At 41.4% G+C, this 576,716-nt stretch overlaps 1 protein-coding gene across 15 annotated transcripts; it reads right to left on the bottom strand.

Annotated features, from left to right (window-relative positions):
- Positions 1-121,527: 121,527 nt before the first annotated feature.
- LOC126297419 (single-stranded DNA-binding protein 3) lies at positions 121,528-446,894 on the bottom strand. 15 transcript variants are annotated; one of them, XM_049988206.1, is made up of 17 exons: positions 446,420-446,629; positions 380,566-380,638; positions 368,791-368,852; positions 325,314-325,398; positions 289,516-289,566; positions 208,852-208,938; positions 207,315-207,413; positions 168,311-168,388; positions 155,815-155,863; positions 152,885-152,914; positions 141,403-141,638; positions 139,330-139,368; positions 136,010-136,070; positions 127,557-127,622; positions 125,761-125,831; positions 125,450-125,650; positions 121,528-124,405 (listed from the first exon to the last, which is right to left on the bottom strand). In XM_049988206.1, the coding sequence occupies exons 1-17, from the start codon at positions 446,473-446,475 to the stop codon at positions 124,301-124,303; spliced, it is 1,449 nt and encodes a 482-aa protein (XP_049844163.1). In that variant the 5' UTR covers positions 446,476-446,629; the 3' UTR covers positions 121,528-124,300. The 15 variants fall into 15 exon arrangements, with proteins under 15 accessions (XP_049844163.1, XP_049844164.1, XP_049844172.1 ...); XM_049988207.1 differs by having other exon boundaries at positions 289,525-289,566; positions 446,420-446,628; XM_049988215.1 differs by lacking the exon at positions 207,315-207,413 and having other exon boundaries at positions 289,525-289,566; positions 446,420-446,894.
- Between the last annotated feature and the right edge of the window lie 129,822 nt (positions 446,895-576,716).

Here is a 576,716-nt window from a genome sequence, read left to right as displayed (position 1 = left end):
AAGGGACTGGTTAACAGCATTGCTGGTTCTAAGGACAATTCCAAAAACTTTGTGAGTGCACAAGGGGTGGTTTATGGACTTGCTATATTCTCTGCAAGACTCTTCGATGGTGATTGTGCACCTGCACAGTCGCAACACATGACTGCTGGCCGTCTCTAGAAGGACTACAGTGGGTCTGCATCTTTGATGGCCCACCAATACCATTATTTCTACAAGGACTGCACTGGGTCTGCACCTCTGGTGGCCCACCAATACCGTAATCTCTACCAGGACTACAGTGGGTCTACTCGATGATGACCTACCTACCAATATTATTCAAAACTTCGACTGACTCTGCGGTGGGTTTGCTCTGTTGTGGCCCATTACCTGTCTGCATGTCAAGAGTCAGCACTGTCTTTCTGTTAGAAGGACAACATTACTTCTTCAAGACTGCATTGAAATCCACTACCCCCATGTGCATTGTCTTTTACTGCTCAGACTTTGAGAAAAAAACTCCAATTTTACTGTGATGAATGATCAGGACTGTCTTTATGGACTGTGAGAAAATTTTAGCTTTTGACCAACATTGTATCAATAAGTGTGTGCATATGATTTCTTTGTTATTGTAATTGTGAAAAAAATTTAACAAATATGTATTGGGCAGTGCCCAAACAATTTGTAAAATTTTTTGTGGGGAGCACTTGGGGCTATGTAAGAAGGCTGTTAAGTTTTCTTATTGGTAACGCCACGTAGCGCTCTGTATGAAAATCACTGGCTGTGCTGTTTGCCGTCTGTGGCTAGTTTACATTGTTGTCTGCCGTTGTAGTGTTGGGCAGCTGGATGTTAACAGCGCGTAGCGTTGCGCAGTTGGAGGTGAGCCGCCAGCAGTGGTGGATGTGGGGAGAGAAATGGCGGAATTTTGAGAGCGGACGATCTGGACGTGTCTCATTAAGAAAGAGTAAATTTGTAAGACTGGATGTCATGAACTGATATATATAATATGACTTTTAAACAATATTAAGGTAAATACTTTGGTTGTTCTCTATCAAAATCTTTCTTTTGCTAACTGTGCCTATCAGTAGTTAGTGCCTTCTGTAGTTTGAATCTTTTATTTAGCTGGCAGTAGTGGCGCTCGCTGTATTGCAGTAGTTCGAGTAATGAAGATTTTTGTGAGGTAAGGGATTTGTGAAACATATAGGTTAATGTTAGTCAGGACCATTCTTTTGTAGGGATTTTTGAAAGTCAGATTGAGTTGCGCTAAAAATATTGTGTGTCAGTTTAAGCACAGTCATTTATAATTTTTCTAAGGGGACGTTTCACACTGAGTAAAAAGTAATGGAAACGAACGAGAAATTTTGAAAGACAAAGTTCAGGGAGAAGAACAGACACCACGAATTCATATAATTAATAAAAAAGATTAAGGTTTGCCAATGACATCGTAATTTTGTCAGATAGTGTAAAGTACTTCGAAGAACATTGGAACAGAAATTGATATTGTCTTGAAAAGTTGCTGTAAGATGAATATAAAAAAGTAAAACAAGGGCAATGGAATGTAGTCGAATTAAATCAGACGATTCTTACGGAATTATATTAGAAGATGAGACACAAATATTAGCAGATGACTTTTGCAATTCGGGCAACAAAATAATTGTCAAAGTCCGAATGAGAGAGTATATAAAATGCACGCCGGCAGCAACTAGCAGAGCATTACAGTGAAATAAGTCTTTTTTTCAATACTAAACATAAATTTGCATGTAAGTCTTTTCCGTAAGTATTTGTCTGGAGTGTAGCCTGGTACGGAGGGGAAACTTGGACGATAAGCAATTGAGACTAGAAGAGAACTGTTACATGGCAAATTAGCAAGGAAACGGGAGAGTAACATTTTCTAAGTTCCAACAGCCGGCATTACTCAATTAAGAGGAAGTATCAATAGCCACCAACAGGGAAGCATCATTTCAACACCGTTAGTAGATCAGGAAGACAGCAACCTAGTCACTCTTGTGTGTGACTGCGAGTGAGCTCAACATAAAATGGTTGTAAGGGCACGGACCGACCTGCCTTCGTTACTTTCGTGATGCTACGGAAGTGACAATAGGTAGGACGCAGCGTTGCCTGACAAGAGTTTGACTAAGCACTAAAGACCCTGTAACAACTTCGTTAAGCAAGTGTAGTGGAACTGAAGACCGCTGATGACTCCAGAAGAGAAGAATCGATTCGAATATTCGAATGACGTCGCATTGGAGAGATTCTCCTCGACGACGTAGATACTCCACCCCCCACTAGTTTAGAGCATTCAGTCAACGCGGTGGATGCCGTTCACATCATTCGCACTTGATTCTCTGGTTATGGCATGGTAACATTTTGAGTGTAAGATTGTTCTAGTGTTGGTCTTACACTTGCTGCCTTACGATTAGATAGTACTTAATCTAATGTACTGTTTAGTTAGCGACTACTCCTCGAAACGGTATATGAATAAAACACACACGAAGCGGCCACCGCCATCTCCAAGCAGGGCTACCGATGGGGCGTTCCTACCTCGCTATCGGGCGGCAAACCGCTGCGCCAGGGTTTCATCGACTTCCTCTCCTAACTAACGCAGCGTCCACTTGAACAGTGAGTCCTCTGTTGGATTCAGCGGGTTCCTCTCCAGATTACATAGACACTAGCCGTCACAGGAGACATGGCTACGACTTGTATTCTGGGTAATAAATAGAATAATCTTGGATACAATTTTATTTCGTCTAAAACACTGTTTTATTGCGTCTAACGACGCCACACACGTGTCTGATCTGCACCCTGACAAAACAGTAGGAATTTACAGCCCGGCAGTGGCTACACTTACAGCAAACAAACTTTTGATATGTGGTGCTACAGGAGAATGCTGAATATGAGATTGATAGGTCGAGGAACGAGGTGGCAATGAATGAATCAATTAAAAATAAATCTTCGGTTCAACTTCACCGAAAGAAGCGATCTGAAGACTAGATGCACACGTATGTTTCAATAAATCATCAAGTTGGTAAAGGTGAGAAGTGTGGGCGGTAAAAAATGTAGAGGGAGATCAAGGGTTGACTGCAGCAAGCAGGTTCAGGTGGAATGTAGATTGCAGTAGTTATGCAGACGTGAAGAGGCTTCCACACGATAAACTAGCCTGGAGAGCAGCATCAGACCTGTATTTGGATTCAAAACCCCAGCAATAACCGCTTAATTGCTACTTCTACCCAATAATATCCTTGTTTAATATATCTACATCATCTGGTCCCTATGAACCACTTCCCTCACCCAACCATCTCTTATTCCCCTTCTTGCTAATGTTAGAATTTCAAAATGGTATTAGAATTTTCAAAGGTTCAAAAAATTGGTGTAAAAGCATGACACAATACTCTAATGAACATAACTATAAAATCTGCTGAAGCAACTTTTCGTTACACGAATCTAGATATGTACGAATAGACAAAGAGAGAGTTTCATTCCGTCTACACTACCCGACATCTTCCTACTGTTTCATTCGGTGTTGACAACGCTACCGGAAACCGCACGCAGATGTACCTTTAGGTATATTTTTATCCTTTTTTATCATTAAATATGTAGTTACTTGACAGGGTTTATAGATTCTATACATATTTCTCGTCTCTGGTTTTTATCGATTGACAGTTTCAAGATAATCAAGTGCTGGTTGGAATGGTTACAGCTTTCTGAAATGCGTTAACTTGAGTGAATTATAATTAGTTGTTCATGATTTTGAAGAACCCTCAGAAAACTGTAATCCTTACTGATGACACAAGCATTCTAATCAAAGGTAATACTAATCAAAAGCAAACATAACGTTTGTTCAGCAGAAACGAGAAGTAAGAATAATATGCAGAAGATATTTTGAGGATCTTGAAATGAATACACACACTTTCCAATACATTTCCTCTGTAATGGTGTTTGTTACTGATAACAAAGGTCACTTTCAACTGAATATGCACACTCAGAATAACAGATACAAAAATAATTTTCAAGTAGACCTTGCCTCCTCGTCCAGAAACTGGAGAGGAGTTATGTAATCGAGTGGAAAGAGTTTCAACAAACTCCAAGCTAACAATTAAGGAAGAAATTGGGGATTGCAAACAATCCAAAATAAAATTAAAAAGATATCTAACTAGCAACTATCTCTCTAAAAATTTTCGAGAAATATAGATCGAGGGATTGAAAAGTTCTGAGAGCTGCATGCCAAGTAGCAACATTTGTTATAAAGCTGTATTACAAGTAGTCAACAGCCTTGCCGTATCACCGAAGTTAAGCGCTGTTGGGCGTGGCCGGCACTTGGATGGGTGACCATCCAGCTGCCATGTGCTGTTGCCATATTTCGGGGTGCACTCAGCCTCGTGATGTCAATTGAGGAGCTACTCGACCGAATAGCAGCGGCTCCGGTCAAAGAAAACCATCATAACGACTGGGAGAGCGCTGTGCTGACCACACGCCCCTCCTATCCGCATCCTCATATGAGGATGATACGGCGGTCGGATGGTCCCAATGGGCCACTTGTGGCCTGAAGACGGAGTGCTTTGTATTACAAGTAATAAAGCAGTATAAATAGTACTCAGTGTTTATGAAGGTGATTGAAAACCTGTGGCACAAGCCCGTGACTGGACTATCGGCCTCATTGCAGGTAGAGTGCATTCTTTCCATTCGTCGTGGCACCAGGGTGGGAAGGGGAGGGAATCCTTACCATGGCTGCCGTTTACCCCCTCGAACCATCCGTGGTGCTCAGTTTGGCGGCAGGCTGAGTGGATCTGGGACCATCTTGGAGGACTGGAACGTGGAAAAATTTGCACCCCTAATCGAGATTGAACCTAGGCCTTGCAGAACCTTAGTCTAGTGCTCTGCCCTCTTTTTCTTTACCGATTTCCAGCGGCATGCTCTAACGCTTTCTTAAACCCATAACATCAATTTATTGAATATTCTACATGTCCAATTAATTACATTGAAATCAAAAAATAAACACGAACATGAAACATATTGCAACTATCAAAACATAATTAAGTATGAGAAGCTTAACAGAAGTATCTGAAACAGTCAGCTTCAAGCTGGTGCAGGTAAGGTGGAGAGGGATCAAATCCCCCACGACTTCTGAGCTGCTCCCTCAAATAGGGTTTCTTGTTGTGTTTTCTTCCCAAAAACAGTACCAGCACCGGAAAAAGAAGGATTACACAGAAAAAACAAAGATAAGAAAACAAAAGCGAAATGAGGGCACCAATACCTGCCGGAACTACCAACTTGAAACTTCCCCTTAGAAAACTAATGAATTACTGTGCTGATAAACCTCTTACATTATTTGATTTTCAAACAACTGAACAGAACTGAACGTACTCAGACATTTCGCTCTTTACCTATTCTGATCAACACTAAACTGACACACAATATTTTTAGCGCAACGCAATCTGACTTTGAAAAATCCCTACAAAAGAATGGCCCTGACTAACAATAACCTATACCTTTCATGAATTACTTACCTCAGAAAAATCTTCGTTACTCGAACTACTGCAATACAGCGAGCGCCACTACTGCCAGCTAAATAAAAGATTCTAGCTACTGAAGGCACTAACTATTTATAGGCATAGTTAGCAAATGAAAATTTTGAACAAACGGTTTATTTACATTGATAATGTTAAAAGGACATCATATATATGTATCAGTTCATAATATCCAATAATACAAATTTACTCTTTCTAATGGACACACGTCCAGATCATCCGCTCTCAAAACTCCGCTATCTCTCTCTCCACATCCACCACTGCTGGCGACTCACCTTCAACTGCGCAACGCTACGCGCTGTTAACAGCCAACTGCCCAACACTACAATAGCAAATTCCAGCAATGCCACCCAGCCACAGACTGCACACAGCACAGCCAGTGATTTTCATATAGAGCGCTACATGGCGTTACCAACATAAAAACCTAAACAACCTACTTATACACTGACCAGTCTTTGAAATCTATGATTCAATACACTGGCAAAGATTTCTCAAAATCGGAGAGGTTTCAAGCAGAATCGGTACACCGTTAACCCGTAGACATAAACTGGAGAAAAGTCAAATTGTCATCATCGCCCTTGCCAGCAAAGACATAATGTTCAAATTGGCCATCCAACCATGTGATTGTATTAGATTTTGTTCTCGGAAAATAATAAGTATCTGGCCGCAGAATTATATCAGTGGATCTGATATCAGTGTATCTTCAATCTGCAAGGAGATGCAATCCCCACTATCATACAAGTTGCGCAAGAGAGAATAATAAATTCAACAGTTCTTCAAAACTCACTCGCCTTATCAGCACTACAAGTGATCAAAGACCGATGAAGCTTCGGTTTGGCAAAGGCAGTCCACCATTCATGTGTGATCTGAGCAGAAGGTGAAACTCACTGTGTGATTGAAGCTTAATATGGCTGCCATTGGGTGATTCAATCCTGAGGTCGCTTTTGTTGGGTGATTACGATCTGTGATTACTCTTGTTAAGTAATATGACCAGATGGTCGAACTCGTTGTGTGATTCAAGCATCAGATTGTCTTCATTGCATGATTCGAGCCTGATGTCACCTTCATTGTGTGATTCAATTTTGAGGGGGCTTTCATTGAGTGATTCAAACCCGACATAGCTTTAGCTGGGTGACTGGACCATCATGTTTCCCTCATTGGGTTATTCTATCCTGAAGTCACGCAAGTTTGGTGAAGTGACACTGAGGTGGCCTTGATTGGGAGATTCACACTTTTTATTTGATACTCTGATGTCAGCCTTCTTGGGTGACTGGACACTGAGGTCCTACATGGTTGTTAATTTGACCCTGAAATCTCCTCTGTTGGGAGACCAGACCCTCTGTTTGCCTTTGATGTGTGAATGGGCACTGAGTTCCCTGCACTGAGAAGTTGAATCTAGAGGTTGCCCTCATTGCCTGTTTTGCCCTGAAGTACCTGTCATTGTGTCACTGGAGACTGAGGTTTCCTCTATGGGTGTTTTGATGTCGAGGTCGCCCTCATTCAGTGATTCACCACCGAGGTTGGGTTTGTTGGGTGGTTCAGTCATGATGTCGTCATCGTTCAGTGATTCGACTCTGAGGTCACCCTCATTGAGTGGATGAAAGTGGATATCTCCTCTGTTGGGTGACTGGACTGTGAAATCAACTTTGTTGGGTCATTTGCCTTGTGTCACTTTTTGTAGGTCAAACACCACAAGGTCCTCTTCATTCAGTGATTGGATCATTAAGATAGATTTGTCTGACTGGACGCTTAGGTGTCCCTTGTCTGATAATTACACCGCAATGTTGCCCTCCTTGAGCCATATTATAAATTTATTCGAATATGAAGTTTATTGAAAACCAGTTAATTATAATATTAACTGAATAAGGAGGCTATTGCATGAAAAAATATAAACTTTAACAATGTCAGCTCAAAAAGTAAAACCATAATACGAAATATAAAACATCTAATAAATTATTTATCTTATGAATTACTTCCCAAATCTAGTATTCATAACCTACATTAAAAAATAAAACCTCTTTTTCCATTTTTAACACCGTAATGAATTTGTTATTTATCATTTTTATTGTATTCTGTTTTTCTGCTTTTTGTTTTATTTTAATATATTCTTTTTTAATATAATACATTATTTCCTTACAAACGAATAAGTAATTGAAAAACTTCACTGTAGCACCTCTTCATGAATACTGTAAGAGAAATAATTTAAGGGAATATTGAAAATTACGAAAATGTAAAGTGATCAATTTGTAATTAAACACATCATAATCACTCAAAGAAGAATCAAAACGCAAATTGAAACAATTACCATATTCTAATATACGCTCCTGGAAATTGAAATAAGAACACCGCGAATACATTGTCCCAGGAAGGGGAAACTTTATTGACACATTCCTGGGGTCAGATACATCACATGATCACACTGACAGAACCACAGGCACATAGACACAGGCAACAGAGCATGCACAATGTCGGCACTAGTACAGTGTATATCCACCTTTCGCAGCAATGCAGGCTGCTATTCTCCCATGGAGACGATCGTAGAGATGCTGGATGTAGTCCTGTGGAACGGCTTGTCATGCCATTTCCACCTGGCGCCTCAGTTGGACCAGCGTTCGTGCTGAACGTGCAGACCGCGTGAGACGGCGCTTCATCCAGTCCCAAACATGCTCAATGGGGGACAGATCCGGAGATCTTGCTGGCCAGGATAGTTGACTTACACCTTCTAGAGCACGTTGGGTGGCACGGGATACATGCGGACGTGCATTGTCCTGTTGGAACAGCAAGTTCCCTTGCCGGTCTAGGAATGGTAGAACGATGGGTTCGATGACGGTTTGGATGTACCGTGCACTATTCAGTGTCCCCTCGACGATCACCAGAGGTGTACGGCCAGTGTAGGAGATCGGTCCCCACACCATGATGCCGGGTGTTGGCCCTGTGTGCCTCGGTCGTATGCAGTCCTGATTGTGGCGCTCACCTGCACGGCGCCAAACACGCATACGACCATCATTGGCACCAAGGCAGAAGCGACTCTCATCGCTCAAGACGACACGTCTCCATTCGTCCCTCCATTCACGCCTGTCGCGACACCACTGGAGGCGGGCTGCACGATGTTGGGGCGTGAGCGGAAGACGGCCTAACGGTGTGCGGGACCGTAGCCCAGCTTCATGGAGACGGTTGCGAATGGTCCTCGCCGATACCCCAGGAGCAACAGTGTCCCTAATTTGCTGGGAAGTGGCGGTGCGGTCCCCTACGGCACTTCGTAGGATCCTACGGTCTTGGCGTGCATCCGTGCGTCGCTGTGGTCCGTTCCCAGGTCGACGGGCACGTGCACCTTCCGCCGACCACTGGCGACAACAGCGATGTACTGTGGAGACCTCACGCCCGACGTGTTGAGCAATTCGGCGGTACGTCCACCCGGCCTCCCACATGCCCACTATACGCCCTCGCTCAAAGTCCGTCAACTGCACACACGGTTCACATCCACGCTGTCGCGGCATGCTACCAGTGTTAAAGACTGCGATGGAGCTCCGTATGCCACGGCAAACTGGCTGACACTGACGGCGGCGGTGCACAAATGCTGCGCAGCTAGCGCCATTCGACGGCCAACACCGCGGTTCCTGGTGTGTCCTCTGTGCCGTGCATGTGATCATTGCTTGTACAGCCCTCTCGCAGTGTCCGGAGCAAGTATGGTGGGTCTGACACACCGGTGTCAATGTGTTCTTTTTTCCATTTCCAGGAGTGTAGAAAATAGTGATGAAATTTTTAAGATGATGAAGCTCAATTATGAAAAGAAATATTTCCTATTTCTACTAATATCTGCTTGGGAAAAAAAACAGAAAAACAGCTAACCAGTATTTAGCTAATAAAGCATTTAAAAAAATTACAAATTGCAAATTACAAAACTAATATAAAGGCAAGTGAGCCTAATCGTTTCTTGAATAAATCGAAAGTATAAATTATGATAGTAGTTAAAGAAAATCTAAAACTACATAAAGTGTTGAAAATTAATTCTGTATTTTATTGTGCTACAGAATGTTGACCAGTAACGAACCAAGAAATTAGGAAATCAAACTCAAAATTATATGATTATTACAGAAAAAGACATATTTAAGAAATTTAAAAAACGGAAACAAAATATTTTAACACAAATGTCTAATTTTCTAACACACACATCAGGATAGACATTAAATAGAATTATTCAAATACAGTTAGCAATTAGTAGATATATTCCATTAGGAAGTTCATCATGCATTGATCAGCAGAGAAAAGGCTAGTTGGTATATAGTGCAATTTAAATATAATCTGTCTTTCACGATAACCATTCTGATGAGAGGTGACTTCGAGAGACTTGACAAATTTTTATGATGTGAGGGGAAAGGTTTTATGATCTGACAGGCAAAGGTCCCAAGTTCGAGTCTCGGTCCGGCACACAGTTTTAATCTACCAGGAAGTTTCATATCAGTGCACACTCCACTGCAGAGTGGAAACCTCATTCTGGAAACATCTGCTAGGCCAGGGGTAAGCCAAGTCTCTGCAATATCCTCTCTTCCAGGAGTGCTAGTTCTGCAAGGTATGCAGGAGTGCTTCTGCGAAGTTCGGAAGGTAGGAGACGAGGTACTAGCGGAATTGAAGCTGTGAAAATGTGGCGTCAGTTGTGCTTGGGTAGCTCAGTTGGTAGAGCACTTGCCCACGAAAAGCCAAGGTCCCGAGTTCGAGTCTTGGTCCAGCACACAGTTTTAATCTGCCAGGAAGTTTTATACAGATGATTTTAATATTCTTAATAAAAATATTGGCATTAATATAAATATTGGTGCTGGCTGGGTTCATCCAAATCATGCTCCATTATATAAATTATTCATGCCATTGGCTCAGATTAACTACATATTATCTAAACTGTAAGAAAAACTTTAATTGAAAACTATGTTTCAAAATTACTTGATTTTTTGCTGTAAAGAGGATATTTAATAAGAACCGAACATCATTTTATTTCTTAATCACTTTAAGTAAATTTAACTTCCCTTCTTTCTAAGAGATTGTATGTGGAAGACAATGTATCATTTAGAAAAATTTGAAGGATTATAGGGCAATGATATCTGAAGGAGATTTAACTATAATTTTTACTTTTCTTCAAGTGCTAAGGACACTAAATTGAGATAGGCCGATTAAAACGAAGGTGGTAAGCAAAGATAAACTATACTTTACCAAAAACTGGTAAAATTAGTCTTGAAAAATGGAAATTCGAGTAATTATTGTTATTAGTAACCTAAGTATGAATGTAAATTAGAACAAAATAGCTTAAAATGTCCTATAAATCATTATTTTTCTGTGGATTTCATACAGCAGGAATCGCCGTGTTGAATAGTAAAAAATAATTTTGAGTTATTTGATATTTAATTCAGCCCTGATGTCACTTTTGTTTGGGTGTTTGATCCTCAGGTCCTCCTCATTTGATGATTCGACCCTTAGGTTGCCCTCATTGTTGATTTGATCCTGAGGTAGCCTTCTTTGTGTGATTCCAACCTATGGTGACTTCCATTGTGTGATTTGAATTTCAAGATTCCTTGGTAGGGTAATTGGATCTTAGTATAGCCTTCTTTGTGTAATTAGATCCTGAGGTTGGTTCATCGAGTTACATGCTGCACTGGTGATTGGAATACCAGGTTACCTTTGTTGTGTGATTGGACCATGTGTTCTCCTTCATTGTGTGGTTGGATCCCGAAGTTACCCTCTTTCAGTATTAGGACCCTGAGGGCATTTTGGAATGTGTCACTATGCTGAGGTCATTGAGCGATCTAACACTGAGGTCACTCTCATTTGGTGATTCAACCCGGGTGCCACCCTCATTAGGTGATTCAACACTGAAGTTTGTGCCAGTGGATGACTGGACCATGAGGTCTGACTTTTGGATGACTGGACCCTGAGGTCACCTTTATTTGGTGATACGACATTGAGGTGGACCACATTTGCTGGTTGGACTCTTAGGTCACCCAAATTTGGTGATTTGGTACTGAGGTCGCCCTCGTTGGGTGACTGCAGCCTGAGATCGACACCATTGAGTGATTCGATCCTGATGTCGCACTTTTTATATGTTTCGAACCTGAGGTCTGCCTCATTGGGTAATTCCATCCTGAGATTACCCTAGCTGTTTGAGTGAAGCCAGTGGTCACACTTATGGGACGATTGTATCATGAGGTAAATCCTGAAGTCGCCATGACTGAGTGATTCAACACTGATATCTCCCTCATTAAGTGAATCAACCTTGAGGTCAACCATGTAGGGTGACTCGAACTTGATGTTACCTTTTTTGTGTCACTGGATACTGAAGCTGTCCTATATGTTAGCTGATTTGGCCCTGGCAATGCCTTTGTTGGGTGACTGGACCTTGAGGTCATCTTCAATGGGTGGTATCAACCTGATGTCACCTTTGTTGGATGATTGGACACTGAGGTCTCTCTCTTTGGGTTGCTCGACCATGAAGTCACTTTTGTTGTTTAATTCTAACTGAAACTCATTTTTGTTGCATGATTCAAACGTCAGGTTACCCTCATTGGGTAATTCTGTGTGATATCACTCTCATAGTTGATTTGACCCAGAGAATGCCTTCATTGTATGTCTCAACACTGTGGTCACCTTTGTACTGTGACTGAAATCTAAGATCGCTTTCATTGGGTATTTCGAACGTGAGGTCCCGTGCTTGGATGATTCTATCCTGAGGTAGTACTTCTTGTGTGATTCGACTATGAGATCACTCAAATTAGGTGATCTCGCTCTGAGATCACCTTCATTGAGTGATCTGACGCTGAGATAATTCTGATAGGTTCATTCGACTCTGATGTTACTTTAATTGCGTTATTTGGCCCTGATGTTGCTGTCATTGCATTTTTATACTCTGAGATAGAACTTGTTGAGTGACGGAGTCTGAGGTCATCATTGATGGTTGATTTGACTCTCAGATGTCTGTCATGAGGTGATTTGACGCTGAGGTCACCATTGTAGGATAACTCGAACCTGTTGCTGCATGTGATGGTTTATTCAATCTTGAGGTCACTACAGTTCGGTGATTCGACTTTGAGATCAACCTCATTAGTTATTTCGAACCTCAGGTCACCTACATCGGGCAACTGATCATCTGACATCACCTCTGTTGTGTGCTTGGACACTGAAGTTGCCTTTTTTGGGTTATTTGGCCCTGAGGTTGACTTTGTTGAGTGATTGAGTCTTGAGGTCCCCTCATTAAGATATTGACCCTCTGGTCGCTCTTACTGACTGATTCAAAATGGTTCAAATGGCTCTGAGCACTATGGGACTTAACATCAATGGTCATCAGCCCCCTAGAACTTAGAACTACTTAAACCTAACTAACCTAAGGACATCACACAACACCCAGCCATCATGAGGCAGAGAAAATCCCTGACCCCACCGGGAATCGAACCCAGGAACCCGGGCGTGGAAAGCGAGAACGCTACGTCACGACCACGAGATGTGGGCTGACTGATTCAATCTTTCTGTCACTGTGGGTGATTTGTCACCAAGGACCCCTTCAATCGACAACTGGAACCTGATGTCACTGTGGGTAGGTGATTGTGCGAGGCTTCATTTTGTAATTGGCCTGCAATAGCGCTTTCATTGCATTTTTCAAAATTGAGGTCGATCCTTCAGATGATTCCTCCATAAGGATATCATGATTCGATGAACTGACCCTGGTGTGACTCTAGTGAGTGACTGGACTGTGAGGCCACCTTCGGTGGACAGTTTGTTCCTGAGATCTCCTATGTTGGATAATTCGACTCTGAGATGCCTTTGTTTTGTGATCTTACTCTGAGGCTTCCTGTACTGGGTGACTCGAGCCTGAGATAGCATTGATTGTGCTATTCAACCCTGAGGTCACTTTCATTAGGTTATTTGAACCTCAGGTGATCCTCACTGGGTGATTCGACATGTTGTCGCCCTTGTTGGGTGATTTGCTCTGAGATGGCCATCATAGCGTGGTTCCATTCTGATGTCGCCTTCATTGTGTGATTCGAATCTGAGTTCACCTTCGTTAGGTAACTGGACCATGATGTAGCCCTCGTTGGTTGACTTCAAGGTCCACAGGCTGGCGCTATGACGTCACTATGGAAAAGCGTCTGGCTCAGAAACAGTGCTATAACATGCAGGCTGTGTATTTATGCGACGTATTAATGGTATGTTTCAGTTTCTACGGGAATAATGAAATTTAAATTGCTATTCTCTTATTGGCAGAACATTATTGCTACATTCTGTAACTTCTCCAGATTTTAGACAGACACTATTGACTTAAAACATTCAAGCCTCTATCGAGTCTAAACATACAAAAATAAGCGCTCAGTATAATCTGTTTTTGCAGTTTCTGTCAAAGTAAACGCTGATTTCTAAGTTGTCTCAGTTTTAGCAGATAAACAAGATCAATATAGCTAACGCTAATTTCCATTTTGTATACACCATAAGTTTAAAACATCTTCAGTTAATAGGTAGACACTGTCGTTTTCACTCATGAAGTACCTCATTTGTAGAAAGCGTTTGAATTGGCTAGTCTAAGTGCGTCACATTTTAGTCACAACACTAACGTTTGCATTTTTTAACCAAGTGGGAGGAGAATGTTGATCCCAACTATTCACATTAACCCATATAAAAGCACATTAGATCGATAACTTTTCCACGGCGCTACAAAATATAATTTACTAGACACATAACCAAGTTCAATTAGCATGCTTGCCGTTCAGCAAAGCTGGGATGTAGGGTGGGAGGCAGTAAGTAAAAACTTGGCACTGTCAGCCTTGGAATCTTATTAGGTAGTTTTCAAACAAACACTGTCCGAGTACCTTAACCTCTGTCACTAATCTAGGTTCTTACATAACTTAATTTCCGCAAATATTGTTCATTTGTACCCTAAAGAGATGGCGAGTGCCTCTTCCCTGCTTTGCGATGTTGAGCTGCCTCTGCTTCCTTTGCCTTGTCTTTTGATAGTAGCCAGCGTAGTGGAATAAATGTTCTCAGTCCCAAATCAATTTTTATTACTTCTTCTTGAACTGTAGGGAAACGCTCGCTAAGACTACCACACAGGTTCTTAATTATACCAGTTTCCCTAGACAAATGTCATGTCATTGGATCTGAGAAAAAATTAATTCAAATTTGCTAGCTGTCTCCAGCCACGTTGTTGAGGGTATAAGCAAACCCCCGAGAAATAATGCCTAGCCATCCACTTGATGTATCCTCCGGCATCGTTAGTAATTCGCCAGTTGGTTTGGCTAGTGATCTGTGGTACTGTTTGCACCGTTATGTTACATTTCCTGGAAGACATTTGACTCTTTCAACGCTGCAGTCCGACGCCAATGTCACTCATGAAACATCGGAATCTTCTACTGCGATCTCTAGGTCTTCGATCTCCTTCTCTCATTCAGCCATTGCCAACGCCACAAACACATCTGGCAGGATGATGCCCAAAACCGTTGGAGTCGCAAATCTTCCTTCTCTATCTGGCTCAACAAACGATGCGTTTGAAAGAAGAATATCGTGCACGTTTACCCCCAAAAACAACAGTCTTATCTGGCTATTTACGTCGACTATCGATGTATGACCTTAAATATGACCAACACCTCTTAGGAAGGAAAACATGTTCTCCAGGCAGTCTTGATTTAACCTTGCCGTGAGAATGTATTCAGCAGTATAAGTCGCAAAGTCACGGAACAGGGCCTAAAGACACCGTATAGTTTTCAAAAATCCATTTTCAATTGCTAGAAGATACTTTCAGAAACCAAGGTGCATGTTGTCACAGCCTTTATAAAACATACCAAATTTACATAGGCATTGCTCTTGGGCTTTAAAATTAATACCGAATCGACAGGTTAATGGTTTATTACTTTCGCGAGTCCTTGAATATAGCACCTCGAAGGTTTAATCTAACATTCGTATGAAATCACTGGCTTGCTCTATTTCAGGCATTAAACAGCGAATCACTTGTGCAGCTGCGTGAAACACAATTGAGCTGCTGAGCGTACTTGCTGTCGTCCTCTGTAATGTGTTGATGAGATAACTTATGGCATATTTTCAACTCGCCACTATCCAAAATTAACAGTATCTTGAACATGGGTTTTGTAACTGCCTTGTTTTCCAACACATTGCCTTGTTCGAGTAAATGGTTCCTCGAAAGTTGTAGCAAATGTGGAACGTCAGCGAACACCCACACACGTTTCACATGATCACGGAAATAAGTGTGTTTGTGAGTAATGCCGATCTCTTTCCAGACAGAAATATTCTTTTCACACTGTCTGCTACTGCAGCCACGACGTTAAAGCAGATACTGGCCAAAGAAACAATTATTTCAGTCCACAGCGCAGCAGTTACTTAATATCAGAACTGAACTACATAGATTGCTTCCAAGTTGCAAACAGCCCTCGCTCCATAACAACGAGGACATTGCTGTGAGGGCCAAGTATCCTGTCATCTTACTGATCATAACAAATTCTGCTTTCAATGTTGGGTTGGGTTATTTGGGGAGGAGACCAAACAGCTAGGTCATCGGTCTCATCGGATTAGGGAAGGAAGTTTGCCGCACCCTTTCAAAGGGACCATCCCGGCATTTGCCTGGAGCGATTTAGGGAAATCGCGGAAAACCTAAATCAGGATGGCTGGACGCGGGATTGAACCGTCGTCCTCCCGAATGCGAGTCCAGTGTACCAACCACTGCGCCATGCTATCAATGTTCTTTTCATCAAATGGCAGAACATAAATACATTCCGTGTCAGTCAGTGTTCCAGCTTACAGTTTCATCGTCACTAAAACGTCCTTCAAAATATCTGGATGGCAGCTGAAACTGAGGTTTATCCAAGAACGCAAGGTTGATGCTGTAGGCAGAGGTTGTCAGAGATTTTCCTGTGAAGATTATAATTTTGCTACGAAACGGCGGGCAAAGTAATCGGGCTTCAGATGTCCTCTCTGTCCAATCGAACCCGTTTTTAGCCGTATAATATACTTTCGATTTGATTGGGTGCAAATATTTTGTCCAGTATTCGATGAATTTCACGAGATACAAATGTATTTTTATGTATTTTCATTTCTTTTTCATCGTGCAGACGTCCTTCCGCCGATGCAAACTGAATACGAAGATCTTTATTACGTGCTCGCAATTTATTGCACTAATCTTCAGATGATCATTTCTCCCCTATAACGTCGCAACGGAATTCACTAAACTGACTTTCTCCGGATCATGACAAACAACATCATCTATAACTATACGCTTACCAACACATTTCTTCCGCAGTGAAAGCTTCTTTAAAGTTCTTTAAAATCTCTTCGCTTCTTCAATGGATCTCACAGTTATTGAGTCGTTCCTTCATTTTTTTCTGTTGCACGTGGTGGGCTATCACTGCCGCTACTACTGCAACGAAAATTACACGTTGGAAATGCATCATTCCTCAGCACTCGTTTCCGTGATAAATTTAGCAGTTCCGAATGCGAGTCTCTGTCATAATCAGTGTCTTTGAAATGACAAGGACATATTCTAGCATTTTCATTATTCGCAGCGGTTTTTCTAAAGCATTTTGACATCCAAATCTTTTGCAGACTTGCATCTCGAGGGAAAGCATGGGCACAACTTCAGTTCCTTTGTTTTGCGATTGTGAGAATTACAGCCAATTATATCACAACTTGGCATTACTTGCACACACTAAAAATACTTCCAGTTGAAAATCTCTCAGTACACAGAAGTAACAACACGAAAACGACAACATTCAGGAAATAGCACAGCCTCCAATTTTCACCCTGATTAGGTTCGCTGGGTGAGTCTGAGATCAGATTCATGCGGATCTTCGACACTAAGGTCACTCACATTTAGAGATTCGGCTCTAAAGCCACCCTCATCTGGTTACTGGACAATGAGGTCGCCTTCCTTGTGAATTCGAATCTGAAGTTGCACTGGTTGGGTGACTGGACCCCGAGCTAGCCATAATTGGGTGACTGCTCACATAGGTTACCTTCGTTTGGTGATTTGGCGCTGACATCGCTTTCACTGGGTGGTATTGTAACAGGTTTTCGTCATCAGTTGATTCAACCTTGAGGTTGCCCTTACTGGGTGATTCGACCTTGAGGATACCACCATTGAGTGATTTCACCCTGAGGTAGCCCTCATTGTGTGATTCGATTATGAGATCACCTTTGTTACATAGTTTGTCACTGATCTAGCCCTTGTCTGATAATTTGAACCTGAGGGCACTCATGTTGGGCGATCCAACCTTGAAGTTGGCCTCATTGAGTGACTGGACAGTAAGGCCACCTTTGTTGGATAGCTTGGCCTTGAGGTCACCATCACTCTATGAATCAAATCTTTTCACTCATTTAGTGTTTTAACACAGGTGGTTAGACCCTGAGATCACCATCATTTGGTGAGTGAAACCTGACGTTGCCTTCATTGAATGATTGATTAGACCTTGGGATCACACTCATCACGTGACTGAATGCTCTGGTCACCCTCATTGGCTGATTCTAACCTGAGCTCAGCCTCATTGGGTGATTAGGCCCTAAGGTAGCCCCCTTGAGCGATCTGATCCTGGAGTCAACTTCATTGGTTGATGAAGACCTGAAGCTTTCCTTATAAGGTGATTTGACCATGACGTACCTGTCACTGGGTAATTCAACATGGAGGGCGCCCTCCTTACGTGATTCAAACCTGAGCTAATCTTTTTTGGGTGCTTGGACTTTGACACCACTCTCCTTCTATGACTGAATTCTGATGTCGACCTTGTTGGGTGTTGGACTGTGCCTTTTCCCTCATTGGGTGGTTCGATAGGTGATTCTACATTGCAATCACTGTAATTGGGTGAAGTGAACCTGAGGTCAACTTTCTTTGAATCATTTGACACTGATGTTACCTTCATTGAATGATTCCACCCAGAAGTCGCCTTCACTGTGTGGTTTAACACTGAGGTCACCGTCATCCACTGATTTGCCCTGGTGCCACTTTTGATAGGTGATTCTAACCACAGGCCACCCTTATTTGGTGATTCGTCCCTGAGGTCGGCCTGGTTAGTGATTTGACCATGATTCACACTTGCCGTCACCTTCAATGTGTGATTCCAACCTCAAGCCACTTTTGTTGTGGGTTTCGACTGTGAGGTCATCCTCATTGGGTGATACAACCTTGACATAGCCCTCACTGGGTGATTTAACTAAAGAGTTACACTCATTGGGTGATTCGACCCTGAGTTCGCCTTTGTTGTGCCATTCGACCTGAGGTCGCATTTGGCAGGTGATTCGAGATTGAGGTCACTTTCTTGCCCTTTAGGTCTCTTTCATTCGGCGATTTCAATATGAATTTACGCTTATGAGATAACTCGACCCTGTGTCCTCCTTTGTTGGGTAATGGGACTCTGAAATCGCATTCATTGAGTGCTTACACTCTGAGGTCGAGTTCGTTAGGTGACTGGTTCCTGAGGTCTCGTTCATTGAAGTATTCAACCCTTAGGTTGTCATCATTATGTTATTTGTCCATTATATCGCCTTGCTTTGTGATTAGATTCTAAGGGCAGCTTCATTGGGAGACTGGTCCCTGATGTCCTTTTTGTGTGATTGAACAATGAGGTACTGCTGTAGCGTCATTCAATACTGAGGTCACCCACATTGATCACACGACACTGAGGTCGCCCTCTTTGGGTGACTGGATCATGAGATCACCTTCGTTTGGTGGTTCGAATCTGAGGTCACCCATGTTGTGTGACTGGACAATGAGACTGCCTTATTTGGGTGATTTGGCCCTGGCGTTACCTACATTGTGTTACTAGACCCTGATGTTACCTTAGTTGGATAATGGAAACCTGAGGTCTCTGTCTACATGTACATCAACAGTCTGCAAGCCACCATGTGGTGTGTGGTGGAGGGTAACCTGTACTATTCCTTACCACTGTTAGGTGATTTCACTTTGAGATCGGCTCTGTTGGGTAATTAGACACTGAGATCGTCTTATTTGGATGGTTAGGCCCAGATGTCAGATAAATCATTATTGAACCCTGAGGTCACCTTTGTTGAGTAATTGGATGCTGAAGCCTCTGTTGTTAGGCGATTCAACACTGAGGTTGCCTTCATTGGGCAAGTAGACAGTGAGATGGCCTTATTTGGATGATTCAACACAGAGGTGTCTATTGTTAGGCGATTCGAACCTGAAGTCGTTTTCATTATACGTTTTGATTCTGAGGAGACCCTCAGTGTGTGACTGGCGGTCGCCTTCCTTGGGTGAATTGGGATCTGAGATAGCTCTTTTTGCTTGATTCTACCCTGACATAGCTGTCATGGGGTGATTCGATGCAGAGGTGACACTTGTGAGATTCTACCCTGAGGCAGCCTTCTGTGTGCGCATGTACTGAAAGGTCACCTCCATTGCGTGTTTCGACGCTAAGAGTGCCATCATTGTGTGATTTTACTCCAAAAACGCCCTTATTTGTGACTGGATACTGATCCGCCCTTGTTGAATGATTATATCTGAAGTCACCACTGTTAGATTCTTCAATCCTTCAACTCTGAGGTTGTCCTTGTTTAGTGGATCTACCCTCAGGCCACCCTCATTAGACTATTGCCTCAGAGGTCACCTTTGTTGAGTTACTGGACATTGAGATCACTCTTGTTAGGTGAAGTGACCCTAAAGTAAGCCTCATTGGGTTCGAACTTGCTAAGGAGGCCCTCATTGGGTGATTCAACCCTGCAGTTGCCACAGTTGGGTATTAGGATGCTGAAGACGCCTTCATTGTATGACTGGAGCATAAGGTCAGCTTCGTTTGGTAACTGGGAATAGAGGGCGCCCAGTTTAGGCGATTTCATCCTGAAGTCACCTTCTCGTGTGATTCGATCCTACAGTGGCCCTTGTTGGGTGATAAAACACTATGGTCACTGTCGTTGGGTGGTTTGACACTGTGGTAGCATAGTACGATGATTCAACCATGAGGTACTCTTGTTGCATGATTCGACACTGTGATCGCCTTATTTGAGTTTATGTGACCAGACATGGCCTTCTTCAGGTTATTCGACCATTAGGTCGCCTTTGCTGGGTGACTGGTCCCTGAGGACTCCATTGTTAGGTGATTCAATCCTCTAAAATTGCAATTCGAACCCACAGAAGCCCTCATTTTGTGATCGGATACTGAGGTCACTCTCATTAGATGTTTCGATCCCAAGGTCGCCTTCATTTGGTTATTTTCCCCTTAAGTGGCTTTCATTGGGTGATCCACCTTGAGGTTGGCCTTGTTAGGTGATCTGACCCTTTGGTGACCCCATTGGGTAATTCAACCCTGAGCTCATACTTGTTGTGTGATTCAAACCTGAGGTCGCCCTCCTTTGGTGATTCGAACCTGAAGTCCACACTCATTGATTCATTGATGTATTGTACCATTAGGTCGCTCTTTTTGGGCGATTTCACCCCGAGGACACCACACTGGGTGGCTGGACCTTCAGGTCGCCCTAATTGGCTGACTGCTCCTTGAGACAGCTCTTCTTGGATGATTCGACCCTCCACTCGCTCGGATTCGTAGATTTGACATCAAGTTCCCATCATTGGTGATGGGATGCTGAGGGTGCCCTTGCCGGGTGATTCAACCCTGAGGTCACCTTCAGTAGGGGATTCAAACCTGAGGCCATCTTCATTGGTTGATTTAAACCTCAGCTTCGATTTGTTATTTGTTTCAACCCTGAGACTGTCTTCATTGGGTGATACAACACTGAAATCACTGTGATTCAGTGATTAGACTCTGACGTACTCTTGTTTAGTGGATCTACCCACAGGTTACCCTCATTGGGTGACTGTAATTTGACATCACCTTTGCTGTATGATTCGATAGTGAGGTCACTCTCATTGTGTGTTGGGACCCTCAGGTCACTCTCATTTGATTATTGAGCCTGAGGTCACCTTCATTGGGTGATCTCATCCTGATGTCACCATTGTTGTAGTCGCCTTTATTGCTTGATTGGGCCTTGAGGTAACTTTCGTTGGGTAATTGGACCCTGAGGTTGCCCTTGTTGCATGATTCAACTGTAGTCTCCTTCATTGGATGACTAGACCCTGTAACTGCCCTGTAATGATTGGACCCTGGGGTCACCCTCACTGAGCAATTGTCCCATGAAGCTGGTGTCACTTGGTGATTGGATTGTGATGTCACCCTCACTAAGTGATTGGACCTGAGGTCACTCTGTGTGAATCGACCCACAGGTCACACTCACTGGAGAACTGGAACCCAAGTCACAGTAATTAGGTGATTAACCCTGAGGTCATCCTAGGTCGTCCTAGGTCTGACACCTACATACCTTACCACAGATAGTCTCACATAGACTGTCCTAGTATCCCAGCACTGGGATTCTGATGTAATAACAATACTGCACCAGTATCTCTGTACTCCAAGTCTTGAATTCCAGTGTCACAGAGCCTGTAATACAGGTCAGCCATATCACCCTCAGGTCCCTTTTGCTGGATGACATGACCCTGATGATGATTTGATTAGTTTATTGTAATCTGAGGTCGCCTTTGTTGGGTGATTCAACCTTGAGGTCACCTTTGTTGGGTGATTCAACCTAGAGGTTACCTTTGTTGGGTGATTCAAATTTGAGGTTGCCATTGGTGGGTGGCTGGTCCTGATATCATCCTCATGTGATTGTATCCTCATGTTGCTCTCACTGTGTGATTCGATCCTGAAGTTTTCCTTGTTGGTTGATTCGACCCACAGCTCTCCTTCATTTGGTAAATGTAGCCTGAGTTCTCCCTAGAAGGGTGATTGTGCCCTGAGATTGCTTTCATTGTGTGTGTGGTCTGTGGTTTTGTTTTCATTACATTAACTGATCCCTTTGGGTGATTCCACATTGATGATGCTCTCATTCAGTAATTCGTCTCTGATGCTGACCTTGGTGTGTTGGTCAACAGAAGTTTTCCTTATTGACGATTCGACATTGAGGACATCCTTGAATGTTGATTGTACCAGTGGGTCTCCACATTGGGTGTTTCAGTTCTGAAGGTCGACTTCTTTGAGTGATTTTACACTGTCACCCCCATTGTGTGCAAGGACCCGAAGTTCTCCCTTGTTGGTGATTCAACCCTCATCACACCCTCATTCTGTGATTCGACCCTGAGGTCACCCTTGACTGATGATTCGACCCTTAGGTCCCTTTTGTTGTGTGTTTCCATCCGGAAGCTGCCCTCATAGTGTGACTGGATTCCAGGGTCGCCTTCATTGGATGACTGGACAATGATGTCGCTCTCATTCACCTCTGATGTGGCAGTCATTGGGTGACTGGAACCGGAAATACCTTAATTTGTTGCTTGTACCATGAGGTCACCTTCATTTGGTGACTTAATCCTGAGGGTCTCTTTGTTCAGTAACTGGATGCTGATGCCACCCTCTTTGGGTGATTGGACCCTGTGATCGCCCTCGTTGAGTGATTCGACCTTGAGCTTACCCACATTAGATAATACAGCCCTGAGATCGCCAGTGATTCAACACTGAGGTCACCTTCATCAGTGCATTGGACCTGAGGTGACAGTCATTGTGTGACTGGACCCTGATGATGCACTTGTTGTGTGAATAGACCATAATGCACCTTCACTAGGGGATTGGATCCTGAGTTCCCCTTGGGTGATTTGATCATGAGGTCACACTTGTTGGGTGATTCGAGCCTGATGTCGCCTTCATTGGATGATTCATCCCTGAGGTCACTTTCGTTGGATGATCATGAACTTTGCAACTGTAGAAATGAATCTCTTCCTGGAAGGTACTTATTTAAATAAAGACACAAATGTTTGTACTGCGCAGCATACAGTTTGGACTTTAACTCAGGAATGCACTGTGGGGGTGTGTCAAGAAACTCCTTCCATGTTGTTTGTTTTGAATAAAGACACAAATGGAGAAATCCAAACATAGGAGAAGCAATATGCAGTGCTCATACACCTCTGAGTGAACAGTAGGTTGCAGAGACTTGTCAAGTAGAGCCTGCACATACATCTTTTGCCTCAGGAAGCCTAATTTCACAGAAAATGTCTTAGTACTCCAGAACTGGGATTATGGCATAGCAGTAATGCCACACCAGTTTCTCAGTATTCCATGTCCTGAATTCCGACATCGTACAGCATGTATTCCAGCTCAACCATCTTGTTCTTGGATTCTGACATCACAGAGCCTATCCAAATATTCCAAGTCTTTTATTTTCATGTCTCAGGATTCCATATCAGCCAGCATAGTGCATCATCTTGGATTACTCACCTGCTTATCCTTAGGACAACAGCCCTACTTCAACATGAGTGAGAAAGACACCAGCACATATGTGCTGTTTTTTGGATAGCCCATCAAAATTTGAATTTCCACCAAACTTAGAATTTCCCTCCATTTTATTCATAGAGCACTTGGCCTTTGTCAGACAGGGAAGGGCTGAGGATGGGAAAATCCCATGACTCATCGATGATGTCATCAGTGACACACACTGTCCATGAATGTCTACTACACACCTACTCATTATCACCATACTGTCAAAGATGTGATTTACTGTACCTCAGTCTAGATCTGTAAAAACTTTCCCAATGTTGTTAACAGACATTGTAATATCTTTGGTGACAATAGTCAGTTAAAGTCTGATAATGGCCTTGGAAGATGAAAACCAGTTAACTTAATAAATTAAACCTGCAGAACATACGCAATATAGTGCTTTTCATTTATTGGAACCTCTTCATTTAATCCTATCAAGAGACTGCCAGTCATTTAAGACAGTATTTCAAAAATACACATATTATGTTTACTTCAGTGCACTAACGGAAGTAGAGTAGTCGTATATTAAATATATACACAAATTCACAAAGCAGTGTGACAATTAGGTTATCCTTTCGAATGTGATGCCTCAGATGAAGCGATATGAATGCCAATAGGGAAAAAATCGGACGGTGTACCAAGGATGCAAAATAAAATAAGTGTGAATGCAAATGCTGAAACTTAATATTGCACTAGAGGAGGCAAACTAACCAGAGGCACTGATGGGCTGAGTGGGAGGTGGGGATGCGTGAGAGCAAATATTGTGACTGGGGTTTTTGGATGAACAGCTATGTAAGAAAGTTTATTAGAGACTAAAGACAGTTTCATCACAGATTTAAATAAAGCCAACGCAATGTTGTGTATAAAAGGGGAACAATATCAGAATTTGCATGGAAGAGGGTACCTCCTATTGCACCAGTTATTAGGGCTTTTCACCGTTCTATTGACGTATCAGGTGCGGGAAGAACGGTTTCTTAAAAGCACCAGTGCGTCCTGCGGTTGGTGTAATCTCATCTTCACGATTGCTATTGGAGCGACGTGTATATGATTGTAGGAAATTCCTAGATTCGTCATTTATAACTGCTTCTTGAAACTTGCTAAGTATGCTTTCGCTGTGAAGTCTCTTATCTATTTTGAAGCACTTACTAGTTCAGTTTCTTCAGAATCTCTGTGAAGCAGTGCCAATACTCAGACAAATGTGTGGTCATTCATGGCACCCTTCTTTATATACGTGTAATATTCACTGTTAATCCCAGTAGGTATGGGTCCCACACACTTCAGCGATATTCTAAAATGAGGGCACGATTGTCATATTTGCAGTCTCCTTAGCAGACTGATTGCACCGAGGTCTAACACCTATTTCACCAACGACTGAGCCTTAGTAGCTACTCCAGTTCATCTTCTTACAAACTGCTACACCCAGATAATTATATGAGATAGTCGATTCCAGTTGTGGCTACTTAATTTAGTCGTTATACAATGAAGAGCCAAAGAAACTGGTACATCTGCCTAATATCGTGTAGGGCCCCCGTGATCACGCAAAAGTGCGGCAACACGACGTGCCATGGACTCGACTAATGTCTGAAGTAGTGCTGGAGGGAACTGAAACCATGAGTCCTGCGGAGCTAACCATATATCCATAGGAGTACGAGGGGGTGGAGATCTCTTCCGAACAGCAAGCTGCAAGGAATCCCAGATATGCTCAATAATGTTCATGATTGGGGAGTGTGGTGGCCGGTGAAACTGTTTAAACTCAGAAGACTATTGCTGGAGCCACTCTGTGGCAATTCTTGACGTGTGAGGTGTCGCATTGTCTAGCTGGAATGGCCCAAGTCCGTCGGAATTCACAGTGGACATGAATGGATGCAGCTGATCTAGACGTATCAGGGGTCCCATATGACTCCAACTGCACACACCCGCACCATTATACAACCTCCACCAGCTTGAATAGTCCCCTGATGATATGCAGGGTCCATGAATTCATGAGATTGCCTCATTACCCGTACATCTCCATCCACTCGATACAATTTGTAACGAGACTTGTCCGACCAAGTAGCGTGTTTCCGGTCATCAACAGTCCAATGTCAGTGTTGATGGGCCGAGGTGAGGCGTGAAGTTTTGTGTTGTGCAGTCATCAAGGGTACACGAGTGGGCCTTCGGCTCCAAAAACCCATATGGATTCTGTTTCGTTATATGGTTCGCACGCTGACACTTGTTGATGGCCCAGCATTGAAATCTGCAGCAATTTGCGAAAAGGTGGTACTTCCGTCACATTGAACGATTCCTTACAGTCGTCGTAGTCCCGTTCTTGCAGGATCTTTTTCCGGCCGCAGCAGTGTAGGACATTTGACGTTTTACCGGATTCCTGATATTCACCATACACACGTGAAATGATTGTACGGGAAAAGCCCCACTTCATCGCTACCTCTGAGATGCTGTGTCCCAACGCTCGTGCGCCGACTTTAACACGCGTTCAAACTCACTTAAATCTTTACAACCTGCCATTGTGTGCAGCAAAAAAATTGTTCAGATGGCACTGAGCACTATGGGACTTAACATCTACAGTCATCAGTTCTCTAGAACTACTTAAACCTAACTAACCTAAAGACAGCATACAACACCCAGTCATCACGAGGCAGAGAAAATCCAAGACCCCGCCGGGAATCGAACCGGGGAATCCGCGCGTGGGAAGCGAGAACGGTACCGCACGACCACGAGCTGCGGACATTTGCACGTCTCTGTATTTGAGTACGCAAGGCTATACCGGTTTCTTTGGCGCTTCATTGTAAGATACTACATATCTTCCGTTTTGTTAAGTGCACAGTTCTACAGTTCGGAACATTTACAGCAAGTTGCCAATATTTTTACTGCTCTGAAATCTTATCAATATCCATATTAATATTTGCACAAGTTTCTTTCAGACAGTACTTCATTAGAGGTAGTTACATCACTTGCGAAAATATTAAGTTTTCTAATAATATTCTCTGCAACGTCATTAATATACGTGAACAGTAAGCGTCCCAACATACTTCCCAGTGGCACACCTGGAGCTACTGCAACATCTGTTGATGATTTTCCATCGAAGATAACATGCTGCGTTTTACCTACTAAGATATACTCAATCTAGTCTCAAATTCCACTTGACATTCCATACGACCGTACTTCAGATAACTAGTGTATGTGTCCTGAGTCAAATACTTTTCGGAAGTCGAGAAATATTGCCTTTATACACGGCTTTCAGGATATCGCCTGAGGAAAGAAAAATAAACTTAAGAATATCGATATACGAAGTACTGAATTAACTTGAATGTAGAATTCTGTCTACTAACATCCTTTTTACCGGGGGGCGGAGGGTTGGCGAAAACAAGGAAAGAAAGGAAATTTGTGGTAAGATCTCATGGGACCAAACTGCTGAGGTCAACGGTCCCTAAGCTTACGCACTACTTTATCTAACTTAAACTAACTTACTCTGACTTGCGCCAAGGACAACATACGTACCCATACCCGAGGGAGGAGTCGAAACTCCGACGGGGGGAGCCGCGTGGACCGTGACAAGACGCCAAAGACCACGCCGCTACACCGCGAGGCGAAACCAAGGAGTTTTGGTCTTACAAAGGAGAGGTAAAATGAAACAATACAACAAATCGCGCTTAAGTGGGCAGAAAAACAAATCATTGTTCGATTGGCAAACAGTCACGAGAAGCAGCAACAATCGAACTATCTAGGAGAATGTACGAAGATCACTGCCCTAACTAGTTGAAGGAAATGCAGATCCCAATTTCCATTTGTTGAAAGGATTCTTAGTAAGCATGACTGAGCCTCAAAGGAGAGATTACAAAACTTTTGTTTGAGTTATTCCTGAGTAATGCTAGTCACCTTATGGTTCTAAACACATAGGACTGATGGAGAAATAGAGAAGATGATCCAAGGAAGGGCAGCACGTTTTGTCACAGATCCGTTTAGTATGCAGCAAAGTGTCACGCTGATACACTTCAGATTCCAGTGACAGACGCCTCAGGAGGGGTATGGTCCGTCACAGATCGATTTTCTGTTAATATTCTGACAGCGCACATTTCAAGAGAATCCTTCCAGAACGATCACGACAGGGAAGTCAGAGAAATTAGAATTCATGTGAAAGTTTACCAACAGTCGCTCTTCCAAAGCACCATTCGCGAAAGAGACAGGGAATGGGCGATTATAGTGCTACAAGAATTACCCTCCGCCACACATCACAGGACGTCGTGCAGACTAGGTTTGTACATTTATTTTCATTCCAATATGGTCTCATTACTTTCTGAACCAACCGTCTATGTTTCAAACTATAACATATTGTAGAAACTGTTTTCTACTCACTTTTTTTTTGCTATGGAAATGTCGCCCCGCGGCTGTAATTTCAACTGGTTGATTCAGTTATCAGTGACAGCCGGGCAGCAATCTATCCAGCGTCTTCCAAAATCAGAATCAAAACTTTTTCTCCATGGTCCGCGAGAGAGCCCGTATTTACGCTGCCTGAAAGAGAAGAACCTACAACGGGAAACAAATTGTCGAACATCTCAGTTTGTGTTCGTACCATCTTTGTACATCTGTTTTAGGAAACGAACGGTCACATGTCCCATATAGTTGACAATTATATTTTATAGTTATTTATTCACTCATACTCTCTCTGTCTCTCTCTTTCTTTCTCTCTCTCTCTCTCTCTCTCTTGTGTGTGTGTGAGTGGGGGGGGGGGGGGGGGGGGTGTAACTGTTCATCCTTGTTGAAGGAAAACATTCTGTCGATGGAGATGCTCAAATGGCTCTGAGCACTATGGGACTTAACTTCTGAGGTTATCAGTCCCCTAGAAATGGTTCAAATGGCTCTGAACACTATGGGACTCAACTTCTGAGGTCATTAGTCCCCTAGAACTCAGAACTAGTTAAACCTAACTAACCTAAGGACATCACACACATCCATGCCCGAGGCAGGATTCGAACCTGCGACCGTAGCGGTCTCACGGTTCCAGACTGCAGCGCCTAGTACCGCACTGCCACTTCGGCCGGACAGTCCCCTAGAACTTAGACCTACTTAAACCTAACTAACCTAAGGACATCACACACATGCATGCCCGAGGCAGGATTCGAACCTCGACCGTAGCGGTCGCGCGGTTCCAGATGTCGATGGAGAAATGTGACATTTAACGGCCATTCTTTTCATTTGTTCTAGACAAAGATTACAATGAAGCAAAAGTGAGAATTTCCAAATTAAAACATTATATTTTAGAAAATTTTTCCACTCACAGGTAATGTAAAATGAAAAGTGTATGAAGTTCGCACTGTGAACGGAGCGTAGTATACAAGTGTTTCTATACATGTGTTTCTTGAATACGTTTTAAAATTTCCTTCTAGGTTTCAGAAATCAGTCACCATTAAAACTGTGTTATTGTGATTGTGTCTAAAAGAAATAAAACCCATGTATGTATTTACTATTTTATTCCACAAACTCACTACAACATCAGCTGTTAATTATAGAGCAGGTAAATCCGTATGCACACGACAGCATGTTCCAAAACGACATGCATAAAAATAGGATTTTCCGGTGTTCATACCCCATGTTTATTGGCGATAAAATGGTAGGTCAAGTGTTTTGGGTAAACTTTGGGCAAGGAACCATTTCTATAAGTAACATGAGGCTCGTCTTAGTGTCACTATTCTACACTGCAGTCTCAAGTATGAATATTACACACTTCCTCCTGCTTAAGCAAATAGAGCCATTCGTTTGGTTCTCAAAACCCCATAAAAAAGAATTTTTTACTATATTCGCCGTCACCAGAGGACCAAAACCCAGGAGAGGATTCTAAGAGTACGATGTATTTCTAAGTTTCCTATCTCGAACAACCTCGAAAATTGTCTTGATATCTTTATCCGTTTCCAAGATACAGAGGTTTAAAGTTACCCTACTTGTACACGTAAAATACGTCATGAGGCGGAATCTAAATAATAAATGATCGTAGCCGGTTGCTCAAATTTTTAAGGTATATTCTCTACGCTTTTATCTAGTAGATCCATCTCTCCGTTTTCAAAAATCTTTATCCGTTGTTGAGAAACATCTCAACAACTTGTGTTTTCGGAAAAAAATGCGGTTGCAGATTACGAGACGGCTATGCACAGCTGTAATTTTTACGATATTTTTGTAAGATCCCGATCTCGAACTACCCTGAAAATTTTCTTCATATCTTTATCCGTTTTCTAGAGACAGAGGTCCCAAGCGACCCTACTTGAACACGTAAAATACGCATGTAAAATCCAGAGAGAGGCGAAAACACAGTTTGTGAAGGTGACGTAGCACGGAGAAAAGTGTCTCCGTTATCATTCGAAAACCCCTAGTTGTAGTACAGAACTAAACTCCGTCCGAACAGGCTTCGGAAGGCCCAACGGTACTGACCGAGCGTCGTGTCTTCCTCAGCCGATTGCGTAGTACAGAAGCAAATGCATTTTTTTCAGATGAAATTTGATCTGAGGTGTAAAATTAGTTTTGCGTTTCAATTTCACGGAAGTAAACTATCTAAATTCACTAATCAATAGTTTTTTTAAGTATGAGCACAAAAAATGCGAGTATGTTTCTGTTTATTTAAAAGGCGCTGACTGAAAAGTGAGGTACCAGCTGCCATATTCTATCTTCCTCAACAACTTCAATATTTTCCCAAACATTTTGGGATGCGAACATACTCAAACTTTTTATGCTGAGAGAGAAGAAGACAGTGCCAGTGGGAAAGAGACGGAAAAGTAATAAATACTGGAAGACAGTAGAGAGTGGTTTTGTTGTAGAAAGAGTGAAGGAGGCGACGGCAGTGTGAGGTAAAGGAGGGGACACAGTGGCAGTTGACCATAGTTGATAGTGACAGAACAGAACTAGGAATAGAGTGAAGGATACAGTACCAGTGAGGAAGAATAAAGAGAAAGAGAAAGTGGAAGTGGGTGAGAGCCAGTGTTAATGACAGACAGATTATATGACAATGATAATAGGGAAGAGAGAGACAGTGACCGTGAGAAGGGATAACAGCAGTAGGAAGGAGTGAGATATTAGCAGTAGAGAGAGCAAGAAGGTGACAGTGACAGTGAGAGGAGACTGTAGTAGTAGGACAGAACAAAGAAGACTGTGGCTGTGCCACAGGAGACACTACAAGAGAGTCACAAAGAGATAGTCACAGTGAGTTGGGTGTATGGGTGAGTGAGAAAGGGCAGCTGGGAGTAGATGGGTGTGAACGGCTTACAGTGATGAACTAGTGCGTGTGAGTGAGTTACAGTTAGGGGAGTTTCAGCTGAGCTGCATGTATCGGAGGTTAGTTTGTGTACCGCTGACGTTTCCCCCGTGTTCTGTGCGTGATATACAAGGTGTTACAAAAAGGTACGGCCAAACTTTCAGGAAACATTAATCACACACAAAGAAAGAAAATATGTTATGGGGACATGTGTCCGGAAACGCTTACTTTCCATGTTAGAGCTCATTTTATTACTTCTCTTCAAATCACATTAATCATGGAATGGAAACACACAGCAACAAAACGTACCAGCGCGACCTCTTTGTTACAGGAAATGTTCAAAATGTCCTCCGTTAGCGAGGATACATGTATCCACCCTCCGTCGCATGGAATCCCTGATGCGCTGATGCAGCCCTGGAGAATAGCGTATTGTATCACAGCCGTCCACAATACGAGCACGAAGAGTCTCTACATTTGGTACCGGGGTTGCGTAGACAAGAGCTTTCAAATGCCTCCATAAATGAAAGTCAAGAGGGTTGAGGCCAGGAGAGCGTGGAGGCCATGGAATTGGTCCGCCTCTACCAATCCATCGGTCACCGAATCTGTTGTTGAGAAGCGTACGAACACTTTGACTGAAATGTGCAGGAGCTCCATCGTGCATGAACCACATGTTGTGTCGTACTTGTAAAGGCACATGTTCTAGCGGCACAGGTAGAGTATCCCGTATGAAAGCATGATAACGAGCTCCATTGAGCGTAGGTGGAAGAACAAACTTGGAAATTAAGCGTTTCCGGACACATGTCCACGTAATATCTTTTCTTTATTTGTGTGTGAGAAACGTTTCCTGAAAGTTTGGCCGTACCTTTTTGTAACACCCTGTATACGAAGGAGGAAGCGGTATATATGTTGGCTCTTGTAGGACCGTACATTATCCAAATTTAAATAGAAAACTACACATTGATGCTCTCGTAGGGCCTGACACCGGAGTGGGATGTACATCTCTGTGACTTTCTTGTGCTTACTGAATGCACTGTGACGAAATGCACTGCTTTTCTTTCGATTTTCTCTATTTCCTCTATCAGTTCTATCTGGTATAGATCGCAGATTGACGAGTAACATTCCAGTATTGGTCGAACGAGAACTTCGTAAGCTATCTCCGAGGTTGGACTACATTTCTTGAAGATTCTTCTTATGAATCTCAATCTCGCATGTGCCTTACCTGTGATTAATTTGTATGTGTATATGTGTGTGTGTGTGTGTGTGTGTGTGTGTGTGTGTGTGTGTGTGTGTGTGTACTCTATCGCTGGGAAAATGGATTCGTCCTAAAGATGGCTGAGGATCTTTATCGGAAAATTCCTCTCTGTACGTATCATTCTCGGGTTAAAAAGATCAATGTGCAGAACACACTATGGACGCCTGCCGCACATTGAACGCAAGGAGAAAAACATCTTCCCTGTTGATGGTCCCTGCTGAAAGAGATGCGTATTGTGTTGCAGAATGGTAAGGCCAGAAAGCAGGACGACCTGCGCGCTCAGCTGCAAGAACACATGGAACAGCAAAGTTAATCCGTCCACGATAATGTTTGCTAGGAAACGTATGAGATTCGTGGAGCAGTTAGGGAACCGCAACGGCCTCAGAAACTCCGAAGCTACTTTTGAACTTCAGACGTCTGTGGAGTCTTAGCTACAAAGTTTTGCTTTGCTTTTGTAAAGTTATATCCCTAGTTTCTGAACGACGTCTATATCGAAAATAAATCTGGGAGGATCTCGCACGTCAGCGGGTGTCGGCATGGGAGCCGATTGACCGACAAAAGCACGGATTTACGGCTTCTACTGAGAGAACCAATTAAAGAAGTAAGAACGCGGAAAGTGTGCTGGGGCACGGGGGAGGGTGGGATTCGAAGTTAGTCTGGGCGGCCAGAGCGTGAATGGTGGCGAAAGGTTATAAAGAGTAACTGAGAAAACAGCGCGAAGGAAGAGGATGGGAGCTCTGCTTGGAACGGCCGAAAGTGACACACCCAGTCTTTGCAGCGAGAGGTAAAACGCTGAAAGGTACCGTAGTTACTTTACAGATGAGTGAAAATAATACTGTTTGGTAGAAGACCTGAGGACCCATAGTTTTCTATTGCGATCACTACCTTTCAGGAGGGAGAATTCGACAAGTATTACGTTTCGTAGTTAATGTATTTCCAGTACACACTGATATCTTCGTGTGTGGTAGGTGTAAGTGAATGGATGAGGTGTCCGTTTAATTTTATCTGTTGTTGTGAGGCTTCTGGCGTCGATATTCCTGCAGTTCGGTAATCCTATGAACGGACGCTGGATGTTCGAGACCGAGGGGCCTGACGATCTGCGTTTATAAGATTACACTTGTCTTAGCTGAACCTTTTATAGTCAGGTTGACGACCAAATAGATTTCAGGTGCACGTATTCAACGGTCATGTTGGAGGCAGCTCACCGTGAATCTCTTTACTGAGGTGTCTAAATAAAGGAGTAGTACCCCACACGATATGTTTTCCACAATAACAGAAATCGATACGTTAACATATTCCATTAGATATAAAGAGCATCTGTTAGGGAAAAAAGGTACGAACGTACTTAATTCGTCATTCGCTAACCACCTTCTTATCACAGGACACAAACCTAAAAATGTTCATGATATTAGTATCTTACATACGGAAAAGAAAGGCTTCAGACTTGATATTCTTGAACAGTTGCAAATTTTCAAACATTTTTCTCGTAACGACCATTTAATCCTCAATGAGCAATTACAATTACGTGATAAAAATTTCTTTAATGGTGTAAAGCCCTTGCTTAAAATCACTTAACGCGGAATATTGCTATTATGCTTCCCGTACTGTAGCCTTAAATATTGTTCTCTCTCTCCCTGGAGCGAATGTAAACAGTTAAGTTATGCTGCAGATCAGTCTGTCACCACAGCCTTGATTTTGCCTTCACATTCATTGGCTTCACCAGCTCTCAACCAAATTACCATATACTAACCTAAGGTAAGCCTCCAGCTCTGCTACGAATATTATCAACACACACACACACACACACACACACACACACACACACACACACACAGAGAGAGAGAGAGAGAGAGAGAGAGAGAGAGAGAGAGAGAGAACGATCGGGGTCGGGGGGGGGGGGGGGGGGGGGGAGAGGAATCTTAAGAACTATCAAGTGAAAGTACAGCGTGTTGCCACATTTTTCAGTAGATCATGTATTACAGTTATAAACTAACTGGCTTTACGATATGGAAAACAGACCTAGAATAGAATTCATCTGGACTCAGAACTAAAATTTTGTGCGTTAAGCTACTAAGAGTGATTTTCATTCCGTAAACCAAATCCCGTCAATAAGAAATAGCTTCTGTCTTGATGCTATACTTACTTTCACTCTCACTTACCATGTCAAAATATTAGGTTAACTGAGGTGTTTAATACCGTTTGTAGTACTCCAGCCCCTTCCGCTAAGTCGCCGCGAGCGGCCGTGGAGGAGGAAGGGACCGGACTCCCTGGGTTGAGCCCCCGGGTGCAGTCATTCTGGAAACACACAGCGGGAGGCCGAGCCGACGTCCTCGCCTAGCTCAAGAAGGGACATGATGCGAAGGGCCCGTCTGACAACGAGAAGCGTGCCGTGACACCTGCAGCCAGTAGGACGGAACGCCAAGAATGTACGCGCTAAAGCATCTGAGTTCTTCTGGCCTTGAGGCAGTCATTTTACCTGCCTTAGAAAATAGGGATGTGTCGACAATTCCAGTACCCCACGGGCACAGGGAGGACCGTGCAAGAAGCGAGGGGAAAGAAACCAGCATTCTTAAGAAGATGTTTTCCTTGACAGTGAGGACATTCCTTGTAAATGACGGACGCCGGCAGATTTTGAGACACAGCCCAAACACGAGTCTGTACATGGTTCACGCAAAGAGAGCGGTTATAAAGAACTGTTGTGTAGCTGCTCTCCCAACAGCCTCGGAATGCAGGAAAACATCTTAAGAATGTGAAATCGTGAGAAAAATGCCAATTCACAAGGCACACGCCGCCCACGCCCGATAGAAAATTTCCTCCCTGCACGGAGAGGCGTGGCAATGAAACGGCGATCTCTCATTGGGCTACATTGAAAATTTTGTCCGCCAATGACAACGCCGAGAGGAATAATGTTTCGAAGAGTTGAGCTGAGAGATGGATGACGAGCGAAAAGAGAGTGGTCGTGGAGACACCGAGGAAGCGAGAGGACGTGGGGGCTCTTCCACCCAGTGCGTACATCCGCCTTCCGACGCCGTGATAGCACAGCTTCGGCCACGCAACCGACAACGGGAGACAGCGCGGAGATCGTACCCCTGGGACCCGCCGCAACGCCGCGAATGGTGATGAGGGCGGCCGACACTCGCAGCACAGCTCCGAGGCGACGCGCCACACCAACGCAGCGCCTGCATCCGACAGCACTACTTGACAAACAATGATGAAAAATGGCGAGACGATTCGTCCCCTCCTCCTTCCCGTTAATAACTGGGTCGTGTCCACGCCCAGTCAAATCAGCCCTGAGATTTATAATTTTGTTTTATTTTGCCTAAACAGCACGAAAATCAATACATTTCTTTCATGGTTTGATCATATAAGCAATCTTTTACATTCATAAATGAACCCCATAATTACTAACCATATCCGCTTGATTCCATTTAATTTGCTTGATTTCATTTAATTTCTCGAGTTCACTACAATTTTGGCGCCCAAGGTGGGGCCACCTAGTTGGTAATTTTCATGGTTTGTGATGTCACAAAAATAATTTCAGGAGTTCACTACACGTTCCTCCAATTCACATCAAAGGGTCACTTTTGAACCTTGAGATACACTACAGGTAAGTCTGTAATCACAACCAACTAATACAGGGTATAGCCTCAAAAGGAATATCGTCATGTTTTGTTGTCTTTTTATTTGCTGATGTATGACGCAAATGCCATATAATCATTATGTTACAGGAGAAAGACGGTATCTGGTATCGGTAGGTTCAGTTGACGCGAAATATCCTATGAGTGGGAAAACTGTTTATGTGTATAAAAACGCAGTAACAACAACTACAGGTATTACAAACAGAGATACAGGCCGGCCACGGTTCAATGAACAAAAAGTACTAATGCACCTTCGTTTATGTGAAAGGCTGTCTCTTCTCAACGAGGTCAGACACTGTAACTTGCGAAAGTAATGTCCACTATTACGAAACAAGGAAGAGAAATAATATAGATTTAGAATACATTAGATTAACTAAATGACAAAATAGTTTTATATACATGCCTAAAGTTCCGTAATTAACTGTTCCTGTCATTACCAATATATCTCTCTTCACAAAAAAAGCGAAAAGCATGAATATAACACTAGGACCAAAAGCAATCCCTACAAAGAGCTCTAAGGGTTAAAATTAGTACGGAAAACAGTCAGGTACATGGGTACACATGAATCCAGCAACATACTGCAGCACATTAAATGACATGTTCAGACTGTGATGAAGTTAAGGTATGAATTAAAGAACTTTGTATTGGAGAACTCCCACTCCACTGAGGAATATCTTCATAGAAACTCCTAAATTTAATGTTTAGGGTGAATGTAAAATTAGAATTAGCAATGTAAAACAGTAATGTAATGTCATTTCACTTCATTGCACTTAAATTAAGCGTACATTCTTCATTTCTTACGACACTGCAGAGGCCGCTTTCCATGGGACCCGTAATACGACTGATGTAATGTCATTTGCCTACCATACAATTACTTTAAAAAGTATTATATCTACAGAATCTGTTAAATGGTGGTGGTGGTGGTGGTGGTTAGTGTTTAACGTCCCCTCGACAACAAGGTTATTAGAGACTGAGCGCAAGCTCGGGTTAGGGAAGGATTGGGAAGGAAATCGGCCATGCCATTTCAAAGGAACCATCCCGACATTTGCCTGAAACGATTTAGGGAAATCACGGAAAACCTAAATCAGAATGGCCGGAGACGGGATTGAACCGTCGTCCTCCCGAATGAGAGTCCAGTGTGCTAACCACTCTGTTAAATGACAGTTGTGTTTACGAGATAGCGGAATTAAACAACAGAACGAAATTATAAACCTAAAACGTAATTGTAGTCTAAAATCTTCTTATTGTCTATCTGCTGAAGTTCAGTTATCAAAATCCATAGCATTTACATGATCAGCGGCTGCTCAGTAAATATCAATATGACTTCTGAGACAGCATAGTGATATACTTCAATTATAGCCCACTAAAGATAGAAATACCTGACCCACTTAGGCAACCATAGTGCATATAAAATTAATGTCACCATGCCTTGTCGTTTGGGTATGTACAGCCTATACTGACATGACGTATTATAATAGAGGGCTGTGTTTGAATGTATTACTTATGTGCACTGAATTAAATTGACTGAAATGTATGTCTATCAATGACACGAAATGACATTGACTAATTGGAAACATCCAGGAATACTGAACCTGCTATGGATAAATGTGTCAGACAGCGACTCAAACCTGGAATTTTTTGCTTTTTGCGAGAAGTCGCCTTAAATATTATACTATCTGAGCACTCTTCGAATACCAGCAATGATTTTTATCTATCCACCCATATCCACTACTTTGCAACTTCAGCATCCCTCACTCGTTTGCACAGGTATTGTCTGAATCCATCAAATCTTCAATTATTTCATCCGCATTGACTCCATGCCATAAGCCGTTCTTATCCACAGTGATGCTGTTCCACATATACTGTCCTATTATTCAGAAATACACTCTAAGACAAAGAAAAACGCACCACGAAGGAATTATCCAAATGGGACGGAAATCACCGGATGTGATTTAAAAGTACATACAAACAAATTATTACAATATCAGAACCATTGCTTGATTTATTCAGGAGAAAGAGGTTCACAAACTGACCAAGTCAATAACGGATTGATCCACCTCTGGCCCTTATGCAATAGTTATTCGGCTTGGCACTGATTGATAGAGTTATTGGATGCCATCCAGAGGGACACTGTGCCAATTTCTGTCCAATTGGAGCGTTATATCGTCAAAATCCCGAACTGGCTGGAGGATCCTACCCATAATGCTCTAAACGATCTCAGATCAGGAGAGATTCGCGACCTTGCTGTCCATGGTAGTGTCTGAGAAACACGAAGACAAGCAGCAGAAACTCCAGCTGCGTGCAAGCGAGCATTGCCGTGCTGAAATGTAAGCCCTGGATGGCTTGCCATGAAGGGCTTTATAAAAATTACCTCTTTTTTTTACTCTTCCTTAACATTATATTTTTTCTTTTACTTATGGTGACTCTTTATCTTTGATGTTGAATTCATTTTCAAATTCGATTGTAAGTTGATCTTTTCTTTCTACGACTTATATTCATCCATATTTTCTTATCAATAGTAAAATTTCACTTAGAGCCCATTTATAAATGTTTACATTTGCCTTCTGTAAATGATGAAATTAAACTATCTAAACCTCATTCACTCATAAATATAGATGATTTTTTATTCCCTTTTAGTACATCCATATTGAATGGTTATCAGTTTTCTAATATATTTTTGCCTTCTTTACCCGCTTTTTATATACTCTATATGTTTCATTATATTCTAATATTTCAATGGTATCTTAAGGTTTAAGCCAGGGGTTATTTTTTCACACAAAAACTTCTTTATTATTGTAAACAAGTTCGTTGTTGTAGACGATGTCGAGAACAACACTTATTAGAAAAAAAATTAAATTAATTTTAGCTTCCTCTTCTTTAGATGATAAAATTAAACTGTCTCATCCTGATTTATCAATAAATATGTATTTTTTCATTGTCTTTCAATACCACTCATTTAGAGGTAATTAAATTTCTTAAAACATTTTTACTTATATAGTTTTTTCTATTAAATGAGAACGATTAGGCAACCACCACACTAGTTTTCAGACTGTGTGAAAACTAAAACGTGTGAAATGTGTGAAGTTGTTAAATCAATTGATAATTTTAATTTGCAAAAATCTACAAAAGATGGCTGTAGGACAATATCTAAGCAGTGGTTGAATGTGTAAAACCTTTTATAACAGTAAATAAATTCTGTATGTATGTAGAAAATATATTTCTAAATCTATTACAAGTGACAATGAAGTATTGCAAGCATGAACACCTAGAGATATTATTATCAATGAAAATTTATGAACATACTAAGTATGGTTAAAAATGTATTAGTTGTGAAGAAATTAAGGATTTTGAATGTTTTTACTCAAATCCATCATCTAAAGCCGAACACACAAATAAATGTAAAAACTATGTTTGAGAATATAAGAAAAAATGCAGTATTACAAGGATTAAGTTCAAATTCATCTGAGTTAACAGAGAAATGTATACATTATCAAGAAATGAAAAATTTTACGTGTGTATTCTTAAATTTATCATCTACAGTCAAATATTCATGTGAAAATAAGAATTGTATTCTAGAATATATCAAAAATAACTTCTAAAATAGCAGAGTGGGAAAAGATAATTGAAACAGTTTTTATAAACAAACGTCATAATATGAAAGCAAACGATTGGAAACTATTAACTCATTTTGAAACTGAAAACAATGTTGAATTTTTTAAAAATCATGAAAGAAAACAACTGAAAGAAATATTTCTATTTTCTGCTAATTTGTCTGAGAAACAATGAAAAAGAAATACAGTTAATCAATATCTGTTTAGAAAAACATTTGAATGTAGATTACAAACTGTTAACATAAAAAACAGTCCTAATATACTTGATTCAAATTTCCTTTTGATTGCATCGAAATCTAAAATTATTGAAATAAAGAAAAAAACCTAAAATTAGATAATGGGCTGAAAGTAAATTTTTTTGTAAACATAAGATGAAATTATCAGGTTCAGAAAACGCAATGGAATTTAAATTTCAAACATTTAATCATACAGTCATGATACAGATCTGAATAAATGTTATAAAAATGGGAAAAAAGAAATAGTTTTGTGAATGTCTGGATTTTAAGTTATAGGATCTCTTTGGAGTTTAGATCGAAGGATTGGATTACAATTATCGTTAATCAGTATATTCTATTAGGAAGCTCATCATATACTGAATTACCAGGAAAGGTTAAATATTAAAAAGTTTTTGTTGATGTTAAAAATTACAATCAAAATGTTTCTTGTCCACAAATATCCATTATATCCTGTAGACAAAAGTGCAGAGAGAGCTGCAAAATATAAGATTGTTGGACTAGATAAAAATCAGTAGATTGATAATTTAAATTTCACATTACTCTTGAGAATATTTCAGATATTAAGACTAAAATTATTGTTTCTAATAATGTTTATTCAATTGATGAAAAGTATAATGTATGTCCATTGAAATTAATTAAACATAAACAGTATAAGCATATTAATTTAATATATTTTCAAGATGAAAGTACTTCACATTAGGGTTGGTAAAAGATCTCTCAAGAATAGTTGCAGCTCAGTTAACATAACATACAGAAATGAAATTTATAGATAAAATTTGTTTAATCCACTGTAACAATAAAGAAAAATCTCATCGCCAAATTCTTAATTGTTCAGTCAATAAACCATTAATAGATGAATTAGCAGTTACAAATCCATATATAACTTCTAAAATTTATCAACACACAATGTAAGTTCCAATTCTTATATATGATTTCGAAAGTTTACTTTTCAAAATGGACATTTATCAGCCTGATCCAGAAAATCGTATACAATGAAATACCAAAAACATGACCTGAGATGTTTTTGTTAGTAAATTAATTGTATGCAAGAACATTATTAAATTCTGATGTATATCGAGGACCAAATTGTCATAAACTACAGAATCTATGAAGAGAGAATGTGAAGACATTGGTAAGTTATATGATGAAATTGAGGAAATGAAACCATTGACATCTGAAGAACAATCGAGATATAGCGTATCAGAAACTTTTTCCTTATGTAAATGTTACTAACCACAAAGAAAGTTCGCCATCACAATTACTTAAATGGAAATTAAATAAATCCATTATGTAATAATTGTGATTTCCAACTAACACAATCAAGTGTTGTACCTATTTTTTTACATAATTTAACAGGATATGATTCACATTTCTACATAAAGGAACTGAGTTATGATGTAGAAGAAATAATGAAGATAAATGTACTATGTTTCGAAAAAATATACAATTTGAAAATTATATTTAATAATGCAGTTGAGTTTAGGGCCTCAAATCACAATAAAATTTCATCAAATTTATGGAAGGTTCAATTTGACAAATACTATAGAAATTTTTTTCAGAAGATTTAGTATATTTAGCCATGAAAAAAGCAGTTTATCCTTATCATTACATGGATAGTTGGAAAGGAATTTGAAGAAACAGATCTTCCATCAAACCAAAAATTTTATAATTAATGAAATGAAAGTGAAAATTGTGATGCGAATTAGAAACATGTGAAACTAGTTTAGAAAAAATAAAATACGAAAGATTTTGTGGACTGTCATGATTTGCATATCGTAGCTGAGGTTGTTATGGTTTTCAAAATATTAGAAAAGCTTGTCTAACAGCTGATGATTTAGATTCATCTTGGTGTTTTACAGTGCCAGCTTTAAGTTGGGATTCTATGTCATAAATGACAGTTATTACAGTTATTAGATGATTTTAATAATTGAAAATGGTATTAGAGGCATATTTATCACTGTGATAATGAATATTTTAAACATTATGGTTCAAGTAAGAAGTCAAATTATTTAGCATATTTAGATACAAATAATTTATATGAGTAGGCCAGTAGTTGATTTGAATGGCATAATCGAAATAATTTTAATTCTAAAAATATAAGTGAAATTTCTAATAACTGTGAACATGAATATAATTTTGAAGTAGATTTAGAACATTCAAAACAATTATACGATGAAGATAAGGCCTTACCATTAGTCCCTAGCAATAAAATTGTCGCTGGGACTAATGAAATAAATTATTAGGAATGCTGAATGGCAAAAAAGTATTTACTTTACTATGGAAATCTTAAACAACGTTTTCGTTTCGAATGAAAATAAAAAAATACCTGAACTTTTAAAGCTTAAACAAACTAGTTGTCTGAAAAATTTATGGATTTGAACTCAGAAATGATGACCAAAGTAAATAGTGATTTCGAAAAAGATTTATAGACATTAATGAATAATTCAGTATTTGGAAAAACTATGGAAAATAACAGAAAAAGAGTATGCATGAAAGTAGCTTCAAATGCAAAAATATGAGAAGCAAGTGATTATACAAAAGATAATATATACTTCTTACCGCCAATAAATAAAAAAGTATCACCTAAAACAAAGATGAGTGTAACTGAAAACAATAGAAGAATTTTGTTGTTTAACATAAAAAATATATAGATATAAAATTAGGTGATACTCAGGAAAAAATCGAAAGGAGTTAAGAAATATATTGTAAAAAATAAAATAAGCTTACAAGATTATAAAAATTGTTTCTTTAACAATACTGAACAATGCAGTACTGCGAATTTCATTTGAAGTAATAAAAATGTAATTTATTTTGTTGAGGTTAATAGAAAAACATTAGGTTCACATGATGACAAAATATATATTTTGGAAAATAAAGTAGATACATTACGTTATGGGCGTTATAAAATTATATAATTACATAATCCATCAGAATCTTCTTTTAAATGTATAACATCACTACAGTTTGAAAAAATTTCTGTGATCATCATTCTCGATATTTAATGGATATATCATATTTATCACTCTCATATATTTCTCAAATAGCACATTTAATGTTTCTTTTAAATATATTCAATGAAAAAATTTTCTGTCTGCTCTTAAACATTACAGACATACATTTATATTGAAAAAATTTCATATAATTTTTCAATGGAATAAGTAAGTTAGAGAAGAGAGAAATTATTAGTTTTTACAGTTTCTTCGTTTTCTCAACCACATTTCCAAGAAAAAATAGGAGGTAAAAATGAGGAAATGATTTGAAACTTTTGGATCTATACTTTCTGCTTGAAATTTCATAATAATTCTACAAAACATTTGGACAAATGAGTCAAATGTTCGGAATTATTAGTGAAAATACTTGCAAAACTGGTGAAATACCATTAAAAATATACTTGAAAAATTTGATCATATAACTTTGTATACATTTGTGGTCCATACAGTAGAAAATAAAGGTATCTTCTGGGTAATTTTTCCCAAAAATTCTAAGACCTATGAAGTTCTCAGGAATTTCGTTTTTTTTTAATATTTGAGAAAACTGAGCGAGAACATTGAATTGTTGTCTACTGGTGATCTCTTTGAGCACATTCTCAGCATCCTGAGTAATGAAAGGCAAAGAGACTCACTCAGCAACTTGTAAATCAATGATCAACATTTTATTTATATTTGTTCTATTTTGTAAATGCCAAAATAACATTTATTTATTGTAATGTAGTTATATTTTCCAATAAACACATCAATGAGGACGTAAAATTGTCTTTTCTCATTCCAATGCCAATGTCACAAATAGGTTTTTCCATGAAACAATAAGTCGACCTTCAATGACCTTCAAAAATATTTTTAACTTCAGTTTTATTGGTAATTATACATGACCCATTATGCTCCTTCCAATTTGTATCTAACACTGTATTTTGATGTAGCCCTCCTCTGTCACAAGTTAATTCCTACTAGAATAAAAGCATATTTCTTATCTGACCAAAAGAAGAAAAAATTTATTTAGGAACAAGAGACGTAAAAGGTATATGATAAGGACTGTGAGCACTTGTTCAGTAGGACAGATGTTTCACAGTATCAAAGATGAACCAGTCTATAGCTCTTTAAGATACATATTTTAGAGCATATGTTTACTGGACTCCTTTGCTTCGAATGATCGTTCCTGTCACATTTCAGAACCTGTATAAAACACTGAGCACACCTCATTCTTGGCTGTCAAAGCAATGTTGCTGTTCGCCGATATGTAATAGTTGACCACACGCACTGCATCTCAGCAATCACATCTTCAGTCACAGCTTCAACAGCAGCAGCAGTGTCAGTGGACGAATAGTCAGTGTGTTTGGTGGCGCTACATTAAAATTAACAGCTCAAGAGTTATTCCAGAGTGTGTTTCTAAACTGCAAAGTGTTGCAAAGGTACATGATTTACAAGAAGTTGTATGTATTGTAGTGTACAGACTAAGTCAATGGTGATTCCATGTTAAAAGGATTTTTGACAACACTGTATAGATAGTATTTGCACATAAAGTTCATGATGATAACACTGAGTTACATAATTGTATTAGTGTATATTTCATAAATTCAGTACAAGATACCTGTTCCAGTAGGTTGGAATGTAATAGATGCAGGATCCAAAACACAAATACAATTATTCACAAAATATTGCCACATGATGATTAGAGCTAATGAATGAAACAGCATGACCGTGTTTTACAGCTGTAACATGTGGTGGTATTTCAGAGCACTTTGTATATAAATGAGATGAAACTAAAATAATTGTAATAATTTGATATTTTTTGCTAGATGATATATGTGTTTAATTTTATCAAACATATTATGTTCCATCAGGAATAGATGTGGCTTAACAGAGCCTAATGCCATGCTTCATAGTCAGGAAAAAGAGAAGTGAAAAGCCTGTTGCTGCATTAATAGAATAGAGGGTTGTGTAGTGCTGGAGTGGGAGCAGGGAAGGGAGTAAGTGTTTATATGACAATGACTAACGAAGACTGAGGCCAAGAGGCTTATGGGAACATAGGATATACCACAGGAAGAGTTCCTACCTGTGCAATTCAGAAAAACTGGTAGGAAGGATCCAAATGACACAGGCTGTGGAGCAATCATCAAAATAAAGAAATTTGTGTTGGGATAGCATGTCCAGCAACTGGGTGATCCAGCTGATTTTTGTCCACAGTTTGTTTGTGGCCATTCATGTGGACAGACAGCTCATGGGTTGTTGTGCCCACATAGACTGCAGCACAGTTTTTGCAGCTTAGCATTTAGTTCACATGATTGGTTTCACACGTATCCATGCCTCTGATAGAATAGATGATGCTTGTGACTGGATAGGAATGGGTGGTGGTGGGAGAGTGTATGAGATAGATCTTGCTTCTGGGTCTATTACAGGGATATGAACCATGAGGCACGGTGTTGGGAGCAAGAGTTTTGTAGGTGTGTATGAGGATAATGATTAGGTTTTGTGGGCAGCGGAATACCACTGTGGGAGGGATGAAAAAGATAGTGGATAAGACATTCCTCATATCAGGGCACAGTGAGAGGTGGTCGAAAACCTGGCAGACAATATCATTCAGGGCTTTGACTACCTCTCGTTGTGCCCTAAAATGTGGAATATCACATCCACTATCCTTCCCCCCTGCCCTATAGCGATATTCCGCCACCCACCAAACCTATACATTATCCACATCTATCCTATACCATTTCCTTTCACTACCATCTACTCCAGTCTAGTCACATGCATCAACTATGCCATCTGAGGCAATGCTACCAGTGAAACCAAGCATGTGGTCCACATGTTAAGTTGCAATCAGTGTGTTGCATTCTACACGGGTATTACAACCAACAAGGTGTTCGTCCTCATAAATGGCCACCGAAAAAGTGTGACGAAAAACCAGCTGAATCACCCAGTTGCTGAGGACCCCGTCCAATGCAATGTTCTTCACTTTAATGAATATTTCACAGCCTGTGCCAGCTGGATCCTTTCTACAAACACTTACTTTTCCACACTCACCTATCACCTTCTCCATACCCACTCCAGCACTACACAGCCCTCCACCAACGCACCCACAGGCTTTTTTCTTTGCTCCTTTTCCGCTGCCTCCACTCCCACATGGCGCCTTGCCCTCTGTTTACCCTCCCAGCTGCTCCTAACTGACCTATCCTCTCTCCAGTTCATATCTGTATACTACCACAAGCAGCATTTCACCGTCCCCTCCCCCTACTCTGCCATCCCTCCCACCCTAGTCTCCTCCTTACCCCCACCACCCAGATTGTTTCTCCCATCATGCACTGATGCTTGCAGTCTCTCCTTGGCAGCCAGAGACTGTGGTCATGTGTGTGTGAGTTGTGTTTACATGACAGTGTGTGTGTGTGTGTGTGTGTGTGTGTGTGTGTGTGTGTGTGTGTGTGTGTGTTTTAATTTCGATGAACGCCTGTTTGGCTAAGAGCTTACTTGTTTCACAGTCTTTCTGTTGTGCCCTCCTGCGACTCAAAACTCCTTCTGTATGGTGACTAGCAATCTATATTTTTCATAATATTGTCGATATATAAAAAATTGTATAGTAAAATAAAATCGTTTCTTACAAAATTGTTGTTCGTTTAAAATTCTCTTGCTGTAGCTGAAACTGGTTCCCAGCAAACAGCACATGATGAATGGGTAAGTGCATGTTTAACATATGCAGAAATATGTTTGCATGGAAAGAATAGCAATAAAAATTTTACACAGGTGAGCAGTGTCTCTCATAGTTGCATTCTGTTCTGATGCTATTCTACGATAACAGCTTTGTCAGCTTTCAGAAGATGTGATGGATATATAATGTTAATTGCCTTCTTTGAAGTACTTATTGCATCTCTGTTCTGACAAATTTGATTTACAAAATCTTTATTCTGTTTAAGAATCACGAACAGACAACTGGAAAACAGAAAAGCAAGTTCAATCAATGTATTGCGAGTTTATACTCAACACTTAAAACCTCCACCGCAATGGAAACACATGGTGTGAACTCTGTTGCCGGTATAAAAGAATCCAAGTTAGTTTGTGACGACATTGCTTAATAGCTAACGACGAACCACCAATGGATGTCTGCCTCGCCTCGTAGATTCTGTTATTCGGGTGATCTAACCCAGTGTTGCATGCACTGAACTGCACAACGACGTTGATTTGAAGATGAATGCAGACATCTTTCAATTCTTTGCAGGCTACAACCATATGCAAAAATCGGTTCGACGTGAGCGTTTGACTTATTGAAGACAAATTTTCTCAGGTGATTCAGCTGCCCCTGCCTCTGGGTTTAACGCAACCCCGCCATCGAACAGCACATGCAAGATTTTCATATCCTCTCTCCTGCTACGCTCAAACCATCAGTCCTACAAAAAAGATTAACAGAACCTTATTGTAGGAAATTTAATGTAGTTAATTTTTTTACTGGGATACATTTTCGCTACAGGCCATAGATTTCGGATTATTCAAGAAAAACGTACAAAAGAGATTTTGAAACGCGTTTTTCTTGAATAACTCGAAAACTGTGTCCTCTAGAAAAAATATATCCCAGTACAACATTTAAATATATTAAATTTCCTACAAAAAGATTCTGTTCGTTTTTTACCATAGAACTAACAGCTTGCATGTAGCGGGCAAGAAAATATGAAAATCTCGGGTGCGATTTTGAAGGCATTGCAGGTTGCATAATACCGATTCGTAGGGTAGCTGAATAACCCCGTATGCTATAAAGATGCAAAATGGTGACATTTTCAGTCACGTGATCATGATGTAACTTCTGGTTATGGACTGACTCGCCACTGATTTAGTCTGTCCGCTAATTTACATATTGCACCCTGCAAATCATACACCAGTCCATTCAAAACACTTTGACCCTTTAGAAATACACTTTACAATGGCCCAAGCTGATTTCAACATAGCAGCACCCAACACATTGCCTATTAATGCAATGACACAGCTGCTGTTGGCGCTGTTACTGCTGCTGCCACCGAAGCCTAAGTTATGAATTTTGAGGTGGTTGTCAACTGACTTGCAATAAGACAGATTGCTACACATTTCCTCCCACTCTGTTTGAATAAGGTTCACCCTGGTGTCTCACTGCACATTTTCTACTAGTAGCATAGCTTTCAACTCAGTTAGGATGCTATCCTGACATTAACACATTTAGATCCACTGGAGACCAAATGATACATACTGGAAAACAGCAATATAATTTTGACAGCTAATTATATGAGTGGAGTGTGTGGTTTATATACCCCCACCAGTTGCTGTCTACCAATCGTGACAGTCGACAACTGTCTGGTGGTAAGACCTACCAAGTTGAAAGCTGCAAGTCAGGGGTGAGAGAAATGGATGGCGTACTGGGGAGAGCTACTACTTTGAATTTCTTTGATGAATATCCTGTCGCGGGGAAAAAGTAGGTTATAGGCTAGAAATAGACTGATAGAGAGGTCATGAACTGCATTTCTAAGCGAGTATGAGAGAGGCAGGAGACGAGATAGGGGAATTACATTGCTAAGTAAACAATGAAGTGGGTGTGGTTTACTTCGATTCTTGTAAAGTAACGGCATTGTGCAGTATACACTCTTCATTTTAATACGCAAACTTTACCCACAGATGATGCAGTTGTCTAGAAGAAGAGAGCTCTGTCAGTAGACTGTAGCGGCCGGCCGATGTGACCGAGCGGTTCTAGGCGCTTCAGTCCGGAACCGCGCTGCTGCTACGGTCGCAGGTTCGAATCCTGCCTCGAGAATGGATGTGTGTGATGTCCTTAAGTTATTTAGATTTAAGTAGTTCTAAGTCTAGGGGATTTATGACCTCAGAAGTTAAGTCCCATAGTGCTCGGAGCCATTTGAACCACTATTTCTGGAAACAACAACTACCGTAGAAAAACAACTGGGATTAAACGACACAAAGTAGAATGCCTACATAAGGCTGAATCAGATGCGGAGTCGACAGAAATCTTAAGGAAATGCACAAAAGGATTGGTTTAAGAAACACTGCTACTGAAAAAATCGCGTTACGTTTGTATTGTGTTGCTATACCACATTCGGGTGCAGTGAAGCAGGGCATACAACCCGTCGGCTTTGACCAATGACGTCAGAATTGGCCAGAGAGCATTTATTACACAGATGAAAGAGCTGTCAATACTGTTCAGAAACAAAGGAATACGACAGACGAAAAATGTAGATGACGTATATCAAGGCAAGTAGTATTTTCACGTTAAGCTTGTTTGTGTCGAATTATTTTTGTGGAAAATGAAGGGGAAAAAATGGATAGAAATATTGATAGCATAGAATACCTCAAGTCACATATATATGGGTTGTATCTCGAACCTCATTGGAACCGTATCGGTTAACTGCAGTACGGGATACAAGTTCAGCGTACGTCGATTTCTTCGGCTTCGTTAGCATTAATATCCTGTTGTTCAGTTGAACTATATAGGTCAACTGAAGCACGGGATAGAAATTTTACATGTGTTGTTTCTTTCGCGTCTGATACCACTAATAATCTGTTCTTACGTAGACAGTAGTACTACCTATGGCTGAAGGAGCTACGTACATAATAAATTGTATCCCATACTTCCGTTGACCTGTATATATACATGTACGCTGCTAACGAAAACGTGGAAATGGGTGTACGCTATATTTGCAACCTGTACCTCAGCTGAACTATCGATGAGGCAATAAGACGACACATATACAATTTGTATCCCTACTTCACTACGGGCTACAGTTCTTTCCGCCTTAGATGCTAACAGTATCGACTAAAAGTTATAGTTTTGATCACAGCAGTGACGATAGTATCCCATTCTTTAGTTGAGCTGTATAGCTATACACAACATTTGTATCCTGCTCTCCAGTTCACGTATATAGGTAAATCTCATCAGTGTTACATATGTCGTTCTTTTCGAATAGGTAGCGTCAGTATAAAAGTCAGCTAAATAACGAGATACAAATTTTAGTTGTCCCGGGCGTATCGCCTTTAATATTGCTAGTACAGATCCGAAAAAAATCGTACTGATACTAGTGCTGGGAAACGAAAGAAGAACGACAGTTGCGAAATTTCTATTACGTACTGGAGTACACGAAAACATACGTAATGGCGTAATAAAACACTCAAATACGTCAAAATAGTCAAATGCAGTAAAAGAAAAAATGGAAAACTGAACTTACCACACGGAAACTTCTTAAAAGAACCGAAGCTCAGCTCACCTAGAAAGATGTCAACAAAAATCACATACCCACATACATAACAAGCAAAACATCACGAAAACACTCACAGACAGACACAGATATATAATATACACGCACAGACACACACATTCACCCCACGCCCCAACCTCCCATTCTAACGTGAAATTAGCTAACATATTTCGGACGGTACATTTGCCTATCACGTTTAACAAAACATTTAAACGGGCAGTATGTTTGGGGAATACTACACCTCCATGAATATTCGTCTAAGTGACTTTGAAGTGTGAAAATTCGGCGCTTCCCCTTCCCTACAAGAGATTTCACAGCTGACCAATAACCATCTATGCTATTTGTACAAGCCCCTGTGGATAGTGGTCTGAACTCAATATTGTGATTAACTACTAGATGCTGATAGTCCCTTCCCCTATATCCATATACGAAGAAAAACCATCTGAAACTGCAGTGGAACCCGCTGCAATGTGATCTTCACTTAAGCTGATCAAAACCTCCTTCCTTCGATTGGGTACTACTTTAAACACTACATTGTCAAACTCTTGACCTGAAACTACAGCCCCTCAAAACCAAAAATCCCACAGGAGGTTCCCCTCTGTTGTACTTCCTTTTGCCAAAAGGCGACTCGTCATTTTCGACTATAACACCCGGACCCCCCAACGGCTCCCAATATTTCGTGTATTCCCCACAAACTTCCCTGCAAAAACAGTACCAATCCACAACTGTACGCTTACTCACGCGACAGTCATGGATACACAACCACACAGGATATCTCAAACACTATCAGTACATGATTTTCATCATGTCTCTCAAGGCGAGCTTAGATTTTTCTAACTACGTCCCTCGTCTAATGGTCCTTCACAGCCGATATTTGCTGTAGCGCCATACGAATAAATCGTGAGTACGGTGACGAGATACAGTTGTGAGGCGCATATGTTCGCAGCACTCACGACATTGAACATACTCGGCAACGAGGCCACTCACTTAAAAAAAAAAAAATCTTGGCCAACATGTCTACGCCCATAGCCTCTCTCAGATCATCCATGTTCATCGGAACAAATAAATCCATACCTACAAACGAAAATGAGATACTAAAAATTGTCCTAAAATAAGAAACTAATATTCCAAATTACCTCAACATCACTAAGAATGAAATTAAGTACCGAATGAAATGAAGAATACTTTGAGCAACACGAAGCGATCCCTTTTAAAATCACATTCAATTATTTTAATGTACAATGATAGCGCTTATCCGGAACACAGAACTGTTTTATTATCTATGGCGGAAAGTGAAGACATTCTTATCTATGAGTAATGTATGACGTCATTGGTCAAAGCCGACGGGTTGTATCCCCTGCTTCACTAGACCTCCACATTCGGTGTACTCCTCACGAAAGTGGGTAAATTTAAAGAAACTTCATTCAGCTAAGACTTCGATACCACTATGCCGTTGCCATGGTATATCTGACGTAGCGATCATAAGAATATGCTAAAAGACATTAGGGCACGTACAGCTGCATATATGCAGCCATTTCTTTCCTCGGACAGTATGTTAGAGTAGAATAGGGAATAAAAGTGGTAATACTGTTATGACATAACCTTCACTATGAACTGTATAGCGCCTTTTAGATTATCTGTTTAGATGTAAATGTAGGATGTTCTCTGATGATTCAGTTATATGTAAGAAAGCAGTAGCGCATTGCAGAAGGACCTGTAGAGGCTCGATGATTGGTGCAGGGTCCAGCAGTTAACCAGAACGTAAATAAGTGTAACTATTGCACACAGATAGACCTAAAATCCATTGATATAGAATTATGCTCGATGATTGGTGCAGGGTCCAGCAGTTAACCAGAACGTAAATAAGTGTAACTATTGCACACAGATAGACCTAAAATCCATTGATATAGAATTATGCTATTATTGGAAACATGGACTGTCATAAAATAGCTGTGAGTAGGCATCAGGAGCAACCGAGAGTAGGATGCATAAAGTTGAAGCATATGTCGAGTCAGCATTCATTTTCAGAAATGCTAAGAGAATACAGTTATAATCCACCCACTAAAGAAGTGATTTACAAAACAATATGACTGATGAAAGCGCTTTAAGTGATTGTTGTACGCTGACATGCTAAACCAGTATAAATGATATAATAGGTAATTAGTGCAGGAATCTCTGTACTGCTGCTGGGATCGTTTTATGTTGATATACCCAGTTCTAAAAAAAAGACGGCGTATTTCTCACGAAAGGCTTTTGGGCAAATTTAAAGAAACTACATTCATCACGGACTCTGACTGGGAACCCGATATGTGGAGGTACCAGGTAAATCACATCGATATACCACTTAGAGGATCTAAACTACAATTAGCTTCCGTCTTAAGAAAGACGTGTTTCGTTTCTAAAATCACTACCACTATACGAATGTACGTTGCCTATGTGAGGAAAGATATAAACCGCCGTACCCTAAATCCGCTATCCGAGGCCCATGACCGTGAGAGCTACCATCGAGAGCGAATGAACTTTTATAATAGAGTTAGGTGACAAAAGTAGTGGGATACCTCCTAATATCGTTTCGAATCTCCTTTTTTCCGGCATAGTGCAACAATTGACGTGTCATGGACTCAGTAACTCGTTGGAAGTCCCCTGCAGAAATATTGAGCCATGCTGACTCTATAGCCGTCCATAACTGTGAAATTGTTGCCAGTGTAGGATTTAGTGCACGAACTGACGTCTCGATTAAGTCCCATAAATGTTCGAATGGTGGCCAAATCATTCTCTTGCATTTTCCACAATGTTCTTCAAACCAGCTGCGAACAACTGTGGCTCAGTGACAGGGCGCACTTTCATCCATACTAAGTTCATCGTTGTTTGGGAACATGTAGTCAATGATGGTCTCCAAGTAGCCGAACACAGCCATTTCCAGTCAATGTTCGGTTCAGTTGGACCAGAGGACACAATCCATTCCATGTAAACACATCCAACACCATTATGGAACTACCACCAGCTTGCACCTAAACTCGAACCCTACCATCAGCTCTTATCAACTGAAAGCGGGACTCATCTGACCAGGCCACGGGTTTCCAGTCGTCTGGTGTCCTATCGATATGGTATGCTGCAGCCGATATCGTGCTGTTAGCAAAGGCACTCGCTTCGGTCGTCTGCTGCCATATCCCATTAACGCCAAATTTCGCCGTTCTGTCCTAACGCATACGTTCGTCGTACTTCCCACATCTATTTCCTCGGTTATTGCAGACAGTGTTAATTGTCTGTTAGCACTGAAAACTCTGCCGTAAATGCCGCTGCTCCCGATCATTGAATGAAGACCTTTGGCTGGTGCGTTATCTGTGGTGAAAGGCAATCCCCTAAATTTGGTATTATCGGCACTTTCTTGACACTGTACATCTCAGGATATTGAATTTTCTAACGATTTCCGAAATGGAATATCTCATGCGTCTAGTTCGAATTACCATTCCACGTTCAAAGTCAGATAATCCCCGTCGTGCGGCTAAAATCACGCAGTAAACCTTTTCACGTGAATCACCTGAGTACAAATTACAGCTCCGCCAATGCAGTTCCTTGTATACATTGTGTACGCGATACCACTGCCATCTGTATATCTCCATTTCGCTATCCCGTGACATTTGTCACCTCAGTGTACAAAGCGATCGTTCGCTGTCATGCAGAAGTCATAGGAACAGCTAATCTAGTAGATCGGTACACTCTTGTATGATTGCCAAGATTTGAGAGTAACAGAAAGAGAAGTGATGGCAACAATAAGCTTGTTGTATTTCAGAATCAGAAAGATGGAAGTTGCGGATGCATATGATGTATATCGAAGACAGTAGTTTTAATGGAGTATTTGTAAATGGCGAGAATATGGGGGAAAACTGCACTACGCAGCAATACTCTAAAATTGGACTGACATTGGTAGCGTAGACTATCTGTTTTTGTACAGACTTACTGTCAAGAATATTATGAAACTCCTTACTGGACCTGCCTAAAGAAAACGTTTACCTTGTGTGCAAATCTGGATCATGTTATCTCATAAGTCTTCAGAAAAAAGCACCATAAGCTGTTACCAAAGGTTTTAAGGGGATGATGCAAGAAATAGGTCCCTACTGAAGAAATTACTTCTAGGTCTCCGCAAAAGATTCATGGGATATACACTAATGTACACTAAATTCTGTTTCAAAGTCAATCCACTCTCGAATAGTAAGTGGAAAAAATGACCAGTGCTCTAAATCTTCATGTATCTCGTTGTTCTGTGTGTAATTTTGTTAAGCAATACAGATCTTGAAGTATGAAGTCCACTTTCCGTTCCGTATATACTGAGGTCACAATACATGGAGGAGGGTACTGGGTACAGATTTTAATGTCACTATTTATACATGTTGATTAAAGGGGAACGACAGGGCAACGCTCGGAAAAACTCGATTTTTTTACCATAAAATTCGAACGTATATACATTCAAGAATTATTTCCAAAATATTATGGGTGAACTCCAAAAAGTAACGCTTCTGTGAGCGTTTGAAGCGGAGAGTGCACGGCACGCCTCGCCGTTAGAGAACCGGTTCCCGCTCACGCTTCCCATTTACACCGATTTGAGTGAACCTGATTTGCTGGAGCGTTGTTTGGTCGGTTTTACTCAAAATATGAACGAAAGTTTCAATAGTCTCACCAAAAGTAACATTAAGCCAAAGTGAATTTGTCAACATTGCTTCAAATTTGGCGTATGCCTATTCAGTGCAGGCCATGCACGTGGCAAATGCCCTTCAAAGCAAAATCGGCGATGAAATACGCCGATTCTTTGAAGATAGGAAAGCCAGCGTCACATGGTATGTGTTTCTGTAGTTGACGAGTACGCTCCTGTATGTGAGTAAAACTCAATTTGTAATCAACTTAAACTTTTCCCCGATGTGTATACTAGCATCCCATTCCCTATCCCGTGGTCTTTAACGTCATGTATTGTGTAAGAGAAAGAGACTAGGAAGCATTTAGTAAACTTCAACCCCTGAAGTCCGGTACTTAAATATTTGTTGCACGTTTCTTACTATGATAGCATACAGGTCTGAATTCAGTTAATGTCTATGTGACTTCAGACGGCTTGGTCCTCAGAGGAAGTTAGAAAATGATAAGCCCTGTTATGTTTGATAGGAAGCTTATGGCTACGGAAAGTCCATGGCGTTGGAATTCTGACATCGAAAACTACAGCTTTGGCTTCTTGTAAATTTCATGTATTTTTTCAGGGACAGTAATTTTATCTGTGAATAGTATGTGTGTGTATGTAAAATAGCAGTTGTCTCTAATCAATTATCGAGGAATATAAGACTGTTTTTTAATCAGTCTGATATTTGTAGGTTGCTACTCTGGATGGTTTGTTATGCATAGATGTACGAATCCCAAACTTCAAACATATTTCAAAAGGATCTAGAAATAAGTGTTAACAAGCCGAAAAACAGCAACAAAAGCGAAGGCGGAAACTTTACGGAGGGCGAGGTTGTTACGTGAGTGGAAATCGAGCACTGAAGCGATAGCGGTGCGGAAGCGTTGTCCCCTAGCTTATCAGAGGCGCCAGTTACTCAGGTCAGTCGGGATCCCACAGGAAGAGAATTTTTAACAAGATTAACTACCTCCCGATGTCAGGTACCCAGCTAGTGTCTGTGGCCGCTGAACCTTTGCCATCACCAGACGTAGATTCTGCATCCAGTTTCGGTGTTATTGCATTTCAATATCTTATCTTACAGCAATTTGACACGCAACACTATTAGTTACGAAATGAGATTCATGCACAGAGTACTAACAAGGGACGTCTCTCGGCTCGAACAGGAATCTGTATTTAAACACTTGTACACAGACGCATCTCACACTCCACACAATAACACCCCCAGCGACGGCTGTGATTGTGTTGGGCTTGGTTTGTATACACAGCACTAGCAGTCTTTGAGGAGCGGGAGAGGGTTAACACGCCAGCCGATCAGTTACCTCAGCAAGTAATTGACGTATTTAGTATACGTGTGTCAGTATTGTCATAAATATAAAGTAAAAGTGAAAGAAAAGGTAACGTTCTGAACGTTTTAAATATTGTGGCATCCAAGTTCAAATGTGTGTGAATTTCTAAGGGATCAAACTGCTGAGGTCATCGGTCCCTAGACTTACACACTACTTAAACTAACTTATGCTAAGAACAACACACACACCCATGACTGTGGGAGGACTCGAACCTGCTACGAGAGGGGCCGCGCAGTCAGTGACATGGCGTCTCTAACCACGCGGCCACGCGGCGCGGCGGCATCCAAGTTAAGAAGGCGTTATCCAACAGACGACGATGTAGGACAAGATGATGACACTTTAGCAATCCTTTTCGTGGATCTAATTACTCACAAACATTAGTATTAATTTGACTACTCTACTGAAGTTACATTGCATAGGATAGTGGATAAAGAGAACGGCTTTACGGACGAGCAGGCAATTAATTGCGATCAAGAGTGTACAGTGGCGGAAACAGTATTCGTCAAAGAGTAGCTAACGGTTCTGATGACTATGAACCTTCACCAGAAAAGAAATCCAGTACTGTTAGTATTTATACAAAATTTTTGGAAGAACATCTTGAACGTGTTTATGATGGTTATCATACACTTGAAGTTGAGTCCTGCAGCTTCTTAATGAAGAGACATTCATCTCTCTCTCTCTCTCTCTCTCTCTCTCTCTCTCACACACACACACACACACACACACACCTATTTTTTCTCGGCTATCTGCGAGGCACGAAAAAGGTCCGTGAATGAGCTTCTTAGTTTTGAGTACACTTACGAAGGAAATATAAAAACAACAATGAGAGTTACTGATTTATGATGCTTATTTTGCAGTCAGTTCTGAGTATTATTAGTAACTACGCTCCAGTCCGTAAACCTAGTTACAGAAATGCGAGTCAGACGCATTACGTATTCCAGGCCGTAGCAGCCACGTATTTAGACGCTAGCTATGGCCACTTTCCAGCCTGAAGTAGGATCACATTGGTTCGTCTTCTTTCTACTGGTACTGTAACTGAGATTTGGCAACAAGGCAAGGTATGTTTGGCTACTCTGTGGTTGACGAGTTACTTCCTGGTGTGCACGGAATGAAGCCTCAAAGTTCACATGATTTTTCCTGTCATTTCCATTGAATAATCTGATTTATTATCGCTTGAGGTGAAACAAAAGATTGTAAATTTACGGTTTTCAGCCCAGGAAAGTCGTTGCCGGTGGAAATAGCAACTAATCTCGTCCTTTAAATAGCGGTTTACGAGTTCTAGCCACTATTGGCCGCATAATTGGAATGCTCTACACAAACCTCCATGTTAGCTCTGTGGTAACGTGCTGACGTGTGAAAAAACGTCTGTTATGGTTCGCGGTTCCACTCTCGCTGACTATAAAGCTTTTATCCCTTCTGTGAAAGAGCTACAAGGAGTCAGATTAAACATACATAAGGAAATCGCAAGAAAATACTTTTGGCTCATAGTGCAATGGTGAAAACTTTCAATGCTGCACAACAGGTAACGAACCTTTCTGCTACTGACAAGCAAATTTTGGGTTTCTGGCAATACATAACTTTATTTATGAAATGCCACATTTGCATACCTCTTGAGTATGACACAGCATACCAGTTAAACACAGACTCATTCGAAATCTAAGTGAGTAGTATTTTACTAATTCGTGCCTATAGAGGCACGCTTGTGTACTGATACTCAGTTTTATTAAAACAGACTTTCGTCGCAACGTTATCATGGGTACTTTTATTTCATTTCCTATAATACAGTGCACAATTTTCGTAAGGTTTCCTTTAGTGTTGTTAAAACAACAGTAAACATGAGAGAGAAATTAATCATCAACGACATATGCGAATTCTCTGACATTATCAGTAACAGTCGGACAATGCACGTGCCGTTTATTTATTACATGCATGTAGATAACTTGTTCTGAGTTACAGCTGTCAAACAAAGTTTGAAGAAGAATAAAATGCCACTACCACACGACAGCTAATGTAGAAAATACTTTTCTGACGTATTTTGGCACGATGCGCTCTCCTCATACACAATAAAAAAAGTTTCGAGACGCATCTGCTGCTTGGCTGTCTATTAAACCTGAAAATAACAAAATGTCGCAGAAATTAGCCCTATTTTGGGTTGAGAAGTGAAGGGAATTATGTTCAACGTTCCATTATATTAATAACTTCAGCAGACAGCAGCATTGCGTTTTAAATAATGTATCAGTGAATGTACACGAACTCGTGACACCCTATCTACAGTGCATGATGCCTCCTACCTTTACGCTGCTAGCGGACACTTGGCTGCAGCTGCTCCAGAAGTCAACAACAATTCCTGCAGAACTTCTGCATTCCACAGTGCTGTGAGATAATGCGTATGGCCGGATCTAGACTTCTGAGAGACAGACAATTACAGAATATATCACTGCAACGATGCAAGCACCACTATATGCCATTGTACCTAAGAAATTGAAGCAATTATCGGATATGGAGTTAACAGGACCCCTCCCAAACACTAGACGAGCATTTTAAAACACAATTGGAGACAGTGGAATCGACCTCAAAATCTGTAACACTCACTCCACTGAATAAAGCTATGGCATTAGAGGTATTGAGAGCATTATGTAAGACAGTAGGACAGATAAGACATGTGGACAAGATAATCTCAGACAATGGTCTGCATTTCAGATCTGAAAGGTGGAAGGCCACACTGAGAAGGTGTGAAATCAGTTGTATATACAGGACGTCCCATTTATCTTGACCACTCTAAATAACTGTTTGTCCAGAAAAAAATTACAAATTGTTTCAAGTAAATGTTCTTTAGCCATGAGGGGGACATCAATCAGCATAACTGCCTTCGTTGTAGCTTTGTTTTTTATAAAGATATGATCAGCGGTATGACTTTTTTAAATAACACCCTGTATTTTTTATTCGGTAATTCATTTCCTCTCCTAAAGACCTATTCAAAAATGTATCACAGTGTACCATTCACTGAAACACAACGTTTTAATTACATAACACAACAATGACTTTGAGCCGGGGATCACAAACTCGTCTATTTGCTGGAGCTGTCAGGAAACAAATGAAAACCAAGTAAAAACATAACACAAAGTTGAATTTATCTCTCTAGTACCAATGCCCAGGAGTAGAACATTCAAAGGTGCTCAGAGTGGTGACCCTGGACACCGATACACTGGTGCACTTGTTGTATAAAAGAATTATTTACTGCTTCTAGTGTTACCTGCTGAAGAGAATTACGTTCCTCCGTGTCCTCTGGAGTTGTTGGAATATCGCAATAGAGAACGTCTTTAATGCATCCCGAAAGAAAAAAGTCCAGAGGATTTAAATCAGGAGACCTAACAGCTTTCTGGTTCTTAACGGCACTCCATCCGGAAGAGGAGGAAAAATTGAGCTGAGGAAGTTGGCATACGCTGTGCCATTTAGACTAGCGTTGATGAAATAAGGGCCAATAATTGTAGTACCAAGCATCCCACACCAGATGTTAACTCTCCATTGACGCTGATGTTCCACCCGTCTAAGCCATCTTGGGTTGTCGCTGGACCAATAATGTGTATTCTTTGTATTTACCTGTCCTTTGTTAGAGAAGGAACATTCATCAGTAAATAGAACATCAGAGAAGAAGTTCGGGTTGGCGAGGATTTGCTGCTGTCCCTGCTGACAGAACTGTACACGATTATGGAAATCATTCCCGTTAAATTCTTGCTGTATGTGTACATGGTAAGGATGGGACCGGTGATTTGTAAGAATACGGTGTACACTGGTTTTAGGAATGCAAATCTCGGTTCAAGCTGTCGTGTGCTCACATGTGGATTCATAGCAACGGAAGCGAGAACAATAACTTCGGCAGCTCCGTTTGTGCGAGTGCTACGACGATTGCGTAGTCGTGTGTTGAAACTGAAGCGTCGCAACAAGACGAGAAAACATCCGTCGGTAAGGTGGGTTCTTGTCAGGATATCGCTCTCTGTACAGTTCTGCTGCCTGCAAAGTATTTCGCCTACCTTCAACAACAACAACAATAAAAGAAACGTTATGTCGATGCAGTTTGTAGGAAGGACAGCCTTTACTGTATGCCCACTCCACACAACAGTATCTAAAAGGACTAAACTACTGTACTAAATGTACGCGTACATAAGAAAACAGTATTACAATTACAGTTGTGATAACTTAAATTCCCGATAGATGAGTAGCATTTCTACCTTCTCATCGTACATTCTACTCACACAACTCTTCAACTGACGATGGCTGACGGAATGACGGGTGTGCGTCCTACTTATGTTTACATTTGTCCTCTGTCAACGTCAGCCCGTGGATGTGTCCCATTACCTGCACTAATCGCTGGGAGCGTCAACGTCAGTGTTGTGTTATGTAATTATTAATAACGTCGTGTTTCAGTGAATGGTACACTGTGATACATTTCTGAATAGGTCGTTAGAAGAGGAAATGAATTACCGAATAAAAAATACAGGGTGCCATTTAAAAAAGTCATACCGCTGTTCATATATTTGTAAAAAAACAAAGCTACGACGAAGGCAGTCAAGCTGATTGATGTTCCCCTGACGGCTAAAGAACATTTGCTTGAAACATTTTGTAATTTGCATCTGGGCAAACAGTTAATTAGGGTGATAAAGATAAACATATGTGTGTGTGTGTGTGTGTGTGTGTGTGTGTGTGTGTGTTCACCCACCTCAGACCCACCGGAACATGTGATGAAACACTTGGAGAATTTGTGTAGGGTCTACTGGCAAAACAGCAGACGGCATGGGATATTTTCCTATGCTACTTTCAGGAGATGATGAACGAGGTACCTCATTGTGTTACAGTGCTAGCTCCGATTACCATACTAGGAAACTTTCAGTCATAGGATCTCATTAAAGGTGCAGTGGACCTTCCACCTAAAGTACAGGAGAAGCATATAAGGATAGTGGAACAGGCTCTATACAGAATACATGAAGCCACAAGAAAATGAAAGGAGTGCTCTAACAGAGAGGTGCATGTGCAGGAATTCCATGTACGCCAGAAAGTCCTCGTGAAGTCCTTCTGGCTGTGAAACAAACAAAAATAGATTTTCCACAAATTTTCAGTATACAGTGATCCAGTGTGCGTCCGGCAGATTGCTCAACCTGAAGGAAGCAGAAAATCAATGGGAGATCATCACATTTGCCATTTAAAACGATTTGTCGAGCAGAGAGAGTGACTGTAAATAATTATGTAAAATAATACCGTTTTGTGAATTTTTTCTCTTAGCAGGAATGTTATCTTAATGTCTTGTTTTCCTTAGCTTATAACGGGTGTCATACTGAGACTAAATTACATAATTATGTGCGGTACCATCTAGTTTACAGCTGTCTCAATGTGATGGATCATGTACAGATTTAATTGTTGATACGATTTCCCTGAAAGGGAAGGTAGAGGTTAGGAAACTTCTAATGGTGATTTCCGTCATCATAAAAATGAAAAATAAACTAAATGACCAAGTCACAGACAAGTGCACTCCTCTAATTACATTGTTCATGCTGCCTGTAAAAAATCAGAACACTGGGTCATCTTACTCCAAGTTCAGTGACCGTGTGTGATTGTTTTTCCGAAAGACATGGTTGTTTTTGTGATTTAACACCGTTGACGTTCATTCCAGTACATGTCACTTGCCAGCGCCAGAGCCTACGTTCGCCCAGACTGCGTTTCGTTGCAGTCGATTTCATGAGTTTGGTCCCAATTAACGCCGTGCAGTGACCCTTTTTCTGCGTTTTATCGAGAGCCAAACATCACAGTACATTAAGAGGCATGTGGTTTGTTGTTGTAGAGGATCTCTTATAACACGAACAGTGCAAGTTGTATTGAATGGCGTCTTTTTCTGTTGAGGTGTCGATGACAATAGACGACCAAGACCATGGGGATGGTACAAGCACACCACATAGATCACATCAGGTGATACTGACATGAACACCATGTGTCAGGAGACATAAACACACAACTGCTATCCGTATTTTGGGAGTGTCAGGAGAGTATTACTAATATCGAGCCCTCAGTTTCAGAAAAAAACATGCAATGTGAGTGTTCTATTGACAGAAGAAACGGTCTGCCATTTTAGTGTAAAACCATCGAACAAGGAGTCTTGGGATCGGCAGTGAGTATCTGCCAGCAGTATAAGTCATTCTGAAAATACTCATGCATAAATCGTAAGTAGAAGGTACGTGACCAAAAATTTAATTACAATTTTTAACATAATATTATATTCTTTTTCCGGTGTCGTAACACTGGTATGTGTCTTTGTAATGATGATGTTCTTCACAGGTCGTGCAGTGACATTTGACCGCAGAAATTCAATGTAGTTTTACTTTATATAAACACAGTTTACATCTTTAGTATCTGCATGTTCACGGAGAAAGGTTTAACCTATTAACTGTGAGACAAGATGGCCAACCGCTTCATGGAAAAATTTTTTGGTTGTCTACAAAACCATGATTGTACTCATCTGTTCACCCCTTGGTGTGAACCAAATGAATGGCCAAGAGTGTTTCTTTAGGGCTCCAAAAATATGGAAATCACATGAGGAGAGTTCGGGGCTGTATGGAGGCTGTGTGAAGGCTTCCCAGGCCAAACTTTGCAACACAGTTTAAGCAACCTGCCAATAAGACGCCTACCATGGTTTTATAGAGTACGCTATAGAAGTTTCGAAGGGAAACACACGTTCTCCGTAAAGTCCCAATCCCTTTCCATGTGATTACCATATTTTTAGAGCCCTGAAGAAAGACATTCATGAAACTTCCTGGCAGATTAAAACAGTGTATCCGACCGAGACTTGAACTCGGGACCTTTGCCTTTCGCGGGCAAGTGCTCTACCATCTGAGCTATCGAAGCACGAATCACGCCCGCTCCTCACAGCTTTACTTCTGCCAGTATCTCGTCTCCTACCTTCCAAACGTCCCGAGTTCAAGTCTCGGTCGGACACACAGCTTTAATCTGCCAGGAAGTTTCATATCAGTGCACACTCCGCTGCAGAGTGAAAATCTCATTCTCTAAAGACATTCATGCCTGTCCCTGTGCCTCAGATAAAGAGGTGAGTACCTAGCAAGTGCATTCATTTTCCCACAAAGGCTTTGACCTTCTTAAGGCATTTATAGCATAATAGCTATGGCAAGTACTTCTGTGTTAATGAATAGTTTACTTACTTTTTTCCACGTTTTTGGTATTAATTTGACTGCCCTTGTATGCCACTCTCTCTCTTAAGTTTGCTTTTGTAGAGCTGTGTACTATGTACACAAGTGCTCTATTATTATTTTACAGCATTTTATTTTTTTTAACACCGTGTTCCCCTCAGAAACTCGCAGCTGTGTGCTGGGTTAAAGATATCACAAATGAGATAGGTTTTCATAATCTAGCTAGATTATCTGCTGTGCTAAGGCAATCAACAGTAGCTTCATAAACACTGATTGACATGCACCATTTTGGATTTGAGAACTGTAGACTCACTTTTTTGAGGTGGGGGCAGCAGAATACATGCTTCTATTGTACAGATGAGGAACTTGAAACTTAGGAAGTTGGAGTAACTCCATTTGCTATAAATCTACTCCTTAGATAACTTTCTTATTTCTTTTTTATATTATGCTGGTAGTAGATGTACCACATTTACATAAAGAGCCAAAATTTGTATTTAGGCGATGTTTCAGTAAAATTCATTATTCATCAGTTTGTCTGAGTTCTGCTAATGCCAATGGTATAGTTAATTTTTCACTGTACGTGTTCTTTTAAGAGAAATCTGTAATTTGCTTTATTTAGAAGCCATATGCTCAGGAACATATTGTGAGCTCATAATTGTTTATTTCCAGAATGACATAAATAATTTGAAAGCTCTCATTTCACTCTTAGCAGTAAACATTTTATTATTTGTGAAAAGTCATTAACTAAAATGTTATTCATAATTAAAGTTTCCACACCCAGAAAATGATATTATTATTTGGACCTTTAGATACGTTTATGAAATCTTAGGTGTAGTTGTAATATTTCTGAACTAGAAAATAGCTTTGGTTATCAGAGTAATTTGACAATTAAGAAATGAAGAAAACTACTATCCTGCTAAATTTAGAACGGTGTCGTTAAATTCCCATGGCAGTGCGCATGGTATGAATAAAATAATCTGCCCATCTTTTTTAATTTCCCAATCATATACCACATAGATAGACCAAATTATTACTTGCTCCCCTGTGATGTCATAGTCACTAATTTCGAAATCGTTCTCTTTGTACAGCAGAGTCACGATTGACTATTTTCATCTTAATGTAAAAATTCATAGAGTGCACTCATCCATTCCACATTTCAATGTCAAAGTCACTAATATGAGCAGATCTTACTGTTGCAGTCACTCAATGTGATTATTTAATGAACTTGTTTGGAAAATCTGTCTGTAGTCATCCACATAACTTCTCCGTGTTAAAGTGTTAGTAAAGCTTCAGTGACTAAGTTCTTTCAAATGCTATTTTCAGAAGATTTACTTTTTTTTTTGTAGACTTGGATGACGACTTCATCATGGAAAGAACCTGCCACTGCTTAGAGTTCATCAAGTGTAGTAGCTGACTTGGTATATTTGAACTATAAAAATAATTGATAGCAGAAGTTAATCTTCATCATTGTGTGTTTTGGCACTAAGAAATGTGAAGTAATCTCAAGTTTAAATCCATGATGTCATGTCCATCACTGAAATATTAGATTAAATCGTGATTTCAGTTTCAGATATCACAATGAGTGATTGACACTTACAATGAAAAACAAATTATGTGCATTTTATGTACTCATGTAAAACTGACAAAAATTATTTGTGTAAACATTTTGAAATCCCACTTCTGAAATGCGAACAACAATATTTTAAACTCATTGGAAAATCTAGAAAATGGAACAAGGAAACTGAGCAGGCAAGAGAGAGAAAGAGAGAGAGAGAGAGAAAGAGAGAGAGAGAGAGCATGCTGGGACGTAGAAGAGACAGAATAGTGAGCTGCTAGTTGCAGCATCTGCAGGCTATGCTGGGGCTGTGGGGGAAGTGGGTAAAGTAGAGGAGGGAAAAGGATCCTGTGAATGCGCCAGTGGGGTAGAAGGTTGCGTAGGACTGGAGTGGAAGCAGGGGAGGTTGATATCAGGGTGGTGGTGTGGGTGGAAAGAATCCCGTCAGTGAAGCAGTCATTGAATTCGAGCATATCATGTTGCGTGGCATGCTCAGCAAATGGGTGATCCAGCTGTCTCTTGGCCGGTTTGGCACTGGCCATTCATGTGGACACACAACTTGGCAGTGGTCATAACCATATATAATGACAGAAAGTGACTGCAAATAACTTGGTAAATCACATGATTGCTTTCACATTTGTCCCTGCCTTTTATGGGATCGAGATGCCCGGGACAGAACTGGAGCGTGTTGTAGTATGGGTCAGGTTTTGCATCTATTACAAAATAAGCTCATGGGACAATTGGTTTGGAGCAGGGGTGGAATAGGGGCAGACAAGGATATTGAATGAGTTGGATAGGTAGCGGATTACCTCTATGTATGTGTGTGTGGGAAGAGGGGGGGGGAGGGGAATATTTTTCATTTCAGGACATGATAGGAGGTAATTGAAACCCTACTGTTGTCTGAAGTATCAGTAATGGACACTGATGATGACACAAAAATTGTTATGAACTATCACTAATTCAATAGAAGTCATCCTATCTTAGCATTTTAAGAAAACTAAATTGTGTGCTTGCCTTAGTCTTAAATCAGTATTTATGTCTCCCACAATATATATCCTTTCCTTAGACCATTTTGCAAGAAATAAGTCAATTTTCTCCAAGGTCTGCCCAAATGCTTCAATATTAGTGTCTGGCATACAGTACAAAAATATAGTTTTGATTTTTAACATGAGCTGTAACAGTACAGCTGCTTTCATTGCATTTTCTAGGCCCTGTAATGCACAAGTACTGTAAGCCCACCAACTTGATTTATGTAGTCTCTTCTAAGATATCTCTTCGGTAGCACATCAGTCTGAAGTCATAAAGCTGAAAATCTTAATGATTTCAGGATGGTGTTTGCTCAAAAATGTACACACCACCACAATTTTGGTTTCACTTTTTCGTATATTGTCTTCAAGATCTTATTGTTGGATGATGACTAATTTCTTAACATCATTTGAAAAAAAAAATTGCTACTGAGGATATTCTATAATTATTGATAATAATTTGGTTAGTAAAAAGTGTAGTGAACTTGGTCTTTCGAAAAGTATAAGGAATCATTTTATGCATCTGCGTTGGCACTAATCCTTTTTTGGGTACAAGCACAATACTGAACATGATGGGACATCACGCAGTATTCATAACTAATGGCTCAATCAGTTAATGAAGTAAGCCACCTTATGCAATAAAAATTGGAGTAACAGAAGTACAGCAGTCAAAGATAAAATCTAATAAGCTCAGAGTCAAAATCTGCAATGTAAAATGTGTCTACTTCTGAACTTTAATTATAATTATCTTGTAAGTTAATTTTTTCTACAAAATTTTAACTATGGTAATGAAAAGTTAGAATGCTAGTCTTTGAAATGAGTGGTATCATCCTTACTAAATTTATTGATTAGCTGAAAATATTTTCACTGCTATTTACTGTAGTAAAATTTTTAATCAGACATAACTTTTAATGAATATGGTTTTAAACAAAACTATTTTTGCTGTCAGATACTGAGACTAAAACTGTAACAATGAAATCTGACCTAAATAACAAGTAGGCAGATTTATGCCTATGTAGTCTTCTTGTTTACACCTAACACAATACTAAGATTACCAATTTTATTTTTTAATGACTCGACATTTGTATGAAAGAATAATCATCAGTCATCACCACAAAGGGTTAAAGGTGGATTCATAGACAGCAGCACATCATTGTCTTCACTTTATACATAGTCTTCTGTTATAAGGAGATATACAGTTGTGGCCCATCTGAAGTTTCGGTTGAGATTATCTCGAAAACTATACATCGGGTAAAATAGTGGGTAAGACAAGTTTGTAAGCCGAAAGGGGGACATCAAATGATACTACACATGACCTCCAGACCTCGCCTTCTTGGATGGGGCGGGAGGCAGCTTTTAAATCTTAAATGGAAACACCCATTTTTCATTGCTGATTCGGATTCTTCATAAAAAGTAATCAGGTTTTGTCTGAAACATTTTTTAAAACCATTGATAGATTGTGCTGAAATCGATAAAAAGTAAAATTGGGGAAGAATTCTGATTCATTTATAATGGTCCGAGAAAGACTATCAAATCAGTACAAAATGTGCACCAATTCTTTTGTTATGCCTATTTCTGTACACCGTTACTAAAATGGCCAATCTCAAATGAGTCAGCATTAAACATTTAACTTCATGCTGAAGAATGGAAGCAAAATGAAGGTCGCACTAATCACAGCGAGGAAATGGAACTAGATATGAACATAAAAAAAAACTGTTTCAAATTACACTACCATCATCCCAAAATAAAGCACCTATTTGGATTATGAAACATCCAGTTTTCCACAAGAAATAGGTCCAATCTCAAGACTGAGTTTTTGATACTTGAGAGTGAAGAAGCATTCTATTGTGGATTTCTACCACGAAAGTTGTGTGCTCTGACACTAATCTGGTAAATTTCATTGCAAATTTGTGCAAAGTGAGGTTTGACCAGATACCAATACTAGTATGTTTAACTTCCAATAATATTCCTTAGTCCAGCATTTATCACTTTCTAGGATTCTGTCACAAATTAAGCTATTTTTGTACAAAATGTACTGTATCCTAGTTTTAGTGTTACCCACAAACGACAACATGGACATAGTAGAATGATGTTGCCATGAGGTGCTTCATTAGTGTGAGTCCCCTTTCCTCTCATACATTTGCTTCAATGTGTAAAGTCAATTGTCTGCGAAAGTTGTCCACAGCTTTGAGCAGCACATCCCATGGTATAGCTGCACACGGTCTTCAAATGCATTGCTCCATATCGTTTTGCGTTGTGGGCTGTCTCTCATACACCATATTTTTTAAACAATCCCACAAGAAAAAATTAGGTGTTAGTTTTGGTGAACGTGGAGGCCACTGAATTGCTCCACCGCGTCCATCCACTGACCATGGTACCATAAATTTAAAACGTTCCCACAGTTTTAGCATAATGATGATGTGCTCTGTCCTGTTGGAACCACATTCATTGTCCAGTTTCTGAATCAACATCTTCCATTAACTCCAACAATTCATTGTGGAGAAGTTGTAAATAAGATTCCCCAGTTACATTTTGGTAAAAAAAATATGGTCCTCTCAAGTAACAGTTTAACATTCCACACCAGGCCATTAACAACCATTTGTGTTGATTGTCAACGGGTCTGTGCCAATGTGGATTGACAAGGAACCAATAATGACAATCATGACGATTTAGTTTGCCATTGTTTTTGAATGTGACTTCATCGGTGAACATAATGTATGTAAAAAAATCATTGTCACCTCTTTTCATTTCCAAGGCCCATTGGCAGAAATGCGTGCGTATTTGCATATCTTTTGGCATTAATGCCTGTGTCAGTGTGATATGATACATATTTATATGCCTTCAGAATCCTCAAAACAGTTGATTTCAGTATTGAAGTTTGTCTCTGAATCGCAGAACTACTAATTTCGGGATCCATTTGAACACAGGCGAGAATCCAGGTAAGTAACATAGCCGTACGATATATTATTTTAAACTGTATTTATCCAAGACAAAAGAAGTGACTTCATTCTTGTAGGTTTATGTCCAAATTAAACGGTTACACGATATTTCCATTTTTTTTACCTTGTTTGAGTTAAGCAGTATTTTATTCCACCTGCATTTACTTTGGAAGGAAATGAAAATCCATCATTCTAGCAGAAACAGCTGTGCCACATGTGCCAGCTGAAGAAAATCAGGAAAGGAAAGCAGATAAATGGCAATAAATAATAGCCATGAAATCAAACTTACTGTACTTCAGTTGCCACTAAAATCTTTTTTATATATATTTTTAGTTTGGGATTAATTCTCAAACATAATGTTGAGCAGAAACTGTCATGAATTTCAGTTAAGAAGAAAACTACTTCTGCGAATCTTAATATCAGTTTCAGGTTTATGCCCTGAACAAATTTCCTCTCTTTTTAATTTCTTCACTTATCACTAATTCAGTTTGAAGCAACATTCATTTGGCTGCTACTCAGCCACAGATCTGATGCAAAAAGCTTTGTGGGAGAGTGTGTCCATCTTGATGGAGACCACATAGTAAGAGATAAGCTCCACTTTTGGCAAGGTATCCATTGCATGTACTGTCTATTGGTATAAACCTGATGTCAGTTCTTACTCTTGTGGTCATTGGGACATTAAACACCAATCTTCACACAATGGAAAATCCATTATGTAATAATGACAATGTTATGAAAAGGGTAGTTGGTACTCACCATATAGCAGAGATACTGAATATATGTTGTCTAATTGTGATAAATGGCTGATACCTTTGTTTGACAATCTTTTTGTTGTGCCTAACTGTGAATCAGCATCTCCACTGTATGGCGAGTAGCAACTATCCTTTCTATAATATTGTCAAACATTAATCTTCCTTTTTTATTGCTGTGACATGACAAAGTACTCCAGGTAGAGTTATTGGTGTCAAATGCTTTTGTTGTTATAACCAGTGCTTGATTTGTGATGGTATACTGTACTGATACCTCTGATAAAAGACCATTAAAACACTGTTTTAAGACATTAATTAAAAAAACAGTCCCTGGTAACTCACAGTACTGGTACTTATACTTTTTTTTTTAGAAACGAAGCACTGGTTATATCTGTTGCTACTTCTACTTGATCTGTTTCTGAAAGATCACGTCATATCCAACAGGTCAAACCCAACTGAACATATCTACAAGAAACTGTTGTAAATAAGTGTACATTTTCATAGCCCATATGTACTCTCACAGACTGATCAATCCGAAGTTACAAGCAGAGGAGAGGTGATGTGTGGAAAGAATCAAAGAACTGAACACATGATAAATAAGAAGCTGTGTATCATTGGCTGAATGTGTTACAATAGGCTCATTATACCTTATTCTAACCATATACACTGTGAATGTTTGATGATGTTTCTAGGACAGATGAATATTCAGTATTTATTCATCCCATTCACATTCAGATTGTTGGAAGTTATGGAGTCAAAAGGCTGGTTCAGTAACATTTGACTCCATACACAGAAATTCATAGGGTATTTCCTCGCAACACGAGAGAAATGTAGGTACAAGTTGCAGTTGAGCAGAAATATTCATATGTCACTAATAGGTACCACATTTTTACCTAATACTGCTGATGTCTAATACTTCACAGTAAGCAAATAAATTTTGAGTAATTGAATATATTATAACAAAACATTCGACATTCCATGCAGAGCCAATCACAAAATATTCCAATTTCATACTTTTCACAGCTTTACTTTTGATGAAATGTAAGCAACTCAGTTAAAAAGTATTATCCTTGGACCTATAATTGTTAGTGGATGGATCAATAAACTCTTGTCAAAAGTGCATGCACCCGCTCCCCCTCCAACAAACAAACACACACACTATTTAACATTAAGCAATGATTCTGTAACTACTTTCTCTGGGTGGGCATGGGAGCAGGGATTGTGAACAACACATATATAAAATGATATCATATAACATATGTAAGAGACATAACTCTTTTTGCAATAAACAAATTTATTTTACTGCAGTTGTTTTTAACATGTCATACTAAAAAATCACATTCATTTCAACAGTTACTCCAACACAAGCGATACAAGTGTTATCCACTTCAATAAACATTTTATGGCAGTGGGTTTTCACAGTGGAATGTAAACCATTTCATTCTCTTAAATTGGATCTATTATACTACTATTGACAGTGCCATAACATTAATATATTACCAGACACGTTAATCTGGCGCAGATGGTAAAATATAAACAAATGATCTTGGGTATTCGCCATGCCCTATCCTTAGCAACCATCCCAGAAAATACAGGGTGGTGGCAGGTGGCGTTTGGTTGTACAGTCCTGTAGTTCTGGTGTGGTACTGGATTTGCAATGTGTTTCTGAAAATAAATCAAAGATATACTGAATGAATTAGTGAATGCTTTATGATAGAACCAGACAGTAACGAAAAGAAAAAACATAGGTAGAACATCATCAATGAATGTCAGATTAGGAAAGAACTAAGAATGTACTGATTAGTAACATGAATTTTGCATGTAGAGCACACCACTCTGTCACCAATGAGATACAAATCAACCCCAAATGAAGTACCTATGAGTAAAAACTCCTGCATTTGAACAAATATCAAGTTGTCAAAAGCTGAAGAACATATTCTTCTAATCTGATCACATATTGCATCACATTGAAATCTGGAGTCTGCTTTAGAGAAGGTATAGAGCATTCCCTGTGATTTAAGAAGTCAAAAGTAGTTAAGTTGTCGTAGAAATGGCACCCTAACGATTACTATGTCACTACATACCATAATTCTAAGTACTACTGCCTATTGCTATTAACTACTCATTCAAAACTTCAATATATGCGGATGCGGATAAGGAACTTGCGGATGTAGATTAATTGCTGCGGATGTGGATTTGGACCTTGCCGATGCGGATTGCACTTTTCTTATCCGCGCAGAGCTCTACCTATCGTCTTAACGACCGTGAAAGCAGAATCAATTAGGACCATCCAACGATCTGTTTGCAGTTAGAAAGCAATAACACGCCAATGTGCTTCTCTATCAACAGTTCTGTATACACTTTGCCCATTATGCACTCTAAAACCAACAACACCCTATTTGCGTTTCTGTATCATCAGTTCTACATACACTTTGCTCACCTCGAACTTAGAAAACAACAAAACGCCACTTACTCTTCTCTATCGTCGTTTCTGCGTACGCTTCGCCAACCATAAAGCCACATAAATACCTGACTACGCATCCTGTGCGCTTGTCACATACCAGAAGACTGAGAGGAAGAATGCACGTTCCTGGGTGCACTGCAAGAGCGAGCACGTTGTCCCACTCACTCTGTCTGCCCATCCACTATGATTCCAATGCCATTGTGCTGCGCGGACAGCATGACGATGAAAACGTCTTGGTCCAGTCCTTGCTGCCACTGCCTAGAAGGAAGGATGTCAGGAACCGTCAACAACTGTTCCACAACCATGGGTACTGCTAGAAGGTGGTCCTCGCCACACTTCCACGCCTTGAACGATTCATCCATCCTGTATCTACAGCTCCAGTTTGTACATTCAGTTCAGCGAGAGGGTGTCCTGAACTGAAATGAGAAGGTATAGTTCATGAGATCATCTGACGTGTGATTCCTACTGCAACAGTTACTTGACCTTTAGGTTGCTCTTTTCCTTACAGAGTCCGTACATCATCATACAAGCCATCTGTTTTTGTGATTGAAGACTTTTCTCTTTGTATGCAACGTTGTTGTACCTTTATGATATGGTGTGCTAGTGTTACATTTGCCTATGCTATTTCTAATGTCTTTAATTGTAAAAAACAGCACTTAAACACTCGGAATACCACAATATTTTCGGTCAATCACTTCTTTATGTTATTACTCAATGAACTGCCATTATCAGAAATTCTATCCCCGTTAAAAAAAGTTAATGTTTGGTAATATTAGATGATTTCACACTTTTTATAATACTGATGTTTTGACCATAACTAGTTGCAGTAGCAGTTGTCCCCAGTATCATATGATGTAATACACTGAAGCGGCAAAGAAACTGGTATAGGCGTGAGTATTCAAATACAAAAATATGTAAACAGCCAGAATACGGCGCTGTGGTCGGCAACGCCTATATAAGACAACAAGTGTCTGGCGCAGTTGTTAGATTGGTTACTGCTGCTACAATGGCAGGTTATCAAGATTTAAGTGAGTTTGAACGTGGTGTTATTGTCGGCACACGGGCGATGGGACACATCTCCGAGGTAGGGATGAAGTGGTGATTTTCTCGTACGACCATTTCACGGATGTTCAGTGAATATCAGGAATTCGGTGAAACATCAAATTTCCAACACCGCTGCGACCGGAAAAAGATCCTGCAAGAACTGGACCAACGACAACTGAGTAGAATCGCTCTACGTGACAGAAGTGCAACCCTTCAATAAATTGCTGCAGATTTCAGTGCAGGGCCTTCAACAGGTGTCGGCGTGCGAACCATTCAACGAAACATCGTCGATATGGGCTTTCGGAGCCGAAGGCCCATTCGTGTACCCTACACGACTGCATGACACAAAGCTTTACGCCTGGCCTGGGCCCTTCAACATCGACATTGTACAGTTGATGTCTGGAAACATGTTGCATAGTCGGACGAGTCTCGTTTCAAATTGTATCGAGCGGATGGACGTGTACGGGTATGGAGACAACTTTATGAACCCATGAACCCTGCATGTCAGTAGTGGACTGTTCAAGATGGTAGAGGCTCTGTAATGGTGAGGGGCCTGTGCAGTTGGAGTTATATGGGACCGCTGATACGTCTAGATACGACTCAGACAGGTGACACGTACGTAAGCACCTTGTCTGATCACCTGTATCGATTCATATCCATCGTGCATTCCGACGAACTTGGGAAATTCCTACAGGACAATGCGACACCCCACACGTTCATAGTTGGAACAGAGTGGCTCCAGGAACACTCTTCTGAGTGTTGCACACTCCCCAGACATGAGCATTATTGAGCATGTCTGGGATACCTTGCAACTTGCACTTCAGGCGAGATGTCCACCCCCTCGAGCTCTTGCGGATCCTGGACAGTCCTCCAGGATTCATGGTGTTAGTTCCCTCTAGCGCTGGTTTAGACATTACTTGACTCCATGCCACGGCGTGTGGCGGCACTTCTGCTTGCTTGCGAGGCCTCTAGACGATATTAGGCAGGTGTACCAGTTTCTTTGGCTCTTCAGTGTATTTTGCAGTTAAGTGCCACAATGATCAAATTTAAAATCTACATACAGTGACGACAGCTATGCTTGACACATATTCTCTAGTTAAAATCAGTGATTTATGTGCTGATTGAATTAAATATGTTTGATCCACTTACAAGGTGATCTACATCCTCTAGCTTCACATTTCTACTCCTTATATTTTGTTTACATAGGCATACTTCAATTTTACCTCTTTATTGTATTTGTTCAGAATATGAGTGACTGTCTGCGAGGAATTGTACAATGCCTGGACCCTCAGTCAATTCAAATCCTTAATAACCAGACAGGGAGACCACAGTTTTGATAGGGACCGGAATAGAATTAGTATACTCTTTAATTTGTATTAAAATCGTTTCCCACACTGTTCTCAGTAATGTGAGTTAGGTTTTTTCCTCTGTCATACTGGATGTAATTTTTTACTCACGTTTCACTAGTTTGTGTTGGCAGTAACTGAAGGGACCATGTAGTCCAAAATAACGATGTTTGTAACACCCATGGCCTTAAGCCTCATACTCAGCATTAATGAAAGTTACAATACAAATATATTTCGGTATCCTTGAGTATGTTTCTGTGTTCTGTTTGAAATATATACATGTGGTGACTACATGCGATCATGAGTGTGGAATGCGCGATCAGCGTTAACTCATTAAATACGTTCATTAGGGTGCTTTTCAAGCTCACCATTGAAGGTTTTTCTTTTATTGGCGTATTGTTCCAATAATCGCGAAAAATTCGTTTTGTTTATATTTCGCTGCTTTGCCTTATCTTCCGAGCGTGCATACTTATCGTTACACCGCAATCTAAAGTGCATTTGGTACAGATTAACTAATTAAATACACTCATTAGTGTGTTCTACAAGCTTGCCATTAAAGGTTTTTCTTTTATTTGCGTATTCTTACACTTATCGCAAAAAGTTTGTTTTGGTTACATTCGGCTGTTTAGGCATAATTTTTGAACGTGCATATTTAACGTTATACCACAAATATAAGAGTATTTGGAAATAGTTTAATTACGTATTAGCATCCAAAACATATTTAGTGTCCTTTTGCATATGTATTTAATATATTATCGTTATTACTTAGTAAATCTCTTAACTAATATCCAAACTACCATGGATACTAAGTGTGTGAGCTGCAGTAGGAAAGTTAGTTAGGGGTTTTGTGCAGCTGTTGTGACAGGTGGTTTCATTGGGGGAATTGTAGCGGCGTGGGAATTGGGGAAGCAAACGAGACTCTTCCATTCTTTTGCAGGGTTTGCTCAAAAGATAGGATTATAGCTGAACAGGAGGATAAAATTAGAGCCCTTCAGGCTGATTTGGACAGAGCGAGGGAGGAACTGAAGAGGTTAAGGAGAGAGGAGGGCAAACAGCGGTGGGAAGTGGCAGCTGGGAATAGGGGCCACAGAAAGATGACAGTGTCTGACAGTTTCCCAACTGGCGCAACCAATAGATATGCCTTGCTACCACAGTTAAGTAATGAAGAGGCTCCAGTAGAAGTATATGTAGTTAAGATGCAACAGAATCTCACTAGGAAACCAACTGTTTCAAAAAAAAGTAGAAAAGTAAGAGGAAAGTTCTGTTGCTCGATTGCTGCCATGGAAGAGGTGTGGGCCAGATTTTTCAGGAAAAATTAGGTGACAGGTACCAGGTCACAAACTTTTTCAAGCCAAGTGCAAGTCTTAGCCAGGTGGCAGAGGATATAGGTTCCTTGCGCAAGGGATTCACAAAGCAGGATCTTGTGCTGATAGTGGGTGGAGTGGGAAACAGTATTGATAGGGATCAGGGCTACAGCATTGAGTGTGGCCTGGTGAAAATAGCCTCGGCAACGACCCATACCAATGTTGGGCTGGTGCCTGCTTTCGTGCGGCATGATCAGCCCAAGTTTAACCACTCTGTCAGGAGGGTAAATATGGTGTTGGATCAGTTGCGTAGGGCAGCCACTCTGTCAAGCATTGGATTGGTTCCTGTTGACGCTATTGAGAGGGGGGATTCGACAAGGCATGGCCTTCATCTCAATAGGAAAGGGAAGGGTAAACTGGCAGGGTTGTTAGCGAAATCCACAAGGGGGGACACTAGTACTCATGGATGTACCTCTTTTTTAGACTAATATCAGTGTCCAATGAAAAGTTCGGGCAGGCAGGTGCTAAAGAGGTCCAAAACTCATAAATTTCTCACAACAGGAAAGTAAATAATAATGTAACCATATTTAACCAAAAAATTGGTGGATTAAAGAAAAAAGTAGATTCTCACAAAAGTAAAGTAAAAAATAATGTTACCATTTTTCACCAAAATATTCCGGGATTGAAGAATAAAGTTGATGAGCTCCTGGTTTGTTTAGATGACATTGAATCTGATAATGTAATAGATATACTATGCCTGTCTGAGCATCACATTGTGTCTGATATGGAAAAGGTAAATATCAGTGGTTATAAACTAGCTGCACATATGAGTAGAGAGAACAAGGGGGGGGGGGGGGGGGGGGGAAGGAGGAGTTGCCATATATGTCAAAAAGTTATCACTGTGTAGAAAGCTTAGACACAAAAAAGTTTTGTCTAGAGCAACATATAGAAGTATATGCCTGTCAACTTAAACTGAAGGAAGGCTCTTTTATAATTGTAACAGTATATAGGTCCCCTTCAGGAAACTTTCATTTATTCCTGTAAAACTTGGTTGCCTTGTTGTGCTATCTGTCAGACAGGGGAAAGAAATTTATTATTTATGGGGATCTTAATGTTTATCCACTGAAAGAATGTTATAGGAAGAATGACCTCGAAATCTTGCTCGGTTCTTTCAATTTGACATCTGTCATTAATTTTCCTACTGGGGTAATAAAGGACAGCAGCACATTGACAGATTACACTTTTATAGACCAAGATAGGTTTAAAAACATAAATTCTTGTCCTATTGATAATGGGCTTTCTGACCATGATGCTCAGCTAGTTACAGTATTTGACATAGCTCTATTCAGTAAATCAAATCTACCCTCCAAAGTTGTGCGTTCAACTAATGACTCAACAATTAGAAATTCCAGAGAAAATCTTCAGCAGTTAGATTGGGATGAGGTGTACAAGGAACTCGATGCTAATTTAAAATATAACTTATTTCATGGTACACTTGTAAGAGAATTTGAAAACTGTTTCCCCAACAAAGTAGTTAAATCTAATTATAAGAAACCATCTAAAAACCTTGGCTTAGTAAAGGAATAAAAATATCTTGTAACCACAAAAGGGAACTGTATCTAACAACAAGAAAGAGTAATGACCCAGAAACAGCCAACTATTATAAAAACAACTGTGCTACATTAAGAAAGGTTATTAAAAAGTCTAGAAGCATGTGCGTCATGTCTGAGATTAATACCTCTGATAACAAAATCAAAACAATTTGGAATATTACAGGGCAATCAAGAGTACAGGATGATGGCATCACCATCAAAGCGAATGGAAACTTGATAAGCAACAAAACATTTTGAATAGTCATTTTTTAAAATGTTGTAGAGAAAATAGGATCTAAATGTTCATTAGAAGAAGCAAGGCCTTGCCCACACCATTTAATACAACTGAAATTCCACCCACATCTCCTTCTGAAATTAGGTAGATAATAAACTCTCTCAAGAATAAAAGCTCATAATGTTTTAACAAAATGTCAGTTTGGTCTTGGGTCCTCTGCTGTTCTTAATATATATTAAAGACTTGCCATTCTATATTCATGAAGATGCAAAGCTGATACTTTTGGCCGATGATACAAGTATAGCTATCACACCCAACAGACAAAAATTAACTGGTGAAATTGTAAATGAGGTTTTTCAGAAAATCATTAAGTGGTTCTCTGAAAATGGGCTCTCATTAAACTTTGACAAAACACAGTATATAGAGTTCCACACAGAAAATGGAATGACACCATTAATAAATATAGACGTCTATCAGAAACTGGTAGCTAAGGTAGAATATTCAAAGTTTCTAGGTGTATTCATTGATGAGGGGTTGAACTGGAAAAAACACACTGAGGATCTGCTGAAAGGTTTGAGTTCAGCTACTTATGCTATTAGGGTCATTTCAAATTTTGGCTATATAAATCTGAGTAACTTAGCTTACCTCGCCTATTTTCATTCTGTGCTTTCGTATGGCATCATATTCTGGGGTAACTCATCATTGAGTAAAAGAGTGTTCATTGCACAAAAGCGTGTAATCAGAATAATTGCTGGAGCTCATCCAAGATCATCCTGCAGACACTTATTTAAAAAGCTAGAAATCTTCACTGTAGCCTCACAATATATATACTCACTTATGAAATTTGTTATTAACAATCCGAGCGAAAACAAAAGTAATAGCAGTGTACATGGCTACTGTGGTGTCACCGCCAGATACCAGACTTGCTAGGTGGCAGCCTTTAATCGGCCGCGGGCCGTTAGTATACGTCGGACCCGCGTGTCGCCACTATCAGTGATTGCAAACCGAGCGCCGCCACACGGCAGGTCTAGTCTAGAGAGACTCCCTAGCACTCGACCCAGTTGTACAGCCGACTTTGCTAGCGATGGTTCACTGCCTACATACGCTCTCATTTGCAGAGACGACAGTTTAGCATAGCCTTCAGCTACGTCATTTGCTACGACCTAGCAAGGCGCCATATTCAGTTACTATAATTACTTCAAGAATGTATTCTGAACAGATAATATTGTGAATCATGTACCGTCAAGAGCGACGTTTATCATTAATGGATTAAAGTCAAGTATCAAACTAATTGTGTCCGCTTTCTGAATTCTCATTCCTTGCCATGTTCCAGACCTCACTTCAGTATAGTTCTTCCCTCTTCACGCCAGCCTGCGTGAGCTAAAACTCGTGCATTTCGGCCTCCGTTCGTAACACGGTGTTGGCTCTTCCGCTAACACAAAATTGGTGATGAGGAGTAAAAACGGTGTTCTTAACTATACTAACAAAACTTGTGTCGTTTTACGTCCTTCGTCCTTCTTCTTCAGTGAACTTGTTTGGTTTCAATTTATTTAAGTTGTTTAACTTGCCTATAGTAAATCAAGTTCTATCAGTGAACCAGACTGTGCCTTTAGACAGTGTTTCTCGTCTATGTGAAGAATTTGCAGACATTTTTGCACCGGGCTCGGTTGCGCTAAGAACTATAAATCACATTTGGAACTGAAAGAAAACGCGCCACCGAAAGTTTTCAGAGTGCACAATTTTCCCCACGCATTGCGTGATGAGGTTGCAAAAACATTACACGATTTGGAATCACAAGGTGTAATTGAACGTGTGCAGGCTTCTCTCTGGGCACACTTGGTAATTTTGCCAATACCTTCGGTAAAATTGAGACTTTGTGTGGACTTCAAGGCAACAGTGAATCCACAACTAGTGATTGCAACTTTACCTTTACCCCGCCCGGAAGATCTTTTTGACAAACCGTGCCCGGGCAAATACTTTTCGAAATTGGACCTAGCAGATGCGTACTTGCAAATATCGGTGGACGAAGAATCCCAGCCCTTTTTGGTGGTTAACACGCATCTTGGTTTGTATCAATTCAAACGACTGCCATTCAGATGTGCATCCGCCCCTGCATTGTTTCAGCAATATCTACAAACTGTGCGTCGGTCCCTACTGCAGCAAACTATCTGGACGATATTGTGGTCTCGGGAAAGACGGGAGAAGAACATTTAGCCAATCTCAGAACATTATTTCATGTCTTGCGGCATAATGGTCTTCACTTACGGAAGGACAAATGTGTGTTTTTTGCTCGTGACTTGCCATATCTGGGCCATGTACTCAATGCCCAAGGCATACATCCCAGTCCCACGTACCTCCGTGCGATGCAAGACTTGCCTTCGCCGCAAAATTTGAAGCAGCTACAGAGTGTGCTGGGGAAATCAACTATTATCACTGATACGTGCCGCATGCCTCTTCCATTTCAGCTCCGCTTCATCGATTACGCCGTAAAGGTGTTCCGTTCGCCTGGACGACGAAATGCGAACTCGCCTTTCACCGGTTGAAATCGGCGTTGCTTTCAAATACTTGCCTTACGCCATACGATCCTCAGAAGCCCCTTTTGTTGATGATGGATGCATCGGATTTCGGGAACGGTGCTGAGCTTGAGCACAAAGATGGCTCGTATGATCGCCCTATTGCCTTTGCGTCCAAATTGCTCTCATCTGCGCAAAGAAATTATTCACAGATCGAGAAAGAATCATTAGCTCTCGTATTTGATGTTACAAAGTTTCATGACTCCTTGTGCGGTCGTCACTTTACCATAATCACAGACCACAAACCTTTGACATCGCTTTTTCATCCGAAGAAGCCTGTACCTCCACGTACGGCGCAGAAATTTATTCGCTGGTCTATTTTCCTCTTGCAGTACCGCTACGATATCTTGTATCGGTCCACTGCTAAGCACGGAAACGCCGATGCGTTGTCCCGTTTGCCTGTTGCTGAGGATAGGGCATTCGATTCCTCCGAACTTACTTTCATGTTCATTGATTCGGAAACCGATGACGTGGTCGAATCGTTTCCGATTGATTTTCGTCGTGTAGCTACAGCCACAGCTGCCGACCCTGGCCTTGCTACCGTTCTGCGTTTTGTTGCTACGCAATATCCCTTGTCAAAGTCACGGATAGGGAACCCGTTGGTTCGGCGATTTTTTGCTCACATGGAGAGACTTTTTGTCCGACGTGGTGTTTTGCTGTTGCATTCTGATAATGATCAGCCCACGGTCGTAGTACCACGTTCGTTACAGTCCTCTGTCTTAATGCTTCTCCACTAAGGACATTGGGGTATAGTGAGAACGAAACAACTTGCTCGTCATCACTGTACTTGGTTCGGAATCGATGCCGCGATTACGAATATGTGCTCTTCTTGCACAGTGTGTGCCGAACAACAATCAGCACCACCGCGGAAATTCTTTGCATGGCCAAAAGCCACTTTCCTTTGTCAAGGCTTACACATCGATTTTGCTGGTCCATTCTGGAATGCTCGATGGTTGGTTGTGATAGATTCATTCAGTAATTTTCCTTTTGTTGTCCGGCTGTCTTCCACGACATCATCTGCCACCATCCACGCGTTGTCTGCTATCTTTTGCATTGAAGGTCTTCCACAGACTATTGTTTCCGACATTGGCCCACAATGCATGTCCGCAAAATTTCAGTCATTCCTCAAGGTCAATTGTATTAAACATCTGACGACCGCTCCGTTTTCGCCATAGTCAAACAGTGCCGCTGAACGATTGGTCAGGACTTTCAAGTCACAGATGTTGAAGTTGAAAGAGTCGCATTCTCGGGAGGACGCGATATTGCTCTTTTTCTCCTCGTATCTCTATCAGCCCCGAGATGGTCGCTCGCCGGCTGAGTTGCTCCACGGTCGCCATCATCGAACCTTGATGTCTTTGCTACATCCGCCGCATCAGGTTACTGTGCAGCGGCAGACACGTGCTTTTGGCCCAGGCGACGTTGTCTACTACCGCCACTATAGAGGTTCACGGCGTTGGCTCTAAGGGCGCATTCTTCGCTGCCTCGGACGCGCGCTATGTATCTGGTTTTGGGGGCCTCTGGTGAGGTGTGCCGGCATCTCAATCAGCTGCGCCTCTGTCGTCGTACGGGATCTGTCGCCTGCCGTCTGCTTTCAGCGACGGTGCCGTCCGGTCAGCGCCCCGGGGACCCATCTACTGGCTTGCCTCAGCCCCAGGTGTTACCGACGCTGCCTTCCATTTTGCCCCATGGCGACGCGCCGCCGCCGCCGCCTGTTCTCCCGCCGGCGACGCCCGCAGTGTTCCCTAGCTCCCCAAGGTCCGAATGGCAGGGTGCAGGTGGAACAGCCTCGCCTGTTGTTAGGCTCCCCACCTCGTCGCATATGTCAACATGGAGTCCTCCCCACGGTGGACGGAGGCCTTATACCACAAACGTACGCCGATTTACGGGGGAGGAATGTGGTGTCACCGCCAGACACCACTCTTGCTAAGTAGTAGCGTTTAAATCGGCCGCGGTCCGTTAGTATACGTCGGACCCGCGTGTCGCCACTATCAGTGATTGCAAACCGAGCGCCGCCACACGGCAGGTCTAGTCTAGAGAGACTCCCTAGCACTCGACCCAGTTGTACAGCCGACTTTGCTAGCGATGGTTCACTGCCTACATACGCTCTCATTTGCAGAGACGACAGTTTAGCATAGCCTTCAGCTATGTCATTTGCTACGACCTAGCAAGGCGCCATATTCAGTTACTATAATTACTTCAAGAATGTATTCTAAACAGATAATATTGTGAATCATGTACCGTCAAGAGCGACGTTTATCATTAATGGATTAAAGTCAAGTATCAAACTAATTATGTCCGCTTTCTGAATTCTCATTCCTTGCCATGTTCCAGACCTCACTTCAGTATAGTTCTTCCCTCTTCACGCCAGCCTGCGTGAGCTAAAACGCGTGGATTTCGGCCTCCACTCGTAACACGGTGTTGGCTCTGCTGCTAACACAAAAGCTTCAATACTAGGAGAAAGGATGATCTTCACTACTCAAGTTAAATCTAACTTTGGCTCAGAAGGGGGTAAATTATGCTGCCACAAGTCTTTGGTCACTTACCAAATAGCATCAAAAGTCCGACAGATATCCATATAGCATTTAAAAGGAAATTAAAAGAATTTCTTAATGGCAACTCCTTTTACTCATTAGATGAATTTTTGGATATAGTAAGTGGGTAATTTCCCAACCCCCACAAAAAAGATTAAAAATATTGAGTGTCATGTAATATTTTGTGTAATGTAATATCTTGTATAGACACCTTTTATTAACCTGACACGTTCCACATCATTACGAAGTGTCGTATTCACGATCTATGGAACAAGTACTAATCTAATCTAATCAGCAAATCGCCACCGAATGTCAGGAAGTTTATGTACCTGCCTCTTGGTGCGCTGCATCACGCTTATTCCTTGTCGCAGCACGGGTTCTCTGTGAATTCTGTTTCTTAGCAATTAATTATTCTGTTACTATTGACTAGTAATTAGTTCTTCCACTACTGTTAAAGGAAATTAATGTTCATATTCTCTCTCCTATTCGAATTTATTACACAGATCAGCTGGAAGCAACGTATGTTAACTCAGAGGAGCGAATTGTTGATGCAATAACTGTTGTCCGTAGTTCACTGACCGAGCCTTCAAATAAGCCATGGCCTCGTATCCCTGTGAGATTAACGACTCCGGTGGCTCTGACGTAAGTACGGATTACAAGTGAAGATACTGTGTCGCACAACAGAAACATGATGAATAACGACGCACCTGTTACTTCAAGACTGGCAGTTCGATTTCCGCCGTTTAGGCCAAACAACCCTGCTCTCTGGTTTGTGCAGTTGGAGACAAGTTTTCAATGCTCCGGAAGAACGACAGATTCACCAAATTTGCACTAGTGCTTAGGGAGCTCGATCACAGATATGCAGCATAGGTACAGCGCCACCAGAGACAGATGCGTATCTGAAAGCTGAACTCACGTTGAATGTCCGCCTCGCAGAAGAAATGGTATGACATGCGCTCATCCAAGAGGATATAGGTGACAAAAAGCCTTCACGATATCTCCGCCACCTACAAAACAAGGTCGGCGTGCATGCTCACCCAGACACACTACTACACAGGCTATGGAGCGGAAGAAAATGCCTCTCGACGACGTCGCCAATCGCCATCTTACCTACCTCCAGCCCCAACCCGACGTTAATGTGCAATAGTACTTCGACAGACTGCGACAAGCTGAACAAAAAAGTCGCGGCGCTAGCACACCAACTGAATGACCGCCTGTTGAACAAAGAACTGAGTGAACTTCTTACTGACAGGCACGTTAAAGGTAGTTATCGACAGAGACGATGGAGTCGTTCTGCATCCAATGCTCCGCATCGTGACAACCCACAAGCAGCTAACGTATGCTGATACCATCAGTGGTTTGGTGTCCAAGCGCGTAAGTGCAGTCTGCCTTACTAAAATGTCAACCCTAAGCGCCAGGTAGAAGTCCGCATATCTGATTGTTCCTCTGCCCACCTGTTTATAACTTTATGCAAGACGGGCTCAAAATTTTTGTCTGACGCAGGACTGGATTTGAGTACTTTGCCGAGACACAAACTGCATAAGTGCGGCCGGTCGCTGTGGTCGAGCGGTTCTAGGCGCTTCAGTCCGGAACCACGCGGCTGCTGCGGTCGCAGATTCGAATCCTGCCTCGGCCGTGGATGTGTGTGATGTCCTTAGGTTAGTTATGTTTAAGTAATTCTAAGTCTAGGGGACTGATGACCTCAGATGTTAAGTCCCATAGTGCTTAAAGCCATTTGAACCATTTTTTGCGTTAGTGCCGCCCAGACACAAACTTCAGGCTATCGGCGACAAACAACTCCGCCATCCAGAAGTCAGCATGCAGCATGTAGAGCTACGTCTGGGGTTGCTGTGTCCCTTAGCATTGAATTTCTTCGTCACAGACGTGGCACAGTTGATAATTGGGGCGATTTTCTAAGTGTATTACTGCCTCCTCCCAGACCTCACCCACGTCAGTTAGTTGGACGCTATCACTGGGCTGTCCATGGCCGGGTTCCGACACCACATGGCCAGCTGCGATGCCAATGTTATCCAGGTTGCAGAAGGAGAGTACACCAAACAACTCGACCGCTACGGCAGCAGGTTCGAATCCAGCTTTGGGCATGGATGTATGAGATGTCCTTAGGTTAGTTAGGTTTAAGTAGTTCTATGATCTAGGGGACTAATGACCTCAGATGTTTAGCCGCATACTGCTCAGAGCCATTTTGAACTCGACCAGTACAAGGCCTCCCGGGGCCCCATAATAGGTATGCCATGATACTGTCTACTATATCAACGCAATGTAGGCCCCCCAGTGTCATGTAGGCCGAGACAGCTGGCACCAGACAAAAGAAAAAGGTTCAAATGGCTCTAAGCACTATCAGACTTAACATCTGAGGTCATCAGTCCCCTAGACTTAGAACTACGTAAACCTAACTAACCTAAGGACATCACACACATCTATGCCCGAGGCAGGATTCGAACCTTCAACCATAACAGCAGCGCGGATCCGGACTGAAGCGCCTAGAACCGCTCGGCAACAGCGGCCGGTCCCAGACAAATACACCACTGCAAAAGCGGGATTTGATACCATGCTGGCCCAAGGCATCACTCCCCAATCCAGCAGCACGTTGTCACAACCCCTCCACCTCGTACCCACGAAGAAGGGTGCATGGCGGCCATGCGGTGATCACCATAAGTTAAATGCACGGACTGTCCTTGACCAGTGTGCTCCCTGCCGCCGTCGGATAAGCAGCTGCAGCAGCAAGTCGTATACTCCTAGCTCACTCATTTGTTACATAGTTTAATTCTTAATTTCTTTGCGTGTTTTTGGTACTTGCATTGTTTAATTCATAAATTTCTGGCGTATTATAGTACTTGAGAGTTTTAGCATCGCGTTTTTAGTACCTGAATAGTGTAAAATCGCGTAGTCTCCTTCCGCCACCAAGCAGTGTGTCAGCAGTGAGCAAGTAGCAGCATTACTGTATTTACTAGGCACTCTTGTATTTTAATAACCGTTTAAATTTTGTGTCGATTTGTTTGCGATCTCTGTAGATTAATTCAGACGTTCTTTGCACTCCCAGCTTCAGGCAGTGTTGGCTTCGGTCACACAGCTTGAGGCTGTTGCCAATGGGCATCACTGTGGGGGTAAGGATGGGGGTTTGTCGGGGATGGCCAGCTCGTCCCACGCATCCCCCGATCGGACTACGACTGTGGCTACCCGGGATACTGCCCACATTGAGGCCGATCCCTCACCTGTGGTACAGTGGGAGGTCGTCTCGAGGTGTGGCAGGAGGCGAAAGACATTCCGGAGGGCTGAACGGAAGGCCTCTCCAGTTTGTCTGACGAACCGGTTTCAGGCTCTGTCTCCGGCTGATACTGATGTTCGGCCGGAGATGTCTGCTTGTCCTGTTCCAGAGGTTGCCCCTCAGTCTGCAAGATCCGGGCAGTCACAGAGGGTGGGAGCTCCAATGCCAGGCGCGTAATGGGGCCCCTTAGGGATATGGCAGCAAGAAAGGGGAAGAAAACCAATGTGCACTCCGTGTGCATACCGGGGGGAGTCATTCCAGATGTGTAAAAGGTCCTTCCGGTTGCCATGAAGGGTACAGGGTGCACCCATCTGCAGGTGGTCGCTCATGTCGGCACCAATGATGTGTGTCGCTATGGATCAGAGGAAATCCTCTCTGGCTTCCGCCGGCTATCTGATGTGGTGAAGACCGCCAGTCTCGCTAGCGGGATGAAAGCACAGCTCACCATCTGCAGCATCGTCGACAGGACTGACTGCGAACCTTTGGTACAGAGCCGAGTGGAGGGTCTGAATCAGAGGCTGAGACGGTTCTGCGACCGTGTGGGCTGCAGATTCCTCGACTTGCACCATAGGGTGGTGGGTTTTCGGGTTCCGCTGGATAGGTAAGGAATCCACTACACGCTGCAAGCGGCTACACGGGTAGCAGGGGCTGTGTGGCGTGGACTGGGCGGTTTTTTAGGTTAGATGGCCTCGGGCAAGTACAGAAAGGGCAACAGCTTCAAAGGGTGCGGGGCAAAGACAGGACATGCGGGGACCAAGCAGCAATCGGTATTGTAATTGTAAACTGTCGAAGCTGCATTGGTAAAGTACCGAAACTTCAAGCACTGATAGAAAGCACCGAAGCTGAAATCGTTATAGGTACAGAAAGCTGGCTGAAGCCAGAGATAAATTCAGCCGAAATTTTTACAAAGGCACAGACGGTGTTTAGAAAGGATAGATTGCATGCAACTGGTGGTGGCGTGTTTGTCGCTGTTAGTAGTAGATTGTCCTGTAGTGAAGTAGAAGTGGATAGTTCCTGCGAAATATTATGGGTGGAGGTTACACTCAACAACCGAGCTAGATTAATAATTGGCTCCTTTTACCGACCTCCCGACTCAGCAACGTTAGTGGCAGAACAGCTGCGAGAAAATTTGGAATACATTTCATATAAATTTTCTGAGCAAATTATAGTCTTAGGAGGAGATTTCAATTTACCAGATATAGACTGGGATACTCAGATGTTTAGGACGGGTGGTAGGGACAGAGCATCGAGTGACATTATACTGGGTGTACTATCCGAAAATTACCTCGAGCAATTAAACAGAGAACCGACTCGTGGAGATGACATCTTGGACCTACTCATAACAAACAGACCCGAACTTTTCGACTCTGTAAGTGCAGAACAGGGAATCAGTGTCCATAAGGCCGTTGCAGCATCCCTGAATATGGAGTTAATAGGAATATATAAAAAAAGGGAGGAAGATTTATCTGTTTAGCAAGAGTAATAGAAGGCAGATTTCAGACTACCTAACAGATCAAAACGAAAATTTCTGTTCCGATACTGACAATGTTGAGTGTTTATGGAAAAAGTTTAAGGCAATTGTAAAATGCGTTTTAGACAGTTACGTGCCGAGTAAAACTGTGAGGGACGGAAAAAACCCACCGTGGTTCAACAACAAAGTTAGGAAACTACTGCGGAAGCAAAGAGAGCTTCACTCCAAGTTTAAACGCAGCCAAAACCTCTCAGACAAACAGAACCTAAACGATCTCAAAGTTAGCGTAAGGAAGGCTATGCGTGAAGCGTTCAGCGAATTCGAAAGTAAAATTCTATGTACTGACTTGACAGAAAGTCCTAGGACGTTCTGGTCTTACGTTAAATCAGTAAGTGGCTCGAAACAGCATATCCAGACACTCCGGAATGATGATGGCTTTGAAACAGAGGATGACACGCATAAAGCTGAAGTACTAAACACCTTTTTCCAAAGCTGTTTCACAGAGGAAGACCGCACTGCAGTTCCTTCTCTAAATCCTCGCACAAATGAAAAAATGTCTGACATCGAAATAAGTGTCCAAGGAATAGAAAAGCAACTGCAATCACTCAACAGAGGAAAGTCCACTGGACCTGACGGAATACCATTCGATTCTACACAGAGTACGCGAAAGAACTTGCCCCCCTTCTAACAGCCGTGTACCGCAAGTCTAGAGGAACGGAAGGTTCCAAATGATTGGAAAAGAGCACAGGTAGTCCCAGTCTTCAAAAAGGGTCGTCGAGCAGATGCGAGAAACTATAGACCTATATCTCTGACGTCGATCTGTTGTAGAATTGTAGAACATGTTTTTTGCTCGAGTATCATGTCGTTTTTGGAAACCCAGAATCTACTCTGTAGGAATCAACATGGATTCCGGAAACAGCGATCGTGTGAGACCCAACTCGCTTTATTTGTTCATGAGACCCAGAAATTATTAGATACAGGCTCCCAGGTAGATGCTATTTTCCTAGACATCCGGAAGGTGTTCGATACAGTTCCGCACTGTCGCCTGATAAACAAAGTAAGAGGCTACGGAATATCAGACCAGCTGTGTGGCTGGATTGAAGAGTTTTTAGCAAACAGAACACAGCATGTTGTTATCAATGGAGAGACGTCTACAGACGTTAAAGTAACCTCTGGCGTGCCACAGGGTAGTGTTATGGGACCATTGCTTTTCACAATATATATAAATGACCTAGTAGATAATGACGGAAGTTCCATTTGGCTTTTCGCGAATGATGCTGTAGTATACAGAGAAGTTGCAGCATTAGAAAATTGTAGCGAAATGCAGGAAGATCTGCAACGGATAGGCACTTGGTGTAGGGAGTGGCAACTGACCCTTAACATAGACGAATGTAATGTATTGCGAATACATAGAAAGAAGGATCGTTTTTTGTATGATTATATGATAGCGGAACAAACACTGATAGCAGTTACTTCTGTTAAATATCTGGGAGTATGCGTGCGGAACGATTTGAAATGGAATGATCATATAAAATTAATTGTTGGTAAGGCGGGTACCAGGTTGAGATTCATTGGGAGAGTCCTTAGAAAATGTAGTCCATCAACAAAGGAGGTGGCTTACAAAACACTCGTTCGACCTATACTTGAGTATTGCTCATCAGTGTGGGATCCGTACCAGATCGGGTTGACGGAGGAGATAGAGAAGATCCAAAGAAGAGCGGCGCGTTTCGTCACAGGGTTATTTGGTAACCGTGATAGCGTTACGGAGATGTTTAGCAAACACAAGTGGCAGACTCTGCAAGAGAGACGCTCTTCATCGCGGTGTAGCTTCCTCGCCAGGCTTCGAGAGGGTGCGTTTCTGGATGAGGTATCGAATATACTGCTTCCCCCTACTTATACCTCCCATGGAGATCACGAATGTAAAATTAGAGAGATTCGAGCGCGCATGGAAGCTTTCAGACAGTCGTTCTTCCCGCGAACCATACGCGACTGGAACAGAAAAGGGAGGTAATGACAATGGCACGTAAAGTGCCCTCCGCCACACGCCGTTGGGTGGCTTGCGGAGTATGAATGTATATGTAGATGTACCCTGTGCCACATTTGAAATGCTGTAACCGCACCTTAAGCAGAAACACATGTTCAGTGTGCTATATTGTGCTTACACTCTGATTTCTGTTGCCAAACAACACATTCCTAAAACGCTCAATATGACACCTTTTGGCCTATCTGACAGTTTATTTATGACCTTTGGCCTGAGGAACGCGGCGCAAACGTAGCAGCGATTTACAGTGGTTTACCGAATTTTTTTGCGTGCTTGGACAACATCCTCATCTTTTTGGAAACGCCAGAGGAACACGAGCGTCATCTCATGCAAGTCTTTGAGCGCCTGGGTGCACTTGGTAGTGTCCTGACTATTTCTAAGTGTGCGTTTGAACAACCTAAAAAAAGTTTCTTGGGTCATTAAATTTTGCCGGAGGGATTAAGAATCTTGCCAAAGAAGCTTCAGTTAATATTAAGTATTCCGGATCCCGTAACAGCAAAGGAATGACGCAGGTTTCTTGGCGTGCTCAGCTTTTACCGGTGCCACCTGCCAGTGGCAGCCAAACTGCAGGAGCTGCTCAGTCATACTGGCCGGTACAAAAGCTAAAGGCAAAGCACTCGTGCATTTGCCACTGGTGATAACTGACGCATTCGAAGCTGACAAAAAGAGCATTTCCAATGCTGCACTCCTAGCTCACCTGGCGACAGATATACCTCTGGCAGTAGTAGTAAATGGTAGCCAGACAACCATTGGGGCTGCGCTCCAACAATATGTATACTAGACCTGGATAACTCTCGCCTCTTTCTCACGCAAGCTAACACCTGCGTAACAGCGATGGAGCACGTGCAACAGATAACTGTTAGCCATTACTCAGTGGTGAAGATATTTCCCAGCACAACTAGAAGCGAGGGTGTTTACGATATACATGGTAAATAAGCCCTTCACATACGCCTTCCACCAAAGCAATGACAAGTGCTCGGCAAGAGAATTTAATCAACTTGGATTTGTAGCACAATTTTCGATGGATATCCAGCATGTCATTGGGCTGAATAACGTTCTAGCTGACTGCCGTCACAGAAATTGTTGACCTCCTACGCCTGTTCAGTGTGCAACAGTCTGATCAGGAACTTCGTAACCTGCTCAAAGACACTGAGGCAGGCCTTCGACTGAAACTCTTAAACGTGCCAGGAACAGAGGTGAAATTATACTGTTACGCTGCTACTGGAGAGACCTGCCCATAGAGCACCAGTAGAGCTCTGCAAACACATTTTTCACGGCCTTCACGACCTCTGTCACCCAGGAATTAGGGCAACTGTAAACTTGTCTCCACCTTTTACATATGGCCCGGAGTACGAAAGGATTGCTGGCAAATAGCCTCGCATGTGCCTAAACTGCCAACGCCACATCCAACACTCATCGAGAACTTTCCGAAGACAATTGAGAGATTTGACCATGTTCACAATGACGTCAAGGGAACCCGGCCACCGTCAAATGGGCAACGCTGTTTGCTAACAGTCATAGCAGATTTACACATTGGCCATAACGATTTCAGTGGATAGCACCTTCACAGAGATGCTGATGGCAGCATTCATGTCTCAGTGGGTTTGCATATCAGTTGTCCACTACACATTACTACTGACTGAGGGCGCCAGTTCGAGTCGGAACTATTCGCACATCAGAGCAAGTTGTACAACGAAACCCACAATTCCATCACAAAATACCACACAGTCAGCAAGAGTATGGTGAGGCTCTTAAGACGGCGCTCATGAGTTATGACTCCAAGTGGACCACAGCTTTACCATTTGTCCTACTTGGTATGCGTGCAGTGCATAAGCCACTGTGGCTGCCAGGGTAATTTGTCGATATATGCCCTTCGACGGGGGATGGTTCACGTTTGCCAGACTTCATAGCATAGCTGATGGAGCACATCTCGCATATCCGTCTCTGGTCAGCATCACGTCACGACTCACAGCCAACATTTGTGCACAAGGAATTGTCTAACAGTACTGGCGTCATGCTCCATAGATATGGCATCAGAGCAGCACTTATGCCTCCTTATACTGACCCCCACCATGTCCTGACTCATTATGACAAGATAGTGGGCATTTTGATCGGTGACAAACAGCACACAATTTCCACATTTTGTGTTAGAAGACTCAATCACTACTCTGCTGCCATGTCACTTGCCTCATCTATCTTCTAAAAATGATTGACCACCTCCCATATCTCCAGTGCCACAACCACTACACCAAACGCAATCTGATCCTCATGCGCATTTTCCTTCAAGATTTCGAGACGACGCCAAACCTGGAAGATGCCGACGACGCACCACTTCTCTACGGGGTTGGTGTGGCGTCTACGTGAGATCGCACGCTTGACATGCGTAATCAGCTGTCAAGCAGTTCACAGGCCTGCCACTTGGAGCGCTGGCTCGAGGTTATACCTAGAGAGCCTGTATATAGAGAGAGTGGCTATAGGTGAAGTTGCCCATAATTAGTTGATTAGCTTTGGCAGAAAAATGGATCCCAATGTCTCTCGCGATTCCTATGTTCGCCGTGCTTTTGAGTTGAAGTTCAGAGGACTTTTGGAAACGATTAAAAGGTATTTGAATTATTGAGAGACTTGTTATGCGTTGTGCATGCATGTTCGATTTAGTTGTATATCGTTTTTAGTACGTAATTAGCGTTTGCGGTCTTCAGTACGAGTTGAAATAATGAATCGTTTTGTGATGAAGTCGGTAGGTCTACATGTTTGAAGTAAACACGTTAGTAATTGTACAGTATTGTTTTTGATATCTGTAATTCGTTCTGCAGACGTTCGTAAACGATGCCAGGTTGTGCTGCATTTGGTTGTTCTAATAGAGGTGAAGGTGGATTTCACATGTTAGCATTTCCACGCAATGAAGAAAGAGGAAAGCAGTGGGCAGTCGCAGTCAACAGGGCTGACATAAATCAAACAGGAGCCTTGTGGAAACCAACCAAGTACTTTTATCTATGCGAAGTAAGTCGTTTTTGCTTTTTACTACGTATAAAACAACTTGCAATATACATAGTTAAATTTGAAAACAGAGCTTTAAATTGGGTGTGTGAAAATTATTATAATACATTATTATTGTAAACAAAGGCATTTAACGAATGATTTCGCCATATTGTCTTGTGCTTTTGATTCGGTGAGTGTGTACTCCACTACTGGCCATTCAAAAGTCCCGCCCGCAGTTTGGCAGAAAAATGGCCGCCGTATCGTCCGGCTGGCCACTCTTTCCCTATACAGGCCGTATAGTTATACTGTGCCTCAGCGTGGACACTCTATGAATTCTGTGATTTAGCAATTAATTATTCTATTGTTACTGACTAATAATTAGTTCTTCCACTACTGTTGAAGGAAATTTGTTGTTGTGGTCTTCAGTCCTGAGACTGGTTTGATTCAGCTCTCCATGCTACTCTATCCTGTGCAAGCTTCTTCATCTCCTTCTGAATCTGCTTAGTGTATTCATCTCTTGGTCTCCCTCTACGATTTTTACCCTCCACGCTGCCCTCCAATGCAAAATTGGTGATCCCTTGATGCCTCAGAACATGTCCTACCAACCGATCCCTTCTTCTGGTCAAGTTGTGCCACAAGCTTCTCTTCTCCCCAATCCTATTCAATACTTCCTCATTAGTTATGTGATCCACTCATCTAATCTTCAGCATTATTCTGTAGCACCATTTCGAAAGCTTCTATTCTCTTCTTGTCCAAACTATTTATCGTCCATGTTTCACTTCCATACATGGCTACACTCCATACAAATACTTTCAGAAACGACCTCCTGACACTTAAATCTATGCTCGATGTTAACAAATTTCTCTTCTTCAGAAACGCTTTCCTTGCCATTGCCAGTCTACCTTTTATATCCTCTCTACTTCGACCATCATCAGTTACTTTGCTCCCCAAATAGCAAAACTCCTTTACTACTTTAAATGTCTCATTTCCTAATCTAATTCTCTCAGCATCACTCGACTTAATTCGACTACATTCCATTATCCTCGTTTTGATTTTGTTGATGTTCATCTCATATACTCCTTTCAAGACACTATCCATTCCGTTCAACTGCTCTTCCAAGTCCTTTGCTGTCTCTGACAGAACTATAATGTCATCGGCAAACCTCAAAGTTTTTATTTCTTCTCCATGGATTTTAATACCTACTCCGAATTTTTCTTTTGTTTCCTTCACTGCTTGCTCAATATAGAGATTGAATAATATCAGGGAGAGACTACAACCCCGTCTCACTCCCTTCCCAACCACTGCTTCCCTTTCATGAACCTCGACTCTTGTAACTGCCATCTAGTTTCTGTACAAATTGTAAATAACCTTTCGCTTCCTGTATTTTACCCCTGCCACCTTTAGAATTTGAAAGAGAGTATTCCAGTCAACCTTGTCAAAAGCTTTCTCTAAGTCTACAAATACTAGAAATGTAGGTTTGCCCTTCCTTAATCTAACTTCTAAGATACGTCGTAGGGTAAGTATTGCCTCACGTGTTCCAACATTTCTACGGAATCCAAACTGATCTTCCCCGAGGTCGGCTTCTACTAGTTTTTTCCATTCGTCTGTAAAGAATTTGCGTTAGTATTTGCAGCTATGACTTATTAAACTGATAGTTCGGTAATTTTCACATCTGTTAACACCGGTTTTCTTTGGGATTGGAATTATTATATTCTTCTTGAAGTCTGAGGGAATTTCGCCTGTCTCATACATCTTGCTCACCAGATGATAGATTTTTGTCAGGACTGGCTCTCTCAAGGCCGTCAGTAGTTCTAATGGAATGTTGTCTACTCCCGGGGCCTTGTTTCGACTCAGGTTTTCCACGCTATATCGTATCTCCCATTTCATCTTCACCTACATCCTCTTCCATTTCCATAATATTGTCCTCAAGTACATCGCCCTTGTATAGACCCGCTATATACTCCTTCCACCTTTCTGCTTTCCCTTCTTTGCTTAGAACTGGGTTTCCATCTGAGCTGTTGATGTTCATACAAGTGGTTCTGTTATCTCCAAAGGTCTCTTTAATTTTTCTGTAGGCAGTAGCTATCTTACCCCTAGTGAGATAAGCCTCTACTTCCTTACATTTGTCCTCTAGCCATCCCTGCTTAGCCATTTTGCACTTCCTGTCGATCTCATTTTTGAGACGTTTGTATTCCTTTTTGCCTGCTTCATTTACTGCATTTTTATATTTTCTCCTTTCATCAATTAAATTCAATATTTCTTCTGTTACCCAAGGATTTCTACTAGCCCTCGTCTTTTTACCTACTTGATCCTCTGCTGCCTTCACTACTTCATCCCTCAAAGCTACCCATTCTTCTTCTACTGTATTTCTCTCCCCCATTCCTGTCAATTGTTCCCTTATGCTCTCCCTGAAACTCTGTACAACCTCTGGTTCTTTCAGTTTATCCAGGTCCCATCTCCTTAAGTTCCCACCTTTTTGCAGTTTCTTCAGTTTTAATCTACAGGTCATAACCAATAGATTGTGGTCATAGTCCACATCTGCCCCTGGAAATGTCTTACAATTTAAAACCTGGTTCCTAAATCCTGTCTTATCATTATATAATCTATCTGAAACCTGTTAGTATCTCCAGGCTTCTTCTATGTATACAGCCTTCTTTTATGATTCTTGAACCAAGTGTTAGCTATGATTAAGTTGTGCTCTGTGCAAAATTCTACCAGGTGGCTTCCTCTTTCATTTCTTTTCCCCAATCCATATTCACCTACTACGTTTCCTTCTCTGCCTTTTCCTACTACCGAATTCCAGTCACCCATGACTATTAAATTATCATCACCCTTCACTACCTGAATAATTTCTTTTATTTCATCATACATTTCTTCAACTTCTTCTTCATCTGCAGAGCTAGTTTGCATATAAACTTGTACTACTGTAGTAGGCGTGGGCTTCGTATCCATCTTGGCCACAATAATGCGTTCACTATGCTGTTTGTAGTAGCTTACCCGCATTCCTATTTTTCTATTCATTATTAAACCTACTTCTGCATTACCCCTATTTGATTTTGTGTTTATAACCCTGTAGTCACCTGACCAGAAGTCTTGTTCCTCCTGCCACCGAACTTCACTGATTCCCACGATATCTAACTTTAACCTATCCATTTCCCTTTTTAAATTTTCTAACCTACCTGCCCGATTAAGTGATCTGACATTCCACGCTCCGATCCATAGAACGCCAGTTTTCTTTCTCCTGATAACGACATCCTCTTGAGTAGTCCCCGCCTGGAGATCCGAATGGGGGATTATTTTACCTCCGGAATATTTTACCCAAGAGGACGCCATCATCATTTAACCATACAGAAAAGCTGCATGCCCTCGGGAAAAATTATGGCTGTAGTTTGCCCTTGCTTTCAGCCGTTCGCATTACCAGCACAGCAAGGCCGTTTTGGTTAGTGTTACAAGGCCAGATCAGTCAATCATCCAGACTGTTGCCCCTGCAACTACTGAAAAGGCTGCTGCCCCTCTTCAGGAACCACACGTTTGTCTGGCCTCTCAACAGATACCCCTCGGTTGTGGTTGCACCTACGGTACGGCTATCTGTATCGCTGAGGCACGCAAGCCTCCCCACCAACGGCAAGGTCCATGGTTCATGGGGGGGGGGGGGGGGGTGAAGGAAATTAATGCTCATATTCTCTCTCCTATTCGAGCCTATTACACAGAGTAGCCGGAAGCAACATAAATTGAACGATTTGTGGACTGTATAGTAACTGCCGTCTGTTGACCACAGTTCCAGCACGTCAAATAAGCTGTGGCCATATATCCCTGTGGGATTAGCGACATATATATTTATTCTCTGTGGAGCTTAAAGAAGTTGCTTTAGCCTTGTTTTGAATCTCTATATATTGACATTTAGTCAGATTTGTTTGCTCAATATCGATTTCAGTTTACAAATTTGTGCTTGTCCAAGCACCACTAAGATATTTCTAAGTGCAGTGAAATGTGGCTATCCCTTTGGGCTCATCTCTCTTTCACCTAATTGATCTATTTTGATCTGTATGCAGATTACGATACTTGTGTCACGTTACGGAGGGGCAATGCTCAAGGCAATAAACAGTACAGAGGACTGACAGTGATTAGCTCAGTGTTGGTTATAGCACAGTTTTGCATACTGTATTTTGAAGTGGAGATATTGTGCTTATGTAGGAAACGTGTTTTCCTCGTGGTCAGCTAAGGCTGCTGTTCGGCAGGGCAGCCGCCACTGCCATAGATATTAAAATAGCCACTTATAGCAGGTTGTTTAGAAAATACGGGGTCTTGTGTTCAGGTATGCGGAGTTGTATGCGAGGAGTCTCAGTCACCGCTTCCCCCTGTGGTGGAACAGTGGTGGACGGACCCTGCAGTGGGGGTATGCACTTAGCAGGACACAAGGCAGTTCCATGCAGAGTCAGTGCCAGAATCTTATGACAGAATCGCATCGGCACAGGGTGCTAATAATTGTTACTTTCAAAGGAGACAATGCTTCTCAACTTTCACAGGGAGGACTTACAATGCTTTTTTCTTTGAGCCTTCCAAAGAATGCTGTTTCGTCCTGTGAAAGAAAACCTGTCACTTTGGTCGCCATAATGGGTGAGTGTGGCCTGATATCTGCCACCTAGGCGTTCCAAAAATCCCGGCAATTTTTGAGGGACACACTGGCTCCCACGTGTTTCTGTGCAAATTTGGAAGTGATGTCTTGATTGCCATGCTGACTGTGATATCATGGTGTGTACCAGAAGGCGCATGTTCAGTGGCACAATGGAGATATGATTGATTGAAAACAATTACTGTCTGTTGAAAAGAGTTTGGTCGGGTCGGGCCGGGCTAGGCAGCGTTAGGTTAGGTTAGGTTAGGTTAAAGTAAAAGCATTGAAAAATATGCTATTGGCAAAAAAGAAGACTGTTCACAGTCCACCATTTGTTGAATGTGCTTTATGAAGCAGCCCCACTTGGAGCATGTTGTATTGAAAGGCATTTCAAAGTGAAGAGAGGATCGGAGTTCTGGGGTGTTGTGAGGAGAAGACAATGGTCACGATTAGTCTACCAAAGAGGAGTTGCAATTATACTGTCGGAATTGTAAGTGTTATGTGGCAGCTTCAAGGCCCACCATACAGTCAGGGGTAGGCGCAGGGCAACTCAGGTCGATTTTCGGTTTGTTGCCATCAGGCCAATCAGAGCGATTTTTCATCAGGTTTATGTTGGGCATATAATAAATGTGATGTTGCCAAAGCAATGGATTTGTTATGTGTATGGAGGAAGAAAGAATTAATGATGGTGCTATAATGTGCATATTTTTAGTTACAGTCAAGTACACAGAGTACAGTATTTTGAGGTGCATATATGGTAGGCGTACACCAACATATATGAAGGCAGCGTGACCCAAGGTTGCCCTTCATGTCAATTAGGCATATGAAACGTTAAGTAGTTGCATTTTGGTGAAAAGGACCTGAAGAGGTGTATAACAACCGAGGGAATTGTGTAGTATGTACAGCAGGTGGCAGTTTGAACACAAGCGCTTATGGGAATCAGGTCGCTTAGCTGCCGTAATAACCTGAACACCACTTGTATGAAACTCGTATTTATTCTGACTGCACAATTACACATATTCATACATAAACAAGCCTCGCGAGCGTCACTGGTCGAAACGTAAACACACACTGCACAAAGGCGCGCGCCAAGACCCGCGTCCTAAGAGCGTGTCAGTGCGCAGAGATACCACTCTGCTCTATTCCGGTGGTCAATAACCACCACAGAGCCCCCCCCCCCCCCGCCCCCCTTCCAGTGCGGAGCATGGTGAGAGGAGGTGATGTAGGTTGGCGTGGTGATCCGTCCGTTGTGATGAAGTCATGGTACCACGCCGGTGGGCGTAGCGGGCGCCGAAATGGGAAACTGGGATCAAGCGGCTCGGCGATGTGGGGGCGTGGTGTGCCGTGAGTGGCACGCAAATGCTGAGGTGGCCGTCCTCGTCGATCGAAGCGGTGATTGCCGCCTCCTCCGCGTCTGTCGGTACCGCAAATGTGCGTAGCAGTGTAACCTGGGTGGCTGAACCGTCCAATGTGCAGGGGGGAACGTGCACGATTAACAGTGTCCCATTTCGTAGCTGGAGAGACAGGTCCTCGATTGGAAAAGGTGACACGTCGACATGGAAAACGGCGACGCTGGCATCGTCAGACTGCGTCGGCAGATCGACAGAAACACTAAGGTGAGGGGAGGGAGGGGTGAAACCTTCACACGCGACCTTTCCTGCAGCCTCTGAGCTGGGGGGAGAACACAAACCACTGGTGTCACACGCATCATCACACGCATCGTCACACGCGCCACAGGTACCAGAGGGGGGGTTCGGCGCGTTTGAGGTATTAGAGATGGAAGGTGGCATGAGAGTGTGGTCGGGGTGGAAGTTGTATTCTGAAGTTGCCTCGTCGTTGAGGCACCAAGCTGGTTTAAGGCGCGAGACGGACACTGTATTCTACCATCGCACAGAATGTCAAAGGTCTGCGGCGAGCGGCTTATCACTTTGTGTGGGCCCGAGTAGGGCGGGTGTAGTGCGGGTCGTACCGTATCATCGCGCAGCACCACGTAATCGCAAACGTGTAGGTCTTTGTGCACGAAGACACGAGGGACCGTGTGTGCTCGTGGGAGTGGGGGGCATACATTTGCGGCGAATTGTCGGACGCGTTCTATAAGCGTCGGAAGTTCTGACTGGGGGGGGGGGGGGGGGGGAGGATCGGAATCCTCTACGAATTGTGCTGGGAGGACGAGGGGTTCCCCGTACAACAATTCCGCTAGGGAGGCTTGCAAATCGTCTTTTTAAGCCGAACGGACACCTAATAGTACCCAGGGGAGGGCTGTTGTGGCACATCAGCGCTGCTTTTAATGTGCGGTGCCAGCGCTCAACCAACCCATTACTTTGCACATGGTAAGCGGTTGTACGTAATTTGTTTGCACCGCATAGATCGCATAATTTGCCAAAGAGCACAGCTTCAAATTGTCGTCCTCGGTCCATCGTGATCGAAAATGGGCAACTAAACCGCGCGATCCAGGAGGCGATGAAGGCCCGTGCGACAGAGTCGGCGGTAATGTCTGTTATTGGAATCGCCTCCACCCAGCGACTAACACGTTGATGATAGATAAAATGTATCGGAAACCCTCGGAAGGATGGAGCAGTCCGACCAGGTCAAGATGGACGTGACGGAATCTGCCTTTTGGTGCCTCAAACGAGCCCAATGGTGGGTATGCGTGACGGCCGACCTTAGCGCGTTGGCAAGGTATGCATGCCCGTGTCCAGTTTTTGCAGCCTGCTCTAACCCCAGTCCATACGAATCGCTCTGTTATGAGGCCTGTGGTAGCCTGAATACTGGGATTTGCTAGGCCGTGGATAGCGGCAAATAAGGCAGCCGGTACTAAGGGGCGGGCAGTACCTGTGGAGACGTCACAGAGGACTGGTGAGGCTGAACCTGGAATTCAGTGGGGCTCAATTTCGAGCGAGGTGGATTCGCTATTCAGTAACTGTTGAATGTCGTCATCCGCTTGTTGATGGGCAGCTAGGTCGTCGAAGTCCCAAGAAAACGAGATCGTACCGACCCGGACATGTAGTCAGCAACGATGTCGTCCGCACCCTTGATATAACGGACGTCCGTTGTGAATTGTCATATTAGGTCCATGTGTCTGAAACGGCAGAGGGGAAAGTCGGTTGTGGAATTACGCACTGCATCCGCCAACGGTTTGTGGTCTATATATACTGTCACTGACCTACCCTCAATGTCCTCTCAGAAATGCCGAACTGCCTCATAAATAGCAAAGAGTTCTCGGTCGAAAGTGGACCACTTACGCTGGGAGGCTGACGACTTGCGCGAGAAGAAACGTACTGGTTGTGTGTAGCCTGCCACCTGCTGCAGGAGCACAGCGCCGATAGCAGCGTCGCTCGCGTCAGCTGTGATTGATATTAGGGCGTCAGATAGCGGGTGCGCGAGCGTGACAGCGTTCGCTAGTGCCGTTTTTAGTGCGTGGAACGCGCGTCGCATGTGGTCGCCCCACGGGACCTTGCGGAGCCTTGAAGTATTCTTTCCGATGAGTGCGTCGGTCAACGGAGCCTGTAAGGATGCGGAGTGCGGGATGTGCCGCTGGAAAAAAATTATCATCCATAAAAAACGACGTAGGTCGCGGTAAGTCTCAGGCAGGGAGAGGTCGCGAATAAAGGCGACTCTGTCTGACGTGGGGCGGGTCTCTTCCACGGGAACAGTATATCCCAAAAATGTCACACTAGCGGACCACAACTCAGATTTATCGCGTTGATTTGGACTCCATTCTCGGCAAGAATACTAAGAACTCTAGATAGGTGCTGTTCATGTTCCTTGAGGATAGTTGATGAAATGAGGATGTCGTCCAAATATGAGTAACAGTATGGGAGTGCGAAAAGGATGGAGTCGATAAACCATTTCCAAGTCTGGGCGGCGTTTTTGAGGCCGTACGGCATGTAACAGTATTCGTACAGTCCGAAATGGGTGATAACTGCTATTTTAGGGATGTCGTACTGGTACAGGGGGTTCTGATGGTACGCTTTTCGGCAATCCAGTACACTGAAAACGCTTGCACCATGGAGTTGTTGGGTGAAATCTTGTATGTTTGGTATAGGGTAGTTGTCTAAAATCGTTCTGGCGTTCAACTGTCGGTAGTCGCCACAAACAAAATGAACCGTCCTTCTTGGGCACTAGATGGATAGGCGAGGACCAATTGCTGCTGGATGGACGGACAATACCTGAATCTAACAGCTCCTGTACAGTGGTTTTTGCATGCTGTAATTTAGTGGCATTAAGGCGTCGAGTCTTGTTGCGTACTGGGGGGCCTTCCGTGGTGTTCAGTCGGTGACAGGTACCGTTAGTAATCGCGCCTATCACCTGCGGGCCCCCTGGGGAACCACACTTTGACTAGGTGGGGTAACACGCACTACATTAGATGTAGGAATGTCACTGACCTGCGGGAAAATGCATCGTTGCGGAGGTATCTGCGCCTCAGTGGAGTTCTCGTGGGTGTATCCCCGCGGTGCAGAAGCGTCCCCTGCTGCCTCCCGTGCGCGTGACAGTTCGGCTGACGTGGCGGTGATCAGCTGTTGCAGGGGCGCATTTTCGGCGCGAAGGTCGGTGGTCTCGAGGCGCTGGGTTGTCAGGCGCGACCGGGCGGCGGAGAGCTCCGTCGTGAGATGGGCGCATTCGGCTGTCACGGTGGGCAAGGTATCACAGTGTGTGGCAGGGGGCGGGGGGAAGGTGGCGAAAATCCCTGGTCTCCTGTTGCCAGAAGCGTGATGCAGGAGGCCTGCTGCCTCGAGGTCTGGCGAGATCCCGAAGTTATGCAGGAAATCCATACCGATAGCGGGGCAGTCGACATCCACGACGCAAAATGTCCAGGTGCAGCGTAAATCAGGCGAGAGATTTAGTTGGAGTTCGGCTGAACCGTGGACGCGAATTGCGGAATTGTTGGCTGCTCGCAGTGGCATGGCGGGCGCCAATGTCGAAGATGGGGCGCTCGACTTAGGAATGACCACGAGGAAATAGTGTGTGCTCATCCTGTCGTGGATGTACAGTCTGCCGGCATGGTGGGCAGCGGGGGTGCTCAGTCGATAATGTTTTTGGGGCACTAAATTGCCGGTGTGAGCCGTGGTGCCTATTCTGACTCGCGCTTCCCATTTGGGCAGTTGCAGGGTGCGCGACAAGAACGGGCAGCGTCGCCCAACGTGATATGATACCAGCATAGTGGGTATGCTGGGTGTTGTGCCTGAGCCGGCGAGGCAGCAACGTCACGTGGCGTGTTCTGTTGCGACGGCGTGGAGGTGGTGGGGCAACCGGTCGAGGAACCGTAACAAGTACAGCTGTCTGGCCACCAGGGGGCGCCATCGGCTGTTGCTGCAAGCTGCGCGCCTGGCTTCTGCCGGCCGGTGAAACGTAGTAGACATGACGGCAGTGTCGCCAACATTCGGAGTGTCAGAAAAACAGGAGGACGTGACCTGGCGATGTTTGACGATGGAATATGCCTGGTCCGCCAGTCGTAGTTTTTCCTCCAGAGCGGCGTTTTGGTAAGCCAACAGGTGTAGTTGGAGATCTGGCGGTAATTTCACAAGCCACAACGCCCAGAGTGCGAGGTCGGGGAATTGCTCCTTGCCCACCTGGGCCTTTAAATGGCGCCAAAATTGTGAAGGCATACGGTCCCCTATTGGCATGTCGTGAATTATGTAGTGTATGGCTTCTGCTGGAGGGTGCGATAAGCACTCAATGATGCGAGCTTTTGCGATGGCATATCTGTGCTGGCTTGGTGGCGAGAGCAATAGGTCACTGACCGAGTCCAGTTCGTCATGGAGGTGAGTAATTAAACAAATGAAATATGCGTCGTCTCCCCACACTCCGTGAATGTCCAAAATATTTTTCACTAACACAAACCGTGATATAGCATTGTCCTTCTGTAGTTGTGGCAGCTTCGGAAACCGCCCTACAGGTGGCTGCTGTGGCGTTGTGGGAAGATGGCGATGGGGGGGGGGGGGGGGGGGGAGGGGGGGCAGCGGAGGCCCGGAAACTGGTATAGGGTCGAGTGTCTGTACTGTAGTGCAATTAGGCCTCTGACCACCTGAGACACACGGCGTGGGAGCAAACGCGGTAGGCGCGAGCATCGCTGCTGCTGCAAATGCGGTTGCATGCTGTTGGTATGTCGGGAACGTAGCGGTATGCGCTTCGGATGAAAGTACCTGGTTGTGTGTCAGGCTGGTATGTAACATATTCATACGGAATGTTGCTGAACGCTGTGGTGATTGAAGTTCTTGTTTCACCTGTGGTATGAAGTCCAGAAACTGCCACACTTTTGGATGCACTGCAACATGTGTGGGCCACAGTGCGTGGGCTGCACTAGTGGGGTTATGTTGTGCACACGGGTTTAACACTGTAGTCGGAGTTGTCGATGGCTGAATTATCGGCAATTCATCCATGTATGAAATTGTAGGCAAACTCATGGCAAGCTCCGGGTGACAAATCATGTGGTGGTTCTTCGGTGCATAAAGGTGGCAGGAGGAAAGATGAGAAACGCGTGTACTGTAGTCGTATCGAAAAAGTCCGTGGTCACCACAGTGGGAATCAGGTCGCTTAGCTGCTGTAATAACCTGAACAGCACTTGTATGAAACTTATTTTTATTCTAACTGCACAATTACACATATACACACATAAACAAGCCTCGCGAGCATCATCAGTCGAAACGTAAACACACACTGCACAAACACCCGTGCCAAGACTCGCATTCTAAGAGCATGTCAGTGTACAGAGATACCACTTTGCTCTATTCCGGTGATCGATGACTGCCACATGCTTATTAATTACGTAAGTCTGAAGTTCTATATGAGTGTTCTCACAATGTAGATAACATCAGCTAAGCAGTTTATTGTATATGGAGGAGATTTATCCATGACAAGGTACGCCTAGACCTTCTTTGTTTATTTGTGTCCACAGCCAGACAATGTTGAGACTGCAAACAGTAAAGAAGAGTAGGGAACCTCATGGGAGGTAGTGTTCTTACTGCTGCTAAATCACGTGACTGCTCTAGGAGAAAAGGCTAAAGTACACTCCAAAGTTCCATTCTTCCCAATTATGATGCCACACCTAGCCACTAGATAAAATAATAACATATGAATAATACTGACAGCATATTGAGGAAATGTTTCTTAAGTACCTTTTGGAGTTGTGTTTCAGAAACTAGTATCATAAAAAGAACAGTCAGCCCACGGCAGTTAATGGAAGACATCAGGTGATGCAGGAGAAGCAGTAACGGAAGATAAATGTTGATCTTCCCATACCTGAGGACACATCATTTACAGGAGAGAACGACAATCAACAGAAGTATGCTAATTTATAGCGTTGCCTTTTCAGCATTCCAACATTGTACCTGTAATCCATCATGTAGACAATTTGAATTAGGTGATTGTAAAGCATTGATGAACTGAATAATTAAGTGTATGTTTTGTGACTAACAAGTTTTTTCATCCCCATATACTCTATATTTGTTTTCAACATGTCTTCTAAGTTGATATCTGTAATTATTTTGTAGAGGCATTTGGTGCATATTTTCTGTCTGAATTGAGAATTAAGTAGGAAGAGGGACAATCATTAAGTGGTTTTTTTTTGTTTTTTATTTTTATAAAGAATGAAATAGCATAGGGCCAAGGTACTGAAGAATGGAGCTACATATATATAAAAGGCTCATCTTAATAATGGACACAGGTGTTGGTGTACCTGTGCTGACAGTTGGGATACTAATGCATGTTTCTTACTAAGTTTAAGGGTATAGACCTTAAATAATGGATTTTAGTGCACACTTGGGGCCAAATAAATATTAAATTGTGTGTCAACATTCACAGGTTAATGACCAGAACTTATAAAACATTACATTAAAATAACTCACTAACCCTGAGGAGGACTGACTGCCAATGTGTGGAAGTGTGAGTGCAGATGAATGTGATTCTTCTTTTCAGGCTTTATTGTTGCTATTAACTAAGTATCCTTATTTACAAAGAATTTCCTTTCCATTGTACAGTTGTCTTGAAGGAAATGATATAATTTCACATAATAACTTACCGGTACCTTAGCAGATTCTATTGATACATAAATGTAAAGTAACTCGTTTATTAGGTACCGAAAAGCAGCATCTGATTACTTGCTTGTAGCTTGATATTAGTCTGATTCATTTTGCACAAACACACACACACACACACACACACACACACACACACACACACACACACAAGTGGTTCGAATGAGTGTCAAAACAAACAACTTAATGGGAGAAGGACCAGCACATCAACACCAGAGAAGGGTCTACCTATCCTATTCACACCACTGACTCCTGACAGTGTGGTTGACATGTAGCACATCTTAGCAGGCAATAACACATGTAGACAGTGGTCATTCTGTGTTAACGTGATAGTCATTACTGCATATGGCTGCATGTCCCCGAAAAGAGAGGGTGAGTAAGAGAACCGACTTATAGAGCCAATGGCAGGTCATGTACCTAAGATTGTTCACTGCTCCCAAGTCACAACAAAAGACACAGAAGCTGCAAGTTATACAAGTCAACTGCAGTAGACACAACACTACTAAGGCAACTGATTTCCCACGCAGTGTGAGCAGACTCGTGTAACTCACAATGAAACTATGTGATTACTGGTTTGCGACAGCATCCTGTACCTCACAATGCTATGTTTGTCTGTGTTAGCAATTATGTGTTGTGACTCACATTCACATGCTTGATTATGTATAAACAGCCTGCAACATGTATCCTCAGCTTCTATCAAAATATATCAATGCCCCAGACCTCTTTGCTGCCACACATGCATGCCAGAGATGCCATGGCAATAAACCTGCCATAGTTGGAGAGGCATTTGGACACGTCTTTGATGTTATCACAAGATGCAGCCATCATGTCAATCCCAGCCACTCATGTTTCCCCAAAACCACTGTTCCTGAACATTCCACACATTGTCATCAATTGTGTAGCATACACATGTTGTATGAAATCATGTAAATTGCCATGTGCCTTCCTCACAAAACAAAGTATTGTAGATTGATAAAATGCAGTCCCTAAACTGAAGCATTCATTTGGACCTGTATGTGAGGTAGTGTTTATTGTATTTGTTATGTTTCTTTTTAAGTTTAATAGCTGGGCATTTTTCTAATGCTTTTTAAAATTCTCTTTCAAAGTACTCACAATTGTATAATCTTCTAGATGTTTCAATTACTCTGGTATGTCTTTGTATATTCATTGTTACATAATGTATTCTTGCCTGAGATTTATTTTCTGCTTGGTTTCTGGCACAGTTAACACTGACGTGCACATACATGTTACTCATTTCATAGTAATGTTGGTGTATATACTTTGATTTTCTTCACATTGTACAGAACGTCCCACATGTTTCGTACGGGGTGACAGTTATTGAACTATATGAAATAAAATCATCATAACTTCTGAATGGTTTGTGTTAGGATATTAAAACTGCATGGTTAGCCTCAGGACACGATGGGAATTAGTGTGCACATTATGGTTTGGCTTAGCAATGAAGCCCACTTTAATTTGGATGGGTTTGTCAATAAGCAAAATTGGCATATTTGAAGGAATGAGAAGCTGCATTTTGCTATCAAGAAGTCTCATCATCCTCAACAGTTGACTACGTGCTGTGCCGTTTCCAGTCATGGAATAATTGGTGTGATATTCCTTGATGGCACGGTTACTACCTAATGGTATGTAAAGGTTTTGGAAGATGATTTCATCCCCATTATCCAAGGTGACCCTGATTTCAACAAGATGTGGTTCATGCAAGACAGAACTCAATCCCATCAAAGTCGGAGAGTGTTTGATGTCCTGAAGGAGTACTTTGGGGACCGCATTCTGGTCCTGGAGTACCCAGAGGCCACTGGCATGGGCTTCGATTGGCTGTCATATTCTCCGAATCTGAACACATTTGACTATTTTTTTGGAGCAATATTACACACAAAGTGTAAGCATAGTACGTGGTTCTTAAGCAAATAAATGTAGAGTAAAAGAAACTACTTTTCTCTAATGCTAGTGCCAGGGCCGACATTGTGGGATTGACAGTGCTCTAACCCCACCCCCACCCCATACCTCTTCTCCCTCACCACTCACAGCCTTGTGTCCAGCTTCCTATATGCACATGCATGCAACAGCCAAACATCATGCTGCTGTAACTGTGAATTGCAGAGTTCTATACAAAGATTTATGTTTCGTTTTCATAAACTTGGGCAGAGTTGCTGACATTAAGCTTAAGCTTACTGATAGTATCAAATGGAAGTAGAGGATGCTACAGTTCCACAGTGCCTATACATGAACTGCCACTGATCTTTTTTATAAATGTTTCATAAATGTATTGTTGTTTCAGTTTTCAAACACTTGAGTAATCTATAATTTCTTGTATTTCTTAAAATTGTTCATACTCATCATCAGGTACAGCTGAGGTGCCAAATGTGCTATATGCTTATATACTATGGAAGAACCCTTGTGTTTGTATTTGCATTTTCATTTCTTTACTCATCCTGTAAATCATGATTTATTACATAGTCTGTACAAACAATATAGGATAATTCAGGTTTGATGTAGTACATAGCAGTTTATACACACAGTGATTTTGAAAACTCATCCAATATATATTCAATATTGGTAACATAGTTATAAAAACAATAAAATGATAGAAAGAATAGTATAGTTAAGATAATTTGCCCAGTTGAACTATATTTTCTTAGTGCTCAAAAAATTCCAACACAGAACAGAAGGAGTGGTCAAGCAAATACTCTTTCAGTTTCACTTCAAACCTAAGTAAATTTTATATCTGTTTCAGAGACGATGGTATGTGGTTATACAACATAATGCTAGTATGATACACTCCTCTCCTCAAAACATTTGTATTTACTGTACTGACATGCAGGTAATGATTCAGCCTAGTATCATAAGAATGGAAACCACAATTATGTTTGAAGATTTTTCTTCTTTTAATCTGCTTGCTTTTATGAAGATTAGTATGTCATAGACATATAAACAGAGAAGGGACAGAATATTAAGACTCTTAAATATTTGTTAACAGGAGTTTCTGTATTTAGCATGTGTTACTATTCTAACAGTCATTTTTGTAGCCTAAATTTTTTCTGCTATGTATGCGGTTCCCCAGGAAGATAATTCCATACATCAGAAGTGAATAGATACTGCCATGGAACTGTGACCACTGATGCTTGGCTTGTATTTTATAAGAGGATTTATAGCACATGTAAGTGTATTTAACTTTTTATTTTCATTATTCAGGTGTGTCTCCCATTTAAGGTTATTGTGGATATGTATATCTTCATAAAAAGACAATTTTGTCCATCAATGTTAAAAGTTAGTGTTGCCAGGTGGACTTTCTGGGAAGTGTGGACATAGACCTTTTTTTTTTTTCAAACTTTACTATTAGCTTGTTTGTTCTGAACCATTGTGTTGTTTTGCATTACATACACAGCTATATTTGGTAGGTTGTCTTCATCATATGATTTAATCAGGATATTTATGTCATCTGCAAAAACTACTGTTGTCCCTTTAGTTAATTTTTCTGATAGATCCTTAACAGAAAGAAAGGAAAGAATGAGCCCAAGAACTGACACTTGAGAATGCCATATATGGTGTGACCTTTTTGTGAATTACTATAAAAATTAAAAATTTTGGACATTTTTCTATCTTTGACAATAATGCAGGTGAGAGTGGGTTCACCTGTTAGGCAGTCATCGTGTTCCATAATTACTTAGCTTCTGCAACAAAATGTCATGATCACTTACATTGAAAGCTTTACTAAAAATAGCTGACTGTGTTGATCTGTCAGTTTTGAATCCATGTGTAAATCAGTTATTATCATTTCTTTAATTAAGAAGGCTGTTAGTCTTCTAAGATACAATTTCTCAAGAATTTTGCTGAAGCCTGACATCTCTGATACAGGCCTACAGTTTGCAACCTCACCTGCTTGTCCAGTAGTGTTATTTTTGCCACTTTCTCATTTGCTCATCAACAATGAGATGAAAATATCTGTTAATGGTTCTATAATAAATACTACACTTGCTTCGATGATATTATCTGGTATTTCATAAGCACCTGCTGGATATTTACTGGGTGATCTTCAGAGGTTCTTGGAGACAGAGTTCCTGTATAAATTTTTGAATCTGAATGCAGTGTATTGCTGTCTGGTTGTGCTGTTTGGCAATCAGTTGTTGTGCTATACCTGAAAAATAACTTAAATTTAATAGCCACTACTGTGGGGTCAGTTACTTTATTGTTGTTTTCATAAAGTTATTTGTTGTCATGGTCTAATGACATAGCACCTGTTTCTTTTTTGATGATATTCCAGGTTGCTTTCATCTTGTTCCTCAAACTTTTTATGTGTATGTTATTTCCCATCTTCTTCGCTTTTGTGATAACTTGACAAATTATTTGTTTATATTGTTTGAAATAATTTATTTTATTAAACAGGACTTGTGGTTTGCTTTGAGTATTCATATAGTTTCCTTTTATTCTGGCATTGTATTTTTATTCCTACTGTGAGCTGTTTATCTGGACTGCACACAGAATTCATTACTTAAGTTTGTTTAGGAAGAGCTATTTCAAAAACAATGTTCGTACATGACCATAATTTTTCAAACTTGTCACCTGTGCTGTCTGAAGTGCAAACATCACTTCAGTTTGCTCTCTGCATTTTCCTCATTTAACTTTCTGACATTAGCTCTAGATTTTTTGCAGTTTTATGTCTCCTGGAATGGAATAGCTATTGTTAGTGGGCACAGTGATCTCTAAAACCAGTGTTTGCAATTTATGTGCTGAAGGTATATTTTTTGTTTTTACAAAAACCTGATCAGTAGTTGTTGCTGAAGTACATTATATGAGCTGGGTTACTTGCAGTTGATTTTAAGTTACAGGACATTAGTAGATCTTTGATTTCATCTTTAAATTTATTGGGTTTGGAGAAATCAACATTGAAGTCTCTGCATATGAAAATAGCCTTCTTGAGATTGTTGAAATTCTCCACAGCTCTTCAGTATGCTTATAAAAGGCTTTTTTATCACCATCTGGTGACCTATACACAGATGATTATTGTATTTTGATTTGGCAGTTGTACTATTGACAGTTCTATGTCTTTCTCTGGATAAGCAGTCAAATTTGGTTATGTTACTGAACTCTATATTGTCCTCCAACCGACATGGAGCTACCACCATGCCTAGGAATTTTTCTACAAATATGTTTGTTAATTTGAACTGAGGTAGGTGTGTCAATTCTAATATGTCTATTCCACCAATGGTCTGTACAACATAAAACAGGCTGTGTAAAAAGATTTCTATTTCATTCAGCTTGTTGGAAAGAGACTGAACATTCTGGTGGAGCAATTTAATGTTTGAACTAGGGATTATATTGTGTCTTGCTTGACTACTTACCTCTGTTTTAAATCTAGCATTGTTAGCTATAAGAAATCCTCCTCATTTTGATTTCTCACTAGCTGGTTCCTTGGAATCTGGGTCCTGGCTTTCTTGTCGTGTGGGGCTTCTAACGATAATCCATGTGTTGAGAAGCATTTGTTTCAGTTTCGGTACTTGTGCCTCAGTGGCTTTCAAAGTGTATTTATTTAGATGAAATACTGATGTCTTCAGGCAGACTTGTTAGTTCAAAGATGAATGCACCTGTTTTGTACAATTGCAAATTTTAATTAATGAAGAAAGCCTATTGCATTCTTGCTCCTTCCCTTGTCTGTTCAAGTGAAAACGGTGACATGTGAATTTATCATGTGACAGTTTTTAAGTTTCAAAGTTTATGAATATTCTGCTTTCTTTTCATAGTACATCTTGTCCCATGCATTTGCTTCCAGTCACTCCTGATTGTCCATTATGCAGTATATTTTACTTGGATGACTGGAAGATCTAACTCACTACTTCTCAACATTGAATTCACCATGGAGGGGGTTCAATATCCTGTCATAGTGTTGCAACATGTGTGGAAAGTATTCAGATAAAATGTGCACATTTCCCAGAGGACCCTGAAGTTAAAGCACACAAAGCCATTCATTACTGACTTATGCTGTAACCATGTCAGCAAAGATCTGCAGGGTACTTAAACATGGGGTGAAATATGATTCAGTCACACTAACTAAAACAATGGAACAATTGGGCACTACCATATGAATAACAGGTTTATGGAACCCTTAAATTTATCACATATGTAACAACATGGCATCACCTGTATCAGACAACTAGGACTGGTGAGACCCCATGTAAACAACATGAAAGGCAATGAAACCAGACAACAGAACAAAATCGAACAATGGAAAGTCAAGGATGGTATGTAATAACATTATGAAATGGATAGTTGCTACCCACCATGCAGTGGAGATGCTGAATTGCAGATAGGCACAACAAGAAGACTGTCACACAATAAGATTTCAGCCAACACTATCCCTCACACTTACTCTCACTCTCACGTGCGCGCACACACACACACACACACACACACACACACACACTCTGGTCATGTGCATGTGAGTTGCATTTGCATGAGTATGTGTCTGTTGTCTGTTGACTGAAAGCTTATTGCATGACAGTCTTTCTGTTGTGCCTGTCTGCAACTCAGCATCTCTGCTATAGTGTGAGTAGCAACTATGTTTTTCATAAAATTGTTACAGACAACAGAACACTATCTCCAAATTCCTGCCTCCCCAGCGTGCACAGTGAGAGAAAGCTCCATGATCCTAGGGTAGCATAATAATAATGTTGATAGCAATCAGTCTGGCAGAAACCTCACCAGTAGGAAGGCTCAGCTACAATCAAGCAAAACATTTGTTTCTGCACTGTTACCTACTACTGGAGCACAGGCTGTGTGCTGCAGGCTTAGTAACATGGGGCTAACTATAGAGCAAAATTACGCATCTTTCACTAATACAGTAGTCCTTGAACTGGAAACCAAACTGAATGGAACTGTTCATCACAGTGACAATACACAGGAGCTAACACTGAAAAGGGATCACTTGCAAACAGGACTAGACCACAAAAAGAATGCTCAACAATACTTGGTCTCCCAGTATGTGTAATGGTACCCAACCTCACACAAAACTCTCACGAAGTTTGGTGGAGGACAAAAAGTGATCGCCTGTGCCTTAAACGCTGGCTAAAGAAGAACAGACTACATTAAAAACACTCAGACAGACGAGAGGAAATTAATATGAAATACAACAACTCCCTTATGTATATGTATCAGACTGGTTAGGACAGGCTGCTCCAGCACTCATGTCTGCTTGCAGGCAGCCAGTTGCCTGTGTACAGAATTGGGCTAGGGTGGCCAAAGTACATACACTTGGGCAGCTTGGTGACCATGGTCAGGGGTAGATAATTTACCAGTGCACTGTCAGTTAACACTGTACAGCTAACAATATCACCTAATGAGGATACTATGAGTGATTGAATATGATTGAAACAGTCTATATGTAACAGAAAAATCCAGTCTAAGTAAAAATACATTTCATTGCTTTTGTAGAATCTGATATTTCTTTTAATCCAAAAATTATGAAGTATTTTTTTGTCAGGCATCGCATTGCCACAAGATGCAGATCCTTCTCCTTGTTGACCCATGAAGCTAGAAGCTTTTTGCAATTATCATCCTCCTCTTGGCAGTAAAAAGGTGTTTACAACAAAACATTGACCCACAGACATGATGTCAGTGGTATTTCTGTATAGTTTGGGAAGCTCTTCAACATCTAGATCATTATATCATCATAACATAATTGTGTAGCTGTGATACCTGAACTTGATATGGGTGCAATTTTGTAAATTGTTCACTTCTGATTGCATTTTGAAAGGTAAAGTTATGGTGTAACTGAAAATGGAGTGCTAAATAGTTTCAGTTCATTATTTACACAACACAAGTCTTGAGTCTGTCTCAAGACTGACAAACCAGCAATATGTTTTGTTAATTATATTCCTGATAGTTATCTTAGAGATGGAAAACATTTAGAAAAAAACAAGTTTGTTTGTGTGGCCATCCTCTGCAGCAATCATATAAATATATGTTTTGTAAATAAAATTGCCTTTTCCTGCTGCTAGTTATTTTATTTATCCCACACGTGTTTCGCCTTCTCCTGTTCTAAGGCATCATCAGTGGGATCTATAATGATACAGTTTTGTTAGTTATAGATTATCAAACAGTTCACTTTGCGATTTTTTTGTATAAAAAGTAATTACTTAGGATTTGCTGACCTGCGTTTCCTCCAGACCAGATGTGAGGAAATGCAGATCGGCAAATCATAAGTAATTACTTTTTTTACAAAAAATCGCAAAGTGAACTGTTTGATAATCTATAACTAACAAAACTGTATCGTTATAGATCCCACTGATGATGCCTTATAACAGGAAATGGCAAAATGCGTATGGGATAGATAAAGTAACTAGCAGCAGGAAAAGGCAGTTTTATTTATGAAACAAATATTTAGAAAAAAGTTGAGTTTCCCATATCAAGCTGCCTTCTGAATAGAAGGCATTAATGAAAGCGTAATGGTATCATAATCCTGTAATTCACTTCAAGTATCACATTTAAGTCATTTATTTTGACCTCTCATACCTGTGAGAAGACAGTCACAGTGGCAGAATAAGGCTCGAATGGTGTGCAATAAGGCAACAGGTCAATATAAAGGGTGAAATTTATTTAACTATATGGAACAAACAGAAATTAGTTACAAATTATGGTGTGTGCACACACTTTATTCAATATGCAAATGTCACCACAGAAATTTGGATATAGGTTATGACATGTTCGACATGCCTGCCATCATTGGTGATCGTGTGGTGCAGACAAATAGCAAAATTCTGCATTACCCACTCAAATGCAGGAACATTGATGCTGTCAATGACCTCCTGAATGGCTGTATCGGCTCAGCAGCGGTTTTGGGTTTATTGCTGTACACCTTGTGTTTAATACAGCCCCAAAAAACTAGTCCCAATATTCAGATCTGGAGAATATGGCGGCCAATCGAGGCCGATGCCAGTGGCCTCTGGGGACCCCTGAGCCGAAATGTCACCTCCAAAGTGCTCCTCCAGGATATCAAACAAACTCTCGCTTCAATGGGATCGAGCTCTGACTTGGATGAACCATATCTTGTTGAAATCAGGGTCACTTTGGATAATGAGGATGAAATCATCATTCAAAACCTTTACGTACCATTCGGCAGTGACTGTGCCATCAAGGAATATTGCATCAATTATTCTGTGGCTGGACACAGCATGCCACACAGCCACCCCTTGAGGGTGGAGAGATTTCTTGATCACAAAATGCAAATTCTCAGTCCCCCATAAGCACCAATTCTGGTTATTGACGAACCCATCCAAATGAAAGTGGGTTTCATTGCTGAATGAACCCATGGTGTACAAACTAATTCCCATCATGCCCTGGGGCCAACTGTGCAGTTTGAATGTTCTAATGCAAACTGTTCAGCACTGCAACATTATTTAATCTATCACACTTTAACTATGTTGAATAAAGGGGGGAGGCACTGTCAGGAGTGATAAAATCCCAGTGGTTATAGGGTTCAGAAAATACCCTTTGTTTAGGGTAGGGAGGACAGAAAGAAACCAAATTTTAAGAGAGGTTACGACTGAGACACACCTTCAGTTTGAGAAAGAAACCAAAAAACATAATTCTAGCTTATTACATCAGCATAAACAGCTATTGGTTAAGAATTTTCAACAGTCAGCAGATATTTCAACTCTACCCAGTTTTAACTCAGCCAATGTGAAATGTCAGCTATCTTTATTGCATCAAAATATTCAAGGACTAAGAAACAAAATTAATGAATTAATTATCTACACAGATGAATTACAGTCTTCAAACCCAGCTGACATAATCTGCCTCTCTGAACATCATACAATCACTGGTATAGAACTTTTAAGTGTTACAGGGTTTAGGTTAGCATCTCACTTTTGTAGAGCAGAAATGGAGAAAGGAGGAGTTGCCACATTTATCAGGATCTGTCATAAATTTAAGAACATAAACATTCATAAGTTCTGGCAAGAACAAAATATGCAAGCATGTGCAACAGAAATATAATTTCACAAAAAGTCCTTCATAATATTAAGTGTATATCGAGCACCTGCAGGTAACTAATCTGTTCATAAACCACCTTGAAGCTGTACTGGCCCATTTAACAACCAAAAATGAAGAAATAGTGGTTGCTGGTGATTTCAATGTAGATTTCCTTAGACACTCTCCAAATAAGAACTTATTTGAGTTAGTAACACTATCATTCAACTTAATTCCCACTGTAAAGTTCCCCAACTAGGGTAGTCAATTGCTCACAAACAGCCATTGATAATATCTTCATAGAAAAGTTCAATGAACAAAATTATATTACAAAACTGATGATAATGGCCTCTCAGACCATGACATGCAGTTCCTTCTGTTAAATGTTAATACTGAACAGGTTATAAAATCTGTTAAATATGAGCTCAAGAGGGTAATCAATAAGCCAAAAATTGATTTTAGGACACTCGTCAGACATTCACTGGACTGATGTTTACAGTGCTCATGGCATGAATGGAAAAAATGTAACACTTTTGCTAATAAAGTGCTTACCTTATTTGAACACTGTTTTCTCCCAAAACTAACCAACGTTAGAGCGAAGTCTATGAAGAAGCCATGGATTATTCAAGGAATAGGGGTATCTTGTAAAACAAAAAGAAAACTGTATCTGCCAATCCAAAACAGTTCCGATGTTGATGCTACAACACAATACAAGAAATACTGCAAAATACTGAAGACTGAAATACAGACATACTCAGTTGCACAGTAACAATGTACGCAGATGTCAGCATCTTAGACAGGAAATGTACACTCCTGGAAATTGAAATAAGAACACCGTAAATTCATTGTCCCAGGAAGGGGAAACTTTATTGACACATTCCTGGGGTCAGATACATCACATGATCACACTGACAGAACCACAGGCGCATAGACACAGGCAACAGAGCATGCACAATGTCGGCACTAGTACAGTGTATATCCACCTTTCGCAGCAATGCAGGCTGCTATTCTCCCATTGAGACTATCGTAGAGATGCTGGATGTAGTCCTGTGGAACGGCTTGCCATGCCATTTCCACCTGGCGCCTCAGTTGGACCAGCGTTCGTGCTGGACGTGCAGACCGCGTGAGACGACGCTTCATCCAGTCCCACACATGCTCAATGGGGGACAGATCCGGAGATCTTGCTGGCCAGGGTAGTTGACTTACACCTTCTAGAGCACGTTGGGTGGCACGGGATACATGCGGACGTGCATTGTCCTGTTGGAACAGCAAGTTCCCTTGCCGGTCTAGGAATGGTAGAACGATGGGTTCGATGACGGTTTGGATGTACCGTGCACTATTCAGTGTCCCCTCGACGATCACCAGAGGTGTATGGCCAGTGTAGGAGATCGCTCCCCACACCATGATGCCTGGTGTTGGCCCTGTGTGCCTCGGTCGTATGCAGTCCTGATTGTGGCGCTCGCCTGCACGGCACCAAACACGCATACGACCATCATTGGCACCAAGGCAGAAGCGACTCTCATCGCTGAAGACGACACGTCTCCATTCGTCCCTCCATTCACACCTGTCGCAACACCACTGGAGGCGGGCTGCACGATGTTGGGGCGTGAGTGGAAGACGGCCTAACGGTGTGCGGGACCGTAGCCCAGCTTCATGAAGACGGTTGCAAATGGTCCTCGCCGATACTCCAGGAGCAACAGTGTCCCTAATTTGCCGGGAAGTGGCGGTGCGGTCCCCTACGGCACTGCGTAGGATCCTACGGTCTTGGCGTGCATCCGTGCGTCGCTGCGGTCTGGTCCCAGGTCGACGGGCACGTGCACCTTCCGCCGACCACTGGCGACAACATCGATGTACTGTGGAGACCTCACACCCCACGTGTTGAGCAATTCGGCAGTACGTCCACCCGGCCTCCCGCATGCCCACTATACGCCCTCGCTCAAAGTCCGTCAACTGCACATACTGTTCACGTACACGCTGTCGCGGCATGCTACCAGTGTTAAAGACTGCGATGGAGCTCCGTATGCCATGGCAAACTGGCTGACACTGACGGCGGCGGTGCACAAATGCTGCGCAGCTAGCGCCATTCGACGGCCAACACCGCGGTTCCTGGTGTGTCCGTTGTGCCGTGTGTGTGATCATTGCTTGTACAGCCCTCTCGCATTGTCCGGATCAAGTATGGTGGGTCTGACACACCGGTGTCAATGTGTTCTTTTTTCCATTTCCAGGAGTGTATTTGGGCTCAAAGAAGCTGACTGGAGTAATCGGTGAACATTCAACATTTGCTTAAGTGTGATGTTACTATTTGATGATGCTGGCAGAAATGGGTGAATTATGGACGAACACATCATCCAGAAGGAATTGGTAAACCTAAAAAGACAACAGAAGGTGAGGAATGACCAATCATCAGAGGCACTCCGTGCCCCGAATTCATCATCATCATCATCATCATCATCATCATCATCATCATCATCATCATCATCATCATCATCATCATCATCGATTTGACTTGCAACTTGTGCTTCAATAGCTGTAAGGACCATTAATATGTGGCTCACAGAAATAAGACTGAGCTAACTGCACCCCCTGTACTGACAACCATTGACCTCTGCACACCAAGCCCACTTGCAGTGGCACCTAGTACATTCAGCCTGAAATTTCATTTACTGGAATAGGAATGTCTTCAGTGACGAGTCCTGATGACCAGTGAAGACATGTCCGGAGACACCTCAGACAGCAACTGTTGCCCGCCATACAGCCCAAGAGTCAGGAGTGATGATCTGGGGTGCGAGTCAGGAGTGATGATCTGGGGTGCCATTTCATTTCATTGCAGCACCCTTACAGCACAGCAGTACATCGACAATATTGTATGACATTTTTTGTTGACATTTATGACAAGCCATCTTGGAATTACATTTCAGCAAGATAATGCCCACCCACACATAGCTAGAGTTTCAACTGCTTGTATTTGTGCTTGCAGAACCCTACCTTGGCCAGAAAGGTTGCCAGATCTCTTCCCAATTGATAACATTTTATTGGAAGAGCCATCCAACCAATGCGGGATTTTAACAGTCTAACTAACTAGTTAGGCAGAATTTGGTAAAATATTCCTCAGGAGAACATCCAACAACTCTGTCAATCAGTGTTAGCCGAGTAAGGACCACAGGTAGATCAATACATCATGGAGAAACTTTCAGGACAGCAGTTCCCTGGAAGATTTAGACAATGTATTACTCCCTCCCACATATATCTAACAATGACCATGACAAGAAATTGTGAGAAATTAGAGCTAATACAGTAGCTTACTGACAATCATTCTTTCCATGCACCATTTATGAGAGGAAGAGGGTGGAAGGGGATCAGTTGGTGGTACCAGAAATCCCCTCTGCCACATTCATTGCATGGCACAGAGTATGATGTAGAACCAGACCGACTTGCTCAATTTTTATATCTGTTTCTCTTGGATTAATCATCCAATTTTCTTAAGTTTTAATCATTTGTTTGCCTGTACACACAGACCACATCTACCGTATTCTGTCCCATTCACGTAATTCCTTTTCAATGGATCTTTTTTTTAAATTAATTTTTTTCTGACACTGTTTTAATTGTTTTTCAAGAGATTTATCCACTGAAAACACTGAACACTGTCTTTCTTGTGTGTGCCTTAAAGTATTCACAACAGTACCAGTCTTGACATAACTGTGTGTATTAGCTATGATGTAATAAACATTAAAGCAGATACAAATATTGATTCATTGGAGAGTTCTAGAGTTAATTAACTGGTAACATTTCAGATTCATTTACGAATTACGTAACAAAAGAGTACTAAATAGCGAAGTGAGTTATGATTATATTGTTCTTACTGTATACTGAGCAATATTAAGATCAGGATCTTACAATAGATTTAACCACAAGACTTTAGTTCTCCTCTTGTTTTGTATCTTATCGTTTCTGGTCTAAAATGCAAATACCATCCACATGTAATGAGTAAGTTGGAGAGTGCACTTAAGTGAGAAAAGGTTTCTCTGTCAAAGGTTATAAAAGAATATTCCATGACCCTTTGTCAAAGTTTGACACATGTTTCCCACGATCTTCCTTTCCACATGATATACAGTGCCCATGATGCACAGATATGTTAAGCCATAACTATTTATGCACAAGATGGTAATGGAAGCAAAATATTATTCGGCTTGCTCAAAATTAATTTACACTAGACATGACAACAATGCCATTATTTCCAAATTCTTCTTTGAAATAGCTCCTCCTAATTTACACTGATGCACATAGGAAGAAACAAATAATGTGATTAATCGTATGTGCTAAGTTATGAATCTTCAGAACTTATTATTAATAATAATAATAATAATAATAATAATAATAATAATAATAATAATAATAATAATAATAATAATAATACAGCTTGACATAGAAACTGTATTGTTGCTCTTGAGAAAAAAAAAACTGTATGTTTGGTGTGGACACTCACTACGCCTACCAATGGAGGAGGAGGAGGAGGAGGAGGAGGAGGAGATTAGTGTTTAACATCCCGTCGACAACGAGGTCATTAGAAATGGAGAACAAGCTCGGGTTAGGGAAGGGTGGGGAAGGAAATCGGCCGTGCCCTTTCAAAGGAACCATCCCGGCATTTGCCTGAAGTGATCTAGGGAAATCACGGAAAACCTAAATCAGGATGGCCAGACGCGGGATTGAACCGTCGTCCTCCCGAATGCGAGTCCAGTGTGCTAACCACTGCGCCACCTCACTCGGTGCCTACCAATGAAGAGTGCCTGTTAGCAGAGCCGTTTGTCCTCCATATTTTTTATTACTACTAGTAATTGGTACAGAAGTGCATCAGAATCAGCAGAATGATTAATTTTCGTTTGTCTGGTAATTTCAAAACTACGCAAAACATTTAACTATAAATTTTTTTTAATGAGCCTCAGGTTAGAGAAGTTTTAAAGACTTCTAACTAATAAATCTGTATCATTGATTTCCTATGGGATCTAGACCGAGGTAATATTTATTTTTAAGCCCTACACAAAAGAACTGAAGACATATACTTTTTAACAGATAAGAAATAGAACATCATGTTAGTAAAATAGTAATCATCACTAGTAATTACTCTCTCAAATCTTTCAGTGGTTGAAAATATTATGTTATATTCAGTCAGATTTGAGACAAGTCATCCTCATTTAGGTTTTCAATGGCTGCACTAAATCAATTCAGTTCAGTTTTGTGGAACAAACCTCAATACAGCTGGCATACAGGGTGACAGAGAAAGTATTTTTCATTTACAGGGGCAGTGGAGCATTCTGTGATTTACATAGTGCTGTCTGTGTTTCTTGTGTTACTTGTTTTAGGTACCAGTTTTCATGCCCTGTATATTGTTAACAAATTGGGTGCATTATAAGCACTTTTCAGGTTGTCTGTGCATTGTGTAGCCACCATTTCAAAAAGTGTGCTATGGGAGGGCTGGTGTACGCTCACAGAACAGCTTAACGGTACTCTTTATAACAAACTTGGATAGGCTGAGGAAGAACCTTCAGTTTACAGGTGCCCTGATGTTTCCTTCAATAATGCAACATAAGGCACCTTCCATATTTTTCCAAACTTCCTACTCTAGTACTTAGTGCTTCTCATCAATTGCCAGTTTGTCCACTTCATTTCTAAGTTACCTGTGTACTGCAATTTTGATTCATGTTTCTGCTAAATATCACTCAAATAGTGATAAAAAATACCGCTGCAACAACATTATCATATGATACATACCTAGCAAAGAACAGCAATTGGTGAATTCTGTAGACAGTACTAAAAAAGAAAACTTGAAGAAATATTTTAAAAATACAGTGTGTCTCTGCAGGAATGTTTAATATTCAGGGATATGACAGGAACGATTATTCAAAGTATGAAAGACTAATATACATGGACTCTAAAATGCATACCTCAGAAGCTACCAGCATTTTCTCAGTAGAAGAGATGTGCTTCACAGTAGTGAAGGTAAACAAACGATCATAACCCTTAATAAGGGCCTGCGCATTTTAGAGCCTATGTTTACTACACTTTGAATAATCATTCCTGTCATATCCTTGAGTATTGCCCATTTGTCCTGGGACACGCTGTATACAGACACCACAAATCACGGGGCACCCTGCATATAGACTACATGTTATTATGCATTACAAAAATAGTTTATATGTGACTATTTTTTGCAATAACTGAAGTTTTTCTGGGCATCTCTGTTGCCTATTAGTAACTATTTCCTCACCTCTGCAGAAAATCTTTAACAAATAGGTTTTTGGAATGGGTAGGATGCATAAGATATAGACACAACCAAAAGGTAAAAATTTCAGTTTCCATTGATCACTCTCTCTACTCTTCCTTAGGGTGGAAATTCTTTAATGTGGCCAAGTACTCTCACTGCCGACGTTCTACGGTTTCCATGTAACTCTGTTCCGCTGACTTGAATAATGTCAAATAAGTCTCCTGTTCATGTCTATACATTTTTCATATGTTTTACGTGTAAAATTATACAACTGTGATTTTAATGTTTAATACTCATGATTATTTCAATGTTAGCCATGTTTGAGATATGACAATTTTTTAAAACCAAATAAAACTCGCAGTGGTCAACATATATTCAATCATCAAGTTATCAATGACAATTTTACATAGGTCTGTATACTGAAATACAAAATCAAAGAATGAAGAGGCAGACAATAATGAAGGATGTGGGATGTCAAAGGAAATAAAGTATAAGAATCTAATAACTCAAATGTGTTGCATTATATTTGATGGCCACAGGTACAGTGACAAGTGTGTGTGTGTGTGTAGAACTCAGAAACTGTTTCCCTGCCTGAATCTTATCTTTTAATAACAATATTAACAAAAGGGAAATGAAACAAACATATACAGTAGCAGCGACACCGATAATTTACATCATAATACATGCCTCTATTATTTACACATCGAAGATACTATTAAGTGTGAACAACATTAAATAAAACGTAACGCAAAACAGATAAAAATGGAGTGTATCACGCAGTCATAATCAGAGGACTAAAAAAATATTTAACAAACACCAATGCTTCACAAAAAGTAATGGGCAAACTTGAGCAAAGGCTATTACATTTTGTGTTAGTTACAATGCAGGTCTGACGCAGTATGATATAATCTACAAATACTCAATGAATGTGGGGTCAGCGCACCAGTGCGTGCGCGTGCCCTCACACACACACACACACACACACACACACACACACACACACACACACACACACACATTCTCCCTGTCACACACACACACACACACACACACACACACACACACACACACACGACAAATACTTATTGAATTTGGGTTTGCACACACTGCTTTCTTTACATCTGTTCTGATGGATGTTTTCACAAAGGGCACACCACATAGATTATATTTATTTTTTTATTTTTTTAGTATAACTAAACTGGCAAGACCACATGACTCATAATCTGGGGAACAAATACTATAATTCCACGTACTGTTCCTTTCATATACTGTACAAAGGTTGAATCTTTGAGAGTATATGAAGCAGCTCTAAGTACAATGGAAGTTAAGAACTGAATTTGTGAGCTGCTCCACTCACTATGTGAAGAAACAATCATTTATTTACAATAAAACAGACTGGTTAGTTCACATTCAGATGCTACAATTAAAAGGAAAAAAATACATTCATAAATATTTACATTGCACACATTTTTTAAAAACTATGTCCTCCTGGCAAGACAGAAATACCCTAACATAATTAAACAATTTAACACATACTTTATAAATACTGAACTGTCACGGCTATTTGGATATATGACAATTATTAACAATTTAATCAAGAATCATTTCCATCTTGCCTAATAGTAACCTTAATTTATTCAGTAACTTCTCCCTTTCAGACTGATTTTCCATTCTCTTGTAACAACCTTAATTTTTTTTATTTGAGAGGAACCTATTGTTACAAAAATCTACATAAATACATGCGGATTACTGGAGCAATACATGTACTCTTCAGCTGATGCCTGTGTTACTTGACATTTCTGCATGAACCCAACAGATTTTAGCCTAAATGAATTCCACATATAAATATTGCAAAAACAATTACATGGTACTTAATTAGCAACTTCATTTTATATGACGTATTAAATTTTAGTGGAAAATCTTTACCGATAATGGCAACAGCAAACACATAGGCAGTACCACATCCACTATAAGGGAGACTAAAATAATTATGATATTTCACAATCTTATATTTTATTCTAAACTAACATTATCTGCAAAGGGCCTCAGTGATATAAAAGTGTCACAGGGTTTAATCTTGCATAAAAATGTACATAGACAATTTTCACAAATTTACAACAGTTCCATAAAAGGGTAGCTGAAACAAGATTAAATTTGATGGAGTGGTGTAGATGACTCACAACAGTAATGTGTTCCTTTAAGAGATAGTCTGTTATAGTACAAATAATATAAAATTTTAATTTCTTATATAGAGCCCCATGTATGAAATTAAAATCTATTTATTTTTGACAATATAATGTAATTGGATCTATTTATTGGGCTTTACAGTTTATGAGTGAAATTAGTAGGATTTATGGCAAAGTTGAAAGGATATGGAATTAGTTTCGTGGAGTGAATTACACTCGTGGAACGAATTAGACTCGTGGAGCAAATTTACAGTCGTGGAGCAAATTAGACTCGCAGAGAGAATTCAGATTCATGGAGCGAATTAGACGCACAGAGTGAATTTAGAGTCATGGAGCGAATTAGACATATAGAGCTAACAGACGCATGGAGCGAGTAATACTTTACTATTGTTCTTATATCCAAGTAAGCTCCTCATTGTTCAACAGTACATAGCGTGAGTTTACCACTTGACACACAAAATATCACACACCCATCAATACTAGACACGAAAAACACACAGACGAAAAGTTATTTTAACACTTACTTTCGTTTCATCATTCACACTGCATGAAATAACCCACTCAATCAGATTGCCAGCCTTACTGCTAGCTTTAGGAACATGCTACAAGACTGATGTATAACTTTTTTTTCTTCACAACATAATTTCCATTTCAAAGAAGTTTAAGAGAAACCACAACATAAGCAAATTTTTGCTGTCAATATAGAATTCAGCCAGCATGTACATTTTTGTGTCTGAATTAGGATTAAAGTTACAACATTACAGACTGCAATCTGATTTTACAACAAGCTGATCCTCTGTCTGACTGCAGGTCCTGGAACTGGAAAGGACTAGGATGCTTGCTTGACGTGGGATATGGTAAGGTACTAGGAGACTAACAGGAAAGGAAATTTGTTGGGACCACAAAAGGTTTGAGGAATGGGCCTGGGACGGGGTGTTATTGCATGAAATAATCCGGATGGTCGGAGTCTTTTTCAAACCTCTTGGCTTCTTCCTGCATGCTTTCCTTAATTTTCAGAATGGCGGCTGATTCAGTTTGGTCCTGGAAGGAAGAAAGTGTTCACTGCACAGTCCAAACTTCCAACATTTTTTATGATATCTACAGAAATCAAATTTTTACCGAATTTTTATTTTTGAATTTTAAAATTTCAGAATTGAAAATTAGCAAAGTAAAGTTGAGTTTTGAAAAGAAATTTGGTTCATGCAACACACCCTTCCGTCATCACGGCTTCGTGTGAGTTTGGCGGGCGGACATGTTAATTGTGTGACGAAGGCAGTAGGGAGGGGCAAGCGCATTAACATGAGGCATACTGAGAATTAAACACAAACTTTAATACTTTTTCAGTAATTATACACATTTTCATCACAATTACAAATTTAAGAGTGTATTCCATCTTGCAGCAGTATGGTGTGCTTTAACACCCCTAGCAAATTATAATGAGAAAAAAAAGAAGCAATTTTGCAAGTGGATCACACCAAAGCGTAGCTTCCTCCCTACTTCCCTACTTACACAATCTTCAATCTGACCAACAAAATTTATTTTAAGTGTCTATAAAAAATGCTTCAAATAAGTAAGCAGCACAGAAACTCAAATGGCTAATTTAATTCTGAAATATTTCCACAGCATATGAATTAAAGTGAAACATTATCTCACATTCCTGCAACAAATATTTCACATGCAAATACTAATTTATAACTCAAGTTTCAGTGTTTTCACACATACAGTCTAGCTGTGATTAGTTATGTCATGGCAAAATAATAGAAAGCAAAAACGTAAACAAAAAAAACTGAAAATGATAGCACCAGACATTAAGGTGCACAATCATGATTACAACTAGGAATCAAACACGTCTAATGGTCAGAGTGTACATTCACGTATGTTGCCCACATCTAAGAAATACCTTACATTAAATTTAAAAATAGTTCAAAAATTTTATTTTATTTATCTAGCGATGTTGAGATAAGTCGAAAACTTGGCAAGCAAACTCTTGAACGTAGGACGGTTCCTTAGGCAAGACACCATGTCTCGGCGTGTTTGTATCTGGCACTACGTCTCGGAGAAATAGCCACCAGCACTCATACTCACATTTTCCCCAGGTCCCCCAAAGCCCCCCAAGTTGTAGTCTCCCATCCCACTTCCGCTGTCTTCTCGTGGTGTGCCAGGACCACCATTGGCTGGGGAGTTCTTCATTCCATCCAGGCCATCACCATTCATAACTGGCCCCATGGTATTAGGTCCCATTGGTCCCATTGGGCCACCCTCAGGACCAGTGGCCATAGGGAAATCCTGCAACAAAAGTAACATAAAACAACTAGCAAAGTAAAAACAAATGAAGGAATTTAACAATTTTGGCTTATTATCAGAGACAGATCATCTTCCTTAAGTTTTCTACTTACACCTGGTATATTTCCACCGGGGACAGACTTCATCATTGTATACATGTTCTCACCACCAGAATTTGAAGAATCTGTGAAACAATTAATTCATGTCAGATGAGTATAATTTTAATACAATTCATTCTTAAGCTTACTTCATGTAACAATAAACCCAAAAATTTTGTCACAAATGTAACTGCCTGCTTCAACGGCCCACTTAAAAACAAGAATTATATAATATTAAAAATGGAACATAAACTAGATGCACAGTATAACATAGTACCCTTGAACTGTTAATGAAAGGAGCATCATTTAATGTAAGGTGACACATAACTTTATAAATAACACAAATAAACTTTGTTTTTACTACTGAAGATTACTGTTACATTAATTAATTAGTTGTAAAAGCTGTATCTTACATGAGATGCCCTAACATTAAGTTAAATTTATCATTATCTAATGGGGAAAATGTGTGGAACGGAGAAGATCTGAAATTAAAACAGGAAAGCAATCTCCAGATGAGACATGGCCTAATAAGATTTTTTACACATGATCACATTAGAAGCTGCTGTAATGATAGGTTGATTCAGCTTTGACTTTTCGTTCTTGCTTAGTTTTGTTTTATATGTATATTACTTTATGGAATATACCTGCTCTGCTCCCACTATTTTCCAAGAAATTATAAAAATGTTTCTTATTTTAATATGATACACGGCAACAACATAACCCAGATTTATATTTGTTATAAGCAAGGAATATGTTACAGGAGTTAATACATTTAGAGAGGATCAAGACCATGCACAAAATAATCTGTACAGACAGAGAGGGAGGGAGGGAGGGAGGGAAGGGGGGGGAAGAGAGGGAGGGAAGGGGGGGAAGATAGAGAGAGAGAGAGAGAGAGAGAGAGAGAGAGAGAGAGAGAGAGAGAGAGAGAGAGAGAGAGAGAGAGGATATATTCAAAGTCATAATTGAGTGAAGAATGTGTCAGTAACCTTAAATTAAATGTTAACCTAGAAAAGGATGCAGTCACTGCAGTTAACCTAACTTGTTAGACAGTGCAAAGTTCTCAGATTATTATGTTATACCATCAAACTATGACTTATGTATTACAAAAGCTGATTTACATTTATGCCATGTTTTAACATTATAGAAAAAGTAGGAGCAAGACCTAGATGCAAAGCAACAGTTTATAATACAACAGGGAGGACAAAGTGACATTTCACTTCATGAAAATTTCATTCCACGAATACAATGCATTCTAATGCAATAGCTGTTTAGCACTATGGGGTCAGGAATATGCCAAGGATTTGATTAATAAGCTGGCATTTCAAAAGTTTTCCAGTGTTGGTTTAGAACAGGCTTCACTAAACTGGAAGGGGAGCTAATAATCTTTTGGTTAGTACTGTACTATGTCATCACACTATACAAGGCAGACTGTACAAATAAATAGTTTTCTTCCCCGATGGATTTTAGATCACACTATTTCAACATAAGTATCTATAGAAATAACACTATTTTATTTATGCATACTCAGTGCTACGATTCAGGTTGAAATACAGTTTTATACTAAAAAGAAAAAAGAAATTAAAAAAGAAATTAAAAAAATTGGGTGGAGAAAATAACTACTAAGTTCCAGTGATTCTGAAACCTCAGAAAAGTCGCTATGGATTTTTGGCTATCCCTGTGGCCAATAGATGTTCTCATTTGACAACTAACTGCTTCCTGCCTTTATGTATACATAATATATTGGAATAGATGGGTTAGGGCAAGTCATGTAAGCCTGACAGATATGCCTGTCTTGTATATTCAGTATTCACCTTGTCTCGTCACAGGACTGGGAGTGGGCATTCGGTGACTAGCAGGGGAATAGGGACCCACAGAACCTAGAAAGAAATACAATCAGTGCTTCTTACGTGACTCACAATTATTTTAACAAATGTGTTGGAATATCTATGAACTAAAGATGACAAAAGAGATTAAAAATTAGCACAACATGCACTACTAACAATAAGCCATGCTATTTTATGGACAATTTCAACACAAAAATGCCCTTGACATAAGTCAGCATACAAATTAAATTTTACTGTCACAGCCACAACTAGTGTAGATACATTTACTGAGCTCATTTTTTGTAACCAGTGTATTTCAGTTTGAGTGCTCAACGTGAAAAATTACAGTAGCAGACATTTATTACTATCAGTTACAGAAACAGTTTCTGGAGCTACAGGATAAGTAATGAGCCTTTGTATTTAGTACATTCTTTTAGATTGATGCTAGCAATTCATATTATATACAATCAATTTACATGCAAAACTTTAGAAAGAAGGGAAAAGTTCTCAAAGCCATACTTCCCAGATCATGGCACTTTCAAGAAGATGATGTAGCTTCAAGGATTTATACATAAATCTACATCATCGTCGTCAATACCAACATTATTTGAAATATGGTTTTCAGTCAAAACTAGGCCCCTCTAACAACCACTTAAGTTCTAATGCACTTTCCTATTGCATGCGAAGTGCTAACATCACTGATACACTAACCTTCTAAGATTTAATAAATTACACTTAAGAAGTAGCTACCCCACTTTCCCATAGTTAGCTCAAAGTGTGCAAGGTAAGAAGGTTCTATATTCTGAATATTACATGCTATAGAACTGAGAGGTTTAACAACATGTGTAGAACCAATTTTGTATTTGGTCACACTGAATTGTTCAGCTGGAAAAACAACTACTATTAAAGCAACTGCAATACGTAAACAGCTTTCATAGGGTGCTCTTCAAATAAGTAAATACCAGTTACAAAAATTAAAAGTAAATTGACAAAATAATTACTGCATAGGCACCAGAATCATAGAAACACCAGAACTGCACAATAATTTTTACATCTGCTGATCAAGTTATTAAAGTAGTGTCTAATATGATATGGTAACACAATTTGTTTACTGGTTCCATCAATATTCATGTTACCACTATCCACAGAAAAAGTCTCCATACATTTTAGGTTTACCCTCACATACATTTCAAATATCAGTGTAATCTTTAGAGATAAGTGTGTTAGTGGCTATGCCAATTATGATAATTTCTTATTAAAATTCTGAAACTGGTAACATTAAAATAACAAAGGTACCATCAAAGAGTGATATTGGTCACTGTGGTATTTTCCGACAATATGGTTTATTTGCTCTTTCCCACTGCATAGCAACTAACTGCTGCTAATTTTCACTTCTAATTATTTTAAGCATGCGATTGTATTTCCTGCATTCCACAACTTTTATTTTGGGCCACAACTTTTATTTTGGGTCTAATGTTTATCTAGCTAAATATCTGATGAACAATCTCATTGTTGAAAGTTCACACATTACCATCAATGGGGAACTTTCTAGTGTTGCAACTGGTGGAAAGTATTGTAACAGCAGCTGTCAACAAGATCAGTAGTCTACTGCATTGAGACAGTTGTAGAAGCTTGTCAAGTTTTTCATATAGAATTATAAAACAACAGGTTTCATAAAAGTGGGTACTGTGTGCAGTGATTTCGGACAATGCCAAGAAAGTGCACTGATGGCAAAAGAAGATCCCAACACCACGGAGGAGTTGTGCAAGATAAACAAAAGTTAGTAGGCACATTTCTACATCTGAAAGATGACAATTATTCAGATTTCATGCCAGTTATGTGAGAGTGGCACTAGTTGCTCCACTATGAGGATGCAAATCAGATTTGCTTTAAATACATGCTGTACAGGTTGTGAGCATTAGTTACCTTTGAGACTGGACACAGTGAGTTGATATTAGTCAGGAATGCCTCTATGACAATGAAGACACCATTATTGACAGCTCGTTGAATTGGTTTTGAGATGTGTACTACAGCTACGAAAAGCTAAATGTTCCTTCCACAATTCTGCAGAAAGACTTGGCAGGAATATAGCCACTGTGCGTAACTGCTGGCAGCAGTGGTCAGGGGAAGGTATCATCACAAGAAGACTGGGCTCCAGACAGCCACATGGCACTACTGAGAGAGAAGACCATCGTATTTGGCGTACAGCTATGACATATCATGTTGCGTCTGCAGCTGCAATTCAAGCAGCAGTTGGCACCACAGTGACACAACACACTGTTATAAATCGGTTACTTCAAGGACAGTTCTGAGCCAGATGCCCTATAGCATGCATTGCCCTGATGCCGAATCACTGCCATTTGCAATTTCAGTGGAGTCGAGGGCAGACTGGAGGTCTTGTGTGTTTTCTGATCAAAGCCGGTTCTGCCTTGGTGCTAGTGATGGTTGTGTGTTGGTTAGAAGAAGACTTGGTGAGCACCTGAAACCAGCCTGTCTGTGGCCTATACACACTGGACCTTTATCTGGAGTCAAGGTCTGGGGTGCGATTTTATGTGATGGAAGGAGCAATCTTGTGGTTATCATATGCACCCTGGCTGTAAATTTGTACATAAGTCTGGCGATTAAACCTGTCATGCTGCCATTCATGAACAGCATTCCAGAGTGTGTTTTCCAAAAGGATAATGCTCACCCCAAATACTCTACAGCATGTTGACATGCCCCCTTGGCCTGCGTGATTACCAGATCTATCTCTAACCAAGCACTTATGGGACATCAGTGGATGACAACTCACTTCATTACTCTATATTAACCAATTCTTGGTGTTGAAATTTGTTCTCCTAATAGCACCCATCTCCTCTAACCACTGGATGTAATCCTCTTCAGAACAATGATACGAGCAAGATTAACTGAATGGAAGAAGTACACTCATGGAACCATTTCCAAGGATGCTTTTCCATCTCTTCTGAAGCCGATACCGACTAAGATTTCAGCTAATCCTACTGAAAACAAAGAGGGTGTTTTTTTTTTTTTTTATCATAGGCCTAATCTCATTTGATCCAGATTATGTCTTACAGAAATTGCCTGATACTGAAGAGGGCTGGCAAAGTAATGCAGAGGCATGAGAAATGTTCAAATAAGTTTGTTATCCTCCAAGTAAACCTGGTAGTTCGCACTATCACAAACTAAACGTTCCTCCTGGGAAATCAGTTATGGGCCATGACTTTTAGGAAGACAAAAACAGTGCACAAACAAGTGATATTGCTTCTAGCAGTAATAAAAGTGAAAATGACCCTTCATAAACAGATGGAAGAGGCTTTTCTTTTTGTGGACTACAAATACACATCTGGAAACAAGGAACATATGAGGCAGTACATTGGAGTGGCCACGAATGTTGGTGCAAGGGGATTATGTGTGAAATTCTTGTACCCACACAACAACAGTAGCAACATATTTGTAGTTCTTAAATGTCCTTAATGAAGACACAACACAATACAAAAACAAGTTCCCTGATTACTTATACACCAGCTGAAATGAGATGGCTGTTTATTTTTAAAGATATGCTTTAGATCTGTAGACTGTCTTAACTTTATTGTCAATGCCTGATGTGTTTGCAACTTAATTTTGAATGATGAATAAGAAATCTAATTTTAATCTTTTAGTAGAATTCCTTTATTTTGTTTCTGTTTTTAATATTTCAATTTAGAACTTTAAAAATTTGCAATTTAATTTGCCAGAAAATAAGAATTGGCCTTTAATATATTAGAATCATTATCTCAGTCCTTATCAGACATTCATAATAATGGACATCCTTAAAATGTGTTAAAATCTCTGACATTAAGTAAGAAGAATGTAGAATGTTTTTGAAACATCAACTTATGTCCAAAATTCCACCTGCACACTTTGTAAATTCAGATAGAGATTTAAAAAACATGGGGGTAATTTCCGACACATCATCTGTCTCAGGCAAATATAAGTACACACAGCCTTTGTGTTCTTACTATGTTTTATTTGTTATATATATACACCTCACCACTTCTGTAACAAACAATGCAATCTAACATAACCAATCAAAGTTACAGTGTAAATAACCTCAAAACCATCAGAAATCAACCAATTTGATGGTATATTTGGCAACATTGCTGTATACAGTTTGTAACTTTGTACACAGATTACTTTGTCATTGATGACAAATAAAGATCAGTAGCTGTAAGTGGTTTCTTCCCAAGTGAAATCTCTAAACATGAGTATCAACTATTGAGATTGCTGTCATTAACTATTCCTCACAGCTTGCAGATTTTCAAAAACTAGCTATTGATTCACAGAATAATTATTAAAATAGTTGCCCAAGAACTTAATACACACATCAAAAAAAGTTTTGTATCACCCTGGTTCCCAGAAATCGGAAAGACAGGCGATAATGTATCACAGACACAGTATCTTCAACTATTCAGAGGCATCACTTAGCCCGCCCAAAGATGTAAACAACCATGCCTGAGCAGCACCTATTAGATGGAGGCGGTCTGACAACCCATCAGTTCCAGTCATTCCACCAGGAAGGAGGTACATGGCTTGTGTTGTCTGTAGTTCAACCATGCCAAGATGGCCAGTACCATGGTTTGATTGTGTCTCCATTGTTACTTTGTGCCAGGAAGGGCTCTCAACAAGGGAAGTGCCAGGCCTCTCTGAGTGAACCAAAGCGATGTAGTTCGGACATGCAGGATATACAGAGAGACAGGAATTGTTGATGACATGCCTTGCTCAGTCTGCACAAGGGTTACCACTGCAGTGGATGACCACTACCTACAGATTATGGCTCAGAGGAATCCTGACAGCAATGCCACCATGTTGAACAATGCTTTTTGTGCAGACACAGGGCATCATGTTACAACTAAAACTGTGTGCTATACGCTGCATGACGCAGAACTTCACTCATGACATCCATGGCGAGGTCCATCTTTGCAACCATGACGCCATGCAGCATGGAACACATGAGCACAACAACATGCCAATTGTACAGCTCAGGACTGGCATCACTTTCTCTTTGCCGATGAGTGTCGCATATGCCTTCAACCAGACAATCATCGGAGATGTGTTTGTACAATACGTGAATGCCATCCTCCGACTGATAGTGCAACAATATTGGCAGTGTATGGGCGCGCACTCATCTTCATGGGTGACAATTAGCACTTCCATTGTGCACATCTTGTGAATGACTTCCTTCAGGATAATGACATTGCTCGACTAGAGTGGCCAGTATGTTCTCCAAACATGAACCCAATCGAACATGCCTGGAATAGATTGAAAAGGACTGTTTATGGACGACATGACCCAGCAACCACTCTGAGGGATCAACGCCGAATCACCATTGAGCGGTGTGACAATCTGGACCAACAGCACATTGATGAACTTGTAGATAGTATGCCACGATGAATACAAGTGTGCAACAATGCAAGAGTATGTGCTACTGGGTAGTAGAGGTACTGGTGTGAACAGCAATCTGGACCACCACCTCTCAAGATTTCGGTGTATGGTGGTACAATAAGCAATGTTTGGTTTTCATGAGCAAAAAAAGGGCGGAAATGATGTTTATGTTGATCTCTATTCCAATTTTCTTTACAGGTTCCGGAACTCTCGGAACCAATGTGATGCAAAACTGTTTTTTTTTATATGTGTATTTTTAAGTCTCTTAGTGTATCTATGAATCTAACAGGAAGTTCAAATTTTGGAAGAGATTAACGAACTATCAGTTTATTAAGTCACAGCTGCAAAATACTAACACGAATTCTTTACAGACGAATGGAAAAACTAGTAGAAGCTGACTTCGGGGAAGATCAGTTTGGCTTCCGTAGAAATGTTGGAACACGTGAGGCAATACTGACCCTACGACTTATCTTAGAAGAAAGATTAAGAAAAGGCAAACCTACGTTTCTAGCATTTGTAGACTTAGAGAAAGCTTTTGACAATGTTGACTGGAATACTCTCCTTGAAATTCTGAAGGTGGCAAGGGTAAAATACAGGGAGCGAAACGCTATTTACAATTTGTACAGAAACCAGATGGCAGTTACAAGAGTCGAGGTTCATGAAAGGGAAGCAGTGGTTGGGAAGGGAGTGAGACGGGGTTGTAGTCTCTCCCTGATGTTATTCAATCTCTATATTGAGCAAGCAGTGAAGGAAACAAAAGAAAAATTCGGAGTAGGTATTAAAATCCATGGAGAAGAAATAAAAACTTTGAGGTTTGTCGATGACATTATAATTCTGTCAGAGACAGCAAAGGACTTGGAAGAGCAGTTGAACGGAATGGATAGTGTCTTGAAAGGAGTATATAAGATGAACATCAACAAAATCAAAACGAGGATAATGGAATGTAGTCGAATTAAGTCGGGTGATGTTGAGAGTATTAGGAAATGGGACACTTAAAGTAGTAAAGGAGTTTTGCTATTTGGGGAGCAAAATAACTGATGATGGTCGAAGTAGAGAGGATATAAAATGTAGACTGGCAATGGCAAGGAAAGCGTTTCTGAAGAAGAGAAATTTGTTAACATCGAGCATAGATTTAAGTGTCAGGAGGTCATTTCTGAAAGTATTTGTATGGAGTGTAGCCATGTATGGAAGTGAAACATGGACGATAAATAGTTTGGACAAGAAGAGATTAGAAGCTTTCGAAATGTGGTGCTACAGAAGAATGCTGAAGATTAAATGGGTAGATCACATAACTAATGAGGAAGTATTGAATAGGATTGGGGAGAAGAGAAGTTTGTGGCACAACTTGACCAGAAGAAGGGATCGGTTGGTAGGACATGTTCTGAGGCATCAAGGGATCACCAATTTAGTATTGGAGGGCACCGTGGAGGGTAAAAATCATAGAGTGAGACCAAGAGATGAATACAGTAAGCAGATCCAGAAGGACGTAGGTTGCAGTAGGTACTGGGAGATGATGAAGCTTGCACAGGATAGAGTAGCACGGAGAGCTGCATCAAACCAGTCCCAGGACTGAAAATAACAACAACATTAACACAAAATTAATAACAATTTGACCACTTTCAAACATAATCCTAAAACTGCTAGGTTTTCCTGATTTACACCAAACAATATGTAAAGTTACATCCTGTCTCAAAAAATGTGGAATTAGGTATGTCTCAGTGAAATGTGAAGGAAGTATGTTGAAATGCCATGATTCTACTATATTAATATGTAAGTAGCATGTAGATTGTGCATGTAATAACACCCAACACTGAAATGAAGACCAAATAATCAAATGAAAGGTTATAGGAATTTGCATCTATGAAGAAACAGCAGACATATCTGTACAACAACAGTAACTGCCATATAACTTTATTTTGAAAGGAACATTAGGGACATACACTGACACCAATTCCAAACATGTTAGGTTGTCGTCACAGAAAGATAGATTAGTTGTGCTGAAATTTGCTTTACCATAACCAGTCACTATCTTCTTATACTTTGTATGATTTTTCGTATTTGTTTTTATAAAAGACGATTTATTGCAACATGTTTGGCTGAATGTCATCACAGCTGTAATGTGCATTATATGCTGTGGCTTGTATCATAGCAACATCATTACAGTCTTGAAACCAAGTACACATATGCAGAAAAAGTCATAAAAAGTTTAAGTAATTCAAGATAAAAGAGCAGTGGTGTAGAAGCACCAGGTAAGTCTAACAACACATAGTGACTCATCATAAGAAGGCAATTATACTGTAATATATATTATATAAGAATTATTTCTTAGGAAGAACAAACACAGCACAAGCATTTGTTTACTACTCTTCTATTGTCGAAGTAATTAGTTACTGTTATTCACATTAATGAATTATTACTCTAAACCAACTATCTACGTAATTTTCATCCAAATTTGTGTGAGCAGTAAGTTAGAATTATTATTAAACTTAGAAACCTATGAAGTTAAACTAGGTTCCTCTGTTTTAAATTTAATAAAAGTAGTATCACACCTTCGTATGTTCTTCCCACCCTCCAGAGATACAGATGTGCAAACACACTTCGTGCGTTAAAATTTTGTCCTGTGCATTCATTTGCACTGCTCTATCTTTGCAGAAAAAAAATACTATTATTCTCCCACTTTCGGCTATATATCTGCTTTACACCCTTAGCACCAAAACTGACTGTGCCTCATCGATCACAAACATTGTGGAATGAGAAAAAGAGAAATATGTGCTTTCTTCAGGCAAAATTACCATTCCTGATCTATCAGTTTAGATAGCAACCTGCTTTGTTTCCAATTATTTCTGAATAGCTGTAAAATGTAATTTAGACTCTTCATTTATCACGTAAGTTAGGTTCATTTTCACTTGACACGAAAATAGTATCAAACACACCACTTCATTACTTAAAACTGACAGTATTATATGATAATATGAATAAACAAATGCACCATATCTTTAATACCTACACCAAACACTTACCTTGTGGGCTAGGCATTATAGGAGTTCCTGGTCCTGGGGGTCCTGCAGAACCAGGTGGTCCCTGTAACAGAGGAAGAAATCATACATTACTGTTACCATTGCATGCATATGACGAATTCAGTAATTTCATTACAAAAATCAGCTTCAATACCTAAAGTGGCCACATCAAGCAACTGGGGCTGTTTTCATTATGCCAAGATACTGAACTGTTGGTGTAGCCACACTGTCTTATAACAACCATGGATGGACAAACTTCGGGAATGCTCTATACATCGGATTCACCACCACTAAGTGTATTTTTCTAATGTTTTTCTATCTACTTTACGAACTACCTAGCACACCCGTAACTAGCAACACTTTTGCAAATATTTAAAAACCTGTGTGACAAAGTGTTCAATAGTTCTTATAGCCATACAATCAAAAACAGCCACCGTCAAACAAGCTAAACAGTCTTGCATTTGCAAGGACAATATTGTTCTACACTAGTGACACTGACATCAGAAAAGATGTTTACCACAGCTATTTTGAATCTATTGTAAGATATGGAATAATCGTTTGGGGGAATGCAAACAGTGTAAATATGATATTATTACTTCAAAAACAATTATTAGAAGTGTGTGTAATATTAAGTCTAGGGATTCATGCCAACTTTCATCCAGGGATCTAAATATTTTAACTATTTTGTGTATTTACATTTATAAACTGATTATCATCTATGTATGATTCAATCCAGAATTATTTATAGAAAACCATTTTCAACATATCTATGACACAAAAAAATGATAATTTCACATTACCATCTCACAGATTAAAAATTTACCCCCATACGCCTCAATATATGGCAATGAAAGTTTATTATAGGAGTGAAAACTTCTTCATCCAAATATGCCACTTCTTGATGTATTTTGCATATTGTGGAGAGAATGCTGAAATACTTTTCATTCAAATACAATGAGTGCAATCACAAAAATTCAACATGATGTTCACCAGCTTTCATGAATGTTAAAAATTGCTTTCATGAATGTTAAAAATTGCATGGGGTGTATAATACACAGTTGTCCTGGTTTTTTTTTTTTAAGACTATCATTTTGTTCATGAAAATCATCACATTGATGACCAGTCGAACATATTTAGTAAAAGGTAATACAGCTCTTTATTATCCAGTGCCATTTTTAACTTAAATTACAAATCAATAGCTAAATCTTAAATTTTATGATTTAATTCCCAAACACTTGTGCTTTGAAGACTGATTAGCAATTTTTAGTTACTTCAACTTCCCGACATAAACAAGCTGCTGTAGAAACATGACACCAACCTCCCTTACCTACAAATTAACTCTTTGCACTTTAATATTTGTTTATGAAATAGTCTTCAATCAAAATTTCATACCACAACCAGTCACAATGTCCATGAGGCACTGGTACTCATCCTCAGGCACCAAGGAATACAATACTCTTTAATACTCTATGTTACTAAGGCTATTTTCTACATTATTCCTAGTTTTTCATCTAGCTGCAAGATTGTTCACAGTTTCAGATTGTATTTCTACCTATGTAGAAAGGGAAAATGTATGTAGTCTACTTTTTAGAAGTTCTGATGGCACAAAAATAATGGAATTATCTAACTTATTTGTTGTTTTAACTACAAGTAATCTCATAAAAAGTCTTCTAGCATGATGTTTACTAAATCAACTGCAACATTCTACTGTCTCAAATAAACTCATCTGTACTAAATGTATCATCTCCAGTTCATATTGTAGTCTTATACAGCACTTTATCAAAAATACAAAGACTGTGTGTGAGAAAGTTATTTGCCACTGCTGACCAAATAAACTGTGCGATTCTCATGATGTAACATACATATCTCAGCAACTTCAGCCACTTTAAAACCGTTTGAACTTAGAATCCTATACACAACAATTTGTTTGATTTTCATTTACATACAGTAGTGTGTGTGGTGATGCTACAAGACAGACTCCACAAACGTTTCAAGCCCGATACTGAAAAGTTGTGAGAATTTTAAGAAGCTGCAAATGATATACTGGGTCACATGTGAAAAGAATGCACCATTACAATAAGTGAGTGTTACAAGAAGGAAAACTAGTTACTACTTTGTGATTACTGGTAAGGAAAACTAACTTCAACAGTTTACTAAATAATTGGGTGGCATCGACACGGAAATCTGTCAGTTATATTCCACCGTTAAAGATTTGGCAAACAACTCATGTAAGATGTACATTCATTGGAAGTTAACATTGCTATGGTGAGCAGTTTTAAGAGGTTAACAAGGAAAACATACCACTTTGAAGTGCAAGTGTATATTAGCAGGTCTTTGATGACTGGATCATTTGAGAGACACTCATTACAAAAAATGAGGAAAGATGGAAGAAATGGGTAATTTCACTTCTCTCTGCAGCTGACTGGCACTATCCTGGCTCTATCCTGTTGAGACATTACTCACAAATTTTAGAGCTCTTTCAAGAACAATATATATAAAAAAATTTGAATCTGTTATTACAAGAGGATATAACCTTTTTTATTGTGATCCTCTTCTTGACAAGAGGTGCCACAAGTTACCCAAAGCAATAAAAGCATTACCGGATGTGATGAACATCTCTCAGTCCCTTAAGAAGATCATGGAAACAATCTTCTAAGGACTGTAAGGCAAAGTAAAAGGATGCTACTTGAAATGCAATCGCTGTGCTTCACTACTACACTAAAACTAAGATGCCATTATAGAAAAAAGGGACAAGAGAAGATGAGTCATGGCATTCCCCTATAGTGCTGTTGCTTCCAAGGATATGGAGAACACTTGTAGGTTCTAGGAACTGTGCCATCCATCATGCAGTCTAAATTTGAAGTGCAGTAACTTTTTCTTCATCTTGAAACTGAATAAAGATTTCTGAGGCAGAAAAAATTGGATGACAAAGAAAAAGAAGGAGCAGCTAGAAGGCATTTTGCCACAATCTTCCCAATATTTTTTTAAAAATGTAAATTCAAAAGTGGCATAGTTGTTTTCTTTCCATCATCTATCAAAGTTGACCAGTTGTGGAACATTGTAAATTAATCCAGAATCTTGACATGTGGCTCTCAACAAAATAGCATTCACATTTTCCACCTCCACACTAATTCAACGCCTTAAGCTCATACCAGCTGCAGGGGCAAAATTTAGTTCCATGGTTGCAGGATTTATGTTGGTTGCACAAGCCAATGTTTTCCACCCAGAAACCCTTCATATAATCATCTAATTATGCTACGTAAGGGAAGTTAACTCTTTATACAATGCAAAGCAGGCAATATAATTTCTGTACAGATACATACCCCATAATTTCCAGGAGATGAAGAGGAATAATTCATTGGCTGTAAACAAAAAGGAATGTATTAGAACAATATGTCTATTTAGAAATTTTAAGAATAATAAAAATAAGAATTACTTATTAAAAATAATTTGTGTGTGTGTGTGTGTGTGTGTGTGTGTGTGTGTGTGTGTGTGTGTGTGTGAGAGAGAGAGAGAGAGAGAGAGAGAGAGAGAGAGAGAGAGTGCTGTGAGACAGTCTCACATAAAACAGGGAAACAACAAAATACTAAGTCACCAAAGAGCTCACATCAATAACACAAGAACAATATCCTGTTTTATCTGCCGCAAATGCCACAAATTTCTTATATTTGGGGGTGATTTACCTAAGGTAGTTTCAGTAAAACAAAGGAAAGAAGCACAGACAGAACAAATATGAACAATATAAGTTAGTAATGGAGGGCTAGCATGACAGGACTAAATGACATAATATGAATAACCTTGTGCAAACAACTGATTTGTGGAGCTGGTTTTCAGCTTATCTCCAACACAATATTATTTTCTCTTCTTTCCTTTTGCTTAGTGATAACTTGGGACATCACCTGAGCCACCAAAATGACTGCAGACAATAGGTTGGTGTGTGGATCTTCCTCTCTATGTCATCTATGTTGGATATTAATGATTTTCGAGAAGGAAATTCCAGAGGAAATACAAAACTAAAGCATGCAAAGTTTATGGTAAAATTTGACTTGCTAAAGCCAATAGAAAGAAAAGTAACTCACAGGGAGGCAGACTAGATCAAAGAAGATAGTTCTGTAATAACAATTATGACATAAAAGTGATAGTTAAATCCTAGTACATGGCTAGGCAAGACAGGAATGTTTGAACACTAGAGACAGTTGCTACTGAAAACCAGGTGGATGCAAAGAGGAGCATTCATTGGTGGAAGGAGCACAAAACCTTGCATAACAACAAATGCAAACATGCAATTTTATCCAAGAAGTCCATGTTGCTTTATTCAACACCAGCATATCAGTATTTTTGCTGTTTTCATTATGCCTCTAACAGGAAAATTTTTATTTAGAGTATGTTATGTGTACAATTAGGAAATCAACATTAGTAAGAACACTTATTTCCTAGTAACTACCTCACATCAGGAATTTGCAATTGCAATGTACGATGCACACTGTGTGCAAGAAATAAAAACTTGAACGTAATTTCTAATTTAGACAGGAAATGCCGATTCTAGCAACCTGTGTCAGAAAACCATTTTTGAGAAATATGCCACTGTAACACTACTGACACAAAACAGCAGCCAGTCAGTGGCTGTGCATTAGAGGCCGTGAAGTGTTTGTTGCAATAATGACTGAGGCCGTGAACATTGTTCCCAACATGACAGAAATTTTTTCTGGAAAGTTCCGAGAAAATAGATGCATTTCAATTTAATTTCAATTTCTTTTGTTGGCTTTGTAGTTTACCATTGCTGATATACCTGTTACATTAACAGTTCATTACATGGCCTCTGTACAGTAGTGAAAATTGAAACAAGTGGCCTTCAGAATTCTGATAACATGAGGCACCTTACACAACCAAATATCAAGTCACCTTACTGCTATGCTTTTTTCTTGTACTGCAGTATTAAAAAATAAAATGAATTATGGAATGTCTAGCACTGTTGATCTGATAGTCAAGCTCTACCCAACACACATCAAACAAAAATCATTTTTAATGAGCCATAGGTGGATAGGAATTTAAAATCTGCTTAGCTTTAATGCTGCACCTTAGCATTTTATCTTGAGGTAATTCCACCAGTAACTGTGCTTTTTAGCATATCAGATGGGGAAAGTTAGATCGAGTGCACACAATTTCTTAAGTTGCATCTTCATTTATTGTAACTCCGTACTTAGTCAGTTGCAGGCTAAGGCCTTTATTAGTCATGTTGTGTCACAGTCACAAATTACTTAAATTATTTTATATTCACTCATTCAACACAAATTTAAAAACAAAGATCCTATTGTCAAATCTAATGTGTACACAAGGACTAAGACTTGCCATGCAAAAGTAATTGAAGTGAACAAGCAATAATCATGTGTGCTTACTGTAGATGTATTGGGCTGCCACTGAGGCCGTCCTCCCGGTCCCGCCATTGACATAGGTGGCATGCCAGGTCCTGCTGGGCCGCCTGGTCCTGGACCACCGGGGCCTCCGGGGCCCAATGTACCGGTTGGAGGTGGTCCACGCATGCCTGGGCCGTACGAACCAGGACCCATCGGGCCCATCGCAGGTCCCCTCGGTGGGTTCATTCGAGGATTCATAGGACTCATGCCTGGTGGACCTGAAAGAGGTACAGTGTACAGATATCTCAAAACTGAAGTCATGTTTTGTGTGTTCTTTCATTTTTAATTTACCTCATTGAAATATATCTATCTTTTTCTCCAAATGACAGCTTTGTATGGACAAATTTTGTCCTAAAAACTGAGGTAACATCTAACACTTAAACACAGTACAATGTGGGAGGGAAACTTAGGTCAGTTTACAGAAGCATACAACAGCTCTCATCAAAGCTCAATCTCAATTTACAGCTACAATAAATATGAACTATACTTGTTAAAGTTGCTGAATAACATTAATGGAGAGTTAATTACTGAACACATACTGTACTTCTTATAAAACATCATCATATTGATGCTAGGTTTCCTTCCACAAGGAAGTGAAAAAAGATAGCAATAAATAATATAAAGAGTAAGTAACATAGCATAGTCTTACATGTTGCTACAGAAGAAATCAACAAGGCAACAAAAGCAAACATGTTACTTTAGAAGAGTGCACATTAAAGTCACTGTTGGAGCTGTTGAGGTTTGTGCTCAATACCAACAATTATGTTAGATGTAGTTAGAATTGATGCAAAACTAATCAAAAAAGAAAATGTTACTTGTTATGTCTATTAACAGAGATTATCCTTTCTTCTTGAAGCTCACTTATGTTCTAAAGTGCAAGATGAAATACTGTGAATTTACTGTTTTTTCTAAAATCAACTTCCTCTTAATATATCATCCCACATTCTTGAGTGTACACTCATTAATAATTTTATATTTTACATCAACTTACTTTGTTGATGACACATATGGCAGGCTTGTCACAAAAAGCCAGAGAAAATATATCAATAAAATTAAATTTCAGTTTCATTGTTATGGAACATGACTTGTCATTTCTAAAAATCAGTTATGAAAATCGTCCCAAAACTTTGGCAAAAAAGTGCTAGTTATTATTGTTAGCAACATTAATGATACAGAAAATTTTTAAATTTTAGAATTTGCATATATAAGGAAATAATTGACTGTTAGCATATCTAAAGGCCACACTGGTGAAATTAGGTATATATTAACAAAACCAGGTATTTTACATGCAGTGGGCAGTTATTTATCACATAAAGCAAATTACTTAATTACTTCACACCAGTAACACACATTTAGCACAAATAAACAATTTGGGATATTTGAAACTAACAGATAATGTTTTCAACATGTGTTATCAGTATATGAATATTTGCTTCATGATTTAACCCTGTAAACACTTAAGGCAAAGTATCTCACTGGTACCTTAAGTTTCAAAAGCTGAACTAAATATTTTGTTATACTGCAACTATTACTGAGAAGCAACTCAATTAGCTGAGCAACATAGACAATATGTACTGGAGTATTCTAATGTCAGAAGTAGAAAACATTCATACAACCCAGAGAGGAGTGATTGCCCCTCTACCCCCTCCCCACCCCATATCCCCCCTTGCAGATCAGGAAGATCTGAGAATTTTGATGAGGGTAGAGGGGGGGGGGGGGGGGTTGGTACTGGGTACAGAGGTAAGAGAAGCAGTGGTCAGCAAGTAAGAAAGGAAACAGATTGAAGTTGAGCATGAAAGAATATTACTGAACTAGCAAAGTGCTGGTAGCAAGTTCTCATGTTGTTAGATGGTAGTAACAAACAGGTTTAAGACGTATCCATACTGTACTACAGGGAAGGAAGATTCAAGTTTAATGTCCTTTCAACATCAATGTCATTTAAGACAGAGTACAAGTTTGGGTTGGGTAAGGATGGGGATGGAAATTGGCTGTGCCATTCCACAAGAACCATCCAGGCATTTGACTTATGTAATTCAGATAAATCACAGAAAACCTAAATTGGATGGGCAGATGGGGATTTGAGGTTTGGTGCTCCTGAATCACATTGTAACTAAAATTCTTGAGAACAGACACTTAATATCAACTCTAGCACCTACTGTATGATAGTATCAAAATTTTACATGCTGTGAAAACTTGAAGACCACCTACATATCTACAGATCATGTTGGAAGGAACATCCTGAATATAGGCAGTAAATAATAACAATTGAAATTGTGGGTAGTCATATTTCACCAATGTATGGAAGTTTTCATGTATTGTCATTATTCTCAGTTATGTACAGTAATGATTTTCATAGGCCTATTTTTGATTATATAGGAATTATTTCTATAATAACTGCAGGGTATCTCAAACTTTCACAATAATAATTGTTCTATATCAGAAGTATTAAAACAGCATTAAAAAGTATGTCCAAGAAAAGTTATAGAATTCATCAAGAATCAAGAATTCTGGAGCAGAACTTCAATGCTGACTGAACAAAATTTCACCAAGTGAGACAAAATTCATGAAACGTGATCAGTGCAGCCATTAGAAAATGATGGCTTGGGCTGTGTTTCATGGTAAGACTACAGCCTTGTTGTGTTGGAAATACAAAAATATTGAGCAGTGATACACTCATTAAAAGATAGAATTAAGTACAATGGGTAAACAGTCAAATGAAAAATCAGTCCACTTAACTGTGAGCAACATGCAACGCCAAAATTTTGATTTTGTTACAGCAGGTTCATGGTGAAGATTTCATTCCACTATGAAGTAGATTTTGGGTTCCTGGACAGTTTATGGGAGTCACATTTAAAGATCAAACAACGTTGGTTAAAAGAATGCTATGGGATAACATTATCAAGAAAGAGAAAGCAGCAGCTGCAGCTGCTGCTGCAAGGGTAGGTCAATAAATAAAGGCAGATACATCAATGGGGATGTAAAACATTTCTCATAACATTGTTTTCATCATTTCACTCCCTCAGTTGCATATAGGTGCAGTTATACACAATTGGGACAGAATAATAGAACCTGACCAAATGATAAGGAAACATTTGTAATAAGGTGCAACACTTTCACCAACATAAAATTGTTGGTGGAACTTCATTTCTTTCCCCCTTATGAAGTCATAAATGGCAAATATTTTCAGTCCTCAAATACTGTAATGAAGTAGGTGGAGGGCAGTTCGAGAAGGTAGTTTCTGTTTGTTTTTCAGGACTGACAGACCAACTGACTGACACACACACACACACACACACACACACACACACACACACACACACACACACTTATTTTTAGGCAGATGGGACATTAACAGTGACTGCCTAAAATTAATACAGTTTGGGAATGAACAGCAGGTATTCAATCAAACACACAAATACCATGAACAACAACAATTTTAAGGTAATATTAATGTATGTTCAGTTTCACGTAAGTAACATTGTAGTTTGAAACACAGGAACAATACTTTTACCTGTAACCGGAATAAAAGTTCTCATGCAGGTAAGGTACTATAAATTTAATAACATTTCTGATTTTTGACCAAGTACATTCACATGTACCCACTATCAGACAAATAAATTATACAAAATAATTGTCATTATAACCTTCTGGTAAGTGTCTGATGCATATTAGTAACTACTTTTCTCCCAATTTTTATCTGTGTACTTCATATGATTCGCACCACTCTTGTTCGCTCCTTTGATGCATGTTGGCAACAAGAGATCTCTCTATTCCATATTACATTAGGTTCACATATCTGTCTACTTCTGTATAATTGTCAGAAATCCTCTTGCCAATTTTCTTGTCCCACAGATAAAATTATGAATTACCTTATCAAATAATATCAAACAGTAGTCCGAAAGAACAGACATTACACATTCATATAACTGAATCACCTCAACTAGTAATGAATGCACCACCTTCAGTGTGAATGCACAATTACCTTCGTCCTCGTGCAGGAATCCCAAAGTAGCAATCATGGAGAACACAGATGGGGATTGCAGATAGGAGGTGCTTGATGGGACTGTGGGTCAGCCAGAAGGCACACTGAGACAGTATCCACAGTTGCAACCACAACACTGTGTCCAGAGGACACAGCAGTTAACACAACTACCTAGTAAGAAGGAGATTCCAGCTTCGAGTACCAGTCTGGCACACATATTCATTCATCACTGCTGATTCCACATAAAGTCTCGATGCAGCTGACATTTCTTCCCTTTCCTTTCACCCCTCGCCACCTTCAATTTACATAATTAGTATTTAAGCCACAAAAGCTAGAGACAGCAATAACAATAGATCTGCAGTTAGACTGTTGGTACATCTGTCGTTGTTCATTGAAGCAGTCAAAATCTGACTGACCTTGATATGCAGTATTCTCGAAAAGACAATTTCTGAAAGTACCATATTTATGTGACTGAAATACAATGAGGAAGTGGACATCAAAACAAAAAGCTCACCAGGAACCCAGTGTAGCAAATTGTGTTGTCCCCTCTGTGAGCTGTTAACTAACTGTTGACAAAGGCATGCACCAATGGAAATAGCAAAGGAATATGTTTTTAACCACCTTAACTTATTTCATCACCTTTCTGGTCACAACATTTCTACCTCTGATCAGAAAGATACGATGAAGCAGTATCGAGGTGTTCCATATATGGAATTGTCTTCTGATACAGGGTTACCTATTCTGGCGAGAGATTGCTCTCCACATACACAAATTTCAGTTCACCAAATTTTAATACAGTGAATTTTATATACTAATGAAAAGGCAGCAGCATAATTTTGTGGGGATCTGTTCTTTATTTTAGCTGACCAGGAGATTAAAGTAGCATACACTTTAAATGTTCATGGATTGCCTGAGCTCCAGCCTAATGTTCTGTAACTCATGTTTTAATGTGTGATTCCATTATCATTAATTCAGAATCCTTTCTTTGCTGACTGTGTGTCTTATGGTCAATCATCAGTAACAGAATATTTTTGTGTCCAGCATAAACTAAATGAAGTTAACAGAGCACTGAGAATGAATTAACTTATTCCTTGAATTACACCTTCATTACAGCCAATAGAAAGGCCTTGGGTGCCCTAAATCAATCAACACACACACACACACACACACACACACACACACACACACACACACACACACACACACACACACACACACACACACACACACACACACACACACACACACCTCTTCAAAAAAACAGAACCAATAACTTAATCCTGCCATGGCTAAACCATCTAAAAACGTCATTTCTATCCTCTCGTTTGCTTATGAACTTCAGTTCATACATTTAGTGAATCACAAGTGGTTTGGTGCAATGAAAAGAACCCAAAATCACTGCAGATCTGACAAAATTTTACACAGTAGTAATTAAGCACTTTTTGTAGACTAACGACTATCTACAGAACTGACAGTGAGTAACTGGTGCATACACTATTAGAATTTCCCTCTCTGCTGAAAGAACAAGCAAGTTGTCATCTCCAGCTGCAACTAGAGGCATGCGAGGACAGAGTGAGCAACAAAATTAATCAAACAAATCTTTTAAAGACCCTTAACTGTACATTGAGTTTTTGCCTCCCTCATGTATTTTGAATACAAACAGAGCAAGATGTGGGAAAACTAAGCCTCATATAGTTGTACATCCACAGTCACTTCTTTACCTCCTCACTGCATTCATGGAAAAACAGTTGCAGGGTGTGTGTGTGTGTGTGTGTGTGTGTGTGTGTGTACATAATATCCAGAAATAACCACTATGCACTGTATAGTGGTTTGAATGATATATAATATGTAGATGTTGATGCTACATAATTTACAGCATTGGAAAAACCTTTTTTCAGCAGCAATCTTTCAGTGCATGAGTAAAAACTGGATAGGAGAAAGAGAGACAGTAAGGAAAAGAGAACAAAAATACAGATAAAATTAGGAATGACATGACCTACAAACCCTGAGGCATGAGCAACAAAGAGAATGACAGAAATGTAAGGTCTCAGTGTATATCTAAATCCTAGATGAATAATAATATTTAATGTAGAACCACATTATCTGGGCCTCTGTGTGTATTTGAACAGTATATACAGTTGCAGTATATATTTGAGGTCATCCTCAGATTCATACATCAAATTACTCTGAAGTGCAGCTCTTCAACAGGCTGAAAATTCAGTTGAAACTCAACTGAATCTTCACCCTGCCTTTTTTAGTAATTAGATATATAGATCTAAGGGTAACTTGTAACAAAGGCTGAATTTGATTATCCTAATGAAATATTAAGTGACACAGACAGTCTTCCATCAATATTGAGAACAGGGAGAAATTGAACTCTGCATCTTCCACATTATTACTCTGGCATTTAAACAGTGAGACACCTCACCACATTTGTGCACAGTAGCAGCTGATCGGATCGCTGTAAATGTATAGTTACATAAACAATGAGTGTCTTCAGAAGCTGGGGAAAAAAGCTGATTGTACAATTAAGATGATGAGAAAGGGAAAGAAACAAATGTTTCTACAACACTGCAGAAGAACTAGGTACTTGGTCTTAAGCAAGCTTTTTTTCTGTGAGAACATTATCAAACGTGAAACTTGAGCAATTAACTCAAGCATAGTACTCTAAGTGTATACATCAACTAGCAGTCTATTCAGTGTATGAATGCAGTATCACTGATAATGTTCCCGCCAGCTCCTACAGATCTTTGGAAAAATTGTAATTCATTCCTAAGCTAACACAACCTGCAAGACAATGATGATGATGTAAACAGCACTACACTGTAACAACAGACAAAGTTACGAGATAAATAACTGGTCACATTCTAAATCCTATATGTGAGCCAAAATATTTTTGACAAGTACAAAAACATTTTTAAATTATAACATCTTCAGCAACTTGTTTAACCTTGAGAAGCAGTGAAAACTGCTAAAAGAAAAACCACTCAAAGTAAAAAATTTATTTTCATGTTACCAAGATTCTTTCTTGCATGCTGTGCCTTCTGTGGGAACAACATTAATAGGAACATGAAAAACTAAATTCTGTAACACAGTAGAAGACGTACTTATGACTATCCCACACTGGTCATGGTCAGATCAATATGAGGTATTATAAAGTGTATTAGAGTTACCAAAGAACTAAATTTAGGAATTATTCTACCCTCCAAATCACTGTGGTGCATTAAAGGAGATGTAATTCTTTTATAAATAAGGCAGACATGACTAAACATTCCCCACATCTCAGCACACATACAGATCTCAACTATGTTTCACAGAGCAAGTCATATATATTCAAGTGAAAAGATTTTTAAGGAAGCATGGCACTGTTCTAAACATTCCTTGTGATTTGGAACTTACTGAAAATGGCTATTTCACTCAAGCCAGAGAACCATGTCAGGCACTGATAACAGTGGAAAAATGTTCCTCAAACCCACATTTTGGCTAACATACATGAATCACCCTCAGAGACACTCTTTGCAAGAGTCCCAGTAAAAATATTCAAAAACCTTAGCACAAAATGTGGCACACGCTAACTTTCATTTTAATTCACACTTTTCCTGAAGTGTCTTTTTCAATTCTAGGATAAAATTAATATGAAATTAAATTGTACTGAAAATAGAGCGTATATCTGGCTGATTTAGGCACTGAAAAATTTATTGTTAACTGAGGATGCTTGCCAAATTCTCATACAAACTGTGTCCTCCATTACGTAAGAACATCATAATTAAGTTGTTACATTATCCTGTATTTATATTTGCATCTAATACACAAGTCATATTTTGGAAAGAAAACAGAGCAGGTGCCAATGGAGCAATAAAACACTTCAGTTAATGCAAAAATTTGTTTCATTTCCATTTTTTATTACCTGAAGGCTTTATTAGAACAGTGTTTGCCATTTCCCATCTTTTGTTCATCCTCTGATGAGCTATGCTTCAAAATTTTAAGTTACATGGGGCTGCGAACTGACAACAATGTTGTCAATGCGAAGTTGCATTGCCAAAAATTTTAGTTAACAACAAAGACACTTTGCGTAGAGATTAGCTTTTGGTCATAAACATAAACAAGTGTAAAACACTGGCATAAATAGATAGTAAGACCCATTATTGTTTGATTATGCAATTTGCAATGGAAATGGCCACAATTGTTGAACATCTACAAGTACATATCTCGAGTTGTTTAAGTGGAATGATCACAGAAAACTAATTGAAGGAAAAGCAAATTCACTGGGAGAATCATCATGAAATTGAATTCACCAGAAGAGGAGGAGGTAGCTAACAGAACCCATGTTTAACAAATTTTCTGTGTTACTCATCAGTATGGGACCATTACATAGAAGAGACAGAAGAGCCAAAGAAAAAAGGTACATTCTGTGATGTGAGCATTTAACTGCCACAGAAATGCTCAATCGATTTTAGCGACAGATGTTAAGAGAGGCATTGTGCATTGTGAAGATGACTGTTACAAGTCTCAGAGTGTGCATTTCAAGAAGAGTCAAATAACACACTACTTCCTTCTGCTTGTATAATGTAAAAGGACAACTATGTTAAAATCATAATTTTGAGCTCATATAAAGGATTACTGACAGTTGTTCCTTCCATAAATGATTTGCAAACAGAATGTAAAATAAAAGAAATAAGGTGGTATATCTCACACAGTGTAAGATGGATAGTGGAGTACACAGGTAGGTGCAAATGTGATGACACCTTTAAGTATATCCTATTTGAAAGTGAGGAAGGGCAGTGCATCATTCAGTGGGAAAAACTTGCTAACCCATGATGACCCTCATTGGTCAAACTAGGAATACCATTTAATAAGCCATTACAAGTGAATCATTGCATAAAGTTTGAATTCTATGAGGCCCAAGAGCTTCAAGTTTTATGTGATAAGCATAAACAAAAACCAGTGGGTTAGTCATTTGGTCACAACTAAGTAATTCTTAAACAATATGCAAATCATAATATTAGAATACTGTTAATTGGATTAAAAATGCTGAAGTTATCTCCAGTCAAGGTAAGAAAGTAATGACTGTATCTAACAAGAATATAATCTTTCATAAAAAAAACTTTATATCCATTCACATGGCTTCATACTATGAACTAGAAGGGACAATGTGGTCTTTTTGTTAATATCTATAACAAACATCTTATAGGAAGGGGTTGAAAAAATATTTCATTAAGCACTATGGCAGCAGAGTGAGGTTAAATTTCTACATTTCGACTGAGACAAAAACATCTTCACACAAACTTCTTTTATGGTGAGGATTACTGAAATCTGATTTGGAAGCTTTCTGAACTCTTAACCAGCAGATTACTTCAAGCATGGAATCAAGAAACTAACCAACCATAATAGGTAAACAGAGACAAATATAAAATCATTAATTCATTTCAATTAAATATCCTTTCTCACAAAAAAAAAAGCAATGAAATTTTGTCTGAACCTAGTACGTTCATTTCCATTTTTTTCCATCCAGCCATTCCTGTGCTCTATACCCAAACAGTGCCAGGTAAGGACTGGTTTGGCACTTCAACAATGCAGAGAAGCACACCTGTATATAGGTTATTATTTTGATGGAGTCACATCTCCTACAGGCATTTTAAAGCTCCTGTCAGCCCACCCCCCCTCCCCTCCCAAAGGAGAAATTTACATGCCCTTTGGCCTATATCTTGTGTATACCACTTGGTCAAATGTGACATCCTTTTTTTACAGTGTTTGCCATCATGTAACTGAGGCAGAACGTTGGTAGAAGCCTGATATTTACCTACATGGATGCAGAAAACTGCCTATAAAACACATCCAGGTTGGCCATCAACCAGCCCCCATGAGGCGGATTTGATCTGAGGCCAGCACACCTCCCAGCGTCCCAAAGCAGGCACTTTAACACTCTCTTATACATGGAGAGAGGGGCTTTATTTCATTTTTTTTATCCTTGACAATTACCAAAGATTATATGTGCAATGTACATAAATACTGTACAATGGATGTGTCATAAATTTGTTTCAGACTGGAAATCCAACCTAGACTTGCTGCTTTTTGTGAGCAGTCACCTTAACCATTAGTCTATTTGAGCATCTGTATTTATTTCATCCCCATTATCTCTATTTTATGTGACTGAATTCAGTTAAATTGGTATTGTGGCAGAGTAGGCTGTGAGTCCACATTATATCTACACCTCCTTTGGTCCTGTTACAGTATGGTGAAACATTTGTGTTTGTTCAGAAGGAATAGGAAGAACCAATAACAATAAAAGATCTAGTATGCTGGCACTTACACTCTGATAACTTTAAATTTTAAGGCAACTGATCCTGAAAAGTTAGATAGTCAGGTTCAATTCCCATGCTGACAATTTTTTATTTCTCACAAAAAATGTATTCAGTACATCAAAGTTCAGTATTTCTGAGTGGTACTCCACTGGTATCATTTAATGTCATTGTATCTTAACTGATTTCATCTACATTACTTCCATCCATCCCCTACTGCTGAATTCAATTTAATTGGTAAATACTTTGTATGTTTTTCCATTTCCTTGCCAGCACCAATCTTACAAGACTTAGCTTTTCCTTCAAACAATGGAGCTCGTTGCTGGCACCTATGTTCCTCTGTGTGAGAAGATCTGTTTCTATTATGACCATATGGAGATATATTAGGACTATGTTGCAAGCTTGAATCATCAGCACCTGTCAACGATCTTTAGTAAGATGAGCTAAGGAATCTGTGAGATGCACTGAACATTAACACAAGCACTTAACTTAAATTTTACTATACCAAGAACAGAACAGATGAAAAAATTGTTTTACAGTGAAGTGTTTCAATAAATGCTACAAACGAAAATCCCTTGACAGATACAAATTTATGGGTATTTTCTGCTAGTTTCAAAGTGTCAACATAGTTTACATACTGCATTGACCAGTAAACACAAATGACTGTAGGACAAGAAAACAAAAAACAAAAATTATATTTTCGTACCTACTGAAAACTGGAAAAGTTTTAGTTAAATGTACAAATGTAGCAACCAGCTCCATACAAATTATAATGAAGGTGACATTTAGAAAAATCAGGCTGAATTATGATGGATACTCCAATGATGTTTGAGAATTGCTCTCAGGTTTTCAACAAAAATTGTCTGAATGTAACCATGTAGCTAATAAGCCAGTGGTATGTAAATTATTCATAGTAAATATTTTAAAGTAAGCATTTTATAAGCCTGTATGAAATTTATGTTTTCTATCTAATAAGTTTTTGGTTAAATATGACTCAATTATCAGAAAATTGTCAGTATCCTCTTAATGCCAGGAACATAATTAAACTGACCATGAAGATATGAGAAAATAAAGCAAGTAATGTGGCCACATGCAAGCATGACATATGTGAGTTGTTAGTTACAGTCAAGCATTAATATTACAATTTCCCAGCCCAGTGCAAGAGATATGTGAGCTTGCCTACCTTGCCAACCTACAAATTCTCCGCCTTCACCTGGAGGAAGACAGAAAACATGAGGCAATCAGTTCAAAGAATTTATAAAATTATATAGGGGAGCATAATGCCCACTTTACTCAACGTTAAAATACATCACTATTATGTATTTTTTCCATCTTTCTTTTTTTCTCAAGCACACATGTGAGTATGATTTGTGTTGGGTGTTATGAAAAGTATAATCAATAACTGTGCACAGATTACTTTACATTAAAAGTCTGAGACAGATTTTTCATGAAGTTCTCTGACACACATTCATTTCCAGGAGGGGGAAAAGTTGAGAAGGGAAAAAGCTGATGATTATTAAATACCAATAGGATATACTCGTAGCAAAAGAACAGCATCTATAATAGCACATAAAAAATTTACAATGTGACTGAGTAAATATGGCAAATAAGAATAAACCTGAAGATACTCTTGTTTCATGCCTGGATCAGTAATTCCTCTTTTTATAAAGTACCTGTTATGATCCTTATTTTCCCACAAATTAAAATGTGTTTCATTATACGTGTAAAAAGCATAAACATTATATCAAATAAATTGTCAGAATGCAAAGAGAAATTATTCCTTTTACATGGAGATGGGTGGAATAAGCAGAAAAAGTATAAGTCCATGAAGGAAACCTCATATAAAAAAAAAATCATGAGAAATTAATTTACATGCAATCTCAGAATTATTTCCTTGCTTCTTAATATGCAAATTTAATTATTTTTTTTTTGTAAGTTTCGACCCACGTTATTTCATTTGACCAGTTTCTTTCAGGTAATCAGCACAGTGACTTCATAACTCTCAATGACACCATTTCCTACAAGCACTAAACCCATGTTACTAGCTGCAGCACATTGCTTGATGGTACTGAAAATCGTTACAATACTCTGTGGAAATTGAGAATAGGAATCAATGTCTAGAAATCTTATCCAATAATGTTACAGAGAATCAAAAGTAGAGAGACCAGATCACTATATCCCAACTAACTAAATTGAATTATTTTCTCAGGTGCTCTTTTCTGAATCTTGGTTATGAAACCCCAATGGAATCACAAAGACTTAATTAACATGCTACATTCAGCACTTGAAAATGTCCAGATTACAAAAGGTATCTTTAAGCAAGTGTGTCAGTTGATGGTACACATGAGCCTGGCATGCTTCAATTCTGTATGCAGGCAGTTTGAGTAGTTCATTGATCTTTTTTTTTTTTCATTTTAATTTAGTATTTGTTTGAATAGTAGTGCTCACATATTTAGAACATTTTGTGTGCACGTATTTGTGGACCACATCAACTCATTTCTTGTCATGTAATGTTTGTATGTAAGTTTAATGTCCATGACACTAAAGAAAAAGATTTACTTTTCCAAGTCTGTACAAGTATCTGGACTACATGCCGAATTTTCCAGTGGCAAAAGACACTTTTCTTTAACTTTTCAATGTATGTTCAGCAGTATAATTGGATCAAATTTCTTGAGATAGTTTCCTTTCCTCAACTTGTCTTCTATTCTCTACCTTTAAATTTTTAGTATAGCTCTGAAGTAAGATATATAAAAGATGAAACTAATTAACTAATGAAGGCTTCAGTTTCTTTCCTCATACCAAGTTACAACAGGGAAAAATAACAATAATCTATGTGTACAGTAAGTGACATTTTATCTGCCCTTATGTATTTAATCCAGTACTTATTAGCACCAGAAACTTCACAAAACCACTGATCCTGTTATGCATACTTTTGTTTTAAATAAATGCAATTATGATAGACCATTATTGCCATCACAATTTGAAGGACAAACAGTTGCAACAGAAATTGGCAACAGTGTGCTGAATTTTTATTTACTCATTATTCATGATAATACAGCAGCCGAGACCAGAAAAACTGGTGATTTAGTTTCATTCTTCCATTCTCTATCTCTCACTGAGTTTCGTTGTTCTCTCTTACAATCTTCATGTTCCTACTTTCATTTCTAGCTAACAAACATCTTGTTCAAACCATTTCTTCTCTTCTGCAATAAATTGTGATATTTTGTAACACTGGTAGTTTGTCAACAACAGTATTGTTTGCCTGAACTTTAATAATCATCTTTTTCTTTCATTTTCTGGCTCCATTTTTTTATCTCTTCTAGGAAGGTGCCTCCAAGTGTTTGAAATTAAGTTTGTGTAGATTACAAGAGATGACACTGTAGCTTTATACCTTAGTCTGTTTTCAAGCATAGTCCAAATTTTTCACTTAGCACTCAAGTGGATAAGATTTTCTGTTGACTGTATCTATGTTCACACTGAGCATTCCAAGAACTGAATCCAGATGTTAGGTGAGTGTATTTCATAATACATCAAAAACACAACACATCATATTCTTGAACATTTGTGTGAAAAAAATTCTTATAAAATGTATTTTCAGTATCTACCAGAACATTAACTATACAGAATATACAGTAATTATATGCATTCTGACCATAATGACATCTACAATAAAATTTAACAAATCTGTTTAAACAAGGAAACAACATTTTTAATAAATAACTTGTCATTTGAACTAACAGTTCCAGAGCAGATCAATTTTAGCTGAAGTTAATTTTCTATCTCTTTATCACAAAATTTGCTCTGTTACTGCCACAACCAAATGATTCCATCCATCACTAACATTTGTGTTATGAAGCTTCAGTGTAATATACTGAGTTTCTGGTCATTTATGTGCAAAAAATAAGATCCAAATAAAACAATGGGTTTTAATGCTTATGAAGACCAATCTTAGATGAAATACTATCAGTCATATGAAGTTAACAGTATACAAACTTGAAAGAACATTATTTATAATCATAAGGAATGAAGTTAGAATTTTTTTATTCATTCTAAATTTGGAACAATGTAAGCCAGAGCATTTTAAATATTACAAGTCATAACATATTTGTATACCTTGCCGTGATGGATCCATACTGTTTGGCAGCATGGGTTGTCCAGGAGGCTAGAAAATATCAAAAGGTTTATTTAAAAATCACATTTTGAAACTAAGAAAAATTACTAGACTTAATTAAAGTAAAGCCAAATTCCTTTTTTTCTTATTTACATCTTGGTATCCATGTTGTGAATGAAATTAATATGCTGAAGTAAATGACTGAGGATTCATCACACGGAGAACGAATTCTTTACAACAGAATGTGGAAACATATTGAATTAGTGAAACATGTACCAGATATCTGAGAAATGAGACAAATCAGGACTCTGCAATTCTGACATGAGGTTAAAAATTACTAAAGTAATAGTTCTGTGCAGATCAATGGCCTGGTGCACACCTTTCAAATGGACACTACTTTGGCAACTTCCATGTCCCTAGCCTACCCCAGTAATCTTATTAGGTACAGGGAACCTACAGTTTCACATGGAATCCAAACCCTGTGTCAGTCATGAATAATCTGTACATCATTCGGAAATAAAATGATTTGATCCCATATCATTTTACCTTCTAGGCACAGGCTTCACCAATGGACTACCACACCAAAACATTTGAATGTGATCTCATTACTTATAAACTCCACAAAACATTGACAAGATCAGCTGTACTCTAGCATATCTCAAAAATATACAAATACTCTCCAAAATCATCTCTTAGGTGTTATAAAAATTGATCTGTGCTTTACTGGATGAGTTTACAGAGAATTTGCTCAAGTGAAAGTAATTTCATGTAGCAGAAATATCTTAGACATCTTCAGGCCTTCTACGCATCCTTTGAAATACGAAAAAGAGACTTTACCAACTTGAACTACCAAGTTCTGTTTGTACAAAAACTTATCACTTATCAACTTTAATACTTATTTCAAAGAAAGCGTTTAATAGAAAGTACACTGTCTACTGGAATAACCTATTCAGTAAGTTCTGTGTAGAATTTTGGTTAATTTTACCACTTTGAGTACAGTGGCATACTCAAAAACATTCTGCTGCAAATAAGAAGTCACCAATATTACATCAGGTACACTGAAGATGCTACAATAGTTTTAATTGTTCATCACTAACATGGGTAAATGGTACAAATTAAATTGCATATAATGTTTGTTCTAATGCCTACCTGCTATTAATTTACCTTCCTGTGATATTGTTAGGTAAGGTAACAGTTTCTCCTGAAGAAGGCACCCCTAATTGGTGCTGAAAACTAGTTAAGGAATTTTGAATTTATCTGCAAGCAGGTGGATGAAAATTTGTGACATTGTAAATCTGTTTATTTTAAAAGTGTTTTGGGAGAACTACATGACAGGTTTCATGCTTCACAAACTTGCTGTGAAAACAGTGCATCATTAGTCATTAGCATGCCAATGACTAATTTGCATATGGAATGTGATGTTTCAAGACTAAGGTAAATTAAATGCAAATCATAATCCATTAATAGAACTCCATAGCCACAACTAGATGAAAATAAAAAGAAGAGCAAACAACATTTCTCATATTCTAAACTGTAAATGCATAGAGATGTGAGATCCGACCTGAACCCAAATCAACAACTTTGCGACGAGTTGAAATGTCGACTTTGTTCCAGACACCGGCATCAAAGAATGTCCAACATCACCACTTTCTCTGTTTTCTGTTCTTGAGGAAGAATGGGCTGCCATTCCTCCGTAAACATCCAGACATCTCACTGAATGTGTCCCTGTAGAGTTGAAGTTGGTGCAAGGGGAGAGTGCATCCCACCTTAATGTCCATTAATACATGTCCAGATACTTTTGACCCGATAGTGTATATGTGACATATGCTTTGACAGTGATGAATTTCATGAACAACTGGACAGCTTATGGTTTTACACAGTGATGACTGGATACAGCAGCAAGCAATATTACAGATACAACTGCTACCCTGACCGTTTATTTTGCCTGAAATCTCTTCCACTGAGCACATCTACAGTATAATAGGGTGGCAATTTCTCACAGTCTTACAGCAACCACTGTTGATTCTTTGTGGACTGTAATATAAACTGTATGAAGTGATATTCCTCAGGAACCATGCCACAATGTCTTGTGACTGTAATTGCAATGTATTAATGCCTCACACCAATGTGGTTTCTTGAACTCTGTGCTTACACACTGGCCTACAATCCTAAAATTTTGTTCACTATTGTATAACTTATGTAATTTACAGAGTTTGTCTCATTTAGATGTATCCTTCTTGGTGTTACAGTTTTCACAAATGTTCATCAGAATTTTGTATGCTGATTGTATAACTGCACCGAGGATGAAAACGAAAATATTGTTGACATTTTGAGACATACAAAGAGGTATGCATGTATACAGGCATTAAATGTTCAAGCCTCGTGCAGCCTTGAACTGGTGTAAACATAAACTTGCATACTCAGTTTGATTGGTACAGCAGTATACTAAAAACTTAACTTCTACAGTACCATTCAGAATACTATTATAGAACTACGAACATAAGGAGACTAGCATCAGATGTGAACACACTATTTTTACAAGAAAGATGTAATAACAATAACAACTAAAAATGGAATAAGTTGAGTATTTATAATGAACTTTCAATCACATTGAATAAAAGTATGAAGGAAGAGAGGAGTGCCAAAACTCAAAACCAGAATTAATTTTGTGAGTACAGGAAATTTAATACCTAATCACATTTATGAACAGAGATAATGAAGTTCTTATACATGTCTAACTCTACATCTCATCTATGTGGTGAATAGCAACCCATTGCAGATGTAAAGTTCAGTGACATGCAGGGGTGTGAAGAACAGTAATGACAGTGCAAACAGAAAACACTATGCTTGTCTACAAAACTTTTAGGCTCAACACACAACAAGCTCTTCAGCTCCATAAGAAACGAAATTTTGAGTACATGGCATTATTTCAGAAAGAAAAAAAATTAGAACACAGTTTACAAGTAAAAACCATTTTCACAGAAGTTACTGGATATTGTTATTTAGTTATGCACCGAAAAGGAAAAAAATTTAAGTATTTCATAACAAGAGCACAGCAATGTGTCAAAGAATAACAGAGATAGTGACAAATTAAAAATCAATATGCTGGAAATTTTAAACATAATGTTTAAGGGAATTGAAAATTAAATGAGTGAAAAAACGAATCTTGTTATAAATGATGAAACAAGTGTAAGTAATGGAATTCATGGAATTCAGTCACAGTTAATAGCCAACTCCACTCTAAAAACATTTAAGGGTTGCAAAGTTGGTCACCTCTCTTTATCTTAAAGGCTGAATCAGAATGAAAATTCTTACTATAAGTACTACGCAATGGTTATAAGCTCCACAAGTCCCAATAAATATTGCGGCATTAACCACAAAGGAATAGGTAAACTGCTCTAGTTTCATGAGATTACTTTATACCTTACACCCACTCCTTCAGATTCAAAGACCCTTTTTAACAATTTTTGTTGCATAAAGTGTTCATATAAAACATTATGCCATTAGAAAGCAGGGAGGAAGGAATATTGGTATTTAATCTTCTGTTGATAAAGTCATCAGGGACTCGTCATAAGCTTACATATTCATTTAAATAAAGAATTCCTGCATAAGAATTGCCGCGTAAGACTCTCATCCATCAAAAGCAAAAGCAATACCTATGCAAAATTTTAAATTTTGTAAAGTAATTCAGGTGAGTAGCCAACTGTAGGCATTTACAGGACCTTGTTGGCGTGTAACAATCAACCCTTTGCTGACTGGTGTTTGTAAGAGTTACGAATGCAGGCACTTGAGTCCATCTAATAGCCTACTTACGCCATTCCTTTCTCTTACCAAAAACCAAAGGAAGTAATCATAGTCCTAATGATGTATTCCTGAGCAACCTTCTCAAAAATGCTAAAATAAATACAAAGAGCAAATTGATACAACAGTCAACATGGAGGAAAATACATTTGAAGATGTGTTCATTAAAAAAAAAAACAACAAAAAACTGACAGATGCGTTATGAAGAAAAATGATGTGGAATATAGAATGGATGATAATCAGTATTTATTAATTTGTGTCACACATTGTCCTTTCAGTCACCATCATTATTTCCCTTCTCTTCTTAGTGGCTGTTTTCTGTTTACAGTGTGTTGTTTGTACATTATATCAAATGGTGGTAATGCTGGTACATGCCTGTAACGGCAGAATTTCAATTCAGAGCACTACAGAAAAATTAAATGACAACAGAATTATGATATATTTATTAAGAAACACTATGTATCCAAAATATTCAGGTTACTCCTGTTATATACACAAACATTGGGGACCCACTGAATAAAAAACTTAAAAGCATGAAAGCACGACACGGCTTTAAACATTGGTTGGTGAAATACTCTGCTGATCATTTGCATGGCTTATCAAAATGATGTGAAACAAGTCTGTAATGTACAAGGCTAATGTGTGTATGGCCACATGTTGGCCGTATTCAGGTTATACAGCACAATGGTTACATTTGAATAAGAATGAACATCTTATTCTTTACTGCAGCTCTTATACCTATTCATACACCAAATTTAAAGGCTTCTTGTGTTTTTAGGTAACATACGTGCCATCCCACCAGATGTACCAATAAATTATGCCATACCATCGATATGTCACTCTACACTTAAGACAGTTCATGGGATCAATAATGCTCATGAACAATGTGTAATTTATTTTGTTTCAATATATTCAGGAGGTGTCAATAAATAATTTTTGTGTTCCAAATTGGAGACCACAAAATTAGAGATGAGGAGGTTCCAGTTCAGTTCAATAGGATAGCTATCATGGATGTAAAAATCTTTGGACTTGTAACAACAGCTTAAGCGACATCAGCAATTGACAACATTTGAACAGCTCAGCTCACTAGCAGCTGCAAGCCCTGTCAGCTAATCCAGCTATCCAGCCATTTAACGAAGTGCATGAGGACTAGAACATTTACCAGACATTGTTAGCATTACATTCCCAGGCTACATGAGTTTTTCCCTATCCACTAACCCCATTTCCATTATCTCACACAGCCCCCTGGCTGAACCTTAAGTTACCCCTTTTGGAGATTACTGCTTTGTTGACAGAACATTTTTCTGCAGCTGGATTAGAATTTTTGCAACATCACAAATACAACTGAATACTTTGTCACACACATTTAAAGGTTGAGTAGAAAGTGCAAATTTGTGTTTCCTTGTGGTTGATCATATGCAGGAAGTTTAATTATTGGTGTCTCAATTGGTCTTGCCCCTGACAGAAGTGTACGCACACAAGCGTTATGTCAGTCAGATCCATTGTTAGGAGAAGTGTTGCATTTACAAAATTTTGAAAATTTTCAAATTACCCAGCAAATTTCTTCACTTAAAATTTTCAGATTGGCAGGCCACAGTCAGTACATAAAACTTTCCCCTAATATTTATCCTCTGGCTGCAGACGGAATCCTCAGAGGCGAAGGATGTCTCCGGCAGCCGAAGACAAAATAATAGGGGAAGTTTTACATATCAACCATGGACAGTCAGCCCAGAAGTTTTAAGTCAAATGAATACTGGCTCTGAAAACCTACACAGTATTATTACTCAGCAAATCTTTTCCAATGACTTTGAAATGCCTATGCTGTACCCAGCGAGAACCAACACACTGCGACAGTATTTGCCTTCCAGTTTTAAAATGATAATACACGTTTTGCTTGGTGGTGGCACAACTGCCCTGTTTTACTCCACCTCATTTGGTTCATAGGCATCAGACATGACATTTTTGGTTATTGTCTGGTTCCGACAGTTTCACTATACAACCATGTCCTGCATGTGACCATTATGACACAACGCGTCCACAGAGTTCCTGTAAAAGACACATAGTGGAACTATGTCAGAATCTGACATGTGCCCACTCCATGTTACTGTGCTGGCGTAAGCTGTAGCCAGCACACTGGCCGGCAAAGTAGTTGTGAGATGATCAATAGAGGCCAAAGACACATTTTCAAGAAATGCGCCATCAATGCCTTCTTGGCTGCCAGTATTTAGATCGCCACTGTTGACAGTAGGGCCCAGTCTGTCACACAAGCAGTCAGTCATCCAGTGAGTCAATGAGTTAAGTCATCAATCACAGCCCAGTGGGAGTCACAGTTGTAGTTAGCTCAGAGTCAGTCAGTACCTAGTGACCAGAGTAGTGTACACAGTGGGGCTTGTACTTCACCAGCAGTGAAGCGAACATGGACTATTATGGAAGAGCTTGCACCACAACACTTTGACTATCTTAAGTTAAGCAGCTTCCTGTTTAAGTTAATAAAGAACTGTTTTGTGTTATAGAAAGAGGATACCAGCCACGAAACAACATCCTCTCCTTGCTTCCCATGGTACAAGCCTATAGTGGCAACGAGACAACACAGAAGTTACTATGATCCAGATCAACAACTTAACAAGAAGTGACCACGCAGTAGCACATGGAAATCAGGAATAAATCTATTACATTCTTATTTGATATGGCTAAGTCTACGTCTATGCTAGATCAGTCACATACTCTAATACTGCCACTCAGCCTTTGGACAGAGTATTATAATTTGTGGGACTACAGACATAACAAAATTCTATTAGGTCATGTGAGGATTTCTCTGAAACAGAAACAAGTGACCAGAACATTTCATTATCTTGTCATTACTGGCCCATATTTTCAAACTGCATGCCTATTTGGCATTTGGTTTTTCTACTTAGCATACTGTTAACACTATTCAGGCTTCAGTGCCATACGACGAAACTGTCATTTTATGTTCACAGTACATGCTGTTATATTAGCCTGGTCTAGGTTCAGCCTTGACTTTTCAGGCACACATTGTTTTATAAATTTCTTCTTCCTCCTCCTCCTCCTCCTCCTCCTTTTAAGCTCACCAGATTCCTTTGGCCCTGCAGAATGAAGTGAAATTGGAATTACTCATATAGAACAACAGTAAGTGGTTCCACTTTTCCCCTTTAGACAATGGGACTCTCCCTTTGGAGCCATATGTAAGCCTGTGAGGCAGAAGTAGTTTTCTACATTATACCTTGACGCAGCAGTTTTCAAATTAACAGGTTGCCAGTTCTTTTCAAAATTGATCAAGCTTCCATTGGCCAAGGAATAAAAGATTAAATACACCTGTTAATCTTTATCAATACAATATGTTTCAGTCTGGAGTTGCAAATGCACCTGCTATTTTTCAACAGTTCTTATAACAGTTTATATCAGATATTCCCGAATGCATGAACCATCTTCACAGCACCCTGGTTACCAGTATTACAACTGAGGAAGATCTATGATATTTTTGTCAAGTTCTCATGGCTCGATCTGAAAAATGTGTTATATAGTTTTTCTGAACATCAATTTCTTCAGCATGCTTAGGCTAGTGAGGGCGGTGGTTACTGCCCACACAGGGATACATCAAAGTGATCAAAGATATTCCAGTTCCCAAATTTGTGATGGGCCTCTAACTGTTTCTCAGCAAGATCAATTGCACCACAAGGACATGCCTTTCCAGAGGCCTACGTCTCATCACCAGGCAACTTTCACAACTTGACTACCATCTGCCAACTTTTTTAACAATTTATTAGCCTCAGTTGCCACTGGGTTTGGCAACAGATGTCTCTCCTGATAGTACTGAGCTCATCCTATCCCTTAACATTCCTGGTTGGTTCTAAAAAGCCTATAGCATTTGTTTCCAAAATCTTAAATCAGGCACACAAACATTATTCATCGATACAGAATGAAACACAGCTAGTATTTCTGTAGTGCACAAACTCTGCATTTTCCTTTATGGAATTAAGTTTCATTTGGTTACTGACCACAAGGCTCTGCCTTTCCCTCCCTCTCCCCCCCCCCCCCCCCCCCAACCAAAGACAGGACTGTCTGAATAAACAGCTTACAGCCTTCATCATTTGGCCTTTTACTTATCCAGTAACAAGTACCCCACACATTACCTCCTAACATTCTAATGGAGATGCTCTCTACTCCATATGAGACCAGAATTGGAATAGGACACACAGGAAACTGTATTTTCAAATTGATTCCCAAGCTCAGCAGTCTTTGAAGGAGTTCCTGTTAAGTTCTAGGTATATCTCAGTGTAGCCCTGGAAGGATCCCCTATTCCACGATTTGTCCAGCATGCCTGAGCAGAATGGCAATTGCAAGTCTCTGTGTGCTTGGCCTCCACTGTTTCTTTAAGACACCAGCAGCTCCAGATTTACCAAGGTGTCCTGCTGCTGATGCTAGGAGATGACATTTGCCAGGTAGTGACACCTGTGGTTCTGGAGCAACATGTGCTGCAGTTGCTCTATTGGTCTTATTGTGATACCTCTCACAAGAAACATCTCACTTGCAGCTATGTTAACTGATTACAAATGGACATTGACATCACACAGATGGCGCACAGCTGTTTATCCTATCAGGCACACGTACCAGCACCTCCTGTCATGCTACCATAGGCTGGAATGCACACAATTGTGGGACCATCTGCATGTGGATTTCCTCATCCCATTTCTTCTATGTCATCAAGTTGCAGCAGATGACCACCACCACCCTAGACAAAAAAAATTTCCCTCTAAGGTACCCCTCGCATCTTAGTCACAAAGAATGGACCATGGTTTACAGTGGGTGCCTTTTGGCTATCCTGAACACAAGATCACATCAGACACACCAGACTCTTTCATTTCATCCTACCTCTAAAAGCCTGACAGAAGATTTTGTCCATACTTTTAAGACCCAGATGTCCAAAGCTATGAGGAAAGCCACAACCAAATTGGCTCTCAATTTCTTATGGAAAAATGCCCATCCAAGGCCACAGTTGGCACAACTGCTGCACGGCTGTCAGATCGTGCTCAACCCCATCTCTGGTCAAAGAGGAAACAATACCTTTTGGGTGAGAACTGTCATCTGGGAGTGCACCTTCTGGCAGATCCCATGTTGGATTCTGGGGTCAATTTTGGCACAACAAGACCATCAAGTTTTTTCTGGTGCTGACTGAGTGGGAGTTGTTCCACAGGCACAAGAATCAACCTTGGTTGTGATGTATCAGGCATACATCTCCACCACCCAAGAGGCTGCCACAACAGTAGCCACCTCTGTGCATTACCTCCAGTATCTCACCAGAGACATTAGGTGTTTGATCCTTCAATCTCCTTCAACTGTGTTTCCCTGCTGGTGGAGTCATTGGTGCCTCTGGCACCTCAATCGGAGCTGCTTCTTCACTTCTTCTTTTGCGCTAGAGTATTGACACCAAACAGATGTCATCCATGACCTCATTTGCACCAGCCCACTACCTCCATGCCATACCAGGTCAGCCAGATTGGTTTCAGTCCTATATTACCAATTCATGGGGAATGTGGGGTGGAGGGGTGGGGGATCTTCTAGTAGCCCTAGACCTATCAATAGATGATGCTATACTACTCATGTGATTCAGGACATGGCCAATGGGAAGAAATGTGGTGCTTCAAGTTATGGTAGATTTTAAAAATGGCTTATTGACACATGTCTCTTAACACTAGAAAGCAATGAGGACCATCAAGTGCCATCTATGTAAGAAATATAATTCACCATGGAGGAGGAGGAGGAGGAGGAGGAGGAGGAGGGACATCATAAGACTGAGGATTTTCTGACAAAAAGCAAGCAGTAAGTTTCATGCAACAGACTGAAGTAGGAGCTTCATGCACCCAGAGGAAAGTAGGAAATAAGAAACTGGGCAGTTTTAGGTAGGATGTGCATGAGAAATATATTGTGCTACCTACAGAAACAAAAGAAGATTTGCTAACACAGGACATGAATCTGCAACAAAACCAGAAGACTCAGAGTCAGTTTGTACTGAAAACAAACACCTACTACAGAGCAGTTGGTAACATAACACAAAGTGAAACAGATCTATGACAGATTTATGAAAGCATAGAGAACATGGCAACTTATTAGGCTGGAAGAACCGATGACACTTACTATAGCATTAAGACATCTGGTAAGGACTACTTTTCTTCTATATGATTTTGCAGACAGAATGCATCTGAAAGTGAACAGTCTGCCAACAGAAGTGAGAAAACTGTAAAAGTTATTGCAAGTGGTTTCTGCCAGCAGAACTTACATTGTAAAAGCATTTTGCCACTATGCCTGGTCGTATAACCAAATCAGCATCTAGATTTGTACTCCAGGTAGTGTGTGGCAGAAGTGCATGGCAGGGGGTACGTCATACTATACCAGTTATTAGGGTTTATCCATTCCATTCGTGTATGCAGCTTGCTATGAACGAATGTTTTAATTCCTCTGTGTGTGTTTTAAGTAATCTAATCTTGTCCTGGAATTAAAGATGAGAATGGCCAGACTGTCTAACATACAACCATCATCTATAATCAAAATACAACTAGGACAGCTTAACACCATGAGAAGTGCCAGCATATCACATGAGGCTGAAAGAGTCACCGAAGAATTGAAGTTATATGTATTGTGTCTCCAATAATCAGATACTAATGCAGGAAAGGTCCCCAGTGTGCCAGTAACTGCCCAGATAGCCACCCAAGGGCAGCAATAATAGTATTTACCAAGGCTCTAACAATGACAAAAATGTCACAGTATTCTTCATAACACTTAATATGTATGGAAATGTTAACTGGAAAGGAGAGTTGAAGCCTGGTTTCCACATATTTTCAATTTAGTGATGAGATCAATGAGTATCTGTGAAGAGTAAATGATATTAGTAACCTAGCACAAATTAAACCTCTTGTGTAATCCACAGATGCATATGTGAAGTCAGTATTGTGGCATATCCACCTCACTGATGACTACGGAAGGCAACAAGAAGCAGCCATTATGGCACTCAACCTGCTGGTATTCAACACACATCACAGTCCACCAATTTATGGAGGTAGGGTGGAATAACTGTGTTATTATATTATCATACACTACACCACCACTGGAGGTGAAATCCAAGACACAGTGGAGTTACAAAAAATGTTATGGCAAGACCATAGAAGTAATGAACTTGCGTACTCCTTCGCAGAAAAAGAAATTAGTCAAACAGTTTTAAGACTGAGAAATAAAAGATCTCCAGGACCATATGCAATGCCTGCCAAAGTAATCCCAGTCTTATTTGACCAATTAGATATTTACTTGTGTGACATCAGTTTTGGGATGTAGCATTAGAGCCTATGCTACACGAGTTACGTGACAGTGGTAATGTAAGCAGGCTGGTATCATTTTTCAGATGACACGCTGTTCACTCTAAGTGGCAGCTCCAAAAGAATTATAGAAGAAACTTTAAGCACCTCACAAAGCTATGTACCTCCTGCTCAAAGGAAACCTTGTACAAAACTTTTTAAAAAATTAAACAACATAATGATTGCAGTTGCAGTAATGACATATCTAGGAGTATTCCTGGATAAACGTTGTAAATTTGCACATCGTATAGAGGTGGCACGCAGACAAGGCAAAAATGTGATTCACAAATTAATAACCATTGCAAGAAGGCAATTTTGGCTTACTTTGAAACAATCAGAGCAAATCATCAGTCTATATTGGTATCAGTTGCAGAACATGGTGTGAGGGTTTAGGATTATAGATTTCAGCTAGTGAAGCCAGCCTCATTAAAATGAGAAGAGTTCAACAAGGAGTACTACTAAGAGTACTGGGCACCTGCTGCAATACCCTGAATGATGCATAGTTCATAACAGTAGGAATACACTTGTTGGGACTGGAAATTAAAAAAAATGGGAGCCCTTTATTGGTTAAATAAAGGCAATCAAATGGAAGTACAAAGGATACTTTGAACTAAAGATAGGCAACATACTCTGCACATTGAGAGAAGCCAACTGATGTCGGGGACCATTGAATGAAATAGTTTCTCACGAATGCTGCTTGTGTCTTATGTGCAGATGGATACGTGTGTGTGCACGCGAGTGTATACCTGTCCCTTTTTCCCCCCAAGGTAAGTCTTTCCACTCCCAAGATTGGAATGACTCCTTATCCTCTCCCTTAAAACCCACATCCTTTCGTCTTTCCCCTCTCCTTCCCCTCTTTCCTGATGAAGCAACCGTGGGTTGCGAAAGCTTGAATTTTGTGTGTGTGTGTGTGTGTGTGTGTGTGTGTGTGTGTGTGTGTGTGTGTGTGTGTGTGTGTGTGTGTGTGTCTATCAACATACCAACACTTTTGTTTGGTAAGTTACATCATGTTTGTTTTTAGATATATTTTTCCACGTGGAATGTTTCATATTGATGCACCTCAGTACACCTTCATCTAGTGGAGTCACAGTGATCTGTGAACAACACAAACTCTGGTAATCAGGGTGTAGGTGGGGAAAGGGGGAGGGGTAGAGAGAGAGAGTGTGTGTTCATCGCTACTTTTGTCAGCAATCACTGCAGAATAAACTACCAGTGTAAAAACTTGTGTGTTATCATGACAATCCATGTTTTTGTCTACCTTGTACTAAGTTTTTGACTATTGGTGTTACTTCGATTTGAAAACATTTTTGTCTACTTTAATAAGATGACTTACCCCATTAAATTCATTTCCAAGCTGAGGCATCCGGACACCAGGACGAGGTCCTGCAGGGTAGCGAGGGCCCATGAATGGCTGTAACAAATAAAGGAACTCTTTGCAACACAGTCTCCAAGCACAATAAATTTTGAACGGTTTTCGAAACAGCAATCTGCTTCAGTGCTTATCCCTGAAATCAACCATTATTTTTAACAAAAGTGTAATTTTTTTATATAACAACATCCTAGAAACAAAATATAAAAACATATTGTCAGAATATGTTAAAATAGCTGCGAGCATCACAGAAATCAGTGCTATTATTCTTTTATTTCTAACTTACTTATATATGCTTGGAAAGTACAAGAACATGTTCTTCAAATAGTGCTACTTCAGTTTATAATTCCAACTGACACTGATACAACAGCAAAACTGTTTCATTTTGGTTAAATAATATATATTGTTTCCAAAAATAAATTTACACACTATATTTGAGTCTAAAATTTTTCAAGATAAATATATCTTTCAGACCACAATTTCAAGTCGCACAGTTTTATGGGGGAGAAAATCTACATTGGGTGAGGAAAGTACTATAGCATTACCTTTACCAAACAGATCAGCTAAGATTTTTGTATTTTTGTTTTTCAGTTCACTAACTTTTTAATTTGCTCATACCAGAAACTGTTTATACACCAGATTAATAAATTTGTACACAGCAACTGGTGGTTCACATGGCTCTGAGCACTATGGGACTTAACATCTGGTCATCAGCCCCCTAGAACTACTTAAACTTAACTAACCTAAGAACATCACACACATCCATGCCCGAGGCAGGCACCGAACCTGCGACTATAGCGGTGACGCGGTTCCAGACTGAAGCGCCTATAACCGCTCGGCTACAGCAACTGAGAGTACATATATCAGACATAAGAGCATAAATGAAAATGGAATGTTTAAATGATGATAAAACTGCTCAGTCTACACAAAAGGCAGAGAAAATTTTTGCGCCACACTCATGACTTACACTGTAAGAGCTTATCTCAAACTTTTTTCTTAATACTCTTAATCACAGGAAATCACTGAATATGGTAACCCATGGAATGAAAGTAAAAGTAAATATCTATTTTCATTGCAGATCAGTACAGTGCACTGTGTCACTGTGGCCAGTGTACACAGTTCAACAAGCCTCCAAGCTTAGATGATGTTATCACTGTCACCTTACTGCAATAATAGGTTTCCAGCACAAGAAATTGCCAACCAAATTGGCAATGTCATTCAAAACTTCAAAAATTATCTTGTGACACAAAACATTGACGATCAACATCTCAATGGGTGCCCACATTCAACAACACCAGTTGCTGATTACTACCAATTACGGCTTATGGGTAATGCCTAGCAGAAAGAAACAGAAATGTGCACAATCTTGTGTCAACCCAGACAGTCTCCACGTGATCAATATGGTCTCTAGGCATCCATTGTGAAGTACAGTACCAACTGCCTGTTCTTTGCTGCATTACCCTGCTCCCCAGCCTAAGTCATGTCTTGGGTCAGTACCAGTCTTTTATCTGACTGAGTGTAATTTGAGAGTCAAGCAGTATTGATACAGGATACTTGAACCTATTGTCCACCCGTAGAGTCAACATTTTGGTGATGGATTAATCTTTTAAAACAAAGCAGGCACATACTGCATACACCTTGTGAGAATCTTCCTCCAAAAGGCAGGAGTCAACTGAATGGAACGACCAAAGGTAACATGGTACTTTATGTTACCCAGCAGCAGCTCTTTACTTCATAGATGTGCAGAGCTATGCTCTTTGAATAGATTACCTTTACTTTGGTTATGATTTTGTTAACATATCACAGTGAAGTTGCTACACACACACACACACACACACACACACACACACACACACACACACACACACAAAACTGCAAGAATGCAATCCTCAAACTATGGCTAAGAAGCAGCCAAATGCATATATGTAAATAGTCAGAATGTTATTGTACACAAATTTGAATGATGTGTAACGCACTACTGTGATAAAGACATTCCATGTCATAAAACTAGTCGTGATTAAGATTTATGTAAGATTTACCTAATCCATTCTTACTACCTACGCCAACCTCAATGACAGTGCCCAGCTTCCTGCAAAGAAATTTACAAAATCTGTTACTAAACATTACATAAAACAATCTCATCATACTCCTTGCTCAGATTACAAGAAAAGTGAGAACTGGTAAACACGGTGAGTGGAGTGCGCAGAAACAAATCTTGTTTGGTGAACAATTAATGGCCAATTCCACTTTACACAACCACTTCTCCTATTTCACGAATACGGTATATTCCGATTTTATGAATGTACTTCACATACTGCATAAAAGCATACTGTTATATTATGTTTCTTCTTCATGACATGTACTGTAAATTCATAATTAATCAACCAGAATTCAACACTGATAGTCTCCTAATATGCCAACAAAAAAAATTACAGATTGACATACACAAATAATTTGATCATTTATTTACAGATGTGGAAAACTACACAGATGCACTCACGCAGTAATGTTCTTTAACACTTCAACACATACACAACATATTAGTACTATTAAAGTCGTTTTTATAAATTACAGAAACACCACAAAAGTAGTAACAACTGAAAAACTACTGTGTCTGCAGTATCCAATGCCTCTGCCTCTGACCGTGGCTACCCCCATACACATATGGAACAACAAGCTGGTTGTGCTCCTGCTCTGCAGGGGACACTCCCTCAGCAGATCCAGATATCAACAGTTCAGCAGGCACAATGTATTAAATACAACAAGGTGGATTAATTCCTAAACATGTGATTCTTTTTTGAAGTACAACTCCAGGTGGCACCACAGAAATTTGCAGCACTAGCTTCACAATTCACCAGAAGAGGCACCAGCCACAAGACCAGTGGCACACACATTCCTGACAACAGCACCACAATCTACAGTATTACTTCATTTTTGCAAATGATGTGCTATTCAAGAATCAAGCAAATATCACTACAATGTGTGTGTGTATTTAGGAAGGCCACTCTCAACCAGTTCAGTTCACTAAGCCAGTGCAAACAGTTCCAATGCACAACGATCACCAGGATCTACTCCTGACAGTTTCAGCAGCTGTCCAATCTGGAAGGCACTCACTGTAGCCACTACAAGCAGCCAACTGTCTGCCAGGAAACTTCGTCTCCCCCAACATAGCCTTATGTGTGACAAGTGCTCCGAAACTGGTATTCTTGTATGAAACTTAGACTCAACTGTGCTAAGTAGTTGCCATCATTATACAAAGGAATGGATTTTGATTTTTCATCAGTAAGTGCCAGTGCTTAATCAACTTGGGATTTATTATTCTGACTGTCAACAAGTTCAGTTACTCCAGTCATTGTGATTCCTTCTGTGGAATTTCTTCTCTTTCAAGCATTTGTACATGGACAGACTAAATATTACTGTTTATCAAGCATTAAGTTGCGGTACAATTTGTTTGTTATTGTGTAACACTGGTAGTCAAGAGGTGTATCTTGCATTTTTGGATTGAAATAAAAATAAATGCTAACTGCACACTACCTCAATCAGTTACTGAGTGTGTGCTATTAAGTAGGACACATCTGTATCAATTTGATAGAACTCAGCCACAAGGTAGCATAAATGTCATGGCATAAACATAACGTGAGAAGAACTCAAGCAGTAAATGTCTGTCTAATTGTAGAAAATGTTCAGGAAAGGGAGGGGGGGGGGGGGGGGGGGGGGGGGGAACAGGAGTATATATAGTCCATTAAATTTCAGGCATGCAGCCATGCAAATAAAATTTCTTCCACTGATATTTTGGCCACATATCTTCCGACCACTCTCAGAGTGCATTACAAGACTGATGACAAGGTGCCAAGCGCAGCCTTATATGCTCCACCGTGGTGGTACTGCGCTTACGTGTCACAGGCGCTTGTCGCCGGCAAAGAGATACGCTTACACATGTGCAGCCAGTGGTGAAGGCACACAAACATTCAATTTTCTTATCAACGTATGTTCAGTGGCAGTGACACCATGACGACTTCCCTGCAGTTTAATTATCCCACGATCCAGATTCCATGCTTTGTCCAAATTAAAACCATTATCTCTATTTATTAAATTATTAGCTAATCTAATCTCTATAGCTTCCTTGAAGAAAGAATCCCAAAAGGAAGAGGTGAATGTTACAGTCTATCCCTGTAATTCATGGACTGCCTTGTATCAATACAATGTTCAGCCACAGCTGACTTGTCTGGCTGTGATAAGTGTGTGTGTATCTTCGATGCTCCACACATCTCTAATGAACAGTGCATGTTGTTTGACCTACAGATAAGTTCTCACAATTTTTTCAAGGAATCTGATACACACCCGCCTTACGAAGCAATAAATTGTCCTTTACAGAGCTGAATAAACCTGCTACCTTTGTAGGAGGCTGGAAGACCACCTTAACACAGTGTTCACAGTGTTTCTCGAGAATACGGCCTATCTTCGAGGAAAGAGCACCCACATAGGGCAAAAACGCACTCGATTTGAAGGAATTACTATCTTCTTCCCAATCATATACCTGCACTTAAGATTTTATATTGAATGCTTTACGAATTTCTTGCGGAGAAAATCCATTTAAAAATACTCTTGAATGTGAGCCCTGCTTGTAAATTATCTTTACTGGATATATAGTGTGCCCTATGCACTAAGGTCTTAAGGACACCTATGGTCTGCCAAGGCTGATGGCAGCTACAGGCATGTAAATATAGGGTTGTATGTGTTGCTTTATGATATACGGCATGTCCTGAAGTGCCATCAACTTTACGGTGAACAACAACATCCAAAAAGGGAAGACAGCTGTCTTTTTCTATTTCCATAGCAAATTTGATACTAGCATGGATAGAATTCAGATGCTCAAGAAATCAACATAATGCATCAGTCTAGTGTGGCCACACTACACACGCTTATCACATCCAGACAAGTCAGCTGTGGTCGAATTGATACAAGGCATTCCATGAACTACAGTAATGTGAAAATTTTAACATTTACCTCATCCTTTTGAGATTCTGTCTTCAAGGAAGCTTCAGAGATTAGATTAGCTAATATTTTAATAATTAGAGATAATGGTTTTAATTTGGACAAAGCATGGAATCCGTATCTTGGGGTAATTAACTGGGGTAATTAAACTGCAGAGAAGTTATCATGGTGTCATTGCTGCCAAACATACATCTAGAAGCAAATCTGATGTCTGTATGCCTTCACCACAGGCAGCGTGTGTGTAAGCATCTCTCTTTGCCATCAACCAGCGTCTGTGACCTACATGCGCAGTACTCCGCGATGGAGCTTGTAAGGCTGCGCTTGGCACCTTGTCAGCCTTGGAACTCACTCTGAGGATGGCCAGACAACACACGGCCAAAATACCAGTGGAGGAAATTTTATTTGTGTGGCTACATGCTCAAAATTTAATGAAGTACATTACGCCTTGAGAAGTTGAAAATGCACACGAGTATAAATGCTGTACAACCCATTTGCCTAGTGAGCAACGTATGAAGGGCAGAACAGGGGAGTGTTAATGTGCCAAGAGTCATAGGCAAGAGACTGTATGTACCACATGCATGGTAGGTCAAACTAGAATTCTCTACAGAATACTATTAGTGGGGCCAAAGTGAAACATTCTCAGTTCAGTACAAAGACTATGTCAATATGATTACCTCTTTTTCATTACATCGCTACATCTTTCATGAAAACTTAACTTCAGCTCTACATGCGAAACATTTTTGTTTCTATTGATTTTTAACTCTGTGTGATTTCATTTGAAGTAGATTGACTGAAATACAAAGCCATAATAAAATTCTTTGTTTCACATGATTTGCATAAACATAAATATTTCTTGGAAGGTTTTGGATTATGCACTCCTACTTTATGAACAAATAAAAATTGGGCAGTTGTGATTAAAATGTGACTATACTTTATTTGCACAAAGGACATTCAATTACAACAACAAATGAACACAAGATAGCATACAACATGTCTGAAATATTTTTCTTCGGAACAATGAAAGGGTATCTCATACCCATAAAATCATGAAATCCCAAGAACAATTGTTACATACAACTCACTAATTTGGTACCATCTGACTACTGGCTGTCACCACATTTAAAGAAATTTAGAGGCAGAAAATGTTCTGAATTCACTGGAGATGTTCTGGTAGCCAGAGATGGATATTTTGTACCCTTACATAATCACACTACTGATAATGAGTCTGCTCATTATAAAAATAATGAACAAAGTACATGGACCTTTGGACATGGACATTTCTCGTTACCAACTGACATGAGAAAGACATTAGCATTTGCTCTATGAATATCTGAAAGAGAAACGTAGTAGGCTATGCCTTCACCAAAGAAATGCAGAGGAAGATTACCTGCTAAAATATCTAGTGCTGATTTAGAAAGAGGTCAGTGCAATGTAAAAAAAGTTGGCACATCTTTTATATAAGAATCACAATCTCCCAATGTCAGGCCATAAAAGTTTTATTTTACTTACTGCAGGAATAGTAATTACTGCAAAATGTGTGGCCATACATACTGTTCATGTGTTTTAATGGCATTCAAAACACTGGTGCTTCCAACTTAGCAGCATATGGCATACACTTTGTCAATTATACTAAAAGTAAGTATACTTGCACCCCTCAACACAAGCAATATTTTTACAATGAATAGCAGAACACTCACCACCCTGCATTACATACTTGTCAAACGCGTTATACACCACAAGCAGAATAATACCAAGAATGATAAGCCCAAGAATCAGTAATGGAACATGTGATGCAATCATTTACCATCTATACAAGCCTCAATGGAAGTGAAATCCAGCACAAACACATTTCTTTAGAGTACTGCAAACACATCTTATGAGATTCATCTCAGTATATTGAGTTACCTTAGGGGGCACTGAATCTTCTGCTGTTTAAGATATTCTACGTAACTGAGCGGTGGTGTGCTACATGAGCCTTAATATATCTTTAAATGTACACACAAACCACCACCTCATACACAGGCACTGCCTTTACCAAAGGTATCAATTTCACAGATGTTTGATAGCTATCAACCCACTTCTGTTACATCAAAAGATGACCAACTTCAATTACAAATGAATATGACATGTGATATAGTCTGAAGTATTTTAGGCATAGCAGAACGATGACAAAAGTTGTCCAAGGATGGCATATGTTGGGCAGATTGTACCTGTTCAGACAGCCAACACATAAACAAATATAAGGTTGGCAAACCCTTCTTTGTTGCATTCGCACAACAGGGATGACACTATGCCAGTATGATGTAGATGTTTCCTATAGCAGCAGTTGTTGCCTGAAAGTATGTTCTAGTGTTCTTGAATCTTTTGGAGCATCGTCATTTCTGACACCAGAACTTAGCCATCAGCACCAGTTTAATTATAGTGTAATATCTGTATTTTTATTTTAATCGCTCTTGCCATTTTGCGTACCACTTTTCTTGGAATACCAGTTCAAGGATGTTAAAGACCTCTGTGGTTGGTACTCTTCTATGTTCCCTCTTTTGTAAGTAACTGCAGTAGCTGGATTGTCTGCTGTTTCATTTCCCAGAATGCCACAGTGAGCTTTTTATGCAGCACGCTAACACTAGTTGTGAGCTCTGGTATCAAGTTTGCAATGTCATTTGCCACTAGATGATTGCTCCATCCACTGTAGAGGTATCTCTGTTATTCCAGTGCTGACCTGGAATTGTAGGAAGTAACAATCTGTTCATCTAGATACTTATCAACATTCAGTGGCTGTCATTGTACAACCATAATTTCAGCTGTCGATCTTTATGTCCTTAGATAGCATGAATTTCTAATCCCTGTGACACTCAGTAGCCAATCATCTCTCCCTTCCAATGGCTTCACAAAGGGTGGACTGTAATTATACTTGAGGTATTTTTTAATAGCAACAAATCCCCACCACCAGCAAATTTAGAGCCCTGATCTATTCTTTGCTAAATAATGCCAAATGACATATATTTTCATTACAAATTATTTTCTAGTTCTGCTAAAACTAAAAGGATTAACATTTCAACACCTGCCTCTCTTCATCTGAGGCTTGGTATGCATCCAATCTGTCAAGGGCTCTTCATCACAGTTCCTTCAGTGAATGACCTCTATATGCCAGATGTCTTCTCCCACTCTCATGTCACTAACAGCCATCATACTTCCAAACATATGGTGGTCTGTTATGTAAGGATTGCAGTGCCACTGCTTTTGATGTGCACATTTTGCGCTCCACCACTGCACTAATAACACACAAACGTAGACTGGCAATGGCAAGGAAACCGTTTCTGAAGAGAAATTTGTCAACATCAAGTATAGATTTAAATGTCAGGAAGCCGTTTCTGAAAGTATTTGTATGGAGTGTAGCCACATATGGAAGTGAAACATGGATGATAAATAGTTTGGACAAGAAGAGAATAGAAGCTTTCGAAATGTGGTGCTACAGAAGAATGCTGAAGATTAGATGGGTAGATCACATAACTAATGAGAAGGTATTGAATAGAATTGAGGAGAAGAGGAGTTGGTGGCACAACTTGACTAGAAGAAGGGATCGGTTGGTAGGACATGTTCTGAGGCATCAAGGGATCACCAATTTAGTATTAGAGGGCAGTGTGGAGGGTAAAAATCTTAGAGGGAGACCAAGAGATGAATACACTAAGCAGATTCAGAAGGATATAGGCTGCAGTAGGTACTGGGAGATGAAGAAGCTTGCACAGGATAGAGTAGCTGCGAGAGCTGCATCAAACCAGGATAAGGACTGAAAACCACAACAACAATGGAAACACATGAATTTTATATAATCACACTTCTTTAAGTAACAACTACTATCAACAGGCTTCTCTCCCTCACCTCATTCACCTCTACTAATGGCTGAATTTGGAACTACCAATTCTCATAACCCAGAAATAGGTCTGCCCAGGGAGTACACTGTTTTTATGCTCACTACTAGTGTAATGTCTTTCAACTGAAGATATCATCAGAATTTTTTATGGAAGGAGGCCTTGAGAAACTAGTCAAATATTTTCTCAAATGGTTGAGTATCAGACACATACATGCTGAGCCCTCACTAAGTGACCAAGAATGCATAAGTGGTTACTGGAATCCTATTGCCAAAAACAAAGGGAATGTATGTTTCTAACAGATCTCTAACAGAAAAGTTAATAGTCAGCCCGTAAGGTTTCTACTATGCTTACCACCGCATGGAAACAGTACAGCAATGATTTTTTTGTTTACAGTTATCATATACTGCCAGTGTTTACTCCAGAAATTGACTCATTTTTGAGAAAATAATATCTTTGGCATGAATGTGAATTTACACTAACTGTAGATGAGAAAGTAACTGCTTGCTAAGTATATTTATCTATGTACCAATAGAGAATACACAACTTGGTACACTCTATACAGGATATTCAGCCATTTTTAAAGACTTTCATCATTACAATACATGAATTAGTTTAAGAATTTTCTTCTTTATCAAAAGTAATCTACATTTGAATCATTTCATGCTTGAAAAGAATCACTCTGATCCTTTTATGGAACTGCATCCAAAATTACTGAATACTTCTTTGTGTTTCCTGAGTAGCATCATAACTGCCTACTTTCAGATTGAACTTCATGGAATACCCAGAAATCCGCTGTCATCAAGGCAGCTGAGTATGCAGAAAGATCAAAGATTGTGATTACTTTCCTGGCCAACATATCCCATGAATACATTTGCTCTGTGATCTTATTTATTGTTTTAGAATAAGCAGTAACCCTCCTCTGAACTTTTAACTCCAAAAGATTCCCACTTCAAATGATTGTGAACACAAAAATAATTATCAGTTTCTTTTTATTTTCATAGTAACTTTTTACGACCAATGTCTTTACAATTGAAGCAAGCATTTGGCAGCATTTTTCTTGCATCTTTTGCACACCCATTTTCTATGATTCTCTTGTTTTTTTTTACTCATACACATTGCACTGCTGTTTTGTGGGTGACTCATAATGGAGAGACCATTTATTGTCCCTATTTACAATCAACTTAAGATTTTTCCACTTTGTCTTTAAAATGGTCCATTCTTAAACATTTTTGATTACATTAGCAAAAGACTATACATAGGTATAAAAATTTTGTTGACACTGCTTAGAGAATTACCAAAAGCTCCCCAATGATCTTACATAAATGTGTACTGTCTAATGCAATAGATTTCACGCAATTTCTTCACTTTTTTTCCTTCAGTGTGATTTCTTCAAAACTCTCGTGCTTGTGGATGGTCCTCACTATCCTCCTTTGCTATTACTGAAGGGAAACTTAACAGCAAGTTACTTTCTTGGCCTTCTTATAACTCAAATGACGAATTGCTCTTAGTGAGTGTGAACATAGTTGGGGTCAGGTTCATCACATAGTTAAAAATTTTCTCTGCAGTTAGAATCCAGTATTTCAGAATGAGACAGGAACAACACATTAAACCATAGCTCTTCAGTCATGGTTTGAAAAACATGGTAATTAAATTCATCATTTACTTTAACCACTATAATCATCTGATGACAACAGTACTGCCAGTACCACTACGGCCGCAGGTTCGAATCCTGCCTCGGGCATGGATGTGATGTGTGTGATGTCCTTAGGTTAGTTAGGTTTAAGTGTTTCTAAGTTCTAAGAGACTGATGACCTCAGAAGTTAAGTCCCATAGTGCTCAGAGCCATTTTTTTGAACAACAGTACTGAGATATTACAGCAAGAAGCAGACGTACCTTGCTTCTTTGTCTTCTTCAAACCATAACTCTGATTTTGCAACACAAATTATAGATGAATTAGTCCGAAACAAAATGTTTGTACACTTCAGTGGAGTATAAATTGTGAGATGAATAGAGGTGAACACTAGATACCTATACAGGGATCTGTGTGAGCCTCAATTTCCATTGTTGGCTTATCACTATTGCTTCCCGTGAATATCGCTAAGGATGATTCACAAACAGCTTTGATTATTAAAATAATTACTCACTTTTAAAAACACTGTTTAAATCTATAACGATGCTTTTGACTGAATGCAGGTTTGTGAAAAACCACACAGGTGATATTCAAAACTTTAACAGCTGATTTATCACAACATATAGCTGATAACAGATATTCTTTAATTACATTTTTTGTTGTTCTAGAGACTGGTAATTGTTTTGGCTATACTCCTTACTCAAAATCACGACACTGTTCCTGCAACACCTTTTGTGCATATTATTGGTCACATATTTATTCTGGTGTCTGTAATTTGATTTCACAACTCTATAAAACCTTTTATTTATTATACTACAAAAAAGTAAAATATAGGCAAGTTTCTTTAAGTAAATGATTCTGTTACAGCATGGGGGAAAAGCAGAATAGGAAGTGACAAGTGATGCAAGAGTTAAATATTTATCATCTGAAGTACAAACTTTTTTATCATCTGAAGTACAAACTTTTTTATCATCTGAAGTACAAACTTTTTTATCATCTGAAGTACAAACTTTTTTATCATCTGAAGTACAAACTTTTTTATCATCTGAAGTACAAACTTTTTTATCATCTGAAGTACAAACTTTTTTATCATCTGAAGTACAAACTTTTTTATCATCTGAAGTACAAACTTTTTTATCATCTGAAGTACAAACTTTTTTATCATCTGAAGCACAAACTTTTTTATCATCTGAAGTACAAACTTTTCAGTACTTGCTAAGTAAGTTCATATGTGGTAACACATGGCAATTAATAATACTGCTGGTAACTAATGCAGAAGGTAAAATGAAACAACAAGCTTACAACAATAACTAACATTGCATTGTGACAGAAATAACAGTATTAGTTTTATTCAGTCACTGTCACTGAAACACAATAAATAAGAAATAATTGGTCACATAACTTGCGGCAATGAACCCAGGTGACACCTTTGGCAACCACCGATATTTTGCAAGGTGCGCACCCTGTTATTTTCAAAGCACAAACATAGGAATGAGGCGGTGTGCAAGGGAATTTAAAATCCTGGTTTGCAGAGCATATCCAGAAGATAAAATGAACATAAACACAGGCGTGCACCCCCCCCCTCCAACTACCCAACCAATGAAATGATGAGAGGGATAGCATTTGAACGACTGACATTTCAGTAAGTCCTGATGTGGCCTCTCTTCACTTGCATTTCCACAGTTTTGTTATGGTTAACAGAGGTCCCTATTGAGACATATGTTGACTTCCATTTACTTTTTGTTCATTAAACAATACTATGAACAGATGGATGGAGTTGTGATGGCAATTTGTTTGCGGAAGACTTTGAGGAACATGCCTTGGAGCCAGTGGCATTTAAAGTTGTGTGTTTTTTCAAATATATAGAAGATACTTTAGTGGTCCGACCTCATGGTTGTGATTTAAATGGCTTTTTAGAACATCTGAATTCAATCCGCCGAAACAACCGTTTCACAATGGAGATGAAAAAGTATGGTATCCTTCCCTTCCTTGATGTGCTAGTGAGGAAGAAGTTAGATGGTACACTGGGATACAGTCTTTATAGGAAGCCAACTTACACAGACTGATATCTACAGGCTAACAGTCATCACCATCCAGATCAGCATGAAGCAGAACTTTGTACCTTGGTTCACACAGGGCCCACACATCATGTGCGAGCTTTTCAGCTGTGTTAGCCCATCTCAATGTAATCTTTCGTCAGAATGGTTGTAGTGAAAGACAGATCAGATGTGCATTGGGCTAGTGACTAACTGTGCACCGAGGGAGAGATGATAATACCACGGTGGCATCAATTAATATGGCCATTTTGAATTACACAGGAATGACTTCCAAAAGGGCTGAAATATGATGTGAAATACATTTTCTGATCACCATCCATGATAGGGCCCTCTTAGGATCCATGAAGGATGATCTTTGATTGTGTAAAGTGGGTGTCTATCATATTTTTTGCACCTGTAGAATGTCATTTATTGTCTATCAGGACCATGGAGGACAAGTGTACTTAGCATGTGTGTCACACATGCTTACAACAGCTAAGCAAATCTACTGCTGCAGACCATTACCTTGTTACCAATCATACTATTGAGTGTAACATGGAGATTCTTGCAAACCCTGCCAGCTACTGGGATGGTGTTATTAACTAAGCAGTTGAAATAAAACTAGCAAGTGACCTTATAAAGAAAGAGTGACATTTTTTATTAAATTGTGAATAGAATTTTGCTCTCTCCCGTGTCAAGAAACAGAGGAATGAAGTTAATGCTACCTTACCAGTTGGTTATTAATTTTCACTATCTGTAACTTCTGAGGCTAATCATCTTTAGTTGTACGCGCTTGTGCGAGCACACGCGCTTGTGCGAGCACACGCGCTTGTGCGAGCACACGCGCTTGTGCGAGCACACGCGCTTGTGCGAGCACACGCGCTTGTGCGAGCACACGCGCTTGTGCGAGCACACGCGCTTGTGCGAGCACACGCGCTTGTGCGAGCACACGCGCTTGTGCGAGCACACGCGCTTGTGCGAGCACACGAGTTTGTGCGAGCACACGAGTTTGTTGGGGAAGTGAGGGAGTGTAACTTGAGCAGCACTAATCAATCATGCAGAACTGTCTCCATTAGTGTGAATTTGATATGACACATACGTAAACACTCTTGCACTAGTAGTTCGGAATTTGTAAATTAAACAAACAGTTTTACTGAAGTGAAAAAAATGTGCATTAAAATATTCTTTGTAAGGAAGTTTGTATGAATAGGTCTAGGTCTCCGATTCTTAACAAAGAAATTTGACCTACAACATATGACACTATTTAGTCTGTGGTAAAATAAGCAACCATAGTATCCTGACTCCCAAAGCTATGCAAAACACCAGTATAATTTTAACAACCTTTCCTCACTATGGTCCTGAGATGTCACCTGACAGTGTGTGTAGTGTGTGCAGTGACTGGAAGTGATACATGAATAAACAGGGTAGCACAAGCTTTTTACATTATTAAGTAACTTCTTTGCAAAACTATTGTACACTGGGTATAAACCAAATGAGGTAACACTGTTTTAACAGACTGGCCTGGTATTCATGAGGTTGGAGGCTCTAGTCTCCATCCAGTTACCCTGATTTTCTGTGGTTTCTCTAAATTACTTCCGTCAAATGCCAGAATGGTTCCTACAATAAGGCCACATCCAACTGTATGCCCCACTGTAGTTAAACAACACCTCTAACTATGTAAATGGTTGCAGTTATGTTATTTCAAAATATCATTTGTAAATACTATTGCCAAACAAACTGCAACGTGTTTCCTCCTCAATGATGAACATCCTACACTAATGGAGCTACAATGAGTCCAATAAAATGGCTTCCCAAGAAGAAGAGTAACATGCAACACCATTTCTAACAGACTAAGTTGAAGGCAATTTAAGGTGTACATCTTACGGGTAAGTACTGACTAGTGTTTCTGTCTCTTTATGTGTAACATTTTTTTTTTTTCAGAAACAAAATGCCAGTTTACTGAATTACAAGACTATTCATTCAAGTTTTGCATATTACCTACCGATCCGAAACTTGAAATAAAAGCTTCAATTGCACAAATCAAACAATTTCCAAAATTTTGGTTCTGTGTTTTCAAGTTTACAGAAACAGATGGAGAATACTTAGAAAAAGAGCACATGCAGCACTGATATTCTGCGCCTCTGATGCATTGTTACCACAGGGAAATAGTTCATTTGCACAAACAAAGCTATTGTCACCACGTAAAAATCAAGCAGCTCTATTTGTCAAGCAGGTGGAACTCAAGGATATTAGTATAGCAACTGTGATGCTACCTGTTGGCATGGTCCGTATAGCTTTAATGGCTTCGGTTCTGTCATGTGGATGGTAACAGAAGAACCACATCATTCTTCCCTAGTACACACAGCTCCCTGCTAAAATTGTTATGCTTGTCTCCTGGATGAAATATTCTGAAGATAAAATAGTTCTACATTTGAATTTCTGGACAGGGATTGCTTAGGTGGAAGTACTAGACAAAAAGAGAATGTTAACTGCAGAGGGTCAAAGTATTGATAAATACTAACACAGTGTAGAAATTACAAAACTTGAAGGTAGAAATGGAAGAGAATGCATACTAATATTTCAGGTTTCAGTAAGATGTGATGGCAACATAGATTTTAAGGTAGCTGGGAAACTGAGTAAATGGTTATATGCAGAAAACACAAATAACATTGACAGTGTAATTCAGTAGATATCAAATACATATTGAGTGATATTGCTATGTTTTTCCACTAGGCAATAAGTGAAAAACGATGTTCCCACCTTTTTACAACCATCTGTCTCCCTGATACCCCTCCTTCACCACCACCACCACCACCACCACAATGCAAATCTATTATGTTTTAAATCTTTAGACTAAGGTGACCAGACATCCTCATTTTCTGAGGACATTCCTCAGTTTTCATGCTTTGTTCTCAATTCCTTTGAAACTAACTGAGGACAACAAATGCCTTCAATTCCGTATTTTTTGTCCTTAATTTTTGAAATTCCCCAAAATCATTTAAATTGGAAGAATATGCTTAACATTTTAAATTGGTACTCAACTGCATACACCAGTGCAACCAAATTTGGCTTCAATTACTTATTTTATTTAACTGCGCAAAAACAGACTAATAAACGTGTGGAACTATTTTCTGGTGTGAATGAATTTTTTGCAGTGGCTCTTTCCTTTCCCTGGAGTGAGTGGCCCTAAATTAGAGATGGGCAACTGCTTTTAGTCAATCAAATTGCTCATGATGATCGCTAAACTAATTTTTTTAACATTTTGTTAACTACACTTTATTAAAGTGTTTCTTCAAGAAAGCTACTGGACTTAAAACATTTCTTCTTCTGTAGAGTAAATTTTTAGCCTCAGATTTTTTCCTTGTCTAGTCTCAGACACTCAGAGACAGACTTACAGACAAACACCAACTCATTTTTATGTATGGGTAGATTAACTGCACTTACCTTTTACTCCTTTCAAATATGCCAAAAAAACTACATAACCTATCTTGTGAATACATGATTAATTATCCACATGAAATAACAGTAGAACTAATAATAACAGTATCACTGACACTTGAGAAATGATCTGCAGAGACCGAAACAAAACAAGGGACTGGTATCAAGTCGCAACACGACTGCAACCCAGAGCACATGCCCCGTTCCAGCATATGACAGAGATGAATCAAGGTCATGTTTGTTTCTGCTTTTTACTCAGTAGCAGCTCCTTTAGTTTTGAAACAGGTAGAGGCTAGTATCACTTTCATCAAAATAAGTGATGGCTTATTAAGTAGCTGTTCCATATGCTTTTGAAAACAATTTGGTGTTTTAATTTTTCCTCTTTATTAATTTTCCCTCATTTACTGAGGGTTTTTTTTTGTCTGAAATTAATTTCTGCTGCTCTTTGCACCCCAAAAATTTTGCTACCTAAGTGGCAACCTGGTCTTGCCTAATGGTAAAAATGACACTGCACACACTGTAATCATGCAAGTACACACACCAAAGGATGCACCTGACAGTGAAACTGAAGAGGAAAGTGATAACATTGTTGACCTCATAAAATATATCAAAGAGTATGAGGATTTAATCACAATGGCGTACTTTAATGCAGTTTTAAGTGAATGTAAGGAACAGAAAATAATGTGAGACTTTGGTTTTAGCAACAAAACAAGAGAGAAAGATTAATACAGTTCTATGCTGAGCATGAGTTAGTCCCTGCAACTACACTTTTCAGTAGAATTAAGTACACATGGAAGATATCATGGCATCAGATGATATTAAAATGCCTTTAAAAAAATATATATATATATATCAGTACTCGGGTTAAGAATTGGACGAGTTATGCAGCACTAGCACTGTTAGTAAGATATTTGTGTGGTATAGGTTAAAGAGGCTGAAAAGTTTGATCTACAAAAGTTCGAGGAATTATAAACTACCTGCCTTGGAAGAGACTGTGGCAAAAGAAATAATGATACTTCAAAGTGTTACTGATGTGGAAAACTGATGGAATTACATCAAAAGAAATGCAGTAAATGTATCAGATCAAATATGAAAAATCCTGGGAAAAGAAGCATCCAAGGGAAACAGATGAGGTAATGGAATTAACAGAGAAGTTATAAAAATATAAAAATGGAGAAAATGAACAACAACATTATGTAACTCAGAAAATGAAATTATGCAGAAATGTAGAAAAGCTAAAGAATTATAGACTGAGAGAAGATGTCATGAGATAGAGGCACAAATGAAAGAGTAATGTGGATGCTGCACAATGACTAATTAAACAATTCCTTTAGGAAACACAGAACATTAAGTACAATGACTGGAAATGGAAAGGGTAATTGGAAGCACATGATGGTGGGAACATGTAAACAATACTTGGAGAAATTTTACAATTGCCAATGAGAAATTACGCCACCTGAAAGTGAGGACACAGTGCATGAACATGATAAGAAAGATTTAGTATCAGCTTTTGAATTTCAGAAAACTTTGCATAATCTCTGAAAGAATAAGTACCCAGCTATTGATGAAATATCAGTTGACTCTTATAGGTATCAGGCCAAAGACAAAGACCAAACAGTGTCTACAGGGAAAAAAATTCATGTAATCACAAAATCTGTTCATCAGAAGTCGAATACTAAAAATATTGACCAGTGGGGTGCATTGTGGGATATGGAAAAATTGCAGATTATTACCAACAGTGTTTTAAAGGTCCAATGTCATTGTATATTGTTAAATAACATGTGTTAAGAACAAATATTAAATGTCTGTACCACGTCCAAGTGCTGCAGAACTGTATTAACGGATAAATTGGAGAATAACAGGGTGGAATGGTGGCAGTGGAGTGTAGTAGCATGAAGACAGGTATATTGCCAGACTGTTGTCACGCAGTTCCCTCCTTCATAGTCTTCACAATGAAGAGTGAGCAGGCCATTCCCCATTATCTCTACTGCACTAGAAGATATTCCGCAAAGACATACTGACCCTTCCGCAACTCACCCTTATGGTTCATTCGTGACGCAGTGTGCAAATATGGCCACAAGTGTTTATTTTCCATGAAGTGAATTAACACTGCATGATACACACACATGAATTACTAATAAAACTGACAAGAAACACACATGGACAGAATCAAAATAAATCTCTGCCCACTGTTGTGCTCGTGCATCGCTTAGTCATCCTGTATGGCAGTTGCTTTGCTCTTCTGGGAAAGAGAAATTCCCCACCACGAGTGTTGCTTGCTTTTCAGTTTACAGACAGATGATATGTCCCTAGCATTTCCTATCCAGTTCTCTCATGTGAGTAGATGAGGGAAGTTCACTGAGCTCATGTTTATATGGTGGATCTACATTGATAGCATTTTACACTTGCAGACAGGGTCTTCAATGTGGTAAACAGTTTACAGCACCAGCTGCTGAGCATTTTACGTGACAGCTTACTTAATAACTGCAAGTAAATACTCACTCAAACTGAAAATAACTCCAGCATATAAACACTAGCCCAGTGAAATTATTTTGCCTATTCACATGAAAGAACCAGACAGAAAAAGCTGGGAACATATCGTTCGTCTGTGAACCTAAAAGTGAACACCACTCATGGTAGGAAAAGTTGCCTTTCTTGGAACAATGGAGCAACTGGCATAAAGAATGAGAGTTTCCCACTGTAGCAGTGGGAAACTGTGTGTAGAGATTTATGTTGATTCTGTCCATACATGTTTCATGTGTTAAGTTTTATCAGGAATTCATACCTGTATTCCATGCAGTGTTAACACACTTTGTGGAAAATAAATACTCAGGGGCATATCTGCACATTTTGTCGCCTGTGATTCAAAAGGCGAGCTACAGAAGGATTGGTGTACCTTTGAAATACCCTGTAGTGCAATACAGAGAATGGGAAATTGCCTGCTCACTATTTTGTAGACCTGTAAAAGAAGGAAGTGCACGACCACAATTTGGTGACATACCTTCCCTCATGCTTCTACCTTCTGCCCTCTACCCTCTACTCCCTTCTTTCCACCCTGTTATGCTCCCAGAACACAATTTACCCCTTAATAAAGTTTTGCTGCAATCAGGTGTGGTATACACATTTAATATTTGTTCTTAATCCATGTTATTTAACATTACACATTAGCTACAAGTTTTCCATCCCCTGAAATGCAGAAAATATTAGTCCTAGAGAAAAAATAAATGACATTTTTTCTACGAATTTCAATGTGGTCTAATTTTGCCTGGGAAATATTCTGACTAGACGCTGTAGTTTTCAAGATATTCAGACCTTTAAACACCCCAATCCCATCTGCATGCACACACATACACATAGTCAGGAATTTTGGAATGTTATTCATTTCCCATCCCCCAAAGGCTGTACAAAAATTTGTGATTTCTATATTTTTCCCCCTAATTTTCCTTTGTTGACTGATCTGAAAGAGCAAAGTAAGAATGATACAGGCTTATGACAAATTTATGTAAATGAGTAAGTAACATGAGAGTTTGAAAAGAAAGTGAAAAGTAACTTTAGCACTGCAGTTTGATTGACTCAGCAAAAATTTTAAAAAATACATACACTGCATTTGAACATTTAGAGAAAACATTGAAAAACACATGGATTATTCTCAGGCAATGTGGTTATTGCCTACAGGGATAGAAGGGTAATGCATCCTGTTCGCATGATGCAGAGTCAGCACTGACAGAATTATACAGGATGCCAAAATCAGGAAAGGTGTAAAGCTGGGTTACTCACTGTCACCACTGATATTTGATTTGTAAACCTGAGAGCATTATCTCAGAAAATAGACGATAGTGACAAGGACTGCACTAGGCAAAATTACTTTCTGTAAAAAGGAAGATCTGTTAACATCTACGATCATAAATCGTGAGACCAGAAACGACTAATTGAAAGCTAAATTCATAGCATATGTGAGTAATGAGGATGATAGAAATGAAATGATCAGAGGTGTCTGAAATGTTGGGCTACAGGAAACTGTTGAAGCTCACATGGTTTGATTAAATAAGGACTGAAGACATCCTATATGAATCCATGAGGAAAAATACCTCACAAAGGACATAATTAATCAAAGAGAGAGAATGATTTGACTTACACTCCTGGAAATGGAAAAAAGAACACATTGACACCGGTGTGTCAGACCCACCATACTTGCTCCGGACACTGCGAGAGGGCTGTACAAGCAATGATCACACGCACGGCACAGCGGACACACCAGGAACCGCGGTGTTGGCCGTCGAATGGCGCTAGCTGCGCAGCATTTGTGCACCGCCGCCGTCAGTGTCAGCCAGTTTGCCGTGGCATACGGAGCTCCATCGCAGTCTTTAACACTGATAGCATGCCGCGACAGCATGGACGTGAACCGTATGTGCAGTTGACGGACTTTCAGCGAGGGCGTATAGTGGGCATGCGGGAGGCCGGGTGGACGTACCGCCGAATTGCTCAACACGTGGGGCGTGAGGTCTCCACAGTACATCGATGTTGTCGCCAGTGGTCGGCGGAAGGTGCACGTGCCCGTCGACCTGGGACCGGACCGCAGCGACGCACGGATGCACGCCAAGACTGTAGGATCTTACGCAGTGCCGTAGGGGACCGCACCGCCACTTCCCAGCAAATTAGGGACACTGTTGCTCCTGGGGTATTGGCGAGGACCATTCGCAACCGTCTCCATGAAGCTGGGCTACGGTCCCGCACACCGTTAGGCCGTCTTCCGCTCACGCCCCCACATCGTGCAGCCCGCCTCCAGTGGTGTCGCGACAGGCGTGAATGGAGGGACGAATGGAGACGTGTCGTCTTCAGCGATGATAGTCACTTCTGCCTTGGTGCCAATGATGGTCGTATGCGTGTTTGGCACCGTGCAGGTGAGCGCCACAATCAGGACTTCATACTACCGAGGCACACAGGGCCAACACCCGGCATCATGGTGTGGGGAGCTATCTCTTACACTGGCCGTACACCTCTGGTGATCGTCGAGGGGACACTGAATAGTGCACGGTACATCCAAACCGTCAGCGAACCCATCGTTCTACCATCCCTAGACCAGCAAGGGAACTTGCTGTTCCAACAGGACAATGCACGTCCGCATGTATCCCGTGCCACCCAACGTGCTCTAGAAGGTGTAAGTCAACTACCCTGGCCAGCAAGATCTCCGGATCTGTCCCCCATTGAGCATGTTTGGGACTGGATGAAGCGTCGTCTCACGTGGTCTGCACGTCCAGCACGAACGCTGGTCCAACTGAGGCGCCAGGTGGAAATGGCATGGCAAGCCGTTCCACAGGACTACATCCAGCATCTCTACGATAGTCTCAATGGGAGAATAGCAGCCTGCATTGCTGCGAAAGGTGGATATACACTGTACTAGTGCCGACATTGTGCATGCTCTGTTGCCTGTGTCTATGCGCCTGTGGTTCTGTCAGTGTGATCATGTGATGTATCTGACCCCAGGAATGTGTCAATAAAGTTTCCCCTTCCTGGGACAATGAATTCACGGTGTTCTTATTTCAATTTCCAGGAGTGTATATTACAACCTAGGTAATTGCCAGAAATTGAAATGGATGGGATAGCCGAAGAGAAGGTCTGTTATCCCACTGGAGTATCGACAGATCAGTTCATGTAATTACACATGTCTAATGAGAACAGATGCCGATTTACAGACTGTCACCGATTGTCTTGGCCTCACTTGTCTCAGCACGCTGAAGCGTACCACACCCTCTCCAGTGGACTTATTTACCATGACCTATTGATATTTCGTTATATTCTGGATACTGATTTGTTCTCTATTATTCTCGGCCATCAAACTTTGGCTTGCAGATTGTCAGGTATATTTTCCTAATACAGTCTGGCTTTCGTTCTCCATTCATCTGCATGTTGTGACTACCATGAGTACACAGACTGCTTGTCTGTGCACTAAGAGGGTGGTTTGTACTGAAATGCATCCCAGCCTGCTGAAGATACTGTGTTCTCCAGCACAAATGTTTGGATTATTCAGCAAATCACCATTGGTAAGACATGTCCACCTCTACAAGTTTGTTTTTGCTTATCTCAAGAAGAGTTAGGATCTAGTATTTTCCGTAATTTTTGTCTAATTGGTGTTCACTAAAACCTGCATTATTCAAGGACACACACACACACACACACACACACACACACACACACACACACACACACACACACACAAGAGAAAGAATCACAGGCCTAGGTATGAGTATGTAAACACGTTGTCAAAAATACGGGATGGAGTAGTTATGCTGAAATGAAAAATATGGCTGGCAAGTGGGAGAAATGGTGAAATGCATCATATCCGCTTTAGCGCTGACAACCAATACAATAAAAGCAACAAAAACAATTTAACTTTTGTCCAGAAACTGTTGAAGAAAGTTTTAGGAGTGAATGATTTGATACTATAATGACAGAACTCCCAACAAAAATTCTGAGTTGCATAATGTGATGTGTTGGAAACAGAACTTGCTACAAGCAAAAGTGAATCAGAATGACTTCACTAAATGTTCTGCTCGATAGCCTGCAACAGCCTTTTCCACATTTCTTCCTGAGTAATTTGGTTTTAAGACAATGAATATTTTAATACCAAACATATATTCTCACATATCTAATTATAGTCTCACTAGCTGAATACCCAATGTTGTCCAGGTATGTGTGTATTCCAATCTTCTGTTACTTTATCTCCTGCTTCTGCCCACATTCTCTCTCTCTCTCTCTCTCTCTCTCTCTCTCTCTCTCTCTCTCTCTCTCTCTCTCTGTGTGTGTGTGTGTGTGTGTGTGTGTGTGTGTGTGTGTGTGTGTGTGTCATCCTCATCCCACCCCCTCTCCCTGACAGACTTGTCCCACTCCTTTTCTCTGTCCATCTCATCCTCACACTTATGTGTGTCCATCTTCTCCTTCCCCCTCTCTGTCTGTCCATTTCCTCTCCTTACCACCACCATTGCAACAGGAGAATGGTGGTTCTGACTCCCACAGCATTTTTTTTCCATATCTCAACCAATATGTGTACCAATCAAGTTTGATTTAAATCATTCCAGTGGTTTAATGAGATTTTTACCAATGGCTTCACTCACATACATACATGTCAAATACATTTCACATGTATTTAAAATATTTTGCGAATTTTTGTATTCATATTTAATCTAAATCTCTAGCAAATTTCTCTCTGTAGTTTCATTTCCATGCTCCTCAATGCTTATGACATCTTATCTGCTGAACTGTGTGTCATACTATGACAGAATTTTGCAGATATATTCAGTGGAGTATGAGCATACTGTCTGTGAATAGTGTTAGCAGTGAATTAGTAATAAACTAGAATGTCTTGCTACACGCAGCAGTTTTACTGCATGAACAGTAAAAATGTAGTAAGCTACAAATGTTTTCTTTTCATCATACTGTAGGAGTCCTCAGGGAGAAAATGTTTTGGAGCTTATGGGAACTCAACAATGAGGTTATCAGCACAAAAAACTTTTAAAGGTTTGAAATTGTGTGTAAAGTTTGTTGCAACTTTGGAAGTGCTCTCATTCTCACATACTGCGTGACTTAAGTATGGTCATGCATGCGTCATGCGCTACACTGCTTTTCAATCCCAGCAGCAATTCTTTGAAGTCAGTAGTGCTATGGGTACCAAGTTTAGTTGAAATTGGCCCAGTCAATTAGGAGATGTAAGATATACAACAGAAACACATACATACATTTTTATAGTATGTATGGATTCATAGCCTATTCTCAAATTGGAAACAGTAATTCTCTGAACGTTTCTAGCCTCTTCAGCCACTCTGGCATCAGGGATCTGGGTACACAAAATAATGAGGCAAGTATTTCTACTCACCTGAGATAAGATTTAAACAAATAAATAGTCATGTGATGAGACTCCCTAATCCAATAGCAGTATGTTACAGTACCACAGTTTAAATCCTGGGACAATTATGAAAAATGTTAAAACTCACTTTGGGTTGTCTCACAGCAAGTAAATGGGAGACTGACATACCTAATAACTTTAAGTCACAGAACACATTTTTATTACATTATTTAAAAAAAACAATGGAAGTTCACTTGACTGGAAACAGAATCAAACTATGAACTCACATTGGTGTTAAATTAGTGTCTATTATGGATTGAGATTTTACCAAAATTTGTCTCTATGCAACTTATAATACGTAGTGCACACTATTTTTACAGAGAGACTTCCAATTCTGACAACATTAAACAAACACTAATTCATGGTTCCTACTGCTGTATGTTTGTATTACTTGTTACCAGAGTGTAATTGGTAGGCTATGTTGTGGGTCTTTATGAAGTGTTTGTAGCTTCAGTACAACAAATGTGTTTCAAATACGTGAACAATTTAATCAACACACACACACACACACACACACACACACACACACACACACACACACCTCGACGAGTACTTTGAGGTTACCATCCAGCAAAAAGGGGAGTCCCACATCACCTATTTACCTAAATGCCTATGAACATAAATCATTGGTAAAATCACTGAGAAATATCCAATCCATACAATGTACAGTATGCCAGAGCTGGAACTGGCATAACTGTCCTGTTCATGCTATTAGATTCCACATCACATAGTCAATCTTTGTTTGCTGTTGCATGCCTGCGAGAAAAATCAAGGGATGCACAAAACATTGAATGTACAACTTATCCAACAATAATTTGAATAACATACAAATAAATGCAACATAGACATAGCTTAAACTGTAAATGACTGTATCCAGTAGAAAAGTGTAAATGGCAGACTAGACATAGTACATCTGTATTATCAATTCACATCTGCAAATACCCATAAACACCCCGTAATCAAAGCCCTTAATTCATTTACACCATTTTGCATTGATCCTAATGGTTGCAACTTACATCTGCAATTCAGCTGTATTAATACTGAGCCAAACTCAAACTGAAAAACAAGAAGCACTGTTAATGACAATAAATAAGTTCACAGTTGATACTGACATTTGCAGTGATCCCAGCAGCAGATAAAGACTGCCTTCACTATTACAACAAATAAATGAAACTAAGCGTACCAATGTCTAATTATACATATACCAAATGCGCTACTTCAGCAATGCACAAAACTACTCTTCAACAGTCATTAACCTCCACCACAAATACCAAACTACAGCTTCTAACACACAGTAGCAACAGAAAAACAAATGTCTCCTGAAAAACAATAGTCCATTGATGTATGGTTTACAGTTTAAAATCCAGGCACAATTTCCCAAACATGAAACACCCACAAAACTTCGTCATCACTGGTTGTGTATTCAGTAAGCAGCTGTTAGTAACGAAGAATGTACCTTTCTGAAATAAATGAAATATGAGGAAAGTTATAAACAACCTCCATAACAGGCTTATTCCATTTGCTGGTTTCAAATGGTGCTCCATATCCTAAGACTATTCCTATAAATCAGGTAACAGCATTTTTCCGGTTTAAAGGTCACCATAACTACAGCCATGCTTTTAGCAACTATCACAAGCATGTGCAAAATTTTGTCTTTCATTTGAGTATTTTATCTTTTGTTTGTCATACAGATGGTAAATGTGGTTACTGCACATTCAGCAGGTTGCTCATGCTGAAAAATACACTAAAAAAGCAATCACCTGTTTTTTCCAGTTTATTTAGAGGATATTTTTAATACCATAAAATTATTCAGAACATAGAGGGCATTAAAAGAAACACTTTTGGGAAGTTTGAGGACAGATATATTTCACTAACCCAAGAAAAAAAGGAAATCATAAGCAAATACCCATATTTGTATCTTTTTCCTCATTATTAATGACAAATGTTTAAATAAAACTTCCCAAGTTAGAAATGCTAAACACTTCTCCGAAACATTGTTTCAACACACACATGCATTCCACAGTATTTGGGGGTAAACAAATATCTCTGGATCTAGTATACAATACAGTACAAACCACTGGCATATTTTTTGATGCATGATTACATTTACATATCATGTCTGCATTGTTTTGGTTTTTATGTTGCAGTAGCAGGTGTTATTCACCCATTTTGTTTTCAATAAGCCATTTAGATCCCTGAGCCACAGCAATCATTTGATTTTGTTCTGTTTCGTGTATTGTATATGATTTTCACAAACATTGGTTTTATATACAATGGTGAGTAAAATTTGATCAGTGTCCAGTGACAACTGGTGTATTAGAGGGAGGTGGTGGCTGGGATTATGGTCTTGGCTATAACTATATAGGTCTAATGGAGATCTGTGTCTTAGGTAAAGCTGTCAATCCAACAGCTGGTTTAAACAACGCAGTGCTTGACAAGACATGGAAGTAGTATTACCTTGCCTTCCATCCACCTGTTAACTGACTCATCTAGGTAGTTACAATGTGATTACAATTTAAGGAGGAGTCAGAACTTTGGTGAAACTCAAGATTTGTCAGAGTAACTGAAATTGTCAGAGGTGAAAGGTGTTGTAAGTAATATGAAAATCCTTGGACTGTTCAGCAACCATTCCCCAGACCTCTGGGTCATAGGCTATCATTTAGTTTCTCAATCCATTTTCAGAAATTTTTCCTGGATTTAAACCTGTATCTGCATATCTGGCAATTTTACAGGTAGAAGGGTTGTCAGATGCCATTCCTGTCACCACCACCACTTCTAACCCCCCCTACTCCCGGGCAGAATCTGTCTGCACCACCTGACAGTTATCTCATGTTATTGCATGTTGAAGTGTGCAAATAATTTATAAATGTTTGTGAATCATTTAAGTGAGATGGGAGATCTCATCTATTGATTGTTTCTTGTGGCCTCAGGTCACAGATATGTCTCTGCTTACTAAGCTTGAAGCTTGTATCTTCAATGTGTTGATGAAAACATCATCTACATGCACTGCAACTACACATCACTACCAGTTTTAAGATTTTTCTATGGACAGAGACTGTAGTTCACTACCCGGTAGATCCACATTTCCTCCAAGGACATTCTGAAGGTGTCTACAATGACTTTTCTCAGAACAGCCTGTCAGACTTACCATTGAATCTGCTGAAGAAAATACGAAAAATCCTCTGGATTATGTACAAGTGACTACATCATGTTTCAGTCACATTGTTCATGATGCAATGAATGACATCTACCATCATTTATTGATAGCCACACAGGGAAGGATCATGTTCATAGCCTGCCTGTTCTCTCAACCTCAATCCTATCAACAATTATTTTTGGGGTCACCTAATACAGTTGTTTAAGCAGCAGACATCCCTAAGAAAAATTTCCATAACATTGTCAGAGAAACCTGCAAAACAATTTAACGTGATCAGACACTTATGTTTCACCTGGTGTGACAGTCCATGATCTGATGATTGCCTGCACAAGTGCAAGCAAGCAAGCAGTGGACATTTTGAATATTTGCTATATGGTATTGATTTAACTTTGTACAATTTTCTTCATAAATATCTCAAAAATTAAGGCTTATGTGAGTTTTTCTTTCTTTTAGTGTGAGTACTCTGTCCCCAAAGTTAGTCAAAGTATTTCTGATACAGCCTGTGTGCCATGGACCCTCCTTCAACTATTTCTACATATAGGTGGGTAGTTGTTCCTTTCCCATCGCTCAGCATGGGATCCCTGTTCTTCAATAAACTTCGAACAGTTGCTGTAATTTTCCTCAGTTTCATGGACTGCGAACAGTAACAAGATGAGAATGTTTATTCCCAGAAATACATGAAAGTCGGGTGTTGCCAGACTTCTGTTTTTTTCCTCTCTAAAGGCAAGAATGGTAAATGGAAATTATGAGGAACTCTCCACTAAAATAGAGGACAACACAAAAATATGTAGTACCACACCCATTTACAATTCACACTGATTTAGCAGAGGTAGGTAAGCTTAAGTTGTAGCTTGATTCTCTTCATCATATCATTCAGTGAAATGTGTTTCATAGCCACATTAACTTCAATGGTGCCCCTGACAGTGCTTAAGTGAAACAATGAGCTAAACCCTTTCTTATGCAGGCTATACTTCAGTAGCTTATGTGGAGAACCTCTAAAGTTTGGAAGATACAGAAAGATGAGAGACTAGTTAAGGCTTCAAGTTTGTCTGGTTTACTTGGATAACACTTTTGGTAATCAGCTGCATGAAAAATTAGGTATCTGGGTTAGATGCCACATCTGGCAACCAGTATTAAGTGGTAACTAATGTCATCACAGCATTTGCACCACTAAATGCTAGAAACATTTCGGTTCTTCATCTTAAATACTGCCAATACATATGGCTCAGTCGCTCATAAATAAATTTTAAGAAGCATTCTTGAACACAATGGTCGCAAAACTCAAAAACCTGTGCCTAATAAATCAATGTTCATATTGTGGACCCTTAATAATTGCATTCATTCCTGAAGTGTGAAGAGTGATCATTATTTATATGTGCAGTGTTCAATAATTAATTTTTAGGGAGAATGTTTAGTATTGTTCATTTACAGCTTGAAAAATACTCAGATTAAATTGACAAAACATTTAGCTCACAATTAGCACACTTTACATAGTAAAAAGTGTATCTGATAGTAATCTCATTGCGTATGTTCTAAGAAGCTGGTTTTGAAACTGTCATAATGTAGTATGGACTCATAACATTTAAAAATTGATTCCTATTTATGAAAGGTGAGCATGTTACTACAAAGTATCAGTATCCTATTTGTCTGCTGTAGCAGTCCCTCCCACCTACGAAAAATTAGCTGCATTCATTTATTTGTTCTTTCAATCTTTAATACCTTTTCTGCACATTGATAATACTGCTATTTTAAAATGGTAAATACAATAATTACCATTCACTGTATTTTTTAACCTGAAGAATCAATCATTTTATTTATTTTTTAACTTGATTCAATTACATAATTTTCTTACATACTCACACTGACAATGAAAACTTCCTAAATACGATAATGGTAATTTTTTTCTTTAAACTTCAGATTATGCAAATGATGAACTAGTTGTTGTAATAAAGGATATATTAAATAATTTTCGTTAGTTGTGAACAAATTCATAATCTCTGGATTTCCAAAGTCAGTGAATCGTAGAGTCTAATCCTTCAATTTCAAGCCCGAGTTAACTACCACCCCCCCCCCCCCCCCCCCCCCCCCCACACACACACACACACACACACACACACACACACACACACACACACACACACACACACACACACACACACACACACACACACACATATATATATATATATATATATATATATTTCTTCAATATATATATATTTCTTCAATAAAATGCTTATGATTTGAAATGAAAAATATAATAAGTTATATATATATATAACTTATTATATTTTTCATTTCAAATCATAAGCATTTTATTGAAGAAATGCAAGTGTTTCTACCTTTCAACTTAGCAACAATAGGTGATATATGAGCAGTACTTGATACTGAGAACAATGTGCAAAATGTGAAAAATGCAGGTGCTGCAAAAATTTTTATTTTATTAATTAAAAAGCTATGAAGTAAGTCATACAGCTACAAGTAAGATTTTTTATTTCACTTCCTATCATCCGCACTTTAATCACAAATAATCAATGGGCCATGGCTTACTTTAAAAATTTGCTTCCATTGTGCAACCATGAATTTGAAAATGCACATTAAGGCTTTTCAGTAAATTACGCATCTTTCTAACTGAACCGACTTCATTTATTGAACTACTGGTACAATGTTTTATTCCATGATTTCAATTAAAATCAATGACACAAAATTTCTCCATGCAACTTTTTTAACAAATCAGAATACACCTTGATATTTTGGTATGCTATTGTGATAGAAGGACCAATGTGTTAGGTTCATCTCCAGTAGAGTCTAGAGCTACCTAGTTTATTCAAAACGTGTTAATGGAACTATCATTTCTAATAACAGCACCATTGATGGAACACTAATCTGTTAACTCATTCATTAAAAGTAGCTGCATTTCATTATCTATCATCCAGTTTGCTAGATACACAAATCAAATGTTTTCTCACAGCACAAATACTATGTTTAAGTGGAAGACTTGCTAATACCCAACAAAACATGGTTTTCCAGCTCATCGGTTAATGACTGACATGTCAATAACCATTTTGGCAAAAATTGCATACATGTCCCACAGGTTGCAAGTGTTATCTCTAGTTTGTTTACTACACTGAACTCATTTTGTGGAGTAATACAGAAACATTCCTCCTAGCCTCCTGAAGCCAGCTGAGGAGCTACTTTAAGATATAGGGAGTTAAACTGATGTGCAAGCAGACAAAGTAGCGTGAAGTCTGAAGGTTCACATCAGATCATAAGGACAGGTAAGAGTGAGAAACTATTAGTTGCTTTCTTTATACAGATTACTGTCTTCCATTGTAGCTACAGATGGGCCACACTTATTTTGACAAATAAGTTATTTTTTGATGGACTAATAATTGGTAGTTATCTGTACCGTGAAGACTGTTGAAACACAGACCGAGAAGTGCCATATTTTATTTCATGGTTTCAAAGTTTGTGTGCCATATTTGGCGACTTTTGTGACCACATACATGCAACGAAAAAACATCTTCAGTCGCATGAGGGAACTGTGCAGTAAAAGTGGATGGATTGCTTTCTACACTTTCTCCTGCAGCCACCACTCTAGTGTCCGCTAGTGTGGCCGACACAAAGATCCAATGAAAATGCATCATTATTTTGTACTTATTCTACAAATATGACAGCAAACATGATGCTGATATATTAATACTAACAAGAAGACCACTACTTGTATATACAATTTTAAGGTTATTTATGCTGCAGTAAGTAATGCAATAGATCATCATATTGCACACATGTTAAATCCTGGGCGTGGTAGAACACCAATGATTACAGGACTGGTTTGAGAACACTTACCACACCAGTGACTTAACATTTGGTGCTATCCCTCCCACTCTCTTTCTCCCTCTTACATTTTCGCCCATATAAGTTTTCACTGCTGACTGTGATACACACAGTACACAAGTCTTGCACTTGGGCACCCCTGGCATCCCTCTTAGCTTGGCGTCCCAAATGGTGACACGAATCATTCGTGGATGGCACTTGCAGAATGATTGTTGCTAAGCCTCTGTATGAACTAATTTCTCAATTCTTCTTGTCATCCTCATGTAATGAGATATATGCGGGAGGAAGTAACATATTGTCCAACTCTTTCAGGAAAGGGCTCCTACAAAATATCAATAACAGTGATGTACAATGACACTCTTGTAGCATCAGCCACTGGAGTTTGTTGAGTGTCTCTGCCCCCATTCTCGTGCCAACCAAACTATCCTGTGACTCTTCATTGGGTCTCTCTCTCTCTCTCTCTCTCTCTCTCTCTCTCTCTCTCTATAGATAGTCCTGCCTGGTTAGGGTAGAGATCAATCAACAATTCTCCAGAATCTGTAGAACAAGCACCCTGTAAGCCACTTCTTTTGAGGATGGGTTTCATTTCCTTAAAATTCTTCCTTTGCTACTGTTTTCCACTGAAGGTCACTCTGGATACTTATTTCTAGATACTTTATGGTAGATACTGTTTCCAGCAATTTTCCATCATTAGTGTAGTGGGTTTATTTTCCTCTGTATGTGCAATATGTTACATTTACTGATGTTCATGGTCAATGCTACAGCCTGCATCATTCATCAATCCTCTGTAGGTCATTGTGTAAAGTGATACTGTCTTCTGTCATTGTTACTTTCTTATAGCCAACCTCAATCTATTAAGAGCTTCTGATGCTTTCTGATCGTTTACATAACATTGTTAAAGTTAACAGCCCTATCACACTCCCTTGGAGTACTCCAGAAATTATCTTTTACATCTGATGATTTTTTCTGTTAAGAGCAATGTGTTGATTTCTATCTGCAAGGAAGTCTTATCAGTTGCAAATCTGGTCTGTTACTCAGAAAGGTCATATTTTTCTCACTAAACGGCAGTGTAAGATGGTTTCAAATGCCTTCCCAAAGTCTAGGAACACATCATCAACCTGAATAACATTGTCTACAGTGTAATGGATCTTACAGTGGAACACATCTCTGTGTTTGGAATCAATGTGGCCTTTCATAGATGAGATTTTTGTTGTTCAGAAATGTCTTCATTCTTGGGCAGCAAAAAATGTTCCAATATTCTGCAACAGACTGATGTCAATGACATATGCCTACAATCATATCTATCTGTCCTATGACCTCTCTTGAAAAAGGAAATGAGCTGCACTGTTTTCCGGTCGCTAAGTACCCTTTGTTGCTCCAGTGAACTATGACAAACTGCTGACAGGAGGGGACAAATTCTTTCACAGAATATTTGTAGAATCTTATAGGTATCTCAGCTGGGTCTGATGCCTCTTCGCCACAAAACGCCTGTAAATGCTTTTCTATTACATGACCAGTTATCTCAATATCTGCCATTTTTACATTCGTATGATGATTGAAAGGAGGGACTGTACTATAATACTATGATCTTCCACAATGAAACAGATTCATAAGACCAAAATCAGCACTTTGACCTTTTATCTAAGTCTTCTGTTTTGGCACCATTATGGTCACTAAGTAATGGAATAGATGATTTCGGACCATCTGTTGACAAAATTTTATTTTCAAAGTCACTGAATGCTTCTCTAATCGCTCTCCTTACACTCATTTTCTCTTCGTTCAGCTTCTGTTTGTCAGCTAGGTTTGGACTTATCCTGAATCTGTGATGAAACTCTTTGTTTATGTAGCAGTTTTTTAATACAGCTACTAAGCCCTGCATGTCTTTCTCATTTCTTTAGACCTCACTCACAACATTCTTTTATAACTCATGTTAAATGAAGCTTTTGAATTCTTTTCCATTTGTGCTCAACTTTATCTTCAGCACTGAATATTTGATGCTTACTACTAATACACTCTGCATTTTGTATCCTGTCACTCTTGCTAAGCAACAATATCTTCTTAATATTCATTGTCCAGCCTGTAGACATAGTTATTATCAAATCCTTATGAACACTGATACCTTTTTCTCTGTGTTAACTGATTCAATAAGTTAAGGTCTATTTATTGCTCGGTGGTCTAAGTCATTACCTTCAAGAGTTTGTTCTCCAATTCTCTGTTCCAAGTAATTTTCAGGCAAGACATTCAGAATAATGTCATGAATCCCATCTCAGGTACCAGTTTTGGTAGTATGACTCGTAGTCTAAACCCGGCAAGTTGAAGTCACCGCCTACTACAATGGCATGATCATGAAAGTTATTAACTGTATTCTACAAGTTCTCTCTGAACTGGTCTACCACTACAGCTTTTGACTCAGCTTCTGACTAAGATTGTCTGTAAAATAATTCGCCAACGATTTTTGACTGACCTTCGATGTTTCACTTCATTCAGATTAATTCACATTCTGAATCCGCAATACCGACTCTAGATATTATTGAGTTTTTTACTGCAATCGATATGCTGTCACCATTCGTGACTAACCTACACTGACGATAGATATTCCAGTCTGAACTCAAGAGTTTCATTGCTATTCACTTCCAGCTTTTGACTAACTTTCTGTTCTTAATTGTATCCGAGTACTACAATCTTTAATAAGCAATACTAATGATGTGACCTTTCCTTGGCTGCTCCTGCATTTTACTAGTATCGTAATAACCTTTCCAATAACTCATCTGTAAGGAAAAGCATTCTCTGAGAACACTGTGCCTCAGTTATCTTCGAATTTGGCAGGCATTTCATATCTGCTTCCAAGGGGGTTCTAAAGAAAACATGTGCACACCACATGTACTCCACTACCCTAGCAGCCACTTCCCGCATGTTGTTCTTGTCATACCTATTAAGGGGAATCTTACAATTCTGCACCCAATAGAGGAGGTAAAGAAATTTGCATCCAATACCATCACAGAATCGTCTAAGTCTCTGGTTTAGAGCTTCCACACTGTTTCAAAACCACACAACCCTGGGTATGATGCTACAAATGATGAGCTTAGCTTGCACCCTGAATGTGATGCTAGTTGCTTCCACCATATCAGCCATCCACTGAAAGGAAACTAAGATTACCTTATAACTCAAGTGGCAGACATCATTCAGTATGATATGTGCCATTATTCGCAGCTAGTTGCACCCAGTGTATTCGATAGCTGACAGCAGAGACTCATCCATGTCTCGAATGAGACCCCTCCATCTGCCTCCCGGCAAATTTAACAGTTGCATGCTGGCACTCTTCACTGCTGTGTTTCCCTAAGGGGTTCCATTACCCACTTAACAATGGAGCTCCCAGTGATTAGCATACCCCTCTGCACTTGTCTGGACTTAACAGGGAAATCAGCAGCTGGCCCAACACAAGAGGCACCCTGTGCCACCTCAGAACATTACTAACACTGGGTAGCACCGCGTACCTGTTACTTAGGAGTAAGGAGCTAACTGTATGGCCTGTTCCTCTTTGGCCTTTCATCCAGTGACACGCGAACCCCCACTGTCCTCCAAGCACTCTGGAGTGAAAAAGATGTTGCATATCTGAAGACACACTTACAGCCATATCACCAGTGGATTCCAACAGCAACAAAATTGTCATAGGCTTGTCACTGACACCCCAATCTCACCACAGTTTTGAGCAGTAGTCAGAATCCCATCAACCATAGCCAATGCAGCTTCCTGGCTGTTACAGATAGCAGCCAGTTCCCCTTGTGACCATTCACAACAAGCACAATCCCTATCCGCATAGTACTATGTAAAAAAACTTTACCATCTGGTTTCTGTACAGTTGTAAACAGTCTGACTCCCTGTATTTTATTCCTGCTACCTACAGAACTTCAAAAAGAGTATTCCAGTCAACATTATCAAAAGTTTTCTAGAAGTTCAAAGGGTCAGTACTGCCTCGTCTATTCTTACGTTTCCACAGAATCCAAACTGGTCTTCCCTGAGGTCAGCTTCTATCAATTTTTCCATTTTTCTGTAAAGAATGTGTGTTAGCATTTTGCAACCATTACTTGTTAAACTGTCAGTTTGGTAATATCCACATCTGCCAGGACCAGCTTACTTTGGTAATAATATATTTGACATGTGCTTATGTGGGCAAAGTCACAGGTAGAAAGCTCATCCTAAACCCCTGGAATGATATCAACCAAATTTGGTACACACATTAATTATGACCTGTAAAGAAACACTGTAGTGGTAAGAAACACTAGCTTCCCATTGTGGTAAGCCTGATAACATGAAGATAGAAGGGGTCTGGAAGAGATAGACACCCACTGGGGGAGTTTGTAATGGACAGAGAGAGGGGTGTATAGGAGATGGACAGAGAGAGGGGGGAGGAGATGAACTAATAGAAGACAGAAATAAATACATACCAGAGCAACGCTGCATTCTCAGCTAGTACAACAATGAAATGATGTACTAAGTTACAGAAAATGCACAATTTTACCACCTGACAACAGGGTCTTCCATTTAATACTGTGAGAGTAAGTATCTTGTGTGCACAGCTGGTCATTAAAATTGCACCATCATGGGAACAGTATGCAACAAGCAATAAATAGACATGAAGTGTACAAAATGCTTGGATGTTTAAGTACTTAGCATTTCAAAGCAACTGCATGAAGTAGGTAGGAGTAACACCAGCAATATTATCTATTAACGACATCTCACAATGTGGGTTTCTCATTCTGAAATCGGATTTGAATGTTGTCTTTTTGTAAGATGATCGTGTTATGCCCTTGTGAGAAGGATAAACTTCTGCCAATATCCGTCAAAATTTGGCTGCGGTAATTTCTTAGCCTGCCAAGACTTCGGTTTATCATCCCACAATATTGCTGCCCACGTTGGGCCAGATCATCCTGCTATCCTTCGTACGTGGACTTCCTGGGTTCAGGAGGGCCATAGTTAATAACACCGTACAAGGCAGGTTTAAGGCCCAAGAGACAAGCTGCAGCTTGAGGCGCCAGCTAAGAGGGATGGCAAAGGCAACACAGCTTTAAGATTTTATATGGTACTTATCACAATTAGTAGTGACCCCTTGGGACACCAGGGCTACCCAAGTGCAAGATTCATATACAGTCTATCATCATTCATAGGGAATAGTGACACGAATGAAACTGTAGGAGGAAACGAGGTTGGGGGGGGGGGGGGGGGGGGGGGGGAATGATAAATCACGCACTTACACCACAAATGATCCGACTAACCAGAAATCAGGCCTACATTGTTCCTCTGCCTGTGCAGGGTAGAATAATCATGTCATATACCTTGAGTCAAGAAATAGGCTTTTATGCAGCACAGAAACTGTTAACACATACAATGCAATCAGAACCACGGACTGTCCATCACAGTGACCATTGTTGTGGCTTCCCTTGATGCAACAGACGAGTGTCACGCAGACAGTAGTGAGTCCAATGACATTCCACAGAGGAGTTGCACATCATTACCTTTTTTAACGAGTCCCAGTTCTGTATACAGCATCACAATGGATGCATCCATCTAGAAAGTCTCAGAGGAGAAAGAACATTGCCAATTGCATTCCTCATCGTCATACTGTCCCAGCACCTGCTGTGGGGGTCTGGGATGCCACTGGGTACACAACACTATCACGTCTCTGACATGTGTTGGAGGTGCAGTTATCTTTCAACAAAGTGACATAAATCACATCTGACCCAACTCAAAGAGGCTGTTCGAGTGCTGCCATTGATGGCACGATCTCCGTATCTCTCACCCACTGAAAACATCTGGCCACGGATTGCAGAGAGACTGTCACGCCATCATTTCCAGCCACTGTGATTGATTAACTCTAGCACAGAGCTGGAGCAGCGTGGAATGACGTACCCGAATGTGACCAGCATATTCAGTTACACTATTCCGGACTTGGTTGGAGACGTCGTTGCTGCCAGGAATGGATAGCTCTGTGCACATAATTTATTATCCCGTATACCACCACATCTCTTACAACTTTATCATGTAGTCTCCTTGTTGTACTGTATACGCACAGTAAGTAAAATTTCATTATTTGCTATCCCTGCCACTACTGCCAAGCTGCTAAAGTGTTAATATACGTTCATGTTAGAACGACTCCTTTTCACATTATTGATTGCTGAATCGTTACTGTCGTGCACTGACTAGTAACAGGTCTGGAGTTCTCCGCCAACAAAATGTTTCTGAAGCAACAATCTGTGGCAAGTAAGAATGAGAATCTCATATGGCAACCCAGCAAACTATAGTCTTCTTACGTGCGTAACTTCAGTGCCAACTTCGCTAGCTCCTCTCCCTCCCCCCCCCCCCCCCCCCTACCAACCACTTTCCTTCTAGAGTCATACTAAAGAGTGTTACTACTAACAAAGTTATTACACATTGGGAAGGCAATGAAAAAAATGGTAGATCAGTGTGAATATTTAAGTAGTCATAATAACGTATTCTTGTCTCGGCAGACAGTCTCTTGGATCCCATGTAAAACTTATTACGTATTAGGAAAGCGGGGCATAATATTATTACGCAAAATTCAAAGGCCATACTATACAAGATAACTGCAGCGACTGTGATGAAGCGCAGTATTCTGCCACAAAAATCATTCATTAGTAAACTAATGATGAAAAATTGAGTCCCCAGAGAAATATTTAAAAATAAAAGCAACATCGTAGCTGGTATAAATGGAGAAACTCAGTACTTTAGCCTCTCAGAGTTAACGGGAAATTCCAAGTTGATAAGAATTAACGACCCACGAATGAATGGCTCACAGTTGTCTCCGTGTAAATGAACTTGATTCAGACAGACGAAGTGAAATTAGAATGCAGTCTTTTTAATGATATGGCCGGCCGCGATGGCCGTGCGGTTGTAGACGCTTCAGTCCGGAACCGCGAGACTGCTACGGTCGCAGGTTCGAATCCTGCCTCGGGCATGGATGTATGTGATGTCCTTAGGGTAGTTAAGTTTAAGTAGTTCTGGGACTGATGACCTCAGATGTTAAGTCCCACAGTGTTCAGAGCCATTTGAAATTTTTTAATGGTATGACAGTAATTGCAAGCAGGGTGAATCGGAGGCGCACAGTTTTGGCTGTCATTTCGGTAACTGCCCAGTACTGGTAAACGGTTACTACGATAACAACGAATGCTCAATAATCCGTTATTTACTGCAGCTAATTTTCGGCATCTCCAACAGTAGCACAGTCTATGCCGGTAAGTAGCACAGTCTGTGCCGGTAACTTTCAATAACAGAAGAAGGAGTGACGAAATGGGATAACAACGCTAACAACTTAGAACCTCTGTCTTTGGAAATATTAGAATTAAGATAAAGACAATATTAATACAGTCTCTCTCTCCCCCCCCCCCCCCCCTCTGTATCTGTATTTGTGTATGTGATTATTTCCTCAAAAACTGCTACCAAGTTTACGTTATTATATCTCAAATTTTGAACTGATCATCACCGATTAAACTATAGCATTATTAGCTGCAACTCAAAACAACCTCTTCATGTTGTTAACAACAAAATGAAATAGAAGCTCCAACATACTACTTCGTTCGCATATAGCATACGTGAACTCATGTAATTGCTTGAAGCAAACTTTCTTATGTGCAGTACACACATAAGCGCCTTTAAAAGGAAAAAAAAACCTTCTGAAGTCTTTATGATGTCGACGTGACTGCACTCCGTGGTATTAACAGTGCTGTGAAGATAAAAAGAAAATCAAACAGAAAAAGAAACCAGTTAGTGCAGCGGTGCTGTCGTGCAGTCGAAGCGTCCACGCCGTCTGCCAATGTCGTCTTGAAATCCCGCCACGCCGCCGCCCACCAACGCTGCCACCTAGCGGGCAACGCTCAAATTACTTCTCGGATGAATCACTTGCTGCCATCTGCCGACGTCGTCGTAGTGTTAGGAGGGGCAGAGTGGGGTATAAATAGCACACAAATCATGCAGGCAACATTGAAGGCAATACCCAGAACAAACCCAAGAGACCACACCAGCCAGCATGCGGCAGGCGGGAAAGGCATTAGGTGGGGTGCAGCATGCGAAGCGGGGACGTACACTCACCTGGCCGGACATCATTTGACTATGCGGGGGTGGGGGCTGGGGGTGAGGGGACGGCTGTGAAGACGGATGCGTCGGCGGTGATGGCCTCATGGTCGAGTTCTGGAACAAAGCGTCAACAGTCAACACAAACGCACACTCCACCGATAGGCGTAGGAAGGATCAAGCCTACAGGAGGAGCGAAATTAAGCTAGCCATACGCGCACAGTTTCGAGCTATCGCTGCTCCACAAATTTGGCCTTTCGCAGGTTAACGGACTGGGCAACATGTGCTCACGCACTGTTTCGGGCCATCAAGTGCTCCATACATTTGGCCTTTCGCAGTTACTACGAACTTCGTTAGTTTATGTTGGTATTCGTTTTCGAGCTACTGCTGCTGCTGCTGTTGTTCCTGCTCCACACAGCTGACGTTTCCAAATGTTTTACGGACTCGTCCTCATATGTTCTCGTTTCGATGTAGTGAAGTCACACTACACCGAACGCGGCAATGTTTTGCAGATCGAAGTTCAAGATCTTCAAGTGTTTTCGCGAATATTAAGCTTTGTTACAGTATTACAAATTTACCAAGCAATTTAACATGTCGTAGGACAAACATTTTTATGACTTTCAACTATCCACTCAGCACTGCCGTACTACGGAGCTGGCCCAGTTACACGTGTGGTTTTTCAAACAACGTATCAATGGTCTTCTTCATTACAGGATGTTCAACATGTATGTTGGCTTACTTAAGTTACCAATTACATGCCTCAGTCATGCTAGATGGATGTTTCGACGCAGCAACATATATCTTGCCGAACGTCAGTCTTGTCTCTGTAGTCCGACGCTTGCCGACTGCCATATTTTACAACATTTACTCCATTATTGGTATTCCCACCAAACTGTTACAACGCCTTTGTAGACAACGTGTGTACCTATCATTACGGGGTCGATGACGCTCTTGTCAAAGTGATGACTAGTTTTCCATTTGATATCCTCCACGAAGCTTCATCTGTGTGATAATCGCTAAAAAAATACTGGTCTTCCAACTTCCTTTTGCTTTTATTTTACAGCTTACATTATCCAGCTTTCGCCACAATATCTTACTTCCGGAAGATAATCACATACCAGTTTTAGAGATATCGTGCCAATGTTCGGCATCAGTCGATGTTTCTGCATCTTTCGAAGTTTCTTATCCACTACCATTCAGACGCGATGTCGTTCTTCACCCGGCGCGCTTCCGTTCCAGTCTGATTAGACCAATGTATCACACAACGAACGCAGCCGTTAGGGTAACATCGACACGCGTGCACACACAGGCAGCACACACATGCAAGTCTGGAACATGTAAATAGTTACCTGTGAGAGTCCAAACCTGCAAGAGAGACGACAGCTGAAGGGTTGTGGGTAAGTATGGCTGGCTGTAGCGACAGACAGGGGTAGTGTGCAGATGCAGGAGTAGGTGGTGTGGACGGGCTGGTCACATCCAAACAAAGGGAGAACAATCGTGCAAGCATCACAGGCAACAACAAACAGCGACGGAGGCACGCTCGCTGAGTACTTACTGGAAAGAAGCCGGGCGGCATCGGCCCACCAGGCATCCCGTCGTTGGGAGGCATCTGCCCCAGCGGACTCGGCGCGGGGCCCGCGTTCTGCAACAAAACCACTTATCTTTAACGAAACCACACAGGATAACAGTGAACACAAATTTATTGTTTCACCTATTCATGGCAAGACGCTTTTCTCTCTCTCTCTCTCTCTCTCTCTCTCTCTCTCTCTCTCTCTCTCTCTCTCTCTCTCTTTCTCTGTGTGTGTGTGTGTGTTTGTTTTAAATAAAATAATCATCTTTCTCACACTAATATTGCAATTCACTCAAGAATACATGTCCTACACTAACATTTACGGAAGAGTCCGCGCCGAATGGGTAGCCTGAGTGGATTCAGAGCCGGGGGTGTAGAACAATGTACCATCGGTGAGTGATTAACACTGGTTGCACATGACGTAAACGCAGTTCAAACAGCACTTTCTCTTGTCTGAAAGGGACCACCCAATGGGACCACAGCAAGTGATGGCCCTATAGTTCCGTATGAATTGTTAGCTCTGCGTTTGAGGGCAAACAACTGTACACTTGTCTGCATAGATGATGCAACAGCGTCTGCAACGGGCTAAGCTTCCCATTGTGCTGAAATTACAGTAATGCTTCAGTTATATAACAGGCACGTGTTGACCGCCACAGATGTGTTGAATGGAAAGATGTTTATCGGAAGATCCCCGCTTCAATCCCGACAACCATGACCGCATGTAATTTTTTTATTTAATTACTAATCTACTAGCTGTACCCAGCCACGCTTTGCTGTGACTCAGTCGGTTAAACGGAAAAGAAAGAAAAGAAAAAGCAAATGTTTATATTAAGTATGGGAATTTAATATACGTCCTATCCCCCCCCCCCGCTCTCTCTCTTCTCCTCCTCCCGCCTCTATGTCTCTGTATCTCCTCTTCCCCCTCCTCTCACAGACGCTGAGCCTTGTTTATAGTTACTGCAAATTATGTAGTAGTAGTAGTAGTAGTAGTAGTAGTAGTAGTAGTAGTAGTAGTACTCTAATCATAAACCAGTAAGCCATAAATACAACTTTTCTGTTTGCTAACAATGTTACGCTATTATATAATCTGTATGTGTGTGTGTGTGTGTGTGGGGGGGGGGGGGGGGGGTTGTAAACGTTTTTTACAGTAACGTATAAGAAATTTAAGTAAATCGGAAAGGCAAATTTTGAGATGTTTCGTATATAATAGAACGCAAAGTTGTGTCAAAATTTAAAAGCAATCGGTCATTTCAAGGCAATCTGTTAAGAACTTTCTGCGATACACAATTCTGAACAAACGAATATTTACGTTTTTATTTATACAAATTTGCGTTTTGTGTACACGCGCGATAAAATCACACAGATCACAACTGATTATTGTAATAGACAACGAACACTATTCTCTTGGGTTATTAAAGAAGAAAGTTACAAATAGCAATAATTGGTTCTGAAGTAATATTGTGCTATTATCTTCCCATTACACACGCCTTCCATAAGGAAGAACGTTAGAAAGTCCATGAAGATTTTTCAAGTTGTCGCATTTTCTGGTAGTGGTTATGTTAGATGGAGACTGATGTTTCCATTCGGTTTTTCTCTTTGCTGAAGTTACTTGCTGATCGTTGTAACACGCGAAAAGAACATGTGATTTTAATCAGTCAAAGCTGTGGAGTCTCGGACGCCGTCTTAAGGAATCTTTACAGGCGTTGGATAAACTCCCGTTGGTGATTTTAAACTCTAAATTAACAAAACTATTGTGCAGTTTCAAGTTCACTCTTTTCTTTCATTACTGAACAACACACAGTTTTAAAAAAAATTACGTTAACGCCACCTCTGCATCATGCCCAGTACCCTTCCGCATCTCATTTTAATTACGGCAATATTTGGGTTCTATTTAGCCTTATTTTAGACTTCTCTATCGCGCGGTCTGTTCACATTCATACAAATTATTGTAAGACTATCATACAGACCAAGTAACGTGGGCCAGTAATTAGGATGCTGGACACTCATTGGTGGACTCTTCCATATTTAGGTTTTCTGTGGTTTCCGTAAATCGCTTAAACAGATCTTTTCTACTGGACACGGCCTGTTTCCTTCCACACTATTGTCTCATCTCACTTGCCCTTCGTCTGTTACGAGTTCTTCATCGACGGGACGATAAATTCCTGTCTTCCTCCCTTTCATCTTCCCCCTACACCATGAGTGAATTATGAAAGAGCGTCCTCGTAATTTATTGCACAGATATCTGATATCAATGATCCCGCAAGGCAGAATTATCTTCTCCCACTCTTGCAGTATTACAATTAAGAGGCCTTGTTGCGCGTCTCCGTATGTGAAGATTATTTTCATGTAGTAGCATCGACATTAACCAGCACTGTCGTCTCTTCAGTGTTCTATAGCAGTGAGAAAATGACACTTGATAAACTGCACTGTCCTATCTCTCTACCTACCTCTGCAACTCGCACTTAAGCGCCTGGCAGATGGTTCTTCGAATTAGTTTCAGACTATTTCTCCACTGTTTCACACTTATCGCGCGTGGGAAAATTCAACACTTTAATCTTTTTGTACGAGGTCTGATTTCTCTTATATTTTATTATGATGATCATTTCTCGCTATGTAGGTGGTCGACAGCAAAATATTTTCACATTCCGTGGGAAGTTGGTGACAGAAATTTCGTTCAACTATCTCGCCGCAACGAAAAACGCCTTTGTTTTAACGACTGCCAACCCAACTCGTTAATCATATCCATGACATTCTCTCACGTACTTCGCAGTAATACAAAACGAGCGCCCTTCTTTGAATTTTTTCGATATCCTCCGTCAATCCTATCCGTACAGGATACCACACAAAACAGCAATACTCGAGCAGAGGACTGACGAACAGTTTATTTATTAGACCTGTTGCATCTTCTAAGCGTTCTGCCAATAAAACTTAGTCTTTGTTTTGCCTTCCCCGCAACATTATCTATGAGATCGTTCACATTTAAGCTATTTATAATTTTAATTCCTACGTATTTAGTCGAACTGACAGTTTTTAACTTTGTGTGATTTATCGGGTAACTGAAATTTAACGGGTTTCTTTTCGTACACACGTGGATGACCTGACACTTTTCCTTATCGAGAGACAATTGCCACTTTTCGCAGAATAAAGATAGCATGTCTTTTTGATCTGATGATTTCACTAGATGGTAAATGACAGATCATTTACAAACCATCTAAGACGGCTGATCAGATCTCCTTAATCGTTTATGTAACTTAGGAACAGCAGAGGGCCCATATCACTTCCGTTGGGAAGTTCCACTAGATGATTTTACGTCGATTACTACGTTCTGTGACCTTTCTATCAGGAAATCACGAATTTAGTCGCACACCTGAAGCGGTACTTCATAGGCACGCCATTTGATTAGAAGACTTTTGTAAGTAACGACGTCAACAGCCTTCTGGATATCTAAAAATAGGGAATCAATTTTACATCTGTCGATAGCACTCATTACTTCGTGTGAATGAAGAGCTAGTTGTGTCACGCAAGGCCGATATTTTCTGATCCGTACTGACGATTTATCAATACACACATCAGTCTTTCGCACGTTGGGATATGAATAATTATCCACTGAAGGGATTACAATGCCCTAAGTTTAAACTTAGCCGGCGAAACAATTTACGAGATTTTTCTGCACAAAACACGCAAAATTAATCCAAAATGATGGATCTGCATTGTGGCCGTATCAGAATTACTGAATAGCATAGTTCTCCACTGAAACAAATCAAATTGTTACGATACACTGTTATGACACCTGACAACGCAAACTTACGTTAAGAGCTGCAGCGTCGTATTAACGTGGAAAGATATACACTGAAGAGCCAAAGAAACTGGTACACCTGCGTAATATCGTGTAGTGCCCCCGTGAGTACGCGGAAGTGCCGCAACACGACGTGACATCGACTCGACTAGCGTCTGAAGTAGTGCTGGAGCGAAAAGACAACATTAATCCTGCAGAGCTGTCCATAAATCCTTAAGATACGAGGGCCGGAGATCTCTTCTTACAGCACGTTGCAAAGGAATCCCAGATTTGCTCCATAATGCTCATGTCTGGGGAGTTTGGTGGCCAGCGGAAGTGGTTAAACTCCGAAGAGTTTTCCTGGAGCCACTCTGTAGCAATTCGGAATGTGCGGAGTGTCGCATTGTCCTGCTGGAATTGCCCAAGTCCGTCAGAATGCACAATGGACATGAATCGATGCAGGTGATCCGACAGGATGCTTACGTACGTGTCACCTGTCAGAGTCATCTAGACGTATCAGAGGTCCCACAGCACTCCAACTACACACGCCCCACACCATTACAGAGCCTCCACCAACTTTAACAGTCCCCTGCTCACATGCTGGGTCCATGGATTCATGAGGTTGTCTCCATACCCTTACACGTCCATACTCTCGAAACCATTTGAAACGAGACTCGTCCGACCAGGCAACGTGTTTCCAGTCATCAACCGTCCAATGTCGGTGCTGACGGGCCCACGCGAGGCGTGCAATCATCAAGGGTACACGAGTGGACCTTCGGCCCCGAAAGCCCATATAGACGATGTTTCGTTGAATGTTCGCACGCTGACACTTTTTGATGGCCCGGTATTGAAATCCGCAGCAACTTGCGGAAAGGTTGCACTTCTGTGACGTTTTACGTTTCTCTTCATCGTCGTTGGTCCAGTTCTTGCAGGATATTTTTCCGTCCGCAGCAGTGTCTGAGATTTGATGTTTCAACGGATTCCTGATATTCACGGTACACTAGTGGAATGGTCATAAGGGAAAATCCCCACGTCATCCCAACTTCGGAGATGCGGTGTTCCATCTTTCGTGCGCCGACTGCAACACCACGTATGAACTCGAATCTTGATAACCTGCCATTGTAGCAGCAGTAACCGATACAACAACTGCGTCAAGACACTTTTAGTCTTATGTAGGCCTTGCCGACGGCAGTGCAGCATTCTGGCTGTTTACATATCTCTGTTTTGAAGACGCATGCCTATAGTAGTTGCTTTTGTGCTTCAGTGTATAACAAATGAAAAAGCGCAACATTACGCATGTGGCAGGATTAATTTATTTAGTTTACCAATTTTCGGCTTACAAAGTCGTCATGAGAATTTAAATGACTATCTTATTCCAAGAATTTAGGAGGGTGTGCTACAAAGCACTGCCTCAGAATTCTTTTTTCTCTTCAGAATAACGGTTGTGGTACTAAAATCCATGCATATTAATCGGTTGACTTTCCCGCTTTTCTGACGTAAGTTGCAACCCTCTGCTGATAGACGTGTCCGAATATTAGCATGTAACAAGGGGGCTGTGTCACGTAACTATGTCATTGCGTTTGGAACAGCGTGCTGCAGTCTAGTTTCTAACCGCTGACGACGTGCCTCCAACTGAAATCCAAAGAAGAATGAAACCAGTGTACGATGGGGTTTGGATCGACATCAATAATATGCGACGCTGGGTTGTTCGTGCTCGTAATGAAGGAAACGGTGGGGCTAAAAACGTGTGAGACAGAGTTCGGAGTGGACGACCGCTTAGGGCAATAGACGAGAATCATCGGAATCGGGTTGATGAACTCATCAGAGAAAATCTTCGGGAAACACGGACTCAGCTCTCAGATAAATGGGGTATATCACGATAATTCATGCTTGAAGGCGCCGCCTTAAACTCTGCACGGTACTGCGAGATCCTCAGAAAAAAACAGTTCCTCCACATATGGAGCAGCCTCTCCTTCAGCATGACAATGTCAGACCACACACGAGCGTTCACTGTCATCGATCGCCGGCCGCGGTGGTTTAGCGGTTCTAGGCGCTTCAGTCCGGAACCACGCGACTGCTACGGTCGCAGGTTCAAATCCTGCCTCGGGCATGGATGTGTGTGATGTCCTTAGGTTAGTTAGGTTTAAGTAGTTCTAAGTTGTAGGGGACTGATGACCTCAGATGTTAAATCCCATAGTGCTCAGAACCATTTGAACCACTGTCATCGATCATCCTTCATAGAGTCCCAACTTGGCCCCCCATCCGGTTTCCACCTGTTTCCAGAGCTTAAAGAACACCTTCGAGGACTTCACTCTTACAGTGACGAAGATGTGCAAGCAGAGGTAGGGTTGTGGCTCTGTCAGCAAAGTCAAACCATCAATAGTGACGGTGTCAATAAACTGGTCTTACGTTGGGAGGAATGTGTTCGCCGGCAGGGTAACATGAAGAATAAATACGTTGAATGTCAATAAGGTTACTTTATTTTAAAAGCGTTAAGGGCTTTCACATAAAATATTCGATGGCATTACTTTTCAGCCGGCAGCAACCACAATATTTCTACTCAACATTGGAAAAGATGGTACTGACCTAGACTGAAGCACGAACATACAGTGAATGTCGTCTTCCACAGTCCAGTGGTAATGCAATTAAAAATGCAAGAAGTTGAACAGTATATAAATGTAACGTGAGGAAACCAGGAAAAATTAACGTCAAACTCGAACAAAGGGCCTATATGATGATTTAAATTAATAGTCGTAATTGAATTAGTACTTGACAAGAGTAAAAAAGCTAAACATCAAGAGGTATTACAGGTAGAAAGTGATACAGGAATGTAGTAAAAGATAGAATTGACAATTTTAACATAATATAGAGATCACATAAACAATCATAACAAAATAAATAAAAAGAGGCAAATGGAGGAATAGAAAGGAAAACATTGTGTGCTGGGACCGTGGCTGCTAGCCGTGGCCCTCACTCAGTACATGCTCAGCAAATGTGGAGTCTTAATTCTGCAACCTAGTTGCTAATAGCCCAATATAAAACTTATCACAATTAGGACTAGAAATTTTGAATACCCCACTGCTTACTAGAAAATGATGGTCAGGGCCGAAAGTACCTCTGGAGAGTCGCACATGGTTAATGAGTACAGTTTCACTATAACGTAGATCGTTAAGTGTGCTGTGTTCAAATATTTGGAGGACATTACGCCCATGCAAAGTTATCCCTCCCCACACCCAAACACCTGGACCACCAAACCGATCATATTCGACAATGCTGGGCGTACCCTCATATGGCGAGAGCTGGGAACATGTAATACGCCCAGGAACGATTTGGTGCTCCAGTTGGTATGTTGTAGAGAGGCACCATACAGCATGGGCATACTCATACCCTAATCTTTGAAATCTGTACACTCACTGGTCAACGTTACTGTGACACTGTACTCCTTCCTCACCTGCGTCTTTTCATGGGTGCTCGACCGCATCTAACTGCGCAGATTGAGCAACTCCTAAAACAAGAGGATATTCGGCGAATGGACTGGCCTTGCAATTTCGTTTTTGCGATGTGTAACTGGAGTCACAGCCGTACTGCACATCACGTCTTTCATGCGACGCCTCGTGTCGACGGGAAGTGTCCGTTTGTTTCTCGTTACGAACAAACTGTTTTTTTTAACGCGAAGTTTTCCGTCCTCGTTCTACAAAACACACTAGAATTAGTTTCATGCAACATTTGTTCCGTCGATATGCATTAACATCGGCAGTAAAACACGAACTATAGCCAGTGCTCCTGCTGCATGGCGGTTTCTGTCAGAACGATACTCTCGCTGTTGGAATACTTGGTACTCGTGGGTAACTCTCGATGTCAACGCACATCAAATGTTTCAAATGGCTCTGAGCACTATGGGACTTAACACCTGAGGTCATCAGTCCCCTAGACTTGAAACTACTTAAACCTAAGTACCCTAAGGACATCACACACAATCATGTCCGAGGCGGTATTCGAACAAGCGGCCGTGGCAGCAGTTCGGTTCCCCACTGAAGCGCCTAGAACCTCTCGGCCACAACGGCCGGCTAACGCACATCTATTAAATATCATACTAGATTAATTTGGGAACGCTCTATCGAATGGGCGTCGCATGAAAGATGTGATGAACAATATTCGTTTGGGTTGACTTTAGCTGCTCAATGCAGAAACGAAACTGCCACTATCTGCCGAAAAACCAGAGAAAATACTCCAGACGACTATTAGGAGGGACACAAACCTGTGTACTCTCGCAATCTCGCTCGACAGTAACTCTTCCACACTGGCTCTTTGCACACATTTATTCACTGTTTAACGTTAGTGAAGCCACGCTTCATCATCTGTAACCAATCTGGCACTTCCTAACACCAAACTCTTCTTCTTCATAACTCGTTCAATAACCCTAAGCAGCACATTTAATAGCACAGCATTGTAAAGGAGCGAGTCAGACGGCGGAAATTATGGAAAATTAGAGAATCGAAGCATTTGAAACATTCTGTTGCGAAAAATGCTGCAAATTAAGGATTCTGATAAGAAATGTGGAAAGAAATAAGTAGAAAACACTAATTGGAAGGACGCGTAGGAGATAGAACCTGTGTTACACCCCCTGATTAACTTTTGTAGTACTACAGGGAACGGTAAAGCGCAAAACTGTAGGGGACGACAGAGCTTAGAATACATAGGATATCCCACGGACGAGTGGTCAAAATTCAGGGATGACAGTAACGATCGTTCGAAGCAAAGAAGTCTTCGAAACATGGGCTATGAATTGCATACCTTACGAGCTATGAGAACTTTTTGAGTAGAGGAGATGTGTTTCACTGTATAGAAGATGAGCCAGTGCTTATAGCTCTTTGAGTACTGATCAATCCTGCTGGGGCACTGTGTGCAACAAATAACTGAAGACTTAGTGTGTTTTACTCTGATAATGAGAAGTAATCGTTGAGGGCCACATGAAACAAATAAGTAGACTGATGACTAACATTTATACTTATCGCCGATGCAACACGTATTGTGAGCAATTTTTTCGTCTTTTGAGCGAGTGCTCTGATCTCCACAACTATCGGCATTGTGTCCGTCCTTCCGATATTTGTACATCATCGACGTACTTTAAACATTTTATAAACGAGTTTCCATCACCTTCTCTGGTACCACTGTCGTCTTTTTCAAGGTATCAGTTTCCATGCTGCACAGCAAGGTAAGAACCCGAAATTGTTTCAGCTGTAACGTGACGGTAGCTATTCATGTGACGAAGTTAGTTGCTACTTACTTTATCCAGTAGTAGATGTGTGATATGCACCGCGTAGCCGGTTAAGTGCACCCTGTCCCGTAAGTCGGAATGCAGACCTCATCGCACGTCGTTGTTACGAGTAGGTGCGCCATTCGTGAAGCGGTGAATTGTGTGAGGGCGGACTAACATCCCACAGCGGGACACCTCAGTTCACAACAAACTGAACCACTAGACTCGAGCACGTATTCTGGTAGATCGTCTGAGTGAGGAGTTACCAAACAAACGGCCGTCAGTCCAGATATGCACTCGTTTGTCCGGAAACACTAGTTTCTCCATTAGTATCGGTATACGACCACAGTTGGTTGGCTAGGAGACCGTTGGGTACTTTATACAATGACTGTACACTGACGCGGTTGGTTTCAAAGAAGCAAGAAAATGGCGGTAGCAGTACTGTTTGGGAGACGGTCCTACGACAGCTTGTAGTACTTCTACTGATCGAAAGTACATCGACCGATCATTTTAAACGATATGCGCACGCACGCACGCGCACGCACGCACGCACACGCACGCACTATGTATAATAAGGGAACGGAACTTTTGAGCCCCCTTATTCCCCGGAATACGCATCGGCCGCAACACGTCGCTCATCGTGTGTGCTTTTTTTGCCACACACTTCACCACAGCAGTAGACACAACTGGTGGAATGTCATGAAATATTGATAAAAACCTGATACTTGCACTTCATTTACTCGTAGCACATATAAATTATTCTGGGTATAAATGCTTTCGTGGTCCATGTATGTTATTCTGGGTATAAATGCTTTCGTAGTCCGTGTATGTTTATGCAATCAATAAATAAACCAGAGGGAAAAGAGTGGGCTTTAACGTTGCGTCGACGATTGTATCTCTAACTAGACGAATAGTCCGAAAGCCACTGTTAAATTCATGACTTAAGGTATTTTTTTTATCAATATTAGCCATTCCCTGTCCAGCTCCCTTCGCATATGAAACGATGGAAAGGGGATTCTGGATACTCCGAATGCATCCTCACGTATCTTGACGACACACACGCGAGGTGTCACACGAAGACAGCACAATTGTTGCTTAGTCTACCTCTGATACCTATTTTTAAAATCCACACTGTAAGATTTCGCGACAGCAACGTCGGCTTTCTTCCACCGTTTTTATTTAAGTTATCCGACAATGTGTTAGACGTTTGTGGAAGTTTTACCGACCCGGTAAGATCCCTCGAGAGCGACTCTCGTCTACTTTGGCGTCCGCTGTCAGTAGTAGTACATGAACCCCAAATGCTGCAAAAAAAAGGAGCACTACCGAGTTGTGTGCGGTCTGTATTAGATACATAGTACTTCTCCATATTCTGGGCAACAAAACCACGTCTTTTACGCGCCTTCTGCATTACAGATCTCGTGAGTTCGTTCCATTTTGTATCGCTTACAAATATTGTTCCTATTAATTCTGCAACCGGATGCTATGAGGTTCTGAAGCGTCACTGCACACTGAGCAGAAGCTCTGACTGCAAAACGACGACCTTTTCAAAAGGGGCCACCAGATATTTATTCCAAGCGATTTAAGGAAAATCAGCGTTAACGCCACTCACCAATTATGGTTCAAATGGCCCTGAGCACTATGGGACTTAACATCTGAGGTCATCAGTCCCCTAGAAGTTAGAACTACTTAAACCTAACTAATCTAAGGACATCACACACATCCTTGCCCGAGGCAGGATTCGAACCTGCGACCGCAGCAGTCGCGCGGTTCCGGACTGAAGCGCCTAGAACCGCTCTTCCACCACGGCCGGCCACCGATTACGCATTAGGGCTATTTCGACTGGGCGACTGATGCCTTCAAGGTGGAAGGAAGTAAGTTTAGGGTTTAACGTCCCGTCGACAACGAGGTCATTAGAGAGACGGAGCACAAGGTTCGACTGTGTCAAGGATGAGGAACGAAACTGGCCGTGCTCTTTCGAAGGAACCACCCCGGCATTTGTCCGAAGCCATTTAGGAAAATCACGGATTCGAACCGTCGTCCTCTCGAATTCGAGTCCACTGAATTGAGGGCAATACGAGGAACAACTTATAATCGTGGAAATGTGATCAATATTTCGCCATCCCCTCCATCCGTTACTGCCAGTAGATGAATCCTGACCAGACGATGATGCTGCTAGTCCTTCATTCAAGCAGTTCCTCATTTGGTCTCAAGAGGCTATGTTGACCCTCTTTCAGACCTCCCCATATTAGAGAAAAACCTTAGGAAGTACGATGAATCGAACCCGGGTCCTTCCGCATTGAAGGCCGTAGATTTAAAAAAAAATCCACATCTGGACGGCAGACTGGGATATGTGCTGCAATAAACGCGAGAATAATGTAGTGTATTACATTGAGAGCGCACTGCTCGTGTTAGAATGAACGCAGATACAAAAGCTGTATGTATTTCGTAATGATAATGTAGCGTAAGACTCACGCGGGAATGACGTTGCCACTTTGTCGTAAAATGGAGACTGTTTAGAATACAGCGCCATCACTTGTTTCAGAAAGCCGTTAAAATAATAACACCCTTGCGGTAGTAATTTTACTAACAAAATAATGACTACCACGTCTAAAAGTGGATATTCAATGCCGGATACTTATTTAACAACGTAATTATACTGACGAAAAGTAAGTGTTTTATTATTTTCCACAAGAAATTCTTTTTGGTCGTGTCGCTTGAAGAAAAATTTTTTCTACCGTCACTGAAGACTAACTTTTCTACGTTGGTTCAATACCCCGCTTTGTTCGATCACAGTGGCGTACTGAAAGGATTCCATCCTGCCTATGACCGGCAAGATTTACGTGCGAATATTGCTAGTTTAGTTAGAGTGTGTCTACGGACGATGCGTGCTTTTATAGGTGCAGTTAAGTGCCCGGAAACGTATTAACGCGGCTTCGATCCAAGGTCTGGTACAGAGATTTAACTTGCCACTTATGTTAACAGCAGCGTAAAATATCCTAAAGAGCATAAAATTGTCACATTAGGAACCGCTATCGAATTCGAGAATCGCTCCTGCAGGACTATAAATTCTAACTTTGTTGTGCTGTTTGTGCGTCATAGATAAAAAGCAAATGGAATATCAGATGTGGACAGAGACGTAGAACATATTAAACACACTATGGTTTTGTCGAAATTTAATGATAAACAGTAGCTTGCAACACTTCCCGAGTAGCAAGCCTGTAAAGAAGTACATTTGCCACATGTCAAGGACAATGACCTAGTGAACGCGGTCGTCTTATACAGGTCAGAAGACTTCAGCATAATTGCGTAAGCCTGCCCTGATGAGGGATCTGACATGACCTTTACCAAGAAATCATGCCATTCATCTGAAACTAAATTAGACTGACCTTGAGGGAATTGAATGCCACTCACCACAAATTAAGAGGAGAGAGTCTTCGACTAATTCATGCCTCCCGCTGACAGTGACCGGCTCCTGTATCTTAACTCTACCAGAAATCGCTGATCCAGGGACCCAGCTGGGAATAATAAGAAAACATCAAGCAAGTTCTATTGAAACAAAATTTTACTACGAATTTTGTGTGGACCCATAGATCTCAGTAGAGAAAGGAACAAGAATTTATAGACAGTTCCAAATTCACGTCACATCTGTATAGACGCGAAATTTTGTTCCATGGAAGAACATTAACATTGTTATTATTACTATTATTATCATCATTGTTATTGTTATCACTGATCACTGTTCGTTTTCCAAGATGATAGATCCATGATGCAGTTAACAATAACTTTTAATGAGTTTTATTGTTTTCTTAACCAACCATGTTTCGCCTGATTGATTTTAATGATTTTCTTACTATTATTTTGTTTTCAGTTGTTTCTTCACATGCGGAGTGCTCAGCAGAACCACGTTTAATTACTTATTTACTATATCTCTATGTCCGGTGATCTGGCCGTCGACGGAACGTTTATTAGGTATCCCTTACAATTAAATTGGAAATTTGTGGTAAGGTCTTATGGAACCAAACTGCTGGAGTTATCAGTCCCTAAGCTTACACACTGCTTAATCTAACTTAAACTTACGCTAAGGACAACGCACATACCTATGCCCGAGGCAGGACTAACATCCAACGGGGGGAGCCGCACGAACCGTGACGAGGAGCCTTACAATTAAAACTCTACCCCTTGATGTAAACCGTGTTAGTGAACCAGCCTGAAACGTCAGTGTATGTAACACAGTACTGGCATGTTGGTGTCAAGCCAGGCAAGTTTATGCATTACACGTCACTATGTCTGGCGATCACATGGATTTAGAGGAACAGGACGGGCCTTGGAGTAGAGGTCTCGTCGCACACTGTGATTTGACCACAGAAAAGTATTCTGTTAATGCTCTTTGAAGGCCTATAACAGGGCTATGAGAAGAATTTCCGTTATTTGTGTAGTATCTCATCTGAGTAGAACAATAGCGTGCACAGAGAAACAATCGCGTTTGAAAAGCATGTAGGATTAAAGGCCTACCCCACATTCCGTACAAGGATTTAACAAATTTACGGTTTTCTTAACAATCTTCTGTATTGTGTTATAAACTGAAGCATGCGGGGTATATACATAATAGATGGATAAGCTCTTAGAACGACTCTTAAGTCTGTTCCACAGTAAGTACTTTTCGACTCACCGTTTGTCACAAATTTCTAACAAGGCAGCTACCCTTTCATCTTCCCACGAACTGGAATTTACAGAAATGATATTTGCCTTCTTTACCTTCACACTTAAGACTTTAATAGGAAAAATGGTCAGTGAAAGTATTATGTTCGTCCCTTGGCATGATGTCCAGGGTTTAGGGATAGAACCACGGCGTCTCCCCCTTCTCCATCTCCTTTTGCAGGTACTGTAGTTTCAGCACGAGATCTTGTCACAGAGGGTGAGGAGAAATGTAAGAAGAAAGTGCTCTGAGCGCATGCGCACACGGAGTAACCCAAATCCTAGTAACAAACATTAGCCGTCAGGTGTCTGATTCTTAGTGTGGTTAGTGGATCAATGTTGGCAGTTCAGGCTGGAACGTCCGCGCCGGCTGACATGCTTACAGGCTTCTGAGACTACCTCTGGCACGCGCGTAGTACTTGACTCTCAGCTGGAAAGGATGAAGGAGTACTGTCAAACGTAGCTGCCACTAGTGGTGGGGAACCCTCACACTCGGCTTGCGAACAAGGCCACCGAACAAGGGCACTTTTAGCCCCAGCCTCTAGCTAGAAAAATCAGTACCGTCAAGTTTTGACGAATACCGCCAAATCGTCACTCGTACGAACTGTACAAATGAAATTCAGCAGTAATATTTTTTATTATCATTATCATATTAAACACAGGTGACAAGTCGTAGGATAGCGATATGCACGTACACAGATGGCGGTAGTATTGCGTGCACAGGGTATAAACGGGCGCCGGCCGGGGTGGCCGAGCGGTTCTAGACGCTACAGTCTGGAACGGCGCGACCGCTACGGTCACAGGTTCGAATGCTGCCTCGGGCATGGATGTGTGTGATGTCTTTTGGTTAGTTAGGTTTAAATAGTTCTAAGTTCTAGGGGACTGATGACCTCAGAAGTCATGTCCCATAGTGCTCAGAGCCATTTGAACCATTTTTTTATAAATGGGCAGTGATCTGGCGGTGTTGTCATATTTACTCAAGTGGTTCACGTGAAAAGATTTCGAACGTGATTATGGCCGCACGATGGGAATTAAGTGACTTTGAACGCGGGATGGTAGCTGGAGCTAGACGCTCCAGACACTCCATTTCGGAAATCGTTGGAGAATTCAATGTACCGCGATCCACAGTGTCAAGAATGTGGCGAGAATAACAAATTTCAGGCATTACCTCTCACCACGGGCAACGAAGTGGCCAACGGCCTTCACTTAACGACCGAGAATAGCGGCGTTTGCGTAGACTTGTCAGAGCTAACAAGCAAGCAAGAATGCGTGAAATAACTGCAGGTAGCAACGCGGAATTACGACGAACGTGTCCGTTAGGATAGTGCGACGAAATTTGGCGTTAATGAGCTACGGCGGCAGGCGACAGACTTTAGTGCCCTTGCTAACAACACGACATCGCTTGCAGCGCCTCTCCTGGGCTCGTGGCCATATCAGTTGGACCCTAGACTACTGGAAAACCGTGGCCTGGCAGATGAGTCCCAATTTCAGTCGATAAGAGCTGGTGGTGGGGTTCGAGTGTGGCGCAGACTCTACGAAGCCACGGACCCTTCAGCTACTTTGAGACCACTTGCAACCAAACAACAATGGAATTTTTATGGATTACAAAGCGCCATGTCACCATGCCGAGAGCGCTAATGCGCTGCTTCCTGGACTCTGGTAGGCGCGCCGGCCCCAGGTCGAATACGCCCGGCGGGTTAACGACAAGGGCCGGTATGCCGGCCAGCCTGGATATGGTTTTTAGGCGGTTTTCCACATACTACTAGGTGAACACCGGGCTGGTCCCCACGTCCCGCCTCAGTTACGCGACTCGCAGGCATTTGAAACACTCGCACTATTTCATGATATACACTAGACGCAGACAGCTGGGGTACACCGTTTCCATCACAGGGATACGGGATGGCGGCAGGAAGGGCATCTCGCCACCCCTTCAATTAACCATGCCAAATCCGATCGTAAACATGCCGACTCTGCGGAAACTACTGGACAAAGGCACAAGCAAAAGCATAAAACAATGCGCCATGTCACCAGGCCACAATTGTTTGCGACTGGTTTGAAGAACATTCTGGACAGTTCAAACGAATGACTGTCACCCAGATCGCCAGACATGAATCCCATCCAACATTTATGGGACATAAACTAGATATCAGTTCGCGACTAAAATCTTGCACCGGCAGCACTTCTGCAGTTATGGACGGCAAAAGAGGTAGCTTGGCTCAGTATTTTGCAGGGAACTTCCAACAACTTGTTGAGTCCATGCCATGTCCAACTGGTGCACAATGCCAGACAAAAGGTGGTCCGACACAACATGAGGAGGTATCCCACGACTTTTGTCACCTCAGTGTATTTTATAACGAAACATAGGAAGGATGGTGATACCTTTTCAGTATCATTGTTTTCTCAAATCCTTTTGCGATTAATGTTTTATATTAACACAAAAACCTAATGGAATAATTGTATCGAAATTAGCTCAGAAAATCACCGTAGTTAGAATAAAATACGAAAATAAATAAAATACAAAAATTGCACTAATTAATAATGAAGGCATAGAACCAGTTTATGACCTGCGTTTAGGCTAACTGAAGAGGGCAGGATGGATAACAAAAGAAAAACCCATGGTTACAAATTACCTGGAACGCATTTGATTAGCTAAACTGCGTCCTCAAAATCAAGCTTTCGAACCGTCTTAAATGAAAACGGTGCAACTGGAGTGTGTTACTTGTTCGGAATTATCGCAGAAGACGGACATTTAATGTAAATATTATTTAAAATAGGTTGCCCAGCGTGCAATGGAGTGCTGCACGTTAGGAATTACTACGAAAGAGAAATCCGGCAGATAGATAAGAGAGCAGACTTGAGTAGAAGTCACAATTTTATGATTCTAATGAACGTGGAATGGAAGTGGAATGGAAGTGGGCGTAACATGTGGCCAAGCGAATGGATGACTGATGGACCAACGAACCTTGGTTGGATTTCGAATAAGAAGGGAATATCTAGATGACGACTTAAAGGGAGGTGGGCAGATCTCATCCGAAAACATGCAGGAGTAGCATGGATGCGTACTAACTGAGATCGTAATGATGGAAAAATCTGGCGGAAACTTCTGCCCAGCAGTAGAGGTCCAATTTCTGATGATGATTAATGCACACTTAGTGCACGTCCCTCGGGAAATACTTATTTGTTTGACTGTCTGCTCCATTAGAGCTTTTATTTACTTACAACTGGCAGCAAAGTGTTCAAATTAAATCGAGTAAGTTCACTGAATAACTAGGGACAGACACTGTGTTACATCGCAAGTATTCAGGGTGTTCGGGCGGGGAAGTTAAATATTTACACAGTGATAATATAAGCAATTCTTAACAAAAAATGTTATATGAACATAGGTCCGCAAATGCTTCGTTAGAGAGGTATGAGTATTGAAAGGAAATTTAATTCTGCAAAATTGATGTGCACAACGTGAACGTATACGTAATACAACTGGGCCGTAACGTGATTTTCTTGAAAACAATGTTACAGAGAAGTACGGTTATGTTACACATTTTTACATAGTGTTTATTTTCTTTGCATTTAGTATATAATGCAGTAAAATATGCACGTTCCATGTATTCAGTTGAAAAACTGACATACCACGTCTTTTACAAACGGCTTTAACACTTATCGTACAGTTCAAAGAACAGGTTCGAATATCCCACCACGAACGTTAATGCACTTTTGCGCTCTAGCGACAACATTTTGTGTTGCTTGTTCAATTGCCTGTGATTGGTTCCTAATCAATTCAGCAGCGTTACGAAGTAGTTCACCTCGTGTATCTACCTTCACTTTGTGGGCCTGTGATTTCATCCAATCCCATAAACAGAAATCTAAAGCTGTAAGTTCAGGTGATATTTGAGACCAGTTCATATCACCGCCACTGCCAATCCAGCGATTATGGTAGGTGTGGTTGAGATGGTCCCTCGCACGTAAGCTAACATGTGGAGGGGCACCGTCATGTTGAAAGTACATTCCAGTTCGCTTGGCTAAACCAACATCTTCCAATAGTTCCACAAATGAATTTAAAAAAAAAAAAAAAAAAAAAAAAAAAAAAATGCAGGTACCTCTCTCCCATCAATCGCTGATTAGTGATAAATGGACCTATCAAAAGGTTACCGATCATCCCGCACCAAACATTATGGCAAAACTAACTTTTAAATTGCTATCCACTGAAGCGTGTGCATTTTCCCGTGACAATCGATGATTATTGCGTGTGTTATAACATGTGGTGAAAACTGGGCTTCGTCAGTGAATAGTATGTATGGAAGCAAATGACTATTCTCATTTACCCAGTGACAGAATTGAAGTCGTTGGGCATTGTCGCAAACGTGGAGATTTTGGACACGCTGTATGTGAAATGGATACAGGTTTCCCGCATGTTATGTTTCCCATACACGTGTCTGTTGGACATTCATACGCAACGGACATTCTTCGTATGCTCGTACTGGGACTTCGCTCAACACTTGCGATAATTTCTTTCTGTTCTTGCAAAGTTTGTTGACGTGCACGCTCGGACGACAAATGTATACTTGGCAGAGAGCCTGTTACACGCAAAGCGACAAACACTTTGGTAAACAACCTGCGATCAGGTAATCGTCGAGTCGGAAAGCGCCTATGGTATTCTTCTCTTGCAGCGGTATCACTACCGTCGACGAAGCCATAAACATACACCATATCTGCGTATTCCTCATTACTGTAGACCTGTGGCATTGTTAGCACCGCTTGTACGAACACATTTAATACCATACACTACACGGCAAACCGATCCGTCACTGGTACTCTACACAATGCAGCTTACACGGCACAACTGCGCAAACAACGGGTGATTGTACTGCGTACGTCACATAACCACAATACGTGGTAGGTTGCATAGCGTAAACATGCCATGTATCTATGCATTGTTTGCAAGAAAATCACGTTACGATCTAGTTGTACTGCGTATACGTTCACGTTGTGCACATCAGTTTTGCAGAATTGAAGTTCCTTTCAATACCCATACCTCTAAGCATTTGCGGACCTGTGATAAACATTTTTTGTTCAGAATTACTTATATATCACTGTTTAAAATACTGACCTTTCCTCCCCAAACACCCAGTGCATTTAAGAAAAACTAGTGGTGCCACGCGAACCATACGATGCTTTACTAGTCTTTCAAAAAGTAAAATTGAAAGCGAGCATCCGGGAAAAAAATAAACAGAAGCCTCCAATGAACTCACAGCTATTTATCTAGCTGGCACTGCAAAAATTATTTAACTTCCAATTGCCTACACAAGTTTCACGGCAGACTTTAAAAAAATGGTTCAAATGGCTCTGAGCACTGTGGGACTTAACAGCTTTGGTCATCAGTCCCCTAGAACTTAGAACTACTTAAACCTACCTAACCTAAGGACATCACACACATCCATGCCCGAGGCAGGATTCGAACCTGCGACCGTAGCGGCCGCGCGTTTGCAGACTGTGGCGCCTAGAACCCCATGGCCACACCGGCCGGCTCGAAATTATTTTGTTTACTGACTTCACCATAGTGACACACACTACACGATGAAAGCGGCACGTGCAATCAAGGATTCTTATCTGCCGAACAGCGACATCGATGAAAAAAGAGGGGAAAATTCGCGGGTTAAAGCACTGCGCAGGTCTGCAGTTTCATTAGCATTTCCCAACGCCAACGGAAGATGGCAGAAGTTGGGATCGCATCGAACGTATGAAAACATGTGCCGCTCCTTGCGGAGAACTTGGGAACCGCCAGATCGGAATTTCTAATGCGGACTTGAGTTGTCTTCGTTCTTAATTTTTTAAGTGTCTTCGAAAACGAAGCAACTGTAAGTATATAGGAACAAGTTCGATTCTAATTAGAAGCGAGATTAAATGCTCAACAATGCGATTTACCGAATTAAAAGAATACGACGGAAGTGACTGCAATTTAATCAGCTGTTCTCCCAGTGCAGAGCAATAGAACAAGACGTGACTATTCTGCAGGCGTCCCGAGATTGTTGTATTAATAATGCTGTTGTCCTCTTTTGAACTAAATTTCTTCGAGACCTAGAAATTTGAAGTGAAGTGTAAGTGTATTGACAGTATTGTCTAAGACTATTATAAAGAAAGTGATAACACTACTTTTAAGTGGTGATTTTAATCTTATGCACATGACACTGTGTACTACTAATATGCCATCATTTTTTCTCGCGACAGTATGTGATGTGGAAATTGACACAGATAGCCAAAGGAAAATATGTCGATTTTGCCGCTTGCTGCAAAACAGTAACTACTGCTTTTCATAAGCAAAATTTTGCTAGAGTAATATGTCAAAAAACCTTAATCCTGGCTCGCCACAGTATGTAAGTCAATACTGTCATCCGAAATTCATTTCCTCCTCCTTCGTTCCGTTTATCAGTTTTTGGTGTATTATAATTAAAACGTAACATGGTTTTTGTGATATGAAGAGAGACATACTACAACATAAACCGTTTGTAGTCTCATACGTATGGTTTACCTGTCACGTAGAGATATCTGTATCTACACAGTATACTGCAAGACCTCGAAACGTGTCAGAACATCCTGAACTGAGCAGTGTAAAGAAGCGCATAAATAAGTATCTAGAGCATCGCATCCCTAACAACGAATTATTTTTAACAAAAGCAGGTATATTGGTAACTTGTTTTTGAATACAAGTGACATTTTACAGTTAAAAATCAGTCATTACTGCAACATGAAGTTCAAAACATGTTGTTCCACATGCAAGCCAATCAATTTTAACTTAGTTATGTCCTTGATTTTATAAACTACACAGTCCATGAAAAAAAGATACTTTGAGTCACGTAAAAATACCAACATATTTTTACTCGTGGATTCTCCGCATTTCCAACTTAACAGCGACATTCTTATAAGGCAACACTGGTTCAGTAGGTAGGGTTCTGTTCATCGAACAGTATTCAAAAGCATCGTGTAGTACATTACATTTAAACTTATTTACTTTACCGCCAATTTGATAAATAATGTTTTCCCACTTTGTAGCTTGTAATTTGACGGGGACGTCCGTTTACAGTTAAAAAATCCTAATTATAGGCGTATGAATGGTGCGTGGTCTGGTGATTAAGGCTGTGACCGAAAGCTTTGTGTAAGTGACTTATTTGTGCCTGACTACAACTTAACGTTTCTTCTTTACGGTAAGTAGCAATCTATCTATTCTTACATTGTTAATTATGTTCTGTGTAAGACACACTAAAGAATTGGGTTCTTTCAGCGAAATAAATCTGGTTACTGACGCTGCGAAGGAGATTTGCCATTTGTATAAAATAAAGTTTCATATATGCTCAAAAAGCTGCGTAAGGTTCTAATGAATCTGTAAGAGCATCTAAGACTAGCTGCCACTAACAGATTAACGCTTTAGCGCTAACTCCCAAGATCATCTATCAGTTTACACATTGAACGAGGGAGTGGCCCACTGGCTATACGACATAGTAGACTTTATCCCGATCTTGCTCCCCGATAAAGGCTGGCGCTCGGAAGCTTGTGTTTGGCAGGAAGAAGCCGCCTGAGCGATAACGAGACAGGCGAGTTGGAAATCTGGTATTGATTTTAGGGACGCCGGGTGCGCGCGCTGTTGCCATATCACACGGGAATAAATGCCTCCTGGGTAGTGGGAGGTTTGCCAGCTACCTTCGGTTGCGTACTGATTCCGCAGGCTGCGGAAGACTGGCAGACTTGCTACGCCCTACGGTTTTCTACACCTCTGCAGTGGAAACTAAGAAAGAAGACCTTTCCATTAATAAGCCTCTCCATTTTTACGTGTTAACATACCCGCAACCATCACTAACAATGCTACAGTAAAAACGGTGAAAATGGCACAGTTACGCTAAGAAATATTTTTGTGCAGAAAGCGGGGATACGTTAAGTGCAATCCTGTTCGTCGGACTGACTTTCGTGTGGTCAAAATTTTCACTAGCTTGGAAAGATGTTTAAAGAAAAACGACAATGTTACTGCTGGTTATATCTGTTTACTTTTCTTTAACTGAGTCTTCACTTTATTTTAACGCGAAACATTGGGGTCAACACAACTGATGCCGCTCTGTAGAAAAAGTAGGATGCGACTATCTCAGATAAATACACAGAGTCAACTAACGGCTGTACGCACACAATATTTTCTTCAGGATCAATATTATAAGCAGTAATTATAGAATTTTAAACACAAACTTAACAGACGAAACAATAACATTTTTACGCTCGGTTTTTCTTCTTTCTTCCCTTCTGTCTTTCATTGTTTGCTACTGAAGGTTGCTGACCACCACCACAAACCAAGGTACACGACAGTTTTCGAAATACAATATGGAATAAAATTATTTTACGAAACTGAACTATATAAAATCTGGGCTCTTTGCTACAATCAATCCGTGATATATTAAATCACTCTCTCATAAAGAAGGGGAATTGACTGTATGATGCTAGAAACCGTCGATAGCATTTGACGAACACGTAAATAAATGAAAGTGGACTGGCAGGCAGACGGATGATATAATAAATGATTCGAATGGCCGTCTGAATTGCGTTATCTCTTGTAGTCACCGAGCTCCACTAAAAGGGAAATCAGGTCCTGTGTGCCTACACTGAACACAAATTCGGCAAACTGTACGGGAAGTAATATCACTAATACGCAAATTGTACTGCACATCACTAATTTGAGACATACCCTGAAATTACTAATACGCAAGACTCTCTTTGTTTCAATACCACATCTAGTCCATTGTATGACAAGTTAGACAGCGATTTCTTACACACCGATGGCATCAAATTGCCGTGAAGAAAGATAGTACACTTGCGTCGAACTGTTAACTCAAAACTTGATTTTAGTGACTAATACTACTCCTTTCATCGGAGAGTGTTATAGGAGGATACAACGGCAGTCTTCGTTAAGATGGCCTCTGTCGAGGGGCCTGTACTATGTGTTTTCCCCACTAACAACGACACCATGATGTCCGAAGATATTTGGATTGCTACATCGTAATATCACACGGCAAACAATACATTGTTTTGTCATCTGATGAGCTTTGACACACGGTAAAGCTGAGCAAACTGCCTACGCCACCCGAGAAAAATTCTAAGTGTGGTTCAAATGGCTGTGAGTACTATGGGACTTAACATCTGAGGTCATCAGTCCCCTAGAATTTAGAACTAATTAAACGTAAATAACCTAAGGACATCACACACATCCACGTCCGAGGCAGGATTCGAGCCTGCGACCGTAGCGGTCGCGCGGTTCCAGACTTAAGCGTCGGCACTTAGAAGTAACATGCCACTTTTTTTATTTTTATTTTTTTTAAAGAAAAGAATGGGATACGAAAAAGAACTATACGCACTAATGTATATGGACCAGGTCCACTAACGATATGTTCTCCGTACCTGTGCCTTTTGAGATTATTCCATTTTTACGGAAGACAACGCTCGTTCGCTTAAAGCAAAATTGGTGGATGTCTTACTACGACGTGACTATCGTTGTAACGCCGCATCAACCGTGCATCCCAACGTCATCGTATTGATCATGTGTGCGGTTCGCTTGGTAGACGTTCTGAAAGACTAACTACGAAGATTGATTCAGCGCCGGCGGTTAGCTGATTTTCTTTGCACATCGCCAAATTTTCTTCCAGAAGTTTCAACAATCTTCCCGAACTCATGCCACACGATGCGAAGCAGAGTTGGTCGCTCGCACTGACCACACACCCTATTAGAAAATTAATTATGTTTACTTAGTTTATGATATGTCACTGGTGATGGTGGTGGTGGAGGAAGGTCTATACATCGACTGGTATGCGGTCAAATGAAGAGAACTTGCACAATAGTATTCCAGCAAAGCAGGAGTACATAGAGGGTGGTCAGAAACAGTATGAAAGCTTGTAAGGGTGCTGCAGGGTAGGCTGTGGTGTGCAGTAACAGTTAAGAATAACTCGATACTCTGTACAACTTCCGAGTCAGTTAGCATTTAATTTAGCCAATCAGGCCGTAGTGCGCATAGATTCAAGCAGCCCTTTGAAAAAGTGTCACCAAACGTGTTTCCGTCTGGTTTTCTAAAACCAAACATAAGAGCGGTATCACAACTGAACATGGGACGGTAGTAAGGATCGAATACGAGCAAAAGGCTAAGCACTCTCGTGAGGTGTCATCCACGGTATGAGAACAACTGACACTAATTGCATGTGGCGGGCCGCTTAATTTGCGCGCGCAACGGCCTGATTGGCTAACTTCAATGCTAATTAACTCGCAAAGGGTGCGACGTATCGAATTTTTTTCTTAACAATTCTTCCTAAGCACAAGTTACCCTGTAACACACAAGGTTTTCACACTGTTCCTCACCACCCCGTTGATATAAAATTTATGTGAAAGAATGCTGCCGGACGAGGTGGCCGAGCGGTTCTAGGTGCTACAGTCTGGAACCGCGCGACCGCTACGGTCGCAGTTTCGAATCCTGCCTCGGGCATGGATGTGTGTGATGTCCTTAGGTTAGTTAGGTTTAAGTAGTTCTAAGTTCTAGGGGACTGATGACGTCAGAAGTTAAGTCCCATAGCGTTCAGAGCCATTTGAACCATTTTGAAAGAATGCACACAAGCAAGTCAATCACAGACAGCTTTTGTGTAGCTGAAAAAGCTGTACGGTCGTCAAGGCAATCTGTTGAGCATATCAGCGACTGGGATGGCACAGTGCATTTTACAGATCGTTAGTGTGACAGCCAAGAGCAAAATGGCAAGCCGCGCGACACCACCGCATATAATTGCCGCCAGATCAGGGATGACGAACGTATGGGACTCAGCCTCCGAGGTCGCAAAGGAGTTGAGCTTTTCATGTGCATCTTGTGAAGGCTGACCATTAATATTTAGCTTACATGGAAGCACCCTCGACCCGTGACAGCTACGATGGGCAACGAAGTTTTCATCCTTGTTACGTGGGGTACAGAAGTCGTCGCCCCAAATGTGTACCTCTGATCATCGCAATCTTAGAACACAGATATTACGAAGGCGGAGACGCACAGCTAGAAGGAAGTTCGCCGGTATACGATGGTAGAAGGCCGATGCAGAATTTCAATACGACGAATACCTCAGGAGGCTATGCATCTCTTCTCTCAACATGGCAACGTTCAAACAGGTGGTGGAGGTATTCTCGTGTGGGCAATGTTTACAGGGGGTAGCAACCCGCAGGAAATATGTACTTTCAAGCAAGTTCCCACCGTTCGATGAAAAGGCCTCAGTGTACATTATGGTGATTGCATGGACTGCATGGCGGCCTATGCTGAAACCTACTGAGGACGTTGGGATCCCATCGAGCGAAGTGTACGCGCCTTGGATCCAGTTCTGAAAAATCTTCCCAATTTGTGGATCGCTTTCGTGAACGTGAAACGATGCGTTCCATGCTACTTAGTTCGTATGTGAAATCCATTGATTGTGAAAGTATAACATCCAAGAGCATTAAAATCTTCTCCCTTTAATGTGTGGCCTCTCGTCTCACTTCCCCAAATAACAAAGAACATCTACTTGTCTCCTGACTGTTTTGATTCTTAATTTAAAATAAATCCCAGAATATGGCGATTGCGCAGAGGAAAAAAAAGTTATTCTTCACGCGCGGAATCGAAGCATAGGTCCATGTACAGGATCATTTAGTAATCGCGAAAGCGTTACGGAGATGACAAACTCCAGTGGAAGACTCTGCAAGAGAGACGCTCAGTAGCTCGGTACGGGCTTTTGTTAAAGTTTTGAGAACATACGTTCACCGAAGAGTCAAGCAGTATATTGCTCCCTCCTACGTATATCTCGTGAAGAGACCATGAGGATAAAATCAGAGAGATTAGAGTCCACACAGAGGCATACCGACAACCTTTCTTTCCGCGAACAATACAAGACTGGAATAGAAGGGAGAACCGAAAGCGGTACTCACGGTACCCTCCGCCACACACCGTCAGGTGGCTTGCGGAGTATGGATGTAGATGTAGACATGTGTTTACATTTTCTAAAACGAGTTCTCTTTATTTCAGGCACCATTTACATGTTTTCGAGTTCTGTAAGGAAATAAATACACGGCCTTCATTGGCGTTCAGCATATCCTTGCGATATAAGTATACTGAACCAAACGTTAGTCACCCCAAGGAGCCGTCCGCTAATACTGTGATAACATCGCCTTTAGCACTGATAAAGATCTAAATTCGGCGAGGAGAAAGTTCGCAGTTTCCTTCAAATATGCCATATCCAGCTAATGCCACGCACTGATGATTTAAATTCAACATTGCTACCAACTACGGGGATGTTGAGTGCTAAGTTTCACCCTCAGTTCCAAATAGTAACAACCAAGTTCTGTGGGATTAAAACCGGCTGATTTAGCTGGCCAGTCGAGGAGCGATACTAGTTAATGTTCACGCTAACCTGAATAATTCGACGCAAGCCATGGTACGATAAACACTACGAAAATACAGTAACACCACCCGCCCTGAATGACACCCTCCACTAACAGCAGGTCGTACACCTCACTGGGCTGTCGACCCTTTCAGCATACGAACAGGCAAAATCACGACTCTTCTAAACACATTACATCGTCTCCACTCAGCTAATCTTTAGTTTGTGTTTGGCTAACTGCAAAAATGTTGTATGAGCAATGGCCTTTTGCAAGATACCTGAACGCCAAATGCTCATTGCATGCAGTTCTGTTTGCCATGTTCACTCGGAAACAGATTGACCTACGAAGGGTGCCTAAGAAGTAATGCAACTAATCTTTTTTCTCGGCCAGTTTCGCTTGAAAAAATAGTAAATTTGTTGTGGGACATCGTGGAATATATCCGCTTCTGCACCTATCGTTTCATGAAGTTCCGTTAGGCGGCTGCGCTGTACGTAGCCTTCAAAATGGCGTCTGCAACGGAGGTGCGTTTCAAGCAGAGAAACGTCAATGAGTTTCTTTTGTCGGAAAACCAGAGCATCGCAGATATTCATACACGCTTGCACAATGTCTACGGAGACGTGGCAGCGAACAAAAGCATGGCGACTCGTTGGGTCCTGTCCGGTCTCCCGCGTACCACCCGGCCGCACACAGCTGAGATTCCTGCAATGTTTGAACTTGCGTGTTCGTCGACACACAAATGCAAAAAAACGTCCATTCTCCATGTCAACGCAAGGCCGAGAGGAGCTCACGAAACTTCATGGACTGTTCTTCCTCATCCACCCTACAGCCTCGATCTCGCACCTTCCGACTTTCATCCGTTTGGCCCAATAAAGGAATGCACTCCGCGGGAAGCACTACGCGGATGATGGGTGGTTCTTGATGCAGCAGGACGTTGGCTGCGGTGTCGACCAGTAGAGTGGTACCATGCGGGCATACAGGCCCTCCCAGTAAGGTGGCCTAAGGCCAGTGGAAACTACGTTGAAAAATAGAATTTTGTAAACAAAAGAGTGGGGAATAATATGACGTACTGGAATCTCTAATACAACCAACCTGTTTTCCGAAAGAAAAAAAAGTGTTGCATTATTCATTGAACGACCCTCGTACATTAACTAACAGCTGAAATTCTATGGGGGTCTGAAACCGAATGTCACTTACAGGGCGTGACACTCATCTTGCGGTCTTGTCGGTTAGGATCTTTTTACGACCACTGTTCTTACGCCATATTACATGGTTGCGGGCGGTACAATTTTCCTTGTAGACACGTACGGTCTGCATTGACAACTAATCGGACAACTTCATTTGTCGTCATGTCCCCATCTAAAAACAAGGACTCATTTCTGTCATTCTGTCACGCCTCTACGTCGAACCATCTTACTGCGCCGGTCCCATAAAACCCACTGGCACATACACACGACTTCACTATCATGACATACGTCAGCGGTGGCGTCACATGACGTCTGGCGCCAGTTCTACACTATCTACGGCGCTCCGAAGGGCCCAGCGTGCTATTTAAATGTGTGACAAATCTTATTACTGTAAACAGCAAACGTACCGTGTGGAACACAGTATTATCTTGGGCTGTGACATTTTATAAGCAATGCAAGTAATTTCAAGTAGCTATAAATTAATGTGGAAAGATCTCTCATGATAAACTGCCAAAAATCCCAAAGGAGAAACCGACATCATCGTAGGATGTTGAAAAACCAGTTATGTGTGGAAAATGCATTCAGTAAAAACGGAAACCCTTGTCTCAAATCAAAGCTATGTGAATACACAACACATATCTCTGAAATCTTCAATTACAGAATCACTGAAATACAACTCAGGGAAACACCGACACACCACGAAAGAATTATCTGTGTGGGACGGTATTTGGTATATGTGACGTACGGACAAACAGATGATTACGGATCTAGAAAAAAGTCATTTATCAAGAGAAAGAACTTTACAAACTAATCAAGTCATCAACAGGTTGGTTCACCTCTGCCCCCTATGCAAGCAGTTATTTGGGTTGGCATTGATTGGTAGAGTTTTTGGATGTCGTCCTTAGGGACATCGTGCCACGTTTTGTCCAATTGGCGATCTTGCTGGCCAAGGCAGGGTGTGATAAGCACGAGGACAAGCGCAGTAGACACTTTCGCCGTATGCAGGCGGGCATTATCTTGCTGAAATGCAAGCCTAGGGTGGTTTGTCATGAAGGGCAACCAAACGAGGCTCAGTCGACGTACAACCGCGCTGTAAGGACGCCGCGGATGACTACCAAATGGGTCCTGCTATGAAAAGAAATGGCACCCCAGACCATCACACGTGACTGTGGGGCTCGTATGGCGCGCGAGTCAGATTGGTATCGCTCCGCAGACCGGGGCGTCTTCAGACACGTCTTCGGCCTGGAATCTCTGACCGGAGTAGAACTGTCTTCAGTGATGAGTCCTGTTTCGAAGTGAGTCCTAATGACCGGCGAAGTTGTGTCTGGAGACGCTCCGGATTTAAGAGGGTGGAACCACCACGAGAGGTCAGCGCTAGCGCAACGAGTTGTTCACGTGATATTCATTGGACTGCCTGTAAACACGTGTCATGTCAGTGTTATTGGAACAGATGTGGCGCCGACGTGGATCTGTTGTTCCTGCGTAATGATTTGCGAAGATGGAAAAAAAAAAAAAAAAAAGAAATCAAGATTCGAGCTGTGATTAAGTACTTCGTAAAGAAAGGTATGAAAGCGAAGCACATTCATACCGATTTCCAGAATACACTGGGGGACTCTGCTGCTTCATATTCAACTGTTGCCAACTGGACACATGAATAAATTTGGTCGGGAGAGCTTAGATGATGATCCGCACAGTGGTCGGCCAAGATGTGTCACTACTCCAGAAATCATTACAAAAGCGCACAAAATGGTCATGGAGGATCGCCGATTGAAAGTGTGTGAAATTGCTCATGCTTGCCAGACGTCATCTGAAAGGGTATGTCACAATTTAACTGAAGAATTAGAAATGAAAAAATTATCTGCAAGATGGGTGCCGCGACTCGCGACGCTGGATCAAAAACGCATGAGAATGGACATGTTTCACCCGTTTTAGGAGAAACGAACAAGGTTTTTTGGGCCGGTTTGTGACCACAGATGAAACTAGGGTGCACTACTGTACCCCAGAGACAAAAACAACAGTGAAAGCAGGGGTAAATGCTGATTCTCTGCCACCAAAGAATGCAAAGACAAGTCCATCGGCGGGAAAGGTCATGGTGTTCTTGGATGCGAAGGGGATTATATTTGTAGATTATCTCCCAACTGGGCAAACAATTACTAGAGAATACTATGCTAACCTCCTGGACAAATTGCAACTAAAAATACGAAAAAAGGCCATGTTTAGCAAGGAAGAAAGTCATCTTCCATCAAGACAATGCGCGCCCACACACATATACCGTCGCACATGCCAAAATTACACGAACTAAGGTATGATTTGTTGCCACACCCGCCTTATTCACCTGATATGGCCCCGTCAGACTTCCAACTCCCCAAAACTGAAAATTTTTCTTGGTGGACGAAGATTCACTTCAAACGAAGACTTGATAGCCGGAGTTGACAACTATTCTGCAGGCCTGGAGGAAACTCATTTTAGAGATAGGATCAAGGCACTGGAACATTGTTGGACCAAGTGCATTAACCTACAAGGAGACTATATTGAAAAATAAAAAATGTTTCAGTAATTTAAGTACTTTTTCTATTCCGTTCCGAGAACTTTTCAAACCACCCTCTTAGTTTCTCCAAAGCCAAGTAGGCGTATCGTGTAGCAAATTTTCTCTGGCGAACTACATCAGCTACCAGATTTTCAGCCTCCTCCCAGTTTCATGTCCATGCACTGAAGATTCTTTGCCAAAGTTAGTTTCCAGGTATTATCGGAGCTTCCTCTACTGCTTCATTCATCTGCTGGCTTCCACAATATTGCTGATTTGGGGATTCTTCCATCTTCCAGGCACAGAAAATGCCCCGCAAACCTCAGTCTTCTTCCAGCAACGATTTTGTGCAGGTTGTACGGACCATTTCTTCTCAGCACATCATGTGAAACGTGGTCGCAACATCCGATCTTCAAAATTCGCATCAAGCATCGTTAGTGAAAAACACCGAGTTTGTGTGCTGATTTTACTAACATTTCCCAAGTCTCACATGCTGTTTGTATGGCCCATGGATATGATGGAGTACAGCCGAAGCTTTGTGGACATACTTTTACAGTATGCCATACGGATCGCTATTTTTGCAAGACTGCAGAAGCTTCACAATTCTGCTGCTGATGTTTGCATCTACGTCCTAGTTATTACAGATGAGGATGCCGGGATATATAAATCTCTCAACATCTTGTAGTACGTACTGTTGGACTACAGTCTGAGTAAATACATTTCGACTTCCTATGCACATCGTACCTGTCATATCACTATTAGCCTACAGAACTGACCATTCGATCTAGCTTGGTAGTCATTAGTTCTAAACTTTCTAGTGTTTCTGCCAGATGAACCACGTTATCTGGAAAGCCCCAGATCCGCAAGCTTGCAGTTCTTATTCCAAAATACGCCCATGTTAGAGTTGTCTATAGTTTTTCTCCATTATGAAAACTATGACATATGTAAATGAATGGTGCCAAAATCCATCCTTGCCTTGTCTTGACGTCTGCAAGTATGCTAAAGTAACGGGAGGTCCCTCCTCCCCTTATTATACAGCAGCTCGAATCTAGTTACCGGTTTTTGAGAACAGCAATGAGATCATCAGAAATTATACAGGCTTACAATATTCCACAACGATTGTCGTTGTATACTATCAGTACCTAAATAAGAATCAACTAAGTTGAGCTTCAGTAGACAGCCGAATTCTATATATTGATCTATGTTTCATTGAAAATGTATTTGTTCAGAGCAGCTACTTTATTGCTTTTAAGTACTTTGATTGCTGCGCACACCTCTGTTTCTGTGATATTACCTATTTTACCAAAAGCTCTTGTAGTGTGCGCTTCCCACGCCCGGGTTCGATTCCCGGCGGGGTCAGGGAATTTCTCTGCCTCGTGATGGCTGGGTGTTGTGTGATGTCCTTAGGTTAGTTAGGTTTAAGTAGTCCTAAGTTCTAGGGGACTGATGACCTAAGATGTTAAGTCCCATAGTGCTCAGAGCCATTTGAACCATCTTGTAGTGTGACTTATTTTCGAAATTATAGGTATTAAGTGGGTTGAGCTGGTTTAAGATTTCTTTGAGGTACTCAGCTCATCGGGCAGCTCGTTCATCGTTTGTGAATATAAATTCGCCATTTTTATCCTTTAGACGGCCGTTTGAAAATATCAGTATTTTGTCACAGTGCCACCTCGCTCGGTACATTTGTCTCGTGACGACGAATAAAACTTTTCAGATGACAGCAGTTCCCGAACTGAGGGTAGCGTAAGAGAGGAGAAGGGGGCATTCTCGGGGACTGCGGCGTTGTAGCGTGACGGCGGGCCGTACCTGCGCCCTCCTGCTGAACAGCGCCGCCGGCTGTGCTGCCTGCCAGGCACGCTCGGGTCAATGAAAACCGCCGCCCGTGTTCCGACGTTGCTACGTCGCACCCGCTCATCCGACCGGCTCATTGCAATGCTGCACCCTAACACAGACGCTGTCTTCGCTTTTGCCCGTGTGCCATTTATTTCTATATCATCACACGAATTCTTTTTTAACAGGCATCATCTAACATTCCGGTCGCTGTCCAGTCATTCGTTCAAGGCTTTTGAAGAGTTTCCCTTGGCTATCAGGCAAATACCGGACCTGGAAATCGTCTCCCAAATACACTGATGAACCAAAACAATATGACTACTGTTCATTGCGAGCCAGACTGAATGCCGCCTGGTGGCGTTGTAGGCACGTTATCTAATAATTAATGCATACAGGGTGTTCGGAAATTCCCGTTACAAACTTCTAGGGTTTGTAGTGTAGAGTGAGTATATAATACTTTGAATAGGAACCCATGTCCGGAAACGGTAACGATTTCAATTCAGATATTTCGTTCATCCACTTCTGCTTGAGGAATTGAATTAGGCGTGACACAGTAAAATTATTGGGTTACAATTCGAAAGGAAACATAACGAAACCTCTAACACTTATGCATATTTGTTTGTATTAACGCTTAAACATTACGTTTTTACGTTATTCCAAAACAAAAAAAAATGGTGCAAATAGCTCTGAGCACTGTGGGACTTAACTTCTGAGGTCATCAGTCCCCTAGAACTTAGAACTACTTAAACCTAACTAACCTAAGGACATCACACACATCCATGCCCGAGGCAGGATTAGAACCTGCGACCGTACCGGTCACGCAGTTCCAGACTGTAGCGCCTAGAACCGCTCGGCCACCCCGGCCGGCTAGTCCAAAACAAAAAAAACAACCCAGCATACTGTATGTACAGAACAGTACTTATGCATTACAACAACGGCGCAATGTGGCGACCACAAGCATTGCTACAGACATTGTACCTACGACACAAGTTCTGGCACACAGCCTTCATCGTACCTGATGTCTCTTCCATTTCTAGTGCAGCGGCCAGAACGCGTGCCAGCTGATCTTCCTCTGTCTCGATAGGAGTCTCGTAAATTACACTTTGCATACGTTAAGTGACATCAGGTGACAGTCTGACGTGGTACACGTCATCCTGTCCAGCCTATTGTATACCAGGGCAAGCAACTCTTTAGACTTCTCTCTTTCCCTCAGCAGACGTGGACGCGTTACACATCTGAAATGAAGCAGTCGCAGAACAGAAAAAGTTCGTTTCCGGACATGGGTTCCTATTCAGAATATTATGTACTCATTCCTCTCTCTACAAGTCATAGATATTTGTAACTGGAATTTACGAACATCCTGTAAAAAGGAGCAGATCCGTATGGGTACTCATTCCAGCGACGATACAGGCCACAAATGAGTGACGTCAGTGACTGTGATAAAGGCAGATTGTTATGGCCCGGCGTCTGGAAACAAGCATTTGGAAAACGGCGAAGCTGGTCAACTGTTCACTTTCTACTGTCGTGAAAATTATGAAAACTGGTTGAAGGACGGCGACACCAGAAGGCGACCACGTACTGGACGTTCATGCCTAATCACATAACGTGGAGATCGGAGGCTCGCTAGCTCTGTAAATCAAGATACGCGGCGATTTGTGGGATATTTGACAACGGACTACAATACTGGTACGGTCCCCAGTATTTGAAAGTATACTGTTCGGCGCACGTTGTTGAACATACGGCTCCGCAGCAGACCACCTCTACGTTTTCTCATGTTGACCCAACGACATCTTCAGTTGCGACTGCAGTGAGCATGGGATCACAGAGATCCTATCACGGATCAATGGAAATGTGTCCCTGCTCGAATGAGTCGTATTCATTATTACACAAGGTCGATGTTCGCGTCCAGACACTCCGTCATCCAGCAAACACCGTGCCATGAACACACGCTGGTGGGGGCAGAACTATGCTATGAGGGACATTCACTTTGGCTTCCAAGGGATTCGTGATATTAATCTAAGGCACCATGATAATGAAGTAAATTTGCGTTATGTGGGCCCAATGCATCCTTTCACACTTCGTCGTCCCAGACGACGATGACACCTTCTAGCAGGAAAACCGTCCGTGTCACACGGACAGGGTAGTGCCACAATGGTTTGAGGAGCGTAATATAAACTCACGATGATGTCTTACCCACCGAATTCGCGTGATCTGAACCCCCTTTAACAGATCTGGGATGCTATTAGGAGCCAGCTACGCGGCCCGAAATCACCTGCCCGTAATCCCCTAATTCACGTGAAGGGTGCATTGGAATTTGGTGGCACATACCTCCGGAAACCTACCAAGGGCGCGTAGAAACTACACCACGCAGAGTTGCTGCTGTGCTCAAATTTAGAGGTGGCCTAACACGCTGTTTAACATCTCGTAATAATTGTTTTGATCATCAGTGCGTATCTTTGTCGGAGTCCTCTGTTTCACTCCCATTCTTCTGGGATATTTGATGCAAACGAACCGCCACTGTACACTGGTTCGGATCTAAAACAGCCTTCTATACTCCTTGAAATAGAGAACATAAAGTAATAAAACACACGAAGTAAACGTTGAATATTACTGTTTGCATTCTTCGGGCAACTACAGGAAACGTTGCCAATTTCGCCACTCCAAGCGTGAAAATGATAAAATATTAGTGTCTGTTAATAGAGCCCTCCAAATTAGACTTTTTTTAAAATAGTTTGTGGATATGTTGTGTCAATACTGCATCAATACAATTTTCCTGGTTCTGACTGGTTGTTTCTATTAATGGTTGTCCAGAGGTTTAAGTTTCGGATGTCCTAAACACATTTTTAACGTTGTCAGTAAGTAACTAGCCTCACTTTCTACTTCAATTGTTTAGCCATTTCACTGTAACAGATAAGCAAAATTCTTCTTCTTACTATGAACACCGTTGTATACGTTCTTCGAGCACTTTGTGAACCACGAAGTGTTTCTGGATTCAGCAGGCTTTCTGGAACTGTCTATCTTTCGTTAAAGCACGCTACCAGGAGTGAAGTTAAGACGTGTTACGTCTTACCAGTCCTCTCCTAAGCCTTCTTCTTCGCCCTGGCTTTTATCATGTATCTTTTTGCAATCGGTATGTTTATTACTGGGTCTGGCAATAAAAGTGGTAGAGGGTGGTCGGATTCGCTTCCTGTCGATAACCACACCCGTAGACGTAATTTGTTTACTACCATCTGTTTGCGCCGTAGAAGGGTGCGAACGTTTTCTTCACGTTTGCGAATCGTGTAAATGAGACAGGACGTGGATACGAGCCACATTTTCATAGTCGGATGTGGAAAAACCGCTCAAAAACCACATTCAGGCTGGCCAGCGCACCTATCCTCGTCGTCAATCCGCCAGCTGGATTCGATCCGGGGCCGGCGAGCCTCCCCGAAACCCAGAAGGGATGTGCTAACGCGCGCAGCTATCCGGGGAGGATCCTTCCCCAGTCCATCGACCTTGAAACTTTTTGAAGTATATCTGGCTAGCAAATAGCAAGGGAATATGGCATATCGTGGCCACAACAAATAGAATAATCTTTTTACAATTTACGTGGGATAAGATGAAATTTCTCAGAGTACTTCATTAAACGGAAGTTTCGAAATCTTTCATTACGCGTGTTTTAAGTAGTCAGCGGCTGGATGATATGTAATATGTAATGATCTCGAATCTGCGCAGTGTTGCGTTGTCAGATATAAGCCTAGCCTAACAGACCAGACCGTAAAATAGCCCCCAGTTCCGGAGAATTCCATTCTCTCACAGTATCACCAGCATATCTGCAGTTGTGGGGGTGTGGAGACGCGGGAGACTGAAGGGGGGGAGGGGCAGAGATATATAAGAAAACTGTAAAAACAGAATGAGAAGTTTCAACATTGGGTAATCCTTTTAGAATAAAAGAGCAAATAATGATCATTTCTGAGTAATGGCAACACAAGAATAAAAAATCTTGCTTTTCGTTAAAACTTCCTATTATTCAGCTAATTAACATTTAATCTATCTCATTAGAAACTACATACTTTTGTCGTTATGATAATCATTTTTTCAGGAAAAATTAAGGTGAACAACGGAATTTTTGTATCAGTTAAGAGATACAATCCATTGATCAATGGGCACCGAAACTTATTTCCGATATACAAATGAAGGCTGAAATTCAAATCGAAAAGAAAAGTTATGTCCGATTTCGGTCGGTCCTACGATTTCTTTTTAACGATTTGTTAATGTTAAAAATGTCATGTTTCACCACGGTTCGAAGTCCACATGAAACAGTAGGGTCCCCTGTGAGTCAGTTGGAAGTCTGAAGGAGGCAAGGGAATGCTACCGTCAATAGGACTATGCCTGGAAAATCACTGCGGTATTCACTCAGTCTTCCAGTTGTGAGCAGCTTTACATATAAACCCACTACACATTCTGTATTACAATATAATTTAACATGTCGTATCACCCTGATTTTTTTTTTCAGATGAAGGGTGGAATTGAACTCTTCGGATATTAAGAGCAGGCTGCATGGCCCGCCGAGACAAATGTTGGTCTCCTCACAACGGAACGAAGGTATGACGAAGGTTCGCAAAATCCATTGTGGAAGTGAACGCCTTTGACTACAGGAAGAGACTGCAGCGCTGCCGCGGCCCGGCTGTGTACTGCAGGGATTCCTTTCTCGGCAAGAAAGCTGCGAAGACCCCAAGGTCGCCACGTCCTCATGCCGCTCGCGGCCTGCTCCACCACACCACACCACAGACGCTGCCAGCTTCGTGCTCATCGTGATCCTACCTCTGTCCACTGCTTCCATTCTTTATTCACTCACACTCTGTTTTTAAGCCCGTGTCACAGCGGACGATTACCAGAGGTACAAAACAGTACTCCCCTATAACCGTGACTTCTAGGGTGGTAAAATTGACTTTGTAGCTATTATGAGAAGTTAATATGCAGAACTGCTGACAACGAAAGGAATACGATTCACCAGACGTTCAACTTATTTCAAGAGGAGACGAAGCAGATACAGCCCTAAAACCCAACGCCAGTCAACAAGTTCTGTTGAGCTATGTGTTGACAGCTTTTCGCAACTGCAGTGCGGGATGATTAACGGCTTATACACTGAGCTGAAAAAGTCGTGTAATAGCGATTTGCACATATATAGATTGCAATAGTGCCGCGTACGCAAGGTATAAAACGCTATTGTACTGGCGGAGCTGTCATTTGTACTCAGGTGACTCATGCGAAAAGGTTTTCGACGTCATTATAGCCGCACGACACGAATTAACGGACTTCGAACGCGGAATAGTAGTTGGGAAGCGTTAGTGAATTCAGTATTTGAAAATCCGCAACGTCAAGAGTTAAGCCGTGAATATCAAATTTCAGGCATTACCTCTTACAACGGACTACGGCTTAACGACCGAGAGCAGCGCCGTTTAGTTGAGTTGTCATTGCTAACAATTAAGCAACACTGCGCGAAATAACCGCAGAAATCAATGTCGGACTTCCGAAGAGCGTATCCGTTACGACAGTGCGGAGAAATATGGAGTTCATGGGTTATGGCAGCAGGCGACCGACGCGAGTGCCTCTGCTAACAGCAACTACGTACGTCGCCTGCAGCGCCTCTCCTGGGTTCGTGTGCATATCGGTTGGATCCTAGACGACTGGTACAACGTGGCCTCGTCAGATGAGTCCCGATTTCAGTTTATAAGAGCTGGCGGTAGGATTAGAGTGTAGCGGAGTCCCCACGAAGCCAATGACCCAAGTTGTCAACGAGGTAGCGGGTGGTGGCTCCAGAATGGTGTGGGGTGTGTTTACATGGAATGGGTGGAGTCCTCTGGTCCAACTATACCTATCATTGACCGGAAATAGTTGTATTCGGCTACTCTGAGACCATCTGCAGCCATTCATGGACTTCATGTGCCCATGATAATGCGCAATGTCACCGAGCCACAGTTGTCCAAGGCTAGTTTGAAGAACATTCTGGGCAATTCTAGCGTGTGATTTGTTCACCTACATCTGTCGACATGAATACCATCGAAAATTTATGGGACATAATCGACAGGTCAGTTTGTGCATAAATCCAACACCGGCAACACTTTCGCTATTATAGACGGCTATAGAGGCAACATGGTTCAGTATTTCTGCAGGGGATTTCCAACGACTTGTTGAGTCCATGCCACGTCGGACTGCTGCTCTACGCCGGACATTTGAAGGAGGCCCGGTTCGATATTGGGCATTACCCCACGACTTGTCAGTTCAGTGTACGTGACCACCGCGGCTACTTATAAGGGAAAGGTCTCTGACTCGGCCAACCGATTCAGTTCATATTTGGCACGTCCCTTGAGTACAAACTAAAATAAAAGACTACGATATTTCGGCTCAACAGCCCTACCATTTTCGAGAAAACCACCTCTAAAGTTCATGTTGCGCAATCAGTTTAAAGTTGACGGGATCGATAGATAATTGACAAATGAGCATATTTTATCATTATATATTACTCTGCAAACGCATATTTTCCTAGGAATCGAAGTAAGAAACTTATGAGCTCTCCTTACGTAGCCATTATGTACACGCTGGTGAACGAAAGCGCCGCTGGAGTAGCGCTCGAGCTATTTAGCTAGGGCGCAGAGAACTCGTGTTCGAGTCCCAAACGAATTCTGCCGATTTTTTTTCCTTTTTTCGTATATCGAAACTGATAGTAATATGACCGTTAATAACGTAAGCAAAACAATAAGGAATATTAACAAGGTAGGAAGATAAATTCCTAAAACGACTTTGATCAGTTAAGGATTAACATTTTGAGCCTCGTTGTACGAAAACAATTCCGAGTAGGATTGCTGCCAGTTTGTCACGGTGGATCAGAAATACCCAACCGTGCGACGTCACACTACAGTCAGGCGATGAACAACTTTTTTTTTTACAATTTTTTGAGGCTTCAAACTGCAAGGTTTTTCTGGAAATCCAGCGAGAATTGCCACACCGCATGGATGCAATTACGATTCATAGCATAATTCATGATCAAACGCCAGAGCCGATTCACCAGGCGATGATATATAACATGTTCGCATCAAAACCCGAAGCACAAATATTTTAAATGTACAGCAAGTCTGTTGTTCATTACGTCTCCTTGATGTGCCAAGTATACTCGCTTCGAGCGTTTATATGTTAAAATACCATCAATGCAACAAGGTGAGTTAAAGTGCCCTATAAGACGACCAGGATTAAAATTTTAAATTATTTACTAATGAAGTTGTTTGAGAATTTTGCCTACACTGAGTCGCCAAAGAAACTGGTATATGCATACGTATTCAAATACAGATGCGTAAACAGGCGGAATACGGCGCTGCGGTCGGCAACGCCTATACAATACAAGCGTCTGGCGCAATTGTTAGATCGTTTACTGCTGCTACAATGGTAGATCATCAAGATTTAATTGAGTTTGAACGTGGCGTTATAGTCGGTGCACGACCATTCCAGTGTACCGTGAATATCAGGAATCCGGTGAAACATTTCTCCGACATCGCTGAGGCTGGAAAAAGACCCGACAAGAATGGGACCAGCGACGACAGAAGAGAAGCGTTCAACGTGACAGAAGAGCAACCCTTTCGCAAATTGCTGCAGATTTCAATGGTGGGCCATCCAAAAGTGTCAGCGTGCGAACCATTCAACGAAACATCATCTATACGGCTTTCGGAGACGAAGGCCCACTCGCGTAGCCTTGATGATTGTACGCCTCGAGTGGACCCGTCAACACCTACACTTGACTATAGATGACTGGAAACATGTTGCCTGGTTGGACGAGTCTTTCACATTGTATCGAGCGGATGGACGTGTACGGGTATGGAGACAACTTTATGAACCCTGCCTGTCAGTAGGGGACTGTTCAAGCTGGTAGAGGCGCTGTAATAATGGTATGGGACCCCTGATACGTCTAGGTAAGACTCCGACAGGTGATACGTATGTAAGCATCCTGTCTGATCACCTGCATCCATTCATGTCCATTGTGCATTCCGACGGACTTGGTCAATTACAGCAAGCCAATGCGACACCAACACCCCACACGTCCTCAATTGCTACGGATTCACTCCAGGACCACTCTCCCGAGTTTGAACATTGCCGCAGGCCACCAAACTCCTCAAACACTAACATTATTGAGCGTATCTGGGATGCCTAGCAACGTGCTGTTCAGAAGAGGCGTCTGATACTAAAATGTAGACTTTCACGGCCGAAAATATCATGTCCATTATAATTATCCGGGCTGTTATGCTGTGGTCGGTTGATGAATTTTGTCTCAATTCCAACGTTTCGTCTCCGACTGCTGGAGACATCTTCAAGGGGGGTCCGTAGGTCGATAGAAGGTCCAACACACCCACTGGCTCGCTACTGACTGCCGCTGAATTCCTTCTCCGCGAGCTCCCGCGCCGCGGTGTGACGCCACGTGTTTTGAAAACGTCAGTGCAATTGGCCGCTGTTCGTCGCCGTCGCCATCACCCAGTAGTGGACGGGTGGTACACATCATCTTTAACACCGGCATCCATATACCGTTTAATTTCACGCCCTCCTCCTTTCGGTTGAAATTATTTGGGTGTTTAGCGATTTCGATTGCCTCTCTGTAGAGCCTTTCGTAGTATCCGCTTGTGGCCGCTAGTACTTGCGTCTCCTCGAAACGAATATTGTGGTTCCTGGCTGGAAAGAATGCTCCGCAACAGCTGATCGTTCCGTTTCTCCTCTTCTACAATGTCCCTTGCGCTCTTCCAAACGTTTAGAAACCGTTCTTTTAGTTGTACCCACATAAACATCACCACAGCTGCATGGGATCCTATACACTCCAGCTTTTTCCAAAGGTTTGCGAGCGTCCTTGGCAGGCTTAAGGTATTCCTGTATCTTCCTGGTGGGCTTGTAAATTACGGTAATATCCCGCTTCGTCAAGATCCCCCTATTCTTTCCGTTACATGTAAATGTAAAATGAGAGCAGCACCACACTACGCAGAATATTGAGTTACTCGCCGCGCGATATTAGCCGAGCAGTCTGGGGCGCTGCAGTCGTGAACTGTACGGCTGGTCCCGGCGGAGGTTCGAGTCCTCCCTCGGGCATGTGTGTGTGTGTGTGTGTGTGTGTGTGTGTGTGTGTCCTTAGGATAATTTACGTTAAGTAGTGTGTAAGCTTAGGGACTGATGACCTTAGCAGTTAAGTCCCATACGATTTCACACACATTCACAATACCTCATGAGAATTCTTGGCTTTGTGAACGAGCAATACTCACGCCCATAATTATCAAGCGGCTGCTATAAACCAGAGCATTTTGGAAAAAAATGGATGGGAATGAGGCGATAGATCGACTCATAAATAAATTCTGGACTGGAACAAAAAATGGCTCTGAGCACTATGGGACTCAACTGCTGTGGTCATTAGTCCCCTAGAACTTAGAACTACTTAAACCTAACTAACCTAAGGACATCACACACATCCATGCCCGAGGCAGGATTCGAACCTGCGACCGTAGCAGTCGCACGGTTCTGGACTGCGCGCCTAGAACCGCGAGACCCCCGCGGCCGGTGGACTGGAACAATGCTACCCCTTATTCGATAGAGTTTCTTAACTCTTTTCTGCATCCGGATTTCCCGCGCATAACATCGCTCTGAAAGTGAGTATTCCGATTATGCTGCTTCGGCACTTAATCCCTCCGAAGGTGTGCAATGGAAGTGGTGTCGTTTCGTAATGAACATGGACAGGCGCTTCGAGGCGCCTGTGTAGACCACCGACTTGCTGGCAGGTCACTATCGCAGATAAATTGTTTATAATGGCTCCTATGGGCAAAACATCAAATGTTGTACACAAAGAAATTCTTTAATTTAAGTAATTTCTTTAAATACAACAACTAGTTTTCTTCCCCTATCCAGATCTATTGGTATTTCATACTTCAACTATCTGTATCTGTGCTTACAATCAATTCTTTATCGCTGCGCCCTTCTCACAGCTTCACCTCCAGTTTATTTTTAAATATCCTTCAAGATTTTCAAAATTCATGCGTGTTTGAGATCCTCGCGGGCAAAAGCTAGTGTTTGTAACACACATTACCAGGACTCGCTTTCATTTTTCAGGCTACCGTGACCATGAGCCAGGACTTCAACATTCTCGGTGAGAAAGTATTGTTTCCTCTACATCTTCATGCTGAGTTGCCGTGGACACACTCGTCATCCAAGATAAAAAAAAAAGCCGCCTTCACGGGGCTGCACGCATACGTTCTTGGTTTGATGAGCACACTACACTATTGCACCCCGACTGGCCCGGTGAATAACCCACTCTCAAAGCCATAAGTAATGTCTAGGACTATTTGGAACAGTCAGCGAAACGTAGCAATCAACACCACTAATTCTGTAGCTCTGCAAGATCTTGTCAATTTGTGGCTCCAGCTGGTATAGCACACCTCAAGAAACTTCTGGATTCTGATCATCGGCGAAACGAAAAAAAAAAGAAAAATTAGAGTATATCGTTCCATCGACAGCGGGATCATTAGAGATGAACCGACGATTTGAGGCCACTTTCAGGTCTGAAGATGGTGTTACACAGTGTTATTTACGTTACGTTCTGCGGGGAAGACAACTTTTTTGTCTGGTGTACTTCATTGCAAGGCTATCATAAACGCCAGAGGTGGAGGCGTATTTTTTTCCGAAAGAGAAATACGCATCAAATATGGGCCTAGAATGGTAACCTGGGCGGGACTAACTTTCATCATTCAACCTCTCACGCTTTGACGTCATTTGATTCGCACATTGCTGTACACTGAGGTGACAAACGTCATGGAATACCTTCTAATATAGAGTCGGACCTCCTTTGCCGGGCGTAATGCAACAACTCGACGTGGCATAAATATGGAGCGCTACTGCCTCTTTAGACGCCCATTACGGCAATGGTGTAGCCGGCGCAGGAATTTGTGCACGAACTGATCTCTCGATTATGTTCCATAAATTTTCGATGACATTTATGTCAGACGATCTAGGTGAAGAAATCATTCGCTAGAATTGTCCAGAATGTTCTTCAAACCAGTCGTGAAAAACTGTGGCCCGGTGACATGGCACATTGTCATTCGTACATGAAGTCCATCAATGGCTTCGAGTGTCTCCAAATAGCCGAAAATAACTATTTCCAATCGATGATCGGTCCATCTGGACCAGAAGATCCGATCCGATCCATTCCACGTAAGCACAGCCCACACCATTTGGAGGCATCACCAGCTTCCACAGTTTCGTGTTGACAACTGGGGTCCATGGCTTCGTGGTGCTGTGTCACACTACAACCCTACCAACAGCTCTTACAAACTGAAATTGGGACTCAAATGACGAGGCCACTGTTTTCCAGTCATCAAGGAGCCGCGTGGAGTAGCCGCGCGGTCTAAGGGCGTCCTGTCACAGTTCGCGCGGCTCCTCTCGTAGGAGGTTCGAGACCTCCCTCTGGCATGGATGTGTGTGTTGTCCTTAGCGTAAGTTAGCTTAAGTTAGATTAAGCTGTGCGTAAGCTTCGGGACCGATAGCCTCAGCAGTTTGGTCCCATAAGATATTACCACAAATTTCCAAATTCCCAGTCGTCAAGGGCTCAACCGATATGGACACGAGCCCAGGAGAGGGCGCTGTAGCCGACGTCGTGCTATAAACAACGGTTTTCACGTCTGTCGTCTGCTGCCATAGGCCATTAACGCCAAATTTCGCCGCACTATCCTAACGGATACGTTCACCGTACATCCCACATTAATTTCTACTGTATTTCACGCACTGGCGCTTGTCTCTTATCACAGAGAAATCTATGCAAACGCTTCTACTCACGGCTCTTGAAGTGAAGGCTGTGGGCTACTGCGTTGTCCGTGGTAATAGACAATTCCTGAAATATGGTGTTCTTGCCAAATTTTTTGACACTGTGAGTCTTGGAATATTGAATTACCCATTTCCCAAATGTAATGTCCCATGCGGCTTGCTCCTACTGCCATTTCACGTTCAAAGTCTTAATTTCCGTGCGGCCAGAATAACGTTGCAAACTTTGACAGCTCCACTAATGCACTGCCTTGTCATACCCTGTGTACGGAATACTACTGCCACCTGTATATGTGCAGGTCGCTAGCCCATGACTTGCCACCTTAGTGTGTAATTGATGAATCTGGTAAGACGGCAATCAGTCGTCGACATGCAACGCCGACGTTTACATCGTATTTACAGATGACGTCCTACTATCTACAATGAAGCGCCAAAGAAACTGGTACAAGCATGCGCGTTCAAATACAGAGATACGGCGCTGCGGTCGGCAACGCCTATAGAATACAGCAAGTGCCTGGCGCAATTGTAAGATCGGTTACTGCTGCTACAACGGTAGATTATCAAGATTTAAGTGAGTTTCAACGTGGCGTTATAGTCGGCGCACGAGCGATGGGACATACCATCTCCGAGGTAACGATGAAGTGCGGATTTTCCCGTACCACCATTCCACGAGTGTACTGTGAAGATCAGTAATCAGGTGTAACATCAAATAGCCGACATCGCTGAGGCCGGGAAAGGACACAACAAGAACGGGTCTAACGACGACAAGAGAAGCGTTCAACGCGACCGAAGTGCAACCCTTTCGCAAATTGCTACAGATTTCAGTGCTTGGCCATCAAATAGTGTCAGTGTGCGAACCATTCAACGAAACGTCATCTATATGGGCTTTCGGAGCCGAAGGCCCACTCGTGTACCCTTGATGACTACACGACACAGCTTTTACGCCTCGCCTGGGCCTGTCAACACCGACGCTGGACTATTGATGACTGGAAACACGTTGCCTGGTTGGACAAGTCTCCTTTCAAATTGTATTGAGCGGGTGGACGTGTACGGGTATGGAGACAACATCATGAATCCATGAACCCTGCATGTCAGCAAGGTACTGTTCAAGTTGGTGCAAGCTCTGTAATTCATGTCCATTGTGCATTCGGACGTACTTGGGCAATTCCAGTATGACAATGCGACACCCGATACGTCCAGAATTGCCACGGAGTGGCTGCAGAAGCGCACTTCCGTGTTTAAACACTTCCGCTGGCCACCACACACCCCAGACGTGAGCGTCATTGAGCATATCTGGAATTGCCTTGCAACGTGCTGTTCAGAAGAGATCTCCACCGACTCTTACTCATACGAATTTATGGACTGCCCTGCAGGATTCATGGTGCCAATTCCCTCCAGTACTACTTCAGAAATTAGTCTAGTCCGTGCTACATCGTTCTGCGACCCTTCTGCGTGCTCGCGGAGACCCTACATGTTATTAGACATGTGTGCCTCTATCTTTGGCTCTTCAGCGTACAACATTGTGTTGGGTGTCGAGACGGAGTATAATATGAATGTTGATTCAACTAAGCCTGTTGAGTTGCATGGTCAGATTGTGTTTCGTGGTGGATGTTTTCACTTTCCTTTGACTGGTGTTCAAGTCCATTCTGGACAAGCATAGTTAACTGTGGCTACTGTTCCTGTCTACGCTGGTCTACGACGTAGTGCTACTGGTCTGGAGAGCTTGCCTTCACGCGATGATCTTGTTGAAGACTTGTGATTACTCAATCTGAAATTACGATCCGTAGTGACACATCCGGTAATTTCCGTGTTGACAAAAGACTGTGTGAGGACTCGTCGATTGCGTAAATTTATAGATGACTAGGCTCTGGAGTTGCAGTGACAGTTTCAGAGCGAAGCTGCAGAACATCTGGAGTCAATTCCCTTATCAGGCTTTATAGAATAGGAGAGGTCAGTTTGCCACCTACGGAATGTGGTAGTACGCGACCTACTGGTACACGGGATAAATACGCCTCAGACATGTATATGTCGGATAATGTTTTGAGGGATGGGATACATACGCCATGGCTCAAAAGCCATGTTGGAAAGCTGCTACGAAGCAATGGGAGTTTGATTGCAGATTAAGAGAAGTTGATGCCTTGTTGAAAAATTATTAACAAAGCCAATATGAACCTAACAAAAGCAACGCGAGAAGCGTTTGCACTTAGCTCGAAAGCAAAATTTGCTATCGCATGTGACTGAATATCCTATGAAGTTTTAGTCTTACATAAGGTCAGTAAAGGTTCAAATGGCTCTGAGCACTATGGGACCTAACTTCTGAAGTCATCAGTCGCCTAGAACTTAGAACTACTTAAACCTAACTAACCTAAGGACATCACACACATCCATGCCCGAGGCAGGACTCGAACCTGCGACCGTAGCGGTCGCGCAGTTCCAGACTGGTCAGTAAAGGTATTAACATAGTCTATTCAGTTGTTCAGTGTCCACACTGGCACCGAAACTAGGGGGTTGCTCTTTTCCTTTGTCTTACGAACGCCAGTATGGTATACAGTGATTCAAGTAACTAAAATCGCTTAACTGTGAAACGATATCTAGATCAGATAAGATTCTAACACAGTTTACGAACTGTTTATAGGGAGTCGCTGGAGCAGCGAATGGTACCCAACGACTGGAAAAAAGTCAGGTTATTCTCGTTTTAAGTAAGACTTCTGACCAATATACATAATTACATACCTATATCGCTGACAACCATCTGTAGTAGGGTTTGGAACACATTTCACGCCGACGTACTATGACCTTTTTTGATTACTAAGATCAACTCTGAAGTAGTCACCATGGATTCCTCAAACAACGACAATGTGAAACCTAGCTAGCTCTGCTCGTGTATAAGAGGAAGACAGCAGAAGATGCTGGCGTCCAGGTTGATGTATTCCCTGAGTTCCGGAAGGTATTCGATACAGTTCCACTTCGTCGCTGAAGAACAACGTAAAAGCTGTTATAGGACCAGATTTTGTTACTGGATTCCGGACTTCGTAGCGGATGAACGGCTAACAGGGTGAAACCATCCGATACAAAATTGTTCAATTAACTTTATTGCTCACAACAAACATAAATGATTTTACGGGTAACGTCAGCATCTCCGTGAGGCTGCTCGCTTACGATGCTGGTGCCTCTAGGAAAATTGCCATAGCCGGAAAGATAAAGCGAAACGCAGGAGGACCTGAGAAAAAAAAAGGAGATAGAGAGATGAACAACATGAATATGATTAGTTGGATAACAAATCTTCCACGAGGACTTTTCACGTAATTTGTATTCTAACACAAAACTGTTGTGTAACGATATCAACACTTTAAGAACTGTAAATGTTGTTTATCCTACGGCAACCCAACTGTGAACCAACCTACGATGTGTTTCGGCGATATAATGAAAGCCTTTTGATCATAATTTTATTATTTCAGGTTCTTTTTCAATAAGCAAATTAAAAACCTATGTGCCTGGTTACTGCTGTACAACAATATGCATCCAATGATGATTTCGTTTGGTACTGGTGCCACACACTTGGGAAATATCGTCGACTGATGTTTTGAAAGCAACCTTTTCTTCTAATGGACAGCTTGCATTTTCCTAGTAGCCTACCAATGAATCCACGTCTTCCATCTGCTTTATCTTCGACTGAACTCATATGATAGTTACTCTACATATCCCTACAAACTATTGTAACCAAGTATTTGTATGATTCCAATTGCGACTCACAGCTATTGTGCTCATGGTGTACCAATTTTTTTCGTTTTTTAAGCTTACAAATTTACATATCCAAAACATTGCAAGCAAGTTATCAATTTCTGCATCCCTTTGAAACCTCGAAGATCTGACAATATTTCAGCGGTTCTTTTGGACAATACTTCATTATAGACAACTATATAATTTATGAGAAATCTAACTTAATTGTTATGTGCATCGTCATTAATGCACAACAAGAACAGCAAGGGTCCCAATACTCTTCCCTGGGGCATGCCTGAAGATGCTTCTACATTTGTCGATGACTCCACGTAGGATTAATGGAAGAGATGGATAAAACCATACGAAGAACAGCGCATTTCTTCCTGCTTCATTTAGTAAATCCGAGAAAGTTACCGAACAACTCGTCGTACTCCAGAGGCAGATGATATCAAAAAGTCGTGGTGCTTCACTGTAAAAATTCTAAGAGCGTAAGACCGAGAAATATACAGGAAACATGCTACATCCTACCACATTAATGCGGCTAAATGAGTACAATGAGAAAATCAGAAGAATTAGAGTTCATATGGAGGCCCACTGACACCCATTGTTCAGCCGGCCGCGGTGGCCGTGCGGTTCTCGGCGCTACAGTCCGGAACCGCGGGACTGCTACGGTCGCAGGTTCGAATCCTGCCACGGGCATGGATGTGTGTGATGTCCTTAGGTTAGTTATGTTTAAGTAGTTCTAAGTTCTAGGGGACTGGTGACCTAAGACGTTAAGTCCCATAGTGCTCAGAGCCATTTGAACCAACACCCATTGTTCCCATGCACAATTCGCTTATTGTACAGTCATCCATACACAAAAAGTAACTGGCTAAAAGCTTAACACTAGACGTAGAAACTCCGTCTGCCTGTGACTACAGCACAGAATTCAATATTAACAAATCGTACATAAAATTAATTCCTTGATTTAACTTAACACAGCGTCATGCGAGTATTGAGGGATTTGAGCGATCTCCTGATCTCAGGATGGAATGAAAGAAAATACTGAGAGAGAGAGAGAGAGAGAGAGAGAGAGAGAGAGAGAGAGAGAGAGAGTGCTTACACATTAGAATATAGGAAGAAGTGGCAACAGCGGGAAGTGTTTTATCACCAAGGTTGGAGTTTAAGCACGGCGGAGTGTTCTCGGCTACCTGCGGCAGAGCCCTCTACTCGCCCTTCCCCACCCCGCCCCGGTTCATTGTGGAATTTTGGCCCCGGTCAGTCAATTCGTCGGCCCGCATTCACGGCGTTCCCGCCGCCATCACTGCTGGGTTTAACCCGTCACAAACCTTACCGCGTATCATTTGTGAAGCAGCCGTTCTCTTACACACTACTGTAATTATTAGCCTTCACAAATATACACATCACTGCGGTGCTGAGACAGAGCGTCGTTTGCCAGATAAACAAAAGTTGTTTCCACTGGTTATTTACAGACAGCTCGCGTGCCGACTGACAAATGAACTATCGTTCAGATCTTCAAGGGGACTCTTGTAATTAGACGGTTCCAAATTAAGTTTTATTTCTTATTTACTATTCGCGATAAAATATGATTCCAGGCAAGTACTAATCGATTTCTTCAATTTTTTCTTCCCGCTTATAAAGTAAAAAGCATATTTGATTTGAAGTTAATTAGATTTAAAAGTTTGACAAAAGTTTAGAATTTATCTTTCAACTTAAAATCATCACCTTTTCTCGTGGTTCCCCCGCACTGTCAAGTATTTCACTATATAAAGAATTCACATCGTTTTAAGTAATAACAGAAGCAGGGGGGGGGGGGGGGGACCATTTTGGAAGTATTACTCTTTACGTATTTACCCGTTTTACCGAATCCGTGAGGCATTCACAATCAAAATTTTCGGTTTAACAATGTATAAGTTACACTAGTATCATCGAACTTTTAATAGCATTCGCCGTTGTTAAGAGTTAATCAGGGTGGCACCGAAAATCCGGGCAATCCGTATCTATTCCTGATGAGACAGTTGCAATTGTCTCGAGCCCGAGGATGTTATCAAAACTAACATGGGAAGAAAAATCTAGTAACACTCTGTTGATCTCCACTGGAATGTTGACACTTCGCTGCGTCTAAGAGCATCACGATTTCCCAATCTGTGTTTATCAATAATGGGCCACATTATTTGAAATTACCTTAGTCATGTAACGTATACTAATGATTACAATGATTGTCTTGGTGAACAAGTCCTGTTAAATATGGATACTATTCAGTCACATAGGCCGTGTAAGTTATTATCTGCGTTAAATATTTTAATACAGATACCCGAAACACACTTTCCAACGTTCTGAAGTGGGTTATTAAAACAGGTGAACTGCAAATGAATGTGCTTTATAGTATAGACCTATACCATCATGTGAGTAATGACGCTGCGCGAGACAAATCATTGTTGGTTGGCTTCAGTGTGATCTCCAGTGCAGTATGCATTTCCATACGCAAAATCCATTTTCACAGCGTCTAATCTCTGGATTCCTAACATATTTTAACAGTTAATTGTTTCCTACATCTAAATCGATACTCCGAAAATCACAGTTAAGTGCCTGGCAAAGGGTTCATCGAATCACCTTCACAATTCCCTATTATTCCAATCTCGTAGAGCGCGCGAAAAGAACGAACACCTGTATCTTTCTATAAGAGCTCTGATTTCCCATATTTTATCATGGTGATCGTTTCTCCCTATGTAGGTCGGTGTCAACAAAATATTTTAGCATTCGAAGGAGGAAGTTGGTGATTGGAATTTCGTGAGAAGATTCCGTCGCAACGAAAAACGCCTCTCTTTTAATGCTGTCCATCCCAAATCCTGTATCGTTTCAGTGAGACTCTCCCATATTTCGCGATAATACAAAAAATGCTGCCCTACTTTGAACTTTTTCGATGTACTCCGTCAATCCTATCTGGTAAGGATCCCACACCGCGCAGCAGTATTGTAAATGAGGACGGACAAGCGTAGTGCAGGCAGTCTCCTTAGTAAATCTGTTCTTTGGTTCGCCTTCCCCACAACATTTTCTTTGTGTTCCTTCCAATTTAAGTTGTTCGTAATTGAAATTACTAGGTATTTAGTTCAATTTACGGCCTTTAGATTTGACTGATTTATCGTGTAACCGAACTTCAACGGATTCCTTTTAGCACTCATGTCGATTACCTCACATTTTTCTTATTTAGGGTCAAATGCCAATTTTCGCACCATTCAAATATCTTTCCTAAACCGCTTTGCAATTTGTTTTGATCTTCTGATGAGTTTAATAGTCGATAAACCACAGCGTCATCTTTGAACAACTTAAGACGGCAGCACCGATTGCCTCCCAAACGTTTATGCTGATAAGCAACAGCAGAGGGCCTATAACACTGTCTTGGGGAACGCCAGAAAACACTTCTGTTTTACTCGATGACTTTCCGTCAGTTACTACTGGACTGTGATCTCTGACAGGAAATCACGAATCCAGTCACGTAACTGAGACGATGTCCCATAGGCTTGGAATTTCACTACAAGCCACTTGTGTGCTCATGTGTCCAAAACTTTCCGGAAATCCAGCAATACGGAATCAATTTGAAATCCCTTGTCGACGGCACTCAGCACTTCGTGAGAGTAAAGAACTAGTTGTGTTTCACAAGAACGATATTTTCTAAATCCGTGTTGACTGTGTGTCATTAGACCGTTTTCTTCGAGGTAATTCATAACGTTTTCCTACTGAAAACAGTGGAGGATATTTTCGTAAACATTAAACCCTAACCAAATTTAACAATCATGGTCATCGAGATGCGCTCTCTCTCTCTCCCTCTCTCTCTCTCTCTCTCTGCTGGTGTTTGTCCCTCTGTGGAAGAACATGAGTTAGTTGGCGCAGCAAGTGCACGTTGTACCTCTATTTTTATCCAGGAACACGTGCAAACAGGTACCGCTTCCCCCACTACCGCCCAAACCACTCAACAAGTGTTCCTTGCTATTTCCGGTCCTAACGATCTTCCTTGACACTACACAGGCTATGAGAATGAAAACTAATCAGTTTATCATAAGTATGAGTAGCAAGACGTCGTGAAGACGTCCTCGTGCTATGCGATAATCATTATGGAACCATGCCATTCAGCCTTTCGTGGACCAGACCGTAATTGGAACTACAGATATTAAACTTACAACGCCAAAAACACATTCTGCATTTAAACATACATTCACGCATGATTATTCTATTACTTTACCACCACTTGACCACAACATTAACTTACAAATGGTTTATTTTAATAAATCACTACTAGCACTGACAAATTATTTAAAGCTACGAAACCACTAGATGCCAATGAACTTACACTAAATTTGGCGATGTATTAGCAGCATCCATAGGTTACTTCAATGGAAAACTTATACGCAGTAAAAGGACTCGTAACTGGAAATACCGCAGGTCACACATGCTTTCAGATGGGTACGAGAACGTATACACACAATCTCAGACAAATATCCTAAATGGCAGTCAGCTGCACGATCCTCGAGCACTTTCTAACTTTTAATATCATTCAGCTAAGAAAACAAGATTCTGGTCGAGTATAAAGGATTCAGGAAAGAAAACTTGTTTTCAACATAGAAAGCTTTTATCACGCACGGTGTGTTTCGAACTGCTGACGTTGGTTAACAAGCAGATACCGTCTTCCTCGATTTCAGAAAGGCTTTCGGTATTTTAACACACTGTCGATTGTGCCAATGTTACCAGAAACGAAGGTAACATCGGGTATGCTACACAGAAGCATAATGGGGCCGCTCAAACTTAGAGACAGCCGAGAATTGTTATGCAGCTGACCAATGAAAACTAATCTACACTCCTGGAAATGGAAAAAGAACACATTGACACCGGTGTGTCATACCCACCATACTTGCTCCGGACACTGCGAGAGGGCTGTACAAGCAATGATCACACGCACGGCACAGCGGACACACCAGGAACGGCGGTGTTGGCCGTCGAATGGCGCTAGCTGCGCAGCATTTGCGCACCGCCGCCGTCAGTGTCAGCCAGTTTGCCGTGACATACGGAGCTCCATCGCAGTCTTTAACACTGGTAGCATGCCGCGACAGCGTGGACGTGAACCGTATGTGCAGTTGACGGACTTTGAGCGAGGGCGTATAGTGGGCATGCGGGAGGCCGGGTGGACGTACCGCCGAATTGCTCAACACGTGGGGCGTGAGGTCTCCACAGTACATCGATGTTGTCGCCAGTGGTCGGCGGAAGGTGCACGTGCCCGTCGACCTGGGACGGAACGCAGCGACGCACGGATGCACGCCAAGACCGTAGGATCCTACACAGTGCCGTAGGGGACCGCACCGCCACTTCCCAGCAAATTAGGGACACTGTTGCTCCTGGGGTATCGGAGAGGACCATTCGCAACCGTCTCCATGAAGCTGGGCTACGGTCCCGCACACCGTTAGGCCGTCTTCCACTCACGCCCCCACATCGTGCAGCCCGCCTCCAGTGGTGCCGCGACAGGCGTGAATGGAGGGACGAATGGAGACGTGTTGTCTTCAGCGATGATAGTCGCTTCTGCCTTGGTGCCAATGATGGTCGTATGCGTGTTTGGCGCCGTGCAGGTGAGCGCCACAATCAGGACTGCATACGACCGAGGCACACAGGGCCAACACCCGGCATCATGGTGTGGGGAGCGATCTCCTACACTGGCCGTACACCTCTGGTGATCGTCGAGGGGACATTGAATAGTGCACGGGACATCCAAACCGTCATCGAACCCATCGTTCTACCATTCCTAGACCGGCAAGGGAACTTTCTGTTCCAACAGAACAATGCACGTCCGCATGTATCCCGTGCCACCCAACGTGCTCTAGAAGGTTTAAGTCAACTACCCTGGCCAGCAAGATCTCCGGATCTGTCCCCCATTGATCATGTTTGGGACTGGATGAAGCGTCGTCTCACGCGGTCAGCACGTCCAGCACGAACGCTGGTCCAACTGAGGCACCAGGTGGGAATGGCATGGCAAGCCGTTCCACAGGACTACATCCAGCATCTCTACGATCGTCTCCATGGGAGAATAGCAGCCTGCATTGCTGCGAAAGGTGGATATACACTGTACTAGTGCCGACATTGTGCATGCTCTGTTGCCTGTGTCTATGTGCCTGTGGTTCTGTCAGTGTGATCATGTGATGTATCTGACCCCAGGAATGTGTCAATAAAGTTTCCCCTTCCTGGGACAATGAATTCACGGTTTTCTTATTTCAATTTCCAGGAGTGTACTTTCAATGACTACTTTACCATATACACTACGGAAGTAGCGATGTACGTCAAGAAAAAAAGAAAAAAGAGTCGTGAGCGTTCCTTCAATTATGCCGACAAACGCATCCCGCTGTAATAACCTACAGAATTACATTTAACTAAAGATTACTCTTCGGGCTCTCCAATATAATGACACGACAGATATGAGCAGGCGTTCACCAAACTTAACACTGAAAACTGTACTGTGAAATATCGCATTAAACTCAATGCTGACATAGGCATTCCACCACCACTGTAGTCTAGCATGAAGCTCGACTCATTGGACGAATATTTGTGGTGCACAACGCTTCGCTGTTGCCTCTACTGATAAGGTAGTCGCAGCCAGAAGCTTCTTGGGTTCGGCGTCACGAATTTTGTGTATCGAACGTTTCCAAATAACACCGTCGACTGGAATTTATGTTTCCATTCAAACTCCTCCTTCCCAATCCTGGGCGAATGAATGTGTGTACAAGAACGAGGTGCAAAGTTCTCAACTTGACAGTGAAAGGCTGTTTTCAAAAACAAACTTTTCGACGCAATTCACTGAGTTTTCAGTGTGTGTGCGTGTATGTATCTCCACTGGAGTGGATCTCAGCAAACTCTACGAAACAATTCTACGACTGCTACAGCCCCTTCAACGGTCTAAATTAGTTTTGATCTGGAAATGAGTGGACTTTAGTGTCGGATCTGCTGGTTGTTTCAAATATTTGTACTTCAGATCCCTCACCCTCACAGGCGCAGTCCCTTTTTTGCGTTACGTGCATTGTCCTACGATAAGATCATTTTTCCTCTCTTCCAGTTGATAAAGTTTGGCGCAAAATTTTCCAGCTATTATTTTAGTCTTCGTGAGGTAATCAGTACGAAGAATACATTTGGCTTGTTATTCAGTGGTTAAAGAGAATTGTTGGAAAGTAGATTGATAATCCCATTACAAAGTTTAAAAGCATTTTACCACATATCTGAAAGCGCAGTTCATTCTTTGGCCACAACGCTGACGATTCATATACACGGACAAATGAGTTAAGACAGGGTCGTCGACCTAACAAATGCAGAATGAGAACAGATCCATCTCGTGGTGATTGCTGAAGCTCTTTGGCGATGTTGGGGGAAGGTACATCAGGCCAATAAGGTAAACGACGCTTAACTTTCCCGATTGTCAAACTAAAGGGACTCGACAATTAGCCAGTTGAGAGTTTCTGCAGGCCAGTTGGCTGGCAGGAGCAGTGGTGGAGAGATCCATAATGAAGTTTTCGTTACATATGGAAACGATTTTAGGTATGAAGAACGTGAGGGGGAATGAAGCAACTCAGTTTTTTGAAGGAGTGGAGGAAATTAAGCAATTCGTAAATGAGAGCGACTGGAAGATGCACATCAATGTTTGCATAAATTCGTACGATCTCTCTATTATAGACTCTCTCTTAAAACCCTACAGGCCGGCCGCGGTCTAAGGCTCTAAGTCCGGAACCGCGCGACCGCTACGGTCGCAGGTTCGAATCCTGCCTCGGGCATGGATGTGTGTGATGTCCTTAGGTTAGTTAGGTTTAAGTAGTTCTAAGTTCTAGGGGACTGATGACCACAGTTGCTAAGTCCCATAGCGCTCAGAGCCATTTGAACCATTTTTGAAAACTCTACGAAAGGAACAATCCCAGCACACGCCTGAAGTGATTTAGGAAAACAATGGAAAAGCTAAATCTGGTCGGCCATACGGGTACTTTAAACTAGCTTTTCCCACACTGGAATGTGTGACAACTTATTTATGTAAATAAATAACAAAAAAGAAAAAGAAAGAAATAGTGCCGCCATGCTCATATTTGTGAGAGCTTTCGTACAGTATCTACTGCGACCTGGATCTACACGCAGACATGCAAAGCAATCACTGAAATTGCATCAATGCAGTTCAAAGGTTTCCGTTAACCGCGTAGTCAATTTTCAGCCTTGTGATGTGTGTTCGATCTATTGTAAAGGTATAATTTTCTAACTATCAATGAAAATTGATATCGTACTCCTCTTCTGTGGTGACCTATTAATTCAATTATCTGTCGTGACGTCAACGAACTCCGCATGATGTATTTGATTAAATCTCAGAGCAGAGCTGAATCTATGAGCAGTCAGCTGCTGACCTCTGCGCATACCAGTCTTGTCAGCTTGGAAGAGGAATGCCTGGAGGAGGCGGGGAGGGGGGCGAAAGAAACGGGGGGGGGGGGGAGGGGGATTAGCAGCTTCTAACATCGTCCTTCGTTCCGATCGAAACAGAGTTCATCTTTTGCGATTTAAGTAAGCTCACGGGAATACCTTGTATAGCCTTCGATTAGGTATCAATCCAGTATCCGTTCGAAGCTCTTTCACTAAACGCATGGAACTACTCTTCGGCGTTTGTAACTATCGTCTAACAGAAACACTTTTTGGAAGTTTATTTTCTCAGACAACAGCCTTTACAGCCTATGGAATGTCATTTTTTGCAAAAATGGAGGGTGATGGCGATGGAAATTTGGCATTCAGCGACAGAACATTACTGCTCTCAACATAGCAGTAATGTTATACTTATCTGCTACTTCATGCGGTCGGAATAAGGATGTAGTCACTACTTCACAAATATTCTTGACATTTATGTAATTAATTCCGTAACGCGTATCCGATACGTAATGAAATAGATCTGACAATAGTTATCACACCTTTTCACTCTGCAAAATTTCGGATTCTGCCTAATTTCAAATGTTCCTCTAAAGAGGAAACTCTGGGAGACCCTGTTATCAAATTTTCTAAAATTTCATGGTATCCGCAAAAAACAAAAAAAAAGAAGTTGAATAAAGTTTTCACTTTATGAACACCGAGATTCGGACTGAGAACGTGAACTCAGTAACTAATGTTAAAGAATGTTACAAAGCAAACATACAATATACTTATCAAAAAGTAAACACATTTGACACTTACTTCGCGTAACACGTTCAGAAACGTACGCTTTACTTTGATTTTCATCTTCGATGCTTGTATGGCTGAAAGTGAAAACTGTCTATGCATCACGCAGGACAGGCTAGGCGGTCTGCTTTTGGAGCAAGTACACAAGCCGTCTGAAAGCTAAACTCAGGTGCTGCGTCACAGCGGCAACAGGGCAGTAACGGTGAGCTTAGCAGCGCACCTCGTTCCAGTCTTCTGCGGAGCACGACTCCAGCACACTTCCCCAGCATTTATTTCACCTTCCAGCGGCGACCGGTTGGTTACCTCAGCGGCGGCGGCAGCAGCAGCAGCAGTAGTACGCGATGCGGGTTACTTCTGTTTTACCTACACTACAGTCAATATTCTGGTCGACTTTTCTTGGACATCTTCAAGATGCTACGAATACTTATCATGCATATAAGAAACGTCATGTAAATTTGTGTGTTTGCTGTCGCTGTTTAATCCAAATGTGGTTTATCCTTACATCCCTCTGCTAGTTTTTAATGGTCTTCGTGAAGTTACTTTATAAACAATTTTTCGATACAATGAGAGAAGACAGGTTGATACAGTGGTGCGCGTATACCCCGCACACTGAAGGGAGGAACGATGGAACGAAACCGCAGAACATATGCATTTAAAACGTAAAACGTAATTCCTCCATAAGATACGTAACCACTACCATTAACCCTTAATTACTATGGACGTTGACAGGAACACAGTTACTATGGAGGGGTCTCTCAGACAGCCTTTTTATTTTTTATGTACAAAATAAGCCTTACGTTCAAAATGTATTTTTATGACTTTCTATCGCTAATTACAGTCCTTAGAAGTAGAATTTGGAAAATTTTAATGTTTTTAAACAATGCAGCACTTTGAACATTTAAGACACATACAACAGAAGAACTTGCGGTACCGTAAATTTTTAATTAGTGTGTTACGAAAGTAACAGTGGACAGTCAGCTCTCTATCCACCACAGATTATTATCAGAGACATAATATTACAGATTCGCAAAATAACTAGTTGTGAAAGCACATTTCTTTTATGAAAAATTGTATGCAAAGTCAGTTTTGAGTTTACTGCGCATCATTTCAAAGTAGAGTGACTATTGCACTCCATAATTCAACAAATGGAAAAACTCTGCCATGTTTTACTTACAAAAGAACAAGTGCAAACTAATTATGTAGTCTTACGAACATCTTAATCATATTTCTATCACTTTCAACTGGTATGCATTTCACACATAACTCTACACTGTTGACACGGAAATCTTTCTTCTTCAGATGAAGAGGGAACAAGGAATGGTAGATAGTTTTCGTTTTTCCAACTGTTCCTCCAGTGTCTACGGTTCACCTTGTATGTGAAGTATTCTTCTGGTGGTGTAAACTCTCGTGGCAAGTATCTTACATAAACTCTATACTTCATATAGGGCTCAGCAGGATCTCTTGCTAGAGTCTTCATGATGATCAATCTAGTCTTTACTTCTGCCCTTGGGTAAGCTTGACGCACCACGTAAGCATTCAAACTACAAACAACATCCATTAACGCGAAAAAAAATGTCCTTCTCGTTCGGCAGCTTGATGAATAAGCTGTCCGCACCACCTTTTGCCGTGTTATAAAACATGATCTGAGGTTTTCCTGATACAGGATCACTGTTTACTGCATGGTCGATAGAAGAGATCAGTATTGCATCTTTTGACATCTTGGTCATAAAGGAAACCAGTGTCATTGTCTCCTGTAAAACCATGAACAGTTGCCTTCACACCTCGTTTCTTGTAAGGTAGAAACTGCTGTGGTATCTCCGCTTTATTTCTTTTCAGCGTGCCGACGAATGTGAGGCCTTTTTTCGAAAATGCGTTGACTGGGTCAACTAATGAGTACCAGATATCACGTGTACTATTTCTCCGCGCATTTTGAATGTGCTCTAAGCTTAGATATTTTCAGATTTATCAATTGAATGATTTCATCTAGAGTATCTTCGGTAAAGAATTTTCCATACCTCCAAAATAGCAGAGTTTCCCCGAGACTTTTCGCCGACTGAAGCAGTTCAGGAAGCAGCCAGACGATGTTGTGTTGCCTTGTTCTTATGTTATCTGGCGGCAGCTGCTTCCTCCAGCAAAAACATTTGTTCTTACCGAAGAAGTAAGCTTCTACATCGTCATCAACTGTCACATCTTCATCACTTTCTGTTTCCTGCTCTGAATTAAAGTGTCTTGGTCGCTAAAGATCTCGGAATCAGGGTCATTACCACTGTCGTCAAAGTCTTCGTGTGAGGATTCACTGAGATGTCCTCTAACATTCACATACTTTATGTAAAACACGTTCCCTAGGCCCAGCTTTTCCCACCATGGACGACCGCAAACACTAGGGTACGTCTATGAGACGTGTCAAGGCCCATAAACAAGAAACAAAGAGCAGCAACAATGCAAGAGTTCTAGCATATGTAGCTTGTCAACCAATAGGAAGGTACACAGAAGAGTCAATTTCGCTTCGCACGGACGTATGAAATATCACGAGGCAAAAAATCGTTTAACGCCCCACCCAGGGCGGGACCATTTGACACATTGCACAAACACTTAGCCCAGAAGGATGGATCAGGAAATCGGCTGTGACAAATTCAAAATACTATTCCGGCATTTACCTGAAGCTATTTTGGAAAACTACAGATAATCTAATTTTGGATACCCAGGCGGGTATTTGAGCCCCGCTCCTCCTGAATGCGAGTGGATTACCTTAATGAATATGCCGCCTAGCTGTTTGGTATATCTAGTAACAAGTACATATGCGAATGCTTTACACATTAGTAGCATACACTAATTCGGAACAACAGGCACAAGCTATGTAAATGTACAGCTGCGCATAATCCGAAGGTTGACTGAACTTTTTCTCTCTCTTTTTGTACTTACTTCATAATAATTGCAAGATGTGAAAGCGGTAAGCTATAGTAAAATCCTTAGGTCAACTTAACACCGACGCTTCGGATTTGTTTTTTGACACTTGCCCACGAGCCTGCACATGGATAGCAGTTGAAAGTGATAAATGCTGCGTATACAGCAATAATATTGATTTTCAAACTGCTCACGGTATCTGCAGCAATCTGTTGCTGCCAAGCCTATTTGTACAAAGACACACTTATCCGAGCTAAAAGCATGACGGATCTTATTATACGGGTGTTTAGGTGATACGGATAAATCTCATCACATGGATTAAACGATGCGATTGCGCTGATGATCCCATATGAAAAGCAGCTCGCGCGACGCTCTGCCACCATACCGGTAATTTAACATCGCATCCGTAACGCCTTGCCAGTCGCATCGCCCATAGCGAGACGGATATCCCGAGGCACCATAGGCCAGGGTAATTAATTGAACAGTTAACACGGGCAAAGCGGCAGGCTTGCCAAGACTAGCGAAATGACAGCTGTCAAGAGTTGTCTTCTCTGTTCTGTCGAGAGCCAACAGCTGTCTTTCACAATATGTCTTCCAAATAGTGAGAAAATCGAAACATAATTGTTAATAAAAAAAATGGCTCTGAGCACTATGGGACTTAACATCTGAGGTCATCAGTCCCCTAGAACTTAGAACTACTTAAACCTAACTAACCGAAGGACAACACACACATCCATTCCTAGGCAGGATTCGAACCTGGGACCGTAGCTGTCGCGTGGTTCCAGACTGAAGTGCCTAGAGCCGCTCGGCCATATGACCGCCAATTGTTGATAACTGAGGTAGAGAAGAGGCCTTGTATCTGGTACATAACGACCGTTGAATAGGATAGAACCAAGAAACATACGGCATGGCATGGCATGACATGACATGACATGTACTGTCAATTACTTCTCCATTTTGCGGAGCATTCATGTATGGAGAGGAAATCTGTTGGTATATCTTTTCGTCTCTTCCTTATTATAATGCTATGGGTTACACGGGGTAGATGGGGAGGGGGGGGGGGGGGGCGGGAGAGAGACAGCAGGGTGGTGACAGCAAGGGCATTTGGCCACCCTTTAAATTAACCTTGCAAATCCGTTCATGACCAAGCCGACCAATCGCCGATGGGGGACGAGAGAAAGAACTTCGTTCGGGCCTTTCCTCAAAGTTGATTTTTTTTTTAAATTGTGCCCTGTATTTTCCAAAGGCTCCAATGTCAATAAAAATCAGCTTATAATCTAAGTTAGGCACCGCTAGAAGAACAATGGAAAAAAGTCCCTGTGATTGGGAAACAGTGCTCCAATCGTATTTGCATTCACCAACCGGATGCATTTACCATACATTGCCCTAAGCTGTTCGGGAAATTCGAATGGGTTTGGTATCCACTCTGAGCATTCTTCCACTCCTCCTCTGTAGGTTGAGGCAGACACTTGACAAGCAGGCAGACCCAAATCGTACAGCACACTGTTCTCATTATGTTAAGGCTGTTGACTTGTCGATACTGTACGTTTAGCGCAGCTGAACTAAGCAGCCTTATATCTAAAACCGAAATAAAAAAATTTATAAAATTTATGGTCAATATTTAGCCATCATTTAATTATGTTAAACATTTCAAAGTTATTGCTAACCCTTTGTTACGTTTATTTTCTCTTGTAGCCCATAAGGCTCAACAAAATTGCCATAACTTCAGGGACTATTGTCGGAAATATACAAAGAAAGTGATGATATCTGATTAATGGCGTGCTTCCTAACACACAGACCAGCTGTTATTTTCATTTTATGTCATTATTTCGACGACCAAGATTTTTCCTTTTATGGTACTCGATGCCTGGACCCCACCCAGCTTCTAACCAGTGTGGTTGGGGTCCAGGCAGCTAAAATCGAAACAGCAAGTCGTCAGTATGCTCTGAAGCACACTATTAATCGATCACGCCGAGAAAACCTGACGCTATCTGGTTCAGAAACAGTTAAAAGATTGAAGTTCGTGTAAGCTGTTCGTCTGGGGCTCTAGACACATGTTTTAGAAAGAAGAGATACAGTATCAACTGAAGTCTACAAGACGACGGAATACAGCACAAACTTTAGAATAATTCCCGACAAAAGACAACAAAGACTATCAAGTAACACCGGATGGTGTTTTAACACCTAAGCGATGTTGAGTAGGGTCGGCTCTTTCTAGTTGTGAATACGAGCATCAAGACGTGCGGCATGGAGTTTTGCAGGTCTGAGGGCACATATCGTATTGATTGGTGGGTGGAAGTGATGACACGCTCCATGGAATCCCACACATTAGCGATCTGGGAGAGATTGGGCGATGCGTCTGGCGGCGGCAGTGTATATACACCAGTAAGGCACGATCGGGAGGTCGCAGCAGTATGAGGACGACAGTTGTCCTGTTGAAATAGTGCGTAGGCATGGGCGTTCACGAACAGCAGAGCTACCGATGTAGGACGGACCTCACGCATGTACAGTGCGGCTGTTACGGAGCCCGTAAGTAACTTCGACGATGAATGGGCACCGTCTAGGATAACGGTCCCCACATCATCACATCATGGTGGTGGCACGTGTGACAGCAGACTACAAACTGCTCTTCGTGGCGTTCTCCACATTGATACCAGACAAGGACCCGGTGGTTGTGACCTCCACGACAAAACCGGGTGACCTGCTGTCAGTCTGCAGGGCCCCATGCCCGATGTTGCCGAAACCAGGCGAGCCGGTCGGGACGCCGTGGGGGTGTGAGTGGAAGATGTCATAGCGGTTGGAGTCCGGGAAGCCCTGCCTAATGCAGCCGCCTGCCAATAATACTAGCACTTCCAGCATGTTACATAGAAGGAAGGACAACGCACTGATGGGCCCCTATCGTTGCCGTAGGACCTGCTCCCGTGTGGCTGACCATCTTTCGGCCCTCCCTATGCGGCCCCTCTCGAACTCATAGCTGGGCAATCTACTGTCAAATGTGTCACCAGGGCATATCGCATGTTCAGGTGATTGGTTCTTCTGGATGCGGCTATTTATGGCAAAGAGTGCACATCATTTATTCGGCACTGTATCTTTCTAGTGTTTAAAACGATTTCCATATGTTAGCTACATTTGGGGACTACCCCGCACACGCAGGCTACCTGTCAGTTGTCGCAGACTACATAACCGGTAGGCTACGCAGTGACAATGGCTGTTAAAAAAGAACAGAATTCAAATACAAAACTCTGTAGACAAGAGGGACAAGATTGTGGGGGAGGGAGAGTTGACGAGAGTGAGCTGCAGACAGGTATATGAGTATGTAAATGGAAGTTTATTCCAAAGTCGGCTTCCTGAAACTACGTAAGGCGCACAGATCTGATTCCGTAAAGAGAACCTCGCAGGATAGAAACGTGCCACGGTCATGTATGTAGGTTTTACATGTAACGTTACTATATAATTACCCTCAATGATTACTGAAACACTGACAAATGGCCATGTAACTGCTTATGTCGAATACATTATATTTCTTGAATTGACTGCATAGCTTGGTAGACGGAAACCTATTGAACAAATCTGCAAAGGCTGCTTGAATACATTTAGGTCCACTTTTCGCAGCTATAGGATGGTTCAGATGGCTCTGAGCACTATGGGACTCAACTGCTGTGGTCATCAGTCCCCTAGAACTTAGAACTACTTAAACCTAACTAACCTAAGGACATCACACACATCCATGCCCGAGGCAGGATTCGAACCTGCGACCGTAGCAGTCACACGGTTCCGGACTGCGCGCCTAGAACCGCGAGACCACCGCGGCCGGCTAGCAGCTATAGGAGAACTGCCTTAAATTTATCTTCCATTTGAACGTGAATCTGTATAACTCACATCTTAATGACAAACGCCGCTGTTTTAGTTTACTATGTTCTTCCCTTTTTCATATAAATGCCTACCGGACTTAATAAATGCCTTATGTTACGTTTTTATTATTATTTGTACCTTTATTATTCAAAGCAACACTGTCACTTTATAACAACGATGAGTGGCGGTGCCAAAACGTGGTTTATTATTGTTCTAAATTTCTTCTTTTTGCAGTTTTCATTGCGATGTCGTCGTGCAAGGTAGCTAGGAACATACCGTAATTCAGTGTTCCTTCGCGCATTGAATTGCAAAGTTACATTAAGACTTTCGGATACGACGTATTTTCTACTGTCGGTAAAGTAATTCTGTGCAAAATGTGTGAGCATTCAGTGAAGTATGAAAAAAATTCTAAACATATCAGTGCCATCGAACACAAAAATGCAACCCCCAAGGCTACTAAGAAGAAGCTTTCTTTGCATCAAATAGCAACTGCAACATAGAGTCGAAAATCGCATTCTGTAATCGACTTACGTGAAGCTTTTATTGATGCTGGAAACCTTTTGTAGAAACTACAGAATCTTGCATTAAGAGTATTTGTGGGAACTGTCTGCGGAAGAAATTTAGAGGAGGTGACAGGGAGGGGGAGAGGGCAGGGGGGAGAGCGTGGACGTATTAGAACTCTGCGACTGCAAGTAATTTGTAACTAATTAGCTACAAACAGTTACATTTGTAAGCGTTTATGTTTTACGTTTACATTTATTTACATTGTCGAACATTGCTTCTTCACTAACGGAGTCGCAGAATTTGCAACTGATGTTTTTAAGACAGCTGTTGTAAAACTTCGTAAGTAAAGAAACATTGTTCACGAGCGTGGGATGTCAGGAAAGGGGTGCCGTCCATGCCGGTGCGTTACCGCAAACAAAATGTCACGGAAACCACCGATTTGACTTCATACGCTAGAACCGCTGCTGTTGGGTCCCGTAATGAGAATCAAGGTCCGCGGATCACCAAAGGTTGCCCATGCTTGCTGCACACGGACCAAACTATGTCCATTGAGCCAAATTCACGAAAACGTTATGATGAAGTAATGAATCATTACAGACGAAGTTGAAAAAACACGTAAGGAATTCAATCGACGATCCAACTAATCCTTTGGGTTTTATATTGCTACTGTCATTGTTGGGCAATTAGATCCTTAAGAAAGTGAAACAAAATCATTCCTGCTTACAACGGAATTCAAAAAATGTTCAAATGTGTGTGAAATCTTACGGGACTTAACTGCTAAGGTCATCAGTCCCTAACCTTACACACTACTTAAGCTAAATTATCCTAAGGACAAACACACACACCCATGCCCGAGGGAGGACCAGCCGCACAGTCCATGATTGCAGCGCCTGAGACCGCTCGGCTAATCCCGCGCAGCTTACAACTGAGTGTCTGGAGAAACAATTCAACTATTTATTTATTTACAAATTCATTAAGTTAATGTGGCCCGAAGAAATTCAATACGTGAATGTACTCCTCTTCATCTCTGGCGCTGTTCCATACATGAAAATGGCTGGGACGACTTTATAAATGCTATTTCGAAATAGGCTTTACGTGACCTTCATAGCACATAATTTCCATAGGGTGTCAGAAGAGATACAAAGTTTGTTTCCGGATGTCGACAACCTGAATTCCAGCATTAACACTTTGCCGTCCGCGCGATTCGTACAAATTTATTCGCCTGGCAGCGATAATTCGGATTACTTGGCTTGTCGCCGGCCGTTCTTGACATTATCGAGAGATTATAAATTGTTACGTTTTACTAATCTCATCGTTAGACCTCATAAGTTCTCAACCCTGTTTCCCTACTTTCATGAAATTTCGAAGATATAATACAAAATTTGTTTGTTTCATACATTTGCATTGTCTTTGGTACTTAGTATTTCTCATTCATATGATATGCAGCAAAACAGTCTCCAAGATGTAACGCAACTGCGCAAGACCAGCACACTACGTTTGCTGTTCTTTTTTTGTTTTTGAAACCTATATGGCAGTTTCTTCGTTTTCGTTTATCGTTACGGAAATACGAAGGCCTATTAGTTGGTTATTGCTTTACGTGACCGGAAAGTCTGAACCGGATCATGATGAGACGTACGCGATGTAGTGGCAACTTCCAAGTTATGCTCCGCGCATTCATCGTAAATAATCGTATCGTCTCTTGTCTGCCGCGATGAAAGGGCACAAGTACTTATAAAAACAAAAAACTTCTTGACGTGTTTAACTTATTGTTACGTAAACAAAACACCAACAGAATGCAAAAAATACTGAAGTGCTGTCGCCGGCCACTCACGACACCATTGTGGTGTCGCCGGGCGGCAGCATGTTACATACTTGTGAAAGCACCGCCAAGCATTCAGAAATTTAAAGGCATTGCACCAGATGTACCTCTGCCCTCTCAATCTGTCATAACGAGATGGGGGACATAGATTTCAGCAGAAATTGACTATGCTTCACATTTCCCGAAAGTAACTCAGTGATAATCGCTCTTGAGGATTAAGCGCTTCAGTTTGAGCACAAACGAACTTTTTGAATCTTCAGGAGTGAGAAAGTACTTCATTTACATTGCTGCCGAGTTCGGTTTCCTGCCACAACAGATCTGCAAACTTAAAGAAGTAGGACAGCCTTTGACAAAGTCGGGAAAATTTGTGGATGATGCAGTGCAAATAATCGAGTGTGTGCCAAGGAAATGGGGTTCATTAGTTACTGACGATTATAAACTAATGTTTCGCAAAATGCTGATCGTGACAGATTTAGAAATACCTTACAAATTCTAAAAGATGACACTTTTACTGCAGTAGAAATGGACCCTATAATAGTTCAGTGTTTTAGACTTGAGAAGTCGTCTTCTCAGATGAAATATTTATTATTTAACAGAAGATACAACATGTCTCCTGAAAAATTAAAAACGTAAGCCGACAATGCATAGGTTTTCAAGAAACATTTTCATTTTTGAAGTTAGTATTATGTTTCTATTATTAAACTTACTTTAAAAATGTAACATAACGCTATGTTAACAGAAATACGCTGATTGTGTGATTGTCCGAATAATGGAATCTAGTAAATAAATAGGCATAATTTAAGTTTCTTCTATATTGCCTTTTATTACCTGTTTTCGCTATTTATAACGCCTTTTTGCCTGGTTATTTTAATGATTTATAACACACAATGTTCCAGTCTCTGGTTATAACAGTTCGGACAGCCAACCCAGTAATGTTATACAGACATTTAAGCACTTATATGGGAACCTTTGGAAGAAATGTGATGATGTACTCTCGAAAAACATAGGTCAATTTACAGATTCTGTATTCAAGGTAGACTTGCGTATAGCCAGTGAGAACAATATGAGAGAAATTAAGGATATTTAGACTTGCAGTAATTTTTCTGTTGCTTAATACGGGAATGGGATACTATGGAACGTAGCTAATTTGTTGCTAAGTAGTCTCCGTAACTTTACAATGACTTGTGAACTATGTTCGCAGATGTGAAGGTCATGTAGTCTGGCATGGGTATCACTAGCCCCTTATTCTTTTTAATAGAAAGATTCATATACCGAGTTATTCCTCCAACTTCAATCATTTATTAACATCAGCACTGGTTTTCAGGTACTGATTTTTGCGCTGTTATGGTCAAATAACTCTTCAGGATCTGTAGAACACCCTCTTCCTATCACGCCGAAGGCTTGTGAACTTAACTACTACGTCCACTATCACTAACGTTCACTGTCTAACAGTGCCAAATTACCCACACAGCAAAAGTTAGTAAATGCCACGGGCCTCGCGCATTAGGGAGCCTCCCGCCGGACTAGAAATTTGTCAAGTTAAATATGAATGGTTCTGTACCTACCATGGAATGGAAAGACGGTGATGTCCAACTCTATAATGAATAAATGTTCAGTACTTATAGAAAGTTAATGTTTTTAAAATTTTTAACAAAATTACTGTGGTCTTCGTGTTGAATTTGGTTTTAAATGTAATTAAATTTAATTTCTGATCTTGAATGCCCATTTCAGTCATTGTATTAACATTATTATTGTGACAAATTTAATGAAGTGAATTTATATTTAAAAATGTGAATGCAATAAGATAGCGCTTATATATTCTCATGGTGCTAAAAGAATTAAGCTGGCCGTTGTGGCCGAGCGGTTCTAGGCACTTCAGTCTGGAACTGCACGACCGCTACGGTAGCACGTACGAATCCTGCCTCGGGCATGGATGTGTGTGATGTCCTTGGGTTAGTTAGGTTTAAATAGTTTTAAGTTCTAGGGGACTGATGACCTCAGATTTTAAGTCCCATAGTGCTCAGAGCCATTTGAACCATTTTGATGAACGTGAGCATTTTTATGAGATCTCACAGAAGTTAGTAACTTTCGTTTGACATTTAAAATATATGTTAAGAAACATACGTCGTCAGCTCTGCTGCAAGTGTTTCCACCCCGCTGCGCCCGTAACTTCACAGAAATTTATGTATTATTTATCCTCTCCCCACATATTCCTTTGGGCAAGGATTACTAAAACTTTCACGGACTGTAAATAGAATGTTTCTTCTGCTATGTTTAATCGATGGGCTTTTATTTTTTGAAGTGTAAATGTTATGGAAGGTTAATAAAAATACCGTAATTATGTCATAAGCAAAGATTCAAACGAAGAAAGAATCAAAGGAAGAAAAATAAAACGCCATACAAAGATTAAAATGACGTGGGCCAAGATTCGAAATGAAGTACAATAATTATGTTTAAAATCAAATTACACGGATAAAAATAAAGACCGCAGTGATTAAGATTTAAAAAAATTACCACGCCGTTGGGACTGAATACACGACCTACAGTTTACGACCCTACAACTTTTGTCTCTTCTTGAAGTGAAAATTCTTCTAGTGTGTGTAAAATTTCAAAGTCGTGACGTTTTGCGACACATTTTACAAGCGAAGTGTGTCACACAACTAATATATATAGTAAAAATTATGACTGTGCGTGAACCGTGCAAGATAAATAAATGCTGTCACGCACTGCTATGCACATATTTTTGAGATCTACATTCGGTATGTAATTTAGTAGATTAGAGAGCGCAACGAATAAGCTGTGTCGATGTAAATGAATTCGGAGAAAAATTTGCCGCCTGTGCAATATGCTGGCTAAAGCCTAACAGATACATCAAATGGGTCAAATGGCTTTAAGCACTATGGGACTTAACACATCCATGCCCGAGGCAGGATTCGAACCTGCGACCGTAGCAGCAGCGCGGTTCCGGACTGAAGCGCCTAGAACCGCTCCGACACATCAGCCGGCAACAGATACATCAAAATGATGTAGTACTGTAATGTGTATCTCGAAAAATATGTACATAAAACACAGCAATAGCACGTTCGTATCTGATAAGGTTCACCCACAATCGCCTGTTTAGTGATTTGTATTCGCTGCATACGGCGACTTCCAACGAAAATAGCGATTGTGCGTAAACAATAAAACCTATAGAGACTATCACTAGAACATTCAAAAGAATGTGTTACTTTAATTTACATGTAAAAGAAAATTAATTTTTGAAAGGTTTTCTTTTTGATTAAAAGAAATTGAAACATGTTCTCCTAATTTCAAGTGTTTTGTTCTCACATGACTAACTTTGTTAATATTTGTACCTGTTGGTGGCTGGGTGTATTTGATTTCTTTGAAAAAACGTTGTTCAACGAAAGCATTTTCCGGGTAGCTTCGCCGCTGTGCATTGTCGGTTCGGAATCAATGAGCGCAGGTGTCCGCGCACGTGTCGCGGCGTCCACGTGAGGCTGGCTCTGGCCTTTGTCCTCTCCTGCTGGCGGAGCATTCATATTGTTCCCTAAGTTACTGCCTGTGTTCAGCGAGGCTACGGCAGTACCTACCTATGCTCATAATGATATTTTCGAGGGTCTACTGTACCACAAGAAATTATTTTTCGTAGACGAGGTTCCACTAGGGTGAACAGCTGAAAGCTGTGAAACCTGGGACCCAATGTTACACAGCGGTGCAAGAGGTTTCGAAAATCGATTTCACCCCTTCGGTTCTGCCCTATGAGAACTTATTCGCTCTTAGATCTGACGCAGCGAACTGGTTCTGGCTTCAGTACAAAATGGGTGTAAATTGCAATACCGACATGTACCGGCATCCGATTAAATGCTGTATGAGCAGAAACCTCCTACTGGTGGTAAATCACTGCTCAGGCTCCTGCTCATGCAGCATTTTGGTCTGAAGATGACCACAGGAATGGTTGTAACAGGTTACCAGAAGAAATAAATTCGGGATTAATACTGATTTTAATAGTAACTATTAGGTTACTTTATTTAAAAAGCATCGTTACTGGTTTCAAATTTCTCACAATTCATCTTCAGATGGTTTTTTAATGCTTTCATCAAAACGAATTATACCAATTCTTTGGTTGGATGTTATACACTAAGAATTTAACATACGAGGAATTTACCAATTTAGTTGCATCAAGCATACACGATCATATTTGCGAAATTAGCAAATTCAATATTCCTGTTTCATTGGATTCTACTCCAGATACATCGCATGTAAGCCAACTGACTGATAATGCATTATATCCTGCCATCTGGTCCAGTGGATAGATTGTTAAGATTCTTGCATATGCAAGGTTATATTTCTGATCAACTAGACGCGATATTACTAAATTTTTTTAATGAGAATGACGTTGATATCAAAGATTGTCGCGGGCACAGTTATCACAATGCTAGCAACATGAATGGGAAGTACAGCGGCTTCGATGAACGAATTAATAAGATAAATAAATACGCAGAATGACTTCAATATAAAAATATACTTTTTCTTCGACTTCGTTGAAAGCCTCTATACATTTTCCCGCTTCTTCCTATCAATGGGCTCTTCTTTTGAACGCAATGAAAGAAACTAGTCAAAAATTCAGATTGTGAAAAGGTTGTCGGACAGTAGGTGGTCGGCCCGAGCAGTTCTTACGAAGGCCCTTACGCGGTTTGACCATTATCATGCAAGTTTTGGATGACATATCCAATAACATGGATCGCAAGGTGGAGTATTTTAATCAGGCTAGCTTCGAAGATTGGTTAAGTTAGAAACGGGAATACTGACTATCGCTTGGGACAAAATCCTTGAATGCTTGCAAGCGGCGCACTTCGCTACAGTCGTCTGACCAAGACTTTACCACGGGATACTCCCCTTCAAAAACAGTTACATGGGTACGTCCGAGCAATGTGGTCCACATTTTCAAATAATGAAGCAAAAGACAAAGTGCTGGCCGGCTGTGAAGAATGTATGCAACAGAATTCAGGAAGATGCGAGCGAAATACGCAGTATGACAATTTCAGTGGCTCTACTACAGTTTATGACGTTGAAGAAAATCATACACCGTACAAACATTTCGAAAGTCAGGTGTTTATCGTCATAACTGATAACATGCTGTATGCGTTATCTAAACGAATGGAAGCGTTTCATTGAGTAGTTTGTATATGTGGAATATTTCGGCAATTTAAGCATATCACCAGAAAATGTCTTGAAAAGAATTTCAATTACTTCAGTGCTTACTCAACCAGACGATTTGGAAGAAAGCCTAGGTAAAAACTGCGGCAGTTTGCTGAGCTGCGCAAAACAAACGTGACTCTTGACATCTTGGGTTGACGGGTGTTCTGCCGGATATCAGCGTCGTACTTGCACGATATTTCGGTCACGTAGCTCATAATCTTCATCAGGTGCGACCTGAGACTGCTCCTCCAGTGGACCTGGTCCAGTATTTATGCCTATGGCCATAGGCATAAATATGCATAAATACTGGACCAGGTCCACTGGAGGAGCAGTCTCAGGTCGCACCTGATGAAGGTTACGAGCTACGTGACCGAAATATCGTTCAAGTACGACGCTGATATCCGGCAGAACACCCGACAACCCAAGATGTCATTAGATCGCCGGGAAAGCCTGAAGAGTTACAAATGTGACTCTTGCTACTGACAGCAAAAATCGCGACCCCTGGAACTGCAGCTTTACATTAATGGAAAATTCATCTGAATCGCGTTTCCCAAATGTGAAATACACTGACGGGGAAAAAAAATCCCAAACCAACGAGGAGTTGTGCGACATAAGCGAAAGTAGGTAGGCGTGTTTCCTCCTCTGAAAGATGTCTATTGGAATTTCACGCTAGTCGCGAAAGAGTGTCGCTGGTAGCGCCACTATGAGAATGCAAATCAGGTTTCCTTTAAATACACGCTGTAACGGTCGTGAGCGTTAGTCCCCTTTGAGATTGGACGTAGTGAGTTGATGGTAGTCAAGAATGCCTTTAAGGCGACAAAAACACTTCACTGAGTTTGAACGAAGTCGTGTGAAACGGATACGAGAAGCTGCATGTACCTTCTGAGAGAATGCAGAAACACTTGGCAGACATGTAGCCACTGTATATGTTTGCTGGCAGTGGTCACGAGAACGTACGGTCGCAGAAGACGGCTCCGGACAGCCATGTGGCAATACCGAGCGGGAGTACCATCGTGTTCGGCATGTGCCTCTGGCGCGTCGTAGTGCATCTGCAGCAGCCATTTCACAACAAGTTGGCAAAACAGTGACACAAATGGTACAAATCGGTCACTTCAAAGACAGCTCCGAGCCAGAGGCAGAGGCAGGCATTCCATTGACGCAAAACCGCCGCCATTTGCGACTTCAGTGGTGTCAAGTGAGAGTTCACTGGAAATTTGTGGTAAGAACTATGGGACCAAACAGCTGAGGTCATCGGTCCTTAGGCTTACGCACTACTACTTAATCTAACTTAAACTAACTTACGCTAAGGACAACACATACACCCATGCCCAAGGGAGGCCTCGAACTTCCGACGGGGGGAGCCGCGCGAACCGTGACGTGACGCCCGAGACCGCACGGCTACCCCGCGCGGCTGAGAGTTCACTGGCGGGTGGGGTGGTGGTCTGTCGTTTTATGGGACTGCCTCGGTGCCAGTGACCGCCGTGAGCTGGTTAGGAGGAGGCCAGTTAAGGGCCTGCAACCAATCTCTCTTGAGTGCAAGAGACACTGGACCTACACTTTTAGTTATGGTGTTGGAATCGATTTCGTAGCACAGCAGGAGCATTCTAATCGTCATCCCACGCACCCTGACTGCGTCTACGTCAGTCCAGTGATTCGATCAGTTGTGCTGCCATTCATGAACAGCATTCCAGGGGGTGTTTTTCAACAGGATAACGCTCGCGCACATACCATTGTTGTTACTCAACATGCTCTACCGTGTGGCTACATGTTGCCTTGGCCTGCTCGACGACCAGAGGTTTGAAAACGATCACATGTGGGACATAATCGAACGTCAACTTCAGTGTCATCCACAAACAGCATTAACCGTCCCTGTATTGACCGACTAAGGGCAGCAGTCATGTAACTCCACCCCACAAACTGACATCGGGCACCTGTACAGCACAAAGCATACACGTTTGCATGCTTGCATTCAACATTTTGGAGGTTATACCTATTATTAATGTACCAACACTTCACATTTACAGTAGCTTATCTCGCACTCACTCTAACCTGTGATCTTGCTATGTTAATCACTTAAATATGATGCCTACACAAATGTATTCCTGAAATTCTATTGCCCCACATCAATTATTTTTTGATATTGCGATTTTTCGCAGTCAGTGTAGTCTTAAGCATTTACTTGTTTTTGATCATCATCAACTGTAGAGGAGAACGTTCGTTTTCAACATTAAGGCGCAATGATTTACGGAACACCAAGGGACAAGAATGTCTGAACGACCTCACCGTAAGGAACAAGCACTGTCATTTTCTAAGAGACACTGATTTGGGTAGTGTTAGCGCTAAATTTCCCCTAATTAATTCGAGCAAAGTTTTTTAGTGAAGTGTTTTATTTTATATCCTAAACTTTTAGGCCTAAAGCAAATCAACGGCCCCTCCTCAGGATTTCCCACAGGCTCGCGCTGGCTTAATCCGGCACTGATCTCATCAAAACTATCAGGACACCACCATGTAATGCGGAATCGACGCCTAGATGTGACGAGAGGCGGACTCGCCAATATAAAAGAGGTGTGTAGCACTGTGTGTCAGTAGAGAAGCGGCAACAGCACAATGGATCGCTCACGAGAGCTCAGCGATTTCGATAGTCAACTGGTTTTTGTATGTCACCTGAGTAACAGATCGACCACGGATATTCAACCATTCTACAGGCGTCCACGTCGAATGTTAGTGATGCGATTGTGAAATGGCAACGGGAACAAACAGCCACAGCTAACTAAGACCAGAAATATCTTCCCCGACGTCATGCCATCACCTTACAAACGGCTCTGGAAATATGAAAGTATTATTACCAGGATCTGAATTATTCCCGTTTATTCCTCCGAACGATAATGGAATGAAAACTGCATTAAAATTTACGTATTTATAAGTTCCAGTACGCAGAAAATATTATTTGCTAGTTGGATAACTTTCGTTTGTAGCTGTTTCCGCCACTCATATGCACTACGCGTGAACACATTATCGAGGTAATCAGCACGCACGAAATTCTGAACACCGTAGCATTACCATCCAATGCCACAAGGTATGCTTTTAAAATTTCCGGTATTTCCCAATGTGAAACGATTTTCCACAGCCAAATAATGAGCACGTTGTTCGGCAAATGGGAGACCATCGAAATGTGCTCGTGGCATGGCCCTAATGGACGTGAATGGCGGGTACCTGTCGTTTTTCAGGTACGTTTGTCAATTGTGTAACCGTATACTTTGTATAGCCGAGTTGAGGACGCTTGCGGTTGTAGCGGCCTAACTGTATCCGCTATACACCTTCAAGTAGTAATGCTGGGTTGATGCTGCGAAGATATTAACTGAGTGATAGAATTAGGAATGTAAGTGGGGAATAATCACTTTATTAATTGTTCTGTGTATTTGAAACGGTGAGTAACGAGCCGCCACGCAGTACTTCATGTCAGAGTATGGAGTACATGAATGGAGGAGGCGTGAGCAGTGACAGTAACCCAACAATGGCTCGGACAACCAACGTCTACAACTCCTGCCTCAAATATACCTATTTCCCTTCCTCTTGGAAAACAGCCACGCTTAACATCCTCCCTAAACCTGATAAAAATCCTCTCTTTCCTCAGAATTACCGATCTATCTTTCTCCCAAGCATTCTAGTCACAACTTTAGAATGCCTAACCCTAAGTTCACTGCAAGATTTCCTGACCCATACACCCATAGGAACATCACACTCCCTGAACAGTTAGGATTTCGCGCCGGGCATGGCATCATATCCCTGTCCACCCGATTGGTTGAGTAGATCTGCAAGGCCAGGGCAGACAAGCACAGCACGTTGGCGGTCTTCTTAGGTATTGAAAAGACCTATTGTGTTTGCAATGTCGGCCTAATATATAAGTCCCACCAGTACCATTGCCCTCGGCATCTGTTGAAGGTCCTCCACTCATTCTTACGTAATAGAAATCTATATGTAATTACTGATAAACGTAAGAGTAGTATTAAAACAATAGAAGCGGGAGGGCCCCACGGTTCTAAACACTATTTGAGATTTTACCGCCATTTATGCTAGCCCCCGAACTCCAATTACATCGTGCTCAACATACAAAGGCACCTTGATCAAATTACACAATTGTGTAATTTGTGGAAAAATAAAATAAACCCAAGTGCGATGACATGATCTTCACTACCAGGAGACTCCAAACTGTTGACACATTATCAACGGAAGGCGTATCCCCTAATGCGATACTATCAGATGTCTAGGACTAGCGCTTGATAGTAAACCGCTGTGGAAATCACACACACTCGACGCGTGTAATCATGGTTCGGCTAGGCTTTACAAGTTATACCTATTGTTCAAGGGCATTGGACTGACCACCGAAGCTAAATTACGTACCTGGAAGATGGTGGTCCGTTCTGCTATATTAGATGGTTATGAGATCTGGGACATGACCGCAGACAATCGTGTAAGAGAAGTGCAAACAGTTCAAAACAAGGCCCTTAAAATAATGATGGATGCAACACTGTTCGTCCTTAACACATTAATACACAGAGACACAAACATGCCCACCATTACCACAATCATAGAACTACTAACTCGATCATTCTATTCAAATGCAGAACATTCTGCATACAATCTCATTTCTTGCTTACGATCTGATCCCTTTCACGTCAATCAGCATTCTACATGGCCAATCTGCCAATCAGCCTGGCAGAGGGTTCATCGAACCACCTTCACAGTTATCTATTATTCCAATCTCGTATGGCGCACGGAAAGAAAGACCACCTATATCTTTCCGAACGAGCTCCGATTTCCCTTATTTTATCGTGGTGATCGTTTCTCCCTATGTAGAGCGGTGTCAACAAAATATTTTCGCATTCGAAGGAGGAAGTTGGTGATTGGAATTTCGTGAGAAGATTCCGTCGCAACGAAAAACGCCTTTCTTTTATTGATATCCAGACCAAATCCTTTATCATTCTGTGACACTCTCTCCCATATTTCGCGATAATACAAAACGTGCTGCCCTTCTTTGAGCTTTTTCGATGTTCTCCGTCAGTCCTATCTGGTCAGGATGCCACACCGCGCAGCAGTATTCTAAAAGAGGACGGACAAGCGTAGTGTAGGCAGTCTCGTTAGTAGATCCGTTATATTTTCGAAGTGTCCTGCCAATAAAACGCACAACATTTTCTGTGTGTTCCAATTTAAGTTGTTCGTAATTGTAATACCTAGGTATTTAGTTGAATTTACGGCTTTTAGATTAGACTGATTTATCGTGTACCCGAATATTAATTCCTTTTCTACGATACTCATGTTGGTAGCTATTCTCGATTCGAATGCTGGAATATTTACTTCGTCTTCTTTTGTGAAGGCATTTCGGAAGGCTGTGTTTAGTAACTTCTTTGGCAGCGATGTCTTCGATAGTGTCTACATCGCTATCGCGCAGAGAAGGCACTGCTAACATACTTCACGTACGACCAGAATCTCTTTGAATGTTCTGCCAGGTTTCGAGACAAAGTTTCGTCGTGGAAACTGTTATATGCATTTCACATTTAAGTCCGCGCTAAATTTCGAGCTTCTGTAAAAGATCGCCAATCTTGAGGATTTCACATCTGTTTAAATTTGGCATGTTTGTTTCGTTGTTTCTGCAACAGTTTTTTAACCCTTTTTTTAAATACAAGCCATATCTGGTCTACACTTATATTATTAATTTGGAATGAGTGGAGACTGTATCTCAGGAAGGCGTCAAGTGAATTTTATCTGCTTTTTGAATAGGTATATTTTCGCTTTTTTTTTTTTTTTTTTTTTGAGGATTTGGGGATTAATATATTCAATCTCGCTACGACAACACTGTGTTCACTAATCCCTGTTTCGATTTTGGTGCTCGTTATTAACTCGGGTATTAATTTACACTAACAAATAAACACACACAAAATACACAAGCAAATAAAAACCACCATGATTTAATAAACCCTAGCTGAGACAGGAGGCATTGAGGCAATAGCCACTTGTCCTCGTGCAACCGCAGCACGGAACACACAGGTGCTGTCGTCGAGCTGAAAGAAGACTCACAAAAAAATTTTAACTCCAGTGTTAGCATTATATCCATTCCTCACTTAAACCTTTTACATGCTCATCGACAGCATTTTCCACACAGACAAAATCTTCATTTCACTTCAAGAAATCTAATGAGATATTATGAGGCGCATTCAATGTAACTGAGGTTTCACAATATATGTAGCTGCACTTGTATTCAGCAATTCATAGGTTATCTTTTACGTGGTGAGAAACATAAATGACGGTGTGGTGATTATTTTGCTAATTTAGACTGCAATGCCAGTTTTCTTTTTTAGTTAATGAATGTTAAGATTTATAGGGAGAGAGAATTATTCTTTGCCTTTGCCTTGGAACTCCCCGAGTTGAGGAACTTCGATTATTTTAGGGCTTACGTGAGAATAGGCTGTCGTACGCAAGTTTAGGGCCCCAGTACGATTTTATGAACAAGGTCTGTTACTAAAATCTTGGAATTTTATGTTAGGTCCCCTTTTATCGACGATTCACCCGCACCGGATTAGCGAAAGTGATATATATGAATTGAATGCTAGGAAACTGGAGATTGGACTTCCAATAGTAAAACCAAATAATTCAGGCCATTCATTAAGAGAACCGCCAAAAGGTATCTTCAAAATTCTAGTTGCCATTGGAGAAAGGTAGAAGGTATTTAACATGCAGTTAATGTTGAAGAGAAGAATGTAAATGACAACTGGCAAAGAAAAAACTTAAGATAAATTAATACGCTCTCGGCGCAAGCTCTGAGAGTAAGGATGGTAAGGTTTCAGAAATATCCTTTTCAAAAGAACGATCCTAGTATTCGCTTTAATCAGTTTAGAGAACCCACGAAAACAACAATCGAAATAACCGGACGGAGAGTTGAACACCGTTCCTCCCACACTCTAGTCAATAGCCGTAACTACTGCCTCATCATAATCGGTAGTAGGCAAAGAAAAGAAAGAGGAACTTCAAGAGGTTCAACTTCATCTAAATAACAAACCGCCACCTGCCGCAGTCACTTCGTGCGACGATTCTGTCAATACAGGCAAACACAAATGTATGTGCATTAAATACGGTGCGCCTGTGAAGTTTGGTCTCAGAAGATAATGGGAAGAAGATTTACAAACCAAATACTTTTAATAGCATTCACAGTAATTACTGTTAGTTACAAAACACTTCTGACATCTGTTGTAAAGCTGTTGGAAACTTTCATCGAACGAATTTTGTGGAACCGCTCGAAGAACGGTGGTCATGCGTTGCCAGATATCCCCGTCATTACAGGAGATAAGGTCTGGTGTTACCAGTACGATACCGAGACCAAGTGTCATTCGACGACATGGTGTTAATCGTCTTCCCCGCACAGCTCAGGTAGAATTTCATGACGGATCAAGTCGTTGCTATCAAAAAAAGGAGATAACATCGTCTTAATCTTGGATTTTGTCAGCCGACTTTTGCTTGTGGGAGACAGGGAAGACTATGAACACCGTGCCACTGACTCTCGCTTGGTTCGGGGTCGTACTGGTCTCCTGTCACGATGCGGATATCCAACAACGCGTGGCCACGGCGCTTCGAGCGATTCCACAAGAAGCGTTTGCTGACAGTTTCCAACAGATTTACAACCGATGTGTGTAGTAGTAGCTAATAGTGATTACTTTGAAGGCCAGTAAAGGTTTTGTAACTTGTTTCCTCTATTTTCTGTTGCTATTCATGGACTTTTGAGACGCATCTTCTACAGCAAGCCGCCAGGAGGTACGAGTCCTCCCTCGGGCATGTGTGTGTGTGTGTGTGTGTGTGTGTGTGTGTGTGTGTGTGTGTTGTCCTTAGCGTAAGTTAGTTTAAGTAGTGTTAAGGCTAGGCGCTGATGACCTCAGCAGTTTGGTCCCATAGGAACTCACTACAAAATTAAAAAAAAAATCCCTGACAACTGAGTCCATTGTGACCAAGAAATGGACTCGTTTAAGATTTGACAGCAGTAATATACACGATAATCTGTGTACTGTGAGGTGAAAATTGATATCAACATCACAAAGAATTTAACACACGTGCCATTGCTATACATATACATAATATATGCCACTGACGCTGGGTTCTGCACCCGAATACCGGTTTGGCTATTAAAAATTTTGAATTCAGTTCAAGGTGTTTACAATACTCCTTTAAAGAAGAAGCTTTAGAAGTCTTGGATGGATAGTTTGCAACCCTTCCGGAACCATATTTCTGCGATGTAACCCACATGAAGCTATTTAAAAGCCATCCTGGCCATCTTAACGTAACGATGAACTATCTGACCTATCTCCCACAATTCATCGCTTTCAATAGTATTTGGAAGCAGTAGACATCACGATAAGGAAATTTGTGGTAAGGTCTTATGGGACCAATCTGCTGAGGTCATTGGTCACTAAGCTTACACACTACTGAATAACTTAAATTAACTTATGCTAAGGACGGCACACACACCCATGCCCGAGGGAGGACTCGAACCTCCGACGGAGTGAGCCGTGTGGATCGTGACAAGACGCCCCAGACCGCGCGGCTCACGTTAAGGAGACTTCGATGACTGTACCCGATGGTATGAACTTGGGGATCTGAATCGGCAACAGCATAGGTCACGTAAGGCCACGGACTTTGACAACCACGCTCAATGATTATGTACATATGTTCTATACGCGTGAACTGCGTGTACTGTCGTTGACTCGCAATCAAACCAATCGTGGCCGACAGAAAGGTTATCTGCGCTCTACCTGTAGGCGATGACGTACTAGTTTGCGTAAAAGTACAACAGGAAACGGCGCCAGAATGACGCACCCACTCTAATAGTGGGAACTATTAAGTGGGATATACGAACAGTCCGGCCGCCATGTCATCCTGTGCCATATGGTGTCATTCGGATGCAGTATCAAGGGGCATAGGGTCAGCAACCGCTCTCCTTGCCATTGTCGGTTTTTCATAGCATGGAGCAGCTATTTCTCATTGAAGTCGCTCCTGAACCAGCATCACGAGGCTGAGGGCAGCCCATTCCAATCCTCCCACCACGGAAAAAAAATTTCTTGGCAGAACCGACAACTGAACCGGGGATCTGCCACATGGCAAGCAAACGCGCTGACCGCTCTAAATGAAGGCGGACGGATGAACATTTGTTCAAATGGCTCTGAGCACTATGGGACTTAACATCTATGGTCATTAGTCCCCTAGAACTTAGTACTACTTAAACCTAAATAAGCTAAGGACAACACACAACACCCAGCCATCAAGATGAACATTTATGACTAAACAACAGCCATGTTACTTCCCTAAAGTGACACACCGAATCGAAAATTTGTGTAGAAACACAAATATTCAGCTCACAGTAACCAGGTAACTGTGCACAACGACTGAAATTACATAGAACTTTTGCAAACCTTCCTATTTGCTCACTGTTCAATATCATGTCGAGGAGAGACGAAGAGGTAGATAATATTACCTACAATATAATATTAGAAATATGTTTTACGACAATCATACAGTTTCTTGTCCCACAGTCGGCAACGTTTCACCAGACTCAAAGTCACATCTTATGTTTTCCACTATATATGTACACTAGAAATTATGATTTTCGTTCAAATTCGATGTAATACTTTTTAGAATCTTGTGACAATTGAAAAATTATTAAACTACAGGAAAACATTCCCACAACTTATCAGAGGAGGCTGCAAAGAAGTATTCCTAGGTGCATTAGCTCAACATAAAATTACTGCTGGAAATCTCACTAACTGTCACAAGGAAAAAATTTGTTAGTTCAGTCAGCGAAATCCAAAATTTATCCGTTTTCGCGGATATATATTTATATCTTTACCTCTGGAACGTTAGAAAAATATTTTTTAGAGAACAGTTATCTAATCATGCACATTCATATTAGTAGTGAAGCAGTATTACCATACTCACGTGTGCAATACCGTTGACACCATAACCGGAGTTTACGAAACCCTGTAACAAGAAGAAAACCATATTAGAACACTAACAAGCTGAACCGCGTACAGTAACAAACGGTGCTTGTTATGCCATAGTTTGCAGACACGATGAAACCTCTGCGGCGTTTGGATGAACTTCCATAGTGTGAAGAATTGTGTAATAAATTTGTTTCTGGATGGGATCCGCCTTGAGAAAATTTTCTTTCCTCCTCTTTTACCCAGACATGTTTCGCTGAAGTTTATTTTCTTTCTACAAGGATCAGGAAAATCGGTCTTAACTATATGAACACACATAAATTTGAGGTTTTACGAAAATACAATTTTGAAAATAGGCATGATTTTTATACACATCTTGGTACCACATGCTGTGGTTTTCTATATTTTGCGATACTGTTTTTCTTTTCCAGCATGTCAGCTGCGACGATTGAGAACTTAATACAGGAAATTCTTTACATCGGAGATTTACGAATCTGAATGTCAAAGTCAGCATTTTATTCTATGTTGTGCTTGTGTACGCAATGTGTTACTCTCGCTTTTTTGTGATTTCCCTGTTAGCTTCACTGTGAAGAACTGAAGTTTGTAAACTGCAGACTAACAAATATTTTTTTCAAGAATCTTGGATCATCGTATTCGTAGCTTCGTCAGCTCTCTGACAAGAGTACTTTTCACACGATCGATTGAATCGTTGATTCCCGTCAACTTATTGTCAAACCACTGTAGAATTTGCTCTCAGAATTACAAAAGAAAACTGACCGTTATCAACTGATTCGGTATGGTTTCCGTGAAAAAAAAAAAAAAAAAAAAAAAAAAAAGTTCAAATGGCTCTGAGCACTATGGGACTTAACTGCTGAGGTCATCAGTCGCCTAGAACTTAGAACTAATTAAACCTAACTAACCTAAAGACATCACACACGTCCATGCCCGAGGCAGGATTCGAACCTGCGACCGTAGCGGTCGCTCGTTTCCAGACTGTAGCGCCTAGAACCGCACGGCCACTCCGACCGGCTTTCCGTGAACACATTGATGAAGACAACACCTGGAGAAAAATATTGTGCAAGAGAATCAACAAGTAATTGCAATGTTCAGGTGGCTTTTCCAATCAATTTCCCAGAGCGAGTGCCTCCATTGTCAGGGCTGTCACTTTATTTACCTAGCCAACAAACACCATCACGCAAGACATACAGAATATATCTTTGACACTACAGTCACTACAACGTGAATTGCAAGAACCGTCCAGTCATTAATAATTACGTCTTTCATGATTTCCGTTCGTCGATTGAAACAAATAACTGGATGGTTCGTTCTGAAAAGGACTCTACGATGACTTCCTCTATCCTTGTGCACCGTCTCTAATGACCTTGTCCTTGACGGAACGTTATGACCTACTCTATCTCCCTTCTTGTGACCATTAACGAGCTTCAGTATTGAGTACAGGCACGGTATAATCATTTCACTTTGTTTTGTATTACAATTAATCAACATCAAGGTACCTGGTAACGATCCTACTCCAAAAATCTATTTAAGTTCAATATGAAATGTATAGAACACTGACAAATTCTTAGACGTTAAGAGTCCACCTACAAAGTAACAGCAGCTTTAGTAGAACGCGTGTGTGCGTGTGTACCGCACTGTCAGACCAGGAACTGAAGGAGGTCCACGTGACAGAAATGCTTATGCTCCGCTGGATGTTAGGCATTTCCCTACTTGTATCATCTCTTCGACGACAATATCCAGTAGTGTTTTGTATTAACACTTGTTCCTGAGGCTTTGAGTAACCTGCCCCCAGATATTTTCAGGTGGGTAATGCTAAGCTCTCCGACTTCACTGAATGTCGCATATGTAAAACAAGTTATCTTTGTTTGGCAAGTGGATAGTACCATGATTACACGAACTTACCTGACGGCAGACCACCTACTTCATCATGGGCAGCTATTTCGTATCTTGGAACGTCCTTTTCCCGAAGTTCTGTATTGTATTCCTGACGGAGATTAACGATTTTAATTCCGTTGTTAATATCGCCATGCCATCGTTGCATAGATCGTCCATGTGTCACCAGTAAGTCGGTTCCTAGATACACGAAGCTTATGCCACAAATTAAAACGTCCACTTAGTGATGTGATGGTACCTGCAGAGTCGGTCTTCCGTCTTTTCCACTGCAATGTGATAAAAATGTCGGAGAGATGTTCAGGTAGGGAAATGCTCATTTCCCAAGGGTGCATAAGTATTTCCATCGAATTATCTCTGTTTTCTGTCATACTGCCCAGTATTCAGGGTCAAAAGAACAACAATGGCAAATTTAGATTACTGTATGCTGGTCTCGCAGCGCCTAAATTTCAGTACAAAGAACCTAATAATTTCATAAAGCCGAAGTAAAAAGGACTCTAGCGTAGGCGTTCCATGTGGATGTCACTGTAGCTTTGTGGATTGTCACCGTAAAGTTAAATCCTTTGAGAAAATACACCATGTGAAAGATATTTTGCAGTCATCTTCTAGTTCCAACTAATGAACCTTCGGTGCTTGTCTTCCACGTTCTACAATTTCCCTTTTAGCGCTGCACTTCTTGTGTTACTTTCCTTCGCATTTCAATGATGTATCATGCAAAAAATTACACATCGGTACTGTAATCAAGAGATTTTATTTCTGCATATACTGCTACGTCGTAGTTTGCGATTTTTTACTGTTATGGTTAGCTGCCGTATTTTATGGAACGACAAGTTGTCGCACTGGCTCTATTGGCATTATTTTCCTGTACATAGCTTTATCAGAAACTTCAGTGCGAATACAACGGCATCTCAGCATACGCTACAGGACCATATCTATTTCTCTGAAGTTACAAGTAGAGTTGTATCTCGTCATGTAGTACGGAAGTCTTCGTTTCTGCAGCGTTACACGTCCATGGCCGGCCGCGGTGGTCTCGCGGTTATAGGCGCGCAGTCCGGAACCGTGCGACTGCTACGGTCGCAGGTTCAAATATTGCCTCGGGCATGGATGTGTGTGATGTCCTTAGGTTAGTTAGGTTTAAGTAGTTCTAAGTTCTAGGGGACTGATGACCACAGCACTTGAGTCCCATAGTGCTCAGAGCCATTTGAACCATTTGAACACGTCCATGTAGAACCACCGCCAAATGATGGATGATAAGAATTGTTTGTACTCCTAAAGGGACATCCATTAATTACGTGAGAGGTCTTCTTTAAAATTTGGACTCAGCCTTCCCCCTTGGTGAGATTTGGTGGTACCATTCCCACCTCATGTGAAGCTTACCATGTAATCAGGTAAAACTATGTAAAATGAAATCTTTAATTTGTTTTAAATGGGGAGCCTATGTGAGTGTACAATCAAGTGACTAGCCACATAGCGTCTACACTCTACAATTATTTCAGCAACTATCGCCTTCCACATACGTACGAAGTCATTTTTGCACATCTGAAATATTGTGCCTCAGCTGCAAATTATGTCTGTGGTTTCTTTCCTGCAATACCAACAATCGAATTCTCAGAAAGTCCCGGTAATAGCCGTCAGGCGTCCGCCCCCGGTAGCTGAGAAGTCAGCGCGACAGAATGTCAATATTAAAGGTCCGGGTTCGATTCCCCACAGGGTTGGAGATTTTCTCCGCTCAGGGACTGAGTGTTGTCCTAATCATCATTATTTCATCCTCATCGACGCGCAAGTCGCCGAAGTGGCGCCAAATCTAAAGACTTGCACCGGCGAACGGTCTCCCCAACGGGAGGCCCTAGTAACACGACATTTACATTTTATCCTTCAGGCAAAACTTTCCGCAGAAGCCTTCGTAGTCCCAGAAGTGCAATTACAGAAAAATAATCACAAACATGGATTAAATATAAACATTTTCGGGAACTTCGGCTATATACTTTTACAATCCATTGTTTGCACCAAATTCCATATTATTGTTTTCAGTCGAAAGACTGGTCTGATGCAGCTCTCTATAATACTCCATCCTGCGCAAGCCTATTCATCTTCAAATACTGTAACCTACATCCTTTTGAACCTGTTTATTGTATTCATCTCTTGGCCTCACTCTACAATTGTTACCATCCCTCTCTCCCCCTAAAATTTTTACCTACCTACCTCCCCCCCCCCCCCCCCCCCCCACACACACAAACACAACACTCTTCGTTCCATACTAAATTGGTGATCCCTTGGTATTTCAACCAAACCCTTCTTTTCGTCAAGTTTACCTACAAGTTTCTTTTTTTTCCTTTTCTATTCAGTACTTCCTCATTAGTTACCTGATGTACCCATGCCGGCCGCGGTGGTCTCGCGGTTCTAGGCGCGCAGTCCAGAACCGTGCGACTGCTACGGTCGCAAGTTCGAATCCTGCCTCGGGCATGGATGTGTGTGATGTCCTTAGGTTAGATAGGTTTATGTAGTTCTAAGTTCTAGGGGACTAATGACCACAGCAGTTGAGTCCCATAGTGCTCTGAGTCATTTGAACCATTTGATGTACCCATCTAATCTTCAGCTTTCTTCTGTAGCACCATATTTCAAAAGCTTCTACTCTCTTTTTATCAGAACTGCTTATCGTCCATGTTTCAGTTCCTTACATGGCTACAATACAGATAAATAACTTCGGAAAAGACTTCGCAACAAATCTATATTACATAGAAAAGTGTTATGGGCATGTGAAAGCGCATCTACATCCACCCCACCACCATTAATCCAACCAAGATTAAATGATCATTATTTCGAAATAAAATTCTGTTCACAAATTGCATGATACAGTGATCGTTGCAACCCCTTTGCTTGTTATGGAAACACGACTTACTTCATCAACATATCAAAATTCTGAATTTGGAAAAAAACACTTTAAAACATTACTTCTTTCATGATAACAGAATATTTCTCTTGGTTAGAGGTTTTGTTCAAATGGTCATCAGTCCCCTAGACTTTTAACTACTTAAACCTAACTAACGTAAGGACATCACACACACTCATGCTCGAGGCAGGATTCGAACCTGCGACCGTAGCGGCAGAGCGGTTCCGGACTGAAGCGCCTAGAACCGCTCGGCCACAGTCCTTCAGAGGTTTTGTAATAATCCATTTACATTGATCAATGATTGCGTCACCAAATGATCTCAGGCCTATGCTTCTGAAACTATGTGAAGTTAAGGGACGCAGAGAGAAAAAGATACGGAGGTTCGAAGTAGCTATCTCTTACATGAAAAAAACGCCTACTCATGATTTACACACTGGTATACATCTGGGGACAAACCCGCTCGCCTTTCAAGTCTAACGTAAAATTTGGTATTTCAACCTAGCTTTTAATTTGATTTGTTTTATTTCGCTTCTAATTTCTTTGAAACCGTGACCTCACGTATCACTGCTACCCCAGCATATGGTGTTTTACTCTGACATCCTAATTGTAACCGTTATCGCTTTCCAATATATTTGTGAATTGTTACATTGATAAGAACACTAGACAGTAAAACCCCGCCTTTCTCCGAATTGTAATGAGTGTGCTAAGATTACGTTTATGATAGTTATTTTTAGAAAACGTAACTAGTTCCACAATTTTTCTGGCAGAATTTTTCGTTCGCACATACGCAAACTCAGCAGAACTAAGCACAACTTCTATTAGTTCCTCCTCCAATTCACACAACCCAGTGGAACAAAATTCTTTATTTTTGGAAAGAGGAAAAAACTGGACAGGACGCCGACGAATAAATCTTACACGAGTCTACAATACGCCCGGAGAAGAGACAGAGGAGTTATTTTTCACAGGTTATAAAATAAAGGAAACACGCGTTAGTCATTGCTCCTGGTTTATGCCCGAAATATATTAATCAGTTTTTAAGAGCATTAGAGATCCAAATACATCACTGAGAACAGAACTATGCATAATGAAGCATTCCAGACACCCAATTATTACTCATATTCATTCAAACTACACAGTGTGCTGATTTTTAATACGGGCTGGAGGACTTAAGAAGCTTAAGTTTTCTATAAGCAGGAAATGAACAATGCAAGCCTCAATTATCGCGGGTGGGGTTTATTACCTCGGAATTGAGATACAAAAGAAGAAATACAAATTCCGAAAAGGTAGAGAGGGTTGATACTAAAACAGAGGAAAACAAGAGAGGATGAAGTCCAGTTTACGCATATCATTTTAACACAAAATCCGAGGGCACAGCTAACGGAATGACGATCTGTGTACAGAGAATAAAGTGAGCTATATGAGGAACAACATTTCGTTATTCTCACTATGGAAGAATGGAAGAAGTTATCAAATAACGCAGAAAAAACTTAATTTTTCTTAACAAAATGCAATGAAACGTTTTGACGCTGTACCCAGCAACGGCACGGGCCTTGTTGGTAAACACGCGCAGCTGCAGACTCATCTCTATCACGTGACATGGGCGCGATCAATACCTGCGTCCAGGTCTCGACGCCGTGCAGACCAACACGGCGCGCACTGAATTCCCTGCCAAGCGACACGAAAACTTCCCTCAGAACCTAGCAACTGACACACAACATTTTAACTACAGTGGTATTTGTGAACAATATTAATTGTACCAAGAAATAAAGCAGCGAAACTCATCTCCTATCCGGATAACGGAGCTTTCTTTTTTTTCTTTTTATTCATATAAAACTGAGGTCAAGTTTGACGATGATTTCATTAGGGCGGACCTCAAAACCCTGACTGTACAAGGTTTAGGAGTGGAATCGGTTGCGCCATATTCCAAGGAACTATCCAACAATTGCCTTCAGCAATTTAGGAAAATCACGGAAATCCTAAATGTGGCAGGACGAGTCAGAATTTGAACTCCACTGTCCCGAGCGAAAGCTCAGTGTATTAGACACGAAGAACTGTAACATTATGTTGCCTTACTGCTTGTGTTTCGGTAAACAACACTGAGTACTGAAATAATAACTTTCCTTTCCACTGGCTTTGTCCTTAGGGCGCAATTCTCCCATTCAAAGTGAAGCACTTAGCACTTCTGCTTCCTTTTCTGTGTGTTACAGACCTTCAGTTATAGACGGAAATCATCTTTTAAGTTTAAAAATATCGTTGTAAGTGCTTCCAATTACTTCTGAGATGGCTTTTAATTTTACACTCGTGTGTCTCTTTATCGTAACACAATAAACACATCAGCTGCCTAACCAATCGCTGGATCCTGTTCGTCAACCATCGTAAATTCACTTGCTGTAACCAGAGGCACACCCAGTGCAAGTGACGAATATAAAGTCCTCAGAACCTCCAAATTCAAAATACTCCGTTGATTGTTGCTTTCGTTTTGACGTGGAGACTAGCGGGAAGACTGATGACAGGCACCAAGGCACCCGTCGAAGACTGGTTAACTTGCCATTTAACAGCATCCATAAAATACGAGTAGCTATACTAAGGTCAACCGAGTGCCTATTCCGTTTACTCCGAGCGAACTCTGAGTTGCTCGTCGCCTCCCATAGCAGAACCGCACAAAGAGTAGTAGTCTGAACTCCGAATTACTTTACGGTTAACCGGTTCAGATCACCAGCTCCAGCGCACACGGAACGGAACAAAGTTTTTCTTTCTTTTTTTTCCGCTGTTTCAAGACGGACGACCAACGTGTTCACGCCTGGAGCTAGTATCTGACGTGATGGGGGAGAAAGAAAAATGAGCGAAACATCACGAAGTGGAACAGCGGACTGACGTGGAGAAAAAAAAGGGGATTGGCAGACGAACGGACCAGTGTTGGTTAGAATGTCAGTGAAAGATTCCTTAGGGTGCTAATAACGCCAGTACACTGTTCGTTTGTTATATATTTTTACTTCACACAGGAGCGACTTCAGTAATGGATAGGAATTGTGATGGCTGTGTACAGATGACTGACCCTTCGCTCACAGCTCCAGGCGGTGTTGGCTTCTGTCACACAGCTTGAGGCTGCTACTAAGGGACATCGCTGTGGAGGGTCGGACGCGGGGATGCGAGTAACGTCGAGCACGTCCCATGTGTCCCCCGATCGGTCCACTGCTGTGGCCGCCCAGCCTACTGCCTGCACCGAGGTTGGCCCCTCACCTGTGATCGAGTGGTAGATCATTCCCGAGTCATGGTTTCCCCAGTACGTTTGACGAACCGTTTTCAGCCCGCTGTCTGGCCGAGCGGTTCTGGGCTCTTCAGTCTGGAACCGCGCTGCTGCTACGGTCGCAGGTTCGAATCCTGGCTTGGGCATGGACGTGTGTGATGTCCTTACGTTAGTTAGGCTTAAGTAGTTCCACGGTCTAGGGGACTGATAACCTCAGATGGTAAGTCCCATAGTGCTCAGAGCCATTTGAATCATTTTGAACGAACAGTTTTCGAGCATTATCTATGGCTGACCAAGTCCCTAAGCCAGATGCAGACGTCCATCCTGTTCCAGAGGAAGCTTCTCGGCTCACAAGGTCTGGGTATTCACAGGGGGTGGGTCTGCTGGTAGTGGGAGCTCCAACTTTAGGCGCGTAATGGGGACACCCTTAGGAACATGGATGCCAAGGAGGGAATGGAATCCAGTGTGTACTCCGTGTGAATACCAGGAGGAGTCATTCCGGATGTGGAAAGGGTGCTTCTGGATGCCATGAAGAGTACACAGTGCAGCCAACTGCAGGTGGTGGCTCATGTCGGTACTAATGACGTGTGTCGCTTTGGATCGGACGAGATTCTCTCCAGTTTCGGGCGGCTAGCGGGAATGGTAAAGACTGCAAGTCCTGCTTCCGAGATTAAGGCGGAGCTCGCCATCTACACCATCGTCGATAGAACCAACTGCGGTCCTTTGGAACAGAGCCGAGTGGAGGGTCTGAATCAGACGCTCAGGCGGTTCTGTGACCGTGTAGGCTGCAGATTCCTTGCCTTGCGCCATCGGGTGGTGGGTTGTCTGGTACCGCTTAATAGGTCAGGATTTCACTACACACAGGAAGCGGATACACGGGTAGCGGGGGCTGTATGGAAGGGACTAGGAGGTCTTTTAGGTTAGAGGGTCTCAGGAAACAACAGAAAGGGCGTCCGTGTAAAAGGGTGCAGGTAAAATGCAGTAAGGTAGTTGTAGCAACAATCGGTATTGTTAATTGTCGCAACTGTGTTGGGAAAGAACCAGAGCTCCAAGCTCTAATAGAAAGCACTGAAGCTTAAATAGTTATAGGTACGGAAAAAATCAAATGGCTCTGAGAACTATGGGACTTAACATCTGTGGTCATCAGTCCCCTAGAACTTACAACTACTTAAACCTAGCGAACATAAATACATCACACACACCCATGCCCGAGGCAGGATTCGAACCTGCGACCGTAGCGGTCGCGCGACTCCAGACTGAAGCGACTAAAACCGCCAGATCACAGCGGCCGGCAGACAGACATAAAACGTCATCCGAAATTTTACTGAGTGCTTCCTCGGAAAAAGACTTTGAACAATTAGTTTATCTACATCTACTTGATTACTCAGCTGTTCACAATAAAGTGCTTGGCAGAGAGTTCAATGAAACCACCTTCAAGCTGTCTCTACCGTTCCACTCCCGAACGGCTCGCGGGAAAAACGAGCACTTACATTTTTTTTTATTAACGGCCAATTGCCAATTTTCGCACCATGCAGATACCTTATCCAAAACGTTATGCAGTTCGTGTTGGTCATCTAATGACTTTACAAGACGGTAAATGCCAACATCATCTGCAAATAATGTAAGAGGGCTACTAAGATATTCTCCTATGCCTGTTACACTTCCTTCGGGAACGCCGGATATTATTTCTGTTTTACTCGGTGACTTTGCTTCTATTATTATGAACTGTGACCTTTCTGACAGGAAACCACGAACCCTGACGTACAACCGAGGCGATGTTCCATAGGCACGTAGTTTGGTTAGAAGACCCATGTGAGGAACTGTGTCTAAATCTTTCTGGAAATCTAAAAATATGGTATCAATTGGACATCTCCTGAGGATACCACTCATTACTTCAGAAGTTAAAAGACTAGTTGTGTTTCGCAAGAGCGATATTTCCTCAATCCGTACTGACTACGTGTGAATAAATCGTTTCTTCAAGGTACTTCATAGTTCGAATACAGTTTATGTTCCATAACTCAACTGCAAAACGACGTTGATGACATGGGCCTGTAATTCAACAGATTACTCCTACTTCGCTTTTTGGGTATTGGTGTGACTTGAGCAACTTTCCAGGCTTTAGTTACGGATCTTCCTGTGAGCGAACGGTTGTATATAATTGCTAAATATGGAGCTACTGTTATCAGCATCCGCTGAGAGGAACCTGACTGGTATACAATCTCGAGCGGACGCCTTGCTTTTATTAAGTGATTTAAGCTACTTTACGACACCAAAGATATCTGTTTCTATGTTTCTCACCTCAGCAGTTGTTCTTGATTCGAATTCTGGCATATTTACTTCGTCTTATTTCGTGAAGGAGTTTCGGAAAAAGGTGTTTAATAACTCTGCTTTACTGGCGCTGTCAGTGACTTCACCGTTGTTATCGAGCAGTGAAGGTATTGATAGCGTCTTGCTACTGGTGTGCTTTATGTATGAGCAGAATATTTGGGTTTTCTGACAGATTCCGAGACAGTTTCGTCGTGCAAATTATTGAAATCTCGCATTGAAGTACGCGCTATATTTCGAACTTCTGCAAAACTTTACCAGTCTTGGGGATTTTGCGTTCTTTTAAATTTGGCATGCTTTTCCCGCTGCTTCTGCAACAGCGATCTGACCCGTTTTGGGTACCATGGGGGATCAGTACCATCACTTATTAATTTATGTGGTAAATACCTCTCAATACACATAAAACGGGTCAGGTCGTTGTTGCAGAAGCATTGAAAAAAGTGTCAAATTTAAAAGAACGCATAAGTTTTGCAGAATTTCGAAATATAGCGCGTACTTCAGTGCGAGATGATTTCAATAATTTCCACAACGAAACACTGTCTCGGAATCGGGCAGAAAACCCAAAGAGGTTCTGGTCATTCATAGGGCACACAAGTGGCCAGACGCAATCAATACCTTCACTGCGCAATAACAACGGTGAAGTAACTGCTGACAGTGCCACTATAGCAGAGTTATTAAACACGGTGTCCAAAACTCCTTCACCAAAGAAGACTAAGTAAATATTCCTGAATTCTAATCGAGAACAACTGCCAAGATAAGAAACATAGAAGTAGTTATCCTCGGTGTAGCAAAGCAGCTTAAATCACTTAATAAAAGCAAGGCCTCCGGTCGAGATTATACACCAGTCAAGTTCCTTTCAGAATATGCTGATACAATAGCTCCATATATACAACCGCCCGCTCACAGAAAGATCTGTACCTAAAGACTGGAAAATTGCTCAAGTCACACCAATACCCAAAAACGGAAGGAGGAATGCACCGCTGAATTGCATGTCCATTTCATTAACGTCGATTTCCAGTATGGTTTTGGAACATATACTGAATTCGACCATTATGAAGTACCTCGAAAAAACGATTTATTGACACACAGTCAGCACGGATTCAGAAAATATCGCTCTTGTGAAACACAACTAGCTCTTTGTACTCTAAGTAATGAGTGCTATCGACAGGGGATGTCAAACTCATTCCATATTTTTAGATTTCCAGAAGGCTTTCGACACCGTTCCTCACATGCGTCTTCTAACCAAACTACGTGCCTATGGAACATCGCCTCACTTGTGCGACAGGATTCGTGATTTCCTGTCAGAAAGGTCACAGTTCGTAATAATAGATGGAAAGTCATCTAGTAAAATAGAAGTAACATCCAGCGTTCCCTATGGAAGTGTTCTAGGCCTTCTATTGTTCCTGATCGATATTAACGACATAGGAGACAATCTGAGTAGCCCTCATAGATTATTTGCAGATGTTGGCATTTACCGTCTTGTAAAGTCGTTAGATGACCAACACGAACTGCATAACGTTTTAGATAAGGTATCTGTATGGTGCGAAAATTGGCAATTGGCCCTTAATAAAGAAAACTGTGACGTTATTCATATGAGTACTAAAAGAAATCCGATAAATTTCAATTACGTGATAAGTCACACAAATCTGAAGGCTGTAAATTCAGCTAAATACTTAGGGATTATGATTACAAATAACCTAAATTGGAACTATCACATAGATAACATTGTGGGTAGAGCAAACCAACGACTGCGATTCTTTGGCAGAACTCTTAGAAGGTGGAACAGGTCTACTAAAGAGATTGTTTACACCACGCTTGTCCGCCCTACTCTGGAGTAGGGTTGTGCGGTGTGGGATCTGTAGACAATTTGACAAGCATATCTTAAAGACATGGTACGGAAAACGACGGAGCAGGCAAGAGAGTTCCTACTTTGACACATCAGTGTACATTGAGAAGTCTCCGTTAGCCTCGGTTTGGAAAAGCCAACATTAACGACCAGGAGAGATACGTGCTAATCACTCCATACTTAAGTACAGCGACGCCAGTGTTAAAGGTCACAGCGGTCAGTCGGAAACACGAGGTCCAGAAGCTCTGATGGAAGAGTTATCATAATCGGTTTTGATTTAGCACTTTATCGGTACGCACGGGACAGCATGCGATACCTAATACGTATGTTCCGAAACACCGGCATAAAAACGGCATTTTTCCGGGGCTCATTCGTCAGGTTCTTATTGGCAATAGAAAGGTGGGGTTTAGTTTTATAGCCCTTCGGCTAGGAACCATTTATATACCCAACAGAATGATCACTTATTATTACTATCCTAAATTACATGGTCAAAGTTTGAATCTTACACACTTCCTCTAGCTTATGCAAATGGAGTAAATCGGTATTATTTTTTTTTTTTTTTGTAATAGATGTTGTCTACGGTGCGCCTTAAGGAGCTTATGGAGGCATCGTTTAGTTCATGGGCGGATCCTCATAAAATTCGAAAAACATTGTTTTTGGGTACTAAACCTGTACCGCGGATTCCAAGACGACTACACACAGCAAATGGCTGAAATTTTTATGATATATTTCTAAGATTCCGATCTCTAACGATCTTGAAAATTTGCTTGATATATCTATCCGTTTCCGAAGCACTGAGATCAACAGTAGTCCTAATTGTACACATAAAATACGCACATAAAATCCATCCTAAATCGAAAACTTAGTTTATAAAGCAACGCACGCAGGGAGAAATAGGTTGTAAAGTGTCTACGTTGGCATCAGCAGCGTTCTAGGAACCGTATGTTATAGTGGAGCACGCAATTTACACTGATTCCTTACAACCGACTGACCGACGTACCCACATCACTGCTATGATTTCACGTAAGCCTGGATCGTCCCACGACCGCCTGGCACCAGCTGTACACCGTCAACAGCTCTGCAAAGCGACCAATGTGCTCTTTCGATGGGGTTACTAATACAGAACCGGACAAAGAAGTGAAGCATCCTGAATACATAGCCTGAGATCAATGTAACTTCACACACGTACACATCATGGGTGGGTATATAAATGGATTAGCATTCTCAGAGACAGAATAGCCACCAGACTGCATTAGTGCTGGCCGTGTTTAGTGTTTTTACGGGCATGGTAGGGTACGTAAGGTGTGTGAACATCGTCAGATGTTGACTGATCATTTGAAGACACTAAGACACCGCGTTCTCATGAGACAGAATTATCAGGACCTGGCACAGTTCGAAAGGGGGTCTCATTGTGGGTCGCCATTTTACCCGAATGGACAAACCGTTTAATATCCAGATATGTGGGGCATTCGGGTATGACAGTGGCCTGACGGACTGCATGGGAACCAGAGGGCAGGAATACTCGTCATGGTTCCGGTCGACCACGTCAGACCACCACCTGGGGGGATCGCCGTATTGCGCACCGAGCACATCGCAACCCTTTCGCATCTGCACTAAAGGTGGCGGTTATCGCTGAAATAACGGGTTTTCGGTTGCACTGGTTCTTTCCTTCTCCAATTTAATCTGTCTCAAAACCGTTCAAAAAACCAGTTTCTAAAATAATCGACTGTTTTTTTATTGATATTAACTCTAGTAAGAAACGCGGACTTCGAACTACGGTGGAAATTCTAATGAAGATGAAGGCTATATCACGATCGATATGAGGCTGCGGCAGAAGTTCTCATTCTCTCTAGCAAAGAATGCTAAGGTGAAGATCACGGATGTGGTGACAGCGAGAGCGAAAGGTCAGGCTGGTTACTCCCCTGAGTCGTCACATTTGAATGGTATCAATTTTTCTTCCTGAAGCATCCACAAAATTAAGGATTCAGTTCTTATCCCAAGTTTATAGCATCTCAATTAAAGTATAGCTATGTCAATCAGATTTACAGTCTCTTCTAAGGAACAGCGGATATTTTCTCCGTATATAATGTCGCTCATTTGTTGTGCCTACTCCCGTTTTTTAATCTTTTAAAGCAAATGGAGCAATGTACTTCTTTGCTACTGCACTTCGTAAAACACTTCCACGAACTAGGGATGCTACCATTCTGCAATACAACTGATTTTTCGAGGACGACAGCGAAAATTACCTGGCTAGGGCAAGTCTTGCACGCAGCACATACAAGCGTACCCTCTACCGGGACACGCCACTAGGGTTGCCTGGAGTCCGACTTTAGCCGGATATGTCCGGCTTTTTGCTGCCTTTTACGGTCAGAGAGGTAAGGCTTTTGTTGGGCTTTTTAGCGATGAACTGGAGAACGTTAAGCTAAGGCCCGTAGCACGAGTAACAGGTATGAGGAGGAAGACGGAGGTATACTGCAAGGATACATATGCACCCGTCAGTGCTATTCGTATGTCTGTGTGCTATGTTTTACTTAGGTGACGGAACGAGTCCCGCACACATTGTCACAAGCACGCTAGGCGCTGAACGAACGAGGCAGAGAAGAATGTGCGTATCGGCCGATGACCACCCTCCCCACCAAGCCACGCTCGCGCGTCGCTCCTACCAGTGTCCAGAAGCGCATAAGAAGGAATTTTATTCAGAATGATTTACATTGGCAGAATATTACATTATAATATGTGGTACTTAACTACATATTATTATTATTATTATTATTATTATTCGTTTATAAGTACAACTGAAATAAAAGTCATGGAATTATTTTCACTTTCTGTCTCAGAATAAGGTATTAAAGTTATTTACTTTGCTTACTGAAGAGTTTTTAGTATGTTTTATATTAGGAAGAATGCAACAACAAAGCTGACTGAGCACCTGGTTGATGTCATAATAGCCAAATTGTAAGGATGTTTACCGATTCTTTTTTAGTTTAAGCACGTTTATGGTTGGACTCGCAAGAAATTAACTAGTTTATTATTAGTAAACGTCTGAAAATACCCAATGACTATTTCTAGTCAAAATATGTAATCCGGCCTTTAAGGCAAAAATTCTGCCTAAAAATAACGCCGAATCTGTCTTTCCTATTTCTGGAGGTCACACGGCAACGGGTACATTATAGTCTTTGCAATGCTGTGCACATTCGTACGTCGTGCGTTTATTGCTAGAACCCAACGGTAGGCGTCGTTAACAAAATACAGTCGGTCGTTTTTTTTTTCAAATTTCTATTAAACCCTATATTTTTAAGCAATGGAAATTTTATGGATAAACTTCACCCGTTTTTTAAAGAAAAGTTTCATTTAAAAACCAAAAATTTTAGCATTGCTGCTGTCGAAAATCGATGTGCCGGTTTTTTACTAGGTTACTAGTAAAAAACGAAAAACTTGTTATAACCGAGACCAAACAAATAGCAGTTATCAAGAAATATTACCGGTATCAATGTTAACTGGTCTTTTTTCCCCATCCCTAATCTTCGCCCGCCAGCCGAGAGAAAGAAATGGACTCCTTGTAACATTCTTTGTCGTATCGCACCATTCAGAGACTGGCAGCATACAGACTATGGGATTACCGTCCCTTAGACAGGTTGTCGTCAACACCACAACACAAACGACTGGGTTTGGAATGGTGCCGTGACCGAGAAGCACAAACTGCTGAGGAATGGCGTCGCACTGCGTTCAGCGATGGATCTCGGTTCTGCACTACCCTGGAAGACCAATCATTGGGGAGTATTGACGTGATATGGAGAGGTCCCACTCTTCCAGTTGTTTTGGATAGGCACAGAGGTATGATGACGTAGGGAGCCGTCAGGTATGTTTTCGAGTCACAGATGGTAGTGACCGAGAGAGCTCTTGAAAACGGTACGTCACGAACATCCTACGTCCTCATGTGTTACTTATTACTCTTGTCACTGTACCGTCATACCCTTTTTGCAGCCGAAAAATGCTCGTCCAAACACGGCGAGTGTGTCTATGAACTGTCTGCAAGTTGTTGAAGTACCCCTGTGGCCACTAAGATCCCCAGATCTGTCACCGATAGAGCATGTGTGGGATCATGCTATGACGTCAACTTCGTCCTGGTGCCAGTATACAGTATGAAGGACCAGTGGCAACTGCTGTGCCTTAGTAGAGGCGGCAACAGCTTTAAATATTCTTTCCAACCAAGTGAGAGCATGCATTCAGGACAGAGGGACTGCAGCGTCATACTGCTAAGTGGACTTCTACTGACAATTTTTTTGTAAATTTGGCTCTATTTTGTAATCGCGGAAATAAAATCACATGTTCTCTCAAACCACGAAGTTTCATTTCATTTAAGTTCCTCAAACCTTCCCGGATGCTTCACTTTTTTGTCAGGCAACGTATTTTGTCCGGGTAGCTTATTACCGAGCTGGTTTGTAAGCACTATCAGTGCCTAACTTCTGGGCTATTTTCATAAACGGCTTTCTGAGTCTAGACTTTCTGATAGCGAGAGCTTGAGAGACAGCAACCAACTCAATCGCAGAACTTCGTCATCCCCATGTAAGGCTCTACCATATGATTCCTGGAAGCACAATTAACGGCCTTACTAACGTTCAAACTGACCGTAATCTTCTTTTACAATTCCAGACCCTACTAAACAAGCTCCCGGTATCGAGTATTTCTGCGAATATATAATGGCTTGTACACCTGTATTAGGAAGGGTAAAGTTTAAGTTTACCTTCACTCTTGTCAGGGAACTTCTAGCTGATACGCGACCCCTGGCCATATTTAACTTCCTCAGTTCTCAATAAGTCAAAGCAAAGGGAACACGACGGGAGGGAACCACATGGCAGTCTGAATTTTACATATGGATAGGGTACGTCAAGTTCAGAACTGAACTATCACTCAGCAAACGAGGTTCGAAATAACTTTCAAAAATTCTCGAGAAAATCGACTTGGAAGTTTTCTGGCCGTCATTACTATGCTAAACCAAGGTCTGTTTGTCGACCGGCCGTGTGGTTGTGCGCTAGAGTGCCTGTGCCTCCCATGCGTGTGGCGCGGGTTCAATTTCCAGCACTGGCAAAATTTTAAACAGAGGTGCATGTCCTATGACCATTTTCCTGAAGAGTAAAACACATAAGGATGAAAAAAAATTGTTAGTGATGTGTCTTTTCTTAGTTTAAATAATCTTTTGTATAGAAAATCAGTAATTAAGAATTTATATTTGCAACGAAAACTGGATTTTTCTGCGTGGTTTGTAATTAGAAGTAAGAGGACGTGCAATTTTCATAAAAATAGCAATTACGTATCGGTCAGCATATATTTGATGAATTTTATATTTGACTTAGGTACTCGTATTCGAACTGAACGAAAATAAAACGAAAAGAAATTAACGAAACGAAACTCAAACCAGTGATTACCGGCCTCGAGGCCCATTGATTCTTTTCCATCTTACCGTATTTTAAACTTCACGGAATTGCTATTAGAACATGTGTCCCTGTTTAAAAATTTGCATCAGCCGGGAATCGAGCCTGAAGCCCCCACGTCACAGGCGAGCGTACCACACAGCCTCGCGACCTGTCGAGAAAAATCTATTTCGCTTTAGCATACTGACGAAATATATATACATATAACAAATCAGAATGCGATTTGGCCCCCTTAGTAATTTGTCTTGGCTATTGTTGATTTCGTCCTAATTTTAACAAATTTCTGCTAGCTGTTATTCTTTACGTAAATAAGCTCTATCACTTCGTGTGTTTAAGTTAGTGGCAACTTACGGCGCCTTTGTAAGGCGTCGAAGGGGGTAGGCGGTTCAATGACAGCTACAGAAAGTGTGGAAGAGCCTTTCTTCCACTGGTCCCGGCGGTGGAGGCTCTCCTGCTTGGGCATTGTGTGTTCGAAGGGTTGTGAAGGTCAATGGGAGGCCGGCGTGAAGACAAGGTGGTAGCAGAAAGACATATGGCGTCTAACTGAACACTCCATTACTCCAACAAGTTACAGCGGTTACAGGTGCGCACTCTCGTCCGGTAGCAGGTCGATGTTCCACGGTTGTGGCCAGGCGTGTGTTCAAAAAATGGTTCAAATGGCTGTAAGCACTATGTGACTTAACATGTGAGGTCATCAGTCCCCTAGACTTTGAACTACTTAAACCCAACTAACCTAGGGACATCATACACGGCCAGCCGTGGTGGCCGAGCGGTTCTAGGCGCTTCAGTCTGGAACCGCGCGACCGCTACGTTCGCAGGTTCGAATGCTGCCCCGGGCATGGATGTGTGTGATGTCCTCACGTTAGTTAGGTTTAAGTAGTCTTAAGTTCTAGGGGGACTGATGACTCCACAAGTTAGGTCCCATAGTGCTCAGAACCATTTGAACCATTTGAACATCACACGTCCATACTCGAGGCAAGATTCCAACCTGCGACCGTAGCGGTCGCGCCGTTCCAGACTGAAGCGCCTAGAACCGCTCGGCCACTTCGGCCGGTCAGACGTGTGTCTCGCGGCCGACAGCGGGGAGAGACTGCGCTATGGCGCGTTGCCTGACTGGTGCGTGGTGGCTGTGTTCTGCTGACGGACTAGGAGCTGAGTCAGCAACTGGCGGTCACGGCCCACACAGCGGCGGAGGTCGCAAAACAGAGGCTGGGCAGCCCGTGACCCAGACACAGGATCTGGAAGTACAAGTGGCGGCCTGACAACGACGACGGCTGTCCAGCCGATGTTGTAGTGTTCCGGCAGCACGGCGGCCACTGGCTCTAACTTCGGCCTGGTGCCCCCCTCCAACGGCGAGGATAAATACCGCTCCGGTGGCTGGCTGGCTGGCTGGCTGGCGGCGGAGGAATGCAGCAGCGTTAGTTGGAGTTGCTGCGCCGAAGGTTTTTTACGAGAGACTTTCCGCAAACTGACGCAACGTGTAGCGCGTTCTGCATGTTGGCTGTGCCGTCAGCAGCGCGCTTTCGGGACGGTAACTGAAACACTGTATCCCTAATTTCCTTCACGTCGCGGCGGTTCCGCAACAGTGTGAACGGAAGTGGATCGAGGGCCAAGCGTTAAACAAACGTAGACTAGGGTACGGACCTTCTACAGCACAACACGTGTGTAGTTCACATCGTGTGACGTTGGGCCGAAGTTCGATGTCAGACAGTAATAAAAATGCGTCTTTCTGCCGTAGGACATAGCAAATGTTCTACTGCAAGAGAACTGTGGTTCATTGAAGGTGTATTACCACCGGGCAGAGAGAGGTTCGAGCAACGTTTGTAACAGGATTACACGCAGTGGAAGACAACACTGGGCTATCAGAAATTTCAATCAGGATTCGGGTCAAAAGACTGTCACGATGAACAGACGCCACAGAAGTGTGCCTCTTGCCATGGTACATGACAGAAACTCGATTCACTTCCCCGTTGGACATGACTGACAAAATGCACAAATTCGTACGTAATTAGTTATCGGTCTGTATAAAAAGGTCGCTGTGCAAGATGGTACCCTGAGACCGTTATGAGGGGTGATATTTACTGGAGGGTCACTCAATTTGTCACAGGCGAGCATCATTCTTGTCTGGGCTGCAGATGCCGTTTTAACCACAACTGAACCACATTTCATTTTCGAAATCGCTGCTACTTCCCCAAACCTGTCCTCAATATGGATTTGTGGATAAAAAGGAATTCCCGTCGATCACAGAACAAACTAATTGTGTGTGTGTGTGTGTGGGGGGGGGGGGGGGGGGGGTGTTAATTTCCTGCCAGGGCGTAGCCAGGAAAGGAAACTGCAAGGGCCGCGCGGTCACCAGCGGAAGAAAGTTTAATCGGCTTTTATGTTAATCATCCGCCATGGTCCTACCCACTCCGAATGGAGGCTCTCCCAACGAGCATCACGGCTACCTGGTCAGTAATTCGTTGCCAAGTGGACACATAAGCACCCAAGAACACTCTTTGCTATGGATAGTTAACCATATACGATTAATATTAGCACACAGACAAAGCAAATACTGGTGAATCCCTCCAGTACAGCAATAATAACCGGCAACTCCAGCTGAGTGTACCCAGCAGACCATACCGCAACGTAGAGAAGCCGTACTGCACACTGAGCACAAACAAAGCGACAATGTTACCAAGCATTGCACGATACGCAAACACTAACCACACCCTTACCCTTGCATGCTGTGTGGCATACATCAGGAAAGCCGCTACTGCTCTTACTGCCCGTCCTGACCATGTTCTTTCCCCTTGGTGCTTGCCTTGGCACCTTTTTTCAAAATGGCTCAAATGGCTCTGAGCACTATGCGACTTAACTTCCGAGGTCATCAGTCGCCTAGAACTTAGAACTAATTAAACCTTACTAACCTAAGGACATCACACACATCCATGCCCAAGGCGGGATTCGAGCCTGCGACCGCAGAGGTCGCTCGGCTCCAGACTATAGCGCCTACAACTGCGAGACCACTCCGGCCGGCACCTTTTTCCCTTCTACCCTTCAACTCGCTACCCTTCGTTCGCTTTTCGACCACTTCTATGTCCTATATGGGCCTGTGTTAGTGGGTAAACCAACCCAGACGCACGCACATCATCAGGGCCCACATCGTGACATCTCAACTGAAACTAACAACACAGAAGTGACGACAGAACTTTTGTAATGGTCACCACGTTGGTATGGGCGTGAAGGAGTTCTACATAAAAAAGGGAGGGGGGGGGGGCACATACTCTTACTCCTTGCATACGTGAGGAGTTTCCAGCTCGGGTACCAGTAATGTGATTTGCGCGTGGTCAGGTGGCTACCACCGTGCAGGTACGTGACCACCACCACGGTATTGTGGTGTCGTCCGAAGAACGAGGTCCCGTGTCGAAGTTGGTACCTCTCGACCGACCACAAGCACGCGTGGTCGCTGCCAGACTCAAAGACGAATGAGAGACATCGGCGTGCACACGCCCTCAAGATTTCCACACGCCGCCGCTGCTGCATGCTTGCTTACATCGGAGCGGAGTGCAGCTGGGCCCCATTCTGCAGTCATCGCCGTGGATGACAGTATCGTCTCACAACCGAGCTAGCAGTGCGAGTGTTTTATTAGACAAAACCATGGAGGAAAGTTATATTCAACTGTATATTCAGAAAGGAGGCTTAGCTTGTACTATATAAAGTGATAGGTTAATCTAGGAAATATTATTCAAATAAATTATGAATAATCCGCCTCGATTGCGAAAATTCCCGGTGTTTAACCAGGTTTCAACGTGGATAACCACGCCTTCTTCAGAACAAAATAAAAAACAGCTTGCCTAGAAATTGACTATGCCCATTTAGGCAAGCTGTTTATTTTGTTCTGAAGAAGGCATGGTTATCCACGTTGAAACCTGGTTAAACACCGGGAATTTCCGCAATCGAGGCAGATTATTCATAATTTATTTAGGTAATTACGATTGCTGACGCGCTGCAATGCTGAAAGTTCTTAAATATTATTCACAATTGCGAATAATTTTGACATCAGCTGCAATTGGTCTTGAAACAATACCTATTGGTCTGAAGGAACAAACACTGCAAAAATAAATATTACAGCACACACGGGCAAAAAAGATGATACTGCTAACGTTGAACATATTTGTCTCATTAACCCTGTTGCAGGAATCTAGGTAAAGCTGCGAGCACGAGGGGGTGTAGACACTGTGGCATACGGAGGTTTGGATCTGTCCTGGGAGCCCGTCGAGGCATGGATACATCATTTGACGTCTGTGTTTCTACTGTGTCTGTATCTTCCCACTACACTGCAAAGATGATAAGTCATTTCTCTCCCCCACTGCGGGAATCACGAAATGTGCATGCGTACGGTTTGTGGACTCAGTCCAACTAGGCAATAGATCAATATAATACATTTAGACAATACTGTCCATAGGAGAACAGAGATCTTGTGCTATAATTTGGTTAAAATAACAGTCTATACCGCAATGATGTTTATCTATTATAAATGGTTTCGGCTTTACCTTAAAGGTTATTTACAGCATGTAAGCCCCCGATGGCTGGTGCAGGAGACTCCTCGGCTGTTCTCGTGGTAGCACGACCGTTAACTGTTCAGATTAAGCTACGACGAGAACAACAGCACCAGTCATAGGGGCTCACATCCTGAAGATGACAAACTTAAAGTCTGAACCAGTCATAATAAATATAATCGCGATCTCGGCTTATTTTAACGGAAAGGATCAGTATCACTATTCTATAAAAATATGACAATGGAGTTGCAAGAAGGTGATTGTTGTTGTCGTCGTCGTCTTCAGTCCTGAGACTTGTTTGATGCAGCTCTCCATGCTACTATATCCTGTGCAAGCTTCATCTCCCAGTACCTACTGCACTCTACATCCTTCTGAACCTGCTTAGTGTATTCATCTCTGCAAGAAGTTAAGGAGGTAATTACTACAAAATATCAAAATATCGAAGAGTTGTTAAAGTTTTATTTTCTTGTATCAGTACAGCGACTGCTGAGATACGATTATTGTTTCTTGTTGGAAGGGTCATTGGTGCATAGCATTTACGAGATCAACAGACCAGGAGACCATTCATCCTACCAGTTTATTTTAAGTTTAAACACATTCGAGACTATTGCCCACAAACTCGGGTGCCTGCTGTAAAGGGTTAACATGACAAAACAAATCATTCAGAAGAACAGAAACACCTCCATCGTTATCATCGGAATCACTTTGAAACACTGCTACCTTACGCTTTTTTATAGGTCTAATGTCACTCTCACTGGAATCGTCCTCGGGACAATGAAACATCTATTCACACATTCTCAATCTTCATTCTCAGCACGAACACCTCAATTAGCTTCGTCAAAAACTTCAGGAAGTATTTCAGATTCGTTCACTTGCTTCTGGTTTCTGATTAGGGCGATCTCTAAGAGTGGGAGGGACTGCAAGACGAAAATAGTAATTATTTGAAATATCAAAATAAAATCGAAGTGTGAAATAATTAAAGTATGATACGTTGAAGTTTTGTGTAAACACCTAAATAGATGAAGTAGTCATAATGTATCACAGCAGATGGCGTCTACGGACTGCGTCTAGGAAACACCAGTTACCTCGAGATCCGTCCGTAACGGATGGCGGGCGAAACATGAGTCAACTCGGGATCCGTCAGCAATATGTTAACATGCTTCTACAGCACATAATAGGGCAGATTACAATTTATATGCCGAAGAAATTTAATATTTAACGTATTATGTCTTTTCAAAACTTCTGATAAGCTTTAATGATTTTAATGTGGAATTATCCATTTGAAACAGTGATTCGCTTACTTAAAAATCAAGCTTCTGTACACAAAAAACAAGTAATTTTCAGTTTCCTATATTTTCTGGTTATCTACATCATGTGGATGACTTAGTCAAGAAAGTATGTATTAGTGTAAATTTTTGACAAAAACTGTTTCTATAAAACTATTATTTTCTCAGGTTTTGTTACGTGTGGGATAGCTTCCTGTGGCAGTAGGCCTATCAGTTATCGTCTTTAATAGCAGCGGAGATTTTTGCTACTTACTCTTATTCCTCTCCTACGTAAATATACACCACCATTTAGTTATCATGTTCCTGACATTAATGTCAGAAAGACTAAACCAAACACAATGCACGTGAACAATTAGTTCTTGCCTTCGGTGAGCAATTAACGTCTCATTTTATAACGGATTTTTTGTTTTACTACTGAAATGTCTAACATTACTGTATTTGGTATATGCGACATTCATGCTCGTCGACACAGAAAATGGTGATTACCATACGGTAAAAGCCGGGCGGAAAGCCATAGACTCGGCGAAGTCTAAGCCGGCCAACGGAGCGTAAGAGCGCATGTCTCGCGAATGTCATGGCGCTCGTTGCTGCCGACGCGGCAACCTCGCAAGGCTCCCCACCAGTCTCCAAGTCCGAGGATATCATGGTACCCCTCCGCTCACGGCCGCCGACCCGCCGAAACAACTCTTCCTTCTCCTCCTCCTCCCCCTCTTCCAACACTGGCACCTTCACTACCCAGCATCCATCTCTCTCTCTCTCTCTCTCTCTCTCTCTCTCTCTCTCTCTCTTCCCCCGTTTCTTCCACACTATACCGTTCATTTCTTATTCATTTAGGCTCCCCTCTTCTTTCAGAGTGGTTTATTCAACGACAGCCCCCGTTACGAGCATACACACTGCATTCTTTATATAGTACAGCATCCCCATCTGTAGCCCACAAAAGTGAACGTAGCAACCAGAACACAACTATTGTCAAAATGCTAAACCACTAACCCTGGAAGCATTAGGTTTAGAAGAGATACTTCTTGACTTCGGAGTACGACGAATGATACGCTGCAACTGTTTTTAGTACCGATTGGCCACTGAATAATGTAAAAATTCCAAACATTTGGCTGTATCTATACAAAAAGACTATGAAGTATTTCATCACAATGGGTACAGTCCAACTGTCTTCCAGTCTCCCGTTCAGAATAGCAGAGACAATACCATCAATAGATGAATAAGAAAACCAGTGACGTATCTATAAAAATGAAAATAGTTTGCCGCGCGGGATTAGCCGAGCGGTCTCTGACGCTGCAGTCATGGACTATGCGGCTGGTCCCTGCGGAGGTTAGAGTCCTCCCTCGGGCATGTGTGTGTGTGTGTGTGTGTGTGTGTGTGTGTGTGTGTGTGTGTGTGTGTGTGTGTGTGTTAGGGTAATTTAGGTTAAGTAGTGTGTAAGCTTAGGGACTGATGACCTTAGCAGCGAAGTCCCATAAGATTTCACACACATTTTTGAAAATAGTTTTCCATGTTTTGTGAACAAGTTAGCAATCAAATATCACGCTAAGTTTAGCCGAGTTGTCAATGATCCTGACAGCAACACTTGTTAGGAATATTACTTGCATTTTAACTTTATCGGCCGTGCGAATAAACCAAAATTCTAAATAAACGGCATTTGTGGAAATGATTGCATCCCTTCATTTATTGAGGCTGTCGTGTTCGACTTACAGTATCTTGATGGAGTTTCAAAGTGGTGCACAGAAAGTTAACTTCCTTTGAACGTTCAGATATAGGACAGCAGGACTTGTAAAAAAAAATTATTTAGTGTAATCAATGACAACAGTGTTTACACGTGAATAGATGTAAGATGATTCTCACTAGAAAGAGAAAGAAGCGCATATTTGGTTACATCTTCAGCACGTCATAGCGTAGTACTTAGGGGTAGTACTAAGAAGCGATATGCAACTGAACGATCACATAAAAACAGTATTACTGAAAGCAAATGGAAGACTCAGATTTGTTGAAATTATTCTGGGTAACTGAATATCTGTAAAGAAAATGACATACAAGAAGCTAGTGCGACCAATTTTAGAATAATGCTTCCGTGTTTGTAGTCCTTATGAAGTGGCATGACAGCACACATAGAAGGAATTCAAAGACTTGCAGCTACGACCGTAACAGGACGGTATAGCCCATACCAAAGTGTAACCGGTATGTTCGAGGAGCTTAATTGGGAATCCTTGGAACAAAGACGAAATAGTTCTCGCGAAATCCTGTAGGGTTATATTTAAAGAACTTATATTCGATGAAGACTGTGCTACCAATATGCTACCACAAACGTGTATTTCGCCTAAGAGAACAAGGTTAAAAGGGATTACGCGGCATACACATGCAATTCAGACACGTCATCCCCTCTCCACCTTCACTCAGTATGCGAATGGAAGGGGAGTAAAGCCGATAATATTGTGCCACCTCATTCGCCATTCACTGTACACTGGCTTGCAGGGTATGGATGTATGTGTAGGACGCAGAACTGTGCACTCAACAAAACGTAAGAACTTACTACTATACGAGAACATTACCTATCAGTTACAACTGGAGTCAGTCGACTGAAAAACTGCGAATGTAACCGTATACCACCTATAGGGATTTGGAAAGAAATGACATATGCTCGATAGCAGATAAAGCAGGTTATTGGTGGGTTTACTGGGGAATTTTGGTTAGACCACAGACTGCTTAAAGAAAATTCGTGAGACCTATCCTGGAACATTTCTGAAGCGTGTGGGATCCATAACAAATCAGACAAACGGGGGATATCTAACGTATACAAGAAAGGCGTAGCACGCAAATTACGAGATTGTTTGACTCATAGGAGAGCTCACGAAAATTACGACAAATTTGACTAGGTTTCAAAAACAGGTATCATGTGAGGAATCTAGGAATATGCTACAGCTCCCAATGTGTCGCTCCCTTGGTGAGCATGTAAATAAGATTAGACTAATTATACCGCGTACAGAAGCTTTTACACAGACATGCTTTCCACGCTGCATTCGTGAATGGAACAGGAAGAAACCCCAATACGTGGTACACACTGAAGTACTCTCCGCCATGTGCTCCAAGATGGTTTACGTACTATGATACAAATGCAGGGTTTGGACGAAAAGCTTGGATGATGTTTGAGTCTTTCGTAGGAATCTTGAAATGAAATATCCTGGTTCGCGTATCTGTGATGATGCAGCTTCCTGTTATCTGTGCACTTCCTATACAAACAATCTACAAGACGACGAAGAACAAAAATGGCAGTACGAAATGTTAAAATGTGTGTGAATTCCTAAGGGACCAAACTGCTGACGTCATCGGTCCCTAGACTTACACTAACCTGAAGTAACTTATGCTACACACATTATATATATATATTATATGCGCGCGCCCGAGGGAGGACTCTAACCTCCAGCGGGAAGGGCCGCGCAATCTGCGACATGGCGCCTCAAACTACACAGCCACTCCGCACTGCTAAAAAGACAGATGACGAGCATAAGCGATGTGTGTCACGACCCAAGAATCTCTTCGTGTGAAAATACATGTTTCAGTCGAAAAAAGCTCTCGTCGACGTAAAAGATTCGTCCTAAATGAACATTTAGTTTATTAATATGGTGTTGGGAACCTAAACAAGGCATACTGAAAACTCAGAATATCATTATTGACAAACAAAATTATCGACTAAAGCAGGGTATCATTTCGCCATAGGCTGTTCACTAATAATACACATTTTTATTTTTATCTGTATAGCCGATTGGCTTTAGCCTTAGCGCTACTGTCGAGTGCACCCATGACGTAACGAACTCTTACAGGACACAAATCAATAAAATTAAATTTATAATATTAAAATGACTGTACATAAAAACAATGAAGGATCATACGTAATCACATGGATTACAATATCGGTACATTTGGTGCGCGTCAAAACAGTCAAGACTCATTATACGGCGGTTTTCACGTCTCAGAACATATCAGATGCAAGATATTGTACACTGGCTACATATTTATCTGTTATATTCTGAGTAGTGCATATTGATGTACAATCGGTTTGCTTTTATTTTTACGCGCAGCTAGTGTAAGGAATCGTCATCTGTGTATGGTACTTCACAGTTTAAATGCTGCGACTCTACAACCAGCATGTTTTTTTTTATATTTTATAATATTTTTAAACCTGTTCCATTTTAGTTCGTTGCTATGCGTGTACTTGAAAATGGAGAAAATGATCTGTAGAACAGAATAAAAACAAAATTTATGCTTTCACAGAAATGACCAATGTTGTACAAAGGAGAGGGAGAATGATACTAGTCGAAGATTCAACGACATCCAGGTCATTAGAAATTGAAAATAAACTTTACATCTGAGCGATCTACCGTACCTCTGTTTACATTATACCAGCAGCAGCTTAAACTGAATCTGAGAAACCATACAATTCCTACATCAGGATGTCACAGATACTTAAAATCTGTTCAATCAGAATGAGAGTCAAGTCGCTCAATAAATGCCCCAACTCTGACTAGATGTTGATGGGATCCAGGTTGCGAAATTTGGATGGGATAGAGGTTATAATCTTAGCCATCAATCATCCCTTTAGAAACGCCCAACAATAGTTAACGAAAACAATACTTTTTGTCGAGAACGTTCTTCATACCTCACCAGCTGCGGCCTTTTAATCTCCAAACTGAAGTTAATGACCTTAAATGTGGGACACTGGAATTGTTTCTGAAGGCTGCTAAAAGTTTCCATATAGTGATTTACGAATTCCAGTTGCTGTCTTTTTCAGCGGCGTATTTTATTCGCCACAACTGCAATTTCTTGAAGTGTGTGTGGGCCGGCCGCTGTGACCGAGCGGTTCTAGGCGCTTCAGTCCGGAACCGCGCTGCTCCTGCGGTCGCACGTTCGAATCCAGCCTCGGCCATGGATGTGTGTGTTGTCCTTAGGTTAGTTAGGTTTAAGTCTAGGGGACTGATGACCTCAGATGTTAAGTCCCATAGTGCTTAGAGCCATTTTGTTATTACAATGAAATGAACACTCAGCAGCTAAGGGCGTTCATTTCATTGTAATTTCATTCTAACGAGCTGCATGGTCACCGATGGTATCTGCTCTTTCGGACATGTCCGAAAGAATAGATACCATCTTGGTATATATATCATTTTGTTATGTCTGCAAAGGACGGTCGTGAGGCTTCGTCACGATCGGCATACGTTTCATCACACTACCGCACCGCTGACCTCACAGTTTGACGACAGCTACCATAAATGACAATCATATCCACTTTGACTGTCATAAATTGTGAAAGTCTGAATAGCCCTCACGAGTAAGTTATCTGAACGCCACAGTAGAGAGCAGATTGATGGGGTTCACGCGGGCAGGTAGACACACCAACCGTACAGTAGGGCACATGTTTGTGAGGAGTCCTGACGATTGAACAGTGGTTTCTGCCGTTGTCATCTTGTTTTTATTTGGTTAACTTCCACCCATGTTATGTCACTGAGATCCTCTCCGAAGGCTCTTTCCAATTCTACATGAAGTACATACTTCCATTAAAATTAAAACAAACTATAACTGTGTAATAATTAGGCAACTGTAATGGCTAAATTGTACTCGGCACACTTCAGAAAAACTCGCCATATTGCTCGCTTTAGCTTACCAAGAACCCCAAAATTGGTGTATCTATACGTTCCGGCTGTGTTTGAGGTCTTACTGACCTTCCCTTGTAGAGATGACTAAGACAGCGAACAAATTTACAACCGACCCAACGCTGGAAACAAGTCCAATTAATATGTATATCTGATGGCTCCCAACACCATGACTTCAGGAGCAACACGTTGGAAAAATGAGACGTCTCCCCAGGTGGTTGTCGCCCACGCCGACAATGGTCATGCCGAGTAGTAAAGAAGCGAGATTTACCGCCGAACACGCTGTTACACCATTAGCAGTTCATGCTTCCCACTCACGGGACCACACCAGACGCCGGCCGGTTCGGCCGAGCGGTTCAGTCTGGAACCGCGCGACCGCTACGGTCGCAGGTTCGAATCCTGCCTCGGGCATGGATGTTTCTGCTGTTCTTAGGTTAGTTAGGTTAGTTAGGTTTAAGTAGTTGTAAGTCCAAGGGACTGATGACCTCAGATGTTAAGCCCCATAGTGTTCAGAGCCACTTTAACCTCACCAGACGCAACTACTTGTGGTGTTGTGTAGACAGCCTACGCGTGGGAAGGTAATTCCATATTCCGTCTGATCGTATGTCTCCGACCAATGGTATACGATGACAATATTACAAAAAGTTCATTACGTTTCCTCGGATGGCAGATGCACACGTGAAGGCGCTACGATGTGCTTGGCGCACAGTACGGGGAACCGCTCCTAGTGCCCAGACGTAGTCGACCGTTACCTTAACGACAGATATACGCGTCCTCCCTTTGCCTTGCAGTCCAATATCAGTCGTCACATCCGAATGCCCTACAAATCAGCGTACTGCACGATTCAGCCAGCGGACCAAATGGAGACTCGCAATGACGCTCCTTTCAGACTATGCCAGGTACTGATAATGCTGTCTCACTGAAGTACAGTGACATCTCCGCGCACTTCACAGTGATCACTTAATACCTGACACTCTTCGCGCCCCATATATCGACTACCGGGCCTGGTAACAGCATCAGACGGAAAAAAGCTAAAGAAAAAAAACACCAAACACGAACAGAAAACACCAAACGCGAAGAAAATTAACGCACTCTGGTGGTCGTTCTACCTGTCACAGAAAATAGCAACTGTTAAATCATTTACGCACTCGCCCATGGTGTGTACATGTACGAAATGCCATTGACATCCGACCATGTTCTCTCGGTGCTTCACATTTTTTTGGTTAGGCAGTGTATGATCGATATTCTAGTTGTGGAAACATCTTTCACAAACGCTTCAAATAAAATGCGTAAAAAATTTTCTTTTGTTATCTTTGACCAGAGGCGCCAACGCTAATTAACCGAAATTGCGTCCCAACTTTGAATTCCATTCTTTGTTGCATTGTGTATTTTAGAGAATATGTAGTATAGACCAGTGTTTCTCAGTCTTTGGTATTCACGTCTCACTTTTCAGTCATGATTTTCATCGCACCTCCGCACCCCTTTTCCTCGTATGATAGCTATACACATACGACGCTGAATGTACAAAGTTACAAACATTATAAATTACCAAAAATAAGTAAAATTTTTGCTGTTTCGCAACACCGATCGGCTACATTGACAAAACTAGAATATGTGGCCATCTATCGCTACCTGTTTGACAGGCAGCGGGCAAAAATACTCCCGAAGGTCTCAACTGCGTAACCAGTAGTCTATGAGGACATCACGCCAAGTGGCGAAACCAAAAGACAGTTTATTACTAAACTGCTCTCTGAATACTGGGCAGGGGTGGATGAAGGGTTTCGTGTAGTAAAAACAAGAGCGTTTCGCATGCTATTACCATTTTCAACATCCTGTCTTTCGCAAAACCAAATTTTCTGCGTTGACTACTTTGAAGACCAAATATAAATCTCAGCTAAACATAGAAAAGAAGTCAGTGTGTATTTCTAATATTAAACCCTTCTTCTAGAAACTTTAGTCTGCAAGCCAGGGCCAAGGAAGTTATTAATTAAAAAGTTGTTTTTAATTTGATACTGAATTGTAAATTACTAAACGCAGTTTGTAGTACTGCTACAGTCCCATTTGTAAAATGGCTCTGAGCACTTTGGGACTTAACATCTATGGTCATCAGTCCCCTAGAACTTAGAGCTACTTAAACCTAACTAACCTAAGGACATCACACAACACCCAGTCATCACGAGACAGAAAATCCCTGACCCCCGGGATCCCGGGCGCGGGAAGCGAGAACGCTACCGCACGACCACGAGCTGCGGACTTCCATTTGTAAACGCATTATATCAGTGTAAACGTGAATTTTGGTTTTTCTTGTGTCAGAATTTATTTTTTCCTTTAGCTAGCGCACGCATTCAGTGTTACCAGGCCCCCCACCCCTCCCCACCCCTAATCACCAAGAAACCCACCCTCCCCCACAGACAGAATCGCTGTTCTAGATTACAAGCACTTACACGACGCCAATACATTTCGTTACAGAGGACTTGCCTGTTGTGCGCAACTATAGGATATGATTGCGCAATCTGCAGTAAAGCAGGTCATTCCGTTATCACAGTCACAACGGAAAGATTAGTTACGCCGCGTGTTTCTGTAAGTCTGACGGCAAACATTTCGCAGCGAAGTACACAGTTCCTTGTCTCTCACCGAACGAGGTTCATATCTCCGCGCTATCACTATGATTCAGGTTTTCCTTGATTTTATGTATCTCTAGGCGAACGTCGAGACATTTCACCCGCTATGGTCAAGGTCGATTCTTTCCAGCACTTTTCCCGCATATGAGTTAGTGCAGCTACTTATGTCCTTAGCGATGAAGACACGTTGAACGGCAATCGTCTGTCCGTCAGTTCGTCCATGTCTACAGGCCACTCGTTTTTCTACTTAATTTTGGAAAAATCAAATAGGTCGAGGTGGGATATACAAATTTTTCCGTGGCTATTAAAAAATGTGTTATTGCGAGGTTAAGGCAAGTCACCTCCCCCCACCCCCCAACCACACACAATTACAGAGCCTCCACCAGCTTGAACAGTCCCCTGCTGACATGCAGGGTCCATGGATTCATGAGGTTGTCTCCATACCCGTACAGTACACGTCCATCCGCTCAATACCATTTAAAACAAGACTCGTCCGACCAGGCAACATGTTTCCAGTCTTCAACAGTCCTATGTCGGTGTTAACGGGCCCACGCGAGGCTTAAAGTTGTGTCGTGAAGTCATCAATAGTACACGTGTGGGCCTTCGTTGAATGGTTCGCTCGCTGACACTTGCTGATGACCCAGGATTGAAATCTGCAGCAATTTGCGAAAGGGTTGCACTTCTGTCACGTTGAATGATTCTCTTTTGTCGTCGTTGGTCCCGTTCTTTCAGGATCTTTTTCCTGCCGCAGCTATGTCTGAAGATTTGGTGTTTTACCACATTCCTTATATTCACATACTCTCTTTAACTGGTCATAAAGGAAATAAACTCACTTCATCGCTCGCGCGCCTACTGTAGTAGCACGTTAAGACTCAAATCTTGATAACCTGCCATTGTAGCAGCAGTAAGCGATCTAACAACTGCGCCAGACACTTGTCTTATGTAGGCGTTGCCGACCGCAGCCCTGTGTTCTGTCTGTTTCCGTATCTCTATTTGAATACGCATGCCCATATTCTTTGGTGTTTCAGTTTGGATTATACTTACAAATCTGAGTGTGACCGCTCGTTGCCCTTTTCTCGGAGAAGGTCAAGATCTGAGCTAATTCAGAATAGGGAAACATGATTTGGACAAATTTATCTCACACGTCTGTATTAGCGAGGTTAGGAACACTTTTCTATGGGAAACCTCAAGAACTAAATGCAGAGAATACAAAAATACTCTGCTCTCCCTTCTATTACATCAATTGCAACAATCGCAAGGATAATACAAGGGAAGATACGACATCTTTGAACTGGAGAGGAGCTCTTTGTATTCTTCCGGACGGACTCAATGAATAAAAATCAGCGGAAGCCAACGGCTCTTTCACCTGCCTCATACGTAACGGTTGCATATATTGATTCAGTTCCAGGTCAGAAGGTACTGAGGGACTGATTATCCTCCGATTATAAAAGTTCACTGAGTTGAATTTTTGGTTCAAATGGCTCTGAGCACTATAGGATTTAACTTCTGAGGTCAACACTCCCCTAGAACTTAGAACTACTTAAACCTAAGGACATCACACACATCCATGCCCGAAGCAGGATTCGAACCTGTGACCGCAGCGGTCCAGACTAGTGCCTAGAACCCCTCGGCCACTCCGGCCGGCCAGTTGAATTTTTGGGTGACCGCTCAAGCTCTGGTAGGATAAGGATGGTTTTGAGGAACCATGCCAGAATTTTCCTAAAATTACTTGAGAAAACCAGGGAAAATATAACCGGAGGGTATTTGAATCTACCTTCTTTCGAATATGAGTAACGTGTCTTACATTACTGATCTTCGTCTTTCTGCTTAATCAGTTTCATTTCCTCCACTCAAACATTGGAGTCATTTACATTAAGTGTATCGTTAACAGAAGTCCATTACTAATAATATCTTTGCTGCACAGAATTTTAGATTAAAAAGCTAGGACCATTCCTCTCTCATTCTTTGAAGCAACGAATACTCATCGAAGGTAGAATACGTACAAGTATCGCAAATTTAATTCGACATCACGCTTATTTTTAAGAATCTGTGCTTGGAGTAACAGAAATGTGGAATTCACGCACTATTAAGCATGATGTTATTGATGCTTCACGTAAGTGTGTACTACGGAAACATTTAAATACTATTAAGCCATGTCACTACTGTCATTACGTCGCAGCTACATCGTCAGAATATGTAGTAGCGTCACAGTTTGTATTCCCTATTAACCACCAATAATGTGCTTTGACTGGCATGCTGCTTACGTTAAGCGATTTCATAAATAAGATCCGCTCGTCTGATAACCTGAAAAGCATTTTCCACAAAATGTTTAACTTTCAAAGCTGGGGCACATCGCACTTACGAATATCCCGGTGTATAAAAATTTATAGGAGAAGTATACAGGGTTCCCGGGTTCGATTCCCGGCGGGGTCAGGGATTCTCTCTGCCTCGTGATGGCTGGGGGTTGTGTGTTGTCCTTAGGTTAGTTAGGTAAGTAGTTCCAAGTTCTAGGGGACTGATAACCATAGATGTTAAGTCCCATAGTGTTCAGAGCCATTTGAACAATTAGAAGTATACAGACTGATATAACTTTGCGGCAGTTTATATTCACTTTGAAGTCTATCGCATGTGGAGTGAGGGTAATTTCGTAATTACAATGCTAGTTATTTAACACATTCGGTCTCTCCGAAAAACGTGCCACGAGAGAAGCAATTACACTGGTTCCCTTTGCATAATATTACTCATACAAGACGAAGGAACTTTCAGGCTTACGTCATGTCGAAGAAGATGTCTTAGGTATCGAGTACACATTCGATTAAGAGAAGGACGTTTGCTTTAAGTGACTTCAGGGAAGAACGAAAAACCTAAATCTGGCCAGCCGGACTGAGATTTAAACAGCCGTTCTCAAGAATGCGAGACCAGCGTGCTAACGTCTGCGCCACCTCACTGAACATGCGAGTGTGGTAACAAAATCCAGATTAGTATCGTGAAGAATAAACATTCGAAGAATAACATGGAACAAATGATTATGTGTGATTTTATTTCCGAAGACTGTAAAAATTATTCTAGTTTTGTGTCATGAAACTACGTGGTATCATTCACACGCTGACACGATATGTAAGACATTCAAAGACAATTAAAACCAAACATTTACTCTAACTGGTATTCTCTGCATTGCCACGAAGCATCTGTTCCGAAAAAACAAGCTAAAAATTGAAGCTACATATAGGAAATATTAGTTTCAGAATAATAAAATAAAAAACCGGGCAGAAAGTCGTGTGTATTAAAAGTGCCGCTTCCGGGACCAATCTGGCAGGCGAATTAACGCTGAGGGTCGGTGTGTCACCCTGCGTGGATGTTGTTACGCAATTTCCCCACATCCAACTAGGTGAATATCAGCTGGTACCCATGTCCCTCCTCAGTTGCAGGATTCGTAAGCGATTTAGAAAACGAACTTTCACATGAATGAGGCTACAGGCTTACACTGAGTAAACACATTCCGTCCCGGGGGTAACGGTGTGGCGACAGGAAGGGCATCCGGCCATTCTTTAAATTAATCATGCCAAGTTGGTTAATAACCATACCGACCCTGCGCCAATGCGGGGCTAAGGCACTAGAGAAAGAAGATAATTACATCGAAAGCAAATGAATGATTGATGCTGAACATGGAGCCCTAGAAGAACCTATTGCCGCTTTGAGCAGCAACTTCTTAACATACATACTTATAGAAATGAAGGCAACTTATTCTCATATTAGCCGAGCGGTCTCAGGCGTCTTGCCACGATTCGCGCGGCTCCCCAAGTCGAAGGTTCGAGTACTCCCGTGTGTGTGGGAGTGTGTGTGTGTGTGTGTGTGTGTGTGTGTGTGTGTGTGTGTGTGTGTGTGTGTGTGTGTGTGTGTGTGTGTGTGTTTAGCCCAACTTAGTTTTAAGTTAGAATAAGTAGTGTGTAAGCCTTGGGACCGGTGACCTCAGCTGTTTGGCCCCATAGGAACTTACCACACAAAAATTCTTATATTTAGTACAAAGGAATACTTACATAGTCATGGAACGCCTTCGCTTCGCTGGAATGCTCGCAAGTATCCCTCCGTTCTGGCGCCGCACAATACAGATCCCAAAATACACTGTAACAAATAGAAACATTTCAGAATCATCATTCCATCCATCAGTAATAGTATGAGTAGACCGAATTACTCTAAAATTTAGTTTTTATTACGAGGGAAAATGTCTGTAATAATTCTGTTGAAGATACCAACAGACCTCATGTAAACGAAGTGGAATACGAGAGACAATGAACCCGAGGAGAAATATGAAATATATTCGATTCCCACTTCTGCCTACCTGGTAAAATACTCGTGTTTTCCTCAACGGTTGCGAATGAGTGTCGAGATGGCTTTTTCTTTTTTTTTGAAAAGTCACAAGGAATTCATTCTCGTTCCTCTTTAGTCGGAGAATCTATCCAAATTTGCTTCGCGAAGCGTCGAACAAAAAAAAAAAAAAAAAAAAAAAAAAAAAAAAAAAAAAAAAAAGGTTCAAATGGGTCTGAGCACTATGGGACTCAACTGCTATGGTCATCAGTCCCCTAGAACTTAGGGCTACTTAAACCTAACCAACCTAAGGACATCACACACATCCATGCCTGAAGCAGGATTCGAACCTGCGACCGTAGCAGTCGCACGGTTCCGGACTGCGGGCCTAGAACCGCGAGACCACCGCGGCCGGCAAGCGTCGAACAGCAAAACCGTGACCTACAAAACAGCAACACATCAAAATTCCACTAGGTTTCTCGCAATAGGCTTCCATCACACGAACGAGCGATGCATGACCAAGAACTCTTTAATCTTCAAATTGACAAAGTCCAAAATTCTCTGTCAAGAAAATCGAACTTCAAAAGGCCTTCACGGGAAACGGAAGAAAATAAGACAACATACTCGTGAGGGAAATTAGAGAACACAGCATGCGATCTCAACATACTGTTAATTGCTGAAATTGATTCGACATCATCATACACGATAAATATAAAATGAATGACATCGTTCTTTGACTTCCACTTTCTTAATAAGAAGACGTGTAGTCACAAAATACTGCTTCAGGCAAGCAAATATGAAGTTTATATTTAAATCAAAGAACGGCACTAGAACCGTATATCGTAGATTTACACTTCTGTCTCTAAGCTGGTCGTAGGTTGTGCTCCAAAAAGGAACAGCATAGACAGATGTGATGACCTTTCTGTAGGACCCCATCATTTTGCAGGCCAATGCTGAAGCACGTACGGTGCAAGCTGTCACTGATTTGTTTGACTGATGGGGCTACTAAGTGCTATACCACTTACTGCACTCCTCAGACGCAATCCCTCATGAGTTCAACTCTATTTTTAAACTGAAGGAAACTTCACGGCATTCGCTTCAGAACTGCTACAAATTCTTCGGGGAATAGACCGCGCCGCTCGAACTGTAAACACAACTGGCACTGCTAAGAGTATTGCACTACTTCCACATCTCTGCAACGGGTTATACACAATGTTGGTGACTACTTTGAAGGCCAGTAAAACTTTGAAACACGTATCTATTTTGTACGAGCTGTAAGTAAATAATTGCCACTATTAAAGTTCCAACCCTCGTTTTTGTCAGTTGTCGTTCATCCCTGAAAATAGTAAATTATTCTCACTACGCTACGGCGTCAGAGGAAAGCAGTTTAATACTGGTCGCACCAATGTGTTGGTAGAAGAATATCATTATCAACTATAAAAAGATCATCTGCAGAGCGTTTCAATATCTGCTACTGGTCTCTGAACTTCAGGCCGCGCGGGGTAGCCGTGCGGTCTGTGGCGCATTGTCAGGGTTCGCGCGGCTCCCACCGTCGGAGGTTCGAGTCCTCCCTCCCGCGGGCGTGTGTGTGTGTGTGTGTGTGTGTGTGTGTGTGTGTGTGTGTGTGTGTGTGTGTGTGTGTGTGTGTCTTGTTCTTAGCGTTAGTTAGTTTAACTTAGATTAAGTAGTGCGTAAGCCTAAGGATCGATGACCTCAGCTGTTTGGTCCCATAGGCATTTACCAGAAATTTCCAAATTTTCTCCGAACTTCTGTCATTTTAGCACCTACTGGAATTCACATGATCCTACACAGTCTCATGTTATGTAAAACAGTCAGGCGAAGAAGCACACCACACCAGCGACCACAGTCTTGGGCCTTAACGCTTTTCGACTACGCACTGTGACGTCTCTGTGTCACCTAGTTGTGTTAGGTTACAGCATCGAACTAATACTCTACGGAAAAGTTATGCTCATAGGAAAGAAACTCCTGGCTTATGCTAACAGTAACTTCCGGCAAGTGCATGCAGTGTGAATCGACGTGGAGCGCGAGAAACTAACTGTCGAGTGTCTAGTAGAACTAGTCTTCAGATTGTTGGCGAAGGTGGTACAGTGCAGTGGCCGCATAGCAGTGCGCTCAAAGACAATGTGATCGAGAGCCAAGACAAGAGGAGCTTGATATCGTGCCTACCATAGGTCTTCCAGTCTTTAAAAAGGCAGACTGTATTGTCACGTACTCTGATGTAAAATGATGTCGCGCTGTAGATGAAAATTAAGTGAGAAGAGGACAATGACTGAACGGTACAGCTGAGGTGAACCGAATCGTGGGTAAAAACCTGACAACTTCGAAGGCTAGGAAGGGTAACAATGTCTGGAAAAGGAAGTCGGCAACAACTAAAACCCGTAATTTCCTTTCGCGTCTCCCGTTCTGATTTGTTATTTAGGTTTACATACGTATGTTACTTCTCCGTAAAATGCCACACATGCCGGAAAGACAACTGAATAGGTAGATTAGGCAGTAACGTCATACTTTCAGACATACCAGAATTGTTACTTTAGCGAGGCATCCCAGTCAACGCACGTTATTGGTGGTTAATAGGGAATACAAGCTGTGATACATCAAAAACAGAAAAACAAATGTAAGAAAATAATTTGTGATGATAGACGAGTTCCCATGTTCAGGAGCTTCGACAGACTTTGAATTATGCTAGGGCGGTTTCCCCCTGCCATTCAACAGGAAGTCATTGATCAGAGTACACGCACAGTCCGCATGTTAGTTGGACGTTGTACACAAGGTAGGTATGGTGACATTCAAGGATCCATCTTACAGATACAATGATACTGGTCACTCGCTTATGACCACTTATTTAGACTCTAAACTGGGTGGGCCATGTGATCTCTGTTTGCAACGAAATGTCGCCCTCAACACTAGCTCATACCAGTTAGAATTGCTATTTAGCAGGTAGCCGGCATTCGAACGCGATGTCTAAACGAAACTATTTATCAGGAGTATTCTGAGTCGATATTGCAAATACCTATCCTGTATCCAGAGCTCCTGTAGTTACATGTCGGTATCCAGGCGAGGTGCAGCGCGGAATGGACGCGCGGTTTGAGGCTAAGTAAGTTTAAGTAGTTTTTAAGTCTAGGGACCGACGACCTCCGTAGTTTGGTCCCTAAGGATTTCATACACATTTGAAAATTTGAACATCAAGACGAGGAAACGACAAACCGTCGGCTGTGAGAAATTTCAAATCTTTAGATTTGATTTTAATAGCTCCGGCCGTGAAACCAACTTTTTTCATTGATTACTTAAAGAAACTGATGTCTCTTCTTTCTTGCGCTGCACGTAATTGCAGAGTCAGATATTAGTCGTTACTATGACCTGTGCACATTCCTTAACTAACATCTGAGTGACATACTCTGTACTGCTGTTAATACAGTCCAGCATAAACAATGCCACTGGCGTCCTGACGACCTTTGACGTCTGGTCTCAATCCCATATCATTAATGAAATTACGGATTATTGAAAGACTCCTGGAATTTTCACTCCGTGTCATTCCCTTCATTACATGAACCAACAATACCAGTCCATTCTCGGTAACAAAGCTAAGTGTTCACATGCAGATACCTATTAGGTAAACAGGTTTTATGTGCCATATTGTAAAACACAGTCTTAATTATATCTGTATGCAGGACGCCTGAGTACTGAGAAAAGGAACAAAAACAACAGATATCCTCACAGCTTAAGATCTTTAGCGATGATAATAAAAAGAAGAATGAAAATTAATTTTTAACAATCTAATCCGACGAGGCGATTCGAAGACGGAGGTGAAGCTCGGAGAAGGAGATGAGGTACGGCATCAGCCGTATCCTTTCGAAAGGAACCATCCCCGCATTCGCCTCAATAGAGTTTCGACAGTCAACGAACTCTTTTTCAACATAACTGCCTATAGGTCGTCGAACAGTACAAATATTTAGCGCAAAGTTTAATATCCAGCTAAAAGAACTATGCAATAACTTTAATGATGTCTGCGACTGTCAGTCAGAAATGTTCAGGAACAGCAATATACTCACAACTGTAGGTACACTAGTTTACGAATATTACCAATGGCTACTTTACAAGGTATTACAATTACTTCTTGACAGAAACCTGAAACCAGCAAGAGCGTACCCATTATCTGAGATAGGTGGCTGGGAGCAGCTCACAGTGTGTGACGAAATAGTTCTGAGATTTCTCGACAGTGAGAGTATATTTAACAGTCACCGGTAATCGGACAAAGTTGTTAACACTAAGGTAAATAAGAAGCAGAGGCACAGTATAGAGCAAGGGAGGGGGGGGGGGGAGGGGCTATCAAAAAGTTTCCTTTAGAAGGCTGTCAGAGTCGTTATGCCAATCAAACAAAATTGCCGTGAACATTCAGGCAATCATCCCACCGACGCACCAGGTTGGTAAAACACGGTGCCCTGCTGCGTGAAGTAGTCCGTAACTGCCTGCTACACATCCTCGTCCGACAGGAATCGTCGACCCTTCAAGGCATTTTTTAAGAGACCGTAGGCTTGTTAACCGCATGGGGGAGACATCAGGACTCTAGAGCGGGTGCTGGAGTGTCTCCAACTTGAGTTGACGTAACTTTTGCCTTGCGACATTTGCCATATGGGGACGTCCGTTATCATTAAGCACAAGCACCCCTTGCTTAATAATTCCACAGCGGTGGTTTTCGACATATATGCTGCCCCACACACATTCTTCGTTCCCCGACGAATGTCAACCTGTAGTTCTCCTTCTGCAACCAAGAAATGAATAACAGCACGTTAGTCCTGCCTACACTCATTCTGTAATAATGTCGCCGTAGTTCACATTTCAAATGTGTATGAATTCCGAAGGGACCGAACTGCGGAGGTCATCTAGCCCTAGACTTACACAATATTTACACTAACTTAAATTAAGTTAGGCTAAGAACAACAATACACACGTATGCCCGAGGGAGGACTTGAACCTCCGGCGGGAGGAGTCGTGCTATCCGTGATATGGCGCCTGAAACCACGCCGCCACTCCGCGCAGCTTCACGTTTCCGTGCTTACCACATGCACAACGGAAAGACACGACTGCTACACTAATTCTTTGCCTACATGTAGGTCCTTATATACCCACACTAGAGTCACGCTACGTTGCATATTCGCTGCAGCAGAGCTCTCAAACGGAAAATGTTTGAAAGTTCCTTACAAATCGACTCTCATCCCCATTTTCTAGAAACGATTCACTTGAGTTTCGAATCCGCGCCTGAAACTGTCCTCGGCGCATTCGATGCCTGTGGACTCGAGCCATGAACAACAGTCGTGATGCCTTGTTTATAATTCGGGGCGAACACGCGACCGCAAGAAACTAATCTGGAAGAAAACAAAATCGCAACGCACAGGAGGAGTTGTACTACAAACTGATGTTGGTAGGCATGTTTCTACATATGAAAGACGTCTATTCAAACTTCGCGCCAGTCGCTTAAGAGTGTCGTCAGTAACGCCAATTTGAGGATGCTAATCAGGTTTGCTTTAAATACATGTAACGTTCGGGAAGGATAGTTACCGTCGAAATTGGACGTGGTGAGTAAGAACACCTTTAAGGCGACAAAGACGTCATTATCAACACCACCTTGGCAGGAATGTAGCCGCTGCATTACTGCTGGCAGCAGGAGAATGTACGGTCTCAAGAAGACGACCACGTGGCACTACCGGGAGGGACGACCGTTGTGTTCACCGTGGAGCTCTGGCGAATCGTACTGCATCTGCAGCAGCAATCTAAGCAACAATTGGCACCACAGTGACAACGAACTGTTACAAGTCTTTTTCTTCGAGGACAGGTCCTGGCCAGACGCCCTGTGGAGTGCATTCCACTGATTCCAAACCACCGCCAATTTGCGACATCAGTGGTGCCAAGCGAGAGCTCCTTGAGGGCAGGATGGAGGTCTGTTGCGTTTTCTGATGAAAGCTGGTTCTGCCTCGCTGCCAGTGATGGCCGTGTGTTGGTTAGGAATTTGGGGGCCTGCAACCAACTTGTCTGCGCGCTAGACACACTATACCTACACATTGAGTTATGGTCTGGGGTGAGATTTCGTATGACAGTAGGAACACTCGTGGTTATCCCACGCACCCTGGCTGCAAACTTGTACGTCAATCTGGTGATCCCACCTCTTGTGCTGCCATCTATGAACAGCATTCCGGGGACGAGGGTTTCCAACAGGATAACGCTCGTCGACATACCGCTGTTGTAAACTAACATGCTCTACAGTGTGTCGACATGTTGCCTTGGCCTGCTCGATCACCGAATCTCTCTCCAATCGAGCACATATGGGACATCATCGGACAACTCCAGCTTCATCCACAACTAGCACTAACCGTGCTTCTAGTGACTAAGTGCAGCAGGCATGGGTCTTGATCCCACAAACTGGTATCTGCCACCTGTACAACATAATGCATGTACGTTTGCATGCTTGCATTCAACCGTCTAGTGGGTACACCAGTTATTAATGTACCAGCATTCACATTTTCAATGGTTTATCTTCAGTTTACGTTAACCTGTGATCTTACAATGTCAGTGACGTAAACAAGTTACCTAGATAAATGTAGTCCCGAAATTTCATTAGTCTACATTAATGATTATTTGATATTGCAATTCTTCCGTCAGTGTATTTCACCATTTAATGCCCTATCAGTGTATTAGCAGAAACTGAATTTCACCTGCACCTTCATGAATTTACAAAGGACGCGCTAATGCCATTACATTCTGTAGATGACAATTTCAGCGTCTGTTCGAAGTTTTCTTTTCTCCTGTTCCCTACTGTTTATCCTGTCCTGTACAGGGTTCGCTATTCAGGATTTAGCAAATCTTGTAATTTATCTTTGTGAGCGAATCCTCTCCCTGACGCCACAGTTGTCAAGGGACGTCTGTCTGAATAGCATGAATTATGTTCTGTGTGGTATCGTATTTTAACTATTTGTGTACAATGTTATCAGAGGCGGAAACTGGGGCACAGCCCAACATTTGCCCACACGGGCGTAGGAAACCGCCTAAAAATCAGACTTAAGCTGGCCTGTGTTCCAGCCCACGGTCACTTACCCGCCACGCGTTTTCGATCCGGGTCTGGTTCACTTCCCTGTCTCGGAAACTGGAGCGCTATGCTGCGCAACGCATATGAAACGAAAGAAGTAATCGTACGAGCTTTGAGTAAGAATGGAAATGTGCATTACGAACTCAGATCATTAAGACTGCGCTATTTTCTTTAACACTGACTGCCGTTCCCGTAACCCTTGCCGTTTCCGTTGCAACATAATGACCGATCGAGCCCTCAATATAAGTGATTTAGCATTTAAAGGCAGGAGAAAATGTTACAAAATGGTTCAAATGGCTCTGAGCACTATGGGACTCAACTGCTGTGGTCATTAGTCCCCTAGAACTTAGAACTACTTAAACCTAACTAACCTAAGGACATCACACACATCCATGCCCGAGGCAGGATTCGAACCTGCGACCGTAGCAGTCGCACGATTCCGGACTGCGCGCCTAGAACCGCGAGACCACCGCGGCCGGCAGAAAATGTTACACCTTCAAATCACGGGATCGGCTGTCTACCGAAATTTTCGCGCCCCGTCAGTTGATGGGACTGCCAATTAAGGCGTTAAATGTGTCGACATCTACACCTCGGAAGGACTGTAAATTTCTACATGGCCAAAAAATTTTTTTGGCGCGCACCCAAACTATTCGATTTAATTTCTATGAATGACGATATACTTATTTACTGCTATGCATACTACTACGTTGTAGATACTTTTGCAAGTAGGGAATGATCTCTGATGTCAGATTCAGTTTTGATCAACAAAACAGGAAATGAAAAAGCACGAAACTGCGGTAACGTTAGGAAGGATTCCTGCTGTTACGGCATTCCATTACTGACTTCTGTTTTTTCGGCTATGAAGCTCACTGTTTCATAGACGTCTAGGTTTTAACTTTTGACCCCTCTCAATGGACTGTATTATTTTTAGGCTCTTACATCTAAATATTTCAGAGTTCATACGTCGTTTGCATTCTACAGCCTTTAAATGAAGATTTTGACCGTGTCTTTTCTGCCAACTCTTACCAACCAAACCAAAAATAGGAACCCATTTGTGTCCTTACGAAAACCGGACTTTTTAGAATATCAATCCAATGAATACGTATGTTCAGTAGAGATATCCTTAAGTTCCGCACAGAAATATAAACAGATTGCCGGCCGGTGTGGCAGTGCGGTTCTAGGCGCTACAGTCTAGAGCCGAGCGACCGCTACTGCCGCAGGTTCCAATCCTACCTTGGGCATGGATGAGTGTGATGTCCTTAGGTTAGTTAAATTTAATTAGTTCTAAGTTCTAGGCTACTGATGACCTCAGAAGTTAGGTCGCATAGTGCTCAGAAACATTTGAACCTATAAACAGGTTTTCACTGCTATCTGCAATACGATACCATAACAGATACGAAGTGCAAGATAGGTAAGAGTCATTTCATGTACCACCTACTGCTAGAAACTTAAAGAATGAAAAACTTAAATTCCACAGCAGAGTTTAAAATGCTACGAAACGTACTGACGCGTCAAAGCTATTTGGCTGTACTAGTGCTCTAACACTTGCTTGTAACTGACAAAGCTCTGAAGATGCCTAGATACTCACCAAAACCCACTTTTAAAAATACCGCAGGGCAGTGACTATGTGCCCTCGAAGAAAGGATATGACGAAGAATGGCTGCTAATGCAAGGCATGCAAGAGAACGTCGCGAAACGTAGATGGAGAACTCAGTCGGTAAGAATGCTGGCCGTGAGAGGCTAGGGTCCACGTTCTGGTCTCCGCCCTGCAAACATTTTTAGCCTGTCAGGGAATTTCTCAGGTCTTTTTCCCGCAAGTTATTTTTCTCTCGAAACTGATGCTATTTAATGCGCTATTAAGCATTGCCACAGAGAAGTAGTCATTTATCAAAAATGTACCCACTATAGACATAATAATGCAAAGTTGCATACTGTCAATACATTCAGTAATGAAAATTTATGTGAACATTCTTCCCAAGGAATCTTTACTCTTTTCACTTTGGTACATCTCAATTCCCTCTTGATCCGAAGCCATGTACTAATTACGCCCAAGCACAAGACTTACAGCTGAATTCTGCACCAATTCTACGTCATATGAAATGCCATTTAAGGCAAACGAGAGACACGTACACCCAATAGTTTCGCCACTGAGAAGTATGTTTTTACTTATTCGAGATGAACTTGGCTTGAACGCGGAGCAAAGACACGACAGCCCGAGAGACTATTTGAGGTAACTCAATTCGCACAAGTTACATCATACCGGTGTGTCAGTTTACGCACGTCGAAGGTATCTTCTGTTTCGCCTCTGTTGTCGGCGGCCATACAAGCAGGATTTATATTATACACCTTAATTATTGCTTAGAGTGCACGACCTTATGGCACATTACACTTGATTAAGCAAATAAGCAGGCAAGTCACACATATACAGTCTTTAGCGTGATGATAAATATTATCAACAAAGAGTTAGTTTAGGTTTTGCAAATAGAGGCTGCCCACAGTTTTGACAACAACAAAAATCACTTATGGCTACATTATTCGTTAAAGCCTTTCACTGCGGATTTAGCCTGAGCAGCCGCCTGTCATATGCGCGTAATTTCAGTGTGGTTCGTATGTGGACGACTATAGAAGCGTTTCATTGTTGAGAAAAAATGAAACGCTAAATTCATTATTATAGTGTTAAACCGATTCTTTTTTATCTTTATAGATACACTTTTCAAAAGGGTATTTTATTAGGAGAAAAAATACTTAGGTTATTACATTAGTAAAACTTCGAAGGGTGTTATTTTTCCGAGACAAAACTTCAAACATTAAGGCGCATTATATTTTATATAAATGTACGTAAGGTCACTTGTCATGTTTTGAACATACGATACGCGTTCTCTCAGCAGTCTTCTTCTTTGATGTTTCTGGGATTAACGAGGTGAAGTGCCGCTCGGTTCGGCGTAAGGGATTAACACAATCAGCCCATCTCCTTCCACGATGGCCCTCTGTTCGCGGTCAGTGGTGAATCTCTATGATCTTCTTTGAGAGTTTCTGATGAGAATTAGGTGCCGATATATTTCTTCCCGTTTGAGTTTCTTATAAAACATCCATCATATGAAAAATACTTTTTTATACCATTTTGAAGTTTCTCGCGCACATTCTACTGAACTTACCATCATATCTCTCCTGTCGACGGCCCCCTATTTTCATTGTAGCTTAAGATGCAAGCTTGTTTCAATTTGGCTTCATTTGCCTTCTGTCAGTCGTTACAGTTTCACTCTTGTCAAGAGCTCTAAGCACATCACTTCCCGCTTTTACCATTTCTTGCCATAGCTTGTCCTGCAACCTGAGAGCAGGAAGTGTATTTGTTGACAAACTTGATCACACCTGTTATAAGCTTTTTTGAAGGAGCAGGCATACCTTTACGGTTTCTCCTTACAATTCCACACGCATGAGCCACTCTGTCATGCAGATAAGCAAATAATACTAATTATCAAAATACAGTGCGTGATATTTACCAAGATACCGTTCTACTACAGCAAGAACAATGCTTATAGGTATTCCAACATTTCCACAAAAAATTGTCATTTTTTTACGTCCGCTGCTGCACCCACAGAAATAATACAGTCAAGAATATATCCAGTTTCACAATCATAGAATACAAAAAGTTTTACGCAAAATCTATGGCGTTTGGATGGAATCAACTGTTTGAAGATGACTCGATCTTTGTACCTAACTAAACTTTCATCAATGCACAAAGTTTTAAAAGGATGGAAAAAATCTAAATACTTTTATTAAATGATCCACAATGCGCCTAATTTTTCAGGTTTTATCATCTCCAGGGCCCTCATTGTTACCACGAAAGTGTAACATCATTAGTAACAGAAGGTACTACTATTGGATTAAACCCAAACGGATAGTTCGTCCAATAAATGTTTTGCCTCATTTTTTCTCACTTGCGCCATGAGAAAATTTGCGGTGAGGAAACAAATTTCATTACACTGCGAATTTCCATCGTCACAGTTTTTACTTATCACCATCGTCGTCGTCGTAAAGGCACTTGTAATACAGATTAAATTGCTTAGCTACATAGTTTACACTTTCTTTGCTAAAAATGACTTTGAAGCAGTCCTACACAGTAGATGAATAATCTTAACTTGCGATTTGCAAACGGAATGACTATTACCGAAATTATACACTTTGGTGTCTAAATCACAGAGCCTTTCCCTCTAATATCATCTGTTTTGAGTCTTAACAGGCTCTTCTTCGGAATCTTCCGAAAAAGCGATGCTATATCAAAAATCTGTATCTGCATTTACTGGTTCAGCGTTAGCTGGTTCACCAACATTCTGAATATTTGTTGTGACGCCGTCACCTACACGCTCTTTGGCGTCACTCTGTCCAACCATTGTCACCTGGATTGGGAATAATGAAGTCATCATCACTTTGATGAAGAAAACTGAAGAGCTCATCTTTTAAAACGGACAGTAACGCCGTATCACTTATTCGATAACAAGGAAAGTGCAGCACATAAACTAGAAAATGATAAGATACCAATGACCTCTCAAGAGATTTCAGCCTTCAGTAAGTCGTTCGGATAAGTATATACGCACTTTAGCTGTATTCACGCATCTAACTGTTTTCATTAGTAAATTCCCTTTGTTCCGAATTTCTGACTCGGGAACTCTGTCTGCATTTTTGTTGCCTACTTGGTTCAAATGGTTAAAATGGCTCCGAGCACTATGAGACTTAACATCTGAGGTCATTAGTCCCCTAGAACTTAGAACTGCTTAAACCTAACTAACCTAAGGACATCACACACATCTATGACCGAGGTAGGATTCGAACCTGCGACCGTAGCGGTCGCTCGGTTCCAGACTGTAGCGCCTAGAAGCGCAAGGCCACTCCGGCCGGTTGTTGCCTACTCCTTAGTCGCCAAACTCAGTTTTTTTTACTCTCCATCACGTATAAATTTAGTCCGTGAGAGGTACCTAGATTTTAGCTATATGAGTTTCCTTTTATTATCGAACGATCTTCAGAGAAATAGGCCGAATATTTTCCCTTGCATAGAGACCAACGAACCTCGTTTTTGAAACAACTCCGTTCTTAAGGTACTTTTCGAAATAAGATCACATATCTACCTGACTCAACGAGGTTAGTTTGCACTATTACTATAAAACGTTATCGAGTTGCCGTTATTTTACCTCCTATCATTTGTTATTGATATCATCGAACAGCCTGGACATCTACTCTGGACCTATGAATACTCCCTCTTCGAACGTAGTCCAAACATGTTAGCTTTTTATACGTTTTGCCGGCAGACTTATTTCTCTTCTACCCATCTGCATTCTTTCTTGACGAGAACGCTGAAAGTTGGATTGCCGTTATCTTGCGTCTACACGATTTTTCGTACGCGGCCTCCTAGTAATACCCCGAGGTAGTGATGGGACAACAGACTTGTTTTAACAACCGATTGGCCTGTCTACTGTATTGCGTTCAGTCGGTTTTTTCAGTCTAAAGAAAAAAACGAATAAAACGAATCTCTTCGACCGTATCAGGTATTTGGGTGTATTCACACACTCTCCGGGTTTGAGTGATCTCTCATACTTTCTGAACCTTTTCAGTTATACACGGTCCGGGGGGGAAAAATCCATCTCCCAGATAGAGGCCGCTGTGTGAGCTGTGGTGCAGATACTAATTGGAGGGGGTGCCGATCGACAGCCGTATACCTGCCATTTTTCAACAGGCGCAATGGATTGGCTAGGTAAGCATCGTGATTTTATTGTGGAGGAGTATACACAATGGTGGTTATGTGATTACTGCTCACCGAGCTTTTCGCATTAGGTTCGAACTTGACCAAGATGATTCTGTTCCTGATATAAAAACTATTAGAATTTGGGTTTCAGACTTCAAACGCGGGAGACTATTCCTGAGGTGACAGGCGCGAGTAAGGTTTATTGATTATGTTCATAAAGTGCACATCTTTCATGCTGGAGGTCAATTTATAAATACAAACAGAACCCAGTACATCATAACAGTAGGAAAAGGCGTAGGAATTATAGAGCAGTAAAATTGTGTATCTACCGCGAAACTAAAGTAATTATTGATGTTCTGAAAAATAGGACGGCTTACTTTTAAAGAAGAGCTCTATAGTAAATAGATTACTGCTAAAACCCGGTAACTAAGTACTGTTCTGATAAATATATACAACTGAATCTACCATTACGTGACAGTCCGAATTTTCAAATAACTAATACGTTTGATATTATCGTTCTGTGGAAGGTGCAAAAAAAAAAAAAAATGTGCAGATGAAGTAGATGGCCAAGAATATTTACTCGTACATCAACGTTAATAGAGGATGCGGGTAAATCGTAAAATAGCATGGAAGCCCAATTTCTGGACCGTTTCAAATTTTATTTGTACGTGATACCAAACTACGTTGTTTATTCCTACAAATTTGGAATCTATTTTGCAGTCCACGGTGCTTTTATGATACAGTTTTTCTGTACATTAACCTTATCAATTTGGTCCCGTACAAATTCGCCACTCCTCTTTCCCCTGGTGCTTATCCTCATAATATGTTACGCTTTTCAAACCATTCTAATTTAATATCTGTGTTACCGCTGCTAATATGTTAGTTATATTTCTCTCATGGGAATTCCTGAACTTTTTCGATGGTGTATTTTATTCTTCACACTACCACTTTCTTAATTTTTTTAAGAATGTTTGCAAAGATATGTCGTAAGGGGATACATATGGATCGTAAATGTTTGGCACGATCAAGATATTTTTCAGCATAAAACTGCACCGCTGCTCTAACAGTTTGGCGACAGTCGCCATAAATGACAACAATATCCACATTTTCTACTGTCCAGTACATTGTGTACGCCTAAAGAGCCTCACGACGAAGTTGTCTGGACGCTACCACAGCAGAACAGGCTGATGGACTTAGATGTGTACGGCTAAACACATCTGCCATACCTTAATTGCGCGTTTGCTTCCGTTGGGTAAAATATGGCACTTGTTTGTGGGATCCGTTCTCCTGACAACTGGAGAGTGGTTTGTGGCGGTGTTATCTTAATATTAAAGTTCTACACATTAACGTCGCTGTAGTCCTCTTCGAAGGCTTTTTCGAATGCCACGTAAATATGTAATTTCATTTTAACACTTAAAATGCGGAGCCCGTGTCAGTGTGACAGCCATAAAAATTGAGTTAAAATGGAGTATATCAGAAAATTTCTCACACTGACAGCCATAATTTAGCTAAAACTGCAGTTATATACGGTGGTCAGGAAAGAGTCTGAAAAACTTGTAAGGGTGTTGCAGCGTAGGATGTGCTGCGAAATAATTGTTATGAAAACTTCGATGCGTCGCGGCGTTTCCGAGTTAATTAGCATTGAAGTCAGGTCGTTGCGTGCGAGAATTCAAACCACCCGCCAGAGACGGTGTCGGTAAACGCCTTCCTCGTTTATTTTCCTACAACCGAACAACAAAGCGATATACAAAAACTGAACATGGGATGGTAGTAAGGATCGAATCCTACCTACGGGTCCTACGCTACAAGAGCAACCGACCTTGATTCTACCTGGCGGGCTACTTTGAATTTGCGCTTGCAACGGCCTGATTGTCTAATTAGCTATGAAGCGGCGGAACGTATCGAATTTTTTCTTAATTATTTCTCAGCATAACCTACACTGCAACACCGTTACAAGCTTTTCAGGCTGTTTCTGACCACCCTGTATAAATGGAAATGTCCAAATTTGACAGCCAGTCCAGAGTACTTTAAGTAAGTTGGCGTAGAGTCCTCGGGTCACTGGCAAACACTCTAAACTTGCACTCGAAAATGTGTAATCCCATTTCTTCAATGTGTAATCACACCTCCCTTGAACCGGCCGGATGCGGTTGCAGCCTCTATCAGGTTTAGCGCGGTAGCTGGCATCCCTCACCCCTCTGTTCCATCGGGAGCCATATGAACTCTGTTGGGCGGATGGCCGTTACAGCGTTGTTAACATATGAAGGTCACGTCGGAAGAGCCGGCCGGGGTGGCCGAACGATTCTAGACGCTACAGTCTGGAACCGCGCGACCGCTACGGTCGCAGGTTCGAATCCTGCCTCGGGCATGGATGTGTGCGATGTCCTTAGGTTAGTTAGGTTTAAGTAGTTCTAAGTTCTAGGGGACTGATGACCTCAGATGTTAAGTTCCATAGTGCTCAGAGCCATTTGAACCATTTTTTTTTCCACGTCGAAAGAACTCTTACTTTCTGAATCAGCCAGTGCGGTCTGATTTCAGAGGAGCTGTTGGTGACTCTTTTAGTGTACCGTACAAAGGAGACTCCTTATGAGGAGTCATCTTCATAATTTCTACCTTAGCTGCTTTCCCCAAGGAAGAAGCCACCTCCAGAGATTGTAGTTATTTGCAAACAGGTGGTTCATGGGCAACGGTTTAATACCGGCTACTTCCTCCACGAAGGTCCCGCTACACAGCAGCGCGTTTCCAAGGGAACTATGATTAGTTCTTTTCAGGACCAAACAAGCATGGAACACTCATCAGTCCGCATGAGGATGACTTCATCTGCTAAGAGTTGATATCTCTTAAGCCTTATGTTGCAGATGTTATGTTCATATGTCGGAACAATCCAGGCGATTCACACCGAGAATGACCGATTTTTCCAGAGGAGAAGATTCCATAGACATGTTCCGGTTGGTGCCATAAATGGTGAACAATACAGCATTGTAGGGTATGTCAGATCTCATCTCAGTGCTTATAAGTAACTTATCGATACAGGACAGATGGTACCTGTTTTGGTTGTAGAGATTGCCAGCACCACCGTTTTAAATATCTGCAAATTTCCGCAAGTAAGTTGGCCAAATCCATATGTAAAATACTTCAGTCATTCAGCTGTGTACGTTGGTGATATCATCGGGCATAGTGCTGTATGGTATATCAAAGAGGACAGCTATGGAGTTATTTTAAATGAATTTATGGATATATATCTTATATGCGGCTTGTGTACAACGCTGAAAATGCAGGAACGTTCCTATCGATTACATTCATGTCGACAACAATATCGAGTACTGCGCGTGATGCTTCTACGGCAGAGGGATCGTGTTTATGTGAGAAACGCTAACACGGTGCATCAATAAAGAATGCCTATTATTTGGTATTAAAGTGGACTACTACTTATTCACAAGGGGGTATCATATATGAGTCATATTTTCTGCTCACCGGGACCGTATGAGGTGGCGAGTGTACGACACTGGAGTTGCATGCTACTGGGCCGTGCTTCGAATTCCCTACAGATATCCAGATTTATATTTCCGTGGTTTTCCCTAAATCGATTAAGACGAAGTCTAAGATATAGTGAAATGAGACACTGTCTATTCCATCCCCAAATCCCTGCTCTTGCTCTGTCTCTAATGAGCTTCTAGCAGACAGGACATTAAACTCTTATCTTCCTTCATTCCTTCCTCCCTTGCTTGCTTGCTTGCTTCATACGACGGGTGGAAGTTATCAAGTTCGCCGAGAAACACCAAAACATACTCACTGAAAGCATTGCTGGGAGAATGTAATTTATACGTAGTAGATTTTTTTTTGTATTTTCTGTGATGATTAACCGACGTCTATGACACTGTGTCTTACAGATATTGGTTGCATACCCCGCTCCGATGATTCTGTTCGCCTTGACATTATCGCATTCCTTAAATAAAGCTGCGAAATTTCAGCGAAGATAAAGCATCTTGCCTTGAGATTTTAAGTGCTCGCCAAATTGCTGGACACGCTCGATGACATTTCCCTCTTAAGCTTACTACACATGTGCAGGGCCAACTCAGTCTTAGTGTTGGCTGTGGCAAGAAATGCTGACAGAATGGCCCAGATACCCCGGAAGAGCTATCAGCGGCACCCGATTAACTTTTTTCCAGTGTGAGTACTATAACTGGCAGTTGCGCTCTATACTCATACGTGGTAACAATATTTCAACTCTACAGTGCACATCTACCGTGAAGACAGTAACTACACTTCATTTATGACCTTTCCGACCTTGGCACATGAACGATTCTTTGAAAGCTACAGTGGGCAGCCAACTGGAAACGAGACAGAGAGGGGAAAAGCAACTAAACTGTTTACTGTTATTTCAGAAGTAACCGTCAATGGTTAATACTCTTACGTTTATCTCATTGTGAGATAGACGGTCAATGTCTTCATGCAAAAATGTTTGGGGTTGCCTGTGGAACCATGGTTGTACCAGGACGTGCACCCCTTCGCGCGAAGCAGTTTGACGGCCACCAATGCCTTTCTTCAAGGTTCTAAAAATATGGAAATCGCATAGGGAAAGATCGGGACTGTATGGAGAATATATAAGGGCTCTGCAGAGGAACGCCTGCAGAGTAGTAGGAACAACCTTGGTAACGTGTGAGCGGGAATTATCATGCAACAGGATGATGTCTGTCAACATTCCTATATGGACTGGACTTTTTGGCGTGTTTCAGTTTTTGCTAAGTGTCCATATAAGGCAGTGCGTTAATTGCGGGGCCGTGGTAAACTTAATCACTGAGTAACGGGCCTCTGTAGTAAAAAAGTAAGGACATAATGACTTTCGCGGAGATGGCGTGCCTGTTTTGATAACACTGCGGAAGTTTCGCTGGAAAGTTCTTACACACCCCCATGCAGCCCCGATCATGCAGCCCCGATCTCTCCCTATGCGACTTTCCTATTTTTTGGTGTCCTGAAAAAAGAATCGTTGCCGTCGATTTGCTTCGGATGAAGAGATGCAGGCCTGGGTACAACCTTGATCCCATAGCTAACCTCAAACATTTTTCCATGAAGACACTGACCGTCTTGCTTCACAGTGGGATGAGTGTACTAACAGCTATAGAGATTACTTTTGGTATAATAAGCAGCTTACTTACATTTTCCCCTCGGTCTCGTTTTCATTGGACTGCCCCACATATATCCGGTTCTAGGCGCTGCAGTCCAGAACCGCGAGACTGCCGCGGTCGCAGGATCGGATCCTGCCTCGGGCATGGATGTTTGTGATGTCCTTAGGTTAATTAGGTTGAAGTAGTTCTAAGTTCTAGGGGACTGATGACCTAAGCAGTCAAGTCCCATAGTGCTCAGACCTATTTGAACCATTTATATATCCGGAAAGTCAGCTGAATGAGTGGTATAATGGTAAGAACTAAACCGTCATCTCCGTTGTTCTTTACTGCAGACTGATGAAGACAGAATGGCGACTAATATACACTCAATGAAAGTGCGCCCATCGGAAAGGGCGTTCTGATTCTATCGGTCTGTCAAAAAAATGAAAAATAAATAAATAAAAAGAGATTGTAAAAAATACAAATTAACGAACAATGCATGTTGGAATAGCATTCGTGCGCACTGTTTCAAACCGCGTGTAGAAATCGCTACGTGATAACGGATGCGAAACTGTTTAGGCAGTTTTGCCATTCATATATATCGTGATACCCGGTACGTCTTTCGCAAAGTTTCACTATTACACTACGTTCTAAAAGCCACCTATGTGGTGCGACGGAGGGTACTTTCAGTATCCTTTATCATTTTCCTACATTCCACTTCCATTCGAGAATGAGCGCAGGACCGACAACTGTAGGGAAACCACCATCGTCAGTCATTAGATCCATTGTTGCATTAAACACTTCTCTAAATGGGCCTCATCTATAGGTATGCCTATTACTCCTGCCTGTTTTCTGATGTCATCGAGCTACCTTTTCAGGCCTACTTTCAAACTGCCTCTGTACGTTCTTCAATTAGTAGTTCAAATTTACATGCACCAAAGGCAGACAGAACGGTATCACCAACATGATAAATATGGTTCACATATGATATACAATATTTAATAATGTTCCTTATCCATTAACCCAGTTCAGGGACCTGGGCACTACTTCCGGTTTAGCATCGACGAATGTATCTTTCGGTGTACTCCCACAGGTCAAATTGAGATTTTTTCCTCAAGAGCTATTAATACAGAGTTGGTTCAAAATAAATGAAAAACTTCCTCAAATATACGGATCACAGACAAAGAGTTAATATTCATCCTCACTTTTCCGTTCTACACGATGTCCCAAGAGGACTGGTCCATATTCAGGGATAATAGAGCTAGTAGCACTTTTTGATCTTCGCTACAGTGAGACACATCTACTGAAGTGAGAAGATTGGTGTTTAACATCCCGTCGACTCAAGGTCATTAGAGACGGAGCACAAGGTCGGATTAGGGAAGGTAGTCTGTCGCGCCCTTTCACATGGACCATTTGCCTGGAGCGATTGAAGGAAATCACAGAAAGCCTAAATCAGAATGGCCGGACACGGGTTTGAACCGTCGTCCTCCCGAATGCGAGTCCAGTGTGTCGTATCCCTGAATATTGAACGTTCCTCCTGAGACACCATGTATAACTGCAAATGAGCCACTGTTTCTGGCCGGGCGGAGTGGCCGCGCGATTAGAGGCGCCATATCACGGATTGCGCGGCCCCTCCCGTCGGAGATTCGAGTCCTCCCTCGGGCATGTGTGTATGTTTTGCTCTCAGCGTTAAGTTAGTTTAAGTAGTGCGTAAGTCTAGGGACCGATAACCTCAGTAGTTTGGTCCCTTAAGAGTTCACACACGCAACACACTGTTTCTGAAGCCAGTTTGTTTCTTTGACTGATTTTGATTCAGTATTGTTTCTATACATTTAGTGGTGTTTTAGTTAATATCTTGCACACTATGGAGTAGCAGCTGATACTGTATTTCGAAACTTTTTCAGATTCCTTTCTTTGCGATGTGGAAGAATTATACTCTTTTTCCGCCGACAGCTGCACATAATTTTGACAGTTCCTTTTGAGTTACTTCCCCTCCAGCTTTTCCTATTACTACTGAACATCTACCGGCGCTTTCTTCATACCTCAAATGGCTTGATACACGCAGTCTCTGACTACAAACTTAAACGTCCGGGGTTTCTTTTCCTGTCACTTATCACTACTTTCATTTCTGTTAATTATTTTGTTAAAGTGAAAAATGCTATGTTGGTCGAGGTTCGGGATCTGAGTTACACTATAGGTCCGCGTATATCTGGCTGAGGAAGTCCATGCCTAGGTCAGAGAAAGCGAAGCGCACACCACCTCCACTGTGTAGTAAAGCACAGAGGTGTCCAAATCAGTTTTCGGGTTGAAGACAGCTCCATTATTTTTTTAGCAAAATACCAGAACGTCTTATGATTCTTCCATCAGACTAGGACGATAAATTTGCTTACGAATTCATGTAACGCTTTCTTTACGCCCATTTTTGTTTCGTTCGACTTTCGTTTGTCAATTAGGCTGACTTCGCCTAAACCTATGACGAAACTATCTTTGTTTTTCATAGCCACTTTAAATAACGGCTATTTAACCATGGCGGGTTCTTGCCAGTCCTCACTACTTTATTCAGCATACAGCTGTCTAAAGCTTATTTTAGAATATTTTCGTACCCAGAAGTGAATGTATGTTGCAGACTGCGGAGGAAATCTGTATGTCCTGTTGTACTATCTAAGCAAAAATATTTTCGTACCTTTAACATTCCTTTCATCTGTAGCCACTCATGCTTTAACATACATCACTAGTCAGTTCCTGACTGTTCAACGTAGTTTTAAAGAAAACCCTTATTAAAATTACTTACAATATATGTTTCTACTCAAATTTAAGATTTCGCCAATATCTGCTTCTGAAATCAGCCATCTTTTTGTTCTTGGAACAGTACGAGCATCATTACCGTCAAAAAGTGACATTATTTATAGGCTTTCACTAAAGCTCCTAGTGTAATTAACCTTGTCGACCTTTTCATCTCTTCGAAAACCCAACAATATATCAACGGCCCTACAGAGATGTTCCTCTAACCTGGTAGCAGGTTGTGTTTCAAAAATGAACAGCTTAGAAACAGAAGTGATGACACTTTCTGCAGGACCCCATCATTTTGCAGGCCAATGCTCAAGCACGTACAGTGCAAGCTGTTACTGATTTGTTTGACTGATGGGGCTGCTAGGTGCTATACCACCTACTGCACTCCCCTGACTTCAGCCCTCATGAGTTCAACTCTATTTATAAACAGGAAGGAAACACTTCACGGCATTCGCTTCAGAACTGCTACAAATTCGTCGGGCAATAGACCGCGCCGCTCGAACTGTCAACACAACTGGCACTGCTAAGAGTATAGTACGACTTCCACATCGCTGGCAACCGGTTATACACAATGCTGGTGACTACTCTGAAGGCCAGTAAAGCTTTGAAACACGTATCTATTTTGTACGAGCTGTAAATAAATAGTTGCCACTATTAAAGTTCCAACCCTCGTATGTAATTAAGAACGTAAAACTGTATTAGAAACATCGACAATGGAAAAATTATTTACAATAAATGTGACATTCATATGAAGTGATCACAAGGGTTATGATAGAACTAAATCATGAACCCGTGACAAACACCGATTGTGGATCCTCATGGTTACGAATCCTGCCATCAATCAGTACGGAAGGTGACTCTTGGGGAAGGAGAAAGCAGAACCACCTTAACTGCTGACTAGTGAACAAGTTTTTCACTGTGTGGGCGGTGTTGTCGCTTACAGACCGAACTGGCAACAGCGTGTGCAAGCGAAAGTACGTCAGTCGACAACGTAAGCTCTTGTTTTCCGGCTGGTGCCGACGACCCCCAGCTTAGGGCAGGTGCGAACAGCGCCACAAAGCTGCAGACATCCTAACCCTCTATAACTTAATAGCTACGGATACAGCTCTCCCATATGCGCACACTGCCATGCAAGACTACTCAATGCATCTCAAGGAATGACTTCAACTTTAACGGGTCTAGTTTTGTCAAAGAATTTTACTCGGGATGAAAAAGTTATGAGTGTCGCTTGATTTGAATCAGGTGCTGCCATTTGTAGCGTCCCAGCGTTTAAATGAAAGTATTTTTTGATATCTTTTGCAGTTGTTTCGCTTTTATTTGTGGAATGTTCAGATTTTCCTGAAATAAATTGTACGTCATTAACAGTGGCGGGATAACGTAATTTTGAACGGGTTTCTAGACCAGACGTTTTGGGGCTATTTTTAAAAGTTACAAAGAATTTATGATGCATCTGGAAATTGGAGCATTAGGATTCAATGATTCGTTCGCGGAAATGGAACGGGACTTATGTAACATCAAATCTAAAATAGTAAGATTATCGGAAGTGCGGAGTAATAACGAGTGCCAAATAGAATGTTTCATTACAAAGTAACAGTAGGGAGGAAATTAAGATGCAGGTTTTATTGTACAGAATAAACAGAAAATAATGTTACACAAACTGAATGCATCCCAGACAGAACAGAAATGGCAGCAAATCCCACTGAAAGACGAAAATGGGGTCTTTTAAAGGCAAAAATGGTTAGAAACTTAAGAATGATTCTTCAGTACGTAACGTTGACCATGATACCAGTTATTATAGAGGTCATACAGGAGTAGAAATTCGCAAACAGATATAAATATTTATCCGTAACACAGCTTCCCAGAAGAAATCAAAATTTAAAAAATCGACTTGGCAGGAAGAAACTGGCACTATAAACAGGACTATATTTAATCACGCATAAAAAAATTTACAGGTTGTGAATGCCACCAATTTACTTTTGAATTGCAAATGATCAGACTCTTATGATACATAGATACTCAGTCAGACAAAAATAAAATCACTGAGGAAGTTCTAAATGTAGGCTACCGTGATTTATTTATGAATAAGAAGGTGTACGAGATAACATTAAGCAACAATTTCAGCCTCTTACGTGATCATACATACACAGAAGAATGATCATTTAACAAAGTTACTTAGCTAAAGAGTAAATTATTTAACAGGTATGAAGGTAACTGGAACAGGATAGAGTATGATGAATTAAGCAAATTTTGTTCCTAATGTCTTTGGTAGGCTGCAAGAAGATACGTTGCTGTATTTTCTTCTGCACTAAATTTTCCATGATTCATCAATAGTTCTAAAGAGCAGTCACTTGAAGGCAAATATAAAAAAAAACCAGAGGCAGCCAGATAATCTCAAAGCTCTTTTGACTAAAATGATTTTGTCGCAAGACATGGACACTCACGATTCTTCTCTAGACCCTTCAGCCATAAATTTTAGACCGGTTATCAATATCTGTCAAATCAGTATTGAAGGCATAAGTAAATCAAGATCTTACATAAGATTTCAACAAAAATCTATCGTCAGCATTGCTGCTTTTCAGAAAACCCACACTGAAAATGATGACCAAATGAATCGGAGAGCAAAAATACGTAGCTTTGATTTCCTAGGAACAATGTACCATCGTACTTATGGAGTGCCGGCCGCGGTGGTCTCGCGGTTAAGGCGCTCAGTCCGGAACCGCGCGACTGCTACGGTCGCAGGTTCGAATCCTGCCTCGGGCATGGATGTGTGTGACGTCCTTAGGCTAGTTAGGTTTAAGTAGTTGTAAGTTCTAGGGGGACTGATGACCACAGATGTTAAGTCCCATAGTGCTCAGAGCCATATGAACCATTTTGAACTTATGGAGATGCACATACGCACGATCGTCAATCAAGAATACACATTAAGCTCTGTATCTGATCTCGTGACATCCGCGAAGTTACAACAAAAGTTGGAGAACTTATAGTAATTAATATATACTAAACTCCAGTTATCTCTTGGCCTTCACATGTCACACCAGTATCAACACCCCGTCATATATCTCTGAGACGTTTAAGTCACCATAATCCATGGACGTATACGGAAAATGATGAATATGGTCTAGCTGTTGTAATGCAAAAGAATAAAGGAACACCTGTACCAGCAACTTCCAGACAAGAGTATAATCCCGATTAATGGTTTGTAAAAGACAATGAGAATTAGCTCTCCCAAGTTCTCAGTGCGTATTACACGACTTCCCACACACCAAATCTTCATTGAAATTGGGACAATTATCTCACTCGTATCATCCTTTCCACAACATAGATGGAACTTTAGAGAAGCGAAGTAGGGTGGGTGTGTTAGCTAAAAATCTTGACGAATTCTTGGTTGGATTCCCCAAAAGCAAGAAATTGTGAGGTCTGTTTGTAGCTATGGCAAATGCATCAAAGAAGGCAATCGCTAGGGGCTACCGGAAGCAATATATCACAGGTTTGAATGGAACTAACTGGGAACACTGTGCTGAATTTCTAAAAGGTGGTGATCCGAAAACTGCGGATAACCTATTTCATAACTTCGATACCACCGAGACATACTAGCTATACAAGAACTATTAAGTCACAGAAGTTTCAAACATCAAGTAAAGAAGCATGGTCATGACTAAGGAAGTTGGGTGAAAACAAAAAGGACAACACTCACGTATTACCTAATACGTTTGCGCCATATTTACTGTTCACATCCTCAGTACCAAGCTATAAATCTCGTAAGAGGTACATCAGACGCAAACTTACATTGCTCAAAAAGAACACTAATGCGGGTTTCTGAGATCTTTCTCTGTATCTGAAATTTCTGTTGCTCTTAAAACCAAAACCTGGATAGGCACCGGGAAATGACGTACTCCATCTCTAATTTCTTCCGCATAGTGGATACCACGCAAAAAGAGGGCTGGCGGATTTCTAGGTGACATTGTAATATCTGGTTCCATCCCATAAAAAATGAAGCAAGCAAAAATCATAGCAATACTCAAGCCCGGCAAGGCATCAGACCAGTCGGAGATCTATCGCTCAGTCGCACAATTTTTAACAAGATCTTTGAAACAATTTTACACAGTCTGAGTATTCCAGTGATCTCCTACCGAGCTATCTGCATTCCACCAGAACCAGGACGGAGCTGCACTGATAAACTATGATTAACAACATTCATTGAAGCAGGATACCAATTGAAGCAGCGAACATCAGTTGCGTTCTTTGATGTAAGTGCAGAATAGGACACGTTTTGGAGGCATAAGCTGCTTCACGAAGTATTACAACTTGTCCCATGCAGACGGACAACAAAACTAGTTGACAACGTGATGGCTAGTAGGACATTTTCAGTAACTACAAGAAAAGACACTAGTTATCCAAAAGTATTGAATTATGACTTACTACAGGGATCCGTCCTTGCTTCTCCCTCTTAATTTACAATACAGTGGTGTCCAAAATTAAAGCACCAAACTGAAATTTTGCAAAGGTTGTGTTAATTTTGCCACAAAACAGTATAAACAGCTGACAGTAAAGCAGAAGCACTGTAAAGAATAAACAACGTAAACAACTGCAGTATGCAAAACAGTAGCAAAAACATGTTCTTTGTCTCTTCCAATTTAGCGGCTTTGCATACACGTTCCAACTGGCTGATGTGCTCAATATGGGGTGTGACGACTTCTGGCAGCTATACAGGCCTGACAACGACAGGGCAGGCTGTGAATGGTATCATCAACCTCATGTTCAGGCAATAACGCTCATTCTTCCTAGAGAATAGTTCTAGAGTCTTTGAGAGTGGTCGGTGGATGCTGAAGAGATGCAACCAGTCTTCCTAGTGCACCCCAGACATGCTCTGTTGGATTCAAATCGGCAGAGCGAGTAGGCCACGCTATGCGTGCAATATCAACCACTCTTGCTCTATTATGTTGACCATTATCGTCCATCAACACGAAGTCTGGATCCGCACCACCTCGCAACAACCGCACATGAGGTCCAAGATCTCTTCTTGTCACGATACCTGACACCAGTTACACCTTACCGATTCACCCACACAATTTCATGACGAGTAGTTCATGCGGTCAACATAATTCCTGCCCACAACATTAAGGATCCTCCTCGATATCGGTCTCTGCATAATGTTTGGGTCCCGAAATCGTGTTCCATGTTCCCTCCAGATGCGGATGCATCCAGAATCACTCTCAGGATCAAATCGGGACTCGTGTGAAAATAACAGACCCACTGCTCGACCGCCCAGGTGGCATGTTGACGACTTCAGTCTAGACGTTCCCTTCTGAGAGGACGCATCAGAGGTACATATACTGGAGGTCTCTAACAAATGCCACTGCCGAAGCCTTCTTACCAACGTTTGTCTCGATACAACACGTCCAGCGTATGCTGCGAGGTGAGATGCTAGTTGGCGTGCTGAGCTAAGGCGGTACCATCTTGCCCTTACATCCAAATAGCGGCCCTCTCTTTCTTATATCACACGTGGTCGGCACTGCCATGGTCTTTAGGGTACTGTTTCTGTCTCTATAAATTATTGCCACATCCGAGAAACACCAGAGCGATTAACATTAAGCCATCTGACCTCGTCAGTTTGCGACTGTCCTGCTTGTATTCTTCTTATGGCCCTCCACCGCAGAGAAACTGGTAGGCGTCTTCTTTGTGCCATACTGCACCGTCGGTGACTTAATACACAGCGATAGTGGGTGTAGAACTCCCCGGCAAACACTACCCCGTTCGATAGGTGCCCTGACGTCATTGTGGATGTAATTGTCCGTTGACCGGAATGCTATTTTCCGTGCATAAGACGATTGTGCTCACATCTATTTACAGTTTGTATGATTATACAGTGAATTAGACACAAGACGGTGAAATATGGGTTGTTGCTTTAACTTTGGACGCCAGTTTATATCTAATATTCCTACAACAAAGTCTAGAAAGTTTGGCTGTGGGGAGGACTGGGCAATAGTTACCCAACGCAAAATCTTTTCAACAACTGAAGACATCCTAAATTCTGATCTAGACATCTTACGCCAATATTTCCGTAAATGAAAGTTACAACCAAACTTATCAGCAGCTACATGTTTTCATCCGCCCAATACATTGGCACGCAAGGGCCTTTGATGTCTATTTTGAGGGTGACATCCTTCATAACAGGCCTCAGAAATATCTTGGGATCATGTCAGATGCGACACTTTTGAAAAGCACTGGACACAACCATTTGCTAAGCCTAAAAGCAGAATTAACACTCCACAAATTCTGTGGCGCTGGTTGGGAATCGTCAGCACTCTTCACGTATCGACACACTGATCGGTATGCTCAATAACAGTACTATGTGCGTCTCTTACTTAATAACCCACACAGAATTAAACAAAGCCATGCGCATATTCAGTAGGTTAACACGATCTACTCCCAAGAACTCTTTAGCCATGTTCCACCGCCTGATATCTGAGAGAACAGCGCGATACTACGTGACGACTGCCGATAACCTCGACCTTCCAATAGTGAACGAAGTATTCCCTGCGAAGGGGAAATGATTAAGATCGAGACATCTCACTCTTATCACAGCCATGGTTCTTAAGGAAATTGAGTTCAATGCCACCGATGAATGGAAACGCTGCTGACAATAAAACTATCCTCCGCAATGGTTGAAACTGCTCTGCATCCATAAGAAAACCCCTAGATATGTCCAGCCTCGGGAATTTGAACTACCCTGAACCACATCCGAACGGATCATGGAAGATGTCCAGACACTCTGCAGGTGGGCTAAATCTATCACCATATTTTGACTGTGGTACGGAACTACAGACAGTTGCTCATGTTGTATAATCGTGTACCGCGCCTACCTTTAAGCGTCCTTTCGAAGATTTCCTGGCAGTGACGAGTGGGGCGATAAAATATATGGAAGATCTTCATACTGGTATATAGCTATGGTCATTTGTATTATTTTATGCTGGAGACCCGTCTTATTGTTGATATGTAGTAATTTAGTAATCTTTGGATATGTGTTGCCGCATAGTAATAAATCATACGAGTTTCCAGTTAATATGGCAGATGGCGCAGTAAAAAGAAGAGGACATTTTACACATATTCCAACAGTTTCTAAGCGTTTGGGTAGTTTCAGAGATGCATCAGGGAAACAAATAGCTAGCAATGTACATGTTATTCTGGAAGTAATGCTAGTTTAGATGTATAAGACCATTTAGACTAAGAAAAAAAAAGGGGGCGCCGAAAGAGTGTGGTTTGAAGCGAAGAGCTGAAGCTGGAGGAAAAGTTACCAGCACTCCGAAATGCGCAACATAATTAATTAAAATTGTAACCAAAAGCGCACAAAAATTTTAATCGAGCAAAGGAACCTTCTGGTGGATATAGCGTAATATAATATTTGCAGATCGTGAACGAAATTATAGAACGGAGCTGGAAATTCCACGAAGGATGATCAGAAAGGGCTTAAGTGCAAATACCACATAGATGTAAAGGTTTCCTTCCACAAATTTTACGTAACAGGGTAACGGCATTCCTATTCTCTCTGTAAAGAGAAATCCGCCGCACGCTGGTCGTCACGGTCATCGCAGATCCTCATTTCAGGTGAAACTTCGTTCTCCCAACCATTTCTTCACCTCCGGAGAAAGGTGGGAGGCACTTGCTGCCAGATCTGTACTGTAGAGATAGTAATTCACCAGCTCCCATTTCAGATTTTGAAATGTTGCTTGATGCAGAGCAACACGTAATTCCAGTATGCCTCTAAGTTGGTTTTGACTGATCTGTGAAACCTTCGCGATGTCTCTCAATATGTAGCTGCCTTGATTGTTGTCCCCAGTTCCGGAAGTCCTGTGCTGCCCCAAAACATCAACTGCAGTGACCTGCTACCACATGGTCCAACGAAAGCCGAAAAATATTATGGGGAGAGAGAAGCTAGTGAACGTTGTGACACTTACCTCGATCGTTATGCTGATTATGTCGAAAATTACTATATAGAGAGTTTGCGAATATAAAGACTTTCGGGTATGTTCTAATATTCGGTGCTTTCGGATTTTCTTAAGTACTCTTGGTCAATTGTTTAATTTCCATTACTGACTTCAGAAAGGGCCTCCGAAATATGTGACTTCAAATTTTAGAAACACAGCGCACTTCAAAAATCGTCAACACAATCGCCGAACACTATGAAGCTTAGATTTCTTACGATAGCACTATGTGAAGAATCTAGAAAGGAGGATTGGAAATTGCTTCACTTGGTGGCAGTTCAAAAAGAAAAGTTGCATTTTAAAGCGAGCTCCTGTGAAATTCTTCTAGCAAGGGAAGTTCTGAGAATCCCTGTACAACAATTAACAGTAATACGTAACACTAATGTCATCATGAAACCGCCCGTCCATCCACGTAAATGCACTACTCTGTTTCACTGAACGAAATACGCGTCTAAACTGAGAGTTGAGTCCTCAGTGTGGGCTGTTTCAGTGGCATCATTCTACAGCTGCATATAGCTGTAGTAGTTCCTCATTTTATGCAATAGGAAACTACAGTAACAATACACCGAGCGGTTTAGGTACTGTAATTCCTTTACTGCAGATAGAATTATATTTATCACACCGAAAACCTGAATGTAAACGCTCCGTATTTGAGATCCTGTGTATAAGTCTTCAAATTCGCCTATTTAATTTTGTTTTAAGGTAGAGTAAAAGATTTGTTTCTTTTGGTAGGGGCCTTCACTGGAAGTTATTGAGTTTGGAATCTCTCTAAGTTAGTACTACCTCTGCACAATCTCAAACAAAACATTAGCCGCCAGTGTAGCTGTGGTATATCACATTCTTCCTATAACGTTGGCATAATTTCTGTAAATACCAACGCTGGGAAGTATGGTGCCTTCTCAGAAGTAGACGACAGTAGATCTCACAATATTCTCTAGAAGATTTCTATGTTTCATATTGTCATATTCCCCCTATTTTATAAAACTACATGACAAATACATTAACATGAATTTTAATAAAAACAAATGAAACTGATGCAATATGTAATAACAGTACAAATATACTTTTAAACGTTTCATGTACACTTTGCTAGCATCAGCTAGTCATGTAATTTAATTAGTGAAGAGACCACGTTCGGTAGTAATATACTGCAACTAATTTATAGATGCCAAGAAGCATCGAAAGCGTCCTGGACTAATACCTGTCTTTCTGCTGTGATACAACACTGGTGTTTCCTAAACCATATAACAGCCGTACGGGAACCGACAGGTCACGGGAGAACAGAACACTTCTACAATGGTAACAGAGATTCCCAAGTCCTTTCGATGAGTGACATCAAGTTTCTGATGGATAGTTGAGTGGTGACGAGCCCATGAAGAAAAAGGTTTTGTTGAAGGTTACTACTTCCTTGTGTTCTGTCAAGTGGTAGGTCAAACAACATTCGAGAATAGTCTTTACGCGATTCGTCTCGTGCAGGCAGGGGTGCTCAACTTTTTTTAGGCTTGAGATCTAGTATATGCAATTTAATCCATTTATTGATCTACTGACTTAAAAATGCATAAAATTCTCGAGTAAAAAACAATATTTCGTCACAGCCAATCTCTCACAGTCTGAAAGATAAGGATTAATCAGTTTATTTCGACACTTGCATTTCACTATGTTCATCGTTGAAAACGTTGCCATACAAGAATAAGTTGATCCAGAAAAGATAAAACATGCGATGCCACTTTTACAATGTTAGGGTAGGTTTTTACACTCATTAATTTCCAGAAGTTTATCTTCATTGTTTTGTGATTTTACGGAGATGTCTTTTGTACTACTTCCTCTTAAACTTCAGGCTCACAACGACAGAAGAGAATACTAATTCTAATTGAAACATCTTCCACATTCACTTTGTTCAAAGGTTGAGCTATGAGAATCGAAACAGGTTCCACTCCCTTCAAATCTGAAAATCGGTTTTCAAACTCTGAATTCAGTGGTGTCAGGTTGGTCATACACTTCTTTGCAGCTTCTTGAGTCAACGATATCTGCTGATCCGACAGTTCTGACTGTATTTGAGAAAAGTTTTTCACATGTAATTTCTCCCTGTGCTATGCGAAGGTCCATTTGTTCATGAAACACTTCATGGCAGGCATTAAAGTTATGACAGTTCCGTGTTTTCCTTGAACTTCCTTGTTTAACTCATTTAGTGATCATTGCCTCCGTCTTTCACATGGTTGTTTTGTGGAAGCGGGAAAACAGAGGTTTATGTTGCCTACTCTGGAGGCGGACCTCGTTTCCCTTGCTCCCCGCTCGGCGCAACACCCGCTCCTAACGCGCCGTCCAGTTAAAAATTCACCAGCATTAAGATCATCATGCTGGAGGGAAGACTGGTTGGTTGGCATAAGCGTTACAGGCGATGAGATGCAGGTGGAGACGAGAGGCGGAGACATGTCAACATAACGGTGTCTTACAAAAACAGTTCTTTTAAACAGATTTCGGACACAGGTTTTGAAAGATCTACTAATAAAGCCATGTCGATCGACAGGTCGATCGCGATCGACGGGTTGAGCACCCCTGGTCTACAGTAACGTTCTAAAATGCACGCTTCACCATTGATTGCTGTTTGCGTACATTTGTCACCGTACTGCTCTGCTTGAAAGACTTGACAATTTATCGCCTTCTACATGCCTTTTGTTAGAAGAGCAGGCCAACATCTATTATTCTATTGTAATTTTATGCTTATATTGATGTACAATATATTAAGTATTATGTGTATGTCGCTCTTCAACGTGTACAAACTTATATGTATGATGATGGCTGTGAAAGCCCTGCTCAGATGCTTAAATAAGAATACTCACTGGTTGCCTGAAACCAACGCGTGTGAAAACACGTATTATCTACTGAGCATTGCTCCTTCAACAGGTAAAAACCATGAAAGGTATATTACAAAGAACAATGCTATGAATAAGGCACGTCCACAGAAACAGTATAAACTGTAGGAACTTTTGGTAGGGAGAAGTAATGTAAATTGATCTGCCGCGCGAGGTAGCTGCGCGGTCAGAGGCATCCTATCACGTCCGTGCGGCTGCCCCCTTCGGAGGATCGAGTCCTTCCTCGGGCATGGGTGTGTGTGTGTTGTCCATAGCATAAATTAGTTTAAGTGAGATTAAGAAGTGTGTTGGCTTACGGATCGATGACCTAAGTAGTTTGGTCCCATAAGACCTTAACACAAAATTTTCCAAATAAATTGATTTAGGAGTAATCCCAGGGCGCACTACGGCGCGGACAAAAGTGAAGAGTATCGAAGTTGCGATACTCCCAACAATCGTCTTACTGTGTCTGTGAGAACGAAGACCATGGAACTGTGCCACAGAGTCTTGCAGCTAATAGGAACATTTCAATTTTGAGGGAAGACAATTCTCACAGTGTGTCTATCACGTCTGAAAATTAAACACGAAAGGGTGTGAGAGGACGATATGTTGTGATCAAAAAGCGATCTCGTGGGTTGAGTACGTGAGCTAAGCGTGAGTTTACCAGAAATTCGAGAAGAAATTTTAATCACATGGCGGGCAAGTTCGGCGCCAGCCTATACTGCATCTTGTGACTTAGGTGCCATGCTTGAAGACGATACCATGCCTGCCCTCATTTCAGTATTTAAACTTTTTTCATTTCTGGACATCCCAAATCGTTTTCCTTGGAAATTTTGCATGCTGTACTTAAAATTTTTAATCGACAGTGTGCGTGAATTCATTAACTTAAACCTCAGGATCTACGCGACATGAAGCATTGCCACTGGCCACTAATGATGCGATTTAGTAACGACAGTACGACGAACAATTTCTTACGTTACTACGGCTATTAGGACCATAGACACTCGCAAGTGTTTGGGACAGTTTAGGGTAAACGCATCTGCGCCACGAATGCTTCGCGCTATTCATTGATTCACACACTGATGTGACTAAAGTCATGGACTAGTGATATGTCCTTATACAAATGGCGATAATATCGTGAACAGAAGGTATAACTGGGCAGGGCTTTGGCGGAGTTGTCATCTATACTCAGGTGATTTATGTGAAAAGGTTTCCGACGTAATTATGGCCGCACGACGGAAATTAACTGACTCCGAACGCGGAATGGTAGTTGGAGGTACAGGCATCGGACATTCCATATCGGAAATCCCTCGGAAATTCTGTATTCCGAAATCCCCATATCACGACTATGCCGGATTTTAGGCGTTACTCCACACCACCGATAACGCCGTGACCGAAGGCCCTCACTTAACAACAGAGAAAACTGGCGTTTGCGTAGAGTTGTCAGTGCTAACAGACAAGCAGCACTGTCTGAAATAACCACAGAAATCAATATGGGACGTACGACGAACGTACTCGTTAGCACAGTGTGGCGAAATCTGGCTTTAATGGGCTATGACTGCAGACGACCTAAGCGAGTGTCTTTGCTAACAGTACGATGTCGCCCGCAGCGTCTTTCTTGGGCTCGTGTCCATATCGATTGGGCCGTAGACGACCGGCCGTGCTCTAGTCAGATGAGTCCCGATAATTTGGTACGATCTGATGGCAGGGTTCGAGTATGGCGCAGACTCCACGAAGCCATGGACCCAGGTTACCAACAAGGCACTGCGCAAGCTGCTGGTGGCTCCATAACGGTGTTGGCTGTATTTACATGAAATTGACTGGGGTCTGGTTTTGTTAGGGTACTTGGAGACCACTTGCAGCCATTATTTATGGGCTTAACGTTCCCTAACAACGATGGAATTTTTAGGATGACAATGCGCGATGTCACCGGACTACAACTGTTGGCGAATAGTTTGACGAACTTTCTGTTCAATTCGAGAAAATGACAAACCGAGATCGCCCGACGTCAATCCCATCGAACGTTTATGGGACATAATAGAGAGGTCAGCTCGTGCCCAAAATCCTGCACCGCCAACACCTTCGCAATTATGTACGCCTTTTGAGGCAGCATGGCTCAGCATTTCTGCAAGGGACTTCCAACGACTTGCTGAGTCCAGCCACGTCGACTTGCTGCACTACGCCGGGCAAATTGAGGTCCGAATTGACATTAGGAGATATCCCACGATTTGTCACCTCAGTTTATGTATAACCACGGAAAAAGTACATCGCGAACTTAACATCAGTGCAATGAATAACGGCTGCATACGTCGTTATCCTTGATCGTTGTCTCATCCCTCAGCTCGACATACTGGTTTTAATGCCACAGTTCTTTGGAGTTACATGCTTCCACATCCACATATCAAGTGGAGGTAAGACCTAGGAGAGAGGCTATGTCGCACAGTCTCTGTTCAATCAACATTTTAATATATTGTACATCAATATAAGCATAAAATTACTACAGAATAATAGCAGAAGTTGGCCTGCTCTTCTAACAAAAAGTATGTAGAAGGCGATAAATTGGCAAGTCCTTCAAGCAGAGCAGTACGGTGACAAATGTGCGCAAACAGCAACCAATGGTGAAGCATGCATTTTAGAACTTTACTGTAGACCAGGGGTGCTCAACCCGTCGATCGCGATCGACCTGTCGATCGACATGGCTTTATCAGTGGATCTTTCAAAACCTGTGTCCGAAGTCTGTTTAAAAGACACCGTTTTGTTGACGTGTCTCTGCCTCTCGTCTCCACCTGCATTTCACCGCCTGTAACGCTTATGCCAACCAACCAACCAACCAGTCTTCCCTCCAGCATGATGATTTTAATGCTGACGAATTTTTTTAACTTGACGGCGCGTTAGGAGCGGGTGTTCCGATGAGCGGGGAGCACGGGGAACGAGCAGGTTGTTGCACGTGGCTTTTGTAACTGATGTGACCCTTAAACTAAATCAGTTAAACAAGGAACTTCAAGGAAAAAACGAAACTGTCATAACTTATGCCTGCTATGACGAGTTTCATGAAAAAATGGACCTTTGGATAGCACATGCAGAAACTAAATGTGAAAAACTTTCCTCAAATACAGTCAAAACAGTGAAATAAACCTCCCTAGTGATGTTTTAAATCTAAGCGACTACACACACACACACACACACACACACACACACACACACACACACACACACACACACACACCCATTTACCTCATCTGACTTTCTGTGCCAAATGAGTAACTGATGAGCTCTACCCATTCAAGGCATGTATTCTTTCTCGAGTTTTCTAATTTTCTACCTACCACATTTGCTTTGTAAGTGCACTTGAATTATATTCTTTCCCAACGATAGTGTTTTAATACAGTAATTTAAACATAATTGTGGAACGCCTGCTCTCTCAACACTCGTATTGGGGTTTAAAGTAAAGCGTAAATTAGAGTGATGTATGCGTACATGCATACTGTGGTAACCCTAATATACAAGCGGAAGAAACCAATGACGTAGCAATTTTTCCAACTGAAGTTTTTACACGTTTTTACAGGATGTACGCTGTATATGAGAGCAATCATTGTGTCTTATGTCGATGAATATACTGTTTTGTTTAGCAATATCATTATCTTTAACAGGGTCACCCGAACTCCAGAGAACACACGTTATTCGATATATTTTCTGAGTATTTTGTTATAAAGAAACCGTAGTCATTGTTGATTCGTTTTATTTCTTTTGACTTATTACCTGTATTTATCTTTGCACTTGTACTGGACTGAAAATATCTGCCAAACTGTGCAAGTTCGACAGTATGCGCTGTGTACATTGTTTGGAAACATGTTCTAACTACTCACGGTATTTGGCCGCAGACAACAGTACTACCCGCATTACTGTATGACACCAAGCTTGCATTCAGCACTGCTCGGTTCTGTGTCGGGTTTGTTTATCCGGCAATAGCCGTTTTATGTTAAGACTGATATACAGCAGAATGGATAGGTTTACTGATGAATAGCTGCCTGGTATGCACCTCGTGTATGAGTTCTCTAAATGCAGTGAAAGAGCGGGACGACGACACCATACCGAGTTGTTCACCCAGCGACGGCAAACATCCCATTACTTTGCATCAGCGGGTTGTTGCTTTACTCATTGTTTCCAATGCGTCGTTTTGGTGTTTGAATATTACAGTCTTCTTCACAGTTGTCAAGACATTTCCACAGAAACAAAGGTAAATGGCGTAACAAACCGACTGAGTCAGAATTACAGTACCACCATCGGAGACAACGGGTCCCTTATGCGAAACAACTTACGAAATTTTGATGACAGAGTTTGGGTTCACCTAGTATAGTATCTTTCAGCAACGACGTAGTCCTACAAGCAGGCAGTATCCCTTCAGAGATTACACAAAACTACCGAAAAACCTGTCTTGATGGCAGGGTGCGAAATTTAATACCGGTCTCCCCAAGCAGAAGGCCAGTCTTACCAACACGCCACCTAGCTGGGAGCAATCGGTCGCAGATACATTTGATATCATTTTGGAAAATACTATTCCACACTGAGTATTTACACTGTTGTGGCAAAAAAATGTGAGCAAAAATAGTCAATAATACAGAACAGCCCACCCGCCGTCCTTAATGGTCTACACATGTGCTATGAGGGACAGGTCTGATGATAATGCTCACCAGGAAGTTGGACATCTTCGAGAGCGTTTTTAGTAACGGGAGAAGTGTGTGGTGACCAGATGCAACAGCCTACCTCATGACGCTCTACAGGCAGCAAAAGAAGAGACTGTGTTAGGTTCAGGGTTTATGTCGCGGCGTCTAGTGCTTCTTCAACAGACACCAGAGGTCAAGTTAGAATACGGCTCCCTACGACACGATCAGAACTGGTCATTTGCGTCGTTGCTTACCACAATCCAACAGTTGCCGCTCTTGCCGTCACACTTGCACTAAGCGGCGATCACTGACAAGGCATGGTCTGCTGTTCTTAAGCCTTCGGCCCTGCATCCCTCTAGTTTCGTCTTTTACTACACCACTGGAACCTGCCTGTACGGCAATGAGGTGCAAAAGAAACCGTGGCAAGGGGAGCACATGCTCGCAACATAGGCTCCAGCAAATGGTTCCAGGTGGCCGTAGCAGGCACTTGCGTCAAACTTTATTCCTTGTCATCTTACGGTCGTTGCGCCATGTGCAGTGGTTGCTCGTCTGAGGCTGCTGGTGCGGTATCTGTGTGTCGCTGCTGTCAGAGGCAAAGAGAACGAGAATGTGCACGTCCTTTGATCACTATCAACAGTGATTTTCTGACACTTACCCTCGAATGTTTTGGAAATTTCTTTGAGGGGGCTACCAAGCCTTTCGCTGACTCACAATAAAAATATTTAACATTCAGGTAACTACACGAATTGTGTTCATATAGTGGCATGCCTGCAATGTTTAGTATTGCAATCCGATGCTCGAAACATCAGACAACTCTTTCACAAAGCCATACATAGTTATTTTCTCAGTACTTACATACGCAGCATGTATTTCAGATTCCGTCCACACGAAGATTGTTTGAATCATTGTATTTAACGACAGCTTTCAGTTGTGAAAATTTCACATTTTATGTGGAACCTGTCTGGTGTTTAGTTTCCAATTGTACAGATGTATACAGGGTGGTCAGAAACAGGCTGAAAAGCTTGTAAGGGAGTTGCAGGGTAAGTTGTGCTGAGAAATAACTTATAAATTCGATGCGTAGCGCCGTTCTCTAGTTAATTAGCATAGCCAACCAACTGGCTGCGCGCAAATTCAGGAACTTCGCCAGAGAAGGTGACACCAAACGTATTAGTTTGGTTTCCTAAAACCAAAGGAGAGCGATACACTAAAACTGAACATGGGACGGTAGCTACTATTGAACTCTAGCAGATCCTGAGCAGTGTCGTGCGCTATTATCTGCGCTACGACAACGACTTACTCCAGCTGTATCTGGCGGGCTACTCGAATTTGCGCGCGCAACGGCCTGACTGGCCAATTCAAGTGCTAATTAACTCGGAAACGGCGCGAAGTATCGAATTGTCTCCCTAACAATTCTTTCTCAGCACTATCTATCCTACAACACCGTTAGAAGCCAATTATTTTCTTGTAGAATGGGTCCATAGCTTCTATAATTTCTTAAAAAGACTTCATTTCGCCTTCAAGCCTTTAGAATTTTATTTTTCAAAATAAAATTCTAGTAGCTGAAAGCAATATGAACTCCTTTAAAAAAACTTCAGAAGCTTTTCAGAGTATTTCTCACCACCCTGTATAACTGATCCCCAAGGATAATGTAGGCTGAAGTAACTGTTTTCCCACAAACCTTGTCACACCACATTTTGTAATAGATAATCTTTAACCTATCTCTTTGGATTCTTGTCATAATAATGAAACTTAACAGAAATAAATTTTATTTTTAATTCGCAGGCAACAGCGGGTGTGCCAGAGAAGACGCGCTGTTTTTAATGTGTTAATGCGCGTGCGGCTTCACAGCTATTAGCTACAATGTATGTATGTACCAATCCGGGTCACTATTAGTGCCGATCTGCAGATGTGTCTCCAGTACTCGCCGTACAGAGGTCACATATTAGAAGCTGAAGCGTTTTCTCTCTTCGATTTTTGTCACAGCCGCACATCTAGCAAAAACCCGCTCCGATAATAACACAGCCTTGGCATCTGCTCAGGGCTTCCAACTAACGCCAATGGAGTTATGACGAACCATCTCTCACCAGCTGGAACTCTTACAAGTAAGTGCCAGAAAACCAGATGTTTCACGTCCAGCAACAAATACACTCATCGGCCAGAACGTCATGACCACCTACCTAATAGCTCGTACGTCCACCTTTGGCACAGATAACAGCGGCGACGCGTCGTGGCATGGAAGCAATGAGGTCTTGGTAGGTCGCTGGAGGAAGTTGGCACCACATCTGCTCACACAAGTCACCCAATTCCCGTAAATTCAGGGGAGGGGGCGATGAGCTCTGACGCCACGTGCAATTACATCTCATGTGGGTTCGATCGGGTTCAGATCGGGCCAGCGTATCAACAGAAGCTCTCCACAGTGTACCTCGACTCACTCCTTCCAACTCCTGACCTCGTGACATGGCGCATTATCTTGCAAAAAATACCATTGCCGTGGAGAAACATGATCGTCATGAAAGGGTGTACGTGGTTTGCAACCAGTGTACGGTACTCTTTGGCCGTTATGGTACCTTGCACAAGCTCCACTGGACCCATGGAGGCCCACGTGAATGTTTCCCAGAGCATAACGGAGCCGCCGCCAGCTTGTCTCCGACCCGCAGTGCGTCAAGGAGCTGTTCCCCTGCAAGACGACGGATTCGCGCTCTCCCAACGGCATGATGAAGGTATCGGGATTTATCAGACCTTGCAACGCCCTGCCCCTGCGCCAACTTCCAGTGCCGGCGGTCAGGCGCTCATTCCAGTCGTAGTGACAACATCGACACATGCATGGGTCGTCGGCTGCGGAGGCCAAGCGTTAGGGGTGTTCGGTGCACCATGTGTTCAGACACAGTTGTACTCTGCCCAGCATTAAAGTCTGATGTTTGTTCTCAACAGTCTGCCGACTGTCCTATTTTACCGGTCTGTCCAACCTACGACGTCCAACATCTGCAACGAGGGATGGCCGCCCAACCCCACGATGTCTGGACGTGATTTTACCTTGGTTTCACCACATGGTGAAGACGCTCACCACAGCACGTCTCGAACACCCGACAAGTCGTGCAGTTTTCGAAATGCTCGTGCTGAGCCTCCGGGCCATCACAATCTGCCCTCTGTCAAACTCAAATACATCACGCGCCTCCCCATTCTACACACGGAAAGACGCTGACTGATACTACATGCACCGTGCGTGAGTGACTAGCAGTCATTCCTCGCCAGGTGATGCTGCTATCGCCAGGACGAGTTTATATCTATAGTAGGTTAGTGGTCATGAAGTTCTGACTGACAAGACAATTTCTAACAATAATACGTGTTTTATTATGTTATACTTTTAACACAGAAACATACCTCTTAAGGAGCAGATTACAACAGTCTTAATTTTTACATTCGTTCTATAACTACGAAAAATATTGAAAATCTAATTTTTATTGCCCCTGGAAACCTTAAGTTACTGACCTGCAGCTGTTCTGGATTACGGAATAGTCGCTAAGTTATATAGAGGATGACTCAGCGGTGAAGTTACAGACTTTAAGGGATGATGGAGAAAGGTAAATGTATGAATATGAGGTAAGTGAATCTGGCTCGGAAACGACCGAGTCTGAAGTTATACGCGAATATTGTTCTGATACTTCTGACATTAGAATACATGTACCGGTACTATTGTTGCCGAGACTGTAGTCTTCAGGAAGACAAGGCGCAGTTTAAATAGATTTTTGTATGGGCGCAGTTATACCTGTTTTGCAACGATATACAAAGAATTCCGCATTCATACAGCACACGTACCTATCGCCACTCATAGAGCGCACGCATCTCTCAACGAATCCAGGACAACTTCCTCGAGATACCTGTGCAACCCTTTCTCTTTCCTTGGAAATGCCATTTGTTCCAGTCGCCAACTACATTCCAACATTTACCTACAGCAAGGCTTAGAGGCCGTAGTGTCACAGGATTTGACAACTCCGACTCCAGCCCGCATCCAGATTTCTACGATACTTTTTTTCCTTGTGTAGAGTTTTTGGTAAAGCGTATCATTACCCTTAGCTGACAATTTTGTCGCTCAACAGTACACCTCCAGACTATCGCAAAAGCGTTTCCGGGTTTGGCGGTCTCTCTGCCGCGCGAGCAACGCACATCATCAAAGATTACAGAGGCGCCCGCGATGCCCACTACTGTAGCATTTGTGTTTCCCAACGGGACTGCCCATCACGCGCATATATTTATTAATAGCATTATCATTTGATTTCCGCTTTCTCAATCCAAACGGATTGCCAGCTCCCTGTGTGCCTGCTGACGAGTATATAGATCTTCGCATATGACGCCTCTATCGTCAACAATGAAGTTCAATTGCTTAAAGAATAGGTAAGGGTAGAAAACTATAGTTGGTTAGCAAGAGTAGCGATGCTTCAGTTTTCATGGCATCCACTTTGAGCTTAACATCAAAGGAAACAGTCCTTGAGCAACCATGTTCAGTGTTAACAGTTGACCATACATGGACAGTTTAATTTCCGCGCTTGCTGTGATATGAAATAATACAATTGTCGTGAGAGAAAACACAGAATCGTTGTTGGTACAGAGGTGTACTTTCAGAAGATCAAGGGCCTGAAACCTTCATTAAGCTTTGATAACACTCCGCTTACAACACACTCATACAACCAGAAACTGTCGGTAGGCACTAGAATGTTACAGGAAGCCATTGCTGATCTTTATCACGATGGCACAACCAGAAAAATAATTTTCACTTAAAAATGGCATGTTCGAAGGATCAGACATGTTTGAATATTTTTATCATCATCTCGCTTCGGAATAGTAACGCAGTGGGAGGTTTATAGTATTACAACACAACTCTCCGAGACGCTTGCAACCACTGTTGTACAAGAAAGCGCAGTCCGGCACCTGAAAAATTTCCACGGACACAGAACTTTTATCTGAAATAAGATAAAGTTTACGGCACCAACCGATAAGAAGGCTACTAAAAAGCGCGAGCATGTTCCAGCATAGCTTATAAAATAAGCTCAGAGATAACGCTTTCTTGCGTGGGCTATCTGTCCATACTAATGACGGGCTTGCATGAAAAACAGCCCAAGTTGTTCAGAAAATTTAAAGACTTCAGGTAGTGTTGTTCCATCTTTGTTGTTTTCTTAATGCGTAGCCTCAATGCGCACTGCCTTAGTCAACATTCGGGCGAGAATATCTTAGCGCTTCAGAGGCAGTATTTTCGAAGAAAACTGCCAGTTCTTTCCTCTGTTTTTTGCACTGAAAACTATTCTGAACTCGTGTAAAATATTACGAATCCTGAAAGTTTCAGATAAGTCTTTAGAATAATCCTTTGCTTTTGATGGGAATCTTATTTTTTCATCTCTCTTAATGCATACGCTTTACTGAAGGGCCAAATCTCATTCCTCTGGACACGATGAATGCAGCAGTCGCTAACTTACAATCTCTAGGGGGTCTCCAGCTTATAATCCCCCTATTCTGATTGTTCCAGTATCCTGAGTATCAACTCAAGACTCATGAGTCACTTCTACAAGAACTAACGAGCGTATGGTCTGTACAATATTTTCAGAAGTTGTGATATTGCTTATGAGTCCGCAAAGTTAGGGTAAGTTTTCAGTTAGTTACTACCTGCTAAACAGGAACGACTTAGTATTCCACGTGAAGGATTGTTCACAACCGAAAACTGCAAACATTGCTCTGCTGTTGTTTCCACATTATATATAATGTTAAAAGTGTCATTATTAAATAAGAAGCAGTAATGCTACCTACTTAATATAAGACGAACTATGATTTAAAAGCGCGAATAATTGCTACGGTTTTCGAAAGACAGCATTGTCACTGGACGACACAAACTAGTTGCCGAAGTTGGACGGTGTATCTAACATATTTTATGAACGTACAAATTTCGGAACCCATGTTCAACTCCGAGCTTCGTTCGATGGTTATACATGTAAAGAAATGGATACGGCTTTCAACTGGACCACGTCTCATACAGCACAAAGACTCTTCAAACCAACTTTGGTTTCATGCCGTATTTAACAGTACACAGAGTCAAGAGTCACGGCAACTTTATGCGCTCTAAGTCTACAGAAATGAAACCGTCACTACCCCATTCATAGAGTTCACTATTAATAGGGGCTTCCATTGTTTGATATTATCTAGACATCTTCAGAAAATGCTTTATCTTTATTGTTGGTTCGTTCTGAATCATTTTTCCTCCTTTCTGATTTTAAGAAAGCCTGTGAAACATTAACACTTTGTTATACGAGACGGAAACGCAACAAATCTAATAAAAATGCGACTACGTATACTTCGTTTCTTTCTAGTTCTGTGAGTTATTTATTATTGTATAGGATTGACTTCTAAAACTCAAAATCTCATTCCTATATAACAACCCCGAAATGTAATGACCATGTTTTAGGATCCAATTATTACCCGAATCGCTTCTGATGAAACTTTTAGTGAAACGACTAAGATATGATGACGCACTTGCTTCATTATTACAGTTCTTTGCAAAACTGCACTACAGCGAAAACAACTATGATCCATAGTCTAGTATGTTTCGTACTCTTTAGTTTGGGATAGACCCTTCCAGTTTTAGAGAACGCAGACCATACACAGAAGCATTTATTTACTTATTTATTCATTTATTTATATTGTAAATACTATCAGCATGTTGCTTCGCATGTGTATCAAACCTCATGTTTCCAGTAGCGTGGTCTCTTTGGTTTCCAGATTGGATAGGAATTGGCTACACATTTAACTCTTCTTCACTCATTGTTAACTGCAGTGCCAGTGGAGCACGAAGTATGTAGCCGATTGTTTCAGAACACGGTACTCGTTGACAAGAGCTAACCCTATTGGAAACATGACATTTAATTGCCGCGAAGTTCTTAACCATGCTCCCACTTTTTAATGCCGTAAACCTTACCACTAATAAGGAAATGTATACTCACCACCACCACGAATGCAGAAACCCAGGAGGTTCGCCTAGCGTTATGTTTTTCTCCCATCGGATCTGGAAAACAAGAAGAGAGCGTTAGCAGGGGCCGCCAACCCACGCTCAAAACCTGTATTGATTTTTGCGGACGCGCAGTCCCTCGCCAGCTGGCTGTCTGCAGGGGTGCTGCCCCGGCCTCAGCTGCGCTAGTCACAACTGCGCTCGTACAAATACATCACTTATCACTGCCACTGCAAATGTGTTGTGTGAACTGAGTGTTCATCAATTCTGTATTACGTATCCTCCTACAAATTTTGAAAATGCTAAAGTAATTCAGTAGGTCACTAATTCTTTATCATGGCTTGACGAAGGCACATTTAAATGTTTAGGAAAAATATCGTTATTAAAACTTACTTGAAAGTCAAGCTCATCTTAACAACATTGTATAATCTGAATGTAGAACACGAAGGTGAATCGCAGTTTTACATTTTATATAGACTGACGTAAAAAAAAAAAATCGCAACACATGCGACATACACGAAAGTTGGTAGATGGGTTTCTACCCATCAGGTTTGCTTTAAATACACGCGGAATCATCCATGTATTCAGTTGCTCTTTTCCATGCTCACTTTGATTGGACTGAACATCGACCTGCTTCTCCGCAGTTTCGTGATACCACGGGGGTAGATTCCTATTGCTGCTAGTCTTGAGCGCCCCATTACCACTATAGTATTAATGTTCCCTTTAAATGTTTACGAAATTTTATTTTATATGGTAGAGAGCGTGAAACATTCCCGAAGTTTCTGTAGCTCTTTATGGGAAATCCTGTGTACCATTCATATTAAGAATATTCTGTCACATAATTTCAAATTAACTGTCGTTAAATTCCTCTATTATTGCTCCAAGATGCTATTTGTAAATTCCTTTTAGTACTGCGTTACTACCGTGTGCTTTAGAGTGTCTGCTCCGTTTAAAAGCTGTGAACTCACTGTCCAATATATCATGGATTATGGAGTGAATCTATGGTCAGACTGCTGCATCATAACCCAGCATGAGCAATTTTTAGAACAAAATCGTGACTGGAAAGTACGTTTTTTCCGCATGTTTGTATCCTGCCCTTGACGAGCCGAACAAAATGGCTCGGAGCACTATGGGACTTAACATCTGTGGTCATCAGTCCCACAGAACTTAGAACTTCTTAAACCTAACTAACCTAAGGACGTCACACACATCCATGCCCGAGGCAGGATTCGAACCTGCGACCGTAGCAGTCGCGCGGTTCCGGCGAGCCGAACAAACCGCTAAGTTTGGAGCAATCTGATTTTCTCTGAGAGTCATATTTGACTCCTGATTGCCATGGAAGACATTTATTTCAAGGACGACGTGAGAGCACCCAGTTCATCTGAAAACGTTGTTCTTAAAGTTTGAAGGCAATATGAACTGCGGTCTGGTAAGTACATTCCAAGAAAGTTCATAAACGGTGGCAAACATTCGCCCTGGGGTTACTGGTGACATTCGTTGAATATTGCGAAATCAAAGATTACTACACTATCGCTAGGAGAGGGACTGCAGGGATGCTAACAAAAAAAGTTAATTTTAAGAAGGGCTATGCGTAAAGCACAGAATAGTTGTAAGTCAAATCCTGGGGAAAGATTTACCAGAAAATGCTAGGAAGTTCTTGTCATTCGTAAAGTCAATGAACAAATCCAAACCTTCCATTCAATTTCTAACGGATCCGTCCAGTGTCGAAACTGAGGACAGCATAAAGAAAACAGGAATTTTCAATTCCATATTAAAAAATGTATTTACTAAAAGTATAGGCATGCTAACCTACCAATGTTACACCGCCCGACACTTACAAATTGGCTATGGCGGCATCAGCATCCCTGGCAATGATAATTGAACTATTAGGGCAAGTCAACTGAATACGACACAGACGGCAAAGAAGTATGTGAACTGTTTATTATTTCAAAGTAATCGCCATAACTTACTGAATTTGTCCCGCTGTGAGGCAAGACGGTCAGTGCCTTCACGGAAAAATGTTTGCGGTTGTCTGCAGAACCATGATTGTACTGAAGCGTGCACCTCTTGATGCCAGGTAAATCACACCACAGATGTCTTTCTTCAGGCCTCCAGAAATATGGAAAGCACATGGGGAGAGATCGGGACTGCATGGGAGATGTGTAAGGGCTTCCCAACGAAACTTTTTAGTCAAAATAACAGGCACGCCAGCTCGAAGAAAGTCATGATGACTTTTTTCTTAGATTGCAGGGCCCTGCTGCTCGTTGACTTTGTGAAACACTTAGAAAAAACAGAAGCGCGTCATTAAATCCAAACCGCCCACGAATGTTGACGGACGGCATTCTGTTACAGGATAATGCCCGCGTATATGTTGTCAAGGTTGTCTCGAATACGCTGCGGAAGTTACGCTGCACAGCCCTTACACATCCTCCATACAGTCCCGATATCTCCTATTGCGTTTAACATATTGTTGGAGCCCTGAAGAAAGACACGGGTGACCGTCAGTTTGCTTCGGACTAAGAGGTGCCTGCCTGGGTAGAATCATGGTTCCGTAGGCAACGGCAAACATTTTTCTATAAAGGCATTCACCGTCTTGTCTCACTGTGGGATAAATGTAGTAGCAGTTATTGCAATTAATTTTGAAATAATAGTTTCCTTCCTTTTTCCCGTATGTCTCGTTTTCATTTGATTGCCCCTAACACATGAAGAGAGCAAGTCACTTTGACTTGAAGGAATTCCGATTTGATGTTACGTGCAATATTCCATGGAACCAGCTCCTTTGCTAGCCCACAGTTAAAGACAATCACCTGAGCAGCGAGCACTCCTGTGTGACTGGAGACTTCTCCAGGTCACTCCTGTACACAAAAAGGTCAATAGATCAGATGCACAGAATTTTAAATCAACTCTGGTAACTGATTATTCTGATGCTGGATTATAGAGCAGACACATTATCAGATCAAAGGTATCCGGACACCCAAATGTAATGCTGAACTGACCATTCAGTATCAGTAGAGAAGGAATAACAGCAGAATGGTCTGCCAGGAGAGCTCAGGGACTTCAAACGTAGACTAGTCATTGAATGCCACTTAGCTACGAAATCCATCAGGGACATGTCAACCCTTCTAACATTGCCCACGTCTACTGTTAGTGACGTGATTGTGAGGTGGAAACTCTTAGGAATGACCACGGCTTAGCCAGGACCATGCAGATGTCTTGTACTGATGGACAGGGGCCATCTAGTATTGCAGAATGTGTTGTAAAAAAAATCACAATAAATTAATGGAAGGAATCACACTTGAGTTCCAAAGTGCTACCAGCAGTCCCACTAGCACAATGAATGTGTAGGGAGTTAACTCTACATGCAGAAGGATATGAACACCTTTTACAAAAGAGTGTACTGTGTACTGTAAAGTAAAAGTTCAGAGACGATGACTGTATCAGCCTGACAATGCACCCTGTCAAAACAGTGTGTGTGGCAGCTATTTGTGGACAGTAATATTCCTGAAATAGACTGGCCTGCCGAGAGCCCCAACCTGAGCCCAATGGAACACCTTTGGGATGAGTCAATGTCAGTTTTACTCCTAGTCCTAGTGTCCAACATCACTATCTTCTCTGGTTTTGGCTCTTGAAGGATTCATGGATGGATGGTCATTCCTCCAGTGATATTTAGACACCTCACTGCCTGTGTCCCCAGCAAACTTTCAGCCATCAAAGGTGAAGGGCAGGCACACACCATATTAATGTCCCCTAAATGGGTGACCAGGCACTGTTAATCACATAGGGTACACACAAAAATTGTTATGCTCAAGGAAAACAAGTTTATCTCAGAATTAGCACAAATTTAGAAAATCAGTTATGTGCAACACAGCTTGCTCCATTCATGGAGGTCGCCTTGAAAACAACAGACACAGGTGAAAAAAATATGTTTCTACTCTTCAGATTTTAGTACCACATCATTAAAAATCTTCATCTAGTAACCAGGATACGATTGCATGAAGTATCTTCACAAAAATATGATTGGCTAGAGGAATATTTCACTAAACAAGTCCAGTACATTATACTGATCAGTGAATCTTCCACAGAGAATAAAATACAATTGAGTGGTCCCAAAGAAAGTATATTGTTAGTTCTAATATTTTCAATATCTGTAAATCATTTAACACACAGAACCACTAGCACTGTAAGTTTGTTTGCCAATGATGCAGTAGTGGATAGCAAGAGCTATCACTTTATGATCCTATGGAACTGCAGGAAGACCCTCACAAGAATTGCACTTCATGTAATGTCTGGCAGCTGATCTCAACTGTGGGTAAATTTTACATAATGTCTGTAATAAAGTGAAAGAGCAGTGTAATATTAAATATTACACGATTAGTGGTGAACACCTTTAATACTTCATATTGTTTCTTAATATTACTATTATCACCTAACATTATGAAGAGGGACAATCATGTGAAAACTCTATTAGGGAGGCCAAATGAAAGACAAATTCGTTGGAAGGATTTAGGTGAAGCATGGCACATCAAATAGAAATTGCTTTAGTGCAGACAATTCTTGAGTAGTGTTGGAGTGTTTGGTGTCCATCTGAAGCAAGTATGTCAGCACACACCAAAAAAATTCAGAGGCACACTTATATAATCCCAACAGCTCAGTATGGCTCATACTACAGTGTAACCATAATGCTCTGAGAGCTTAATTGGGCAGCTTTGGAATAAAGATGAAACAGTTCTCACAAAACCCTTTTGGGTAAATTTAGAGAACTTGTACATTAAGATAACTGTTCAACCATTATGCTGGCACTAACATATCTGTCAGAGACCACGAGGAAGAGGTAATTCACCTAACTCAGTACAGGATTAGAATAGGATGGTGTGGAAGATCACAGTGCCATAACGACATCTGTAACTCTCATCGATACCACAGAAGAGTGATGTCTCACTGCATACTGCAACGATGAATGGGACTTGCTGGTGAAGCCACAACCTGTCTCCCAGCTCCACAGTGCCACCAAATACAGGCCGATATACAGCTAAGCAGAGGAAGGCTAAGTCCAGATGGTAATGTCTGATCAAGAAGACTTCACCTATTTAGGACTAAAGTTATTGATGTCTTTGATTGAACTGTCACTCTAAACTCTGCACTTCCGGAGAAGAGTTAAGTAAATGTGGACATCAAGTGCTGCTTTAATATTCAAAGACAGTTGCAAATATTCAACACATTGCTTTGGAAATGGATTTTATTAAGTTAAGTAAATAAAGTGAACTAATATTTCATATGTTTTAGTTACACACCAGTCTCCCATAACAATCAAAGAAATCACAGTTATGCTGTACGATTGCAGTTTCAACAGGACATAACAGAAGGAAAATTTTTAGTTCTGGTATGACTTAGCCTTAACTTTGCACTGTACAGTGGTTTGCAGGGTATTCATTTAGATTTAGGTGTATTAGGAGGTTTAATATATGTGCATGAAAAATTGAAGGAATAGTAGTGAATTTTTCCGAAGATTTGTGTGCGGAGTATCTATCATAAGGTAAGTATTTCTACAACTATTTCCACAGATCAATGAATGTAACAGAAATACACACAAGCCTAACACATGTTATCAGCATAACTAAAGCACCCACTTTGTATCTGCAGTGACAAATTATCTATTGTTGCTTATGATATTTCAGGTATAATTCATTGTGACAAATTTGTTACACCCCTACAGAGATAAATGACAGGAATGATGACATTTAATACAGAGGCCTCAGCCTAAACTTTACTATAGATACAACAAGGTGCAGAACAAGAGATTATTGAAGACTGACAGCTTTAAAAGGAAATCTGTATTGTTTACATTTAAGAACAGTGGTGAATCATTTCAACTTGTTTGCATCAAAAAACTTACTAAGAAACAATATGGTCTAGATTAATTGCATTTTCTCTGATAAAAAAATCTGCATCAAGCAAAAGTAATAGAAAAACAAAACCCTATACTGCAACCATCACAGAGAGCCATGGCGACACAGTTGGCAGACACACATTTAACACTCCTTTATCCACCAACAATTCGCTCTGCACAAGCCACGGACAATCTGTAAACAAATTAACTAGCCAAAATACTCTTCTTCATTCAGTGTTCACTACTAACACCTTCACAAGTCTAATAGACACTTGTCCCACAGTAAGTAGGCAGTTTGACCAGTCTGCATTGATGCCATTTCTGATGTTTTGTGCATAATTTCAGATATTTTCAGCTGAGTTGAAGTCCTGTGAGTTTGCAGGCCAGGCCAGGCCTGTGACTACTCCATGTTCTTCGTGCAAATGCTTTCAGTACAGAGAATGCAGGAGCTGTCATTTTTGGTGACAGAGCACGTAATGCTTTCGATCCCTATTAAGATGACAGACAAATGCAAACATTTGATATTCTAGCAGCCAGTAACACCACTCCAAGAACTCATCGATAAAGTTGTCGTCCACTTCTTCTCAACCTGGTGGAACCAGGGTTGTTTGTGTAGCAGTGTTAATCTTGCGGCTTTGCCTACAGCTGTGTTGTTTTTATGTCTTTACGTGTATATGGATTGGACTTCTCTTTGTGGTACTGTTACCTGTGTGCAGTTTCTCTGTTTTGGATTTGCTCCTGCCTTCCAAAGTGCATCATCTCTTAATTCATTATGGGTCTGATGCTCACGTGGGCGGCCGCAGTGGTATCGCAGTTCTAGGCGCGCAGTCCGGAATCGTGCGACTGCTATGATTGCAGGTTCGAACCCTTCCTCGGGCATGGATGTGTGTGATGTCCTTAGGTTAGTTAGGTTTAAGTATTTCTAAGTTCTAGGGGACTAATAACCACATCAGTTAAGTCCCATAGCGCTCAGAGCCATTTGAACCATTTTTTTGCTCACATGTTGACTTCTGGTTGATGAGCAAAAACAGTGCTCTAATGTGTTACAGTGTTCTCTTATGGATGTCAAAGTGATTCTGTCATGTGAGCTTCCAGTCAAGGATGACTCTCCCTACATTTTTTGTTGATAGTACATAGGATATGCTGGTGGAACAGGTCAGTGGTGTTGACGTCTGTTTGGTGTCTTCTGATGAAGATCACCACCTTTGCTCTTCGTAGCATGGAAAGCTATTCACCATTCTGCAGCCTACTCCTGTTATGTCCTGGTAAGCTTTCTGTAGTCTTGCGTGTGCAACAGCTGGCCAAAAACTTGTGGTGAGCTCCGTATCAGCAGCATACACTGTTTTGCTGACCCTCTGAGATGCGGGGTTTCTATTGTATGAAATGTACAGAATGGGGGCAAGGACAACCACGCACATGCGCGTGCGTGCATGCTTATGCGTTGACACTCCATCCCTTACACGTACAATGAAGGTATGATGACATACTTAGTTGGAGGTGAGGAAGACTTACAACTTAACACCTTGAAAGCATGCCACTGTGCCAAACACTGTCAAATACTTTTCATACATCCCACCCAAGTATTCCATGTTGGCAAAAGCAAGTATCACATTCTGTCATGGGAGCGATGTCTTCTTCCAAGTTCTCGATTGCAAGGATGACTGATACACTGTCTTTGATCAGACTGAGATCTCACTGATTGGTAGCTGCTGAGTTGTTGAGTGAGTGTGGTGAAGGCTCATGGGGCAGAATCATTACATGCTGTAGCTGCCTGGTCAGTGAAAACAAGAAAGAATATCTTCTCAGATACTTTACTCAGTGTGACAGTGTAAAGCCAGTGTTGGGACACCTGTTTGTAATGATAGGGAAGAGATGGCTGTGATACGAGGTCAGCCAATCTCACACTGGCAGACCTGCCTCCAGGACGACAACACGACAGCAGTGGCCCCTAGTTGAAGAGGACATAAGTGCCCCACCCAACTGGTGGAGCCCACTTTGATAGCAAATTCAATGTTAGCCACTTCGTTAGCACATGCATCATAACCTCTATCAATATTACTCTCTACATAGCACAGACTTGTATTTATTCTGAAGAAGACTTTTGTACATCGCCCTTTGCTTGTGACACATCTATCAAAGTTAAGTAATTGTATCTTGTCTCATTGTAATAAAACTCATATTAATGAGTTGATTGTCTAGTGAACAGAGTATGCAGGATTCCTAGACTCAACACTCAGTGTGGGTAGCATGCTTACTTATTGGTACTCTCAGCTAGCTGGTTCTGACTGGTCTTTGCTCGTGTTAGATACAGTGACAACAACAACATGCTTCGATGCATCTATGTACTGCTTCTGCAAGATAATAATGTTGAAGAGTGTCATAAGGCAAGCAACAGTTCCTTCAGGGAGTTACTTGAGAGTTCGGCCATTAATTTCGTCACATCCTTGGTTGTCGGTAGAAGACATATGTGGGAAGCCATCTCACATTATGTCATGGGAGCAATGTCTTCTGTTTCTCATCTGCAAAGAAGTCTCATACACTGTCTTTGATCAAACAGAGATGTTGCTGGTTGACAGGCTGATTGAGGGGTTGAACATTGCTCTCAAAGGCTTCTGCCAAAGTATTTGCCTTGTTTACTTGTGTGTCTGCTGGTCACCAGGGTGTGGTAAATGGTGGAAGTCTGTCTGGTGAACATACTATGACCCAAGATGGAGTGTCAGGTTCCAGGATGCAAGCTTTTCTTCCCATCTTCTAATAAGAGCGGTTGGTGCTACAGAAGATTCATGTGCCACTTGGTGGCCGGGTGAAGAGTCTCATGCCACTCCCTGCCTAGACGATTTCATTTCCTGATGAGCAGGTTTACTACAGGACATAGAGCTGGAGTAGTAGTACTGGGTTGTTGACTGCATCTTCCCAGTTAGTGTTATCAACTAGCACTGCAGCAATACTTCTGGAGACATGTTCTCAGAAGTGCTTTCAGTTTGTCTTCCTGGTGTGAAGATGTGGGTGTCAAGGTAGGCTCCATCATCGAACTGGAGGCCACCGAAAGATGTCCTGATGGGAATTTGTGGACAATGTTGTTGTCTTGAAGTCAGTTGATGCTATTAAGAATGGTTATGTCAAGCATATCCAGATGACTATCAGAGTGAGTACATTCATCTGGCCTGAACACTTGAGCATGACATCACTTTGCAGCTCACTGTAGTCTTTGTACACCAAAGTTAGTGATGTGGGAATTTCATTCCTGGTTCTTGGTGCTGAAGTCTCCAGCAATAAAGACCTTGCCTCGAAGTTGCAGAAGGGCACTTTAATGTGACATGTCCCTTTGGCACTCTACACACTGCGACAAAGGTAACTACCATTGGGTGGTTTCTATTACGACAGAACTGACCTTTATAATATCAGTTGTGCTGAAGTAATATTGTGATTAAGTATGAATTCTTACACGTTCCTCCAGTATGCGTCAGTCTGTTATTCCTGTAATGTGCATAGTTGACAATATTTACTGTTAGCTCAGGCTTCAGATTGGTTTTGATGACTAGACAGACATTCTAATCTGATGCTACAGCTTATAGCACTTCGTTCATTGTTCAGATGTCCTGAGGAGGGCGGCAAATTTCTGTTGCTGGCTGGTAAGCAGTGGATTTGCATGCTTGAAGCTGGTTTACAGATGGTGGTGCAAGCTCTGCTGGTTTTACAGGAGCTTCTGCAGGCGTGCTTGTGGTGATGGTGGCTGATGCACAAGCTGTTCCTGTATATCTGTGAAGTGAAGATTGTCCCTCATGGTGAGGACATGCTGCTGCGCTGGCTGATGCACAGGTGAGGTAGGTCTGGCAGATGCAGTTTGGTCTATTCTCGACTGGTTTCTTCTGAAGGTCCTCGCCTGGTGCCATCTTCTGCGTTAGTGGTTTGAGTTCTCACTGGCCACAGCGTGTGTTTCTGTGAATCTAGCATCCTCTGCAGCTTGTGGGATAGATTTGTTAAAGTGCATATTTCGCTGGTTTGTCCCTACGTGCACTGTCTACTGTGTTCTGTTGTCACTGAGGAGGAAAGCCATCAGTGGAATCTTCCGTTCGAGCCACGCATCGTCATTCTCTACACTTTGGTAGTGACAAATCCGATGTCTTCTTCAACTTTTCACATCTTGTGTTTTAAGAATGGGAACATTAAACATCGTATATTCATCGTCCCAACCATGTTCATAACAACACAGTCCGTCCCAGTGGTAAGCCTAAGGTTCAGGCTGTCCCCTCCAGTGTTTTGCTGTTAAGTCCGACTTACAGATGGCTTACCCTGTTGTACAAGATTATGTATTCTTCTGGAAACTCAGTACAACTGGTGGCAGGTTCTGTCCAGCACTAGGTGGTTTTTGTTGTTTACAACTTGCTTCTTTTGCTGGTGCTTCAGTCATCTACAGCAACGAAAGTGTTTGTTGTCTCCACTGGATTGGCCTTTTTTTCCGTAGTGGCCTTACGGAAGCTCCGTCGCTAGCCGTCTAAGAACGTTGTACTCCAGTTGCTGTGGTCACTGCCGGTGGTTTTCTTCCACTAGCTGGAGCAGAAGCTTTTATTTCCATGTCTTCATTGAAAGAATCCAAGTTTAAATCCATATTGTGGTCTGTGTGCAAATGTCGGAATGTGTCACCGAATCTTGATCCTCCTTACTTTTCCCAGTCGTCGTCGTAGCAAGCCCCGCCAGACGGCGACCGGCAGACAACGACGGGACAACAGCCTTGTTCGCTCTTACATCTGCGACATCAGGCGCTCGAATTAGAACCGGTCATCATTTAAGTAAAACATGGCAGAGTATCTTCCGGCGTGCACCAATCTTTGCACACAATCCTCCCGGAAGACTTCCGGAACACGGCGTCGTATACACGGAGAGGAACTTTATTCTTTTGACCACACGACGAAAGCTGTCTTGCATGAACCACTACTTTTGTGTTTACAGACTGCCACTGGACATGAGTGTGCGGATCTCTTGTGTGAAATTCACTCCGAAGTTTGTTTTGAGTTGAGCGGAAAGACTAGCGTTAATGTCCTATAGTGATCTCTTGCTTATTGTGAAATTGTATTGGTTCATTTTTGCCACGTTATTGGCAAAGGGCACCAGTGAACTGTAAAGTTCATATCAATCCATGGCTATATCTGTTCTGACTGTCTATAGCCTATAAAACTTCTTTGCCGATAGCTGCATCAAGGCATGCTAGGAGTCAAGAACAGGTCTTCAAATGGTTGAATTCCGTCCCAACTCTGAAGTGAAGTTATCTCCGTACAGACTCTGATGCCTGGCACTGTCTAGTTCGTCATGTCCATGAGCCTCAAGTTACTGTACGTGCCTTAACGGGCCCGTGAATAAACGTCTGTTTAGGAGTGGTTGTTGCTGTTTGTTTTCGTCGTCGTCATCGCCGCCGCCATCGCTTCTGTCTTCCATTGTCCGGAGACTGGTTTGATCTAGCTCCCCCCGCTGTGTGAGCCTCCGTACTACTGTAACCACCATCTATTTGAGCCTGCTTCCTATAGTCAAGCCATTGATTTCCTCTATAAATGCTAGGGACTTCACTATTTTGACAATTCATTGCGATATTTACACACATAATTCCACACACTACCCGCACTGCTATTTGACTCTGGAGGTGCTATAAGATAATGAAAGAGTAGAACGCCAACTACAATTTTCCATGCAAACTGACAAAATGTTTGCATTTGTGTCCCAACATTCTGATGATTGCGACGATACGTGGAAGTATGAGACGAACCAGGCACTATGTGCAATAATATTCTTATACGATACAATTTGATTATATTCCATTTGGCCGTAAGATTATTACGAATAGCTGTTACAGTCAGAACTTCAGTGATAGAAACGTTGAAAATGTCTTACCTCTGACAGAAACGTTTGAGCCGCCTTCTGCGCACCAACATGAAGCAGATACTCGTACACGTAAAGAGCTAACCTGCAAAACAAAAGGAAAACATTACTACAGCGGAACACCAAAACAATGACATGCTGCAGTTTTGAACAATTACTGGCGGGCATATCTTCCAAAATTGCAGAACGTTATGTGATAAAACGAAAATTACCATCTGTGTATCCTTACGCAACAGGACTGACACTGCTTTCTATCCTATAATTCAAAGTGAGAGCTTATGACTAATGATTTGGTACAGCCTTCACAAACTTTCTAGTTGCACATCAAGCATCACAGTTTTTAAAGACCTGTAACGTTTCCTCAGTTTTGGTAATGGAAAAGGCGGAGAGGTTAAGGTACCTGAAATATGTCTAATACATTGGCTCTAGCTCCTTGTACTGCCTAATGTTTTAGGGCTTTTTGTGAGAACATGTAATATCTTTCATGCAAAAGAAATCAAACGGGGTATTAAGTCCTGATAATGTTGTCCTGAAGGAAGAAGGGGGAAGGAAATAACTTAGTAAACATCAAGGAACCTACTTCTCCGTTCCGCTACATCTCTATTTCCAAGTCTTCGTGGAGAGTGCAGAATCGCTAGTTCAAATTTCATAGGAATATGCACCACCATAAAAACCATAACCTTCACATTAAAGCTACAAGAACCCGAAATAAGATGTTATGTTGCAGATTTCTAAATAACAGACAAACATTATGTATAATAAATACTTCAACCCTAACGGACTGAATGTCAAGGGCCTCGACTGATTAAAATGAAAGTAACTGAAGAAGAAAATACACTCCTGGAAATTGAAATAAGAACACCGTGAATTCGTTGTCCCAGGAAGGGGAAACTTTGTTGACACATTCCTGGGGTCAGATACATCACATAATCACACTGCCAGAACCACAGGCACCTAGACACAGGCAACAGAGCATCCACAATGTCGGAACTAGTGCAGTGTATATCCACCTTTCGCAGCAATGCAGGCTGCTATTCTCCCATGGAGACGATCGTAGAGATGCTGGATGTAGTCCTGTGGAACGGCTTGCCATGCCATTTCCACCTGGCGCCTCAGTTGGACCAGCGTTCGTGCTGGACGTGCAGACCGCGTGAGACGACGCTTCATCCAGTCCCAAACATGCTCAATGGGGGACAGATCCGGAGATCTTGCTGGCCAGGGTAGTTGACTTACACCTTCTAGAGCACGTTGGGTGGCACGGGATACATGCGGACGTGCATTGTCCTGTTGGAACAGCAAGTTCCCTTGCCGGTCTAGGAATGGTAGAACGATGGGTTCGATGACGGTTTGGATGTACCGTGCACTATTCAGTGTCCCCTCGACGATCACCAGAGGTGTACGGCCAGTGTAGGAGATCGCTCCCCACACCATGATGCCGGGTGTTGGACCTGTGTGCCTCAGTCATATGCAGTCCTGATTGTGGCGCTCACCTGCACGGCGCCAAACACGCATACGACCATCATTGGCACCAAGGCAGAAGCGACTCTCATCGCTGAAGACCACACGTCTCCATTCTTCCCTCCATTCACGCCTGTCGCGACACCAGTGGAGGCGGGCTGCACGATGTTAGGGCGTGAGCGGAAGACGGCCTAACGGTGTGCGGGACCGTAGCCCAGCTTCATGGAGACGGTTGCGAATGATCCTCGCCGATACCCCAGGAGCAACAGTGTCCCTAATTTGCTGGGAAGTGGCGGTGCGGTCCCCTACGGCACTGCGTAGGATCCTACGGTCTTGGCGTGCATCCGTGCGTCGCTGCGGTCCGGTCCCAGGTCGACGGGCACGTGCACCTTCCGTCGACCACTGGCGACAACATCGATGTACTGTGGAGACCTCACGCCCCACGTGTTGAGCAATTCGGCGGTACGTCCACCCGGCCTCCCGCATGCCCACTATACGCCCTCGCTCAAAGTCCGTCAACTGCACGTACGGTTCACGTCCACGCTGTCGCGGCATGCTACCAGTGTTAAAGACTGCGATGGAGCTCCGTATGCCACGGCAAACTGGCTGACACTGACGGCGGCGGTGCACAAATGCTGCGCAGCTAGCGCCATTCGACGGCCAACACCGCGGTTCCTGGTGTGTCCGCTGTGCCGTGCGTGTGATCATTGCTTGCACAGCCCTTTCGCAGTGTCCGGAGCAAGTATGGTGGGTCTGACACACCGGTGTCAATGTGTTCTTTTTTCCATTTCCAGGAGTGTAGTTTATTTGTGTTACGTCGGGAAATACCACAAAATCTAGCAGAAATTTTCCTAGGAAACGAATGACTCGGAAATAATATGATAAATGATCTGAAATATCCACATACATATCTACCGATGACGTGTCTCAGCTGCAGAATTTAGTTCGTGGATGGAATGGATTATGAATTTGCGCAATGTGAGAAAATCAATCGCCTGTTCCTTAACCAAAATATGAAACGATTCTGTAAGTACAAACAATCTTGAGGACAATATGAAAATAGCGAAACGAACTAGAATGGTTGAAAAATGATTTGAAGCCTTTTCCTAGAGAACGAGTTCAGTGCCTTGTCCACGACAGCATTTTATACAATAGTCTTTCAACTTAGTCTCAAATCTAATAATTTCGTGCAGAAAATCTACTCAGACTTATCACTCCGTGGATATGGAAAGGTTCACTTAGTCAAGATGTAAGACAATCGTCCAGGAGAAACCATGTGAACCTTTGCTAGGGAAATAAATGTTTCCGCTGCCAGCTAGTTTTGCTTGTAATACTAGGACGGTTCCATCCCTGTGGCCACTTATTTTTGTGTTGTGATGACATGTCGCACAGCAATACACCATGGCATTTACGTCACCAAGGAAATACCGATTTTCACACATGTGCGAATCTGACCAGGGAGTAAGTATTTCCAGTAGTCCGTCCATAAAACCAGATGGATCTCTGACAGGATTTACACAATCTATAAAACGCAAACATCAGTAATATCCGACTTCGCAAAAGACAATACTTATTGGAAAACATCCCTTGACAAATACTATCTAATCTAGAGAAACAGAACCACCACAAAACATTTCGTCGGAATGCAGAGGGAAACATAGAAAAAAAATCGGCATATCCATTAAGTTATACAAGAAAATCACGTACACGAGATAAACGTTGACGGCAGTAGAATCGTTCTCCCATCAGCTGCAAATGCTGGTTCTTTGAAATTCCTCAATAGCATTTGGCGAAAAGATCACCTTCTCCGAATAATTTCCGTTAAATTTTCGCAATGATCGAACGGACTGGTGACAAATTTAGCAGCAAGTCACTAAACTGCTGCTACACTCTAATCAAAAGTATACGGATACCTGGCTGAAAATGACTTGCAAGCTCGTGGCGCCCTCCATCGGTAATGCCACAATTCAGTATGGTGTTAGCCCACCCTTAGCCTTGATGACAGCTTCCACTCTCGCAGGCATACGTTCAATCAGGTGATGGAAGGTTTCTTGGAGAATGGTAGCCCATTCTTCACGGAGTGCTGCACCGAAGTATGGGTGTCGGTCGGTGATGCCTCGCACGAAGTTGCCATTCCAAAACATCCAAAGGTGTTCTATAGGATTCAGGTCAAGACTCTGCAGGCCAGTCAATTACAGGGATGTTATCGTCGTGTAACCACTTCGCCACAGCCTGTGCATCATGAACAAGTGCTCGATCGTGTTTAAAGATGCAATCGCCATCCCCGAATTGCTCTACAACAGTGGCAAGCAAGAATGTGCTTAAAACATCAATGTAAGCTTGTGCTGTGATAGTGCCACGTGAAACAACATGGAGTGCCAGCCCTCTCCATGAAAAACACGACCACACCATAACACCACTGCCTCCGAATGTTACTGTTGGCAATACACACGCTGGCAGATGACGCTCACCGGGCATTCGCCATACCCACAACCTGCCATCGGATGGCAACATTATGCACCATGATTCGTCACTCCACACAAAGTTTTTCCACTGTTCAGTCGACCAATATTCACGCTCCTTACACCAAGCAAGGCGTCGTTTGGCATTTACCGTGTCATTTGTGGCTTATGAGAAGCCGCTCGACCATGAAATCCAAGTCATCACCTCCCGCCTAGATGTCATAGTACTTGCAGTGGATCCTAATGCTGTTTGGAATTTCTGTGTGATGGTCTGGATAGATGTCTGCCAATTACATATTACGACCCTCCTTAACTGTCGGCGGTCTCTGTCAGTAAACAGACGAGATCGGCCTGTACGCTTTTGTGCTGTACGTTCCCCTTCATTGCCACTTCACTATCACAACGGAAACAGTGGACTTAGGATGTTTAGGAGTGTGGAAATCTCGCGTACAGACGTATGGCACAAATGACACCCAATCACCCGACCACGTTCCAAGTCCGTGAGTTCTGCGGAGCGCCCCATTCTCTCTCTCTCTCTCTCTCTCTCTCTCTCTCTCTCTCTCTCTCTCTCTCACGATGTCTAATGACTACTGAGGTCGCTAATATGGAGTACCTGTCATCAAAATGTACCTAATACGAAAAACTTATGTTTTTGGGGGTGTCCGGATGCTTTTTATCACATAGTGTATGTCTAGCAGTAATCCAACCAGGTTGTGATCCCAAACACTTCAGAGCAAGTCGCACAAGCATTCTGTACGCGGTATCCTTCTTACCCCACACTTTCTCCAAAACTCCGAATAAACTGCTCTCTGCCATTAGCCTTTCTTACAAATGATGCTCGCTCCATTTCACCTATTTTCGCAACGTTACGCCACGTAATTTACTCGTAGCGTCTCTTTCAATGCACATACCAGTAATATTGTATTTCAAAATTGTATCAGTTTTTTCCCCTCCTACCTGTTCGTATTAACTTATCTTCAGCCACATTCAACGTATATTCTCATTCACTGTACCAAATAGCAACTCGGTCCAGCTCATTTTGTATATTCACTCGACAATGTTTCTGCACAAAACAGCACCATCATGAAACCTAAGATTGCTGTCCACTTTATCCTACGGATAGTTTCCGTTGACTAGAAATAGTAGTCCTATCGTACTACACTGGGCCAATATGGACACTGGCTATGTCTGACACTGTGCTGGTGAACATAGCGTGGTCTAGCAAAGTCTTCACAAAGAAGTCACATCTTTGTTAGGGTATATAGTAATATAATGTCAATGTATTTCCAAAAAATTAGGAATAGGGAATATAGGTGTTGGTCTGCATTCTTGGTTCGCATGTGAAAACTGCGAATTCTTTGGAAAGTGATTATTTCTAAAGTCATTCTCGTTTATGGACAAAAGGCTTTCTGTATCTAGGAAACCTATGAAACTGCAAATGAGAACAGTCGAGGATGTTTCAGCAGGCAGATGTGAACTTTATTCGTCTACAGTATTGCGAATCTGCTCTTTTCTGCAGGAGAAACCTGCACTTTTCTACAGACGTGCACGAGATTCACGATGAATGAGAATTAAGAAAGGGGCCAATGCAACAGAGTACACGCTACGAAAGCTAGCTGGAGAGGTGTCAGTGTTGTGCACCTTACTTGTTTTCAACTGATTTGGTTACTTTTAAGCAGTAGCGATTTTCATTTCTACTTGATGAGGTTGATAGGTTTGTCGGCGGACGACGACGATTATTTGGATTGAGGGCGATCGACATCATCATCACCAGCGCCCTGACAAAAAATCACACGCTAATCTCATGGGTGGGGACGAAAGCTGTTCTCCCATGCCCCGTATTGAATTCTGCCGCCCTTCCTCACCAATTTAGGAATGAGACCTGACAGTTAACAAAATTTCAGCACCCTTTTAACACTGGGATCGGTATCTGCGAGGATTGGGGGCAGATATCCAACGAGACTGAGGGCTGCCTTAATATCAGTATATAGGACACACGTACCCACAAAACGCTGAACTGAAAGCGGCACACTGTTCCACACTTAAGTGGTGGATCCTCCAGCCGGAGGACGAAGTCATGACTCAAAGGGCTTTGCCCGATGCGCAGTCTGGTAAACAGAACCTCCTTCCAGCGGCGAGGCTAACATGAAGTCCGCCAAGCCTCTGTGGTAGATTTGAGCGACCGCAGTTTGTTGTCTGTCACCTGCAACCATTCAGTCTCCCACTGACGCAAAATGCATCTGTCAGAGAATGAGATGATGGTGTGTAACGAGATGGGACATTGATGGACAGCACCATCCCAACATGCTTCCTTGGCGGCTTTATCGGCCACATCCTTCCCCAGTATCCCTATGTGGCGCCAGTCGAACGATGGTAACTTACTATAATCTTCGAGTGTTACCGATTTTTTTAACCGTGAGATTCATGACCTCGGCTTTTCTTCTGCTGTCTGTTTTCGCCCCAGATTGGTCGACGAGTGACAACAGAAGTTCTCGATCCGCTCAGCATGTTTACGTAGGACCAGTATTTTTTAGGGTTATCAGGGAGATTTCTCGCTAACTTGGGAAGGTAGAAGTTGTCATATGCGTCACCTATACCTTTCCATTACAGCCCTGGACGTTCACTCAGCCTCTGAGCCTGCCTGCAGTTTGCTGTCTGATGCTGCTTTGAGTTTGTGTTGGGTAGCATGTGAAAATCTGTTGTGTTTTACAGCCAAACGCTGTAGGGAAACACCTGAAATTACAAACCAACAGCTCTTCTTATTACAGCAGTTTTATTGTTAACCGGAGACACCTATTATCGGGAACTTCCTATGTTAAGTATTACACGGATGAATAGGCGACACACATCCGGAAACTGATTGGTCGGAAATGCATGAGCAGTTATCTGTAATAGTTAGCACGATGGTACATTTCAGTTGACAACTACGTAGGGAAATTAAGCATGCCGTGCACGTTCTGACCCGGCGTAGCTCCGTCTGCTGTTTTATTTTTTTTTAGTATTGGTAGACAATCTTAGGATTATGCGTCTTTATTCTGCATTAGTTTTATTCTGTGACATGGCCAATGTTTGGCCCTCAAAATAATTTAATTTTTGTTCCGAAGAAGATACCATTATTGGCATCGAAACCTAGGTAAACTAAAGAAAAAGAATTTTACCTTGCAACTGAAGGCTGAATTTCATATTGTCTGACCCTCTGAGTTAACTTTTAAACGATTTATGCGATTTCAACAAACGATACCTCAGATGATAGCATTAAACGATAGCTATAGTCACTCAAAGCCACTCATCAGTATATTTTATTTATCTACTTATGACGTCTTTTATATCTGTTTTACTACGCAAAATTTTGTCAGAACATCGTATTCTCCACAATTACACAACAAATCAACACAGCACGAATACCCCATATTGTCATTCTCATGTATTTATTTAATGAACAACTTACTTCTTTGCCAGTAACTTTATTTAAATATTTACTACAACTGATAATGCACAATCACGGCAATTTAAGAAATAGTCTATCGCTTGTGTTAGCTGACACGGCTACTAAAAATAGTATCCAAAAGACGCTTCTGCCTGGCAGGCACAAATAACTGTTTAAACAATATTTACCAACAATTTGCTTTGTCTATCGTGTGCGCACTTGCGGAAGAATGCTGGCTTATTTATTAAAGAAAAACCTTTATTTATAATTATGGTGAATGATCTCAGTGTGACCGAATGTTTGGAACATTTTTTATTTAAATATTGTTGTAATACATTTATTTTGTGCGGGAAGTAGTCAAGTTGATAAAAGTCATGTCTGCAGAGCTGAAGAACAATAAATTTTTGGTGACGATGGACTTCATCCATTGAGAGCAATGAGAATGTGGAACTCAAAGAAGTTAATCTGGACACTGAGTCGAGTGCTGGAAGAAGGCAGACCTGCCTGTGCTGAAGTGCGCGATTTAGTCGTATAAGTGATTGATTCCGGGCAGTGAACGGCCGCTACAATACTCTGACTTTTAAAGGGACCAACTCACGAAAGATCTGAATGTGTTCCTGCGGAAGACTAACTTTTCCTCTTGTATTACAAAACTGATGATAGAGTATGAGATACTATTCTTTGAATCGCTTATGTTAATTTGCGAATCGTCGTGTTGAGCTCTGAACCGTTTTGAGCTAGTGGATATTTCGTGTACTGTGATCATGAAAGGGACTTAGTTTCCGCACATCTATGACTACTATCTAGTTTGGAGATTTTGCTACCATTCTCGTAATGCTTCCAACTTAATTTTACTGGATTTTACACGAGTATTTCTGTCTGTATTACACTTATTTATCATAGGACCACTTTCCATTTATTCGAGACGTCCTATTTGCAACGAGTTGTCTGCAAGGCATGAAAGCAGACCTGTGAGGCTCGAGCTCCTGACTACATCGAGCTACTCTTTTTTAAAGAAGAGCCGCGCATAGTCCAACTACCTACGATGTGAGCAACATCAAGTGAAGACTGGCTTGCTCGTATGAACTGCTGGTTGGAAGAACAACTACTATTCAGCAGGAAACAGTTAAGTACCATCCAAACTTCCTTTGACAGGTCCTTAACCTATTGTTCTGCTAAAAGGTCCATCCTTTTGATTGACAGGCACTTTCACGTACAAACGGGGTGCTTCCAAAATTCTCTTACTGCCGACATTTGAAAGTTGTTCATCAGTCTGGAAATCTTATCGAGTAGAACTAACGCAAAATATAAAGAAGACTCAAAGAATATCATCCTGATATGTCACCGGGATGTGTAGTCAATTTGAGAGCGTTACAGAATTGCTCAAATTACTTTCATTGTGAATTTTACTGATAATATCTCGGTATTCCAGGAAGGCTTACCTTGCAGTACCAAGAGTCAATTTTCTAAGCACCTCTAGAAACATTACTTTCACATACGGCTCGCGTAATGATAATGCCTACGAAACTACTGAACTCTAGGTTTAAATGTACGTGTTCCGATAGTTGCTTCCGAGAATTATTTGCGAGTTTAAGAGCTAACGTGAGAAATATTATTATACTGTCATGAACCTTCAGCACACTGTTCCAAATTTATGAAATAAATGTAGAATAAAGAAAATTGTTGAACAGATTTTAAGTTCACACAAGAAGTGTATGTAATATTCTACACAATATTTAAAAAAGTAGAACTGTTCCCTGTAACACTTTTATCAGCAATTGAAGTAGAGGAATAAAAACGGAGAGATGTGTGAGAAGGGGTGGGGAGGGCAGCCCAGCAGGGTAATTTTTGTTAAGGAAAGATTGTATTTGGTTTGATAGGTTTGACGATAACTAGTTTGGACAAGAAGAGAATAGAAGCTTTCGAAATGTGGTGCTACAGAAGAATACTGAAGATAAGGTGGACAGATCACGTAACTAATGAGGAGGTATTGAATAGGATTGGGGAGAAGAGAAGTTTGTGGCACAACTTGACTAGAAGAAGGGATCGGTTGGTAGGACATGTTTTGAGGCATCAAGGGATCACAAATTTAGCATTGGAGGGCAGCGTGGAGGGTAAAAATCGTAGAGGGAGACCGAGAGATGAGTACACTAAACAGATTCAGAAGGATGTAGGTTGCAGTAGGTACTGGGAAGCTTGCACAAGATAGAGTAGCATGGAAAGATGCATCAAACCAGTCTCAGGACTGAAGACAACAACAACAACAGGTTTAGGAGACCAAATCTCCCTACCCTGGGAGTATCAAAGAATATTATCCTGAAAAGCATGATAAGCGCTTATCCCGTAAATGACGAGGTCATAATGAGACTGACAACAAGCTAGGATTTGGGAAGGCAATCAGCAAAAGAGTAAAGTCACCACAGTGTGTGGGTAGACCTAACGAGGTGTCTGGACATTTGCGAACGCCGACACGTGCGACTCCGGAAGTTGTGGTTTTACCTGCTCCACAGGGTTGAGTACCCTTGTCACCTCTTTCTCCCCGCCGCCTGACCGCTGGAATTCCCCTGGACAGTGTCCAAGCACTTGCGCCTTAACCTGCCCCGAAGGGATAACGTCACGCTGGTCCTTATTTTCACTTTGCTTCTGAAGTTCCTAATACGACTTTCGGTATGTAAATTATTACAACGACCAATTACCAAGGGCAGGCCTTCTGTTCACTGCAATGGTTACGTGTACCGTAACGTTAAGGAATTTAAAGAAAGACTTCCTACATGGGTGTGTTAACGCTGGAAATCTAACCATTGCTAGGGAAGAATGCATTCGAAAAACTGAGAAGTGTAACGTATCAGAACATCTCTGGACCACCTGATGACACAGCTCTGAAAGTGCAGAAGCAAGTGGAGAGGGCGAAGAGGAGGGCTCGAGAGAGAAACTGATGGAATAGGAAGTCTTCATAATAAAGGTTATGACTGTTATAGTTAGGCCAAACGCCAAACGCCGAGTCTCTGCAGAGAACCTTGCGTCGTCGGTAGTCATGCACGGGGGGGACTAACAAGAGCCCAAGAACTCGAATGAAATTGATCATAAACATCCCATAAAAAAAGGGAGGTGGCAGTAGTTTTCTTATAGAAGATGAGAGATTAGATGAGGGAATGATCATTTTTAGTGGAAACAAAGGCAAAGGCAGTTTAAAAACGCTTTCCAATTTTTTAAAGGATGGCAAATTTTACGAGCTACAGCAAACAGTTCACACAAATCTATACCATACACGCAGACTCGTCTGAGTGACGAAACAGTCTTCCTTCTGTATTTGGACTGCACTCTGTCGGCCGGAGTGGCCGAGTGGTTCTAGGCGCTACAGTCTGGAGCCGCGCGACCGCTACGATCACAGGTTCCAATCCAGCCTCGGGCATGGATGTGTGTGTTGTCCTTAGGTTAGTTAGGTTTAAGTAGTTCTAAGTTCTAGGGGACTGATGACCTCAGAATTTAAGTCCCACAGTGCTCAGAGCCATTTGAACCTAGACTTACACACTACTTCAACTAACTTATGCTAAGAACAACACACACACACACACCCCCATGCCCGAGGGAGTACTCGAACCTCCGCCGGGACCTGCTGCGAAGAGAGTGGTAATATTAGGTACTGCTTAAAAGCCATTGCCAATATTCAGAACTGGGCTAAGGCATGTTAAAAGTTGTGTATTAAAGAGCTATGAATATCAACTAGTCCTCGCCGATTATTTAGTAAAAATTATTATCGGTGCTAAGCGTGAAAACGCTGTGACAAATACACTCCTGGAAATGGAAAAAAGAACACATTGACACCGGTGTGTCAGACCCACCATACTTGCTCCGGACACTGCGAGAGGGCTTTACAAGCAATGATCACACGCACGGCACAGCGGACACACCAGGAACCGCGGTGTTGGCCGTCGAATGGCGCTAGCTGCGCAGCATTTGTGCACCGCCGCCGTCAGTGTCAGCCAGTTTGCCGTAGCATACGGAGCTCCATCGCAGTCTTTAACACTGGTAGCATGCCGCGACAGCGTGGACGTGAACCGTATGTGCAGTTGACGGATTTTGAGCGAGGGCGTATAGTGGGCATGCGGGAGGCCGGGTGGACGTACCGCCGAATTGCTCAACACGTGGGGCGTGAGGTCTCCACAGTACATCGATGTTGTCGCCAGTGGTCGGCGGAAGGTGCACGTGCCCGTCGACCTGGGACCGGACCGCAGCGACGCACGGATGCACGCCAAGACCGTAGGATCCTACGCAGTGCCGTAGGGGACCGCACCGCCACTTCCCAGCAAATTAGGGACACTGTTGCTCCTGGGGTATCGGCGAGGACCATTCGCAACCGTCTCCATGAAGCTGGGCTACGATCCCGCACACCGTTAGGCCGTCTTCCGCTCACGACCCAACATCGTGCAGCCCGCCTCCAGTGGTGTTGCGACAGGCGTGAATGGAGGGACGAATGGAGACGTGTGGTCTTCAGCGACGAGAGTCGCTTCTGCCTTGGTGCCAATGATGGTCGTATGCGTGTTTGGCGCCGTGCAGGTGAGCGCCACAATCAGGACTGCATATGACTGAGGCACACAGGTCCAACACCCGGCATCATGGTGTGGGGAGCGATCTCCTACACTGGCCGTACACCTCTGGTGATCGTCGAGGGGACACTGAATAGTGCACGGTACATCCAAACCGTCATCTAACCCATCGTTCTACCATTCCTAGACTGGTAAGGGAACTTGCTGTTCCAACAGGACAATGCACGTCCGCATGTATCCCGTGCCACCCAACGTGCTCTAGAAGGTTTAAGTCAACTACCCTGGCCAGCAAGATCTCCGGATCTGTCCCCCATTGAGCATGTTTGGGACTGGATGAAGCGTCGTCTCACGCGGTCTGCACGTCCAGCACGAACGCTGGTCCAACTGAGGCGCCAGGTGGAAATGGCATGGCAAGCCGTTCCACAGGACTACATCCAGCATCTCTACGATCGTCTCCATGGGAGACTAGCAGCCTGCATTGCTGCGAAAGGTGGATATACACTGCACTAGTGCCGACATTGTGGATGCTCTGTTGCCTGTGTCTAGGTGCCTGTGGTTCTGTCAGTGTGATCATGTGATGTATCTGACCCCAGGAATGTGTCAACAAAGTTTCCCCTTCCTGGGACAATGAATTCACGGTGTTCTTATTTCAATTTCCAGGAGTGTATGTTAGAGATGGTCACGCGGTTGGGGGTCCCCCGCTGTTATGTGTGCTCCGTTCCTATTTGAGCTAGGAACATAGCGTAAAAAGTTTTTGCAATTTTGTCGATGGAAGACATGGTTAGAGATCGTGGCGGTTACATGAAATAAATTGTTGATGGTGTACAGCAACCACAAATTGGTTTTAGGTTACTTTTTAAATGAAGTACAGTTACCTAGTATTATCCTAGGACAACTCACGGGAAACCAATGTGTAATATGTTTTGATGAAAACAAAAAACCGTCTGATGATGAATTGTGAAAAATTCGAAACAGGTAACAGTACTTTTTTTTTAACTGGAGAAACCTAAAACTCATTTGCGAATGGTTGCTGTACACTTCAGCAAAAACTTTTTGGTTTATCCCGGTTTCGCATCCATTTGTATTGCCGTTCGAACATCTTTCTTACTGTAACTATGTTACAATATACTAAACAAAGTTTGAAAGCCGGCCGAGCGGTACTAGGCGCTCAGTCCGGAACCGCGCGACTGCCACGGTCGCAGGTTCGAATCCTGCCTCGGGCATGGATGTGTGTGATGACCTTAGGTTAGTTAGGTTTAAGTAGTTCTAAGTCTAGCGGACTGATGACCACAGATGTGCTCAGAACAATTTGAACCATTTTGAAAAGTTTGAAAGACAAACCGGAGCTGGTGTCCAGGCAAATTGTGCGAATCCATTACTTCCTTTTGCAGCAGATGTTAACTGGACTGAAACTAATGCTCAGCTAATGGCATCATTTTGATTTTACAGGTAAAAAAGACGTTTATCTGGGAGGTCTTTAAAGCGCGCCATTTCTGTACTTTAAACTTTTAAGATTCGGTTCAAATTTTGCACAAGGAAAGGTAAATGGCTAAACTGAAAACTGAATTTTTTATTCCCATAATCTTTATCCGATGTCGGGATATGATGGTTTGAGTGTAGCACGTGAAATTCATTCTTACGTGAATTGAATGCGTGATAACAGTTTAAAGCGATCCAAACGAAAGCTGCATTCTTACGATAAACTCTGACCACCTAGTTCTCTACTGACTCAAAACAATATTGACGCTTCCACTTTTCTAACACGATACTGCTTCTGGATAGCTCAATCATACTTGTTAAAATAGTGATAAAAACCGAATAATGTTTAACAAGAGCAAGATAAATGTGCTGACGTCGATCCTAGCAAAGCGCTGCAAATATCATACTATGACTTTGGTTTAGAACAAATTAATTTCGGTTTACTAGGTGTTGATTGTCATTTGTCTGACTATACGCCGTTGCTGTTGCCACTAATAGGGACTATCTCGTTGACAGACATTACAACCGGCTGCTGAGGCGAGAGAACTGGTTTGAATGAGGCAGTGAGAACAGTTCCAATATTCCGCTGACAGGCTTATTACTCATTCATCTTAAGAGGCTGGCGATACTTTCCGTTGATTTGTGTCAACCTTAAACTTCATAGAGTGCGTTTCTATTACTCCTGAGATAGCTTGTGACTTAATGACGTTTCAACTACCGAGATAAATGTCGATAAGAGCGCGGCCGGGAAAAGGTGAACCGGCGGCTGAAACTGCCCATTATGGTGCTATATGGAGATTATACAATGTGTGTTTCAAAACGTAAGATTTACTCAAGAAGAAAGTGACAGTTGCCACTTCGAAACTGTATGTTAATAATTCATTCATTTAGTCCCTTTTTATTGTGCTGTCAAGAGCTGTTTGTTGTTTTGTCTTTACTTGCAATGAGAGTAGAAGTCTATAGGTTGACACACTGGACTCGCATTCACAGTGGTAGTACAGATCCCATTCAGCCACTCTTCTGTGAAGGTTTATGCTCTGTCTAGTTGGAGAAAAAGTACACAGAAGCAACAGACGTCATTCTACAGGTCACAGAAAGGAGAATTGTGATCACTGAGAAACTGAGCTATCAGAATAAATTAACAACCAGTGAATAAATACAAGAGTTGAAATGATTTTCCAGACGGGAACTGAGCTGTGGGCGAGGGTGAAAGGGGTTATGCAACAAAACCAAAACAAATGTCTAATAACACATTTTAATTGCTACTACATTTAATTGTAATATCACAGATGCTTGCAGAATGCAAACTACAGGACCCCATAAGGAAAGCCCATTCTTGGGCACTCACCCTGGCTCACGATTCACTGCACCCAAAACATATGTAACGTATTTTTCCGACGCCTAACAATTCGTTGACACCAGTTTATAACAAGTTCGTTAAGGTAGTACAGGTATATAGTATTATACGACGAATTTCAGATGCTAACGCTACGTGTCTACTTGTTACATGCCAGATTAAATAGAAGTGCCGCGTGGGATTAGCCGAGCGGTCTCAGGCGCTGCAGTCATGGACTGTGCGGCTGGTTCGAGTCCTCCCTCGGACATGGGTGTGTGTGTTTGTCCTTAGGATAATTTAGGTTAAGTAGTGTTTAGGCTTACCGACTGATAACCTTTGCAGTTAAGTCCCATAGGATTTCACACACATTTGAACATTTTGAAATATAAGCGCCAGAAAAAAAAAAAACGCTCTACGCTGCCTTAGTACCTCCTGGACGCATCGATCGTTCTTCGCTTGTAACTTTATGAAACCCTTATACTATTCCGCTTGGACTACGGGTCGGCAGCCCGTGGTACACCTTTTACACGTAGTTCATCACAGAGGGCCAGACCTCCATCAAGGACGTTTCGCCCGAGCGCCGTAGTTAGCTTACTGGCAGAGGCAGGGTTATATTCCTTACAAGTTTGACGACTCCCAACTACTACTAAACGGGAGGACAGGTACTCAGCACTTCAGAAGAGGTAAAGGAAGGGCTCACCAATCCCACTACTCAAATTCCGCAACGCCCCTTCAGGTCAAGTACAAGAGCATATACATATGTTTGGACAAAGGAGTCCTCTGCACAATGGAGACCGACAAATGAGCACCACCCATTTCGTTCTCTTTGTAACTCGTGTTTGCATAGACTCCCCCATACATTTAAATTTCTGTAATCTGTACAGTATACAGACACTCTTCCATTCGGCTAAATAGTGTTAGCTCTGGTTCCATATAAAAAACTAACAAGAAAAGCAAAGAAAGTGTTCATCTAGTATACATTGCTCTTTTTGAAGTAGGTGTCGAACAAAGCTTAAATGTTAATGCCAGCTTCTACATATATTGCAAACATAAACACATGCCACTGATCCTAGTAATTGTGTTATCTTTTTTAAATACTTAATCATCCTTATGTTAGGGTACTTAAAGACAACTTTCTTTAATTATAATACAAAAGTGATAGTCTTTAGAATGACATTGGTGCGCTCTTGCAATATGGCCCACAGAGCTGTTGCGAGGAGAGATCAAGAGAAAATCACAGATACTATTAGTTGCGGATTTCGGGTATTGGCGGCAAGGGCAGTTTTGGTTAAGTTGCGGAGTTAAGGTGCTGAGGTGCTGAGCAGGCAGAGTTGCGGATTTCATTTGTGCCGTACTTAACTACAGGGTGCGGCGCTTTAATCCATACAAATTTCAATTTGTATTTCCCGCCATATGGTAGTTTCACCGAAGGTCGCGACTAGAGTTCTTGAAAACCACAAAAATCTAGTAAATAGTCAGAATCTCAAAATGGCCGATATGTTACGGACTAGTGCTGAGTACAACCGAGGCGCCGCGATTCTTCAGGTACCCGAGATCAACTGTTTACAATATTGTGGCCACGTATAGTGCTTCGGGGAAGGCTCTGCTACCCGACGAGGAAACCTCGTGTCGCGAACTGCGAAAGTTATCCAAAAGGCTCAGGTGGTGATTTCGGAGGACCCTGAGCAATCGCTGAGGAAATTCGCGTCACTATTGATGCCAGCGAGCGAAAAATGCACCGGATGGCCCAAGAGGACCTCATATGAACCATTTTGTCCAAAACTGGCTCTAGGATAACGTTGACATGTTCTGGTCAAAGGAGTTCTTACCCCCGAATAGCCCGGATTTGAAGCCCCTTGACTATTAGCGCAGCGTTAAGAGTTGCTGTAGTGTCGCATCTCTACGCATCACTATCGAAGCATCATCGCGAATATGGACAGCGCTGTTTTAAGGAGTGCTTGCGATCGCTTCAGGACAAGACTGGAGTGGGTCACTGCGCCTTAAGGGGGTTACATCGAGTAATGTTACACTTGAAAGACACTACTTATATGCCAAAGAATTTTCATTTGTATTTTGTTTTAAAACGTTTCCTTTCAAAAAGTTTCATTTGTCCGGATTTAAGCGCCGCATCCTGTACACTGCCTGCATTATCTTCTCGGATAAAAGGATACGATCCTTCACAAAAGCGCCCTCGGTCTGATGTCCAAATATTAGCCCGTACGTTGCCCAGAACTTCAAGATCTGTCCCTGATTCCAAAAGATATGAGGATTCCATCCACTCGACGACCAGTATTTCATTTAGTAGTGAACGAACTCTACAGCTCGGAAATTATCAACACTAAATTGTGTGTTGATGGCCGAATGGGCTACGCCTTCACACATACACTCCTGGAAATTGAAATAAGAACACCGTGAATTCATTGTCCCAGGAAGGGGAAACTTCATTGACACATTCCTGGGGTCAGATACATCACATGATCACACTGACAGAACCACAGGTACATAGACACAGGCAACAGAGCATGAACAATGTCGGCACTAGTACCGTGTATATCCACCTTTCGCAGCAATGCAGGCTGCTATTCTCCCATGGAGACGATCGTAGAGATGCTGGATGTAGTCCTGTGGAACGGCTTGCCATGCCATTTCCACCTGGCGCCTCAGTTGGACCAGCGTTCGTGCTGGACGTGCAGACCGCGTGAGACGACGCTTCATCCAGTCCCAAACATGCTCAATGGGGGACAGATCCGGAGATCTTGCTGGCCAGGGTAGTTGACTTACACCTCCTAGAGCACGTTGGGTGGCACGGGATACATGCGGACGTGCATTGTCCTGTTGGAACAGCAAGTTCCCTTGCCGGTCTAGGAATGGTAGAACGATGGGTTCGATGACGGTTTGGATGTACCGTGCACTATTCAGTGTCCCCTGACGATCACCAGAGGTGTACGGCCAGTGTAGTAGATCGCTTCCTACACCATGACGCCGGGTGTTGGCCCTGTGTGTCTCGGTCGTATGCAGTCCTGATTGTGGCGCTCACCTGCACGGCGCCAAACACGCATACGACCATCATTGGCACCAAGGCAGAAGCGACTCTCGTCGCTGAAGACCACACGTCTCCATTCGTCCCTCCATTCACGCCTGTCGCAACACCACTGGAGGCGGGCTGCACGATGTTGGGGCGTGAGCGGAAGACGGCCTAACGGTGTGCGGGACCGTAGCCCAGCTTCATGGAGACGGTTGCGAATGGTCCTCGCCGATACCCCTGGAGCAACAGTGTCCCTAATTTGCTGGGAAGTGGCGGTGCGGTCCCCTACGGCACTGCGTAGGATCCTACGGTCTTGGCGTGCATCCGTGCGTCAATTGGCTAAACAAGCTGCTCCACCTTTCTGTAGTTGGTGCTGTCCCTTTATTGGTGGCGCACGTTTTACTGAAGTACACCACATTTACCGCGAGAAGGCGAACTCTTGAAACTATCCGACTCATTACCTGCAATTTTTGATGGTGCGTTTTGCTTGGTGCTTGCTTTGCTCATATGCTTTTCTGTGTGGAATTTCGTGCGTAGTTCGAAGCATAGAAAAGGCGCGCGAAAAAACCCACAAAGAGTGCTCACGTAAATTGCGAATGAAGCTTGATTTTTGAAATTTGTTTCCCAAAGAAGGCAAAAACTGTACTATTGTTATATTCTTGGGGCTGTCAGTGTGAAAGTACCTTACAGAGCATCGTACTTGATAACAAGGGACTTGTTCATTTGGTGATCCCAAAGGGCTCGACGGCACAGTTACAGTCGTGAGAAGTATACATGTTTCAATGTTGGAAGAACTTTGTGAGAATATATTTCAGATCTAGTTCTGTTGAATGATTTCGATGTCAATCTCCATTTGAGAGACAATATAATCAAGCTCAAGTCACAAGAGCATAATTCTTACCAATGTACTGAAATGCCGGCCGGAGTGGCCTTGCAGTTCTAGGCGCTACAGTCTGGAACCGAGCGACCGCTACGGTCGCAGGTTCGAATCCTGCCTCGGGCATGGATGTGTGTGATGTCCTTGGATTAGTTAGGTATAATTAGTTCTAAGTTCTAGGCGACTGATGACCTCAGAACTCAAGTCGCACGGTGCTCAGAGCCATTTGAACCATTTTCTTAGTACTGAAATATACCGGATATAAATCAGGATTTTTGGGGTTTCACGAAAATTTGGCATCCTCCTGAATTTTGTTTCATATTCTTTCCCCTGTCGTGTATATTATGTCAAGAAACTTCGTTCACTTTATGTGCATGATGTAGGCAAACGTTACGTTTTAAGCATTTATTAATTGATTATGATTACTGTAATGTTTTTGTGTCATCAGTTACTTGTTATTTTCCTTGAACAAAATACATTTATGTGAAACGGTAAACGGAAAAAATGAATGAAAAGGTAAAATAATAAAACATTAAACAAATGTAAGTAAAATAAATAATTAGACTAATATTGAATTTTTTGATATTTTAATTCGATGCGTTGAAAATACTTTGACGCCTATTGTGTACAGCTTTTTTCCAAAAACTGTATTTTTGAAAACAGCTTTATTACACGTGGATTTATGTAACTTAAAAACTGCTTTAATTTGCTGCAAGAAAAGTTTTTTTCTAAATTAATAAATGATGGGGTTTTTCGCAAAATTTAAAATTATAAAATTAGATAATAACGTTTTTGATAACGTTAACTACATATCAGCTATCATATGAGAAACATTTTTTACGTATCATCGTTTCAAAGAGATTCCCTCCATACTTAATAACACAAATTACATTTAGGGGTGTGTTTTACCCCTTAAAAGGGAAACTGGACACAAAGAAAAAAATATATATTGCGTTATTTTGAACCTTATACACACCCACCAAGTTTCATAAAGATTGTTTATTGGCACTTTGGAATGTTCGCTTTTGGGCGACCTAAAGTAGTGACACTGCAATTGACTGCTTAAGTGCTGTTCCGTTGTCTGTGCGAGCCGATGATTACTTACATTTAACACGTTCACGCTGGCGCTGACAAATGCTTTTCTCGCCATGGCGCGGCGCGCGTATCCGTACTTCATCTGGCGGCGCTGCTTTTCGTGTTTCTCGTTCTATTCAAACACGCGAAGCTACTATTTTAGTAACTGTCGTTAGTGAAAGAAACGACAAACTATACGGTATCTGATTTGTCCAGAAAACTCTCTCGTTGAAGGATCACAAAAAATAATCGTATTCACAGCCTTTCGTTGCGTCTGGCTGATAGGTAAATACATTGTACGTTATTGTTTTACTGGTAGCGTAACTGGGAGCAATTAAGGCTGAGCGACCTGCCACTCACTCTCATTTGCCATTGGTGGAGAATCATGTTACCGGCGGCTAAAAATTGAGTTTCATACCACTTTCACAGTGAAGGGTCCAATACGAGTCTGTGCTTTTAATTGCTTGCGTGTATTGGTATTCAAAACTTGAAATGCGACGAGTTGTCAGAGATAATGAACGGACATTTTGACTGAACGTCAAAACCAAGTGTCTTTACTGTGCTTGCTGTTGCTTGTTGAATTATATTCATACCAGTTCATACTGAACCATCAAGTTACTGTATTTTACCTGCACCAGGCTCCTTTCCAATGATCTATTCGCTGTTGAAACTTCGTGTTGGAAGCTATATAAAACTAGTGACGTTTGTTCATCCTGACTATCAACTGCATCAAATAATGCATCAATGAATCCGTCAATTTTGCATTCTGTAGAATGCCACCATGGTGTTAATGCTGGCCGCGCTGGATTGGTCGAGCGGTCTATGACGCTGCAGTCTGACTGTGTGGCTGGTCCCGGCGGAGGTTCGAGTCCTCCCTCGGGCATGGGTGTGTGTGTGTTTGTCGTTAGGATAATTTAGGTTAAGTAGTGTGTAAGCTTAGGGACTGATGACCTTAGCAGTTAAGTTCCGTAAGATTTCACACACACATTTGAACATTTTTTGAGATACAGAGTCCTAAAGTAAAATAAGCGCTCAAAATCAGCAGTTGAGATACCAGAAGTATTGAAGCACATGGCTTCTTGCTAGAGATGAACTTTTCTTTCTGTTTGGCTCATTGGTTTCATAAGCATTATAGACAAAAAAGTGGAGATAATGGACTTTTACCACTATTGAAGTAAGCCCTTCATTTAAATGTATTATACAATGGGAGACAGTCATAAATATTTAATGCATGGTTTGAATGCCACTGGATTAAAACAGCCTTAATTCAACATATTCGTTGCTACAAATATGTACCGCGTGTGAAGACAACCGTCTGTATAGTACACACTCCCGAATCATGTTACTTTGTTTGAAATTCATACCATAGCAGCTGATCAGTACGACACCCCACATGCCAGTGAGTTGTCAGCACAAAGACGAACGAGAAAACCTTCCCCCTATCAATCCCCCTTGCACCCATCTTCGTCCCTGAGGTGACCGGCCAACCTTTCGCACGCCTACCATAATTCCTCCAGTATATTTTTGATTCGACAACGGTGTCAGGTACAGCCAACACTTGCAAATGTTAAATATGCTTCACCGGTAAACTTAAGTATAAAAATATATTTAATAATTTCTTGTCCATATTTTTACCAATTCAAACGTAAACAATCCATATTGCGTCTTCTAAATTCCGAATCTATTATATGTGACAATATACTCCTTATAGTGCGATTACAATTACTACAAGTGACGCAGTGCGTTGCCACCTGTAGGGCACATCGACAGCAGAAACAGGGCACATGACGGGCAGATGCCAACTATGGAGAGTTCGTGCGCTACACTGCAAGACATGATTGGCCCTGTTAGATGCAGGCAACACGCACTCTTAACTGTCGAGTGCAATATAATATTAATTGCACTGTAGTTTCAGTTAACATCTGCAACTGGTTGGGTAAACCTCCCAGTCCGTGCTGAGCCATTTACGCGGGGGTAACAAGATCGAAAAAAATTTAAATGAAACGACGGCCTCGTATGTCTCAGTAATCTGAAGAGCGTTCGGAAATTGCACTCCTATAATTATTGGTCACTTTTGTTATTGATAGTATTATTGTACAGTAGACACGCGAGAAGTTGGCCGGCGCCCCGAGAGTACTATTGCTACATGACGGTACCCTTCGGAACTGTTCGTGTTGATTGTGGTCTATTTCAGACTGCTGTCAACTTAAGCTATCTAGCGCAAGTTACACTTCAGTTGTGTGGTGAAGTGTTATTGCTTTCACCAAGTGTGCGAATGACTTGATTAATAATAGTATTTGTCCTTATAAGGTTTATACATGAAATACCAGTTTTCTTCCACTCACTTCATTGTACTACAACTTTAATATTACATGCTACAAATAATTACTGTATTTGAGGGTGGCCGTCTCTTTAATGCAAATTCACGAATCCGTGCTCGTCCATGTCAAAATTTATGTAACAGTAGCTGTTCGGTACGAGCCGCGCACTCCCGTGATCTGTAAGTAATGGAAGACAAACAATACAACATTTATCCCATAGCTTCGCTGCGGCCGTACCAGTTACCCCTCCTACCTGAGGCAGGTGGCTAATTTTACTTAGTTCACAGCCGAATTCAGAAGGATCAAGTAAAATTAAACACATCCTGAAACATTACTGTCTCTGTAAGTATTATTGTTTGTTACTGAGCAGGAGAACTACAGTCTTACGAAGCACTTAACGTCAGCTGACTCTTTTGGATTCCGCTGTTAGCTGCTAAATGTATATTGTTATAAAATATGCCTGAGAATCGCAGGCCGCACCAATACTTAATTCGCGCCCCGGTTTCACAACCACTGTTTTAGATGAAAACTGGTATCAACAGTCGTCGCTGCTGTGAACTGCCGCCCGTTGTGGCCGAGCGGTTCTAGGCGCTTCAGTCTGGAACCGAGCGACCGCTACGATCGCAGGTTCGAATCCTGCCTCGGGCATGGATGTATGTTATGTTCTTAGGTTAGTTAGGTTTAAGTAGTTCTAAGTTCTAGGGGACTGATGACCTCAGATGTTAAGTCCCATAGTGCTCAGAGCCATTTGAACCATTTTTTTGCTGTGAACTTTTTTATATCTAAGCTTCACCGCCTTCGGAGGCGCGGAAGTTTTAGTGCTACGCGTATTTAGGTGAGCCATTTGCCCACCTGGAGTTGGTATAATGGGTGTTGAATTTGCTTGTGAAAACACACCACCACCAACTCAACTAGAAGAAATAATAATGGATTAACCGCACGCGCACACCAACGCAAGAAACCACCAAACAGTCTAAACAACACCGAACACCTGACAATACGGTACACTCCCCTCTCAAGGATCAATTGAAATTCCAATTAAAATTGAAAATACGTACGGAAGAAGACGCAACACCACCTGCAAATGAACGCTACTGTATTCAAAACATATTGTAAAGCAACTACGCTCGGAATCTGATATCTATTACAGATTGCCAAAACATACGTAAAACGATTAAGAAAATGAACCATGTAGCTTACCATATCAATACTACCAAATTACTTACGAATTGCACCCCATTTATACATTGTTTATTTATACATGTCTTCACTTATACTGATCATTATTATTATCATCAATATGTCTTTATTTTCATTGAAACCTATCTTATAATAATCTTTACTTAACAAAGAATATATTGCAATAAAATTGTAAACCATGTACGACGAATGCACTTGCAAGAAAAATCAACTGTAATAAAAATATGGAAAACCCTACGGCTGAAAAGGGACGTCAGCATGCCTTGAAACAGCCCCGCCCTCCTCTCTCAGAGGTTGGAATGAAAAGTGGAAAAAACTGAGCGGCTGAGGAATAGCTGTGCGGCTCCAGGGCTGAGGACGCGTCACGATCAGTCCGGCTAGGCGAGCAGGTAGAGAGACAAGCGGCGTGGCCGGATGTGGGTAAATCCCGATACGGGGTATTTTGACCTTTTACGTTCGCTTTAGAGGACAGTCAATGCTCCAAGAAATGGCGGAGTGTCAGACACTCTTAAAGATGGCTAACTTACAGCTCTTAGAGAATCAATAATAGTTTACAGTAAAGTATTAAAGCAAATCTGAATACACTGGCGACCCCAGTTAAATGAGGAGCGTCCAATAACATTATTTCAATATATTTAAAACAACGTAAGTTATTTCACAGTGAATAAACATTTACGCAATGAACCTCTGAATTAACAGCTTTTAATCTTTTCTTGTGATTTCAACAAACGATACCTCAGATGACAGCATTTAATTATACCTGAAAGCCACTCATTTGTATGTATTATATTTATTGACTTATGACGTCTTTTATATTTTTTTATCATGCAAATGTTTGTCAGAACACCGTATTCTACACAAGAACACAGCGAACATGAATACCTGACAGTGTTACGCTCTTGTATTTATTTAATGGATGTTACTAATTCTGCCAGATATTTAACTACTGATTGCAACTGCTAATGCAAAATCATGGTGATTTAAGAAGTGGTCTACTGCACGTGTTAGCTAATACCACTATTTACCAAAATACACTTTTGACAAGCGTGCCCTCATAATTGTTTACAAAATATTTAACGACAATCGGTTGTCATTTTTTGTGAGTGCGCTTGCTAGAATGCGGGCCTATTTATTTATGAACAACCTTTATTTACATTCATTGTGTATGGTTTGAGTATGACAATGTTTGTAACAATGTTTTTATTTAAATATTGCTGTATTATATTAGTGGAGGAAGTGGTTATATTGAGTCTATGTCTGTATAATATTGGAACCATGTATTTATGGTGGCAGCCTTCAGTCAATGGAGAAGCAGACAGCAGAGGAATACTACAGGATGCCCGCATCTCGTGGTCGTGCGGTAGCGTTCTCGCTTCCCACGCCCGGGTTCCCGGGTTCGATTCCCGGCAGGGTCAGGAATTTTCTCTGCCTCATGATGGCTGGGTGTTGTGTGATGTCCTTAGGTTGGTTACGTTTAAGTAGTTCTAAGTTCTAGGGGACTGATGACCATAGATGTTAAGTCCCATAGTGCTCAGAGCCAATACTACAGGAGTTACTTATGTAGAGGCTGAGACTTCTCGAGGAAGAGCTCAAGAGAGCAGTTCTGGAAACTTTACGTTGAGATTTCGTGGAAGGCCGACCTGCCTGTGGTAACATACGATGTTCCGTCATGTCGGTGACACACCTTGGGCGGTGAACGGCCGCATCAATATGTAAACTTCTGAACGGACTTTATATTTCGAGAGGTCTGAAAGTTCTCCAAGTGTAGGACCAACTTTTTCTGCTTGGACTGCGGATCTATTCTTTGTATTGTGTGTGCTAATTTGTGAATCATCATGTTGACCTTTGAACTATTTTGAGCTGGTTAATATTTCGTGTAATGTGATTATGAAATGGACTTACGTAAATGGAAGGGGGAGGCGGGAGAAAGGAAAAGAAAGGGAAAGAACTACTGATGTCAGCTGCATCAGGACTTTATGCGGTATCAGTGGCGACGAGTTAAAACTTGTCCTGGATCAGGATTCGAGCCAGGGATATCCTGCCTACTAGATAGTTGAGTTAAACACTGCGCCATCCGGACACGGTGCTTAACGTAAATGCGTTGACTACCTCGGTACGCAGGGCATGAAAGCAGACATGTGAGGCTCGAGATTACGACGACATCGAGCTGTTCTTTTTTAACATAGTTGTGCACAGCTCAACTACCGAACGTGCCAGTAACACAAGGTTAGGTCGCAACTGGTTTTTTCGTATAAGGCGCTCTTAAGAAGAGCAACTACTTAGCAGAAAACCGTTAAGTAGCGTCGCAAAGTCAAATGACAGTCCCAGTTTTCGAAAGCAATTTTAATAGGCTTAGCTCATACGACAGTTACTGTTCCGCGGCAGATACCTGCTGTAGAGCTAGTAGTTTGCAAAAACATTTGTTTGAGAAGTAACGGCCTAGGCGAGGTCTCAAAAATTAGAAATAAACGGTATTTTTCCCCAGACTATTAAGAGTTCGTGTGAGACTGATTCTAGTAGTTTTTATCTCTTATCCCGAGACCTTAATTCTATGACAGTTCTGAGAACATGTCCTGAAGGTTAAGTAGAGGCTATTCAAGATGCAATGTCTAGTCGAGTGATACACCGGACTTCTACGGGGCTCGTTAATGGAATAGTAGTAAATAATACTTTCCCCCTTCAAACCGAGCCGTGCAGTACTTATTAAAACTATTTCATGAAATATGTAAGCGCAGGAAGTTCATTTGAATGATTATGTAACTACATCAAGAATGAAATGATGTTCGCCGCGCGTCGTCCGGGCAGCACAGAAGAGGGAAGTCTACGTTTCTCTTGCGACTTAGCGACATGGAGACAAGGAGCTTTTCAAGCTGACTTTTTTATCAAGAAACATTGACGGGTATCTGCTTGCAGTCGTCCAAATTGTATTAGGATTTCCTTAAAATTTCTGTTTCCTAATATCGTCTGAACTATCTATGTGAAATTTTAACATAGTATTTTTTTAATTCTTTAAATTCAAATATACCCGTTTCAAAACGCTAAGTAAACTTTTACCACGAGCGTTATGCTTAGACAGTTGTTAATCTGTGTGGACATTTACGGTTAGTGCTAGTCACTGAGCCGGCAGTTTCACGTCGTTTCACTCACACGGACTTTCCTCGGTTACAAAGGAAGCGCGGGGAATTCAAATACGTGGACCCAGCTGACTGTCTTCTGGTTTATTCAAAAGCTTGCAATCCCTTTGGATACAAAAATTATTCATAAATGGTATCTGTGTGTACTTCACAGGGGTTAGAAATGCACTACAACGAAAACTTTCAAAATTCATAATAATGTATTATGGTTGGAACTACCTTTGCCGGCCGGGGTGGCCGAGCGGTTCTAGGCGCTACAGTCTGGAACCGCGTGACCGCTACGGTCGCAAGTTAGAATCCTACGGTTAGTTAGGTTTAAGAAGTTCTAGGGGACTGATGACAGATGTTAAGTCCCATAGTGCTCAGAGCCATTTGAACCACCTTTAGGTGTACCAAAACAGACAGTGTGGAAGTCCATTCGCACTTCGTTAAATTTACGCAAGAATTTTAACGCTGTTCGCTGATATACCTTCAGAATGCACTATTCAGTGACTATCAGTTAGTCAAATAAACGTGTGCTCCGTTCGCTCGGACCGACCTCTTTACACGTTTGTCACCTGTTACAGTAGTGTTCTCCCTCCGCTTACTTGAAACTTAGATGTTGCCCAGTTAACCAGATCCGCTAATCAGCTGAAGTGGTGAAACTTTCTGGGTGATTAAAACCGTGTCTCGGATTGGGACTCGAACCTGCGGCCTTCGTCATTCACGGGAAAATGGTTTACTGCCTAAGCTATCCAAGCAAGATCCACGTTCCACCCCCACAGCTTTATTTCCACTAGTACCTCTCTCTTACGTACTAAAATTGACATAAGCTCTGCGTACTAAGACTGTTGATATTTTTATAGATACCGGGAATTCGATATATCGATATTAAAAATAAAATATCTTTATCGGCCCTAGATATACAGAAAAAAATTTATCTCTATTTCGAAGAAGAAAACATCGACGTAGCGGCCTATAAAAGTATCAGCTGAACATTGTAAATATACTGAGTTTTAGAGCTGTATATTTAATTACTGATTTATTATTAGATATTTTGTACATCAACAAATCAGTAATACCCCTCAGAGCAAGAATTTAAAGGGAAACGATGCTCGTTCATGCTTGGCGATGACCACTTTACTAACAATGATAACTGCATGTAAGTGGCGCAATAAAAGGTGTCCGATGTATCTGTTGTTCGGTTTCGCCACATTTTTTATTTGTCTGAAACACTTCATGTCGACTTCCTTGTTTTTTCTTTCCTGCAAACGCCAGCGAACTAGCTGTCGCAGTGTCAAAATTGCGTGGTAAAATTAAACATTGCAGTTTCTGTTGGTAGCGCCGATTACGTCAGCATTTCTCCTCACATGTCTCCGCTCACCGTGAAGACTAATCTTGTCATTTAGATTTTTGCACACCTGTTTCAGCAACTGTTTAAGGAAGCTGACGTGAAGAAATAGCACAGGTCCATGTTAATGTCTTTCTCCGACATATAGGTTTATTCCGCCATAAAAGTTTCAGATATCAGCACTCACTTTGCTGCCGAGAAAAAATTCATTCTGAGCTCTAGTAACGGCTAAAGTGTCCACTCGAACTTTCATTTACAGGTGAAAACGAGAAAAAAACTTTTACAACAGAAACAGATTCTGATCCAGGCGACACTTTTAGAGCTTCCACGCATTTATGAGTGAGAACTACTGGAATAGTACACATCTGAATAGCTACCGTGGCATGTTATCACCAGGTGCGCGTAGGCGTTTGTGTGTGTGCGTATGAAGGGAGAGTGGAGGGAGAAGGGCTATTATTAACACTACAGACAAGCTGTGGCGTCTGTGCTTACTACGTTTTTATTTATGTTTACGTTTATTCCCGCTATATATTTAGAAGTCGTTAGCGAGCTGCAGACGGCGAACCGCACTGACGATGTCTCTCACCGGCATGGTACCTCTGATACGCATTGTACTCACTTTACAACCCTACTAAGTATCAGTCACTGCGATAGAAGCCCGTTGGGCAATTTTATAGCACAGTAGAAAGTACTTTCGCTACAACGGAGCAGTCTTTGTGCTTAGAACTCTTCCATATTTCTTTAAAACGCCGCGGGAATTTTAAAGTACACACCAAATTAACGTTCAGTCATATAATCTCTATTTGTAATTCACTCTCGTTATTTTTATGCATGAAGCAGACGGATTTTCAGAACAAACCGTCTTCCTCTTCGAAAAGCATTACGAATCGAGCTAGGTGACAATCGATAAAATAGTGGTTCGCCTAAATCGCTTAAAGACAATGTTGCGATGGTTTCTGTGGAAAGAATTCTGCCGATATCCTTCCCGTCCCAGCTTATGCTCGTCGTAGTCGCCGCCGCCTCTTTCATCCAAAAAGCTTCTAACATGGACTGGCAAACAACATCCCCTCCCCCAACCAAACGAAGGACAATTAAGACTACAGCTACGAACTATCTACGACAAAATTTGATATGGCCTGAAGTTGCAGGCAGACACTGCTAAAGGAGGTAGGAATCTCTAGTCATGTATCTTCCCGCATTATCGCCACTTCTGCAGCACTGAGAGTTGGACCAGACGGTTTTCATCAATTTTCACGTATCACATAAACATTAAGTCGAGACGCCATAATCACTCCACAAAATTATTTTATTTCGTCTTATGCTAAAACGGAAGCTGATGTATATTTCTAAAATAAAATTTCAGTCCATTAAATAAATCATGTTTCACAATGAGGACCAGACTACTGTGGCTGCACACTGCTCTCAGAATGACCAGGTGATACAGGCTGAAACCGATAATATCGAAATATATATGCGACTGTTAGTGGAAATAAGAATTAATTTAAGTAATTAACTTTCTCACGAGACCAGATACAGTTACATTCCACTTCAAAGTAATGAGTACTGTTATCTCCCAATGCAAACAGGAAAGTGACTGCGGACAATGTCTTCGTGTATAGGCGCGACGGTTTGGTATTAATTCTATTAATTAATGAGAAGGCCTTTGGCCTTGCCGTAGTGGTAACAGATTCCTGTCAGATCACCGAAGTTAAGTGCTGTCGGGATCGTTTGATGGGAGATCGTCCAGGTCTGCTGAGTGCAATTGGCAAGCGGGGCGCACTCAGCCCTTGTGAGGTCAATTGATGAGCTACTGGACAGAGAAATAGCGACACTGGTCACGAAAACTGGCAATGGTGTTCTGACCACATGCATCTCTGTATCCACATCCAGCGATGCCTAAGGGCTGAGGATGACACGACGGCCGGTCGGTGCCGTTGGGCCGTCACGGGCTGTTCGAACGGTGTTTGTTTCGTTTTTATTTAATGAGCAGGAGAGAAAAGTGACTGTGGGAAAGGAGAAGACTATAAGGAACATGGTTGCAAAATGTTAAAGCTGTATACGGAAGTGGTGTGCAACTTACGCAAGGAAAGGCTACGCTGAAAGGAATGAGCACAGTAATTGCACACACAGACCTATTCGTTCCACGTGGCACTGTGAATGCATTGATCTGCTACACCATCTTATCCTAAGTAACCAGACACCTTCATGTAAAGTGGAATAGGACATCAGACGTCACGGGAGGCGAACCCACCACTGTACCATTAACGATTTTTCTTTCCTCTCGGCTGAGAGAGACTGGCAATAGCCAGTTGTTTAACCCAATTTTAAACATAGATAATAAAATGGAATATCCATGTAGCTAACAAACTGAAATATTAAGTAACTATTTTAAAATTTGTGGTTTATAAAACTAAATTTCAGTTCTAGGTTAAAAACAGAATTCCCTGAGATTTCCCAGATTTTTTCCTGGTAAAATATAATTCCCTGAAAATTCTGTTTTCCATAAGACTCGCCACCTAGTTGAACTTAATGGAGATGACATTTGTGACACTGTCGTATCTGTGCAGCAGGTGGTGGCATGATCCTACAAGGGTGGTCTCATGGAGGAGTATCATCAACAGGAAACAATTCGTAAAATGGAGTGGCAAGCATAATGCGGGCGATGACACGTACGGTTTTAAATAGCGCGAATGACAAGGGGACTAAGCCTACTCGTCGTAATATATTTCATCCAAATTTATGGAATACAGCATGCGGCGCTTAAATTCGGACAAATTTTCATTTGAATTTCCCGCCATACCATAATTCTGCCGGAGGTCACGATTTGCGTTCTTCAAAGCCATAGGAACCTAGCGAACAGCCAGAACCTCAAAATGGCAGAGGTGCTACGAACAAGTGCGGAGTACAACCGAAGAGCCGCAACAATCTGAAGTGTTGGCGCTGGGCATTCACCCACTGAAATAGTTCAATTATTCGGGTATCCGAGATCGCCTGTTTACAATATTGTGGTCAACTATAATTCGTCGGAAAAGGTTGGGAAAAGGTCTGCTAACCCGGCGAGAAAACCTCTTTCGAGGAAACGAGTGTCGCTAACTGTGGCAGTCATGGAAAAGGCTCGGGCGCTGATTTCTGAGGACCCGGGGCAATCGCTGAGGAAAATGGCATCAGAATTAATGCCAGCGAGCAAACAATGCATCGGATGGCACAGGAGGACCTCATACGAAACATTTAGTCCAAAACTGGCTGCCGGAAAACGTTGACATGTTCTGGTCAAACGAGTTCTGACCTCCGAATAGCCATGATTTGAACCCCCTCGAGTACTATGTTTGGAGCGTAGCCGAAAGAATTACCAGTAAGACGAAGCACCCTATGTCGCACCTCTACGCATCGCTATCTAAGCAGCATTCGCGAATATGGACAGCACTGTTTTAAGGAGTGCTTGCGATCACTTCAGGACAAGATTCGAGTGGTTCACTGCGGCTTAAGGGGGTTACATCGAGTAATGTTACTCTTTAAAAATACCACTACTTATATGTACCAGGATTTTCATTTTAATTTGTTTTTTGTTTTAATAAATTTGCTTTAAAAAAGTTTTATTTGTCCGGATTTAAGCGCCGCACCCTGGTTCAAATGGCTCTGAGCACTATGGGACTCAACTGCTGTGGTCATCAGTCCCCTAGAACTTAGAACTACTTAAACCTAACTAACCTAAGGACATCACACACATCCATGCCCGAGGCAGGATTCGAACCTGGACCGTAGCAGTCGCACGGTTCCGGACTGCGCGCCTAGAACCGCGAGACCACCGCGGCCGGCCCGCACCCTGTATGAAGGGGCTTGCTTGGCCAGAAACGAAAGTCACAAGTGAGTGCCCCAGATGACCAAGCATTCGGAAGAAAAACCGTTTTTGGCGCCAGTCGGGCAAGAAGTGAGCTACTTGCGTTAGCTTGCTTTCCAGGCAGCGGTTGGCGCAGCGAAAGGAGTGCAAAACGAGGGCCGTGGGGTCGAGTCGCTATGCAGAAACTTACTTTCAATCTATGCGTTCCTTGCACTGGAAATAAACCGAAATAATGCTCAATATATCGTAATTATTAATATCTTCATAAAAGGCAAAAGCAGGAAAGGCAAAGAAAATTTGGAATTGCAAAATAAATTTCCAAGAAAGGATTCTACTTATAGCGTCCATGAAGATTAAAAAAAAATAAGTTATTGTAGTTAAAGTGCACAGGATTTAGTCTTCCTTCAGTTTCATTCTGACCTTCGATCATTCCTTGGCAGCTGCAAGTGAGCAATAGGTTGCCAGTGCAAGATGCAGAAAAAATTACTGCTTCCGCTGAGTCTACAACGAATATCACATAACATGTAAATCATCACATGTAAAATAATAAGTGATCTTATGTGCTAAATTCTCATGTATGCCTTACATGTCTTTCTGTATAAATTACACTCCTGGAAATGGAAAAAAGAACACATTGACACCGGTGTGTCAGACCCACCATACTTGCTCCGGACACTGCGAGAGGGCTTTACAAGCAATGATCACACGCACGGCACAGCGGACACACCAGGAACCGCGGTGTTGGCCGTCGAATGGCGCTAGCTGCGCAGCATTTGTGCACCGCCGCCGTCAGTGTCAGCCAGTTTGCCGTGGCATACGGAGCTCCATCGCAGTCTTTAACACTGGTAGCATGCCGCGACAGCGTGGACGTAAACCGTATGTGCAGTTGACGGACTTTGAGCGAGGGCGTATAGTGGGCATGCGGGAGGCCGGGTGAACGTACCGCCGAATTGCTCAACACGTGGGGCGTGAGGTCTCCACAGTACATCGATGTTGTCGCCAGTGGTCGGCGGAAGGTGCACGTGCCCGTCGACCTGGGACCGGACCGCAGCGACGCACGGATGCACGCCAAGACCGTAGGATCCTACGCAGTGCCGTAGGGGACCGCACCGCCACTTCCCAGCAAATTAGGGACACTGTTGCTCCTGGGGTATCGGCGAGGACCATTCGCAACCGTCTCCAAGAAGCTGGGCTACGGTCCCGCACACCGTTAGGCCGTCTTCCGCTCACGCCCCAACATCGTGTAGCCCGCCTCCAGTGGTGTCGCGACAGGCGTGAATGGAGGGACGAATGGAGACGTGTCGTCTTCAGCGATGATAGTCGCTTCTGCCTTGGTGCCAATGATGGTCGTATGCGTGTTTGGCGCCGTGCAGGTGATCGCCACAATCAGGACTGCATACGACCGAGGCACACAGGGCCAACGCCCGGCATCATTGTGTGAGGAGCGATCTCCTACACTGGCCGTACACCTCTGGTGATCGTCGAGGGGACACTGAATAGTGCACGGTACATCCAAACCGTCATCGAACCCATCGTTCTACCATTCCTAGACCGGCAAGGGAACTTGCTGTTCCAACAGGACAATGCACGTCCGCATGTATACCGTGCCACCCAACGTGCTCTAGAAGGTTTAAGTCAACTACCCTGGCCAGCAAGATCTCCGGATCTGTCCCCCATTGATCATGTTTGGGACTGGATGAAGCGTCGTCTCACGCGGTTTGCACGTCCAGCACGAACGCTGGTCCAACTGAGGCGCCAGGTGGAAATGGCATGGCAAGCCGTTCCACAGGACTACATCCAGCATCTCTACGATCGTCTCCATGGGAGAATAGCAGCCTGCATTGCTGCGAAAGGTGGATATACACTGTACTAGTGCCGACATTGTGCATGCTCTGTTGCCTGTGTCTATGTGCCTGTGATTCTGTCAGTGTGATGTGATGTATCTGATCCCAGGAACGTGTCAATAAAGTTTCCCCTTCCTGGGACAATGAATTCACGGTGTTCTTATTTCAATTTCCAGGAGTATTTGTAATTCCAAATGTTCCATTGCCTTTCCTTTTCATGCCTTTTACGGAAATATTAATAAATACAATATACTGAGCATTATTTCAGTTCATGTGCAATGTAAGTAAGGTTAAAAATTGACTGTTTCTAGATAGGGTCTCGACCCCTTACTCTATCGTTCTGTACTCTAGCCGCACTAAACACTGGCGGAAAATTATGCTAACATAAATGGCTCATTCCTTCCCAAAACTACTTTTTCTAAAGTGTTGGCCCTATTGAGCCCCCATTCCTCTCACTTTCACTTCTGGTCAAGCCCTGCGTTTACCATAAATGCGCACGAAATCTTGTGACGAGTAGGCGCGGCTCCCTTATGAGGGGCGGATCTGCAGAATGCTTGTAGAACCGTGGCGATAGGGTCCGTGGAGGAAACTTTAGGGACACATTCTTAATCGCGCCGAAGTCGGGGTTCAGGATTGCCACGCAGAAGAGTGTGTGGAATTTCGTCAGTTCTAAAATCCTGCTTGGCATGTGCACTGCGAGTTGCAGCAGTGTTCCATGCGAAAACGAACCGAACACAATATTACTTCTACTACAGCAGTACTTATTGCACCTATGAATATGAACATGCAGTTGAACAGAAAACGTGGTACTTCGGTTAAGAAGTACAGGTACCATCACAATCGTACTTATTTGATTAAAGAGCAACTACCGAGCTGACTACCGAAAACATTTAAGAACGGAGAGTGATACATTTGATACAGCTGGAAATCGTGAAGGACAAAAATCAGCCAGACGAGACAGTGATTAGACGCATTTCTGCAGAGGAACGCCTTACAGCTCCTCTCAGATTTAGCAAGGTTGGTTGGTTTAAAAGAGGGGGGAAGGGACCGAACTACGAGTTCATCGGTCCCTTGTTCTGAAGGAAACAATGCCACAAGGGTGAGAATGCGACAATGAGACTTACAAGACAGAATGAAAGGAAAAACCACAACAACGACTGAAGGGCAACAAACACATGGACAAAAGGGGACATGAAAACCACAAAGACACAGTAACACGTAGAAGAGATTAAAACAAGAAAGCAGGTTACCATGGCTGGCTGGCTATGAAGATAAAAAGGAAAAGCCAGCCACTCTAAAACACATTAAAAATCTCCATCCTGAAAGCACGCGCTAAAACTTAGAGCAAATGATAAAACTCACCCTCGCGAGTAAAACGTGCAACTAACGCTGCTGTTCAGGCATTGTAGCCCAACACCGAAGGTAGGGTGCTGGGAAAGTTATAAGTTCGCCGCATAGCAGCTAGATGTGGGCAGTACATCAAGAGATGGACGACAGTCATTCGTGAGCCACAGCGACACCGAGGTGGGTCCTCCCGACGGAGGAGGTAACCATGCGTCAGCTACTACGCATGGTGAATGCGGAGCAGACAGAACCATAGAGTCCCAGCGAGATGAGCGTACGGAGGTCTTCCACGCATTCGTAGTTTCCTTGATGGTACGCAGCTTGTTGCGCGTATTGAGGTTATGCCATTCCTAAATGAGCAAAACCTTGCGGCATAATACTGAACGCTGGTCAGTTTCAGAGAAACCGACCTCCATAAGCGGTTTCCGCGTAGCCTGTTTGGCCAGCCTGTCAGCGGACTCCTGGATGGTCGCTACCAAAGGATGACGAGGTTAGCACTGGTCGATAGCTTGTGGGCTGCTCATAGAGTCAGTACATAGGAGAAATGACTCGCCTGGGCATGAGCGGAGGTGCTCAAGAGCACGAGATATGGCCGCCAGCTCTGTAGTGAAAACACTGCAGCCATCTGATAAGGAGTGCTGTTCTATATGTCCTCCATGGACATAGACAAAGCCAACGTGACCATCAGCCATCGAGCCGTCGGAGTATACCACTTCATAGCCCCAGTACATGTCGAGAATCAAGAGAAAGTGACAGCGGAGAGTCGCAGCGTTAACTGAGCACTTAGGTCCAGGCGAAGCCGCGGCCTAGGTGTACACCATTGATGTGTTCGTGAATGAACCTCACATATACAGGGTGTTACAAAAAGGTACGGCCAAACTTTCAGGAAACATTTCTCACACACGAAGAAAGAAAATATGTTATGTGGACATGTGTCCGGAAACGCTTACTTTCCATGTTAGAGCTCATTTTATTACCTCTCTTCAAATCACATTAATCATGGAATGGAAACGCACAGCAACAGAACGTACCAGCGTGACTTCGAACACTGTTACAGGACATGTTCAAAACGTCCTCCGTTAGCGAGGATACATGCATCCACCCTCCGTCGCATGGAATCCCTGATGCGCTGATGCAGCCCTGGAGAATGGCGTATTGTATCACAGTCGTCCACAATATGAGCACGAAGAGTCTCTGCATTTGGTACCGGGGTTGCGTAGACAAGAGCTTTCAAATGCCCCCATAAATGAAAGTGAAGAGGGTTGAGGTCAGGGGAGCGTGGAGGTCATGGAGGTCATGGAATTGGTCCGCTTTTACCAATACATCGGTCACCGAATCTGTTGCTGAGAAACACTTCGACTGCGATGTGCAGGAGATCCATCGTGCATGAACCACATGTTGTGTCGTACTTGTAAAGGCACATGTTCTAGCAGCACAGGTAGAGTATCCCGTATGAAATCATGATAACGTGCTCCATTGAGCGTAGGTGGACGAAACTAAAATGAGATCTAACATGGAAATTAAGCGTTTCCGTACACATGTCCACATAACATCTTTTCTTTATTTGTGTGTAAGGAATGTTTCCTGAAAGTTTGGCGGTACCTTTTTGTAGCACCCTGTATTTGGTAAAGGCTAGGGCTCCAGTTCGGAGAGAAAGGATCGCACACAAACTGCAATTGTAGGCCCTGATCTGGGACGCCGATGAGGGAGATCAACCACCGGGGGCGTGAAAACGAAGCGGTAATTCCGTTGCGTAGGAGAACTAAGAACGTGTGCAACGTAACTGGAGAGCAATTGCCCACGCCTAACCTGCAATGGAGGGACTCAGGTCTCCACCAAGACGCTTGTCACCGGACTCGTCCTAAAAGCTCCCGTCGCTAGGCGAACGCCACAGTGGTGCACTGGGTCGAGTAAACGCAACGCCGAACCATAAACCACACTCCCATAGTCAAGGCGAGACTGAACAAGGGCTCTGTAGAGCTGCAGCAGCGTAGAGCGATCTGCACCCCAGTTGGCGTTGCTCAGGCAGCGGAGGGCATTGAGGTGCTGCCAGCACTTCCACTTCAGCTGACGAAGGTGAGGAAGTCAATTGGGCGTCGAAAACAAGCCCTAAGAATCGGTATGTCTCTACTACAGTGAGTGGATCGTCATTAACGTAAAGTTCTGGTCCCGGATGAACAGTACGGCGCCGACATAAGTGCATAACACATGATTTTGCTGCTGAAAACTGGAAACCGTGGGCTAGAGCCCATGACTGCTCCTTGTGGATGGCTCCCTGTAGGCACTGCTCAGCAACACCAGTACTTGTGGAGCAGTACGAAAGGCAGAAGTCGTTTGCATACAGAGAGCCATATTTAAACTTATGTGGCGTGACGGTAACAAAAACATCCCGTAACTTCTTACAAACGAATAAAGTCTGTGACTGGACAGAGAATGCTGTTTTTATTAACACTGCCCCAGATCGCATTTTGGATAAGCCCTCCACCTCCCCAAACCTGTCTACTAAATGCTCTACAAAAAATTGTGGATTCATTGAAACAAAGGAATCTCCATCAGTTCTCGTACATACGAGGTACCGGGGTGAATAAGGTTCGCTGCCATCCTTACCCTGGCTTTGCTGCCATGGTGTGGCCAGGGAGGGGAATGATTCAGGGTCATACTTTCTTGCATTGTACTGAGACCTGGAACGCTTAGAGACTTCTGGTGTTTGATCACCAGCAAGTGATGACGTGGTACCCATCATCGCGCGTCATCTGCCCTGATGCCACCCACTCCGACCAGGGGCTCTCCCTATGGGCGCCACCTAGCCGCAGCAAAGGCCACCTAGCAGGATGGCCATTGCTAGGAGTCCGGATGCCCCAGTATGACGGGCATCTACTCCTTCGCATACGTGGGGAGTTATCGGCGCAGGCATCAGCAGAGCGATCCGTGTGAAGTCAGTGGGCTACAACCAACAGGGTACATGATGGCCCCACCAGAACAGGCTGGCTACCGTGCTGGATACGAGGTGCAAAGAAGTCCATGATCATCGTCGGCGCAAAAAGCGACACTGCATAGTGCATGGTGGAAAACGCAGCCAGGAAGGCGTCCTCACCCAAGGGATGGAGAATGAGCTGGACTGCGGTGCGACGAGGAAGTGGACTAAAGATCTCAAGGGACGATAGACACGATGCACCATGTAAGGCGCCCCTCCCCAGTTGCTCGCTCTTCGGGAAAATTTAGGAAATGGAAGTCAAACCCAACAGTGGACATCACATAAAGGCAGAAACGTGTGAGACGCCTTTTAGTCGCCTCTTAACGATAGGCAGGAAAACCTCGGTCCTATTCTAATCCCCGGACCCAAAGATATAAATTTGCCGCAGGAATTTCCGCATCGTCGGTCTGTAATATAATTCTAGACACATGCAGAACACTTCATGGTGCACTACGCCTAAAGGCCGCGAGGGTAAAATTGTAAGTATTAGTTATTTCATTCGCATTGAAAGTCCATGTGTTGCTGTCTTAAGTTAATGCTGCGATTCTGAACTTTCTTTTTGAGAACTATCGGACGTTTGGAAGACAGATTTTCTTTACACAAGCACTGCAATCTACTATGATTTTTTTTCGTGTAATTCAATATATGCCTTGAGCTGCAGTGAATACAAAACCTCGGGTTATTTAAATGTTTAACTGACTTCTTGTCTTACTTCGAAAACTGTTCATTTGAGTTCTTTCAAATCGTTCAAATGGCTCTAAGCACTATGGGACTTAACATCTGAGGTCATCAGTCCCCTAGAACTTCGAACTACTTAAACCCAACTAACCTCAGGACATCACACACACCCATACCCGAGGCGGGATTCGAACCTGAGACCGTAGCAGCCGCGCGGTTCCGGACTGTAGCGCCTAGAACCACTCGGGCACAGAGGCCGCCTAATTTCTTTCATTTCCTTTATATTCATACATATCAACACCGTTATTTGGAATCTGACTTACATTCTTCTCGAGGTCAGAGCTGAAAGAGACACTCTTTGCTGACCCGAATCACCTCCAAATTTCGTTGAATGATATTTAATGGTCCCTAGTGACGTCACCCTGTACAACAGGGCAAAAACTGCGATCGCGGTACACTCCAAAGTGGCCAGATTAATTTCAATGGGATTGCAGGCCCACGGTGTGCTTAGAGAAGGTTCGAATAGTTCGGGCAGTGTCAGCAGTGTCAAAGGTTGCCAAGAACATCGTCCTCTTGCTCATCGCATTGTAAACTGTCGTTTCCTACCGCGAAATGTGTGGGAATCAATACCCCCCCCCCCCCCCCCCCAAGGGAATTAATTGTTTCGCTGACGCCCTATATGCCACCTCCTGAGGCCTTTTCGTGTCGATACTGAATGGCGGTATGTGTGAAACATTTTCCTCGACCACCCAGAAGAAAATTGGCTGGTAACACAGATGCCTCGAAAAAATGGGTGAAATGTGGGTAAGAAGGAATATGATGGACTCATCGCGTGGCACGTCCACGGTGGCGTTATGCAGAATTGTGGTGACATTTGGCGCCAGTGTGACGTCATTTAACCACCTCACATCTCACGTGTTATCTGATCTCCGGCCATCTTTTTCGCATGTATCGACACTTTGCTGTTTGAAACGTCGCCGAGCCGAAAGTTGACATCGGAGAGCGCCACGCGTTTGCACAACTACAGAGGAAGGTTGTAGGCACCTTTGAGCAAGTTTTCAAACTTCTACGCTGCAATGGGAGACAATTATGAGGCATCATAAAAATGACCCTTTAATTGTGTTGCGCAGTGTACTTGCGTATTATTCGTCCACAGCAGTGATGCGAGAGCGCGCCACTGATGTGATGACGGCCCGTCCCCATAGTTCGTTCTCTTATTTTTCTTTTCTTTTTCATTCATGTTTCAGTCAACCCGGAAAGGAAAGAGTGGTTCCTTGTAGAACTTTCTTTTGAACTACGCCAGTGTAGCTGGTACTGAGGAAGGGCTATAAGCTTCGTTGCAAGGTTGACTGTCCTCACTTGAAGGCTTAAAATTAAATGTGGAATGGGTAGAACAGGACGAAGAGGGAAGCGCAAATTACAGGAGGATAGACGGACGGAATTGTTTTTGTGTAATCGCCGAATAATACAATTTGCCTTATTTGCGAAACTGTTGTACCCGTATGGAAGGAATACAACTTGAGGCACTATGAATTCCGGCATTCTTAATTTTCTGGATTGCCAGAAGACCTACATAAACAGAAGATTTCTCTTTGAACGGAAACTGTCATGTCCCTGCAGAAGGTTCAGAAACTGCAACAGAAATAACTTTAGAAATAACTCGCGTTATAGCAAAAATTATCCCGTCATTTACGTACTGAGATGGTCAATAATTGTACCGTGATAGTTGCAAAAATGATTTGCCCGGAATTAGTTAAACATTTTGGGAATTTCAGTTGAATCTGTTGACTGTGCAAAGGAGAATTACGGCAGTGTCGGCAAATGTAAGCTACAGTCGCAGGTTCGAATCCTGCCTCGGGCATGAATGTGTGTGATGCCCGTAGGTTAGTTAGGTTTAAGTAGTTCTAAGTTATAGGGGACTAATGACCTCAGATGTTAAGTCCCATAGTGCTCAGCCATTTGAACCATTTTTTTAAAACTTGCTCAAAGAGTTTTGCTTACTTCTTATTGGCTGTTGATTAATCAACTTATATCACCTCTACACCAAATTGTATTCTCACGTGGGATAACTCACGAGTTTTCAGTATGCAAAGAGGTGATGGGAATGAATTCGCTGTCAGGGAGTACAAAGAGTAGTGGTATGTTCACTGGACGCTCGATAGAGCACTCGACATTGATTTATGGCTAAGTTACAGATATTACTACTGACTGAACGACTTCCATAGTGGAAATTAATTCTTGATTCTTAACATTACTGAGACAGCAATTATGAGCGCACAGTGATGATTTGGTAGAACAGCACTGTGTAATCCACCAGGAGACTTAGTGCGCACAGGAAATACATTTTCAATATGTCACGAAAATTGTTGTTCAACGATTAATTTCGTAACATCTCACGGTCTCCAACACATCTTAAAACTTTTATTTAAGATATTGACAGCGAATAGAGTGACCTGACTTTTTCACATTACGGTAAGATGGGCAAGTCGCGGTAAAACGCTTACGCTGTTACCGAATTTAATTGAAATAAAGGTTTTCACGACTGAAAAGGACAGAAATACCTCTGAATCAATAAATACGGAATTATGTGACTTTGCATTTTTGACTGACATTATTAGTAGTCATTTAAAAACGTTGACTGCGCGGCTTCAGGACAAAAATCAGTCTATTACTCAACTTTACGATCATCTTTCATCTTTCCAATTTAACTTAAATCTCTTTCAAACCCAGCTGAAGTCGGGCAAGTATGTCCGTTTTCCCAATTATAAGAGAGCGTCAATAGTTGAAAGTAAACTTTAAGAGAGTATACGATGAAAAAGACGGTAACCTGGTATCAGCCTTCAAGGCTCATATCACTGATTTTTACAAGATGAGACCGTTGCTACAATCATTTAGCAACCCTTTTGCCATTTTGTCTGAAAATTCCACCAGAATTGGTGCAGTTTGAACTCATCGACATGCGAATCGATGGAACACTGAGAATTACATTCGATGAAACTAATCTGTTTAATACCTATCGTTGCGTCGGCACAAACAATTTTATGTTAACGGTAGATGAAGCATTAAAATGCGCTATCCTCTTTGGGTCAGTTTATATAACATGTGAAAGAACTTTTTAATAATGAAAATTAATAAATCAAAAATAGGATAAATGGAGTCCATTTTCTACTGAGGGTAGCAGCCCGCGGTACTATCAGATCTGTATGCCCCTGGTCTAAAGGAACTGGAACAGCACCTATTATCAAGTTACGAAGATCATCTCAGATGAACAGCAAACATTGGACGACGAGATAGGAGCACGGAAATATTGGAGAAAAAGGTGCTTACATACATGTGTCTCCTGTGTAAACAGGAATGGAGTTACAGCTGGCTGAAGTGGAATGTACTGTTATGCAATGTGGGTGTTGTGTGATGTCCTTAGGTTAGTTAGGTGATTGGGAGTGATTACCACATCCACAGGAAAACCTAAATCGGGCAAGGTAGAAGAATCTTTTTACCTATTCGCTAAGTGTACAAGTTATGTGGGTCGGCAACATATTCCTGTCATGTGACGCATATACCGTCACCAGTGTCGTATAGAATATATCAAACGTGTTTTCCTGTGGAGGAATCTGTTTACCTATGACCTTGCGATCAAATGTTTTCGGTTTCCATTGGAGAGGCACGTCCTTTCGTCTACTAATCGCACGGTTTTGCGGTGCGGTTGCAAAACACAGGCACTAAACTTATTACAGTGAACAGAGACGTCAATGAACGAACTGACATAACTTTGCAAAAATAAAGAAAGTAAAATTGTCAGTCGAGGGAGCAATTGAGCCAAGGACCTCATGTTCCGCAGCTGCTCACGCTAACCACGGAACCACGGCGCTCCTGAGCTCTCATGCTCCTTGATGTTGCTTATGTTGCGCATGGACCACTCAGTTTGTATACTTTGCTTATTTTTTTCATAGTTCCACACAACTTCTTCCTGTTTTCTCGATTGATCTGTGTTCAGTTTTTCAAGGCCTATCCACTGTGCCAACTTAAATCTGAGGGGGTTGCGATGGGGGAGGTTCCCTTGTTAGTGTCTCATCTTTTTATTCATAGACAGATATAATCACTTTAAGCGGAGAATTAAGCCAGACCCAATCTTTCAGAAATCACGCACAAAAAATGTATTGCACTGGCAACTGATATCCCACAGAAACTTCGAGATGCTAGGTCACTGGTCGAACGATATATAATGTTTCTTACTGTTAGGAATAATTTTCCTTAATTACAATTAGGCTAGATGAGTAGCTAGGTAAGCAGTGCAGCGAGTAAGATACTTTATTCCTACGGGGCGGTTGAATCAGGAGCTGTGCTAGGCTACCTTGATTCCCCCACACCTTTCTAAAATGGGTTCATCCAAATACCAAAGAGATTCTCTGATATATAGATAATTACTCCCACCGTTTTCCTCCTGGCGCACAGGTCAGCGTATAATCAATGTAACGACACACCCATCCCCTCAGTCTAATGAGGAGAAGACGTACGAGTAAGTTATCGATGATTCAGACACACTAATCCTCTTCTGGCCCATAGCGAATTATAATCGCCCTCCCCATCTCCCCTTCCTTCAATAGAACAGCCGCGCGGGATTAGCCGAGCGGTCTTGGGCGCTGCAGTCATGGACTGTGCGGCTGGTCCTGGCGGAGGTTCAAGTCCTCCCTCGGGCATGGATTTGTGTGTTTGTCCTTAGGATAATTTAGGTTATGTAGTGCGTAAGCTTAGGGACTGATGAACTTAGCAGTTAAGTTCCATAAGATTTCACGCACATTTGAACATTTCAGTAGAACAGCCGTGAACTACAAAAAGGAAGCAGCTACGCGAATAGCAGATTATGCGTGACATTAATCCTTTCTCTTTTGGTGGAAACACTTCGAAGCGTCCAAGCTGAGGTTACAGTCCCCACTTAGTATTCGGAGCAGAAAGTTGCCTAACCGGAAGCCTTAACACAGATCCGAATATACATCGCAAGGAGAGGCTAGTCGCCAATACTAGCAGCATTTTTACTGCTATAAAAAGTCTATAATATTAGTAATGTTATTACAGATTCCGAAAGGGAAAATCTGGATGAATTTACACATGAAAGTTAGCTCGAATATGGTAATCGCATGCTTTTATACACCCGCTGTCCCCAAGGCCTAGCGGCAGAGCTACTTGAGAATGTCGTGGGTGAATTTCCACATAATATTGTCACTGAGGGAAGACTCGAATTTGCCAGCTAAGAACGGGACGGCGGTTCCCGGCTATTGAAACTTCTGACAGAGAGAGGGATTCGTGTGAGAATCTAAATTCGAGGACAGCGTCTTAGACCACCAAGCAACTAACAGAGCCGAACTTTTCGAATCACTTAACGTAAAGAAGGACGTCAGTAATGGTAAGGCTGTTATAGCATCAATGATTACGCGTTTTAGGAAGAATTTAGGGAAGACAGTTTTGCTTAGGAAGTGTGACAGGAAATAAAGTGCTGAGTATCTGAGCAGTCAACAAAAAATACTCAGCTGTGGAGACGAAGATGTGGATTACAAATGGATAAAATTAAAAGAACATTGCACAAAATGCCTGAGGCCAGTAAGATTATACTGCTACGGTCGCAGGTTCGACTCCTGCCTCGGGTATGGATGTGTGAGATGTCCTTAGGTTAGTTAGGTTTAAGTAGTTCTAAGTTCTAGGGGACTGATGACCTGATAAGTCCCATACCGCTCAGAGCCTTTCAGTAAGATTATACGAATTTCCGGGGCGCCGTAGAAAAATGTGGTCAGATCGATGTAATGTATTAATTGAGGAAGGCATGTGACATTTCTCCACTGCAATTTAGTGAACAAATCACAAGCTTACATAGTATCGAATTTGCGACTGTTTCTGTTCTTCCTATCAGACAGTACTCAACACTTTTTTTCAAAATTACGCACCAAAAGGTGCAACATAAAATATTCTGTAACACCCCGCTACACTCTCTCACTCGCACTCACACTTTCCCACTGAAGTACGTGTGCATTAAATAATTTTAGTGTTAGAATATACAAACCATAACTACGTAATAGCTGAACAGGTAACCATGCCTGGTTGATCAATGAGGAAATAAATGCACTGTCACCCCGAAAATCTTCCAATTACGAGACTACGTAGACATCGCATAGAATCATAAAGCACTTAACCACATTCAGCTCATCGTCTTCTAAAATAGAAGGCGAGTTAGCTGTAAGTCTGGAGCCGCCCTCATATCTTGATATAAAACGCCTTCTGCCACCCTAAACACTGCATACTGGTGAATCTTCTCGCCGGAGGAGGAATCCATGCGTCAGAGGATAGTGTCCTATTCGGAAGCGAGTTAAGAGTATTTTCTCCTGTCGCGGCGACCGGAAGGAGGAATGCCACGGCCGTGTCCGTTTCACCAACGGCAGCTCCTTTTTTCTCAATACTAAGCACCTCCCTCGCCAACGCCCCAGACGCCTGATGTTGTGGTTCAACAGCGATGTAAAAATGCATGTACAGGGGCAGCGCATTGGGGAATTGTGTTTTTCAGGCGAGTATCCGTAGGTGCTTCATTACCCCGAATTCCCATGTGACCTGAAACCCAGAAGAATGACACTTCCTTGCCTTGCCCCTTTAAGTGGAAAACGGTGTCATGGATCATTTAAATATATGTGATTGATAGCCTTGAAGGGCACCTGGGGATTCGGTACATAAGAGGAATCTGTAAACATGGTTACAGATCATCTGCTTCTGTGCCCCAGATCGCATTCTGCGTCTGGGGGTTAGTGTGTACGGATCGGTCTTGAAGTAACATGTTGGAGAGCTGATAATGTGGTTACGAGCTTGTATATGTGACATATGTTGGGCGGAAAGCGGCCACGCAAATACGTATTCGTCCGTATTTTGAAAAATTCCAAGCCGAGCGGGGGCAAAATGGTTCAAATGGCTCTGAGCACTATGGAACTTAACATCTGAAGTCATCAGTCCCCTAGAACTTAGAACTACTTAAACCTAACTAACCTAAGGACATAACACACATCCATGCCCGAGGCAGGATTCGAATCTGCGGCCGTAGCGGTCTCGCGGTTCTAGACCGACGCGCCTAGAACCGCACGGCCACACTGGCCGGCTATTCTTGAAGTGTGGTAACCATGTCAGCCTTTCATCAAATGTGACAACCATAAACCTCACTGAAACTTTAATATTAAGAACAGTGCCCCTCATTTTAAAAATGGGCAGATTAAACAGGTGCCAGGAATTATTAAAATTAAAAACAAAAATATCAAGAAAATTTAAAGTCTGCGACATCTACCCATTGCTCCAATCGTCTTACTGTTAGCTGGAGCGGACTGACGTGACGAACACGACATATTTCACTAATTCTGGTGGTATTCCAACACAGTGTTTTAGCGCTGCTATTGTTCTACAATACATATAAGCGATGTAGTGGGTAACATCAGAAGCTCCGTACGGGTGACTGCGGATGATGCTGTTGTCTATACGAAGGTTAGAACGCCAGAATACTGTAGCGAAATGCAGGAAGACCTGCAGAGGTGCGACGATTGGAGCAGGTCCTGGCAGTTGACCCTGAACGTAAATGGGGCTTGCGGAGTGACCACATAAATGCAGAGCAAAGATCTCACCTCATCACAGCGTTGTGAAGAAGCATCCGTAATTCATATTCGTAATAGTGTGGGAGGCTTTATCAACGATTTCCCCCGCAAACACACTGAAGATTAACCAGTCAACGACGGAAGAGAGAGGTTCATCCTTTCATACTCCTAATGCTTTTTGACGATTCGGAGGCTTCGCAGAACAAGAATCTTTGTTCATACTACGTAGAGACTTTGGGATGGGTGAAGTTTTATGGAAACGTACAGTTATGCTGAATGAGACACCTAGAGCTCACGGTGGCCTAAAGGGCATTCACGCGAGTATGCTTGTTTCTTCCACAGACCGTTACGGCACCAAACTATTGTTTACGAAGAAGCAATGTTCACCAGAGAACATAGTGCGTTATCATTCCTGCTTCAGTTTGTAGCGTTCCATGCAGTAATCATTACATGCCACAGGACGCTGTGGAGAGTGGGTAAACAGCCCGGAGAACATTCGTTAAGATTAGTATCCCATGATCAACGGAGCACGGGTGTTCTGGAGGTTATAATGTGTCTGTAAGCTCCGCTGGCAGCAGCAACGCACTGGATTAAGGCACAACTGTTCACAAGGTACAGTCGAAGCCACTGATATTCCGATCTTCCATCTTTAGCTTGTATGTGGTGTGGGTTGACGTGTCATTAGGAAGAGGAATACGGACGCCCATACCTGATCAGTTGTGTCCATTATTCCTGTATTGCTGTACAAATTATTTTCTTATTAAAAATGATTGCGCAGACTACTTGTAGCAGAGGACAGATCATATATACACTGTCCGATCAAAAGTATCCGGACACGCCTATTTAACGCGGAATTGACCACAAGATGTTAAACGAGACGGGCCCTACTGTATACAAGGAGACGTGGAATATCGCGTTTTGAGTAAAGAAGTAACAGCAGAACGGGTCTGTCAGAAGAACGCCTTCGAACATTAGTCATTGGATGTAAGCTGGGTAACAAGTCAATCAGCGACATTTCAACCCTTCGAAATCTGACCAAGTCGATTGTTGGTGATGTGAAGTGGAAACGTGAAGGAACATCCACAGCTAAACGAAGACCACGCAGACGTCATGTACTGACGGACAGGAACGGTAAAATATTGCAGACGGTGGATGCAAAAATAGCATGAAATCGGTGTAAACAAACACCCGCGAAAAAGAAGGAAGGAAGGAATATGAGTTTAACAGCGCGGTTATTAGAGAGGGAATGGAGCTCTGGTTACGAAAACATGGAAAAGTAAATCGACGTGCCGTTTTCAAAGGAAGCACCCAAGCATTCGCCTGGAATCATTTAGGGGAATTACACGAAAGCTAAATCTGGGAGGCCGGAGAGGAATTTGAACCTTTGTCCTCTCGAATGCGAACCCTTCAATTAACCACTGTGCCACCTCGTTTGGTATCCCGCGAGCGTACACGATGTAGCAAGCAAACCAGCTAGCACAATGAGTGTGCGTACGGATTTAAAGTGTGGGGTAAGATGTCGAGGAGCTCCTCATAAACCACACATTTTTATAGTCAGTGTCAAGCCGCAACTGAAGCGGTGGAAAGCGCGACGCCTCTAGACAGCGTGTGCCTACAAACGATTGACTGCAGTGATGAATCACGCTAAATGCTATGGGAATTCGATGGAAAGGTTTGGGAATTTATTGGAGAATTCCTGGAGAACGTTACCTGCCAACACACGTAGTGCTAACAATGAGGCAGAGAGATGATGTTCCAGTACGAAGAAGGTTTTCGTGGTTAGGGTGTGGTCCTCCTATTTCGCTTCAGAAAACGGTAAATGTGGAAGGAAATAAACACATTTTGTAGCACTGCTTACAGTAGAGGAACAATTCGGAGACGATTGTTCAGCATGACACTGAATACTCTGATACAAAAGACCTGAACCCAATCGAACATATTCGGGATGACTGTGTGTGTGTGTGTGTGTGTGTGTGTGTGTGTGTGTGTGTGTGTGTGTGTGTGTGTGTGTGATGCACCCCCCCCCCCCCCCCCCTCTGTCCCCTGCATTCATGTTTTCCATTCGCAGATCGCAAGAAGGAAAAGACTTGCAGTAGCTCTTTATTCCCAAATTTATTTAACATCACCCTTCTTTTGATTAGGTGTTAAGTTCACCGAAAGAAGAAGCTTGGGCCCTAAAATTTGGGAACTGAATATATTCCGCGATGTACACCGTCTTTCTTGTTGCATATTATCGTGCACTTTGTCACTGACAGTCACGGTAAAACAAGAGGCACGAGACGAATCGTGTACCTTTTTCTTGAATCCTGTCTACCTGCTATGTTATTAGAACTTAATAAGGGCCCTATATCGACGAGCAGTATCCAAGAATTCATCGAAAGAGGGTCCTGTAAGTGACCTCTCGTTTGTGAATTACACTTTTGATTGTTCACAGACGAACTTGAGTCAGCCATCTGCCACCTTAAGTCGGCCGAACAGGTAATTCCTAGATACTTGAGGCTCGTGACACATTACAGTTTCTGACTGCATTCATGTAAATCGTGCAATCAATTACATTACATATAATGTATGTGCAGTGCCTTCATAGACAGGATTCGCACCGAGCGCTGACTATCTTCAATTCTCAATCTTTAATATCGTGACCTCGTGTGCAGAACTGCGTCATCCACGTCAACGAAACTTACTTAGACGTTCCTCAGCCGAACTATGCTAGTAGCTATCTAACGATTCTATACCACTGCCCTACATATTCAAGTGTGACTATCCTTTTCGTATTAGGTGAGGCATTTGCAACCGTGTATCGGCAGATCCCTAACATTCTACAATAATATTTAATTATCGACTCGCTAGAGTCCGACGAGTTATTGAGAGCACACTGGTTAAGCGTACTGGACTCGCTTTGTGGGTGACGATTGATCGAATCCTTATCCGGTCATCCAGATATAGGTTTTCCGCGGTTTTCTTGAACAGCTTAACGCAAATGCCGAGATGGTTCCTTTGAAAGGCAGATTTTCTTCTTCAATCCAAGCTTGTGCTCCATCCTGAAGGCCTGGTCAAGCCCTAATATTTCTCGTTTCCTTTTACTAACTACGGTAGTATCCCAGCTCGAACAACGAGAAATGAACAAAATTTATTTTAAAATACAAAGATGTGCCTCTGTCAACGCCCAACAATATCATGTATCTACAAAACTCGGCATCAATGTACAATCTATGTTTAAAGGTTTACGAATCTGAATATTGCATAAGAACAAATTGCTGCATAAACAGTATCAATGTAAGAGACAACTCTAACAGCTTCACGTGGGTTCACTTTGAAAAATGTTAGACATTTGCTTCAAACAATATACAATGAGTTGACAGTCATGGGATAGCCACATGCACATATGCAGAGCGGGGTAGTATCGCGCACACATGGTATACAAGGGCAGCCCAATGGCGGAGCTGTCATTTGTAATCACGTGATTCATGTGAAAAGGTTTCTGAAGTGATTATGTCCGCACGACGGGAATTAACAGAATTTGAACGCAGAATGGCAGTTGGAGCTAGACGCATGCGGTATTCCATTTCGGAAATCGTTAGGGAATCCAGTATTCCGAGATCCAGTGTCAAAAGTGTGCTGAGAATACCAAATTTCAGGCGTACCTATCGCCAAGGACAACTCTGTGGCCGACGGCCATCGCTTAACGATCGAGAGCAGCGGCTTTTGCGTGGAGTTGTCAGTGCTAACAGACAAGCAACACTGCGTGACATAACCGTAGATATTAATGTTGGACGTACGATGAACGTATCCGTTAGGGCATTGCGGAGAAATTCGACGTTCGTGGGCTATGGCGGCAAACCAGCGACGCGGTGGCCTGAACAGCTTGACATCGGCTGCAGTGCCTCCCCTAGGCTAGTGACCATATCATTTAGACTCTAAATGACTGAAAAACCATGGCTCAGGCAAAGGAGTCCTGATTTCAGCTGGTAAGAGCTGATAGTGGGGGTTCGAGTGTTGCGCAGGTTCCACGAAGCCATGAACCCATGCTGTCAACAAATCACTGTGCATGCTGGTGGTGGTTCCACAATGGTGTGGGCTGTGTTTACATTGAATGGACAGGGTCCTCTGGTCCAACTGAACCCACCACTGACTGAGAAGGATTATGTTCGGCTACTTGGAGACAAATTGCAACCAGTGATGGACTTCATTTTTTGAATGGCACTGCGCCATGTCACCGTACCACAATTGTTCGCGGTTGGTTTGAAGAACATTTTGGACATTTAGAGCGAATGATTTAGCCAGCCAGATCGCCCTACATGGCGAGCGAATGTTTTAGCAACCCAGATCGCCCGACAGCGATTCCACCGAAAATTAATGGGAAATAATCGACAGGTCAGTTCGTGCACAAAATCCTGCACCGGCAACACTTTCGCAATTATGACAACTATAAGACACCGTGGCCCATTAGTTCTACAAGGGACTAACAACGACTTGTCGAGTCTGTGCTGCGTCGAGATGCTGCACTACGCCGGGCAGAAGGTGGTCCGACACGATATTAGGAGGTATCCTATGATTTGTCACCTCAGTGTATAATGTGTTTCACGTTCTAGCATACGCTGCGGGCCCTCCTTCTGAATTGGCTACTGATGTACCGGTTTTAACGAAACAAAGCAGGCTAGTAACAGCTTTGGAAAGAAGTCCGAGAGAATCATTGCTCCATGTAGTACTTCCGACTGGTGTGTCAACAGCATTTGCTCACAGAGCCGTACAAAAACTCAAAACAACTGAAATCTTACAAAATCACGACAGTGTATCGTCGAACCAGTTCCAATGCTAGTGCTCGACGCAAGTACAACTGGGTACTGCAGTATGTACCGGTGGACTGGTAACTATTGCTATACCAACACGTCACTTTCAAATTTGTTTAATACCAGCATTGTGACTATGTATCATTTATTCCTGTTTTTAGGAGTGTTTTGCTCATAAATACCACCACTCTCTAATGCGAGAGCAAAGCATATTCAAATTTCTCTAACAATTCGTGTTTGGCTCTGAAAACGTGCAATGGTGACGTAGTAGGTGTGCTAAACAAGGTCGATTGGTTGGTTGGTTAGTGTGTGTTACGTACTAAACAGCGAGGATCAAAATGGTTCAAATGGCTCTGAGAACTATGGGACTTAACATCTGAGGTCATCAGTCCCCTAGAACTTAGAACTGCTTAAAAGCTAACTAACCTAAGGACATCACACACATCCATGCCCGAGGCTGGATTCGAACCTGCGACCGTAGCAGTCGCGCGGTTGCACACAAGCGCCTAGAACCGCTCGGCCACAACGGCCGGCAAAAACAGCGAGGTCATCAGTCCCTCAGTCAAGGGTTAGTTCATCCAAAGGTAGCGTAACATCCACGAGGGATGTGGTTGGATGAGGAAGGTACGTAATAGTGGTAAAACTGAGGCACTGAATGCAATACCGATGCCAGAGATGAAAAAAAAAATTCAAGGAGAAGTGAAAACATGTGTACTGGATCGGCACATAAGTTAGACCACTCAAGCAGTTTCTCCCACAGCTCAGTCGTGCCGAGACAAACACCTCGGACAGACAACTACAGATTAAAGAACGCCTCGTTACGAGGTCCAGAACAGTGGAAGGGAAAAGGCTAAAAATGTAATGGATGTCAGCTGGACCATCAATAACAAAACAAGTTGAGAGAAACAGCCTCACATGGGCGTCCACTAGACTGAATGCGAAGTGGGCAGGCCGTCCTACAGCCATCTCTCCCCTGATCCATCACAAAGTGCTGAAGACCAGAATAGCACCCACCAGTCAGCAGAGTGCTACTCCTAAAACAGGGTGTGGTAGAAAAAGTGGCAAACCACCTGAAAGCAATTGATACACAGAAAAGGAAGTTTGTTAAGGAAGCAGGCAAAGGAGGCAGGGTCAAGCCCCCTCCCCCCTCCCGACTCAGCAAATGGCAGGAGACGTCCCCAACGCCAACCAGCAGCCCCACTCTGAAAGTAGTTTAAAACGTTATGTCTGAGAATTAAAAACCAGGTGCTGGGAAAAGTACAATAGTCCACGACTCGCGCGCCAACACAAGAAGGAAAGGATTCTGAAGACCATGCTCAGAATGGAGAGCCAGGAGAAGGCGGCATTCCACCAGAATGTGAGCAGGGCTCCGTAACCACAATGCAGGGGTGGCTCGTTAGGTAAAATAAAAACATGGGTCAGTCTGGTATTATCGATGCACATGCGACATACGACAGTGGATTCAGTTCAGGAGGTACGAAAGGAGGAATTCCACACAGCGGTAGTCTCCTCGATAGTGCGGAGTTTATGGAGGGTGCAGTAGCCCACCATATCTTCCATCTCCGAGAAAACACGGAGGCCTTAGTTGCACCCACAAATCCGCATCTGGGATCACCTAAGCAAACGACTTGGTATCCATACAACCGAACAGGCAGTATGAATTTGTTCAAAGAGTTAGTACGAACAGCAGATACTTCAGGGTGACGAGCTTAACATCGGCGAATGTCTGAAGACTGCTCACTGAGCCACTAAATATTAGAACACACTCAACGGAGGCCCGTTCAATAAAACGGAGGGTTCTGTTAATGGCCGTCAGCTCCACTGTAAAAACACTACATGTTCCAGGTAATAAATGGTGTCCTCGACCGGCGAGATATAATCCTATCCATGGAATTAGAGCCGTCAGTGTAGAAAGGGTAGCACTCTTAACACGCCTGAAGAAGTGAAAAGAACGGACGCCAAAAGCTCCTGCGGGGTGACAGACTTATGGTCCTTCAAATTGATCGGTCCTAATTCGTGGCCTGCCTACCAACCGGACGAGAGGGGTGGTGGCGGCGAGCAAACACGGAATACACTACAGAGGATACGCGGAGGACATGGCAGAGAGCTGCGAGGCGCATATTAGCTGGTAATCCCACCTGAGGGCGGGCGTCACGGGGCCGGTGCTCCTTATATGCAAAAAAATTAGGATATGTCGGGTGGTCAGGAAATTGTGGAATGGCTGTTGTGTAGGTGAGAAAGAGCGGGTACCGTCGCAACTGAAGAGGTAAGTCTAATTCCACGAAGATGGAGTGGGTCCATTAATATCTAAGCCAAAGGTACTGTGGAGCCTTAAACCTGTCAACCACAGTGCAAGTAGGATTGGTCCAGAGCGCATTAGACACAAAGGAGAGGTGTGCGATTTGCAGCCAAAAATTGGGACTGTGCAACGACGACTTACACAAGGAGAAACGATCACCACGATAAAATAAGGGAAATTAGAGCTTTTACAGAAAGATATAGGTGTTCGTTCTTTCCGCGCGCTATACGAGATTAGAATAATAGAGAATTGTGAAGGTGGTTCGATGAACACACTGCCAGGCACTTAAATGTGTTTTGCAAAGTATCCATGTAGATGTAGAACGTCTAAGTACTGGGTACCCAAGTACAGTTTTGGGTCAGGATGGACCATAGTACAATGACAAAAATGCAGAATCTGCTTTTTCGCAGGCGATAAACAGAAACCATGGGACATGGTCCATGCAAAGACCTGGTGGATGGCGCCTTGGCGCTGGAGTTTAGGCACGGACTCCAACTCAAAACTGACGAATAAAAATTGGTGGGGAGCCTTGAAAGCCCCGGTCTTGGAAGTTAAGTAAAATGTGAGGGCACCAGACAAAGTCGTATGCCTCATGTAAATCAAATAAGACTGCAATGAGGTGTAGGCATTTAGAAACACCCTATCTGGTTGCTTTTTTTCAATCTAACCAGCTGGTCGCTTGTGGATCGTCCTTTCCAGAAACCACATTGATACGGCAGACAAAAGGCCCCGAGATTCGAGAACCCAGCATAATCGGCAGGCAACCATCTTTTCAAGCAGTTTGTAGTGCATACTGCTGTGTCTAATCGGCCGGTAACAGTCTATGGATGCTGGGTTTTTATCCTGTTTAAAAAATGGAACGATTATTCGAGCATTAGCACAAAGTAGTTTAATAAATGTGATAAGGTTGGTCTGAGAAGGATGTCGCTTGAATCACTACAAGGCTCTTCGGCGAACTTGAACAGTCGTTGCTATGTATTTAGTCCACTACGGCACTGGCCAGTGGTGGAGGCTACCTGCAGAAAGGGGAACAGCAATTAAACAGTGGTGTGGGTGATCGTGTCGGAGAGATCTTGCCCAACATCGACGGGTCCATGAAACAGAGTGCAAAGGTAACGGCAAAAGTGGACAGCTGCCAGTTAGCTCTTCAAAGCACCCACTGTGGTAGTTGGTCCATCTGGCAGTGGCAAGTAACAGGATTATGGTCACTGTCACAAAGATCGTCATCTACTGACCAACGTAGCGAAGCCACAAGACTTGAGGAAGAGATGGTTAGATTGATAGCTGAAGAGGTGCCACTGAAGTGGATGGAAGTACCATCGTTGAGAAGAAACAGATCATAGTCGACAAAAAGGTGGTCAAGTAAAAGGCACCTACCAGACGAAGTGGTACTCCCACCACAAAGTGTGGTGCATACGACAGTCACGAAGAAGGAGAAAAGAAGATGGAAGTAATTGGATTAAGGTGTGTATACGTTGCAAATGCAAATGATGATCTCTAAGGTCGTATGCAGCTGCACTGCTATTGCTTCCACAGTGGTACAAATGGGAACCCACTCGCTGATGGAATCCGAAACAATGTACAGACCCCTCCATTCTCCCTCTTGGGGCCAGCCTGGTTGCGACACAATGAACGATAATCACACTGCATTGGGGGATGGTCATCAGTCTAGTGCGTTTATTGTAGAGCAACGCAAATTGAACACGAGGAGAAAACAAGATTGTGTAGTTCTGACAGCCGTTCCACTGAATGATCACTTACAGGTGTCCAGGTTAGACATGAAAACGCCAGGACAAATTGTCATGCCTTAGGACCACTGAAGGTGTTGGAACCAGATCAATGAGCATTCGTCCGATAGCGTGGGGAGAGGGTGGCGGGTTGGCGCCTCAGGAGTCACCAGAGTAGCCTTGTTACGATTCTTTTTCTTCCTCTTCTCCTTCGCAGCCTTTGGTGGCCGGGATTCTTCCGTCGAGTGTGGGGAATATGAGGAACGAGTAGCCTTTGTACTCATAGGCCGTGATCTTTCAGCCTTTGGCTGGTGTTGGGCCTCTTATTTGTGGGCATCCTGGGAGAGGGGTCCCAAGAGGGCCTCGTCCCCAGTACACGCCAAGTGAGGAAGCTACTCATTCAGCTGGGTGCGTGAATGCGAATGGCTTTCACTTCCATATAATTGGTCGTTGTATCAACAGGATGTAAACGCTGTTTCGTGTGTGTGTGTGTGTGTGTGTGTGTGTGTGTGTGTGTGTGTGTGTGTGTGAGAGAGAGAGAGAGAGAGAGAGAGAATACGGCAATCTCAACAGGTTTAGAGTCCCTGAATTTTCTTTCTTGAAAACTGTGCGCGCCAGTGAATGTGCTTTGTGCAGCTGACACACGAAAATCGTCGTTCACAAGGACTACCTTCATGTCGTCATCGTCCACAGTTATCGCATTTTGGGTCCACCATGCAGCAGGATGACGTATGACCAAAGCTTGAGCATGTGAAGCACCTCACGGGTGGTGAGACCGAAGGTTTCACGTCACACCTGTCCACCATGGTAACTTTTCCTGCAGTACATTTCCTTTAAATTCTATGATAGGGGTTGTTTTGCGAGGCGACAAGTCACGCCAACGTCGCTCACCGATCATCATACAAGATGAAATATGTGCAGCTGGCGCGCTGTAAAATGATGCACAGTTTTGCACACTTATGGTTGAAGACATGGGTTTCCCATTGATCTGCAATACAAACTTACTTTTAATTGGGACAAAGCCGCAATATGTCATCAACCAATATCGGTGAAAGGGGTTACTTCGTAAAATGCGTTGAGTCCGTGTGGAATGTGGTGTTTCCTTGTGGACGCACTTATTTCTCTTATCTGTTGGAACTAGAAATAGCGTTCTTCTGTATACATCAAATCCTTAAGACGTATACAGGGTTAACACGAACTTCGATGAAATTTCTCTGGTTGTTGAGACACGTTATCTTGGTATTTTGTGTATCAGAGGTCCGACCCCGTCGTCTCCTGTGGCTTGTTACAGACTAATAGCATTGCATTTGATTTCTTACCCTCATTTATCTTAGAACCTCTATTGCACTGAAAATATATGCACTATAGTGTAAACATCAAAAAACGTGATTTGTATCTAGCTTGGAAACAATCTTATTCACTCACGGTTGTTGCTGCTGAAAACAGTGATGCCCACTTCACTCTTTGTCCTCAAGCACCCTTTCACCCCTGTTCGCTTCTGTATTGCCTTTTCTTATGGCATTGTTTGTTGTGCGTTAATAATTATACACAAGAGTATGGATAGATTCACTGATCGAGAGCTGACCGATATGCAGCTCGTGTTTGTGTTCACTGAATGCAGTCTAAGGGCGCCACTATGAAGCAATGCTGAGGTGTTCCGGCAGCGACGGCAACCTCATCATAGTACTTCATTATGTAAACATTTCCCTTTGTACGGCAGCCGACTATACGGCACCGCATAAACAGCCGTGGTATCGAGAGCCGCTTTCACATCTACGCGACCCAGGCCTGTTACCGTCCAAACGGCACACTGCAACCGTGGAACTGCCGCACACTCCCACAGCGGTGGACGGCTGCCATGCCGTTAAAACGGTGACGTTTGGGGTTAGTGGAGGCTTTGTCAAAAATGGGTGCGTTCACATCTGTCATCTTTCAGGCGAGGCAGTCTTAGAGGCAACAACAGCGTATGAATCAGTTAATTCGTTCGAAGGTTATGTGCCTTACTTTTTGATTCCGTACCTACTTCTACGCCTTTAGACGGCTTTGGAAAAAGGCATTCAGCAGTCACTTTTAGTGGAAGAATGACCACTTTTTTGGGGCAAAACTAGACATACTCTGAGGGCAGGATTCATACAAAAATGCGTGGGTCGATGTATGCAGGAAATTGAGTTTTTGTTCTACCGTTTTCAAATACTGTAGTTACACTGAATGGAGTAATACCAATCTCCCCAAAGAAATTGTTTTTTAAAATATTGCCAGACTACAGAACCACTTGAAATCTAAAGTTATCCATTATGTTCCTGACATTTATGAAAGTCAACCATATACCAGCACTCAAAGTCCAATTATAGATAATATATATTCCGTTTCAAAGCCACCTCTGTCACGCACAAAGTTATGCGCAACGACACAGGCTTTTACAGTATCTACAAAAAAAACTGCGTTTAGGTTCAAAGATATTTATTCATTTCTAGCTCTATGTCAATTGCATACAAATAAATGACCAAACTGCTTCTGAAACTTCTGATTAGTATATTTAGTTATTCCTCTGTGTTTGCAGTAGTTAGTTGCACAATGAAATATGATGCGCCGAATATAAATTCTGAAGACTTTGCCATATACTGAAATAGTACTTCTTTGCATTTACCTGATGGTAGCAGCCAATATTTGTATAGGCTGAATAGATTCGTCTTGTGCTGTAACGTAGCCTTAAGTTACGCAAGTAGTTACTGAATGTTGATACCCTCATTCAAACGTACTGAAAGAACTTCTCAGGTCCGCTATGAAGTTCTTGAAATATGGGACTGAACTCCAGAATGCATTCCTTTTTAAATTAAATTGATGGCTTCACTCTGTTCTGTTGCTCCTTCCTTTTAAACGACGATAATATAACGTCTCTGTTAGCATTTGTTCTAGTTGCATTGCGCAGTGACTCCGCTCAGAGACTAGGAAGCAAAAAATGACTAGAACTACCATGCCGTGGACACAGCAACAAGATAATGTGAGACCACCGCGGCGACATGCTGTGTACGCGGTCCCGTTTAGACAGCTGCCGGCAAGTGTCAAATGGGCCAGTACAGTACGGTGAGTCGCTGTACGCACTGCCGTAATCATGGCGGTGGACTTTCTGGATTGTACACATAAGCAACAGTTCGAACACGTCGTGATGGAAGCGTACGTTTTTCGCTGTTTCGTCTGAGTGTTGTAGCATTACTGTGCGTTTTCTGTTTGTTTGGTGACAACGTGTACCAAGCTTTTTCGATGTTGTGAAGGTATATTTTACAGAAACCCAAAAGTAACTGATATAACAAATGGCATTATCACAGTCGGCATTTTAGCCGCGGCTTTGCCCGGGCATGTGCCTGTCACACTGTCACGCATATCCTCTTCCCCACTCCGTCCGTCTGTCTCCTCTATCTCTTATTCCCCTTCCTCTGTGCCCATCTCGTTGTCCACGTCTGCTCAACCATGCCCATTCACACATTTAGCTACTGGAACACATACCAACCCACCAGCATAACACGACTGAAGTGCAGGACAGCCTAGATGTCAGGGAATATAAATCGTTTTCAACCCCACCAGTACTGGAAAAAGGTATTTCTCACCCCCACAGTACTTATTTTCCAACTATAGGACGTTTGTATATGAAGTTTGGTTGAAATTGAGCCAGTGGTTTAGGAGGAGGAGGTGCAACTCGCTCTGTCTGGAGACCACACCTCTTATAACAAAATATTCAGAAAATATCCCTGAAAAACCTCTGAAACTGTTGGCAGAGAGTGTCTTCAACTTGCATACATCCTACAATACAGTGTACCACAGAGAACTCTTGTTGAAGAGTTCCTGTGATAATAGTACTCCAGTGCACAGACACCACCTTGATCCAATTTGAATCACATAGACCTTCATCTCAAATACTACCAGGCAATGGCCGGGCAGTGTCGCCCATAGTTGAGTGCAGTCCTGGTGCACTACGAGAATCTTATAAGGAAGATGTTCACTTCCTAAGGAGCTCATACTAGCACTAGCATTACTTTGCTTCTTCTGGTGTCACTTCTGCTTATTGAGTGTATTTACTAATGGATGTTTATGGACGTACTTGTCAACAGCACCTCTTTTCTACAGTATGTATCACTCACACTCTTTCTTTGAATTCATCAACTGCCTCTATGTATCTGCTGAAAGAATCTTTATTTTTTGTTTGACAAGATACTTCCTAAATACAATCTCTCTCTCTCTCTCTCTCTCTCTCTCTCTCTCTCTCTCTCTTATATTGGATAGTTTGCAGTCTCTGCTTGTAAAGTTATGGAGTACTTCATCTTGCCATTCTCGCCATCCACAGTGTCTCTGTACTCCATGCCATATCCATTATCTACAGATATTCTGTTGATGGTGTCTTAAAGCCCAACCTTATGCAATGTAAATAAACATCGACCAAATGCATTTTCAGTACATATCAAAATACAAACATATTGAGCTTGTTCAATGCAGCATTTTATTTTATTGTTAGATAATGTTAGTTCTTCAGATAGGTCTATGTTTAGATGTTCTAACTTCGTGAATTTCTCCTTTTTAAGTATTTGAAATACTATGTTAACAGTTCAGGTGACGACGAGTTTTATACTTTTATTGTCAATATTACTTCCCACTGTTGTTCTAGGAAGTTAACGTGGAACCTATCACTTGTATTATCAGCAATTACAACCCTGTTGTCAGCTTGGAGGATAACACACATCCACTCTAAGCTTATGTTAACTCTTTTCTCCAGCACTTCCAAAGACTCTTTGAAAACTGCTCCTGAATAAAGGTTTTGTAAAAGTGGAGAGATTACACATCCCCTTCTTCCAACTCTATTAAGTTGGAAAAATCATTACCAGCACAATGTAATTCCAAAAACTGTTTGATACATTGCATATACTTTTGGTCTGTATGGAGCTGCATTAGATTATTATGTGATATATGACTAAAATTATTACAAGTTTTTCCTTCACCTATAAAGCAGTGCATTCAGTTTTCCTTGATCATAATTCTAAACAAGTACTTGCATTGCTAATGTGTCCAATAACCACATACCCCATTGTTTGTACTGTAAGAAATTGATATTAATTTTCTACATTTCAAATGTGTCCTAAGTTCTAAAAGATGTGTCATTACAACTGGGCACTTATGTTTTATTTTTGATGTGTGGTATTTCTAAACTTTGTCTTGCATAATAATTAAACTTCTAAAAGTAATTTCTACTCACTAGTGTAATATCTGAGGACACTGCTGTATGGCAGGTGATATTAGGACCAATGTCTTCAAGAATAGCCCTTATTACTGAAGTATCAAAGATCCTCATGGATCAAAAAGAAATGTCAGGAAGTCAGATATGAATTTTACGGCGTTCTCCTTAAATCATGGTATGGAGTATGGAACAGAGGACATATTGCTCCGTTTTCCCCTTCCACCATTCTAACTTTTTAGTATACTGAACAATCATTTCACTGTGGATTTACCTCAGCTAATGATAAATTTAGCAGGTGCACACTTGCCATTTATGCTGCGCGATGAGCTGCTGTCTTATCAGCTGTGAATTTTCTGTTTTTCCTTGTGATTTCTTTATTCGATGGTCAAAACTGATGAGAGATTTGTTCCTTCCACTATTCCTTTGTGATAATTCTACGCAACACATAGAAAAGTGGACATCACAACAAGGAATTGAAGTAAACGGTTGGCGTATATACAGCCTCTGTAATACAAAAAACCTCCTACTCTGTAACATTAATCCTCTTCCCTGTAAGACTGCAATATGTGGCAGACAGCAAAATTACTGCAGAATCGGAACCAGTTCAGTTCTGAACAGGAAGTAAGGAGCGGAGTACGTGAAGGGGGTAGGGATGAAGGGCAGATGGCAGAAAAATTAGGCTGTAGATGCCTGGAGGAAACCATCCTCACCAAGACTGATTTGACAAAAAACAAAACCTGAACGTAGATGGATGTATGGAAGAAATGGAGCATGCAGATGGTTAACTGTCTACTCCAGCTACCTCTACTTCATCTTATCTATCAAGTCAACTACTGCCAACAAGCAAGTTTTATTCTTCTCATGCTCAAAGGACTTTGATGAAAAAAAGTTAATGAAATTATCTCAACTAAATTTTGACCACTGTCATATAACCCCCCCCCCCCCCCCACACACACACACACACACACACACACACACGTCTTTTTGAACTATTTCTGCAAGCATTAAGAAATAAGGACAAAGAACTAATAACTGAAGAAGAAAACAGGTTTTTCTGCATACCATCTTGTTCCGTCAGTATACCGAAAATGTTGACATCATAGCCAGGTTAAAATAACAGGGCTGGTTATATTACATAGGTGAACTAGTGACCTACAACTTGGATGTGTCATGAGTAAATTTTATGATTAATGGTACTTAACGATTTTCTCTTGTTTACTCAATGTTACAACAAAGTATTAGCATATTTGGACATGTTCAAAAGAACAGACCCCATTCTGATCCTCCAGGCAGCATAAATCAGGAACAGAGGAATTAAAGACATCAGCTTTCAGTGGGCATTGATTTATAATAATGGGGAAAGTGGCAGATATGTTCTGGGCTGGGATTTGAGCCCAGGTCTCCTGCTTACTAGGCAGACACATTGACGACTACCCCATATGCACACAATGGTCACCCTAACCATATTAACTACCTTAGCACACCTCCCATAAAACCCAAATCCTCAGCCTATCCACACACTACTTATTAGTCTTATTACTTGTGGCATCTTGCCCATTCCCATAAGAGTTTGAGCTTCATGTGCATCTGCACTGAAGGGATCATTGGCCACCATTGTCATAATTATATGTGGTCTTTGTTCTTCCAGACATGCCTGAAAGAACAGACACCACATACATAATTAAGGTGACAACGGCCAATTATACCTTCAGTGCAGATGGTCACTAAGCTTGAACTCTTACAGTAATGAGCGAGATGCCAAGAGTAGTGAGATTAACGAGAAAGGGCACTACATCAGTAGTGTGTGCACTGGACTTGCATTCGGGAGGGCGACTGTTCAATCCTGGGTCCAGGCATCCTGATTTAGGTTTTCAGTGATCTCCCTAAATCGCTCCAGGCAAATGCTGGGTTGGTTCTTTTCAAACGGCACGGCATACTTCCTTCCCCGTCCTTCCCTAATCCTATGAGACCAATGACCTCGCTGTCTGGTCTCTTTCCCCAAACAACCCAACCCCTCAGTAGTGTGTGGCATAAGCTGAGAATTGGGGTCTGGTGGGAGATGTGCTAGGGTAGTACACATGAAGTGATCAGTGCATCTGCCTAGTAACCAGGACAGTTGGGTTCGAATACCGGGCCTGCACTAATTTTCAACTTGCCCCATTGATATAAATCAATGCCCATAGGCAGCTAATGTCTAATTCCTTTGTGAAAATGTTAGTAGTTTTCAGTAGCTTATTCAGGTAAAGTAGAATATATTCTGGGATTTTTTTTAGAAGGGTTATGTTAAGATGTGTCACCCTTTGAAACACACTAAGAAAAAAAAATGCACTACAAAGGAATTATTCAAATGGGTGGAAATCTGTAGATGTGATGTACATGTGCAGGCAGACAGATTATTACAATTTTAGAAAAATTGTATCATTTATTCAAGAGACAGCTTTATAAATTGATTAAGTCAGTAACACAATCGTCTGCCTCTGGCCCTTATGCAAACAGTTACTCAATTTGGCATCTTTTGATATGCCCATTGGATGTCCTGAGAGATATTGTGCCAAATTATGTCCAATTGTCACATTAGATCATCAGAATCCCGAGTTTATTGTACAACCCTGCTCATAATGCTCCAGACATTCTCAATTAGGGTAAGATCAAGACACCTTGCAGGCCAACCTGTACCTCAGCAATCCTGAAGAAAACAGAAACTCTAGCCATGTAGAAAACGATGTTATCTTCCTTGAAAGTAAACCCAGAATGGCTTACCATGAAGGACACCTAAACTGGGTGTAGAATATTGTTGACATACCACTGTGTTTCAAGGGTGCTGCTATGAAATCAAATGGTTCCCTAGACTCTCACTCATGCCTGTCATGTCATAAAGCAGGTGGTAGTCAGGTCGATATCCCACCACTGTCAAGAGCTTCTGCAGACATCTTCGGCCTGGAATCTCATTGACTGCAGTGGAAATGTCTTCAGTGACAAGGACCATTATAAACTGAGCCCTGATGACCAGCTAAGACGATTCTGGAAACACTCCGGACAATGGTGGGATACCAATCTGGCTTGACATCCCCTTCGGTTGTCATCCATGACGACAATATTCTAGGTGTGTTTTGCTGCCATTCACTGCAAGCCATCCTGGGCTCACATTTTGGCATGTTAATGCCCATCTGCCCAAGGCTGTAGTTTTCTACTGCTTGTCTTCGTGCTTGCCAAACCTTACCTTGACCAGATAGGTCGCCATATTTCCCATATTGAGAACTTTTGGAGCATTATGGGCGGGGCCCTCCAACCAAATCGGGATTTTGATGAACTAATGTGCCAACTGGGTAGAATTTTCCACAGTATCCCTCCAGAGGGTATCCAACAACTATCAATGCCAACAGCTTGTACCAACACATTGACTTGCTGAATTTGTGTAGCCCTTTCTCTTGAATAAATGATCCAATTTTTCAAATACTGAAATCATTTTGTTTGTCTGTACATCAAGTCTACAGATTTCTGTCCCATTCGGTAATTCCTTAGTGGCGCAGCTTTTTTTCCTCTCTCCTTAAGAATATATTTCGATGAGAATGCTGGTTATTTGCGGATTCAACCAACACATATAGGGGAGGGGGCCAGTGCTCCCAACTATGTGAAAGAGCCACAGTGCCCATGAGCTGTAAAATTTACTGATATTGAGGTTAGACATCTCACACAATAAATTAAATATTAATGATATGTTTCTATTAACTTTTTATTGTAAAGGCATAATAAAATAAGTCAAAGAATATTTTCAGGGATTCAGAAATGATTGAAAAATTGCCATGACTATTATAAATAACAGCATTCTACCTTCTGGAAGATACATATTAACAGAAATTTGAAATGTGTGACTTTACAAGTCGACTAGAGACATGGACTTGTAAAAAATCGTGTTGAAATGCATGAAAGCAAGCAGAGGTTCATTTATTGTTATTACATTTGGTAAACTGTTTCATTGAACCTCTCCTGTACACTTCAATATTTTAACTTCTCGTATCATAATGTACAGTTTCATGTGGTTGTCAGTTAATGGCTATTACCAGAATTGGAGAGGGGAGGGGAATGTCTAAAATATTACTCGTCTAGGGCGCCACAATATTTATATTCGTGGATTGTATGCCACATTTTGACACGGACGTCTGTATCAGATGAATGGACAGCAAAATAAACTGAGAACTGACCTGGAGTGTTTTGTGTTTACCAGTTTTCAAAACTAAGCTTTCAATGTGTCCGAAACTAAACTGTGTGGAAAATCGGTTGTCCCTTATGGCAGTGATACATAGGCTTTACATGCGGGAAAAAATACTTCAGAATTCTTCAGCGAGCAATTGAGAGATGTAAGTTGGTAATTATTAAGAGCGACCGGAAAACAGACGGATCGGGGAACAGAAGAGCAGAAGACCGTAAGAACCACAATGGAAGGAAACTGTACTTAGGGCTAGTAGGACGGGCAATACCATTCAGATGGTAATAAATGAACTAAGGAAAGTTCTCTGCTGGATTCCAAGAGAAAGAACAGACGACGAATATATCCCAGCAATCCTGTCTTCCGCGAAGTTACAAGTGAACAATCCACAGAGGCGTCCAGATTCGGCGCGCGCTCCAAAACACAAACACACACACACATTATATATATATATATAAACCCACTATAGCTTTTATTCCATCACTATTTTCCATCCAGTCTTTCGGTCTAGCATGTAACTGCCACAATTATTCTTACAATAAATATAAAAACTGCTTACAGCATCAAAACCGACCTACCAAGAAAAGCAATCGTTACTTATTTTCTTTTACAGCTGTGGGAGTTGCTCGTGCAGACAAAAAATTTGCTGTAAGTGGTAAAATAATTCCTTTCCATTACCGCATCGTATATGACAATTTAAACTCCCAGCAATCTCCTGTAACTACCAGGTTATTAATTACCTCTTCCGTGTAATGGTAATTGTAATCCTTATCACGCCTTGTCATTTAGCAATTAAATTGACAGCATAACTGAATGGACAGAACACCAAAGAGTGCCCATCACAGTAAAACAAGCGTTTCGTTTTATTTAAAACTTCTGATGAGCAAATTTACTCCTCTCAGAAATTTACCTTTTAACAGATAGCAGCTGTCTTTATGTCATTCGTTTACCTGACGGTGATCCGTAAACTTCGTTCAGTGAATTTTTCTGTCAAAAATTTCGCAGCTTAAAATACTCTTGAGACAAAAATCTAATACATTTTAACCGAACACTCAGAGGTCTTGATTTTTTATAAAATTTATTTCCGTAAGTAGAACTCTAGCCGAGGATCAAATCATACAATAATTATCAATAACTGAGAATACGTAAACAAATTTTTTTACCCCAAACAAAGTGATTATTTGAAATGTCAGAAGTTTTCAGATTTTTTTATTTTTTTTAGACCGGACAGACCTCATTAATTTGTTTGACATTAACTAGGATGCAAAGCTTAGATGTCACTTTTTTTTTAACATAACATTATCCACAACATGATATACATACGGTACTGTTTACAAACACGACACATAGTGTAGACACCAATACTGGACCTCAAAACACTGCCAGTCATATTTTCCTACAAAAAATATTAAATTTTGCGTTTATTCCTAACAACAATCTGATGTATCATTTTAAACACTTGTTAAATTACATGATGCCGATGTAAACAACACGACTTAAGAAACTGTTCGTATCATTCCTGCAATATGCATTCACCTCTACTTCTACACTCAAATACAATTTCACACACCGCTAGCTACGAATGTCTAGCTTGTTATAGTTAAATAAAAATAGACTAGTCAAGTTAGTAAACAGTCGAAAGACATAACAGTACTTACTTTTCACGAGCCTGTGCGTCTGACGGTACTGTCGAGCCCTTCCCTTTCGCGTACATATTGCAGACTTCAACTGTCACGCACCTGTCAGACTACGAGGGCCTGCAGTGACCCGGTGACCATGGCAACGTCAAAAGACCTGTCAACTCTGAACCCCTGATTGGCTCTGCTGCACATTTGGCAGGAGGAGCTTCGCCACTACGCTTTGCGTAAGAAGAGGGAGACAGAGAATGCGTTCCTATTGGTCCGAGCTGTGCCCTCCCCCTCGGCTGTTGGGACTGCAGAGCCTACCCCCCAGTAACCTTCTGCGCGCATTCTGAGAACTACTCTTTTTCAGTATTTACACTGCTATTACTTATTTTTCAGATGCTTATATACATAAATGTATATAATAAAGATATCGTGACTTTTGTAGTCTTGCGTATTTCTCCGTTATGTCTCTCAAGATCATGTATATCGTAAAAGGTGGGGGGGAACACTGCTCAACAGCGGAACACCAGCGCGAGCGGCAGCCTACTACGGTTTCCGCCAAAGACTTGTCAATATCGCAGGGACGCTGCAACCGACAAAAAATTTCCGTTTTTGAATATTTTCAGTGCCGTTTCAGTGTTGCATATGTACTTTCGGTAATTGAAAATTTTATTTATTGGCTTATTTATCTCATCAGAACGCTATTATGCAGTTTTACGTCAAGTTGGCGTTCAATTCATATTCAGCATCCACTGCCCGATGAATGCCGCATCTTTGCGACCTGGCGCATAGTGTCTTTGGAGTAGCAACCTATGGTTGATCATTATTCAAACTGATGGCGGTGTGTTCGCATTGACTGTATACATTCCGACCATTTTTCTTTTTATACCTAGTTAATAATATGTACTATGATTTACAAAAGTTACCATATCTTTATTTCATTTTATCATACACACCTATCTCCTCCCAAAATTAGTAGTGTTCCGAAAAGAGTTCTTAACGAAACTATGATGTAGTACCAGTAAAAGTAGTAACAACACCTTTCGATCTATTCCAATAAATATTTATGTTACAGTTTCTTGGAGTCAATAATTTAACAATTATTTGATAAACTTTAATGGTCACAAATTGTTCTTACCGTCATCCAGTGTTCACAAGTTCTTCGTAGTTGAACCAGCAATTGTACTGCCGGGATGAATGCGGTTGTTTGTGATTGAACGATATTTGTCGGTGCTAGATTTGTGTGTCGTATCCGATTAATTCTCTAAGTTATTTAGAAGTTAATTGATTCATTAATGCTTCCGGCATTGTAGAGCTCGTAGCGGACCAGTGAACGAAAATTTAATAAACTACCAGGAGACGTATTACATACATTTCACTGTACAGTAAATTTGTGAAAAATTGTAGCTGTGCTATTGTAAAACTTGATTGCTAAACAGGTTTAGAGGTGTATCAAGTACTCGAGTTTTCAGAAGGACCTTATGTTTATTAAGAGGGAAATAAAAGTAACACAGTTTGGTTTCTTCCTCAGTAATCGGTAACTAGTGAAGGGAATTTCTGAATTTTAGTGGAAATGTCCGGCATTAGTGCGTATTCGTCTGCGAGGTCGTTGACATCTTGCGCCTGCGCATCCTAGGTCAAAACTGCCTGAAGCATCGATGAGATTGTTGGGTTGCCTACGCGCAAGCGCAAGCGGGCCAAGAGCAAATCGCGTAACTCCGTTACGTTATCTGTCCCTTTAACTTGGTTTTTACTGGTTTATAGAGTACATTTTAAAATCTTTGTCCGTGGTTTTTGGTTCAAGTTTATAGAAAAAGTTACTAAACGAACAACACATTCATTAAATACATTTTGTTTCATCTACACGTACATAAATGTTCTACAAGCAGTAGTACACCTTACGAAGAAGTATACTTGGCATCAGTGTGATTTCCCACCTTCAAATGTAGTTACGAATGTTACGCGGGCAAATTTCTTCCAGCTAGTTTCCGTATTTGTCACTCCTCCATAAATTTCATTACTACGTTCTTACACTGTAATTGTATTACAGGGAAGGATCGAACATTTTTCTGTAAATACTAGCTACTGTATTTTAAAAGTGGGCATTGCGTAGAGCCCGGGCCGTCCCTTGCAATTTCCTCCAATTCTATTTTATTCGTCTGTAGTACACTATTACCTGTCAGCTAAACTCATCACGAATTACGCACCTCATCTCTGAATATTTACAATTTATTCAGTTAGTCTAACTTCACACTAACCTGAAAAAAAAACACAGTCTTAAAGGGTAAATGGCACAAGTGTCTTCCAAACCACTTCATTCTCGGTCAATTTACACACGCCAGAATTTTCACAGGTTCGGCGTCAATGATTACAGGTTATAAAATCTACCACAAGATTATCTGAATCCATTAATATAAAATAGAATTTAAATAAATTATATGCACACACACACACAAACAATCACCTTAATTATCAACACGCTCTCATCCATGATGGAACATTAATGTGGTTCTAAATTCACGGCCATCGAAGCAACAGATTTACCATAAGACATAGTAACGGATTATGACAGACGTGAAACCATTTAATGTATATGGAAAACATTAAACTATATGCCCCAACAGAAACAAAGATGATAACAACCTCTTATGAATAGTAGAATTATTTTATAAAAACATAAGCACGTCATCTAACCTAGGCAAATCCAGGAGAACGAATACAAGGAAGTCCATCTCTTTCTTCCCTCCCCCCCTCTCTCTCTCTGTCTATCACTGCCACCCCCCTCCCTCTGACCAACTCCACCACCCCCACTCTCAGTCCATCACCTCCTCCCCCTCTCTCGGTCCATCTCCTCCTTCCCCTCTCTTAGTCAATCTCCTCTTACCCATCTCTTCGTCGATCTCCTCTTCCTGTCTCTCTGTCCAACTCCTCCTCCACATTTCTCTGTCAATCTCCTCCTCCTCCTCCTCCTCCTCCTCCTCCTCCTCTTCCTGTCCATTTCCTCCTCCCCTATTTCTGTCCACCTCTTCTTACTGCTATCTGTGTCCATCTCCTCTTTCCCCCTCATTCTCTGCCTCGTGATGACTGGGTGTTGTGTGCTGTCCTTAGGTTAGTTAGGTTTAAGGAGTTCTAAGTTCTAGGGGACTGATGACCATAGATGTTAAGTCCCATAGTGCTCAGAGCCATTTGAACCATTTTTCCCCCCTCGATGTCTGACCATCTCCTCGTCCTCCCTTCTCTCCCCACGTTTTCACACTAGTCACAACGGGGTGCTGGTGGTTCTTAGCCCTACAGTATTTTTTTCCATATTGTACCTAACATGTGTGCCAAATTTTATTGGTGTCGTTTCAGGGGATTAGGACGAGTGTTTGACCCATGGCTTTGCCCACATGCTCTGTCAGATACATTTCATACAAATTTAACATAGTCCACGAGTATTGGTACACATATTTTACCTATATCTCTAGCGCATTTCAGCCTGCAGTTTCATTTTCACGCAGCTCAACGTTTATGACGTTGGATCTCCTGAAGTGTGTGTTGTACAATGATACACACTACTGGCCATTGAAATTGCTACCCTAAGAAGAAATGCAGATGATAAACGGGTATTCATTGGACAAATATATTATACTAGAACTGACATGAGATTACATTTTCACGCAATTTGGGTGCATAGAGCCTGAGAAATCAGTACCCACAACAACCACCTCTGGTCGTAATAACGGCCTTGATACGCCAGGGCATTGAGTCAAACAGAGCTTGGATGCACAGGTACAGCTGCCCATGCAGCTTCAATACGATACCACAGTTCATCGAGAGTAGTGACTGGCGTATTGTGACGAGCCAGTTGATCGGCCACCATTGACCAGACGTTTTCAGTTTGTGAGAGATCTGGAGAATGTGCTGGCCAGGGCAGCACTAGAACATTTTCTGTATTCAGAAAGGCCCGTGCAGGACCTGCAACACGCGGTCGAGCATTATCCTGCTAAAATGTAGGGTTTTTCAGGGATCGAATGAAGGGTAGAGCCACGAATCGTAACACATCTGAAACATAACGTCCACTGTTCAAAATGCCGTCAATACGAACAAGAGGTGACCGAGACATATAGCCAATGGCACCCCATACCATCACGCCTGGTGATACGTCAGTATGGCGATGGCGAATACACGCTTGCGTTCACCGCGATGTGGCCAAATACGGATGCAACCATCATGATGCTGTAAACAGAACCTGGATTCACCCGAAAAAATGACGTCTTGCCATTCGTGCACCCAGGTTCGTCGTTGAGTACACCATCGCAGGCGCTCCTGTCTGTGATGCAGCGTCAAGGGTAACCGCCGTCATGGTCTCCATGCTGCTGCAAACGTCGTCGAACTGTTCGTGCAGATGGTTGTTGTCTTGCAAACGTCCACATCTGTTGACTCAAGGATCGAGACGTGGCTGCACGATCTGTAACAGCCATGTGGATAAGATGCCTGTCATCTCGACTGCTAGTGAGTGATACGAGGCCGTCGGGATCCAGCTCGGCGTTCCGTATTACCCTCCTGAACCCACCGATTCCATATTCTGCTAACAGTCACTGGGCCTCGACCAAGGCGAGCAGCAATGTCGCGATACGATAAACCGCAATCGCGATAGGCTACAATCCGACCTTTATCAAAGTCGGAAACGGGATGGTACGCATTTCACCTCCTTACATGAGGCATCACAACAACGTTTCACCAGGCAACGCCTGTCAACTGCTGTTTGTGTATGAGAAATATGTTGGAAACTTTCCTCATGTCAGCACGTTGTAGGTGTCGCCACCTGCGCCAACCTTGTGTAAATGCCCTGAAAAGCTAATCATTTGCATATCACAGCATCTTTTTCCTGTCGGTTAAATTTCGCGTCTGTAGCACGTCATCTTCGTGGTGTAGCAATTTTAATGGCCAGTTGTGCATATCTGGTGTCTGTTTTCTCGCATATGATACCGTGACTAATTAGGTTAATGAGCAGGGGCACTACATCAGTAGTGTGTGCTAGAAGTTCAGAATTATGGCTTGGCGGGAGGTGTGCTAGGGTAATCCATGCGGCTGTGTTGTCCACTTGTCAGGATTGTGTAGCAGTCAGTGCATCTGCCTACAAAGTAGAAGACCCAGGTTTGAATCCTGTTCCGGCACATGTTTTGGATTTGTCTCTTTGATATAATTTGATGCCCACTGGTTGTTAATGTCTTCAATTCCTCTGTCTTGATTCTCACTTACGATGTGACACTGAGTAATTATATTTAATGCTTTCAGTAAAGGATGATTGTTCCGCCTAGAAGCCTCAACTACTCTCGACACCTGCTTTTAAAACTACCTAGATTAATGATCAAATTTGACACTGAGAAAATATTTAACAAAGCAACGACTCGATACGTTAGTAAGCCCATGGTTGTCTTACGAAGGAGTGGCAGCTTTAATAGTCAGTTCAAATCTAGCTGGAGACCAGTAGACTTTGTCAAACGATGTGATCCATCTATAACAGTACCGAAAAAGAAATTCAGTAAAGAAATCTTAAGTAAACTTTCTGTCTTCTCGGAAATTCGATTAAGTGCCACGTACGAGAGGTCATACATGGTTCTGGAATATGGAATAACAGACTGAACTGGGATGTAAAATGAATGAAGTTGCAGACACGCACAGTTCTTCTTATTTACATTTTTATTCTTGTATCAACTTCCATATTTTCAGTTTATTATAACGGTCATTTTGATTGATTACTTTGTGACATTGTATAATTTCTCAGTAGGAAAGCTGGCCACTGTGGCCGAGCGGTTATAGGCGCTTCAGTCTAGGACCACGCTGCTGCTGCGGTCGCAGGTTCGAATCCTGCCGCTGGCATGGATGTGTGTGATGTCCTTAGGTTAGTTAGGTTTAAGTAGTTCTAAGTCTAGGGGACTGATGACCTCAGAAGTCCCATAGTGCTTAGAGCCATTTGAACCATTTTTTCAGTAACATTTCCTTATGCATATGCTCACAGCACTATATTGTCACATTTGCTTGTTAGTCTTGACACGTTTGTTGTATATTGTAAAAAGCCGTAGGTAGAGACAGTCTTATTCATCGCCAAAAAGTTCCTCTTAATCTTAGTCCTTCTTAACACTTCGAGAGTTCTTACTGCAGTTATTTTTTGTCTCATTAAGATAAATTGTCGTCATAAACTAGTCGGGATAAGTAGATAATTAATTTGTAAATGGAGGTTACTTTGAATTGCAGTGGTAGATTATTACAGTATTCAAACGATCTTCAGCACATGCGATGCATGAGAAATTGCCTGATAGCGAACTTAGCCAACTCTGTGAAGAAATTTTCTGATAGTGCTCTCAGCAGCAACAAAAGTTTTCTGACAGGGAGCTTCACAACTAGAAAGTTTTGGATAAAGTCTGGCTGAATACTTGTTGTATCACTTTTGATCAGCTTGTGTCCTACAAGACCGCGTTAATAGAACAGCTGGTCAGCGGATCCTGTTAATGTTCAAATGTGTGTGAAATATTATGGGACTTAACTGCTAAGGTTATCAGTCCCTAAGCTGACACACTACTTAACCGAAATTATCCTAAGGACAAACACACACACACATTGCGAGTACCTCAATATTCTGCGTAGTGTGGTGCTGCTCTCGTATTTCCGGTGTTATCATTTGAACCGACGACCACTAGAAGCTCTGTCGTGGCAAACGGGAGGAGCGGTTAAGGAAGGCAATTATTTGAGCGGAGTATAGCTAGTTAACGGCTCGGATTAATTGCCAAGTAAATCCGAGCTTCCGATTACAGCAGTTCCTCTGGTTATCTACAGCGCTGACATCGGAGACGGTGAGGAAACGAAAGAAACGGTAATTGGTACTCTCTGTTCTAACACTAAGCTTCATACACAGTAGACGACAAGTTTAAGTTGATATAGATTCGCTGCCTCTTGCAAAAATGCTTCATTTGAGAATATTATTACGTTTGTAGTCAGAAAATAAATATGTTTTAAATAAATCAAAACGGAGACTGGCTGACGGGCAGTTTTTTGAAGAGTGGAGAATCAAAAGCGAGCTACACTGAAGAGCCAAAAAACCTGGTACACCTGCCTAATATCGTGTAGGGCCCCCGCGAGCACGCAGAAGTGTCGCAATAAGACGTGGCATGGACGCGACTAATGTTTGAAGTAGTGCTGCAGAACTGTACATAAATCCGAGGGGGTGGAGACCTCTTCTGAACAGCACCTTGAAGGCATCGCAGATTTGCTCCATAATGTTCATATCTGGGGAGTTTGGTGGCCTGCGGAAGCGTTTAAACTCAGAAGAGTTTTCCGGGAGACACACTGTAGCAATTCGGGACGTGTGGGGTGTAGCATCGTCCTGCTGGAATTGCCCAAGTTCGTCGGAATCCACAGTGGACATGAATCGCTGCAGGTGATCAGACAGGATGCTTATGTACGTGTCACCTGTCAGAGTCGCATCTAGACTATCAGTGGTCCCACAGCACTCCAACTGCACACGCCCCACCAACTTGAACAGTCCCCTGCTGACATGCAGCGTCCATGGATTCGTGAGGTTGTCTCCATACCCGTACACGTCCATCCGCCCGATACCATTTGAAACGAGACTCGTCCGACCAGGTAACATGTTTGCAGTCATCAACCGTCCTGTGTCGGTGTTGACGGGCCCAAACGAGGCGTAAAGCTTTGTGTCGTGCAGTCATCAAGGGTACACGAGTGGGCCTTCGACCCCAAAAGCCCACATCGATGATGTTTCGTTGAATGGTTCGCACGCTGACACTTGTTTACGGTCCAGTATTGAAACCTGTAGCAATTTGCAGAAGGGTTCCACTTCTGTTACATGAAACTATTCTCTTCAGTAGACGTTGATCCCGTTCTTGCAAGTTTTTTTTTTTTTTTTTTTCCGGCCGCAGCGATGTCGGAGAGTTGATGTTTTACCGGTTTCCTGATATCCATGGTACACTCGTGAAATAGTCGTACGGGAAAATCCGCACTTCACCGCTACCTCGAAGATGCTGTGTCCCACCGCTCGTGCGCCGACTCTAATACCACGTTCAAAACTCACTTAAATCTTAATAACCTGCGATTGTAGCAGCAGTGACAGGCTTATTGTCCTATATAGGCGTTGCCGACAGCGACGCCGTATTCCGTCTGTTTACATATCTCTGTACTTGAATAAAAAAATGGTTGGTTGGTTGGTTGGTTTGGGGAAGGAGACCAGACAGCGTGGTCATCGCCCTCATCGGATTAGGGAAGGATGGGGAAGGAAACCGGCCGTGCCCTTTCAGAGGAACCATCCCGGCATTTGCCTGGAGTGATTTAGGGAAATCACGCAAAACCTAAATCAGGCACGCGGGATTGAACCGCCGTCCTCCCGAATAAAAAATGGTTCAAATGGCTCTGAGCCCTATGGGACTTAACTTCTGAGGTCATCAGTCCCCTAGACTTAGAACTACTTAAACCTAACTAACCTAAGGACATCACACACATCCATGCCCGAGGCAGGATTCGAACCTGCGACCGTAGCGGTCGCGCGGTTCCAGACTGGAGCACCTAGAATCGCTCGGTCACTCCGGCTAGCTGTACTTAAATACGCATGCCTATAACAGTTTCTTTGGCGCTTCAGTGTATATGTAAATTGTGTGTGGAGTCCTATGCCACAGACAGAGTAACAGTCATCTGAAACTAGATCACAGATTTTATTATAATGACATGCGGACAAAATATTACGTTGTTTTAAGTACGAAAGAGAACGCCTGAACGAGAAAATTTCTGAAGATAATTGTGTGTCTATATGTATGTGTTTATCAGACGTATAATAATTTGTAGTGAAAACTAACTCGGGTGTAAGTATACGATAGCAGAAACCAAAAAGTTCCACTAAAAATACGGGAACCATAAACGTGGCGTTTTAGGGATGATTACCAATGTGTGGCTAAGAACCAACACTAACGGCAATATGGTGTATCGCTCTAGTTAGCACGAATATATCTGAAAGGCAAACATTTCGATTAAGTCTACATCTAAATCTGTTTTCGGACTCAGTGTTAATGAAATATTTTTGTTCTATTATCGTATACTTTCACCCGCGTCTGGTTGTGCTATCAGTTACGAGAGTGAGCTGAAAAGTAATGCCTCCTAATTTATGTGAAACCTGTTAAAGCTTTTTAAATAAAGCAAATGTTATTAAAATTCTACATCTGTATTCTTCATGTCTACGTATTTGCAGCCCTCTGCCGCTGGGTGGCTCCAAATTATAGAGCGTAACCTGGTGGTGTGTAACGTAACTATGTTGGAGAGCGAGAAACAGCGTGCTGTAATCGAGTTTGGAATTCGGAGAGTTCGTCCACACATAACAATACCAGACCACACACAACTGTTGCGAAATATGCAACAATCCCATACCTTTGGTTCACTGTCATAGATTATACTCCATACAGTCCCGACTGGCCTCATCCGATTCTCACGTTTCCAAAGTTTAAGAACACCTTCGAGGACTTCACTTTCGTAGTGATGAAGCGGCGCAAGCAGAGGTGAGGTTGTGGCTCCAGTGACAAAATCAGACATGGAGAATAAAGCCGTAAAGTGTAAATAAAGTTTGTTTTATTTAAAAAGCTGTAATAGTTTCCATATTGAAAATTCGGAGGCTTTACTTTTAAACACGCCCTCGAATGATACATGCTGTACAATAGACAATTAATCACCTGTTTCCTATCTCAGGAAAACCTTTTTATTATTGACAGAAGCATAAAATTGTGGGTTGAATTCAACCTGCCCAAGATCACTAGGAAAACCGTAGTTTTCAATAAATTTTTGTATGAGTTATACATACTGCTGCTTAGAACGACGTCAAATTTTAATGGAATACTATCGAAGAAGGGGGGAATGTTATGGAAACAAAACAAAAAAAATAACGAAAATTCTCCACTAGATGGCCCTGTAAGCGCCGTAACATAAATGAGCACGTAAATGACTGATGAATTTCAGCACGACGTAGTTAGGGTGAGTCGCATATTAAACCACACTGTCCAATATGCATTACTGCACAGGTTTGGCTTTCTACAGTTGTGGCACTTCTAGTTGTGTAAGCCATCCACCATGGCAAGGTCGTACCACACCGGATGCCGAAATAGGTTATTTACTGTCCTGGGCCCAAAACCGCCACGAAAAGCAACAATGACATTGGATTTTTAATTCTCCTGAGTCAAAAAACCGCATAAAAAGCAACACTGCAAACGGTTTTCAGTTGTCGTGAGACTGGCGTAAGACACGTTCAATATACTGTCCATAGTTTTCTGCCACAAGATGAAATCGAGAAACAGCATGTTCCATAACAGATGGGAATGTCTCGGTTATCACGCTCAGAATGTATTGCACAATGTGCCTTCAATTCAGTTATGTCTGTAATCGGAGCCTTGAACACAACATCTTTCAGATAAGCCCACAACCAGAATTCACAAGGATTAAGAGCAGGCGATCTGGACGGCCACGCTGTAGGCAAATGACGACTGTTAATTTTAGCATTTCTAAATTGCCTGTGTAGCAACTGCTTCACTGGCTGTGCAATATGTGGAGGAGAGCTACCCACATAAAAATGATCCTACCGACACATTCACGCTGTTGAAGGATTGGAATGACGTTGGTGCGCGAAAGACTCTGCGTTTACCAGTGGCGGTACAGGTTACGGCACTCACATGATCCGACTCATCAAAAAATTATGGCCCTACGACGAATGATGCTCTCAACCCGTACCACACAGTTACCTTTGCAGAATGGAGCTGTACCGATTGATGTGCGAACGGATATTCGTTGCCCACATTATCCAATTCTGTGAATTGATATGTCCTTGGAGATGGAAATGGGCTTCGTCTCTCTACAGAATATTCGATGACTATTTATTGTCCACGTCCATGCGAGTAAGAAATTCTAGAGCACACTTTTGCCTTACTGGCAGGTCAGCATGAAGTATTTCCTGAACGTGGATAATCTCACAGGCATGTCCAAAGTTCGGGCAGTTCCCCGTGCAATCTATGTTTGCCCACCACCGCTCTATCCCTCTTGCAATGCTCTGGCCACATCTTCTACTGACATCGGATCAATTGTTTTACTCCCTCTGCCACATTACCCTTGAAAAGAACCTGTCTTTTCGAATTTCGAAATCAGTTTCTCCAGACCCTTGGCAGACATCGGTCCAGCGCCTTTTTTCGTACCGCTCAGCGTCCGGAACTTCTGCAGAGCTACTGGAGCACAGCAACCGGTCTTGTAAAAAAGCTTTACCAGTAGCACCCGATCTGCATTGAGACAGTCAAGCTCAGCGTCTCAGACGCAAACTCAGGAGCAACCGTGTACCTAGTGTCTTTAATTATGTATATTCTGGCGCTTACAGCGCCGTCTAATGGTAAAATTTACGTTAAATATTTTTGTTTCCATAAGGTTCCCTCCTCCTTTGATAACATTAATTCAGATTTGACGTCATTGGAGCAGTGGTTATTTTTTTACAGCATTTCACCCTTTTGGGAATGGAACTTTAATTATATAATCACTCTGTGTATCCATATATATTATAAAAATGGGAGATGGATGTTCATATGTATGTATACATGTATGTACAAATGTATGTTCCGCATTTCTTCCTAAGCCACTGGACCAGTTTTAACTAAACTTGGTACACAAATCATTTATTGTCTAGAAATAATAGCTGTGGGTTAAGAACCACCAAACTATGAGAGGGATACGGATGAAAAAGCAGTGCAGCATACGCATACTTTATTCATCCAGTATTAAAGAATGGGAGCACTTAATGTCTTGCAGCAAACATTACACATAATTTCAAACCCTTGTGAAACTTTTTATCGCTGACAAACGGGCGACAAATGGATGAAAGGTGAAAAGTTTATAGCTTACTACATTCTCGCTGTTCATGCAGTAAAACTGCCGCGCAGCCATGAAATTTTAATTTATTACTTCTTTAGTACTAACTGTACTTACGACACATTTTTCAAAGAGTATTCACATACACCACTGCATGTGTTTGCGAAATTATATCATTCTACGAAACATAGTTCAGGAGATATGACGTTATAAACTCTAGGATGAGTGAACAGCCGGTCGCGGTGGTCGTGTGGTTCTGGGCGCTGCAGTCCGGAGCCGCGGGACTGCTACGGTCGCAGATTCGAATCCTGCCTTAGGCATGGATGTGTGTGATGTCCTTAGGTTAGTTAGGTTTAAGTAGTTCTAAGTTCTAGGGGACTGATGACCTAAGATGTTAAGTCCCGTAGTGCTCAGAGCCATTCCATGAGTGAACAACTGCTGCATCATCCATGACGCTTAATTTTTATACTTCTTTGTTACTACTCTATTCATACATTTAGCGGATATTATGCTACTGAATGTACCTGCAAAATTATATCATCATACGACACATAATTTATCAGATTTGACGTCATACACACTGAGCTGCGTGAGATCGAAACTACAGGGTGAAATTCACTAGATTTACATTTGAACTGTGTATACGAATATGTGTGAAATACGTTCAATATATGTGAAATGTATGTGACATGGGCCTATTCAGGCAAAGCCACCGATGGACTGCTTCTCCTAAATCGCTGAATCGATTTCAGCCAAATTTGGTACACATACAACTTGCTTTCTGGAAACAGATACTGTAAGGGTAAGAATCAGCAGTCTCCTGTTGGGATAGTTGTATTACGTTACAGAGACAAAGGGGGAGGAGGAGATGGACAGAAAGGGGAAATGGATATAAAGGGAAGACGAAGAAATAGGCAGAGATTAGGAGTAGATTTATTTTAAGTAACTGCGTATCTGCAGTTTATGAAGTGTGCATTCTGTGTTGTTTGAATTCTCTGATGTATGGCGAGAAAATCACAGTTTTGTAATGTATATATGAAAAAAACAAAAGAATATGTTGAAATTGTAATTTATTATAATATGAATATGTTTATGGAAGAAGTTAAAAAAATGGCTCTGAGCACTATGGGACTCAACTGCTGAGGTCATTAGTCCCCTAGAACTTAGAACTACTTAAACCTAACTAACCTAAGGACATCTCACACATCCATACCAGAGGCAGGATTCGAACCTGCGACCGTAGCGGTCGCGCGGTTCCAGACTGTAGCGCCTAGAACCGCTCGGTCACTTCGGCCGGCTATGGGAGAAGCATGTATGTCTAAGGCGCTGCAGTCATTGACTGTGCGGCTGGTCCCGGCGGAGGTTCGAGTCCCCCCTCGGGCATGGGTGTGTGTGTGTTTATCCTTAGGATAATTTAGGTTAAATAGTGTGTAAGCTTAGGGACTAATGAAAATGGCTCTGAGCACTATGGGACTTAACATCTCTGGTCATCAGTCGCCTAGAACTTAGAACTAATTAAACCTAACTAACCGAAGGACATGACACACATCCATGCCCGAGGCAGGATTCGAACCTGCGACCGTGGCGGTGATCCGGTTCCAGACTGAAGCGCCTTTAACCGCACGGCCACATCGGCCGGCAGGGACTAATGACCTTAGCAGTTAAGTCCCATAAGATTTCACACGCATTTGAACAAAGAAGTATGTATGTTAGAAGCTGGTTCATGCTTAGGGCACCTGTACTTGTAAACGCTGTAGGGAGGTCCCTCCGCAACGAAAGTGATATGGCTCGATGTAAAAAAGGTGGATTTGGAGGTTCGAACTGAGCGGATCCTTTGTGTGAACGGCACGCAGTGTGTGGGTAGCCTTAGCACGGTACACATCAACGATTCTAAGAGAGGCAATTGAAAGCTGCATTAGAAGGAATTTGCCTCAGATGTGGACCTGGCTATTATTTACTGTTCACGGAATAATGGAATGGCTCTAATATGTTGAAAATCCGACTCCAAGAAGAGATTTATGAAGCATTCGCACATCTAGAGCCGCCATTTCGCTTGCCACTAATCTTTGCCGCTGCTTCACAGAGTTCATGCATTCAGTTACGTAATATATATTGGTATGGGCCAGTTAATTTGTGTGTTGTTTCAAGAATAATCACACAAAATGTCAATTCGTGTTCGAAACAATAACTTCAAACCTGATCACAAACCTACAACCGAGCGAGGTGGCGTGGTGGTTAACACACTGGACTCGCATTCGAGAGGACGACGGTTCAATCCCGCGTCCGGCCATCCTGATTTAGGTTTTCTGTGATTTTCCTAAATCGCTTCAGGCAAATGCTGGAATGGTTCCTTTGAAAGGGCACGGCCGACTTTCATCCCCATCCTTCCCAAATCCGATGAGACTGATGACCTCACTATTTGGTTTCTGCCCCCGAATCAACCCAACTCCAACGAACCTACGCAGGGTTCTCACCTAAGTGCAACTAAAACAGAGTATCCTGACTTAAATGAACAATTCCTGCATTCATGTGTTTAAAAGTGATTTTTTTGTCTAAAGTAAAAGGAGTAGCAAAAGTTAAAGTAAGAGTAAAATGCTTTGTTTATGGACTACTCCAAGTGAAATTGTTAAGGTAGGAAGTGTAAGTACAAATATTTAAAGATCAATCATTACGAAAGTGAAAACCTTAATTATTTAAAAGGCTAAAATCATAAAAGTGAAGTTGGATAGGCTTTTGCTAAAGTATCCTTAGTTTTTTTTTTATAAAATACAGTTTTTTAGGATTACAGTTCAAGATTGTGTAAGTATTATTGCCAAGAATACCTGCTTCACAGGTGATTGAAGTAAAAGTACATATAAATCTTTAAAGAAGCGATTTGCGGTAGTACTATTAGAAGTGAAGTTACGCACATTTTCAAAAATAGTGTAGGTTTGGTACATATCATGAATGGTTCTCTTTGAAGTTAATTAAGCCCAGTGTTGCATTTTATTACCTTGCAAAGTAATTTAAGTGGATGATTAGCTTTTAGAGTTAGTTTTTAGCTTTGCAATAATTAAAGAACCTTGGCTAGTGAAACTATACCAGTTTATGGGTCCCCATCATATTCCCCTCCTATTAAAAAAAGTGGACTATTACTGTTATGAACAAAGATTGCTATATGCAGAGGAGCTTAAACAGTGTACTTAAGATATTATTTATCTTCATTTGTGTTACTCATGCCAATCAATATAGAAGCCTCTCATGTCCAAAATTAGTTCTGCACTTCATGCAGTGACGTTTTAGTACTTTGATTAAGTAATGCTATTGATTGTGGCCGTCATTAGTATGAGCTCGGTGCAATTTTGCTCCCCATAATTTACTGGTGTGTGTTATTGGTAACTACTACCACACACAGAGGATACAAACTGACACACGTCAGTTTGTATCCTGTTTGCTATTGAAAATGAAGTCTCAAACGGTTTAAATGGCTCTAAACACTATGGGATCTAACATCTGAGGTCATCATTCCCCTAGACTTAGAACTACTTAAACCTAACTAACATAAGGACATTAAACACATGATTCTCTGTTAAGGGGTTGCGATACATGTGCGTATTCAGTGTTCCGTCAATGAAAACCAGGCCTATGAGCAGACGGTTTACCATCGCACACCACACGTCTACACTCCGTGAACGCTGACGTTCCATCTGATGAAGTCAACGGGAATTGCCAACTGACCAGTAATGCATGTTTCGGCAGTTCACCTGGCCATGACTAGTAAATAGATCTTCATCACTAAACAAGATACGTAATACATTTGGAGTATCCTGTCATAATGCCCATGTACAGAAGTTAACACGATTATCATAATCGTTTCTATGCAGCTCTTGATGCAGAGAGATGTGACAGGAATGGAACCTTTGGCAATAGAGAATGCGTAGGACACTTGACTAACTCATGTTACTTCCCTGTGCGATTGTGTGGGAGCTAACGGGCAGAGCAACTGCAACCGTAGCAAGAACGTCGTCACTTGTTTCCTTCTGTTATGTTGTCTAGGTGTTGCACCACCACTTTCACGTAACTTGTTGATGACTTTGATTAATAAGGGCCAGTACTGAGATATCTTGCCACATACATACAGCATTCTTCCTACACTCTCCATACACAATGAGCATGTCGGCTTTTTCTGCATTGGTAAATGCCATCGTCCATTCACGACCTACTGGTTGGACTGACACACACTGACTAGCAAGTCGTAATCGACTCAAGGAACACACAAGCACACTGTAGGCCAACATAGCAACAACATACCTAGCAACTACGCAGTTTGAATGGCACAAACGAGTATCGTTGTCTAAAATTTTCAAAATAAGATATCTCTTAAATGACTCGTACTAGAATCCTGCAAAAAGGACCACTGACATTCTAATTCGCCCTACTTTTAGTTTGCTAATATTAACAGTCATTGTTCCATTTAAAAAGTGCATGTTTTCGCTAAAATACAGTTTCTAAGTAATATTACAAGCTGTTTATTGGCTAATGATACCAGCCCCTGGCTACCAATCCATTCTGTGAAAACTGCACATCAGCAGTACTTTTCATTACTGCAATATTTACGGTGCACTTTTCAGGGGATTCAGCCTGTGTATGTACACTGACGGAAAAAATCGCAGCACCAAAAAACAATTAACATAGAGTAATCAGATTTCGAGAATACATCTGTTGCCCGCATCTCATGGTCGTGCGGTAGCGTTCTCGCTTCCCACGCCCGGGTTCCCGGGTTCGATTCCAGGTGGGGTCAAGGATTTTCTCTGCCTCGTGATGGCTGGCTGTTGTGTGATGTCCTTAGGTTAGTTAGGTTTAAGTAGTTCTGATGACCACAGATGTTGTCCCATAGTGCTCAGAGCCATTTGAACCAATACATTTGTCTGGCTAACGTATTTAAATGATTAACATTGCAGAATCACAGGTTAACGTAAGCGCGAGATGAGCCACTGAAAATGTGAAATGTTGGTACATTAATAATCGATGTAACAACCAGAACGCCTGTTGCAGCTGTCGGTCAATACAGGGACGGTTAATGCTGGTTATGGATGACGCTGGAGTTGTCGTCTGATGATATCCCATATGTGCTGGATTGGGAACAGATCTTGTGATCGAGCAGGCCAAGGCAACATATTGACACTTTAGAGCAAGTTGGGTTAAACAGTTGTATGTGGACGAGCGTTATCTTGTTGGAGGACACCCACTGGAATGCTGTTCATGAATGTTAGCACAACAGGTCGAATCACTAGACTGACGTACAAATTTGCAGTCGGGGTGCACGGGATAACCACGAGAGTGCTCCTGCTGTCCTAAAAAATCACAACCCCAGAGCATAACTCCAGATGTAGGTCCAGTGTGTCTAGCACGCATACGGGGTGGTTGCTGGCCCTCACCTGGCCTCCTAACCAACACACGGCAATCACCTTCGCAGCACCAGCTTTCTTCAGAAAACACAACAGACCTCCACCCAGTCCTCCAATAAGCTCTCGCTCGAGATGGCGGTGGTTTGGGGTCAGGGCGTCTGGTTCGGAACTGTCCTTGAAGTAACCGATCTTTGACAGCATTGTGTGACCGTGGTGACAACTGCTACTGAAATTGCGGTGGTTTGGTGTCAGGGAGTCTGGTTCGGAACTGTCCTTGAAGTAACCGATCTTTAACTGCATTGTGTGACTGTGGTGACAACTGCTACTGAAATTGCTGTCGCAGATGCAGTACGACGCGCCAGAGCCGTTCGCCGAACACGATGGTCTTCCCTTTCGGTAGTGCCACGTGGCCCTCCGGCGATCTGCCTTCTTGCGACCATACATTCCGGTGACCACCACTGCCGCTAGCGACCGTTACAGCGTGTAATTAAGCAAACCTGATTTGCATCCTCATAGTGGTGCTACGAGCGCCTATTACGTGACTGGCGCTAAATCTGAATAGACATCATCTTCAAGATGTTGGAATACGCCTACCAACTTTCGTTCGTGTTGCAAACTCCTCCTTGGTGTTGCGTTCTTTTTTTCCACCAGTGTATTTACATCTTGTGTCACGTACTGAAACAAGTACGAGTTTCTACATAGAATGATACAGTTCAGCCGGCCGGAGTGGCCGAGCGGTTCTTGGCGCTTCCGTCTGGACCCGCGCGACCGCTGCGGTCGCAGGTTCGAATCCTGCCTCGGGCATGGATGTGTGTGATGTCCTTAGGTTAGTTAGATTTAAGTAGTTCTAAGTTCTAGGGGACTGATGACCTCAGAAGTTAAGTCTCATAGTGCTCAGAGCCATTTGAACCATTTGAAACATCTCCGCCAACGCGAGCAGCAATGTCGCGATACGATAAACCGCAATCGCGATAGGCTACAATCCGATCTTTATCAAAGTCGGAAACGTGATGGTACACATTTCTCCTCCTTACTCGAGGCATCACAACAACGTTTCACCAGGCAACGCCGGTCAAGTCCTGTTTGTGTATGAACAATCGGTTGGAAACTTTCCTCATGTCAGCACGTTGTAGGTGTCGCCACCGGCGCCAACCTTGTGTGAATGCTGTGAAAAGCCATTCATTTGCATATCACAGCATCTTCTTCCTGTCGGTTAAATTTCGCGTCTGTAGTACGCCATCTTCGTGGAGTAGCAATTTTAATGGCCAGTAGTATAATTAACAAAAACAATGAAGCATGTAGAAGACATGATCGGATTTCAGTGTAACTTCGTACACGTAAACATTATCGTGGGTATGTAAATGATTAGAGTTACAATTCTCTGTGACAAGGAGAAGTGCCTTACCGTTGCCAGTGTTTAATGTTTTTCCTAGGCCTGAAAAGCTATATAACGAGTTAGAACAGAGTCAGAGTTTGAGGAAGTTTGAGGGATTTGAAGGACAAAGAGATGCCACGTACTCGTGCGAGACAGAGTTATCAGGTCCGAAAGGGGTCTCATTATGGATCTCCATTTGTCCGTTGCTCGAATAGTTCAACATCCAGATCTGTGGGGGATTCGGATATGGCAGTGGCCCAGTGTTGATCTGCATGGGGAACGTGATGGCAGGCGTACTCGTGCTCAAGGTTCTCGTCGACCACGTCCGGCTGCCACAAGGGAGGATCGCTGTATTGTGCGTCAAGCACACTGTAACACCTTCATATCTGCACCTGCCATCTGAGAACAATAATGAGCTCCCTGCTACATTCTGTGTCATCCGTCACCATTGGTCGGAGATGAGCTGCAGCTGGACAAGAGAATTACCTTCCTGTGCATAGGAGATGTTAACACTACAAGATAAACGGGTGAATTTCGAGTGGTGCTGTGTCCAGGGAGAATGGACTGTTAATGAATGGCGTCGCATTGTGTTTAAAGATGAATTGTGGTTCTGCACTACCCTGGATGACCATCGTCGGCTAGAGTGGCAGCTCACTGTACAGAGGACCTATTCTTCTAATGTTTTTGCAGAGGCACAACTGTTTTACTCCTGGTTCCATGGTCTGGGCAGGAGATATGACTTCAGGTCATAGCTGGTAGTGACTGAAGAAACTCTGGCGGCACATCATAGACAGCCTGAATCCTCAGGTGTTATTTCTCATGCGACAGTTTCTTGATGTCATTTCAAAATAGGACAATGCTCGATAATACCTGGAACGTGTCTCTGTGAACTGATTTGACGTTGAGGTACTCCCGTGGCCAGCAAGATCTCCAGATCTGTCCCCGATACAACGTATCTGGAACCGGCCAGTACGTCACCCTTCCCACCCGAATCAGTGCATGTATCGAGGCCAGAGGGGGTACAATCGTCATACTCATAAGTGGGCTAGTGCTTCCAAGTTCTTTGTAAATTTCACTATGCTTTGTAAACACTGAAATAGCATTATACAGGGTGGTCCATTGATAGTGACCGGACCAAATATCTCACGAAATAAGCACCAAACGAAAAAAACTACAAAGAACGAAACTCGTCTATCTTGAAAGGGGAAACCAGATGGCGCTATGGTCGGCCCGCTAGATGGCACTGCCATAGGTCAAACGGATATCAACTGCGTTATTTTAAATAGGAACCCCTATTTTTATTACATATTCGTGTAGTACGTAAAGAAATATGAATGTTTTAGTTGGAACACTTTTTTCGTTTCGTGCTAGATGGCGCTGTAATAATCACAAACATTAGTACGTGGTATCACGTAACATTCCGCCAGTGCGGACGGTGTTTGCTTCGTGATACATTATCCGTGTTAAAATGGACCGTTTACCAATTGCGGAAAAGGTCGATATAGTGTTGATGTATGGCTATTGTGATCAAAATGCCCAACGGGCGTGTGCTATGTATGCTGCTCTGTATCCTGGACGACATGATCCAAGTGTCCGGATCGTTTGCCGGATAGTTACGTTGTTTAAGGAAACAGCAAGTGTTCACCCACATGTGAAACGTCAACCACGACCTGCAACAAATGATGATGCCCAAGTAGGTGTTTTAGCTGAGGTCGTGGCTAATCCGCGCATTATTAGCATACAAATTGCGCCAGAATCGGGAATCTCAAAAACGTCGGTGTTGAGAATGCTACACCAACATCGATTGCAACCGTACCATATTTCTATGCACCAGGAATTGCATGGTGACGACTTTGAACGTCGTGTACAGTTCTGCCACTGGGCACGAGAGAAATTACGGGACGATGACAGACTTTTTGCACGCGTTCTATTTAGTGACTAATCGTCATTCACCAACAGCGGTAACGTAAACCAGCATAATATGCACTATTGGGCAACGGAAAATCCACGATGGCTACGCCAAGTGGAACATCAGCGACCTTGGCGGGTTAATGTATGGTGCGACATTATGGGAGGAAGGATAATAGACCCCCATTTTATCGGTGGCAATCTAAATGGTGCAACGTATGCTGATTTCCTACGTAGTGTTTTACCGATGTTACTACATCATGTTTCACTCCATGACAGAATGGCGATGTACTTCCTACATCATGGATGTCCGGCACATAGCTCGCGTGCGGTTGAAGCGGTATTGAAAAGCATATTTCATGACAGATGGATTGGTCGTCGAAGCACCATACCATGGCCCGCACGTTCACCGGATCTGACGTCCCCGGATTTCATTATGTGGGGAAATTTGAAGGCTATTTGCTATCGTGATCCACCGACCACGCCTGCAACATGTGTCAGCGTATTGTCAATGCATTACGGAAGGCGAACTACTCGCTGTTGAGAGGAATGTTGTTACACGTATTGCCAAATGCATCGAGGTTGACGGACATCATTTTGAGCATTTATTGCATTAATGTGGTATCTGCAGGTAATCACGCTGTAACAGCATGCGTTCTCAGAAATGATAAGCTCACAAAGGTACATGTATCACGTTGGAACAAACGAAATAAAATGTTCAAATGTACCTACTTCTGTATTTTAATTTAAAAACCGACCTGTTACGAGCTGTTCGTCTAAAATTGTGAGCCATATATTTGTGACTATTACAGCGCCATCTATCACAAAGCGAAAAAAGAGGTCCGATTGAAACATTCATATTTCTTTACGTACTACACGAATATGTAATAAAAATGGGGTTTCCTATTTAAAGAAAAACGCAATTGATATCCGTTTGACCTATGGCACTGCCATCTAGCGGGCCAACTATAGCGCCATCTGGTTTCCCCCTTCAAGCCAGACAAGTTTCGTTCTTTGTATTTTTTTCGTATGACGCTTATTTCGTGAGATATTTGGCCCGGTCTCAGTCAATGGACCACCCTGTATATCCTCTCAACAAGTAAAGTTTCAATTCAGTATACCCAGAATATTTGGCTTCTCTCAACAATAAAATACTTTGATGAGATAGGAGATAAACGATTTATTTATTGCCTACTGCTCTCCTGAGGATTCGAAGTACAGTGGAATCAAAGTCATCGCAGTTCACGAGTACTGAGCAATATGCCGAAGTCCTTTGATTTGTGCGCTGCTTATAAAATATTTAGTGTCGTAGTGTTGTAAAAGTTTGTAGTTGTACAACCGTTTTTATTAATGAAGTACCAGATGACGATGTACTACCTTACAGGGAATGCATGAAGTGAGGGATTCGAAAATCTGAAACCACCCCAAGATGATGGATACCCTCGCTCTCTATCAATCAGAGCAACTCGAAGACTCCGTGGCCAGCTCTGATTAACAGCAGTCAAACTCAGATACCCTCTCTACAATGCCATTTAACATACGCTCCAGGGCATTCAGTTAATTTATCGTGGACATTTTTGAGTAAACTTACATAACAACAAAAAAACAACTTTATGTTTGTATAACTGATAACCGTTGCAGGGGTCGTAGACGTTCGTTGCTAGTGAACACGTAACACTGGACAGCTGCCGCCGCTCGCTGCATCGAACGCACGCTCTGCAGCGCGAGATATTGGTACGAAAATATTTTTAGAGAGATCTGATATTACTGGCGCCTCAGAGAGTGAAATAAATTGTCACTGTTCTTTCAGTAAAAGGACGAAATGCGGAACACAAATTACACAACGAGTGGCCTTCAACGCCACATTTGACTTTCAATACTGCAGCCGCTTAGCACTGTATCACGGGCACGTACCGCAACGGATAGCTTGAAAGAAAGAGAACTTTTTTGTCTTTCATAAGCTGCTGCAGCGTTAGCAGCTTTTGTAAATTGCCGGACTTAAAATTCTGTGGCAGACAAGTTTATTCTCTTCCTGCCCAGTGGCCAATTCTTTTATGAAAGAGTGTGCGCCATATAACCATACTCGGGAATACATAGCCCAAGGACAATGCCACATTAATCCGATAACTTTTATTAGTTTATTAATGTACCTTTATTTTTGTACGTCTATGAATGTTAATACTTGTGGATCTCAAACGAAGCCACTTAGAGCTTGAAATTTTTTTTCCCGGAATTGTACATGAGCTCACTGGACAAAATTTAATCGCCTGACATACAAGAACACACTGGTTGTTTTGAACGCTGTTTATGATGTAGAACTGGTACCGAGAAGTCATATCACCCTCCACCGCTGACATTGTCATGGAAGTGAAGTGGTGTATGTGCGATAGTCCATTGTACGGAATTAGCGCAATAAGATGAGTCGACAGAGAGATGCGAAAGAATTGCAGAAAGGAGGTGTAGTGTTTGGACGTACCAATGATCACACCGTGAGTGAAGTTGCCCAATTTGGTTGTGCATCAGTACGGTCTGTCCAAGGTGTCTTCAAGGAATGATGTACAGTTTAGGGTAAATAAAAGTGGCCGCAGAACAGAATTCCAGTGTACTAAGAAACACGGTAGAGAAAAGGAAATACAGTACTAACCTGACTATAGCAGATGTTGAAAGTGACCGCAGTTCATCTCTTCAAACTTCTGGGCCCTGCTCAAAAAAGCTGCTGAAGGCGGATGGAAGCTGGACTGCTGGAATTGCTGCAATCTCATCCGAAATGTTCTGCCACAGTTCTCGAACACTGTGAGGCTGTTGCGATACACCTTAGACTTGATGTCTCCTAAAAAGAATCGCATATTGACACATCAGATTACCTAGCTGGCCAGCTAGGGCCGCGACCAGACTGACCTCTACTAAAAACTGTGTCAGGTGTAAAGATTGTGTAAATGTGCTCCAAGGTTCGGCGGGCTGTATGGGCAGTTACTCTAGCTTGTTTTCCTCCTCCCTTAATGCTGCCGTAAATGGTTTCAGAATGTTGGCAATGTAACACCCTGAAGTCAGCGTCTGATGAAAGAAGATGGGAGTAATAATGCGGCGTGCAGACACTGCATACCAAACCCCGACCTTCTGATAGTGAAATGGCGTTTCATAGAAGTTATGCGGATGCACCGTTGTCCAGAACCTGTGATTTTGTGATTGACACAACCACTCAGGTGAAACCAAGCTTCACCAAAAATAAAGAACAGGTTCATGCCCAAGCCATTCATTGTTATCTCAATGAACAGGCGCTCACAAAACTAGAGGCGCTGAAGAGCATCTGCTGGTTTTAATGCATGAACAACAAATACTCGGTAGGGATGCATGAGCAGGTTCAGGTGGAGTATTCATTCGTCTGCATGATCGACGTGATATGCCGGTCTCTTGCGGCAGGCGTCGGGTTCATTTCGTAGGACTCTGAAGCATTTTCTGGTGAACTGCTGCCCCCTTTGCACGGCTCCACTCACACTGACACAGCCCGCACTACGCTCTGAACCGGTGTGGATTACGTCATGGGTGTACACGGGGTGTGCGCGTCACGGGTGTGGTTAAATGGTTCAAATGGCTCTGAGCACTATGAGACTTAACTTCTGAGGTCATCAGCCCCCTAGACTTAGATCTATTTAAACCTAACAAACCTAAGGACATCATACACATCCATGCCCGAGGCAGGATTCGAACCTGTGACCGTAGCGGTAACGCGGTTCCAGATTGAAGCGCCTAGAACCGCTCGGCCACCCCGGCCGGCGGGTGCGGTTATATGCATACATTCACGTCCAGTCGCACGCACTACGGCGGGCCACTGTTATTTTCTCCACCCTGTACCTTTCTGGGCCATGTGGCATGGCGTAAGAACAGTGGCCATAAAAGACCCTAAACGACAGGGGTCGGAGAATGCTTTCACATCCTGTCAGTGACGATAGGATTCAAACCCAACAGGAATTGCCGCTTCAGTGAATGGAGGCCCACCTGAACCAGTTTTATAGCGAACATTACGAAGGGAACTGTGTAAAATAGACATCTGGAATCGGGTGCCTCGCAAAAGGCCATTTCTCAAAGCTGCACATAAAACTGCACTTCTTCAGTGGGCCAAAGTACACAGGAACTGGCAGTAGCTTACTGGAGGTGTTTAGTGTGCTCCAACGAGTCACGATTTTGCTCCTTTTCAAATGATGCAAGGCGTCGTCTGCAACGATGACCCAACGAACCGTTTAATTCGCTGTGTGTGAAGGTGTAGTTCATGCCAGAGGTATTTCTGTGATGATGTCTGCTGTGGCGTGCCCACCGCGGAACGCCTTCCGCACAATTCAAACGCTCGCTGCTCCATTCCAGCTGTGACAGCTCCAAGAAGTCAGCAAGCAGACCATTAGAAGGCGACGCCGGCGGTCGCGCCAAAATCTCAATCGTCGCACGCAGCTAGCATCGCCGTGCCCCAGTCAAACTTAGAAGGTAATCAAAAATGTGTAGTACTCCACACATCGAGGATTTAAGCTCGCGCTGGGCCAGAAGAAGGCCACAAGTCAGTCAGGTTGGAGCCCTGACAAGTGTTTTCTTGCGAGTATGTGCGCGCCTTTCGTTACGGTCACGAGTTCTGCTCAGCGGTGTTTAGTAGTAGTGTCTGAGTCGACGTGGATTTGTCGATCACTTTCTAAGGCACCGTTGTGTTTCGTACGTGTCCCGTTCTACCGGGGGTTTATAGGAGTTAGTGTATTTTGTCTGCAAGGGCCCTGACTTCGTCAGCTGGGACGAGGCTAACTATAAATAGGGCCAAAGACAGGAATCCGCGGCTAGGCCACTCTTCTGCCGCCCCTTTGGGCAGCAATGTGACAGCGGCCGATCGACGTCCATCCTGCCAAGCTTTCGGATGCGCCGATACTGACTCCACCCAACAGGCTAAGGACTGGGCACACTGTGTCTCCCGCCACAAGTCATCTGTGATCACTGACCGATCTTCCTCTTCGTCATCCGACGATACTCGTGGCCTCCTATTGATAGACCACTCGCCCAGTGATAGTCACGCCATGTCGGCCCCCAATATTGATACAACCGACCACCATGTAGACCCTATGTCGGGTGTTGTTTCATCTACACCATCTCTTCGGCCTAATGGACCTTCTGGAGACTGCGATGCTGTCGGTCCCCCCTCCCCCCGTGGTCGAAAATCTAAACTGCCATCCGCTCGCACCCATCGAAGCCGTCGTGATTCAGATTCAGATGCCTCCACACCTGGAGCAGCTGCACTTGTTGGTGCCATGGACCAGGACATGGGACCCCCTCTCAACCCCACTCCTCAGAATGCGTCGCCACCACCACCAAAGAAGGAAAAGATCCCTCCTATCGTGGTTTAAAACCCACGAACTACATTAAAGTGAACACCGAACTTCAATGACTTATTGCAGACAAACAGCAGGCAGTTTAGCCGGCCACGGTGGCAGAGCGGTGCCAGGCGCTTCAGTCCGGAAACGCGCGACTGCTACAGTCGCAAGTTCAAATCCTGCCTCGGGCATGGATGTGTGTGGTGTCCTTAGGTTAGTTAAGTTTAAGTAGTTCTAAGTTCTAGGGGACTGATGACCTCAGATGTTAAGTCCCATAGTGCTCAGAGCAATTTTGCAGGCAGTTTACCACAAAGACCATGTCAAGTACCTGCTTGACACAATGGACGATTATCTCCAAGTCCTCAACTTTGTGAGATCAACCAGGGCTATGGACTACTACACTCATCATGCTTCTGGTGACACACTAACTAAAATCGTCATCAAACATTTTCCTTGCGAATTTACAGAAACAGACGTCAGGGATGAATTACTCCGTCTCAAGTTTCTGAACCCTCTGGTATACCAATACAAGAGGGGCCCTGAGATCAGGTAGTTAATCCCTACACCCACCCACCCACCCATGTTGTCTCCCTTACTAGGAGAGAGGACATCGAAAGCATTTACCAAACCAGGTATCTCCTGTGCACCAAGGTGCGCATTCAATTATATGATGGCTGCAACGGCCCCTCCATCTGCTGCAGGTGTCAATGATTGTGACATACCGGCAATTACTGCTCACTGCATTTCCAATGCGTCAAGTGTGCTGGCTCGCATGTGTCGGAGAAATGCAAACTCCTGGCTTCAGAAAAACCCACTTTGGCCCGCTGTTTGGACACCATTCATGGTCCTCATCATCTGGATTCCCCAAAGGGCTGTCCTGTATACCAAAAAGCCTTGAAGTCTTCCAGCCCTCCATGAAGGAAACCAAGGGCTAATCGGCCACCCCCGCCATCGGGGGACTGCACCCCATAAACCTGACAACCATCATACCACAGATGCTCAGGCACCTGACGCATCTGATCCAGGAACCCCCTCCAGCTCCATCCCCTGTAACCATCTTCGCTGCTGCAGCTCAGTCTACTTCTGCTCATCTGCCTCCTGTGATGAATACCAACACTCACCAAACAGAAATACTGTCTGCAGCCTCCTCACGATGACCTGTAGAAGTGCCCTAGACCTCCATTGCAGCACCTTCTCCACCACTCACCACACCCACCCCTTCCCGCCGAAGGGTCAAGCAGCCCATCCAGAATATTCACCCAGTGGCGGAGACAGATGCTTCTTTTCAGGATGACATGAGAGAGATCCTCCAGGTCATCTCTCTGTTCATGCAGCCCCACATCAGGGCTGTTATTCGTGAAACAGCCCAAAAGATCAGTCAATTGGAGGACAGAGTCAAAAAGGTCGTTACCCTTGTTGACGGGTCAGCCAGATATTATTATAATGGCGAATCACCCACTGCACAACCATCAGCCCCCTCAGGATCTAGTTGTCTGTATTTTTAATGCTAATGGCATTAAGCATATGAAGACTGAACTGAACTTCTTCCTTTAGAGCCACAATGTAGACATTTTATTTGTCTCTGAAACCCACCTCAGACCTGCAGACGATTTTCGTCTCTGTAACATGATTTGCTATATCACTGACCAACTCCATTGCTGAGGCGGTGGAGTGGCAATATTCGTACATAAGACACTCATCTACAATCACGAGGCTCTCCAATCACTAGAACATATAGAGGCCACGGCGGTCACTGTTCCTACCCGGCTTGGTGCTGTTACTTTTGCTGTGGCGTATTTGAGCAGTAACCTACCACTTCTTGAAGCAGACCACCATATATTGACGTCATTGCCAAACTCATTGTTGAGGCAGATCTCGACACCAAGCACCTGGCTTGGCATTCTCACGTTGCTAATTCCAAGGAGAACTCCTCCTTGAACTGGAAGATCCTCTGGCACTCTTGCTCTATGGCCCTCACACTCCCACCCATATAGCAGTTCACTCTGATTGCCATCTGGACGTTCTGGATGTGGCCATTTTCGAGAACATTGCAATGCAGTTTCCGTTGGAAACACTCCACGAATTGGCCTCTGACCACAACCTAGTGCTCCTGCACCTTGCTGATGTCATTATGCCTTTAGACATCCGTTCTACCTTGATCATCATGGATTGAGACATTTTTTACAGGATTGTCAACAACACCACCAGGTAAAACCTAGACCTGACGACATCTGCCAATCTGGTTAGCGCAGTTGATTATCTAACCACGAAAATCCAGAAGGCAATGAAGCCTCTACTTCCATTGTCCCAAGGGCTCTAACCTCTGTCTCTCCTACTGCATGAACTGAAAATCCAGAAGAAAAGCTACTGCTTATCCCTCAGGATAAGCATCACATGAGGCATCTCCAACGCGAATTCTGCCACCACCTAGGCGATTGGACAATGGAACAATGGGAGGACAAGATGTCTGCTTTTCTCCTCCAACATAAATGAGAATGGGCTGTCATCCGACCGCTATGGTGCTCCACAGTGAGGACCAAGCATCCCATCTGCACAGTGAATGATTTAACTTATGATGCCCTCCATGTGGTAGAAGCTCTGGCTGATGCATTTGAGGCCCAAAACCAATTGCTCGTCCAGGACCTTATGGCAGATGAACTCCAGGATGAATGCGATATTATGGTGTCCATCACTGCTTTCAGACAAAGACCATCTCTTTCTGCCACTCACTTTATGTCCCTGGCAGAAGTCCATCGGATTATACGGCAAAAGCATGGGCAGTCGGCACCAGGTTTGGATGGCATTTTACATGAACACCTTCATTGGCTCCCACGCACGCCACTGGTCTTATTTACCGACATCCTGAACTGCTGTCTCACAACCAGCCTTTTCCCCCACAGTGGAAACAGGCCAAACTGTTTACAATCCCCAAGACCTTGAAGGATCTTACGGACCCATTAGCCTTCTGAATACCATGGCACCGGTCCTAGAATCTTCGATCTTCCACTGCATTTCCTAACTTCTGGCAGTGGCTGGGACAGTCTGCCCAGAACAGTTCAGATTCTCTTCCAACTTGTCACTCGAACTCAAAGTTCTTAGGATCAAAGAACATATCAGCAAGCGCTTTAGCTCCACCATGTTGATGCCAGCAGTTCTCCTGGACCTGCAAAACGCGTACAACAAGATTTGGCAGGACAATCTCGTGTACAACATGCCCAAACAAATGACCATCCCAGACATCTATATCAAGATCGTGGATGATTTCCTCCATGATAGTACATTTTTGGTAACTCGGCAAGGAAAACGCTCAAGCTTGCATCACATGTCAATGGGTAACCCTCAAGTCTCTGTGTTGTCTCTCATCCTCTTTAACATTTATGTTAATGATATGCCAGCCATCCTGCACTGCCACCTGGGGTAATACCCCAATGACACACAGCACTCTATATGACCAGCCACAACATGGACCAGCTCACTGCTCGTCTCCAGAGGCAGGTGGACGCAACAACCACCTGGTGTCATTCAAACAAGATTGCCCTCAATGCCACCAAAACTACGGCGGTCTGTTTCACCAAACAGCGTCCAGTCCTCCATCACAACATCACTATTGCGGGTGTCCAGGTCCCATCGTCCCCGATACCAAACGTCGAGGTGCCCAGATGGATAAAAAACTGCTTTTCCATTGACAATCAGAAACGTCACCCAAAGAGGACAGACGCTGATAAAATAACTGTACCTGCACCTTAACAGCAGAGACTGACCTCAGACACCAAGCTCTGACTGTGCCGATTGGTTATCCAACCTTCCCTCACTTATGGCTCCTCTGCGTGGGCTATGATTAGTGTCTCCCAGAGCAGACCCCTCCAGCACCTGCAGAATAAGGTGCTTTGGTGGAGCCAGTGTGCCTCTCCACTCGTGAGGGTTGTTACTCTATATGAGAAGACAAGCATAGTAACTCTAAGGACGTCTATTTGAGATAAGGCAAGGCGTTTCTGTGACAAAGTGGATGCCCTGTGTGACACAGTCACTGGCTTACACCACATTCGCACCACTACTCCCTGGCACTGGCATCACCACTCTGTTCCTCTCACCATCCTCAAGGAATCAAGTTCAGATCGTGGCAAACGATAGCCCTGTTTTGGCCACTAATAATCTGTCAGTCTTGATATAACAAATCAATATGTGACATAAATGATATGACCATTAGTATCACTACCTATGTAGTTGTGTTCCCTCTCGCCCACTACCTTGACTTCCATCATCAGAAGGCGGTAGAGGATTCAAGTCCCACCATCACACTTTAAATGTGCACTCTCATGAGATCATTGTACTTTAGAAAGATTTACCCTTACATCCAGACAGTAAGACTGCCATCTACCAGTGATGCAATGATAGTGTACCCCCTCCACAAAAAAAGGAAAAAAAGAAGAAAATTAAAAACAGAAGGCAGTTACCACGAAAGCCCAGGGCCAATGAATTTTAACAGAGCTGCCGCAGCTCACGCAAGACATCATGTGCCCATGGACTGGCTTCTACTAGTTTAGTGCATCTGGACCTTATTATCGTTTTGGTGATTGTAGGTAGTAATGATAAATTTTCATTACTTGTGCTCAGCATGGACTTAGCATCCACAATGAGTAGGCTCCATAGCAGGTTGTCAGATCTTTAACTTTTATTGTACCAGTTATATCCTACAGTAAGGGGGCTTGATTATTTGTTTCCCAGTTATAGACATTTTTCAAGACTGAGTTGTTTACTACAGTTTTCATGAATAGCTCTTCTTGCCACTGTAAATGTTCTGAAGTATTTAATTTCTATGGTTTTAAAAGATTAGTTTTGGAAGCCAGATCAAGAAACATTTTTAGTGTTGTTAATATTCAACTAAAGGCCCAGAACTGTGTGCATTCAACATAATTGTGTCCATAAATATTTTACAGTTTAGGTTCTGCATATCAGTTATGTCAGACATAATATTTTGGGTATGTTTTTGTGCAATGAATTAGATGCACTCATTGACATTTAGTAGAACTTGAAAAAAGATGTTTATTTCAGTATTCTCAGCAACAAAGTGTTGTCTTTTTTTCTAAAAATTCATGATCAGAGTGCTGTGGACACATCAACAGAGTTCACAGGGCTGCATATACATTTCTGGTTCAATGAAGTTTCAGGTATAACCTATTGCAACTTGAATTGCCTACCAATTACCAAATCTTAATACCATAGAAACTGTGTGCAGCTGTTTGGAGCAGTGGCTGAACATCATTGCGATTTAGTTGCTCTTCAGGATCTAATTGTCAACAAGTGGCTTCAGCGGGATATGACACCTAACAAATTTATAGACTCACTTCCTCACCAAATTGAGGTCATAATGTAGGTTAGCAGCAGTTCTATACGGTATAAGTGTGATGTCTTCAGGGAGTGACTATTTTTTTATCCTGTGTTATAATAACAATGAGTTTTATTAGCAAAGTATCATGCCTGGAAGACACCATGTATTTGTAGAAATGTGATATAGTGAAAGAGGAGACTGGTAGAACCAGAAAGGAACAGGAGCAAATAGCATTAAGGTGTAGATGAGACATTAGTAACCGATGGGCACAGTGTGGCAAGTCTATTTAACAAGTACTTTATATGTGTTACTGGTAGAATGGGATTGTCAGGATCAGTAAATAATGCCCTTGAGTATCTGAAACTAGCTTTTACAAATAGCTTCAGGTACATGAATATGTCACTCACTTCACCAAAAGACATAACTTCCATAATAAAATCTTTATAAACAAAGCATTCTAGTGGTTACGATGAAATATCAACAAAGTTAATTAAGGTATGTTCTTTTGAGTTTAGTATGATTCTAAGTTAATTGTGTAACCAGTCAATTATAACGGTGACATTTCCTGATTGGCTAAAATATGCAGATGATAAGCCTCTATTCAAGAAAGGGGATAAAGGCAATGGCAACAGTCATCCATCCATTCCCATGTTGAAAAGTGTCATCTTTCGTAAATGTGAAATTAAGATCACAACCACAAAAGACAGATGGGCCCTGTAAAAAAGTCTGAGCTCCAAGAGGATTAATAGCAACTTGAATGTTATCAATAGCCCTATACACAGTCGGGCGTGATCGCCTCACTCTTCTACAAGCCAGCATTCTCAAAAATTTTAGAAAAAGTAATGTACAGGCAGCTTCTCAACCATCTGATCACAAATAACATATTATCAAGAACACAGTTTGGATTTCTGAAGGGTTCTGATATCAAGAAGGTTATTTACACCTGCAGTGAAAATGTACTTAATTCATTAAATAACAAATTACAAGAAGCAGGTCTTTTCTGTGATTTGTCAAAGGCATTTGATTGTGTGAACCACAACATCCTTTTAAATAAATTAGAATTCTATGGTGCCATGGGCAGTGGTGCAAAATGGTTCAAGCCATACCTCGCTAACAGGAAACAAAGGGTGTCAGTGTATGAGACTAGTGAATTAAGTGATCAGTCATCATCAGACAGGGAAGAAATTACATGTGGTGTCTCACAAGGATCCATCTTAGGGCCATTGCTTTTTCTTGTGTACATTAATGATCTCTCATCAGTTACACTGCCAGAAGCGGATTTTGTTTTGCTTGCAGATGACACAAGTATTGCAATAAATAGTATGTCGAGTGTAGTTCTAGAAAGATCTGCTAATGATATTTTCATGGATATTAATAAATGGTTTAAAGCCAACTCACTGACATTAAACTTCAAAAAGACTCACTATATGCAATTCAGAACCTGTAAGAGGTTTCCATCCAGCGTATGCATAAAGTATGAAGAAGAGCAGATTGAAGAGGTTGACAGGCTTACATTCCTGGGATTACAACTTAATAATAAATTCAGTTTGGAGGAGCACACCACACAACTGCAGAAATGCCTTAACAAATCTGTATTTGCAATTCTAGTGTTAGCTGACATAGGCAACACAAAAATGAAAAAGCTTGCATTCTTTGCCTACTTTCATTCCATAATGTCATATGGTATAATATTTTGGGGTAACTCTTCAAGTCAAACAAAAGTTTTCAGAGTCCAAAAGTGTGTAGTACGTATTATTTGTGGAGTAAATTCACAGACGTCTTGTAGAAACCTTTTCAAAGAACTGGGTATACTAACTACTCTCAGTATATTTCCTCCATAATGAAATTTGTCCTAAATAATATATCTCTTTTTTCTGACAAACAGCTCAGTTCATACATACAATACCAGGAACAAAAATGATCTGCACAAGGACTTAAAAGCACTTACTTTAGTTCAAAAAGGGGTCCACTACTCAGGAACACTCATCTTCAATAATCTGCCAGAAAACATAAAAAAATTAGATACAAATAAAGATCAGTTTAAAAGGAGCCTGAAAGACTTACTAGTGGCCAACTCCTTCTACTCCATTGACGAATTTTTAAATTGAAACAAATGATGTATTGTTCCATTAAGTTTCATGTGTGCAGCCATAAGAAATCTCCTTCTTCTTCTAATATTTCGGCTGTATACTGTCCAGCCATCTTCAGAGAGAGTCGCACGGCCGCCTCTCCAGTGCTCGCTTATTCCCTTTATACTCGTGCACTGGAGCGGCAGTCTTGCAACACAATGAAGATGGCTGGACGGTATACAGCCAAAATATTAGAATTATTATTATTATTATTATTATTATTATTATTATTATTATTATTATTATTATTATTTCTTGTGGCAGCACACCCGAAACTTAATGGAACAGTCTTTGTGCCGCCAAAACCTGAAGATTCAAATTATGTATTGTATATATTCATACTATTAGTATTGTTATTTCAGCCTAAAAAAAATTGGCATGTTTCATGTCCATGAGGACCTCCTCAGCACAGATCTATAGAAGAAAAAACTAATATAATCTAATCTATAGTCATTTTTGGAAATTACAAGTCTGAGACCAGCCAGTGGAGCAGAATGACTTCAAGCGGCTCTTGATGATTACAACACAAGAGAATAAAAATAAAACATGTGAGATCTTTAATGCAAATTAATACAGTCGGAGATGTATTTGCTAATAAGGAGTGTGGAGAAACACTGTAGATTACTCTCAGAAAAATTTGTCTCTTGACAAAAGATTTTTTACCCTCCCCATAATACTAACACTTCTATGAGCCTCGATGACATTAAAGATTCACTGTTCAAGCCAACTGTTAGGGAGCTAGCAATATTGAAGAAAGATGATTGATTCAAAATATAAAGTTTCTCTCTGATGATGATGTGACTGATAATTCAACAAAGCAATGAATGCTTAACTTAGAAATAGAGGAGAAAAGTTGTGGTAGTAGGTGTGTTTTTTTGTATTTTGGTTGTTGCTAGTACTGACTCTACTTGACGTCAACTAATAGAAATGCTACATAACAGGGATATTGGTAGCACAGTGTTAGTGATCATTGTCCTGATTAAAATAGATAGGGCCTATTGGAAAGGCCTTGCTGCCTTGCTTTTGAGTGGTAACAGTATCTTCCAGTGTACTATACATATGCTCTAGACTCCACATAAAAATTATGCAGCCAACATTATACACAGGTCAACATAGGCTAATTATCCATTAATGTTTTTTATGACTTTTTGTGGGACTATATGCTTCCAACAGGACAGCCATACCTATAAGTGCAAGTTATGTTCATATTTTGTAACTGTGAGCAAAAGTGTTCTTTGGTGCGCATGTGCATGTGTGCCCTTCCTGGCTACAATGGTAGTTGGTGCGAGGACCTTAGAAGCTGACCTAGGTAGAGCCTATCATCACCAACATCCAAAAATTATGTAATACACCTTGGCTGTCTTTTTGCCTGCCCTAGCTGCTGCTGGATGCAGTAGTTGCAACTGTTGGTGTTGTTTGTTGCCCACATCTGGCTGCTGGCAGCACCATTAGCTCTGGTCAGTGTTGCTTCCCGACATCGGAATGTCCTTATTAGGCGTCCTACATCTCTTCTGATTCCTGTTTCATGAGTTTTGATGTTATTGCTAATACTGGCCTTAGACTCACTATTGTCTTGGATAATGTTCACAATGTTGTTTCCCTGATAATCAGTGGTGAAGGCATGTTGTATCTGTATTCTGCCTGCCACAATTTTCAGTGCCCATGAGTCTCACTAATACTCGATGTTTGTGCTCTTCTCATGTGCCCTTCTTACGGAATGCACTAGACTGAGTGGAGTCTGTGAATAATTCCTTTTGTCTTCTGGAGGTCATTGCCTCCATGCATGATGTTATTCCCCAAGATTAGAAAATGCGCCCCTGACAGTTTGAGTCCATAAGACTCCTAGCTGTAAGCGAGCCTGGATTTAGTTCTGGAGGGAGACACCATTTGCTAATGTCTAATGTCCCCTGTCCCTGCACTCATTCCACCCCCCCCTCCCCCTTCTACTTATAAACTTAAATATAACTTGCTGTCATACTCCATTTTTGCGTACAACAGTTGCCTATGAGTTTAGTAATAATAATAACAATAAAATATATTAAATGTTTTAGTACAGTAGTAACAATTTATAGTAAGATTGTTTATATCACTGCTTAGTACATTGCAATGTAGGGAAACTGTGGGAATGAGTTCAGATAATGAAATTATCTCAAGGTAACTGATAAGATTAAGGTGTATCATATTACATTTCCTGTGTCAGGTTATGCTTGAGTTAATTAGATGAATTATATTCAGACTCTCCCCTCTACCACCCCTTACCCTGGAACCGACACCCAGTGCCCCACCACATTCCCCCCACTCCCTTTAATGTCACACTTTTATTACTGGAACAAATTTGTGGCAAACACAATCTTTTTCTGTGTACAGCAGTGAAAGAATTAGGTTTGTTATAAATGATAATAAAAAATTAAGTTCTGGATTATTAACAATAGTTTTCTCTCTTTATAGTTCAAACACCTGAGCCCCATCATTGTTTATCCTGTAAGGAAAGGATCAGATTCTTTTGTAAATAACAATGATATAAAAAATTAATTTATGGCTTCTTATTAACAATAACTTCCTTCTATTCAATGCATTTTATTAACACTATTTTTGTTTATTCATTAAAAATATTTTTTAATCTTTTTTTAAAATTTCCTTTTGTCATGAATCTGGATGAGGAATCACATGCTGACATCCAAGTGTGGCATTTTTTCTTCACTCTGTGTTTTATATTTACAGCAGTCTACGAAATTAAAATAAATAAATTGTACCATCTTTACTTTCGGTATAAAAGATTAACATATCTTCTACGCAGTCAGTTTATTGGTATCAACCATCCACATTAACAAAGTTATGATGCTTGATGCTAAACCCAATAAATGCAGAGTGACGGTATTTGTTGTTAACTTCTATGAGCGCAGTCAGCACATATTGCAATCTATTACCACTGAATCATCTGTCTGTACTTTGAATACAGCCATTACTGTACTCTCAAAGGAGAATAGTGACAACTTTAAAGTGTTCATGAAATTTGCTTGTCCCAGACATCTTAGATATAGTGGAACTAATTATCTCTGAAAATGTTACAGTGCTTCAGCTGAAGGGCTATGGCTTCAACAAGAAGGATCTTGTTGCTGCCTGCTTATTACATGTTAAAATGGCTAAAATCTAGAAATATGTGTAAAGTGCTTTTATAGATTTATAGGAAACTTACAGGAAGATATCATAGTTTAAATACTATAAACTGTTATTTGTTCGCTAAACAACTCATAACATTGTAATGTAATATTTCACAAAGATTTAATTTTGCTGCCTCAAGTGCTTAAGAGCCTAAGTATGAGCTCTATTACAAACATTATGATGTAAATGCATAGTGTCAGATTGATGGCCTTCCTTTATTAAACTGCACTTCACAGTTTGTAAAAATGAAGAAGAAATAAATAAATGATTTTTCTTTCTGAAAATAATAAACATGTGTAGACATCATAGTTTTGAAAGTTGGTTAGATTATTGTAATGGGAACCTAGTTCTGTTTAGGAATAGTGTAGATGTGGCTGTATACCATTCATTCTATGGTCATCAGCCACTATTCTACATACACTACAGTTATCATTGGCAGTGGCAGTGTGTGGCAGTGGTACTGGACACTCGTGTGCATGAGCACCAACTCTTGGTAAGTAGCAAAAGTTTGTGTGCATGCTTATTCTTTGAAGAATAAGGATAGCATTTGCATAGTGGTCAGGGGATGGGGTGGAAAATAAGAACAAGCTTGTAAGACATGTTATTCTTTATTTACATCTATACATGGTCAAAATATTTTTCTACAGTAATTGTGTTGTGCAATATTTTGTGAACAATTACATTCTATTTGCTGAGAATTTGGCCTGTATAGCATTCAGACCTGTGGGGTACAGTGGTCTCTTAAATATGGCCTGTTCAATGATACATCTTCAAACAAGATGTTGACCATCATTGAGTAGTTAGTTTGCAATAAGTCAACATCACATCTATAGTTCTAAACTAGTGCTTACCTTATTTGGTCATTGTTGGTCTCATTGTCCTCCATAAATTATGATGCAGGTCCCAAATCATTGTCCTTGCACAAAGGAATTGTAAATGGTCAGATAACTGTTATTCAGGTAACTTCTGATAATTATTCCAATAAATGCAGTTTCTGGACTTTGAAATATGTACACTCCTGGAAATGGAACAAAGAACACATTGACACCGGTGTGTCAGACCCACCATACTTGCTCCGGACACTGCGAGAGGGCTGTACAAGCAATGATCACACGCACGGCACAGCGGACACACCAGGAACCGCGGTGTTGGCCGTCGAATGGCGCTAGCTGCGCAGCATTTGTGCACCACCGCCGTCAGTGTCAGCCAGTTTGCCGTGGCATACGGAGCTCCATCGCAGTCTTTAACACTGGTAGCATGCCGCGACAGCGTGGACGTGAACCGTATGTGCAGTTGACGGACTTTGAGCGAGGGCGTATAGTGGGCATGCGGAAGGCCGGGTGGACGTACCACCGAATTGCTCAACACGTGGGGCGTGAGGTCTCCGCAGTACATCGATGTTGTCGCCAGTGGTCAGCGGAAGGTGCACGTGACCGTCGACCTGGGACCGGACCGCAGTGATGCACGGATGCACGCCAAGACCGTAGGATCCTACGCAGTGCCGTAGGGGACCGCACCGCCACTTCCCAGCAAATTAGGGACACTGTTGCTCCTGGGGTATCGGCGAGGACCATTCGCAACCGTCTCCATGAAGCTGGGCTACGGTCCCGCACACCGTTAGGCCGTCTTCCGCTCACGCCCGAACATCATGCAGCCCGCCTCCAGTGGTGTCACGACAGGCGTGAATGGAGGGACGAATGGAGACGTGTCGTCTTCAGCGATGAGAGTCGCTTCTGCCTTGGTGCCAATGATGGTCGTATGCGTGTTTGGCGCCGTGCAGATGAGCGCCACAATCAGGACTGCATACGACCGAGGCACACAGGGCCAACACCCGGCATCATGGTGTGGGGAGCGATCTCCTACACTGGCCGTACACCTTTGGTGATTGTCGAGGGTACACTGAATAGTGCACGGTACATCCAAACCATCATCGAACCCATCGTTCTACCATTCCTAGACCGGCAAGGGAACTTGCTGTTCCAACAGGACAATGCACGTCTGCATGTATCCCGTGCCACCCAACGTGCTCTAGAAGGTGTAAGTCAACTACCCTGGCCAGCAAGATCTCCGGATCTGTCCCCCATTGAGCATGTTTGGGACTGGATGAAGCATCGTCTCACGCGGTCTGCACGTCCAGCACGAACGCTGGTCCAACTGAGGAGCCAGGTGGAAATGGCATGGCAAGCCGTTCCACAGGACTACATCCAGCATCTCTACGATCGTCTCCATGGGAGAATAGCAGCTTGCATTGCTGTGAAATGTGGATATATACTGTACTAGTGCCGACATTGTGCATGCTCTGTTGGCTGTGTCTATGTGCCTGTGGTTCTGTCAGTGTGATCATGTGATGTATCTGACCCCAGGAATGTGTCAATAAAGTTTCCCCTTCCTGGGACAATGAATTCATGGTGTTCGTATTTCAATTTCCAGGAGTGTATATTCTTCAGTATTTCCACGTGCAGCACTAACAACATATAATACTTTTGCTTTCAGCAGTACTACAAAACAATAAAACATCCTTTGCAACAACTCTTCTGCCAAGTGTGTACATTCCACAACACATTTCCACCAACTATCTGTACCTCCCTCTTTACCAACAGGAACAGTGATCTCATGTAGGGGTCAAAGAGTTTATAACACTATTGGTAATAATTGCTGATACAACACAGAAACCATAAAATGGATTTACATGCATCTAAGTGAAATGCTTCAACATTAAGTTAAATATACATGATAACAAAATTAAGTATGGATAACTTATTTTTATGCATGTGTATATATCAAAATTATGCTTATCAAACTGAAAAAAATGATACCCACTGATATTGTACAGGATGTGACAAATAAGTAGCCTGTATGTGTGGATACAATTTGTGGCAGCATTAATGGAGGAAGAAAAGACCGACAGTTACTTCCAACAGGATGGAACAACTGCTCATACAGCTTGGAGCACACTTATGCTATCTTCATGCCTGACAGAGTTGTTAACAGAGCTCAGTCTGGTCACAGCCCTAGCTGTCTGTCCACCCATCTCATCTGATCTGACAGTGTACAACTACTTTGCGTGGGCAGTCCTCAAGTCTAAGATGTATCACAACAACCCTCCAAGGACTCAGGTACTGCAGGAGAGCATTTTGCATGAGATTGCAGGAATTCTAGCATACAGCTTTGATTTGTCTTAAGTAATTTGCTGACCAGAGCTCAAATGTGCCAAGAGCTGAATGGTGGTCACTTTAAACATCTGCTACATTCTGTTTAGTACTGTATTTCCTGTCCTCTGCTTTGTTTCTTTGTACCCTGGAACTCTGTTCTCTGGGCCACCTTCTTTGTCCCACCCTGTATGTTTCTCATTATATTATTGTCTTGATTGCATTACACAACTCGCAAAACTTGACACGTAAGCATTTATGGATGGGAATCTACTACTTCCATGATGCAAAAAGTAAAATAAAAGAAATATATAAATTTTTCATGAAAACCATGTTATAAAATTATCAAAATTAAATTTTACAAAAGTTTTACAATAAATTGTGTTTTATCCCATGGATATTGTTCCACCGTCCATCCTTCACTCCCTTCTGCTGAAGTGCGATATCAGTAGTCTCTTATATCACTGAGTTGTCATCTATTTGCCTCACACCATATTTTTTGGCATCAATACTCAGAACCAAGTTTCCTAACACAAGGAACAACAGTTTACACTCAGTAACTTAATTGGAGATCTTGAATTAATATACAAATATATCATAAAATTATTTGAGGTGAAATTTCTCAACAGCATTATAAGTTTCCAACAAAACAGGCATGGTAATTTAACAATTATAGAAAATGCTTCAAATGTATGCAGTTCAGTAGTTTCAGTATGTTCAGTTGATACACAAATGACTTCAAATAAACATAAACTGAGGTGTCAAGTCATGGGATAGTGAACACACATATACAGACAGTGGTAGCATCATGTACACAAAGTAAAAAAGGGCAGTGCATTGGTAGAGCTGTCATTTATGCTCAGGCAATTCATGTGAAAAGGTTTCAGACATGATTATTCCTGCATAATGGTCATTAACAGACTTTGAACACAAAATGGTAGCTGGACCTAGATGCATGGGACAGTCTGTTTTGGAAATTGTTAGAAAATTAAGTGTACTGATTCTGAGATCCAGAGTCAAGAGTGTGCTGAAAATACCAAATTTCAGGCATTACCTCTCACTATGGACAATGCAGTGGTCAATGGCCATCACTTAATGACCAAGAGTGGCAGTATTCGCTTAGATTTTTCAGAACTAACAGATTGAGAGATTAGATCTTCAAAATTTACAGTTGTGTGTGTTTGTGTTCTTACACGACAAACACAAATCAGTACAAATATGTGGCACTACCACTTCATTAAATAGCTTTTTCTATCCAACTGTCTCATTTTTCACATAGTATACACAAATATTTCAGTGTTTAATATTTTGATTGTCTTCAAATATGGTTAAGGATCAATCTTCATCACAATGTTAATGACCTAAAACACTGAATGTCCACTCAGAATAAGTGTTTCTCAATAACTCCATATAACTATTACTTCAGCATTAAATCATTGTACTTTTTGATGGGTTAGCATAATTGAGTAATCTTAAGTAGGTAAGAATAAAAGTACTGATACAAGGAGATATTTCCAAAAGTTTGATAGGACAGGACAAGATGGGTGTAGCATACAAACTAAAGTGAATAAATGCTACTACAGTTGGAGTTTTGTGCTTGGCATGGCACATCATATACCAAGAATATATGGTCTCCTGAAGGTTTACAGAATTTATTAGTATAAAAAACATAAAATTTTATGTCAACATTTAAATGTTTTCCTTAAATAGACCAACTATAACTAGTATATGAAAAAATGTTCAGCAAAAAGTTTTCATGTTGATCAACAACTAAATATGGAGCCTCAGTATACATAATTTGCCATCCTTTAAGCCCTATAAATATAGGGTTTCAGTTTAGTAATGTTCCTTAGTCAAAAAAATTTCCTAGATTTCAGACATATCAGTCTGTAGGCGTCATTTGCATATGGTTTTATCAGTACCTCAAATGAGTCTATATAAGCACTCCATCTTCAGGCCACATGTGGCCGTTGGGACCATCCGGCCACTGTGTCATCCTCAGCTGAGGGAGTGTATAGGAGGGGCATGTGGTCAGCACATCGCTCTCCCGGTCGTTATAATGGTTTTCTTTAACCGGAGCTGCTACTATTTGCTCGAGTAGCTCCTCAATTGGCATCATCAGGCTGAGTGCACCAAATGGGTCTATATAGATGTCAAAGATTTTTTTTTAACTGAGCAGTTAACAATTGGGGCACCCAAAGGTCTTAACTAACTCTCCTGTCTTCAACTGTGTTGTTTTAACTCTAACATCATGTCTCTTTTTTCGTGCTTCACATTGTTTCTTCAGTGCTTCTTTTACAAGTTCCTCATTATTGCAACATGCAGTGCCACTATACAGTCTTTGAACAGAAAATTGTAAGACTTTAGCAAAATTTAGGAGAAGTAGCATGGAGGCAACCATAGAGCATTGTGTTAACAGCCATGGGTCAGTAGCCCCAGTGTGACAACATGTGATGTGGGTCACAATAACAGACACGCCATTGGAATGTGAAGCAAAGATAGCTGAGGACAACACTGAATGGCACCACACAGCAGTAATAATGCAGCAAGTGGGATGATGTCACCACACCAGGGCAAGTCTCTTCTTATGGTGATGTGACTAGGCATTGGATTTTAATAAAACAAATGGACATCAGAGGCATATAAATAAGTCTGGATTTTGAAGCCATGGGTCACTTCTTACTGCTGGAAACCAGCAGCATGACTAGGACACCAGAACTATGCAAGACAGCAAAATGTCTGGGAACCACCAGCAGTAGCCATGAGTTAAGGACTCCGCTGCACCTGACACTGACATTAGATTCTTCACAGAACTTGGTGCCACAGCCCCATTGACCTGCCATCTGTGCCTGCCACCACAAACACTGAGTTCCTAATGGGACTCTGTGCCACAGTGCCATTGTGGAACTACTATGCTTTGTGTTACTGCCTCATGGCTAGGGATGGTGTTATCCTCCTTTCCACCGACAATGCATCACTGTGTTGTGGTACCTGCGTCTTTGGTGCCTCGGTCTTGCGCCTCCTTCACCAAGGGCACTAGGGTGTCTCTCGCAGAAAATCTCTGGTGCGCCGTCATTTGTACTGGCCCAGCACCGGCTCTGAAATCGCACACATGGTCACTGCCTGCGACCCTTGTGCATCACAGGCGCAACCGTGACCTTCGCCTGAGAAGCCCTGGGAGCGTATTCGTGCTGACTTCATGGGACCTTTTTTAGATACTTATTGGATTCTCGTTATTGATGCCTACTCTAACTTTCCTTTCATTGTCCATTGCATGTCGCCTACCAGCGCGGCAACCACCAATGCTCTAGCTCGCATTTTCTCTTTGGAAGACCTTCCCTCTGCTCTTGTTACTGATAATGGTCCGCAATTTGCCTCTTCCGATTTTGCAGATTTTTGTGCCTGTCATGGCATCATGCATGTCACGGCCCCTCCGTTCCATCCACAGTCAAATGGTGAGGCTGAACGACTGGTCCGCACATTTAAGGCTCAGATGAGGAAACTCCTGTCTTCTGCTGCTGATGATGCGCTTCTCCAATTTTTGGCTTCTTACCATTTCACCCCCATGGGTGACCACAGCCCCGCTGAGCTCTTACTTGGCCAACAGCCCCGCACGTTACTTCATCTTCTGCAGCCTTCCACCTCATGGCCGCAGGTGCCTTCACTTGGTTGGTTCACTGCCGGCAACCTTGTATGGGTACGGGGATATGGCAGGCAGCCAAAATGGAGTCCTGGCCACATCTTACGACACCGTGGCCTATGCCTGTATGAAATCCAGATGGACATGGGTGTTGCAGTGCGTCATTCGGACCAGCTTCGGCCTCGTGTGCTGGCAACACCTGTTCTGGTTGCCACTAACCACCACTCAGCAGTTATCGGTTGTAGCTGCCGTCCATTCATGAGTGCAATGAGGAGAGGTGTTCCTGCCTCACTACATCATATACAAATGCCAGTAGAAGTCATATGTTACTGTCTACAGCATTTCACTTGAGCCCACTGGCCTGTCACCACTACTCACCCAGCCTCCAGTGTGCACAGTGTGCTATATAGTCATGTCAGGACTGCTGATGCTGTTGTAATCAGCAGTGGAGGGTATGCCACCCCTGTAGCATGATGTGAGCCACAGCTTACAATATCTTCATTTAGTGTGAGTGAGACCATTTTGTCTTTGTGTTGTGACTCTCATGTAGTTGAAGTTTAGTGGGCATGATTGTATGAAGGCTGCTGTTATAACTTCAAGTTGAACAAATATATTTCAAGGACGATGGAATACATGAAAGTCACAGATCAAGTAAACAGAGTAAGACGTGTGTCCCTTTAACAGTCAAGTCATCAACTAAGCCCGAGTCTAGTGGCCGCTGGCTGGCTGGCCACTTAGGTGGTGCTGCTGTCAAGATGACAGGAGACATAGGGGTCGAATCTGCTGGGGCCCAGTGCACCAATCTGCCTGTTGCGGCAAGTCCGGTTGTTATAACAGGAGACATGGGTGATGTGTCTGCGCCCGTAGGAGAAGGAGGCAAGTAGAGTTGCTCTGACAGATGATGGTCATCTGGTTCCTGCATGGGCACGTCTCCTGTTGGCATTAGTTTTTGTGCTGGCACCGATATGATGGTGAGAGGACTGCGCTGTGAGTAATGAGAGATTCCAGGATCCCGAGCATCAGGTAGAGCCGAAGGTGGTTAGTGGCAACCAGAACAGGTGTTGCCAGCACACGAGGCCGAAGCTGGTCCGAATGATGCACTGCAACACCCATGTCCATCTGGATTTCATACAGGCGTAGGCCACGGTGTCGTAAGATGTGGCCAGGACTCCATTTTGGCTGCCTGCCATATCCCCGTACCCATACAAGGTTGCCGGCAGTGAACCAACCAAGTGAAGGCACTTGCGGCCATGAGGTGGAAGGCCGCAGAAGATGAAGTAACGTGCGGGGCTGTTGGCCATGTAAGAGCTCAGCCGGGCTGTGGTCACCCATGGGGGTGAAATGGTAAGAAGCCAAAAATTGGAGAAGCGCATCATCAGCAGCAGAAGACAGGAGTTTCCTCATCTGAGCCTTAAATGTGCGGACCAGTCGTTCAGCCTCACCATTTGACAGTGGATGGAACGGAGGGGCCATGACATGCATGATGCCATGACGGGCACAAAAATCTGCAAAATCGGAAGAGGCAAATTGCGGACCATTATCAGTAACAAGAGCAGAGAGAAGGTCTTCCAAAGAGAAAATGCGAGCTAGAGCATTGGTGGTTGCCGTGCTGGTAGGCGACATGCAATGGACAATGAAAGGAAAGTTAGAGTAGGCATCAATAACGAGAATCCAATAAGTATCTAAAAAAGGTCCCATGAAGTCAGCACAAATATGCTCCCAGGGCTTCTCAGGCGAAGGTCACGGTGCGGCCTGTGATGCACAAGGGTCGCAGGCAGTGACCATGTGTGTGATTTCAGAGCCGGTGCTGGGCCAGTACAAATGACGGCGCACCGGAGATTTTCTGCGAGAGACACCCTAGTGCCCTTGGTGAAGGAGGCGCAAGACCGAGGCACCAAAGACGCAGGTACCACATCACAGCGATGCATTGTCGGTGGAAAGGAGGATAAGACCATCCCTAGCCGTGAGGCAGTAACACAAAGCATAGTAGTTCCACAATGGATCAGAAGTCTTAGTGGATGGACGATCTGGCCAACCCTTCTGAATACAATGTAAAACCCGGGAGAGGGTAGGGTCAGAACCCGTAGCAACTGCCAGCCGGTCCACGGCAACATCCAGGTGGAAACAGAAAAGTTCGTCTCTATCAAATGCCCGACCCGACCCATGGGATGCGAGACAGTGCATCAGCACATGTTGAGCTGCTGGCTGGAAATGAATCTCATAATTGAAACGAGACAAGTAAAGAGCCCAATGCTGGAGGCGGTGTGCAGCATTGTCGGCAAGTGACGTTGATGGATGAAACAAGGAAACAAGTGGTTTGTGATCCGTAACAAGATGAAATTTGGATCCATAGAGAAAAACACCAAACTTATGAAGAGCATAAATAATGGCCATAGCTTCTTTTTCAATTTGAGAATCCTTTTGCTGGGCATCTGTGAACGTTTTGGAGGCATGAGCAATGGGTTGTTCAGAACCATCAGAAAAATGGTGCACAAGGACTGCACCAATCCCATATTGAGAGGTGCCCGTGGCAAGAACAAGATGTTGTCCAGGTTGATAAGTAGCCAGGCACAGGGTCTGTTTCAGCATAGTCTTCAATTTCTGGAAAGTCGCATCACATGACACGGACCAGTGAAAAGGCACATTTTTATGCAACAGGCGATGCAACGGCTGAGCCACCGAAGCAGCAGAAGATAAAAACCTGTGATAGTATGCTATTTTCCCCAAGAAGGCCTGCAGTTCCTTTGCAGATGAAGGGCAAGGAAGGGCATTGATTGCAGTGACAGTTTGCTGAAGTGGACGAATGCCCTCCTGAGAGAGTTGAAACCCCAAGTAATTGATAGATGCCTGAAAATTTTTTGATTTCTGAAGATTACACTTAGGACTGGCAGTCTGTAAGACATGAAAAAGTGTGCACAGATTCTGAAGATGGTCTTCAGTGGTGGAGCCAGTAACAACAATGTTGTCAATGTAATTTATACACCCAGTGACAGTGAGCAATAATTGTTCCAGGAATCGCTGAAATAGAACAGGGGCACTGGCAAACCCAAAATGCAATTGTTGCTATTGATTGAGGCCAAAAGGCGTGTTAAGGACGAGAAACTGCTGGGAAGCAGCGTTGAGAGGAAGTGGATGATAAGCTTCTGACAGGTCAAGTTTAGAAAAATTCTGGCCTCCAGCAAGTTTAGTGAAAAAATCTTTAGGTCGAGGCATATGGTAAGTGTTGTTAAGGCATTGAGCATTTACAGTGGCTTTGAAATCACCACAGAGATGAATATCACCATTTGGCTTAGCAACGACGACAGGAGAGGGCCACTCACTGGAAGTGACAGGAAGCAAGACCCCTGAAGCAGTGAGACGATCCAGCTCCCATTTGACCTGATCACGAAGGGCCACAGGACTGGCCGAGCCCGAAAAAACTTAGGCAGAGCAGTGGGTTTGAGAGTGATATGAGCTTCAAAGTCGTTTGCACAGCCTAACCCATGAGAAAAAAGGGACGAAAATGTCATTGTCAAGGAATCCAATTGAGCATAAGGAATAGCATCAGAGACAATATTGACTGAGTCATCTACGGAGAACCCAAAAACGCGAACCAAAAAGATTCTCTGTGTTACTGTGGTTGACCACAAATATGGTAACAGTGTGAACGACAGATTTGTAAGATACCTCAGCATCAAATTGTCCCAAGAGAGAAATCTTCTGTTTATTGTATGTTCGTAATTGCCTAGTGACAGGTGACAGGATTGGAGCACCCAACTGAAGATACGTCTGAGAATTGATGATAGTGGCAGCAGAACCAATATCCACCTGCGTGTGAACATCTCGACCAAGGATTTGGACAGTGAGGAATAACTTCTCTGAAAGGGAAGAAGTACAATTGACATACAACACAGAATCAGAATCAACTCCATGTTCATGAAAATCATGTATGCGGTCGGATTTGCAAAAGGATGACACATGACCCTTTTTGTTACATTTGTGACACACGGCCCAACGTTGTGGACAATACTCTTGTGAATGTTTCATAAAACACTGTGGGCATGAAGGAAGTTGCCATGGATTTTGCTGCAGTTTCTTAGAGGTTTCTTTATGGTTAGCAGAGGCTGCACTTGGAAGTGTACTCCGGCCACGTAGTCTGGCGGGGACACACCACACGCTTCAACAGCGCACAGAGGTTTTATTTCCCCGACGTTGCCCCATGCCTCTATTTGCACTCCAGAGGTGCGAGAAATTTCAAAGACTGAGCGATGGATAGGACTTCATCTAGAGTCAGATTTGCCAACTGAAGGGCATGTTGCCTAACTTCTTTGTTGGGTGCCAAGCAGATAATAGCATGCCGTACGATGGAATCAGCATAGGATTCTTTGTGAACTTCAGTAACAAATTGACACTTTCTACTGAGGCCATGAAGTTGAGCAGCCCAAGCACAATAGGATTGATTTGGTTGTTTTTGACAATGATAAAAGGCAACACGAGAGGCTACCACATGTGTTTGCTTTTGAAAATAGACGGACAGAAGTGAGCACATTTCAGCAAAGGACAAAGACGCAGGATCTTTCAAAGGAGCTAATTGCGACAACATGAAAGGAACAGAGACTTACATGTTTGGTTGTCCGTGACATGAAATGCCAAGAAGTGCTGTCAAGGATGTTTTTTATAATCAGACCAGTCTTCCGCCATCTCGTCGTAAGGAGGAGAAGGAGGTAGAGACAATGATGAGAGATGCCCCACATTTGATGCCGCGACGAAATCACAAATCGCATTTGTGAGAAGCATTTACTGTTCTATGAGACCTTGCAATAGTTGCTCTAAAGTAGTCATGGAAACACATGGGTCAACGATGAAAAATAAAAAGTCACTACCTCGTCGCCAATTGTTATAACTTCAAGTTGAACAAATATATTTCAGGGACGACGCAATACATGGAAGTCACAGATCAAGTAAACAGAGTAAGACATGTGTCCCTTTAACAGTCAAGTCATAAACTGAGCCCGAGTCTCAGAGTCGCTGGCTGGCTGTCCGCTTAGGTGGCACTGCTGCTGTATGGCTGGCAGACAGCGCCGCATGTAGAGGACACGCGTAATTGCGCGGCGGCACTTTGAAAGATTGGCGAGTCACAACAGCTACCTTTGTGAAACCAGAGGAACCAGTAGATTTTTTTTGCAGTTTGGGGTAATGCTAGGAATGAATAGTTGGTGACTGTGCATTGTACCTGGTGTAATTTACTTAGCCATTCACGCCTTTGTGCTGAATCAGTAGTAGTGAACTGTTTTACGATACTTGTAATCATTTTGGGCACACAGCTAGGCATCTTGGGAGCCCAGGTGGCTCATGATCAGGCAGACCAGGTACGCCAGTAAAACGAGTGGCTGCAGAGTGTACTATCTGTACTAATTTTTGTTATTTCCCCTGGTTTTTATGAGTTATAAAAATGAGTAATGGCAAGGTAATGGCAAAAGCTGAGGCACACAGGCATGAGGCTATGGAATTATTGGTGAATCCAATACCTCAGCTGACAGCAGATTTGGTAACTTTACACAATATTTTGGTAGAGAAATGAAATGAACTGGAGATACTGAAATCACAAAATTTGGGAGTGGACCCAGCTGTTGCTAACCTTGTTTCTCCTTTCTCTTGAAGGGCAACTGTGAATGTTAGTGCTTGTAGAGGATCTTCAGTCATCGGCTGACATAGGTGATTGGTCAGACAAATAGTTATTTCAGATTTTAAAGTTGCATTTGATAGGAGAGGTGGAGTGTAATGTGGAAGCTTCTGATCAACTGAGGCAAGGCACACAAGACAAAACAGTTCAGTTCTTTGTGAGAAGTTAATTCAATAAAGTATATTGAGACAGCGGAAGACTTCTTTTGGACATGAACAGACACCACATACATATAATTAAGGCAAAGATGGCCAGTGATCTCTCATAGAAATCAATGAAATGCCATGAGTATGAGGATAATGGGTAAGGGATGCTACATTAGTAATGTGTGGATAAGTTGAGGATTTGGGTCTGATGGGAGGTGTGCTAGTGGCAATCTGTGCAGTTGTGATCACCACTGTGTCTGGAGAGCTTAACGGTCAGAGCATCTGCCTGGAAAGTAGGAGACCTCAGTTTGAATCCCAGTCCAGCACAAATTTTCAACTTTTTCTATCGATTTAAATCAATGCACACTTGCAACCACTGTCTGCAATTACTTTGTCTCTTAATTCATACTGTCTGCTGGATTGAAATGATGTCTGTCCTTTCAGACTTGCCTGAAAGAAGGGACACCACATAAATGAAATTGAGAAATTTATTGTGCTTGGTCAAATATGACCTTGGCCTTAAGAAACATGGCTTATACAAGACCCCATGCCAGTGTGGGAAGTCTTATATTGGGCAGACATGTTGAACCATGCAAGAATGTTATGTTGAACACATACAAGCCTGGCTCAACTTGACAAATCAGCAGCAGCAGAGCAGTGGCTGGACATGGGGCATTTTATGTTTTATGAGAAGACTGAAGTTTTATCCTCATTATCATATTTCTGGGACTGTTCTTTTTTTAAGGTGGCCATACATATCCATACAGCAGACAATCTTAGCAACATGGAGGCAAGTTTACGCACGCACACACACACACACACACACACACACACACACACACACACACACACACACACACACACACATTCAATGCCGCTGCATGCCTATTATCAGTCACACCTTTTAGCAGTGACAGCAACAGCTACCACCACCTGAAGATGTTCAGCAGCTGTACTGATAAAAATTGTGTGATTGGGACAATATGATCCAATGGAAAACCTGAGAATAATATTTGTTTCATCACTTGTCTTTGTTTCAGTGTCTTTATCTAATAAGTCCTTTTCAGTTGATTGGAACATTATATCTATGCTAACTTCCCACCAGTCAGGATAATTTTTACTGCATCTTCTGCACAACATTGCTATTTTTTTTCCAAAGTGTGTAACTAAATATCTCTTCCACAACATTTACCCAAAATGTGCACAGAAAATTTTTATTACTAACTTCAGGTTTTAGAAGTAGACTGATTAGGCATCTCACATACAGACTTATTCTGGATGCTTTCAGTGACTAAGTCATAAGCATAATTGATAATGACACACATAACAGATTCAGGCTCTTTATTTGCAATTTGTCATTCCTCAGTCAACTTAATAAATAACATAGACTCTTATTCTTCTCGTCTAACAAATAATCCTTAAATCCAACAAAATAAGCAATATTTTAATTTTAATTGCCATTAATTCCTCCCTCATCAACATCACAAACATCAATTGTCTTTTAAACTACCATATGCTTCTACTCCACTCATGGTCTACTACTTTCTACTACATTTTCTCATTCAGAAAAGGTCTCACAAGCAGTCTCATTCAGATTTTCTCTTGTGTCAACTTCATAAAAGTTTTCTAAATCACCTTCCTCTAACTCATAGTTAAAGTTTTTAGTGTAGCTTACTGTAAGACACAAACAACACCATAGCAACAATTAACCAAGTTTATTCTTCTTCCACATAAAAGTTAACAACAGTTGAGAACATAGACCTAAACATAAAAACAATCCAGATACTGATACAAGCAGTTGCTGACAATAAGTATGAACACAATATGAGAGTGAGTGCCTGCTGCACCACACCAATAAAGGGGAGTGCCCTGGTGAGAAATCAGAAAGATTCACACTACTATCTCCAAGAAAACTTTTTACTGGCATAGTAAAAAAATCTATTACAATTTGTATTAAAAATGTTTTTGTACATGCATATTCCTGTAAGCTTCATGACTGGCTTTGAACATCAAGCAAATTATTCTTGAAACACTGCACATGCCTCTTATATTTGTTATATTTTTCTGAAATGATCTTTCCAACACTACATAATTTTGTTTCACAGTTATTGTTAACAGATAAAATGTCATTATTAAAATAACATTCTGCTTCTGAAATTTCAACTCACAAATTTAGTTTCAGATCAGTTACTTTATGATTAACAAACTGAACATTGGATTCTGTGTTTGTGACTCTGTCATTTAATTCTATGATTTTTGAATTTTTAATTTCTATCTGTCTACTTATTTTGCCTCTGAATACCAGAATCTAATTCCCTACCTCCATTACAGAATCGCAACTTTCAGCAATCTTGAAACTCCCTGGCAGATTAAAATGGTGTGCTGGGCTGAGACTTGAACTCAGGAGCTTTGCCTATTACAGGAAAGTGCTCTACTGACTGAGCTACATGAGCAAGACGCTCAACCCACCTCACAGATTTACTTCCACCCATTTCTCGTCTCATACCTTGCAAACATGACAGAAGCTCTCCTGAAAACTTAAAGAATATCAAATGCAAAAAATCTAATGTCACAAGTAATAATTTTCTGTTACTGTTTGGGAGGTGTTAGATGAAGAACTGGTGGATGTAAATCTGTGAGGATGGGTCATGATTCATGCTTACATAGCCCAGTAAGTAAAGCACATGCCTGTAAAAGGCAAAGGTCCTGAGTTAGAGTCTTAGTCCGGCATGCAGTTTTAATCTGCCACAAAGTTACACACCACTGCACACTCCACTGCGAAGTGTATTCTGTTTTTCATAACTGTTATTTCTTAACTTGATTTCCATAGCTTCACTGTTGTCAATAATTTATTTGTTTCAGAAATTAAATTGTTCAATGTCTCACAGATATCAGAATTTTGTTTGCTGTGAGTGGTACTGTTTTGTGCTAAATCCTTTATAGCTGTGGTCATTCTCTCATGAATTGTTCTAGTGATAATTTGTTTCCTGAATCTATCAAATCTTTCAAACTTTGATCCTGAATTCCTAACGCTAAATCATCTTTCTCATCAATGCCCTGAACTGAGCCACTTTTCTCTTTCTTTAGTGCCATTTTGAAAATTTGTCTAAGAAAGAATGTTAGCAAATTATTTCACATGCAAAGAAACTAATGTCACAAATAATAACTTACCTGTCACCATCTTTTCTCTAACATGATGATTAAAGGAAAAGCTAGAATTGTGTACTTAACTTCTGTTGCTGTATGACCATTATGCTCTTCATTCTCCAGTCCTATTGTTCACAGGTCTTGACTGTTCCTCCATTTATTTTCTATTTCTTTGGCTTTTGCATTCACAGTAAATTTTAGTTTCCCTCCACATTTAACTTTTCTCAAAAATAAGTCTGCGTAATATTTACGTAGTGACTCACCGATCTTTCAAAGTGCAGTTACGCGTGTCTTCTACATGCGGCGCTGTCTGCCAGCCATGCAGCAGCAGTGCCACCTAAGCTGCCAGCCAGCCAGTGGCCGCTAGACTTGGACTCAGTTATGATTTGACTGTTAAAGTGTACACACGTCTTACTCTGTTTACTTGGTCTGTGACTTTCATGTATTGTGTCATCCTTAAAACATATTTGTACAACTTGAAGTTATCGCAGTTTCTTTGTACAATGTAATTCAGACATTTCCCAAAAGGAGGGTCCATAGATCTGTGTGTCCTTTTTTGGGAAATTATTTAAAATTAATCAGCAGATTATGGAGAATATTCTACCTAGGTTTTGTTCCATTATCTCAATGCTAGAAGTCAGAGCAGCATTTGATTGAAGTGTGTGAAAGGCACGTTTTTATGCAACGGCTGAGCCACCAAAGCAGCAGAAGCTAAAAACCTGTGATAGTATGCTATATTCCCCAAGAAGGCCTGCAGTTCCTTAACAGATGTAGGGCGATGAAGGGCATTGATCACAGCAACAGTTTGCTGAAGCGGACGAATACCATCCCAAGGGAGTTAGAACCCCAAGTAATTGATAGATGCCTGAAAAAATTGTGGTATCTGAAGATTACACTTAAGACCGGCAGTCTGTAAGACATGAAATAGTGTGCGGAGATTCTGAAGATGATCTGCAGTGGTGGAGCCAGTGACAACAATGTTGCCCATGTAACTGATACACCATAGAACAGTGAGCAATAATTGTTCCAAGAATCGCTGAAAGAGAGCAGAGGTGCTGGCAACCCCGAATGACAATAGTTGGTATTGATTGAGGCCGAAAGGCGTTTTAAGGACCAGAAACTGCCGGGAAGCAGAGTCGAGAGGAAGTTGATGATAAGCTTCTGACAGGTCAATTGTAGAAAAATACTGGCCTCCAGCAAGTTTAGTGAACAGTTCTTCAGGTCGGGGCATAGGGTAAGTGTCGATGAGGCATTGAGCATTTACAGTGGCTTTAAAATCGCCACAGAGCAAGACTTCTGAAGTAGTGAGACGATCCAGCACCCGTTTTACCTGAAGGCCCACAGGAATGGGCTGAGCCTGAAAAAACTTAGGCTGAGCAGTGGGTTTGAGTGTGATATGAGCTTCAAAGTCGTTTGCATGGCCTAACCCAGGAGAAAAAATGGATGAAAATGTAATCGACAAGGAATCCAATTGAGCATACGGAATAGCATCAGAGACAATATTGACTGAGTCATCTATGGAGAACCCAAAAACGCGAAAGGTATCAAAACCAAAAAGATTTTCTGCATTATCCTTGGTGACCACAAGTATGGGAACAGTGCAGACGCCAGATTTGTAAGATACCTCATTATTCATTATTCATTGTCAGTGAACTGATCCCAGATGATGCCACCACTTGTAATCTACCCCTCCCTCACATCAGTTGTTGATTGTCACTCACTTCATAATTAAGGATGGCAAGCACCAACCAGGAGTAAGTGAAATTAAAGTAGTAAGTTACTAAAAGAGGAGAAAATCAGCAACTTCCAGTCAATGGTAAATGAACTGTATATTTCAAGCAAAAATATATATAAAGAAATTACTTCATTTTCATTGTTACAACTGATATGTATTAGCTCTGTATGTACAGTTAAAACTACTTTTCATTTAGAAACATTTGAAATTACAAAATATCTGGCACACTAAAACTTCCTATTTTTAATTATGCGGTTGGGTGATGTTTATTATGTTTACTTGTCGATTCATTTATAAAGAAATGATATAAATTGTCAGAGATTCATTTGTCAAGAAACATTGTAAACTCTTTGGAATATTGTTAGTACTACAGAATGGAATAGTAGTGGGCATGGAGAATGTGAGAGTAGGGAGAATTTTGGTGTAGCATGTACTAATGATTCCTTCTTGTGGTCAGAAAACAGTATTATTGATGTATGTAAATCAGATGATGGTCGTATTGGATCTGAACAAGGTAGTGTTTTTTTATGTAGAAGTGAATGAGAGCTGTGAAGTAGGCTAACTGCGGTTGGTAAGTCTGAGACTGGTAGCTTTTCGCAAATGAATGTAGGTGAGGTAAGCGATTTTGGAGGAGACGAAACTTGTCTTGTTAATGATGTTGATGAAGTAATTTTGGAAGAATATGATGATGATGATGAAGAAGAAGAAGAAGAAGAAGAAGAAGAAGAAGAAGATGATGATGATGATGAGTACCAGGTATTCGTGGAATTTAAGAACAATGAAGTTTCAGAGTTGTTTGTGAATGATGTTGACAATGTTGTTTTTATTTTTGGCAATAACAATGTAACTTTCGGTTTTCAACTGGAAATTTTAAAGACAGTGTGATATAGAAAAATATGAGAGGATAAAATTAACTATTCAAGCAATTCTTTAGAAGTTATTTCTTGAACTGGAACCATGAAAACCTATGATATCAAAAATTTCAGCTTCAAGAATCAACCCCTAGATGTGAAGAACTGGAGCCAACTACAAGAAAAGGAAATAGATAAACAAAGTTTATTGCAAATCTTACTCCTCTCCACGCTTACTAAAAGTCTCAGGGTGGTGAGCATCAAACTAGTATAAATTACTCTTGTAGTAACTCTTACTTCAGTTTACTTCTTTAGTTGTAACTAAAGTGGTAACGCCTTTTTGCTAAAGAAGTAAGCCATTTCTGCATATTGTTGGCATGTGCATTACGGTCCCTCTCAGAAAATATTGAATGTTGCCAGACATTATTGCGTCACCTTTTGCATAATTTATGTTCATTGCTATAATTTTAGAAGCTAGAAAGGATTATTAAATTGAGTTATTAAAATTGGAAAATCTAAATGCTGTTGTACTAATTAATGATAAAATATGTGTATTATGGAAAAGAAATGTGCTATTAATGGCCGAATATATTGTTAATCCTGCCATCTACAGCTATCAACATTCATTGTTGGTTGGTGACACATTAATTTAAGCATTGGTTTGAGATATGAGCTAGCAGCAACATGGAGGTAGCCAAGAAATGTTCAAAAAACATACCAGAAAATGAAAAATAGTGCTTTGCTAAAATAATGAAACAGTACATAACTACTATTGAATCTAAAATGCATGATGTCAACATGCTAAAAAGCAAAAAGTATGCATGGGAAAAAATACATGTTGAATACAATGCAGAAGCTCTTGCATAAAGCACACAAGAGCAGCTTAAACTAATTTGGAAGGACATGAAAGTGAAAGCAAAGAAAATGAAAGCTAAATGTAATTGAAAAAAAGCTCAAACTGGTGGTGGAGTAGGTGAGAAGAAGATCAATGATATAAGCCAAGTGGTTGTTGATAATATCCCACAAGTTTTTATGGAGATAGCTGGAGTTAATGACAATGACACATCTGAAGATAACATGATACTTTAAAGAAACTTCAATGATGATACTAATAGTATCGAAGGAAATTGATGGAGATCCGAAATGTGAAATGATTTGGGTGAAGGTCACAGTTAAAGCAGGCTCAGACATGGTAATTGGATGTCTCTATAGGCCCCTTGGCTCAGCAGCTGTTGTGGCTGAGCACCTGAAGGATAATTTGGAAAATATTTCGAGTAGATTTCCCCACCATGTTATAGTTCTGGGTGGAGATTTTAATTTGCCGGATATAAACTGGGAGACTCAAACATTCATAATGGGTGGCAGGGACAAAGAATCCAGTGAAATATTTTTAAGTGCTTTATCTGAAAACTACCTTGAGCAGTTAAACAGAGAAGTGACTCGTGGCAATAACATATTAGACCTTCTGGTGACAAACAGACCCGAACTATTTGAAACAGTTAATGCAGAACAGGGAACCAGCGATCATAAAGTGGTTATGGTATCGATGATTTCAGCCGTAAATAGAAATATTAAAAAAGGTAGCAAGATTTTTCTGTTTAGCAAAAGTGACAAAAAGCAGCTTACAGAGTACCTGATGTCTCAACACAAAAGTTTTGTCTCAAGTACAGATAGTGTTGAAGGTCAGTCGACAAAGTTCAGAACCATCATATAATATGCATTAGATGAGTATGTGCCAAGCAAGATCGTAAGAGATGGAAAAGAGCCACCGTGGTACAACAACTGAGTTAGAAAACTGCTGCAGAAGCAAGAGGAACTTCACAGCAAACATAAACATAGCCAAAGCCTTGCAGACAAACAAAAATTACGCGAAGCGAAATGTAGTGTGAGGAGGGCTATGCAAGAGGTGTTCAATGAATTCGAAAGTAAAGTTCTATGTACTGACTTGGCAGAAAATCCTAAGAAATTTTGGTCTTATGTCAAAGCAGTAGGTGGATCAAAACAAAATGTCCAGACACTATGTGGCGAAAATGGTTCTGAAACAGAGGATGACAGACTAAAGGCCGAAATACTAAATGTCTTTTTCCAAAGCTGTTTCACAGAGGAAGACTGTGCTGTAGTTCCTTCTCTAGATTGTCGTGCAGTTGACAAAATGGTAGATATAGAAATAGATGACAGAGGGATAGAGAAACAATTAAAATCGCTCAAAAGAGGAAAGACCGCTGGACCTGATGGGATACCAGTTCGATTTTACACAGATTACGTGAAGGAACTTGCCCCCCTTCTTCAGCGGTGTACCGTAGGTCTCTAGAAGGGCATAGCATTCCAAAGGATTGGAAAAGGGCACAGGTCATCTCCATTTTCAAGAAGAGACTTTGAATAGATGTGCAGAACTATAGACCTATATCTCTAACATCGATCAGTTGTAGAATTTTGGAACATGTATTATGTTCGAGTATAATGACTTTCCTGGAGACTAGAAATCTACTCTGTAGGAATCAGCATGGGTTTTGAAAAAGACGGTCGTGTGAAACCCAGCTCGTGCTATTCGTCCCAGGTAGATGCCGTATTTCTTGACTTCCGCAAGGTGTTCGATACAGTTCCCCAAAGTCGTTTAATGAACAAAGTAAGAGCATATGGACTATCAGACCAATTGTGTGATTGGATTGAAGAGTTCCTAGATGACAGATCACAGCATGTCATTCTCAATAGAGAGAAGTCTTCCGAAGTGAAAGTGATTTCAGGTGTGCCGCAGGAGAGTGTCATAGGACTGTTGCTATTCACAATATGGATAAATGACTTTGTGGATGACATTGGAAGTTCACTGAGGCTTTTTGCAGATGATGTTGTGGTGTATCGAGAGGTTGTAACAATGGAAAATTGCACTGAAATACAGGAGGATCTGCAGCGAATTGACGCATGGTGCAAGGAATGGCAATTGAATCTCAATGTAGACAAGTGTAATGTGCTGCGAATACATAGAAAGATAGATCCATAATCATTTAGCTACAAAATAGCAGGTCAGCAACTGGAAGCAGTTAATTCCATAAATTATCTGGGAGTACACATTAGGAGTGATTTAAAATGGAATGATCATATAAAGTTGATCGTCGGTAAAGCAGATGCCAGACTGAGATTCATTGGGAGAATCCTAAGGAAACACAATACGAAAACAAAGGAAGTAGGTTACAGTACGGTTGTTTGCCCACTGCTTGAATACTGCTCAGCAGTGTGGGATCCATACCAGATAGGGTTGATAGAAGAGATAGAGAAGATCCAACGGAGAGCAGCACACTTCGTTACAGGATCATTTAGTAATCACAAAAGCATTACGGGGATGATAGATTAACTCCAGTGGAAGACTCTGCAGGAGAGATGCTCAGTAGCTCGGTACAGGCTTTTGTTGAAGTTTTGAGAACATACCTTCACCGAAGAGTCAAGCAGTATATTGCTCCCTCCTACATATATCTCGCGAAGAGATCATGAGGATAAAATCTGAGAGATTAGAGCCCACACAGAAGCATACCAACAATTCTTCTTTCCAAGAACAATACGAGACTGGAATAGAAGGGAGAACCGATAGAGGTACTCAGGGTACCCTCCGCCACACACCGTCAGGTGGCTTGCAGAGTTTGGATGTAGATGTAGATGTAGATGTAGAGTTGTGAACATAGCAATGAACATTCTGAAGATGGAACTTTATCCCATAGTCATGAACCTCAGCCTGAAGGCTCTTGTTGGATCTTATCAGAAGATGCACCCAGGAAAGGAGGGAGAGAACATGCAGCTGTATTGAAGAACCAACAGTTGCTGAAAAAAGCAGACGAGCTTCATTCCTTAAAAACGTGTTTAATATGAGAGGAATAGGATGCAAAAATGTTATTAATAGAAAAACAAGAAGAAATCATGGAAGAAGAGCATATAGCCTTAAAATGGAAATTATAAATAAGTTCAAGGACGTAATGGAGCAAACTTCAGGTTCCAGTTCTTCAGCCAATGTTTTCAAGAAATTTGGGTTTTTATGAATGAATAAGAAAATATTCATAAAACATTTTTAATTCCTTGATATTTTTTCAAATGGGTAATATGTTCTTGTTTCTGGTATGGCATAATATTTGTTAATACCATATTCTAATGTTTATCTGAATTTGCAATATTACAAAATAAGTCTTTTTTCAGAAATAATCAAAATATTGTATGACTTTGTATAATTAAAGCAATTAAGTATAATAGATTTTCTGGCAGCTTGGCCTGCAGCATCTGCTTCTGGCTGAAATGCATTTTGTTCACTGTCATTAACCTCCACAGCATCAGGGTGAAACACATCTCTAAATTCTATTCCAAAGTTGTGTAGAACTGTGGCAGCCACAATAACATTCCCACTCTCTTTTTGGTTTAAATCTTATTGTTTTAGTTAGAATTTGGAAACGTTTCTTCCAAATACTGAATGCTTGCTCTGTTACACACCCAGTAGCAATATGGGCCATACTGTAGTGCCATTTGGCTCCTGTGTGAGATCAGAACACAGGTGTCATAAGATGTTTGGAGAGAGCATATCCACTATCTCCAACAAGCAACCCGTCATATTGTCCATTTTCAAATTCTGCAGCAACTCTACTATTGTCTCAGATGCATGCATGATGCATAGAACTTGGCCAATGGCTAACCATGTTCAGAATCTTCATATTGGCATCACAGATGATATGTATATTGATAGAAAAGAAAGTCCTGCAATTTCTGGATAGTTCTGTTTGTGCTCCAGAAGGACAAAGTATGGGAATATGTACATTCAGGAATCAACCAGTTCAATAGAATTCCCTTTTGTTCTTTGATATATTTTCTTGGGTTTGTGGAATCGACACACACAGTGGCTTTAAGGCAATTAAACTGTTTATACACTGTTACGAGCTCTTCCAGCGGTTATACGATGGCTATTAATGAGATCCCTTGCTATGATTTGCTAAGTACCTATGAAAAAGATTCGCAGTCCACAAAGAAGTTGCAGCGTAGGAGACAAAGCATGGTTCCTGTCAGAATTATGCTGCAGTAACGACTCCAGCATACCAAGCAGAAACTCAAAAGATTCCTTACGAAACCCAAAATCTTCGAAGTCACTGTCATCACACATCACAAATGGTTCTCTTCTCCCCATTACAACCCTCACTCTTGGGATGTTCACCTCTTCCTCCATCTCCATATATTCTTGGTAGTCCAGGTAATCCATAGAATTCAACACTTAAAACACTGAACTCGAAGACAGTAACTTACTCTCTTTCTTTACTCCTACTACTGCCAAGGAGTAAATTGCAAGCTTTATTTCCTCCTTAGGTTACTAACATAGTAGTGTACTCTTCAATGGTGCTCTGCACCAGTAATGGATTAGATCACTTTACTTCAGAAGTAAATGAAAAATTTACTCTTGGAGTAACTTACTCCTTTAGTTCATTTACCATTGACTGGAAGTTGCTGATTTTCTCCTCTTTTAGTAACTTACTACTTTAATTTCACTTACTCCTGGTTGGTGCTTGCCATCCTTAATTATGAAGTGAGTGACAATCAAAAAATGATATGAGGGAGGGGTAGATTACAAGTGGTGTAATCATCCGGGAACAGTTCACTGATAATGAAGATTTTTCTGTTGCATAAGAAGGGAGAGCGATTTGTGCCATTCGCAGTTTATGTATGAATGGATTTTCAGTCACTCAAAGAAAGAAGACCATGAGCTGCCCAACAAAGTTGTATCAACAGTGAAAATCTACTACCAACAATGATGGATTGGATCAAATGAAAGAGGACTTTACAACTACGATGGGGAACATCAAAAAGGAAAAATAAGTACAAACTATTTGCGAAACTAATTTGTTTGTGGACTTATGTGCTTATAAAAAAAATGAATAGAGACAAGGGTGGTAGTGATGTAGAAGTGAAAGCTGTAGGACCTAGAAAGGACATGTTTGAACTGAGTGAAATCATAGTCAGCAAAGAAAAACCAATATTTTGAAGTTAATTTTGGCAAAACTAGAGAGAATGAAGACAGATAAAATAGCAAATTTAGTGCAGTTAATGATCATTTAACCAAAAAATTTGCTTCACTACAAGGACAATTAAATGACCTGATAACTGAAAACAATAGTAAAACGGATAGGGTAATATACCAAATAGACCAACTTAGTAATCAGATTTCAGAGCTAAAAAGTGGGTTGTCAGAGGGTTTAAAGAGTGTGAATGAAAAAGTTGATATCTTAGAAAATAAATTTATTTTTCTTGGAAAGAGAGTTAATCATCAAATTGACAAGACAGTTGAAGATTATTAATGATGTCAGAGTTGAACAGAAAGCTGTAGCGGAAAAATGGAACAAGACATCGCTAGTTCGGAGCAAAAAATTTTAAATGTTGAAAACAATAAGCAAACTAATTTAAATGTTTTGGATTAAAACATTTGAGCAGTTCAGGAAAATTGCATTCACAAAAATCTGTATTTTAACAATGGTAGTGTGTGGTCCAACATTCCAATCAAAAGATTTCCATGAGACAATTTACATCCATTGGATTTTCTGCACCACTTTAGAGATAATTTTGTGTCAGGCATGAGTGACAATCAAAAACTTCAATTTGTCAAAAGGCATCTTGAAGGTGAAACTCTGTCTTGGGTATATTTAAATTTAAGTCAGTGGGAAACTTATCAAAGTTTTGAAAAAGAGTTTTTAAATAATTTTTGCCCAAAAGCTGAACAGGAGGGCATTAATAGTGAATTTTTGAATGGTTCTAACTATAGGAATAGGGACGATACTCTAAAAAAGTTTTGTAAGAATCAACTTAAGAAATTAACACACCTTGACAAACCATTTGACAAAATGACATTGACTGATGCACTTAAAAGGAGATTACCAGAAAGGATGTCTTGTTAATGATGTCGTTGATGAAATAATTTTGTAAGAATATGATGATGATGATGATGATGATGATGATGATGTTGAGTGTCAGGTATTTGTGGAATTTAATCTTGCATGAAAATATTAGCTACTATGGAAGATTTCGAGGACAAAGCACTTCAGACGGTGGTTTTGAAACCTAAATGTTTTGGAGGTATGTAGATGATACGTTTGTGGTATGGCCGCGTGGGACAGCAATGCTTCCTTATTTTCTGGAACATCTGAATTCCCTCCATCCAAGCATATGTTTGACCATGGAGGTAGAGAAAGATGGTGAGCTCCTGTTTCTGGATGTTTTGGTTTGTAGAAAAGGAGACAGCTCCTTGGGTCACAATGTGTTCCGGAAGCCTAAGCACTCAGACTTTTATTTACAAGCTATGAGCTGTCATCATCCCTCACAGTGCAGTGGTGTATTACGGATGCTAGTGCATAGGGCTAGAGCCATCTCAGATCAGCACAACTTATCAGCAGATCTTAGCCATGTCCACGGTGCATTTGCCCAGAATGGGTACTCCGAGAAGCAGATCCAAATGCATTTCGACCAGCACACTCCAAACCTCAAGAACAGCCTGAAGAAACAGAGAATGCCACAGGGATGGTTTTTCTACCATATGTCAGTGCCGTGTCTGTTAAGATGGACAGAATTTTCAAGAAATACCGGATTAAATGTGTTTTCCGGCCTTCAGCATGAGTGAAATCAGTGCTGGGCTCTGTTAAAAACAACCTTGGCCTGAGGAGACCAGGAATATATAAAATCCTGTGCCACTGTGGGAAGTCTTATATTGGCCAGATGTGTCATATGGTTAAAGACAGATGCGACGAACATAAACGTCACACGAGATTGGGTCAGCCAGAGAAATCTGCGATTGCTGAACACTGCCTTGACATGGGACATGGCATGAACTATGAAGAAACGAAGATCCTCTAGTATGCTTTCACATACTGGGACTCCATCATCAAAGCTGCTGTCATAATATATATAAGCAGTGACCTAATAAACAGAGATACGGGGTTTCACCTGAGCAAAGCCTGGGAGCCAGCCTTGGTGGCACTAAGGAATTGTCAGCCACAGATTAGCAACTGCACCAAGTCAATGAAGATGGGAAACCTTAGTGCAGATGCTTAAATCATGCGCCAACACCTCACGCGTGCGAACGGGGTCCGTCGTTCTCGGCTGCACTTTCCCACACCACGGTGTGCTTCCACAGGCCGCAACCCGCTTCTCCAGCAGAGGACTCTGGTATTTAATGCCATATACGATTGGTCTTCGATGACGTTATGCCCCAGCTGGCGCCTGCACTGTTCTAGAAAGCCAACATATAAATTGGCGAGCTTCTCAGCAACGTGAGAGTAGCACCTGAAGATGGCAGGCAGTTGTCTCGCTGAAATATTGTGCGGTTTCTACAATATTATCTGGCGTAATTCCCACGAACCTATCAAGCAATGTTGTTTTTATTTTTGGCAATAGCAATGTAATTTTTATTTTTAAAGTGGAAATTTTAAAGACAGTGTGATACAGAAAAATGTGAGAGAATAAAATTAACTATTCAAGCAATTCTTCAGAATTTCAGCTTCAAGAATCAACCTCCTAGACATGAAGAACTGGAGCCAACTATGAGGAAAGGAGATAAGTAAAAAAAGTTTATTGTAAATCTTACTCCTCTCAAAGCTTATTAAAAGAATGTATTATGAAGTCAGTGACAATCAACAAATGGGGGAGGGATAGATTTTGTAAGGTAAATGTATTACAGGGCCAGTTCATGGATGAAGTAGGTCACCAATTAAATCATCAGTGACATAATCCATGAGTCCATGGGATTTTTCCATCCCCACTCCCAACCCCTACACCCATCCCCCTTACTCTCACCTGAGAAAGACCAATTGAACTATGTAAATATTGGTGGGAAATTCAAAATGTCACATTGTCATGCTGTGTGACTTGGAATGTGAGTACCAGCCTAACTATGACATTGGAATACAAGATATCCAGCTTCAAATACATGAAAGTGACCAAGGCATACTGGCACAGCTCTATAACATCACAATCTAGCCCTGACCTGTTGGAGTATTTATAACAGCGTAGAAATATGACCCCGAGATGGCATACTGGTGCACCTCAGTAATGTCAGAATCCAAGCAAATGTTTGTGTTTGGCCATCAAATATGTCATACAGCATTGTAAGTCAAAAGCCCAAACACTGTGTTCTGTAGTAGCAAAAATTATGTCTTTATTTCAACAAGTACCACTGATGGAGGGATGAGAGACCTTTGACTCTGTCACCCCTGTGTTGCCACCCTTGCTGTAGCTGCCAATGCTGGTCAGGCCACAGCCACCACCAGACAATGGCTCATAGTTCAACAGGGTATCCATACTGTTCCAGCTGGCAACTCACAGCTGAATGACTGGCTCACACTGTCACAGCCTGGAATGTCTGCTACTGATCCAGTGTATGACATTACACTAATAGTGTCCTCCTTACTATGACTGTCTGCCACTGGCTGCACATGCTGGTCACCTGGAGCTGCTGCATGGAGCCACTATGCACACTACCTCTAGTGTGACATCACTCCACTTGCATCGACAGCCACCATTATATTCTTGAGACACCACTTCTGCACTGTACCAGTCAGCGTGCTTGCGTAATCTGACAGATATTTGCATGGCTGGAAACTCTTGTGTTTTGTAACCTGTCTACACCCTACATGTTGCTAGATGTCAAGACAGAAGATGTTCATATAAAGCAGCTACCTATTGCCACCTGCAGTCTGCTATTTAGCTGGTAACCAGCCTGCTACATATATAGCTGACATGCTTTTGCCCTCCATACTATTCACTCAACAGGAATTTCATTGCCATTTGTAGAAGACCCACATGAAAATTTCACTTCTCGTATACCATATGATTCCATATGATTGACAAATTGTGGTGACATCACAAGACAGCTCTTTCTGAAAATCCAGATATGCTTATCAAATAATACATTTATACAAAGCTGGTATAACTCAATCAGCAAATAAAGAAGCTTGAAGATGATAATCATACATTAACAGCATCTATGTTAGACCATTATCCACCTAAAAAGTGGTGTAAGCTGTGTGATTAGTGTAGTGCAATGCAACCAGTTTAGCCATTGATTTCACACAAAGTTATGATAACATGAATATGTATACTGTCAATAAGCAATGATTATCTTTGCAATGTGCAACTGGTGAGGTAACTTCACCTTCATGAAGTGTCAGGATCTACCTAAAGAGTCAAAATCATATAAGTATTATCAATATTTTTGCGTATATGCAAAGGTGTAGTGTACTGTGTGTCTGTGGTTTAACATGTTTTCTTCTCCCATTTGCGGATGATGTTGTGGCGTACCCTCTAATGAACACATCTCAGCAGGAGTACATATCAATTTTCAACATGCCTTTCAGCCTAAATTCAAGTGGATGTAAGTGTGTTAGCATGAGAATGCTCTCTGATCTTAATTCAAACCCAGTAATGATTTTTGGAAACCCATGTTATTATTGTACAAAAGTAATATTAAACCTCACAGAGTGGTTCGAGCTGTGTGACAACTCAATAGCCGTTGCAGGCATGCTTACTCAAAATACTGGAACAACACCTACAGTGCTGGTGACTTCCCATAAATGATAAAACATTTTACAAAATGGAATCAACTCACATGCAGGAACAGACCTTCAAGAATTTAATGTGCAGTAGTTTTGCCATACAGCATGCACTCGGCCAAAGACTGAGCTGGCAGCTTTACATTTACAGCTTCTATGAAACATTATGGACCAATATACAGGAACTTTCATGGCAAACTCTGAATGCAATGGAAGAAAACATAGCTCAGTATTTTGATGCATGTTGCACAACAGTACACAGAAATATGTATGAGTTTAATACACCTGTAGGCACAGAACTGCAAACCTATTTGGGTATGTATATATACCCAGCTATCCTCAGAGGTAAATGAAGCATGTGCATGACATCTGTGTTCTTCTTTTGCCCTGTAAAACCCCTTGTATGTTAATATAGTTATATAGTATTCAGCATGATTGGCTGGACAAAGCATCTTCTCCATAACGACTTCTGAGAATTCTACAGAAAAACAGAATAAGAAGAATGGAACACTTTTGACTGGTTATTTCTCACCCCTCATCATGTGGGAAAACAAATGTTTTAATGTCCTTGCTAATGAATCCAGATGGTGTCACTTAGACAATGTATATAGGTTTTCAAAAACAATTTCAGTCAAAGTACCAGCTACTTGAGGAAATAGTTTCAGGTATTGATTATGCTACATATAAGACTTTCACCCAAAGTGATGAATTCCCACCTGAACAAGTAAAACCTAATACTGTATTCATATTTGATGATGTCATAGTGGTAAATCAGGATCAAATATGCAAATACTTGTGTTTTGTCTTGCCATAGAGGTCTTGATATTTTTTGCCTATGTCAGTCTTATTCAAGGGTTCCAAAGCAACTGATAAACCGCAATGCAAAATTTGTTATTGCCTTCAAATAGGATAATATGAATTTCAAACACATTTACCAGGCACATGCAGGAACTGACATGACATTCAAAGAATTTACAAATTTAAGGCATAGCCTGACAGACTATTTACAAATATCTATCTGCTTAAATTCATCAAAAAGTGCTCTATCCCATGATTTGATGGATTATTTATGTTGAATACACTACCCAAGAATATGTGGAAACCTAATGAACATGGAATTCTAAATTTACATGTTGTGGGAGGACCTGGAACTCATCAGGTGTCATATATTAGAAGAAGAGCGCAATATAGCTCATTTAGTGATTTGCAGGTACCAGAAGAGTTACGCCCTTACTTTGCCAGTAACCATATATTTTGCAATTTTCAATGCTGCAAAAAGTTCAGTACATACCTGCTGAAAGACCTATGTCTCAAGTTCATAATGACAGCTATGGGGAAGGTATAAAAATGGTAATCACACACACCAGTTCGTCAGTTGAGGTTAGCAAGCAATGTCGTACACTTTGACTTTAAATAGTTGATCATGAGCGTTAAGTGCAAATTACTGCCCCCAACCCAATTGAACTAGGCAAATGGGCTTGGAGTATCATGCTGATAGGTTTACAAACATACAACACAGTTCCAAACATCACTGCATCAAACTCGGATCTGCATCTGGAAGGTGATGTAGTTGTACAAGTAGCTCATAGCGCATATGATACTAACAGCATAAATGAATATTTCAAACTAGCAGTACAAGGTTTCAAGTTAGATATGATCATCAGCACACATAAAATTGAAATAAGGATGACCTAGCACATAACATATTTTACAAAGGGAAATTCAATCAGATCATTACTAGGTCTCCTGTAGCATCAAATTCTGCAAAAAGGTCTGAAATATTTTATGAGTCAGCTCACTCAATAGATATACTACCAATTGGCACAAGTCAGGTTGAGTACAATATTGTATTGAATTCCTTTCTCAATGACAAACTGATTGATAATATCTATGGGTTCTTCCCTACAGAACGTGTGGAATATAAAATTGTGGAGATACCAAGTAATGCAATTTACCTTGTAGTGACTCTTCAGATGTTGGACTACCTTGAAGTGAGGATTATGGGCCAGAAGGACTGTCTCATTGATTTTCATGCTGAAGAGATCGTGATATGCCTTCATTTGGAGAACAATGTGTATGCATTATCAAATAGACATTAATAGCCCCCAGTACTTCACTTTACAACTAAAACACAAGGTGTTAACACCAAAGAACCATCAGTTCCTTAATGTTAGGCATGAAACCATGTAAGAATAATGTTGTCACTCAACATAACCATTCCAGTCAAGTATGATGAACAGACCATTCATCAAGAATACTTTCTGCATAAATATTTTGCACTGGCAACATTCAAGACCAATGGTGAGATCTGCATTGTAATCCAACAGTACGATGATCTGACTATTCTGAGCAGGCCTTCCTTGCACTTGGAAGGTGAATTCACAAGAAAAGATGGGACTTCCATGGCAGCATCTCATTTTACATGTAAAGCATTCACATTCCTGTTTCAGGAGATGAGATGTGAGTTGACGGTATAAAAATTTACCACAATAGGAACGTAGGTATCACATCAACCATAAAAACACACAATTCAGCATCAAAACTGAGCTTGAACAGTTTAGAAAATGCATATTCCTGATTAAAATACCTCTCTGAAGATGTTACACCATATATATTATTAGTTAATTGTCTATTTTTAGTATTATTATATATAGAGTAAAACTGACAAGTCACCTATGTCACAATCTTTGATTGTATAAGGCATGTTATGTGATAATAAAAATTGAATTGAATTGAAAAGGTGATTTGTGGATAAACCACCATAAGCAGATTGGTACAAGCGATTTAGTGCAAATGTAACTCTCAAAATGCTTGTGAGATATCTTGAGGACATGAAGAGGATTCTTGTTAATGTGAATCAGGCACTTATATTAGCAGGAAGTGGAACAGATGGTATTGCACATATCCAGGGTGCCAATGGCAAAGAAAAAAAGACTGCTTGATAAATTAATTTAGAAAGTGCCTCATTTCTCTGTAAACAATGAAGAATGCTTGAAACTTTTAAAAATACTTTTTAAATATCCTCTACTTCAAAGCTATCTCATCAATCATGGACTCTTAATATACTGACTCAGTTAGAAACATCTCGATTTATCATCCTTGCATTTCAGGCTGATAGGAAAGTGAACCTCAAATATGATTCAAGTGAATTCAGGAACTATAGTTTAACAAACACTGAGTATAATTAAACGCTATATTTTACATGTATGAAAACTTGAAGCATGATTGGACTTAATAATGTATACAGCCTGCTCTTTTATATGTACACTAGGTTTCATTCTACATACCATGAAAGTGAAGAGAATGAGAGTTACTCGCACAGTCTATAGGGGGGTGAAGGGTGGTCCTATTGACATTTGTATTAACTTTGAAGCCTCTGAAAACTTCTCAGAAAGAAACATCAGTGTTCACATTAATGTTACACAACTGTATTATCAAATGTAGCTCACTTAAGGAAATTGTGGGGAAACTGAAGAACCAAAGAATATGGTACACTTGCCTGATATTATGTATGGGCCCCTGCAAGCACAGAGAAGTGGCATGGACTCAAGTAATGTCTGAAGTAGTGCTGGAGGGAATTGTTACCACGAATCCTGCAAGGCTCTCCATAAATCCATGAGTACAAGGGGGTGGAGATCTCTTCTCAACAGCAAGTTGCAAGGCATCCCAGATATGCTCAATAATGTCCATGTCTGGGGAGTTTGGTGGCCATCAGAAGCATTTAAAATCAGAAGATTGTTCTTGGAGCCACTTTGTAGCAATTCTGGGCACGTGGGGTGAAACATTGTCTTGCTGAAATTACTTAAGTACATCAGAATGCACACTGGACATGTGTGGATGCAGGTGATCATACAAAATGTTTATGTACATGTCACCTGTCAGAGTCATATCTAGACATATCAGGGGTCCCATATCACTCCAGCTGCACATGCCCCACACCATTACAGAGCCTCAATCAGTTAGAACAGCCCCTGCTGACATGCAGCATCCGTGGATTCACAAGGTTGTCTGCATACAGTTTGAAACAAGGCTCATCTGTCCAGGCAACATGTTTCCAGTCATCAACAGTCCAATGTCATTGTTGACAGGCCCATGTGAGGCATAAAGCTTTGTGACATTCAGTTGTCAAGGGTATATGAGTGGGGCTTCAGCTCCAAAAGCCCATATTGATGATGTTTTGTTGAATGTTTGACTTGCTGACACTTGTTGATGACGCAGCATTGAAATCTGCAGCAATTTGCAGAAGGGTTGCACTTCTGACATGTTGAATGATTCTGTTCAGTTGCCATTGGTCCCATTGTTGCAGGACCTTTTTCCAGCTGCAGCGATGTTGGAGATTTGATGTTTTACTGGATTCGTGATATTCGCAGTACACTTATGAAATGGTTGTATGGGAAAATACCCATTTCATAACTACCTCAGAGATGCTGTGTCCCATTGCTTGTGCCCTGACTATAACACCATATTCAAACTCACTCAAATCTTGATAACATGCCAGTGTAGCAGCAGTAACTGATCTAACAACTGCGCCAGAAACTTGATGTCTTATATAGCCATTGCCAACCACATCACCGAATTCTCCCTGTTTACATACCTTTGTATTAGAATAAGTGTGACTGTACCTTTTTCTTTGGTGCTTCAGTGTATAAATTAATATGTGTAGCATAACAAATAAACCATTTCATGATGTTATCCCAATTTGCTAACTTTGTAATTGATGTCCAAGGCTTTGGATCGTGCATACTTGTGGAAAGATCAATGGTATATAAAGCAAGATTCCATTTTGATTCCCTTAATGAAGAATGTATATTTAGAAGCTGCTACACAGAGTTAGAGCAAAATGTTGTAATTTTATTTGTGTATACAATTCCAGGTGCAGAAATAATGAAATATTTTTTGTCAAACTTCCAGTGCCTATTCCAAAAACTTCAAAAATAAACTAAGAAAAGAAACTTAATAACTGCTGATTTTAACATTTATTTAGCCAGTGAAGCCAATAACTCAACAAAATTCATTGACATGATTCAAATATTGGACTTAAGTGCTGATTTCACAGATTTTATTCAAGTAAACAAAATGTCAGCAACATGCATAGATTTAGGACTTCCTGATGATTGTGCTCTGTTTATAGAGTTACCAAAAACAAAATAACTTTGCTATAAAACAAAAATTACACCAAATGCCAGTTCAGCACAGAAAATATGAATTTATTCCATCAAATACATCAAATATTAGATAAGCTTGATTGAGCTATAGATCACAATATTTCATGTTCTGAAAATTTTACTACTGTCTTGGAAAACTTCCTACACATTTTTAATGAAACTTCCCCCTACTGAACATCACAAAAATGTAGGAAATATAGTAAAGTGGATTACTGAAATCTCTAGTACAAGAAAAAGACAGTTACATAGGGAATTAAAACATAACAAAAGTTCTGATTTTGTTACATTCGTAAAAAATTACAAAAATATCTTAAAAAGTTGAAGAGGCAACAAAAGAACTGGAAAACAATAGATTTATTCCACATAGTGAAAACAAATCAGAGAAATTGTGGTCAGTGATCAAAAATGAAACAGATGCTCCAGCTAGAGGCCATGTTACTTCTGAAATCAAGATACAGGACAAAACTATTGTAAATCCTATTCAAATTTCAGAATTAGTTAATGAATTCTTTATAAATGTAAAAAAATGTAACATCAATGTAGAAAATTATCCAGATAAGGTAAGTTTCTTTAACGCTGAGTAATTTTAAGGTGAGGTTTTCAGTATATTCAGTGAAACTACTGTAAAAGATATGTAAAATTGGCTACTATCACTAAAAAAACAAACATCAGCAGCATGGGATGGGATACCAACAAAAGTGTTAATAACAGTCTCTAAAATAATTGCACAGCCACTATCCATAAGAGTTAACCAATCCCTTCAAGAAGGTTATTTTCCAGACACACTTAAGTTTTCACAACTCAAACTAGGCACAAAATAACATACAGGAAACTAATGCCCAATGCCTCTTCTTCCATCACTGTCACAAATATTTGAAAAGGTAGTCACAACAAAAATTCACAATTTTGTAGAAAAATTTAAAATAATATCAAAAAACAGTATGAATTTCAAAAAGGAAAATCCACAGTATCTGCTATAAAACATTTTGTAGATATAATTAGCTCCTCTCTACAGAACTCACTGCATGCCACAGGGATTTTCTGTGACCTATCAAAGGCCTTTGATAGTGTGAACCACTCCTTGCTACTCTGTAAACTGGAAAAATATGGAATTAGGCACACTGTATTAGAATGGTTTAAGTCCTACCTAACCAACCAAAGACAAAGAGTGGTTATATCACCAGAGAGAAGAACTTATACTTCAGAATAAGAGGCCATATCACAAGGAGTATCCCCAAGGTTCTGTCTTCAATCTCATTCTGTTTCTGTTGTACATAAATGATCTACCAGTTAATATTAAGCACCACTAATTTTTATTTGCAGACAACATGTATGTAATCATTGAAGTACCAGTACTGACCAAATTACTGAAACTGTATTAAATACTTTAGAAAAATTAGGTACCTGACATGATTTAAATGGGTTCAAATTAAACATGAAAAAGATTCAGTTAATTTAGTTTAAAACAAAACAAGCAAAACCAAATGTTGTTCAAATAAATTGCAAAAACCAGGATTTAAAGGAAATTCCTAGGAATGCAACTGGATCAAATTCTATCATGGGGTTCATATGTACAGTACCTTACAAATAAAATAAATAGCCTTGCATTTGCAATGAGGGTATTGTACAGTCCCACCACTATCCACATAAGAAAAGTAGTATATCACAGCTACTTTGAATCAATAATAACTTATGAAATTGTATTTTGGATTAACTCAAAACATATGTGTTGAATATTAAAACTTCAGAAAACCATTATTAGAAATATGCGCAGTATACAGCAAAGAAAAACATATTGCCCACTCCCAACAAACCTAAGTATATTAAGTGTTCCCTCACTATTTGCTGATTATCTTTGTACATGGTAACCCTGACTTATTTGTAGCTAATCAGTTTCAACATGATTAGAACATTTGAAATCAAAATAATTTTATGCTGCTCACCCACTGTTTAAAACTTTATGCTTAAACTTCACAGTATACAGGTATGAAAATTTATAGCAAAATGAATGGAACAGAAATGCCCAGTATAAATTTAGTAACACTAAATAAACTTTATATGTGAAACTAACACAGAAATGTTATTGTTCAGTAGAAGAATTGATGAAGGAAAATTTGAAAATATGAGCAGAAGAGAGCAAGTATTTAGGACTGTTAATTTTTAAAATTTTTTCCTTTTTAGAGGATAATTAGTTGCGTATTAATTATATATCCAGTACAGTATATTATATTAATGATATTATAAGAAAAATTGTAAATCAATTTTTGTGCTTTGTCATATCAGTTGAACATCAAATTAATGACTATGTTATGAGTCAATAAACTCCTACTCAAACTGTTTAACAGGTATGAGAGTGTGATTGTTAACCTCCAGACAGAAAGTTCACTTGTTCCACATTGGGTAATTTATGAGAAGGGTAATGTTGTGTATTGATTTGTAGCTTTGGCAGTTTATCAGCTCCTCCAGAAATAGTGAGCTATTATTGTTATCAGTAGGAAGGACCATACGTGAGGGAATAGAACAAGTTTTTTTTTTCCCAAACAAAGGACATACAGAAAATAGTGTTGACATTTGCACACTTGTGCACTATTTTCAATGTAATACAGATACAAGGCTAATTTGGGCAAGAAACAAAACAAACTGTATAATTCGGTAACAAGTTGGCTGAGACTGTGGAACTCTTATACCAAAATAGCCAGAAGGTATCCCTGAAAAACCTCTGAAAATTTTTCAGTGAAGTTCTGATTCTCACTTATATAGACTGCTTCAGCAATGTAAGTGCAAATTGCTAGGACAAGTGTTTGAAAACACAAATGATATTGGATATTTCACATTTTCAAGAAAGGAGAATGTTATATCACCTGATGAAGTGCTACTCTTTTAGATTCTATTTTTGGTGATATTGATTGTGATAACCAAGACCATAGGCATGTGCAACTTTTCTATGAGTTACCATTAACCCATTGCTGGCCAAAACTTCATCGGATCATTTTTTGCAAACTTTTATACATAAATACGTTACATTGAGTGATTAATTGCATAAAAAGTTGTTTTGAAAATTTTCAGTTTATTACAACAAAAAATACAGACTGTACCATTTTTGGGCCATTGGACAAATGTGCTATCCAAATTCACAAACTTATTCTCCATGCATAATATTGTAAGAAACAACACAAACAATAAATAATGTTTTAATATTATTGAATGTCTATTCAGTATGAAATGAAGCAAAATACTTGTCGTGTACGCCAACAATGCACCTATCACAAACTTTTGTTGTTTTTTTTTTTAATTTTGTTTCTTTATTTATTTTATCCATCTTTCAGCATTAACATGCAACTGATGTCGTCAGAAGAGTTACAGCTATTTGTACATTATATATTACATACCAAAATATTACATAGTAAAAATATAGCAATGTTGTAAACTATTAGCTTACAACAGCCTCTACACCTAGATCCATACATAACAGTAAGCCATAATTTATCAGCATTAACATCCAATCAATGTTGTCAGAAGTATTATAGCTATTTGTACATTATGTTTCATATAGCAAAAATATTACATGGAAAAAAATGACAGTGTTGTACCCTATTAGCTTATAGCTAGCTGCCTCTACATCCATAACTATACATAACAGTAAGCCTTAGTTTATCATGCAGTATATCAAATCAGAATTTCAAAGCAGTGCGTTCAATTAACAATATAAATACTGAAAACTTTAGGGAAAGACTAAAGGAGCTAGACTGGGATGAAGTGTATATGGATCCCGATGCAAACTTGAAATATAACTTATTTCACGATACATTTTTAAGGGTATTTGAAAATTGTTTTCCCAAGAAAACAGTGAAACATAATTCCAAGAAAACATATAAAAAAACCTTGGCTAACTAAAGGAATGAGAATATCTTGCAACCGTAAAAGAGAACTGTACTTACAGCAAGAGGGAGTACTCACCCCGAAATTGTTCAATATTATAAAAACTATTGTGCGGTACTAAGAAAAGTTATTACAAAGTCCAGAAGCATGTGTATCATGTCTGAGATCAGTAACTCTGATAATAAAATTAAAGCAATTTGGAATATTATTGAAAGGGAAACAGGGCAACCAAGAGCACAGGAATACTTTAGTGCCATAAAACTAAATGACAAGTGTACTAACAAACAATCTGAAATTGGAAATATTTTCAATAATCATTTTTTAAATGTTGTGGAGAAAGTAGGATCTAAATCTTCACTAGAAGAGGCAAGACTTCTAATAGAAGAGGCCATACCTGTGCAGTTTGAAACAACTGTATTCCCACCAACCTCTCCCTCTGAAATCAGTAAAATAATAAACTCACTGAAAAGTAAAAGCTCTTACGGAATTGATGGCATTTCCAGCAAGATACTTAAAGCTTGTTCCCCACAGATAAGTAGGATTCTCAGCCATGTATGTAATACCTCTTTGGAGTAGGGTGTTTTCCCCAGTAGACTGAAATATGCCATTGTAAAACCATTGTATAAAAAGGGAGATACGTCGGATGTCAACAACTATTGCCCAATCTCTCTTCTGCCAGCTCTATCAAAAATTTTTGAGAAAGTAATGTATTCAAGAGTAGCCTCCCGTATATGTAAAAATAAAGTACTAACAAAATGTCAGTTTGGTTTTCAGAAAGGCTTTTCAACAGAAAATTCTATATACACTTTCACTGATCAAATATTAAATGCTCTGAATAACCGGACATCACCCATTGGTATTTTTTGTGATCTCTCAAAGGCCTTTGACTGTGTAAATCATGGAGTTCTTTTAGATAAGCTAAATCATTATGGTTTGAGAGGGGCAGTGCACAAATGGTTTAATTCATACTTAACTGGAAGAATACAGAAAATTGAAGTAAGTGGTTCATGTAATGTTAATACAACAGCTGATTCCTCAAACTGGGGGGTATCAAGCACGGGGTCCCACAGGGTTTGGTCTTAGGTCATTTATTGTTCTTGATATACATTACTGACTTACCATTCCATATTGATGAAGATGCAAAGTTAGTTCTTTTTGCTGATGATACAAGTATAGCAATAACATACAAAAACCAAGTACTAAGTGATGTAATTGTAAATGATGTTTTTCACAAAATTATTAAGTGGTTCTCAGCAAACGGACTCTCTTTAAATTTTGATAAAACACAGTATATACAGTTCTGTACAGTAAATGGCACAACTCCAGTAATAAATATAGACTTTGAACAGAAGTCTGTAGCTAAGGAACAATTTTCAAAATTTTTAGGTGTGTCCATTGATGAGAGGTTAAACTGGAAGCAACACATTGATGGTCTGCTGAAACGTCTGAGTTCGGCTACGTACGCTATTACGGTTATTGCAAATTTTGGTGATAAGAATCTCAGTAAATTAGCTTACTACTTTCATTCACTGCTTTCGTATGGTATCATATTCTGGGCTAATTCATCGTTGAGTAGAAACGTATTCATTGCTCAAAAACGTGTAATCAGAATAATTGCTGGAACCCACCCACGGTCATCTTGCAGACATCTATTTAAGGATCTAGGGATCCTCACAGTAACCTCACAGTATATATATTCACTTATGAAATATGCTGTTAATAATCCAGCCCAGTTCAAAAGTAATAGCAGTGTGCATAGCTATAACACCAGGAGAAAGGATGATCTTCACTATGCAGGGTTAAATCTGACTTTGGCACAGAAGGGGGTAAATTATGCTGCCACAAGTCTTTGGTCACCTACCAAACAGCATCAAAAGCCTGACAGATAGTCAACCAACATTTAAAAATAAATTAAAAGAATTTCTAGATGACAACTCCTTCTACTCATTGGCTGAATTTTTAGATATAAATTAAGGGAGGGAAAAAAACTAACTTAAGCATTAGTGTCATGCAATATTTTGTGTAATGTAATATCTTGTAGAGACATCTTCCACTAACCTGACACGTTCCACATCATTACGAAGTGTTGTATTCATGATCTATGGAACAAGTATTAATCTAATCTAATCTAATGATGATGTAAATAAAATAGAAAGAAAATTCCACATGGAAAAAATATATTAAAAACAAAGATTCCAAGACTTACCAAGCGGGAAAGCGCCGGCAGACAGGCACAATGAACAAAACACACAAACACACACACAGAATTACTAGCTTTCACAACCGATGGTTGCTTCTTCAGGAAGGAGAGGGAAAGACGAAAGGATGTGGGTTTTAAGGGAGAGGGTAAGGAGTCATTCCAATCCCGGGAGTGGAAAGACTTCCCTTAGGGGGAAAAAAAGGACAGGTGTACAATTGCACAGACACACATGCACACATATCCATCCGCACATACACCTGTCCTTTTTTTCCCCCTAAGGGAAGTCTTTCCGCTCCCGGGATTGGAATGACTCCTTACCCTCTCCCTTAAAACCCACATCCTTTCGTCTTTCCCTCTCCTTCCTGAAGAGGCAACCATCGGTTGCGAAAGCTAATAATTCTGTGTGTGTGTTTGTGTGTTTTGTTCATTGTGCCTGTCTGCCGGCGCTTTCCCGCTTGGCAAGTCTCCTAATCTAATCTAAATTATATCATCTTTACAACTATTCTGAAATTCTTCTACACTGTAGAAAGTATTTTTCTTCATCCACACTTTGGTTTTAGTTATGAAAATATCCATTGAAACCGATTAAGCCTGTAAGGGTAAAGTGTTGAATAATTTTATGCCTATGTATTCATAGCTAGATTGGGTTTTCTTAAGCCTGGTTGTGGGTATATCAATCATATTTGTTTTTTCAAGTATTGTGTTGATGAACTGATTTCCTTATAGTGTAGTGGTTTAAGTTTTCTTTTATGTTTAATAGGCAACAATATATGTAAAGAGATGGGACTGTGAGAATTTTTAAGTCTCTAAAATAAGGTCTACATGAGGTCCTGTTGTCAGTGATTCCGCAAAAACGTCTAATTGCTTTCTTCTGCCAAGTGAAAATTTTTTTGGCTCCTGGAGAATTACCCCATAAAAGAATGCCATATTGTAGATGGCAATGAAAGAAGGCATAGTATGACGGAAGCAATAAAACTTGTGTAACACATGTGTAGTTTGGCTAGTAGGTAGATAGCTCGTGATAGCTTTCGACATATATAATCTGTATGTGTGTCCCAAGTTAATTTTGAGTCAATGTGTAGTTTAACAGATGATAACTCCATGTTACTGTTTGATAAACTGAAGATTATCTTGACAGTCTTTTCATGGTTCATAGATAAGTCATTAACTTTAAACCAGATATTAGATATTTTGAAACATTCTTCACTTTCCTCCTTCAATATGTTTATATCCTTTCCAGAATTAGCTAATGTTGTGTCATCAGCATAGAGGATAGATTTACAGGGTAAGTTATTCGGAAAGTCATTTATAAACAATATAAATAGTAGAGGGCGAAGCACTGAGGCCTGAGGAACACCTCGTTTTATACTTAAAGTCTGTGACTGTTGGTCATTATGCTTTACTATTTGTTTTCTATTGCTGAGGTATGATTCAATTAGTGACAGTTCCAAGTGTTTGATTCCATAGCAACACAGTTTATCTAATAATTATTTGTGGTTAACTGAGTCGAAAGCCTTACTCAAGTCAATTAGAATGGCTTCAGCAGATAATTCTGACTCAGATGCGCTTAGTACAAAAGAGATAAGGTTTTCAACTGCTTTGACTGTTGATAAGTTTGACCTGAATCCATACTGAGAATCATTTAATATATTATTGTCTGATAGGTGTATGCATATTTGCTGCAGTATACAATGTTCTATTATTTTTGAGAGAATAGGCACATGTGAAATTGGTCTATAATTATTGATACAGGACTTGTCACCCTTTTTGTATAATGGTATGACAACTGTTTTTTTGAGACATTCTGGAAAGTGTCCACTCGAGAGCATCCAGATTATCAGTATGCAAAGAGAATATGATATGAGATCTACAGCTTTTTTACTTATATAGTTTGACAGGCCATACACATCTTCAGATCTAGAGTATCCTAATTTAGAAGTTGCTTTAATTATATCAGTTACTTCTACTTCTCTCCATTTACAAGCTGACACTATGTTTGTAATGTTTTGTTGAAAATTTTTGCCAGTTATGGGGTGAGAAATAGGTGTATGTGTTGAATTGGAATTCTGGTTGCTGTGGGTTGGAAGGCTAAGATTGGCAGAGTTGACAAAAAAAGTGATTGAAATCATCAGCAGTGACGTTAGCAGCATTTGTGTTGTCTTTGTAGTTTATATCCAAACCTAGCTCTGCTTTTATTACTTTCCATGCAGCCTTACATTTATTGTGTGATTTTTTTAATGAAATCACCATTTGCCTTACACTTGGCTATTTTAATTTCAGATCTATATTTTCTTTTCAGGTTTTTGTAAGTTTCTTTATCTACTGCTCCCTTTTTGACCTTATCGTGACAAGTAATTACCAATAATCTCAGTTTTAGCAATTGGGGTGAAAACCACTCTTGTAAAGTTGAGTGGCTAGGTTTCCTAACTTTTTTGTTTTTTAACCAGTGGACAGCATGTGTGGAAGATTTCAGAAATGATTTTGAGGAATGTGCTGAAGGCTTCATAAACATTTCTGGAGGAATGTATAACAGTATTCCAACCTATAGACTTAAGTTCTTCTCTATACTTGCTAATATTTGTATCTGTAGATAGTCTGAAAAACTGAGTTTGTTCCTCGTCTTCTTTTAGTTTTTTAGTTATTAGTTTCACCCATATACCTCTATGGTCTGACAGGTAATCGACATTAAATAAGCCTAGCTCAGAATCACATTTGTATACATTTGTTATTAGATTGTCAAGACAGGAGGAGTGCCTTGTAGGACTTTCATTAGCACAAAAGAGATTATAGGATCTTAACATGTTTACTAAATTAACATTTCTGGCTGTCATTTTCCTAATGTCTATGTTTAGATCCCCAAAGATTAAAATTTTGTATTTAGTATATTTTTGTATACTGATCATAAGTTTTTTTCTTGCAGTAAGGACATCTCTTCTGTGTTTTACTTGGCACAATGAAATGATTTCCTGGATCTAGTCGTACATCTGTGATCACTCGTCCTCCCATCAATTTGCTTCCTTGTGATCCTCTGCATTTTGGTACTGACCCTGTTTCCTTTGATAGGTAAAACATCACTATTCTCTGTCGGACATCCAAAAGTGAGAGCTTTTGACCTTATCCTCGTCCTATAAAGTGATATCTGCTTGTGCAGCAGATCTATGCCACCCATATGGAAATTGTATTCTTCAATGAGATGTGGCACTGTAACTGATATTTCCTTTTTCTTTGCCCGTGAGTATCTTTTAGTAGAACCCAGGGAAGTAATAGTACTGTAATTTGTTGCTACACATACTGGTTTGTTGTCACTCCATTTCACAACAAGGACTTTGTTCTCTTTGTCAGACATGTAGTCATAGAATCCTCGTTCCTTTTCTTTTGCCATTCTTTTCAAGTTAATCAAAGGACATGTATTAGTTCGGATCTCTCTTATTGTTCCTGTAGCTTTCATTTTACTCTTTCCGAGTGTGATAAGTGTGTCAAGACTGGTGAAAAAGATGTCAAACAAAAGCTTATAATTCGTATACTCTGATTCTGAAATCATGCTGGTTAGTTCATTTATTACCCTTGCACATAAAGGCTCCTGTTTGTTGTCAGTCTTGCCACAGTATGGTGAAAAATTATAAAAAAAGCCTTTGGAACTTGTAATACACCAAATTTTATATCTAAATTTGATAGGCTTTCCCCTAAAAAATATTTTAGCTGGATGTCTGCCATAATTACGTACCGTCATTTCATCAATTGAGAGTTCTGAATGAAATACGCCAAATTTACCAAATTCCTTTTTCAGCATTTCAAAGTACAACCTCAGTTTGTACATCTTGTCATTTCTGTCTACTTTGTAGATGAATGAATCTCTTTATTTCTTGAAACCTATTTCTTGACATGGAGTTGAAGACTAAAGGAACACCGACATCAGGAGCCTGTTCCCAGTACATATTTTCATGGGGAAGCTTATGATGACCACTCAGAAGTAGTATGCCAATAAATGATTTTGGTTCTTCTTTGGTTAGCAGAAAATTTATTTTGTTATGTTGGCAAGCATAGATTTTGCTTTGTTCAATAATAGTATCCGTTAGTTTCTCAGAAAAAAATCCTCAAACACCTGGGGCGCTGTCTTATTTGCTAGACATTCCGTAACATAATGTTCGTTCCTCTTCCCTGGTTCACTTGTGTTTGTGTATGTTTGTTGACAGTTATACCACTTACATTTATATTTTTTTGTAGATAATGTACCACTTTCTGCTCCATCTCCTAACGCTTTCCTTCTTTTGGTTTCTGGAAGTACAACTGTAGCATTAGCTTCATCTCAGCTGGTTATGAACTCTAAAGTACCGGCTACATCTTGTACAACAGACTCATTGTTTAGTACATTTTTGTCATGGACTTTTCATCTGTTATTACATCTACATCGGGTGGTATAATCGCCAATTCTACGTCATCATCTTCATCGTCACTCTCTTGATGGTTCTCTAGTTCTGCTAGAATTTGTTCAAGTGTAAGTCCACGTGGCATGTTTTTATCCTTTTGGAATCAGTGGAATCATAAAATTCGAAAAAAAAGCAGATATAAATAACGTAAAATGCAATTCTTCTCTGTATTATATGTGTATACAAGAATCGGGCACATCAACAATAAATAATAGTGTAACATGCCATTGTCCCATTATTGGGACACATAAAATATATCGATGTTGCACTTCCTTGGAAAAATATGAAGTATACTTAATCTTACATGGACATCTTTATGTTCAAAACAAACATGCCCAGACAACTAAATCACAGCTCATTGTCATCCAGGAACTACCAGCAGACATACAGTGCTGCCAAGTGCGAGAACAAAAAATCGGCAAGTTTATAATTTTTTTGATGTGAAGTACTTAGAAAAAAGTTATTTATTAAACATTAACAGCCATTATAGCAGTTAGTTGAACCAACAGGTGCAACAATAAAGGCTAAAAGCCCCATTGCTTACATAGAAATAAGTAAAATATATGCGTCCCAAAAAAAGGGACAATGGCCAGTAATGGGTTAAGGTGGAGACAGGTTTTATCTATTTCAAACACACAGCAAAATACAGAAACAGTTAATCAGAGACAAAGCTGAGGTAATTATTATTTTCAAATAAGATGAATGTAATATGAGGCATCTTTCAATAATTATTTTCACCCTGATATGTCTTTCAATGAATTCCTTGAAATATGCAAATGAGCATGGAGTGACAACACACACATTTTTTATTTATAAGCAAAGATGATGAGTTAAATAACAGACATTACCATATTAATTTTAATAGCTACTTTTGTATTTGACATAATCTGATAGCCTACATGTGAGCAGTTTCTGTATTGTAATATTGACTAATACATTCACTTATAATCAGTTCAGATGCTCACTAAACATTGCAGTTATCAATATGTCTATCAATTCCATTGAATGACTGATTGGTCTTAAAAATCAGGTTCTGAAATCTGGATCAAATATCCACAGGAAACTTGTGTTGCTGCAATAAAGGCAAGCTGATGCTCAGTAGATAATTTTTTTCTTCTGTCTGTGTGTGTGTGTGTGTGTGTGTGTGTGTGTGTGTGTGTGTGTGTGTGTGTGTGAGTGGGGGGGGGGGGTGAGGGGGGGGGGGGGAAGTTGTAAGTTCTTTTCAAGTACAAGATATTCATTCATATCAGTATCCAAAAATAAGAGCAGCCAAAAGGTCATAAACTGTTGCATATACTGTAAATTCTGATATAAATGAATGGAAACAAAAGCACTGTAGTACAAAAATCACAACACTTATTGATGCTGAAGTAAATCACAAAGGTTTTCTCTCCTCCTTCAGTCTTCTGACTGATTTGATGTGGCCTGTTACAAATTCCTCTCCTGCACTAGTCCCTTCATTTCAGAATGGCACTTGCACCCTACATCCTCAATTTTTTATGCATTCAAATCTCTGTCTCCCACTACAGTTTTTACCCTCTGCAGCACTCTCTAGTACCAAGGAGATTAGTCCCTGCCATCTTAACACATATCCTATGATCCTGTCCCTTCTTCTTGTCAGTGTTTTCCATGTGTTCCTTGCTCCACTGATTCTGTGGAGAACCTCCTAATTCCTTTTCTTATCAGTCCATCTGATTTTCAATATTCTTTTGTAGCAACACATCTTGAATGTTTTGATTTTCCTCTGTTATGGCTGTCCTGCTGTCCATGTTTGATTTGATTTCATTTATGATTGGTCCTGTAGATCATACAATTTGTACAGCAAAGCACATCATGATATAGGACAAGTCAATTTGAAAAACTATGTTAAGATGGTATATGAAGGTATATTGGGAAGGAAGTATCTGTTGGGAAAAACATGAAGAAGGCAAAACAATAAACTATTCACCCCAAAAAATACTGGACTGAAAAATGTGCAGAAAACAAGTAAAGATAATGGTTCTAAGAAGAAGAGTTCCTCAGCATCATCTCAGTCATCAGCCACAATATTGTCCTCTTGACACAACTTCCAATACATTTTGGTGCTATCTGAAGGCAAGCTAATGCCTAAGACAGGAATGGCCTGGAAAACAAAAAGTCTGCATGGAACCACTGGTAAAACACTACCAATGATCACAGCCCATATTTTCCAAGTACTGATTGCTTCCACTGGATATAAATGTGACATTCCAAGATGTTTTGAGTTATTTTTCTCAGATGATGTTCCCTACAAAATTTTGTTTTGCATGAATGATGATTACTGAGCAGAGCACAAAGTACAAATCCATCAAATGGATGTTGCACACCAGCAAAAGTGGGCTGAAAGCTATTCTGGGGCTGCTTCAGCTCAGTGCTGCCGTGAAGACATATCATCTTCCAACATGCATTCTTTTCAATGAGAGCAGATGTGACACCCAGTTTTCAGCTACTACTTCCCAGGTTCAATTTGATTTTATCATAAACTGTCTTTGATTTGACATCAGAACCTCAGAGGATTCCAATGGTAAGCTAGCTCCAGTGAGAAATGTTTGGGAGATATTACTAGAGAACTATTTGCAACACTACAATCCTGGTGCCTAAATCATTACTGACGAGCAACTAGTAGGATTCTGTGGTCAGGCCACATTCAAGATGTACATTTCAAACAAGTCTGACAAATATGGAATGAAAATTGTTATGATGTCTGACTGTGATACAAAATACATGATATATGCAGTGCCACATTGGGGGCAGCTACGACTCCAGATGGAATACCTGTGGCAGTTTTTTTGTGCGGAAAAATTGGTTCAGTTTATCAAAGGCATTAATCAAAATGTAGCATTGGACAATTGGTTCACACCCATTCTACTTTTCAAGAAACTGAAACCTTCCAACAAGGTCATTCCCCTATGGTCAATTCAGCTGAATAAGATTGAACTTCCAGCTGAATTCGCAATATAAATTTTGAAAACTGGCATACAGGTACATCCTTCTTCATTTATGACAGTGATCTGATGGAAGTTTCATATGAGCCAACACAGAATAAGCTCATTCACTTTCTTTCATCTGATTGTTATGATAGTCACATCTATCTGGACAACCACAAACCACATCATATTCTCCAGTACAATGAGATGAAATATGGGATTGATACATTTCACCAGATGTGCCATACTGCAAATTCCATCAGAAAATCCAAGTGATGGCTGCTTTTCTATTTTCATAATATGATAAATATAGAGAAAATAAACACTTACATCATTTACATGCACAATTTCTACAGAGCCTATGATGTGGAAAGGGATGAATGGAATCTATCCCAGCTGGATTTTGTGTTTACCCTTACAGATGTTTTGTTGAAGAAATAGCTCGCTGAAAGTTAATTATAATTGTAGGGCAATATTGACACATGAAGTAGAGAGAAGCAAATGTGTTGAAGTTACAAAAGTCTTTGAATTGTGCATGAAACAACAGGAACTTCATCCTTCCTCCAGCAACTTACAATGCAGGACAAGCAGCTGCATCTGATGCCCAGCTCTTTAAATATGTCTGCTTGTGTCTGTGTATGTGCGGATGGATATGTGTGTGTGTGTGTGTGTGTGTGTGTGTGCGAGTGTACACCTGTCCTTTTTTTCCCCTAAGGGAAGTCTTTCCGCTCCCGGGATTGGAATGACTCCTTACCCTCTCCCTTAAAACCCACATCCTTTCGTCTTTCCCTCTCCTTCCTGAAGAAGCAACCATCGGTTTCGAAAGCTAGTAATTCTGTGTGTGTGTTTGTGTGTTTTGTTCATTGTGCCTGTCTGCCGGCGCTTTCCCGCTTGGTAAGTCTTGGAATCTTTGTTTTTAATATATTTTTCCCATGTGGAAGTTTCTTTCTATTTTATATGTATGTAAATGTATATATGTATATGTGTATGTGTATGTATGTATATGTATACACACACGAATCTACATTTCTGTATTTGTATAGACGTATGATTTTGTGTATGTATGCATACAAGCGTATATGTATATATAGGGTGAACCAGAACTTCACCGACAAAATTTTGGAGGTCATCCAGGGATATTTCTCTAGCGTTTTGGTACAAAGGTCTGGTGGTCTCTGGTGGTTCATTACAGAGTAACTACATTTCATTTTATTTCTTACCCCTTGTACCAGTATTGCACTGAAAATATCTGCATAACAGTGACAGTGTCAACAGTCTGCACTGTGTGTCTTATTTGGAAACAATCTTCTTCTGTTCACTCATGGTACTTTCTGTTGATAACATTAAGGCCTAAATTACTCTTGGCCCTCATGCTAGCATTCAGTACTGCTTGGTCTAGTCTTGGGTTGGTTTTCCTGGCAATGTTAATATGTTAACAGCAATATACAACAGTATGGGAAGGTTTACTCATGAGAGTCAGCCTTGATGCATCTCATCTAAAGGATCAGTGAATGCAATGGAAAAATGGCATGCTGGCAATATGTTCCACTGTTTTCACAGAGATGGCAGCCCCTTAACACCACTTTTGCATCTGTTCATAGGTGCCCACAAATAGCCTCATCCTTTCACGTTATTACATTTTGTTGATGGCATATTACAGCATTTTTCACTGTTGTGAAATTATTTTTGTAGAAACTAAGGTAATTCTCATAATAAAGTCTATTAAGTCATAATTAAATTTTTAATTTGTAATGAGCCATTGGAAGCCAAATGTCCTTTATTAAAAAATACTCAAAAACACCTCTGAACAACCTCCAAAATTTTGGCAGTTAAGGTCTCATTCACCCTGTATATGTGTGTATATATGTAGATATGTATACATGCATATACATATAGGGTGATTATATCATAATGTTTCAAGATTTTAGAGAGGATTGAGAAGTGTAAATGTATCAGTTTGAGGTAAGGGACTCTGAGGTAAAAAGTTATAAGAGCAAATATTGTTGTTGCTAACATTGTAAAATAGGAAACTTTCAGAGGTGCTAGTATGGGGCAAAACAAGAAAAGAATGAGCATTCACTCATCTTTGCTACTGTGAAACATCTCTCTTCTATTGGACAAGTGTCCATAGCTATTATGTTATGCACTTTACAACTTATATTTGCAGAATAATTTTTCTTGTTTTGAAGCAAACTCCAAAAATTTGGAAACCAAAGTGCTTTCAGTAGAAGAGATGTGATTCATAGTATGCTTATAAAGAGTGTAATAGGTCAACAAATATAGTCAAAATTCACATCTATAAACTACTATGGATCCTGAAAGAACAGCAGTACAGCACACACTTGTTCTCATTTTGTGCAAGAATATTTTCACTCAGGAACAGTGCGTTGCAAATTTCATTTCAAACCAACAAAGTATTTTCCAAATAGATTCAAAATTCCTACTGAAATGGGACTACTTTCCCAAATGGTTCAAATGGCTCTGAACACTATGGGACTTAACATCTGAGGTCATCAGTCCCCTAGAACTTAGAACTACTTAAACCTAGCTAACCTGAGGACAGCACACACATCCACGCCCGAGGCAGGATTCGAACCTGCGACCATAGCGGTCACGCGGTTCCAGACTGAAGTGCCTAGAATCGCTCGGCCACTCTGGCTGGCCTACTTTCCCGTTCATATCTGAAATTCCTCTCTCATATCAACATTCTCTGTAGACATCAATTTAGCTCAAATTTTTAACTTTCTGTGCTTTATACTGTTATGTCCTTACCCAGTTCCAGCAGTAAACTGTCCTTTAAAAAATTAGTGCATATGAGTTTACTATCTCAGATTGAATTTCACATTATTATGTTAACTGAATTATGTTAGTAACTAAGGGGAGTAGGCCATTAATTAATATTCCAAATTTGAAATTTTGTGATATGAACTATGCAGTAATCTTGCACCACATATTCTTGAAAATTTATTTCTCCCCTATTTCTGAAAAGCTACAATGTTTATTCATTATGATTATTTAAAATGATAGCTCTACTTGAGAGCAATCCAAAACACCAATAACAATATTGTATTCAAAGCAATTTGTTTATAATTAACTAAAATGTAATTTAAATTGTTGTATTGCAAAACTCATTGAAATTGTATATCAATTTAAGCAAACTCTTCCAAATTGTATATCAGAACATGTAGGGCAATATGTGTCCCATTTTTTGATGTATGTAACAAAAATAATCTACTGACTTTTAATTGTTATTTTGTAAATTTTACATTTAACAATAAAATCAATTGTTTATTAAAAACAAAGATTCCAAGACTTACCAAGCGGGAAAGCGCCGGCAGACAGGCACATGAACAAAACACACAAACACACACACAGAATTACGAGCTTTCGCAACTGGCAGTTGCTTCGTCAGGAAGGAAGGAAGGAGAGGGAAAAATGCACCCACGTGATTTACCAACTGACCTGCCTGCACTGTGATGCTTTCTATGTGGGAATGACCAGCAACAAACTGTCCATTCGCATGAATGGACACAGGCAGACAGTGTTTGTTGGTAATGAGGATCACCCTGTGGCTAAACATGCCTTGATGCACGGCCAGCACATCTTGGCACAGTGTTACACCGTCCGAGTTATCTGGATACTTCCCACCAACACCAACCTATCCGAACTCCTGAGATGGGAACTCGCCCTTCAGTATATCCTCTCTTCTCGATATCCGCCAGGCCTCAACCTCCGCTAATTTCAAGTTGCCGCCACTCATACCTCACCTGTCTTTCAACAACTTCTTTGCCTCTGTACTTCCGCCTCGACTGACATCTCTGCCCTTACTCTTTGCCTTTAAATATGTCTGCTTGTGTCTGTGTATGTGCAGATGGATATGTGTGTGTGTGTGTGTGTGTGTGTGTGTGTGTGTGTGTGTGTGTGTGTGTGTGTGTGTGCGAGTGTACACCTGTCCTTTTTTTCCCCTAAGGGAAGTCTTTCCGCTCCCGGGATTGGATTCTCCCTTAAAACCCACATCCTTTCATTTTTCCCTCTCCTTCCTTCCTTCCTGACGAAGCAACTGCCAGTTGCGAAAGCTCGTAATTCTGTGTGTGTGTTTGTGTGTTTTGTTCATGTGCCTGTCTGCCGGCGCTTTCCCGCTTGGTAAATCAATTGTTTAGTTTTATATAAAAAAGAAGTGGCACATGAGTCACATGGGTGGTAGTCAGACAGTCAGTCAGTGAGAGAGTCAGTCAGTCTGCATTAATGCATTTTGGAAGCTGTATGTGTGACACTGTTGTCGAGACTGTCGGATGATAAGATGTACGTACCATCAATGTACCGAGCAAGGTGGCACAGTGGTTAGCACACTGGACTCACATTCAGGAGGACGACGGTTCAATCCCATCTCCAGCCATCCTGATTTAGGTTTTCCGTGATTCCCCTAAATCGCTTCAGGCAAATGCCAGCGTGGTTCCTTTGAAAGAGCACGGCCGATTTCCTCCCCCATCCTTCCCTCACCCGAGCTTGCGCTCCGTCTCTAATGACCTCGTTGTCGACGAGACATTAAACACTAAGATCCTCCTCCTCCACCATCAATGTATGTACTGATCGGTCATAATACAAAACAAGAAAAGTGATATACTCTGTGTTTTATTTAAAAATTAGTACATCAGCAATGTCAAACTCTGAGACTTTCTGAGACAACAACCCCTGAGTGTATCAAATTTGAGTATCTCATCATATGGAGCAGATAAGTTATTATGTGAACTTTTATCAACTGTGACTGTAATTTTCTAGGTTTCACTCACCTTTCTACTTGTGAATGGTGGAGGCCCAAACTATTAAGTAGCTCTGATGGCACGATTAAGAATTCACTATTACTATTGTCCAATTATATATAGAACTATAGAAAACAGTACATTTTATTCTCAGTTAGCGTCAGTGGTGATTATAATGCTTCCCTCCTCTCACACATTTAAGAGTGGCATTTTACTACTCACAACTTTCCATCGATTCAGACCACACAGTAACATAGAGCACCCCTAATGTCATTTATTTCATAAATCGCAAGTCAGATATAGTATGTTGCAAATCTCATTCAATAACAATATAATATTTAAAAAAATATCAAATATGATAAACATACATTTTTATGAAGCCAGAGAAAACCATAATACAATGTGTTATCAAATACATTTTATGCACATTTGCCACCAGAATCAGTAAAACACACATTCTCCTTCCAAAAAACATTCCACAAATATGAATCAGATTTCCATTACAATTACAAAAACCCCACAAAATGCTACTACTTTTAGAAAAATGTTCAAATTAGAGACAAAAAATTTTTTTTTTCACTTTAAAAAACACAGAACAATCTTTTCACTTTTGAGACGTAAATGTAAACAAATTTTCCTTGATGCTGTGAGATTATGCTTAATGAATTGCCGTTATCTGCACTTACTACCTAATGAAACACATTCAACCTGATGAAGAGAGAATAGATTGACATAAAGAGAGAACTTGAAAATATGAACAGAAATGTTGAAGAAATAATGCACCACTCTGCATGAAAAGTCAGAAATAGAGGTGCATGGATGAAGGCCTATGGTCATGTCACAAAATCATGAAATGAACTCATGATCCTGTGAGGACAAAAATGTTAATGCTCTCTTCAAACATCATTGGCATTTGTTTCTATTTATACTATTGACATTATCTGTTTGCATATGACAATTTTGTCCCGTACGTGTATAAAAGTTTATTGATATGGCACTGACAAAAAATTCTGTTTCGTTTCACACAGTGCTTACATGTAAACATGCCACCTATAACTTTGACATCACAAACACATTCCCGTAATGAAACTTTCAACATTTTCAAACATTTATTAAAGCAATAATATCCAATGTCAGCCACAGTGGGCAACGGTTTATCATAAGCAGACTGAGGAAGCATCATGAACTTTCCATCACTTTCATCAGAAGCACTTTGAATATAAATTAAATGTTTATTTGACCCTACAATAGTGAAGCCATAGTCACAGTACATAAAATGTTTCTTAAAAAAAAGGGGGGCTACGTTACCAATTTTGATGAACTGTGCTGTCATTTTCAAATGTAAAACATCAGTTAGAGAATATATAATGGGTATTGTAACAATTGCGAAGGATAATGAGACCAAGCAACTCAGGCAATGGTGGCACAAGCAAGTCACTACAAGCTATACCCATGTATGCCCAACTGTTCATCCTTGGCAAGCATGTGCATAACTTGTAGTGACTTGGTTGTGTCACCATTGCCTTAGTTGCCTGGTCTCATTATTTTTTGTAATTGTTGTCAGATATATGGTTACAATTCCTGTTAATATCCTCTAACTGATGTTTTACATTTGAAAATGATGACGTAGTTCATTGAAACTGGTAACATAACCCCCTTCCTTTTAAAGAAAAATTTTATGTACTGTGAATATGATTCCACTATTGCAGTGTCAAATAAACATTTAACTTAAGTTATAGTCACACACTTTTATGACCACTATGTCAGGATACAGAACCATTCTGAATATATAAATTTGATAACCCAGCAGACTTGTGTAATTATATATTCATTATGTTTATTATTTGAAATTTTCCAAACATCTTGCCATTTTAAACTACAAATAAGCCTACATTTGTTACAATATTGTGAAAACGTTTTTTATTTATAGCTTAGCACCATTCATCATTGTTCAAAACATTGTCTTTTACATCAAGAAAATCACTCCTCTGTTCGCTGGAATCTTTCTACTCTACAACAGCACCTACAATTTAAGTATTGTTATACTTTTTCATGAAAGTATTCCTACAAATTTCAAACATACCAATTAGTCCATCCAAAGTAGTTTCTAACTCACTGAACCCAGTCTCAGCACAATCTTTCAAACTCTCTAACTGTTCATTCTGCAGTTTAGCATCACTGTTTCCATCAAGTTTTGATTGTAATTGTTCACTGTTTTCATCAAGTTTTGGTTGCACTTGTTCACAGTTTTCATCACATCTGTTTGTCTGTTGAAGTTTTGATTTTAATATACTTATTTGACACAAAATTGTACTTACCGCTTCAGCCAAACTGAAAGCCTCATTTTCTTTTACAACCTTGTTCAAAATCTGACCACCCACTGCTCCACTCCCTTTTTACTGATTATTTTCATTTCATTACAGCCATGTTGTTCAGTTTAACCCCAGAAATATCAATGCTATTACTAATCTGTAGGTAGGGTCCAGAGGCTGAAAATACAGTACTGTCTAGAAACAACAACAAAATTTCAATAACATATGCAACCAAAGGTGGTGTGGGAGGGGAGCGAGAAAGAGGAGAGGTTACTTTGTGAGTATAAAAATGCAAATTTCATTAACTTTTGTTGATTTTTATTAACAACATAATTTTTCAGGAGATTCTGATGTATAAGTAGGGTCCATAATCTCAAAATCTGAATAAGAATAAGAATAAGAATCTTTATTAGCCGATCAGTATTTTCTTATACAATAGGTTTCATCAGTAAGTTCAATTACAGTATAAAGATCGTTATATTCTCATAACAATGTATAAATAAATTATATGAAATTTAGTGTAGTACAATAGCACACATTTGGAATTTTATATATTATTAATTTTAGACTAAAAAGGAAAACATTATACAGATTTATATTAAGCAGGGAGTATTCACGTTGATGACACTATGTCATTATCATATACATGTTGATAACACTATGTCACTATCCTAAGCTATTGATACAAATTTAGGTCCTACTACAGGCAGAGGTACCTTTCTCTATGTCAAAACAGCAAATCTGCCATATTACAGTCTTTAAATTCATCAACTGAGTAAAATGCTTTATCTTTGAGCCATTGACCCAATTTTGTCTTAAATTTACTTTTAGATACTATTTGTACTATTTTAGGGAGCATATTAAACAGTTCGAGGCCTACATATTTATAACTATTATGTATCTTAGACAGTCTAGAGTATGGCAAATCAATTGTGTGGTTTTGTCTTGTATTGTGGGTGTGGACTGATGACCTAAGGGGATATTGAGCTATGTTTTCTTTTACGTGTAGTAAGCAATAATAGATGTACAAACAAGGAACTGTCATGATGTTAAGTTTTTTGAAACGTTCTCTGCATGTATCCCTAGGAGATAAACCCACTATACATCGAAGAGCTTTTTTTGCCATCTGAAAATGGATATTGAATTGGGAGAATTTCCCCAGAGCAGAATACCATATGAAAGATGGGGGTGGATATAAGCAAAATATGAATGCAGCAGTAAGTTTTGGCTGACATTACTCCTAAGCTTATAAAGTAGGAACATAGCACGTGCAAGTTTAGAACAGATGTATGTGATATGTTTATCCCAGCTAAGTTTCTGGTCAATCATCATTCCTAGCAGTTTAACGGACTTATTTTCTTTGTTTGATACCTTCAAATTAAATAATATTTCCTCAGTTTTTGTTTCATTTATGAATAGGGAGTTTGCAATAAACCAATGAACCGATTTTTCAAATATTATATTATTTTTTTCTCGTACAGATTCAAGAGTCTGTCCTGAATTGATGAGAGTTGTATCGTCTGCATAGAGGACTGTTTTACAGGGTAAATACTGTGGCATATCATTAACATACACTACAAACAGGAAGGGCCCAAGTATGGAGCCCTGTGGCACACCTCTTTTTATTGTTTGTGGGTTTGACAGCTGCCCGTTTACACTAACAAATTGTACTGTGTTGCTTAAGTAGGATTCTAATAATTTCAGGGTGTCCTCTTCCATACCATAGTGTCTTAATTTCATGATCAAAGTACTATGAGATACAGTGTCAAATGCTTTACTCAGGTCTAGGAGAGTAGCACAGGAGATTAATTTATTTTCAAAGCAATCATATATATCACTAACAATATTTTCAACTGCTTTAACTGTGGATAGTTTAGGCCTGAATCCATACTGTGAGTTACTTAACAAATTATTCCTCTCAAAATAGTGATTCATTTGTTGGTGAACACAGTCTTCGATTATTTTAGATATTATTGGGATTAATGAGATAGGGCAATAGTTACTTGGATTTGATTTATCTCCTTTCTTAAATATGGGAATAGTTACTGCTATTTTCAAACAGTCAGGGAATATCCCTCGCTGTAGTATATGGTTAATGAGAGTGGTTAGAGGGGGCAGACGATCATTTGATATCTTCTTTATGACAAAGTTTGAGAGACCATAGAAGTCCTCTGCACTGGAACTACTTAGTTCGCCTATTGCTTTGCTAACATCATTTTCAGTTACTGTTGCCCAGCAGAATTTATGGACTACATTCTTATTTGAACCTAGAAGTGTTTTAGCATCAAGCATGGCGTTGAGGGGAGACAAATCTTGTTGTAAACTGAAGTTAACAAAGTGTGAGTTTAAGATATCTGGGGCTATGGGTATAGCTAGTTGTGTTGTTGGTCTATTTATTTCAGTTTTAATTACTTCCCAGGCAGCTTTACAGCTGTTTCTGGATTTAAGAATATAGTTATCATTCGCCCTACGTTTTGCCAAACTTATTTCAGATCTATAAATTTTTCTTATTCTAATGTACATCTTTTTGTACTCGTTGCTGTTATGAGATCTGTCCTTAAACATAAGAAGCATAATCCTGATGCTGTTGAGATATGGTTTAAACCAATTATTTAGTCTCTGTGGTTTATGAGATTGGTTATTATTCTGTCTTTTTACTAATCTGGGACAACACTCATCAAATATTCTTGCAATTTCCTCTATAAATAATTTGCTTGTGTTATTCACACAAATATCTTTGTATAAGATGTCATTCCAGTTAACTGACCTTAATCTAGTTCTAAACTCTCTTATGTTGCATTCATTCATAGGTCTAACAGTTTTGTGTTGTTCATCTGGAATGCTGACTGGAACTGTAATCCATAGGTCATCATGGTCAGCTAGGCCTAACTTGACTACTCCAATTTCAACATTATTTTCATGGATATTACTTATTATATTGTTTAAGCAGGCATTATATCTTGTAGGCTTATCATTTAGACAGTAGCAATCAAAAGCTCTTAGGCTATCCAAGAATTCCAATATGATATGACTCTGTACCCTGATATCCATATTAATATCACCAAAAATTAAGATTCTTTGGTATTTATATTTAGGCTTAGTTAGTAAGACTAACAGTTTTTTTTAAATTTACCATAAATTCATATTCACTAGAGGATGGTGTGTGATATACAGATGCAACAATAATATTACGTTTAGGTATATGTACAACTGCAGCCTCAAAGATGGTGTCTATACACAGGTCTGTGACATCAATAGTAAAGTATTGTAGATTTAGTCCATTCTTAATATCTATTTCAACACCTCCATGTCCAATTGTTGATCTGCAGTAACTACTAGCTAAGTAGTATGTTGTTGTTGTTGTCTTCAGTCCTGAGACTGGTTTGATGCAGCTCTCCATGCTACTCTATCCTGTGCAAGCTGCTTCATCTCCCAGTACCTACTGCAACCTACATCCTTCTGAATCTGCTTAGTGCACTCATCTCTCGGTCTCCCTCTACGATACCTACCCTCCACGCTGCCCTCCAATGCTAAATTTGTGATCCCTTGATGCCTCAAAACATGTCCTACCAACCGATCCCTTCTTCTAGTCAAGTTGTGCCACAAACTTCTCTTCTCCCCAATCCTATTCAATACCTCCTCATTAGTTACGTGATCTATCCACCTTATCTTCAGTATTCTTCTGTAGCACCACATTTCGAAAGCTTCTATTCTCTTCTTGTCCAAACTAGTTATCGTCCATGTTTCACTTCCATACATGGCTACACTCCGAACAAATACTTTCAGAAACGACTTCCTGATACATAAATCTATATTCGATGTTAACAAATTTCTCTTCTTCAGAAACGCTTTCCTTGCCAATACCAGTCTACATTTTATATCCTCTCTACTTCGACCATCATCAGTTATTTTACTTCCTAAATAGCAAAACTCCTTTACTACTTTAAGTGTCTCATTTCCTAATCTAATTCCCTCAGCATCACCCGATTTAATTTGACTACATTCCATTATCCTCGTTTTGCTTTTGTTAATGTTCATCTTATATCCTTCTTTCAAAACACTGTCCATTCTGTTCAACTGCTCTTCCAGGTCCTTTGCTGTCTCTGACAGAATTACAATGTCATCGGCGAACCTCAAAGTTTTTACTTCTTCTCCATGAATTTTAATACCTACTCCGAATTTTTCTTTTGTTTCCTTTACTGCTTGCTCAATATACAGATTGAATAACATCGGGGAGAGGCTACAACCCTGTCTCACTCCTTTCCCAACCACTGCTTCCCTTTCATGCCCCTCGACTCTTATTACTGCCATCTGGTTTCTGTACAAATTATAAATAGCCTTTCGCTCCCTGTATTTTACCCCTGCCACCTTTAGAATTTGAAAGAGAGTATTCCAGTCAACATTGTCAAAAGCTTTCTCTAAGTCTACAAATGCTAGAAACGTAGGTTTGCCTTTTCTTAATCTTTCTTCTAAGATAAGTCGTAAGGTCAGTATTGCCTCACGTGTTCCAACATTTCGACGGAATCCAAACTGATCCTCCCCGAGGTCTGCATCTACCAGTTTTTCCATTCGTCTGTAAAGAATTCGCGTTAGTATTTTGCAGCCGTGGCTTATTAAACTGATAGTACGGTAATTTTCACATCTGTCAGCACCTGCTTTCTTTGGGATTGGAATTATTATATTCTTCTTGAAGTCTGAGGGTATTTCGCCTGTCTCATACATCTTACTCACCAGCTGGTAGAGTTTTGTCATGACTGGCTCTCCCAAGGCCGTCAGTAGTTCTAATGGAATGTTGTCTACTCCGGGGGCCTTGTTTCGACTCAGGTCTTTCAGTGCTCTGTCAAACTCTTCACGCAGTATCGTATCTCCCATTTCATCTTCATCTACATCCTCTTCTATTTCCATAATATTGTCCTCAAGTACATCGCCCTTGTATAAACCTTCTATATACTCCTTCCACCTTTCTGCCTTCCCTTCTTTGCTTAGAACTGGGCTGCCATCTGAGCTCTTGATATTCATACACGTGGTTCTCTTCTCTCCAAAGGTCTCTTTAATTTTCCTGTAGGCAGTATCTATTTTACCCCTAGTGAGATAAGCTTCTACATCCTTACATTTGTCCTGTAGCCATCCCTGTTTAGCCATTTTGCACTTCCTGTCGATCTCATTTTTGAGACGTTTGTATTCCTTTTTGCCTGCTTCATTTACTGCATTTTTATATTTTCTCCTTTCATCAATTAAATTCAATATTTCTTCTGTTACCCAAGGATTTCTAGCAGCCCTTGTCTTTTTACCTACTTTATCCTCTGCTGCCTTCACTACTACATCCCTCAGAGCTACCCATTCTTCTTCTACTGTATTTCTTTCCCCTATTCCTGTCAATTGTTCCCTTATGCTCTCTCTGAAACTCTGTACAACCTCTGGTTCTTTCAGTTTATCCAGGTCCCATCTCCTTAATTTCCCACATTTTTGCAGTTTCTTCAGTTTTAATCTACAGGTCATAACCAATAGATTGTGGTCAGAGTTCACATCTGCCCCTGGAAATGTCTTACAACTTAAAACCTGGTTCCTAAATCTCTGTCTTACCATTATATAATCTATCTGATACCTTTTAGTATCTCCAGGGTTCTTCCACGTATACAACCTTCTTTCATGATTCTTAAACCAAGTGTTAGCTATGATTAAGTTGTGCTCTGTGCAAAATTCTACTAGGCGGCTTCCTCTTTCATTTCTTAGCCCCAATCCATATTCACCAACTATGTTTCCTTCTCTCCCTTTTCCTACACTCGAATTCCAGTCACCCATTACTATTAAATTTTCGTCTCCCTTCACTATCTGAATAATTTCTTTTATTTCATCGTACATTTCTTCAATTTCTTCATCATCTGCAGAGCTAGTTGGCATATAAACTTGTACTACTGTAGTAGGTGTGGGCTTTGTATCTATCTTGGCCAAAATAATGCGTTCACTATGCTGTTTGTAGTAGCTTACCCGCATTCCTATTTTCCTATTCATTATTAAACCTACTCCTGCATTACCCCTATTTGATTTTGTGTTTATAACCCTGTAGTCACCTGACCAGAAGTCTTGTTCCTCCTGCCACCGAACTTCACTAATTCCCACTATATCTAACTTTAATCTATCCATTTCCCTTTTTAAATTTTCTAACCTACCTGCCCGATTAAGGGATCTGACATTCCACGCTCCGATCCGTAGAATGCCAGTTTTCTTTCTCCTGATAACGACATCCTCCTGAGTAGTCCCCGCCCGGAGATCCGAATGGGGGACTATTTTACCTCCAGAATATTTTACCCAAGAGGATGCCATCATCATTTAATCATACAGTAAAGCTGCATGTCCTCGGGAAAAATTACGGCTGTAGTTTCCCCTTGCTTTCAGCCGTTCGCAGTACCAGCACAGCAAGGCCGTTTTGGTTAATGTTGCAAGGCCAGATCAGTCAATCATCCAGACTGTTGCCCCTGCAACTACTGAAAAGGCTGCTGCCCCTCTTCAGGAACCACACGTTTGTCTGGCCTCTCAACAGATACCCCTCCGTTGTGGTTGCACCTACGGTACGGCCATCTGTATCGCTGAGGCACGCAAGCCTCCCCACCAACGGCAAGGTCCATGGTTCATGGGGGGAGGAGCTAAGTAGTAACCAAATGGAATATTGAGGTCAATTTCTGATGAATATAGCCAGTGCTCATTTACACTAATTATACCACAGTTGGAAGTTTCTAACCAGTACTGCAATTCTTCCAACTTCTTTCTTAAAGACTGTATATTAATATGTAGGAACAGAAGACTATTTTTGCTAACCCTGGGCAGTAAAGATGAGGGTTCAGATTGTTTTCTTAAGGGCACTTCTATACAGCTGATATCTTGTGTTGTTTTTAAGTCTACTGCTGGTAGCCAGGCCCCATTTTGACAACGTTTGGATACATCTAGTTTCCTGGACTCAGAGTGAATGGTTTGAAGGTTATTTTGATCCTGCTGGAGCATATCTGTTAATATTTTGCCAGACAGACCAGCAGGCTTTACAGGTTTCCCTGGTCCAGCGGTATTACTGTAAAGACAGCCATTTCTTTACTCACAGTTTTGGTAATCAGTTTCGAGATTAATCTTCTCCCTTGGTTGTTGAGGTGGAATCCTTGTCGTGTATAGTACTCCCTGTCAAACTCGCTAGCTTTAATGATTATGGTATTTTTGAATTTCGAACACAGGTGATATAGCCGTTTGTTTACGTCCAATACCTTGCGATTGACATTTTTCCTGGATAGTCACATCTACCACTAAACATCAATTACACTTTGATTTTTAGGTTCAGTTTAGCTGCAAAAATTGAAACAATTAAGGAATCTGGTATTAGATTTCAATGAAAAAAATAAATATTTTCTTCGAAATTTTAAAATGTGAAGTACATGAAGGCATTAGAAAAAAAGTTACACAGAGTACACCACCATTAGTATTACTAGGGTTAAATGTCACTGATAATGTTAGCCAAAATATTAAGGTAAGAAGATATAGATTTTACTGATCTTTGTCTTTTGTTTTGAGTCCAGTTCATCACCAGTCCACAATCACAATTATCTTCATGTGCTACTTCTCTTAACCTAGCTTTTGTTTGGATTCCAGTTCATCACCAGTCTGCAGTCACAACTATCTTCATGGGAAACTTAAATTTGCATCTCCAACATAAAATCCAAGTGTAAAGCTATTTTATTCTCTTTTTCGGAATTATTCGGAAATTCAAACCAAACTTTACTCCTATAAATTACAGCGTTCATTTCACAAATTGTATAAATCTCAGTCAGCAAAAGTGCAGTACTAATAAGCACATTACAACTGTGGCACTTTTTAGTTTTCTCAGGGAATACAAGTTTACAAAATAATAAATTTTTTATACTCACATTTTTTTAAAGTCTTCTGTAGAATATTGACATCATTGTCCAGGGGGCCCCAGGTTCTCTGTCTACTTGAATGGAACATGTATTTGTTCATTGCTCATTGTTTATTCTCTTCCATATTTATGCTTGATATTTTCACAAAATTATATAAACTCATTTCCATCAGATCATAACAAAAAGCAAAGAACAGCTGACTGATGATACCTGACATGACATCCAAATGTATGATTAAATAAATATTTCCTAGTTTTTCTTTTGATAATTTTCTCTTTTACCAAAAGAAATGATAGGATGACAGATTTTACTTAATAATATTATGCTTACATATTATACTAAACAATAATTGAAAAGAATGGTCACATTTATTGTTGACAATTTCAAATAAAGTTTTGATTTTATCTGCCCAAATGAACTGCATAATTGCAATGTAAACACATACAAAAAGGTGCACATGAAACCTAGTATCAACCTCTACTCATATGGAGTAGCCTATTCCCTGATGCTTTACAAAGTGAATCATGGACCGTGGGAAAACCAGAAAAAAGAAGTGCAAAGCATTTGAAATTTTATGCTATGTAAGGATGTTCAAAATTATGTTGACTGGCAAGTTAAGAAATGAGGAGATTCTCAGCGGAATCAGTGAGGAACAAAATAATAAAATAATGGACAGCACTAAAAAAGAAAAAAATAAATAATAAAAAGTGCAAGGACTGCTCTAGTTGTAGGCCACATCAAACCAGTCAGAAGACTGATAACCCAATGTCTTAATCACCTTCATTCTAGTTACTTTCCATTTTACTCACTTCCCACCCCCCACCCCCCAATATCTCTAATATTTCATGTGATTATTTTCCTCTTTTTCCTGTGGATATCTACGTGGGTGGAGTTTCATTGAGATAATATGTGGAAGTAATGGAACCAAGTTATTTTAAACCCAAAGTTCAGTACTGTCAATGAATTGTGTCATAATGTGTGTACTGAGATAGTTAATATGAGCTTACATTATATCATTGAGATATTTGATTATCTTAATTTCCTTTTCACTGTATGAGGTATACCAACATGAAATCCACCAGACCACTCTCTGATTAACTTCACATGAAACTTTGTAATTGGCAGTCATATTCATTTGACTTTATGTAATACATATGAGAATGCAAGATGATCATATCCATATAACACAAATAAAAAGAATTTGCGTAATAGCTGGCACTTTTGTTGTACTTTTATAATTGAACTCAGAAGCTTATTGACTCCATAAACAGAACTTGGTATACTGAAATATGGCATTCTTTCAGGTTTCACAACATCAGTCAATTGCATAACCATACAGAGAGAGAGAGACAGTGATTAATAGATTAGTAGCTCAAAAAATTCTAGATACCAGGTATGGATCCATGCTGAAATAGCAATATTAGTATACAGTCCAGCCTCCACAAATTGAAATGGAGGCATTGACTCTGGCATGCATTTAGTCATAAAGGTGACGAATACTGTCATCTTTCAAGGTGTCTAATTTTTTCTTCTGTAACTGTATTTCAAAGGAATTTGGTTCTGTGTATGCTACAATGGCTGAGATAAAGAGAGTATTATAGCCACACAAGGATGCCACATAACCAGAAAGGTTATTTCATGAAGAACATGGCTAATTTTCTCCCTCATTCTTGTATAATCTGAGCAGTTTTCACCTCTAATGACATCACCCCCACGGGGACATTCAAGTATATTGTTCTATTCTTTCCAGTTATTTCTGCTCGACCTGACAACATAAGTAATATTTCCTCTTTTGCTTCACACATATTCTGTACATATTTTACAGGTGTAAAAAAGGGACAAAAAGTAATCCACAATTACTTTGTCTCTTATCAAGTAAATTCATTCTTCACTGTCAGGAAGTCCAAGTTCCTTTCAAATAAAGTTTTGATAAGAACTTATAAATATTATTTTTTTAAAAAAGTGCTGGTTCTCTACCTTTTTCATCATCAGTTGAATGCAAAACATGGCAATGCATTAGGATTCTTGAAATATAACCACTGCTTCCAACCCAATAAAATAATGAAAAATAGATTTTCATCAATTTCAGATTCAGAAAGAAACAGTGAAATCATAAGCACATGGAGTATCTAATTCATATATACAGATTTATAGAACAAAAATTTGATTCACTTGTCAGTAATTTTCTTAATTTCTCCCATGACTGGTTGACTGACTGGCCCAACAGCTACTCATCTATATATCTATAATTATATGAGTGCACCACTTTCCACAAATGTACCTTTCATTCTAGTATGTCAACCCCATAGTAAGATGAGGGGCTACTAACATACAAGTATTATAGGGTTATGAGTACATAAATGAGTAGCAGCTGGGCCAGTCAGTCATGGGGTATCACACCCCTGCCAAACAAATGAATTCAGCTGATACAAAAACTTTAACTTTTGGGATGGTAATGAAATTTTGGGAATACATTTGTCTAGTAAACATATTTAATTGATTAACAATATAAGATCACAGGTAAATGTGAAATGCTGGAACATTGAAAACCAGTGTAAACACCACACTGTTGAATGCAAGCTCACAAACATGCAAGCATTGTGTTATACAGGTGTCAGATGTCAGTTTGTAGGACGGAGTTCCATGCCTGTTGCACACATTCAGCTTATACAGGAACAGTTAATATTGTTTGTGGATGACGCTGGAGCTGTTGTCCAATAATGTACCATATGTGGTTAATTGGAGGCAGATTTGGTGAATGAGCAGGCCAAGGCAAAATCCTGAGACTCTGCAAAACATACTGGGTTACAACAGCAGTATGTGGGTGAGCATTATCCAGATGGGAAACATCACATGGAATGTTGTTCGTGAATGGCAGCATGACAGGTTGAATCATCAGACTTACATAAGAATTTGAAGTCAGGGTGCATAGGATAAGCATGACAGTGCTCCTGCTGTCATTGCAAATCACACCCCAGTCCAGAAATCCAGGTGCTTTTTGGATATCTTAGTCAAGTGCAGAACAAATGGCACTATAGGACACAGTGTGTACAGGAAAGCCACCCATGCTGATTTGTAACTCCATGCTACCAGTTGCCCTCATCCTTCACAATGTGACTTTGTGATAGAACATTGGTACACAGGGCTTACGCAGTGTCAGTTGGAGAAAGCCTACCAAGGGAACTTAACAACTTGAAGCACATTTTTCTGTCCACCAGTGAAAACACTTGCCCTATTAGGAACAGGGAAAGAAGACTTGGGGCTCCATAAACCAGGTGTTTACTGTATTCCATGTATGTGCAGTAAGGCATATATCAGGGAGACTGTACAGACAATCAAAAAAAAAAAAAAAAGATGCAATGAACACAGAAGACAGATTGAACTCAAGAAATCAACAAAATCTGCAGTTTCAGAACACTCCATAGCTACAGGAGACCTGTGAAGTGTGAAGAAATGGAAGTGTTAAGACAGACCTCTTCATTTTGGGACTGTGTTCTGAAGGAAGCCAGTAAAATATGAGTGACTGTTGGGCTTATCAACAGAGACACCGGGTTCACTCTCAGCAAAGCCTGGGACCCAACAAAATCACAGTATTGGCCAAGAGTGACTTCTGAGCCTGACACAGGCCGCAGGAATACTGAGGGACCAGAGTCAAAATACCACATCATAAAAGTGACTCCACCCAGCTGGAAACCCGACAGTAGTACAAACAGTTGATACACTGGGAAAATGTAAGACTGCACATCACTAACAAGCTATTTATAAACCTCACAGCCCGCATCTTGTGGTCGTGCGGCAGCGTTTTCGCTTCCTGTGCCCGAGTTCCCAGGTTCGATTCCTGGCAGGGTCAGGGATTTTCTCTGCCTCGTGATGGCTGGGTGTTGTGTGTTGTCCTTAGGTTAGTTAGGTTTAAGTAGTTCTAAGTTCTAGGGGACTGATGACCATAGATGTTAAGTCCCATAGTGCTCAGAGCCACTTGAACCATTTTTAAGCCTCACAACTGTGAACAAAGACATCTTTTTCCAGGTGGACCAGGAGCTACAAGTTCTTTGGTATCCCTCCAAACATACAAGTATCTATGTTCCCCAGAACAGTCTCCACTCGCCTGTGTGTTGGTACCATAGTGTAACACATCAATTCACCTCCATGATCAGTCACAATCACAGTCCCCTATAAGAATGTTACAGAGTTGACAACTCTATTTTTTGTTGATAGTCACACAGCCATAAATATTTTTGATCTGGATACCTTCTCATTGTTTGGTTTCTCCATCAATGATGAAGTTCTTGATGTCCCTGCAGTTCCCTTCCAGGAACTTTATGACCTCTGTGATGCTGTCACACCTGTATTGAAGGTTGGCCTACAGTGCACCACAAATTTCAACTCTCCGGTCTCCTTGCAGCCACATGTGGTGCCCCACTTCTACTAAATTTGGCCTGTTACAGTCTCCTTACAGACTGTTGTTAAGTAGGAACTCAATCAGTCTGACAGTGCTTGGGTGACTGAACCAGATAAAACAATCATATGGGCCACATTTCTGGTAGTAGTCAAGAAACCCAGTGGCTTCCTCTGGCTATGCAGAAAATTTAAATCAACAGTCAATGCCCGGAGATGAGTAGAAACCATAGGCTGTGGTCATAGGCTTTACAACTACTTCATTGTAGGCATTGGAGAATTTCACAAATGAAAGTGCTTGTGAGACAACATGCTTAATGGATGGAAATCAACAGGGACATGAAAGCCATGGTGTGCTGCTGTTCAGCTTGTGCCCAGTGTCAAACAGCACCATCCCAGTCTTTTGATCCCTGGCCCATCCCCTATCAACTTTGTGTGACTAATAGTCATGAATGCCTACTCTTAAATACTGATATGTTTTAAGTATCGTGTCCACAACAACAGAAGCCACAATGAACATGCTACTTCATATTATTTCCATTGAAGGGTTTGTCTGATGTACAATATCAGACAATCATGTCAGTGGCTTTAAAACAACTGTGCATATCAAACAGCACAAAACACCTTTTTAGTCAATGTCAAAGTAGAGTTTATGGTGAAGACATTTAAGCAGCAAATGTTGGAAGCAATGGGAATCACCATCATAACAGCAGCACTTGCACTTTTTCTCAGCATGTGCTGGACCACTCCCATCAAAGAACGTAGTGTCTCACAGCTCCTTTGCAGAAGACAACCACTAGCTCTCCTCCATCCCCTGGTCCAACAGCCCCAGGAACCCCAGACGTGACACTTATGGTGGTACCCACTGGGAATAGCAGTATGGGCATGCTCATACAAAGCAAGAATCTCAGGGACACCAGCAACAGCAGTTAACACGCATTGGCAGTACACCACATCAGTCAACACACCAAAGGTACTGTCATACAAACCACATCCACCCTCATCTACCAACTGCACCAACACCTGTGGTACAACCTGAACTAGAAAGACCAGCATTACCAGTCCTCCAACCTCACAGATATAACTTGTGCCCACAAAAACCAGTGCCAATTTCATGGGTCACAAACATGAAGATGGAGATCTCCCTGCAGCCTCTACAGCCACAGCCAACAATACTCAAGCCAACAACAGCCACACCACCACATTCCCGTATAATGCCAGACATTCTCATTTCCTCATGCCAGCTAGTGGGCTTAAGTGTTGGAACACCAATCATGCCACCAGTTCACTTTTCAAAAAATTGTTGAGGACATTTCCAACCATATATGCTCATTTCTGGTGTGCGTGTGTGTGTGTGTGTGTGTGTGTGGTGGTGGTGGGGGGGGGGGGGTGCAGGTGGAGGGGGGGGGGGGGTATCTTGACCTGGCAAATTTGGAAGCTCACTGGAGAGCAGGGAACTGGATCTCAGCTGCAAGGTGGAGCTTTTAGAGAGATAAGTGTTAGCAATGTCTGGCCACACCATCACACATCATTCCAGTGGGCAACTGGAGCTCATGGCCACCTTGTAAGTTTTACCATGAAGCAACAGGGACTCAGTGGTGTATTTGCTTCACTATTGTGTCACTGCTGTAATGCACCATTGGTTCTTGGTCATGGCTTTCATTGCATCTTAGGTTTTGCTTTTCAAGATTACTCACCGGAATTTGTTTATCAATAGTGTCATCTCCACTTGTCCATTTCCTCACTGTTTGTCTTTCTGTTCACTCTCAGCAATCCACTGTTGGTGGCCCCAGATTGGTCAGTTCAGCCTCATCAGGTTTTTTCTGAGTCATTCCTGATATTCACTGAAATCTTGGTCATAATACTCATTTTTCCATAATTATAAATATGTCTTTGATGTTGCATTCCCCACTGAAGAAAATAATACATAGATAGAGGGCATAAAAATGATCAGAAACGATTAGGAAACTTAAATGCAGCAGCAAAACTAAATGTACATTTGAAACTACGAAGGCAAATAAAAAATTATCTACACTTTTGCCACAATGTTTGTTATATTGCCGTTGTCTTCTGTCCTTGCACATGTCATTGTTATGCTGTTGTGGTAATGCTGTGACACTTTTAACTTATTTCTGTCATTGTTCTTCCTTCTGTTGCAGATATTGCATGGCAGCTACATTAGAAATGTGCACCAAAGAGAACAACAGACGATGATCCGATTCCTCTGGTTGGAGGGTGCCAAAGGGGCACACATTCATCACAGACTATCATTTCAATATGGGAGAAGTTCACTCTCACATAAAACTGTGTTTTTGTGGATCGAGAAGTTTAAAAGGGGTCCGACAAGTGTAACACATGAAGAGAGAGTGGGACGGCAACCAAACTCCGCTACAGATGACAACATTCAGCAAGCTCAAGAGATGGTTCTGGCAAAGAGGCTAATCACTATCAATAAGGTAGCATCGACTTTGAACAGCAGCCATGGCTCTGCCCATCCCATCATCCACAACAAGCTCAGTTTCTGTAAGGTCTGTGCATGGTGGGTACCAAGGAAGCTTACTGACAACCATAAGCTCACTCATTTTATGGTCTGTCAATGCTTACTCACTCATTTCAACAATGAAAGTGATGTGTTTTTGAGCAGAATTCTCACTGGAGATGAAACTGGGTTCATCACTACGAGTCTGAGGCAAAGCGCCGGAGTATCCAGTGGAAACACCCTGGATCACCAACCAGGAAAAAATTCAAGATGGGTCCATCTGCAGGAAAGGTTTCTGTTAACCGTGTTTTGGGAATCACAGAGGCCCATACTGGCAAGGTTCATGAAAAAGGGAATGACTATCAACATTGTGGGGTATAGTGAATTGTTGGAAAATAAGCTGAAGCCAGCAATTCGCACCAAATGCCGATGTTTGCTGTTGAAGTGGGTTTGTTGTTACATGACAATTCACTGCCACACATGGCCTGTCACACTATTGAAACCATTAACAAGATGAAATTTGAGGTATTTGGACCCCCCCCCCCCCCCTACAACTCAGACCTTGCTCCAAGTGACTTTCACTTGTTTGGGCCACTCAAGAATGCTTTGACTGGTCGTTAATTTGTATCAGATGTTGACGTGTGAAATGTGGTGCAAAAGTGGCTTCATGACCAACCGAAAACCTTTTATTTGGAAGGAATACATAAGCTCATTGACCATTGGGCAAGTGCATTGAGAAGGAGGGAGATTATGTATAAAAATGATGTGGATTGTATACCCCTAGCTTCATGTTAATGAACGGTAGCATAAAAAGTGTAGACAATTTTTGACTTGCCCTCGTATAGGTAAGATACTACAGGAATGCATACAGTAAAGTTATCATTTATTACCAAGTCTGTGTCATTCACCAAACATGGCTGGATGGACTGCATGAAGAATTAAAAAACTGATGTACTGCAATACAAATACGTAAAATTTCAAAAAAATTGAATAGCTTAAGCATTTTACTATACACACATTTCATCTCCCACTGAAATTTTAATTATGTGGCAGATTTATTTCTTTTGGAGGTAGTTCAGTAATCCATTCCCTTTCTGTGCAGTCAAAAATTTCCTGGATGGTGTATGGCAGACATAGTTGTAAATACTGAATTTTTTTCTCACACCTCTCCAGTAGCAGAACCTGCACTTCCATGGATAGTAATTGTAACATTTTCAGTGAATGTGTCAAAAAGCTATCACTCATTTTGGACAATTGGCAGGTTGGTACATATATGTTCTCTTTGTTGTGGGGTATGTGTCTCTTGCTCAAGGAATATAAATTTTCCTTGAGAAGGAAAGAGGCACGTAAGTCCATATTGACTGTAAACAGTCATTATTCAAAAGTTTGTGAATAATGGCATGCAGTGCCCCTGTTTCCTACTTGATATAACGATTCTTACTACCTTTTTTTGCAATAATAGCACATCTTTGTAGCCTGATGAATAGCCCCAAAGCTGTTGTCAATAGGTAATATGGCTATAGAAGAGGGCATGATCTAAAATTATTAGACATTGTTCTGCAATTATGGGTTTTAAACCCCTCAGGAGGTATACTACGCATGAAAGTTTCTACACATTGCTCAGTGTGTCTATTCCATGTGAGTTTGTGGTCTATTACAAAACCCAGCAGTTTCACAGTTTCTCCATTTTCCAGATATGTATTAATGCTGAGGCTGCGTACCATACACTGACTTTTGTCTGCATTTATTTTCATCTTATTTGAGGTTAACCATTCCTTGGCCTTTCTGAATAGCACATCTGATTCCAGCACTGCTCAAGTTGGACTTTCCCCCTTTTCAATAAGAGAAATGTCATTGCCAAATTCTGGCATGTTACCATCTTGGCTTAGATTATCTAGAAAAATTAGAAAGAGTAGAAGGGCTATGACAGAACATGGTGGTACACCATGTTCTAACTTTTGTTTCTCTGATGTTGCTCCTGGGACTGAAACAACCTGCTATCTGTTTTCTAAATAGCACTGAAGGGTAGTTAGAACAGCACCTCCTACACCATACCATTTTAATTTTTGGAGTAAGGTCTTATGGAGAAAATTCAGTCAAATGCTTTGTTCAAATAACAAAGTATGAGTGTCATTAACTCTCTCTTTCTTCAGATTCCAGCTGTATTATTATTTTTTAGCAAGTCTATTGCAGCTGTAGTTGTGGACTTTCCCTTTCAAGAACCATGTTGTGCATAATGGAAGAGAGTGTTTTCCTCAAAGTAATCCAAAAGCTGATTATTCATAATAGATTCAGTCACTTTGGCTAAGACTGGAATGACTGAAATTGACCTATAGCTTGATACTCGACCTGGGTCTCCCTTAGTGTAAATTGGAACTGTCAATATCAGTTTCAAGAAGTCTGGAAAGGCTCTTGCAGATAAACAATTGTTTATTGCTTTGATTAATGACTGAGCATTTCAGTGCTATTACAGTTGCAGAAAAATATATCAAATGACTCAGTTGTCAAACAAGGATGTAACAAAAGGAAATTAATCTAGAAATTGATTAATATTGATGTGGGAAGAAATAAAGTAAGACCATTAATTTGTCACATGAATTTAGAAAAAAATTAATAGAAAATCAAAATCTGCTATAGAGATCTATGTTCAACATTGTGTGCTGCACAGTGTGCTCCAAAACACTTGTGCCTACAGTAGTATTATAATCTGTCATCATCTACACCTACATGTCTGTTATGCAGTTCAAACTTAAGTGCCTGACTGAGTGTTCACTGAATCATTTTCACAATATTTCTCTACAGTTTCACTCTCAAACTGTGTGCAGGAAAAATGAACACTTAATCTTTCTGTGTGAGCTCTAACATTATGATGGTCGCTTCTCCCTATGTAGAAGGAGGCCAACAAAATATTTTTGCACTCAGAGAAGAAAGTTGGTGATTGAAATTTCGTAAAAAGGACTTGGAACACTGAAAAATGCCTTTGTTTTAAATATTGCCTCCCAACTCACGTATAACACCCATGACACACCCTTCCCTTTTCTTCAAAAGTACAAAATGAGCTGTCCTTCTCTGGACAATTCTATCTAATAAGGATCTCATACCACACAGAAATACCATGACAGAGGATGGATAAGCATAGTGTGGGCAGTCTCTATAGTGAATTTGATGCACATTCTGCCAGTAAAATGCAGTCTTTTGTCTGTGTTTCCCACAACATTACCTCCACTCCAATTACCTTCACTCCAATTCAAGTTGTTCATAATTGTAATCCCTAGGTGAATTTGTAGCCCTTAGATTTGTGTGATTTTTGTGTATCAAAATTTAATTGATTCCCTTTAGTGCTCATGTGGATGACCTCACACTTTTCACTATTTAGGGTCAATTGCCACTTTTTGTGTCATACAGATACCTTGTCCAAATAATTATGCAATTGGTTTTGATTTTATGATGACTTTACTAGAGGCAAATGACAGCATCACCTACAAACAATCAAAGATTTGTCGCTGAGTGCCACCTGTGCTGCTTCATAAAGTGGATACGCCTCTTTTCACTGTTGTCCAATCACTTTCCACAGATGTTCATGACAGTAGCACGCAACTGGCTCACTAGTTTCACTGTTTTCAAGACACTTATTCCCAGGTGCTATTTTATTTTATTTATTTATTGCAATACATATTCTGTAGCTCTAGTTTTGCATGTTAACACATGGATGTGGAATGAGTCGAAAACATTCAGTTCATTATTTCATTAGTTTCCATAAGGACAATAAACAAAGATTAATAATACAAGTTGGAAACACAATTGACAGGATAAAATTACACTCACAAGCCAAGTTCCAGATATAACATTCTGATTTTGTCCACATAATGTTTTACAGATCACCAATTAATCTGATTAACACAGCAAGATATATTGAGGCAGGAATATACAACGGTATTTGGGAAATAAAGTCAGCTATCTCTGCTACAGAATTCATCTAGAGAATAGAAAATTTTTTTACAAGCAAGAACTCCTTTAGCTTATTGTTAAACAGTACTTTTTTATCTCTTAGACACTTTATATTACTTGGAAGTGCATTGAAGATTTTTGTGCTTGTGTATTTCACACCTTTTTGCACCAGGGACAGATTTTTCAGCTTACATTGTATGTCACATTTCCTCCTTGTATTATGGTGATAGTACATTTAATTTGTTTCATATTGCGAAGGATTGTGAAGCATGGATGTCATGATTGAAAAGATATATTGTGAAGCAGTGGTTAGGATCCCTATTTGTTTAAAAAGTTTGCAACATGAGATTCTTGTAGGCACTCTACACAAACTTTGGACACCCTTTTTCTGACTTGTAAAAACCTTTTTCAATAGTGGTGAATTTTCCCTGAAGATTATTCCATAACACATAAGTGAATGAAAGTAGACAAAGTAAGCAGATTTTGAGACACTGATGTCTCCAATTTTGGCAATTATCCGAATGGCAAATGTTGCTGAGCTGAACCTTTTCAGGGTTTGATTGATGTTCTGTTTCCAGTTAAGCATGTTATCTATATATATTCCTAAGAATTTCAAACAATCTGCTCTGTCTATCTGCTGGCTCTCATGTATAATGTTTATTTCCTGTGGACTTTTGTGATCAGAATGGAAATGAATATAATTACTTTTGCTAAGGTTTATTGATAAAGAATTTACTGTGAACCAGTTCAGAACATCCTCAAGTAAATGGTTGGCATTTAATTCTAGATGAGAGGGTATCTTACTGTCTATCACAATACTTTTGTCAGTAGCAAACATTGTAAAATTGCTTGCTTTGTTTGAGGACAATGGTAGGTCTTTAATATATGTGAGGAATAGCAGGGGACCAAGGACAGAACCTTGTGGAACTCCATATTTTATTGTTCCCCAGTCAGACTCTACCCCTCCTATGTGACTATTGTTACCATCTAGCATTGTTTTCTGTTGTCTGCCCTGTAGGTATGATTTGAGCCAGTTTCCCATTTGTCCTCTGAGTCCATAGTGGCATGTTTTCTCTATAAGTATTCTATGACTAACACAGTCAAAGGTTTTAGACAGATTGCAAAATATTCCCACAGGAAATATCTTTTTGTTGAGGCATTCCAAAATGTTATTTGTAAAGGAAAATATTGCTTCAGTTGTGGAGATATCTTCTCTGAATCCAAACTGGTTTTTACTAATTATTGCATGTTTTTCTAGGTGACTAACTATTCTGGCATATATTACCTTTTTGAGAACTTTAGAAAATGTGGTCAAAAGAGAGATAGGCTGATACTTTGTCACATCTGAGGCATTGCCTCTTTTGTAGAGGGGCTTTAAAACAGCATATTTCATCCTTTCAGGGAAGATACCTTGTTTGAGAGAGGCATTGAATATATGAGCTAGGATTTCACTGAACTCATTGCAGTAGGCTTTAGAGATTTGTCAACACCAGTTGAATTTTTGCTTTTAAAGAAATAATGGTTTTTCTTACTTCCTGTACTGTTATAGGGGCTATCTGCTCTATGGAGTTTGAGAAATGAACTTCAGTATTTTTAATGCTTCTTCTAATGAGTCCTTGTATCCTGCTTTCCCAGCAACACTTAGAAAGTGCTCATTGAAAATTTTTGCCACAGTATTTGGATTTTGTACCTGTCTATCTTCAGTATTGAGAACAATGTTTTGGGACCTACTGGGGCAATTTGCACCAGTCTCACTCTTTATAACTTCTCATACGGTTTTGATTTTCTTATTAATTTTGGAGCACAGATACAAACTTTTTGACTTCTGAATAATTTTGCATTCGTTATCCAGGGCTTTTTGGTATGTTTTGTGGTTTGGATCTTGTATATCCTTTTTGGGAAGGTGCTTTCAAATCTCAGTGACTCTTCATTACTGAAAAAATTGTCCTTGGAATGGGTACTTTCTAAATTATACATAGGTGCCTAGTCTGTGGCTTGGAGATATGGTTTAAAAATCCGGATAGTTTCTTCATTAACTGTCCTAACTGTTTTCCAACTGAGGCCACTATCATTCAGATAAATATTTGTGCTGTTTATAGTGAGTCCTTGTCCATCATGGTCAGATAGACCATTCATGACTTTCCCAGTAGTTGTATCACCTATTTTGGTCTGTCTATAAATATATTATTCATCAGTGTGCTTATACATGAAGTTATTCTAGTAGGGAAACTAACCACAGGAACCAGATTATACGTGCACAACAGATTTTCTAGGTCTGACCTGTCTTTAGAATTTGTTAGAAAGTTAACATTGAAGTTCCCAAGCATTATCACATCTGTTTTATGTTTGAATATGTATATTAGGAGAGCATCTAGCTTGTTCAGAAAGAGACTAAAGTTCCCTCAAGGTGCTCTGTTGATATAGGGGAATTATTCAAGGACAATTTTGTGGCGCAGACCCATAACGACAGATTTCTCCATTTACAGATCGTATCATCACTAGAAATATTCCCAGTTCATTTCTGTTCTTTTATATACTTTCCTTACTGCATCACCTGTAAATAACACTATCAGGCAGCAGCCAATCTCATGGGGTCAGAGCTCACAATGTTTTGGCTCTTCAGGGTTTTTTACTGTCTGTCTGAAGCTTCTCTTCCTGGGACAATTATGAAGTTCATAAATGGATGTTTAGGCACAATGATTACTACATGTTTTGCTATTTTCTTTTGTGACACTGATTTCAATTTGTTACCTGGGTCAGTATTTTGAATGGCCACTGGCATGGAAATAAAAGTTGGTGCACTGGTGTACGTAGAGGAGCATGTATTTGTTATCACACTGTTGGTCTCTGTCAGAGTTTAATGTATTGACTCTGATCTCTAAACCACTGATGAAAAGGGTGTGGTAAATGGGAATAGGTGTAACAATCTGTGTATCTTCTTTGTTTTCACACGAGCTATTCATCTGGTGAACTTATCCCCTGTAACTTCTTTTCCACCTGAAACACTGAGCAGTTTTGTCTCCATGCTGCAAGGTTGGTGGAGTAGCTGATAGAAAATTGTGGGAGTGAGGATTGATATCTAATTTATGTGCTGCATTGCCTGTGTTGGCAGCTGGTTACATGCAAGTGTAATTTCATTGTATTGCTATTGGCCGTTAAAACACTTTATGTCTTAAATTAATACACCAGATAACAAAATTAAATCTACATGGGCAACAGTTAAAAAAGAAACTGGGAAAGCAGTTAAAGAATGAGACGACTTGGTCATCATGGGAAACAGCAAAACAATTAGTGTTAGCTCTCCAGTACCCAGTATATTTAATAATCACTTTCTTGAAGTGGCTCAGAAGATTGGCACTGACAGTCATAAAGCAATGGAAGACTTGCAACAAGTATTACCACATACACATTGGCAAGAAATTAAGAATGTAATTATCTGCCATAAACACTCACAGAGTTGATACTATCTCAAGTAAAGTACTTAAGTCCTGTTCTTCAGATATTGTGCAATGACTGTCTGGCCTCACTGCCTACCATATCTTTAGAGGTGCTGGAAAGGACTATGTGTGCAAGAATAATAACAAACAACTTTCAGAATAGGATACATAGTCTCAATTTGGATTTCAAACAGACTCTCTCTTAGACGAGCTCATTTATTATGGTATCAGAGATCTTGATTTTCTAACTAAAAGGATACATACAATGGAAAGTCCAGGATAGAGTAACAACAATATGAGAATGATATGTTTCTACTCACTACATAGAGGAGCTATTGTGTTGCAGACAGACACAATAGAAAGACTACATATATATGCACATCTCACAAACACATAGCTACTGTCTACAGCTGAGATAGTAGCCGTGTGTGTGTCTTTTTTTCTGCTTCTGAAGGAGGACTTTTTTTTGTCTGAAAGCTTAAAGTTAGCAGTCTTTTCATTGTGTCTGTCTCAATGCCCCACCTCCTCTATGATGTGAGCAGCACTTTATTTTTTTCATATTGTTATTAAAAGCATACAAAGTGTCACATTAAGTAACTCAGGGAGTGTATACAATGAAACTTCTTCAGAAAGGGGAATAATCACTACAGGTATTTGAGAGGACTTAAATTTAGTCCAGCCTTGTTCATTTTATGTACAAATAATCTACCATCTCATATCTAAGAAACAAAAATAATTCTCTTTGCTAGCAGTGCAATTAATGTCATCAAGTCTAAGCATGCATTTACACTGCCATCTTGCTACTTGCCTGCATGGCAAGGCGATGATGAAACAAGACCACTGTGTCTTAACAGCCCATTTAACCTGCACCATTGTTGCTTGCCTTGCTGCTAACAACAATCTTCATCAGGCAATGATATCAACCTGGTTTGTGTTTTGTGCCATGACCATCATTATTAACTCTGAAACTTGAGCTGTAATTTGCTGGTTCAAGGTCACCCCAGCAGTGCCTTGTTTACCTCTACTAGCCACGTGAAGAGCTGCAGGGTAATTACTCCCAGTGAGCAGTGAGCAGCAATGTTGCAACATAAATGTAATAAGGCTCCCAGCAAGTAGTGAGGAATGATGCACCAACAGTGAGCAGCAAAGTGATGGTGCAATGTATCAGCAGTGAGAAGTGAGGTGTCAGCAGCAAGGCTGCAGTGTAAATATATCCCAATGGAGTAATTTCAACACTTGAAAATGGAAATAACAGCCACTGAAAATTAATAACTGGTTCTCTGCAAATGGACTGTCATACATACAGTTCCACACTGAGAAGACCTGACAACATCATTAGATATACTGCATGAGGGAAAAATCCATAAATGAAATAGAATATTCAAAATTCTTAAGTGTTTATACTGATGAGAACATGAACTGAAACTCATATATTACAGATCTTCCTGAATGTCTGAGCTCCGTAACTTTTGTGTTAGAGATATAAGATTTTTGAGATTAAAAGTAACTTACTTTTTTTCTATTCTCATTCACTAATATCTTATGGCATACTTAACTATAAATCACTACATGTGTTAAAAAACTGATTTGTTCTAAATCCTGGCAAGAGGTGTACACCATAAAACATGCAGATAACTAACCAGTGATACAGGAGCTTGGTACACATAGTCAAACTTTCAGGTGAAAGAAGTACGGAAAATTTTGTTTCAAATCACACTTTATGCATTTTTACTACATTAACTTCTTTCAGCTATAGTAAATACAAACTTAAACTTCAGGGAACATATTGAGCTTTCAAAGGACACCGTGTATGGATGTTTGACTCCTTAGTATCTTCTTAACCTTTGACATTAACGACATCTGTATTCTGTAAAGTATTGAGTCTGTGAAATGATGGATAAATTACTTATTTTCTACAACCTCCTTCCATGGCATAAGGGTGGCATTCCAAAGGTCCCCTCAGCTTCTTGTTATGGAGTCAGACCAGTTTTTTCATACTGTGAACTTCCTCTCAAAATGAATGATAACATCATTATCGCCTTAGTACAACTATTAGATAACTTAAAATAAATGTTATTGAAAGGAGCAATCAAACAATGGAAAATCCAGGATGGAATGCAAAAAGGAGCATATTCAAGAATTTCTAGGACATGTAAAGTTTGACTGTAAACAAGGTGTTACAAATAATTCTGATCTGATAAGCTCTTTTATTGTTTGCAAAGATCAGTAGTTTAAAATTTGTACTTGTACTGACTTTCCTCCCAAAATTGATTTCTTTTTACTAAAAAAATATATATATTTGCTGCACTGATCCATATGGTTACCTACTTGTGATTTCCAAAATAAACCAACCGCTATAAACATATTTATTTGTAAAGAAATACAAAATAATACTGAGGAACATAACAAGTATTTTAATCATACAGTATAATGTCATATCTTCATTAATATGCTGTTTTTCATTCACTTGTTCACCTCCACAAAATACCACAACATTTCAGAAACAATTGTCATTGTCAGAAGTCATTCACTGTATTTCCTTCTGAATCTCCTCAATGTGTAGGTTTTTGTAAAATGGCCAATGTTCTGATCTTAGTGGGGGAATAGCACTGACTCAAATAGGACATCAGATCATTGAACTTCCCTTTTGTTGTAGACAGGACATATATGTACAAAGGTTCAGTGGCTGATAATGAGATACTGCTGATTTTTCTTTTTATAGTCCAGAGCTCTAAACTCCTCAAAAAGTGTTCTTTACACTGAGGTCATATGGTACCTCCTAATATTGTGTTGGACCTCCTTTTGCCTATTGCACTTCAGTAACTAGACGCAGCATGGGTTCAACAAGTCTTTGGAAGTTCCCTGTAGAAATATTGAGCCATGTGACCTTTATAGCCATCCACAATTATGGAAGTGTTGCCACTGCAGGAATTTTGTACACAAACTGAGCTCTCAATTATGTCCCATAAATGTTCAATGGTATTCATGTCAGAGGATCTGGGTGGCCAAATCATTCACTCATACTGCCCAGAATGTTTTTCAAACCAATTGTGAACAGCTGTGGCCTGGTGACATGGCAATTGCCATCCATAAAAATTTCATTGTCATTTGGGAACATGAAGTCAATAAATGGCTGAAAATGGTTCAAAGTACCTGAACATAACCATTTCCAGTCAATGATTGGTTCAGTTTGACCAGAGAACCCAGTCCATTCCATGTAAACACAGCCCACACCATTACGGATCCACCACAAGCTCGCACAGTGCCTTGTTGACAACTTGGGTCCATAGCTCCCTGAGGTCTGTGCCACACTCAAACCATACTATTAGCTCTTACCAAATGAAATCAGAACTCGTCTGACCAGGCCATTGTTTCCCAATTGTCTAGGGTCCAACCGATATGGTCATGAGCCCAGGACAGATGCTACAGGCAATGTCATGCTGTTAGCTGTCATCTGCTGCCACGCCTCATTAACACCAGATTTCACCACACTGTACTAATGGATAAATTCATTGTATTGTCCCACACTGACTTCTGTTGTTATTTCATGCAGCACTACTTATCTGTTAGCACTGACAACTCTGGGCAAACACTGCTGATCTTGGCCATTAAGTGAAGGCTGTCAACCCCTAGGTTGTCTGTGGTCAGAGGCAATGCATGAAATGTGTTGTTATTGGCAAACTTTCACACTGTGAATATTGGATTTCCATATAATCTCCAAAATGGAATGTCTTATGTGTATAGCTCCAATTCATGCTACACATTCAAAATCTGTTAATTCCTGTCATGCACCCATAATCACATCACATATCATTTCACATGAATCACCATAGTACAAATGACAGCTCTGCCAATCCATTGCCCTTTTAGACCTTGTGTACACAACACTACCACCATCTGTATGTGTGCATATCACTAGCCCATGACTTCTGTCACCACAGTGTAGATCACATAATAAATGGGCACTGTTTTGTGAAGTTTAGCCAGCACATCCTTTGTCACCTAAATGGATTCCCATTCACATCTTCTTTCCTAGTAGTCACGTGGGGATTCAGACAATACTTCCAATTGATAATCTTCTCATGGGTTATTTAATGAGCAATATAAGGTTTGTAAGCCTTCCGTTTCACACGTCTTGCAAATCCCTTTTAAAATCCCTTGATCAACATAAATTAGCTGCAGGCATTTTTCTAGATCTATCAAAAGCCTTTGATGTCCCAAAACATAACATTCTGCTCGAAAATCAGAAAGATGAGGAGTAAGAGGTGTAGTACATAGCTGGTTGCGTTCATACCTAAATAAACTCGCAGGTAGAAAGTATGACTTCAGTATGAATTCAACAAAATGAATAAAACAAGAACTACCTCCTTTCTTTCTAGTGATTTACCAATAAAATATTGTGTGCCACAGGGCCCAATCTTAGGTCCACTACTCTTCTTGATTTATGTGGGCGACTTAGTTGAATATATGAGTCCCACAAAAACTATCCTGTTTGCTCACTGGATCCAGTCCAGAAACTTTGCAGTCAACAGCAGAAAGTTCTATGAAAAGACTTTCTGAGTGGTTCACAAAAAACAAACTTATTATAAATAATGAAAAAACTGTGTGTGTTGATTTTAATTTAATTCCTCCAACTAATCAAATGTCTATTCAAGCACAATTAAAAAATGATCCCCTAGAAAATGTAAGTATCACAACATTTTTGGGTCTATAGGTTCAGCAAGACTTAAAGTGGGACACACATATAAATAACGTGTCTAGAAAACTATCATCTGTGTGCTATAGCCTATGGATTTTAAAGGCTACAACAAACAAAACAACAGTACTGCAGGCATACTATGCACAGTTCCACTCACTATTCCAATATGGGAATATTTTCTGGGGATACTCAACTCACTGTGTAAAGGTTTTTAGAATGCAAAAAAAGAGCTCTAAGAATAATTTGTGGCCTTAAAAAGATGGAGTCCTGTAAATTCCATTTTACTGAGCTTGGTGTTGTAAATGCTCCAGGTTTATTCATTTATGAAACTATCTTGTTCACTAGGGACTACCTCCTGAAAACATACAAACTGTTACAGAACAAAAAAGTATACAACTATAGTACCAAAAATATCACACAACAACTACCCATCAGAGGAGCATAATTAACATTGGTATAATACTACACAATAAGATACCAGAGGAAATGACAAAATGCTACTCATCCAATATTTAAAGCTAAACTAAAGGCATTTCTAATAAAGCACTGTTTCTATTCTGTCAGAGAAATCTGAACACATAACAAAATTAATTGTAATAGGTACTTTCCCTACTATTTTGCTAATACTATGTATTATTGTAACTTATCTTTGACCTGTCCAATATCAATTGTACAATTTGTGCTATATAATAAAACTGGACCAATAAAACATCAAATCAAATCAAACAGTCTTCAAATCAGTAGGCCAGTACACTTTTCTGACTATTTTTTTTCTGTAGTGATTGTCTGATGCACCATTTCAATTTCATTTCACTATGAACGAAAACCAAGCATTTAAATCAATGTTTTCGAGGATATATATTTCCTGAACAGTGGTCAAGGATATTGCAGCAACAAACTAGTTTAGATTCTGTCCTCAACAGTGATTGCAAAAACAGGAAATGTGGTTTATCATTTCAGTGAGGGATTTGAAATATTCGTACAAACAACTTGCTATCCCACAGCTTCTTCATGTTCCCTCTATTTCTGACCACGTGAAACAATCTCCTCAATTTCATCTTATGTCAAACACTGTAAAATTAAACGTTTATAAGCAATGTTGGAGGGATCAGCTGGTGACAAAACTTGCTTGAGATTAAAGTTACACCTTACAAAAGTCCCATCGGAGCTTTGTGCTCTCTCTCTCTGTCTCTCTCTCTCTCTCTCTTTCTTTCTTTCTGTCTTTCTTTCTTTCTTTCCCCTCTCAAGCCCCATATTTTGTTTAAGGATGAGATAATTAGGTGTAAATTCGTCTTTTATGACACCAGGGTTAAGGGTTAAGGGATGACACTGGCCATTTTTGAGATACTGAAAACCTTGATTGTATGTCTGTGAAAATATGTCCCTGTAAATACGAGGTTTAGCTACTTTACATTTTCTGTACACAGGGATTTGTACAGGGAGTACACAAGTGTTATATTAATTGATGGACTTAGAAATTTTTCTGTTGTCCCAGAGTGACAATAGTGGGATTAAACAACTGAAAAACTTTCAGTGTGATTCACAACCTTATCCCAAAGTTCTGGTGAAATCACTTTCTTTACATAATGGACCCTTTTGTCTTTAAAACTTGTCTATTTGTATGTTCTTTCCTTGATCTCTATAGGCACAAAACCTTTATAATTTCCAAGCGTATCCAAAAAACATTTCAATTGAGCTGTGGTGGCATGATCTGGTCAATATTCAACCACAAATCTTGATGTGATTCTTGAGTTTCTCCTGGCGTATTTGATAATCAAAATATCCATTGGTGTACAGCTGGTCTACAGTGTCCAACGGCCACAATATTTTGCCGATCATACATGCCGCCATCATCAGGTGAACTGACGGAGTGAGCTCCTGTGAATGTCCCGGCATACAGATCCGTACGCTATGGCTGCTCATAGGGATTGGGTTCGGTCGCAGTGGCGGCCAATTTAAATACCCTCTGCCCGTGGCGCGCTCGGTCCCCTGTCTGTGCCCCGAGCCACAGTCACGCGGTGGAACAGATTGCGATGGTGTCTGAGATGACGTTGGTACGATGACTCTGTCCGCCGTGGTCATCACAACTATAAGTTTGCTCGATTTACTCTTGATTAACCCAATCACTGGTTCCCAAGCTTTGCTAAGATTATAGCCACAGTCACGGTTTATGAGGTCATCATTGGTGCGAATTTCGATGGCCTCTCTAACAACACTGTCCCAGTATCTTGGCGTCTGTACCAGAATCCTCATGTGTTCATACTCCATAGCGTGGTTTTCCGACAAACAATGTTCATCGGTGCCGACTTGCACAACAGTCGAGTGTGCCTCTGGTGTTCACGGCATCGATCCTCGACAGTACACATCGTCTGACCAATATACGACGTGCCACATTGACACGGAATCTGGTACACACCAGCCTTCCTCAAACTGAGGTCATCTTAGGCACGAGTTTTATTTGGCGGACAAAACACAGTTCCAACACGGTGTTTCTTCAAAATGCGGGTGATTTTCCCCAAGAGTGCACCTGTATATGGAAGAAACACAGTGTCTACCTCCTCCCTCGTGATTTCATCCATCTCCACAGGTTGTGCTGTAGTGGCTGGGCACATAGCACGTTGAATCTGCCACTCTGAGTACCCATTTTTTCGAAATACAGTTCTCAGATGTTCTGATTCCTGGGGTAGACTCTCTGCATCAGAGATAGTGCGCACCATATGTACTAGAGTTTTAAGTACCCTATCCCTCTGTGAAGGGTGGTGGCAGCTGTCTGTGTGCAAATACAGGTCAGTGTGAGTTGTCTTCCGATCCACCCCATGACCTAGGGTGCCATCAGCCCTTCTCTTGACCAAGACGTCAAGGAAAGGTAATTTACCCTCCTTTTCAGTCTCCATAGTGAATTTGATGTTGTGGTGTATGGAGTTTAGATGTGTAAGGAAGTCAAGTTGTTTATCCATACCATGTGACCAGATGACAAATGTGTCGTCCTTGTAGTGGAAAAAGCAAGGAGGTTTCCATTTGGATGACGACAGGCCTTCCTCCTCCAAGTTCTCCATGTACAAATTCACTACCACTGGTGAGAATGGGCTACCCGTAGTGACTCCCTCCATTTGTTCATAGTATTCTCCATTAAAAAGAAAATACATGGAAGTCAAGACATGCCTAAAATATTCAGTGGTCTTCTCATCAAACTTCTGACTAATCAATTCTAGTGACTCCTATAGGGCTACCCTCATAAACGAGGAAATGACGTCAAAACTCACCATGATATCTGACTCATCCAACCTGAAGCTATCAAGGCGTTTAACAAAATCCACGGAATTACGGATGTGATGAGGGCATTTACCCACATAAGGACTTAATATTCCCATCAATGATGACCTCATAAACCGTGACTGTGGCTATAATATTAGCAAGGCCTGGGAACCAGTGATTGGGTTAATCAAGAGTAAATCGAGCAAATGTATAGTTGTGACGACCATGGCGGACAGAACCATCACACCAACGTCATCTCAGATGCCGTCTCAATCTGGTCCACCGCGCGACCATGGTGCGGGGCGCATACAGCGGAGGGAGTGCACTGCAGACGGAGGGTATTTAAATCGGCTGCCGCTGCGACCGAACCCAGTTCCCTCTGAGCAGCCATAGTGTACGGATCTCCATGCTGGCACATTCAGAGGAGCTCAGTCCATCAGTTCACCTGATGATGGCGACACGTATGATCGGTGAAATATTGTGCCCGTTGGACACTGTAGACCGGCAGTACACTCATGGATATTTTGATTATGTAACTTGATCTTTGTCTGCTTTCTGTGACTCGTGGGTAGGTGGCACCTACAGTGAGTCCTGCTGTGTAGTGTGCATAGCGGCACTGGATAGGGTCAACAGTGAGCTCTTGTGTGTAAAGTTGTTTCTCAAGTCATTGGTTGCTTGGGAGGTATGGTAGCATCTGTTGTTGTTGTCTCCTGTAACATGGTCATGGATAAGAAATGGTGGTGCTGGGCCTCCCTGATAGCAGTAGTATATATCTTCTTGTTGCATTTGTGGTGCAGATGAGGCTTAAAGGTGAAGTTTTACATTCCTACCCTTTAATAGCCATGAGAATTTTCCATCTGCCAAGTTGCACTGATCTCCTTCTGTATGGTCTGTAGCCATAAGAGGTAACAGAATTAACACTAGAGTTACCATCTGGTGTGTTCATGAAAATCTGGGCAAGCCATTATAATTCTTGGATTGGCAAATGAGATTTTAAACCTTGTGTTAAATATTAATCAAACCTTGAATTTAATTGAGAAACATTTTGGAGGTGTGATGATGTATGTTGTGTAATGTATTGTTTTAAACTGTTTTAGTTATCGCCAAGCCTTGGCACAACAAAGCTATATTGTGACTTCATTTATGGGTTATAGTGGGCCAGTGTAATGAGCATGGTACATGTGAGTTGGGAGTGGCTTCAGAGGTCAGTGTTTAATTTTAATTGTTTAGAATTGTTCCTGTGGGGCCCAAATTTATATAGAGGTATACCTCAGTCCAAGGTTGAAGGCCCACCTGATTATTCTGGGTTGAAAATGTTGTACACTTTCGATTCCATTGCATTTTATGTGGCTTAGGGAGTTGTTTATTTTTGAGAATTTAAATTAAATGCCCGCCATGTGAATTATTACTATTTAATATTAATCTGGCTGAATATCCGTCATTTTAGAATATTTAGTATAACTGAACTTAACAAATTTGTAATGTTCAAAGAACTTTGCACTGAAAATCTAACCTGGATGCTCACTCCATAGATTCTTACAATTTAATTATTGCCCAGGCTGCTTATTCATGGGATCGTGTAAAGAATTTCTTGTTCATGAAAATTTAACCTGAATGACCATTTCACAGATTCCTTGATTTTATATCGACTGTGCTAATTTTGTAATTTTCATGTTTTGTAAAATCTTAAGACTGTATGTATGTGCTTTCAGAAATTCAAAACAGTGAAATGTGTTACAAATAAAGGTGAACCTGGGGCCCAATTCTTTTACCTTGCTTTTCATTAAATTTAATTAAGGTGCTGCTGAGCACTATGAATGAAGTACCTTTTTCTCTTACACATCCCTAATTTATACTACCTTTAAAAATGTAGTCTTTCTGCATGTATAAACTTTTATAATACTTCCTTCTGCAGTTGTCTTGACACTGATTTTCCATGCAGACTCCTGGAACATGCACTTTCGTGGGTGAAACATAGCATTTATTGTTCACTGTTCTAGGTGTTTTCCTTCTTTCTATTATTGCTTTTTATTGAATGTGTTTCCTCCATGTCTTCTAAATTATGATTTTTTAAAGGGTTGCACATCAGTAATGCCATCTTCAGATGCTCTTTTCAATGAATATGTTCTACTTGATTAGCATCTGATGGTTTTAAGTGCTTCAAATGAACATCCACTCTTTGTTGCGGCTCTTCATCTGATTTCTCATCAGATTGCATTTGGTATTCTGAAGAAGGAGGGGAGATATCAGATGGAATATCTGAAATAAGACTCTCATTACTGGCAGTCAAAGCAGAAAACCAACTGGCTGATTACAGAGGTTTTGACCTTAGGACATATGAAGAACCAGAGCTTTCTACAGACATGTTTTACTATATTGACTATTTTATATTTAAAACATTCCTTAATATTCAGCTTAATAAACATTACAAGAAAGCAAAAGGATAAATTTTAATAATTACATTTCCTGTCTATAGATATCTAATAAAACAGAAAAAAGAAATAAAGTATCACAATATGATTTCAAAATTATGGTACTTCAGAAGAATATTGTAATGCAACCACCCATGAGATTCTGAATTATGTACAAGAACTTTCATTATTTTTCTCTCTTGAATTCATTATTAAAAAATTAATGTCATGGAAGGAATTCCGGATGAACATAAAATGAATGTACTCTCAAAAACACGTTTTGAGGCACAGTTTGTTAGTATCGCATGGTGGGAAAGGGGTGCCATTCATGTCAGTGCATTACCCTATAAACATCAACCTCATGGATATTATAGTTTAGAATAGGTTTGTTTACAGATAAATCTTCTGTTACCAGTCACAATTTTCTTTATTTACTTTCCACACAACGTGCATTGGGAAATGATTTCCATTTTTAAGTGTGTTTTTTGTGTGTATTATGCCATTTCTATTGATGCTGTCAATGCATAAGAGTCTGCTTCATTTCATTCACTTTAGTGCAATATACAAAAAACACGTGATTTTTTAGTTGGTTATCGATTCTTTTCTGTGGGTTGTCACCACTAACTTCAAGCGTCCAACAATAAGTGAGGTTAGGAGTGTGCATGACTCTGGCTATAAGACGCCTTTGTTCCAACCACACCCGTGCCTGCCTCGGTTGAGCATCAGCACATGCCTTCCTGCTTCGATACTTTGGCCTGCAACAGGAACAATAGCTTATTATCTGTGCCTGACCTCTATCTCTGTCCTACTGCTATGCCTCAGTGTTTTGTGCTATGACATTCACCTTATCCACACACCGTTTTGAGTGGAGTGACTGTGAATAGTGAACATTCACACATTCTGTCTGACGTTCGACAACATTTTCCACACTGTGCTTCTGGACAGCCCACACCTCCGCAGCTATGACATTCACCTTATCCACACACCGTTTTGAGTGGAGTGACTGTGAATAGTGAACATTCACACATTCTGTCTGACGTTCGACAACATTTTCCACACTGTGCTTCTGGACAGCCCACACCTCCGCAGCCTCCTTCCAAACACAGGTGGCTCTGGCTCTGATCGTACATCGAGCTTTCTGCGGACTAACATGCATTTTCAAACTTTGAACTTTTTCTCACCTGTCGCCCCCACGTCGGCTCCAGTCGAGCTTCCACTACTGTTCTCAGCACATCTCAGTGCCTCATCCATGTTGGTCTTCCATGACATGTCAATCCAAACACACCCGCAACGTGTTGAACTTCCGCAACCGCAATCGACACATTACGGTGTTCACCCATGTTGCCCTTCAGTGTCGTGATGGATTCCACTCACCCACAACGTGTCACCTTCACACTGCCACCCGAACAGCTGTTGTTGTCACATCCCTTGCAGGCACACTCCACTGGAATACTAAAGCAACAACAGCTCAATTCAGGCAGTGCCCTGACAATCTCAACTCAACCTGCTCTTCCGAACATTCTACAATGCTTACTGATGCTGCTGCCGTTTAATACCGACAGAGCAACAACCTGGTTCAGAATTGTGGATGAAGTGTTTGGCCATTACAAACTCGACGAGTCAACCAGGTTTCTGTGCCTCATCACCTACCTGAACGACCAGGAGGACTTGATAGCTGACAGCTGACCTCGTCGATGCCCCAGACTTATCTACCCAGTATACTCTAGCCAAAAAGACAGTTCTGCATCGGCTTGTATGCTCAACTGAGGCAGCAGTATGGCAAGTGTTCCACGTCGAGCAACTAGGCAATGACAAACCTTCCCCGCTCTGGAGACAGCTACGTGCCCTCGTCAGCACCGATCTATTCTCTGACACAGCTCTCTTCTCCATCTGGTCAGATAAACTATCTCCTCACATCCACTTTACTCTGGCTCAGAGGTCTCCCGAACCTGTCGAGCAAAGAATGACTATTGCTGACAAGCTACACGATGCATCACTGCTCTATTTCACCAGTACTGCCTACCTGACAAGTCTCAGATTCAGGTTCATCGTCCTGTGGCCAGACGTGGTCGGGGCCACACTGTGTTGACCATTCTGCTCAGTCCAGAAAGCAGGAAACAAGCTACTGGGACATCACCGGCTCTGTCCACAGTCACGCCCCCTCCTGCAACCGAGCCTGCTGCGACCACCGAACCTCAGCCACCACCACTGGCAACGAACGTTCCACAGGAAATGCAACAGCACTACTCGTACTGTTACTTCCACACACGCTTTGGTGAGGCAGCACGGAACTGCAGACCACCCTGCTACTTCCCAAACGCCTGCACACAACACGACAGGCACCCCCCAGTGCTCCATTCTGTCCCAGAACGACCAGATAATTGTGGACGACTTTACATTAAAGACATTTCATCGGGATACCTTTTCCTAGTGGACACAGGCGCCGATGTTTCGCTGCTGCCTACCTCCTTATCGTTGTCGAACATCCGCCCTCATCATACTACACTGCAGACCACGAATTCATCTAAACTCCAATGCACGGGTTCAACCTCCCACGTCGTCTCACTCTCCACAAACTGCAAACTCGAATAGACTATTTTAGTGTGTGATATTGAGGAACCTATACTAGGCATTGACTTCTTGCGACACCACAAACTTTCACTGGACCTAGCGCGAAACATCACCCATCCAAGACTCACTTCCCCTGTGCTCCGTCAAGCAAGGCCCCCCCCCCCCCCCCCCATGACACATCGGTTCGGTCTGGGTCTGGGCTCATCTCATCTCTACATGCTCATCTCTGTCGACAGCGTTATAAGAAACAACGCACAAGTGCCTTGTCGAGCTTGAAAACGTCGCTCGCCTACACAAGGAAAACTTTGAGCTCTCCTCTGGCTCCACGAAACTCAGCTCCAGCTCTCCCACGCAGCAAAGGAATTACAGACACTGGAGCAAGGTCAAAGCAAGGTCAGTAAGTGCGCCGAATCTGCTTGTACTCCCAGCAGTCAAGCCTCTATGTGCTTACCTCCCGCTACCCCTCACAACTGTGCTATCAAGTCTGCTTTAATTTGTACTGACACTTCCACAGGGCCACACCCCCCTAACATGGCAGCATTTGACACTCGGCCGGACACAAGTGCGCATGCGCCACGAGTGTCACGTGTTCCCAAACTGACAGCTCCTACCCCTCCCCTTGTGGACAGCACCTCAAACTATGGAACTTTGGCTCCGGCGCGCCGCCGTTCGACCGCCACTGACAACAAAAACAGTGCACTCACACCTAGCGCTTCGCCCGCAGACATACTGCCACAGGCCGCACCCTTGGACAATGGACTCACTAGTGGCTTACGAGCTCTACCGAGCTCACCTGACCTTGGTGCCACTGCTTCGGGCCGGCGGCCATCTTGTCGCGTTGACTCCTAGGACACCTTGCCGCCTCGGCTACTGTCAGATCTGCCGCGTGGCTCCGAAGACCACGACCACGCCTCGCCCGCCCTGCCGGCCGCACATTGTAAACAAACTGCCTCCGGAGCCTCCGGCAACATTTCCGTCGTCACTAACGGCACGGTTCACAAACTTCGCCTCACGCCAGGTCCCTCGATCTCCAGTAAACCACATCGACTTTGTCCCGAGTGCCTCTCTGACCTTAAAAAGCAAATTTCTGAACTTCTAAGCTCCGGCGTCATTGAACCCTATGCCAGTAGCTGATCTACGCCCATTCATATGGCACGCAAGAAAGACAGGTCCTGGCGCATGTGTGGTGACTACCATCGACTAAATGCACGAACAATTATGGACACCTACCCCATACCCAACATTGCCGACTTTACCAGTTCCCTTGCACGTGCGACCATGTTCTCTGACATTGATTGTAAATGGGCCTACCATCCCCATGGCACCTGAAGATATCGAGAAGACAGCAATCACCACCCCAATTGGGTAATTTCAGTTTTGATTCATGCCCTTTGGTCTGAAAAACGCAACTCAGACCTGGCAATGCTTCATCAACGAAACAATATTCGACCTAAAATTCTGCTTTGCATATCTTGATGACATTCTTGTGTTCAGCTTCTCTGTCGAGGACAACATTCGACATGTGCAAACTGTGACGAATACTCTCACGGCAGCAGGCATCGAGACCAACAAGGACAAATTGCAGCTACATCAATCCGCTGTCACTTTTCTTGGTTTTCGGGTCTCTGCTGGCGGCATTTCACCACCCCCTGAGAAAGTACAAACAATACTAAACCTACCAAGACCTGCGTCACTCAAAGAGCTCTGGCGGTTTCTGGGGACAGTTAATTATTATTGCCGACATCTACCTTAGGCTGAGGAGATTCAGGCTCCACTGATAGACGCCTTGGCAGGCACCAACACTTCTGGATCTAAGCCCGTTCCAAGGACCCCTGCTATGACTGACTCTTTCACCACCCTCAATAATATTCTTGCCAAGGCCTGCACCATCGCACATCCTCATCCCAATGCACAGCTTTTCATCACCACAGATGTGAGTGATACTGCCACCGGCGCAGTCCTTAGCCAGACTATCGACGGCCAGACTTTGCCTCTGAAGTTCTTCTCACGCAAGCTCACCAATGCACAACGGAAATATTGTGCGGTTGACAGGGAGTTGCTCGCGGTGTACGAAGTGATCAAGCATTTTAAGACTGACGTTGAGGGTCCCCCTTTCTATGTTTTAACGGACAACAAACCCCTGGCTGCAGCCATAACAAACCCGCCAGCGAACCCGCCTCCTTGCCGCTTCAGATACATGGACTTTATATCTCAGTTCACCACCTATGTCAGGCGCATAAAATGTGCTGATAATATAGTTGCTGATATCTTTTCACTAGTCGACACCGTTCATTCGCTGTTAGACCTCTCTGAACTACCTAACCTCCAACCCACCGATGAGGACACACAAAACCTAATTTCAGACTCTACCTCTTCACTACACTTCATCCGCACCACCTCCCCTGGCATTTCTGGTGAGATCTGGTGCAACGACAGTACGGGAACATTACGTCCCCTCAACCCAACCACAATTCGTCGAGCTGTCTTAAACTCATTGCATAATTTAGCCCATCCAGGTGTTCGTGCATCTGCCCACCTCGTAGTGGAGTGCTTTGTGTGGAGAAATGTCAACAAGGATTACTAGAAATGGGCACGCTCCTGCACCGCCTGCCAAAGAGGCAAAGTACACAAGTACACTTCATCCCCCCTCGTCGTCTTTTCGATCCCTCCTTGGCGTTTCCAGCACATTCATATTGACACTGTCGGCCCTCTACCCCCCTATAACGACTCTCGCTATGTTCTGCATCTACATGACTACTCTGCAATTCACATTTAAGTGCTTGGCAGAGGGTTCATCGAACCACGATCATACTATCTCTCTACTATTCCATTCCCGAACAGCGAGCGGGAAAAACGAACACCTAAACCTTTCTGTTCGAGCTCTGATTTCTCTTATTTTATTTTGATGATCATTCCTACCTATGTAGGTTGGGCTCAACAAAATATTTTCGCATTCGGAAGAGAAAGTTGGTGACTGAAATTTCGTAAAAAGGTCTCGCCGCGACGAAAAACGTCTATGCTGTAATGAATTCCATCCCAACTCGTGTATCATATCTGCCACACTCTCTCCCCTATAACGCGATAATACAAAACGAGCTGCCCTTTTTTGCACCCTTTCAATGTCCTCCGTCAATCCCACCTGGTAAGGATCCCACACCGCGCAGCAATATTCTAACAGAGGACGAACGAGTGTAGTGTAAGCTGTCTCTTTAGTGGACTTGTTGCATCTTCTAAGTGTCCTGTCAATGAAACGCAACCTTTGACTCGCCTTCCCGACAATATTATCTATGTGGTCCTTCCAACTGAAGTTGTTCGTAATTTTAACACCCAGGTACTTAGTTGAATTAACAGCCTTGAGAATTGTACTATTTATCGAGTAATCGAATTCCAACGGATTTCTTTTGGAACTCATGTGGATCATCTCACACTTTTCGTTATTTAGCGTCAACTGCCACCTGACACACCATACAGCAATCTTTTCTAAATCGCTTTGCAGCTGATACTGGTCTTCGGATGACCTTACTAGACGGTAAATTACACATCATCTGCGAACAGTCTAAGAGAACTGCTCGGATTGTCACCCAGGTCATTTATATAGATCAGGAACAGTAGAGGTCCCAGGACGCTTCCCTGGGGAACACCTGATATCACTTCAGTTTTACTCGATGATTTGCCGTCTATTACTACGAACTGCGACCTTCCTGACAGGAAATCACGAATTCAGTCGCACAACTGAGATGATACCCCATAGCTCCGCAGCTTGATTAGAAGTCGCTTGTGAGGGACGGTGTCAAAAGCTTTCCGGAAATCTAGAAATACGGAATCAACTTGAGATCCCTGTCAATAGCGGCCATTACTTCGTGCGTTGCACAAGAGCGATGTTTTCTGAAGCCATGCTGATTATGTGTCAATAGATCTTTCCCTTCGAGGTGATTCATAATGTTTGAATACAGTATATGCTCCAAAACCCTACTGCAAACCGACGTCAATGATATAGGTCTGTAGTTAAATGGATTACTCCTACTACCCTTCTTGAACACTCATGCGACCTGCGCAACTTTCCAATCTGTAGGTACAGATCTATCGGTGAGCGAGCGGTTGTATATGAGTGCTAAGTAGGGAGCTATAGTATCAGCGTAATCTGAAAGGAACCTAAT

The sequence above is a fragment of the Schistocerca gregaria genome, chromosome X (genome assembly GCF_023897955.1).
Source record: "Schistocerca gregaria isolate iqSchGreg1 chromosome X, iqSchGreg1.2, whole genome shotgun sequence".
In the NCBI taxonomy this organism is placed as follows: domain Eukaryota; kingdom Metazoa; phylum Arthropoda; class Insecta; order Orthoptera; family Acrididae; genus Schistocerca; species Schistocerca gregaria.
The sequence above is the reverse complement of the archived record's forward strand: the minus strand, read 5'-3'. Positions and strand labels throughout refer to the sequence as shown.

Bases quoted from the DNA above. Each gene is read 5' to 3' on its own strand.
- LOC126297419 (XM_049988206.1), bottom strand. From the start codon at position 446,475: ATGTACGCGAAAGGGAAGGGCTCGACAGTACCGTCAGACGCACAGGCT. The intron at 368,853-380,565 runs GTAAGACATTTT...CTTGTTTTCCAG, and splicing joins CTCAAACGTTTCTGTCAGAG to ATCCGATGGGAGAAAAACAT. The intron at 208,939-289,515 runs GTAATACTGCTT...GTTTTGTTGCAG, and splicing joins GTATTGCACACGTGAGTATG to AACGCGGGCCCCGCGCCGAG.